Source organism: Schistocerca nitens, chromosome 10, assembly GCF_023898315.1.
Source record: "Schistocerca nitens isolate TAMUIC-IGC-003100 chromosome 10, iqSchNite1.1, whole genome shotgun sequence".
Taxonomy (NCBI): Eukaryota; Metazoa; Arthropoda; class Insecta; order Orthoptera; family Acrididae; genus Schistocerca; species Schistocerca nitens.
The window spans coordinates 31,659,883-32,162,881 of NC_064623.1; the positions used below are offsets into that span (position 1 = coordinate 31,659,883).

At 40.9% G+C, this 502,999-nt stretch overlaps 4 protein-coding genes and 1 long non-coding RNA gene across 10 annotated transcripts; 2 read left to right on the plus strand and 3 right to left on the minus strand.

Annotated features, from left to right (window-relative positions):
• The first annotated feature begins 18,240 nt into the window (after nt 1–18,240).
• Nucleotides 18,241–24,490, plus strand: LOC126210456 (uncharacterized). The gene is made up of 5 exons (XM_049939687.1): nt 18,241–18,426; nt 21,125–21,218; nt 23,397–23,548; nt 23,652–23,798; nt 23,919–24,490. Exons 1-5 carry the CDS (start codon nt 18,328–18,330, stop codon nt 24,021–24,023), a joined length of 597 nt encoding a protein of 198 aa, XP_049795644.1. The 5' UTR covers nt 18,241–18,327; the 3' UTR covers nt 24,024–24,490.
• Nucleotides 24,491–24,531: 41 nt separating this feature from the next.
• LOC126210455 (uncharacterized) lies at nt 24,532–29,715 on the plus strand. Of its 3 annotated transcripts, none has more exons than XM_049939685.1 (4): nt 24,532–25,553; nt 25,590–26,678; nt 26,784–26,909; nt 27,003–29,715. In XM_049939685.1, the coding sequence occupies exons 1-2, from the start codon at nt 24,756–24,758 to the stop codon at nt 25,830–25,832; spliced, it is 1,041 nt and encodes a 346-aa protein (XP_049795642.1). In that variant the 5' UTR covers nt 24,532–24,755; the 3' UTR covers nt 25,833–26,678; nt 26,784–26,909; nt 27,003–29,715. The 3 variants fall into 3 exon arrangements, with proteins under 3 accessions (XP_049795642.1, XP_049795643.1, XP_049795641.1); XM_049939686.1 differs by having other exon boundaries at nt 25,608–26,678; XM_049939684.1 differs by having other exon boundaries at nt 24,532–26,678.
• A 14,275-nt stretch (nt 29,716–43,990) lies between these two features.
• On the minus strand, nt 43,991–312,543 carry LOC126210577 (zinc finger matrin-type protein CG9776-like). Of its 4 annotated transcripts, none has more exons than XM_049939842.1 (21): nt 312,352–312,543; nt 306,333–306,408; nt 303,454–303,610; nt 277,171–277,435; nt 263,809–264,003; nt 250,874–251,234; nt 246,234–246,377; nt 220,286–220,406; nt 208,835–208,888; nt 207,491–207,672; nt 196,129–196,254; nt 189,502–189,756; nt 182,223–182,322; nt 168,069–168,187; nt 140,752–140,946; nt 127,587–127,943; nt 110,094–110,392; nt 96,111–96,380; nt 84,817–85,202; nt 63,847–64,295; nt 43,991–47,285 (listed from the first exon to the last, which is right to left on the minus strand). In XM_049939842.1, the coding sequence occupies exons 3-21, from the start codon at nt 303,566–303,568 to the stop codon at nt 46,584–46,586; spliced, it is 4,695 nt and encodes a 1,564-aa protein (XP_049795799.1). In that variant the 5' UTR covers nt 303,569–303,610; nt 306,333–306,408; nt 312,352–312,543; the 3' UTR covers nt 43,991–46,583. The 4 variants fall into 4 exon arrangements, with proteins under 4 accessions (XP_049795799.1, XP_049795797.1, XP_049795798.1 ...); XM_049939840.1 differs by having other exon boundaries at nt 277,171–277,483; XM_049939841.1 differs by lacking the exon at nt 306,333–306,408 and having other exon boundaries at nt 277,171–277,483.
• A 9,069-nt stretch (nt 312,544–321,612) lies between these two features.
• On the minus strand, nt 321,613–415,110 carry LOC126210306 (zinc finger protein 26-like). The gene is made up of 7 exons (XM_049939502.1): nt 415,070–415,110; nt 414,565–414,654; nt 389,284–389,457; nt 376,357–376,413; nt 370,416–370,720; nt 347,264–347,396; nt 321,613–323,366 (listed from the first exon to the last, which is right to left on the minus strand). The coding sequence occupies exons 2-7, from the start codon at nt 414,643–414,645 to the stop codon at nt 323,118–323,120; spliced, it is 999 nt and encodes a 332-aa protein (XP_049795459.1). The 5' UTR covers nt 414,646–414,654; nt 415,070–415,110; the 3' UTR covers nt 321,613–323,117.
• A 75,515-nt stretch (nt 415,111–490,625) lies between these two features.
• On the minus strand, nt 490,626–491,547 carry LOC126210241 (uncharacterized). Its single transcript, XR_007540632.1, has 3 exons — nt 491,099–491,547; nt 490,907–490,977; nt 490,626–490,739 (listed from the first exon to the last, which is right to left on the minus strand). It is a non-coding gene; the product is annotated as an uncharacterized LOC126210241 (long non-coding RNA).
• Nucleotides 491,548–502,999: the final 11,452 nt, after the last annotated feature.

Below are 502,999 nucleotides of genomic sequence, written 5' to 3' on the forward strand. Positions count from 1 at the left end.
TCTATGAGATTTGTAACGCTCTCGCGATGACTAAATGTACCAGTCACGAGTCTTGCCGCTCTTCTTTGGACCTTCTCAATCTCTTGAATCAGACCCAGTTGGTAAGCGTCCCATACAGACGAACAATATTCTAAGACTGGACGAACTAACATATTGTAAGCTATTTCCTTTGTCGAAGGACTGCATCGCTTCAAGATTCTACCAATAAACCGCAATCCAGAGTTCGCCTTACCCATTACTTGTGAAATCTGACCATTCCATTTGAGATCATTTCGTATAGTCACACCCAGATACTTGACTGATGTTACCGCTTCCAAAGACTGATCATTTATTTTGTACTCATACATTAATGGGGATTTTCGCCTTGTTATACGCAGTGGGTTACACTTACTAATATTGAGAGATAACTGCCAGTCATTACACCACGCATTTATTTTCTGCAAATCCTCATTGATTTGTTCACAACTTTTGTGTGATACTACTTTCCTGTAGACTATAGCATCATCGACAAACAGTCTAAGGCTGCCGTCAATACCATCAACCAGATCTGTCGATTATGTGTTAAATATTACAACTTTCCTCTCACAACCAAACAACAGCTTCTAGAATTATATTAATTATTTAATAGGTCCCACAGAGCCTGTGAGGTACACTATAAAACGCTTCGCGTTACTGTAACACTTTTCTTGTGAATTCATGAAAGTATTGTTAGATGTTTTTGTTCAGATGTTGCCTCATGTTACACACAATCATTTTAAAATTATCGCATTGATGCAGTTAGTTACTTCCAGCTCATCAAGAAAAATAATCTTTTCAGATAACTAGATATCTGTATTTTATTCATTGTTGACCACCACTTTCAACTGTGCACAAATTTAATGCAAACATTCTATACTTCATTTTCGTATAAAATATCAAAGTTTCATAATACGCGAGTACAGAATACGTTACACACTTGAAGCTGTAAACATGTCACTACTTTGCTGTTGGGACAGTAGGTTCCTTCGAGCAACGGTCAGGGCCAGTCATGATCACATACCTGCATTCTATCAAGAGATTCTCCCTGTTCCAATCTGTTCTGACTGGCTGAACTGACTGCTGTTGGAGTAATGGCCATTCAACTGTTAGAACTAGTCAGGAGTGTTAGAGGAAATTCTTGACGATGCCAAAGGACAAAAGCCGCAAATCTGAATGTACTTCACAGCGAAGAAGCTCTCCTGTCAAAGAGAATCAAATCAGACGTTTGTGGCCGGGAGCTGTCGAGTAAATTGAAATATATTAACATCGCATAAGACTAAAATAATGTTATTTTTATAATGACTTATTTTAATTCTGCGATTTGATTTCCACATTATTAAGAAAGCAAGGATTAATCTTCTTACACAACACTGAAGTTCTTTTTTAAATTAACTGTGCTTTAAAAAATCTGATATTTCCCTATTCTTGGGTTCATTTAATCACGTAAAATGGCCCATTCGTTTCGCTGAGGCTGTCTGTTTATTTGAATCTGGATGGTCCACTCCATGCTACTCTCTTGTTCGTTTAGTTTCAAGTGCCTGTAGGATTACTTTTGTGTTGATACGCTAACTGTAAATGATGAAACAGTATGCAATAACATACAACCACAATTTATTCAAAAAATGCACCTTGAAAGAGACAATGGTAACATTAAGCTGACGTCAGTAGTAGGAGAGGAGACGTTGACCTGTGCACATGCACGACAGACTGGCAGGAGGTGCAACTAAATAGGAATACAATATGTACAAGTAGTTAACTTAAATACAAAGTATACGGAAATACAAGCAATTACATCTACTGCCTAAGAACTAAGGGACCTACTGATATATGTACATAGAGATTTAATTAAATAATAAGCTGCATTAGCATATTTACGAGCAAAAGGAAGCATTATGAAAAATTATACGAGGCGTGTGAGCTAAGGAGAAATGACAAAATACTGTAAGAAATGCCAAATAATTTTCTTTGCAGAGTAAGTGATCATAGTAACAGAATAGACAAACGTCTATGAATTTAAACAAGGTATGGAAATATCTGCGGATGGATGTAATGACCAAATGTATCAGTGTCCACCGAGCTACGTAATGAAATTAGGTTTAAGTTTTTTTCTTTCAGCGACCAGTGCGGCGTCACGGCGCAGAAGAGAATTGTGTCGAGAGTAGCAGGTACCAAATGAAGAAACGGACCGCACCTCGAGTAAACAATTTAGTTACAAGGCTGTTTATACAAAGGTGATAAGGCAATGAAAAATAAAAATATGCATGGTCGCGGTATATCTCCATGACATTTATCAGTACCTATTCGCTGCAGAGTACACATAAACATTTAAGCATGTGATTTTACAAAAGCCAATTAATTTTTTGTAAAGGATGAGCCAGACAATAAGGGATTTTACTTTATTATATGAGCACCCAAACGTTAACTTCATTTTTCCATTACGGCCAAGCCACGGCCGGCAGTGTTAGCTGCCTGTAAATCCTTTCGTCCCACGGTCTAGTAACAGGAAGTCAGCACCGAGAAAGGGCACCTTGTTCACGCGCCTCTCTCGTGTGCTGACGAGGTAACGCCGCCCCAGGCGTCGCTTAGCAGGCAACGCTCTGGAAAGTTCCATGCCGCCTGCACGGTTTGCTCGGTCCTGACCAATCAGGGTGGAGGAAGCCGCGTAGTGCGTCGAATATACCCGGCCGCCCGTCGCCGGGCCCGCTCTCTTGTATTCTGTCTCACCTGCGTGTCGGATGCGCTCCCTGTAGCACTGAACATCTCCCGCTTCTCCCGGTGCTGCGGCACTGTGGACTTAGTTATGGCAGACGACCAATTTCGGTAGCTTCGCGAACAATGTTCGCCACATTATAAGTTCTGGCTCACCCTCACCTCCCTAGGCCTATGTAGCCCCTTTTCATCATGCTTTAGCCAATAAATGGCCTTTCTCTAAAAATTACCCTATTATTCCACAACGCCCACCGCCTGCCCATACCAGCCATCCTGTACAAATTGGTGTCAGAAGTGGGATTACGTTCCCGTAGTGACTTTGTCGCTACACTAAATTTTTCCCGGCAAGACGCCGTACACTTCGCGCATGGAATGCGCCAACCGGCCGCCACGCTTGCTCCACGTGGGCCGTGGCTGCTCCACTAAACACGCACAGGGCGCGCGCTGCAGCGAGGCAGCCCACGCTAGTCAGCCACGTGAGCCGGACGCCGCCGCGCTGCCCGCTGCCTGAATTCGAGGGGCCTGCGCTGCGCTGCGCGACCGGCCGGGCCGCCGTCATCCGCCGCCGTCATCCGCCACGCCGCCGCCGCCCGCCGCTGTCACCGACGCGCCAGGGGCCTGCCGCCATCGCCGACCGGCCGAACCAGCGCCGTCCGCCGCCAACACATCTGCCGCCGCCCGAGGGTCCGGACGCCGCCGCCACCGCCCCCTGCCGCCCGCCGACCACCGACCACCGCCGCCGCAGCTACTGCACCATGCCGTCGCCGCCACCAATGCGTCGCACCGCCGCCATCACCATGTAAGTCGCCGCGATGCTTACAACTATAGCTTTGACGATCTTCCGCCGCTGGATTGAGAATCTTTGTGGCCGTCCTTTTTTTGTAACGATCATTACTTTTTTCTGGTCACTAGCGTCCCATAAAATTGTAAACATGCCGATGGGAACACGAGCGACGGAACGGGATACCCCCGTAGAGGCACCTGTCTCGCAAGACCCGCTCGAGGCCATAAATGCACAAATGCGCCAGTTATTCGTACAAAATCAGGAGCTACTTGAGCAAAACCGCGTCTTGAAACAGACGCTGGAAGCTAGTGCGCGAACTTCCATACCTGTGGCTAGCTCCACCCCTGTAACAAATGCTCAAACAGAGGCAACTAACACTAATTCTGTTTCTAATACAAACGCCACACTTTCTGCTAACATGGCGACTGTAAGTAATTTTCCTGCGGCTGATTTCATTCCCACGTTTTCTGGGAAGTCCCACGAAAATGTGGCTATGTTTTTACAAAATATTCGTGATGTGGGTCGCACGTGTGCCTGGCCGGATGATCTATTGGTCAATGTAGCCAGACTCAAGTTGACAGGGGAAGCCCGAATGTTCATAGAAACAGTGGACGAATTGCGTGACACGCACGAATTTGAAGTATTGGCCCGCGGATTGACTACGCGTTATTCCGATACCAGAGGTACCGCATATTACAGAGATCAATTATCAACCCTTAGGCAGAAGCCTAATGAGGATTTTGATGCCTTTGCAGATCGCATACGAGCAGTGTCTTGTCGTACCTACAAGCTAGGTGGAAATGCCAGTGAAAACAGAATTTTGCGCTCAGAAGCGGAAGCGCGTGCAATTGATGCATTTGTTCGCGGTATTGACCCCCGCATCGGAGGAGAAGTCAGAGTAGCCTCCCCCACTTCTTTGTTTGAAGCTGTCCGTTTGGCAATGCTTCGCGAAGAGGTGTTGCGTTTTTGCGCTGCCGCTCCGCGCCCATCGGACCCAGTACCGGTCCCAGCAAAAGAAGTATTTTGTCAGCGTTGTGGGAAGCCCAACCATACGGCAATGCGCTGTCGCGCGCCGTATTGCACTATTTGCCAGACAGTAGGTCATGCTAATAACGTTTGCCCCACAAAGTCTCCATTTTCTAATCAGATGCGCGGCCACCGCCGCAACGTGGGGTCGAATCAGGGAAACGCTTGGGGGGCAGGTTCCGCCACCCACCCGCGCCCCCGACAAAAATGATACACCCGGTTAGGACTGGAAAATGTAAAGAGGTGGAACACGTTAGTCTATTTGGCGTACTCGGGAACAAATTAGTTAGAATTTTAGTTGATACTTGTGCTCAAGTTAGTGTATTGTTTGTGGAGAAAAATGATCGAAGGGTGTTACAGCCACCCCGGTACCATATCAGTGGCCTTGGAGAGGAAGTAATTGTCCCTGCAGGTTCGTGTGTAGTGAGTCTGCAAATCGACGAGGGTAAATACAGTCAGAGGATGGAGGTAGTAAGGTTAAAGAAGGGTGAATTTGACATCATACTAGGGAATGACTTCCTGCACCGTTATCAGGGGATAGTGGATTATCGAACGCGAACTGTGCAGTTCGGCGAAGCAATTCACCGATTTGCCAGTGCGCACCCCCGTCAGACGCGAGGGAGCTGCGAAAGGCGCCGTTCACAGTCTCCCATAAAACCGCAGATGTGGGCGATAAAAACCACTGAACCTGTGAGGATAAAAGGCGGAAGTGGAAAGATTCTCTGGATAGATGTCAAAAATCAAGAACAGCCCAAGACAGACATTCTGGTTGACCCGCTCACCCAGAATGATGTTTTAGATCGTAAGTCAGTACATATAAAGAGAAGTATCTGCCGACCGGAGAGGAGACAGAAGGGTTTTGCGATACCAGTAAGTATAGATAATTTTGGTGTAGAAGATGTTGTGATACCGAAGGGTACTATTGTTGCCAGTGGTCAGGAAATTTTTGAGGAAATAAGAGGAACTGAGAAGCAGCGAAATAAAGATAAGAAAGGAAGGAAAGGAAAGAAATGTTCAGTTAGAGAAGTGCAATATGTCGCGTCGACGATAAGGAGTCAGTTTGCAGAGAAGTTAGGTCATTTAAACAGTGAGGAGAAAAGAATGTTGCAGCCAGTATTAGAGGAATTTTCGTGGTTGTTTGAAGAGAGGCAGTTTCTACCGGCTACGGATTTGGTTCAGCACGAAATTCCGACCGGAGAAGCTCGGCCCATTGCACAAAAACCTTACCGTATACCATATCATTTGCAGTCTGTAGTTGAAGATACGATTCAGCAGCAATTAGCTGCAGGAATCATACAACCCTCCTCGAGTGCGTGGGCGTCTCCCGTGGTCGTTGTGCCAAAGAAATCAGTAAATGGGGAGAAAGCCTATCGCCTATGTGTCGATATGCGGGCAGTAAATCGGGTAACGACACCAGACACATATCCGTTACCGCGCATTGATGAAACATTGGACCGATTGGGCAACTGTAAGTATTTTACCACCCTTGATTTGCGTTCTGGGTACCATCAAATCCCTGTTGCACCCCAGGACCGCCATAAAACTGCTTTTGTTGTACCTACAGGATTGTATGAATTTGTAAGGATGCCATTTGGATTGAGAAACGCCCCTGCCACTTTTCAAAGATTTGCAGACTTGCTGCTGCGTGGGTTGAAACCTACAACATGCTTGGTGTATTTAGATGACATTATTATTTTTTCTAAAACGATAAAAGAACATGCAGAAAGACTGAGGGATGTTTTGCAAAGGTTAAAAGGAGCTCATTTGAGTGTAAAATTAGAAAAGTGTGCTTTCGCCCAGTCACAAGTACAATATTTAGGTCATATAATAAGTGGAGAAGGTGTCAAACCGGACCCCCGTTTGACCACCGCAGTAAAGGAATTTCCAACACCGAGAAATGTCAAAGAACTACAGTCATTTTTAGGCCTTGCAAACTACTACAGACGTTTTGTGAATAATTATGCCACCCTTGCTAAGCCCCTGACTAATTTATTGAAAAAAGGAGTTAGTTTTATTTGGACCAAAGAATGTGATAAAGCTATGCAACAAATTCAACATGTTTTAACTAGAGCCCCTGTACTAGCGTACCCGGATTTTGAAAAACCATTCATACTGTCAGTGGATGCCTCAGATTATGCTGTAGGAGCCATACTGTCACAAGAGATAGATGGCGAAGAACGACCAATTGGTTATGCGTCTCGACAGCTTAATAAAGCAGAGTCAAATTATAGCACAACTGAGAAGGAACTACTAGCACTCATGTTTGGTGTAACTTATTTCCGATGTTATTTGTATGGGAGAAAATTCACTGTCATCACTGATCACGCCGCGTTACAGTGGATGTTGAGCTTAAAAGACCCTAGTAGTAGGCTAACTCGTTGGGCTTTGAAATTGAGCGAATTTGAGTATGAGGTGAAACACAAACCGGGCAAGTTACATCAAAACGCCGACGCATTAAGCCGAAAAGTCAGAGTGATCGTAGCTAATGACGTTTCTATTGAAGAATTAAGGGAGGCACAGCAAAGAGACGTCGAATGTCAGAAATATGTGGCTTTGCCTGAGTTTTCAGTTGAAGATGGAATTTTATATCGAAAGACCCACTTGGGTAAACAGGCAGTAATCCCGAAAGAATTACGTTCCAAGATTATCGCACAGTGTCACGATAGCCTGCAGGCATGTCATAACGGCCTTCGCGCCACAAACTGCCGAATAGCCGCCCGTTATTTCTGGGCAGGAAGACGGAAAGACGTGCAAAAGTATATACAAAATTGTCTACCTTGTGTTAAGAGGTCATTACCACCTCGAACGAAAGTGCCTTTACAGCAGGTACCAGAAGCCACTTATCCCTGGGCAGTAGTAGCAGCAGATATTGTCGGTCCTTTCCCTTTGAGCCCCCAAAATAATCGGTATATTCTGTCCCTTATAGATCATTTCTCTAGGTTCTTGATTCTCATTCCTATACCAGATATTCCTATACCAGATATGTCCGCTGAAACAGTAGCGCGTGCTTTTGTCACCCATTTGGTGTTACCATACGGAAGCCCTGAAGCTGTACTCACAGACCGGGCCTATTACGCCAGTAGTTCGACCCAAAAAGGCAAGAAAGAAGGTAATACAACCGCCTAGACAGCAACGTAGATATGCTCTAAGGTCAAACCCCTATGATTTGCGTTCCTGAAAGTAGGTCTGGAATGGTATGTAAACAGTTGGAAAAGTCAGCATGCAGCAAGAGAATCAATTGACGGTAAACACCGTCGTTACTATACCTTTAATTAAGTTGTGCATGTTAGTTCTAAGTAGACATAAGAATTGGCAACCATTGGTAACTGGTAATAGAATTTATGATGTCACATGCTAATGGAAGTAATTGAAGTTATGTAATCATTTTGTCTTGTGTCGTTTAACGTCTCCAGTAATGTTATCGTAGCAGACGAGAATTAAAAACACAACCATTTTTTAATCATGGAATTAAGGGGAAAGTTGTCCTTGTCAAAAGAACACGTAGAGAAAGAATCAGTTAATCTTGCATATTTCAAAGGGATTCACAGTTAACCTGTTAATTTAGTGAATAGTGCACGAACACAGGTATTAAAGCTTTACCATAAAAACATGATAGTAACACGCCTTCGTAACTGCCAGTAGATCAGTGACTACATGCTGCCGTCTACCTGTCCTTTGAAATACGCCCAATTACGTGTATGTTTTGCTAAATGATCACACAACGATAATAACAAGAATAAATACGTCCAAGTTAAACAACCAATATGTTACTCTAAAGTAAAAGGAGTCTTCCTCAAGTGCTGTTTTATTGTTTTCATGATGCGATGTGAACAGACAAGGTAAGTTTTCTTGGTACCACGTATTTCTGTATATTAAATGCCACGGAAGGAGTCGCGTAAATACCGCCGCTGTTGTCTACAGCTGTTCGCATGCGGCGAGTCCCGCCCCTCCCTGTCAGCTGGCGACGCGGCCCCCTTCCCTTCCCTCTCAGCGGCCTGCAGAGAGAGCGGCCATTGCAGTTCCCACTCCCCCACCCACCACCGCTGTCTTTGGCGCATGCAGCATCTGCACCTTTCCCCTCGCCCCTCCTCAACACCATCCCATCGCCCTGCCCGCCACGTGCGTCAGCCACGCTACACCTTCGTACATTCGTACGTTGCAGCTTAAATAGCAAACCTAAATGGATAGTTATAGAAATAAATTCACCAGCTTAATATTGCCCTACAGAATTTACTAGCCTGATCTAAGATGGGGATTTATTTGTGTTGTCGGAGAGAGAACTTTTTCCTGGTACGCATTGTGGAAACTATCAGGATTAGAAAACATTGGAATTTCAGATCAATCTCCGGCTATGTTGGATCACCACCACGGTTAATAAACGGATCTATATGGCGTCAAGAAAGCCGGCACTTGCCGCTATATCTGTCCTGTAAACGACCGCTGTGCGGGAAACGCGTTAGCCAAGGAGTTGGGTTTGGAATGCCATCGCAAAATACAGTTTCTATAGAAGCCTAACACCTGCCAGTTACCTAAATTTTAGAAGAACAGAGTGTTTAAATAAAATAATTGGAACCCGATAGTTTTGTGACCCCTAACGATTGAAGTTATTAGAGTCCCTTAGAGAAGAACATCCCCCATGCATAACTGTCGTGAACAACATAAGATAATTCTGGAAGGAAGTTTAGTGACAGTACCGAGAGACTAAACTCCACGCGTAGCAAGAGGACGGACCGAGCGTGAGCGCCAGTTATGCTGCCGAGCCAGTGAAACCGGACGCAGCCGTACTGTCAGCTGTACTGTCAGCAACTTACAATCTGACGAGGGCGACGCCTGTCGCACCTTAGCACCTCAAGCTGCACTGAATCTCAACACAGAAATACTTAACCATTGTATAACGAACCCTTTGAATAACTTTATGCACATTCTCAATAGTCAGGAACTTACTTTGCTCCCTACACACTTTTTATATGACACATGAACTTTAATTTTATTGAAAACCAAAGCACCGACAGGTAAGTCATATCGACGTCTTCGAGATGCAACCAGCTTCGTCGAGCCGACAATTTTGATTATATGGAAGCAGGTAAGTGAGAGAATTAACAAAAGGAACAACAATCATATCCTTGAACGATTGACTGGGTGACTGATAATCACAAATATTTGCAAAAACAAATCAACACAGCAGACAGCATATCAGATGTTTAATAATTATTGGTCTGTTCATTGAAGGCGACACAAAACCACTTTTCATCAGAGTCTTGTTAAAGGAAGTATTAACGTGACATTACACTATTCCACAGCATTACACACAACATTACCATTACGTAAAGACAGTTTCCTTCTAGGTAAAAGTACCAAAGACTATTAGTTGGTATGGAGATGCAAACGAGAACATAAAGGAATATCAAGGGATACTTACACTCATTTTGCTACGAAATGTAACTGGAGGATAAGGAAGTTTTGTTTGAAGGAAATAATATTTTAAAGTTTTGCTTTTGTTGCGGTTTTGCCATGTCTTGTATCACTATGACGAGTTGCCAATTACTTATGTCAAATTACTTATGTCTAATTACTTGTGTCCAATTACTTAAGTCCATGTATTATCTTATTGTTGTTCATTTTGACTGTTTTATTACTACCTATTTAGAGAATTTTGCTAAAGTTTTGCCAGCACCAGTAATTTAGTATTTGTATCAACCTAGTGTTCCCATGTGTCACTGTGTTACTATATTGAGAGAATAATCATTTTGTAGGATTTCAAGTATGCTAGAGTAAGTTCCCGAGTACTGCCAATTATTTGTTTAATAATAATGATGTCTTAGGTGATAAATTGTTTTGGAAGAGTAGTTTAGGATGTAACCATGCTTTATTTTGATTTGTATTTGAATGTTTATCTGGAGGGACATACCACATGCCTACCCCCGTGATAGATAACGTAAACAGAGTGAATCACACCCACAGAACGAGCAAGCTTTGGCCATATACCTAGTCTGTTGGATGAACAAGAGAACCACACCCGCAAGGGCACGTACCTTACGTGACGCGGCTGGCTCCCGCGCGGACCCTTAGCTGTCTGTGTCGTTTCTTCACTTTCCGTTTCGCGACATAGTCCGTTTTAACCACTTTCATCTTTCAACTATCAACAGAACAACCCTTGAAGAGTTATGCACAACCCGCAAGGGCACGTACCTTACGTGACGCGGCTGGCACCCGCGCGGTCCCTTAGCTGTCTGTGTCGTTCCTTCACTTTTCCGTTTCGCGGCATAGTCCATTCTACCCACTTTGATCTGTCAACTTTCAACAGACACAAAACTATTCAGCCCAGACTTTGATCTTCCATCTCGAAGAAGAGTTCACGTGAACAGTGTTCCGTGCTCTCTGACGACAGCTGATCAGGCAACGTCAGACGCGAACCGCGTCTAGCCCGCAGCTAAACGCCAGTAAGCGGAAATCTCTGTTCAAAACCTTGAGCCTTCTTTGACACTGTTTCCCGTTGTATTTTCCGAAGGAATACCGATTATTGAAGTAGTAGCATTTAACTGTATGACGTGTCCCAGGACACTGCGATACAAGCAAGGATAGACGGAGTTTTAAGCAACCAGCTGGGCCCGAGGAGGCCAGCACTACGGAGTTACAGAGACGGCGAGTTTAGTCGCAAAATGTTGAGAGGATGAAGACGGCGAATTTGGTCGCAAAGTAAGGTTTTGTTGCAAGATGTTGAGAGGATGAAGACGGTGAATTTTGTCGCACAGTAAAGTTTTGTTTTATGTGAGAGAGGTCGAGTTTTAGGAAGAAGTAGGTAGCAGCTATTTTGGAATCGCAGAATTGTCGTATACACAGTTAAGTAGGCGATAACGTCGTGTAAACGATGCGCCTTGCACTGTACCTTCATAAAGGAAATGTCCTTCAGAAATTACGCTCAACTTAGTCTTTTCTAATCCAATTCATTACGCTTTCTGTCTCCACTATGGAAATCTCTAGATTCCCTTCGAGTTTTATTTTTCTCCTCTTGTTAGCAACAGCCTTGACATCCAACGACACAATCTACGCCCCACCTGCACCAAACTGGTGTAATTTTTCTTGGTCAGTCTCCATTTATGGTGTTCAGCAAATATATTGAGTTACGAGAAAATTCTTCTCAAAATGTGAATGTTATTACACTTGGATGGTTAGCCCAAGGAGACATTTAACTTTTTTGTTTGTTATTGATATGGCATTTGCAACAATTTGATATGATACTTGTGTGCCTCATTTCTACATTTATGTATGTTTATGTAATTTTAAACAGAACCTACGGTAACAACGCGTCTAGCGTGATGACACGCGTAATCCCACTTCTATTTTGTTTGTCATCAGTGAATAAACCATATCGATTACGCATATCTATTTCCCTTTGGAGAGAATGTAAAATACAGAGAGGGCAGTGAACAGCGTCGGTAAGCTTCATCGCTCTCTCTCGCTCTTACACCTGACGCAAGTGCGCAACGTAGCCGCCCCGGCTTCGCTTCTCAGCTGCCGCGTGCAGCTCTGACGCGGCGCTGCCCTTGGAAGTTATCTGCCGCGCGCCTTTCTGACGTAGCAAGAGATTGGCCTTGCAGTCAGCTGCCACTCTGACGTAGCCTCCGCGCAGATCTTCAGCAAACGGTTCCTGTTGGAACACCATTAATAACCTTTCATGCCACTATGGCTTACTCATTTAGTATTCGCGCCCCCTTTAATTATGTTTTTATATCTGAAAGCCTATTCATGATTCCTCTGTCAGCTAACTTGCCAGTTTTAACTAATAAATCAAATGATCACCTCCTATCGTCAATTGATGACTTGCTAAAACATTGAAAAAGGACAAATTTCTTGCGTTCGCCTGTTGGCACACTTGTATGAATCACAAACAGCCACAAACTAAACCCAAAAAAAGAGAAAACAAATACCTATCCGGCATGTGCCCTCCCTTAGTTTTAAGAGTGAAACTGAGATATCAATTAATGTGGAAAAACTAGTGTAGTGTAGTGAAGTGTTCCCTTAGTGATAACTCCCTTTTCAACTGTTTCGAAACATGTGGACCTCCCCTCATACCCCCCCTGCGCTGAGTTCCAGTGCACGGACCTGGCCACGGCCACGCCCCCTTCCCGCCGGCAGCCTGCGCGCTGCCCGCTGAGGACAACACACCACGCCGCCTCGTGCCACTCGCCCTCGCCGTGACTCGTCAGTGGTGATATGTTTATATTTTCAACTTATTCCAACGAAAGAAAAAAAAACATATTTTTGATTCAACTTAGCAACAAGAACAATTGACATATTTATCTAATTCACACTGCTATGTTGTGTCCTAATTTTGTTTTGATATTCTATGATATTTTATGATGTTCAGATGTTTTACTATGTTTTGATGTTTTATGATGATTCTTGTATACACACAATATTGTTGACATGTGTAAGTCCCCTTGCGACCCTTAGGAGGTCTTTAGAGTCTCTATACCCTCCCATACATTAAGACCCCTGCCGTCTTCCGTGAGGGCCATTCTTAATCAAGTAATGTTTACTTTGTTTTGCAAGCTAAATTTGTTTACATTCAAATAATAATTACATTGAGCGAATTCACGTACGTTCTCCGCTCCCACGGAAGGGGGAGGAATGTAAAGGATGAGCCAGACAATAAGGGATTTTACTTTATTATATGAGCACCCAAACGTTAACTTCATTTTTCCATTACGGCCAAGCCACGGCCGGCAGTGTTAGCTGCCTGTAAATCCTTTCGTCCCACGGTCTAGTAACAGGAAGTCAGCACCGAGAAAGGGCACCTTGTTCACGCGCCTCTCTCGTGTGCTGACGAGGTAACGCCGCCCCAGGCGTCGCTTAGCAGGCAACGCTCTGGAAAGTTCCATGCCGCCTGCACGGTTTGCTCGGTCCTGACCAATCAGGGTGGAGGAAGCCGCGTAGTGCGTCGAATATACCCGGCCGCCCGTCGCCGGGCCCGCTCTCTTGTATTCTGTCTCACCTGCGTGTCGGATGCGCTCCCTGTAGCACTGAACATCTCCCGCTTCTCCCGGTGCTGCGGCACTGTGGACTTAGTTATGGCAGACGACCAATTTCGGTAGCTTCGCGAACAATGTTCGCCACATTATAAGTTCTGGCTCACCCTCACCTCCCTAGGCCTATGTAGCCCCTTTTCATCATGCTTTAGCCAATAAATGGCCTTTCTCTAAAAATTACCCTATTATTCCACAACGCCCACCGCCTGCCCATACCAGCCATCCTGTACATTTTATTGTGTCACATGAAAACTTGAATAATGACATTTCTAGGTATTTGTGAAAAATAAGTCTACAATGGTAAAAACTTCATATTTCACACTAAGCTACATGTGAATTGAAGTAAATGGCACTTGCACATGAAGCAACAATGTGATACTACATGAATGATTAGTCAGTACACGTTGTTTCCATGAAATAAAAGTTCATTGGCAAATAGTCCATGACAGTACGAGTAGTATTTCTCATAAATCCTTGAACCAGTAGATGAATATTTCCTTTCTTCCCTCCCAAACAAAGGAGGTGGTGCCAAGCGTAGTTAGGCCAGCAATAAGTAATGTTTTACCTATTTCCAATTTTTTCTCTCTCTTCTATGTAAGGAAGAAATGAGCTCCCATAAGTGATAAAAGCATATCTATAAAATGAAGCATAAATGTATCTATCATACGCTTGTAGTGTATCATGATAATGTGTATGTAATCATTTTGCATATGTGATGTGAACAAAGAGAAGTTGAAGGTAACAAACGGTGGTAACAGAACCAGTTAACGAAAAATTTATGACGTTTTAAAACTTAAGTAATTTATGCTAGTAGTACAAGCGATGGATGGAATGTTAGCCATTGGTATAAGCTATCGTGTTATGTATATTGTTGTAACTCAATACTTGTATGAATTTTCATTGGAAACCAAACTCCATATGAAGAAATGAACTTTAAAGACAAGCAATTTATACTATGTTTTGGACGGCTATATGTGTCTTTGAACAAGTGGATGGTCAAGTGGTGTGACATGAAGATGCGTGTGCAACGAAATAATTTCTAAGTATCGTGGCTCACAACGCTGACACAACAGTAGTTATTCGAACCGATACTTACCTCATTGACAGATGCTGTTGGTCGGGGTTCTCTCCGCTGAACATGCGAGTACGGCGAGTAATAATGACGCTCAGGCCTTAAAAATGGAGATCTCTTGCCACATCATCGGATTCTGAACAATAAGCACCCACCCACTGCACCCAGAATGAAGATTAACGCCATGGCAATTCTTCAATATGTGACACTCAGGTGAAAGTGTGACACTCAGTGTGAAATCAACACTAAGAAAATGGGTGCACGCACGTGCGACGGTAGCAGCTGACAAGTTGGCCCTTGGAGGCTGGTTCTTTGCCGCCAAATCTGCCAATGCACAAGTACGAAACCCGGCAGCGAGAATGAAGCAAACTGACCATTATTGTTAGCGTGCTAAATTCAAATATGTAATGGACTATCATATTATGTAATGACCTTTTAATTTCTTGTATAACTCTAACATACATTGGATAAGTTGACATATCCATTCCATTAAATAAAACATAAGCCGACAAATAAAGGGCATCGACCACTACCGGCATGTCACTACCATGTCAACGTACAGTGTGGTGGCAATTGTGTAGGTATGTGATGAAAGACCCCCAGGATATTGTAAAGTAAAAATTTATTAAAACCAAAAAATGAAACACCGATCGACCATAAGTGTTGGTAAACACGTTAATTGTGATTGCCAGTTAAGGCGCGGACAAATGAAAAAAAATCATCATTCATTTTTCTTTATACATGGTTTTGTTTCTCACTCTCATGTATGTAGAAGTTCTGTTAATAAGTGCTGTTCGGAGGACGACGGGCCACGAGTGTTTTGTATCATATATGTTTCGACATAAGAAAAAATTTAATATCAGTAAAAAGTATTTTTTAATCAAGTGGAGTGAAACTAAGTAAGGAGGGTTTTTTTTATTTATGACACACATCGGTGTACTTGAAGTCCGCTGCCTGCAGCTACAATTGAAATGTAAGATAGCCTAAAAATTCGTACAAACACAGAACATTTCTAATAATGCAAAAGTATTATCCTTTTAAATGTTTTTCATATGCATTTGTATTTAATAATTTTTTATTATAACACAGCCAACTGAAATTGGGAATCATCTGACCAGGCCACGGTTTTCCAGTCGTCTAGAGGCCAACCAAAATGAGCCCAGGAGAGCAATGTCATGCTATTAGCAAAACCACTCACGTCAGTTGTCTGCTTCCATAGTCCATTGACGCCAAATTTCGCCACCTTGTCCTAAACGATAACGTCCCGGTTATTTCACGCAGTGTTGCTTGTGTGTTAGCACTGACAAAACCGTGGAAATTATGCTGCTCTCTGTCGTTAAGTGAAGACCATCGGCCACTGCGTTGTCATTGGTAAGAGGTAATGCCTGACATTTGGTATTCTCGGCACACTCTTGACACTGTAGACCTGGGAATCTTGAATTCCCTAACGATTTCTGAAACTCAATGTTCCAAGCGTCTAGCTCCAACTACCATTTCGGTTCAAAGTCTGTTAATTACCGTTGTACGGCCATAATCACGTCAGACACCTCTTCAAGTGAATCACCATTGCACTGCCCTTTTGTTACCACGAGCACGTGATACTACCGCTATCTGTGTACATGCACATCGCTGTCCCATGACTTTTATTCATCCCATTGTAGTGGAGGTTGCAATACGTCCTAAGATTTCATAACTAACAGATTTCAGGGATACTGGACGGTTATCACATCTGTTGCCCACTCTGCAGGCAGGCGTGATCTGTGCTTTGTTTTGAACTACTGGGGTTGGTTTCCTGTTCAAGGGATCTGTGGTTAAATAATGGGCTAACTCAGCCTACAGAATCTGATAGGGTTTCCCTCGTGGCACGAAGCTTTTGCTCAGTTTTAGTGGTTTCAGGTGTTCCTCAACACCACTGGCACTGAATTCTACATCATCCCAACTTTCAGTAGTGCAAGCATTTAATTGGTTCACTACTCCTGACTTTTCCTTTGTAAAAGAACGGTTGAAAATAGGAGCTGTGTGTCAAAAGTAACGAGACCGATTTTTTATCTACCCAAGTTTTTATTTTTCTTAAATAACAATATTGTCCCCTCCAAAGTAGTTCCCTTGGGCAGCTCTATCCCCGTGGAGTCGTTGTTCCCAGTCTTGGTAGCAGCACTGAAAGGCTGCAACTGGCAGGGCGTTTAACATATTAGGCACACTCTTTTGAATGTTCTCCAGAGTCCCAAAATGACATACCTTAAAGCCACTTTTCAATTTCGGGAGAAAAAGTCACAGGACCTACCGGAAGTAAAATTATGAGCATGGGTTGTAAGTCACGCTTTCGTAGCTGTTTGTAGAGCACTTGCATGTGAAAGGCAGAGGTCCTGAAATTCGAGTCTCGGTCAGCCTCGGCCCGGCAGACAGTTTCAATCTGCCAGTACGTTTCAATCAGCGCACAATTTCATTCTGGCAACATTGTTTTAATCTTTGATTTGCTCATTCGAGCTTTTTTCAGTCCCAGCCTTCCAAAAATTATCTGTGGCAGCGAAAAACATGTGCTTTTAATAAGAAATGTTCCCCATATGCCTGTTTCAACTGTTCAAAGTCACACTTGCGGATTCTCCAAGTTTAGCACAAAACTTGATTACATAACGCTACTGTAAATTCCACCGTTCCATTTTCGTAATGCACAACAAAGACGTAACTTCACTTAGGCGCTCTCAAATTACACTCCTGGAAACTGAAATAAGAACACCGTGAATTCATTGTCCCAGGAAGGGGAAACTTTATTGACACATTCCTGGGGTCAGATACATCACATGATCACACTGACAGAACCACAGGCACATAGACACAGGCAACAGAGCATGCACAATTTCGGCACTAGTACAGTGTATATCCATCTTTCGCAGCAATGCAGGCTGCTATTCTCCCATGGAGACGATCGTAGAGATGCTGTATGTAGACCTGTGGAACGGCTTGCCATGCCATTTCCACCTGGCGCCTCAGTTGGACCAGCGTTCGTGCTGGATGTGCAGACCGCGTGAGACGACGCTTCATCCAGTCCCAAACATGCTCAATGGGGGACAGATCCGGAGATCTTGCTGGCCAGGGTAGTTGACTTACACCTTCTAGAGCACGTTGGGTGGCACGGGATACATGCGGACGTGCATTGTCCTGTTGGAACAGCAAGTTCCCTTGCCGGTCTAGGAATGGTAGAACGATGGGTTCGATGACGGTTTGGATGTACCGTGCACTATTCAGTGTCCCCTCGACGATCACCAGTGGTGTACGGCCAGTGTAGGAGATCGCTCCCCACACCATGATGCCGGGTGTTGGCCCTGTGTGCCTCGGTCGTATGCAGTCCTGATTGTGGCGCTCACCTGCACGGCGCCAAACACGCATACGACCATCATTGGCACCAAGGCAGAAGCGACTCTCATCGCTGAAGACGACACGTCTCCATTCGTCCCTCCATTCACGCCTGTCGCGACACCACTGGAGGCGGGCTGCACGGTAGACACATCATTGTGGTCCAAAACCACTCGGAAGTGACGTCAAAATGACGTATACGCAAACGCGCTGCACACTTGTCGACTGATCGAGATCTGTGGTCGAATCGAGTTAGTGGGAAAAGCGTCTGCTTTGTTCTGCACTGTCATACTGACCGTGTATCTTGAGTGGTTGTGTTTTCGCTATCGAGCAAAATGTCTCAGGTGTATGAAAACATCTTTCGTGACGCTCTGAAAGATTTCAGAGTTTCGGAGGATGGCCTGATTTCAGGCTATTTTAATTCGTTGGAGGAGGTAATAATAATTTTATGTTAGAATTGGCTGGCAAAAATATGCGCCTTAGAAAATAACTTTTTTTCTGCTGCCAGTTAAGGTTTCATTTTAATAAATTTTATATGTCGCTTTCCGCGATCTTATTCCAATTTTTAAGTGAGGTTTTTTATGTATTATGCAGTTTTTTCTTTGTTTTCGTTGTGAGGTGCTGCATTGTTACATTACCTTTACTGTAACATATACACGTGGAATATTGTAATTAATGATCGGTGTTTAGGAAGTTAATGGCAACTTTGTTTCAAAATTCGCCGTTTGTGAGTTCGTCATCTATGTATTACAGTAAGAGAAACTGAACATTGCAGCAGCTCAAGCGCAAACGTCGTCTCGAGTAAATGGCATAATTTAGAAGACATACACATGAAAATGGGGCTCAGGGCCTGGGAACAATCATGCAAAAGGAAAATAAAAAGCAGTATATTTGCAGCTAATGTCATTGCCAGAGCGTGGGCTCTGTATTCCACATAAACGTATCCTGCATTTTCCCAGGAATTTTACGTAGTTCTTTCTAATTGCACTATCAGCTCCAGTGCATAATTGCAAAAATCCATTACTGCTGTTTTCTTTGTGTTGGCACTGAGCTGAATTTCATTGAGGTACTGAATTCAGAGATTAACTAGAAAACTGTCTATGCAGGGATATGGAGCTCTGTAATTCAAATTCAAACTGGGCGCTAATGACCATAGCAGTTTTGCGCCCTAAAACCAAAACAAAAAAAAAAAAAAAAAAAAAAAAAAAAAATCTGTAATTCAAATGACTGTAAGATCCTTAGTTTCTCACCAAAGTTTCAGCAAGGTCAGTGACATCAACTATGAAACAACTGTTTTCATCAATAGCACTGTAATGAATGCCACTTTATGCAAATGTTGCAACATGACCACGTTGGGCCTCCCTACTGAATTCTGAGCAAAGGTGTATTGTTGATGGATGCTGAGTGAGAGCTTTTTGTTCAGGATACCATTGCTCAGTAATAACTGTCCACTTAATTAATACATGTTACGATGTTTCAATTATTACCACTGCTTAGGTGGCTGCTTAAGTATGTGTGGATAATGTTGGAACTCTATTGGGATTCCTGGATTATATTGGTAGACAAAGTCTGTCAGGATCTAAAATTTTCTCAGCTCCACACTGAAATTTCGATGATAATGTAAGCTGTTTTAGTCTTTAGAAATACTCATTGGTGAATATGGGTCCTCATAGGGTATAGAACGTTATGACACTTTGAAGCCCTCAAAGTTAAACTTCTCTTACAGGTGTTCTTTCACATCTACACTCTTCTTATTGCCCTGCTAGATTTTATTTTAATTTCTTCTATTGATCTGGCTTTTACTGGAGATAATGATGATGGGAGTGAGTTATTAAGTCATTTATTTATTTTTCTTAGTTTTTCGTCTCACAACATAGGACTTGGGATGAGGCAAAATGTCTTCTGGAGATATTATCTCAGTTCTTCTCCTGGATAGTGTTGACTTCTCGAGGAGGAGAAATGTTGAGGTCTGCATCTATAACCTTGTCAGGAATACCAGTAGTAGAAATAGATGGCAAATTATTTTTAAGTTTGGAGTGTATCAGTCAAATAAGCCTTAAAAGTGCTGTATTATTTCTGTTGGTGATAAGGAGGAATTCTGGCTAACCAGCCCAGATCGTGATTGATTTTGCTCTATTTGTCATTAGATAATTTCCTGTATCATACAATAACTTAAGTAAGACTTCAAGACAAGAAGTCATAGCTTATGGCTTGTATGATGTGGCAGAGTATGCAAAATTATGCTGTTTTTTTTTCATATGATGATTATGCAGAATCATAAGTTGTGGTCCTTGCGGGGAGTGTCTCATGTACGTAATGGAAGTTTCATGAATTCTGTGAGCAATTCGTCGTATCATGCTCTCTTTCCCAGGTCTTTGCCACAGATTTCAATCCCTTTGCAAATTAATGTGCCAAGATGCTTGCAGATTTTGTGATTAAGCTTAATGGACGTTGTATTGAAGTAATGTAGTCAGAGGTCTTTCTTCCACTTTTGTTAAGAGTTTGACAGCTGAAAACTGATATTTTTCAATTGTAGGAGAGAAATCATTTTGTAATTTTTACAAAAAATTTTTCATGGATGTATTAACCAGTTTCAACTTTCATCAGTTGTACTGGATAGTTTTGATTGGTGATTGTCTTATTCTTAGTATATACAACCTGGAATTCATAGTATGCATAATTATTATGCTTAATAAAGCTTTTGTTGACATAAGGCAAGGCGTGCTTGAAATGAGGTTAACTGAAGCACTGATCAGTTAACCCCAAAACTAGGTCATTAAACTTCATGTGCACTTGGAAAATATTTTTCATCATCATAATCACAACTGAAAGAACATTTTATGATCACAATTTTAACTGAAGTCAACAGTAACATAATTTGTGGTCAGTGAATAACAATGGAATAAAAGCAAAAGAGCAAACAAATGAACTCCCAATTTTGTTAACTCATCCATGATTAATAACATAACACTTACTTACTTTAGCTGTCAAAAACATCAGATGTGGTGAAAGGCTGTGTACATTAAATAACTGAATTTTGTAAAGCCTAAAATTTCCCTCTTCATTCATGTTTCCCAGTTAACCTTAAGTGTAGTTACCCTCAGTTTATGCTACTGGTCACTTTATTCTCAGGTGGAAACACTTCTCGATCAGCTGAAAACTGTGGGGTTTTCATACTGCGTTAGAAGTAGTCGTTTTAAAGAGCCTTCTTCAGATGTTATGAAAAGTAAGTGAACTGCTGCATTAATTACTTTCTGTGGTTTACCATTTTAGTTCATATATGTATACTTGAAGGAAGAACTTAGTTTGCTGGAATTAGGGATAGTATATATAGGCTACTTTAAATGGACATTTCTTTCTAAGCTACACTAACAATTGATGGAATTGACTGTTTTTGTTATTGTTAATAGTTGTGATATGCAAGGCAGAATTGTATTAATTATTTTCCTCTGTGTTGACTTGTTTGTCATTTATCCATTTTCACAGCCATACACTCAGTAATTTTTACACACTTGCATTTGATAATAGGCTGGTTAAAATTATTAGTTGGTTGACAATTCCTGTCGGAGCTGGTTTCCTCCAGAGTGCTGAATGCGTCAGGTCCAAACTATCTCTGTTCGCCATTTCCTGACTGCCACAACAGCTGATCAATCCACTTCCATTTTCTTGTCTGACTTCCTTTCTTGATGTGTTTGAACGCCATGCAATCATTTGCTGCCTTCAACAAGATTGGCCTTGAACAACATTTTCAGACAGTAGGCATAACTACGTATCCTTAAAATATCTTTATGGTGCTAGAGCTAGCTTTCACATCGTAACATAATGTGAAAGGCTGATCTGGTTGAAGGTAGCACATGATCGTTGGGACCAAATAATCTTACATTAGTGTAATGTAGAGTGGTGGCATAGTGCAACGGATAAGAAACATTCCTAATCCATATAAAGTTGTGGATTTGAGTCTTGACAGATTCTTTCATATTTTTTATACCAAAATATTATCAAAATTACTTCATTATTTTTATTTAGTTAGTAGGTTTGGATGCAGTTTTATTTCTAACACTCTGCTGTGTCATTTTCAACATTGTATTTACTTTTTAATTCCTTATATTTCTTCTTCATATCATTATTTCATTTGAAATCAGCTTGTCACCTATAACCTGTAACTGAATACAAACCAGGACTGCTCATTAGTTGGTAATTTGGCAGTCCATGCAGCTTGTGTGAGGACAGTTTCAGGTGCCATAATTAATGAAAGGAAGAAATTAGTTTGCTTTTAGCATTGAAATACAATTTTTTTTTCCCCCTTGAGTTTGCTTATAGAGAATAGCTTCAGCTAGTTTCCTGCCACATGCTTAGTGTTGGATGTTTCACCATCAAGCCAGGCCAGGCAACAGCATTAGGTGTGAGGCTCTGCTGCGACTGCCCGTGGTCAGTGTATTAATTGTTGTGAACAAAGTACGATTAACAGTTCCTCTGTAGAATGCTGAATGCCATTTTCTAGGATATATTGCACATCATGTTATGGTTAGATTATCAAATGAGTTTAAATTCTGGGCTATAAAATGTCGTATCTGCCACAGTTATGCCATTGGTCACTCCAAAACCAGTTGTCAGCAGAGCATGTCATATTCATGTTACTTCATAATGGCCACTTCCAAAACTGTCCAGAGTTACATGTATACGTCTCCCATCCTTTTGTAATCCCAACCTGTGCTCTGCCTCTATTGAGTTAAACCTACTTTTTTTAACATGAAAATTAAATTGAACAGCACTTGCTGAGTGACCTGCTCTGTTTGTTGCCTATAATACAGTAGCAGCCGGTGTGCCAACACTTTAGCAACAAGTGACAGATGCCAACTAACACATAATTTTAATGAGTCTATACTGCTGTGTTCATGTTGAAATGGTTTCTATGGTTTTCGATAATTGTGGTGTTGATATGTAAAACAGTAGTCAGCTCATTGAACCTATTGACAGGCATGTTTAGCTTTATTGTCTCCTAGTTAAGTTTATTTTTTGTAATTCCACATTTATAGTAATTACATTTTTCTACATAAGTGTTCTTCACATCTCCTTTGTTTACAAAGAATATTAATTCCACATTTATTGGAACCACAATAAAGCACTTCAGTTGCCCGAAATCAGTATGGTATCCTCATTGCACATGGCAGACAGTTCCATTTCTTTGCTAGATACAATAGGTGTGACATCCTGTAAAAGTTTGCTCCAGTACTATGTAAAGTAGATAGACAATCTGCTTCCATCAGTTCAGAACTTTGACAATACCTGTCAAATGAATGAAATGTTTTCTCACATTGTATTTAGTTAATTAACAATAACATATGTGAATTATTTAACAATAACAATGTTTTTTTGTCTGTGAGAAATATATTAACTGTTCCAGGTAAAACAAAGCATTTCTTCAAGCAAATGCAGGGACATGTCCCTATCCCCTTTTTTGGTTGTGCATTTGCAGTGGAGAGTGTGTGGTCGAGGCACTGTGTTTTGGGGCCAAAATACTATAAAAGTAAAGAGTCTAGTGTACCTGAGCACTTGGTAATATCATGCTGTGTTAAGATATACTTACTTTCCATAAAACAAGTTCGTTACAGGGAAAGTTTATTAAATAAATTTTATAGTAGTTCTTTACCCTCTTTAGGAAGACCATGTGACTCCTCGTAAGAGATTGAGGATCATGGATACTAGAAAATCTAACTGCCCAGCAACTTTAAATATGAAGTGTATAAGGGTGTATCCTGATTACAGTATGCACTCAGAAACTGAACACAGGGATACCAAGGCAAAAGTAAGTATCCAGTTTGGGTTCTGCTTGGAGAAAATTTTACATGATCAGTTGACGGTATACTTTAAAATCTATTGTTTTTAATGCTCTTAATTAAATAATTGATACATTTTTGTCTTACAGGTTCTTGCAAGTCTACAGAAAGATTTGGCATTGCCATGCCCGCCTAAGAGCTATCTGTTATTATTTGACTGCTTCCCCAGCAAGTGCACACACACATGCTACTGAAAGTGTTGAAGCAAGTGGGTACATACATCCTTCACTTGTAAAGGAAATCAAAAACTTAGTACTCAGTGGCATGACATCTCTCAAAGTCATTAAGTTGGATCTAGACAGATTTGTTGAAATCAATTTCACTGGGACACACATGCCAGGTCAAATGAATACTACCTTTTACCCCACAGAGAAAACTATTTACAGTCACATTTATCGGACCCTTTATGGTACAAATAAAGTATTGTTTGACGAGACTAGACTGCAGAATCAGGTTGATGAGTGGCACAAAGACTCGAACAATCGCATGATTTATTATAGACATTGTACAGGAGCCAATGGAGAAGTGAAACCATTACTTTTTTGCTATCAGAGCAGTTGGCAGAGAGATCTTTTGAAGAAGTATGGGGGTAGTTGTTTGCTAGATGCAACATACAAAACAACAACGTATGATATTCCTTTATTTTTTATAGCTGTGAAGAGTAATGTGGGCTATTTGGTTGTCGGTTTTTTTTTTTTTTCATTCAGATTGAAAATGCAAGATTCATTCATGAAGCACTAGACATTTTCAAGGACTGGAACAAGGATTGGAATCCCCTCTATTGTGTTACTGATTTCTCGGAGTCAGAGATAAATGCAATTGAGCAAGCATTCCCTCAGACAAAAGTTTACTTGTACCTTTTCCATCGAAAACAGGCATGGGGAAGATGGTTGAAAAAAAAGGATAATCTACGTGTACCAAATGACATGAAGACATTTCTGGATATGTGGCAAGAAATTTCAGAATCACCAACAGAGAGAGAATTTAGAGATCGCATAGAAGAGTTGCGTACGCATGAGGTTTCTCGGAGAAACGAGCGTGCATGGCCATACTTTCAACAGCAATGGCTAATGGTACGTGAAAGATGGGTGAAAGCGTATGAGGACAAGGGCAGATTTGCAACTATTGACACTACAAATGGAGTTGGAGCCATGAACAAGGTTGTAAAACATTTTTTCCTTAAACACAATTCAGACAGGACTTTAACTGGGGTTACTAAGGTTATAATAAACCAGTTTCTTCCAAGCCTAATTAGAAAGTACTGTCTGCAGAATTCTGCCATCAAAGCTTATAACAATGATGTTCCACTGTTTTTGCATAAAAAAACAAACAAGTTTGTGAAACATGTCATGCAGCGATATGCATCAGCAAAAGTTGAGTTAACTGCAAGATCAGTGAGTAGGAGATCGGATGGTTCATTTTATGTGGAGAGTGCAAAGTCCAAAAACTGTAATTATGTTGTAAACTTTGATATACCAGATTGCATATGTGAAGATTTTCGGAGATATAAATACCCATGCAAGCATTTCTGTGCAATCTTTATTTTTTACCCAGAGTGGGGTTTTGATAAAATGCCAGAAGGTTATAAGACTAATCCATTAATCTGTCTTGATGAAATGTATGGGGTGGGCTTTAGAAGTGGCTCTTCAGTAATTTCATATGAAGGCAGTAGTAGTGACGAAGCTGTTGAGGAGGCAGTTGAAGCAGCTGAGGAGGCTGTCGAGGTTGAGGAGGCTGTCGAGGTTGAGGAGGCTGTCGAGGTTGAGGAGGCTGTCGAGGCAGCAAATACAGATGGTGTTGTTCAAACCCAGAATATTCCTTTGCAGCAGTTTGAAGCAAGGGAGCTGTGTAAACAGATTTATAATCTCACATACAACTGCAGCAACAGCGAAACATTACAAAAAGTACTTGAATCACTGAGCAACTGTGTGCAAGATTTGCAATTAGCAAATCCTGAAGTTGGTGGTCTCCCATTAGCAGTGCCATCAACTTCCAAACAATAGCGAAGAACGATGCCAAAAGCCTTACAAGATCTGTCTTAAACACATTATAACTTCCCAGTTGAAGGGTAAGAAATGACGGTTTATTTGAATTTTAGATAGCTCTTTGTCTATGTAAAATACAAATAAGCTCCGTCATTTCTGATCCTCGAGATGGAATGCTATGAGGTCTTTATGTTGGTCTCTGCTTTTAAACTTTGTTGCACATTTGAATTTCGAAGTAGCAATAGATAAAATATTATAAAAAGGATAGTTGCTACATTTGTGTGTGTGTTTGTGAGTGAGCGAGTGTGCGCGCGCGCTTTTGAAAAGGCCCTTGTTGCCCGAAAGATGAGTCCGACAGTCTTTTTGTTGTGCCTTTCTGTGACTCAGCATCTTCACCATTTGGTGAGCAGCAACAACTATCCTTTTCATAATATTGTTACATTCCATCCTGGATTTTTCGTTGTTCATTGGAGAAAAGATTTTTCTGAGGAATTAAACTAGATGGTAGTGTAGAACTTGCAAACTTTTTAAAATATGAAGTAAATGATTTTAACTTTAAATTAGGTTAATTCAAATATGGGACAATGTTGAGAATTGAAAAGGTGGAAAAAATAAATAAGATATATCTTAGTGGCATTGAGATGTCGTATGACTGATGGAGGAAAGATTTTGCATTTCTTTTTCCAAGTAAGAATGCACTTACTCTCACTTGCTTCAATACATGTCTAGTGATTCACGTGAAACAGAGAAAAAGATAGACTGCCCTGTTAATGAACATGAGATTGCCCAGTATCACTCTGACAGAAGAGTATGGTGTTTCCTTGATATGGTATCTGGTCAGCAATGTCATTGGGACCAAATGAAGTAAGTATTGACTTTTTTTATTTGCTTTGGAAGCTTAATGTGTATCAGTTACCTACATATTGGATATCTACCACCTTGGTTCTAATGTTCTTAATAACTTTGCAGAGTTACTGCAGGTACCACACAGAAGCAATTACTGTTACTGGAATACCAGTAATGTTTATTAAATTCAGTTGTAAAGTAGTTCTGGGCATTGCAGCTGGTGAGCAATGTCATTGGGCACCAAAAGAAGTGAGTACTAAATTTTGGAATTGTGCCTTGAAAACATGTGTATCAGTTGTCTTCATGTTGCATAACTCAATTACTTGTTAATTTATTTGTTAGGTTCAGTTATGATGGATTTCTGGCCTTCAGTCCATGGGAAAATTCACACCAGATTGCATCAAGACTGTTATATTCCAAGGATATCTTGGAAGATTGATAGTATTCCTGAAGGAAAACAATCCATATGGTATTTCACGTGTGTATCAAACTGCCATTTGTTGTGGCACATAAATGTTTGCAACTTGATTGTAATTTTTGAACAGTTTCTCAACAATCCAAGAATTTCTTGTAATGAGAAGTAGACATTGTTGTTTGGGTAAAGGAAATACAAATCACGGTCAATATAACTACCTTATTAACTTTCCACAGAGAAATATTTTTCACTACTGCTACTTAAAAATTCAAATGTGTGACAAAGTTTGCTTACAGAACTTGGCATAAAGATCTCCCTTATTTGTATCTTTTAGGTAGCTCTTATTGTTTGATCCTTCGAATGGGAATGCTATGACCTCCATGTGATCTATTCCTTAGTAGTTAATTATCCATTAAGGCACAAATATATGAACATTACAATGAGAGGGGTATTTATGCCAGGCCCTGTAAAAGTAATGGCATCTTACTTAATATTATTGTTGGGAATTTGATGGCACAGCTGTGGGGAGACCGCAAATTTCAGGGTTTGCTAACTGCAAATCTGGCACACAGTTGCTGAGTGATTCAAGTACTTTTCATAATGTTTCACTGTTGATACAGTTGTATGTGAGATTATAAACCTGTTTGAACAACACCTTCACTTCAAATTGCTGCAAAGAAATGGTTAAGGTATCAGTGTGATGCTCTTGTATGTGTTTCCTCAACTGTGTCCTCATTGCTACTGTTTTCATGTGAAATTACTGCAGACACTTCTGAAACCAAACCTGTACATCTTGTGAAGACAGATTAATGGGCTATTCCTGCAGCTTTCTGGTATTTTATCAAAACCCCACTCTGGATAGAAAATAAAGATTGCACAGAAATGCTTGCATGGGTATTTATATATCTCAAAATCTTCACATGCGCAGTTTGGTAGAGCAAAGCTTACAACATAATTAGTCTTTGAACATTGTACTCTCCATACAAAACATTGTCCAACTTCACATTCACTAATCTTGCAGTTAATTCAACTTTCCCTGGTGCATATCACTGCATGACATGTTTCACAAACTTGCTTTTTTTTTTAAAAAAAATGAAAAAACAGTGGAACATGTCTGTTATGATTTGATGGCAGAATTCTGCAGACAGTACTTTCTAATTAGGCTTGGAAGAAATTGATTTCTTATATCCCTAGTAGCCCCATTGAAGGTCCCATCTGTGTTCCATTTTAGGAAAAAAAAAATGTTTACAATCTTGTTCATGGCGTCAACTCCACTTGTAATGTCAATGGTATCAAAATTGCCCTTGTCCTCATAAGCTTCCACTCACTTTTCATGTACCAATAGCCACTGCTGTTAAACGTACGGTGATGCATATTCGTTTCTCTGAGAAGCCTCACTATCGCTTCTGTATGATCTGTAAATTCTCTGTTGGTGATTCTGAAATTTCTTGCCACATGCCCAGAAATGTCTTCATGTCATTTGGTATTTATTCAGCCATCTTCCTCAAACCTGTTTGACTGAAAAGGCACAAGTAAACTTTTGTCTGAGGAAATGCTTGATCAGTTGCGTTTATCTCAGACTATAAGAAATCAGTAACCCAGTAGGTGGGATCCCAATCCTTGAAAATGTCTAGTGCTTCATGAATGGATCTCGCATTTTCAACTTGAATGAAAAAGAAAACCAAATAACCCACATTACTCTTTACAGCTATAAAAAAAATAAAGGCATATCATGTGTTGTTGTTTTGTATGTTGCATATAACAACTATCCCTGTACTTCTTCAAAAGATCTCTTTGCTAACAGCTCTGATAGAAAAAAGTGATGGTTTCACTCCTCCATTGGCACCTATACCATGTTTGTAACAAATCATGTGATTGCTTTATTCCTTGTGCCACTCGTCAGCATGATTCTGCAATCTAGTCTCGTCAAACAATGCTTTATTTGTACATTACAAGGTCCAATATGTGTGAATATAATTTTTTTCAGTGGGGTAAAATGTAGTATTCATTAGACCTGGTATGTGTGTCCCAGTGAAATTATCAATAAATGTATCTAGAGCCAAATTATTGGCTGTATGATGTCATTCCATCGTGCACCTGAATTTGTATTTCCTTTACAAGCTATTGTTAGCATGTGTGTGTGCTGATTTGCTGGAGAGGCAGAGAGAGAGTGTTTCAGCTATCTTTGAGACAGTTAAAGGAGGTGCTTTAGAAATGAGTGTCCTGATTGATATGAAAAACAGTTTTTCAAATTTTCTGTACAAACTATAAACAGTTCCTCAGTTGGTGATTGTGGAAGAGATTGCCATAGCCACAGTATTGATCCACTGTCAGGTGGTAAACCTAGGATTTCCTTCCAGTATGAGCCAAGTGAAGTAAAACTGTGGTTGGAGAAATGTTTTATATTCTTAAACTGAGTATTTGTAACCCATTATGGTGGATTGCAGTTCATGTGTCAACACTTAAAAATGTTTAGTTCTTCACTGATGACACTTGATACAATTTCAATTTTTAAGGCTATTCTGTGTCAAGTTAAATTTTGAATTATCCATTTAAGCTTATTTTTTGCTGTGTGGCAGATGGATTTATGTTCATGTAATATTTTTAACATTGATTGTAGTAAGCTGTAATAATATGTAAATGCCCAATAAAATAGATTGATATTTATATTTTTTGTTTCTGTATAACAATTCTGTAGCTTGGTGACCTGAGTTGTGTGTGTGTAAGATATTATCATTTCATGGGAAATGTGGCAATAACAGATCAGAAATTGTGTGCAGAATATACCTAATTATCAACACCTGTAAGCGGCTAAAGGTCTGGATTTCATTATAATTTCATTCTTAGAGAGCTGCAAGATCACCAATGGTATCTGTACAGATACCAGCTTCATATAAATTAGTAAGGTTTTTACTGACTATTATTCACCAAAGCCGACAAAACAGGCTGCATTCAGTAGTAGTACTACATAATGGTGATACTTCAGTACAACTTTGAACCCTTTAAGTGGTTTAGATCAGCTCAGCAGGAGCAAAGTATATTCTTCAAGGTATGTTTCACATGCAACTAAGAAACCTTTGCCTTGAATGTCATGTGATTTTGCACTCTGCTGCTAAGTTTTCCTTTTAGATTTATTAAATTTCTTAAAGAGGCTTCTGTTACAAACACTAGCAATCCACATAGGTAACATGTGACTGATATTCCTTATGTATCACAACCTTATTTCAGTTTCACTCTGTCGTTGATGGTAACTGTTATGATGGAAGAGTTGATTTGTGCCACATTAAGGAAGATTAAGAAAAAAGTCATTTACAAACTCGTGAAAAGGAGGCAGGGTTCCCCAAAAGTATAAAGGTTGCCATAAGCAGTCACTTTTGTTGGATTAAGTTATTTCCATATCATTTCTGGATATTTCAGCCAGCTGCATCCTATTGTAGAGATAGACTAACCAAAAACCTTAGTGTTATATGAACAGAGCAGAAAAAACTTTATTAAATGCACAAAGGACTGGTAACTACCTTCATGTATGGACCACTTTCCAAAAAATACACTGTGTCAAGGCATTCAGATTGTACATATTCTTTCTGAATATTTTTATTGTAGCAGGAAGAATGGGGATTGTTTAACTTACCTTTAACCTAAGGTACATTAGATTGTGTATAAAATTCATCAAAAGAGTAAATACAGGCTCTTACTTAAACTGTTTACTATAACGAGAGAAATTAGAGTACAATATTATGAGAGACAGATGAAGACTAGGTGGGAGATAGACTAAGAGAATAATTTCACATGGTGATGAAAGACCTGCACCCAAACAAGGCACCTGGAGTAGACATTCCCTCACATTTGTGGAGATCCTTCAGACAGACAGCCAAGTCGAACTATTTCATGTGGTATGCAAGATAAGAGACAAGTGAAAAACCTTCACGTTTCAGAAGGAAGTAATAATTCCTATTCCACGAAAACCAGGCACTGAAAGTTGGAAATATTACAGAACTATCAGTGTGGCAAGTCATGGTTGTAGTTTGACACAAATTAAGTAAAGAATAGTTGACAAACTGGTAGGTGCCAACTGACCTCAGGAAACATTACTTTGGTATCTGGGAAAAAGTAGCAACACATGAGGCAGTATTGGTCCTATGAAAAATCTTACAAGAGGATATAGAGAAAGCTTTTGACACTGTTGGCTGGACTGTACACTAGGAAATTCTGAAGGTAGCAAGGATAAAATACAAAGACTAAAATTTGCACACTGATGTAACAGTAATGTGTAAAGACATGAAAAGTGTGCAGTCCTTGGGAAGGGAGTGAGACCGGGAGTGAAGTATTGTAGAAGGTGAAACCACGACTTGCAGACGTATGTTTAAAGGGGTGTTGTTCCTGTTGCAGAGGAATTAATTTAGTGTACAATCCTTACTGTGATTTGTATTACCAATGTTTTGAGGGGGATGGAAATATTAAAGTAACGGTATACAAATTCAAAAAAGGTTTTTAACTAATGAGTGTCATCTTCAAGCTCTGATTCAACATGCATTTAAAATGCTTGGCTGTATATCATGGCACTGTCTGTAGCTCTTGCCAGTTCATTACACACAATTCGAAGATTCAACAGTGGAACGAAAGACCTGACATAAAAGTAGCATTCATTGAGTGATTGGATATGACAATTGCTCTATCCTGACAATATTTTACATATAAATTATAGCCATAAGAGTGGCTTATCAATTGAACTGGGTGTACACAGGTATGATTAACATAATAAACCCATAATAAATATCACTGGTATCTTTAAGTACTCATCTTAGCAACTGAAACGACTACACATCTATGCTGATAACTGAAGCCATGTTTAACATCCTCAGATGTATTTTACTACATTAGATTCAGTTCTCATTCTATAGACTCAAAAATGAGATTGGTTTCTTGGATATGGAATATGTCAAAGTACAACATAAAAAACGAAGACCATCTGAATATAACAATTCGCTGATCACATGTCAGGATACTTTAAAGATATGTGAATACATAACAGATAAACTGGGACTGCCAACGTTTACAGAATTAATACACTCAGAATGAAACAGTTATGCACTTTTAACAAATTTATCAAACACACAACACCTAATCTTAACTGTTGTAAAGCCAAATCTAAGACATTTTTACTTAAGCTGGTCTAACAGTCCCTGTTAAGATATTCATTTATAGAGGAGCTGCCTGCCTAAAAATCTTTCAAACTCTGTTTAAACTGTGCTGTTTCTGAAACAAACTTTTTAATGGTAGCTGGCAATTTATTGAAAATGTGTGTTCCCGTAAACTGGACTCCTCTTTGGACCAAGGTAAGCAATTTTAGGTCTTATTGTTCCTAGTATTTTACTATGTGCTGAGCTATTGTCTGGAAATAAACATGTTATTTTCAACCAATTTCTTTAAGGGATCAATATACTGAAGCATTGGTTAGAGTACCCACTTCCTTGCTCAGATTTGTACATGATTATATGGAATTTACAACACAATTGAGTCTTATTACGTGCTTCTGCAGTCTAAAAACTTTTGCTCGGTTTGATGAGGTACCTCAAAATATGAAAGCAAATGAAGTAAGCAAGTTTTTTTTTTTTCTATCTCCTACATCTGACATCATTCCCATTGCAAATACAAACTTGTTTAGGTGCTTCAGCAATTTTGTGGTACACACCCTTCCTAACTGAATTTATTACTGAGTTGTAACCCGAGAAATTTAACACTGTCAACTGCTTCTATCTGCATGTCTTCGTACATTATACACATCCTGGAAACAAATTTCTTACAGGTTCTTATCTGCATATAGTGGGTCTTTCCAAAAGTTTAATGACAGTAAATTACTTCTAAACCATTTATTGTAAGTGAAAATTTGATAGTAGCAATTTCTAAATCTGTACTTGACTTGCTATTTGTTGCAATGTTTGTGTCATGTGCCAACAAAACAAACTTAGCATCTGGCAATTTAACAGATGAGGTCATTACTGTAGACAGGAATAAACAACAGATTAAAGATGGAACCTTGAGGAGCACCACATGTAATTACTTCCCAATCAGATGAAGACTATTTGCTTACTCTGCATGTATTTGCAGTGACACCCTTGTTTCCTTTTAGTTAGGTCAGACTCTAACCATTTTGCAGCACTGCCAGTGACATCACAATATTCTAATTCTCTTGAGAGAAAGCTGTGATCCATAGTCAAGGGCTTTTGACAGGTCACAGAGAATGCCAGTGTTTTCTTATGAATTATTCCAATTGTATGTGCAAATACCCTTCTCTATATCAGTAAGCATAAGGAACCCGAACTGTGACTTTGATGATATATTGTTTGCAGTCGGATGCTTAAGGAGATGCTTAGACACAACCTTTTCAAATATTTTTGAAGACACCAGCAAAAGTGAAAATGATCAATAATTGATAGTATCTCTTTAACGCTGTTATTGTACAGAGGCTTAACTTAGGCATATTTTAGCCAGCCTGGAAATGTTCCACTGATAAGATATTGATTACACGAATAATTTGAGGTACAACTCAACTCACATGAATACACTTTGAAAAACTTCACTTGAATACTTTAACGATTTTATGATGGATGCTGCTACTTAGGAAGAAGTGAGTGTCATTTCCATTTTACTGAAGTTATTTGTAGGGAGTGGTCTCAGATGTTCAATTGCACTGTTAACTGAACCTGATAACTTGAAGCTGTCAGTAACAGATACAAAGTACTGTACCTATTTAAGAAGTTTGCAACACTACATGCATTTGTTACCAATGTCTCATTTACTTTAATTTGAAGTGTTACTGGAATTTTCAAAATTCAGAACCTGTATGTATCACAGCATCAACAACAAGTTTAAATAACACATGGCTTTATCTCAATAGAAAGTCAGACTGCTACTTAATTTACAGATGGCAGCAGAAATGATTTTCTTTCAGTGTTATCTTTAAAGCAAACAGTAGCCTGTCTTCCTAATCACAGTTAATGTAACATAGCTGTTACTGTAGTCTCTTTAAATTTGGTCGTCTTGTCAGACTGTAGTGTATCAGATTATCTTATCATTATTTACAGGATACCAGATGCATTAGTAAAACAAGTGTTTTCTGGAGACAATTTCTTAATCAAAACTGTGTAGCACAATAAATACCTTACATCTCTCAGTATTTGAACATCTGAATCAAATCTAAAGTTACTCTGCATTATGTGGTGCAAAATGTAAATGTACTGTGATACTGGAGGGGTGCAGAACTAATTTTTATATGCACTCACAGTAAGAATGGTTACAAGAATGCTTTATGGAAAGCTTCATAGCGTTCTGTTTGTAAATTTTTAGTAAAATTTTCCAAAACTGAAGTCACAGCATGAGAAGAAAGTCCACATGACCTGGATTCATATACAAAATGAAATATTTCATTCAGCTATGAATTGTGCATAGTTAAATTGCCAGGAAAGTGGAAATAATGTGAAAGGTTTAAGACAACACTCTTTGTAACACAGCCTGTCATTTACTCTTCTTTCTTGCTGAGTGAGCTATGCACCCCATAGCAAACTGCCTTGTTTCTTATGCAGTCAAGTTATTTACCCATTCTTCTTAAATCATATATAGTTTTTGTGTGACACTGCATGGCACAACACACAAGTATTCTTACAAATTTAACTGTGGTAATGAACACAGGAAGTAGTTTTTTAAAGAATTTTATGTTGCCCTTGGAGGTTTCTTTCATGATCCTTTAAGGCCCCTTTTGCATGATCAAAATTCATTTGTATGATCATAGAAACTATTATTAATATAAAAGATTATCTGTCCTATGTATAGCCAAACAACTACCCCTTAAATGTATAACAAAGCCGGCTTCTTCTGAAAAGTTGTTTTCACAATTAACTGAGAAGACGGCAAAAGGCATTATCTTCCTGTGAGGCATAATTTAGAAAACATATCTATTTTTTTTAACACAAGTAACAGCTCTTGGTAAACCAATATTTCATTATAACTGCACTGGAATCTTATGTATCCCAGGAAACGAAAATTTATAGCCTTATTACGACACTATTCTTAACAGTTTGTTTTTTCCCCCAGTATGAGGTGCGTACTCCACAACAAATGCTATTTCTCGTAAGCAATGGCAATGTTTAGCTTCTCTCAAGGGTTATACATGATGGTTTATGTAATGTGTAACGGAAATACTGCATTTATTATTTAGGTGTATAACATTTTATGCTACCTATTTGGTACTCGACAGAATAAGCAGATCAATCACAGCATGGTCAAGAAACAGGTAAAATCCGGTAAGCTAAGAATCCGTACGATTTATTTACTTCTACGTAATTTATAAATACATTTCCATTTCTCCGCTACAGTGTACGTGCGATAACAGCCACATTTCTTTCACATTACGGTCACGTATCAGCGGATCACACTCGTTTCAGGACGATTCAGCACACACGCACGGACGTTTTAACATACACTCCAGTGTGGTACGAAAACTTTCACGTAGCTCGACTCGACCACGGATCTCGATACTCGACAAGTGTGCAGCGTGTTTGCTTATACGTCATTTTGACGACACTTCCGAGTGGTTTTGGACCACAATGATGTGTCTGTTAGGCTTCCCGTGCAACCTTCCGCCGACCACTGGCGACAACATCGATGTACTGTGGAGACCTCACGCCCCACGTGTTGAGCAATTTGGCGGTACGTCCACCCGGCCTCCCGCATGCCCACTATACGCCCTCGCTCAAAGTCCGTCAACTGCACATACGGTTCACGTCCACGCTGTCGCGGCATTCTACCAGTGTTAAAGACTGCGATGGAGCTCCGTATGCCACGGCAAACTGGCTGACACTGACGGCGGCGATGCACAAATGCTGCGCAGCTAGCGCCATTCGACGGCCAACAGTCCAACACTGCGGTTCCTGGTGTGTCCGCTGTGCCGTGCGTGTGATCATTGCTTGTACAGCCCTCTCGCAGTGTCCGGAGCAAGTATGGTGGGTCTGACACACCGGTGTCAATGTGTTCTTTTTTCCATTTCCAGGAGTGTAGATTAAATTTACTTTCATTCCAATTGATCCGTAGTGAGGAGGCCCTCCAGGATGTGGAACATGTCAGAAAAACAACAATACATGACAAATATTTACAACTAAAACAAATAAGCTAATGTACCATTCCACAGGTCCCAAGTGGAATGATCGTCATTTTTTTAATGAACACTATGAGTCATTTTACAAATACTAATGCACTGAATTTAAAATAAAAAAGTTTTTTATTTATTTATAAGGTAATACAACTACTGTAATACTTATTTACAATGAACACATTACTGCACTGAAATGGTGCAGAAGTTTGATTATACTAACACACACACACACACACACAGACACACAAATTTTCAATGAACACATTACTGCACTGAAATTGTGCAGAAGTTATGCTGTACTTATATACAAATCAGTTGGTTTTACTAAGAAATTCATCAATGGAGTAGAAGGAGTTGGCCACCAATAAATCCTTTAGGCTTCTCTGAAACTGAATTTCATTGGTTGTTAAGCTTTCTATGGCTGCTGGCAAGTTATTGAAAATGTGTGTTCCTGAATAATGCACACCTTTTTGTACAAGACTAAGTGACTTTAAATCCTTGTGAAGATTATTCTTATTTCTAGTATTGATTCCATGAATTGAGCTGTTGGTTTGAAAAAGTGATATATTTTTAATGACAAATTTCATTAAGGAATAAATATATTGGGAAGCAGTAGTTAGTATCCCTAGTTCCCTAAAAAGGCTTCTGCAGGATGTTCTTGAGTTCACACCACATATAACTCTCACTGCACGTGTTTGTGCCCGGAAAACTTTAGCTTGGCTTGATGAATTACCCCAAAAAATAATCCCATATGACATTATGGAATTAAAGTAAGCATAGTATGCCAGCTTTTTCATTTTTTTATCCCCTATGTCTGACAAAATTCGCATTGCAAACAGAGATTTGTTAAGATGCTTCAGCAGTTCTGTGGTGTGCTCCTCCCAGTTGAATTTATTATCAAGCTGTAATCCCAAGAATTTAACACTGTCCACTTCTTCTATCTTCTTGTCATCGTATGTTAGACATATACTCTTGGGACACCCCTTACAAGTTCTGAACTGCATGTAGTGTGTTTTTTCAAAGTTTAGTGACAAAGAATTGGCTAGGAACCAGTGATTAATGTCCACAAATATTTTATTGGCTGATCTTTCTAAGACTACACTTGATTTGCTATTTATTGCAATGTTTGTATCATCGGCAAACAAAACAAACTTGGCATCTGGTAATGTTACTGATGAAAGGTCATTGATATACACAAGAAAAAGTAAGGGCCCCAAAATGGAACCCTGTGGGACTCCACATGTAATTAGTTCACAGTTGGATGATGCCTGATAGCTTGATACATGTCTCTTTCCTAATAACACCCTTTGTTTCCTGCCAGAGATATAAGATTTGAACCATTTTGCAGCATTTCCTGTTATACTATAATATTCTAGTTTACTTAAAAGGATATTGTGATTTACACAGTCAAATGCCTTTGACAGATCAGAAAATATACCAGTTGCCTGCAATTTTTTGTCTAATGAATTAAGCACATTTTCACTGTAAGTGTAGATAGCCTTCTCAATATCAGAACCTTTTAGAAATCCAAACTGTGACTTTGACAGTATGTTATTTGAGATAAGATGGTTATAAAGACGACTGTACATTACTTTTTCGAAAATTTTTGAGAATGCTGGCAACAGTGAAATTGGATTGATATTTGATGCTATTTCTTTATCTCCCTTCTTAAACAGTGGCTTAACTTCAGCATATTTCTGCCATTCAGGAAATATTCCACTAATAAATGACTGGTTACACAGATAGCTTAATATGTTACTTAGCTCAGAATCACATTCTTTAATTAACTTTGTTGATATTTCATCATACCCACTAGATGTTTTTGATTTTAAAGATTTTATGATGGACATTATTTCTGTTGGGGTAGTGAGGGTCAAATTCATATTATGGAAGTTACTTGAAATGTCTGGTCTAAGGTAATCCATAGCAGCATCTACCGAACCTGACAACCCCATCTTTTCAGTAACAGTTATAAAATGTTTGTTAAAAAGTTCTGCAACACTATACACATCTGTCACCAATGTATCATTTACTCTTAATGCTATTTGTTCCTCTTCATGTCTGGTTCTACCGGTCTCCTCCTTCACTATATCCCATATTGTCTTTATTTTGTTATCTGATATGACTATCTTTTCCTTGTAATATATTTGCTTTGACATCCGTATTACAGTCTTTAATATTTTGCAGTATTTCTTATAATGTGCTATAGCATCAACATTGGAAATGTTTCAGATTGACAGATACAGTTTTCTTTTTGTTTTGCAAGATACCCCTATTCCTCGAGTAATCCATGGCTTCTTTGTAGACTTTGCTCTAACCTTGGTAAGTTTTGGGGGAAAGCAGTGTTCGAATAAGGTAAGCACTTTATTAGCAAAAATGTTATATTTTTCATTCATTCATTCAAAAATCATATGATTGCTGTATGGGGCTGAATCTCGGACTCAGCATCTGGAAGCGGTGAACACACAGAACACAGCATTGCCGGATCACTCACAGTTTTGTCAGTTTCATTGCTTTCCTTACACACCGCATAGAGTTCATCATTTCTTCTTTTGCTTTGTTTTCCCATATTTCTCTTCCTGTCCTGCCCATGAGTGTCTCGACACCAACTTTGGTTACCTCTAATTACATGTTTCTTCCGAGTTTCTATCGTTTTCTGGGTCGTCATCTTTGCAATGCACGTTCAGTGTCCTAAGGACAAGTTAATGGTCCTTGGGGGATTGCTAGTAACTTCTCTTGCATCAGCATTGGCAGCTTGTGTACAGTTAGCGATACGGTTTCGAAAATATCATTTGTTCGTCCAGATACAGATTTCGTTCATAAAACTATTCAACTAATGTCTTCAATCCCGAAACAATCTTCTGTCGAATTTTGGGTCTGAATAAAGATTATTTTGGAACTCTTTCTAGTGATTGTTCTGGAGCTCCTTTCTGAATTTAGAATGTTGTTGATGTGGTCTTTAGTCCACATACTGGTTTGATGCAGCTTTACGAGCTAGTTTATCTTGTGTGACCTTTTATCACTCCATCCTGCAGCCACTTGAGCATGCTTACTGTGCACCGAGGTGACAAAAGTCGTGCGATAGTAAATGCACATATGCAGATGACGGTAGTATCACATACAGAAGGTATAAAAGGGCAGCGCATTTATCGAGCTGCGTTTATTTTTAGACAAATGCGTTAAAACCATAATGAATACAAAAGACTGAAGCTTCTTCGAAACAAAATATTTTAGAGTAAGTAATATTAACATAAGAACAGAAGTCAGGATACTAACATAGAACCGAATGCCTACTCATGATAATGTATGTTCCTCTATTCGTTAGTCGAACCAGATATAGTGCAATAAATCTGTATAATTTGAGGCTTGTTCTTACTCTGTGTTTCTACTAAAAGACAGAAGTTTTCTTTGAAGGGCTGCATTGAAACTTGCAGCACAAAGAGTGTTTAAAAAGTAACCAGAAATTTATAATTTCGTGTGGTGTATTAGCTCGATTTGCACTACTTTTTTTGTCACTGACTTCGTAAATATGTCTGAAAAGTATCTGTACAATGTTATGCATATTGGGTATTTACTCTGCTGTCAGCTGTCAAAAAGGTTACATGTGTTTTGGTTAGCATCAACTATTATTTGTTTTGTATAAAAATAGATTAGAGAATCTGTACTAAATTTTGTTATAAGAATGGAATAAAGTGTATCAAATTTTCAGAAATGTTAAATATTGCTTTTGGTGAGTCTCTTATGAGTAAAACAAGAGCATACAAGTGGTATAAATATTTCAAAGCAGGCCTTAAAGGACGGTGGTTTTACAAGAATGGATGAGATTAAAAATGCACAGTTAAGAGACCTATGAAGTATCCCGAGGGAACAGTTTCTAAAGTGTTTCGGGAATTGGAAAAAACACTGGCATGAGTATATAGCATGTAATGGGAAATATTTTGAAGAGGATAACATTGCTGTAGATTAACAAGTAAAGTTCTTACCAAAAAATAGAAATTAATATGTGAACGCGACTCGTATGTCAAGCTTTTTACATAGAAGTCCAGAATCGGTATACGTATTTCGAATGGAATTTCAGCAGTGTTTAGAATAGCTATTGCACGCATGTTTTAAGCAATATGTCTTAGAATCATGTGAATAGTAACCTAGACAGAGTTTTAGTGACAGAATATATTTAAATGCTGCTGTTCTATAAGCATCAAAGGTTTTACGTGATTGAATCACATTCTACTAGCGAAAAGTTAATTGATTTTACCATGAAGTTCTCTAAGTTATTCCTCATTTTGTACAACTAGTGATAAAAATGTATGTTGCATTGGACCACATTTGTATTTATCTTCGAAAACTGTTTAACACTTCTTCTGCCATGTAGTACCTTTTTACAAAAAGAAACTTTATAGTGTATGAGCAGAATCAGGCTAGTTTTCCTTCGCGGCGATACCAGTAAACCATGCATGTCTATTCATTTATCTTCATGGCTATGTACAGGAATATGGTAATCTTATTAGGCGTAGACTGAAACTTGACTATAGACTATTGCAGACTAAGTAATCGGAGGTCTGTACACTCGTTATAATACCTCGCGCATTCAGGTATCACTGCGCGAGTGTGATCCACGAGGAGAAAAGGTTCTACGTTAGCAGCAATCTCATTGGCTGCATTACATATTAATACACGGATCAGCGCAAGCAGAATTTGGTCCGTCTTTATGGCAGCGCCATCTCGTAGTGCGGAGACGGACGAGCGCTGTGCCTGCGCTGTTGTGCTTAGCAGGGCGCGCTCTAGTGGGAAAGTTGTGTACGCGCTGACTACGCGGAACTATGTACACAACACATCGAATGTAGACACAAGAGTAAGCCAGTCTTTTCTGAAAGTACACTGGTGTCCAAAATTAAAGCAACAAACCTCTATTTCCCTCCCTTGTGTCTAATTCACAAGATAATCATACAAACTGTCAATGGATGTCCATAAGACTGTTCTACGCGGAAAACACTATTCCAGTGAATGGACAACCATGCCGATGATGACGTCAGGGCACCTATCAAGCAGACTAATGATTGCCGAGTAGTCCCACATTCAAAAACGCTGTATACAGAGTCACAGACGGTGCAGTATGGCACCAAGAAGACGCCTACCATACTTTGTGCGGAGGGGGGCCATAGAAAGAATAAAAGCAGAAAGTCGCAAACAGATGTGGCCTGCTGGTGTAATGTGAATCGTTCTTTTGTTTCCCGGATATGGCTACAATTTCTAGAGACCAAAACTGTATCCCGAAGACATGGGCGGGGCCGACCACATTTGACGTCAGAAAGAGAGGACTGTTATGTGACCGTAAGGGCACAATCGCCTTATTACTGCACGGCATCTGACCTCACAGCATCCACTGGAGGTGTTATATCGAGGCAGACGGTGCACAGAAGGCTTCAGTAGAGTGGCCTTTTTTGTCGGACACCTGCTGTAGGTGTACCTCTGATGTGTCTTCACAGAAGGGAATGTCTAGAGGACGGTCGAACAGGGGGCTAATGTGCTTTTCTCAAATGAGTCCCAATTTGCCAGACTCCACCCCAAAGAAAACAGATACGTATTGGCACTGTAATTGCTTTCTTGGCTGCAATATCAGCTTTCTCTTTTTCTCAATTTCTGAGATATCGTGGCACCGGCAGAACACTCCTCATTTCCCTGGATTTTGACATTCTGGGCACTGAGCAGAATGCTACTTGCTTTCCCAGGCTGTGAAAGTGCTTCCGGGAGTTCCCAATCATCTGCAGCATTTTTTCTGCTGGGTACACATTATAAAATTTACAATGATGTCTCTCACTCTAAGTTCGGGAAGATTAAAAAAACACATCTGCGAAGGCCAAAATGAACACATACAGATTTTTCAAAAACCTATATTATCTCCCCATTTATCCAGCCCCTTGACAGCTAGCTGCAACTACTCTGTGTTCACTGGGATGCTGGATGAAGGGCAGAAATTGCCTGGAAAGTGCTGACTGAATCTGCTGAGTATATGAGAAAATCATTCCCTCTCATTCCTAATCTTCTCCAGTGCCTTCAGGATTGCATATATTTCCAGGGACAACCACCAAGTAGTCGATAGAAACCCTCTGCTTACACTAATCAGTGTACATGGAATTAAATCATGTTGTTTGTTTAAAATATCGCTAAAAAGGATTTTAAAATGATACTGCATTCTTTTTTAAAAAATTAGTACATTCTAAAAGAACTCTGAGCCTTTTAAGAAGCGAAGGCAGTGATTTGCTCCAACACTAATGGAAACAATATAGTCAGTTCTACACATTTCGGGATACTACACCAATGATATGTACAGCACATGGTGAGGAAATAATAAAAAGAGTGGAAACTTAAAAATTGTTAGGTGTCCACACAGATCAGAATTTAAACTGGAAAAAGCACATTTTGGAATTTCTAAGACAACTTAGTTCTGCCACATTTCTACTTAGAATCACTGTAAATCTTGTGGGGAGACAAATAAGTAAGCTGACGCATTTTTGCACGGTTTCATTCAATAATGTCATATAGACTAACTCAACTTTAAGAAAGAAAGTCTTCATTATGCAAAAGTGTGCTGTAAAAATAATATGTGGTGCTCACCCACAATCATCTTTTAGACATCTGTAGAATGAGTTGGGCAATTTGACCATTCTTTTACACTATGTTTATTCCCTCATGAAGATGGTTGTACATAATCCATGACAGTTCAAAAGGAACAATGATGTACATAATTACAATACCAGAAGGAAAAATGACATTCATTACTTCAATTAAGGTTGTCTCTAGCACCAAAAGGAGTGTACAATGCTGCAAGAAAAAATTTTGACCGCTTACCCAGTGATGTGTCTTGACAGACAGCAAAGCAAAATTTGAAAACGAACTAAGAAAGTTTCTCCTTGACAACTTCTTCTATTCCACAGAAGAATTTCTATTTCTGTAATGTGTTCTTCCCGCCCCCCTATCCCTTGGAAATGGAGAAATATTCACTCAGGCAGTAAGCACAAATTACTTTGCGTTGTGGATGTAAAATGACTCGTTTCACATCATTACGATCTATAGTGCAGAACAATATATGGAACATGCAACTAACTGACTAAACATTAATATTTGTCACACCAATCCTTAAAAGGTTGCTCTTTGCGTGAGTCCCAAGGAACCTTGTTGCTTGAATATAATCACTAAAACGTTGCTCCCCAGATGGTCAAGAGATGAATAGTGTACAGAGGGCTGTGGTAGGGCAGGGATTTTATATGCTTGCTGTGCCATGAGGAGTTGACACCCAGCCTCAGCACAAATGTTGAAGGCCACATTTAGACAACTTCGAGCCAGCCATGTGATAAATTTTGTGTGGGCAGCCTCAGCACAAGTACTGGTGAGAGGGCCAATCATAAACACCCCTCCATCCAGCCCAATGCCTCACAATGAGACACGCTGAGGATCTTCAAGTTGACGGACTGGTAGAACCGTATTTTGTTCAACTACAACTGAGGCAGGATCATACAAAGGCTGTATAAAACTGGAGTGGACATTATCTCTCCATTCCTTGTCAGGTGACTTATACATTTCAAAATACAGAGTGCATTGAGACATCATGTTTTCAGACCCCTCTCAGGTGTGGCAACCAATTTAGTTTCTTTTATAATACACGAGACCCACAAACCTCATCGAATCTTTAAAATTTACATTGGTGTCACTCACTTCACGTTCTGGTAAATTAAAAACACATTTGGGAGGCCAAAATCAACACACAGATTTTTATAAAAACCTTTCTTTATTGTCCTCCTGCCTTCTCATTTATCCAACTTCTTAACAGCTAGTCCCATCTTGTGTGTGTTCACTGAGATGTTAGAAGAAGAGCAGAAAGCTGACAAATCCTTTGCAAATAAGGATCACTTTACAGGGCTACTTATCATTAACAAGTTTTTTTAATTTCACACTTAAATCACTGTCTTGAGGAACATCAACATCTTTAACTGAAACAATGACTCCAATTTAAAAAATTTATTTATGAAGCTACAGATGAACAAAAAGACAGTCAAGTTACATCACAACTAATTACAATAAAATGGAAATTGTGTTAACTCTGAATGATTCAAATACTGAAAGTTCAAACTCAGAACATATAAAACAGATAATAGAGATTTACTGTTCCAGATGACAATTTCTACACAAGGCAGATAATAAACAAAAACAACATAAAAATAAGAAATTATGTAATACTTGAGAATTATTCTTTCACTAACTGATCAGGCCAACCAGGATGTCTAAGAATGTTCTGGTCCTGGAACTGCACTGTTCCAACCACACACAAGTACACAAATATACGCTTTTACAGATTTTTATCACTTGTCTCCTTCCCCTCCTGGCTTAGATGTACAGGAGCAGAAAATAAGTCTCTATCAACAGTTTGACATTTCTCACACTAAATAATGTTCTCACACATCCAAAAACAAATGATACAGTCAGAACCATACAGGAAATATTAAAGGAGATTTGGGCTATTTAACATAATCAGTGACATTATACAAGGGACTCAAGGCATTACATAAAAAGACAATCTCTGGGTCCCATGTACCACTTTCCATAAAGTGTGATTTTCAACTTTATAGGTAGAATAGAAATCCTTCTAGGAGTTAAATTAAATACACCTACAGTACAGATCTAATAAACCATTTAGTCTGATATAACAAGCTCTAGACACATGCAATGTATGTACAAAGGGCCAGCTGTCCAATAACACATTTTATTATTTATTCTAAAGTACCTAAAAATATATTTATACCACATAACACTGTGGTGCAATAAACAGTCAGAAACTGCTTGCCAATACCAAATATTATCATATTTATTAACTGACCTATGGGCCAATCATAGATTGGAGAAACAACTCTTAGCAGACTTTTCATCACTTATACCTTATGTAATAACTTTTCTGATTTCTCAAAGTAGTCCGACCTTATAACTTCAACACAATGCTAGCAGGATATTACATCTTGCTGGAATTTGTTATCTTTGAAGCAGTACACCTCTTAGTATGAGGTGAGAACTGCAGCTTGTCATATTGCATCCATTTCATGTCACTGTGAAACATTATGATTCACATTTTTACCTTAGACTAAGAGAAATAATTTTTTTTATTACTTGCAGCGTACGTATAACACGACATCCTCTCAAGAAGAATGAGAAATAAACATGTGACATTGCCCTTTTTATCAGACCTTTGCACAGTACAAAATATTGGAAGCAAAGTGGCTGGATTTAAATCAATAATGCCATCAAAATATCCACACGAGAAAACTGTAAAATTACGATGACAGAATGACTTACTATTACCTATCTTCAAGAGATGAAACCTCAAATACTGCCAAGAGACATATAGAAGCAGAAAACAAACTTATCTAGCTTGCGGAACTGTTACTTCGTCTGTCAGAGAGGGAAAAAGGTTAGTCTTTGAAGTATTAGGAAGCTGTGGTAGGCCACTAAAACAGCAGTCCAAGTGACCTGCTCAAACTTTCTAACTTTTTTAACCTAGGCTCCTTTCTTTCCTGACAAAGGAACCAACAGTTCCAAACATAACAGTTTTTCCTACTTCTGCACATGTGTATCAACAGAACATGGAATTTCGCCTGCTGAATGTTAAGCACTCACCTGCTGTTCACACTTCTTTTTTCATTAGGAAAAGAGGAAGGTTTAATGTTTATCTTTCACGAAAGAAAAGAAAAAAAAGGTTGGAGTGGAATTGGGGGAGCAGGTTTCTACAAGTGAATCTCTTGTTTACTATTGTTGCCCACAGGAACTACAAACCCAGTACATTCAAATCAAAGCATAAACAAGTAGCACAACATTAACTTCAAAGAATACACAAATGTTGATTGTAGGTTACTTCTTCAGGCTTGATGGCAGTGGAAGTGCACAAATTCCATGTCAAATTCATGATTTCAGAAATACTTTACAACTTTTACACATCTTTAAGCACAGATTTAGAGAAATAATTGGCTACAACAATTAAATTTGCCACCCATTTTCATTGAATGATTGTGTCACGTCCGAGAATCTAGTCTCTTAGGCCTACCAACTCTTCTCAGTTTCAAGTTAACTGCCAAGTAGTACAGCATACACTATGCATTCTGACTGCTCTCTTTCCTTTCAGAGAATTGTTAAGACGTACAACCCTCGGCAGACGACAGATATGGGAACAGAGATAGTTGCTGTTTTATAGTGATAAACCTACAAAACAACACTTCATTATACACTACATCAGTTCGAGCCTTCAGGACAACTTCCTCAGCACATACGGCAAAAGTTTGGCAGCAACCATTCTTCGCCGGGGAAGGTCCCAGTTGCATCAGAATGTCTGTGCTGCCATGTCCTCGGCATCTATGCCGAGCATAGCGAGGTCCTCCTTGCTCATCTGACCCAGGTACGGTGGCGGCACACTCGTCGGGGGAGCTCCGGGGGGCCTCACACCCATGTGCTGCAGAGGCGGCACTGCTGTCGGAGGGGGCTGCGATGTGGGGGGCTGCGAGGTTGGCGGCAGCCCGGGCGGAGGACCCACTGCAGGGGGTGGTGCATACTGGGGGCTGCCCGAGGTGGGGGGCGGCCCATACTGGGGGCTGGTTGTAGTGGGGGGTGGCCCGTGCACACCGGGGGGCGGGGGCCCGCCGACACCGGGGGGTGGGGGGCCGCCTACACCGGGGGGTGGAGGACCTCCCATCCCCGGTGGCGGGGGTCCGTACATCCCAGGTGGAGGCATCACGTTTGGAGGATGTCCCGGAGGAGGGCCCATCATGCCCGGAGGGGGTCCCATCATGGCGGGCGGCGGTCCCATCATCCCGGGAGGCGGACCCATCATCTGGCCCGGAGGCGGCCCGTAGCCCATCTGCGGCGGCATCACGTGGGGTCCCCATGGCGGCGGTGGCTGGTGAGGGTGCATGCCGAGTGGCATCTGCTGCTGCTGTTGCTGCTGCTGCTGCTGCTGTTGTTGACTGTCTTTGCCTTCCCCTTCTTTTCCTTCGTCTTGTCCAGGGAATAAGATATTTAGGGCCTCCTGTGAAATATTTTGAAATAAGTAATCTGATTCAGCTGAAAATGTACAAATAATCTCTCAACATCTTACCCCACAAAGCAAACTGAGGACTCAGTTGTTACATTTACGCTAGGGCGACCATTTCATTTTCATTGAAAAAGGGGACATTTAAAATAAATTAGAGAAAAACCTGGGACAATGAAGAAAAAAACGAGACATAAATATTGTATTGACTAAATTTAATACACATACAAATTTACCTTTACAACGTGCACTCAGATGATCCCAAATCACTTTTTACAATTATTCTGCCACACTATCACCGTACTTTTCACTTTTATGTACTTTATCAAAAAGTGCATTTTCGTAAACACACGTTCCACAGCAGCATTTGACCCAGGGATTGCCAGGCAAAACTCCACCAAATGAATCATGTTTTTCATGTTAGTGTTTTTACTTTTGAAATAAGCAAATATTCTGCACCGCATTGCACTAACACTTTCTTTGTCTCCTCCTTCACTTTTTATGAAGTTCTGTGCACATGAAAATTCATCGAACAGTTCGTCTTCATCAACAGGAAAATTTCGTACAATACTTTTAACAAAAACACAACAGTCCTGAATAGCCTTCCACTGTAGCTGCTCCTTTTCAGCATTAACCCAGTCAAATGCTTTGAAAGGTGTGAGAAATTCCTTAATATACTCAATGCAAGAGTCATAGAAGACATCAGCATTAATATGAAATTGTTCTACAGTAATTTCACCCTCTTCTTCCAGCTTTCTTAGAGTCTCATGTACAAAGGATGTGAGAAATCTTTCAGATTTTTTACATTGAAATTTGCCCAATAATTTGTTTATTTCTTGATAAACTTCCACTATTGTGATTTCTTGTTTCTCAATACATTTAATTGTTGTGGAGAAAGGTTTTAGCTGGCTAACAAGAAAATGTAGAAGAACAATAGACACAGGATTATCAAAGAATTGTTTAAGGATAACAGGACACTTATCAAGGGAAATGAAATATGATTTCAAAGCAGGAAATATCTCTACAATTCTTTCCAATGCTGGTAGCAGAGAAAGCCACCTTGTCTTGCTGTGCCCAGGTACAGTTTTGTATTCAGTTTTAGTAAACTTGCAGAATGACTTCAGAGATTCAACCCTAACTGTATATATGTGTAAATGCTGGTAGATTTTGTTTACCATTAATTGGCAGTCAATGGGTACGCAATCTGAGCCAGTTTGTAAGGAATTGTGCACCACATGTGCTGGACAGCCAACACCTACTATATTATTTACTGTGTTCTGTTGCAGTTTATAGAACAAATTGTTTTTTCCTTTCCTCTGCTTACCACCAAAATTGGTGTTAGTGTTGGCTGCAGAAACTGCAATCACTTTTCCCTCAAGATCATATTTATTTAAAACCTCCAGCACATAATTCTGAAGTAAATCTGAAGTTTCTCCAGCTAAATTAACCAATTCGAGCACTTTCACCGTGATGCCATTTTCAGGGTAAAATACCTGATAAGGAGAGGAACCAACTTCAAATCCAGATGATTCGATGTATCACTCATTACAGAAATGAATCGAGCACTTTTCAGTTAATTTAAAACCTGCTGAGCTGCATACGCTGCAATAACATTTCAAATGACTGCATTACATCTTGTGTGTCCACATGTGAATTTAGGATTGAAAAGTTTTTTAACAACTGATGTAGTACAGTCCATTGACTTAAAGCTATGGTTATGCATTGCACTGTGGTATGCAAACGTAGCTTCTTGTGCTGCCAACTGCCTATCCATTTCTGTTACTGATTTTAAATTTACATAGTAGTCACTTATGCATTTATTTGCTCTTTTCATTTGATCACTCATGCGATGTTTCTTCGTCTTAATGTGCTTCACAATGTCAGACCTCCCACCATGACCAATAGCAAATTTTGATCTGCACAACGTACATTCTACTGTTTCTCCACTACCAGTGATAAAAGGAAATTCGCTTTTTATATTACTCTTAAAATTACACTTTCATTTTGGCATAATGAAACAGTGATTGCACAGTGCAAAACATTAATAGTGTGGTGACGAAAGCCAGAGAGCAAGTATCAGTTGTGTAAAGTATCTCTGAACCGAAAGGACGGATTCAGTGGATCGATTTAGAAGAGAAGAATCTTCGTTGTTATTCGTAACCTATAGTGCGTTTAAAATTACTTGCGACTTTTGACAGTTCGGTACATGATTGGGGTATGCTGAAAGTCATCACATGCTTTCTAGCGTAAATAATTGTGCAGTTAATAGCAAGTCAAACAACCAGTAGCGTAAAATACTCTAGCCAAGCGGAATCATAAAAAAACAGGATATTTGAGCATCCCCAAAAAAACTTTTGGGACAGCGGGACATTTTGGTAAAAAAAAGAGACTGTCCCAGGAAAAACGGGACAAATGGACACCCTAATTTACACCCAAGTGACATGGACTGTAAGTAGTAAGTGTGTGAACTCCAGTATTCTTACAAGTGGAGCACTGTCACATGCAACACGGCTATATGCCAATGCTGTGTGTAATACAGCAACTAAACAGTGATCATTAGTTTTGTTTAAGCATTATCACATCTTATCACAGTGACACTGTATACATTCACATTTTGTCCGAATAAACCACTGGCTGCTTCACTACCAATACATCATTACTTTCATAAAAAATTTAATGCAGTACACCTTTTACAAACTACGTCCTCTCATTCACACACAATAACTTGTTTATTCTGGCAACTTGTAAATCACATTGCAACTTCTCCTCAGTTTCAGTGCTAGCTTTTAACACCAGTCCTATGTGACAAAAAAAGTGAAGCTTTCATGAAATTCATAATACTGCCAAAATTGCTAATAACACACTTATCCATTTTAATCTTTCTGTGTGGAATTATACATTATACTGACCCGTACTTTCATATGGATATGACAGGTTACTTGCATAGCTACACAAATCTGAAGATGATCAGTACTGATTGAAAACAGGCATAGCATAAAAATTAAAAGAGCAACTGAGATGATAAAAACAAAGGATAAATTTCAAATTACAAAATAGTTGCAAAAAGTCTCATGACAACTATCTCGGCAATACTGACATTTACCTAATATACGAGGGCGGTTCAGAAAGTAACCTCCGATTGGTCACAGTGCGGGTTGTGGGGGGAGTAGCGACGCCATCTGTGCGTTCACGCACTCAACAGGTCAGTCGGCATCAAGCCGTGGTCGAGTGAACGTCGTACCTGCGCTAGTTTAGTTTTTGTGGCAGTTTGAAATGTGTGCTGCAATAGAAAACCCCGCCAAATGTGAAGTGCGTGCTGTCATAAGGTTTTTTACAGCCAAAGGATATTCTGCAGCAGCTATTCATCGTGAGCTTTGTGCCGTGTACGGACCAAGAGTTATGAGTGAAGGAGTTGTCCGTGAATGGGTACGTTTATTTAAAAGTGGACGAGAAAATGTTCATGATGAAGAGAGGAGTGGTAGACCATCATTGGTGACTGACGAACTCGTTCAGACAGTTGATGCAAAAGTTCGTGAAAATCGACGTTTCTCAATGTCGGAGTTGTCTACTGGTTTTCCACAGATTTCTAAGACTCTCTTGTACGAGATAGTGACAGCAAGATTGGGTTACCGTAAGTTCTGTGCACGATGGGTGCCCAAAATTCTTACCGACCACCACAAAACTCAAAGAATGGCTTCTGCATTAGACTTTCTGTCACGTTATGAGGACGAAGGAGAACCATTGTTAAACAGAATCGTGACCGGTGACGAAACCTGGATTAAGTACGTGAACCCTGAGACAAAAGAACAATCAAAGATGTGGGCACATTCAAATTCGCCTACCAAACCAAGAAAAGCCTCGCAAGATTTTTCTGCCAGAAAACTGATGGCAACGGTGTTTTGGGATGCCAAAGGGGTGTTGTTGGTTGAATTCATGGAACGTGGTACGACCATTAATAAAGACGTGTACTGTGAAACAATAAAAAAGTTACGACGGGCTATACAGAACAAACGCCGTGGTATGCTGACTTCCGGTATCGTTTTTTTGCACGATAACGCCCGTCCTCACTCTGCTCGCAGAACAACGGCCCTTCTTGAGTCCTTCAAGTGGGACGTTATCAACCATCCACCTTACAGCCCAGACCTGGCGCCAAGTGATTATCACCTCTTCATGCATTTGAAGAAATGGCTCGGGTCACAGCGGTTTGATGACGACGAAGAGCTCAAAGATGCGGTCACAGGCTGGCTCCAGGCACAAGCGGGTGATTTTTATGCAGAAGGAATTTCAAAGCTTGTGAAGAGATACGATAAGTGCCTCAATCGCTATGGAGACTATGTAGAAAAATAGTGCAAAGATGTAGTTGTAAGATGTATATATTAAAATATTTTTATTTAACTCGGTGTATTTTTTTAAATCAACCGGAGGTTACTTTCTGAACGGCCCTCGTATATCGGCAATCAAATATGTGCACTTTGCTTTATTCTTCATCTTCGCAGATCACCACCATTGTTAGTTGGTTTACTCATTGCTGAGTCTCATGACCTCATTTCTTCATTCACATCTTCAATAATGGAATATTTGATGAGACGTCTCTATCCACAATGACCTTCACCTCTTTTTAATATAATATGAAGAAGTAGGCCAGTATCTTTTTTGCTTGATCCAACCGAACACTTACTGCTCCTCTGGTCTTCTGCCTCTGATTTTGCCTTGCAAATTTCCAAAGTAAACCCTTCTCTTCTCAAAATAAGCCCAAGGATGTGGAAGTATCTTTGGTTGACACGGGAACAGTATGCATATCTTCTGCCAACACCACATCTTGAAGGCACCAGTTTGGCTCTTGTCACTAGCTTTCATGGTCTAGGTCTTGCAATGGTAGAACAACAACTATTCCGCCAACTGCATCTTCGTCGTATTGGATATCGTACAGTTCTGCCTGATCTTAGTTAGCTGAACCACTGCAGCTCAGCCAAGGATGATTCACTATTTTACATCATTGATTAAGAGATTCTAAATTCACATAATCATTCCCTACTTCCATATCTTTTAAGTAAAAGTTAAAGCTGGATTTGATCTCAACCTTGGCAACAATAACCATTAGTTTGATCGATTTTATGTTTGACTGTACATAAACTTTAACCAACAGTCTTCACTCTGGAGAATCCACTTCCATCCAGCTTTTTGACTTACCATCCATTTATTCAATTTATTTTGCTTGCACATTCCATCATATTTTCAGGTCATCACTATCACTCCTTTCTCCTTCTCATCATCAATACACTTACATTAACAGCAAACAGCCACGGTTTTCTGCATATGCATTCCCTGCTATCAATTTCTGTGCTTGCAATACAGGGTATCAAAATGAACTATTCTGAACTGACACATGGCTGTATACAGTCATGCGACCAAGTCAGCTACCGCTACAGCTGAGCCTACCTTCGATTTGTTGAATGTTAATACGGGGTGAGCCAGAAACAACTGACGATTTTTAAGCTATCTTTTGGAAGGCACTCGCCGTGCCTCACCGTGGGAACACTACACACCGTTTTGTGCACTGTTCCCTGGAGTTTAGTTGAGACAGGGGACTCGTCTGTGGAACACCACACTGCATTGGTAGAGGAGTAGACAGGACCCATCACAGCTGCACAGTACAACTTTCGATTCCCCTAGATGCAATACTCTGTCGGTGAAGGTATTGAAATGGTATTGAGATGGAACTGTAGAGGACACTAAACCAGAAGGACATCCTCGTTCAGTATATACACTGAAAAATGCGAATCTCGTATGGGATACGAACTCATGCAGTCTCAATCGTGGCAAGCTATTGAGCTCGGGTTGGCGGATACCAGCGTTCACCGAGTCTTGCACAAAGATCTTCACTACCGTATGTACAAGCTTACTAAAGGAACAAGATGAGACTTCAATTTTTCATCAAGTTCTTGTAACTTCTGCAAGCTGTAGAACACATTGTGAACAAGTTGCTACTGTCAATGAGGCCCATTCCCACTTGTCTGTGTATGTAACCCTCCTTTTTGGGCTGCACACTTACATCTACATACATACTTTACAAGCCACCATGTGAATTTCAGGATCATTCTACGGATAGTGCAAAAGTGACAATATAGTGTGCCATTTCCTGCGGTTGCATTATTGGTCTGTATTGAAGCAGTCAATTATGAGCTATACACAGCCAAGGAACTGTTTCTAGGAGGAGTCATTTCTCACTTTGGGGGACAGCAACTGGCCTGGTTGTTCACCCAACCTGACAGCATCTGATTATTTTCAAACAAAGTTCATGAGAAAAGCCAAACCAGGACTGACAAGTCACAAGATCGAACTCACGAGCGCTTTTGGGAGATTCCAAACAACATGTTGCGACAAGATACATTATCTCTTCCAGATAGATTACATGAACGCGTTACTCGGAGTGATGGGCACTTACAAAATATTACTTTTAGCAGATAGCAATACACACAAATTTTCCATAAAAAGAGATAATGTATCTTTACCCGAAAATAAATATTGACACTTTCTCCTGAAGTAGTGTTTCTGGAACACTCTGTAAGTCTCATAATCATCTTATCCCCACCCACAACAAACACAATTTGAAGATATGAGAGAGAGAGAGAGAGAGAGGGGGGGGGGAGGGGGGGGGGGGAGCCTCCCACAACCCAGGATGAGCCAGGACCCTTCCGACACATCAAAACACAATTCTTAATCATTTACACAGCAAGTCACACACCTCAGAAAATGTTAAAATTTGTACCTTATTCTGCCCATTGTCGGCTAAAACAGAGGGCAGATTGGTCAATAAACTAACCTCTTTCCTCTTGTCTAAATATAAAATAAATTCATTTAAAATGAGGTGTACTGTAATGTGTACACCATAAGCACCACACACTAGAGGGTCCTCCTGGTAGCCACGTGAGAATCAGACTAAGACCTATTCAAAAGGGAGTGAAAACTTCCTGTCACCGGAGATACGGCACTGCCCAGTTACTTATACCTTACTGCTGTCCCTTTCAGTCACTCTTCTACCCACTGATTTATGCTCCTTAAGTAGTAAGCATACAGGGTGCCCAAGAGGAATGGTCAACATTCACGTATATGACAGAAACAATCATTTGGAAAAGAAAGAAGTTTCGTAAATGTGGGCGCTAAAATGTATAGCTTTAGAGCTATGAGCAATTCTTCATTTTCAATACTGTTACTACTGATCTCTTCTACTGCAAGCTTTCTCCTCCATATTTTGAGAGATGGTAGGAAAAAAAAGTCCTGCTAACCTGGGGTCCAAAGTGCATTCCTTAAGACCTATTAGTACTTTTTCATCTTCACTACTCTGAAACACACTACTTCTACCGAACAAGAGCTCACAGTTCTCAACCCGTTGTGCCGCTGAATACTGATCGTTCCTCCTGGAACACTCTGTATAACACAGCATGTAGGCTGAATTGTATACAGAGCCACCTGATTCCTGGTACTTAGCGGAATGACACTTCCCTTTCCTTGCAGGCAGAGAAGAGGATCTCGGATGTTCTGGATGTATTTGTCTGCTAAGTACACCCGTGGAACAGATTTAAGGAGTCAGGTTAGAAAAGGTGTTTCTCAGTACAGGTGTGTATGTCTGCTTCAGGCTATCACAATTGCATGCAATGTGCTCTGTAAAAGTAAATTTGTTTGGTAAACAAATCTTGAAGTTATCCTCAGACAAAACCACAGAACAGATGAGAGTTGCCCTGATTAGACCCATCTGTAAATATATAGTTATGGTGCACATTTCATATGTCATTAAAAAAAATATGGAGAAGGATGATAATATTGCAAGAAATGTTAGCTATTTATCACTGTCTTTCCACTAATTCTGAGAGAAAGAAAGTAATATTGAGAATCAGTTGTGTGAAAGCTCTCAGAGGCTACCAAGTTCACCAATGGTCACAGAAATATAGAGGCGACCTCTGGAATGAAGACTTAACTAAAACATATTGAGATTGAGATACAGAGGATCAAACATCTTAAATAGCTTTTTACTCATTTTAAACTCTCGTAAATGGGCTAAATTTCAGTCAAATATAAATAAAATATTGTGGGTTCTGCATATATGATGTGTTAGTGTAATGTGTAAGAATTAGTGAGCAATTTGGATCTCAGTAAATCACTGTTCCGAAGAATGCCTCAATTACTCCTCACATTCTATTCATGTAAACGTTAAAAAAATATTTGAGTCTCAGGACTGAAGACCACAACAACAACAACAACAAGCGATCTTGACAAATAAATTGGTTTTCGATAGAAAACTACAACACAAAATTATAGGTTGCCTCCTATACTGAATGATCATGGCAGGTAACCATACCTAAGAAATGCTATGTCATAGGGAATTGTATCCAAATGGAGTGTTTTAATAGAAATAGTTTGAAATAACATTATTTTCGGTATATAAATTATGATACTGTAATATATTTTACCTTACTTGTATTGTACATCATGTTGCAAAGCCCGATTTGGAAAGATAGTGAGGGTAAAAACAAGTTTGCAAAATGAAAATTACACTAACATAACGATGTGTGCCAGTGTCCTGGATGCTCTACTGCCACACCAGTTGTGGGCAATGGTCTGTGTAAGATTGTGCTGTCTAATGCGATGTAGACTCAGCCGTGGGACCTAGTATCTTGGAACAAAGGACCACCATTGTTTGTCTGCTAGCCAAAGTTCAAAAGTGGCAGTTTTGGGTCCCAGCTGTTTTGAGCTGTTGTTGCATCAAAAACCAGTAGAGGTCAGGCCTGCCAACACGCTTCACTGGTGACACTACCGACCTCGGCAAGCCATTGTGCTGTAGCCATTATCCCTAAAGCCATGTGTCAGTTCTGCTTACTAAATACCTAGCCAGTTCTGTCAGTAGTGTTGTCAACTGTGGGTTACAAGGCTGTAATGCTCATGAAAGGTAAAAATCAGTATTCTGCACATTCTGTAATCATCAAACTTTGTGGGGGAATGGGGAGTCAAGAAATACCGTAAATCGGAGAAGTACCCTATTCATCGGTAGGAAAATGCCACTGCTTCTGTACAGAAACAGTTCCAGTCAAAAATCTCCCCAACCACCACTTTTCTAAACAATCAGTTTCAAAACACCTCATTTCAAACAGGTAGTGTGACATTCTTTTAAATTTGTATCTAATCAATTTTTTTTAAATTTAATTTCACCAAAAATTATATATCAATATCTGATTTCAAAGTCAGTTGTAAAACACATTCCAGAAGATAGTCAAATTGGCCTACAGACATTCCCAGTAAGTTTTTGAAATCATCCAGACACTATTACTAAGTTTCGTCTCAACAAAATTTATATGGTCCTGAAATACTATTTAGAATCCACTTTCTAACACATCACTGTATTTTATACCATTCTCCTTGTGATCCCACCACCCAGTTTATTCTTTGCACCGAAAGAGCAGCAAAACTGTACTCTCCACAATTTTTTATTTTCCCTGAGGATCACATTCACGGTCAAACTTCCACGGGCAGCTGAGTCACATCTTCGTAGATACTTCACTCTGCGTGAAATACTCACTATCCACACCCGTCACAGTCACACCAGGAAAACCACAAATATGTGACATGTTTTCCAACATATACCCCGGGGGAACTAGTGATAGTCCTCTCATTGTTTACATTCTTTCAACTTTCTAACAAAAATGTATTGCTTTAATAACTGCCGCTATCTTTATGAAAAATAGAGATATACCACAATGTGAGAGTAGACTTTCCTGGTGTGGGATACAAATAATAAGCTCTCGAGTCTCCAGCTTGGTGGCAGAGCTGAGGTACTGCATCATTTCGACGAGTGCTGTACTTTTCATTTCCTGGCAGAGTAACGAGTATGCCACGTATCGAAACATCACAGTGCTTCTGCACTGCCACCTAAATGGAGGCCAGAGAGGTTATCATCAAAGTAAAATAGTGTTCCTGATCTTTCACTTTCTTTGTCTTCTCTTAGAGGGAAAGTATGTGCAGAATACTGATTTTTACCTTTCATGAGCGTTACAGCCTTGTAACCCACAGTTGACAACACTACTGACAGAACTGGCTAGGTATTTAGTAAGCAGAACAGACACATGGCTTTAGGGATAATGGCTACAGCACAATGGCTTGCTGAGGTCGGTAGTGTCACCAGTGAAGCGTGTTGGCAGGCCTGACCTCTACTGGTTTTTGATGCAACAACAGCTCAAAACAGCTGGGACCCAAAACTGCCACATTAAAGTATCGTCTTTTGAACTTTGGCTAGCAGACAAACAATGGTGGTCCTTTGTTCTAAGATACTAGGTCCCGCGGCTGAGTCTACATCGCATTAGACAGCACAATCTTACACAGACCATTGCCCACAACTGGTGTGGCAGTAGAGCATCCAGGACACTGGCACACATCGTTATGTTAGTGTACTTTTCATTTTGCAAACTTGTTTTTACCCTCACTATCTTTCCAAATCGGGCTTTGCAACATGATGTACAATACAAGTAAGGTAAAATATATTACAGTATCATAATTTATATACCGAAAATAATGTTATTTCAAACTATTTCTATTAAAATACTCCATTTGGATACAATTCGCTATGACATAGCATTTCTTAGGTATGGTTACCTGCCATGATCATTCAGTACAGGAGGCAACCTATAATTTTGTGTTGTAGTTTTCTATCGAAAACCAATTTATTTGTCAAGATCGCTTGTTGTTGTTGTTGTGGTCTTCAGTCCTGAGACTGGTTTGATGCAGCTCTCCATGCTAATCTATCCTGTGCAAGCTCCTTCATTTCCCAGTACCTACTGCAACCTACATCCTTCTGAATCTGCTTAGTGTATTCATCTCTTGCTCTCCCTCTATGATTTTTACCCTCCACGCTGCCCTCTAATGCTAAATTTGTGATCCCCTGATGCCTCAGGACATGTCCTACCAACCGATCCCTTCTTCTAGTCAAGTTGTGCCACAAACTACTCTTCTCCCCAATTATATTCAATACCTCCTCATTAGTTATGTGATCTACCCATCTAATCTTCAGCATTCTTCTGTAGCACCACATTTCGAAAGCTTCTATTCTCTTCTTGTCCAAACTATTTATTGTCCATGTTTCACTTCCATACATGGCTACACTCCATACATATACTTTCAGAAACTACTTCCTGACACTTAAATCTTTACTCGATGTTAACAAGTTTCTCTTCTTCAGAAACGCTTTCCTTGCCATTGCCAGTCTACATTTTAAATCCTCCCTATTTCAACCACCGTCAGTTATTTTGCTCCCCAAATAGCAAAACTCGTTTACTACTTTAAGTGTCTCATTTCCTAATCCAATTCCCTCAGCATTCGACTACATTCCATTATCCTCGTTTTGCTTTTGTTGATGTTCATCTTATATCCTCCTTTCAAGACACTGTCCATTCCGTTCAACTGCTCTTCCAGGTCCTTCGCTGTCTCTGACAGAATTACAATGTCATCGGCGAACCTCAAAGGTTTTATTTCTTCTCCATCGATTTCAATACGTACTCAAATTTTTCTTTTGTTTCCTTTACTGCTTGTTCGATATACACGTTGAATAACATTGGAGAGAGGCTACAACCCTGTCTCATTCCCTTCCCAACCACTGCTTCCCTTTCATACCCCTCGACTCTTATAACTGCCATCTGGTTTCTGTACAAATTGTAAATAGCCTTTCGCTCCCTGTATTTTACCCCCTGCCACCTTTAGCATTTGAAAGAGACTATTCCAGTCAACATTATCAAAAGCTTTCTCTAAGTCTACAAATGCTAGAAACGTAGGTTTGCCTTTCCTTAATCTTTCTTCTAAGATAAGTCGTAAGGTTAGTATTGCCTCACATGTTCCAACATTTCTACGGAATCCAAACTGATCTTCCCCAAGGTCGGCTTCTACCAGTTTTTCCATTCGTCTGTAAATAATTCGCGTTAGTATTTTGCAGCTGTGACTTATTAAACTGATAGTTCGGTAATTTTCACATCTGTCAACACCTGTTTTCTTTGGGATTGGAATTATTATATTCTTCTTGAAGTCTGAGGGTATTTCGCCTGTCTCGTACATCTTGCTCACCAGATGGTAGAGTTTTGTCAGGACTGGCTCTCCCAAGGCTGTCAGTAGTTCTAATGGAATGTTGTCTACTTCCGGGGCCTTGTTTCGACTCAGGTCTTTCAGTGCTCTGTCAAACTCTTCATGCAGTATCGTATCTCCCATTTCATCTTCATCTACATCCTCTTCCATTTCCATAATATTGTCCTCAAGTACATCGCCCTTGTATAGACCCTCTATATACTCCTTCCAACTTTCTGCTTTCCCCTCTTTGCTTAGAAGTGGGTTTCCATCTGAGCTATTGATATTCATACAAGTGGCTCTCTCTTCTCGAAAGGTGTCTCTAATTTTCCTGTAGGCTGTATCTATGTTACCCCTAGTGAGATAAGCCTCTACATCCTTACATTTGTCCTCTAGCCATCCCTGCTTAGCCATTTTGCACTTCCTGTCGATCTCATTTTTGAGACGTTTGTATTCCTTTTTGCCTGCTTCATTTACTGCATTTTTATATTTTCTCCTTTCATCAGTTAAATTCAATATTTCTTCTGTTACCCAAGGATTTCTACTAGCCCTCGTCTTTTTACCTACTTGATCCTCTGCTGCCTACACTACTTCATCCCTCAGAGCTACCCATTCACCTTCTACTGTATTTCTTTCCCCCATTCCTGTCAATTGTTCCCTTATACTGTCCCTGAAACTCTGTACAACCTCTGGTTTAGTCAGTTTATCCAGGTCCCATCTCCATAAATTACCACCTTTTTGCAATTTCTTCAGTTTTAATCTACAGTTCATAACCAATAGATTGAGGTCAGAGTCTACATCTGCCCCTGGAAATGTCCTACAATTTAAAACCTGGTTCCTAAATCTCTGTCTTACCATTATATAATCTATCTGAAACCTGTCAGTATCTCCAGGCTTCTTCCATGTGTACAATCTTCTTTTATGATTCTTGAACCAAGTGTTAGCTATGATTAAGTTGTGCTCTGTGCAAAATTCCACCAGGCAGCTTCCTCTTTCACTTCTTACCTCCAATCCACATTCACCTACTAAATTTCCTTCTCTTCCTTTACCTACTATCGAATTCCAATCACACATGACTATTAAATTTTCGTCTCCCTTCACTACCTGAATAATTTCTTTTATCTCATCATACATTTCTTCAATTTCTTTGTCATCTGCAGAGCTAGTTGGCATGTAGACTTGTACTACTGTCGTAGGTGTGGGCTTCGTTTCTATCTTGGCCACAACAATGCATTCGCTGTGCTGTTTGCAGTAGCTTACCCGCATTCCTATTGTTTTATTCATTATTAAACCTACTCCTGCATTACCCCTATTTGATTTTGTATTTATAACCCTGTATTCACCTGACCAAAGTCTTGTTCCTCCTGCCATCGAACTTCACCCAATCCCACTATATCCAACTTTAACCTATCCATTTCCCTTTTTAAATTTCCTAACATACCTGCCCGATTAAGGGATCTGACACTCCACGCTCCAATCCGTAGAACGCCAGTTTTCTTTCTCCTGATAACGACGCCCTCCTGAGTAGTCCCCGCCCGGAGATCCGAATGGGGGACTATTTTACCTCCGGAATATTTTACCCAAGAGGACGCCATCATCATTTAACCATACAGTAAAGCTTCATGCCCCCGGGAAAAATTACGGCTGTAGTTTCCCCTTGCTTTCAGCTGTTCGCAGTATCACAACAGCAAGGCCGCTTTGGTTAGTGTTACAAGGCCAGATCAGTCAATCATCCAGACTGTTGCCCCTGCAACTACTGAAAAGGCTGCTGCCCCTCTTCAGGAACCACACGTTTGTCTGGCCTCTCAACAGATACCCCTCCGTTGTGGTTGCACCTATGGTACAGCTATCTGTATCGTTGAGGCACGCAAGCCTCCCCACCAACGGCAAGGTCCATGGTTCATGGGGGGAGGTCAAGATCGCTATGTTAACACAATTACTGGATTACTAGTTTAGACAATTGCCACCCTCAGATCGATAAAACTAGGCAGTGGTCATTATAAAATGCTTACGCCACATGAAAACTATACATATATAGTACAGTCCTCATGTGACAGAGTTGTGTAAGCACCGTATAATGTAACTACAACTGCTCGGTTTTATGGACCTGATGATGGCAATACATACCACCGAAACAAGTAATCCAGTACTAGTGTTAGCATAGCAATCTTGTACAAATAAATTGCTTTTCAAAAGAAGACTACAACAAATTTATTAGATAATTTTACATTTCGCATTTTAAGGCAGAATTTACATCTATATCCATATTTATCAGGAATGTGTATTTTTCAGATTCCTATTAATACAAGAGAGATGGTAAGTGTAAAAATGAAACTTCAGGTGACTGTGCACTATTAGCCTCATGACACTCTTTGGAGGGACTGAAATAAAATAAAATAAAAAGAAATGAATACAATCATTACCAATACGTAAGAAGCTATCCACAAGCCAAACAAGACTGCTCATCTGTGATGTGGCACCCTGTGTACCCAGGGTGAGGATAGTTTCAGGTAACCAATGAGAGTGAGAAATTACAATGATTAAAATTCTTCTGGGTATTATGCCGCATCATTACTAAAAACCAACAACAATAATAAACTAAAACCGACATTTCGGCCGAATTGCAATGGCCTTCCTCAGGGCACAACTGGTTTTGCATGGGGATAGGTGCTTCTATTTATTACAGACTATCGATGTCTGACGTCACTGTTGTAAAACTTTTAATTGGCCCTCTAATATGATTGGCTAGTCATAACGAAAGGGAAGATGGAAGGAAAGAGGCTATTCATGGATGTCCATGTCGTGAACGATTGGTAGCTGTCCGCCAATCAGCGTTCGTCTTCTGGTCGGCAAGTTTTCCTCCTGGTGTGCCCGGAAGTGGACTGACAGTTGCTCTACAGCTGTTTGTGCAGATACGTCCGTGTCCCGTGTAGCTTCTGCCCCGCGACCGCTCGCGGCCCGTTGGACTGGGATGGCCGGCAGCCAGGACGCCGGGAGTTTGTAGCCATCTTCTCTGTTGATGTTGTCAGGTTGCTTCATAATTTCGATTGCCTCCCGTGCTTTGCGTTCTCGCATCCACGATTCTTTCGCCAGTACTCGGGCCTCCTGGAACCTGATAGGTTGTTCACAGTCACGGTGGTGTTCCGCTATCGCCGATTTATTATGTCGTTGTAATCGTACATAGAGTTCGTGTTCTGCTACTCGTAAGCTTACAGGTTTCCCTGTTTCTCCTATGTAGGCAGCTCTGCTCGCACACCGTAGTTCGCAAACACCTGCAGTGTTAAGATTGTTGACTACATCCTTGGTGGAACTTATCATTTCGTGGATCCTGTGACTGCTTCGAAAAATCTGGTTGAAACCTCGTCGGCGGAGGATGTTGCCTAGTCATTCACCGATGCCTTTTACATATGGTAAGTGTACCAGTGGAAGCTTCCCTTCTTTGTCTTCTTCTCGTGTTCTGCTCCCTCAACAGAGAAGATGGCTACAAACTGTTGGTGTCCTGGCTGCCGGCCATCCCAGTCCAACAGGCCGCGAGCGGTCGCGGGGCAGAAGCTACACAGGACAAGGACGTATCTGCACAAACAGCTGTAGAGCAACTGTCAGTCCACTTCCGGGCACACCAGGAGGAAAACTTGCCAACCAGAAGACGAACGCTGATTGGTGGACAGCTACCAATCGTTGACGACATGGGACATTTACGAATAGCCTCTTTCCTTTCATCTTCTCTTACGTCGTGACTAGCAAATCATATTAGAGGGCCAATTAAAAGTTCTACAACAGTGACGTCAGACATCGATAGTCTGTAATAAATAGAAGCACCTATCCCCATGCAAAACCAATCGTGCCCTGAGGAAGGCCGTTGCAATTTGGCCGAAACGTCAGTTTTAGTTTATTATTATTGTTAGTTTTTAGCAATGACACGGCATAATACCCAGAAGAATTTTAATCAGTAGACACCGGCCGCGGAAGCATACATTCTTATATGAGAAATTACAGTTAGCTTTTACCACTAAAACGGAAATTTTACCATGGAAATGGCTATGCACAAAAACATATTACGAAATTTTTCTGTCTTGAGCTGAAGTCATAGAGGTCAGTCTTACACTCGTGAACAATTTGGGGCTATGAAACTTGTCGTGGGCCACAGTTAGTGAGCATGTGTGAAGTGACCCGCCATGTTCGTGCATCATCTATAACCGAGCAGTAGCAGACAGTGGATGTGGCAAGACTGTAGTGGCAAGTGACAGATGTCAACTATCAAGTAACTTTAATTAATCTATAGTAGTGGTATGTGGGACCCACTGCTTTGTACTGTATGGTGGCCTGTAAAGTATGTATGTAGATGTAGATGAAAGACCTAGGGGAGGGTCAACGAGAGAAGAGAAGGGGGGAGGGTCAGAGAGAGAGAGAGAGAGAGAGAGAGAGAGAGAGAGAGAGAGAGAGAGAGAGAGAAGCAGCTAACCTGGAAATCTCTAGGTAGAGGTCCCTCAGCACCAGCACCAGTCTTTGAAACAGCCGCATCTGTCACTGCCATCTCGCCATGAGCAATGTTCGGTCGAATATTCGGTGGCACTGCGGCGGCCTCAGACTGCTGCGGTACAGGGTCGTGCCCGGGTGGTGTAGTCTCATCGACAGCTACAACGGACACTGCCGGTGGCGGAGGTTGTTCCATTGTAGCAGGTGGAGGTGGCTGCTCCATCCTCACGGGCCTCGACGGTGAACTGCTCGGTGGGGCTACAGTTCTGCCTGCCTTTGCACTCGTCTGCTGAGAAGCAGTCGGTTTCGGAACTGGCACGTTCTCTGCAATTGGTGCCGACGGTTCGCCCGAGTTTTCGTCATCTATCTCCATGTCCTGAGGCTCAGGCAGAGGGCCGAAGGGTACAGAGTCTCCAGTCTCATCATTTTTGTCATCTGGAAAGACCAACGCAATAAAATTTGAAGTGTACACAATTATTTCCATTAAACATATCAACTTTCTCACATTCATACACAGTACCACTCCCAGGCACACAATAACTAAAACTGATAAAATATATTAGAGTATATAAGCTGTTTTAAAAATAAACAAGCTACTAACACAGCAGGTAAGGAATTAGTGTAAGGCTGAGCTCTCGCATAATATATACATAAGAAATAAACCAGCTATTGCGAATAAGTATTAAAATTATATAACCAATACTTTACATTAACGATCAGATAAAAATTTTTATAATTTGTATCACATCTGTCATGAGCCAATTTAAAAGACAGACCGACAGAGAGAGGGAGGGGGAGGGAGGGAGAGGGGGGGGGGAGAGAGAGAGAGAGAGAGAGAGAGAGAGAGAGAGAGAGAGAGAGAGAGAGAGAGAGAGAGAGCGAGCGAGTGCAAATCATCCAATTACCAGGCTGCATGCCTCCTGCCATGATGGAATTGTGGCACAGTCATCATTATATGTCACCACAAACTAATGGCTCCTCACATGCCACATATGTGTATCTTATACAGAGATCATGGAGCCCTGGGATTTGCAGTTGGCTTTGTCACTTCCACATTTCTCACATCCAGACAACATTCATTTCTTTCTCAACAAGAAAATTCACAAAATTCCGACGGATCACATGAAAAGTGTGTTCAAAATGTAAATGGAGTTATTACACTGAATCACATATTTTATTCACTGTTGTGTTGGTAAACATGTCTGACAAGTATCTGCATATTGTTAGCCATATTGTATTGTATATTTTGTTGTCACCTGTCAAAAATGTTACATGTGTTTGGCAGTATTGGTGACTATTTATTTTCTATAAAAATAAATCACTGAAGTGTATTAAATATTGCTACAAGAATGATCGAAATTTACTATATAGTGAGTGCATTAGTGTATTTGAGGAGTCCACTGTCATCTAGCAGGATTTATGCCGAGCGAATGGGGACAAAAGTCTGCCGCCATATGCTACAACCTGGTGGCACTGATGCACACTTCTAGTTGAGTGGCAAGGGCTAACTGTGAATATAACAAATTATGCACTCGGTTTAACAATTCCGTACATATTTGGCCCATAAGGCAATAATGTCACAGGAGTTAGGCACATGCAAAAGCTTCTTAAAACGTGCACAAGTGAGTATGTGCTCATGACCTTGATGCCAAGTTTCAGGGAGTCTAGAGCAGCAGTAGAATGGTAGATTTAAGCACCATATGCTTCAGATTGCAGCATCTATGTTAGGTTTAACAGCATTCAAAGAAAAATAACCAATAAATCCACAAGACATCAAAAGATAGGGTGTTCACGTGCCCTTACACGGCAGCCGCACCTGCCCACTAACACTCTAAGTGCCAAACCCATAACATTTACGGGCCTAGGATCACCCGAAAATCACCAGACCCACACAATTTACAGGCCACTATATTTAATTTAATGCAAAGCACTGCAACATTATTTCTATGGGTTTGGTCAGCGTTATACGTTTGGGTCAATCCATACCAAGTGGTCCAGCACTGGTTGCTTGACTGTCTCAGAAAAATTTTATATTTTCTGAGAGAATCCCCCAATGTTTAGTAGTCACAAAAATATTTTTTTTAAAAAAATTATTGTTTATTATTTTGAAGTGGCGGCTATATTTGTTCCAGGCCACATGTGTTTTTTCGTATTTGCAAGCATCTACATTTTTTACAATTATTCAGTAGTGGATTGTCCTAAGCCTTTTAGATAAAATGCATTTTGTTCCACACACACTGGGCTACAAATTAACATCATTATCACTTAGCTGAATGTATTCTTTAATATATTTTTAATAGTTCAAAGTTATCATCCACAAATTAAAGACACTCAATTTTTGAACAGTAGTTTTCCAAAGAAAGATTAATTTCTCAGCTTTAATATTTTTTCTGCTATTACACTGTATAGCATAGTTACTTTTTATAGAGTATCAATGATGAATCATTTTTCCATAACTTCCAATTGAATCTCAAAGTTGAAATTTCTACTGAAGCTTGATATCGTAAAAGTCTATAAACTGTGAAATTTTCAGATTTTTATCTGGTCCCCCAACAAAGATATTGCATGCCACAAAATGGAAAAATTAAAAAAAAATCCATTTTTTAAAATAGTGTTATTTTTTATTAAGCTGCTCACCACTGATACTCTACAAAAAGTAACTACACTAGACAGTGTAATAGCGGAAAAAATATTAAAGCTGAGAAATCAATCTTTCTTTGGAAAACTACTGTTCAAAAATTGAATTTTTTTTAATTTGTGGCTGATAACTTTGAACTATTAAAAGTATATTAAAGAATACATTCAGCTAAGTGATGATGATGTTAATTTGTAGCCCAGAGTGTGTTGAACAAAAAGCATTTTATCTGAAAGACTTAGGACAATCCACTACAGAATAATTGTAAAAAATGTAGATGCATGCAAATACGAAAAAACGTATGCGGCCTGGAACAAATATGGTCGTCATTTCAAAATAATAAAGAATAATTTTTTTAAAAAAATATTTTTGTGACTACTGAACATTGGGGAATTCACCCAGCAAATATAAATTTTTTCTGAGATTGTCAAGCAACCAATTATTTTTTTTCTTGGAGAACTTGGTATGGATTGACCCATTTTACAGATGTTTAGTAACAAAATGCATCCATAGATGGCACATCAATGTTGTTTACAGTGCCATAATTCATGTTAATACTTATCTTTGTGTTCTCAGTCTTCCTTATGTTATTGGGCTGTTTCATGTTTGTAATTATGTCTCGGTGGGGTTTATCAGACGCAGAAATGGCAGATTTGATTAATGACAGAAGTACTCTGGATAGTGTAGAGTGTGATTCTGATGATTTTGAATACAATGGTGTGTTTGAAGGTGCGTATTCCCAAATTTTCAATGGCATAAAACTGCTCGTAATTGTGCAGTACAGGCATTTCTGCTGAACATGTCTTCTGTAAGAGATATATGTAGTTACATATAACGTGAATTCCTTTTAGAGAGCAAGATCGTCGACAGCTTGTCTTCAGATGCAGACAAGAATGATGTTGAAGGTGTTACTTCAAATCCAGCAGCTGTGCATATTCAAAAGATGTTAACTGGACTGAATTTGACACAACTAAACCCTGCCTGTCAACACTACACCCAGGCAGATTCTAGTCAATATTGATGACTCAAGTTCTGTACCGGATTGCAGTAATATGTTCCTTACTGACAGTGACATAAAAGAAACGATACAGACAAAGAAGAGGAAATAACATGAAGCCTAATTCAGTTTTGAGTTCCTGGAAGCCAGTGACTACAAGTGAGATGAGGCGTTTCTTGGGTATGCTTTTCCACATGTGTATTTAAAGAAAGCCAAAAACTGTGGACCACTGGAGCACTAATCCTGTTCCTAGTTGTAACTTCTGTCCCCAAGTTATGAGTCGTTTGCGTTTTACTCAGATGCCGTTGTGTTTGCATCTTGTTGACAATTCTAAACAGAAAAAACCAGGTGAAGATGGTTTTCACCCACTTTACTAAGTTTTACCTTATTATACGAATCTGAAGGAGCGATGTATCCAGGCATATCATCCCTCAGAAAAACTGACCATTGATGAAGGAATATGTCCATTTCGAGGTCGTGTGAGCTTCCGTGTTTACATGCAAAATAAGCCTCATAAGTATGGGCTGAAGGTTTATGCTGTTGCTGAAGCCAGTAGTGGCTATGTTGTAAACTATGAAGTTTATGCTGGTAAGCATATTGTTGACAATTCTTCTTCCGCTGTTACATTGCGATTGTTGTCTGACAGCAGCTTGCTGAATAAAGGTCATACTGTGTATGTAGACCGAATTTATTCCAGTCCAGAGCTTTTTCAACGACTAGCTGACAAAGGTACTGGAGCTATTGGTACTGTGAACAAATGCAGGAGAGGATTACCTAAAGATTTAGTATGTAATAAGCTGAGAAAGGGCGAAATGTCCTTTAGGCATAAAGATAATGTATTAGCAATGAAGTGGAAGGATAAGAGGGATGTGTATACATTGTCTACAAGGCACCAGGCCACATTTGGTACGCATACTAAGAAAAATGGGTCTGTAGTGATGAAACTACTTCAGGTACTGGATTACAATCTGAATAAAATTAGAGTGGATATTGGAGACCAGCGCCTGCAGTACAATCCATTCCAGCACAGAACTGTGAAATGGTGGCGAAAATTATACTTCCATCTGCTGCTGATGGGAGTATCGAATGCTTTTTGGGTATAAAATGCAGTGCACAACAAGAAACTCACAATAACAGACTTCATAACAGTGCTTGCAGCTCAGCTTGTTGAAGATGATACACTTGAAGTCATACAAAGGAAGGGAGAAACAGTAGGTCGGCTAATAAAGAGACATTTTTTGCAGCACATACCTCCAACTGCAAGGAAATATGCTACTTGTGTGTGTCACGTGTGCAGTTACAGGAGCAAGAAAGAGAATGGCAAAGCTTCTCGCAAAGAGACACGGTGTGAATGTGAACAGTGTGATGTTTCACTCTGCGAGGAACGTTGCTTCAAAATTTTCCACACTAAAAAACAATATGATTCTGTGTGAAATATGTATGCAATTATTGTAGACTGGCAGAAAGATGTTATGTAGTGCCATAATATTAGTTAAAAATAAATAACAATTGCATTCTTTTATCCGTATGACTTTTCTAAATTCTTAAAAACACCTATGTGATTTCTATAACTGTACCTCAAAGCTGTGCATTCAATAGTAGTGTCTTTTGCACAGAATTAATGTAGAGAAGTGCAGCTTTAAAATGGTACCAAATCTGCCACAATCCAAAGAGTAGATTTGATGCAGTGATTTTTTGAATATTGGCAAAATTGCCAGGTTTCTAGGGGCGGGTACATACAGGAAATGACCTGGGGGGGTCTCTGCAGACATCATGAGACTCTGGCATAAAATGGGGGTGATACGCGATTACAAGAACTCAACAAGAGAGTTCTCACAGCCTCTGTCACCTCAATTCTCCAACTTCCTACCTACACGTGGTGCCCCTGTTAAGCCGAGCAACTCAGCGGAAGGTTGGGTAACCAACCCCAGCGGGAAACTGAGTCGGTGAGCAGATAGGAGTTGGAGGACAGTGGAAGGCAACGGGAAACCACCACTGAACTATCCCAAGAAAACCCCCATGGCTTCGCTCAGCTCAAAATGTTCCGGAGTTTCAAGTTCCCCGATCGGATCTCCGGGGGAAACCAGGTTGAGAGGAGCTTCACGAAGAGTAAGATGGTGCAAAGAGAAGCACTGCATAGGAACATGGAATGTAAGATCCATGTATCAAGGAAAACTAGACATAGTGAAAAGAGAAATGGTGAAAATTAACATTGACATATTGGGAATAAGTGAAATGAGGTGGACTGGCATGGGAGAATTTGCTTCGGATGGCCATATGGTGTATTATTCTGGGCACGATAACAACAGAAGTAATGGAGTAGCCTTCATAGTTAGTGATAAAGTGAGAAAAGCTGTGATGGGATGCAAATATAAAAATGATAGAATGATGTCCATCAGACTTCAAGGTCAGCCCCTCAACATCACAGTAATTCAAGTTTATGCACCAACAACCGATGCTGAAAAGGAAATTATTGACCAGTTCTATGGAGATTTACAAGAATTACTACTGTCAACACCAAAAAAGGATATCGTCTTCATAGTTGGAGATTGGAATGCAAAAGTGGGAAATGAAGCTGTAGAAGGTATAACAGGGAAATATGGTCTTGGTACAACAAATGAAGCTGGACAGAGACTCCTAGAATTCTGCCAAGAAAATTCATTGATAATTACTAATACACTGTTTCAACTACCAAAACGACGCCTATATACCTGGACTTCGCCAGATGGCCAACACCGGAACCAAATTGATTACATACTTTGTAATCAGAGGTGGAAGAGCGCGGTTCAGTCAGCTACAACAAGACCTGGGGCTGACTGCGGATCAGATCATGAGCTCCTGATTGCAAAATTTCGGCTGAAACTTCAGAATGTAGCAAAAAGTATCCCAACTTGCAGATACGACCTTAACTCTATACCCTCCGACTATGCTGCAGAGGTACAAAACAGATTTAATGTATTACAGCTGGAGGACAAAAGCTCGCAAGAGATGTGGACAGAAGTAGCTAATACTGTCAAGGAGGCCACAGAAAAACACATTCCCAAGAAAAGGAATAGTAAGAAGGCTAGATGGCTATCAGTTGAGGCACTGCAAGTTGCAGAAGAACAAAGGAAAGCAAAAATCAAGGGAGATAGATCAGCTATGTTTGAATTAAATAAAGATTTTCAGAAATTAGCTAGAAGAGATAAAAATATATTCTTTAATGAACAGTGCAAGGAAGTTGAAGATAGTAACATAATGGGGAAGACAAGAGACCTTTATAAGAAAATTAGAGAAATTAAAGGAAAATTCCAGAAAAAATTGGAATGATAAAAGATAGAAACGGGAAAGATCTGAGTGAAGCAGAGGATGTTAAGGAAAGATGGGCAGAATATGTAGAAGACCTATACAAGAAAGAACTGCATCATGACAGGGCTCCTACTGCTGATGTTAATGTTAATTTAGAACTAGAGCCAGATACTTTGGAGAGCGAAATCCAGTGGGCCCTTGAAAATATGGCTGATAACAAAACTAGTGGACATGATGAAATACCAGCAGAATTGTTTAAAGTCACTGGAAAGGATGCAGTGAAAGTGCTGGACTCAATATGTCAAAAAATATGGATCACGCAGCAGTGGCCAGAAGACTGGAAAAGATCAGTATTCATCCCCATTCCAAAGAAGAAAAGTTCTAAAGAATGCTCAGATTACCGAACAATCGCTCTTATTTTACATGCTAGCAAAGTTATGTTGAAAATCTTACAAAATAGACTTCGCCAATATCTAGATCGAGAGCTGCCAGAAGAACAAGCTGGATTTAGGAAAGGAAGAGGAACTAGAGATCAAATTGCTAACATTTGGTGGATTATGGAAAAAGCGAGAGAATTCCAGAAAGACGTGTACCTCTGCTTTATTGACTACGCCAAAGCCTTTGACTGCGTCGATCGCAACAAATTATGGAATGTACTGAAAAACATGGGTGTACCAGATCACCTCATTCATCTGATACGGAGTTTATACCTTGACCAAGAAGCCACGGTGAGAACTATGTATGGAACAACGAATTGGATAAAGATTCAGAAAGGGGTCCGGCAAGGCTGCATACTGTCACCGTACTTATTCAATCTGTATGCAGAACATGTCATGAGGAATGAGAGGCTAGATGAAGGAGAAACAGGAATTAAAATAGCTGGAATAAATGTAAACAACCTCAGGTACGCGGATGATACGATCCTGTTGGCAGAAAGTGAAGAAGAATTGAGAACACTCTTACTGAAGGTGAAAGACGAAAGTGAAAAGGCTGGTCTTATGCTGAATGTGAAGAAAACGAAAATTATGGCAACTACACCTACCAATTCGTGGGATATAGCAGGAGAAACCATGGAGGTAGTGACCACATTCAGTTATCTCGGTTCCCAGATCTCTGCTGAAGGTGACTGCAGCCATGAAATCCGGAGACGCCTGTTGCTCGGTAGACAGGCGATGTCAAACCTTGACAAGGTTATAAGGTCCAGAGATATAACACTAGCAACAAAGATCCGTATTGTGAGGGCTATGGTCTTTCCAGTTGTGATGTATGGATGTGAGACCTGGACCATTAGAAAGGCTGAACGGCGAAGAATTGACTCCTTCGAATTGTGGTGTTGGAGGAAACTTCTTAGAGTTCCATGGACTGCAAAGAGAACCAACAGATCAATATTGGAGCAAATTAAATCAGATTTCTCCCTGGAAGGTCTAGTCTTAAAACAAAAGCTGACCTACTTTGGACACACAATGCGAAGGCATGCCTCGCTGGAAAAAACATTAATGCTGGGGAAGATTGAAGGAACTAGAAGAAGAGGACGTCAGAGGATGAGATGGATCGATGGCATCACAGACGCAATGTGTTCCAACCTGGAAGGTCTACGGGAGAAAGTGCAAGACATGAAAAAGTGGCGTGATTTGGTTCATGGGGTCACGAAGAGTCGGAACCGACTAAACGAATAGAGAGAGAGAGAGAGAGAGAGAGAGAGACATACAATAGGCCTGGTACAGAGGGTGTTAAGCTGTTACTGCTACAGAGTGAGGTAGCGCAGTGATAGCACACTGTACTCTCATTCGGGAGGATCGATGTTCAAACCCATGTCCGGCCATTCTGATTTAGGTTTCCCATGATTTCCCTAAATCGTTTCAAGGCAAATGACGGGCTGGTTCTTTTGAAAGTGCACGGGCGATTTCCTTCCCATCCTTCTCTAATCCGAACTTGTGCACTGTCTCTAATGACACAGTTGTCGACAGGGCGTTAAAAACTAATCTCCTCCTCCACTAACACAATACTCCCTGTCCCCCCTTTTATACTGGTGTCTCCATCTCACATGACATCTAGTGGTGAATTCTGCATTTCAGAGATGTGCCCAGATACTTTTTTTCTGATAGTGTTTATTAATATCTGTCAAACTTATACTTACGGAATGCTCCTTTGCTAGTATTGGAAATTGATTTATTGGTTATGGATCATTTTTATACAATCAGTGCAGTGTTGCACAAGATTGCAGGTAAGGTCACACATTGGTAACAGTGAAGTTTGTATGCTTCTCTTAAAAGCAAGAAGCCTTCACCATATATACAATAGTGGTTCCATTAGCTCTGTAAAGGAGTGTTAATGGGGACTTGGCACGTGATCATCATACTCTTGTGGTGTACAGAGTCCAGAATTCTTAAACACAGTGATCTCACAGATCCAGGAATCGTGGAATTATAATTTGAAAATCTTCAATGTCAGTGTGTCTGGGCGTTATGTGATGGAACCCAGTTTGATTCCCATAATGTCACGGTTTTTTCCTCAGTGGGAGGACTGGAACAAGGTGCAATCATCTTCACGACACCACATGAGGAACTACACAAGTGACATATACTGGCTACGGGGTTTAGAGAGCAGTGTGGTGACCACATCCGAATGATGCCATCGGCAGAGGACGATGTGGCAGGCAAGCCGTACTGGACAGCTCGACAGGGCCAGGAGATGGAGCTTTACTTTTTATAATTTAAAAACTTTCACAAGCCACTTTTCGGCTATTACACCACCACCAGGTACAAAGAAAATATGTCGTGCAGTGAAATTTTGTTGAATCACTATTGCATCTACAGAGTAGTTCCATTTCCAGATATGAAAAATGTTTATGTTACATTCAGCAATAAAATGAGAGGAATTATTTCAGAGTAAATGTGATGTAAGATTATTTAACTAAGGAACAGTATGTGACATGGTAACTAATGAACTATATACAAATTACAACAACTGTTCACAGAAAAAAATAAACTGAACAATAAACTTTGGTGACATGTTCCAAGGATGTGGTGAACAAAATATTATCTCCAATAGGTCTTAATTAGAGAAGATACACTAGAGAGATTAAGCAGGTGTGTGAAGCAGCTGTGATTACACAAAGTAAATTTTTTTTAACACAACAAGATAAATTAGCTAAGTAAGAGGGGGCATGGATGGGACTATGAGTAAGTTGGAAGTGGCAAGTAAGGGAGTTGTGTCTGGTCATTCAGTAATAAGCTTGGATGGATGGAAATACACTCCTGGAAATTGAAATAAGAACACCGTGAATTCATTGTCCCAGGAAGGGGAAACTTTATTGACACATTCCTGGGGTCAGATACATCACATGATCACACTGACAGAACCACAGGCACATAGACACAGGCAACAGAGCATGCACAATGTCGGCACTAGTACAGTGTATATCCACCTTTCGCAGCAATGCAGGCTGCTAGTCTCCCATGGAGACGATCGTAGAGATGCTGGATGTAGTCCTGTGGAACGGCTTGCCATGCCATTTCCACCTGGCGCCTCAGTTGGACCACCGTTCGTGCTGGACGTGCAGACCGCGTGAGACGACGCTTCATCCAGTCCCAAACATGCTCAATGGGGGACAGATCCGGAGATCTTGCTGGCCAGGGTAGTTGACTTACACCTTCTAGAGCACGTTGGGTGGCACGGGATACATGCGGACGTGCATTGTCCTGTTGGAACAGCAAGTTCCCTTGCCGGTCTAGGGATGGTAGAACGATGGATTCGAAGACGGTTTGGATGTACCGTGCACTATTCAGTGTCCCCTCGACGATCACCAGTGGTGTACGGCCAGTGTAGGAGATCGCTCCCCACACCATGATGCCGGGTGTTGGCCCTGTGTGCCTCGGTCGTATGCAGTCCTGATTGTGGCGCTCACCTGCACGGCGCCAAACACGCATACGACCATCATTGGCACCAAGGCAGAAGCGACTCTCATCGCTGAAGACGACACGTCTCCATTCATCCCTCCATTCACGCCTGTCGCGACACCACTGGAGGCGGGCTGCACGATGTTGGGGCGTGAGCGAAAGACGGCCTAACGGTGTGCGGGACCGTAGCCCAGCTCCATGGAGACGGTTGCGAATGGTCCTCGCCGATACCCCAGGAGCAACAGTGTCCCTAATTTGCTGGGAAGTGGCGGTGTGGTCCCCTACGGCACTGCGTAGGATCCTACGGTCTTGGCGTGCATCCGTGCGTCGCTGCGGTCCGGTCCCAGGTCGACGGGCACGTGCACCTTCCGCCGACCACTGGCGACAACATCGATGTACTGTGGAGACCTCACGCCCCACGTGTTGAGCAATTCGGCGGTACGTCCACCCGGCCTCCCGCATGCCCACTATACGCCCTCGCTCAAAGTCCGTCAACTGCACATACGGTTCACATCCACGCTGTCGCGGCATGCTACCAGTGTTAAAGAGTGCGATGGAGCTCCGTATGCCACGGCAAACTGACTGACACTGACGGCGGCGGTGCACAAATGCTGCGCAGCTAGCGCCATTCGACGGCCAACACCGCGGTTCCTGGTGTGTCCGCTGTGCCGTGTGTGTGATCATTGCTTGTACAGCCCTCTCGCAGTGTCCGGAGCAAGTATGGTGGGTCTGACACACCGGTGTCAATGTGTTCTTTTTTCCATTTCCAGGAGTGTATGTTTCTTAATTTCCATTACTTCAAGATAGCTCATTTTCATTCCTTTACAGATGTGACGTAATCCTTCATGTTGCACCTTGTAACTATGACATCCTTTAAGAAGGTTATCTGCAAGCAGAGTCTCCTTTTCTAAGTTTCTAAATTCTGTGATATTCCTTCAAGTGGTGTATATTATCCTGCCACACTGATCTACATAGAATCTGCCACAATTACAAGTAATTACATATATTCCACTTTCCAAAGCTGGAGAGCTGTCTTTACCATCAGGCAAAAAGGGTCCAACAGTGTTTTGCACATAAAATCATGTTTTCGGCTCATCCAGTGAGGTGACGGGTAGAGAACACAGTAAAGAAAGAATATACCTGTTGTTTCTGCTTTATGTGCATTATGGAATCTACCAAGGTAGGAGGGCAGCCACTGTTTGATGCTATTTGAACGCCTTCAATTCCATTTGGAATTTGCTTGTTCTCATGGAGGTGTACATTAGGCAATGTAGGATTGAATAAAAGGCGGCCCATTTATGGGTTGCTGTGTATTAGGAATTGAAAGGTTTCCTACAAATCTTGAAACAATGAAAATGATCACTGATGGCTATCGTTAGAGCTAAATGAGTTATGAAGTTATGCTCAAACTCCATTACGAATTTTATACTTTTGGGTCAATCCATATGAAGTAGTCCAGTGATTGTTGCTCGACCATTTTTAAATATTTTAATTTTTTATATTTGATTGCCCTATATTTGAGAAGTTCAAAACAGTTTTTTTAAAATAATTTATCTTGCACCTTTACTGGATGGTGGTCATTTTTATTAGTAGGCGTGTGACGATTTTTCAGTCTGGAGACATTAGCGAAAATTTGAATATCCCTGTACTGGATTAAGTTACAACATTGGAATTGACATGACTGTTTTTAGAAAAGTGTCCTCTAAAGCATTGTCTATTACACAAAATACCCTAAATTCAAAAATAACCAGTCAAAATTACCTCCAAAGTTTGGTATCCAAATTTTCAAAAATCCGCTTTTTAGGACAAAAAATAACAAACAAGGAGAGATTTATGAGTGTCTATTTCTCCCTACAGCTAGATATCATATACTACTAGCCTCATAAAGAGCAAAAACACTTACAAATGTTTCCTTAATTTTTTATGAGTTTTTGAAATTTGAAAATTTTCATTTTTTGTTAAGTTTGGGGATAGTTATCTCAGGTGGGACAAGGAAATAATTCACATTACTCTACAACTGGTCTTATGGCTGTTGCCTATTTAAATGGTTTATTGTTTCACTGTAATAAAATTTAATTGTGACATATATTTAGTTAACACTATCACCCAATATTCATTTAGTTTATTTATTTATAATAATGCGATATTAAACAATAGGAGCTTACGCTTTCGTTCTATGGTAATAAAAATGCCCATTTACGTTTAGATTTATTGTCAATAAAGAAGTACACTATTGCCAGGTGTGACATTGTAGAAGGACATTATTGCTGGGTTGGCATTGTTGTAGTCAGTCTGTTCTGAAACCTCTGTTAGAGTGGATGTACATACTTCATCGAGAGTGTAGAAAGTGTTATGTGCTTTGTTCTGTGTGTAATTTGTAATTAATTTTGAGAGATTAACTGGAATGCAATAACATGAATGAACAGTGCTCTGTTGGTTCAGTTTCAAAAAACTTGAAAAATGTCAATGACTTTGATGAAGTTAGACAAACTTTATTTAAACTTCGAGTAAGTTGTTCTGTGTAACATCAATGTGTGAGTATCATGAGAGGAAATATATTCTGAAGTACAACCACAGTTTTGGAAGAAAGTGCTGTGATCCACTTAAAGTTCTTAAGAAGCCTGTTACTAAGGGTTTGAGGGAAATAAAACTTGAACATTTGTCCTTGTTATGTGAGAGTGAAACAGCTTCCCAAGTGAAACGTAATGTGCTTCCTGGAAATTCTTTGTGCCCAAATTGTTACTCTAAAATATTTATTGTGAATCCAGAACCAGAATCATGTAACCTTGTTAATGACACTTGCATTCCTAAAGAGGAAGCTGTTAACATATTGGATTTTGCTTGTTCTGAGTTAGACGTATCTCCTGCTTCGAAAATAATAAAATTAAGTGCAGAGAAAGAAAAGCAGCTATTGAAAGTAAGGTACAACAAAATTCAGACAAAATTGGAAGAGACTTGGAATCATGCTTCAATAATACGGATACCAACATTATTTCTAAAGAAGAAGAAAACCTACCGCCAGCATCATCTGACACGGAATATTTGAGCTTAATAGAGAATTTAAAAACTAAATGTTCAGTGACATCTAAAAAGGAAAAAGTTAAAATATTAAGTTTGCTCCCTGACTCATGGTCAAGAGAAAAAATAAATCATGAATTCAACGTTTCTCTTCGTTGGTTAAACTAACCCGAAAATTAGTGAAAGAGCAAGACATTCTTCCTGTTTTAGGAAAGAAGAAAGGAGTAGGTATAAGTGAAGAAACAATTAAAAAGCTCCAGCAGTTATTTGAAGAAGATGAAAACAGAATGTGCCCAGGTTGCAAAGGTAGCAAAAGAGTTGTTATTAATGGAGTTAAAGTAACAAAGCAGAAATGACTAGTGTCAAATTTAAATGACCTTTATGTAGCTTTCAAAAATTCTCATCCTGAATGCAAAACTGGAAGGTCAAAATTTTGTGCCCTCCACCCTAAGTGGTGTATTTTGGCTGGATCCGCAGACGCACACTCTGTATGTGTGTTCATACCATCAAAATGTCAAACTGATGATTGCGAGTGCAAATCTCAGTGATCTTAACTACAAAGAGTTACTAGATTTAATGGTCTGTGACACTTACAGTTATGACTGCATGATGAGTTTGTGTAATAAATGCCCTGGTAAGAAAACCTTTATTGAATTGTTTCACGAATATGATGAGGACATGCCAGACAGTTGTTGTTGTTGTTGTTGTGGTCTTCAGTCCTGACACTGGTTTGATGCAGCTCTCCATGCTACTCTATCCTGTGCAAGCTTCTTCATCTCCCAGTACCTACTGCAGCCTACTTCCTTCTGAATCTGCTTAGTGTATTCATCTCTTGGTCTCCCTCTACGATTTTTACCCTCCACACTGCCCTCCAGTACTAAATTGGTGATCCCTCGATGCCTCAGAACATGTCCTACCAACCGATCCCTTCTTCTAGTCAAGTTATGCCACAAACTACTCTTCTCCCCAATTATATTCAATACCTCCTCATTAGTTATGTGATCTACCCATCTAATCTTCAGCATTCTTCTGTAGCACCACATTTCAAAAGCTTCTATTCTGTTCTTGTCTAAACTATTTATCGTCCACGTTTCACTTCCATACATGGCTACACTCCATACAAATACTTTCAGAAACGACTTCCTGACACTTAAATCTATACTCGATGTTAACAAATTTCTCTTCTTCAGAAACGATTTCCTTGCCATTGTCAGTCTACATTTTATATTTCTCTACTTCGACCATCATCAGTTATTTTGCTCCCCAAACAGCAAAACTCCTTTACTACTTTAAATGTCTCATTTTCTAATCCAATTCCCTCAGCATCACCTGACTTAATTCGACTACATTCCATTAGCCTCGTTTTGCTTTTGTTGATGTTCATCTTATATCCTCCTTTCAAGACACTGTCCATTCCGTTCAACTGCTCTTCCAAGTCCTTTGCTGTCTCTGACAGAATTACAATGTCATCGGCGAACCTCAAAAGTTTTTATTTCTTCTCCATGGATTTTAATACCAAATTCTTCTTTTGTTTCCTTTACTGCTTGTTCAATATACAGATTGAATAACATCGCGGAGAGGCTACAACCCTGTCTCACTCCTTTCCCAACTACTGCTTCCCTTTCATGCCCCTCGACTCTTATAACTGCCATCTGGTTTCTGTACAAATCGTAAATAGCCTTTTGCTCCCTGTATTTTACCCCTGCCACCTTCAGAATTGGAAAGAGAGTATTCCAGTCAACATTTTCAAAAGCTTTCTCTAAGTCTACAAATTCTAGAAACGTAGGTTTGCCTTTCCTTAATCTTTCTTGTAATACAAGTCGTAGGGTCAGAATTGCCTCACGTGTTCCAACATTTCTACGGAATCCAAACTGATCTTCCCCAAGGTCGGCTTCTATCAGTTTTTCCATTCGTCTGTAAAGAATTCGCGTTAGTATTTTGCAGCTGTGACTTATTAAACTGATAGCTCGGTAATTTTCACATCTGTCAACACCTGCTTTCTTTGGGATTGGAATTATTATATTCTTCTTGAAGTCTGAGGGAATTTCGCCTGTCTCATACATCTTGCTCACCAGATGGTAGAATTTTGTCAGGACTGGCTCTCCCAAGGCTGTCAGTGGTTTTAGTGGAATGTTGTCTACTCCCGGGGCCTTCTTTCGACTGAGGTCTTTCAGTGTTCTGTCAAACTCTTCACGCAGTTTCATATCTCCCATTTCATTTTCATCTACATCCTCTTCCATTTCCATAATATTGTCCTCAAGAACATCACCCCTGTATAGACCCTCTACATACTCCTTCCACCTTTCTGCTTTCCCTTCTTTGCTTAGAACTGGGTTTCCATCTGAGCTCTTGACATTCATGCAAGTGGTTCTCTTTTCTCCAAAGGTCTCTTTAATTTTCCTGTAGGCAGTATCCATCTTACCCCTCGTGAGATAAGCCTCTACATCCTTACATTTGTCCTCTAGCCATCCCTGCTTAGCCATTTTGCACTTCCTGCCGATCTCATTTTTGAGACGTTTGTATTCCTTTTTGCCTGCTTCATTTTCTGCATTTTTGTATTTTCTCCTTTCATCAATTAAATTCAGTATTTCTTCTGTTATCCAAGGATTTCTACTATCACTCGTCTTTTTACCTACTTGATCCTCTGCTGCCTTCATACTTCAGCCCTCAAAGCTACCCATTCTTCTTCTACTGTATTTCTTTCCCCCATTCCTGTCAATTGTTCCCTTATGCTCTCCCTGAAACTCTGTACAACCTCTGGTTTAGTCAGTTTATCCAGGTCCCATCTCCTTAAATTGCCACCATTTTGCAGTTTCTTCAGTTTTAATCTACAGTTCATAACCAATACATTGTGGTCAGAGTCCACACCTGCCCCTGTAAATGTCTTACAGTTTAAAACCTGGTTCCTAAATCTCTGTCTTACCATTATATAATCTGAAACCTTCTAGTATCTCCAGGGTTCTTCCATGTATACAACCTTCGTTCATGATTCTTGAACCAAGTGTCAGTTATGATTATGTTATGCTCTGTGCAAAATTCTACCAGGCGGCTTCCTCTTTCATTTCTTAGCCCTAATCCATTTTCTCCTACTACGTTTTCTTCTCTTACTTTTCCTACTGTTGAATTCCAGTCACCCATGACTATTAAATTTTCGTATCCCTTCACTACCTGAATAATTTCTTTTATCTCATCATACATTTCTTCAATTTCTTCATCATCTGCAGAGCTAGTTGGCATATAAACTTGCACTACTGTAGTAGGCATGGGCTTCGTGTCTATCTTGGCCACAATAACGCCTTGACTATGCTGTTTGTAGTAGCTTACCCGCACTCCTATTTTTTTTATTCATTATTAAACCTACTCCTGGATTATCCCTATTTGATTTTGTCTTTATAAACCAGTATTCACCTGACCAAAAGTCTTGTTCCTCCTGACACCAATCTCCACTAATTCACACTATATCGAACTTTAACCTATCCATTTCCCTTTTTAAATTTCCTAACATACCTGCCCAATTAAGGGATCTGACATTCCACACTCTGATCCGTAGAACACCAGTTTTCTTTCTCCTGATAATGACGTCCTCTTGAGGAGTCCCTGCCCGGAGATTAGAATGGGGGACTATTTTACCTCCAGAATATTTTACCCAAGAGGATGCCATCATCATTTAATCATACAGTAAAGCTGCATGCCCTTGGGAAAAATTACGGCTGTAGTTTCCCCTTACTTTCAGCCGTTCACAATACCACAACAGCAAGGCCATTTTGGTTGGTGTTACAAGGCCAGATCAGTCAATCATCCAGACTGTTGCCCCTGCAACTACTGAAAAGGCTGCTGCCCCTCTTCAGGAACCACATGTTTGTCTGGCCAGACAGTATTACCTTCAAACAGTGGGTCACAACTGACAGGGCAGAAATGATAACAGTGGTTAAATCTCAGGAACAGTACTTGGAATCTTTAATTGATAACTTACAAAAACTCAAAAGTCACCACTATGTTTCTAAAATCCAAAGTTTTTGGACAAAAAAGCACAACTTCATGAAACTGAATGCATAGTGATAGCTGATTTTGCAGAAAATTTTACAATTTGTGATCAGGAAGCAATACAAAGGTACCACTGGGTCAGTGACTAGGCAACAGTGCATCCATTTATTCTCTACTTTAAAAATGAGAAAGATAAAGTTTGCAGTTCTTCAATTTGCATTCTCTGTGACTACTTAGAGAACAACACTTTGGCTCTACCTGTGTTTCAAAAGTATGTAATAAATTACATAAAAGAAAATTTTCCCAATGTTGAGAAGAAGAAGTGGTTCTGCATATGAAAACAACACTTCAAACCAGATTTGAAAACTTTATAGCAATAAAAGGAACAAGTCATTTCCACAAATTCCTTGGCATTGCAGAAAACTTAGTTTGATCCTATGTAACATCAGAAACCGAAATTTATGAGGATCATTGTGTCAGTAAAATTACATCTCTGTCTTTAACGTTGAACAACATAGTGGCATGTGTGTATGATGGACAGTGGTGGCTTGCAGGGGTTGAAAGAATAAGTTTGGAAAACAAGATGTTTTTGTGCATTTTTACCATCCTGCTGGCCCAAGAACATCATTCGAGAAATCTACCAGTGACAGTCTGGATGCCAATGAAAAATGTTTTAAGGAAACTTTCAATGCTTGAACTTACCACTGCAACTGGGGTGTCTTATTCTATATCACAGAAGCTGTCTGAAGACATAAATGTTCTTAATATTCACTACCAGGTTTAGGAACAGTTGCATCCCGAAGGATGTTAGTTGAAAATATTTATTTTAAGTCTATCAAAATGATATAAATGTTAATTTCAGTGATGTTTCCACTTTTTGTATATAATTCAGTACACTACTTCAATAATAATTGATTATATCCCACAAATATGACACATGAATAGGCAACAGCCATAAGATCAGTTGTAGAGTAATGTGAATTATTTCATCATCTTCAAAAATTCATATCTTTGTTCAAAATCAGATATCAATGCTGAAATTTTTACAGTACATTGCTATCATATAGGTGTACAAACTGTGCTAAAATCATATTTTTATATTCAGTCCCACCTGAGATAACCATCCCCAAACTTAACAAAAAATTAAAATTTTCATATTTCAAAAATTAATAAAAAAAATAAGGAAACATTTGTAAGTGTTCCTGCTCTATATGAGGCTAGTATGATATCTAACTATAGGAGAAAAAACTCTCTCATAAATCACTCTTTATTGTTATTTTTTGGCCTAAAAATGGGATTTTTGAAAATTTGGATACCAATCATGTGAAATGGAATGTTGTAACTTAACCCAGTGCACAGGTATTCATGTTTTTGCTAATGTCTCTAAACTGAAACATCATCATCACGTGCTTACAAACGAGAATGGCCACCATCCAGTAAAGGTAAAAAAAAAACTGTTTTGAAATTCTCAATTATTTGCAGGTGAAAATACACTATACCGTAGGTGAAAGTACATCTTTTCAGTGTTATGTTAAAATAGGCTTTCACTCATAGCTGTAAAATCTGATGCGTGATAACACATACACTGCATCTTTTCGTATTATGAAAGTATAAATTCAAGTTCCACCAAACACACCATGGTAACTTCTGAGGCCCTTTTTCACTGTGTGTTACCCTTCTATATATATCAAACACAAATGTGCCAGTAAAATTTTAAATAATTGCACAAATGGTTGGTCTTCTGGGCCTGAAATTTTTGCTAAAAGGCTGGTCCTCAAGGTGTTACGTTTTGAACGAGAGTCAAATGTTGCACGATTTCAGAAACTCATTGCAAATTCTCACAAACAATATAATTCATCTCTGGTACGAGGAAATTTACTTTGAAACTAACGCTTCTCAAACCACCATTTGCAGTACTTTCCCGTGACATGTTTGAATTGTTAACAGTTGTAAAGTCACACTACTCGAAAGCAGTTTGTTGTTACAAAGTATTGCATAGTCTTTGCCCTAAAGCCTCTGACACATTTTGCTGTAGGCACTGTGTTTTGTTGTTGCAAATGGTCCATTTTCTTCACAACTAAAATTTTATTTTGGTGTTATTCCCTTGTTTACCTTGAATAATGATAAAAGGTGAGAAAATGAATTAAAATTTGTGCCATGGCCAGGACTTGAAACTGGGTCTCTTGCTCTACTAGGCAGATATGATAACCATTACACCACCACAGCAGTACATCTCATGTAGTTGCACTGACTATTCCAGTCGAATGCCCTCTCTAACACAAATCTCAATTCACGTCTTCAGCCCATTTTCCCCTTCTTAAATCATCACTATTATCAAGGTTCTCAAGTACTGGAATAGACCTCAGCATTGGACGTAATGGGGAAATCCTGCCTGTACATCAGAAGGTGTAGGTGATTTGTTGATCTGATGGAATTACAATTTTCTTAAGCCATACGAGTCACAGCTTTATCTTCAACAATTACAGAAGCTGAAGAAATGAATTAAAATTTGTGCCAATGCTGGGACTCGATACTGGGTCTCTTGCTTTACTAGGCAAGTGTGCTAACCATTCCACCACTGTAGCGGTACGGCTAACACAGCTGCCCAACACTACCGTAGTCCATTGCCCTCCCTAACACAAACCTCAATTCAAACCTTCAACCCATTTCCCCTTCTTAAATCATCACTATTGCTGAGGTTCTCTGCACTATTGAAAATTTAAGAAGGGTAAAATGACGTGAAATTAAGTTTGTTTTGGGGAGGGCACTGGACAAGGGTAGTTGTACAGCTGTTAGCAGTACTGCTACGGTGTCATAAAGGTTAGCACATCAGCCTAGTAAAGCAAGAGACCCAGTATCGAGTCCCAGCATTGGCACAATTTTTAATTCGTTGCTTCAGCTTCTATCATTGTCAAAGATAAAGCTGTGACTCGTATGGCTCAAGAAAATTGTAATTCCATCAGAGTTCTTATTTATGTTTCATTGCTGGAGTATTATTCTTCAGCAAGGGGCTAAAGTAAAATTCTTATCAGTCAAAATTACAAAAATATAACCGAAAACTAAAACAGTGAAAATTCCCGGAATTCTAAAAAAGAATGTTGGGTTTTCCCCAAACGAAGCAAACAAACTTCTTACCTAGTTTTCCGTCATCATCTCCTCTGTCAGTAGAGGAGCCTTTCCTCTTTGCTGCAATGTTCTTGAGTATGGGCATGCGGCCAATGAAGGGGAGCTTGGACTTGGAGCCGGCCGCCGCCTGCGCCTGCGCGCCACTGGCACTCGGCCCCCCTCCACCTCCCGCACTGCCGGCCGCGCTGCCACTGCCCGTGCCGCCGCTGCCGCCTCCGACGACGCTACTCCCGCTCCGCTTGGCCTTGCTGCGCGATTTTGCTGCCGACTCAGCAGTGGCTCGCTCGAACTTCGTCTCGCTGTCGTCCGCAGCCGCGACGTGCGACGGGTCACCGCGCTTGTTCCCGGAAGGCGTCCGCCGGTCCGGCGGGCTGCTCTTCACGGTGGGGCTCGACCTCGAGAGGTAAAAATTATTGTACAGTGCCAGCCAGTCCCGAACGACAAAACTTATATCGAGCAATTTTGTTGTCGATTGTATAATTTTGAGGCATCTGACTGTTAAGAAATTACAATACGATTACACTCTCTTTATACAGTTTGTTCTCATTACTGTTGCAGTGTTACAAATATTACAACAACACTGATGTCTTTCCAGCCCGAGTGATATCTGGTAAACAAAAACAAATTTTTATTTCGAGGCATTTATATTGGCTTTATTTCGAAAATAGTCACACAATTTTTGGTTTTGTGTGGAGTGTAAAAGGTTGCAATAATGCGGCGTTGTACTTCTCTGTGGACAGTGGCGATCACTAAGATGTGTTCTAGCGGAAAAAAAGATGATGGGAACCTGCACTGCCAAGAGCCTCATTGGGTTTCAATACAATAACTGTAGTTGAAAGCTTTGTAATTGAGCCTACAATTAATGAAATGAAAATTCCCTACATCCGTTAAGAGCTCATCGATCACAATGTGGTCTGTTCTCAGCGATAACATTAGCATTGTATACAGCTGGAGATGAATTTATGAATCACCCAAAAAACTATTATGTGATAAGACTTACTAGACAAAAAGTTCAGTGTATTTCATTAAAATAACATTAAACACTTCGCATCTCCGAACCTGTAATTACTGGTACGTCAAGTAATTAAAAATGTCAAGTATATCGAATGAAAATGTTATTCGAAGATAACACACAACTTCAAGTATTTCTCTGACTTTATAATTATGAAGTTTGTTCTACAAGTGAAAATAATTAACCCTGAACTCAATTTAGAATTCTCATCTGCTGGGAAGAGTATTTCAAAGCTGCAAAAGACCTAATATTTTTATGGAAAAAAGGTAAACTTACTGCACAATGGCTCCAGTTGTGTGGCATTTCACCACATTTCCTAAAAGTTTGTTGGCGATGAATTAATAAGCCCTGCAATAAGCACCAACACCAATTTAAAGAGAAAAATCGCAATGGGTTCATAATGTTATTGTGGAGAAATCTGGAATGTTAGTTCATTGTTTGTTCCCTAAAGTATATATCATATTCAAGCTTCAACTTCTTACCAAGTTCTCATCAGATAATCTGTTTACAAAGAAAGAAAAAGGAGAAAATACTAAGGCAATATATTATTAAACCAAAATAACTTTTACACGGACACTCAGGCATGTTACACAGTATAGTAACTTGTCACAGCACAATAGGCTATTTTCCCATATGTTATCACTGTGGTTTGGATTGTTGTTATTCTGATTGACTAAAACATTTAAATAGCATTTACAGTCAATATTCTCACAAAAATCTGTTACTTTTATTTAATTAAAGTTTAAAAATAATTAAATATCAGGATCTGGTCACCTGTTACTGGCTGATGCTCTGGTGATGTCACAGACTAGGAGTAAGATGAAGCTATATGTGTGTTATAGGAGCGTTAGCAGAAGTTACGTGGTTACCAGATTTTTATGTACTTTTTCTACAAACAGTTTAGCTATTCAATGATGGAAAATGCAATTACAACTTTTAAGTAACAATAGAAAGACATTTTGTGAACCTTCACAGAGGAAGCCTTGTGAAAGTTGACGCGTTTATGCTCCACTCATTTAGAGCAGCGATATGTGCAATGACGGACGTTCTTTTCCCTGTTCCCTGCAATATCACCAAACTTGCTCAAAACTATGGAATTGTGGAACTTTTGCAAATGGGTCCACATATTATGACTATATCGTCAACTATCAGCCACGAGCTGTGACCCAAAACAAAATAAAATTATTCTCGGCAAAACTTAGTGCTGATTTCCTTTCTAAATGACACTCAGCAGAGATACTATAGCCAGCAGGCATTCTGTGGCACAGCAGACAGCACATCTGACTGCAGCTGAAGAGGTCACATGTTCTAATGCTCCAAGGGTCATATATTTGGAAAAATTTTACATGAAATACAAAAATGGCATTATCAGTAACTAACTGTAACATTTGTTTCGATTGTGAGTGTATTGTATACAGCACCACATCAGTCTTAGCTTGAGAAATGGCCAACAGAGGATAAATGCATTTACTTTGTGACAAACAACTCACTTTTTAGGAAAACATTGCTAGTAGTGAAAATATCAGCATGCGCCCACAGTACAATGAGGTGTAGGACGATGAGGTTGTACGGAGAGATACAATGTGAGTACGACACACAAGTGACACAAGAGTAAGGGCTGTGATGATGGTGAGTGGAAACTAACACTAGCATCTAAGCAGACTTACTTCATCTATACATTATGTAAGATGATGAAACTGCAAGAAGATAAACAATAAGGATCCTAGATGGACAGTACGAAGATAAAAACGCTGTTTCTAATAATGGAAAAAGTTTGTGGTCACATTAATAAGAAAACATCTTTTTGAAAATGACATATGTGAACAGCAACTGCAAATGTAAGTGCACATAAACAGTATGGAAAATACAGTAATATTCTGTTTCAGTTCAGTGTAATTGTTATTTGGTTCTCATATGGAAGGACTGTCGAGTTGTTTTTTACAAATAAGTTAAAATGTTCTTTTGGGTTAGATTCAAACCTGCAATCTGCAGACATAATCTTATAAAATTTGACAGTCTATTGCTGTAACAACTGAGCTACCAAATAATTGAGGTGTATCTGGGTAAAACGACAATTTTCATTACAAGTTTAATTTCTTCGAATGACGCTATCCTTCATTGTAACAGTGGGAGAGTATACCTTGGAGGTAAGCTGATGTTAACTTCACAATGCAACACACTTTTAATTACGTTAGTAACTCTTATGTCCACGGAGTTGCAATTTGCCGGTACAGTGCAACCTCATTTTACGCATCTTCTCATTCTCACACTAAAAACAACTTTTCAGAGTTTTTGTAAACGTATTTGCAGAGTACGGTACTACACACCATTTGCAACACATTTTCCAAAACGAGACATCACCGTGAATTAGCATCGAGACAGTAGGAGCAGTGAACTAGCGAGTGACATCATGGCATCGAGACTCAAACGGAACGTTTTAGTGGGCTTTAAAATTATATGAAGTTCGTGTCAGTTTCTATGAAACAATACTGAAATTCAAGAGAAAAAAAAAAGCACATTAGGAGTATAAACTGACATAATTAGTCATTTAGACAGATTCCAGAAAACAGTCGAATACCCTGTTGGACTGTCTGGAGGATATGCACATACTAAAAATGTACACTATCCAGTCAAATGTATCAGGACATCACTATGTAATGTGGAACTGACCTCTACCTGCCAGTAAAAAATGCGAGAAGTATTGTGTTATCAGTAGAGAAGTATTGTGTTATCAGTAGAGAAGTATTAACAGCCGACTGGGCTGGTCAAGAGAGCTCTGTGACTTTGAACCTAAACCTGTCATCGGATGTCGCCACCAGAATAACAAATCCACCAGCGACATTCAAACCCTCCTAATGCTGCCCACATTGACTATCGGTGATATGATCGTATAGTGGAAATGCGAAGCGACAACCGTGGCTAAACCGAGATCGACAGACCTAATGTAATGACTGACAGGGAGTGCCCAGCATTGTGTAGGACAGTTGTAAACAATTGTATGAAATCAGTGGAAGGACTCACTCACGAGTTCCAAAGTGCTACCAGCAGTCCACCTAGCAAAATGGCTGTGTGTAGGCACTTAAAAAGAATGGACACCTCAGTATAAACCTCACATTTCTGCAGTCAATGTCTAGTGTCACTTGAGGACGTGTTGAAACTGTTGCCCCCTGACAGTGGATGACTGGAAATGAGTGGAAGTGACGAATTTATCTCTACCCTTTGGCATTCCGATGCAGAGGTATGGGTGTGACGAATGCCTGGAAGAAAGTTACCTGCCACCACGTGTAGTGCTAACAGTGACACGCAGAAGAGGTGGTGTTACGATATGAGGTACGGTACGGTACGGCCCGCTTATTGCGCTTAAGAAAACACTAAATGCAGAAGGATATTATCAAATTTTAAAGCATCTGTACTTCATACAGTAGAGTAACAGTACGGAGATGACGATTGTATCGACGTGGTAATGCACCCCGTCATCGGCAGCGCCTGTGAGGCAATGGTTTGTGGACAGTAACATTCTCGAAATGGACTGACCTGCTCATAGTACTGATCTGAACACAATGGACCCATTTGGGATGATTCAGAATGGGCGGCCATTCCTCCACAGTCATTCAGGCACTTCACTGAAAGTGTCCCAAGCAAAGCTGCAGTAGTCATAAATGTGAAGGGTGGGCACACCCCAATATTAACGTCCACTAATAGATGGCTGGGTACTTTTGATCAGATAGTGTGCACGTTTACGTTACATAAGCAGAAAATAAAATCACGTCATTATTTTGCTAGATAGTGGATGGAAAAAGTTATTATCTCTGTAAAAGGAATATGTAACACAGATTACTTATTAGTTGAAACAAGCTGTCCCTAAAACTGAGTTATACAAGTTTCAGTTTGATACTTGAGAAGGTGTCAAAAGGTCTTTAACTTTTGCAGAAAAAAATAAGCTAATGAGACCTGCATCTACATCAGAGGCAGGAAACTAGGGGTTGGGGAGGGATCTGTTGCACAGCAAAAAGCTAAGCTGTGTAATTTACAATATTATAATAGCCTTTTGCATTTTAGAAGGTCACTGACTGCCTTGCTCTAGAATACTGCCAATAGGTGTACCACTACATTTGCCTCATCGTGGCAGGATATCGTGCGAGGGCTGATCAACGAGGACTGAGACTTATTTTTTTCCCTGTAGCTTCTGTGATAGTTTTCTATCTGTACCACGAATATTCGGAAATAGTGTTTTTTATGTATAATGTCAATAGGCAGCGGCACTCTTGTATCAGTAGACACCCTTCGCATTTTGCATACCAAACAATGGAGATGACGCGAAAGGAGCAGTACGGCATAATAAAATTCTGTGTTTGTTCAAAGCATACAGCCATTGAAACTTACAAAAAGCTGCAGGAAGCATCTGGTAAAGACGTACTATCTTGTGCAATGGTGTTTAGGTAGTTTAAGGACTTCAAAGAAGGCTGACCTGTCTGTGTTGAACAAGGTGGGCCTGGTGTTCTAGCTACTGCTGTGACGGAAGTCAACATCAACACAGCTGCTGCGATTGTCCGTGAGGATTGGCGGATAGCATTTGATAACTTCCGTGGAGTATTCATATGGCAGTGTCATTATGACTATGCATAATCATCTCCGTCTGACCCATACTTGTGCCTGGTGGATGCCATGTCAGCTGACTACCAAACAAAAGTCTATGCGAATGGAGACAAGCCGTGAGGTGCTGTCTCCCTTTGCTGATGGAGGGGATGCATTTCTGGAATTGATTATCACTGGTGATGAGTCACAACTGAATCATTATGATCCTGAAGGAAAACAAGCCAGCACAGTATGGAAATTGCCAGGTTCTCCAACACAAAAAAGGTGAAAGTCGCTCCTTTTGCAGGGAAACTGATGGTGATTACATTTTTTGACTGTCATGGAATGATTTACCAGCTAAAAGTTCCCCCTCACACTACAGTTACAATAGCACAATACTCGTCAGTATTGGCTAAACTGAGTGGCAATTTCATCACGACAATGTGTAGCCTTACTTCGCAAATCAAGCCGTGCAGTTTCTCGATCAGTTCAACATTACCCGTGTACCACACCTGTGTTATAGACCTAATCTTGCACCCCTAATTTAGTTTTTGTTCCTGTCACTAAAGGCAAAGCTTTGGCACATTCAGTTTGGGAATTCTGAAGCAGTGCTCAAGTAAACTCAGCAATTTACAAGGACCTGACAAAGAATGGCCTGCACCACATGTTCGAGGATTGGCAAAAATGCTATAAAAATGCATTCAAACAGGAGGGGAATACATATTTCTCTGAATCAATATTTGTTGTATGTGTGAGACAGCATTAATTTTATAGATTTCACAGTACCCAATGAAATTTTAAGATTGTGATTTCAACTAGGATTTACAGTTTTGTCAACAATTCCTTAGGTTTGTCAGTAATGATGTATCACATTACATATCTGACACTCTTCATACAGTGGTCACTGTTAACTTGAAACATGACATTGCAAGGAAGATGGTGATGTACAATTTTGCATAGGGAATAGTAAAAAAGATTTGAAGCCTGAATATTCAATGCACATTCACATGTTGTTTATTTTTCAGTCTGAAAACTGATTCGACACAGCTCTCTACACTTGTCTATTCTGTGCATACCGCCTCATTTCAGCATAACTACTGCAACCTACAGCCACTTGAATCTGATTGCTGTATTCATCCCTCGGTCTCCCTCACACGTTTTACACCCCACACCTCCCTCCATTATCAAACTCGATGCCTCAGAATGTGTCCTATCAACCAATCCCTTCTTTCTGTCAAGTTGTGCCATAAATTTCTTCTCTCTCCAATTTGATTCAGTACTTCCTCATTAACCATCCAAACTACCAACCCAACATTCTGACAATGAAAGTCCAGGATGGAACAACGACAATGTGGAAGGATGGATTGCTATTCACTACATACAGAAGGAATCCATTTGCAGATAGGCGGAATGCGACTCGAAGGCTGCTCTCTGTGGTAAGTAGAAAGCTACCATTTCCACATTGTTGTTAAACCAACGTTCAGCATTTTTCTACAGCACCACAGTTCAAAAGCTTTTCCATGATTACCTTTATTAGAGTCTACTTGAATATCTGAATGGGGGCGTGCGTGCGTACACGCATGCAGTTGTGGCAACAATGATTACCAAAGTACAAAGGGCAGCTAAAACAACCAGATATATATGTTCAGTAAACTAGATAAAAAAAATCAGTAGTGTCATATCTCAATGAGGAGTTTGAAACATTCAGCACAGGGCACGAGCATGTAGAGGAAACCCAGCTCAAGTTTAAAAGACTAGATCACCATGCACCGATTCCCACCAGAACAGTTCATAATGGGAGGTAAACTCCAAGGTATGCAGTCACTGTATAGAAACTTCTAAATAATCAGAGATTATTGCATAATGGGTACAAAACAAAGTGTAGGGCTACAGATAGAGAGATGCTGAATGCAATGTGTTTAGCTATCAAGAGAGTGATGCGTGATGCTTTCAGTCACTACTGTAGCAGAATATTGTCAAGTGATCTTTCACAGAACCCAAAGAAACTCTGGTCATATGTAAAGGCGGATAGTGGTAAGTTAGTGTCCAGTTCCTAGTGAATGAGACAGGAACTAAAACTGAGGGTAGCAAAGCAAAAGCTGAAATGCTTAACTCAATTTTCAAATGTTTCTTTAGAAAAGAGAACCTGGGAGAATTGCCCCAATCCAATCCTCGTACCACTGCAAAGATGAATGAAATTAGTATTAGTGTCAGTTGTGTTGAGAAACAGCTGAAATCGTTAATATAGAACAAATCTCCAGGGCCTGATGGGACCCCTCTATCACATTCTATACTGAATTTGTGGCTGAGTTAGCCCATCTTCTAACTATAATCTATCGGAATCCCTTGAATAAAAAAACTGTACACAGTTCTTGGAAAAAAGCACAGGTCACACTAAACTACAAGAAGGGTAGTAGAAGTGATTCATGAAACTACTTTCCAATACCCTCGCGAACATAGATTGGTTGTAAAATGTTAAAACATATTCTGAGCTCAAACATGAGATATCTTGAACAGAATGATCTACTCAATGGCAACTAGCATGGATTTTGGAAACATCTCTCACTTTTCTCATGTGACATACAAAGAGCTTTAGATCGAGGCAATCAGATAGATGCTGTATTTCTTGACTTTCAAAAAGCATTTTACTCAGTACCACACCTACTCTTATTATCAAAAATATGATCATATGGGGTATCAAGTGAAATGTGTGACTAGATTGGGGACTTTTGGTAGGAAAGATGCAGCACGTTATCTCGGATGGCGAGTCATTGTCAGATGTAGAAGTAACTTCGGGTGTGACGCAGGAAAGTGTGTTGGGACCCTTGCTGTTCAGTTGTATATCAATGACCTTGCAGACAATATTAATAGTAAAATCAGGCATTTTGCAGATGAGGCAGCTACCTACAGTGAAGTACTATCTGAAAGAAGCTGCATAAGTATTCCGTCAGATCTTGGATAAGATTTGAACGTGGTGCAGAGATTGCCAACTTGTCCTAAATATTCAGAAATGTAAAATTTTGCACTCCGAAAAACGAAAAAACACAGAATCTTATGATTATAATATTAATGAGTCACAGTAGGAATCGGCCAAGTCATACAAGTATCTGGGTGTAACACTTTGTATGGATGTGAAACGGAATGATTACATAGGTTCAGTTATGGGTAAAGCAGATGGTATACGTCGGTTTATTGGTAGAATGCTGGGGAAATGCAATAAGTATACATAGGAAATAGGTTACAAATCACTCTTAATCAATTCTAAAATACTGCTGAAGTGTGTGGGACCCATACCAGAGAGGACTAACACGGGATACTGGACATATACAGATAAGTGCAACACGAATGGTCACAGGTTTGTTCTATCTGTAGGAACTGAACTGGTAGACCCTTCAAAATAGATGTAAACTATCCAGTGGAAGTCTATCATTCTTCCCACACTCCGTATGTGAACGGAACAGGAAGAAACGCTAATAACTGGTATGATGGGATGCACCTCCATGCACCTCACAGTTGTTTGCAGATTATAGATGTAGGTGTAGGTGAAGATGTACATCCCGCATCATAACACTGATACCACTGGTATATTGTGCACTGTGTGAGATGCTGCTCTCCATACAGCTGTTCCATCCTGAGATAAACCCCTTCTGCACGAAGATAACCACCAATCGAGAGGAATCCTTCGAGCAACGGACTGTGGAAACAACTCACCAGAAATGAGGAAATTGCTGCAAGGCTGATAACTCCGCTTGTACAACTGGAAATATCAACACACCATCACTCAGTATAAACATTCACCCACTGGGATTACATATGATGCAGCTACAGTGAAGGTCTCCTTTTCAATTGGGCACAGCTTATAACTGCGATCTATGTGTCTGTCCATGAGACTGAACTCGTGTGACACACGTTAACCTACATTTTATCAATCCATATTATATACTCTGGATTCATTGCTAGCACATCCTGGAAGAAATGACATCTCCACAAGGTCTCCATTTTCTATTAATACTTTTCTGCCTGAGAAAAATTTCAATGTGAAGCCAACTTTTCTTAAAACAATGGAAAAGCTTACCACACTGCCTGTAAACAAATCACTTCATGACAGATAAAGGCTATGTTCCAAAAAATGAACAGCTTGGAGAAAGAAGCGGTGACACTTTTTGCAGGACCCATCCGCAATAATGTAGGACAATGCTCAGATGTAAGTTGTGATCGATTTGTTTGATCGATGGGGGTGGAAAATGCTGTACCAGCCACCACGTTCCCCTGACTTAAGCTCTTGTGACTTCAACTTGACTCCTTAATTGAACAAAGCCCTTTATGGCATTTGTTTCAGAACTGTTACAGAGATTTGTCGGGTGACAGACTGCTCCATTCGAACTACCAACACAGCTGTCCAATGACTTCGACATAGCTGGCATCAGTTTATAGAGGGTACTCTATTGAGAAGTAGTGCCTCCAGTCGCAAAAATAGTCAATGGCCGGGAGAGCGGTGTGTTGACCGCGTGCCTCTCCACATCCCTCTTCCAGTGCCGCCTTTGGGCTGAGGATGACGTGTGATTGATTGGTACCTTCAAGAACTGTTCTGACAGAATTCAGTTTTTTATGAAAATGCAGTTAGGTGGCGTACATGAAGGTTGCAATTATAATAGTAGCAACTATTTACTATCAACTTATACAAAAAAGATACAGATTGCAAAGTTGTTCTTCAAAGTATTTGCTAACATTATGTATAAACTGATGCCAGCTCAATTGGCCTCACAAGGGCCGAGTACATCCTGCTTGCCATCAGAAGTCGGCAGACCCGGACGGTTACCCGTCCCAGCCCGACAGCAGGGAACCAGGCTGTTGGCGCATTTTTTTGTCAGAGCTGTCAATATTTGTCACATGGTATAATTTTTTCCTTGTCTTTTCAGGTGTCACAAGAACAGAGCTTCCATCTGAAACTGCACCCTTCTCCTCCCCCTTTGTCTCTCTCTTCACTGTACCAGTAGAGATGTTCAAAGCTTCTCCCACTCTGTTAAGTTACATTACTGACTGGTATCAAAGGACAGCCATCGTCCCTGTTCTTTTCAAAGCTATCACATAATCTGACTATAATCGCACACTTGTCCTTATACTTGGATTCTTTGAGGTAGGCACACAAAGATGCTGCTCTCAGCCTGGTGTGTCTGTCAGGGATCTTCTTACGCCGCCCCAGCTATATGTGATAAATTCTCAGGTGTAAGCTGCACTCTGATACACTCACTCTCACATAATGGGAAATGGGCTTGGATCCTGACAAACCTGGGATTATAATGAAGATTCCCTATGTCAACAACAAGTTTGCCATAGGTAATCAAAACGCTACAATTTAATGAACCTCTTTACTTTTCGATAAGTAACTCTATAATTGATTATTTCTGAAGCACAACCACGGAGTGATTTGTAATAAAATGTCTCGGAACATCTCTATGTGACAAAGAACACTTTAATTCATCCTAGAATACACTACATTTTTACTGAATATTCCAATAAATTCAATACCCCTGCAATACCCCTGAGAATTCACAATTTTCCAGACAAGTCGTCACTTCGCCTGCAAATGGAATCTGTCACAAATAACGAAATTTCACAATAGTAATAGGCATAACAGCTATAAAACAGACACAGAACTGAATGAAATGATGAAACAGGCTCTAGGAAAGGTGCAACAGAGCTGAGAGCCGCATACCTTTCATCCTCGCGGTCTATCCTCCCAGAGAGGTGTTTCCTGGCAGGCGACAATCGCTTGCCGCTCCTGGACCTCTCCCGTTCCTTCTCCCTCATTCTATCCTTCTCTCGTTCTTTTTCCCTTTCCTCTCTTTCTCTCTCTCTTTCCCTCTCTCTTTCCTTTTCCCTGTCTCTGTCACGGTCCCTCTCACGCTCCCTCTCCCCGCGGCGTGTCGGGGGCGGTGAATCGCTGCGGCTACGTCCCCGTTTGCGCCGCCTTTCCCTTTCATGCCTGAAACAAATGAAAAAGAATGTTAAAATAAAAACTCTTTTGAAAATTTCAGGGTTTTTTTCTTTTTTCTTTTTTTCCAAAATGATTTAAAATTTTCACTGAACTGCTACACTGACAATATTTAACCAGTGTTTCTATCAATTTGGTATGCAGAACAGAGCAGAAAAATCAGCCTTATTGGCACGCGTATGTTTGGTGAGATGTGGCACAATCTAGGATGTTCTGCATAGTGGGGGAAGAAGCTGATTCACACATGTGGTGGCTGTCTCTGCATTCACATTTTTCATCTGACTCTGTTCAGATAATATCGAGAGAATTGCGGGTAAAAGTTCATAAAGAATAAGGCTGATGTGTCCTGTTCATTTGAAAATCATTGCATTATGTGTTACTGACAATTACATATATACACATTGAAAGACAGCGGTGGTGGGCCACAGAGTTGACAAGGTAGCTGCACAGTTTACAAATCCAGAACATTCCGTGAAGCAGCTGCGACGGAAATTGACAATTCTGAGAGATGTGTGACTCAGAGAAGATGTTATTCCCACAATATGAACAGTGAGCACCCGGCAGTGAAAATGATGTTTTTAAAAAATAACTGAATAAGCAACTGGGTTCCACAAAAGGAAGCAATGATTTATGATAAAGATGGAGGAAAAAAGTACATTAATAATGGGAGTTCTGTTATATACTTCAATTGGACTTACATGCATCTGTTACATGCCAATCATCATTTCTGGAGTGGAGATAAAACTTACGGTTTCTCGCAATAATCAGCATGACAGTAAAACAATATTTACAAAAGCAGAATGTTCAGGTTGGATTGTGTACGTTACGTGTAAAGGAATGGTTTTATATTACAATATCAAGTAGGTTTCTTTTTACAGCCACATTCATATACGGGCGGGTTTATAAATTAGTTATACAAAAGTAATCTTTAATTGAGGAAAGGTTTGATACAGCACTATATGCAGTGTATCTTCAAGTTTTATTCTCACGTAATACTGTTAGTTCGTGATGTTCCCACTAGGTGGCATACACAAATGAGGTAATCCAACAGTCATCCTTGAGTTGTACAGTGGCGCAAAGTGTTAACAGTATTGTTTATGGTTTCATGAATGCAAATCCTCTACTACAGTTCAGGAACAATTCAGAAATAAATACAGCATAATGTTCGCATAGGGGGTGAGCAGAAACTGTGTCACATAATCGAACATGCATGGGACTCACCTACAATAAAGCACAAAAAACATGTGCTGTAAACTGTAACAAGTTTTACAGTCTCTTTTTCTTTGCCGAGTCAACTGTAACTGGCTTATCATGCTGGACATGCTTAAGCATTATCTAATGCTTCAATTACAACAGGGTATGGGCACAGAATTGATTTTCTAACAAGACAGTGTGCCACCACATTGTCCTTGTGACACTGTCACGTAACTGTGTAGGAATGTGCTGACTTGGAATGAGTGTGGTGGAACAATATACTGGCCAACACCAACACCGGTTTGACCCCAGTGGGCTTCTGTGCATGGGGTTGCATTAAAGACAGAGTGTTTGTCCTCCGCTTACAGAGTTGCAACAATGGGTAATCCAAGTTGCTAACATCATCAGGATTGCTTCTTAGTATTTGATGGGAAACTGATTACAAAAGGGACATTTGTCATGTTACAAATATACAATGTGGCTACCTTTTGTAAGTAAAACTAAAAGACATATTGCATTCAGTGCTGTATCAACCATTTCTGTACGTTATCTACCTTTTTCATAATTAAAAGTTATAACTGATTTACATGCACCCTGAATTCAAAGGCAATAACTATTGACACAATGACAGACTAATTCGTTTTCACAGTAATTGTTAACGCAACAGTCTTAAGCTGTGTAGGAAGTTTTATTTATTCACTGATGACCAGCTCTGGACAGATTGTTCATGACCAAATCATCCATGTACATTCATTTCGTATTACAAGACAAGCATTACAGGTCACAAAGTACGTCAGCGTGGCGGTATTCAATGTAATGCAAACACATGCATGACTGTACGTAAGTAGGTACATTTTAACATATAGCGATGCATGTGTTGGTGCTAGTAAATAGCTTGTAAACATGATGGTGGAAACAATTCCCTAAAACGTGCGACAGCAATCCCTGGCACATCCTAGCGGCTTGAATTGGAAACTAAAACTGGATGTGAACAGCTGATTTACATTGTGAGCCTCAGAAGACTTATTTGATACTTTGGCTTACTTTGTAAAACTGCTAAATGGTTGGAAGAGGGAGTGCGTGTGCCATATAGGGTTACAGTAACAACAAACAGTAACTCCCTCTCAAGACAGAAAATGTGGAACAGACGCAGCAGCATTCTAGTGAAATTAAATGAATTGTAAAAACTACATTTCATTGGATCTGGGGGTGAAATGTCTGCTGAAGACAATGCATATTTATCTGTGTATGCTGATATCAGTATCAATGAAGGTAGGCCTATTGAAACAAGAGCTAGGAATTATGTTATGGGCTGGGCAAGTCATGGGTTGGAACATGAAAAATGTAAAACTTCCATTTACAGATGATGAGATACGACCAAAAAAAAGTGCTTTTCCCCCAACATTTGTGCGCAAAGTTTGTCATATAAAAGTCAGAAATTTTTAGACATAATTTTGGTAAGAGTGTTATTGAAAGCACTTATGGGACAAGAACCAAGATGGTTTGCTTAGTCATGAATGAATGTGCCAAATTAGAAGGACTGTATAATAGTTAATATTTGTTGTTGGCAAAGAAGTACTGTGAAGTTCTATCAAAAAATCAAAAATAACTACAGAAAGTAACTAATAAATAGGCCAAAATGCTAAGTGCATACATGCATAGGCATAGAAGTTATGTCATGTTGTTATGTTATGACGGTGTTATTTTGTGTTTGTATTCTATCCACATAAACTGTACAGAATCATTTGCTTTCGTTTTCTTTAACCCTACACTTTAAACAAATTATTAGCTAACATAACATACTAACAGCATAGGAAATGCAAACCTTGCTAAGTAATTCTGGTATGCGAGCAAATAAAATAAGGAATCACAGACATCACAAGCGAAGTATCCAACTCAAACACACAGATGACGCTACTAGCAGGAAACACACATGCAAATGCCACGGAGTTTCCTCTGTTATCTTTAAAAGCTATTTGGCGCAACACTGTATAATGCCACATTGAGATGTTTTGTGACCTGTAATACATGCCTAGTTATAATGCAAAACTGGTGTACATAGATGATCTGATAATGGACGAGCTGTCCGAAACTAGTCATCAACTTCCTAAGCAACTTAAGAAGGTTCCTTCATCAATTATTGTAATCCCGTAAAAACTGCTGAAAGCCAATAGCATTATTGTTCAGGAGATCAGTAATGTACGTGGCAGTGACGACAACAGTTACTGGCAACAGTGTGGCATACATATTGAAGGTGTGGTAAATGCTCTAATATTTTGAATGTGGGTATCAGAAGGGAAGTGCACCCTCCCTCCCGCTTGCATCCCCCATACACAGCTGCTTCGTCTCCATGCACAAACACGAACTACACTGCACAAACACGAACTACACTTAATTATAACTATGGAAATACAGGTATGCCTTGAGCAAACACAAATTATTCTTGTTTAATGTCCACTCAACAGCAAGGTTAGCAGCACCCTTAACAAAATTAGTGAGAATGAATGTGGTTAAAACTGCTAAAAAAGTCGTAGAATGAAGAGGTGGATGTCCTGTAGAATTACATGTCATATCTCCTAACCTCTCTCACGGTCACCTGCACAATTGCAGTATCTCACAGCCTTTAGTGTAAAAATGGCCTAGTCAGCAGAGCAGTCAAAATGCATGTCAGTGTGTGCTCTTTGGGAATAGAAATCAGTAAAACTGCTCAATTTATTATGTATTCCTAAGTCCACCACAAGTTATGGGGTGGTAAATATTCATACCAATGAACCAAGAGCACAAAATCAGACATGGTACTCTCACCGGTAAGTCTAAAAAGAATTTGCAGGAAATTATCAATGTCAACTTCTGTTAGCAAACAGATGTCCTCAGGAGGAAGTCATATCCCAGAGGAAAGGGGTTCACAACCGCTATAGACCAAGCGTATATGCTGATGTGAAAAAACACATGGGATAGTGCTACACACAGAGACAGCAGTATTATCATTTACACAAAGTGTAAAAGGGTAGTGCATTGTTGGGGCTGTCATTTTTTCAAGCATGATTCATGTGAAAGTTTTCCAATGTGATTACGACTGCAAGACAAAAATTGACAGATCTGAACATGAAATGGTAGTTGGAGCTGGACAAATGGGACATTCTATTTCGGATATCATTACGGAATTCAATATTTCGAGATCCACAATGTCAACAGTGTGCTGAGAATACCAAGCTTCAGTCATTACCTCTCACCACGGACAATGTAGTGACTGACGGCCTTCACGTAACGACCGAGAGTAGATGCATTCGCATTGAATTATTAGTGCTAACAGACAAGCATCGATGCATGAAATAACCACAGAAATCAATGTGGGATGTACAACAAACGTATCTGTTAGGACAGTGCAGCAAAATTTAGCGTTAATGGGCTACGCGAGGGCCTTTGCTAATGGCACATCACCTGCAGTGCCTCTCCTGGGCTCGTGAACATATTAGACTATTGGATAACCGTGGCTTTGTCAGTTGAGTCTCAATTTCAGTTGGTAAGAGCTGACGGTAGGTTTTGAGAGTGGCGCACATCCCACAAAGCCGTGGACTTAGCTTGTAAACAAGGCACTGAGCAAGCTGTTGGTGGTTCCATTATGGTGTGGGCTGTGTTTATATAGAATGGACTGGGTCCTCTGGTTTAACTGAACTGATAATTGCCTGGAAATGATTATGTTCAACTACTTGGGACCATTTGCAACCATTCATGGGCTTCACATTCCCAAACAACAATACAATTTTATGGATGATACTGTGCCATATCAGCAGACCACATGTGTTTGCCACTGGTTTGAAGAACATTCCAGACAATTCAAGCCAATGATTAGGTCTCTCATCAAACATTTATGGGACATAATCAAGAGGTCTGTTCACGCACAAAATCTTGCGCCGGCAACACTTTCGCAATTATGAACTGTTATAGATGCAGCACAGCTCAGTATTTCTGCAGGAGGCTTCCAACAACTTTCATAAAATGCTGCTTCAAGTACTAGCAAACTGTCTACGCTACCTGCTGAATCTGTTCTGGAAGTTTCATCCACAGGTTCACGTGACACTGTGACTTACTGTACTAGTGTTTGAAATGGTAGAACAGCAGTTACATCATCTGCATCTGAGCCTCCTCCAAATTCTGAATCTTCTACATGGTCTTCCATAAGTTCTTTCCAGTTGTTCATTACATGACTTCATTTACCACAGACCTATGCCATCGCCACAACGTCATTCTTACAGAGCTAAAGAAACATTCGTAAATGCAAATATGATCCCTTAAACTATAAAGATGAACAAAGAATTAGTAACTAGTATGTCTATTATATTCAAGTGCTTACATACAATGTTTTGTCATGTTACATATAATCAGTAACCACCCTTCATTTGCACTGTTAACAGAAATGATTTACATTATCTCAGCAGCTAATATTTGTGAGAGAATTTGTGTAATAATATTATCTGCAATGTTCATTCTTCATCAGAAGCAGCATTTCACAGCATATAATCAATAAAATTGGATGTAACTAGGAACTGAATTCAACACAATATATTTAGTTCTATATATGGTGAGGAAAAAAACTAGATGTATACAGGGTGAAGCACATGTAACTTGCACTGTAGTCATCGTGGAAATGGAAAGTGCTATTGATGTGCAGTTTTCACAGGATGGATTGGTAGATGGTTGCTCATATTTTTAGCCAATAAACAGATTGTATTAATACTTAGAAAGTGTATTTTTGGTGCAAACACACACTTTTTGAAATGGAACAATGCCTATTGATATTAATGAAGTAAATGTATTGTACATTAGAATGTCAGTAGTGTTTGCTGCAGGATTCTGGTGAGAATCTTTCATGAGATATCATATTTTGGAAAATTCCCACACCGACACGTGTACAACAACTGTGGTAGCAGACACTAAAGAACAACATAAGTGCATACATATGTTATAAGGATTCTGACAAGTAACAAGAAAATTAAGGATTACAAGTTGTGTTCAAAATGACCACTGTTAGCAGTAATACACACTTCCAGTCCGGTATGGAACAACTAGCGTTTCAGCTGAAATGTCCAAGCAGCCATAATGCAGACACCACAGATTCCTTCTAGTCTGCAGAGGAATGTCTTCCAGCATCTGTGGAAGACGGTCTGCTAGGAGGCTGCGATACTTGTGCGTGTTCAGTGTACCAGGTATGAAAAATGGGCCTAGGAGCTGATAGCTCACTATTCCACACTACACGTGAACATTCAATGGACGTCAATATTCCACCTGACAAATCCAACAGGAATTTTCAACAGACCATTAATGCATGTTTTAGTGGTTTGCCTGGCCATGATTGGTAAACGCTGCTTCATGACTAAACAAGATACATGATAGATTTGGAGTATCCTGTCTCATATTTGTTTCCGTGCAGCTCTTGATGGAGAGAAATGTGATAGGGATGGAACCTATGTCAATGGAGAATGCATAGGACACTTGCCTGACTTGTGCCACTTCCTAGTGCAATTGTGCAGTACCTAAAGTACGGATCAACTGCAACAGCAGCACAAACAACAATTTCTTCCTCTTGTGACGTCACTTGTTTCCCTCTGTTATTTTATCTAGGTGTTACAGTGGCACTTTCAAGTAACTGGTTGAAGAGGTTGATAAATAATTGTCAAGATGGTCGACTTCTATTGGGATATCTTGTCACATACACCCCTGTACATACATCATGAGCATGTTGGCTTTTTCTGCATTATCCACTCATGACTTACCTGCTTGGACTGCCACACACAGACTGGCTAGCAAGTGACAAGGAACTTAAGGGTGTCACACACAAGTACGTTATAAGCAAACATAAAAACATCATCCCTAGCAACTATGCAGGTTGAATGGCACAAATAAGTGACGGTGTGGAAACTTTTCAAAATATGATATCTCATAAATGACTCACACCAGAATCCTGCAACAAACACCAGTGACATTCTCATATACCATACTTCTAGTTTGTTAATCTCAATAGGCATTGTTCCTTTCAAAAAAGTATATGTTTGCACAAAAATCTGCTTATTGGCTAACAATACGAGCCCCCAATGAGCGAGGTAGCATAGTGGTTAGCACACTGGACTCTTGTTGTTCAAGACAACAGTCCAAATCCGTGTCCGGCCATCCTGATTAAGGTTTTTTGTGATTCCCCAAAACTGCTTAAGGCAAATGCGGGGATGGTTCCTTTGATAGGACATGGTCAATTTCCTTTCCCATCTTTCCCTTATCCAAATTTTGCCTGTTTCTAATGACCCCGTTCTCGAAGGGGGCCATAAACACTAATCTCCACCTCCTCCTCAATACAAGTCCATGGCTATCAATAGACTCTTTGAAAACTGCACATCAACAGCACTTTCCATTTCTCCAATATTTGTGGTGCAAGTTTTAGACGATTCATCCTGAAAATGCGTACATATGACTCTTGTATTGATTTTATACATAAATAATTCAGGAAATGTTCTAGTGAACTTCACGTACCATCGTTTATGTCAAAAGCTGTCAGGAGAGTGAGATGCAGGTAACAAGACATTAACTCAACACAAAACCAGCTCTGAAGATGGGTGACTCAAAAAGGCCCAGTAAATATTTGTACCATTACCATACCTGCCAACCTCCAAAAACTAAAAATCAGAAGGTTCAGTTTCAAAAAATTCACTCATTAGTTGTTTTTACTCAGTATGAATATTCAAGTTTATTGAAATCAGGAAATCCATGTGATCTGTGTCTCAGTTTTTTTTTTCCTCTTTCCAGCGCATTTTGTAGAATGTATGCTCGTATTGCACAGTATGGTGCTCTGTTTTGACTTTGTGTGTGTGTGTGTGTGTGTGTGTGTGTGTGTGTGTGTGTGTGTTTTGTCATTGTGCTTAAGTGAAGTTGCTTATTATTCAGTGTTTTTATAATCGGCAGACTGGATGGTTATCAGTGTTATTTTATAACCTGTATCCCTGAACGGCTTTAATGTTGTGTAAGTGGCTGTTTCAAATGTAACACATTGTCATAGTCATAGTATTTTCATACATTGTTTTGTTTTTCATTACAGCTAGAAAATATGTCTGTTTTCTTGAAGCAATATTCAGAAAATTTCCATGCTCTGTTTAGTCCATGTTGTTCTCTTTGCCATATTAACATTTGTATATTACATAGTGGAAAAAGTGATTTTTCAAGGCATGTGGAAATGAAAAAGCACTGAGAAAAAGTTAAATGGGTGAACTACAACAACAACAACAAAAAACTGGAAATTGATGTTAAAAGTGTCAGGGTGATAAATGATATTTGATGGCACTCATATTTGAAAACTAGAAGGAAAAAAAAAATCTAGTATCGATTATGTGGGCTATGCTGCAAATAAAGGGTATGAAATCAATGTGTTGGGTAGTTCTAGTGTTTCCATTTGTGTTATAGCTGTTGCATAGCTTTGTGATATCGTAGGGCAAGACTCCCATCAGTTGTCTGGAAACACTCCACGCAGGAAAAATATATCTAAAAGCAAAGATGATGTGATTTACCATACGAAAGCGCTGCCAGGTCGATAGACACACAAACAAACACAATCATACACACAAAATTCTAGCTTTCGCAACCAACGGTTGCTTCACCAGGAAAGAGGGAAGGAGAGGCAAAGACGAAAGGATATGGGTTTTAAGGGAGAGGGTAAGGAGTCATTCCAATCCCGAGAGTGGAAAGACTTACCTTAGGGGGAAAAAAGGACAGGTATACACTCGCGCACACACCCATATCCACCCACGCAGACACCGGCTATTCAGAGCATCCTCCTACAGGCCAACTGCAAATTAGAACAGCATGCCACCCTTCACCTCAAAAAACTATCCAATCTCCTGGTTTCCCACCTCCGGAAAGGCAACTCACTCACCCTTCACAACCTTTCCAGCAAACCTCAACCACCTCTCATTGCACACAAACCCAGTCTCTCCCATCTACTCAATCTCCCACTTCCAGCTCCACTCCCTCCAAAACCTCAAAATTCCAATCAACACAATCTGGTACCACAACACCCTAATTCAGTAGTTAACCTTTCCTCCAAACCTCTCTCCCAATCCGAAACCTCTGTCCTGTCCAAAGGCCTCACCTTCAGCCGCACTCCCAGATTCAACCAGACAGCCCTCGTCAAAGATTTACTATCCTACACTCGTACTCTCTGCTGGAAGTATCACTTTGCCACGAATTGAACCCTGCCTGGAACAGTTCCGTCCTCCGTCACAGCGGGACCCACCTCCTCTTCCTCAAAATCACCCTCTCCAAACCTTCCAGGAATTTCTGACTTCCAGCCTTGCCTCTCAATCCTTCTTAAAAGACCTTAATCCTACTCCCAACATCACCACTGCTGAAGCCCAGGCTATCCGTGATCTGAAGGCTGACCGGTCCATTGTCATTCTTCCGGCAGACAAGGGTTCCACGACCGTGGTACTTGATCGTTGGGAGTATGTGGCTGAGGGACTGCGTCAGCTTTCAGACAACACCACATACAAAGTTTGCCAAGGTAATCCCATTCCTGATGTCCAGGCAGAACTTCTAGGAATCCTCAGAACCTTAGGCCCCCTACAAAACCTTTCACCTGACTCCATCAACCTCCTGACCCCACCGACACCCCGCACCCCTACCTTCTACCTTCATCCTAAAACTCACAAACCCAATCATCCCGGCCGCCCCATTGTAGCTGGTTACCAAGCCCCCACAGAACGTATCTCTGCCTACGTAGATCAACACCTTCAACCCATTACATGCAGTCTCCCATCCTTCATCAAAGACATCAACCACTTTCTCGAACGCCTGGAATCCTTACCCAATCCGTTACCCCCAGAAACCATCCTTGTAACCATTGATGCCACTTCCTTATACACAAATATCCCGCACGTCCAGGGCCTCACTGCGATGGGGCACTTCCTTTCACGCCGATCACCTGCCACCCTACCTAAAACCTCTTTCCTCATTACCTTAGCCAGCTTCATCCTGACCCACAACTTCTTCACTTTTGGAGACCAGACATACCAACAATTAAAGGGAACAGCCATGGGTACCAGGATGGCCCCTTCGTACGCCAACATATTCATGGGTCACTTAGAGGAAGCCTTCTTGGTTACCCAGGCCTGCCAACCCAAAGTTTGGTACAGATTTATTGATGGCATCTTCATGATATGGACTCACAGTGAAGAAGAACTCCAGAATTTCCTCTCCAACCTCAACTCCTTTGGTTCCATCACATTCGCCTGGTCCTACTCCAAATCCCATGCCACTTTCCTTGACGTTGACCTCCACCTGTCCAATGGCCAGCTTCACACGTCCGTCCACATCAAACCCACCAACAAGCACCAGTACCTCCATTACGACAGCTGCCACCCATTCCACATCAAACGGTCCCTTCCCTACAGCCTAGGTCATCGGGGCAAACGAATCTGCTCCCGTCCGAAATCCCTGAAACATTACACCAACAACCTGACAACAGCTTTCGCATCCCGCAACTACCCTCCCGACCTGGTACAGAAGTAAATAACCAGAGCCACTTCCTCATGCTCTCAAACCCAGATCCTCCCACAGAAGAACCACAAAAGTGCCCCACTTGTGACAGGATACTTTCCGGGACTGGATCAGACTCTGAATGTGGCTCTCCAGCAGGGATAGACTTCCTCAAATCCTGCCCTGAAATGAGATCCATCCTTCATGAAATCCTCCCCACTCCACCAAGAGTGTCTTTCCGCCGTCCACCTAACCTTCGTAACCTGTTAGTTCATCCCTATGAAATCCCCAAACCACCTTCCCTACCCTCTGGCTCCTACCCTTGTAACCGCCCCCAGTGTAAAACCTGTCCCATGCACCCTCCCACCACCACCTACTCCAGTCCTGTAACCCGGAAGGTGTACACGATCAAAGGCAGAGCCACGTGTGAAAGCACCCACGTGATCTACCAACTGACCTGCCTGCACTGTGACGCATTCTATGTGGGAATGACCAGCAACAAACTGTCCATTCGCATGAATGGACACAGGCAGACAGTGTTTGCTGGTAATGAGGATCACCCTGTGGCTAAACATGCCTTGGTGCACAGCCAGCACATTTTGGCACAGTGTTACACCATCCGTGTTATCTGGATACTTCCCACTAACACCAACCTGTCAGAACTGCGGAGATGGGAACTTGCCCTTCAGTATATCCTCTCTTCTCGTTTTCTGCCAGGCCTCAACCTCCGCTAATTTCAAGTTGCCGCCACTCATACCTCACCTGTCTTTCAACAACATCTTTGCCTCTGTACTTCTGCCTCGACTGACATCTCTGCTGAAACTCTTTGCCTTTACAAATGTCTGCTTGTGTGTGTGTCTGCGCGGGTGGATATGGGTGTGTGCGCGAATGTATACCTGTCCTTTTTCCCCCCTAAGGTAAGTCTTTCCACTCTCGGGATTGGAATGACTCCTTACCCTCTCCCTTAAAACCCACATCCTTTCGTCTTTCTCTCTCCTTCCCTCTTTCCTGATGAAGCAACCGTTGGTTGCGAAAGCTAGAATTTTGTGTGTATGATTGTGTTTGTTTGTGTGTCTATCGACCTGGCAGCGCTTTCGTATGGTAAATCACATCATCTTTGCTTTTAGATATATTTTTCCTGCGTGGAGTGTTTCCAGACAACTGATGGGAGTCTTGCCCTACGATATCACAAAGCTATGCAACAGCTATAACACAAATGGAAACACTAGAACTACCCAACACATTGATTTCATACCCTTTATTTGCAGCATAGCCCACATAATCGATACTAGATTTTTTTTTTTCCTTCTAGTTTTCAAATATGAATGCCATCAAATATCATTTATCACCCTGACACTTTTAACATCAATTTCCAGTTTTTTGTTGTTGTTGTTGTAGTTCACCCATTTAACTTTTTCTCAGTGCTTTTTCATTTCCACATGCCTTGAAAAATCACTTTTTCCACTATGTAATATACAAATGTTAATATGGCAAAGAGAACAACATGAACTAAACAGAGCATGGAAATTTTCTGAATATTGCTTCAAGAAAACAGACATATTTTCTAGCTGTAATGAAAAACAAAACAATGTATGAAAATACTATGACTATGACAATGTGTTACATTTGAAACAGCCACTTACACAACATTAAAGCCGTTCAGGGATACAGGTTATAAAATAACACTGATAACCATCCAGTCTGCCGATTATAAAAACACTGAATAATAAGCAACTTCACTTAAGCACAATGACAACACACACACACACACACACACACACACACACACACACACACACACACACACACACACACACAAAGTCAAAACAGAGCACCATACTGTGCAATATGAGCATACATTCTACAAAATGCGCTGGAAAGAGGAAAAATAAAAACTGAGACACAGATCGCATGGACTTTCTGATTTCAATAAACTTGAATATTCATACTGAGTAAAAACAACTAATGAGTGAAGGACAGTAAAAACAACTAATCAGTGTAGGACAGTAAAAACAACTAATGAGTGAAGGAGTTCCGACTATCAAACAAAGAACCTGAAGTGGCGGGTTTTCAAAACAAGTTCTCAGATTTGATGATAATCAATAAAGAATTGTGAAAAATAATGGAACGATCAGGAGACAGGTGAATAGCGGAACACTTGGATTCTCCGGCCTAAATCAGCAGAGTTGGCAGGTATGCATTACTCCCTTGTTTGCTGATATCTCAATCCTACCAATTTAGAAACATAAAATGATACTTTTCAGAAAAACTATTCTGAACAAATGAATACCATTAACATGGATTGCCACTAGTAAATAAAACAATAAATAGCAATATGACTAGTGATATATGTATTCCCCAGTGACACTTAAACGGTTAAGATACTGTAAAATAATAATATAAAGGAAAATGTCATATTATTATTATTATTATTATTATTATTATTAAACATATCATCATCATGTTCTGCCAAGGACTGATGGAAAATTCCATTAATAAATGTTCTGAAAATGATAGTTAAAAGAGGAAAACTAAAGTAACTACACTGGGAAATGTGACTGGCTGAGCACTTACAAAAACATGGGTGAGGCAGCTGTCTCGATAACACATTAAAAACTTGTCCTAAAATTAAGTGAGCAAGTCGGACATGTCACACAACCATAAAAGTTGTACCACATTCATTTTCCTGTCACATAAAATAGAGTACAAATCTGTCAGTAAATTAGCTGCTTCTGGATTGTCTGAACATAAAATAGTTTACAGAAGTATGTCACACTGTGATCAATATTCTACAGCCAAGTTCTCCACGAAGTCATCCATCCCAGGAAATAACATGCCACCTTTAACGGGTGATTATACAAAGACAGACTAAAAGAGTCATGAGGTTACATGACTAGAGCTTAATTTTTTTTTGCCAATAATAAAAACTTTTATGACTATCTGCATACGAGAAAATTCTCGACACTTCATTTGAGAAAAACTCTAGTAACTTACACATTACGACCACGTTCCTCCCTCCGGCTTGCAACTTCTCTTTCTTTTTCACGTTCTCTGATTTTGTCCTTTTCCCTCTCTCTGCCTCTCTCCTTCTCCTTCTCACGTTGTTCCCTCTCCTCCTTCTCCTTCACCTTTTCAGCGTTCACAGCTGCTGCAATAGCAGCGGCGGCAGCAGCGGCCGCACTGGCGACCATCTTGTCCTCTTCCTCCTGACGCTGCTTGATGCGCTCCTTCAGGTGGCTCAGCAGCTGCTTGTCGCCTTCACTCACTGCAGTGTCTTTCACGCTATTCCATTCCTGCAACAGACAGATACGCGGGCAGAACCCAGTCGAGTTATTGGCACAGGTTGTTGACACACACTGGAATTGGTGCTAAAAGTCATTTTGATAAAGATTAGCACTTGAGGACTGTACCCCAGCCATTACACTACACAACCAGTCTGTGTAATATCCTTTTCTAAAACTTTAGAGCACCACACTACACTGCCCTGCTCCCCCACCCTCTCCACTCCCAAATTATTCACATCAATAGCCCCCCCCCTCCCCCCCCCCCCAAAAAAAAACAACAACAACAACACACGCTTGTTTTGGAACGAGCTTCGAGGTGCAGCAACATCTACAGTACCTATTTTCGTATAATGAGAGTATATATTCGAGTCTACCAATCACAGCACGTTAGTGAAATTGCAATGTGATGCTCTTGTAAGCCAGTCATAGCTGATGTCACGTGATCTCGCCAGCTGATGACAGCAGATCTTCAGAGCATAGGGCACATGATGTAGTCAGCCAATAGCAACATCACTGTTAAGAAGTGTGAATACACAAATAGGAAAAGATAAGGGGCTACAACTAGGAGACAAAGATGTTGTATGCAAAAAATAACACACACTGTAAACAACTAGTGCCATCATCACAAAACCAAATACAACTAACATCAAATGTTATCGGTAATGAAATATTAACAACGGGTGAGCAAGTAACATTTAGTCTGAAACTTCCTAGAAGATTAAAACTATAGGCCTGGCCGAGTCTCAAATTCAGGATCTTTTCCTTTCGCATGCAAGTGCTCTAACAAATGGGCTACCTAAGCACGACTCACAACCCACCCTCACAGCTATAATTCAGCCAGTACTTCTCTTATTTTCCACACTTTACAGAAGATCTCTGGTGTGGAATCTTTTCTTCCAGAAGTGCTAGTTCTGCGAGTTGCACAGGAGAACTACAGTGAAGTTTGGAAGGTAGGAGATGGGGCACTGATGGAAGTAATGCTGCGAGGACAGATTGAGAGTCACGCTCACATAGCTCAGTCAGTAGAGGACTTGGCCGCGAAAGGCAAAGGCCTCGAGTTTGAGTCTCAGTCCTGCACACACTTTGAACCTGCCACGAAGTTTCATATCAGCGCACACTACGTTGCAGAGTGAAAATCTCATTCTGGAAACGTATTTCAGCCTTCTGTAGTTGTGTGAATTATTTTAATTCACTTGATAGCTTCCGGTCATAGAATTCCATTTTGTTTTCATTTAGCAAGAGAGCTGTAAATAAAGAGTAAAGAGCAAAATCACTAAAAGTGGAGACTATTCTCCCTCCCCACAACAACTCAGACTGCTCTGCGCAGGTGCGAATCTGGCAGCTTGGGTGTGCCAGAAAAATTTTTCCGGGATAGTATCTGTCTGCTTGTTGGTACTGCTGTTACAGCTAACACTCCTAACAGACGCACTTCAAGTAGCCAGAAGTAGTAGAAGGTACTGCTCATATGCGACTCAACAACGCAAGTGCATGAACCCACTAGCAATTCTTCAAACGGACCTGATGTGAACAGTTGTGATGTCATGGTCATCAGATGCAGTTTGTTGCTATGAAGAATTGCATAGTCTTCATCCTAAAAGTCTTTGACATGTTTCACTATTGTCAGACGCTTGTGTGTGCACTGTGTTTCCTTGTTGTAAATGGCGCATTTCTACTGCAACTTTCTACATCTTCCAGAGCATGATGGTTAACTTTACACAACTAAGTACCTTATTATTGGCAAAATCCTTGGCCAGCTCTATAAGATTTATGTCTAGAGTGTAAAGCAGCAGTACATAGGGCAACAACTTTCTTGTAAAATTAAATGAATGGAATAAACAGGAAATAGTTGTTACTTCTTAATTACTACCAAAATTTCAACTTTCCTTCTCCCTATGTACTTTTCAAATATTTTCGGTCATTTCTGTATGACAGTTTGAGGATCTGCTGTTACAGACATAGAAGAGAGGTGAAAATAAAACAAAACTCAAATCCATTTCTGTATTCACTACAATGACACATTAACTGGCACTATCATACAGCAATACTTCTAACACACTGTCACTTTTCCAGCGTTTATTCACGGTACAGATTAGCTCCTGACGTCCATTTTGAGGGAGACACACTTTGTCATAACGTCAACACAAAATATCTTGGGATCACTTTAGACAGGACACTAAGGAGCACTTGATGCGAAAATCTGCTAAGCTGAAAATCAGAAAAAATATCCTTTATAAGCTCTGTGCCAACAGTTGGGGATCACCAGCAGACATTGAGAATATTGGCAATTACATTGGTATACTCGACAACATAGTACTGTGCATCTGTCTGGTTTGAGGGTACGTTATCAGGAGAAAGAAACTGTCGTTCTACGGATCGGAGCGTGGAATGTCAGATCCCTTAATCGGGCAGGTAGACTAGAAAATTCAAAAAGGGAAATGGATAGGTTAAAGTTAGATATAGTGGGAATTAGTGAAGTTCGGTGGCAGGTGGAACAAGACTTTTGGTCAGGTGATTACAGGGTTATAAATACAAAATCAAATAGGGGTAATGCAGGAGTAGGTTTAGTAATGAATAAAAAAATAGGAGTGTGGGTTAGCTACTACAAACAGCATAGTGAACGCATTATTGTGGCCAAGATAGACACAAAGCCCATGTCTACTACAGTAGTACAAGGTTATATGCCAACTAGCTCTGCAGATGATGAAGAAATTGATGAAATGTATGACGAGATAAAAGAAATTATTCAGGTAGTGAAGGGAGACGAAAATTTAATAGTCATGGGTGACTGGAATTCGTCAGTAGGACAAGGGAGAGAAGGAAACATAGTAGGTGAATATGGATTGGGGGGAAGAAATGAAAGAGGAAGCCGCCTTGTAGAATTTTGCACAGAGCATAACTTAATCATAGCTAACACTTTGTTCAAGAATCATAAAAGAAGGTTGTATACCTGGAAGAATCCCGGAGATACTAAAAGGTATCAGATAGATTATATAATGGTAAGACAGAGATTTAGGAACCAGGTTTTAAATTGTAAGACATTTCCAGGGGCAGATGTGGATTCTGACCACAATCTATTGGTTATGAACTGCAGATTGAAGAAACTGCAAAAAGGTGGGAATTTAAGGAGATGGGACCTGGATAAACTGAAAGAACCAGAGGTTGTAGAGAGTTTCAGTGAGAGCATAAGGGAACAATTGACAGGAATGGGGGAAAGAAATACAGTAGAAGAAGAATGGGTAGCTCTGAGGGATGAAGTAGTGAAGGCAGCAGACGATCAAGTAGGTAAAAAGGCGAGGGCTAATAGAAATCCTTGGGTAACAGAAGAAATATTGAATTTAATTGATGAAAGTAGAAAATATACCGTATTTACTCGAATCTAAGCCGCACTTTTTTTCCGGTTTTTGTAATCCAAAAAACCGCCTGTGGCTTAGAATTGAGTGCAAAGTAAGTGTAAGTTCTGAAAAATGTTGGTAGGTGCCGCCACAACTAACTTCTGCCGTCGAATATATGTAGCACTACACAGGCATGCTTTGCAAGCACAAAGATAAATACTGGCGCCAAAACCTCTGCGTCAGTGAATAAATTAAAAAAAAGGTGTAAGACGAGCTTTTTTCTCCGCCCCGAGTTTCGACCACTGCAGTTTCATACATTATCCAACGAAGTAAATACAAATTCCGTGTTGTTCATCTTCGAATGTAGCAGCATTTCAATGTACTACGAAAATCCGACTGGCATGACTATTTGGGATGTTTGTCAATATGGCCAACTCTACGTTCTGAATTTTTTCCTACCTGTGAGAAGAGATGGTTGCTAATAGGATCTTTTATGAATTGCGAATCACATGCAGCATTCTCTTCAACGTAAGAATAAAACGAATACAAACATTTTGCCATGTATTCTTTCGTGTTTGCTGCTATCTCACTTAAATCCTGTCTGCGTAATAACCTAAGAAACTAGTGTGAGACAGCAGCAAATGCGGAAGAATATACAATCATGTCATGTTTATATTCGTATTATTCTTATGCCTAATAGTGATACAATCAGAAATGAAGCACGGCAATTGACTACATTTTTAAATCTAAGATGACTCTAATTTCCATGCAGAATGTAATGTACAAAAGAGGCGTCTGCAAAGATTTTCAATCGGAGAAAATTTTTAGCTAAACTCTCGTTCAGAACATCTATCATATGCAGTCTATCATTTGGTTCTTGTTGATCATTATCAAAGAAAGCAGCAGTGTAAGTAACAACAAATAGCAGTCTCTTGTCATTGTTTCACTAATGAGACAATTCCTCTCTTTTTATTTTATTGTAAGCGGCGGTAGCGCGCACATAAGCAAGCCATGCCGTGAGCGGCGACAGGTCGTAAACACTTATCAGAATGCGGCAAACAATGCATGACACAGTACAATAATGCATTTTCAGCCTAGAGTGACGTAAACACCTATAACAAAGAGAACGGCACTTATCAGATCAAAGAAAAATAAGCAACCGATTCAAACCAGACCAAGCACGCCTGACGCATAGCAATGGCTACCTTGTAAAGCTTAGCTGCTAAGCTTACGACCCGAACCAAACTACTGTAGCTGTATCGTCATTTATTCTACCTAAATTGTGTCTCATATTACAATAGACCAACTGTGTTTCAATCTGGAGGTGTGGCCTAAAACTTTTTCAGGTGCAGCTTAGATTCGGGAAAATTTTTTTTTCCTTGATTTCGAGTCTCATTTTTCAGGTGCGGCTTAGATTCAAGTGCAGCTTAGATTCGAGTAAATACGGTAAAAATGCAGTAAATGAAGCAGGCTAAAAGGAATAAAAACGTCTCAAAAATGAATTGACCGGAAGTGCAAAATGGCTAAGCAGGGATGGCTAGAGGACAAATGTAAGGATGTAGAGGCCTGTCTCAGTAGGGGTAAGATAGATACTGCCTACAGGAAAATTGAAGAGACCTTTGGAGAGAAGAGAACCACTTGTATGAATATCAAGAGCTCAGATGGCAACCCAGTTCTAAGCAAAGAAGGGAAAGCAGAAAGGTGGAAGGAGTATATAGAGGGTCTATACAGGGGCGATGTTCTTGAGGACAATATTATGGAAATGGAAGAGGATGTAGATGAAGACGAAAAGGGAGATAAGATACTGCGTGAAGAGTTTGACAGAGCACTGAAAGACCTGAGTCGAAACAAGGCCCCGGGAGTAGACAACATTCCATTAGAACTACTGATGGCCTTGGGAGAGCCAGTCCTGACAAAACTCTACCATCTGGTGAGCAAGATGTATGAGACAGGCAAAATACCCACAGACTTCAAGAAGAATATAATAATTCCAATACCAAAGAAAGCAGGTGTTGACAGATGTGAAAATTACCGAACTACCAGTTTAATAAGTCACAGCTGCAAAATACTAACGCGAATTCTTTACAGACGAATGGAAAAACTGGTAGAAGCAGACCTCGGGGAAGATCAGTTTGGATTCCGTAGAAATGTTGGAACACGTGAGGCAATACTAACCTTACGACTTATCTTAGAAGAAAGATTAAGAAAAGGCAAACCTACGTTTCTAGCATTTGTAGACTTACAGAAAGCTTTTGACAATGTTAATTGGAATACTCTCTTTCCAATTCTGAAGGTGGCAGGGGTAAAATACAGGGAGCGAAAGGCTATTTACAATCTGTACAGACACCAGATGGCAGTTATAAGAGTCGAGGGGCATGAAAGGGAAGCAGTGGTTGGGAAAGGAGTGAGACAGGGTTGTAGCCTCTCCCCGATGTTATTCAATCTGTATATTGAGCAAGCAGTAAAGGAAACAAAAGAAAAATTCGGAATAGGTATTAAAATTCATGGAGAAGAAGTAAAAACTTTGAGGTTCGCCGACGACATTGTAATTCTGTCAGAGACAGCAAAGGACTTGGAAGAGCAGTTGAACGGAATGGACAGTGTCTTGAAAGGAGGATATAAGATGAACATCAACAAAAGCAAAACGAGAATAATGGAATGTAGTCAAATTAAATCGGGTGATGCTGAGGGAATTAGATTAGGAAATGAGACACTTAAAGTAGTAAAGGAGTTTTGCTATTTAGGGAGTAAAATAACTGATGATGGTCGAAGTAGAGAGGATATAAAATGTAGACGCAATGGCAAGGAAATCGTTTCTGAAGAAGAGAAATTTGTTAACATCGAGTATAGATTTAAGTGTCAGGAAGTCGTTTCTGAAAGTATTTGTATGGAGTGTAGCCATGTATGGAAGTGAAACATGGACGATAACTAGTTTAGACAAGAAGAGAATAGAAGCTTTCGAAATGTGGTGCTACAGAAGAATGCTGAAGATAAGGTGGGTAGATCACGTAACTAATGAGGAGGTATTGAATAGGATTGTGGAGAAGAGAAGTTTGTGGCACAACTTGACTAGAAGAAGGAATCTGTTGGTAGGACATATTCTGAGGCATCAAGGGATCACCAACTTGGTACTGGAGGGCAGCGTGGAGGGTAAAAATCGTAGAGGGAGACCAAGAGATGAATACACTAAGCAGATTCAGAAGGATGTAGGCTGCAGTATGTACTGGGAGATGAAGAAGCTTGCACAGGATAGAATAGCATGGAGAGGTGCATCAAACCAGTCTCAGGACTGAAGACCACAACAACAACAAATCACAAAGACAGATGCACAAATTAATAAATCCACACACACTGTCAGTGGGTCCATACAATCTACTCCCATATACTGGTTACCTAACTCGAGTCCCGTTCCACCACTCGATGTCAGATGGAAGAGTGCAATACTATGTGGATAGCAGAAGATTACTGATAATCCCGACCTTCCAATGTTGAAGTGATGTCTTAGCTGTGGAGCAAAACAGACTGAGACCGAGAGATCCCACTCTTAACACAGACAGGATTCTTACTGAAAATGAATTCAATGCCACCGAAGACTGGAAACAATGTTTGCAACAAAATTGTTTTCTACAATGCCCGAGACTGCTGTGCAACCAGAGAAGCCCCAGGATTTGACCAGCCTCAAGCAATTTGGACCACTATGAATTGCCTGTGAGGCAGCAATGGAAGACATGCAGCCACACTCTTCATTGTCATGATCGTCATCATCATCATCATCTTTTGACTGTGACTGCAAACCAATTGGTGCAAAAATTGGCAATTGGCAACTGAACCTAAATAAGGAAAAGTGTGAGATCTTCCACACGAGTGCTAAAAGGAATCCATTAAACTTCAGTTACACAATAAACCTGTCAAATCTAAAGGTTGTAGATTCAACTAAATACCTAGAAATTAAAATTACAAACAACTTAAATTGGAAAGAACACACAGAAAATGTTGTGGGAAAGGCAAACCAAAGAACCCTTAGAAAACGCATCAGACCTACTAAGGAGACTGCCTACACTACATTTGTCCGTCCTCTATTGGAGTACTGCTGCACGGTCTGGGATCCCTATCAGATAGGATGAAGGGAGTACATTGAGAAAGTTCAAAGAAGAGCAGCACATTTTGTATTATTGTGAAATAGAGGAAAGAGTGTCACTGACATGATACACGATTTAGGGTGGACATAATTAACACAATGGCGTTTTTCATTGTGGCAGAATACTATCACGAAATTTCAATCACCAACTTTCTCCTCTGAGTGCAAAAATATTTTGTTGACAAATCAGAGCTTGCATGGAAAAATACAGATGTTCATGTTTTCAGCGCGCTGTTCGTGATTGGAATAATAGAGAATTATTGTGAAGGTAGCTTGATGAATCCTGTGCCAGACACTTAAGTGCGATTTGCGGAGTATCCATGTAGATGAAGTGATGCTGAATGACAGACAGATGGTCATGTGGTATTAACATGTTCCACATGTGCTTCACAGGACCTTTCGAAGATTTGCTGACAGCCTCAAGTGGTGTGATAAAATAATGACAGCTGTGCTGAAGTGCTGATATGTAGTAGTTCAGTAATCTTTGTACATTTATAGCTATTCTGGTGATTCAAAAGCTCTCGATGTATACCATACGATAAGTAAATAAATAAAATAGTCACAACACGATGCACATGAATCCGTGTTTCATGTAAATGAGCCACTGACTGTCTTAATTCTGATGTTTCATTTTTCATAAAAATCTGATGTAGCTGAGATCTTTTTACAAGTACACACACTCATACAGTTATTGGTTAAAATCGCTCGACTATACCCACATCAAGAAACTGTCAAAAGCATATTGAAATATATAAAAGGAAGGTATGAATAAATAAATCTTACATTACACGGTAGGAAAATTAAAAATCTATGAATATAAAGGTCACAACAGAACACCAAGTGAGTGTTGGCATATGTTACTATGGTAAATGGACAAAAACACAGTGGTTTCTGTATGCGATTAACAGGAAAAGGGGGGGGGGGGGGAGAGGGTCGGTTTTTTTTGGTGGTGGTGGTGGCGGGGGGGTGGGGGTGGGGGGGGGGGGGTGCGCAGAGGGAAGGAAGGAGACAACGCAATGTCAAGAATGTAAAGCAGTTACACAATTTACAACAAGTATGCCATATTGTTGTGTGACCAATGTAAGCTGATGGCTACAACTTTAGCATGAAAGATAATGAAACTGTATTTGACTATCAACAATCTAGTCAGTATTATAAGCTGCTTGTGGCGTGCACATGGGGTTTTTTTAGGCTAGGCAGTAGTGTGAGGTGTCCTGATGAACACTCACCAGTCGACATGCAGGCAGGGAAATCAGGACGCGCTCAGTGTAAAGACACTTCAGCTATCAAGATATTAGCAGTATATTTTCAGAGTGTTCGGAATAAAGTTATTGAATTTACTGCCTTTCAGGAAGCGTGTGGCGCACAAATTATTCTCAGGACTGAGACGTGACTGAACCCTGAGATAGGAACTTCTGAAATATTTAGTGAGGGTTGGAATGTGTATTGGAAAGACAGATTAGACACCATAGGAGGTGGTGTCTTCATTGCAGTTGACAAAAATATTGTGTCTACTGAGATCGAAGTAGTGTGTGATTGTGAAGTTATCTGGACACGTTTAACAGGGCTAGGGGAAATAAAGTTAACTGTGGGGTGTTATTACCGGCCACCAGGTTCCACCGTGACAGTTCTAGAATCATTCAAAGGGAGTCTACATTCTGTATCGCAGAAGTACCCGGATCATGCTATATTAGTCAGAGGTGACTTCAACCTACCTAGTATAGACTGGGATGTCTATGGATTCATTACAGGTGGTACAGACAAGCCGTCGTGTGAATTACTTTTGAACACATTATCCGAAAACTGTCTTGAGCAGCTACATCGACAGCCAACGGGTTATGGAAATATTTTAGAACTGGTAGCCACGAACAGACCAGACCTCATCGACGGTGTCAGTGTTGAGAGAGGGATTAGTGATCATGATGTTGTCATTACGACTATGGCTACGAAAGTTAAAAAGTCAGTCAAGAAGGCTAGGAGAGTATTCTTACTAGAAAGAGCAGATAAGCAGTTGTTAGCATCCCACTTATTAAATGAATTGACTTCATTTACTTTTGGTACGATGGACGTGGAAGAATTATGGGCAAATTTTAGACACATTGTAAATCACGCATTGGACAAGTATGTGCCGAAAAAGTGGGTTACGGACAGAAAAGACCCACTGTGGTTTAACAGCGCAATTCGGAGAATGCTCAGGAAGCAAAGGCAGTTGCACTCGTGGTACGAGAAAGATTGGGAGAATGATGACAGGCAAAAGGTAGTAGAGATTCGTGCTGCTGTAAAAAGAGCGATGCACGAAGCATTCAACCACTACCACCGTCATACCTTAGCAAAAGATCTTGATGAAAACCCAAGGAAATTCTGGTCTTATGTAAAATCGGTAAGCGGGTCGAAGGCTTCCGTCCAGTCACTCACTGATCAGTCTGGCCTGGCAATGGAAGACAGCAAAACGAAAGGTGAAATTTTAAAGATTTGAGAAATCTTTCACGCAGGAGGATCGTACAAACATACCGCCGTTTGAGTCTCGTACAGATTTTTCCCATATGGAGGACATAGTGATAGACATCCCTGGGAGCCGGCCGAAGTGGCCGTGCGGTTAAAGGCGTTGCAGTCTGGAACCGCAAGACCGCTACGGTCGCAGGTTCGAATCCTGCCTCGGGCATGGATGTTTGTGATGTCCTTAGGTTAGTTAGGTTTAACTAGTTCTAAGCTCTAGGGGACTAATGACCTCAGCAGTTGAGTCCCATAGTGCTCAGAGCCATTTGAACCATCCCTGGGGTTGTGAAGCAGCTGAATGGGTTGAAAATAAACAAATCGCCAGGTCCTGATGGGATTCCAATTCGGTTTTACAGAGAGTACTCTACTGCATTGGCTCCTTACTTAGCTTGCATTTATCGCGAATCTCTTGCCAAACGTAAAGCCCCGAGCAACTGGGAAAAAAAGCGCAGGTGACGCCTGTGTATAAGAAGGGCAGAAGGATGGATCCTCAAAATTACAGACCAATATCCTTAACATCTGTTTGTTGCAGGATTCTCAAACATATTCTCAGTTCGAATATAATGAATTTCCTTGAGACAGAGAAGTTGCTGTCCATGCATCAGCACAGCTTTAGAAAGCATCGCTCCTGCGAAACTCAACTTGCCCTTTTGCCACATGATATCTTGCGAACCATGGATGAAGGGTATCAGAGGGATGCCATATTCCTTGACTTCCGGTAAGCGTTTGACTCTGTGCCCCACTGCAGACTACTAACTAAGGTACGAGCATATGGGATTGGTTCCCAAGTATGTGAGTGGCTTGAAGACTTCTTAAGTAATAGAACCCAGTACGTTGTCCTCGATGGTGAGTGTTCATCAGAGGTGCCCCAGGGAAGTGTGGTAGGTCTGCTGTTGTTTTCTATCTAAATAAATGATCTTTTGGATAGGGTGGATAGCAATGTGCGGCTGTTTGCTGATGATGCCGTGGTATACGGGAAGGTGTCGTCGTTGAGTGACTGTAGGAGGATACAAGATGACTTGGACAGGATTTGTGATTGGTGTAAAGAATGGCAGCTAACTCTAAATATAGATAAATGTAAATTAATGCAAATGAATAGGAAAAAGAAACCTGTAATGTTTGAATACTCCATTAGTAGTGTAGCGCTTGACACAGTCACGTCGATTAAATACTTGTGTGTAACATTGCAGAGAGATATGAAGTGGGACAAGCATGTAATGGCAGTTGCGGGGAAGGCGGATAGCCGTCTTCAGTTCATTGGTAGAATTTTGGGAAGATGTTGTTCACCTGTAAAGGAGACCGCTTATAAAACACTAATACGACCTATTCTTGAGTACTGCTTGAGCATTTAGGATCCCTATCAGGTCGGATTGAGGGAGGACATAGAAGCAATTCAGAGGAAAGACCACAAAGATAAGATGAGAGAGATTAGGGCTCGTACAGAGGCATATAGGAAGTCATTTTTCCCTCGTTCTGTTTGGGAGTGGAACAGGGAGAGAAGATGCTAGTTGTGGTACGAGGTACCCTCTGCCACGCATCGTATGGTGGATTGGGGAGTATGTATGCAGATGTAGATGCTGTTTACCGATAATCAGAATTTCCAGCAATGTTAGTTTTCTGTCTTTATTTGATTTATGGAGAACATCAAATTGACATCATACAAATGGTATTCATTCAGAGCATGCTCAAAAAGGTGGAATCTTTCTTTTTTAGTCTCCAACTGCTTTCATGTTCAGTCAGTCTACTAGTTACAGCTCTGCCTGATTGACCTACATATTATCTTTTGACCGAGCGAGGTGGCGCAGTGGTTAGCACACTGGACTCGCATTCGGGAGGACGACGGTTCAATCCCGTCTCCGGCCATCCTGATTTAGGTTTTCCGTGATTTCCCTAAATCGCTTCAGGCAAATGCCGGGATGGTTCCTTTGAAAGGGCACGGCCGATTTCCTTCCTCATCCTTCCCTCACCCGAGCTTACGCTCCGTCTCTAATGACCTCGTTGTCGACGGGACGTTAAACACTAATATCCTCCTCCTCCTCCATATTATCTTTTACACAAATTGCAAGAAATACTATAAATTCCACTATGTTCTAAGAAGGGAAGCTGTACTGTTGAACAGAATGTGGGCAACAATATTGATAGTGTAGAAAGCTGGTGTAAACATCCTATATTTTAGTCTGCTAGCACATACCCAAAACTTCCTACCTACATATAACATGTACAATATTACTATAGCCCAATTAAAATTACTTGATAGTTTAAGTCTGTCACTTGTCGCTACAGTGTTGCCACATCCACTGCCGGCTATTGTTCAGTTATAGGGAACACTCAAACATGGCAGGTCACTTTACATATGCTGTTAATGTGTAATGCAGAGCAATGTCGGAAGTTGCCGCTGCGAGGTACGATGGAAATTGGAGATGCTGATTTTAAGTAATCAATAAGTGAACTGTGACAGACAATTTGTTTTGTAGCCCTGAATTTAATCTCATGTCTTGAGCTAACCATGACATTGTGAAGTGGAATGTATCTGAGAAAACAGATGTCAACAATCTGGGGCAGAACTAAAATCAAGATCACATTATTCTTGGTGTTTAAAGCTGACCTCGCAAGCGAATTCAAAACAGAAAAATTTCATAATAGGTTTGTTTTCACTGCCATCTTACATAGCAAATTTCAGTTTTAGTGGTAAAAGCAAACTGTAATTTCTCGTTGGAATTAGTTATCCGAAATTATCCTCACACTGACTACATGACATGCTGTGTTACCAACCGATGAACATAGCAGTCCTGACTGGCACTTGGTTGCAGATCATAGGCCACAAAACCTTTTTTTTAAAAAAAATGTTGAAAAATGATGTGGCAAAGTATCAGAAGTGGAAAAAAATACATTAAAAAATTAACTGAATAAAAAACAATAATCAGAGTTGGTTTGATTAGATTTAGAAAAATAAAATAATTCCACTGAATTTGATGAGATTAGAACATTCGACCTCGTACACAGCAACTTTATACAGAACATTCGACCTCGTACACAGCAAGTTTATACACTATCACTACGCTTTGGTCTTCCAGTTGGAACGATTAATAGACAGCAATCAAAAATTTGGCTTAACACAGAGTCATGCGAAGATTATCTAATATAAGCTGATCTCTGTGATTATAACAACTGTATAGACGACACTGAAGCCCGGCTTATGTGGAAGAATATAGTATTGGGGATGCTGAGACACACACAGTGACTACAAAACCACTGTGAAACAAGCAAGCGTTTGGTCAGAAAGGTCTTCTTTCTGAATCAGACAACACCCACCCACATAATAATGCAAATGTAACCCGCAAACACACACACACACACACACACACACACACACACACACACACACACACACACACACACACACACACACACACTGCCTCTGGCTGGGGACACCACGACAGTGGTCGTGTGTGAGTGAGTGAGTGTGAGTGTGTGTGTGTGTGTTGACAATTTGGAAGGAGGTGTTTTTTGGTGAAAATATCGCTTATTTTACAGTATTTTTGTTGTTCCTATCTGTGACTCAGCATCTCCACTAGCAATCTATCCTTTTCATAATAATGTAATTACTCCATCCAGAATTCTCTATTGTTTGAGAATCTAGTAATGTTTGGTTAGAGAGAGAGAGAGAGAGAGAGAGAGAGAGAGAGAGAGAGAGAGATGAAATAAAAGGACCAGACAGAGAACTCGGGATTTTTTTTTTTTAAGAAAAAGAAAACAATAACAAAAAATAAGGAAATGGAAGTGAAGTAATTGTTGTGTTAGTTTGGCAATGGCAAACAATTTGGGCATGATGTTGAGTGCTCTGACTGGAGAGAACCAGCTACAGCGAGTAAAGTGTCAACTATCAACTAATTTTTATCAGACTTTAGAGCCTGGATTTTTATGTAATTACAGTATAACCTCACTTTTACCTTCCTGGAATTATTGTTTTCCCACTGTTTACTACATTTTTTATTGTTCCCGTCAAATTTCCTACATTCACAATGTTAATCTGCGCCTGATTTTGCATCAACATATTTTTATTTTTCCTGAAATTTAAGCATTACAAAAAAACGTTCATGGAGAAAAACTGACACTGGCCATCCAACAGTGTTTACAAATATTACATGGTTAAGTTTCTTGATACAAGAATGGTCTACTCAGCGGATTTGAACCGGTAAAAGTGTAAAAATTGGAATGCCGTATCTCCCACCGCTGCCAAGCTCTACTTGGCATGGTGGCTGATGGGAGTTACAAGGTTTGTTTTAATGAAGATATCATGACCAATCACAAACTGTCTCTACTGCGCAAATGCAGTTTCGTGATTGTTGTGATCATTGTGGTACCTTCTGCAAACCACGTTTTGCATATTTTGGTGTTTGGCCACTTGTAGCGCTAGTTGACACAGTCATTCACGTTGTGTTGCTCAAATGTTCTTAGTTTAAACACAGCTCCAGTTACGTATTTTTTCCATACTGAGCAAAACGTTTTTCAAGGATTTATTCTCATTGTCAAGTGCAGTATTTACATATGTATTTTTTGTGTTGTTACAAAAACAGAACAATGTGAGTGATAGTTTGTGTGTGTGTGTGTGTGTGTGTGTGTGTGTGTGTGTGTGTGGTTTTACACATAGCTGAGGAGGCACAGTACCTGATAACCTCAAAAAGATAACTGCAGTGCAAGGGATGCACAATAACACACATTCAAATACCACAAAAAATTCTTATGTACATATTTGCACTTAACAACGAGAAAAAAATTCTGGAAACGTGTCATGTTAAGCATGAAAAAATACGTAACTAGAGCAGTATTTCATTATTTAAGTAATGAATGGCAGCTGCAGGCTTTCATAAACAACAATTATGATGCATGAAATTGAGTCAATAGTTCCTACTTCCCGGACAGTTATCAGTTCCAGTTATATTAGCGGTTTTTATTAGATAATAAACCCTTATTAGATAATAAACAAGCCCCTGACATGTCTTTCGATGCCTGTTATCTACGTACATAAGCCTGAAAATGCAAGAGGATATACTATAAGTCACTTTTTCAGTTTAAAGCTTTATTTCCCACATTTCACTTTTCCCAGATTTTACACCATTTTTTTAAGTCCCCCAAAAAGTGTAAAAGTGGGGTTTTGCTGTACATATTTTTATCCTTTGAGCCTATGCAAGTAAAAAGTGCAAATTTTCACGAATTATGTTGAAAGCATTGATATATCTCATTTTATCATTAAATGCTTAACCATAATTAAATATTTTGACTTTGAGCTATATAAAATTATATATATTATTGCTTGCATCCTCAGCAGGCCAAACCCTTAGGAAAAATATCCGAGTCTGAGCTATCATTAAAGTTAAAAATGGATGTCAATTATATCTCAAAAAATGACAGTCTAGTGCAATAAAACAGGATTAACTGTGTTGTGAGTTACAATATTAAGCAGAACATCCTCTATAATCCAAGAGTTGGAATTTGAGTTCTCAAAAGCAAGGCAGATACGATAACACCATTTTAATAGACCTTACTGTGTGTAATAAAGTGCTTTATGCACCGCCAAGTTGGCTGTGGGGCAAACAAAATACTAGGTGCCCAAAGTTTTCCAAATACTACCAAGTTTTGCAGTTTAAGTTACGGAAAATGTGTGTGCCAAGAAAAGTTTTCCACACAGTACTTTTAATCATTCACAACTGTCTCTGTTCCCGATGCCTCCTGTTGAAATAAAGCTATCATTTCGATTAAGATCCCGAGTTACGGTGGATGACGCTTTCACTGCTGACAGCGAGATTGTTCTATGACGAGCACGTAACAAATAGATTGGGTGCTCATATTCTGCAAAATATACATAGTCATGTGCGCACAAAGAACAAAGCAGTATAATCATCTAAGAAGCAAATGTTATTGACACGTGTAGAATGCTTAATGAATTTTTCTGTGGTATACATTCCACTGCCGTTCCTGCACGCAGTCCACGGTACCAATTTCAAGTGCCCAAATACTGGGCATTTCTGCAGAAGTGCTGCAAGCAACACATCCTGTCATCACAGGATCTGAAAAGTGTGCGGCACTCTGTAAGTTACCACCACATATGGATTGCCATTGAGGAAATAATGGACTTCAGTGGACATTTCATTAGCAATCCATCTGTCTACAAACTTGATGGAGGAGAACCCTTGAAACCATTATTGACTTCCTGCCAAGTGTTGGAACAACAAAAACATTCAACAGTAGCTTATTTTGTGAGTGACAGTCTCAAAGTGCTGTGGCCTGAGGGAATTCAAGAAGAAGAAAATACTTGCTGGGTATTCAGCTGCTACAGCATACGTGCCGATGGGGCCTACAAATAATCTAGCTGCATGTAGTCCACTTCATAAGTCTGGCCCACCAACTGCAACACACTACTGATGAAGTGCGCAGCAGCTTCTGAAAAGTAAATACAACAATTTCATGCAGTAAGAAAGTTTTTCTCAAGCCCTTGCTCTATAAAGAACTGTGGAGTTCCCCTAAACAGGTCAGGTGTGCACTACACATCAGGTACTGGCGGAAGTAAAGCTGTGAGGACGGGGCGTGAGTCGTGCTCGGGTAGCTCAGTTGGTAGAGTACTTGCCCGCGAAAGGCAAAGGTCCCGAGTTCGAGTCTCGGTCCGGCACACAGTTTTAATCTGGCAGGAAGTTTCATTCTCATCAATCTTTGAATCCCTAGGACTGATATCCTGCCAGTATCGGTGTCAATAACAGGCAAAAATGGTTGAGATTCTCGATTCCGGGGACGGATGAACTGCCTGTATACATAATTAAGTTTGTACGGAACTCTCAGTGTGCAAGTCCTACTCATACATGGCCAATTTTCATTACATAAACACGTAAGTATTTTCCTTGTTGGTATTACATAAAAATCCTGACTCTAGTCATTATATAACATTTCTTGTTTTATACCCATATCAAACTGAAGCATTGTAATTTGCAATTTTCATGTACATCCACAAGCTTCAAATTGTTACGCATCTGCAGAAAGAACAGACTTTGTATAGCTAGAAGCTCTTGCTGATGTTTTGTGGACTGTTCAGTCTAAGTTGTCTGACACTGTCCTACATAGCTGAAAGCTGCTTCACGATGAAATAGAAAATAAATATTATTGAGGAACACTAATAGTGTGTAGTTTGGTCTTTAATACATCTACATTCCTCCAAGTACTGACACATTTTAAATTTGGGCTGTACCTCTAATATCTTGTCACTTGGACTCTCAGCCTTCACGTGCACTGCACCCGCCTGGCCTGCCACCTTTTGAAATCCACTGCGTCCCAACACCACAGGCGTCGAGGACTGCTTGGCAGTTTCCGGGCTGTCCCACCTGCTCTGGGGCAGCGAAGCCTTCGATGCCGACTGCTGTTGGGAAGTGGCAGTCATCGCGGCCGCAGCTGCCAGGGCTTTGGCCTTGGCTTTGTTCCGCATGGTGACGCGGATGCTGCGCACCTTGTCCTTATCGTTCCCTTCCTCGTCGGAGCTGCTCGAGCTCGAACTGCTGCTGGAGGAACTGCTGGACGAGCTGCTGCCCGAGGAGCCCAGCTTGCTGTCCTGCAAATGAGGAAGTTCGATAATCAGTTATTTGCTCCATACTGCATAGAAAATGTCTGAAATATCCCACCGTATGGAACTTGAGAACTGATTTCCATAAAACAGTATACGGGATAGGACAAAATGGTACATAGGCAGTTCCCAGGACATGTACTTCAAATTTACAAGGGGAAAAAATTTTTTTTTTGGACACAGGTTCTGAAATGCTTCATCTCTGATCAGTGGTGGACCGAGCCCCCCAGTGGCCTCGCACGGCAAAACTAAATGAGGTTCGAGGGTTTGCTTTGAAATTGATGTATTTGTAGTGTACATTTTGTAAAAAATTAATACTGTGGATGTAATGGGTGATAAAAAAATCCAGTTTTATAACATATATACTCTGCACTCTAGTTGTTATTATACACATACATACAGATATAGGAGAGATACTTAAAATATAAATCTGCATTTAGCACAGCAACCATCAGGTAGAGTACAAAGAAATAATAAAAACAATTAAAAAATCACCTTTTATTTGTCTGGAAACAAAGCTTCTACAGTTACACCATTTAGTTTTATGACCTTAGTATGAGATAACAGCTTTCATTGATATTATTATATTATATGTTTTATTTTACTGAAATTTTCAATAATGTCATTGAAATCTATTTTATTTGAAACTTTTTCTACTGGTGAAATGGACAGATTGGTTAGTCACTCGTGATTCATCACAGAGCAAAGATAATTAGGGTTCCAAACCTCGATGAGTGAAAATGGAACCCTTATAGATCACTTTGTAGTTCGTCCATCTGTTTGTCAGTCCCAGTGTTAAGAACTGTTTCCTTTAGAAACAGGTAGACACATAAAGTTGATGATGATGGTGATGATGATTGCATTGTGCGGCGCTCAACTGTGCGGTTATCAGCACCCGTACAAATTCCCAACCTTTGCTCAGTCCAATCTCGCCACTTGCATGAATGATGATGAAATGATGAGGACAACACAAACACCCAGTCATCTCATGACAGGTGAAAATACCCATCCCTGCTGGGAATCAAACCTCGGACCCCGTTCTCTGAAGGAAGAACGCGACTGCGAGACCACGAGCTGCGGACACACATCAAGTTGAGATTTATGTCCCATACTAAGGTCTGAGATCCCTTCGCAGTGTAAAAACACTAAGCTTCTACGTCAATGTGGTGGGTCAATCCATATGAAGTGGTCCAGTGATGGTTGCTTGACCATTTTTAAATATTTTAATTTATTTATATGTGATGTCCCTATATTTGAGAAGTTCAAAAGAGTTTTTTTAAAATAATTTATCTTGCACCTTTACTGGATGGTGGCCATTTTTATTTGGCGGTGCGCAACGATTTTTTAGTCTGGAGACATTAGCGAAAATTTGATTCTCTGTACACTGGGTTACGTTACATCATTGCAATTGACATGATTGTTTTTACAAAAGTGTCCTCTACAACATTGTTTATTACACAAAATACCATAAATTCAAAAGTAACCAGTCAAAATGACCAAAGTTTGGTACCCAACACTTCAAAAATCCACTTTTTTGGCCCAAAAATAACAAACAAGGAGCGATTTTTGAGTGTCTACTTTTTTCCTATAGTTAGATATACACTACCAGCCTCATGTAGAGCAAGAACACTTACGAATGTATCTTTAATTTTTTAGAATTTTTGAAATTTGAAAATATTCAACTTTTGTTAAGTTTGGGGTTAGTTATCTCAGGTGGGACTGAATATAAAAATATGATTTTAGCATAGTTTGTACACCTATATGATAGCAATGTACTGTAAAAATTTCAACATTGATATCTGACTGTGAACGAAGATATGAATTTTTGAAAATGAAGAAATAATCCATATACTCCACAACTGATCTTATGGCTGTTGCCTATTTAAATGGTTCATTGTTTCATTGTAATAAAATTTAATTGCCGCATATATTTAGTTAACACTATCACCCAATATTCATTTGTTGTTGTTGTTGTTGTCTTCAGTCCTGACACTGGTTTGATGCAGCTCTCCATGCTACTCTATCCTGTGCAAGCTTCTTCATCTCCCAGTACCTACTGCAGCCTACATCCTTCTGAATCTGCTTAGTGTATTCATCTCTTGGTCTCCCTCTACGATTTTTACCCTCCACGCTGCCCTCCAATGCTAAATTTGTGATCCCTTGATGCCTCAGAACATGTCCTACCAACCGATCCCTTCTTCTAGTCAAGTTGTGCCACAAACTTCTCTTCTCCCCAATCCTATTCAATAACTCCTCATTAGTTACGTGATCTACCCACCTTATCTTCAGCATTCTTCTGTAGCACCACATTTCAAAAGCTTCTATTCTCTTCTTGTCCAAACTGGTTATCGTCCATGTTTCACTTCCATACATGGCTACACTCCATACAAATACTTTCAGAAACGACTTCCTGACACTTAAATCTATACTCGATGTTAACAAATTTCTCTTCTTCAGAAACGATTTCCTTGCCATTGCCAGTCTACATTTTATATCCTCTCTACTTCGACCATCATCTTTTTACCTACTTGATCCTCTGCTGCCTTCATACTTCAGCCCTCAAAGCTACCCATTCTTCTTATACTGTATTTCTTTCCCCCATTCCTGTCAATTGTTCCCTTATGCTCTCCCTGAAACTCTCTACAACCTCTTGTTCTTTCAGTTTATCCAGGTCCCATCTCCTTAAATTCCCACCTTTTTGCAGTTTCTTCAGTTTCAATCTGCAGTTCATAACCAATACATTGTGGTCAGAATTCACATCTGCCCCTGGAAATGTCTTACAATTTAAAACCTGGTTCCTAAATCTCTGTCTTACCATTATATAATCTATCTGATACCTTTTTGTATCTCCAGGATTCTTCCAGGTATACAACCATCTTTTATGATTCTTGAACCAAGTGTTAGCTATGATTAAGTTATGCTCTGTGCAAAATTCTACAAGGCGGCTTCCTCTTTCATTTCTTTCCCCCAATCCATATTCACCTACTATGTTTCCTTCTCTCCCTTTTCCTACTGACGAATTCCAGTCACCCATGACTATTAAATTTTCGTCTCCCTTCACTACCTGAATAATTTCTTTTATCTTGTCATACATTTCATCAATTTCTTCATCATCTGCAGAGCTAGTTGACATATAAACTTGTGCTACTGTAGTAGGCATGGGCTTTGAGTCTATCTTGGCCACAATAATGCGTTCACTATGCTGTTTGTAGTAGCTAACCCGCACTCCTATTTTTTTATTCGTTACTAAACCTACTCCTGCATTACCCCTATTTGATTTTGTATTTATAACCCTGTAATCACCTGACCAAAAGTCTTGTTCCACCTGCCACCGAACTTCACTAATTCCCACTATATCTAACTTTAACCTATTCATTTCCCTTTTTAAATTTTCTAACCTACCTGCCCGATTAAGGGATCTGACATTCCACGCTCCGATCCGTAGAATGCCAGTTTTCATTCTCCTGATAACGACGTCCTCTTGAGTAGTCCCCGCCCGGAGATCCGAATGGGGGACTATTTTACCTCCGGAATATTTTACCCAAGAGGACGCCATCATCATAGACAGTAAAGCCGCATGTCCTCGGGATAAATTACGGATGTAGTTTCCCCTTGCTTTCAGCCGTTCGCAGTACCAGCACAGCAAGGCCGTTTTGGTTAATGTTACAAGGCCAGATCAGTCAATCATCCAGACTGTTGCCACTGCAACTACTGAAAAGGCTGCTGCCCCTCTTCAGGAACCACATGTTTGTCTGGCCTCTCAACAGATACCCCTCTGTTGTGGTTGCACCTACGGTACGGCCATCTGTATCGCTGAGGCACGCAAGCCTTCCCACCAACGGCAAGGTCCATGGTTCATGGCATTTAGTTTAGTTATTTTTAATAATGCAATATTAAACAAAAGGAGATTTCACCCATTTATGTTTAGGTTTATTGTCAATAAAGAAGAACATTATTGTTGGGTGTGGCATTGTTGTAGTCAGTCTGTTCTGAAACCTCTGTTAGAGTGGATGTACATACTTCATCTAGAGTGTAGAATGTGTTATGTACTTTTTTCTGTGTGTCATTTGTAATTAATTTTGAGAGATTAACTGGAACGCAATAACAGTGCTCTGTTGGACAAATAGCAAGTGAAATGTGTCACAAAACAGTTTTTGTTGTTTCAAAAAACTTGAAAAATGTCAAAGAGTTTGATTAAGTTAGACAAACTTTATTTAAACTTCAAGTAAGTTCTTTTGTAACATCAGTGTGTGAGTATCATGAGAAGAAATATATTCAGAAGTACAACCACATTTTTTGAAGAAAGTGCTGTGATCCACTTGATGTCCATAAAATGTCTCTAAACTGAAACATCGTCGCGCACTTACAAACGAAAATGGCCACCATACAGTAAAGGTGAAAGGTATTTTTTTAAAATTGTTTTGAACTTCTAAATTATAGGGTAATCACATATAAAAAAAATTAAAATATTTAAAAATGGTCAAGCAACCAACTTTAATTTTTATTGGACCACTTCATTTGGATTGACCCAGTTGAAAGATATGACCATTTACATAAGATATTTTGATATTTGCAAACTCACTCAACAAAGCCAGTCTAAAGGATACTTCCCCATTGACACACAATTGTGAAATTTTGCACAAAGCACAGCTCCACAGTACAAGTAAAGGAAAACATCCAAAAATTGTTAATTTGTAATAATCACGTGGAAAAAAGAATCTCTTTTTGGTTGTTTGCTATCCATCTGTTTGTGTGTATGTCTGTCCATCCATTCATATGTTCAGGCACCTTTTTCTCAAGAATGTGTTGATATATGAAGTTGAAACTTATGTCATATACTAAGCTGTATGATCTCTTGCTGGCGTAAACAATTTAAGCTTCTACATCAATGCAATCAAATGATATAGCCATTTATGTCACATATTTTGGTATCTCACCAGTATCAATATTGACGGCAGGCAATAATCATCAAAAGTCTTGATTCCTGGGATGGATGAACTACTTATATACACAATTTGGTTTGTACCGAACCCTTGGTGCGAGATTTCTACTCACACTTATCTGGATTTTTATTATTGTTAATTTGTTATATTCCATTCAGTTTATAAAACTTCTCTTGCATGATAAGACTGAAACACAAGTGATCAAGATGTATTCGATAATAAGTAAGGTACAGGGTAATGATTCAAAGAACTCCCATTTAATTGTAAAATGAAGGATTTCTTGGGCTATCTATATAGCAGCAACATCCAATCTTGTTCTGGCTGCGCATAGACATGTATGATACGCTTTTATTTCTTACAGTAACTGTCCCATATCTACTTAATTGTAAATTTCTACCAGGTTCTCCATTGCTGCAGACAGAGCACCACTGGAAGTTCATGCGTACATTTTGTTTCAACTATTATAAAAATTTAGGTGATTTTCTTCATGCCCTTGTATTGTGAAAATTCTTGTATGAATTGGTCAATGCATTAGGACAAACACTGACCAACGAACTTCTTCTTGAATCGATAATCCATACCATGAGTTAGTGTATACAACATTGTTTGACTTCCTTCCTCACCACTCAGTGTTAATGTCCATGTCATTGCCTTTTTAGTGCCAAAAGTAACAGCACTGTCTGCAATTGTAGTTTGTTCTATTGCTAAAGACTCATTCAAGGTTTTTAATTTGATGAGTTCTTTATCCAAAGTCATTTTTTGAAACTGTAAATGTAACTGGACTAAATTTATTTCCTCCAGTATTGTGTGTCAAAAGTTGATGTCGGTCAAAAAGGTAAAATCAGGTATGGCTGGAAGGAGTAATGACATTGCAGATCTAGTATTAAGGTTTGCCTTCAATGCATCTTCCACATATCCCAACGTGCCAGTAATTGTTTCCATGTTTTCTTTTATGACTTTACGTGAATTGCAACGAGCACTCCAGCGAGTATCAAGACAATCGTTTCAAACATCTTCCCCCCCCCCCTCCCCCTCCCCCCCCACTTTCCTCTGCAAGTAATTCTCATCTACATGTAGCAGATGAGAAGAATAAATATAACTTATCTACAGTCATAAAAGGTGATGGTAGAGGAAGCACATGAGAATGCATGAACTCCACAAAGATTTCAGGAATGATTAGCACAGGGACTGAACAGAGATTCTGCACTGACTTCTCAAATTTCTCATTGTACTCCTCCACGTCCATCTGACACTGACGTGGCATTGTCATAACCTGCACAATACAATATCCAGTCCAGCTTGTTCCTGCTGCTGTTGAATATCTTCTCACACATCATCTGCCTTTCCTGACATAAAAAGACAAAAACCTATGAAACATTCTCGAAATTCTGCAATGTTGTCCTCTACAGGGATGTATCTCATTATTTAACTCACTTGGGCAGTTCTGCTTTCATCAGGAGTGCTTTCAAAAATTATTCTGTAATATTTAGCCTTTTTTTATACCTGCAATAATTTTTTCCTTAACGCGTTCACAAAAAATAAAATCATTATGTATCCCCTCTGACAAATAAAAAGATAATCATCTTGACCCACCTGTGGACTATTCAAGTTTTAAACAATGCTCGGATTATATTTCACCATAAACTACACCAATTCTATGACATTTCCTCTGTTTTCCTATGAAATGTATTCACAATGACCACAGAAAACAAGGTTTTACTGGGTTAAAAATGGTGTAATATCTAAAATATTACGTAAAAGTTTCATCATTTCTTGGTCACTCCATTCACAATCTTCCAATTATCTTTGTCAGTTGTGTTATGTTCCATGCCTACACAATGTTTCCCATTTTCTGACTCTGATATATGTTCAGGTGATGATTCATGCTTTTGATATCCTTGGATTCTATTTTCAAGGTGGACAGAAGCCAGAAATAAACTTCTTGTTGATGGTATCACCCTCAGATGCAACTAATGGACAGCAGAAACATTATAGTTTATTTATTGATGGTGAGTGTAGCATCCATTTCCTTACATATTTAGTGATGTTTAAATGTAAAGCCACAATAGATTCGAAAGGTCCCTCCTTGTTTTGATATACTTCACTACCCTTCTCAATAATAAGCACTCTGATATGCTCTGGAATATATACTGGGCAATGTGCAGTATCACTGAATGACTAGGAATCAAAGTTAGATGTATGGGAAATATGTCGAATCTCAGTAATTTTCTCATCATTGCTGTCTCCCCCTTCCCTCACTGTGTTACAACAAAGTCTTCATTAAAACCAGGCTTTTCACCTGCATCTGTGGTCACAAAATCGATAATTATCTGTATGCTGGAGCCAAATTCAACCATTTGACTACTCTTTGCTTCATCATCTTTATTCTTTGTACAAACGGACAGAAATTTGGGTAATGATCCAGTCAGTGATGTAGGCTCTTCAGTCATCGCTTTTATTACCTTTCTTTTCAGAGAGCCAAATGCGTGAATCCCCCCCCCCCCCCCTCTCTCTCTCTCTCTCTCTCTCACACACACACACACACACACACACACACACACACACACACACACACACAAAACTTCTCTGTGTAGCCTGCTGTAGACTGGTACAAGAGAGTAGTTAAATACCAGCAGATCATAAAGCATGGTCATTTTCAAACAAATGTTTTGAATAGCATTTATAGTGTGGCGGAAAACAAAGCCAATATTTTCAGTGGATAAAAATATTGTTACAACAAAGTGTTATTTGCTGTAAAAGAGTCTAAAGAAAGAATGTAATGTTTGCAAAGGATTATTGAAGTTTAAGTGTTAATACATTCCTGATCCCGACAGTATGTACTGGAAAATCTCAAGATGATGACAACCTAATTAGCAATGTAGATACATACTACATACATGGCAGTATAATCACTGTTTAAAAATCACTTAACATGTACCTCTAATCGAACTTTATGAAGAATGAAAGTTAATGAAGCTAACATAAATCTCGAGGTATTTTACAGCACCTGGGTGAACAGACTGTTTGGATTTTCCCTGTTCTAATGGGTATTCCCCAAGAGTTTGAAATGGAAGTTCTGCAGTGGCTATTATCTCTTGTATTTTTACACCAATAGGATTAAACCTGACTGCCTTCACTTCTTTAATAAGTTTGTTGTTCCTTTTATGAAAGAAATCACCACTTAATTTCTCTGTTGTTCGATTTATTATGTATTTTTTGCACCGAAGACTCCATAGAGGAAATGTGGTGCACCCCTTAACCTCCTAATTGGTTATCCTGATATAACTCAGGTTAAACTGGGTTGCTGAAAAATATTATCCCAAGATAATCCAGGCTTCCAAATACTATGCATCCCTGCGCAAACATCCCGATTATAAATGTTGTAGTTTCCTTCACTGCTGCTTCCTTGCACCAGCATCCAAATCATAATCATTGTAGTTCATTCTACTGTCGCCAGTTAGCATTTTTTGCAGTTTCGTGTTTCACTACATAGTATTACTACTGGCTTAGGATCGTGAAGTTGCAACAGTACCACATTGCTTCATAGCATTTTGGTGCAGTTGTTGCAGTGTTACATTTGCTTGCTGTCTTCTAAAAGGAACTGGTTATTCCAGTGAGGAAGAATGTGAGGAAGACACCAACATTGACTGGTCTCAGATGAGAGTGTGGGATGTTGTCGATCAAAATACTGCTTGTGCTCCACTAAGATTTCTGTTTACTGCTAATGAGGGCTGTACGATTCCTTTTGCCAATGATGAACTTGAAAGATTTGACATTTTTTGATAGGGATTTGAAAGAAATGATGCACGTGGAAACAGCTAAATATATTAGCTATTGCATTGCAAACACCGAATGTAATGTTTTGCCACCATCATGTGAAGAATTGCAAATTTTCCTTGCTCTAACCATATTGCAAAGGATTGTTCAGAAACCTGAATTGCAGAGGTACTGCATATAGTGGGCAAGCATATCAACTCCATTTTTCAATAATGTAATCAAAACATATCTTCATTTTTCTGATAATGAAGTGTATGATGCTGCAAATTGCCGAAATCCTAAGATGAACAAAATTTGTCCAGTTCACCAGTACATTGAAAATAAATTCAAATTTTCTAATGTTCCTGAATGGGCCATTATGGTGTATGAAACTCTTCTTTGGACAGGGGCAAACTGGGCTGGGTACAGTAGATCCTGATGAAAACGGCAAGATTTGGAATAAGATGCTACATGCTGTCTGGATCATCTAGCAGACATGTTTGGTCTCTGATTATTTACATGGGGAACGGGACAAAGTACAAAGCTGGATGCAGACTTTATGGATTTTCCAATGTTCTCACAAGTTGTTCAGGCACTTGTAAAACCAGTCCTGAAGCAAGATCACTGTCTAATGACAGAGCCCAATAATTAGCAGATTTCCTAATTTTGAAGTCCACTGACAGTTATGGAACAGTAAAAATGACCCGAAAAGAGGTGCTACAAACCTCTCCACAAGAAAATAATATTATAGGGGGACATTGCAAGTGAAACAATACCCAGAAAGCGAGGCAAGGAGTATTTCGAGAAAATCTTTGTTCATTTGCTGGAGGTTTCTGTGTCGAATTCTTTTTATTTTGTATGACAAATCTGGAAGGAAAAAGGACTCACTGGAATTTATGTCCACCTCATCGGAAAAAATTGCTGAGAAGTATAAAGGGAGCATCATTTTCTTAAGCCAGGAAGACCAGGACGAATACCCTAACCTCTATGGTTGATAGGGAAGACATTTACCAGAAGCCAACAGAGAAGAAGAGCAACCAGATACATCTGTGCATAGTTTGCTCCAAGAAGCAGGATGCAAGAGGGAAGCATGTCTATAGAGAAACATAATTTACTGCCCCCAGTGCCAGGTCCACTTGTGCATCACACCGTACTTCAGAATCTATCATACAAAAATCTTATCTACCACCTGATTTGCATATTTAAATCAAACATCTTCAGCTCTGTAATAAAATATGTTGTAACGAGTATTTGCAGAGATTTTTGATGAGCCCGAGTTATCTCGGGATAATACCTTTTATTCGCTTCTGCCTACAACATCCCATTAGGTTTTCGAGATAAACTTAGGAATGAGTTGCTAAAGCAATATACTTCCAAAACAGTGTAAAATTACAAAGAAAAAACAATAGGTAAGATTTTGATAGTTTTGTGACAAGAATAGGCACATAGGAGGTTAAGGTGTTGAATGCAACTAGATAAGATTTATGCGACTTTTTTCCTGACCAGGGGGGGGGGGGGGAGCACTTTATAAAACATTTTCTATCCTTAGTTCTGGTGTATATATGTCTACATGAGTATAGTGATGACCTTATGTTTACAGCTGATAAAAACTTTTGCTTAAATCTACGTGAGTATACTGTAGGTCATCTAGTTGGATTTCATATTCACAATAATTTATATAATAATTTTGTATCTTTGAGAAAGTAATTTTTAGAATGTAATACTTTAGTTAAAAAATAATAAATCACTGGCAAGTGCTTCACTCACTTGTGCGCATATTTTTTAACTGTACTTATAGTACACTTGTGGGATACTCTACTAACCATTTAGACGGACAGTATATACACTTGGTCCATTGTTCCTCCAGCTTTATCATACCATTGGAAAAACAGGTTCTGTCAAACTCTGCAAAATACTACTTGACTGCAACAATCACTTCCTCATTTGATGAAAATTTCTTCCCAGCAAACGGATGTTTCATTCAGGGAATCCACTTGAGGCTAAGTCTACTGACTGTTGTGGATGAGAGACCAATACAAAGCCCAATTCATGCACTTTCACCACTGTTATTGCTGATGTGTGGGACACCGCATTACGCTGGTGAAAGAGCACTTTTTTTTCATGCCAAACTTGGGTCTTTTTTCAGCGAAGAAAGTTTCAAATGATTCGCAATGAAGCATAATAGGTAATCTCTGCTTACCAGCTGACAAAATGGTCTTAGCCTCCTTCGGTGCACTTTCACAAGCCTTTGTCCATTGTTTTGACTGCCTTTTGACTCCTGTGTGTAATGATGAAGCTAGGTTTCATCAACAGTCACAAATTGGCACAAAAACTCTTGCAGATTGGAACTAAACATTGCCAGACAGTGTCAAAATGTTGTGTTGTATGCTCTTTTGGTCGACTGAGAGCAATTGCGGCAACCACCAGGAACACTCCTCCTCCACAGCCAATTCTCTGCGCAGTTGAGATGCCTACAGTCACAGCAATCTCATGAATTTTTATTCGGTGGTCTTGCATTACCATATCATGGATTTTGTCAATGGTTTACTTTGTAGTGACCTCAATGGGATGGCTGGATGGCACTTTGTCTTCGGCAGTTGTCTGACCATGTTTAAATTCCTTCCTCCAAAAATGAATGGTCTGTATTGATGGTGCAGAGTCTGCATGAACTCCATCCAATTCTGTTTTGGTTTGTGTAACAGTCCAAGCCTTCAAATGAAAATGTTTAACAAGAGCACGAAACCGTTTTCTCCATTTTCAATCATAGTCAGCACACTGACAAATTCAGAGAACTCTCAACAATTAACTGTGTGCTGTACATTGTTGAAATTCTTTATACAATCCTTGGAATGATCAAGCTCACCAAACATGAACATGCAACAAAAATGTTCTGTTCTTTCGTGTAAATTTACCAGACTTGTCAAACCACCCTCGTCAAAAATTCATGAGTGATTTACCTTAAATTTTTACACGATACTCTAATAAACATTCATACAGACATAGGCTATATAGTTTTTTAAACAACAATGTAGAGGTTTTCTGTTAAGACTGATTGCGAGAAGGAAAATGCTTTTCTGTGCTGTGAAAACGTATGGTTTAATTTTCTTTTTCGCAGTCAATCTTAGCTAAGTAGCAGGTCGTTGAAACCATTGACTGGCTGTTATATTAAATAATTAGAATATACTTTTTAAACAAAAATTGTATACACAACTATGGTTGCCATTTTGTTGTTTTCTTGCAGCTGATTTTAACGGAAGACAGGAAATTTGTATTTATGGCTTATGAATACTACAAAATATGAATCGTCCAAAATGTTTTAATGCAACCAGATTTGCACATTAAATCTATGCAAAATACTGTCAGTGAAGCTACTTTCTCACAGATCAAGCCCCTGGGGAGGTCTGTCAACCCCTGTATATCAATGACCTCAACCAGTTTACCCATTTATTTTGTTTGGAATAAGAATAATAATACACGTGGCTCAAGGTCAACAAGAGGTTGAAAGAGGAGGTGGACAGAGAAGGTAGAGGGGGAGGTGGAAGAAATGTACATCGATATAGGTAAGGAAGAGATGGACAGAGAGAGGTGAACAAAATGAACAAAGAGGGGAGGGGAGGGGGCAGGGGGCAGGGGGGAGGGGAGGGGAGAGGAGGAGGAAGTGGACAGAAAGAGAAAAGGATATTAGGACTTCCAATTACCATATATATTTAGCAATTGCAAAGCATTGGCAGGTTCACTAGTACATTTATGTTTTGTCTCAAACTCCAAACTGCATCTTATTTAATGAAGATATTTTGGTCTTGTTTGGGATTTGATGAAAAAAAGGCTTGGTTCTGAGGGACCACCAAAACATCGAGGGATGAAAAAAGGTCTGGTTCTGAGGGGCCTCCAAACATCAAGGCCCTCGAGATTTGTACGCCCCAAGAACTAAATAATGCCAGGGGCATGACCCCTCCCCCCCCCCCCCCCCCACACACACACACACTCATTAGTCTGCCAATGTTTCTGCTTTAGAATCTCTCTTTCGACCCTCTCTCCTATCTAATTTTTTTTAACTCTGGAAATATTGGTACAACAACAGAATTAAATCTCATTACCTTCCCAGTGGCCATTTGTCGTTTCCTTCTGGAGTTCCTCTCACGCAGCTGCTTCTTGGTGGAATGATCTCTGATGGATGTCTTGCTTTCATTTTGGTCATCTTTTGCAGAACCCTTGCGCTGCTTCTCTTCATACGCCTTCTCTCGGTCAGACAACCAATCCATTTCCCAGTGTGGATTTTGCTCAACAAAAGCCTGAAATAGAATACAACTTTACAAGGATCTCCAACATTACACCCCTCTGGTTAGTAAATGGGCACAGGATTCATATCCAGTGCTTTCTGTCATATTGGCAAATAAAACCCCATTAATTACTATTAAAAACAGTCTTGATCACGATTTATTAACAAGGTGACCGGTTTCGACCACTACTCTGGTCATCTTCAGACCTACAAGTTGTATACAAAGCTCTAATTAGAGGGCAACATACATTAAAGAAAATACATAAAGTTATAAAGCGTTGAATTACCATTGAGTAGGAACCTCTTTCTGTTGGAGAATCACTACTGGAGAAACCAGTGCACGTCTTACTATATATAATGGAGGCTCCACCCACTTCTGACTGCATGATGTCATTACTAACCAATGAGTTATAAGTCAAATTACAATTTAAAATTTCTTAGTTAAAAGAACACTGTCAAGAATTAGAAATAAATACACACTAATCTTAGCTTATTAAACAGCTATTGTCAATTAAGAAGTGTTAAAAATATTTTAATATGTAGGAAAATGAACATCGGTTTGGCAGTACATGGGTTGCCCTCTCAAGGCCTGTCAGTGAACCATTTGGAACCACTGGTTGCTATGGTGAAGTTGGACGCCGTTGCAAAGATGAAGCAGCAGGCTTTTTTCAATGAAGTTGTTGTAAAGTCGATAGTCGAACTAGTGGTTGCCATGGTGAGGACAAACGCCAGTGCAAAGATGTGGCAGCAGGCTTCTTTCCAACGAAGTTGTTGCGAAGTGGAATGGCAGAGACTGTCGCGTCAGACGATGTATTATTGAGCAGCAACATGTCTTTATTGAAAAGATTTTTAAAGAGTAAGCTACAATAATCTGTAGCTGACATGTATACTACATGCTGCACAAATACAATACGAAGTAGTTGTCCGTATATATGAAATACAGGGTGATTCAAAAAGAATACCACAACTTTAGGAATTTAAAACTCTGCAACAACCAAAGGCAGAGCTAAGCACTATCTGTCGGCGAATTAAGGGAGCTATAAAGTTTCATTTAGTTGTACATTTGTTCACTTGAGGCGCTGTTGACTAGGCGTCAGCGTCAGTTGATGCTACGGTGGCGACCGCTCAACAGAAAGCTTTTTGTGTTATTGAGTACGGCAGAAGTGAATTGACGACAGTTGTTCAGCGTGCATTTCGAACGAAGTATGGTGTTAAACTTTCGAACGAAGTATGGTGTTAAACCTCCTGATAGGTGGTGTATTAAACGTTGGTATAAACAGTTTACAGAGAATGGGTGTTTGTGCAAAGGGAAAAGTTCTGGACGGCCGAGAACGAGTGATGAAAATGTAGCACGCATCCAGCAAGCATTTGTTCGCAGCCCAGGAAAATCGACTCGCAGAGCTAGCAGAGAGCTGCAAATTCCACAATCAACTGTATGGAGAGTCCTACAAAAAAGGTTAGTTATGAAACCTTATCGTTTGAAATTGGTTCAAGAACTGTCTGCAACTGATAAGATTAAAAGAATCGATTTCTGTGATTTTATCCTTGCTCAAATGGAAACAGATGAATCTTTTGTTTCAAAGATTGTGTTTAGTGATGAAGCAACTTTCCACACTAACGGGAAAGTCAACCATCACAATGTCTGTATATGGGGCACTGAGAATCCGCGGGAAACAACTCAGTACGAACGTGACTCGCCTAAGGCTCGAACAACATGCACAACAATTCATATTTCAGCAGGATGGAGCGCCACCACATTGGCACTTATCTGTCCGTAACTACCTGAACGTCAACTACCCGAGGCGATGGATCGGCCGCCAGGCAGCCCGTGACAGAGCACTTCATCACTGGCCTCCAAGAAGCCCTGATCTTACCCCCTGCGATTTTTTCTTATGGGGGTATGTTAAGGATATGGTGTTTCGGCCACTTCTCCCAGCCACCATTGATGATTTGAAACGAGAAATAACAGCAGCTATCCAAACTGTTATGCCTGATATGCTACAGAGAGTGTGGAACGAGTTGGAGTATCGGGTTGATATTGCTCGTGTGTCTGGAGGGGGCCATATTGAACATCTCTGAACTTGTTTTTGAGTGAAAAAAACCTTTTTAAATACTCTTTGTAATGATGTATAACAGAAGGTTATATTATGTTTCTTTCATTAAATACACATTTTTAAAGTTGTGGTATTCTTTTTGAATCACCCTGTATAATCTATGAAGTTGATATGTAGATTACATGTGCCAATTTTTTTTTTATTTTATTTTTTTTTTTTTAAAGCATTGCTATTCCTCAAGTTATATGCCAGTCATATAAGCAAATAAAAATGAAAGAATTTAAAATTATAAAATTATGAGCCAGTGTCAAAAATAAAACTATGTGAATTAGCAATATGCAGTCTAAAAGCATATAAGCAAAAATTCTAAAACAGATAGTCAATCATAAAATAATGTTTGGTAAAATACAATTACAATGTAAAGATAAAATATTTGCTAAAAGTCTTAATAATTAAAAAAAAAGAAAGAAAAAAAACTTTTAAAACAAAGGACAGAAGAGTAAACATTCTAAAGCAGATCATCGAAAAGCTCAAAGAAATGTTTGTCTTTGAACTGAAGCTGGCACATGTAATCTACATATCAACTTCATAGATTATATTTCATATATAAGGACAACTACTTCGTATCGTATTTGTACAGCATGTAGTATACATGTCAGCTACAGATTATTGTAGCTTACTCTTTAAAAATCTTTTCAATAAAGACATGTTGCTGCTCAATAATACATCGTCTGACGCGACAGTCTCTGCCATTCCACTTCACAACAACTTCGTTGGAAAGAGCCTGCTGCCACATCTTTGCACTGGCGTTTGTCCTCACCATGGCAACCACTAGTTCGACTATCGACTTTACAGCAACTTCTGTGAAAAAAGCCTGCTGCTTCATCTTTGCAACGGCGTCCAACTTCACCATAGCAACCAGTGGTTCCAAATGGTTCACTGACAGGCCTTGAGAGGGCAACCCATGTACGGCCAAACCGAAGTTCATTTCCCTACATATTTAAATATTTTTAACGCTTCTTAATTGACAATAGCTGTTTAATAAGCTAAGTTTAGTGTGTATTTATTTCTAATTCTTGACAATGCTCTTTTAACTAAGAAATTTTAAATTGTAATTCGACTTATAACTCATTGGTTAGTAATGACATCATGCAGTCAGAAGTGGGTGGATTAGATTAGATTAGGTTAGATTTACTTTCATTTCAATTGATTCGTAGTGAGGAGGTCCTCCAGGATGTGGAACATGTCAGAAAAACAACAATACATGGCAAATATTTACAACTAAAACAAATAAGCTAATGTACCATTCCACAGGTCCCAAGTGGAATGATCGTCATTTTTTAATGAACACTAAGAGTCATTTTACAAATACTAATGCACTGAATTTAAAATAGAAAAGTTTTTTATTTATTTATAAGGTAATACAACTACTGATATCAATATAATAGAGGGAAACATTCCACGTGGGAAAAATATATCTAAAAACAAAGATGATGTGACTTACCGAACGAAAGCGCTGGCAGGTCGATAGACACACAAACACAAACACACACACAAAATTCAAGCTTTCGCAACAAACTGTTGCCTCATCAGGAAAGAGGGGAAGGAGAGGGAAAGACGAAAGGATGTGGGTTTTAAGGGAGAGGGTAAGGAGTCATTCCAATCCCGGGAGCGGAAAGACTTACCTTAGGGGGAAAAAAGGACAGGTATACACTCGCGCACACACACACATATCCATCCACACATATACAGACACAAGCAGACATTAAATATGTGTGCTTGTGGCTGTGTGTGTGTGTGTGTGTGTGTGTGTGTGTGTGTGTGTGTGTGTGTGTGTGGGCGCGCGCGCGCGCGCGAGTGTATACCTGTCCTTTTTTCCCCCCTAAGGTAAGTCTTTCCGCTCCCGGGATTGGAATGACTCCTTATCCTCTCCCTTAAAACCCACATCCTTTCGTCTTTCCCTCTCCCTCCCCTCTTTCCTGATGAGGCAACAGTTTGTTGCGAAAGCTTGAATTTTGTGCGTGTGTTTGTGTTTGTGTGTCTATCCACCTGCCAGCGCTTTCGTTCGGTAAGTCACATCATCTTTGTTTTTAGTAATACAACTACTGTAATACTTATCTACAATGAACACGTTACTGCACTGAAATGGTGCAGAAGTTATGTCGTACTTATATACAAATCAGTTTGTTTTACTAAGAAATTCATCAATGGAGTAGAAGGAGTTGGCCACCAATAAATCCTTTAGGCTTCTCTTAAACTGAATTTCATTGGTTGTTAAGCTTTTTATGGCTGCTGGCAAGTTATTGAAAATGTGTGTTCCTGAATAATGCACACCTTTTTGTACAAGACTAAGTGACTTTAAATCCTTGTGAAGATTATTCTTATTTCTAGTATTGATTCCATGAATTGAGCTGTTGGTTTGAAAAAGTGATATATTTTTAATGACAAATTTCATTAAGGAATAAATATATTGGGAAGCAGTAGTTAGTATCCCTAGTTCCCTAAACAGGCTTCTGCAGGATGTTCTTGAGTTCACACCACATATAACTCTCACTGCACGTTTATAACTCTCACTGCAGCCTGCAGCACTGGAGCCTCCATTATATATAGTAAGATGTGCACTGGTTTCTCCAGTAGTGATTCTCCAACAGAAAGAGGTTCCTACTCAATGGCAATTCAACGCTTTATAACTTTATGTATTTTCTTTAATGTATGTAGCCCTCTAATTAGAGCTTTGTATACAACTTGCAGGTCTGAAGATGACCACAGTAGTGGTCGAAACCGGTCACCTTGTTAAATAAATCATGATCAAGACTGTTTTTAATAGTAATTATTTATAAGACATTGATCACTGCTGTTCCCGTAATGCATTCAAAAGTAAAACCCCATTAACTTTCTGTACTGGATGCGTTATAGTCTTTTTGAGATTTGCATAAGATTGTCACAGTTCATAATACTCTCATTTATTGTTGCCCATTCCAATGCATTTACCCGACAGTGAGATACTGTGCAGACTGTCACCAAAAGTGAGATACTGTGATTTTTTTTTTGTCTCATTTTAAATAAATGAACTTTGGTCAATGTTTTTCCACTGGTTAAACTCCATACAGAAAGTACAGTTTCGGAAGGTCTGTAAAATACCTATACAACCTCTTCATTAGACTTGCAACAGTTTTTTGCTACAAATTTCTGTAGAGAAGATGAATAGCAACAAATGTAAAACAAGGGTAATGGCGTGTAACAGAACAGCATGTGCAGAGGGGATTAGATTACAAAATGAGATACTAATACTAGTAGATGAGTTTTTTTTATTTTGGCAGTAAAATAGTTGATGACGGCTGAAGTAAGGAGGTTACAGAGAATGATGAATTTCAAACTGCTATGATTAGGTTTATTTTGATCACACATAAAATGTATTTGTACCAATGCGACATGTAAGTTATCCAATTCAAGAATTGCAATTATTTTTAAAGATAACATGGAAAGCTTGTATCCTTCTTTGTGCAAACACATTACATGTCTTTCCTTAACAATATTATTCTATACTGGATTTTCCATTGTTTAAAAGTCTTTCTTTGAACTCCGCATAACTTTTGTTAAAGTGTCCTGCGAAACAGCTGCAATTTCTACACATACTGCAACCTTCAGATTGTCGAGTGAACAAGGTTTGCAACGGTAAAATATGCATTTCAAATCGGGCTATAATAAGAAGTTGTAAACAGCAAGATCTGATAAGTGTACATGCCAGTAGAGATTGTCGAAGTCAAAACATGCACTCAAGTGTTGAGGAAGCATTTCTCGAACAACTGTCATGGATGCATTAGCCATGTGGGCTGTTGCTCTATTTAGCACACATTTCAGCCATCTTGTTACCCAAAGGCTCAAGTTGTGACCACAAAAATCTCTGTAGCACTGCAACACGGAAATTCCACACCATACAGTCACTTTAGTCATGTACAATGGTTTACGATCCTGTTGTACCAAGAGAGTTAACCTGACGACATATTGTGCTGCGATCACATATTGAAACACTACACTCAACATTGAACGGTGAACGGAAAAGTCACTGAATGATGATAACATGATGCTGTCCACTGCATCATTGTTACTGAAACTGGATGATCAAACTGCCAGCTCTCCGGGGTGACTGACCACACCTCTCCACTTCTACTATGCAACTCAAATCCGTACATTCATTCTGCACCACCATAAAGCAGTTAGGCACTATCAACAAAAGCGTTCTGGAAAAATATAACAATGGAAACTCCAGGTAGGAATATCAACAATGTAGATTGCTACTTACCATAAAGAAGGCATGTCAAGTTGAAGACAGATACGATTAAAAGACACTCACATATAGCTTTTGGCCACAGCCTTCAATCAGTAAAGAGACTGACTGATTGATTGAGGGGGGGTTACAGGACCAAACGGCGAGGTCATCAGTCCAGTGATCCTGAAGTGAGTTACAGAAGAAAGAGGGTCTGCTAAAAGTCGACGGATCCAGTCAGGGGAGTCAAATTATAAAATAATGAACATTGAACACACGCAGTAAAGGCATAAAAGGTGAAACCAAATCTACAAACTGTAAAAAATGAGGGCAGCCATGGGGTCACAGATCGAGAAGACGGTAAAAGAACTCCCAACCACAACCAATCTGCCCCTGCTCCAAGACTAAAGGAGAACCTTATATCTGGAAATAAAAACCACTTTCACAGAGGAAACCAAGGACCAGTTCAACCATCTGTGGATCATCTGCTAATATTAAATTTAAGGAATCGGGAAGACTATACTTAACATTAAGGGCCGAAAGAAGGTATCACTCCACCAATATGTGAGATTTCATTAGTCTGGCTCCACAACCACATTGTGGGATGGGTCGTTACATAGAAGGGAACAATGGGTGAGCCGCGTATGACCAATGTGTAAACAGCGTAAAACAGTGGACTCCTTCCGAGAGGAGCGAAAGGAAGAGCTCCAAACTGCACTAGACTCCTCAATTGTGCCGAGTTTATTAATATGAGCAGTAGCGCTTCAGATGACAGAGAGATTTGACGTAGATCCACATAGCCACAGCTGGAAACACGAAAGGAAATTGGGGGGGCTGAGGGGGGCGGGGGGGTAAGATTCAATTTCTCTAGCCAAACGGTCAACCAATTCATTCCATTGGATGCCCATATGACTTGGGACCCAGGGAAAGACACCTGAACAGGCAGGGCACAGAGAGGTCATGGATAGCAGAGACTAAAGGGTGATGATGGTAGCATCGGTTGATAACAAGCAGGCTGCTCATGGAGTCTGAACAAATTCAAACACTGTGGAGGGAGGCCTGGGAAACAAAAAGGAGGGCCCTATTAATGGCTAGAAGCTCTACTGGGAATTCACTACAAGATCCCGGCAATAAATAGTGCTCGAAGCCAGTAGGAGATGTGAAAGTGTATCCCACCTTATAGATTATCTTACACCCATCAGTGTAAAAGATGGTGGCACCCTCGAACTCTGTAAGGATGGCACATACACGATGTCGGAAAACTATAGGAGCGACAGAGATCTTACAAACCTGGAATAGATCAGTCCTAATCTGTGGTCTAAGCACCATCCAAGGAGGGGGGGGGGGGGGGGTATGGGAGGAAAGACACAGGGTGCAGTCCAGGGAGTGGAGATGGAGATCCTGACAGAGGGAAGCAAGACGAATACCAATCGGCAATCCCACCCGTGGGCAGTTGTCAGGAGGGAGGCATCCCTCATTGGCGAAGAGCACAGGGTACACAGGATGGTCAGGAAATTGGTGAGTGGTGATTGTGTAAGAAACAAGGAGCTGGCTCTGTTGTATGTGTAGAGGGGGAATCCCTGCTTCTATGAGGAGACTATCAGCAGGACTAGTACGAAAGGCACCAATAGCCAGACCCACCCCACAATGATGACTGTGTCAAGGAGTTTAAAAGTGGAAGGAGCTGCTGAGCTCTAAATTCGACCACCATAATCTGGTCTGGATGAGAGCAGAGCATGGTAAAGATGTAAAAGAGTGGAACGGTCTGCACCCCAAGATGTGTGGGCCAGGAAGGGGAGAGCACTGATCTTCCGCATACATGTAGTCTTTAGGTGGCGAATGTGGGGCAGCCATGTCAGCTTGTTATCATAAACAGAGCCCAATAAATGGGGCTGTGCCACAACATCGAACAGCTGATTGCCTAATTGAAGTTCTGGATCGTGGTGTATGGTGGGTCGATGACAAGAATGAATAACCTGCATTTTGGAGGGAGAAAACTGGAAGCCATGGATGGTGGCCCACACAGAGGCCCGTCAGATGGCACCTTGCAGCTGGCATTCAGCAGACGCTACCGCGTGTGAGCTGCACGAGATGCATAAATCGTCGATGTACAACACCGGGGTAACCAGAGGCCCAACAGAGGTCGCAAGCCCATTGGTGGCAATGAGGAAGAGTGTGACACAGCACAGAACCCTGTGGGATACTGTTCTCCTGCATCTTAGGGACGCTGAGTGAAGTGCCAATTCGAACCCGGAAGATACGGTGAGATAAAAACTCGTGAATAAAAATCTGCATAGGATCATGGATGCCCGTCATGGAGGGCAACTAAAATGTGATGGTGCCAAGCCATGTCATATGCCTTATGCAGGACAAAGAAGAAGCAACGAGATGCTGTTGGTGATTAAAAGCCTGTCGGATGGCTGATTCCAGTCGGGGTAAATAGTCAGTTGGGCCTGGAAGCCACACTGATATGGGGACAAGAGGCCCCTAGGTTCGAGTACCCAACATAAGCTGAAGTTGACCATACTCTCGAGCAGTTTACAAAGAACATTTGTAAGGCTAATTGGGCAGTAGCTGTCGAGAGACGTTGGGTTTTTCCTGGGGTTAAGGACGGGGGTACTATACTGTCTCACCACTGTGGTGGAAAAGCACGCATGAGCCTATGTAGTTGAAGACCCTGAGGAGCTGTTGCCTCTGGGGAACATCCAAGTGTTGGATCATCTGGTTGTGGATGGAGTCCAGCCCAGGGGCTCCCTCTCGTGAAGAGCTATGAGGTTGCACCAATTCCCATTCAGCGAAGGGTGCATTATAGGGCTCAACGTGGTGCTGGATGAAACAGAGGGGGTCTGTTCAACTCTCTGTTTCTGCTGGAGAAAGGTGGTAGGGTAGGAAGAGGACGACAATGCCATCGCAAACTGTATTGCAACATGTTCTGCGAGGACCAATGGATCAGTGCACAGAGCACCTTGGAGGTTCAGACCTTGGACAGTTGACTATTGCTGGGGGCCCAGAAGGCTATAGAGCTTTGACCAAACCTGCAATGAAGAGGCACATATTCCCAGGGAAGAAACATAGTGCTCCCAACATTCCTTTTTACTCTGTTTAATAAGGTAAAAAGTCTTAGCACAGCGACACTTAAGAGTGAGGAGGTTGGTCTATGAAGGGTGTCGCTTAAATCGTTGCAATGTCCATTGGCAGTCCTGGACAGCGACTGCGACATCCTTGGTCGAACACGGTACTCGCCAATGACAAGGGGCCCTGTGGATAGGGGAACAGCAGTGCCAACAGCATGAAGAAAGTGGCAGAGATGCCGTGCACGACTAAATGAAATGAATTTGGGGGGGGGGGGGGGGGTGCCTTAAAGTGGACAGCAGACGTATATAAAGGCCAACTGACCATGTAGAATGCCAAATGTGGGGCCTTGTCTGCCTGGCAGCAGCAGGGGAACGATAGAATCACCGGAAAGTAGTCACTGTTACAAAGGTCATCATGTAATGACCAATGTAGGGAAGCCACGAGGGCAGGGGAGGAGATCATGAGATTGATACCAGAGTAGGTGCCATGAGCGACACTGAAGAGGGTAGGTGAACCATCATTGAGGAGACACAAATAAAGGTCCGTGATAGGGTAGTCAATTAGGATACCCCTACCCTTTGAAGTGACACTTCCCCATAGTGGATGATGGACACTTAAGTCCCCAAGGACAAGAAACAGGGGTGGGAGTTGCTGGATTAAGGTAAACAGTGCAATGTAAGCAAGTGGCCTCCCTGGCGGGAGACAGACATTGCAAATGGCAATTGCCGGAGTTGTTTGCACTCAAACCGCTATCGCTTCAAAGGTGGTACACAAATGGATCCAATCACTGATGACATCGGAGCAAAGCAAAGTGCAGACCCCACCAGATGCAACCCTGGGGTGAGTGCAGTTCCAACAGAACGCCCGATAACCACAAAAAGTTGGAGAGTGGTCACCATGGAAATGTGTTTCTTGAAGAGAGAGACAGAAGGCAGAATAAGAAGAGACAAAATGTTGCATTTGCAGTAGGTGATGATAGTATCCGTTGCAATTCCACTGGATGATCTTGTGGCACGATTCCAAGGTAGGCATGAAGGACCCAAGAAGGAGGTCTGGTGACTCGTTCAGTAGTTTTCACCGACAAGGATGGGGTGACATACATAAATAAGATGTCGAACTCAGGTTGCGAGGGGGGAGATGGCACCTTTGGGGCACCGGGGGTGTCTTGCCTTGGGATTATGTTTCTTCTTCTTCTTCTTCTTCTTCTCTTTCTTAGGTGGAGGAGGGCAGGGCACAGGGGGAGTACAGGCTCCTGCAAGATCCGGAACCGAAAGAGAGCGGGCGACCTTGGGGACCACAGATGGTGCACCTCGTGGCTGAGTGGTGGTAACAGTCTTCTGGCCTGAGAGACGCCAGTGAGAGGGGTCCTGGGAGGGAGCCCAGTCACCGGCAGATGCCGAAGAAGGGGGGCACTTCTTCGGCTGGGAAGGGGCAGTGGCTCCCTGATGGGAGGTCATGGGAACTGCAGGGGAGGAGGAGGGGAGAGTGGGACAGGGATGGGGTAGGGTTGAGGGGGGACGAGGAGGAGGAGGAGGAGGAGGAGGAGGAAGTAACAGAGGCAAAAGTTGAAGATAGTGACACTCGATGGAGTCTCTCACACTTTTGGCGAGCCTCAGCATAAGACAGGCAATCCAGGGACTTGTATTCTCGGATCTTCTTTCCTCTCTTGTAAGCTGGGCAATGCGGTGAGTGAGGGGAGTGGTGGTCAACACAATTGACACACACAGGCGGCAGAACACAGGGGCTTCCATCATGGAGTGCGTGGCCACAGTCACCACACAAAGGGGCCACTGTACAGAGGGAAGACATGTGCCCAAAACACAAGCCTGAAAGCACTGCATAGGTGGAGAGATGTATCGGTGAGGTTGTCTTTGTGACCCTTCTGCACACATTGAACAAAATGTATGCTATGCCACTCCAGATTAGCCCGGAGTTCCTCATCAGTTTATAGGATGAGGTCCCTATGAAAAATTACTCCCTGGATCATATTCAGAGGCTGGTGAGGAGTGATAGACACTGGGACATTGCCAAGACTATCACAGGCACGAAGAGCTGCGGATTGGGTGGCAGAAGCAGCTTTTATCAACAGGGAGCCCAACTGCATCTTACCGTGAGACTCCACATCACCAAACTTGGCCTCAATATTTTCCATGAAAAACAATGGCTTTGTCACGGTGAATACATCCCCATCCATACTAGTACAGATAAGGTAATGGGGAAAGGGTTTCATCCCAAGATGGTGAGCCTGGCCCATCTCCCACAGTGTAGCCAGGGAGGGGAAGGTTGCCGGGTCATACGAAGCAGCATTCAAGGATCCTTCACCATTCGAAGAGACGGCCGTTTGAGAACATCCAGGTTTTGCAGCTTGATACTTCGTGCGCCAAGCAACTAGTCCTAGGCATACATGGGGAGGGAACAGCTCAGGTATCAGTAGTGTGATCCCTGTATTGTCAGGGCAGCTCAGCTATATGGGTACATAACAGCTCCACCACATGTACTGGCTACACGTGCTGGTGACCTAGCAGGGTGGAAGGGGGCTACAGTCGGGAAGGGGAGAGGGGAAGGAAGGGGGGAGAGGAATCCACGCCGTAGATGCTAGGGAGGGAGTACTTCCCCATATGGCTCACACTAAAAACAGGAAATTTTGCAGTGGAGGTCAAACCTCAAGTGGGGACCTAAACGCCGTAAAGGTTGAAAGACCAGGCATAAAGAACAAAACTGCAACCAATACAGGAAACCAGGTGGATAGCCAGGTTGACATAAATCAGAACACCGAGAGAGGGGAAGGAGGTGGCAACGGGGAAGGAGGTGGCAACGGGGAAGGAGGTGGCAACGGGGAAGGAGCGAGGATAGGGAGGGAGGGGGCAGGGAGAAGGAAATGCAGCCAAGGAATGAAGAATGGGCCGCAATAGCTCGGGGCCCCATGTGCGCCATGTGCAAACTCACGAAAGGACTGTGAGCCTCCTGGGGGTCAGTAAAGAGAGATACATACAAACAATGTTGTGTGCTTGTCTCTTTTTACTGATTACGACTATGGTTGAAAGCCATATGCGAGTGTCTCTTAGTCGTGCCAGTCTGCAACTTGACGTATCTTCTTTATGGGGTAAGTAGCAATCTGTCTTTTCCTACATTGTTGATATTCCAGAAAAATATAAATTTGATAACACTGAATGTAAATTGAAATTTTAATAAGTCTTATCTTAAAGTATCTGTATGGAGGGTAACATTACATGGAAATGAAATAAATAAAGAGAAGGTACTGTGCCCATCAAGAAGAAAGGAAATGTATGGAACAACTTGACTATAAGAAGGAATATGCTGGTGTGACACATTCTGAGGCACTAAGAAATTACCAATTTGGTAATGCAAGGAAGGGTGCGGTGTAAAAATTACAAAGTGAGATTAAGTCCAGAATAAAGTAAGCAGGTTCAAATGGATGTAGGTAGCGCCAGTTATGCAGAGATGAAGTGGCTTTCACGAGAAGAGTACAATGGAAAGCTGCATCAAATAATTCTTCTGACAGGAGACGACTCCAACAACAACATGGACTTATGATGACAAATAGGCGACTAGGGTAAATACGTGAAGTGCGTACTTTACATCTCTCAGCTGCCTCATTGCCAAAGCCTCCTTCGCTGCCCTATTTCTTTTGGTTCTGCAGTCCAGGCCTCACTTCACCTTTTTCATTTGGCTATTGATTTACCCTTTGCAAGGCAATCAATAAAAATACTGATATTTGCAACCCAGAAATGTCAGTCAATACTTTTCTGACAATAGAAATAAACTTCACCATTCTGGTCCAGAATCAGAATCTTCCATCTACTGCTTTGATTTCAGTTATTTCTGGTATCAACTATGACCCAACCCCCGCAACAAATTGGTATGCAAGAAAAGAATAATTGTTTACAAAACTCTCAAAACATTGCTATTTTTGTATTTGCTTTATGCCAGCTTTCAACCTAGGGCTCTGATCTTGTACAAAGCTTTATCCTATTATCCATCCTCAGAGTGCGCTGAGAGAGAGAGAGAGAGAGAGAGAGAGAGAGAGAGAGAGAGAGAGAGAGAGAGATGACATGGTACTGAGATATTAAATTAGATTATATTTATTTTTGTCCCACAGATCCATAGTGAGGAGATGCTCAAGGCTGCAGAACATGTCATAAAATAAGAATACACATGAACTTGTCTCAAAAAATGTAAATGTACAGTATGGAGCGTAACATAATTCAAAGGCTATTGTCTCCATGGATCATAAAACGGAACATCAGTTTACAGCAATTATATATATATATATGGGTGTTCAAAAAGAAACGAGCCGGAGTTTGGAATGCGCAAACCTGTTACAGGAAAGTAATATTGTGGCATGTGTCGTGAGGTGTGGTTCTGACCAGAGTGTGGAAGTTTACAACCCGTCACTAGAGGGCACGCATGCACGTCACATGATTATACAGAGCTAGCAGCAGTGTGCATCAATCGTCCCATGCTACCAGTCACATTGCAAACAGTGACATGGAGGAGTCAACAGAAGAGCAAAGAGGTGTTGTTCGCTTTCTGACAGCAAAAGGAGTAGGAGGAATGGACATTCATCAATGAATGTTACAAGTGTACAGCGAACACTGCATGTCCCTTGCAAGGGTCAAGGCGTGGCACAAGCACTGCAGGGAAGGACGGTTGTCGTCAGCCGATGATGCACTGACTGGAGCACCACACTGATATTACTGATGACATCATCCAGTTGGTGGATGCACTCATTACCCAGGACTGCCGAGCGACAGTGAAAGCCGTAGCTGCTGTGGTCGGATTAAGCATCGGAAGTGTTCACACCATCATTAAGGAAAGACTGCACTTGTGCAAAGTGTGTGCCCCAAAGTCTTCAACCACGCCAGAAAACATGTCGAATGGCCCACTGTCTTGCTCATTTGAAGCGCTATTCTCGGGAAGGGAATGCATTCATGGAACGAGTGGTGGCTGGAGATGAGTCATAGTGTCATGACTTCGAACCAGAATCGAAACGACAAAGTCTCCAATGGAAGCATCCAGGGTCACCACCACCAGAAAAAGCCAAGGCCATCCATCCACACAAGTGCAGGAAAGATTATGCTGATGGATCTTCTTTGACCAAGATGGCCCCCTTCTGATTCACTTCCTGCAGCACGGGACTACAGTGAATGCCCAGAGTTACTCGCAAACATTGACCATCTTTCGCCAAGCGATCAAATCAAAACAACCAGGCAATCTCACCTGTGAGGTCATTCTGCTCCACGACAATGCAAAGCCTTGTACGGTCAACACGTTCGCGGAACTCCTGGTGAAATTCAAATGGGAGTTTTCGGCCGCCCTCCATACAGTCCGGACCTCTCTCCCTGTGATTACGCAATTTTTGGTCCCCTTAAAAAGGCTCTGAGGGGCAAACGATTCACCTCAGATGATGACGTCCAGCTGTACATGCGGAACTGGTTAACACTGCAGTCCCGGGAATTTTATGAGACAGCCATTCACTGCCTTGTGTCACAGTGGGACAAGTGTCTCAACAGCCAGGGCCAATACTTTTAACATACAGGTACTGGTTTCTCTAATTATGCCTCTGGCTCGTTTCTTTTTGAATGGCCCTTATAGTAAGGGAAGTTCTGATAGAAAGTAAATAATTTAATATTAAAGGAGAGACCCCCCCCCCCCCCCTGCACACTCACCTGTTCACCAACACTGCGCTGGCTGGACCACCAATACTTCCTCCTATTTCCTGCTTTTTTCTCCCTCTACCCACCCCTTCCAATACTACCTGACTCCAGTTCATCTGCCAAAGTTACAACGACGGAATTATCTGTCCAGCCAGCACAGTATAGGCACACAGAGGTGTGTGTGTGTGTGTGTGTGTGTGTGTGTGTGTGTGTGGTGGGGGGAGGGGGGGGGGGTCCTTGTGCATGCTTGTATTTGTACTCTAGCTCGTCAAAGGATTTTTTCTTAAAGGCAGCAAAGCTTTCACTGACCATTAGGTTTTCCGTGGATGATGCTGTGATATACAGAGAAGTTGTAATGCTCAAAAATTGTGGTGAAATGGGGGAGGAGCTGCAGACGATTGGTGCAGGAAATGGCAATTGACTCTCTCAACATGAACAAATGTAATGTATTATGAATACATACACAGAAAGAAATTTAGCCCATCAAGCTTATAAAACAGTGGTTTAATCAATACTTGAATATTGCTCATCATGCTGGGATCTGTACCAGATAGAATTGATACAGGAAAGAGAGAAGATGATTCAAAGAAGAGCAGCAAGTTTTGTTACGGGTTCTTCTATCTGTGGCACTGACACATACATATGTGTCGCATGGCTATGAAGGCCCGTTAAAGGTAAAAATCAATAGTTTGCACTTTTATGACAATCGAACTAGGTGGAAAAAGAAAAATAATGTTGAGGAACATCTTAAATGAGAGATGCTCTTGTGCACCAATGGGAATATGCTGCTGCTTCTCAACAGAAACAATCACTTGTTGAAAGCTTAAATAGAGCCAAAAGAAGTTGAAGTTTTTGCTAAAGCAAACATTGCAGTCAAAATACTCACCAATCACCACTTTTTTTTAACAGTCAATTTCAAAGCACTAAGGTTTTATCTTCAGGCACATAGCGTGACAAAATTTGAAATTTATGAACAAAAATAGCCAACTTTTGAAAATTTAATATAATTGGATAGATTGCAAAAATCTACACACCAAATGGCAGCAGGGGGAAACACATACAAAAGGTTAAAGAAGTGTGCAAGGTTTTGGAGCCAGTGGCCTCTTCTTGCTTCTGGCAGAAGAGCTGAAGGGGAAGGAAGAGAGATGAAGGAAAAGCACAGGCAATGTTTAGTGAACAGAGAGAGTTTGGAATAGTTGCCCAGAACCCTGGGTCAGGGGAGACTTACCACGCAAGATGAGAAGGCTTCAAGGCTTCTACCAGAAGAAGGAGCCACTGGCTCCAAGAGGTTGCACATTTCTTTAATCTTTATGTGCGTTTTCTCCTGCCAACAATGGCCAATTGTACACGAGTGTTCAAGGCAGTTAGCAGTGAGCCAGGATGTAAATCAGCTACGATTCCCCTGGAAACTGGCCACCGCAGATGGGGGTGAAATGTTGAGTTTTAATGTTGAATCTAGCTAACCATGGCATAACAGCCCAGAATATTTCATTAATTGTGACTTTTTTGCCGTGTGTGCAATATACAGGGTGTCCCATTTATCTTGACCACCTTAAATAACTGTTTGTCCAGATGCAGATTACAAAATGTTTCAAGCAAATGTTCTTTAGCTGTCAGTGGGACATCAATCAACATCATTGCCTTCATTGTAGCTCTCTTTTTCTTTTCTTTCTTTCTTTCTTTTTTTTTTTTTTTTTTTTTTAAAGATATGAACAGCAGTATGACTTTTAAATGGCACCCTGTGTTTTTTGTTCGGCAATGCATTTCCTGCCCTAAAGACCTATTCAAAAATGTATCACAGTGTACCATTCATTGCATAACACAACACTGACTTTGAGTCTGGGATCCACTTGCTGGAGTTGCCAGAAAACAAATGAAGACCAAGCAAACACATAACACAAAACTGACTTTGACTCTCCTGTGCCACTACTCAGGAGTAGAACATTCAAAGGCGCTCAGAGTGGTGACCCTGGACACCTATACACAGGTGCACTCATTGAACGAAATAATTATTTACTGCTTTCAGTGTTGCCCGCTGAATAGAATTACGAGCAAGCACGGTATGTTCCTGCATGTCCTCTGGAGTTGTTGGAATATCGTGTTAGACGTCTTTAATGCATCCCCAAAGAAAAAAGTCCAGAGGATTTAAATCAGGAGACCTAGCAGGGCAAGTAACTGTTCCTCCTCGACCAATCCATCTGGAAGGATACATTCGGTTCAGAACACTACGTGCACGCAAGGTGGCATGTGCTGGACATCCACCGTGTCGATACCACATAATCGTTCTGGTTCTTAGCGGGACTTCATCCAGAAGAGGAGCAAGAATTCGTCTGAGGAAGTTGGCATACACTGTGCCGTTTAGACTACCACTGATGAAATAAGGGCCAATAATTGTAGTACGAAGCATCCCACACCAGACGTTAACTCTCCACTGAAGGTGATGTTCCAACTGTCTAAGCCATCGTGGGTTGTCGCTGGACCAACAGTGCACGTTCCTTGTGTTTACCTGTCATTTGTTTGAGAAGGAACATTCATTGGTAAATAGAACATCGGAGGAGACGTTTGGGTTGCCGAGGATTTGCTACTGTGCCCACCGACAGAACTGTACACGATTCTGGAAATCATTCCCGTGCAATTCTTGTGTGGGTGTACATGGTAAGCATGGAACTGGTGACATGTAAGAATATGATGTACACTAGTTTTAGGAATGCCAATCTCATGTTCAAGCTGTCATGTGCTCACATGTGGATTCATAGCAAACAAAAGCGAGACCAATAACTTTGGCAGCTTCGTCTGTGCGAGTGCTATGACGATTGCGTTGTCGTGGGTTGAAACTTCCTGTTTCCTGAAGCGTCACAACAAGACGAGAAAACATCCATCGGGAAGGTGGGTTCTTGTCAGGATATCAATCTCTGTACAGTTCCACTGCCTGCACAGCATTTCGCCTACCTTCAACAACAACAATAAAAGAAACGTTATGTGGATCTAGTTTGTAGGAAAGACAGCCGTTACTGTATGCCTACTCTATACAACAGTGTTTAAAAGGACTAAACTACTGTACTAAATGTACCCGTACATAAGAAACGGTATTGCAATTACTGTTCTGCTAATTTACACTCCCCACAGATGAGTAGCATTTCTACCTTCTCTTCGTTGGTGTACATTCTACTCACACAACTCTTCAAATGACGATGGTTGACGGGTGTGCATTCTACTTATGTTTAAATTTGTCCTCTGTCAATGTCAGCACGTGGATGTGTTCCATTACCCCGAGTACCTGCACTAAGCGCTGGGAGCGTCAACGTCAGTGTTGAGTTACGTAATTAATAACGTTGTGTTTTAGTGAATGGTAAACTGTGATACATTTCTGACTAGGTCTTTAGGAGAGGAAATGAATTACCGAATAAAAAATACCGGGTGCCATTTAAAAAAGTCATATTGTTGTTCATATCTTTGTAAAAACACAAAGCAACAATGAAGGCAATCATGCTGATTGATGTCCCCCTGACGGCTAAAGAACATTTGCTTGAAACGTTTTGTAATTTGCATCTGGACAAACAGTTATCTAGTGTGATCAAGATAAATGGGACACCCTGTATATTTATTTTAAAATTTTCATGGTGATTTATTCTCTCCATTCGAAAGGACCCTGGAAGGACATTTCATCAGCTTGCCTGAACACTTTTGAAGCTGTTGATTTTCAGAAGACAGATCACTTACTCAGAACCTAAACATAAGCCTTTTTTTGTTTCAGGAAGATCTAAGAATGAACGACATTGGTAGATGATATGAAATGGAATAAACATGGTAAGTCTGCAGTAAGGAAGACTACTACACAACACAGATTTGTTGGGAAAGCTTTGCAAAAGTGCAGTGCATACAAGAAGCTTAAATACCTTATTTTAGAGTATTGCTTCAACTCATAGACTCTATCAATTAAGCGTACGAGAGCTGACATGTAATTTTGGAATTCAGATACAACCTGGCTGAACTGCAGCAGGTCGAAGTATCAGATACAAAAGCCTGACAGAGGTGCTCAGGGAACTTATACGGATATCCTTGAAAGATAGGTTGTGAAAATTTAAAGTGCTCTTATTCGAGGATGATGACAAAATTCTTCTGCTTCCATTATACATCCACTGTTACGGGTTGTGAAGAGACATAGGAATGCGTGAGGTTTCGATGTCCTGAAGTTGAGTTACAGGAGTTTTTATATAACTTTTTTTTTCACTTTTTGGTTATTTGCAACTCTTGTGAGTGGAATGCAATATCTGGCAGAGCTTCGTCTAACAGTTGACAATGTCACTCGTGGCTGTCGAGAAGTAGCAGCATCTCGCAATATGTGAGTACGAGTTTTTTCGTGGAAGTTACAGGGTTCAGTGTGGAATGAAATGACGATAATTATTGATATGCAGATAATGAAGTTTATGAAAGGTGTTCTAATGTGCTACAATCATTACAGTGAATTAATTCAGTATTCACTACTTGCAAAACTGAACCTTACACTCAAAGAAAACAAATCTCACTCATGTCCGGCCCTAAACAAGATGACTCACAATAATGAACTGTAACTGGAGTACCATTTGCTAGCTATGAAAAGGAAGAAATTAATATGGTGCTATTCAGCTTTTAATAGAGTTGGGCAACAGTATAAGTGATTAGTGTGCACAAAAACACCACCTCCAATAGGACTGCATCTAGTAAAGCACTGTGACAGCCAGACCAATCTCAACGAGTTAATAACAGCTTTAATTTTACTGATCAATATTTTCTACAACACGAGTCTAAGTTTTTATTGATTAAACCTCCTCTTTATGCTTTGAGTGCTGTGCAGAAGATGCTCATCGATTGACAGTTAGCTAGATAGCTATCTTTGGTTTGAAATATCAGCCCAGTTAATAATCAGCCAGCTCTCTCTCTCTCTCTCTCTCTGCTTTGTTTGTTCTGCAAGTTTAGCGACTCACTATTACTGAAAAATCTTGATACTAATTTCTGGCTGAAAACTTTTTTAATTTACCTGTGGAAAACACTACAGCAGTACCCCACCTGGCAAGAGCACAGATTATCAGGTCATATCAGAAATACTCAGTTTAAGGGTTTGCACTGAAATACAGTGAAACCCAGCCTTTACACTTTTCAAGGGGCTTCATACATTGTGTAAAATGTGGGCAAATTTAAAATGTGGGAAATAATGTTTTAAGCTGTAAAAGTTACATATAGGATACCCCCTCGCATTTTCGCACTTTATGTATGATATTTACACAACAGGCATCAAAAGACATGTCAGGGACTTGTTTATTTTTTCTTGTTGTCAAGTGCAAATATGTACATAAGAACTTTGTGTGATGTCTGAATATATATTATTCTGCATCTCTTGCATAATAGTCATCTTTTTGAGGTTATCGGGTACTATGCCTCCTCAGTTATGTGGGGAATCATACACACACACAAACTATCACTCACAATGTGTAACATTACAAAAAATACATATGTAAATACTGCACTTGACAATGAGAATAAATTCTCGAAACATGTTTTGTTCAGCATGAAAACAATATGTAACTGGCACTGTGTTTTCACTAAAATGCAAAGTAAAGTGAATGATAGTTTTAACTAAAGCTACAAATGGCCAAATGCCGAACATGCTAAATATGGTTCAACAAAGGTGTCACGATGGTCACAACAATCACGAAATTGCGTTTGCACAGTAGAGAGAGTCTGGAAATAGTTGTGATTGGTCATGATATCATTATTCGAAAGAACCTAGTTACTCCCACCAGCCACCACGCCAAGTAGAGCTTGGCAGTGGCAGGAGATACGGCACGAATTGTTTCAACTTTTACACGTTTGCATGTTCAAATCCGATGAGTAGAGCGCCCTGGTGTCAAGAAACTTAACCATGTAATATTTGTAGATACTACTGGATGGTCAACATCATTTTTTTTGTAATGCGTAAACTGCGGGAAAATTATAAATACGTTGAGACAAAATCAGGTGCAAATTAACATTGTGGACATAGGAAATGTGACGGGAACGATAAGAAATGTCGTAAACGGGGGGAAAACATTGATTTCTGGAACGTAAAAGACAGGTTACACTGTATGTTAGTTAAGTGGTAAGACAGGCACATGTAAAGAGTTGCGGTTCACATAAATGAGCAAATAATCACTTGTCAGGTAATTATTTTTCATTGATGTTTGTTAGTTTCATGTACCATGGCTCATTTTGCAAGATAAATCATATTGATGTGGACTGAGACATTTTTCATTCATATCATAAATTAATGCTGACATTTATACTTTTTTTTGTGATTCCTACCCACCACCAAATATATATTCTATAGAATAGGAGAAGTTATCAAGAAGAAATTTTTTCAGTTGGTTTCAATTTCACTTTGCTGTCTGTCGCACATTTTATATCAAGGGTTAAGTGATCAAAAACTTTAGTTGTAGCACTGTTCACCCCATTTCCTGCTAAAGATAACCTTAATGTGGATTAATGAACATAATTTTTCCTTCTGGTATTGTAATTATGTATATCATTGTTCCTTTTGAACTGTAGTGGATTACTTACAATGAACTTCATGACGGGGTAAATATAATATAAAGTGAAGAAGTAGTCGGAATACCCAACTCCTTAAACAGATTTCTACAAGATGATCGTGGGTAAATACCACAGCATGTTTTTGAGTAACGAAGACTTACTTTCTTAAGGATGGGTTATCTTTAAACATTATTCCATATGACATTATAGAATGAAAATATGCAAAATATATCAACTTACTGATTTGCCACTCCCCGAGATTTTCAATGATTCTAAGTGCAAATGTGCCTGTACTAAGTTGTCTTAGGAGTTCCAAAACGTACTTTTTCTCATTTACATTATCTCAATGTGGACACCTAAGAATTTTGAAGTTCCACCCTATTTTTTATTTCTTCACCCTGTGTTACACTTATCATTGGTGTAGTGTCCTAAGATGTGCAGAACTAAATATGCTGCGTTTTTTTAAAATTAAGGGCGAGACCATTTGAAGAAAACCAATCAGCAATACTTTCAAGAGCACTTTTTAGCATTCCTTCTGTTTCTGTATGTATTCTTGGGTTGATTACAATACTAGTGTAATCTGCAAAAAGAAATAATTCTGCATATTAGACGGAAGGTTGTTTACATATACGAGGAACAACAGTGGACCTAAGACTGAGCCTAGGGGTTCCCCATATGTGATTTCTCCCCAGTTAGAATTACATCCTCGAACTACATTGGTTGAATTACTAAGTACAACTTCCTGCACTTGGTTGAATATGACATTATCTATTGTTTGGCTGCACCATCAATCCCACAAAACTTCCGACTTATCTAGGAAAAATACTGTGATTCACACAGTCAAATGCTTTAGACAGGTGGCAAAAAATACCAACTACTGCTATTTTATTATTCAATACTTGTAAAATCTGGTGAGTAAACATGTAAATTACATTCTCAGTAGAGCAACTCTTTTTGGAATCCAGACTGTGATTTTCTGAGGATATTATTGTTGCTAAGGTGAGATACTATTAAAGAATATGTCACCCCAAAAACTTTGGAAAGCAACATATTCATTTTTTGTAGTTCTGTTTGAGATCATTCCTGGGAAAGGGCTTACTAGTTCAGCTAAAGTGAATTGGCTATAAAAATGCATTCTGATAACAACCATTCAGTGGGAGGATAAGGCATACTTATTACATAAAGAAATTGAGTAAACAAAAACTATAATATATGAGTCATAATTTTGTTGAGAGGTAATTGATTGCTCATACTGGAATTCTGTAATAGCTATCCACTTTATATTTATCTCATAAAAGGATTCCAGTTGACACATCACACTTTGGTGAAATTAACATTATTCAAGATAATTTCAAGTCAATCTGTTTCTGTTAACTGAAGTTCATATTTTCAACAGAGAATGATATAAGCAAAATTATGATCACAGAAAATGTGTTGTAAAAATCTACCTGAAGTCGAGTTCTAAAAGAATATCGACAGAACACCCTCATAAATTTTTAAAGTACAGAGAATGATTTGGAAAACAGCTGGATACACGGTTTGAAGATGACTTAAAATGTTAAACTACTCATCAAGAAGGGAAAATTTGTAATTTAGGTATTTGAAAATGTTAAAGGGCAGATCAGCTTAAGGTAGCAAAAATTTGACAATATTCAACATTTTTTTTCTACCACAGAAAACTTGTTGTTGTTGTTGTTGTGGTCTTCAGTCCTGAGACTGGTTTGATGCAGCTATCCATGCTACTCTATCCTGTGCAAGCTTCTTCATCTCCCAGTACCTACTGCAACCTACATCCTTCTGAATCTGCTTAGTGTATTCATCTCTTGGTCTCCCTCTACGATTTTTACCCTCCACGCTGCCCTCCAATGCTAAATTTGTGAGCCCTTGATATCTCAAAACATGTCTTACCAACCGATCCCTTCTTCTAGTCAAGTTGTGCCACAAACTTCTCTTCTCCCCAATCCTATTCAATACCTCCTCATTAGTTACGTGATCTACCCACCTTATCTTCAGCATTCTTCTGTAGCACCACATTTCGAAAGCTTCTATTCTCTTCTTGTCCACACTAGTTATCGTCCATGTTTCACTTCCATACATGGCTACACTCCATACAAATACTTTCAGAAACGACTTCCTGACACTTAAATCTATACTCGATGTTAACAAATTTCTCTTCTTCAGAAACAATTTCCTTGCCATTGCCAGTCTACATTTTATATCCTCTCTACTTCGACCATCATCAGTTATTTTACTCCCTAAATAGCAAAACTCCTTTACTACTTTAAGTGTCTCATTTCCTAATCTAATCCCCTCAGCATCACCCGATTTAATTTGACTACATTCCATTATCCTCGTTTTGCTTTTGTTGATATTCATCTTATATCCTCCTTTCAAGACACTGTCCATTCCGTTCAACTGCTCTTCCAAGTCCTTTGCTGTCTCTGACAGAATTACAATGTCATCGGCGAACCTCAAAGTTTTTACTTCTTCTCCATGAATTTTAATGCCTACTCCGAATTTTTCTTTTGTTTCCTTTACTGCTTGCTCAATATACAGATTGAATAACATCGGGGAGAGGCTACAACCCTGTCTCACTCCTTTCCCAACCACTGCTTCCCTTTCATGCCCCTCGACTCTTATAACTGCCATCTGGTTTCTGTACAAATTGTAAATAGCCTTTCGCTCCCTGTATTTTACCCCTGCCACCTTCAGAATTTGAAAGAGAGTATTCCAGTTAACATTGTCAAAAGCTTTCTCTAAGTCTACAAATGCTAGAAACTTACAAGAATAAAAGTTGACATGCCCAAACAGCTGGTCTTCTTACACAGGATAAAAAGATAATCTATGATAAAGAAACCATTTTTACTCCCTTTTAAGCTGTTTCGATATTGGAGTGGTCACAAAATAGTACTATAGCATTTTTCTCATGCCCAGAGTAATTTAAACTTTTTAATGTTGAGCTTAGTTTACTTTATTGGCAAAATACATATCTACAAATACAGTGCTCTTTCAGTTAGATATCACAATAAATAATATATTTAATTTTTTCAAATTATGAATTTAATTTATTGAACTTTTTAAACAATGTAATATGTTTTCAACTGAGAGGCTATTCATCAGAATGATCGGATTTTGGTGGATTCTGTTGATAATATATAGTTACATATACCCAATAAATTTCAAAGTTCTATGTTATTTAGTTTTTGAGTTTCGAGGGAAACAGATAACAAAAATGTGAAGTGCAGGAAATGAGTGAAACATTGCTATGCATTTTTCATGCCTTTGTTGTTGTATTAATGTAAATCAAAAGTCACCAGCAGAGTAGGTTGGCTCTTCTAATGATACAAAATTGTTAAGGCTTTCGTGGCCACTTGTTGACAAACTGCCTATTGGCTTCTGTCTCGGGTTCTTCGGCCGACGTTCATGTAATGATTTTTCTGACGTTTCGCCAGCACGAGTGGCTGGCATTGTCAAAGCTTCACCCTCCATTGCCGGTGGTGAACTGGAGGCGAGCTCGCGGCCGCAGGCTATATGTACCTGGCGCGCCAACGTCCGAGGGCTTCTCCGCGGTCATTTCCGGTGCGGTTCTCCTCTTGCTACCTGCGACGGTCGTTCGCTGCAGTACGGGAAGCCAGGATCCGTTTACCTTAAGGCTTTCCTCTTTCTTGTTGAAACTGTTCGCGTGTTTTTGGATTTCTACAGCTTCTCTGAACAAGCGCGTGTGATAGTGCTTCTCTACAGCCAGAACTTCCGTGTCGGCGAACCAGAAAAAGAAATGTCGGGTACGGCCTTTTTGCCATACATTCCCAGAGTGACGGACAGAATCGGCCGTATATTGCGCAAACATGGCGTAAAGACGATTTTCAAACCGACAAGGAAGATCAAAGAGTGTCTTAGATCGGCGAAGGAGAAAAGAGACCCACTTGCAATGTCGGGAATATACCGCATACCTTGCACTTGCGGAAAAGTTTATGTCGGAATGACTGGACGATCCATTAACACCAGGATCAAAGAGCACAAGCGACATTGCAGGTTGGGGCAGGTGGAGAAATCGGCCGTGGCAGAGCACGCACTGAATGAGACCGACCACGTTATAAAATTCGCCGACACGGAAGTTCTGGCTGTAGAGAAGCACTATCACACGCGCTTGTTCAGAGAAGCTGTAGAAATCCAAAAACACGCGAACAGTTTCAACAAGAAAGAGGAAAGCCTTAAGGTAAACGGATCCTGGCTTCCCGTACTGCAGCAAACGACCGTCGCAGGTAGCAAGAGGAGAACCGCACCGGAAATGACCGCGGAGAAGCCCTCGGACGTTGGCGCGCCAGGTACATATAGCCTGCGGCCGCGAGCTCGCCTCCAGTTCACCACCGGCAATGGAGGGTGAAGCTTTGACAATGCCAGCCACTCGTGCTGGCGAAACGTCAGAAAAATCATTACATGAACGTCGGCCGAAGAACCCGAGACAGAAGCCAATAGGCAGTTTGTCTTCTAATGATGCTTGGTGGTCTGCCATCTCCAATCTCAACTCTCTCTTTCTTTTTCTTGTCTCTTTTGTTGTTTCTGGCTTCCTTCTCCCTGCCGACTTTATTCCCATTGTATCCACTTGGTCCAATGCAAATTTACCAAACATTACAAACTCAGTTCGTAACAGTGTAATTACTTCCAGTCTACCTTTCATGCCTTCATTGAATTTAATTATTGCAGTATTAGCTGCAATTTTAATAACCACTTCCCCACAAAATCCAGTTTTGGGACAAACTTTCCATATTTTACTGTTCAGTGACTCGTTCACATTTTGTTTATCAGTTCCAACGCATTTTTTTAAGCGCTCTGTGGCAGCTAAATTCTTAAACACAGGCCTGACAGCTTCAAACCCTGAAGGTGGTAAGGTACTTTTGTGCCTACAGCTATTAACAGTTCTGTCAGATATTATATGTTGATACGGTCACCATGACTCATTTTCCTTTGGACAAAAATAAAGCATCGTGTTGGAATCAGAAGAACAGTTGTGATACCACACAGCACATGTAGCTGCTCTCATGTTAATAACATAATCAGAATTTTTCTAAATGTTTTCCCATATTATGAGGTGGTTGTGTTTGTGATGGGATTTGTCTGTCAGTCTCTTTTTACCACATAGAGGTTTTCTGACAGAGAGCTATATACCTTTGTACAAACTTCACGCAAGTTGACTGCAAAGTATGAGAAATTTAGCTTCAAAACTGCATATAATACGAGAAATTTTGTTAAATGCACAATTAGACACAAGGAAAATTTAAAGTTACTCTTAGGGTGGGGTTTCAACGGGCAGATTGGAAGCATTGCTTTACTATTTACTCCATAACATAAAAACTATTTACAGGTATTGTAATATTTTTTCACTAAAATGTTCCTAAACATCTGAAGCACAAGGAAAAAATAATTTTGAAAAATCAGCTTCTTGAAAATCTTAAGTTGTATCTGCCCCCGTAAGTGAGAAGCACATATATGCATGATAAAAATGTTAGAGGGAACTTACGGCATATTTTTCTGAGTGTGACTTGCCCTTCAAGTGCACTGACGCACAGTGGAGGTCGCCCATCCAGGTGCTGCACAGCTTACAAAACCAAGCAGTGGCTGACACAAAAAATTGCAGACCTGAAGCAAATGAAACAAACAAAAACTTCAGCAACATTGTTGAAGACTAAAGCGCTTATTTCAAATGCTAGATATGTATACGTACCAGTAAAACCTCATACATCCAAGTGTCTGTATAAACTTCAAAGCGCAAAAATGGTCACAAACAACTGTGCACAACAGCTCACGTAAGATTACGAGATCAGTTTTTTGAAGAATTCTACAAATATAAGTGACCAAATTCAGTTATTCATGGTGTTAAAAAAACAAATCTGTTACAAGTACACAGGTCTGCAAGACTTTTAGATGCTGAAGGTTTTTTTTCATAAAATCTAACAGAAGCTGAAAGTAAACAATGTTTTATTTATCATTTAAATAAACAGCGACTAATTATAAGTTGGCTCTTAACAATAAAACAAAAAATACTTGTAGAGTTCTCACACAACAACATACAATACCTGACAACATCTCAAGTAGAAAAATTTATGTTAATGAATGTGGGTATCAAAAAATAAAATCATAATGTTAGAACACAGTATCTGAGGTGTGCTACTTAACACAGTCAAATCAATCAAATATCTAAGCATAATGTTGCAAAGTAATACGAAATGGAACGAGCAAGTACAAATGATGTTAGGGAAGGCGAATGGACAACTTTGATTTATTGGCAGAATTTTAGGAATGTGTAGCTTATCTATAGAGAAGACTGCTTATAGGCCACTGGTTTAAACAGTGTAAGAAGATCCATGATAGCTCACAATGTTGTTGCAAGCTTTCAACTGTGAAGCACTGCTAATGACTGCAGGCGAAAATGGTAGGGCAAGTGCATGTTTGCTGGTTCCAGGGATGAACCTTGTCCAGTCTGTACTATAATTAGTACAGTACTGTAATGTATAAAATGTTACATCCACAGTCTTTACAAAGTAACATGGTCAACTAAGACTTTGTTGTATGAGTTTCATTATGTCTTTTCTGGGCAGCACTTGTAAATGCTAAGAACGAATTTTTTTTATTTAACATTTCATGTGGATTAAAATATTCGATGCTTTGTGTTTCAATATTCAAGACAAATGAAATGTCTTAAGCGATTTTTGTAAGTGTATTATTATGTGATTGCAATGTGCCAATTTGTGTTGTCCTAATGTCGTCCTACAAATTGGAATGTTGTGTTGTTAGGTACCAGATGATGGCTTATGGCCAAAACCAGTAGCACTAATAAAATCCAGTAAATGCAGTTCAGCGTCATGAGTTTTTGAAACATACACTGACAGCTGAAAACCTATGAAAATATACTGTTATTATTAAGAGTATACTGATCAAGAGAAAGCAATGAAGTTTCAATTTATGCTGTAATTTAATTTTAATTTTATTTTTTCAACATGAAAGAAAGAATTTCATGATTTCCACACTAATGTACCTAAAGCTAGGCCTTGAAGTAGTGAATCTTTTGACATCTGATGTACATAGCTAACAGCAGCTGTTTGTGACATATTTCAGTTTTGCCTCAAATCACAACTTACATTTTGCTTAATTATCCTGATTATTTTAAAGAATTTCTTCTTCTCCCAAAACTAGGCCTCATGCTGGTCTAATCCGATACCTGATTTGTCCATTTCAGACATTTTGTTTGGATATCGTAATTCAGATAGCAACCCACAGTGTAATTTATAAGAAGTTTTGTTGTTTTCGCTCCACTCAAACATTTGGCCAAAAAGATTGAATTAAAAATTAAATTTGTAGTATTCAGCCCAGATATCGCAGTGAGCAATGAGAATCTCAGTGACAGATTCATATAAACCAGGAGGCTTACAAAATATACTGCGTTTTGTTCCCCCCCCCCCCCCCCTTTCAAGATTTGGTAAAGCGTATTCTTTCTCCTTGCTTGCCTTGATCTTAAGCTCGCACATGTGTCAACAGATATGCAAAACATTCTTTGAGAATGTTATAACAATTACAAGAATGCAGCCGAGTCATGTCTTCAGCAACCACTGATATTTCAATATGTGTGGCGTACACATGCCATCATTTTCAAAACAAAATTAAATGAGAGACCATGATATGAGGAGTACATTCAGAAAGATAACATACACACACGTACTCACACGCGTGCCTTGATATGAGGAGCGCCTGCAGGGAGATAACATACACACACCCAAGAGCATGCAAGTGCGTGACCTCCTGCAACACACACACACACACACACACACACACACACACACACACACACACAGTGAACAACTAATGCCGCCACAAAACCAAAGATGAGCAACATCAGCAATTATTGATACCAAATGTTAATTACCAACTAGTTGAGCACGTAGTATTAATTCTTAACACTATCCCAATACCTGGAATTGCATGTCAGATTCTCTGTGTTGTTAGGTTCCATGGGATTACCGGTGCCAAGACTGTTCTGCAATAGCAGATATGCTTGTCTAATGCAAGCATGTGTGATGCATATTCTCAATATACCAGTCGTCCTTGGTTCTGATGATCTGACTGATATAGACCTTATCTTAGACAATGAATGAAAAGTACACTTCACACTGTCTTTCCGCAGAGCCCAACCAATTCTGTTGGAAACGCCACCTACGTAAGGCAAACAGGCCACAGAGTTAGGTGTCACCTCATTTTTTTCATTACTCACCCAATTGTTTGACAATGCAGCCTTTCGTAAAGCAGTATGTGTGAAGCGATTGTTTGTGGGCACTGATTGATTGATTGATTTAACTGAGAGGGGTTATGGGATCAAATGGCAAAGTCATCAGTCCTATGAAGTGAGTCAAAAGAACAAGAGTCTGCTAAAAATGGACGGATACAGCCAGGAGAGTCAAATTATACAATAATGGTCATTAAACACACAGTAAAGACATAAAAGGTGAGACCAAACCTAAAAATTGGGAGGAAAAAAAGGGTGGGGGCAATCATAGGGTCACAGACCAAGAAGACTAAAAGATGTCCCAACAAAAACCAACCTGCCCCTGCTTCAAGACTAAAGGAGAACCTTATATCTGGAAATAAAAATCACTTTGACAGAGGAAACCGAGGACCAGTCTAACCATCTGTGGATCACCTGCTAATATTAAATTTAAGGAATCGGAAAGACTATACTTAACACAAAGGGCCAAAAGAAGGGGACAGTTCACCAATATGTGAGGTATCGTCAGTCTGGCTCCACAACAACACTGTGGAGATGGGTCGTTATGTAGGAGGAAACAATGAGTGAACCAGGTATGACCAATGCATAAACGGCGTAAAACAGTGGACTCCTTCTGAGAGGAGCAGAAAGAAGAGCGCCAAACTGCAGTAGACTCCTTGATTGTGCGGAGTTTATTATTATGGGCAGTAATGCTCCAGATGGCATTCCACTTTTGGGCAAAGAGAGATTTGACGTAGATCTGCATATCCACAGCTGGAATCATGAAAGGAAATGGGGTAAGTATCTGCTTCTCTGGCAAAACGGTGAGCCAGTGCATTCCCTGGGATGCCCACAAGACTTGGAACCCAGAAAAGATGACTGAACAGGTGGCACGAGCAAGGGCAGAGAGGAGGTCATGGATAGCAGACATTAGAGGGAGAGGAGAGTAGCATTGATCAATAGCTTGCAGGCTGCTCATGGAGTCTGAAAAAATTAACACACCTGAGAAACAAAAAGAAGGGCCCCTTGAATGGCTAGAAGCTCTGCTGTGAACATACTACATGATCCCGATAATAAATGGCGATCGAAGCCAGTAGGAAATGTGAAAGTGTATCCCACCTTATAGATTATCTTCGACCCATCAGTGTAAAAGATGGTGGCACCTTGGAACTCTGCCAGAAAACCATAGAAGTGACAGAGATCTTAGGACCCTGGAATAGATCGGTTCTAATCTGTGGTCTAGGTCCCACCTGGGGGGGGGGGGGGGTGGTATGGGTATGGGAGGAAAGACACGAGGCGCAGTCCAGTGATTGGAGATGGACATCCCAACAGAGGGAAGTGAGACGCATGCCACCTGGCAATATTACCCATGAGATGGTGTCAGGATGGAAATGTCCGTTATTGGCGAAAAGCACAAGGTACACAAGATGGTCAGGGAAATGGTGAAAGGCGATTGCATACGAAGCAATAAGTTGGCTCCGTCGGACGTGTAGAATGGGAATCCCCATTTCCGTGAGGATACTATCAACAGGACTATGGCGAAAGGCACCAATAGCCAGATACACCCCATAATGATGGACAGGATAAAGGAGTTTAAAAAGTGGAAGGAGCTGGTGAGCCATAAACCTGACTACCATACTCTAGTCTGGGAAAGAACAGAGCATGATACAGATGGAGAAGAGTGGAACGGTCTGCACCCCAAGATGTGGGGGCCAGGAGGTAAGAGCATTAAGCATCCACATACATGTAGTCTTTAGGTGGCGAATGTGAGGCAGCCATGTCAGCTTGTTATCAAAAATAAGGCTCAAGAAACGGGACTGGACTGCAACGCTGAGTTGCTGGTTACCTAAATAAAGTTCTGGATTGGGGTGTATGGTGGGTTGAGGACAAAAATGCATCACTCACATTTTGGAGGGAGAAAACTAGAAGCCATGGGTGGTGGCCCACACACAGGCCTGTCGGATGGTGCCTCGGAACTGGCACTCAACAGATACTACCATGTGGGAGCTGCACCAGATGCAAAAATCGGCAACATACAATGCCGGGGTAACCAGAGGCCCAACAGAGGTCGCAAGCCCATTGATGGCAACAAGGAAGAGTGTGACACTTAAAACAGAACCTTGCGGGATACCATTCTCCTGAATCTGAGGGGCACTGAGTGAAGTGCCAACTCGAACCCGGACGAGACAGTGAGATTAAAACTCACGGATAAAAATCTGAAGAGGACCAAGCAAGCCCTAGCCGTGGAGGGTAACAAAAATGTGATGGCGCCAAGCCATGTCATACGCCTCATGTAGGTCAAAGAAGACTGCGACAAGGTGCTGGTGGTGAGTAAAAGCCTTTCGGATGTCTGATTCCAATCGGAATAAATGGTCAGTTCGAGATCACCCTGACTGGAAACCACAATGACACGGGGACAAAAGGCCCCGAGATTCGAGTACCCAACATAATCTAAAGCTGACCATCCTTTCGAGCAGGTTTATGGGCATTAACACTGCAGAAATTAACTTAGATGTCTTTCACTATAACACTTCTAGCAATATGTGACTCAAGGTGGGCTAACACAGCTGACAAATTTTCAGTGTCTGAGCTGATATGGCCCAGACAGTGACAACTAGCGGTCTGACAGTACAAATCAGTGTGAGCTGGCTCCTGCAAACAGCATGTCTGGATGTACAATCAAGCTTCATCCTCACCACCATGCTGAGGAAGGGAATATGGCAACCCCTTTCCACCTCCACTGTGAAGTGAATATTTGGGTGGATTGAATTCAGATGTACTAAAAAGCCACTCAAATTCTCACTTCCATGAGACGAAACAATGAAAGTATTGCTTATGTATCTGAAAAAGAAGGCAGGTTCAAATGCTGCCAACTCCAGGGTGTGTTTTTCATAAAATATGTTGTCAATAATAGGTGGCAAAGGGCTCCTCATCACAACTCCATCTGTCAGTCCATAGTAACTTGTTGCAGAATAAAAAACAACTGGAAGTCAACACATGTTAAAATAGGTTGGTTATTTCAGCACAAAATCTAACCTCAATTAACCACAATGAATCAGACTGAGGAATATGTGCGAAGAGAGTCCACAGCAAAAACTTACTAAAGTGTCAAATAATGGAAAATCTAGGATGAAATGTAACAATATTATGGAAAGGGATAGCTGTTAATCACCATACAGTGGAGATGCTGTGTAGCAGATAGGTACAACATAAAGACTGTCACAAAATAAGCTTTCAGCCAACAAGGCCTTTGTCAAAAACAGAAGAGACACACACACACACACACACACACACACACACAAAGTAACTTGCAGACACATGACCAGTGTCTCTGACAGCTGAATCCAGACTACGAGCAGCAGCAGCAGCAAGGCATGATGGGAGAGGCAACTGGATGGGGGAAAGGATGAGGCTGAGGCAGAGGGGGGGGGGGATAGCAGGGTGGGGTGGGGTGTGGGATGGTGAATTGCTGGTGGGAAGAATGCAGGGATGAGGTGGAAAGAGGGTAGGGCAGCTAGGTGCAGTTGGGTGGTTAGATGGAGGGCAGGGGAGGGGGGTAGCAAAAAAGGAGAGAAGTAAAGAGACTGGATTGGCTGGTGGATTACAGGGGTTATAGTGCTGGAATGGGAGCAGGGAAGGGGCTAGATGGGTGAGAACAATGACTAATGAAGCTTGAGGCCAGGAGGGTTACAGGAGCATAGGATACATTGCAGGGAGAGTTCCCACCTGTGCAATACAGAGAGGCTGGTGGTGGTGGTGGGAAGGATCAATACGGCACAGGCTGTGAAGCAGTCATTGAAATGAAGGATGTTGCGTTGGGCGGCATGCTCAGCAACAGGGTGGTCCTTTTGTTTCTTGGCCACAGTTTGTCGGTGGCCATTTGTGCAGACAGGCAGCTTGTTGGTTGTCACGCCTACATAGAATGCAGGACGGTGGTGGCAGCTTAGCTTGTTAATCACATGACTGGTTTCACAGGGAGCCCTGCCTTTGATGGGATAGGTGATGTTAGTGACTGGACTGGAGTAGGTGGTGGTAAGAGGATGTATGGGACAGGTCTTGCATCTAGGTCTACTACATGGGTATGAGCCATGAGGTAGGGGATTGGGAGCAGGGTTTGTGTAAGGATGGACGAGTATATTGTGTAGGTTGAGTGGACGGCAGAATACCACTGTGGGAGGGGTGGGAAGGATAGTGGGCAGGACATTTCTCATTTCGGGGGCACGACGAGAGGTAATCGAAACCCTGGCAGAGAATGTAATTCAGTTTCTCCTGTTCTGGATGGTACTGAGTTACGAGGGGAATGCTCCTCTCTGGCTGGACAGTGGGGTGTTGGGAGGATGTGGGAGACTGGAATGATAAGGCAGGGAGAGTTATTTTTGTACAAGGATGGGAGGATAATTAAGGTCACTGAGACCACCGGTATATTTTGAGAGGGACTTTCGTCACTGCTGATGTGATGGCCACAGGTGGCTAGGCTGTACGGAAGGGACTTCTTGATATGGTATGGGTGGTAGCTGTCGAAGTGGAGGTATTGCTGGTGGTTAGTAGCTTTGATATGGGCGGAGGTACTGATGTAGCCATCTTTGAGGTGGAGGTCAACATCTAGGAGGGTGGCTTGTTGAGCTGAGTAGGACCATGTGAAGCTAATGAGGGAGAAGCTGTTTAGGTTCTGGAGGAATGTGGATAGGGTGTCCTCACCCTCGATCCAGATCACAAAGGTGTCATCAAGGAATCTGAACCAGGTGATGGATTTAGGATTGTGGGTGTTTAGGAAGGATTCCTCTAGATGGCCCATGAATAGGTTGGCACAAGATGGTGCCATGTGGGTGCCTATAGGTGTAGCCTGGATTTTTTTGTAGGTAATGCCTTCAAGGGAGAAGTAAATGTGGGTGATGATATAGTTGGCCATGGTGACTAAGAAGGTGGTTGTTGGTTTGAAATCTGTTGGGCGATGGGAAAGGTAGTGTTCAACAGGGGTAAGGCCATGAGCATTAGAGATGTTAATATAAAGGGAGGCGGCAGCAATGGTAATGAGCAGGGCATCGTGTGGTAAGGGAACAGGAACTGTGGTGAGTTGGTGGAGGAAATGGTTGGTATCTTTTATACAGGTGAGTAGGTTCCGGTTGAAGGTGTTGGTCTACGAGAGCACAGTAATCAGCCACAATGTGGCATCCTGGGTAGTTGGGTTTATGGACTTTTGAAAGCATGTAGAAGGTAGGAGTGCATGGAGCCATAGGAGAGAGAGAGACTACTCCAGGGAGAGGTTCTGGAATGAGCCTAAAGATTTGAAGAGAGACTGGAGATCCTGCTCGATTTCTGGAATAAGGTCACTGTGGGAGGATTTGCAGGTGGATGTATCTGACAGCTGATGGAGTCCTTTTGCCAGCTAATCCTTGTGGTTCAAAACAACGGTGGTGGAGCCTTTGTCCACAGGTAGGATTATAAGATCAGTATCAGTTTTTAGGTGGTAGACTGCGGTTCTTTCTGCTGATCTAAGTTTAGTTTGGATATTGAAGGATTTGGGAAATGATGGTGAGACAACGTTCAATGTTAAGAAATTCTGTAAAGTTAACAGGTGGTGATTTGGGGGCAGTGGGGGTGGATCACCCTCTCTCCATCTCATCCCTGCATGCTACCCAGCAGCATTTCACCATCCCCAACCTCCCCATACCAGCCTCCTACTTACCTCCACCCAGTTGCCTCTCCCAACATGCATTGCTGCTGCTCAGAGTCTGGCGTCAACTGCAAGAGACTGTGGTCGTGTATGTGAGTTGTGCTGTGCTGTGTTCTCTCTCTCTCTCTCTCTCTCTCTCTCTCTCTCTCTCTCTCTCTCTCTCTCTCTGTGTGTGTGTGTGTGTGTGTGTGTGTGTGTGTGTGTGTGTGTGTGTGTGGCCCTTTTTGACAAACACATTGTTGGCCGAAAGCTTATTTTGTGACAGTCCTTTTGTTGTGCCTATCTGTGATTCAGCACTAGCACTATATGGTGAGTAACAACTATCCTTTTCATAATATTGTTACTAAAATATCAGAGTCATTCAAATGCAGTCTCCCTACATGATGTAGGAAATTCGTTGGGTTCTGAAGGTGATGTACATCCTGACCTACTAGTGGGCTAACCAGAGTATCGAGGTGTTTTGCTACACAGCATGCCTGAGCACCAATGTTACTGATAACCAGCCTAAGAGAAAGCCCAATGTGGATTATCGGGATGGTTTAAAATCTAGGGGGACAAAACAATAAGAATTATGACTTTTGATGGTCTCAGATGCTTTAGTATTACCCTTGGGCATAGGAGCCCCAGTGAACACATGACAAACTGCTCTCCCAATCTTCTCTAGTGCATCAGAAGGTAGTTTAAAAACAGCCTGTTTGACAGGACTTGTAAAATCAAGAAGCGGGAAATGATTGAGCATAGGTGTAAAGTTTAAACATTTCCATAACAGAGAAGCTGCATCGTCCAAAGCTTTCTTCATGAGATTGATTACAGAATGTTGAAATGTAGTATTACACTCAAGAGTCACTGAAAAGTTCCAACTTAGTCAAATGCCGTGCAGTAGCAAAACGACATTCCCAGACCATGACTGAGGGACACCATCTAACCATGTAAAGAAAATTTTTAAGCAATCATCACATGAAGCCAAAACTATTATTCGAAACAAACACCTACTGTCAGGAACTACAATGGACGCTTTCACGAACAAGCGCTAAAACAGTGCATTGCTTGTTGCGATTAGCACTCTGGGAATTAATATCACACAAAACTTTGGCAAATGTTGGAATGACATTATGTTCTCAGCACGATCACAAAAAGAAAAGCACACAGTGCAATCTCACTCTCCTACAACAAAGTTTATTTAACTTCTGCAAGCAATAATACATTCCCTTCCTGCGAAGGTCAACAATGTGAAACTTGAGTTTCTCCCGCCGTATAAAATGTGTGAAGAACTTACAGGAATGAAGCTGAGTGAAGTTTTCAACAACTGCTGATATTTCAAAGTGTTGACATGTCTTGAACACGATCGAGTAAAAACCTGTGAAATATTGGTACTTGTCAAAGATACCACCTGGTTGCATTCCCGTAAGTGATTTGAACATTTTATACGTGAAGAGAAACTCAAGTTTCATATTTTTTAACAGTTTATGCTCTCTCATGTAGTACACATGGCTCTGATGCAACTAGGGAATCACATCTTGGAACGACATACACATTTGCTAAACCGAAATCAAGGATATGAAATAATAAAGAATGACTTTTTGAAACATATTTTAACTCTATGTTGGAGCTGATGAGAGAAGATGAATCATTTTTAGCAGTGGAACGTTGAACTACTGGTGATGTACAAAACACCTAATCAAGTGTTATTTATACAGAAATATCTGCACATCCTATCAACTTTCTGAATAGACTACCATTTTTCCTACAGGTAGGTCATAAATGTTGTGCACTTACAGTGATTGTGGAATAAATAACATTCTCTCCAGAAAAAGGTGTCAGTATGAATTACCAAAGACTATGAAATGGGATTAATTTTTGTCATTTCTAGACAGACAAAATACCACAAAGGAAAATAAAATAAGGGAGTGTGGGAGGGAAGGAGGCACAAAAGATATAACAACAACAAATCCAAAATCCAACATAGAATATGCTGAAACTGTGTTACAGTTTCAACTTCTTGAATATGAGGAGGGCAAGATCTTTATTGATCAAAATGCAAAGTTATACAGTCATTTACAGTAATATGTCTGATATTACACATAGATACAGCCACATACATATGTAAAACACTTATTTTGTACAAGAAGAAATCTAAATGTACCCATTGAAGATTGTATAAAAACAAAACATTCAATTTATATGCAATATCTTTTGTTATAGAACTTCACTGACACAGTTTTGTCTTCTTCTCTTCAATTTTGGTTTCCTTTCCTTTTTAACTAACTTCACTTATGCTCTCACACAGTACAATGAACAACAGGAAAAACTTCACAAAAAAGTTATATCTTGTCTTCCATTTAGAGGTACAGCAACAAAAACTTAACATTTCTCTCTCGTTCACTCTCTTCCGATCAATAGACACACAGCGATGCAACTGAGTACTGTTCTGCACAATTCTTCTTCCAGTCAAATATGGTAACTCATAATGGTATAGCAACATAATGATGTCATTAGTCCAGCAGGATGGAAAAAAATAAATAAGTACAATGAGGTTTGAACACTCTACAGAGCTTTTTGAACACAATTTACATACATTAAACTTTAAAAAATAACTAGTAATAACAGTAAAACTTAATTCAGTACTCACCGTTCCGTATCAATACAAATTTGAAACCTTCTTACAGTCATACACTTATATTCAGAAAAAGAAATTCTACATAACAACAACCTGACGGCTTATATACGCAACGTCCAATCTAACAACAAAGCACCACACCGGAGCATTAGCTATTTGCCTGATTATAACACAGTTTAATTGCTATTTTCGCTAACACTGAATAATTTGTACCTAATATTGTACCCCAAGCCTCACACAGAAAACAAACAATTTCTTTTTCTCCCTCTAAGGAAATAATTTTACTCAACTGCTCCACCTACACGTCTTAGCTTACCGCCCTTGCAAATTATCGTTAACAAAGACATCAGGCACACTCCAAGACATTTAAAAATTGCAGCCACAAAATGTCAGCATCTTGCCACAACATTTTGGTTGTACTAGGCAGCCAAAATATTTCAAGTTATAGGCTTCAACTGGCTGCAATCATGAAATATCACGGAATATTCAGTATGCAGAAAAACTTTGAAAATCACATGTAAGGCACATCTGACTTTGACAATGGGCAGCACAGAGTATGTGTTAGGTGCACATCATAATCAGAAATTCCACTCCCCCTATTTTGTAAGATTTGCAAAGCATAAATTCTGTACTAAACTTAGAGACCACTGAACATGCAGCAGAAAATTAGTGGTGCAGCTCTGGTGACAAAACGAATGAGACATTGTGAAGAAATTGGGATTTGATTTTTGCGTAATACTGTTGATGACAGTCATGGGAAAGCACTGATCAAGTATGCTTATAATGGGAAAATAATGCTGTATTAGATTCTATGCCATTACTGACAAGCAGCCAGAGATTCCCCAACAGTGTCATAAATTCCTGCCAATAGGGGTACCAGTATGACATATGTCAATCACTTGCTTCATGTTTATTTTCTGACAGGAGATTGTCTGACACTTTACTCAGATTTATCTCAGTGAACTCGAATCTACAAGAATGATTACGACAGGTGATTCACATTGTGTTTGGTTTCATCCATGAAATAAGAAAAAAACTACTTGATTTTCAAAAGTTTTATTGTAGGATGAAGCATATTCTGCTAAATGAAAAAGTTAATTGCAATTTCTTTGAATTATTCTTCCAAGTGAATTGCAAGTTAAGGAAGAGACCCATTTTAAAAAGTGTATTAGTAACAGTTTGAACACTAATTTGTTGAAACTTTGGTGACCATGGATACTGGAGCTGGACATTAGTATTGTGACTTGTGGTACCAAATAAGAATTGGTGAATAAAGAACACACACGATAAACTGGATACTTAAGGGTTTCATAATTCCGAACAAGTGAACTGCAGAGACAGGGAGATCTACGAAAAACCAACCCAGGAGCATACTCAAATGAAGATTCTCGAAGTATATCGATGTGACACAATCTTCTCAGGTTGCTCGTTGTGTCAATATAAATTATGTCCATTTGACAGACTGTGAGACTTCAGCACTCACTAAAAGACGAAACTGGAAAGAGAGAATGTGCCTGCTAAAACACCACGGATACACTGCAGACTGATGTGAGAAACCCGAGAACATTGTATTGCACCATAGGGGCAGCAAAAGGAATCTGCGGAAAGGGTTAAGGAAATCATAGCCTTTTTTGTCATAGTAGGTTTGGAATGGGTTTTTGTATGCACAAGATTGTCAGTAAATGTGTTAGGAAAGCGAGCATTACAACATTACATGGCTGCAAGGAGCTTTTAGGTGATGACAACTATCAAGTTGAAAATACTGCTGTTTTTGGAATTTGGAAGGAACAATGAGCACAGTGTGAAGATGAATGCTGGCAAACTGACTTTCAACAGAGGAGGCAACATGCAGCTACAAGAAATATGTAGTACAGGCTCACCACAAGCCAGTACTGAAATGGTATTACCTAAAAACTCAAAGGAAATGAGTACGGAAGATAAAAGAGTTCTGACATGTTCCACACCCACAAGAATCATCTCATTTTTTGGGTCTATGGTATAAAAACTGAATCAAATCAAATCTAATCTAATGTCCTATTGACAAGGAGATGACCAGGTAAACTGTGAGCTTGAAAAGGACAAGGATAAGCAAAGGAATTGCTTGTGTCCTACACAAACGAATTATCCTCAGATTAACGTTAAGTGATGTGAGGAAGTAAAAGAACTGCCAAATCCGGATGGCTGGAGAGAGGTTATAAACCTCAGCATAATTAGGGACATCGATGCGAGTACAATGCCTTTATCTCAGTATCATCTCACTCACTGTCTAATAACATCAAACACAAGGACAGACTTCTGAACACCCCAAAGGAAGCTCAAACAGGCAAGCTGTGAATTAATATGAGGGAGACATTTCTATTTACTGGGCCATGCTCAAAACATGTGTAGAAGTTTCACAGCTCGAACACGGATTCCCACCTTTTGCACGCAGTGCTTGACTGGTACGAGTGCTGATAAACCCTCCTAATAGTTCTGAGTAGCAGCAGACAAAAGACTCTCAAAATAGCAAATCTAATAACTGAGCCCACGGTAATGTCCTCTTTTCCCTCTATTACAGACGGTCACAAAATTTCAACACTCAAATATACAAAGGGTAGTTAGTTTTCATCATTGCTTCAAATAAATAAATCTACATACATCATGTTTATTTTTCTGCGGTGCTGGTAAACACTGAAATCTCCACAGCACAGTACTGTAAGCATGCTGCTAGAGGAACAAACAAAATGGTGTAGCCTACTGATTAAGAGTAGTATTGTGCAGTAATTTCAGCAGCAGTTGAAATGTCGCAGCTGTGTCAAGTCAATCCAGATGGCTGAAGAAGTCATCAGGATTGGCCACACACAGCTACAACATTTATGCTGCTGCTGAAAACAAAGTACCACACAGTACTACTCATCAATAGGCTACACCATCTTGTTTTGTTCCTCTAGCTGCATGCAAAGTACTGTGCTCTGGGGATTTCAGTGTTTACCGGCACTGCAGAAAAACAAACATGAAGTACATAACTTTATTATTTTAAGGCAATGATTAAAATTTTAAAACTATCCCTCGTAGAAAAACAACAACTACCTAATGCTCAACAGACAGATAGGTAGGTAGTCAATATTGTGACAATAATCTCTCTTACCTTTTATCGGTGTTCGCTTAGATGGCAATCCTTCAATAGTAGGCAAGACTTCTTCTGCCTGTTGTACCTTATGCCATGGTAAATCCACCAGTTTTCGCTCCTACATATAAAAAATATATATATATACATATTGTTATACTGCAATTTGATGGAGTCGAACAGATAGATTAAAAGCAAAATCACACAAAGCACATTAAATTTAAATTTTAACAGACATACTAGCACACAACATATTTACATAAACAAATGCAAATAAATTGCGAACACTGTTACCGCTATCAAGTGAGGGTATCTGCTTTATGACCCTCCAATGCAGTTGAAACAACTAAATATTTTAATCCTGGGAGCAGAAAATGCAAGTTAAGAGTAACTGCAAACAGTGATTGGGAAAACACCTCTTTTAGCTGTGGATGACCATCTCGAATCAAAATTCACTCTCAAGTTTCCTCTTTCTCTGAAAAGAATCAATGTTCCTTTAATAACAAGGCTTCATCATGCAAATAATTCCAAGGATTTTACATAATAAAAAATCTGGCAGATATGATTAAAAATTAACTACTTACAGGAAGTTGATAACAAATGATGTTCGCAACAAATAACAGAAACCAACACTGTTCCCAAACGAGGCAGAGGTGAGAGAAACACGCGTTTCTCTTTCACCACTGGTCAGCTAAAGTTGAAATTGCTAGGACTATAAATCTGGAGGTCACCTTCATTCAGCATGAATATAATCCTCAAACTGAACACATTTCCTGCTTGGAAATCATACAGAAGAATTGCAGATGTTTCAAATCTTTGTTAACTATATCAGCATACTGGTATCTGCGATAATGTATCAGGATATCAGTAATTCAGCAGTTAAAAAATTCATGCTCAGCTTTTGTGCCACTAGTAATGGGCACTGAGTAAGTGTTAGAGGTATTTTTGTCAATACAGCTTTATTTTGCTCCAGATTCCACAAACGCACCACCATTTCTACTACAAACAGTTTTTCAGTATAGTCCTCATCCAGACATTTTATCTTATGCCACCTATTTGATAAGGCTCTGTATGACCTTTCAGTCTTACTAATCTGCTCTGCTTCTCAGCCAATTTCGTACTTCACCTACATTATCATTTTTAACTATTACTACTGATCTTACGCTTAGCAGTTACAACAAACTCGACAGCAAGTCGGGTTGTTTACACATCAACCAATATAACGTAAAGAGCCCAACCCACAGATGACCTAATTTAAAAAAATAAAATTATTGTTATTTGTTTGTGCAATTTTTGTGAGTGACTAATGTAAGCCAACTTCAAATCTAATTTCAGGTAACACACACCACAATTTTCAGCAGAATTTTACATAATAGGCTACCACACGAGCATGAGAAAAAAATTTGCTACAATACTGAGAATAATGCTGTAAAACGAGGCTTTAATGTTCTGAACTGTAATTTTTTTCAGTTTAAATTAATGTTTCCAATTTGTTCCACGGAAGGAGATGTGATGGCACCACTATCTATTGCAGTAATCACTCGTGGTACAAGGTGCAATGGTACTAGATTTCTATGAAATTTACCGTATTTACTCGAATCTAAGCCGCACTCGAATCTAAGCCGCACCTGAAAAATGAGACTCAAAATCAAGGAAAAAAAATTTTCCTGAATCTAAGCCGCACCTGAAATTTGAGACTCTAAATTCAAGAGGAGAGAAAAGTTTTAGGCCGCATCTCCAAATCGAAACAAAGTTGGTCCACTGTAATATGAGACACAATTTAGGTCGAATGAATGACGATACAGCTACAGTAGTTTGGTTCGAGTCGTAACCTTAGCAGTTAAGCTTTACCAGGTAGCCATTGCTATGCGTCAGGCGCTCCGTCCGTATTTGTATGGTTACCCTTCCTTTTTCACTTGCTTCGTCTGGTTTGCATCGATTGCTTACTTTTCTTTGATCTGATAAGTGCCGTTTTCTTTGTTATAGGTGTTTACGTCACTCTAAGCTGAAAATGCATTACTGTACTGTGTCATGCATTGTTTGTCGCATTCTGGTAGTGCGTGTTTACGGCCCGCCGCGGCTCGCGGCATGGCTTGCTTTTGTGCGTACTACTGCCGCTTAAAAAGAGAGAGAGAGAGAGAGAGAGAGAGAGAGAGAGAAAGGAGAGGAATCGTCTCATTAGCGAAACAATGGCAAGAGACTGCAATTTGTTGTTACTTACACTGCTGCTTTCTTTGATAATTATCAACAAGAACCAAATAATACACTGCGTATGATAGAAGATGTTCTGAACGAGAGTTTAGTGAAAATTTTTCTCCGTTTGAAAATCTTTGCAGACACCTCTTTAGTACATTACATTCTGCAGAGAAATTAGAGTCATCTTAGATTCAAAAATCTAGTCAATTGCTGTGCTTCATTTCTGACTGTATCACTATTAGGCATAAGAATAATACAAATATAAACATGACATGATATGTATATTCTTCCGCGTTTGCTGTTGTCTCACTCTAGTTTCGTAGTTTATTAGGCAGACAGGATTTAAATGAGAGAGCAGCAAACATATAACAATACATGGCAAAATGTTTATATTCTTATTATTCTTATGGTGAAGAGAATACTGCATGTGATTCACAATTCATATAAGTTCCTATTAGCAACCATCTCTTCTCACAGGTACGAAAAAATTCAGAACGTAGAGTTGGCCATATTGACAAACATCCCAAACAGTCTCGCCAGTCGGATTTTCGTAGTACATTGAAATGCTGCTACATTCGAAGATGAACAATACGGAATTTGTATTTACTTCATTGGATAATGTACGAAAATGCAGTGGTCGAAACTCGGGGCGGAGAAAAAAAGCTCGTCTTCCACCCTTTTTTTTAAATTTATTTACTGACGCAGAGGATTTAGTGCCAGTATTTATCTTTGTGCCTACAAAGCATGCCTGTGTAGCACTACATATATTCGACGGCATAAGTTAGTTGTGGCGGCACCCACCAACATTTTTCAAAACTTCCGCTTGCTTTGTACTCGATTCTAAGCCGCAGGCAGTTTTTTGGATTACAAGAACTGGAAAAAAGTGTGGCTTAGATTCGAGTAAATACGGTAGTCACTGCAGTCAGCAGACAGACAGGATGGGAACAATAAAAATGGCAAAGATAATATTTGATTGACAGCAATCTGTTGCAATTTCATATTTGAAATCACTATCGTGAGACACGTAGCTATGCACATATAAATGAAATTTGAACTGTACAAACTTCAGAGAAAAGTTGAAATGGACTGTTACAATTTTGTTTGGCTAATTAACTGGAGTACTGGACACAAGGTCACTGATCAAGGAGCAGAGTAAGCAAATCATCCTCAACTGTAATAGAGCAAACAAAGATAATAAATTAAAAACTAAAATACTCCACTTTTAATTTGTCTATGTTACTCCAGGTGCCAAATGAATATTCTGTAAAAAGTACTAAATATTTAATGGAGATGAAATCTAATCTCTATTTAAATGTACAAGTAAGTTTGTGAGAACCTTGCAGTATCAGCATATCTCAACATAGCAGATTCCCCTATCAAAAGACACAATACAGTTCCCCAGTATTTTCAAACAATGACAGTCTTCCCACCTGATGGCGGATCCCTTCCCAATTAGTCTCATATACTATGTCAAATGGGAAAGACTGGTTACATCCCTTACAAAATGTAATTTTCACTGTATGAAACATACTTAACTCATTAATATCATTCAGGGATATTCCCCCCTTTGTGGCCATGAAACTGAAACTACATGAAGTAATGCAAGTAAGATGTATGGTAGTGAGCAACATTTACAAGTTCATTTCTACCAAAATCCATCAAGGTAAAATTTCTCTTGAGTACTTACCAATACATCGTAATAAATTTTACTTCTTTGTATTACTACTATCTTTTGTTGGTTCCATTCAAAATATGCCTGTATGAAAGAGAATGGCTGCCCAGTATGTATATTCACATAGTAAAACTGCATGTACTGCGAACTTTCACAGTTTTCTCAAGAATATATGACAGTCATTTAATAATTAAAAAGGCAAATTGATCTGGGGAAAAAATGATAGTAGGGCAAGTTTGGTACTTTTACGGCTTTAAGCTGGCATCACTGGGATACGCCCTGATCAGCTGATGCATCAACATTGTTTTGTTTGTAGCCTCAAAACTACATTTCAAGATGGTGAGTCTGCTTGAAACGAACACATTAGTTGAACAACATTCTGTTATTCATTTTTTACTTGCTGAAGGTGAGAAACCAGTGAATATATACTGTAGAATGTCTAAAGTTTATGGTGAAGGTTGTATGAATTGTGCAAATTTTTACGAGTGGGTAGAGCAGTTCAAAAATGGTTGTGACCAGTGACTGAGGAACACAGTTCTGGCAGACTAGTTGCAGTTTCAACTCCCTCACTTGAAAATCAAACTGATGACATTATTCGTGCCAACTGCCGTGTGACTGTGAAAATGATAGTTGATAAGGTTCAAGTTAGTACTAGTACAGTTCATAACATTCTCTGTAATAAGCTGGTGTACTGCAAAACATGTGCAAGATGGGTCCCAAAGGAGTTGACGTGGCTACACAAGGAAACAAAGTTGAGAGTGTGCACAGAGCTAAAGGAACATTATGAAAGAGAATATGAGCAATTCCTCAACAAAATTTTAATTTGTGATGAAACTTGGGTTCACTATTATAAGCCAGAATCAAGAAGACAAAGCACGGAGTGGAAGCACACCAACTCACCTTTCCAGAAAAAATTCAAAACCCAAGCATCAGCACGAAAAGCCATGTTGATGGTGTTTTGGGGTACTGAAGGTCCAGTTTTTTGTAATTATTTCTAAGAGCAGCGTACAATGAACAGCCAATACTACTCAGATTTGTTTTTAAACAAGGTGAAGCCAGCCAAGAGAGACACGTCTCGGATCTCAGAGGAGGTCCAGCAAGACAATGCATGTCCTCATATTGCTCAACTAACCCATTAAACCATCGGAAAAAAGTGTGTGTCAATTCCTAAGGGACCAAACTGCTGATGTCATTGGTCCCTAGACTTACACACTACTTAAACCAGCTTTCTCTTTTTCTTTTATTTAAACTGTTTATTTACTGACAAATGGAAATGTTAGTTAACAAATAATGAAACCATGTTTTCTAATATTAATATCTTTTTATGTTTAATTACTGGTAGTATGAGAATAAATTAGTATATTCACTGTCCAGTCACATTAATGTAACCATCTGTCAAAAGCCTGAATAACTGTGTCTGTGTGATCCTGGAAGGGACCGACAGGGATGTGGAGTCTTGCCAATTCCAGTGCCTTGGCCAGCTACACTAGGTTTCTCAGCTGAGATTCCACAGTGTGAACAGCCCGATCGAAGTGGGCGACAGATTCTCGATTTGGTTTAAATCTGGGGAATTTGGTGGGTTAGGGAGTGTGGCAGTTCACTCTGGTGCTCTTCAAACCACACATGTACACTGCAAGCTGTGCGATACATTTCATTGTCCTGCTGGTAGACACCATTGTGCCGAGGTAAAACAAACTGTATGCAGGTGCGGTCACAGTCCCCAAGGATAGATCCATACTTGTGTCGGTCCACTGTTCTTTCCAGAATGATGGCATCACCCTGGGAATGGCACGAAAACATGCCCCAGACCATAATACTCGCTCCTGGTTTCAGGGTATTTGCTTTCAGATGTTTCATGCTGCACATGCCAACTACCATCTATCATCTAAGAAGGCCACCTGTAACCACTCAGCAGTGGACATCCAGACATGGTACTGGCATGCAAATTACAGCCATCATCACAGATGAACAGCAGTCGGCACGGGTGCACGAACTAGGTGCCCGCTGTGGAGGACCGTGCAGCAATGTTCAATGAATTGTCATTAAGGAGACACTGTTGGGAGACCCTCGGTTTGCCAGGGCGGTCAGTTGCTCAACAGCTGCACGTATATTCGCCCGTACATAGCTCCATCTATGGCTCACGATGCACCACGGCTGCCTCAGCATGTTTCGGATAGTGCCATTTTGCCGTGCACAGTATATTTTAAGTGTGGCAGCATGCAAACAATTTAGAAACTTAGCAGTTTCAAAAATGATACCATCCCTGGCACGAAAGCCAATGATCATGCCCTTTTGGACATCACATGAACCGCACGCCCCCGTTTCAGCATTATGACAATGACTCCTCTATTTTCCGCATCCCCCAACACAGATTATATAGATGCCACTGCTAGTGCCACCACCTGCCTGTTTTGAATTGCCTAATTACTCATCTTCAGATGGTATACACTTTTAGTGACTGCATGGAGCATTGTGGGGGTCGTGTAACTGTGGCAATGTAGGGGGGGGGGGAGACATTTTTTTCTATCTTGCCACAGCTACACAAACCTACAATGTTATGTGCAATAATTATAGAGTGTATTATTTGAAGGTGAGTAGATGGGTGTTTCAAAACTGGTCATGGTAAAATAAAAACTGAATCATCACAAAAGGTGACTGGTTGCAGTTATTTCACAAAACTTTTATTAATAATACTGTTCAACCTCCAGAAATTAAAAAAAAATTAATTTTCTATTCAATGTTTCATACTTTTGTGCCAGATTTAAAGACATTATTTTTATTAAAAAAATTTCAATCACTATTATTTTGTTAACATTTCCATTTGTTGATAAACATGTAATTTAAATAAAAGCAAAAAAAAAAAAAATTATAGTAGCGAGATTCAACTCTAATCGTTACACTACACACTACCAGTGACTATTAATACCCTAGAAAGGTTTAGTACTTAATAGCACCCGGAAATCATCTAATCTTAAAAGGAGACTTTTTCAAGTGTTTCCAAGAAACTGCATCAAACTGAGTAAGTGGGCAAATCCTGTAAGTATCACAAAGATCTTTAAAGTTCCCTTACAAAATACCACACTGAAGATACAACTTCTATCATACAACATGACATAAGAGTACATGGTGAGTAGTCTACACTGGCTGGTCCTCTCACAAGAGATGCAGTCTATATGACAGATGATAGTTGGCCACTGGGTGCATTTTTAGAGTTGGAGCAGTATAATAATGATAGAAACACCGGCTTGGGGCTACCATGAAACATATGTATCTAAAACATATCTGCTGGGTTACAGACTGCAGTAAACAACTGTGTTAACTTGAAATTTTTAAATTAGGGAACATCTTTGAATAACAGAAGAAAGCTACTCTGACCCTTTCCTCAGTGACGTATGGTGAAAAATTACACACGTAATTAATCATACATCTTACCAATATTTGCTGCTTGTGGTCAGGACTGTGTAAATGGTTCAGGAATTCCTTAGCAGTCCGAGGAAAGACGTCACACACACGGCACCAGTGCATCTCGGGATCATAGAAGACCAGATTGTGGCGCTGTCCAGAACCGAGACTGGAGATTGAAGCAGCAACAGTTGCAGATGTCGTCTTCTCTTCGGCAATAGGGGGTTCAGCCAAGGCCTCCGATTCGTCAGAGTCTGCTGCAGACTCCTCGGAGTCTTCTTGCTTCTGTTGAGCAGACAGGAAATGTCACGACGTAAGACCTAGAGTGGCTTTAGGTGTTACTTTTTATTCGTAGCAGCTGTTAATTTGGACTCAGTTGCATGATGTTCCTCTTATGCATACTATTGCAAAACTTTTCCCCGTCTGCCCTCTCACTAAAAGCTAATTTATCCATTTAAAAAAAAAAAAAAACACACACACACACACACAACCATGAGTGAAAGGAGGCACAGAACTTGAAGTTCTTTTTATTACTTTTCTGGGGGACACTTTTCATGCCGCTTCTACGTCATTTCATTTCCTTTTTTAGAGATAAGAGGAGAGAAATCAAAAACTAAGAAACAAATTAACTGTTACATGAAAATTATAATGCTTCAACGAACTCCCAGCATTTTCTTGTGGCTGGATTAAATCACTGATGATAGTTATTGAAGGGTCCTGAATGGCACCAATTCCATTGTAGGTGACCTTTTTTCCAGCAGTTATAAATGGTATAACAGGTGTAGGATTCGTTATGAATAGGAAGGTAGGGCAGAGGGTGTGTTACTGTGAACAGTTCAGTGACCGGGTTGTTCTAATCAGAATCGACAGCAGACCAACACCGACAACGATAGTTCAGGTATACATGCCGACGTCGCAAGCTGAAGATGAACAGATAGAGAAAGTGTATGAGGATATTGAAAGGGTAATGCAGTATGTAGGGGAAGGAGTAGAAGAAAAGGTTACAGGAGAATATGGGCTTGGGACAAGGAATGAAAGAGGAGAAAGACTAATTGAGTTCTGTAACAAGTTTCAGCTAGTAATAGCGAATACCCTGTTCAAGAATCACAAGAGGAGGTGGTATACTTGGAAAAGGCCGGGAGATACGGGAAGATTTCAATTAGATTACATCATGGTCAGACAGAGATTCCGAAATCAGATACTGGATTGTAAGGCGTACCCAGGAGCAGATATAGACTCAGATCACAATATAGTAGTGATGAAGACTAGGCTGAAGTTCAAGACATTAGTCAGGAAGAATCAATACGCAAAGAAGTGGGATACGGAAGTACTAAGGAATGACGAGATACATTTGAAGTTCTCTAACGCTATAGATACAGCAATAAGGAATAGCGCAGTAGGCAGTACAGTTGAAGAGGAATGGACATCTCTAAAAAGGGCCATCACAGAAGTTGGGAAGGAAAACATAGGTATAAAGGAGGTAGCTGCGAAGAAACCATGGGTAACAGAAGAAATACAGAAGTACAAACATGTTCCGGGAAAATCAGGAATACGGAAATATAAGTCGCTGAGGAATGAAATAAATAGGAAGTGCAGGGAAGCTAAGACAAAATGGCTGCAGGAAAAATGTGAAGACATCGAAAAAGATATGATTGTCGGAAGGACAGACTCAGCATACAGGAAAGTCAAAACAACCTTTGGTGACATTAAAAGCAACGGTGGTAACATTAAGAGTGCAACGGGAATTCCACTGTTAAATGCAGAGGAGAGAGCAGATAGGTGGAAAGAATACATTGAAAGCCTCTATGAGGGTAAAGATTTGTCTGATGTGATAGAAGAAGAAACAGGAGTCGATTTAGAAGAGATGGATCCAGTATTAGAATCGGAATTTAAAAGAGCTTTGGAGGACTTACAGTCAAATAAGGCAGAAGGGATAGATAACATTCCATCAGAATTTCTAAAATCATTGGGGGAAGTGGCAACAAAACAACTATTCACGTTGGTGTGTAGAATATATGAGTTGGCGACATACCATCTGACTTTCGGAAAAGCATCAGCCACACAATTCCGAAGACGGCAAGAGCTGACAAGTGCGAGAATTATCGCACAATCAGCTTAACAGCTCATGCATCGAAGCTGCTTACACGAATAATATACAGAAGAATGGAAAAGAAAATTGAGAATGCGCTAGGTGACAATCAGTTTGGCTTTAGGAAAAGTAAAGGGACGAGAGAGGCAATTCTGACGTTACGGCTCATAATGGAGGCAAGGCTAAAGAAAAATCAAGACAATTTCACTTTCATAGGATTTGTCAACCTGGAAAAAGCGTTCGACAATATAAAATGGTGCAAGCTGTTCGAGATTCTGAAAAAGTAGGGGTAAGCTATAGGGAGAGATGGGTCATATACAATATGTACAACAACCAAGAGGGAATAATAAGAGTGGACGATCAAGAACGAAGTGCTCGTATTAAGAAGGGTGTAAGACAAGGCTGTAGCCTTTTGCCCCTACTCTTCAATCTGTACATCGAGGAAGCAATGATGGAAATAAAAGAAAGGTTCAGGAGTGGAATAAAAATACAAGGTGAAAGGATATCAATGATACGATTCGCTGATGACATTGATATCCTGAGTGAAAGTGAAGAAGAATTAAATGATCTGCTGAACGGAATGAACAGTCTAATGAGTACACAGTATGGTTTGAGAGTAAATCGGAGAAAGACGAAGGTAATGAGAAAGTAGTAGAAATGAGAACAGCGAGAAACTTAACATCAGGATTGATGGTCATGAAGTCAATGAAGTTAAGGAATTCTGCTACCTAGGCAGTAAAATAACCAATGACAGACGGAGCAAGGAGGACATCAAAAGCAGACTCGCTATGGCAAAAAAGGCATTTATGGTCAAGAGAAGTCTACTAATATCAAATACCGGTCTTAATTTGAGGTTAGAAATTTCTGAGGATGTATGTCTGGAGTACAGCATTGTATGGTAGTGAAACATGGACTGTGGGAAAACCGGAAGAGAAGAGAATCGAAGCATTTGAGATGTGGTGCTATAGACGAATGTTGAAAATTAGGTGGACTGATAAGGTAAGGAATGAGGAGGTTCTACGCAGAATCGGAGAGGAAAGGAATATGTGGAAAACACTGATAAGGAGAAGGGACAGGATGATAGGACATCTGCTAAGACATGAAGGAATGACTTCCATGGTACTACAGGGAGCTGCAGAGGGCAAAAACTGTAGAGGAAGAGAGAGATTGGAATACGTCAAGCAAATAATTGAGGACGTAGGTTGCAAATGCTACTCTGAGATGAAGAGGTTAGCACAGGAAAGGAATTCGTGGCAGGCCGCATCAAACCAGTCAGTAGACTGACGACAAAAAAAAAGGGTGGGTACAACTGGGTTACTATTCCATAGAACATTTTTGTGTTATAGAAATATCTTTGATGTTATGGACTTATTGGGCACTTTGAGATACTCATTCATATCCAACACGTAATAACCAACTTGAAGAATTTTAAAATTGAATATTATGCACATATTCACACATCAAATGAGACAATCACAAGGAGAAATGAAAAAGGACCATAAAATGTTCACGTGGAAACTGGATCTGATGTACACTCAAAAATATACACACATAATACAAAATAGTGACTCAGCTTCATAACAGAAAATTTTGAAGCAATTCAAGGTAAAAAGAAAAAGCAGTGAATCAGGCAGACTTACAGATCTGTATAAGAAGGAAGGGCATACAACAAGATAAATTCTTTAATAGAAAAAATGAGCAGACGGTGGCAGACAGCAAATAGGTAAATCAAATCTACAGATATTTTACATTAAAGCTTCATAATATAAACAAAAAGCGGACCTCGGGGAAGATCAGTTTGGATTCCGTAGAAATGTTGGAACACGTGAGGCAATACTAACCTTACGACTTATCTTAGAAGAAAGATTAAGAAAAGGCAAACCTACGTTTCTAGCATTTGTAGACTTAGAGACAGCTTTTGACAATGTTAACTGGAATACTCTCTTTCAAATTCTGAAGGTGGCAGGGGTAAAATACAGGGAGCGAAAGGCTATTTACAATTTGTACAGAAACCAGGTGGCAGTTATAAGAGTCGAGGGACAGGAAAGGGAAGCGGTGGTTGGGAAGGGAGTAAGACAGGGTTGTAGCCTCTCCCCGATGTTATTCAATCTGTATATTGAGCAAGCAGTAAAGGAAACAAAAGAAAAGTTCGGAATAGGTATTAAAATCCATGGAGAAGAAACAAAAACTTTGAGGTTCGCCGATGACATTGTAATTCTGTCAGAGACAGCAAAGGACTTGGAAGAGCAGTTGAACGGAATGGACAGTGTCTTGAAAGGAGGATATAAGATGAACATCAACAAAAGCAAAACGAGGATAATGGAATGTAGTCAAATTAAATCGGGTGATGCTGAGGGAATTAAATTAGGAAATGAGACACTTAAAGTAGTAAAGGAGTTTTGCTATTTAGGGAGTAAAATAACTGATGATGGTCGAAGCAGAGAGGATATAAAATGTAGACTGGCAATGGCAAGGAAATCGTTTCTGAAGAAGAGAAATTTGTTAACACCGAATATAGATTTGTCAGGAAGTCGTTTCTGAAAGTATTTGTATGGAGTGTAGCCATGTATGGAAGTGAAACATGGACGATAACTAGTTTGGACAAGAAGAGAATAGAAGCTTTCGAAATGTGGTGCTACAGAAGAATGCTGAAGATAAGGTGGGTAGATCACGTAACTAATGAGGAGGTATTGAATAGGATTGGGGAGAAGAGAAGTTTGTGGCACAACTTGACTAGAAGATGGGATCGGTTGGTAGGACATGTTTTGAGGCATCAAGGGATCACAAATTTAGCATTGGAGGGCAGCGTGGAGGGTAAAAATCGTAGAGGGAGACCAAGAGATGAATACACTAAGCAGATTCAGAAGGATGTAGGTTGCAGTAGGTACTGGGAGATGAAGGAGCTTGCACAGGATAGAGTAGCATGGAGAGCTGCATCAAACCAGTCTCAGGACTGAAGACCACAACAACAACAACAATATAAACAACTGCTTTTTCTGTGAACAAGGGTCTTCACCTCTCAGACATGACATACATAGACTGATGACAAAAAATGTGACATGAGCGAGGACTTCATGGAACTGAATGGGGACAGTATGTTAGTAGTATAAATACTTACACTACGCAACTTAATCAGAAATTAAGAAAGAAAAGGAATCCTCCAACTTAAGACCTTTATTGGAAGACTTAACTTCGGCATAGAGTTTGGGTTTGGGGCACAACAGTAGAAATCCAGAGTGCTGAAGATCATGTAGACACGCTGTGTCAGCAGAGATGTATGGCACAACATAAAATATGGCAGTATATACCACCAAAGGAAAACAAGAATAAACATTTATGATAACAATGGAAATTCATGGAAGAAAGAAAACATAGTAAAGGAAATACAACCACTCCCCTACAGCTGATGTGTGTGCACGTGATAGAAACAAGCAACGGAACACTATTTATACTAGGTACAAATAGTTTTCTGTTGCACGTTTATAGTGTCAGACATCAGTTAGCTGTTGGTGAGTGGTTGCCTTTCCTTTCTTTTATGAACAGAAAGGAGATTTATTTGGATGTGAATCCTTAAGCCAATAAAATTAAGAGGTATGAGCACATTTTTGAAATAACTGCTACTATGAGGAACAGAAATATAGATGCCAGGGTTTTTGTCTTGGTAAATAATATCAGTGTTATTTTATCCTTTAACAGAACAATATTTTTTTTCCCAAACTTTCACTGGAGTATTTCCAGATATACAATTTCAGAGCAAATACTACATGGGAAATCAACATGATTTTCTTTAGATTCCAAAAATGAAGGAACAGCGAACATACAAGTGAATATTGAACATCCACGAAGACAAGCACTGCAGTTTGAGAAAAATCTGTAATGGACATTCACAGTAACATTCTTTCAATAGAATACACAACATATTAAATAAGTAGTGACAAGTACCAACTCTCAGTTTCATCATATGAATGATGATACAGTTTGTCCACCCCTAATTTGGACAGCCAAAGATAATACTCGCAACTGTCCCACAATTTCACTAAACAACTAGTCGCAGGAAGCCTATGCAAATATTCACCACTGAATGAGGCACAAGGAAATAAAATCACCTTAAAAATGGGAATGTCAAAGAGGTCTACAAGGAAAGAACAAATATTTTTCCACACAACTGAGCAAAATTTTCAGCTGCTATTAGCTTATTTCAGTATAATAATAAAATGTATATAAAATACCATACCTTATAAGTAGGCTGCACAATGTCTGCATCTCCTTTAGATAGGCAACTGAATATGGCTGCTGGTGGAATGATGCAGTGAATATGAACATTTTATGTCTCTTATTTAAAAAACTGTCCACATTCACAAAACTACTTTTTTGGTATTATATTCAGAATACATAACAATCCACTGTGGAATGATTGTTTAATTAATTTCAAAATTAATCAATAACAATTCATCATTGGAAAAAATCCGCTACAGTAATATTACAAATACAAAATTATGTGCTAAAATACAGGATATGAACAGCATTTCAAAGAAAGAAGCTGCAGATGATGTCCAGAAGACACAAACCTTTGATCTTTTCCTGTGCTTGCTCTTTTTACTCGTACGATCTGCTACTTCGTTTTGATCACCAATAATGCCAGTCAACATATCAATGACGTTGTTAATAGCTGTCAGTCTGTTCTGAATTTCCATCTAAAATAGTAATAAAAGCAAATTTTAATGCAACTGGATGTCAAACAATAAGAGAAACAAAATTGGCAGTACATTAAAGTCAAACATAAAGCAATGTAAAATAATACGTCCCTAACAAACACTATCATACTACTTTTAAATCCCATATGTCATGGGTTTTTTTCCTATTAATAACAGAATGATTTCTACCATCATCTTGAGCAACAGAAGAATACAACAGTTGTGCACTTTTGTCCTCAAAATGAGAAATCGTCTCAGAACCATAAATAACATTGTTTCAAGTTTTCTTGGAATAGCATTAATCAGAGAAAAGAAAACTAATTCACACGTGCCTGCAGGTGCACAAACTATGTACCCCATGTGTGTTCCAGTGTTTGAAGACAGTCTGTCTAACTTTATGTGGATATATGTTTGGCACACCCTTAAGCCCAGGCCTTTGTGAGATCTGGAAAGGGGATTATGCAATGCTAGGTCATACAACAGTTCATATTTTGTTTTTATTCACAGTGGTTTTGCTCTTTTAATTTTGGAACCTATGCCTTTTTATGTAGGTGCTGCTCTGCGAGAGGCTTTCCGGTATCCCTAGGAATTGAAATAATAGTGGTTCAAATAAATGTTCTTAGTTGAATGCAGTATGATAGTACTATTATTGGGGCAAGAGAGGGTCTCCTGTTTTATGCCTTGTACCAGAGATGCACTCTTATACCTAATTAAACCTCTGTTATTCAACTTTTATGGACTCACATTTTATTATGTTTTTGTGTTATGGATTTTTGTGTAAGTCCTGTTTAGCTTTTTTATTGCTAACAATTTGAATAGGCATCATTATTTACGCAGATGCACCAGAACACGGGACATAGACTCCAAAAGTGGGTTTGCTTTCCTTTAAGGAAATTAAAATGGTTACAACTGTAATGGATTTTATCTTTGATGATAACAACTCATGAACTATCTTTGCAATGAAATGGACATATTTTATACACTCAGAAAAAGACTCCACATTAATGCATTAAAATGTGCTGAACTGTTTCATAAAAAGACAATGTCACATTAGAATATGAATAGGGTATTGATGTAACATTTACTTTATGCAAACCACAGTTCACATTCACAATAAGCATGTTTTGTTACAAAAACTTCGTTGACAATACGATGTGTGTAAAAAGAAATTGTTAACTTACACCCACCAAGGACTTTGTTTTTATATTATATTTACTTCCACTTCCAGGTGGATTTAATGCGTAGGTGGTAGGTGAATGTTGAGAGATGTTTCATACTTTATTTATTATCCTTCTCTTGTTTTGAACTTCCTGCAGGCACAGGGAGAATCAAGAGTATTTGCTTAAAATATTCACACTACTTACATTCATGAGAGGTGTGTTTTTGTTGGTTACACACATAAACACCTTAACAGTTGTGATATTTGTGCGTTTTTAATTTACTGTTGATTGGTTGTTAGAGGTAGGCACCAAGCCACAGAGAAGCTATTTTATTTCTAAAAACAACTGTGTTTGGAACACCATATGGTGAGTTTCTCGTAAACTACAAAATGTGGTGAAAATCTGCTGAAAACACTGATATCAGTCAAGTACTGTGTACTGAAACACCATTTAATGCACTCAACAGCACACAGCGCTATGCTACACAATGGAAGTACTGCACAGTTAAAGGGTTAAACAGTAGCAGGAAAGGTACATTGGGTCATTCAATAATCAAGCAGACAAACACATGCCTCAAGCAGGGAAATGAAACATTTAATAAGTGTTAGTTGACAACCTTTGAGTGTTAGTCATTTGCTGAATTAATATTTACATGAATGTAGTGTCTATGATCTTACAATGTCTGTTCAGAAAAGTGAACAGCATTATGGGATCAAGTTTATCCTTTTGGAAAATTGTACAGCCATCAGAAATCTTCTCTCAGATGAACAAAGAGTGCAGCAGTATCTGCATGAACTGTGTGAATTTTTACATGTGGGTGGAAAAGTTTAGAAACTGCCTCAAATGTCTAACCAATGAGCAGCACTCCGTGTATTCGGTAGCAGTACCAATCTCATTGCGGCGAACTGGTATTGATGTACTTATCTGAAAAGACTGATGACTTAGAGGTGAACAAATTGCTCAAAAATGTCCAAATAGTTTTGCCACAACTCATTCCATCATTGATTCAAAACACACTGAATTACCACAAGACTTGTGGAAGATGGGTTCCATGAGAGCTTATCAGTCATCATAAAAAAAGGAGATTTCGCATTTACACTGAGCTCAAAAATCATTTCACGCATTTTAACAGGATTTTAATCTGTGATGAAACCTGGTTACATCATTTTGAGCCAGAGTCCAAATGTCAATGCACGCCTTGGAAATATACTGAATCACCTGTCTAAGAAATTCAGGACAACCATCAGCTGGTAAGGGCATTTTAACTATCTTCTTGAATGCCCACGGTCTGGTTTTCTGGAGGACCAATGTACTGTCAACAGCCTATACTAATCAGGCATGATGAGAACAAAGCAAGCTCATAATGAAGCAGAAATATCAGGGATTGCTGAGCAAAGGTGTGATTCTTGTTTTAAAACAATGCTCAGCCTCATATGGCACAAGTGAAGCTGTAAACTATTGACAAAATGGGTTGGGAGCTTCTGCTTGTATGTCAACCTCCTTGCAGCCCTAATCGTACACCTTTAGATTTTCATCTGTTTCGTGCAATGGAAGGAGCTTTATGTGGCATCAAGTTTGACGGCAATGAAAACATAAAGAAAAAAGAACAAAGTGGTTTCAAGATCAAGGTAAATGATTCTTCACTGTATGGATAAAGACAGTTCGTAAGATGATGGGACAATCACATAGAAGTTGGTGGAAATTATGTGGTAAAACAAACAAAAATTGTAGTAATTTAATAGACCATTTTTGCTGTATAGCAATTTGTCTGTTTAATTACTGAATGGCCCTCAAAGGTAAGACTCAACATGAATCATGACACAACATACATTCCACTGCAATTATACAGGAACAACACAAAGATGTAGCTGTGCAATTTCTCTATAATATCTGTACTTCCAGTACGTTTGTCTAGCAAGGCTTCTGTGAAGTTTAGAATTACGACGTGAATATTGGCAGATTTAATTAAGTGAGTCAAGTTCCAGTAGCTCAATCTTCACTGCCTGCAAAAGGCATAGAGCCAGGTTTGAGTCCTGGTCCAGCACAAACTGCCAGGTTTGAGCCTGGTCCAACACAGAGGTTCAGGGGTTACTACAAAAACTGGTTAGAGCAGACATGCATGTAATAAGGGGAAAGATGTACAGTATCTCCTGATACAGAGGTTAAAACCTTCAGTTAATTAGGGTTTACTACAGAAAGATTACAGTAATCACTTTTGGTTTCATGCTTCCCCTAAAGGAAAATTTCGAAATTACAATGTTAAATGGCAAAGTCGAAGGAAGGAAACTCAGTATTCCATTGACAGCGAGATTTTTCAAGATGACGTACATGCATTGGTGGATAAATAAGGAGAAGGAAATCCTCCACAATCTAATTTGATGAACAATGCAGCAATCTCAAGACATAATTACAGGAAATTTTGTAAACCCCAAATAGGAATGCCCAGGCAGCAATTTGAACCCCTATATTCCCCATTACAGCAGCAAACTGAAGCACGCACTGGGAAATATTATTTGATTAAAATATTTTCAAGTCTGCTTCCACAAAATTTCCATGTATCGAACCAGGCAAACTAAGGCAGAATCGCTACTATTAAGACAATAGTAACAACTGTGTACTGTTCTGTGCCATTTTGTCCCCAGCGAAAAGACAAAGTGGATGATCTCTGAAGTAGGAAGCTAAAGATAGAAATAGCTTTGTTTCAATTATCATTTAGAGCAAATTTTGTTTACATTCACTAACAACATATTTTACATACATACGCCACCATAAATGTAATGAAATAATAGAAGAAGTGGTACTTACATTTTTCTTAGACTTTCATCTTCACAGCCTATAGATGTTTTCTGATGAAGAGACATAATCTGTTACACAAGATGTCGTGCAGCTTCCAGTTACAGTTAAGCGCATTTGTGAAAAACACTGCAAGTGTTTTCTTTTTAACCACCACACCAAGGAATCTACTGCAGCGAAGCAGCAATTCCCAAATTTTCTTGCATACCAAACACAAAAAGCTTTGTTTGCGACAATGTGTACAGAGCAATTTCCAAGATACCATACGTTCATCAGGCCCTTACATTTCAAGAAAACATACACTCATGTTTTACAAGATTCTTCCTTAAGATGGGTTATGTATATATGTTTGAGCACAATGAAGAACATTAACAGATCCAATTGTGATGCTCTAACTGTAAAGAGGGAGTAAGAACATCAACTGAAAACACTACTAGTAAAAAGTGAAAAGCTTCATATTCAAACTGTAACTCGAGATGACTGAAATGCACGCGACTCTTCTCACAATGGGTGTCAATGGTTAATACTGTGCTATTTTTGAGAAAACCCTGCACTTATTCACAAACCTTGAGAACTATATTTGCACAAGATAATACACATTAAAAGTGCCTCCTACAAGTTCAGACAACTGTGTTGAACTACTGTTTGTGACAGATATCCCTTTTGCATTCTGGACCGATTCCGTATAAGATGACATTGGTGATCCACTAACAAAAGCTTTCTACCGACCCAACTACAAATGAAGAAAAAGAATAAATCACCACACGTTGAAACAACTCACCTTTATCATTTGCAAACCTTCACTTTCATTCATCAATAAAATGTTCTGTTTTATCTAGTTCCATGCAAAACATTGCAATTTTGATTACTGGATAGTTGTTGTAGCTTGTACTTCTAGATCCTCAACTGTCTACAAAGGATTTTCTAATTTCTTTGGAAAGTATACAAGCAAGGAAAAGTAAAACTCCTTCTACAAAATTAATTTCTTTAATTTGACTTTGTTCCAAAAGCGATTTTTGGAATTATTACTCTTTCAGCCAGGGAAAATTGAGTTTGCAATTCACATAATATTGCAAATTCCAATAGTTTACAAGAAAGAGCCATTTCGCAAGTAGCACATGATTTTTTAAAATCTTATTTATACACTCAGATGTGTTTTGTCTCTGAAACAAGGCATATGTGAGTCAGCAAAATGACAAATTTCAAACAGATACTTTCAATAAACTTTTTACTTATGGAAACTCTGCACAATTTTCAAATAACAAATTAGGCATTTTACTGTTAGACATTTTACTGACACTCACAGTAGACGCTTGGGTGTACAAACAAAATAAAAAATTTCATGTGCAAGGAGGCATTTACTTGCAAACTATTGCTATTTATATATAGCTGCTATGAAAAATGACCACCACACTTAACTTTTTGACTTAGTTACATTGTGTTTTTAAACTTTCCTCTTGTGAGTACACTGTCTACAGTGTCTAAGCAAGCTGACAATCCATTTTTCTGCACAGAATTTCGAATTTCAGCAACTTACACAGACATCATCTTGTGCAGTAACTAATGCCTTTTTAAAAAAGAGGGCGGGTTGCTAGATAGTGAACATTCCAACCAGTGTAACAGAGTGGGAAAAAGGAAACATCTGCTGAAGAAATATTGTGCAGAAAAAAATGCAATTGTTAAATACGTTTTAAAAATATTACTTCTGAGTAAAATATTCTCTGAACAGACTCGTTTTAGACTGAAACAGTGTTCTGTTATACTTTTGCTTCCACATGCTGTGTGTTGGTTACAAGAAAAAGCCTGAAGACAACATAATAGTAATTAGAAAGAAAATAAATAACTCACTGAAAGCATTTCCTTCAGTGTAGAAAGGACCTACAGTGAAACCTCTTTATAACGTTCCTCCATATAATGTTTTCCTCTATGTTACGTCTGTTTTCTTCGGTCCTGACTAAAAGCCCATTTAAACAATGTTAAATTTTCCTCTTTACTGTGTTTCCTCTATATTACAATTTCCTCCATGTAACGCTCATATTTTTGTAACCCTGTTCAATTATTTACCTCTTTATAATGTTTAAGTGACTGGATGTAGACGCATCGTTTTCTGTTCTGTGGATCACAGTTTGCACTGGCTCGGAAAGCCCGCACTCAGCGTGTTTCATATGTCAGCAGCAGAACCCAGTCACGTGACATGTGACACACAATCTGCTTGTGATCTTTTTGGTGCCATTTCAGTCAATGCTTTGTATTCGTAGTGTACTGTGTGAGCTGAGCAGCAGACAGTTAGTGTGTCTAGTAAGAGTGTGTCTTCGATATAACTTTATTTAAGGTTTCATCAGTGGATATGAGTGAAAAGCGGAAGAACATTTATCTGGAAGAGAAGGTTTCTGTTATTAAAAAAGTGGAGGCATCTCCTGGTGAGTCGTGTGAAGCTAGCGAAGCAATTTGAACTGGCCCCCCTCAACACACAACACTATTACGAGAAACAGATCGTCGATAATGGAAGGGTTTGACAAATGTGGAAATTCGAAACGTATGCGTTTGAAACCATCGATTTGATTTGCAAGACTTTCAGGAATTAATAGGCAGTGATTCTGTCACTTTTGAGGACTTTGTGGCTGTGGATGACAATATGGCAACCATAGGAGTACAAAGTATTGAGGACTGGCTCATATTCTATAATTGGGTCAACTGAAGAACAGGATACCACCTGTCAGCTTTGGACAATGATGTCATATCTTAAGAATCTGTTATAACTTTTTACAGTACAAACTGATCCATTTACTTTCAGCCATCCACCTACCAGGCCCCATGTTTTAATTACAAAAAACTAATCATTTGATACATTGATCATTTGCAATGAGTATCATATTACAGTGTTATGAAAATTTAAAATGTCATCTATGGCACCATTTGTCAAAGCTGATTAGTGGTATCCCGATCTTCAGTAATGCCCTATAATTATTATTTGGAAGCCTTCCTCTTTATAGTGTTTTCCTCTATACAGTGTTCAGAATTTGTGGTCCCTTGAAAAACGTTATATAGAGGTTTCACTGTATAGTAATTTGCTAAAACAACTTTTATTGCAGGAGTACTGCTGATGAAGCTTTCCATCTGGTTGGACAACGTTTTAAAAGTATTATGGCACATTTCTGTCAGTTAAAAAATAAATATTTGTCCATATATTTCTCAACAAGCCTGAACTGTTCACAACAGCCAACGGCTTTGAGTTTTATTGGCCACTACTTATGCGTATAATTAGATTTCTAGCACATCAAAACTGGAAGAAAAAAATGGGAGGCTTCTCTAAAGTCCAACAACCTGAATTATGGAAACCGTTAACACTGCAAAAGCAGTTTCACAACTTTGGGGTTTGTGACTTATCTGTTTTGGATCCAAAGAGAAACAGCAAATTTGTTGTATTAATACGTAGATATTTGACATAAGCTGCTGTTTTTATGGTAGCTCACTTTATTGGACTAGTTTCAGCTTTTGCCCATCATCAGTAGTATCTATATTATGTGAGACAAATATTTCTTAAAATACTATAAACTATGAATAAAGTAATTTATGTCTCTGTGGTTTCCTGTATTATTGTAATATGACTTGCCTTATACATTTGCCAACAGAACAAATAAACGTGTTTTATGCTACAGAATACAAGTGTAATTTTTGACAAAGTTTTTGTTTTTTAGATAACTCCGTTTGTTTAAAATAATGTCAGGTTGTTTCATTATTACATGAAAATTTCTATCTCCTCCAAAATATTTAGCAAGCTAAACAATCCAAAAACAAAAAGTTAATTGTCAATTTCGTCAGCATTCTTTAGCACACAACACATTCCTTTGTCCTCCTAGAAGAGATAATACAAATTAGGAATAACATTATATTATAATCTATGGTATATAACAACAATAATCTTTGCACGTACAGCAATTGCCACTGATAACTACATATACTCACAAAAAATTCTTACACTTAATTCAAATACTTGTGTATATATAAACATACAATCACATTATATATTTCAAAACATCCTCTTTGCCTATGCTAAAAAACAGTACACAAAAGGGAAAATACAATAATCATTTAACAAACATACTAATAAAACACTATTAATAACATACTATAAGGAATATTTCAAACGATGGAAAATCCTGGATGGATAATGACAGTATTATGAAAAGGATAGTTGCTGCTCACCATATAGCAGAGATGCTGTGTCGCATATATGCACAGCAAAAAGACCGCCAAACAAGTAAACTTTCGGCCAAGAAGGTCTTCATCGGAATACGCATACGTGTGTGTGTGTGTGTGTGTGTGTGTGTGTGTGTGTGTGTGTGAGCGCGCGTGCGCGCGCGCGCATATGTTGTCTAATTCTGATGAAGGCCTTTTTTGGCCGAAAGATTATTTGTTTGACAGTCTTTTTGTTATGGCTGTCTGTGACTCAGCATCTCTGCTATATGGTGAGTAGCAACTATCATTTCCATAATATTATAAAAAATATTTATCGTTTGTCGTAGAATTACTGCTGATGAAAGGTGAGCGTACAAAACTAGTGTGATAAAATAATACTACCACCAAAAAGCAGCTTTCTTCAAACACACAATTATTAATATGACAAACCCGCTAGTTCTTCAAGCTGAAGAGTACTACATGTACAAGACAAATGGAAATGTTTACGAGTATGGCTCCACCTAGAGTAAGAAAAGACCACAAAACTATAGATTTCAAGTTCAATCCAGTCAGTCACAGGACAATTTTTTTTTTTTCTGTCTGTAATTGTTTGATTCGTCTCTGGCCATGCATCGTTAATATAAAAAAATGAAAAGTTGTGCTGTAGTTCATGAAACATCTTAAATTGTAGGTCCCCCTAAAATTGGCTGGTTATGTCAGTTCCCAGCCCAGAGGAGAGAAACTACCGTGGTGTCCAAACCAACTTCAAACCTTCACGCTGAGGGAAATTTTAGGATAACAAGAATAGAATGTCAGTGTGGGACTAATGGGTTGGAAAGAGAGATTAATTCAGCACCCAGCCATTTTACTGCTTTATAAATGTGGTCAAGCAGTAATGTCCCAATTACAAATTTTAATAACAGAGTATGAGAGCAGTTAATAAACACGCTGTACCATTTATCTTTACTGCCCCAAATAAATTTCTGCCCAGAAACAAAATGAAAAATGTATCGAACATAGGGTGTTTAGCTACCAGGGACATTAATTGTCAGGAATATGTGAATAGCAGTACGTCTTTCCTACATGGCAACCTGTACATTTTATTCACTTCCTCTCCTTGAGACCTATGTAACATTCATGTAAACATAAAATTATTGGAAAATTAACACAAAACTGACTTTGACTCTTCTATACTAGCACTCAGTGCAGTGGTACCCAGGGTAATTTAATTCGTCCATCAATTAGAGCTGACAGTAAACAAATGGAAAAACCAGGAAAATGTTACTGGTAATTTCGTCAGTCTTCTACCTTCTCTTTGCAGGTGTACATTTGACTACCATAAACCTTCGACTGAAGAAGGCTGACTCAATGAGCAATTCGCATTTTCCTTGCATTTCCATTTCTTTACTGTCAACTCTAGCAAGTGAATGAGTTACTTTAACTACACTTGTGTTTGTACAGGACAGTGAAAGCCAACTTTATGTCAAATTTCTAGTAACATCAAGTGTATGCGAGTTGCACACTGTGATATGGTTTTCAACAGCTCTTGAGGCAAGGAGCTGGAATATGGAATAAATAATATAGCATGTTGTTTAAAAAAGACATACTACTGTACAAATGTTCATAATGAACAAAGTTACAATAAAGGAAATCATGATAGTTAATGTCATATGGGAACTAAACAACAACTCAGTGTGCATGCATGCTCTCTCTGAGTATTTAGGAGAAACCGTAGCCATAGCTGTAGCCCTTTGTGTGTGTGTGTGTGTGTGTGTGTGTGGGGGGGGGGGGGGGGGGGGGGCGCGCGCGCGCTTGAGTGCGTGTGTTTTCTCTGTATCTGACAAATATAGACAAAACACACACACACACACACACACACACACACACACACACACACACACACACACACACACACAAAGTTAATACCTGTATATCAAAGACTAGTGGAGTTGGGAGACTGTACTGGTCTTTGTTTATGAGCTCCTGGTCCCTATTCATCAGGGTGAAAACAGATAAATATTTTTAACCCTTTTGCTGCTACAGACATGTACTCTGCATTCTGTGCTGAGACAGCTTTTGTTATGGCTGTACTGCTTGCCAAATCTGGTGCCTATGCTGAGAGACCCTGTTCCAGCTGAGATGAAACACTTATCACCCGATTTTCGAAAACTATTATTGAAAAACTTTTATTTTCTCGCATTTTACGGTCTGATATCTTCATTTGATAAAGAACTGAATTCCTTTTTGCTATCCATCATACTTACTGTTGTGCATCAAATTAGGTAAAATATTGCAGGAAATTTTAAAGAGTTTGCAGAAGTAACAATGCCTTGTGTTAGCTTTGCATACGGTTGACTTTAGCCCATACACAGCAGTAAATGGCATGTTTGTAGGATACCGAAATTTTATTTAAAATTGAGAGCAGAACGATATCTCATTTCAGCCTTCAATTATTGGGTTTTACATCCAGAGGATCATCCCGCCTGATGCACCCATTCATGTCCTCGTGCTCTGCACGTCATATGGTCTTAAAACTTGTCATATCTCATAAACGACTCAAGATGACAAGGTTTTTTTGAAAATGATAGCATACAAGTAACTCGTCCACAGCAGTGAGAGGTCTGTGGCTCAGGACACATACAGCCGTCCATAACACTGCACGAAAATGCAAGCGGCATGCACAGACATATCCAGAGCACATGGAAAACAGCATATCAGGATCTGTATACACATCCACAGCAGCGAAAGGGTTAATGAAAAAAGCGTTTCGAGACAAAAAAGTTAGTCCTACTCTACATTAAGTGGTCTTTATGACACAACTGGTTCTGCTGATTGCAAAATTAATAATGATACTAAAATAATAATACAATAGCTTAAATTTGTGAAACTTAAGTAAATGCAGGACAGTTAAAAAAATAAATAAAAAATTAAAGAAAATATTTAATTTTCTTTAGTAATAACCAGTTAACCAATGCTATCCACATTTGATACTTCGAAGCCACCGCCATTTTAGCCAAAAGTGTTGGCTGACTATATCAGAACTTGGGAATGCCATAACTGGTGATGGCCAACTCGTCACCCACAACTTTTGGTCAGCAAGTTACCTGCAGCTTGGTGTTCTCACGCAGAAAACGCTTGTTATCGCGTGAATCTTCTCTCACTAACTCTTCTTCCTGCTCTTTGAGGACGTTCAGCTCTCGCACGAGGGCTGCAGCTTTACGTACATATTCGTCTCTCTGGAGGGCGAGTGTCTGCTTCTGCTGAAGTAACTCATTCTGAATGGCAGCTGCAACAACACCTCTATTATTTCTTTTTGAGCTACGAGAAGGTGCTACATGACAACAGAAACAATTATATAAAGTAATGTGACTTTTCTTTTTAGTAAAATTTTCACCATTTGACTGTGTGTTTTAATACCCATTTATTTCACAATATAATGATTTCACATCTACAGCCATTATCAAGAGCAAAAGTGAACTGAAAATCAACAAAGTATACGGATCATACAGTGCAGGACGTAATGTGAAGAACATAAAAGTTACTCAGTATGTAAAGAGCATAACTTAATATCACAAAATATCCGACAAGCCTGAATAACACATCACCGATCAAGTGTTTCAACACATACGGTCATTGAATTACAGACTAGAAGTAAAGATTCAAAAATAGTGCAACTGGTGTTTCGAACAGCAAACAAACTTTAATAACATACTGTATTGGCTGCTGCACACAATGTCAACCACATTTTTCCGTTTTTTGATCTTTGCTTGTATCCTGTAATGCGGCGACTGGTCTGTATGACCAGATATATGTTGTAACACTTCAACAACGACAGGTTATTCAGACATGTTGGACATTTTGTGATATGTAAGCAATGCTCTTTAAGGAAGTAGTAACTTTTATGTTGTCCGTATTGTGCACTACATTTTATGCTCTGTGCATTTTATTGATTTTCATTTCACCTTTGTACTTTAGAACTACTAAAAAGCTAAAATTGCAACAGTGTGAAATAAATGAACGTTGAAACATACAGTCAAATGATGGAAATTTCAATCTACAAGTACTAGATGACTGTGGTCCCCAACAAAGGAAAAATCAGTAACATGACAGTTTGGAGAATGAGGGAAGGGAGGAAACTCTAGCTGTAACCTCAAAAACAGCATTTCCTCGAAAGTGAAATGAAAGACTGAAGCTGAGGCAGAAAACAGTAAAACTGAAAATAAAATAGTACAGATTAAACTTTAGGAGACTTCATCTTCTGTTTTAAAATGGGCAAAAGCACCAAATATGAGTTGTGGTGCTTTTGATGACACCATAAAAGTTCTCCTACTCACTTTACAGCGTTACTATGAGAGACATGAGAGTTATTTCATGTGTTCATTCCTTTTTTAACTTATTTTACAAAAAATTTCACTCTGTACTACTACTGATATGTACTTGCATCTTACCTTCTTTTTTGGCATCATCACTCTTTTGATTCGTGACAGACACGGAGTGTGAACCTGTAAATCAAATGTCAGTTATTAAACAACGGAAACTCCAGGTATGACAGTCAACAATGTAGGAAAAGGTAGATTGGTACTTACCATAAAGCAGACACCTTAAGTTGCAGACAACCACAATTAAAACATGCTTACATAAGCTTTCAGTCACAGCCTTCATCAACAAAACGGAAACACACACTCGAGCAAGCACACCTCATGCACACACGACAGCCGACTCCCCACCCGTACACTACTATCCCTTCGACTTCCCTGCCTCCTCCAGATTGCTGCTTGCATCCCCTGTGATAGCTGCATTCCAGTCCCAGATGCTGCAGTTGGCTGTCATGTGTGCATGAGGTATACTTGCTTGAGAATATGAATGATGTGTTTTTCGCTTTTGCTGATGAAAGCTGTGGCCGAAAGCCTTATGTAAGAGTCTGTTAACTGCGTGTATCTGCAACTTAATGTGTCAGCTTTACAGTAAGTAGCACTCTATCTTTTCCCACAATGTTACATTTCAGTTATTACTTAAACTGCACAAGAGAAAATCGAATGTGAAATATCAGAAGTGAAAACAACTTTACAATCTTTAGAAGTGAAAACAACGTTACAATCTTTCACACAATGGTATATTAAGAGCATACGCATTTGAAACAGCCCGAAAACAGAAGCAAAGAATTTCTAAAATGAAAGAATAATAATAAAGCTGCAGACATATACAACAGTGATGTTCGTCAGCTTCTAAACTCGCATATTTACATCTAGGGAAGTACATTTTTTATCACTTTCTTTTTATAACAAAACAATTTTGGTTTTTGGTTCCCTGTAAAACAAAGAGCAAAAAAGGGAAAGTTATTCAGTGTCCTTTTTAAAAACAGACATTAAAAGAACAATCTTAAAAGTAACTATCTCCATCATTCTCTCCTCCCTCATGCAATAACAATCAATGTCCTTGTCAAATTTCAATACAAACTGCTAGCCGGATTTATCTGAAACACTATCTATGAAGCCACAATGCGCAATCTCCAGTCCCGGGTAGAAACATTCACTATGCCTCACGCAATATATGTACTATAACAGATGAAAGATAAATTATGTGCATTTTACACGCACGCGCCCCCCCCCCCCCCCCCCCCCCCACACACACACACACACACACACACACAGAGAGAGAGAGAGAGAGAGAGAGAGAGAGAGAGAGAGAGAGAGAGAGAGAGAGAGAGAGAGATAAACCATTTTTCTTTACTGCCTGTTTTAATGAGTACTATAGTTGGAACAAGGGAAGATCAGAAAAGGATGACTGTACACAGGGTATGCATATTAGCACACAATACACCAATTATTATGATTATGATTATTATTCTATAGCAAAAAAGGTATGTAGAAACAAGCAACCAGTACCGAAGTGAAAAAAGAAAGAAAGAAAGAAAATACATGCCATAGATTATCAGTTCCTATTAATACAAAAGCGGCAGAGTAAGTCTCATGTCAAAATCATTTCTGATACCTCTAATTACTAAAGCATTTAGTATTTTTATAGCAAGACTGTGCTCCTCCACACTGGTTCACTGAAGTGAGAGACAAGCGAAAGTTATTCTCTGGACATAGGTAGGAATGATCATCAAAATAAAATGAGAGAAATCAGAGCTCGAACAGAAAGGTTTAGGTGTTGGTTTTTCCCACGCGCTGTTCAGGAGTGGAATGGTAGGGAGATAGTATGATTGTGGTTTGATGAACCCTCTGCCAAGCACTTAAATGTGAATTGCAGAGTAATCATGTAGATGTAGTACAGCTGGCCAGTTTCCTGGCCTTGTAAGCACCCTTTGTATTTATTCATTTTAATTTGAGGATAGAGAGGCAAAATTTATCAAACTTTGGTCAAAGACTCTTAGAATCCTATTATTAGAAGGATTGGTAAAATTAACTTCGTTGATTATTCATCTCATACTGAAACTGGAAGAGTTAGAACACAGCTGTGGTACAAGGGATCCAAATACTGAAGTGAGACGAAGATAAAGTATTTCATTTTTGTGTTAGTGCATCAAAGGAACTACAAGTGGAATTCAAAATTACAATTAACACATTTAAAAAAGTGTTGTCAGGTACATATTTAGAGCCCTATATTGAAATTCCTGTGCCACTGCGCAGTAGTATGCCACTAGAGGAAGCAAAACAAAATGGTGCAGCATACTGACATAGTGGGTGATTCGTTTTCTGCATTCGAAGAGGAACAGCACTGCAAAAATCTTCACTGAGTCGGTGAAGGTATATGGCAACAGTGCAATGCCATGCAGTACAAGTGGTGCAGATGCTTCCAGCATGCTCAAACAACTCCAAATGACAACTAACTGAGTGGGAGGCTGTATTCTGTGAGAACTGGGAATCTCAAGGCCAGTGGAGGCCACGATGCTTGAAGATCAGCACATCACAATCGAGGTGATAGTGGAAAAGTGGAAATTAGCCACAGATCAGTTCTGAACATTTCACACAACATTTTCAACATTACAAAGGTCGCTGTCCTTTCGGTTCCACGAGTGCCCGTGGCCGTTCGAAAAGCCGACCGAACTGAGGTGGCAGCGGAAATGCTGCTGCTGGGTCAAGCCAATCCGGATGACTTTTTTTAGTTTCCTAATCACTATGGACAAGTGCTAGACAAACTTCTATGATGCTCATACAAAACAGCATAATGAGCAGTGAAAACGTGGATACACCACAGCGAAAACGGAATCACACAAAATGATGCTGAGAGTATTTGACACTCTAATTGTATGTTGCTAACAAATTAAAGAAGTAGTCACACAGTTTGTGCATTCGAATGTCGACATTGTGTGAGCTGAGTTTCTGGTGTCAAAGCATGTAAAAAAACATGATGGGGAATCTTTCTGAACGTGTAGAGCAATAGGCTACTGAACATGGTACACATTCTGAACATGCATCTGATGAGATGGAAGAATGCCACCCACATCACAAGCAAGTCATCTCTTTTTGGTTCAGTCAGGAGACAACATAGTAGCTTTCGTCTTAAGCCCACATTTGGTGGGTTTTGTATGATAACTTAAGTCCTATGAATATACATTAGCGGAAATCAGTATAAAGGAATTGGTTGCACAAAAATTAACATTGTCAGTTGGAAGAGTTCTGCATAATGTGTATGCAATAGTATGAAATCTAGTATACTGACAAATGCAGTCAAACGGCTTTGTACTTGAGGTCAATAGTACATTATATAACAAGAAATTTATGACTCAGGTGGTAAAGGGTGGAACTCAGTATAAAGGCAGTCTGCCATGTGTAGTGTTAGCATGTACATATGCGTCTTTATTGCAGAAAGGAAAAAGTCACAATTAGTTCAAAAAATGGTTCAAATGGCTCTGAGCACTATGGGGCTTAACATCTGAGGTCACCAGTCCCCTAGAACTTAGAACTACTTAAACCTAACTAACCTAAGGACATCACACACATCCATACCCGAGGCAGGATTCGAACCTGCGACTGTAGCAGTTGCTCAGTTCCAGACTGAAGTGCCTAGAACTGCTCGGCCACCATGGCCAGCAGTCACCATTAGTGAAAGCATATGTTGTGTACATAAACTATGACTGTGACAATGCCATGTGGAAAACAGTTTTCATGTGATGAAAATGCAAAAACCGGCACCAACAAGGAAATAAGACACTAATTGTCAAATTGATAAGAAACTGAGTTGCACAATTATGGTGATTAATAATTTCATTAGACTCGGTGCACAATATGGACAAAATGGAAAATGTGGGCAATGTAGAATATTACTTGAGGCATAGATAGGGTTACTTTTGCACAAAGCAAGGGCCACAAACCATTATTATTCTCAAATTGTTGCTGGTTTACAGTTGCCAGTAACTGCATTACTTGTGTGACAAATTCTGTCACATGACAAACATCTAGCATTCAAGAAATGACTGCAGTAACACACATTAACACACAAACATCAACAGGCTAGATTGGAGTTTGCTAAAAAACGTACATCATGGACTTCAAAATGGGATAAAGTGATCTCCGGTGATAAGAAGTGGTTTAACTTAGATGGCCAGGATGGATTTCAATGTTAATGGCACAATCTGAGAACAGAGAATGAGCAGAAATTTTTAAAGGTGGCAGTGTTATGATTTGGGCAGCCTTCTGTGTCAAAGGTATCGCTTGAATGAACATTAGAATGAACTCTAAAATCTACACTGAAATGCTAGAGACAGAACTGAATAGAATGTGTGAGGATCTAGAGGATAAAAGTCTAATGTTTCAATAAGATATCATAACTGTGTATGTTTCTGCTATAACCAAAAGGTGGTATGAAGATAAACATATGGATGTCTTACCCTGGCCTTCACTTAGCCCAGATTTGAACCTCAAGGAAAACCTTTGAGGAATACTTGCAAGACGTGTTTATACGAATGGAAAGCAATTTGAGGTCATACATAAGCTGAAAAGAGTGATATGAGAAGAGTGGGAATCAACATCACTGCAAGAACTATTAAACCTAAAAAATTAATGCTGAAGAGATTTTTTGAGGTATTTATGAAGAATGTAGGTCAGACAAAGTATTAACAATGCAATAACTCAACAGGACAGTGAGTGTCTTCATACCAACTTCCACACACGAAATGCAAATGCCTTTTTTGGTTACTCGTACTATAAAAGAAATTACATAATTACATCATGATTGTTCATGCTTTATATGTATCTATAACTTGCTACATGCTACATGTTTGCTTCAGACTTTGTACTATTACTTTTGTGGAACCCTGCCTTTATACTAATTTCAACTACAATATGGCATTTCAAAACACCAGCAAATTACTCTGTGGAGAACCCATCATTTATCGGTATGATCTGTTGAAATAAAATGATGGAGAACATCACATTGGTGGTTGTGACTTGCGTGTTATGAAAGTACACCACTTAGAGGCACCGTGAAGATCCGTATAAAACTTTTTTTTTTTTTTTTTTTTTTGTACGATTTGTTGGAATTAAATGTCAGTTAATAAAACTGTCTGTAAATGAAGCCTTCAGAAGACAGTAATGCACAAAGTTGGTCGATACAGAAGTTCTGCTTCGGGTAATGAATAGAGATGCTGAGTTACAAAATGGGGCATGATGTGGTGCACATTCGCATTACACTACATCCAAATTATTTTCACTTGCCTTTGAGTTTTCTAATATGTCTGAGGCTCTCTTACTAATTTAAAACAAGTATATTCTATAAAACTTCAAGTAATGTAAATAAAAGTGTGCTCTTCAGAGGGGCGTTTCTTTGATTGACTTCATCTACAGCAGAGGTTGCACTACTTGCAGTAAAATCTGTAGTATTTTCTTGTTTAGTCTTGTATTTCACATGTTCTACAAATTCTGGTACTGAATAGAAACAGTGATCAAATATGAATGTCTTTAGAGTTTTATGAAAAGTGACAATGATGAAATAATTTTCATCTTATATGGAAGGCTATTGTAAATTTCTATCATGATTTTTGTAATGGAACTTTAATAAGCTGATGTTCTTACTTACTGTATATGGAACTTTCATTTTTTGCCTCATAAGATGATCACGGGTAATGAAGCTAATTTTAAGTATGCTATGGACAGAACAACACAGCTAGCATACGGACAAGTGAGAAAATATCCATTTTAACCCATTGGCATACTACATTGAAGAGCCAAAGAAACTGGTCCACCTGCCTAATATCGTATAGGGGCCCTGTGAGCATGCAGAAGTGCCGCAACAGGGCATGGCATGGACTCCATTAATATCTGAAGTAGTGCTGGAGAGAGCTGACACCATGAATCCTGAAAGGCTGTCCATAAATCTGTTAAGAGTACAAGGGGGTAGAGATCTCTTCTGAATAGCACGTTGCAAGGCATCCCAGATATGCTCAATAATGTTCATGTCTGGGGAGTTTGGTAGCCAGACGAAGTGTTTAAACTCAAAAGAATGTTCCTGGAGCCACTCCGTAGCAGTTCTGGACGTGTGGAGTGTCGCATTGTCCTGCTGGAATTGCTCAAGTCTGTTGGAATGACAATGGACGTGAATGGATGCATGTGATCAGACAGGATTGTTACAAATGTGTCACCTGTCAGAGTTATATCTAGACGTATCAGGGGTCCCAAATCATTCCAACTGCACATGTCCCACACCAGCCTCCACCAGTCTGAACAGTCCCCTGCTGACATGCAAGGTCCACGGATTCATGAGGTTGTCTCCATACTCGTAAACGTCCATCCACTTGATACAATTTGAAACGAGACTCATCCGACCAGGCAACATGTTTCCAGTCATCAATAGTGCAATACTGGTGTTGACAGGCCCAGGCAAGTTGTAAGGCTTTGTGTCATGCAGTCATCAAGGGTACACGAGCGTGCCTTTGGCTCCAAAAGCCCATACCGATGACGTTTTGTTGAATGGTTAACTCGCTGACACGTGTTTATGGCCTAGCATTGAAATATGGAGCAATTTGTTGGAATATGGAGCAATTTGCAGAAGGGTTGCACTTCTATCATGCTGAATGATTCTCTTCAGTAGTCGTTGGTCCTGTTCTTGCAAGATCTTTTTTCAGCTGCAGCGATGTGGGGATTTGATGTTTTACCAGATTCCTGATATTCATGGTATACTCTTGAAATGGTCGTACGGGGAAAATCCCCAATTCAACGCTACCTCAAAGGTGCTGTGTCCCTCTGCTTGTGCACCGACTATAACATCACATTCAAACTCACTTAAATCTTGATAACCCAGCATTGTAGCAGCAGTAACCAATCAAACAACTATGCCAGACGCTTTTTGTCTTATATTGTCGTTGCTGACTGCAGGGCCATATTCTGTCTGTTTACATATCTCTGTGTTTGAATACACATGCCAATAGCAGTTTCTTTGGCACTTCAGTGTGTTTCTTTGTTAAAATTTTCACACAGCCGTACACATCTTTCTGACAACTTTTGTGCTCATACTGAATGCTATTTTACAGTGGTCATTTTATTCTATATGGACATCATATTACACGGTGTTCCATTCGAAAGTGGCCCCACAAACATACATTTGCTTAATTTACATTTACAGGCTTTGCATAAAACACATCATACATTGTTCATGAGGAAATAAAGCTGAATCACAGAAGGTGTTGGAAGTGATCGCCCTCAACTTGTAAACACAATTGAACACGATGCTGCAGATTCTCAACTGTTGCTGCCAGAACCTCTGGCGTCACTGCCTGGATTTCATGGATGATATTCTCTCATAAATCTTCCAAGTTTTGTGTTTTGTTCCTGTACGCCTTGCCTTCTAGTCCACTCTGGATGAAAAAGTCAGGCGGTGTTATATCAGGTGACCTTGGGGGCAGCAGTCCTTCGAAAATCAGTCCACCAGGGGAAAATGATTCAACCTCAGCCACAGTCGCTCGAGACATGTGGCATGTTAGACCATCCTGTTGGTACCAGCCAAGTAAGTTCATCATCATCCAACTGGTTCAGAAATTCGTGCAAATGGTTCACAAATTCCTGAAGCATTTCGATGGAAACTGCACTTGTCACAGTAAGGGGGGGGGGGGGGGGGGGGGAAACGCCTGATGATGTGACGTGATGCTACTGGACAGAACACACCAATCTTTTTTGAATGCGGGGGTTGCTCAACCAGTGCATGTGGATTTTTATTACACCACACATGTGTATTCTGGGAGTTTACACAGCCAGAGGTGGAACCAGCCTCATCAATGAACCATGTGTACTGCTTTATTCCTGGCACCTAAGCAATAAATTGCTGAAACCAATGGCAAAATGTAATGCGTTTGTCTTCATCACTGACATTCAGCTCATGAACAGCTGTAAACCTGTATGAATACATGTTGGCTTTCTTTGCAGCTCTGTGACATGTGCTCCATGACATTCCACATTTCTAAGATAAAAGTCGAACAGACTTTGCAAGAGAGGCCAACAATCATTGTATCAATCATTGTATCACATTAATCACCTTTTTTTTCCGATAATGGTGTCTGACCCCTGCCATGAAGACCCAACACAGTTTCACTGCTCTCCATCTTGTTCACTAACTTTTGTATGCAGCATTTAGACAGTATATGCTGGTCCCCAAAACATTCAACAAACAGTCACCGACATGCCTTAATGGAACCAGAATCTAATATTGTTTCACAAGAAACACACGCTCTTCGATAGAACAGTGATACACTGACACCAAACACTGGGCTCCAGCCAGTGACATGAGGAAAAACACACTGTGGCATCAAACCATGTTGCAGAGTACAGTGTTGCCACAACAATAATCACAAATTACATTGTGCAATTTCAGTGGAATTACTACACTTGTTTGTGAGGCCTCTTTCGAGTGGGACACCCTGTATGAGATAATTCAAACAAAGTGTAACTGAATATGACAGGTGTTAAAACAATCCTCCACACGTAGAAAAACTTTGCCCCGATCATATTGAAAGCAGGATTATCTGCATTGTCCTCTGTTGCAACACACCGTGCATATTCTAGTAGGGAATGCTTATTTGTCTCTTCCGAGTATTTTTGTAGGAAAACGATCCTACTTGCTTCGAGTCATAGTGAGTTTCCTTCTCGATTCTCTTGTCACTGTCATTTATGTTGCGTTCTGGCCTAAGGATCTGCAGAAACCAGCAACCTACATTAACTTCATTGTTGCTGTTGCTAACATGAGAGCTATTCCAAACATTATCCCACTTCCACTCATCAGTAACTGTCAGTGAACTTGCTTCTGGCTTCCATAAGTTGCCGTCATTGTTGTGTGTATAAATCCTCTCCATAGTCACAAATACCATTGTCACTAGAGGCAGATTTTGAATAATCACTGTTTTCAAATCTATTCCTTCACCAACAACTCTTAAATCACTTTCTTCAAGCAACTAGCATACCGTATTTACTCGAATCTAAGCCGCACTTTTTTTCCGGTTTTTGTAATCCAAAAAACTGCCTGCGGCTTAGAATCGAGTGCAAAGTAAGCGGAAGTTCTGAAAAATGTTGGTAGGTGCCGCCACAACTAACTTCTGTAGTCAAATATATGTAGTGCTACGCAGGCATGCTTCGCAGGCACAAAGACAAATACTAGCACCAAAACCTCTGCGTCAGTAAATAAATAAAAAAAAAAAAAGGTGGAAGACGAGCTTTTTTTTCTCCGCCCCGAGTTTCGACCACTGCATTTTCATACATTATCCAACAAAGTAAATACAAATTCCGTATTGTTCCTCTTCGAACGTAGCAGCATTTCAATGTACTAAAGAAAATCCGACTGGCAAGACTGTTTGGGATATTTGTCAATATGACCAACTCTGCTTTCTGAATTTTTTCCTAACTGTGAGAAGAAATGGTTGCTAATAGGAACTTTTATGAATTGTGAATCACATGCAGTATTCCCTTCACCATAAGAATAATACGAATATAAACATTTCGCCATGTATTCCTTCGTGTTTGCTGCTATCTCATTTAAATCCTGTCCGCCTAATAAACTACGAAACTGGAGTGAGACAACAGCAGATGCGGAAGAATATACATACCATGTCATGTTTATATTCGTATTATTCTTATGCCTAATAGTGATACTGTCAGAAATGAAGCACGGCAATTGATTAGATTTTTAAATCTAAGATGACTAATTTCTGTGCATAATGTAATGTACTAAAGAGGCGTCTGCAAAGGTTTTCAAACGGAAAAAAATTTCGCTAAATTCTCGTTCAGAACATCTTCTATCATACGCAGTCTATTATTTGGTTCTTGTTGATCATTATCCAAGAAAGCAGCAGGGTAAGTAGCAATGAATAGCAGTCTCTTGCCATTGTTTCGCTAATGAGACGATTCCTCTCTTTGTTTTTTTTAATTGTAAGCGGCGGTAGCGTGCACAAAAGCAAGCCATGCCGCGAGCGGCGACAGGCCGTAAACCCTCATTTTCAGAATGCGACAAACAATACATGACACAGTACAGAAATACATTTTCAGCTCTGAGTGACGGAAACACCTATAACAAAGAGAACTGCACTTGTCAGATCAAAGAAAAATAAGCAATCAATTCAAACCAGACGAAGCACGTGAAAAAGGAAGGGTACCCGTATAAATACGGACTGAGCGCCTGACGCATAACAACGGCTACCTGGTAAAGCTTAACTGCTAAGCTTACGACTCGAACCAAACTACTACAGCTGTATCGTCATTCATTCAACCTAAATTGTGTCTCATATTACAATGGACCAACTTTGTTTCGATTTGGAAGTGCGGCCTAAAACTTTTCTCTCCCCTTGAATTTCGAGTCTCAGATTTCAGGTGCGGCTTAGATTCAGGAAAATTTTTTTTCCTCGATTTCGAGTCTCATTTTTCAGGTGCGGCTTAGATTCGAGTGCGGCTTAAATTCGAGTAAATACGGTATTCTTTCACCTTCAGATTCATATGGATCAGATATCGTGCATGTTACAGTGTTACACCGTAAAAAAATGCTCTCTCACGAGGCCCACTGGTCTGTTTCAACATATACAGCTTCTGTCAGTTATTGCCAATGTGGGTGAACTAATGTCAGAAGAGCCAGTAAAGCAGAACCCCACTAAAGTGGCATTACGGGTCATCTGTATGGTAATGGAAATATCCGTCACTGTACATTACGACGCAAGAACACAAAAGTGGATATATCCGTCATTGTACACTTATGCATTAACAGAGCTAACAAAAAGATTTTACACCCATCCATTTTGTAAACGAACTATACGATCTGCAAGCTAGATACTGTCACATACACCACACATACCATATGCACAAGCTGCATAGTTCCTGAGCATTCAGCAGCATGGTGAACATGGCATACTCAACACCAATGTTTGAATGCCAGGTCCCTGTAATGAGATCTTAAGCTTGTACAAGGCAATCCGTGATAGAAGCATACTACTGGAATCTTCTGATGAGATTACTGGAGGCTGTCATGATTAAGTGTTTCAGAAAGCTGTCCGAGAGGATGCTTTAGTTCCACAATAATGCCCTGTCTCGTGACACATTACAACACATCCCTCTTTCCTCCTATGAAGATATCACTGCATGGCAGGCGCTTCCAGAGTGTTGATAAGTAATTTTTGTGTTAGAAAATTTTGTGAATAGCCGAAATGCAGATTTCCATGCCAAAGATCCCACTGAGGCCTCTGTAATTGGGAGAAATGTGTCACATCAAAGAGTAAATACGTGGAGAATTCTTCGAAGTGAATTACAAGTCATGTTATTAATTTATGAAAGTGTATAACACACTTAGCAGATATAGTATTTAGTACACAAGGGTCCTCTTAAATCTCAGTCACTGACTATAAAAAGTGACATTTATGAAGCTGTCAATATGCTGTCAGTTGTGAACTAGAGTATGGTGCAACTTCTCTAGTGGCAGTGTCACAAACTCACCTGCTGTCGATGTACCGCCGTCTCCACCAGAACCTGGTGCTGGCGCCGCTTCAGAATACATGGTAGACAAGGAACTGTTTTGCCAAGACTGTCCTGCTGCTTGCCCAGATGTGCTGTACTCCTGCACATGTGGAAAGGGCTTGTAAAAATTTAATAAATCAGTGAAAGGAATATGGTATGGTACACACTGGTTCCCACATATGAAAGAAGGAATAAACCAGAAGAATGGTAAAAATTACAGAATACATTAATCAACTGAGACACAAACAGAATACAATGTTACTATAGTTACTATAGCCTTCTAAGTTTAATAAAAACAACAAAAGAAACATTTTTTTGGAAGTTATTACTTTATTGATTATCAAAATATTTGCCTTTCAAATTTTTACCTTTTTGCATGTGTTCAGAGCAATTGTGAAAACTCTTTTTCCACTCTAATATTGGTACCTTAAAAAAAAAAAAAAAACGAGTTTCACAGGACTTAACAGCATCTCAAGGGGATCCTTTTCTATGTAAGGCACCAAGAAGTAGTAGCCAACAAGTGATAAACAGATGAATATGGACAATGAGAAATTAATTAAATGTTTTTCTCAGTCAAGTAATCAATATGATCAATAACTGGTCTTGATGTGGTTTTTAGGCAGTCTTCGAATGTCTGACAAAGTAACCATGTCCCAGCTCTGATACACATTTCGGAAACATTTTGGAAATGTTCTCACACCAGAACACAAGCTTTATATCAGATGAATACAGACTAGGTACACAGATTTCATATCTGGAGGGGGAGACGGGGTGTGGAGGGTGGCATGGAGAGTGGGATAAGGAAGGAGAGTGGTGGGTAAGGAACATTGCCACAACATGAATAACAGGCCAACCACAAAGAGCATGATGAAATAGGCGAGGAGCAGGATGAAGAAGATTTGTGACAGCTAGTGTTATCACACTGAAGAACAAAGCTATGTTTTCGCTCATTTCTCCTTATTTTATCATCAAATTGTGACGCACAAATTGTTGCACATAATTCAGCATTACATGTTCTTTAATTTTCTAAAGTGGCTATTGTGACGTGTGCATTGTAGTCTAATGAATGAGTGATCGTTTTCTTGGGAGTTATGGTGATACACGTCGCTTCATGAAATAAGATGTCAAATGTATAGGTCCATATTTTTAACTAGGTTGTTATGTTTATTTGCACGGGGTGAGATGGGATGGTGAGCGCAGAAACTTCATGACAGAAAATACCTGGGGGTGAGACATTCTGTGGATAACCGGCCTACCTTGGAAATACAACGTGTTCCAAAGTGTTGGTTTATGAACAATGGATGTTAGTTAATCAAATGTTAAAATGATATTTGTCATTCATTCTAATTCAGTACATGGAACCCAGAAAGTTGATGTAATCTGATTACTGTATGTTTTGTTAAGACAATACACAATTTTCCAGAATGAGTTTTGACTCTGCAGTGAAGTGTGTGCTGACTTGAAACTTCCTAGCAAATTGAAATTGTGTGCCTTACTGGGACTTGAAGATGGGACATTTCCCTTTCACAGGCATATGAAATTGAATGATCACGTAGGTTCAGTCGTGGGTAAAGCAGATGGTACACTTCAGATTATTGGTAGAATACTGGGGAAGTGGAATAAATATACAAAGGAGATTGCTTACAAATTACTCGTGCAACCGGTTCTAAAATACTCCTCAAGTGTGTAGGACCCATACCAGATAGGACTAACAGGAAATACTGAACGTATACAGAGAACAGCAGCACGAATGGTCATAGGTTTGCTTAACCCATGGCATAGTGTCGCAGAGATACTGGAGGAAATGAACTGGAAGACTCTTAATGATAGATGTAAACTGTCCCAAGGAAGCCTATTAACAAAGTTTTAAAAACTGGCTTAAAATGATTACCCTAAGAATATACTACAAGCCACTACGTATCACTTACATAGGGATCATGACGATAAGATTAGAATAATTACTGCACGCAGAGAGGCATTCAAACAATCATTCTTCCCATGCTCCATACATGAATGGAACAGGAAGAACCCATAATAATGGTACAATGGGACATACCCTCTGCCATGCACCTCACAGTGGTTCGCAGGGTGTACATGTAGATGTAGCTGTAGAGTGTGTGCTGAGTCCTATCATTAGTAGTGCCTGGAGAGATCAGTTGGTAGATCACTTGCTAGCCAAATGCAACGGTCTCAGGTTAGAGTCAGTATATGGCTCACAGTATTAATGTGCCAGAAACTTATTAACCCCACTGGAATTTCACTAACTATTTGCCAGAAATGTGATGCAACAATTCTAAATTGAAATGAAATAACAGGTGGAGCATAACTTCTGACACTGAATATAACAGCAACACCAAATGTTGGAAAGGGGTAGAAGGTACCGTATTAAGACTCTTCCCAGTGGTTTATTGTTTTCAACTACAGTGCCGCATTCCCCTCAGTCTGCGTCACCGGGTCCCGCAATGCTGAGGACGCCACTTCACTGTCTGCGAAACAGCTTGACGTGGAATGGGAATGGCTGCCACAGCAACACGTGCACACACTGCCGTGTGTCGATCTCGTACGGCCGCACTGTCACAATGCGCCGACAGTCGACTCGGCTGCCTTCGTCCCTGCCGCCTCAGCACAGCTCGTCAGGAGCCGCAGGCAGCCCGCTGCACGCTTCTTCTCGTCACGGTTCAGATAGCGGGCGACAAGAGCACGTGATCCGAAGTCCGAATCTGCGGCCCTCGCCTCGGATGTCTCCGGTGTGTGTCGGGAGCCACCAAGTCTGTCCGCGGTAGCGAGCTGTGGAGTGGCCCGTCGTTGGCCGGCTGTGGACCCCGCATCGGCCTCCGAGGGTCGAACTAGCGACCTGCCGTGGACTGGAGCGACCTGCCGTGGACTGGAACGCTGGCGTCCCATCTGCTGCCGTGTGTGGCTGGTGGTGTGAAATGCCCCGCCATCGAGGAGAGCTGTCACACTTGAATGCCTCGTTGGAAAACCGGCACCTATTTATACGCGGCTGTGTGCCTCTGTTTTGCTAACGCGCCACTCCGAGTCACGTACTCACAACACCTAGGTTGTGCCAGTGGGCCCCTTCTGCCTGTAACTTGCACCACGCAAACCGCTGCTTTTACTCTTTCCAGTGGTTCGACAGCCCTGGGGCCTCCATTATACTTCGCAACCGCTGGTCAGCGTAACTTACTGTCAACAGGCCCGCGCCTGGCTGTAACTTGTGCGCTCAGAAATGTTGCACCGAATCTAACTTTCCTAGTTCTGAGTGCTTTGCGAACAAACCCCTTCTGTTGGTTTTAGTGCCCCTTGGAACACCCAAACAGCTGGTTTGCTGCTCAGTTTCACACTCGTATGAATATATCAGAGTTTCATCTTCTTTTATAGCATGCATGCTCTCACTTTCTTTGCACATCTCTGTCTTGGACCAGACATTCAGAGAACTCATGTAGTGACAAAATATTTATGAAGGTGAACGCTGGCTGATCTAGATACATGCAGCAACATCTCATTTCAGCAGGTTGTTTATGACGTGTCAGTCAATAAACTCTATCTCAACAGCAGTGCAGGGTGACTTCTGTATCTCAGGGTCTAACCTGTTTGGCTACACCATGCATGACAATCCGCACTGATTCCTGCACCATGTTTCTACTCTCTCCCAAAAACTGATAGTCATTTTCAATACTTATTCTTCATTTGATAGCAATATGGCAGCAAAGAGTGAGTCTGTTTGTAATGAGTGTGCTTTGTTCAGTGGGAGGGAACGGAAGGGCAATTTCTGATTTAATTTCAGTGGTGCAATGTCGTGGCACATAAGCCAAGAAGTGTTGTGCCAGCTACAGGTTGATCAAATAAGGAAATATTTCAGCGAGCCTGCTGACTGGTGGAAACAGTCAGGAGGCAGACTTGAATGTTTAGAGTTAATTTTTGACACACCACATAGTGGAGATGTTGAGTTGCAGGCAGGCACAACAAAATACTGCTAAACAAGTAGTCTTTTGGCTAAAAGCCCATCTTCTGAATTAGACAACATACACACACATGTTCACACAAATGCAACTCACACACACAACCAATCTGGTTGCCAAAATCATCTGGCCAAATGGCTCCAGCAGTCAAAGACAGCAGTCGTGTGTGAGTTGCATTTGTGTGAATGTGTGTGTATATGTTGTCTAAGTCAGAAGGTGGCCTGGCCGCAAGACTACTCGTTTATTAGTTTTTTTATTGTGTATGCCTGTGACTCAACATCTCCACTACGTGGTGAGCAGCCATCTACTCTTTTTATAAAATCATTATTCCATGCTGGATTTTCCAAAGTAAGTTGTCTAAGTACGAGTAAGACTCATGCACTGAGGGATCTGCACAAACTTAATTATGAATATAGATATTTCATCCGTCCTGGGAATTGGGAATTTGGTGATTTTGCCTATTTTTGATATCGACACTTGCAAGATATTGAAATATGTGACATTTTGGTCATATCTTTTGACTGCACTAAGATAGAAGCTTAAATTTTTTTACACCGCCAAGGGACCACGTACTTCAGTGTGTGACACTGACTTACAAGCTTAAATTTTTTACATTGCCAAGGGACCGTAAGTGACATAAATTTCAACTTTATATGTCTATGTGTTCCTGAGAATAACAAATGAAATGAAGAACGAGTGATGAAAAAAAATTTTTTCATGTGTAATATACTGTAATTACAAATCATCACTTTTCGGATTCTTTCATTTACTCGTGCTGTGGAAGCTTGGTTCCAGCCAAAGTTTTTGATTTTAGGTCAACGGGAAGTGGCCTACACGTTTTGATGAATGAGTTTGTATCAAAATATGTGACACAAATGTGTATATCTTTTGATTGCACTGATGTAGAAGCTTAAATTTTTTACACTTCCAAGAAACCATAGACCTTAGTACGTGACATAAATTCCAACTTGACACGTCTATCCAGACCCAGGCCTGAGTAACCAGAGATAGCAGTTGTGAGTAAGACGTGCTAGCTTGCATGACTGTGTGTGTGTGTTTCTCTTTCCAATGAAGGCTTTGGCCAAAAGCTTAATGCGTAACAGTCTTTTTGTTGTGCCAATCTGTAAATGTGTCATCTTTATGGTAAATAGATATGCAAATCATGTATTAGTACAAAAGGACAAGATACAGGAACACTACCAATAAAAACAAGATGTCGGAAGCCAGTCCCGGCAGATAAATGAATCACCCAAAAGCTGAATTTCTATGTATTGAGGCAGGCAGAATGGTGCACAACGGGATGTCGGGCATGTGGTAGCCGTGTTAGACGGCATACGCGTCAGGTTGCAGCACATACATCTTAGCAATTGATGACAAAGTAAGTATCATGATGCGAGCACGGGCATTGTATGAATTGCTTTCAGCGAAAATAGTGATTACACCCTTGCTATGCAACACTGTGAACTAACTCATCACAACAGTACAAAACCTGTCACACTCTAAGAATCTCAGTGAAAACTGCGCAAAGCTGGCTGCAACACCTCGTTCGATAGGTATTGCATTATGCATCTGTCATGGGCTATCCAAATGAGTTAATACATCTCTTGATTGAACACTGACTGCATTTTTGAATGATTACAAATACTACTACAGCTCTGCCTGTGACTATTTCAACTCATTATCTGCTTCAGACTAGTGCTTAGCAAGTCAACACCAACAAACTAAGTTTATTCTGTCAATATTTTTTAACTGATTTAAAATCTGATATACTCCCAGTTTCTATAAAATAGTTCCGTCTAGGGGGGAAAAAACACCTCACTTCATTGCTCTAAAGGTCTCCATAGCAAAAAGAAGTACTTCAACTGCTACAATTCCAAACAACCTGACCGTTGGCATACTTTATAATTGTTCTTTAGCTTAGTAGTTGGATTTTTCTCTGTACAGATGTTTGTGGTTTCAGACTTTACCACGTCTAGAGGCTGTCGTTCGGCATTGCTATTGTCGGTACTGCTAATCATACAATGAATTCAAGCAGTTTGGAGTACTCGGTGACAGTTTAGTACCAAAATTTACAATCTGTAGTTTGTTTTGACAGCTAAACAATTACTTATGTGTAGCAACAATAACACTATCAGATGTGTGTATTAGTTTCATTTAATTTAACGGGTTTTGGTGATACAATCCACCACATCTTCAGGCCCCTCTAAGAGACAGGGTGGTCATGTTACCAATGGGGATAGTCATGCACAAAACTTATTGCTGAGTTGATGTGCTGCAACCAGACACACTACACACAAGTTCTGAGGATGCTGACGGTTCCCAGTTCTTTTACTAGAAGAATGACAAAGATTTCCACTGGAAACATGATCACCTCGAGTTGTAGAAGGGGCCAAAGATGGTGGACTGCATCATCAGAACCGATTGTAATTAAATAAAACTAATACACTCGGGTGATGACACCACTGTTATTACACTTAAATGTAACAGCTGCTATCTCATTATTCATTATAAGTTCGATGTCCAGACAACGATGCTCCTAACGAGCACATGGGATGTGTGTTATGCAGGATACATATTGTGGATGCAAGGCAGTCATCACTCTGTAAGAAGCGACAGTCTGCCAAAAACGCAGGAAGATTGGGTAGGCTTACGAGGAATGACCGAAACACTGACTGCCTTGTGGCAGCTGAAATAGTGAGTGTTAACATCCTAAATGGTGTCATACATAACCACTAATATCAACGAGCTTCTGAACCAAAATCGATTACATGATCAATAGTGATCGTACCGTTTGGCACTCTCCATATGGCCTGTAACTACAAACAAGATCTCAATGGATAGTCAGAATCTCAGCTGAATAATATTAAAAGTAATCGTATTTGAAATTCAATGAGCCATAAAAGAGCAGCTGGGACCAATCGTTACAATGTCATAAATAAAGGAGTGTGCAATCTTTATAAAGGTGCTATCGCATAAAACAAACCCACGATTGCACCCCAGTTACACTGTGTGAATACCTTTGATCATCTGCTATAAATAAATTGTGTAGTGGTAGATCCAGGCATGGTAATCAACCACCTCTCCCTGTCTTGTGATTTTCTCTTCCATGTAGTTAGTGACAACTTAGGCCTAACATTGAGAAACCATGCTCTGCCTGTCACAAATCTTGATAAGGAGTGACTGATAAAGAATTAACACCTAACCCACACCAACCAATGATTTGGAAGGTGGAAGTGGATCCTGTATCCCAACAATAGGTAAATCAAAACAATTCTCTCTGTTCCTCAGTTTAGAGGCAACATTGCCAGTCCTGTATGTTATGGACAAGTGAAATAACAGACAATGCTGGTCCTCAAGCTATATGGTGGCAGCCCCATCTCTGGACTTGCTTCCAACTGGCCAGCAACCAAATGGAAGGACACAACTTCACACTTTCAAGTCTGAACTCATAAATAGTTGGGTTGACCACCACATCGACGGTTCAGGTACAAGTAAGAAGAATGAGTGGAAAAAGCAGAATATTATAAATATTGCCTCATGGAATGTGCAAGGCATAGCCCTTAAAGAAGACCAGCTAGATGAAATATGGGCAAAACAAGGAATTTCAATTGCAGCAATTTCAAAAATCAAAAAGAATTTAGGAGGTTCCAATGAGACTCAAAATTACTTATAGGTTTACAGCAAAGCTAATCAGAAAACAAAGAACCAAATCTGGCTTCAGGTCAGGAATCAACAGCTAGACTTCCTGGACAAAATGATCAGTAAATTGCAAGTGAAAGTATCACAAGGCTACATGACAGTGAGTAGTGTCTATGCTCCAGCTGCAGGAAAAAGAAGAAAGTGACAAGTTCTATTCTTATTTACAGAATATCATTAGCAAAATCAGTAAGTCCTACTTGATCATAGTAATGGGGGACATGAATGCTTATGTATGTGACACTAAAAGTAATGGCTGCAGATTAATTGATTTTGCTGTATATAACCAATTCAGAATTATGAACACAACATTCAAACATAAAGCAAGTCATAAATTCTCTCTGGAAGTCAGGAATCTCTGGCCAGTAATACATTATATTCTTTGTAATAATAAAGTGGCTGATATAGTACTGGATACAAGTGTGTTCTGAGGTCATGAAATTGAATCTGATCACAACTTTCTGGTAAGCTCCATACTAATAAGACCAATATAGGATAAAAAGAGGTACAAAAACTACCAACGAATAGAGAACTTGCCTTCCATTTATGCATTCTGAGAAAGCCCAGTATACTTTGGTTATACCAAAAACAACTTTATGAGCTAGTGAAAATCTTGTCTATAAAAGAGAGGTCCAGGGAAGAATGGGAGACTCTCCAACACAGTCTAAGAGAAGCTGCCACTCTGAGCCTTTGCAAAAATGCAAAATGGCATAGGAAAAAAGGACTAAGAAAATGGAATGATGATGTCAAAAAGGCTGTAAAGGATAAACAACAAGAATTTGTGAAATATCCGTCATGCAAGCCATCTGGATACTTACTTCCAGCACTAGTTTCAATTGTCATTCCTATCTTCAAAAAAAACAGACATGAAAAATTTTGTTTAATTACCGAGGACTAAGCTCATTGAACTCTGCATAAAAATTTTTGTCAACATTGTCAAAAATAAATTGTACAGACACTATGAACAACCCATCATGGGTTAGGAGCAAAATGGATTTTGAAAAGTAATTCGTGCTGTGATGGCTATTTTTCTCTGAAATTGTTAACAGGAAACACAGAGAATTTAATCAAGAAACACATACTGCCTTCTTTGACATTAAAAAAACTTTTCATAAAAGCAACAGAAACAAATCATTACAGATCCTGGTAGATGTTCACATCCCCCAACAACTAATTGACAATATACACAACATTTGAAGAACGCAAATTTAATCTGTATCAACAAAGAGGACAAATTATAAGAGGTGGTCAGAATACAAACAGATTTTCAATAAGGATGTGGCTTTTCACCACTCTAGTTTATTAATTACACAAATAAAGCCATCCACAATTAGAGACAAACCCCACATGGCTTCATCAAATCAACAGACACATGAAGTTAGATGTTTACATTTTTGCAGCTGATTGTGCTCTTGAAGCATCTTTGGAGGTTAACCTGGCACATTCTGTACAAAATTTACACGTTCTATCTGAGAAATACATCATAGATAACAACATCAAAAAACAAAAGCGATGGTCTTATGTGGAAAATACCCAGTACAAAGTGAGTTCTGCTTAAAAAATAATTCTAGAAAGAGTGAACACATTCACACATTTAACCAATAAACTACCATTTCTAGAAGAAACAGACCTAGCTGAAAAAGCCACCAGATATACAAAAACAATGGGAGCCATTAATAATGTAATGAAACCTTCCCTAGTATAAAAGCACAACAGAATATGACCTCGGCAAGACCTCTGCTTTGCTGTGCTGTGGAAGCAAAGCTTGGAAAATTAAGATGAAAGGCGCAAAAAGACTAACAGCCTGTGAAATGAAATTCGTGAGATAAACAGCTGGTTACAACAAATGAGATCACAAGAGGGATGTGGAATGTGTCAGAAGAACTTAAAATGGAATCTATCAACAAAAATAATCAATTTTTGAAAATACACTCCTGGAAATGGAAAAAAGAACACATTGATACCAGTGTGTCAGACCCACCATACTTGCTCCGGACACTGCGAGAGGGCTGTACAAGTAATGATCACACGCACGGCACAGTGGACACACCAGGAACCGCGGTGTTGGCCGTCGAATGGCGCTAGCTGCACAGCATTTGTGCACCGCCGCCGTCAGTGTCAGCCAGTTTGCCGTGGCATACGGAGCTCCATCGCAGTCTTTAACACTGGTAGCATGCCGCGACAGCGTGGACGTGAACCATATGTGCAGTTGACGGACTTTGAGCGAGGGCGTATAGTGGGCATGCGGGAGGCCGGGTGGACGTACCGCCGAATTGCTCAACACGTGGGGCGTGAGGTCTCCACAGTACATCGATATTGTCGCCAGTGGTCGGCGGAAGGTGCACGTGCCCGTCGACCTGGGACCGGACCGCAGCGACGCATGGATGCACGCCAAGACCGTAGGATCCTACGCAGTGCCGTAGGGGACCGCACCGCCACTTCCCAGCAAATTAGGGACACTGTCGCTCCTGGGGTATCGGCGAGGACCATTCGCAACCGTCTCCATGAAGCTGGGCTACGGTCCCGCACACCGTTAGGCCGTCTTCCGCTCACGCCCCAACATCGTGCAGCCTGCCTCCAGTGGTGTCGCGACAGGCGTGAATGGAGGGACGAATGGAGACGTGTCGTCTTCAGCGATGAGAGTCGCTTCTGCCTTGGTGCCAATGATGGTCGTATGCGTGTTTGGCGCCGTGCAGGTGAGCGCCACAATCAGGACTGCATACGACCGAGGCACACAGGGCCAACACCCGGCATCATGGTGTGGGGAGCGATCTCCTACACTGGCCGTACACCACTGGTGATCGTCGAGGGGACACTGAATAGTGCACGGTACATCCAAACCGTCATCGAACCCATCGTTCTACCATTCCTAGACCGGCAAGAGAACTTGCTGTTCCAACAGGACAATGCACGTCCGCATGTATCCCGTGCCACCCAACGTGCTCTAGAAGGTGTAAGGTAACTACCCTGGCCAGCAAGATCTCCGGATCTGTCCCCCATTGAGCATGTTTGGGACTGGATGAAGCGTCGTCTCACGCGGTCTGCACGTCCAGCATGAACGCTGGTCCAACTGAGGCGCCAGGTGGAAATGGCATGGCAAGCCGTTCCACAGGACTACATCCAGCATCTCTACGATCGTCTTCATGGGAGAATAGCAGCCTGCATTGCTGCGAAAGGTGGATATACACTGTACTAGTGCCGACATTGTGCATGCTCTGTTGCCTGTGTCTATGTGCCTGTGGTTCTGTCAGTGTGATCATGTGATGTATCTGACCCCAGGAATGTGTCAATAAAGTTTCCCCTTCCTGGGACAATGAATTCACGGTGTTCTTATTTCAATTTCCAGGAGTGTAATTACATTAAAATGGAATATATTACACATTATATTCAGGACAACCAAAACAGTAGGAGAAAACATCTACAATGAAAGAGCTCAAAAAGAACCCCAAAATCCATGCTACACTACCACCCCAACAGTATAAAATTGCTAGGTCAACAAACAAAAAGATGAAATGAGAATTTCTCAGTGAGACTGTAACAGTTTATGAAGCCTGACTTGGAAGGAGGAAGAAGAAGAAGAGGAGGAGGAGGAGGAGGAGGAGGAGGAGGAGGACGAGGAGGAGGAGGAAGAGGAGGAAGAAGAAGCTGACAATGATGATTATCACTAACTTCTTTTAATTCCAGTCTGTGATCACAAAAATTGTCGTTAGACGATTGATATGGGTCTATGGTGACCAGCTTCACATCTGTTTAAAACATATCCCAATATAATAAAGCAAATGTGGCATTGTTAAGAGACAAACAAAATTACCTGGATATTGTTGAACAAAATTAACATGCCAATTAGGCCATAGTGTCGGCAGAAGCAGAATCACACTCGGAATGAATCCATTCAAATTATGACTATTGTGGCCTACTTCATGCTTATTATTTGTTATGTTCAAAAATGTCTAACTAGTTTCGTTTGTATCTTTGAACGGTGCCATTCTGGATGTATTACATTAAGATATGTCCTGAACCGAGCTAAAGCAGGACCCTATGGACTGAAATCAATAGCACAACAACAATTTTTGTGATTATTGATTGAAATTAAAGAAACAAATTCTATTTTGACCACTGCCACCATACTGCTGGCATGTGATAGTGCACAGAAAGCATACAAGCACTACTAGTGTTATTTTTTCCCTCCTTACGTTGGTACACATGTCAGTATGCCATGTAAAATTGTAAGTCATTCCAGACCATAGCTGACTGTAGGCAGTCGTATGAAGCAGATGCGGTGCCTGTGGCGTTGAAAATGGGAGGGGGGGGGGGGGATAATCAAGTACCATGTAGTGATTAAATTCTTCCTAAAACAAGGTTTACCATCAACCAAAATTCATTTGCGGCTTGTAAATGTATATAGCAGATCTTTATCTTTAATTTTCACCATGAAGAAATGGGTAGCAAAGTTTAAAAATGGCCGCAAAAGCATCCAAGATGATTCACGCAAAGGACTTCCTAAAAGTGCAAGCATACTGGAAATCATAGACAAAGTGCAAGATGTGATTCTGGAAGACTGGCATGTAAAGGTGCGTGAAACTGCTAATGCACTAGGAGTTGAATGTGAGAAAGCTTTGCCCAAGATGGGTTCTGTGAGCACTTTCTAAAAACTGTTTATGCATTTTAAGAAAACAAGCAGTGACTTTCTGCATTGATACAAGACAGTTGATGAAACACAGATTCACCACTACACAGCCGAATCCAGGCAGCATTGTATGCAGTGGATCGCAGCCAGTCTTTCAGCTCCTAAGAAGGCGAGGACAGCGCCGTCGACGGGAAAACTCATAGTGTCGATATGTTTGGTTGCAGATAGAATTTTGTTGATTGACAATCTTGAAAAAGGTAAAACTGGAGAATACTACTCTCAAGTTCTAATGAAACTGGACACAAGAAGCATTCAAAGAAGCCGACCCGCTTTTTAAAACCATTTTCCACCAGGAACCAGGACAATGGAGCTGCTCAACAAAAGTGTCTTAGCAGTTAAGAAATTGGTGGATTTGCACTTCACCCTATTCCTCAGATTTGGCTCCCTTGGACTTCCATCTGTTCTCAAAACTAGAGAAATTCGTCGCTGGTCAGCACTGTTCATCCAATATAGAGCATTGCGGATGCAGGTGAGTACTTTGCAGCAGTTACGCAGGTTATTGTTGTTGTGGTCTTCAGTCCTGAGACTGATTTGATGCAGCTCTCCACGCTACTCTATCCTGTGCAAGCTGCTTCATCTCCCAGTACCTACTGCAGCCTACATCCTTCTGAATCTGCTTAGTGTATTCACCTCCTGGTCTCCCTCTACGATTTTTATACTCCATGCTGCCCTCCAATACTAAACTGGTGATCCCTTGAAGCCTCAGAACATGTCCTACCAACCGATCCCTTCTTTTAGTCAAGTTGTACCACAAACTCCTCTTCTCCCCAATCCTATTCAGTACCTCCCCATCTAATCATCAGCATTCTTCTGTAGCACCACATTTCGAAAGTTTCTATCCTCTTCTTGTCCAAATTATTTATCATGCAAGATTCACTTCCATACATGGCTACATTCCATACAAATACTTTCACAAACGACTTCCTGACACTTAAATCTATACTCGATGTTACAGAAACACTTTCCTTGCCATTGCCAGTCTACATTTTATATCCTCTCTACTTCGACCATCATCAGTTATTTTGCTCCCCAAATAGCAAAACTCCTTTACTACTTTAAGTGTCTCATTTCCTAATCTAATTCCCTCAGCATCATCCGAGTTAATTAGACTACATTCCATTATCCTCGTTTTGCTTTTGTTGATGTTCATCTTATATCCTCCTTTCAGGACACTGTCCATTCCATTCAACTGCTCTTCCAGGTCCTTTGCTGTCTCTGACAGAATTACAATGTCATCGGCGAATCTTAAAGTTTTTATTTCTTCTCCATGGATTTTAATTCCTATTCTGAATTTTTCTTTTGTTTCCTTTACTGCTTGCTCAATATACAGATTGAACAACAACAGGAGAGGCTACATCCTTGTCTCACTCCCTTACCAACCACTGCTTCCCTTTCACGCCCCTCAACTCTTATAACTGCCATCTGGTTTCTGTACAAATTGTAAATAGCCTTTCGCTCCCTGTAATTTACCCCTGCCACTTTCAGAATATGAAAGAGAGTATTCCAGTTAACGTTGTCAAAAGCTTTCTCTAAGTCTACAAATGCTAGAAACGTAGGTAAGCCTTTTCTTAATCTAGGTTCTAAAGTAAGTCATAGGGTTAATATTGCCTCACGTGTTCCCATATTTCTATGGAATCCAAACTGATCTTCCCCGAGGTCAGCTTCTACCAGTTTTTCCATTCGTCTGTAAAGAATTCGTGTTAGTATTTTGCAGCTGTGACTTATTAATCTGATAGTTTGGTAATTTTCACATCTGCCAACACCTGGTTTCTTTGGGATTGGAATTATTATATTCTTCTTGAAGTCTGAGGGAATTTCACCTGTCTCATACATCTTGCTCACCAGATGGTAGAGTTTTGTCAGGACTGGCTCTCCCAAGGCTGTCAGTAGTTCTAATGGAATGTTGTCTACTCCCGGGCCTTGTTTCGACTTAGGTCTTTCAGTGCTCTGTCAAACTCTTCACGCAGTATCATATCTCCCATTTCATTTCATATACATTCTCTTCCGTTTCTATAACACTGCCCTCAAGTACATCACCCTTGTATAGACCCTCTATATACTCCTTCCACCTTTCTGCTTTCCCTTCTTTGCTTAGAACTGGGTTTCCATCTGAGCTCTTGATATTCATACAAATGGTTCTCTTTTCACCAAAGGTCTCTGTTCCTGTAGGCTGTATCTATCTTACCCCTAGTGATATATGCCTCTACATCCTTACATTTGTACTCTAACCAAGCCTGCTTAGCCATTTTGCACTTCCTGGTGATCTCATTTTTGAGACGTTTGTATTCCTTTTTGCCTGCTTCATTTACTGCATTTTTATATTTTCTCCTTTCATCAATTAAATTCAATATTTCTTCTGTCACCCAAGGATTTCTACTAGCCCTTGTCTTTTTACCTACTTGATCCTCTGCTGCCTTCACTACTTCATCCCTCAAAGTTACCCATTCTTCTTCTACTGTATTTCTTTCCCCCATTCTTGTCAACTGTTCCCTTATGCTCTCCCTGAAACTCTCTAAAACCTCTGGTTTAGTCAGTTTATCCAGGTCCCATCTCCTTAAATTCCCACCTTTTTGCAGTTTCTTCAGTTTTAATCTACAGTTCATAACCAACAGATTGTGGTCAGAGTCTTCTGCCCCCTGGAAATGTCTTACAATTTAAAATGTGGTTCCTAAATCTCTGTCCTACAATTATATAATCTATGTGAAACCTGTCAGTATCTCCAGGCTTCTTCCATGTGTACAATCTTCTTTTATGATTTTTGAACCAAGTGTTAGCTATGATTAAGTTGTGCTGTGTGCAAACAAAATTCCACCAGGCGGCTTCCTCTTTTATTTCTTAGCCCCAATCCATATTCACCTACTACGTTTCCTTCTCTTACTTTTCCTACTATCGAATTCCAGTCACCCATGACTATTAAATTTTCGTCTCCCTTCACTACCTGAATAATTTGTTTTATCTCATCATACATTTCTTCCATTTCTTTGTCATCTGCAGAGCTAGTTGGCATATAGACTTGTACTACTGTCGTAGGTGTGGGCTTCGTGTCTATCTTGGCCACAACAATGTGTTCACTGTGCTGTTTGTATTAGCTTACCCGCATTCCTATTGTTTTATCCATTATTAAACCTACTCCTGCATTACCCCTATTTGATTTTGTATTTATAACCCTGTAATCACCTGACCAAAAGTCTTGTTCCTCCTGCCACCGAACTTCACTAATTCCCACTATATCTAACTTTAACCTATCCATTTCCCTTTTTAAATTTCCTAACATACCTGCCCGATTAAGGGATCTGACATTCCACGCTCTGATCCGTAGAACGCCAGTTTTCTTTCTCCTGATAACGTCGCCCTCCTGAGTAGTCCCCGCCCGGAGAACCGAATGGGGGACTATTTTACCTCCGGAATATTTTACCCAAGAGGACGCCATCATCATTTATCCATACAGTAAAGCTTACGTAGGAACACTACAGAATGGGGATAATTGCACTTTAACACTGCTAGATGAAATGTATTGATATTAGATGAGATTATTTGAATAATAAATCTTTTTTGAAAGCATAAATTGTCGTTTTCACTACAGGCTGTGAACATTTTAGACTGCCTTCATAGAAGCAGAGCATAGAGCAATCAGCAGTCAATCTAGTGACAATATGGGGCTACAAATGGAGAAACATACTGACAATTGATTTTGAGAAGGGCAGATTGTTATGGCACCTCATCACACAATGTGGAGGTCAGACGCCTGCTCGCTCTATAAATGAGGCAGATCTGTTGACAGAGTACAATGCCGGTGCACGTACAAGTGGTTTGGAACACACTGTTCGGTGGACACTGTCCAATATGATGCTCTACAGCAGGTGACCCGTACACATTCCCATGTTGAAGCAATAACATCCTCGATTACAATTAAAGTGACCTTGGGATGACTGAGATTGGACTGAGGATCAATGTAAATGTGTCGCCTTATTGGATGTATTACATTTATTGTGACACCAGTTAAAGGTTGTGTCCAGATAAGCCAACATTGAAGCAAATGGTTGCCTTAACCTTTTTGCCGCTACAGAAGCGCTCTCTGCATTCCATGTTGAGAGGGGGCTTTTAGTTATGGTAGTACTGCTCATCAAATGCTGGTGTCTGTGCTCAGAAATGGCATTCTGGACAATATGATATACTTATCAACCAATTTTTCAAAAATTATTAGCTGAAAAAAATTTGACTTTTGTACATCTTCCAGTCTGATATCTTCTCTCAATAGACACTGTGAGCAATGTCAAAGAGTTTACAAAGATAGACAAGCATGGCGGGAACTTTTAATATGATTGAACTTAGCTCATACATTGCAGTGAATGAAACATAACTAAGATATTGAAATTTCATTTAAAATTGAGAACAGAATGATATCTCATTTCATTCTTGAGTTATTGGGTTCTGTATCCGAGAGATGGTTACGTGTGGTCTGCCCAGTTTCATTCATGCATACTTACCAGAACTTGCCCAACAGTTTTCTTAGATTGTTGGGAAAAATTTGTTTCTGCACATCTTATATGCTGACATCTTTGCTTGATAAAGGACTGAATTTCTTTCTGTGATATGCCATAATTACTATGCTGCATGAAAATAAGTAAAACACTGTGCAAAATTTTAAATATTTTTGCAGAGGTAGAAACACGAAACACACTGCGTATTAAGTTTGTGTATCGTTGATTTTAGCTCATATACTGCAGTGAATGAATTGTACACATGATTTCAAAACTATTTAAAATTGAGAGCAGAAAGATAATTCATTTTGTTCTGAAGTTATTGGGTTTTATATCCAATAGAGGATCACATGCAACATAAACATTCATGTCCTTGTGCATTGCAAATTATGTGGTCAAAGCAATCATCACTTCTCAAACAATTCAAGATATCAAAATGAGGTGTTTCATACATGATAGCACATAATGAGGCACGTATGTTGTATGATAAATACTCACACTTTCTTGTTCTTTTTCATGTCCTGGTGAAATATTCACAGTGTGCACAGGTTATGATGCAGTGTTTCAGAGTGGGTTGCCGGGAAGTGGATTGGTAATATCAATATTAGACTATAATAAAATTTGATAGTGTAATAAGGAACTTTGTCGAAGTTAGGCGTCAGTCAAATTTTCTTTTATCAAATCTAGCACCTTGCCTTAGATTTGATCCAAGGAAGTGTTCATCTTATGTTTACTGCAAGGAGATATAAACCACTTGGAGCACTAGATCGCTGAAGTTGTCCAACAAACAATGTTTATCAACATGACTCCCAAATTTACATGGTGCGTTGCATATATAATGAAATCGATAGAAATATTCGAGGCAGATGAAGCACTGTGTAGCTTATGACATTTCGAATACAAAAGCAGAATAAAAAGTGAGGGCTATAAAAAAATTGCGCATGCTATTAGCCATAAAGTACAGCCAGGAAGTACCCCCAACAATACAAAGTTTCATGTTTCATGACTGCAGTATGTAATACATTTAATTGCCTTCACATATTCCTCCTCCAGTGTGTTATAAATAGCTTCAAACGTTTCTGGTATTATTTTCATCAATGTGCACTGCAGCATTAGAGCGCTATACCGGTACTGTAAACTATAGTATCTAGAAACCGCAGTATTACGGTATGTCTGTCTTTTGCAGATGTAGCATTTCTGAGGAGAGTGTTTAGCTTCATAATATGAGGATCTACGTTCTTGAGCACATATTGAAGTGTATTCTCGTCCATTCCCAAAGGGATTTTCATGCAACTTTACGTCCTTGACTTGCAGCTCCCGTAGCAAATTTTGTTGTAATCTTTCGCATCTCGCTGTGAAGTCCACGGCTTCACCAAAGTATGTTTCCTTTTCTTCTGGTTCTCTTGCAAATGCAATGACAATGCAATTGCAGTGCACAGAACTGTAGACAAGGTGTAATTTTACTTACGGCATCGGCGGCATAGTACGTTGATGTTGGCAATGACCATCCATTGCTGGGAATTCATTTCACCATGAAGTAAATAAACATTTTACAGATAAGATTTTTACTTGCCATTTATTTTATGTTGTGCTACCGGAGCCAAAGAACACTTCGAGAAATTATTACGCATTTGTTTCTTCTGATAGGCAATGCACTATATTGCAGCTTCACAGCACAGAGTTTCAGACAATACCATTTGGAACGGTTTCCGAAAAGCCAGATTTGGGAGTGAAGTCCATGATCATGGTGGAAATTATCATACTGACGATATTTCACCTAATGATTTCGAACAGAATTGACTTGAAGAGCAGGCATCATTTGAGGATTACGTGAACGTTGATGAAAACCTCATCATTACAGAACCCATGACTATTGCTGAGATATTTCAATGTGCATTGCGGGACCTGGATGAGGAAGAGACTGATGATGAGGATGATACAGAAGATTCTCGGCATTCCTCCATGGTGTTTAACGATGCAGTAAATGCGTTAAAAATAATTAAACCATTTGTGATGTGCCAGAATGTTTCTGACGAAATAATGACAGTGTTATCCCATTTTGAGGGTACAGTGTATGCTATTGGCGCATAAAAAAAAAAAAAAAAAAAAAAAAATATTGACTTTTTTAAGAAATGACATTTCCTTCTGTGTAGAGGTTATTTTTCTTTACATCTTTGTTAAGAATGGTACCTAGTAAGCCTATATAATGTTTTGTAGAATGTAACTTTTTATTTACTGGTTTTTTTAATTTGTGTTTACCAATTAATTTGATGATATGGTGCTATATTTCATATATACATTTTTCACACTTTTACACTTTTTTTCTGTAGTCCGTTGAAAAACATATAAATGAAGTTTCATTGTACACACATCCACAGCACCTTAGGAATGGCGTAGCAGGATTTATATATTCATCCACAGCAGTTAAAGGATTAAACATGTGCCACACCACTAACACAAGCCAGTAGAGGGAGTATGATGCTATGGGGGACGCATACTTGGCCTTCCATTTGACCTCTAAGGCACCATGATAGTTGTCGACTATGTGATTACTACTGTGGACCACTTGCACCTCTTGGTGCATGATGTCTTTTGATTTCTTACCCACCAAAGACACCTGGGGAGCTACTGGTGCTACATGCCTCCAAAAATCTACTAAGGACTTGTCAAATCCATGCCACACAGAATCGCTGCTACACCAACTGACACACTATTAAGCATGTGGACATAATTTTTTGGCTATCAGTATATATTTAGAGTGATGTAAGAACTCATGGAGTGAATTAAGAAGTTGAAGCGACTGCGAAATCTGTTTTTGAAAACCATATGCATCTCTTTGAGTAAACTGATGCTCCTGTGTTGGCTATTCTTTGCTAACTCACAGTTACTCATCCCTGCCCCCTCACATCAACTGTGGACTTTGCTATGATACAGTGGCTTATGTGCCTCAACCACAGGACTAGCAGTGCCATAAGTTAACCATAATGTAGGGATATCTGTTGAGAGACCAGACACATGTGTGGCTCCTGGAAAGGGGCAGCAATCTTTTCAGTAGCTGCAGGAGTGTCAGTCTGGCTGGTTGACTGATTTAGCCTGGTAACTAAACCAGAAAGGCCTTGTTGCACTGGTACTGCAAAAGGCTGAAAGCAGGGGGAAACTACAGCTGTTATTTTTCTCCAGAGCATGTAGACTACTGTATGGTTAAATGATGATGGCATCCTGTTGGGTAAAATATCACGCAGGTAATATAGCTCCCATTGGGCTCTCTGGGCAGGGACTATTCAGTAAGTGTTGTCGGAAAAACAAAAGTGGCACTCTACAGGTTGGAATGCGGAATGTAAGATCCCATAATCAGGCAGGTAAGTTAGCAAATTTAAAAAGGGAAATGGACAGGTTGAAGTTACTAACATGAATAATTTATGGAAGAATGGAAACACTTGTCAAAACTGACCTCGGAGAAGATCAGTTTGGGAGAAATGTCGGAACGAGGGGGTCATTACTGATCTTACGCAGTCTTAGAGAAAGCTTTTGACAATGTTGACTATAATACTGTAGTAACACTGTTCACGTTTACGTCGCACTTCACTTAGCGTAGACCGGGACTGTGTCCTAGGCATGCCCGATGTTGACTGACTGGGCACGGCCCGTGCTGCTGGAGTTGTTGTTGTTGTTGTTCTTGTTGTTACGCCGGCAGAGGTCGCGTCCGAATTCTCGCGTGCCCTCTGGTGGACGGGACTCTACTCGCGGCAACTACCGCCCGTGACGCGCCGTGCCAATGTGCGCCTCCCGCGATCTTTCTGGTGGCTACTACACTCCTCCTCCTTCGGGGGGTGAAGCCACTGTGATCCACTGCATCGGAAGGTGGAGCGTCAGGCAGGAGCGATGACCTCCACATCCATTGGATGGCCGGAGTCGGGGGATCTGCCAACCCTCGAGCTGGAACCTTCGAATACGGCTGGAAGTGACCCACACGAAGAGGCCCCCATCGTCCCACAACCGGAGCTCGGGACAGAACGGGTGACAAGCTGTCGAACTCCGGATCCCGTTCCACCTCGGGAGGGGCAAGACCCAGTGGTGGGGACGAAGGGGAAGGGACAACCACAGGTGAACTAGCCCCCTGAGAAACCGAACCTGCTAGGGGGGCCGGCTCTCGCTGGGGCATCTCGAATGATGGCGATGCCGGTGCTGGAGCTACTGGAGGCTGCCAAGGCTGAGAACCATCGCAGTGCGGCAGAGTCACAGCGGGGAGAGGAGGTAACGTCCCCTGTGAAACCAATACAGGTGCCGGCAATGGGGAAGCCGGTGTCCGAGAGGTCGGAGGGTGGGTGCCCGAACGTGGACGTAGCTGATTTTGGTGACGACGTACCACCCGATCCCCCGCCTGCAAGGTATAGAGCCGGCGGCCATTTCGGCGCAGGACCACCGCCGGTATCCAACGTGGATTGCGACCAAACCCACGGGCCCAGACCGACATACCCAGTGGAAAGCCAGGTACTTCGTTTTGTGAAGTCTGGCGAGGACCAGGCCGGAGGAGGTGCAGCAGAGTCCTAGGTTGACGCCCATGGAGGAGCTCTGCGGGGCTGCGGTCGCCCATTGGTGTGGTCCGGTATGCCGTCAAGAAAAACGTCAAGGCTTCCTCTGCAGGAAATTCGTGCACATACTTTTTCATCTGCGTCTTAAATGTGCGCACCATGCGCTCGGCTTCCCCATTCGATTGTGGATGGAAGGGGGGAGAGCAAACGTGCCGAATACCGAAGCGCCTACAAAAATCCTGGAAGGTCTGCGAAATAAACTGCGGTCCATTGTCTGAGACCAGGGTGATTGGCAGACCTTCCACAGGAAAGATTTTTGCTAGTGCCTGGATGGCAACTTCTGAAGTGGTTGAGGAGCAGCGAACCACATATGGGAATCGGGAATAAGCATCAATGACAATGAGCCAAAAGCCATTGAGAAACGGGCCCGCAAAATCGATGTGAACACGTTCCCATGCTTGTGTTGCCGGCGGCCATGAAGAGAACGCTGCCCTGGGAGATGCTTGTTGGCTCGCACACTGGGAACAGGCGGCCACCAAGTGCTCAATTTCTCTGTCAATACCGGGCCAGTACACATGTCAGCGAGCCAAGGTTTTAGTACGGGAAACACCCCAGTGCCCCGCATGTAATAACGTGAGGACCTCCCTTCGTAAACCTGCAGGAGCAACCACGCGAGGAGCTGTATCATCGGTAGCCAGAAGGAGAACTCCTTCCAAGACCGAGAGGCGGTCTCGTAGAAGAAAATAATTACGAAGAGGGTCCGAGGCCCGGCCCGGAGGGCGGGAGGACCACCCCTGCTGAATGAGGCGAACTACTTGCTGGAGAACCGGGTCAGCCGCCGTTTCCCTGGCGACTCGAGAACTAGTGATCGGAAAGCCATCAACTGCTTGGCGGGATGCCACATCCAAATGAAAACACATAATCTCCTCTCGCTCGAACGTAGGATCTGGGCCCACCGGAAGACGGGAAAGAGCGTCGGCGTTGGCATGCTGTACTGTAGGGCGAAAATGAATGTCATAATGGTACTTAGAGAGGAACAAGGCCCAGCGCTGTAGTCTGTGGGCCGCCCTATCCGGAATCTGAGAGGCGGGGCCAAATAACGATATTAACGGCTTATGGTCAGTGATTAACTGAAACTTCGTGCCATACAAGAAAGGGTGAAACTTGGTAACAGCGTAGACAATGGCCAAAGCCTCTTTTTCCACCTGGGAGTAATGGGCCTGCGCGGGACTAAGCGTTTTAGACGCAAACGCCAGTGGTTGCTCGGAACCGTCTGCGTTGCGATGGGCCAGGACCGCCCCCACCCCATACTGCGAAGCATCTGTAGCCAGGACCAACGGCTTACGGGGATCAAAAGTAGCCAAACAAGGGGCTGAAGTGAGGAGGCCCTTCAACGAGGTGAACGCTCGCTCGCATGCAGGCGACCAATCAAAAGGAACACCCTTGTGCAGAAGGCAGTACAGGGGGTGGGCTATAGTGGAAGCCCTGGGAATGAACCGGTGGTAATAGGCTATCTTGCCTAAAAAAGCTTGTAACTCTTTCAGCGAAGTGGGCTGAGGAAGGTTGACGATACCTTGGACCAAACTTCCTAGTGGCTGTATGCCATGCCGAGATATGGTGTAGCCCACATACTCAATGGACGGTTGGAAGAAGGTTGACTTATGCAGGTTGCAACGCAAGCCCACAGACCTGAATTTGAGAAAGAGGGTGCGAAGGTTGTGCAAGTGTTCCTTCGTGCTGCGGCCTGTGACAATTATGTCATCCAGGTAATTAATACAATGAGGGATTGTCGACGTGACATGCTCAAGATAACGCTGGAATATCGCCGGGGCACTGGATATTCCAAAAGCCAACCGCTGGTATTGGTAAAGGCCAAACGGGGTGTTGACGACCGCCAGCCGTTTGGAGTCCTCATCAAGAGGTATCTGATAATAAGCCTCCGACAGATCGATTTTCGAAAAATATTGGCCACCCGCCACGGCGGAGAACAATTCATCAGCACGAGGCAAAGGATAGGTGTCCACCACCAATTGGGAATTAATGGTGGCCTTGAAATCGCCACAAAGACGTAAGTTTCCTGAGGGCTTCTTGACAATAACGAGGGGCGAAGCCCACTCACTGGAAGAAACGGGAAGAACGACCCCTAGGGCTGTCAGCCAGTCTAGCTCTAACTTTACCTGAGGGCAGAGAGCCAAGGGGATCTGTCTCGCGCGTAGAAAACGCGGGCGAGCCGACGCCTTCAACGTTAAGTGAGCTTCAAAATCGGAAACACGCCCCAGGCCCTCCTCAAAAATATCTGGAAAGTCGGAGATCAAAGATTCCAATGAGTGATAGGGAACGTCTTCGGAGACCAACTGTATGGTGTCAGCAATAGAAAAACCGATAGCTTGAAAGGCATCCAGGCCAAAAAGGTTAGCGGAACTCGCATCACTGACAACAATAAAAGTAATAGGCCGAGTGACTGATTTGTAAGTCACGTCGGTAGTGAATTGACCCAGTAGGGGAATGAACTGTTTACCATAACCGCGTAGACGCCGGTAAACTGGCGCCAACGGGGGCGATCCAAGGTCGGAATAAGTTTGTGCATTCAACAACGAAACTGCCGCCCCCGTATCTACTTGCAGTTGTAACCGGCGCGACCAAACCGACACCTCGATAAAGAGTTTGTGGGCCGATGCGTCGGGAGCCTGGCCCGATGAAACTTCCTGAATGTCAACGTCCATGTCCTCTGTACTTGCTTCCTTCGATGCCTTTGAGGCGGAGCGGCAAACTTTAGCAATGTGACCTTTTTTATTACATTTGCGACAAACGGTCCAACGCTGGGGGCACTCTGACCGATCGTGATGTATATAGCACGACGCACAGGACAGCAACAGGGGCCGGCGGCCGGAATTCTGTTTACGCGCCGTGCGGGAGCGGCCGTAACGGCCGGATTGTACCGCTCGCACGTCGTCCACCCCGGACACAGTGGACGCGGCCGCGCCACCCTGAACCTCCGCGACGTCGCACCACGCTTCCAGCTGTTGACCTGTCGCGTGAGAGACTTCATACGATTGAGCAATGGACAGAACTTCCTCGAGGGAAGGGTCTTCTAACTGCAGGGTCCGTTGCCGGACCTCCCTATCAGGGGCCGAACGAACAATGACGTCGCGCACCATAACGTGGGCAGAGGTCGCGTCCGAATTCTCGCATGCCCTCTGGTGGACGGGACTCTACTCGCGGCAACTACCGCCCGTGACGCGCCGTGCCAATGTGCGCCTCCCGCGATCTTTCTGGTGGCTACTACAAATACACTCTTTGGAAAACCTGAAGGAAGCAAGAGTAAATTACAGGAAGCAAAAGACTATTGACAACTTGTACAGAAACCAGGCGGCAGTTACAAGGTTCGAGAGGTATCAAGGGGAGAGACAGTGGTTGAGAAGGGACTGAGACAGTGTCCGTAGACTTTCCCAATGTCATTTAATCTGTGCACTGAGTAAGCAGTAAAGGAAATGACAGTGGCACGTAAAGTGCCCTCCGCCACACACCGTTGGGTGGCTTGCGGAGTATAAATGTAGATGTAGATGAAAATCTGGAATCGAATTAAAATTCAGGGAGAACAACTAAAAACTTTGAAGTTTGCCAATGATATTGTAATTCTGTCAGAGGCAGCTAAGGACTTGGTACAGCAGTTGCACATAATGGACAGAGTCTTGTAAGGTGAATATAACACAAACATCAACAAAGCAAGGATAATGGAATGTAGTCGAATTTAATCAGGCAAATCTGAAGGAATAATGAGACAGTAAAAGTAGCAGATGAGTTTGACTTCTTGGGGAGTAAAACAAACAGCCAAAGTTGAGATGGTATACAATGTAGAATGGCAATGGCAAAAAAGGCATTTCCAAAAATGGGAAATTTCTTTATATTGAAATATAGATTTAGGTGTCTTTTCTTTTCCGGAGGTATCTGTCTGGAGCGTAGCCTTGCAGGGAAGAAATGCGATTAATGAACAGTTCAAACCAAAAGAGAATAGAAGTTTCTAAAATGTGGTGCAACAAAAATGCTGAAGATTGTGTCAGATCATGTAACTACTAGTGAGGAGATGTGAACAGAGCTGAGGAAAACAGAAACTTGTGGCACTCAGTTGATAGAACATGCTATGAGACATCAAGGGATTACAAATTTCATATTGGAGGGAAGTGCAGGGAGGAACTCACAGAGGGAGACCAAGAGATGAACAAAGTAAGCAAATTCAGAAGCAGTCACAGCAGTTATTCGGATATGAAGAGGCTTGCACAGCAAGCAACAGCCTGGGCAGCTGCAAAACATCAGGCTTTGGACAGCAGACCACAACAACAACAACAACAACAACAACAACAAAAGTTAACTTATCTCTCAAGAAAGAAATCTTTTCAGCTTGGCGAATCAGTGAAGTAAAACCACTACTATGTTACCAATATTAAAAATAGCCTTTCACAGAGTTATGTAACATCTTCTGACTGTACAAAATTTTGTGGTACATTTTAACAATAAAAAGATAATTTAAAAATACATTTAAAAATTAAACGCTAAATCCATAACACTTACCCCTTGTGCGTGGGATGGGTACGATGTGCCTGTTCCCTGCTGCTGATAGTACTCATAGGTGCCATACTCCTGAGACTGGTAATTGCCGTGATAACCACCAGAATCTGAGTACGATGTAGGAGCTGAGACAGAGTTGTATCCACTCTAGAAAGGAAATTAAATGAACATATTGTTTAAATGGAAACTAAAATGGAAGCAGCAGCTTATCCATTGTGCACAGTTTGTTTGCATTGTTTAGTTTAGTGCTATTCTAAATTACTTCTGAGCTGAAGTGAACAGTTGCTGATCATTTAGCTATTTTTAGTAGTGCTATATATTTCTGTTGCAAGAGTTTGGGTATTATTCGATCTTTTGCCTCAAGTGAATTTACTTTATAGTGTAGTTTTCCGCTGCAGAAGTTGCTAGTGTTGCTTTATTTACTTGATTCGACAACCTTTGCAAATAGTAAATATTCAGTAGACCTCCAGCCTCAGAGTTTAACCTCACATTTTGTAAGTGTATATTCAATCAGTCAATAGTGCAGCAGTTACCCAGCTGTTTGTTTTGAGACTAGCGATCATTCTAATCAGTGTAGTTAGCTGCTCAGTTCGGTGCCGCATCTCCGGGGCATCAAGCAGGGTGTATACGTGGACAAGGAAAAAAAACCCGGATTTCCCGGTTAAAAATACACTTTCTCCCGGGTGAAAATACACTTTTCCGTGTTAAGTGACAGTATACTTTTCCTCGGAACTATAAAACTTATCAATTTATAGAGATTGCAACGCGCTGTTGTAAGCCAGTCGTAGTTCATGTCACGTGATCTCGCCAGCCGATACAGCGGATATTCAAAGCAAAGGACACGTCATGTCGTCAGCCAATAACATTATCACTGTTAAGTAGCGCGTATACACAAATAGAAAAAGTTAATGGTTTAAATTAATATACATAGTGTTGCTACAAGAAAATCAAAGCTTTCACGTACAATATTGGTATCAACGATTAATAAGCTGCAAGAGAAGGTTAACTTTCACATATAACATTGATCATCTTTGCGCATGTTACACTTTAAGATACATCACACAAATGTGCCAGTAAATTTTTTAATAATGACATAAATGTATGATCTGGGCTCGAAACTTTTCTAAATGGTCATCCTCAAAGAGTTGATTTTTAAATGAGAGTCAAACGCTCTGTGATTAAAGAAATTCATCACACATAGTTCATCTTGGGTAAAAGGAAATTTACTTTGAAAGTAACGCTTTTCAGTCAATCATTCGCAATATTTTCCCGCGACCTGTTAGAAAGAGGTTCGTTTCAGCAGTTGCCAGAGAGCGCCAATTACAGGCGTCACACCGCTTGCGCAGCTACGATGACGCAAGAAGCCCGTTATGTTCGTACATGTAAAACATTAAAAGATCTTACGTTATGTCATAAAAGAACAAGACATCAGAGGATATGAACACTGTGTTTTGTTGTTGTACATGCCACATTTCCTTTGCAACTTAAGTTTTATTTTAGTTTTTTCTATCGTTCATGTTTTATTGCTGCAGTATTATTCTGCAGTAGCGGGATACAGCAATATCCTTTGTTTGAATATTATTTCTTACCAGTCAAAATGACAAAAATTTAACTGAAAACTAAAACAAAAAAATCCCGGAATTCTAAAAAATTCCCGGGTTTTTCCCGGTTTTCTCCCGAATCAAAAAATTCCCGGATCTCCTGGGTCGTATACACCCTGTCAAGTTACATATTTAGTTTTCTGGTGTTTTCTTAATATTATATATTTGTTTAATTGCTTGCATGATTTGGTATTTAAGAAGTTCAGGCTTGTGTTTTTTTTTTCTTTTTTAATTTTTATTTTATTTTATTTTATTTTTTTTTACAAAGTGTAAATTCAGTCAGTCTGTAGTTCAATTATCATTTCTTCTGAACAGCCAGCTACATAGTACATTGAGGCCTCAGTATCCCTCGATTACACGTCAGGAGGGTAACAAGTTGCTTATCTAGGTTTCTGCCAACTTTTCCTGTTTACTCCTCATTAATCTTGCTAGGATGGGTAAGATGCCTGCTGTGCGCAGATTTTGGAGGAGGTGGCTACAGTTCACAAATGATTGACTGTGGTTTTGGCTGTAACCAGTCATCTTCAGGCTATCACCTCAGGGTGAAGTGGTGGTGGAGATTCTGGAGCATCACATGGAACACCTCAGGTGTCACTTGTTGCGCACAGGGGCTCTACTGTTGAGGCATCTTCTAGTGTACACGACGCACTGGACCCGCAGGGTGAGTGGCGGGTGGTAACGTGTTCGCGTCACTTGAGATGGAGGGCCAATGTGGAGGTTGGTTGTATGGCCGCACCTACTCATCCTGTAAGTGAACAGGTGGCCGTTTCTGCAGCATGGTCCGAGCAGGAACACGTGGGCAGGGGTTTGCTAATTATTGGGAGCTCCTATGTTAGGTGCATTATGGAGCCCCTTAGGAAGATGACATATAGGGCTAAAAAGAAAGTCAATAGGCACTTTGTATGTCCGCTGGGAGACCTCACCCGAAATGTGGAGGCAGCCTTAGCTGTGGCTATTGAGCATACAGAGTGCAGTCATCTCCAAGTTGTGGCCCACGTCAGCATCAACGATGCTTGTCGCATAGGTTCTGAGGCCATCCTCAGTTCTTACAGGCAGTTGGTCGAGGTGGTGAAGACTGCTGGCCTCACACGTGGAGTGTGAGCAGAGCTCGCAATTTGCAACATCATTCCCAGAGTTGACTTGTGTTTGGAGCTGGCTGCAGACTTCTGGACTTGCGTTATCAGGTGGGGATTTGTAGGACTCCCCTTGGCAGGTTAGAGGTGCACTACACGAAGGAAGCAGCTACTAGGAAACCAGTGTACCTGTGTAGTGCATCTTGGGTTTTTTAGGCTAGGCAGTAGCTTGAGGTACTCTTATGAACATTCACCTGTCAGTACGCATGTAGGGAAATAAGACTATGTTCTGAGTAAAGAATGATCGACTGTAAAAATTTTATCAGTAAATTTCTGAATATTCGTAACAAAGTTCCTGAATTTAATGCACTCCAGGAAAGTTCTCAACCTCAAATTATTCTTGGGACTGAGAGCTGGCTAAAACCTGAAGTAAAAAGCTCTGACATATTTAGTGAGTCTTGGGATGTTTATTGGAAAGACAGATTAGACGCCATAGGAGAGGGAGTGTTCATTCCAGTTGACAAAAATATTGTCTCTACTGAGGTGGAAATTGAGTGTGATAATGAAGTTATCTGGCCATGCACAACAGGTCTAAGTGAATTGTTAATTACCATATAGCGGAGATGCTGAGTCGCAGATAGGCACAACAAAAAGACTGTCACAAATAAAGGCTTTGGCCCGTAAGGCCTTTGTTTAAAAATAGACAACTGACGCGCACGCATGCAAGCACTCACATGCGTGCAAACACAACTCACACAAACGACTGCTGGGGCATGGAGGGGAAGGGATAGTAGGTAGGGGTGGTGGACAAAGAAGTGCTGCACGTTAGATAGAGGGCGGCGGAGAGGAAACACACTGCTCTTTCTTTTTATCCAAACTGTGGATTTTTGTTTATTGAAAACTGTAAGAAGTGAACATATTTCAAGTTGTAACTGATTTAACAAAGTGAGGCCTACAGAAAGTTTTTGTTCATTTTGCTTCTTGCCGCGATTTTACATTATATGGCTTTGCAGGACCAACTGTATGGTCGTGTGTGACTACGGCTCCCAACGGGTAGACCGTTTGCCGTGTGCAAGTCTTTCGATTGGACGCCACTTTCGCATCAATGGGGATGAAATGATGATGATTAGGACAACAGAACACCCAGTCCCTGAGCGGAGAGTCCTGCACTGATAGCCTGTCACCTGCAAACTAAGCGATGTAAGTGTGAATTCCACTGGTGAGTTAATACACCCCTTGATTTTTAAAAATCATAAACAGTGACCCACTGATGATGGTACAGAGGTGCTGAAACATGTTTGGGTAAAAAGAAAGAACAGTGTGTTTCCAAACAGACGGAACCCACATCCAATAATTTAACTGCAGACGCGGAAAGAAAGGACAAAAGCTGCAGGCCCAAAGGTGACTAATCCATTATCACTGTGGCCAAAATCACTGATTTAAAGTTCAACTGCTTCCTCATGCACCGTCTTCGCCAGATTTCACACTCTCTGATCACTTTCCATTTCTAGACCTGAAGAAATGGCTCAGTGGTAAGAGTATTGCCAAAACTGAAGAGGTGGAGTCTGCAGTTGATGACTATTTTGCAGAACTCAGTGGTTCTCACTAGAAGCAGGTTATCAAAAGTACGGAACATTGCCAGTAAAAGTGTAACAAGCTGAACGGAGACTGTGTAAAGAAATAAAGATTTTTTTTTACCAAAATTTTTATGTTTTCATTCTTATTTGGGTACTTCTGGGACAACACCTGTATGTGTAAAGTTTGATACAAGTCACTAATTGCTTTCTTCCTCAAATACAAGATGAATACAGGCACTACTTACCAAGACAACATCCAAACTTCGGCATTAAAAATGTAAGATGCCAAATAATTTTAATCAGATTTTAGATCAAACCAACAATAATTGTCCCACACTCAACACAACTATCAATGTCATTCATCTTAACTCTGATATCCAGATAACACATACCTCTCCGTAAACAGATTGTTGAACAGGAGGCATTACGTTGAAACCGGATGCTGACGAATGCTGCACCTGGTGAGAGCCGTGGGCTCCTTCGTAGACAGACGGGGCGGGTGGTGGCGACCTCCAGTCCCGTACGTGGTGCACATCTCGGTCGCCCGAGTCCCGGGGCGGATAGTGGCTCGGCAGGGGGCGGCGGTGATGAGGAGGAGGTGGAGGCGGTGACGGGCTCCACTCGTGACTTCCACCGCGCCTCCTGGGGGGCAGAGGCGGAGAACGCGACCTGTGCCGGCTCCTGGGCGGCGGCGAGAGAGAGACAGAGCGGCGGGCCATTCTCACTGGTGACGGACTGTGTTCCCATCGGGCCCTGCGTATATTGCAAGTGCCCTATTCTGCTTCAACGGGTAGGATATAATGGAACTGAGAATGCAATTACACATTACTTTTTAACTAATTTCCTGCATCCAAATATAAAATTCTTCTTTTTAACTAGACTTAAGGTACTGAAATTTGAAGCTTCAAGTACCTGGGAAAGTATGATTCGAGGGTAAATCAAATATAAATGGTATTTTTGTTCTTGAGCACCTACGATTGACACTTTCTGAAGATTGACTGTATAGTTAAGGGACCAAACACTTATGCACTTATGCTGGCATAAACAGTTCAAAGAACAATGAGAACACGTGGAAAATCAGGATCACAATCACTGTACTCAGATTAGCATTACAGATAAAAACATTCACACAATTCGAGATATTCTTGAAGATTATGTATGAGTATATCTGAAATTACAGAAAGGGCCAGAATAAGTTATGAGAGCTGTCAAGCTAACATCACAAGCACCCTAAAGTTCAGTGAAGTGTGTGCCAGATGGGTCCCTCACCTTTTGACTACAGATCAACAGTTTAGACATTTGTGGAGGTCGGTTCGACGCTTGCCACAAAGTTTTGAGAACAAAGATGATGCATTTTTGAGTCTGATTGTGACGTGTGACAAAACATGGGTTCACCACTAACTCCTGAGTCAAAACAAGTGAGTATGGAGCGGCAGAGGAAAGGGGAGACAACCCCAGTGAAAGCCATGACTCATCTCTCAGCTAGCATGGTTCTTTCAACTGTTTTCTTCAACTATTGAGGCATTTTGTTCACTATTTTTTTTTTCATGAGCAATGTACAATCAATGATGCTTACTGTTGGGGTTGATGAACAAGGTGAGAGCTGCATAGCCTCAAAAGACGAGACCAGCCAATTCGAGAGGCCATCTTTCTCCACAAAAACGCCAGGTTCTATTAAGACTCAGAACCTGAAGAACTGCACGGACTCAACCTGATCAGCTTCTCTACAGTCCCGGCCTATTGCCCTATTGTTTGCGCAGCTTGAAGAAGCTCTGGGAGGGCAACGATTTGAAGGTGAGGAGAGTGCTGAGCAATTTGTGTGCAGCTAGCTCCTATCACAACCAGCATCATTTTACGATGGTAGAATAAAAAACCTTCCTTCTCGCTGGGAAAAATATATTTCTAAAGAAGTATGAAGGAAGGAAAATAACTTTTGCTTTGTATTTTTCAATAAATTAAAAAAAATGAAATCCCATTTATATTTGATTTACCCTCGTACAGAAAAATGAAAGGAATGTATGCAACAAAGAAACCACTCAGAAAAGTGATGTACCAAATGTATTATATACTAATACCGTTGTACAGTGCAGAAACACGAGTCATGAGGGAAATGGATAAAAGTAACATGACATAAGGATTCTGAGGAGTCAAATAGGCGTAACACAGATGGAAAATGTGAGAAATGAAAAGTTTCAGGAGATGACAGACAAGGAATCGCTACAAGAGAAGATAGAGGAAAAAAGATGAAAATGTACAAGCATGTGACGAGAATGGATGAGACAAGGGCATCTAGGGAGATATTTGAGTTGAAGATGGAGGGCAAGAGACTGAGATGATTGGTGATCGGTTAATAGAAATGGAAGAAAGTATTTAGAAAAGAGGAGAAGACTGGGTTAAAGTAGTAACAGGGAGGTATGGGAAAACTAAATACGATGAAAAGGCTTCTGTTCCACGACAGTCTTGCCAGAGGTGGGAAACTGTGGTGGTGGTGGTGGTATTTAAATTTGCAAGCTTTCAGAGCCAGTGGCTCTTCCTTCTGACAGAGGGGTTGAAAGAGAAGGCTCACGGGTGAAGGAAAAGAACTGGTCAGGTTTAGGAAATGGGGAAAGCATAGAAAAGCCACCCAGAACCCCGGGTCAGGGGAAACTTACAAGTTCTGGGCAACTTTTCCAAATTCTCCCAATTTCCTAAACCTCACCAGTCCTTCACCCCCTTCCTTCTCCTTCAATCCTTCTGCCATACAAAGAAGCCACTGTCCCTGAAAGCTTGCAAATGTAAATAGATCTATGTGTGTGTTCTCCTTCCACTGCTTGGTGAATAGATTTTTCATCTATCCAATTACATTACATTAACTAAACAGATGACTAAATACTTTATCAAAAGAAGTTAAAGACAAACTGGATTCAAGGGATCGGTAAAGATTTACAAGGAAAGCATAGGAGATTAAGTAACAGAAAGTACTAGATATGGACAAATTCCTAAGTAAACGGGGTGGGGGGAGGGCAGTGGGGAAAGGAGAGTGAGAAGAAACATGTTTGAAGTGAACAGAGGAAAGTAGAATAAACACAACAGGTTGAAGAAATATTTAAATAAAGGAAAAGAAGTGAAAACAGCAGAATACGTACAGTAAGAGTGTAAATGTTAGTTGCATTGCTGTTTAGTCAGCCATAGATCATTTACAAAATATCATATGTGTCACCTTGTTTTAAAAAGGATACATCAGATAACAAATTCAACCTTGCTCAGTAAAGTCTCTGCAAAGCACTAGTGAGGGAATGATCAAATAGTCTACAAAGTTATACATCAACTTTAAATTTCAGAACATACATACATGTTCTAAAATTTGCAAAGTACTTGCCTGAAAGAAGGAAAAAAGGAGGAAAGCGGAAAAAAAGAGGGGCAAAAGTAATGTCAGAATAATGATGCAAGAATAACAGATAATGTTAATGCCGTACTCCTGGCAGGGTTGTCCTTTCGATTTTGCACGTAAAATGGATATGACAAATCGGATAAACAACCAGAAGTACACCAATAATCAATCAAGCTGAGAAAATCTATGATACTCCTTCAATAAAAACAGCAGCCTACAGCTAAACGTGGCTCAGAACTTAGCTGTCGGAAGGCTGAAGCGGGCAAAATATTACATTATATGGTGATGGGGCAAGAACCAGGGACATCACAGAAGGCAGTGTGGCTATACAAGGATGGTAGCAGCAAACAGATGACAGTCACCACTTGACAATGGCTAAGGAGTATTTGGCAAGAGCTTGTGGCTTTAAAACCAAATTTTAAAGTGTATTATTGTCTGTAACCAAATTTTGGTTAGATCCTCAATATATACATTAAAAAGGGTGGGTGCTAGGTGACACTCTTGTGTAAGTCCTTGATTTATTTCAACCGTGTTATGTCTGCTGCCCACTATTTTTATCTGCAATTTATTATTCTTATATAAATTCCTTACAGCTCTTATGAGAGAGGATCCTCCTCCTCAAAATTTCCCACAGTTTGTTTCAATTTATTGTATCAAGAGTCTTTTCGCAGTTAGTGAGAGCAAGAAAAGAATAATAATACAGTCCCAAATAGCTGTCATTCAGTTTGCTATTCTGATCCAGGCATAGGGGGTACTCTACTATATTAAATCATTTGTTCAGTTTGGGAACATGCATATCTAAATTGATTTCCTATTGCTTCAAATCTTTCACTTTGTCTCCCAACCACCGCCTCTTTTCGGTGAACAATAAAACTTTGATAAATATTGTCTCTAATTCTTTTGTTTGATGCAGTACCTCTCTCTTGTTACAAGGAAATGTCTCCAACTCAGGCTCATATTTTAAGGAAAATAAAGTACATTTGCAAGACATCAGACCCAGCAACTGATCCTATCCGACAATCTGCGTCATTATTCTGATAGTACCCAGTTATGACCTTCTGAATAAAGAGCTTTCAAATTTTATGTGCTTCAGTTGTTTTTCACTTGCTCCAACCCACTGCAGCCCGTAATGACCATACACGAAGTACTGTAAAGAGGAGTGACAGCCAGAGCCCTCCTACTCACGGGATGTTGAAGGCGAGGGAAGAGGAGGGGAAGTTGGACGTCAAATGTGTTAGCAAATCTTGTATGAGAACATTTTACTAAATGTGAAAAATAGGTATGTAAAGATAGTACGGTAGATTATTTATCTACCTCACAAACATAAACATTCAATATTATTTAACAATAGTCTTGTATCGATATTCTGCAGCTATACACACACTTCAATTGCAAAATGAGAAAAACTTATGCTTTAATCATGCCAATCATGTTGAAGAATAGTGCACCTCCTGCACATGTAAGTCACTTTAACACAGTCAGCTTTAAAATCCAAAAGAAGTAATGCACAACTCCAAAAATAATAATGAAATAATACTCCGCTACTTCTTTAATGATACGTTCATTCATCTACACTGCATTTGTGAATTGCAACTTAAAAATGATCGAAGCAAAGAGACCTCTGGCATATGCTACAGATTACGAACCACACACTTTGACATAATGAACAAAGCACACTACGAAAGTCACAGAAGTATTTCAGAAACCTCTTGCTCACTCCACTGCACAGTATTTCATGCTTGGCATTATGGGGCTGCAGTGGGATGGAGCCAGAGACAAAAAAGCAGTGCACACGAAATTTAAATGCTGTATATCAGGAAGATCATAAGCGAATGTTATCAGAATTATGGTTCAAATTTTAGTGTGGGATCAATTGCTGGAGCTAATGACTAGCAAGTGTGCTTTCTTCTACTTAAAATATGAGGTCAAGATGGTAATGTTTCCTTGTTAGATGCATCCAGTATCTCAGCACTCTAGTTTTACTGACGGCACTGTGTGTCGAGGATGTATGAGGAATGTGGATTTCTAAGATTTAACAGAATATATTTTTTAAATAGCTTTCTGCGTGGAAACATGCAACACAAAGTGCTCTTTTCATGTTCTCCCAAATGTATCCAGCATTCACATAGAAGCCTCACAATCCACGTCCACTGCAGAGGAAGACACAGGAAATCATTTTAACAATGTAGATGAAATAGGCAATTTTTTCATTCAGTACCTTTTTTTCCAGTAGTGATTAAAGTGTTTTTTTCCACATTTGTAGATGCTCGAATCGTTAATATTTTGTGTGGATGTTATAAGTTCACAAAACCTGCCCATTACAGCACCAGCTATGCTACTGCAACACTGATTCTTTTTAACATCTGTTGAAAAAGTTTATTCAGGTGCTTCTGGTTCAAAATCAGCATCAGTGTCAATATGCATGGGGTCAAGACTACATGTAACTGTTACCACTAGTTAAGTCTACAGAGATCACAGGAATATTTTGCAGGTGATACTTTGAAGGGACGCTATAAACTCTTCTTGAAATTGGAGTAATTCTTAATTTCCTGTACATAATAGTAAGGAAATTTGCTTTGCAGGAACAGATAAGAACTGTTTTGAATGTCCTTAAGTGCCACTGACAACGCAGGCTACAAACATTTCAGGTTTCATAAATCGTGTCATTAAATTTTTCAAATTCAGAATGAGGGTAGTGCCTAGAAATTGAGTGAACAGAACTGATCTGGAAGTTTATCACCCCAGACCAGATCGTTGGCAACTATGTGACCTGTTTGGTCATGTTGCATTTATATCTATGTTTTTGTCTCATTCCCTTGATGAATTTCTTGATCTTTCAGTATTCCCCCGAGTGTTTTAGAGCTCTTTGAGAGACTTCCCTGACTTCTCCGTGAAAATTATAGGTCTATGCAAAATTAAAGAATGTTATAAAAATGGAATGTTGTCGAATTAAGTCGGGTGATGCTGAGGGAATTAGATTAGGAAATGAGACACTTAAAGTAGTAAAGGAGTTTTGCTATTTGGGGAGCAAAGTAACTGATGATGGTCGAAGTAGAGAGGATATAAAATGTAGACTGACAATGGCAAGGAAAGCGTTTCTGGAGAAGAGAAATTTGTTAACATCGAGTACAGATTTAAGTGTCAGGATGTCGTTTCTGGAAGTATTTGTATGGAGTGTAGCCATGTATGGAAGTGAAACATGGATGATAAATAGTGTAAACAAGAAAAGAATAGAAGCTTTCGAAATGTGGTGCTACAGAAGAATGCTGAAGATTAGATGGGTAGATCACATAACTAATGAGGAGGTATTGAATAGAATTGGGGAGAAGAGGAGTCTGTGGCACAACTTGACGAGAAGAAGAGACCGGTTGGTAGGACATGTTCTGAGGCATCAAGGGATCACAAATTTAGCATTGGAGGGCAGCGTGGAGGGTAAAAATCGTAGAGGGAGACCAAGAGATGAATACATTAAGCAGATTCAGAAGGATGTAGGCTGCAGTACATACTGGGAGATGAAGAAGCTTGCACAGGATAGAGTAGCATGGATATCTGCATCAAACCAGTCTCAGGACTGAAGACAACACAACAACATAAAAATGTAAGGGGCGTTCAAAAAGAAATGAGCCACAGGCATAATTACAGAAACCAGTACCTGGCTGTTGAGACACTTGTCCCACTGTGACACAAGGCAGTGAATGGCTGTCTCATAAAATTCCCAGGGCTGCGATGTTAACCCGTTTCGCACGTACAGCTGGATGTCATCGTACGAGGTGAATCGTTTGCCCCTCAGAGCCTTTTAGAGAGGACCAAAATTGGTGTAATCACAGGGAGAGAGTCCGGACTGTATGGAGGGTGGCTGAGAACCTGCAGGAGTGCCGCAACTGTGTTGGCTGTACGAGGCTTTGCATTGCCGTGGAGCAGAATGACCCCACGGGTGAGAGTGCCTGGTCATTTTGATTTGATCGCTTGGTGAAGGGTGGTCAAGGTTTGCAAGTAACGCTGGACATTCACTGTTGTCCCGTGCTGCTGGAAGTGAATCGGAAGGGGGCCATCTCGATCAAAGAAGAACATCAGCATAACCTTTCCTGCACTCTTGTGCACGATGACGTCCAGCTATACGTGCGGAACTGGGTAACATCGCAGCCCCGGGAATTTTATGGGACAGCCATTTACCACCTTGTGTCACAGTGGGACAAGTGTCTCAACAGCCAGGGTCAATACTTTTAACATAGAGGTACTGAAACTCCCTGGCAGATTAAAACTGTGTGCCGGACCGAGACTCGAACTCGGGACCTTTGTCTTTCGCGGGCAAGTGCTCTACCGACTGAGCTACCCAAGCACGACTCACGCCCCATCCTCACAGCTTTACTTCTGTCAGTACCTCGTCTCCTACCTTCCAAACTTTACAGAAGCTCTCCTACAAACCTTGCAGAACTAGCACTCCTGAAAGAAAGGATATTGCAGAGACATGGCTTAGCCACAGCATGGGGGATGTTTCTAGAATTAAATTTTCACTCTACAGCGGAGTGTGCGCTGATATGAAACTCCCATATCAGTTTCATATCAGCGCACACTCCGCTGTAGAGTGAAAATTTAACTCAACACCCCCCAGGCTGTGGCTAAGCCATGTCTCCGCAATATCCTTTCTTTCAGGAGTGCTAGTTCTGCAAGGTTCGCAGGAGAGCTTCTGTAAAGTTTGGAAGGTAGGAGTAAAGCTGTGAGGACAGGGCGTGAGTCGTGCTTGGGTAGCTCAGTCGGTAGAGCAGTTGCCCGCGAAAGGCAAAGGTCCCGAGTTCGAGTCTCGGTCCGGCACACAGTTTTAATCTGCCAGGGAGTTTCATATCAGCGCACACTCCGCTGTAGAGTGAAAATTTCATTATAGAGGTACTGGTTTGTGTAATTATGCCTCTGGCTAATTTCTTTTTGAATGCTCCTTATAAAACAATAAGAACTATGCAATATTATTTGGAAGACCCAAACACAAGAGATATTTTAATGTATTGGGTACTTGAATTAATTCTCACTGTTTGTTGTACAAAAACATAAGTTTATTTTAGTGGCACTATATAAGACAATTTATGCACCTGGTGTCCTTCAGTAGCTACAACCTTTTTCCATTTTGTATGTAAGAAATGGATTCAATGGTTTTAAAAATTCAGGTTCTTTTGATGTGATCCACTAATGGAGTCAGTTTTTGACATTGTTAAAAGATGTGAAGTGTTCTTAAGAAAGGCCATGCTGCTTGGACTGAAAGAAGTGATTATCAGAAAGGGTGATGACAAGTGAACATTATGGTCGGGGAAGGAAGACAAGCTATAGAAGTCCCTCCCATTTCTACTTCACCTGTTTTGCAACATGCAGTTTGGCATTGTCTTTATGTGTAATGGCTCAGTCATGTGTCTCAACGTACTGTAAGCCTTTGTCTTTCTGTGCACCCTTCAAACTGTGTAATTGTTTTTTTTTTTTAAGTGTTTAGCATTCACCGTTTGACCCAGTTGTGACTGCTCATGATACACCACAGTGACCAGGATGCATTCTGGCACTCGCCTCAAACATCTTGTCTTTGAAGTGCTGAAACCAAGCACTGCAGTTTGTTTCCAGCACAGCACATCCTCCATATGCTTCCACTAGCAAACAGTGATTTTCTGCAACAGATTTCTTGAAATGAAAGCAAATGCTATTTTGTAGGTATAAATCCAACATGGTCAAGACACTAAATATGCATGTTCTTATCACTCCACTCAAACGCCACACACACATCTGAAAGCCCAATCTTTCTAATTTTGTAGGTCTCGTGTCATTATCTGCTGTGCTGCACTGGTACAACCACTGCTCTCTCTCTGTCAGCAGACTTAATTCAAGCTTCCAACCCAAAATGACGTCTTCATTGTACTTATAGGTCCTATATTATTTGCAATTGATTTTGGTGTTACACTAGATTTTAGCCTCCTCTGTGATACAAGGGTTATAATGTGGATACCAGGTAATCATCATCATCATCATCATCATCATCATCGTCGTCATCATATATCTCATACTGGATATAAAAAAAATTGATGTCCACTATCGTCAGCTTTCTTTCCTGCTTATAGTGCAACTGGCAGCAGCATGTAACCTGGTTACGTAATGTGCTGCTGGCATTCACGCAAGCAGGAAAGATCATCATAGAGAACGTCAATTTTTTGTACCCTTATGAGATCTACAATGATGATTACTCAGTATCAAGACGATCACTAGACATCACAGAATGACCTGAAAATGGTGTAATGTGACACCAAAATCAATCTCAAATAAAACAAGACTTATAAATAAAGCAGAAGACACCATCCTGTTTACTCGTGCTTCACAAACATTCACAACTGCACAAGTGGAACACAAGAAATGGTTATAAGCTTCATTTAACTGAAGTTCTGTACATTATCTGACATTGCGTGGTAAAATTCACTCACATTCTACCACAGTTGTAAAATTGGTGTCTTGTGGTTTAATCCTTTGGCCGATGCAGATGTGCTCGCTTAATGTCGAGGCGAGCGCTCCACCATTAATGGCTAATGCATCTACCTCCACTAAATAGCTGCTGTTTGGGCTTCTACCTAGAACGCGGTTACCCGATTGGCCTGCCTCGTCTGGTGCCAAATATTTCTGGAGAGCTTTCTGCAATATTTCCTCCTGCCACAATACGATATGTCAATGCCAAGACAAATATTACTGTATTAGGTTGGTGCACAAGTTTGTAGTGTTTTCCATAATTTAATAAACACAACAGATACACATAACAGAGACTTTGGTCATCAATAATATATTTTCCTTCAATATTTACAACAGTCTGCCAATGCTGGGGAAACTTTTTGATTCCGCGACTGTAGAAATCACGTGGTTTTGAGGTAAAGAACTCACTGAGCCACAGGTGGAGTGCATTTTCGTGCCAAAAAGAAGTTCCTTGAAGGTTGTTTGTTTGAGAGCAGAAAACGTAAACGTCTGAGGGCGTAAGACCACGTGAATAAGGTCAGTGTGCAAATGCTTCCCGATCCCACTCCTGTACAGTGTTTTTTGTCAGTCTCGCAGAATGCAATACTTACTGTGGAGTAGCATCACTCCACGCAATCTTCCTGGTCACTGTCACTAGACTGCATCAGCAAGACATCTCAGCTATTGACAATAGATGTCGGCAATGATGGTTACGTACCAGGAACCGATTCGTAGTACAGTACACCATCGCTGTTCCATCACATGCATAACATTATCTTTTGTGGATGACTGGAGGTCTTTGTATGGGATGTTGCAGCTTTGGGCTCAACGGCTCCTCTCTTTTCCTCGTGTTAGCATAAAGACACCATTTTTCGTCACCAGTAATGATACAGGACTGGAATTATCGGTGTTGTTCATGAGCCAACTGATGAAGAGGAAGCAGAGATGCATATATGGAGAACTACTGATTTTTTGTGATTTTGGCTTAGAGCATGTGGTATCCAGACAACTAATGTTTTAATCTTCCTCACTGCATGCAAATGTAGCTGGATGGTGGAAAGATCACAGTTTGACACATTTGCCAGTTCTAAAGTACACTAACATGAATCTTAGTGGATTAATGCTTTAAACAATATTCATGAAAACCTGAATGTTTTCCTAAAAATAGAGTCACTAATATCAAAATGATGCTCCTAAAATGCGGAAAACATTTTCTTGGTGTGCTCTGCCCAATGGCATTATCCTCATACATGGTGCAATTGTTTCTACAGGCTTCCACCGCTGTCACTCCTCTATCAAAATAGACCAGAATAATAAGTTGAAAATGTTCCTATTTATCCACTTGGCAATCCATTTTCTAACATTCATAGCTTGACTCATATTTTTCAAATGACAAAATTATAATACTTAAACTCAAATAGCAACAGTGAACTTCAACGAAAAAAAATTTATAATTGGTAAATAAAAACATAGCAACCAGTATGACAACGTGCAAAACAAAAACACGACAAGCTCATGCACCAACCTAATAGATGCAAAATTAGTTGCAGACTTTGAAGCTTCTCTGTGAATTTATGGTTGTTACAAATCTGCAGAGATCTGAAGATGTCTTTCTTCTGTAGCTTCCAATCCAATTTTGGTAACCCATTCCAAGTGTTACTATCACTTTCAGATTCAGAGGAACTATCAAGTGCACTGACGAGCTAAAGAAACTGGTACACCTGCCTAATATCGTGTAGGGACCCCGCTATCACGCAGAAGTGCCGCAACATGATGTGGCATGGACTCGACTAATGACTGAAGTAGTGTTGCAGTGAACTGACACCATGAATCCTGCAGGGCTGTTGATAAATCCGTAAAAGTGTGAGGGGGTGGAGATCTCTTCTGAATAGCACATTGCAAGGCATCCTAGATATGCTCAATAATGTTCATGTCTGAGGAGTTTGGTGGCCAGCGGAATAGTTTAAACTCGGAAGAGTGTCCCTAGAGCCACCCTGTAGCAATTCTGGACATGTAGGGGTGTCACATTGTCTTGCTGGAATTGCCCAAGTCCATCAAAATGCACAGTGGACAGGAAAGTATGCAGGTGATCAGACAGGATGCTTACGTGTCACTTGTCAGAGTTGTATATAAACGTATCAGGGGTCCCATATCACTCCAACTGCACATGCCACTCACCATTACAGAGCCTCCACCAGCTTAAACAGTTCCCAGCTGACATGTAGGGTCCACGGATTCATGAGGTTGTCTCCATACCCGTACACGTCCATCCACTCAACACAAATTGAAACGAGACTCGTCCGACCAGGCAACACGTTCCCAGTCATCAACAGTCCAATGTCGGTGTTGATAGGTCCAGGTGAGGCTAAAGCTTCGTGTTGTGTAGTCATCACGAGTACACGAGTGGGCCCTCGGCTCCAAAAGCTCATATTGATGATGTTTCATTCAATGGTTCGCATGCTGACAATTGTTGATGGCCCAGCATTGAAATTCGCAGGATTGAACTTCTGTCACATTAAAAGATTCTTTTCAGTCATCGTTGGTCCCACTCTTGCAGGATCTCAGCATCTTTTTCCGGTCATGGCAACGTCGGAGATTTGATGTTTTCCCAGATTCCTGATATTCACGGTACGAGCATGAAATAGTCGTACGAGAAAATCCCCATTTCATCACTACCTCGGAGATGCTGTATCCCACTGCTTGTGTACCGACTATAACACCACGTTCAAACTCACTGAAACCTTGATAAGCTGCCACTGTACCAGAAGTGACCGATCTAACTACTGCACAAGACATGTTGTCTTCTATACGCATTGCTGACCAGAGAGCCGTATTCTGCCTTATTCCATACCTCTGTATTTGAATACACATGCCTATACCAGGTTCTTTGGTGCATCAGTGTATGTCTCTTGCTGAAACACAGGACTACAGCGTTAAACCTGCTTATGTAGGTGTCCTACGTCTGCTGCTTTCAGAGTCTGTAGACAAATTATCACTTACTTATACATCAAATAACGTGTCCTCACTGTCACTGTTTGAGACTATCTCCGTAACTTCTTGCTTGGTGCCATTGGAAGGCCTAAACATTTACTTCACAGAATGAAGCTGTGACACTAATCCTTACAAACAGTAAGATGTAAAGAGAAGTCAAATGTAACAAAACGAGATCACAACCGACAAAATATTCCAACAGAATCAAGTGACCAGAGCTGTGAAAAACTACTGATATAATGGGCAGAAATTCTGATATTTGCTTAAACCTTTGAACAGCACGCAGTTACCTGAGTGGCAGTGCGTCAATATTAGTCATCAGCATTCAGGGGTCAGCAAGGAGGCCCGAGTTAACTCACTGATAATGCTAAAGGAAAACTCCAAAGCCGCACATAAACTTGCCACTAGCACATGGAGAGTGGCAGAGCGACACGAGATAACTTGTAAACAGTACTCAAAGGTTTAACAATTACTGCTACAACTCTAGAAGCCACTCACCTCCTGTACCTGTCAGGTGAATTACTACGTTCTCTCTTCCTGACGGGCAGTGGTGACAACCTCGGTTCTCTACTCTTGTGACGTCTTTCACGTGGGGAGTCGTCCCTAACCCTCCTCGGCACGTGTACGTCTTTCCTAAATCTTCCTTCTTCCTCAGCTGGTGGCATTCTCTGCTTTCCTCGTGCGTGTTCGTACCTGTGTAACACGAGTCCTAAGTAACAATTGGAGCACTGCTGAAATGAGGGGGCCTAGGGGCAGTAAAAATCATCATAATTATGTAACAAAGCACAACAATAAAATAGATGTCTAAACCAATTAAACAATGATGAAATACAGGGTGATTCAGCTTTATAAAGGATTTATAAACTGTCCTCAATTTTATAGCAAAATATATCGATTTGATGGCACATTTGCTGATACTTGTCTAGTACATCGACTGACTTCCCTTATAGCACAAGTAGTGTTATTCTGTAAATCCACCAGCATTCTCACAATATTGCAGTACACCTTGTCCATAAGTCAGGTCTGTTGAGTGTGAGGGCCACAGATTTTCAGAAAATAATCGATCGACAATGAACTCTTGGAGCGTCGCCATTGTTTCATTGGAGATGTGACACTTCACCACCACTTGTTGCAAACAGCAATAACATTCATTCATTTCAGGCATGGTTGTAAATTAATTTACAAAGGTCATTCATCGCAGGTATGTTATATCTTGCGATAAAGTGATAACATGAGAATTCTGCACTGTGCAATGAACTGGTACATCTGTGTGTATTTGAATGCCAACGTAAAATAGGTTTCCAGTACAGGAAGCCAAGGTAAAGGTTAAATGAAACATATGCATTGGAACTCTGTGTAAATTTATTGTGCATGAGGGCAAACCGAATGAAAATGAATCAAAATAAACTATCACAGTTCAGAATAGTCCCCTGGTGCATACAAACAGCTTTGCCATCAATGTGTGTCACCTGTCGCCGAAACACCGTGAGGACATTCACTCTGTTTGCAAAGCACCTCCCACACAATGGTTTCATAAGGTCGAAATCGCACGGATTGAGGTCTGGTGAGTAGGCCGGGTGAGGAAGGCTCCATCTTTTACCACGGTCGACCTGACACTGAATGTTCCATGCGCTGGTACTGAGCCATCCTCGTATGTGGTCACAATTTGTAGACTGATTTTGGTAATGTTTGACGCGGGCTTTCAAACGTATTTACTGTGATTACGGTAATGCCACACAATACCACAATACATCATAGTTGCCATGACTATTGGAATGACCCTCACATGATGACTGTATAAACAACTAAAATACCAGTTGTGTTAAAAATATTGGTCCAACAATTTGCTGCCTAAATATGGCACACCACACTCCAATTTTTGTGGGTGGTGTCTCACGCAGTGTCTGAATACTACTGACAGCCAGTCTGCTGGCTGTTAACTTATCCATTTAAGTGGAAAACACTTCTTCACAGAAAATAAAAACTGTAATTCAAGTTATTATTCACTCTGTTAGGACTGAATCTCTTTAACCCTGACAACAGGTGACATTCTTTTCTGAAGGCAAAGGGTGCATGTCCCAAACTACTTGAACTTGGTATGGTCACAACCTCAGACATTTTGTGGCTCTGTGGCACGTTGAATAAAATGCTCCAAGCTGTTGGGACAGCCAATACAGTGATTTACCAGGAGATTGCAACAGTTTGTTGAAAATGTGGTATTATGTATCGATACTGTTATGTATCGATATCGCCCCACAGGCGTCGCGAAGTTGGCAAATGGAATTGCAAGTATCCATTAGACATTGATAGTGTTCATGCAGGATCTGGTGAATCCAATGGTGCACGCCCTCTGAGCCATGCCTCCAGCAAGCTCTAGGCTATGAGCACCCTCTGCTGCTGCAATATAGGACAGCCAGTGGCAGCAACTTAACCAACACACACTTGGAGCCTCTTCCCTACGATACCACTGTTTGTGTTTACTGCAGTGAGCATCACTCTTATTGACAATGTGATAGTCAGACTTACTTCTTGCCGCATTATTTGTAATGAGTCTTCGTTCACTTGAAGAAATAGAAGTCAAGTAAATCTTCTGTTTGCTGTATAAACTTGGTCACTGATCATTTATGTTCCTGTCCAGCTTTCCTACAATAGTTGCTGCACCATTCCGTAGCCCATCTCTCCTTACCATTGCGTATGAACACGCTCAGTAAATTCTGGTGTTAACACACGAGGCTGGTGGATTTGACCTTTCATTAACAGTTCCCATTTCATGAAAACGTTTTACTATGTAATAAACTGTTGTTTTCCCTGGAATAGGAACATTAGGGAACTTCTCTTGGAACAACTCGACAGGCTGCACAGTAAGCTTTCAATTACGCAAACCTCTGCACTCCTGTGAGCATTGTGGAGCTGCCACCTATAGTTGTAACAGTGTAAGAAGATCTGCGGCAGCTCACAGCACAGAACTGAGGACTTTTTTGGTAGGGACGACACAAAATGTTATTTTGGTTGGAGAGTTATCGTCAGACTTAGAAGTAACTTCGGGTGTGCCCCACAGAAATGTGTTGGGACTCTTGTTCACATTGTATATTAGTGACCTTGAAGACAATATTAATAATATCAGTTTTTTTTGCAGGTGAAACAGTTGGCTATAATGAAGTATTATCTCCATGAAGCTGCATAAATATTTAGTCAGATCTAGATAAGATTTTAAAGTGGTGCAGAGATTGGCAACTTGCTCTAAATGTTCAGGAATGTAAAATTTTGTAGCTCACGAAATGAAAACATGTATTATCCTATGACTACAGTACCACTGAGTACGTGCTGGAATCGGCCAACTCGTACAAATACCTGGATGTAACACTTTGTAGCGAAATGATACGGAATGATCGCATAGGTTCAGTCGTGGGTAAGGTGAGTGGTATATTCAGCTTATTGGTACAATACAGGGGAAGTGCAATCAGTCTACAAAGGAGATTGCTTACAAATCACTTGTGCGACCAGTTCTAGAATACTGCTGAAGTCTGTGGGACCCGTACCAGATAGAACTAACAGGGGATACTGAATGTATACATAGAAGGCCAGCACAAATGGTCACAGGTTTGTTCAATCCGTGGGGGAGTATTACAGAGATGCTGAAGGAACGGAATTAGAAGACTCTTGAAGACAGATGTAAACTATCATGAGAAAGTCTATTAACAATGTTTTAAGAACTGGCTTTATAATGATGACTCTCAGAATATACTACAAGCCCCTGCATATCGCTCACATGGGGATCGTGAGGATAGGATTAAAATAATTACTGCATGTACAGAGGCAGTCACAATCATTCTTTCCACACTCCATACAAGAATGAAACAGAAAGTAACCATAATAACTGATATAATGGGAAATACCCTCTGCCATGTAGCTCACAGTGGTTTGCAGAGTATAGATGTAGATGTGAATGTTACCAGTTTTGAACTGTGAAGTGCAAATGGCTGCAGGTGAAAAACAATAGCTGTCTATAGACAATGTTTACAAAATCGCATTATATTATTGGTCGAGATAGGCCTGCGAAGCAGCTGCACCCAGCCCACCGCAACTGTCAGGGATCTGCTTAGCAGACTCAAATGTGGCACTAGCAATGTGTAAAGGGTGACGGAATGCTGCATTACTACACAATGTTTCCATAGTTCAATACTATGAACAACAATCTAACAACTGACAACACACAAAAATCATTTTTATTACTTTTAAAACGAACTGCGTAAATATTTATGGTTCTGACTTGCCCAAATCGCCCTGTAATATGGTAAGCTACAACTTACCTTCCACAAATGTCACGATATACAGCAAATTGTAATATTAAATTATGTTCTGTTTGCCCCCCAAAAGAACACTACTGCTTGATAAAACACACCAGTATACACAATAAATACATTTTATAAGAAAGATCATCATAAGTAAATCATTCTAGTTCTAAGGAACTGTAATGCCCTTGTAAAACTTATAAAATTCCGTAAAAATCACTTGTATTAAAATTTAATTCTCACTAAGTCAAACAAATTCCAGGAAAAGTATATCCAAAAGAAGGAAAGAGAGAAGAAAAAGTTACTTAACTCTAGTATTTCCAGACCTATTGCTCTCGAGAAGACTTCCATATACCATTTAATAAGCTCACTTGGCAAGATACCCATCACTCCTTAAAAGAGGATGGTCACTTTGGAGTGCTGTAGATTGTAACATCTCCTCCTTTTGTTATTGTTACAGACCTAAAAATTTTGCAATTTGTAATAAAAACAAATGCTGTCTCAGGTTTGAGCCCACAAAGAGGCTTACCAGCAATCGTTTTTTCTGGTGAACAGTAAATGACTAACAGGAAAAGGAGGAAGTAACACTGTTATACGTACTAAGCTCCGCAATACAACGAATGGTGGCCTGCAGAGTATAAATGTAAATGTAATGTAGAACATGCAAAAACGTAAAATTACCTAATAATACCTATTCCACAGCAAATTGTGTCCAGACAAATTACAGGGTGATGCACAAAATGTGTCACCATTTGTTTCATACATAATTTATGAGTCACACTAGTTACCCCGTAGAGCTTCTCAACGGCAGTAGCAGTAGAGTTTGGAGAAACAAAAGAGTTACGAAATGACATGTATTTGATGATACTGTCACTAGGAGACTGGTGTTTCCAACATGGCCGACAATGGATGACTAACAATACAGCTGTGACTGGCAGTTGTATCATTTTTTCACAAAATGAAAAGTCCTCTTGCAACCCAGAGGCAGTTTCGACAACAGTTTAGCACGAAGTGGGACTCTTGCAAGAGAATCATTCACAGGCTGTATGATCCATTTTTACAGGAAGCATCAATATTGGATGTGAAGTAACCTGGGCCTAAGCCTGTTTGTTCACTGGGGAATACTGAAGCGGTACGAGTTGCTCCACAGAGAAGGTGCAGAACAGCAGTAGTGCAGCTGGGCATAGACGCTTCATTCAACAGATTCTTAAAAGTCACCTCTGGATATACCCATACAACATCACCTCTGCTCAGAAGCTCACTGCAGAACACATATGGCAGAGACTACTATCTGCCCACTGGGTGGAGGATAGGCAACAAACTCTCAAGAACTTTTGGTTTTAAGACAAGGTGTATTTTCATTTGGACAGTGTGGTTAACAAACAAAATTTTTCTTTTGGGCTACTGAAAAACCACAAGTGATTCATGAACGACGAGATTGTGCTCTGAGGATTACAGTAAGGGTCACAATTGCCAGCCGTGGCCTTATTGGACCTTTTACTTTGAAGAAATTGAGAACAGTCCACAATAACTTCGTTACACAGCTCCTTGCTACTGCATTTACCCTCAACATGCAGTGGTTCAGTCAAGATGGCCACACATTGCAAACACTGTGTCGCACTTCTTAATATGAGTGTTTTAAGAGGCAGGTCATTTCACTCAGAGTTCCAGGTCGTTTCAATGATGGCCAATTTTGCCCCCTCCCCCCCAATAGTCAGACGCCAACCCACCTGACTTCTTCCTTTGGTGATACTAAGGAACAGATTTCCCCCTGAAGTGTTCAAGATTTAATGAACCTCAGATACATTATTGTTCAAGCTTGCAGTGAAGTCACAGAAGATTGTACGGTAGGATTATCGCTAACATCAGTGTTCGTGTGATGTAAGTTAGAAATCAAAATGGTGGACATAATGAGCATGTGTTAAGTTAGAACAATTCTCTACAGGTTTTCCATGGCAGTATAGGTTCCTTTCAGTTTTTCTTGACAGTAAAGTGTTTATTCAAAAACAAAATGGTGGCAGATTCTCTGTGCCTCCCTGTATTTTATCAGAGACAGTGCGAAACAGCTTAATTATCTGCAATAAATACGTAAAATGTACTTTTTTTTTTGTTACTGATAATGCAAATCATCTACTGAGCCCAAATCCTGTAGAAAATGTGCTTTAAGAATAATTTTTTACAAAAAGTGCATGAATGCAACAATGAATTCATGCTATCGATGCTGTGGTGTCAAGCCAATTACAAATAGCCGAATGGTCTGTAAGAGAAACCATGGGGTCTAGCATCCTAGAACAAAGAAATGCTTACATTTGACTGCTAGCTAAAGTTCAAAAGTTGGTACAATGAGAGCACATTTAATGTAGTAGTTTTAGGTTGCTGTTGTATATAACTGTCAAATACAGGTAGACGTCGGGCTTCAAATACGTCACTTCCAACATGTCCAACATCAGCAAGCAACAGTCCCGCACCATTAGGGTACGTGTTATTCGAAAATGCTCCACAATAACTTAGTTCCACGGATTCTTGCTAACGCGTTGCCCTTCAACATGCACTGGTTCATGCAAGATGGAGCAAGGCCTCATAATATACACGCCGTATTGGACTTCTTACATGAACATGTCAACATGCAGGGCATTTCACTCATTGTTTTCTTTTCTCATTTTGAGATGAGACTAATCACAGTCCACCGCAGAGCTTTATTACAGCCTTCAAAATATTGGGTGTGATCAGCAATACATAATAGTGCTCTGTGTCAAGTTCTGCTTTTGCAGAAACACAGAATACAAGTTTAGGCTGGCTGCCATGCAAGAGGGAGGCGGGGCTGCTTTCCCACACAGCTCCTCCGATTTCTTCTCATTGGCAGTCACAATTCTAGTTTGTTTATGCACTCACCAACTGGATGTTTATGATGTCCATTCTCTGCACTATAATGTGATCAGGAAACAAAACCTGTTAACACATTTCGACTGCACTGAAAGCCTTCCCCTAAGATGCAAATAAAGTTATTTTTGGTTATACTTCTATGTTAAGTATGCTGCCAGTTGTATCTGTAGCACTACCAAGTGTGGGTCACATGGCTACGACTACCCATGGAAAGTCGAAAACAATACCGGCATTCTGCAGCGTTTGTAATTATTGGAGAGGGTGGGTTAAGAAAATGTCAAGGAGCACTCTAAATCAAATGTGCGAAAATGGTGCATTAACAGAACCACAGAAAGAATACAAGAAAACACCATTTCGGGGGGAAAAAAACTGCTGAAGTTTCTGCCAAAGCAAACATCCCAGTCAAAAAGCTCCCAAATCCCCCATTTCTTCTTCTTCTTCTTCTTCTTCTTCCCATGAGAGACATTTTGATGGCAACTCATGGTAGCTCAATCCAGCTGAGAACAGTTAAGAGACTATGCAAGTTTGCAGAGTAGAAAACGAGGTTCTGTTGTTTCTAAGTGCACCAAGATGCACAACTGAACCCAGTTTGCCAGTATACTTCTTAGAGGACAGTGCACTCAAACACTGACAATTTTTAACAGACGGAAAAGATCATCCAGCAGTTTTTATAAAGTCATTCCATGGCGTGCTATGAGAACAAAGGATTACATTTGTCAGTCGATACATGCAACATGATGTTCTATTGTGCGCTGCCAAAGCAGAATATCCGTATAACTGGTATAGGTTTCTGAGAAAGCTTTCCTCAGAAAATGTTGGTAGATCAGTCTTCATGAAAGACTGCAAAAGGAGGAAAAAAATCCTGAGTCTTTCATTTTTGCAACCAGAGATCTTTGCCTGTGTGTATAGAGAAAAGGGGATTCCTCAGGCTAATATTTTGCGTATGTTAAAAAGTGAATGACCCATCGCAACGAGAAATTGTTCATGGTGCCACTAGACAACTAACAATTCTTATGTATGTCAAATCATTGGATTTGCTCTCAGATGGCAGGAAAGCCGATGAAGCAAATAGTCCAAGTGACATTTAGGCAACTGTGTGATGTAATGGAGGGGGTGACAAAATGGAAGGGCATCACAGTCACTATGCATGCCACAGGTATTTTAACCAGCACACAATGTCAATGCAGAGTAATACCACTCAAAAATCTTACCAATGCAATCATGATCGAAAATTCACGGATTGCTGGTCACAGCCGAGCAGCCAAAACAATAGATCTGGATCAGGATATCAAGTAGACAATGGAAATATCAAATTCACAATCTACCTAATGAGGAATTAAGACAGTCGAGCACAATATTCCCTGAAGCAAAACTGTAAAATGAGACAAGTATGTAAAGGTTAAGCTGAAATTAGCCACATTTAAAAGACCTGATTGGTTGGCTGCTGTGAATGTTGCAGGCATTCAATGGTAGTTAAATTTATTAAAATACGAGCAATCGAAATTATTACAAAATGTTTTAGGTGCTGAGTTGATGGAATGTTCTGAGAAAAACAGAAAATAATTTGTAACTGTCATGTCATGTAAAATATACAATGAATTCCGTATATGTAAAGAGCCTTTGACGTTACTGATCAGCAATATTTTAATCATAATAATATAATACATAATAATAATCATCACAATTTTCTTGAAGCGGTCAGAACTGCACCAAACCAGTTAAGTTACAGGCTACGACCAGCGAGGAAATAGGTGAAAGGACGTTGGAACATTTTTTTTTTTTTTTTTTTTTTTTTTTTTTTTTTATAGTTGAAAATTAGATAGTGGGTCACATGATAGGTGTGGACTTTTTCCACAGCACTTCCTGCAGGACATATTTTCAAGAAGGGAAGCTGAGATAACAGAAGAAGGCACAGAAGTCGAATTATTACAAGCTTCTATGGAACATGTGAGGTTTTGTAAAGCAGTAAAAGTAAGGATGGAAGGCACTAAGTACAGGCCACCATACAATTACCTAGAAGGTACAGCTAGCATCAAGATCAGTGTGGGGATTATCGGCGACATAAACAAATTCATCTCAATGGGGAAAAAAGAACAAAACACAGTAATGAATGAAAGCAAAAAGTCAAATCCCACCAACCACATAATATGCTACAGTGGAAAGTAGGCACACAAAGCAAAGGCCTACACAATAATCCACTCAACATGGTACATAATTCTCAAGATGCTGTCTGGTAGCTACTCAATGCCCGCACACTACACAAGGCTAATACTTGCGCACATGAGACCAGAAGATTGAGAGGAAGAGTTGCAGAAGTTTTATGGTGTCAAATATTTAACAAGCTACAAGTAATCACAAAAATACACAGCCTTCAGATACGTGGGCATCATACCGGTCAGTTACCAATCACTGGCAGGGCACAGAACAATCAAAATTTTTGAATGTATAAGATTTTTCTTTCAGATTAACAGGATAGTTTGGGAGGTGACAAGATGGTGTAGAACTGGTTCCACACAAGTCGTGTGATCCTCCACTGTATATATGCAAATAATCTGTGCCATAAATAATCTGTTCACACTAATTTTACGGGAGGTAGAAAAAGGGGCTTTAATTTGTGTTTCTGTGTGTATGTCATTCATTGTGTATACACCTGTTCAAGTGCAGCTTTGATAGGCCGATTTATACACATATCTAGTGGTTACATGACTGATGTTGGGCCTCCACAGATAACGACATAGCCAGTTCTCCATTTTTGTAACTTGTTTCACACTTCCTCAGTTGAATGTCTGCAGAAGCTGTCCGGAACCAACACGTTACATAAATTCAGTAACATACTAGGGTGATGTTGCCAAACTTGCGTCATCCAGTCAACCACAAGGTCATTCTCCATCCACCCTTCCGGATTTGCTCTCACCAATATGCCTTTCACTGATATTTTCCAAACAGTTTTCCTTTTAAATATCATGTGAGATAGTTTGCTTTCATCCACTGCCACTTACATAGATCATGTACACCTTTGCTTTTCACTGCAACCAGTCCATATCGTGACGCTAGATTCTCCTTTCGATCCACATTACCAATTTTCAATAATAAATAAAAATGTTCACGGCACAGATTTATCATGTAACACTGAAATTTCACATTTTCCCTTGTAATCGCTCGGAAACTGACAAGCAGTGGTATTTTTCTGGACGAGCTTAACCCATTTCGAAGGTAAAATCACGATAGCCAGCCCTGGCTGGTTTTGAAACTGGTGATGCGTTGTTCTTTAGCTAAAGGCAATGCTTTGAGTTGGCACATTTAACCAGTGACTACGCATCCATAGTGTCGCTTCTCACCTACATGATCACAGAGACTTTTTTCAAGGTCTAGACGCTTCGTTATATGGCTGCGAAATGCCTGACGATTACCGTTCATTTCTTGAAGCTGAATTTTGTTTTTTCCCCACTCACGAATACAACTCACGCTCACATTGTACATTCTTCCCGCTGCACAGTTTCCAGTTTCCAGTGTTCTCTACTTATTCAACAATTTTAAGTTTTTAAAGCTGTGTGTGAATGATAACAAGAACTTGTAGCCATAATCAACAAGTTAACACACGGTTAAAACTTCACCTGTAACATGCTGCTCACGCGTCACAGACTAGCGCCGCAACAATAGGATCTACTGTTGGAGTTGGAGCATTACCAATCTTACTGCAATTATTCTGCACATCCCAGTTTTTCGTCTTTAAATTCGGGAAAAAATATGTGCTGACTATTTGTGTGTATATGGTAAATCATGGCAGTGGAGTAGTTTACATGTGCTAGTCGGTTGTATTGAATCAGTGCACTAAGATGAGTCAACACAGAAATGTGTCATAAAGAAAGAAACCAGCTATCACATTTGGAAGTGCCCATGACAACACTACAAACGAAGTTGCCCAACATCGACTACAACATGTTTAAGAGACGGTGTACTACACCCATCTCTGTAATACGACATAAAAATAGTGGTCTTAGTACGATGTTAAATGACAGGGATTGGAGATTAGCATCACACCTCAACAATAACAATCGGTTTGAGACGCAGCAGGATTTGCTATTAGTGAATTCAGGTCCATCTCAACCAGTTTCTGAACAAACACTGTGAAATGAAAGGCACTCAAAAGACATCTGTATTTGGGTACCTCACAGAAGGCCATTGCTCACAACAGTGCATAAAGTTGCACATCTTCAACTGGTCAACTGGGGGGAGGGGAGAGAGGGTAAATATCAATCACTTACAATCAGTGGAAGAAATAACTGATGAGTTCCAAAATATTACCAGTGGCCCACCTAGAAAAATAACTGTTTTAGTGGAGTTAAGAACAATAGTGTACAATGGTATAGCCGTTCCTCGTGGACCATACATTTCTGTAGTCAATGCTAAGTGGTGCTTCAGGTGGTGTAAAGAGCGACATCATTGAGGAAATGAGTCATTTAAAGTGATGAATCATATTATGCCTGGTAGCAATCTGAGGGAAGAGTTTGAGTTTGGCAAATCCCTGTAGAACAGAGAATGTAGTGTTACAGTACAGGGGTGGTTTTCATTATTATGGTGTGTTCCCTATACTGTACTCAGAAAGAGCTAAATGCAGAAGAATAGGAACACATTTTGCAGCATTGTGCACTATGTACAGCAGAGGAGCAGTACAGAGGTGAGGACTATTTGAATCATCATGAAAATGTGATGATGATGATGATGATGATGAAGTCCCATACTCCGTGACGGAGCGTAGGGGAACGATGCGGGAGACCTGCACCGCCGTACTAGGCAAGGTCCTAGTGGAGGTGGTTTGCCATTGCCTTCCTCCGACTGTAATGGGGATGAATGATGATGATGAAGACGACACTACAACACCCAGTCACCTCGAGGCAGGAAAAATCCCTGACCCCGCTGGGAATCGAACCTGGGACCCTGTGCTCGGGAAGTGAGAACGAGATCACGAGCAGCAGACCATGAAACTGTACCATGTCATAAAGCAGCTTCCGTGAGGCACTGGTTTGTGGACAATAACATCCCTGAAATGGACTGGCTCACCTGGAGTTCCAACCTGAACCCAATGGAACACCTTTGGGATGTGTTAGAACATCACTTTTGCTCCAGACTCCAGTGGTCAACATCCCTAACTTGTCAGGTTTTGGCTCTTGAGGAAGAATGGGCTGTTGCTCCTCCACAGACACTGTGACACCTCATACAAACTGCCCCCAGCAGAGTCCAAGCCATCATAAAGGCAAATGGTGGGGACACCTCACATTGGCATCCACTAATAGGTGTCCAGATACTTTTTAGCGTCTGATGCATTCTTTCATAATCAACTGCTTTTGGCCAGAGAAATCTTCAGTGAAAACCCAGATGTAACATGCAAATAACTTCTCTTGAATGACCTCGTATGGCAATCCCTCGGTTGATAGAGTGAAGTTTAAGTTTTCTGCACGTAGCATTGTCAAACTTGCTACCGAGATTTTTCAATATCTCGTAACACACAACAAGTAAAATATTAACTCTCGTAACAAAGAAATGAAAACCAAACTCACAGCATGCAACCGATGATCACACAGGGCAACAAACTGCCTGAACCTTATGCTTAGTGGAAATTGGAACTGCTACGGAGACAGAGGTGAAGATTTGGCAATAGCACGTGGCTACAGACCTGACAATGTGTTCCGTGTGTCCATATCTCATTTAGGAAAAAAAAGATCAAGTATTTATGATTTAAGATATGGGACATTTGCACGGTTTAATTTGCAAAAAACCTCATTTTGGTATCTTGATCTGTTTATGAAATGTGACAACTGATATTACCATACAATCCCAAAATCTCTGATGCACAGGGACAGAAATGGATGTATTGTGTGCGAACATCTCCCAGATATAAAAACCAATAACTCGATAATTAAATGAAATATTGTTCTGCTCTCAATTTTAAATAAAATTCTGAAATCTTATCTAAATTTCATATACATGGCAACACACTAGCTAAAATCAACCGTATGCATAGTTTACACAGTGCATTTTTCTCTCTGCAAACTCTTAACATTTTGTGCAACACTTTACTTAATCTGACTCTGCACAGTAACTGTGACAAACAATGAAAAGAAATTCATTTCCTTATTGAGCAAAGGTTTCAGACTTTAAGATGCTCAAACTCAATTTTTTTCACCAAATAGTTTTCTTAAAACTGAATGATAAGTATTTCATAGCACCTGGAATATCACATATCAGCACAGGTAGCAGCATTGCGCAAGCAGTACAGCGACAACAAAGTTGTGCTCAGCAAGGTGTGCAGAGAACACGTGTGTAGGAGTCAAAGTGTTAATTTGCCAAGACGTTTAAAATTAGCACAAACTTTGCTGAAGAACAAATTTCATTCTGAAAATAACAACTTACAAGGAGTGTGTCGAATTTACCCAAAAGCAACAAATATTCACACAGTCAAAGGCATCAAATGGAGTGGAGCACACAGCAAACAGTAATGGTTCCCAGGTATGCTGACTATACACAACAAACAGGTGTCAACACTGCCAAAATAACGTGTCAAAAGAGAACAGTTCCTTGACAAAAACTATCCTCTTTACAATAGCACTATTCTGTCAAACTGTAACACTGTAAGGGAGTACCAATTTACTCTCAGAACAAATTCTGTCAGCAAATGAAAACATACTCATAAACCTGTGACTGCCTGTAAGCCTGCGGCGAACGCCCGCCGTCTTCGGCAAAGCTGTCTTCTCCACGTGGGTTACGTGCACTCCGCCCACCGGCACCTTTCTTCTGTCGAGGGGAGGGTGACCTCAGTCCGGGAGCATCTCCGTTGCGAGCAGCGCGGCCCGGCTGGAAGTCCCACTTAGATCTGGCGTCCTCAAAATTTCTCGAAGGCGGGGCATCCTCTTCGACCCACACGGAACGACTCATGTCACCACTGTCACCACCTTTGGACATGCGAACTTTCAGTACATGTTGAAGTTCGGGCTTGTCATCTGTGGAACAAAACCAGTCATTGCATTCAGGTTATTAGACATCAGACCTATTGCAGAAACATTAGGGATTATGAAAATGACTAAAAGATATATAACAGTCTCTCTAGTTATCGCTAAGGTCCACCGGTTGTACGACTCCGAGTATAGCATTACGATATTCCTGTAGGAAAATAACTAGCTCTCAAACGATCGGCACAGTTTCAGAAAAGTCTACCTCTGTGAAACAAAGCTTATTTTGTTCACACAATATCTTGCACATAGTAGATGTAAGTAATAAAAACAGGTACAGTATATGTTCTTCAATTTCTGGAAGATGTTCAGCACTGTATCATATTACAGACCAATACAGTAGTGTGGATACACAACTAGCTCAAAGGATATTTGGCTAATATGCAAGGATAGGAGGAAAATTTCATGAAAACAATAATGCGAAAAACAACCTGAAATTGGGGATTTTTAATTAAATACTCTGCAAAAAAATATCATAAAATATCGAAAAATTTGTCATATTAGCACATAAAAAAATGTTATAAATCAGAGAAAGGATGGTTGCCGATTTTTGTAACTGCTAGTTATTGAATGTTGAAATTCCATTTGCCATCTTATTTCCTCAAGACTGAGATCTGTCTACAATCATAAAATGAATGATCATTTCCTGAGCAAACTACAACGTGATGTCAAAATTAACACCAAAAGTTGCAAAAAAAGAACACTGAAGTGGGGGGGGGGGGGGGGGGGACAACAAATATGATGGAAAAAATTGACCAAGTTTGGAAAAAACCAGACATGACAAAAAAATACATTGAATTTGGCAAAAAAAAAAAAAAAAAAATCTGGCTAAAAACACTGAATTTGATATTAAACAGAAAATTTGGAAAAAAAACTGATATAAGCAAACAAAACCACTGACAATTTGGCAAAAAAGGCAACACCAAACTTGGTAAAAATGTAACACTGAATTTGACAAAATAAGTAACACCACATTTGGCAAAAAGTAAAACTGAATCTGGCAAAAAGATAACAATGAATCTGGCAAAAATAGCAGCAAATCTGAAAAAAATAGCACCAAATTAATCAAAAAATAACAGTGAATTTATAAAAAAAAAACCTGCAAAAATAATCCAAATTTTGCAGGAAATAACTGGCACAGTAGAACACTGAAATGGTGTGGGGAGGAGACCTCCAAATTTTGTAAACAAATATTTCTTAATTCAGTGCAAAAACTAAGCCAAACTTTGCAAAAAATAAAATAAAGGAGAGAAAAAGACAGCGAAATTGGCAAAAAATGGCACCAAATTTCATAAAAAAAACAACGAAATTGGCATAAAAACCGAAAATTGGCAAAAATGAACTTGATCAAAAAATAACACCCAGTTTGGCAAAAAGCAGGGACACTGAATTTACCAACAATAGTTGGCAAACATTGAATTTGGCAAAAAAAGGCAATACCAAATTTGGTAAAAAAGGTAACATCAAACCAGGCATAGAAAAACACTGGACCTGGCAAAAAATAACACCAAATTTGGCAATAAAATAAAACAATTTTTTCGTGTCCCTACTAGCAGGGCTTAGTATGCCATACTACAAAAACAAAAGTGACATAGGATGTGCCCCAAAGAAATGTCATAGCAAGCAGAAGAGAGGAAGTACGCTGCCTTGCTGCATGTTAGCATAACTAGCATAGGACAGGTGGTATGCCAGCGAACTATGAGCAGCATTATCACTCGATATTCACTGTGGAGCAATTCTGTTGAAACTGACTGTGCTTATTTCGTGATTTTGTTTAAGCAAGGTGTTTTATGAGAATGTGAGCAGGTGTTGGTTGCGGGGAGAAAATGTAGGACTTCTAGCTACTTGCTCTTAAAAGAATGGAAGAAGAAAAAAAGGCTCTTGTATTTCTTTCCAGCCTGCACGTGAGATTACAGTTAAATGTTTCCTCTGACCTCCAAAAAACACTGTAAAATTCTTATAATAGACGAAAGAAATTCCACGAAAAGACAGAGATTTGACTCATTAAAGTTTTGTATGTGATTCACATTTCACAGAGGAAATTATTCATAAAAGAGTAGTTGTGGCAGGGAAGATGGTAAACTAGGAGAAACTGCAGTATGTGCCAATATTTCTTCCAATTAAGAAAATGCGCAGAATGAACTGGTGCTGGAACTAGAAGTTGTGCGATACGAAATAAGATGAGTACAGCCAATGCTGAAATCAATCTACTGAGAAAACAGTTCACAGTCAAATGTCATGTAATTCTTCAGGAATGTAAAAGCTGTAGTGTTTTATGGTTGTGAGTCCATGGAATAGTCCACAAGGAATATCATATCAACAACTCAAAGGTTACACTTAACCCTTCTTTTCCTAACGACACTACATATAAAAACTCAGAGACTCACAAAAGTTAACGAAGTTTAGACACATTCTCCCTGCTAAAAGGCTCCCCTTTGCTTCTGAAAGCTCTCTCCTGCTCCTAAGAGTAACTACTGAAAGTATCTTAAGAACATTTCCACACTTGTGGAAAGAGGATTCAGTTATGTACAGACAGCATAATTTAATCATGCTCTGTCTGAATGTCATTGCGACATTGTAAGATCTCATAGTAGCAATTATACATCGTCAGTGTTATAATTCCTCAATTTTCCTATGTACCTGTAAAACTGTCAATATATTCTAGTGGAAACTTAAAAATAAATGTGACACACACACACACACACACACACACACACACACACACACACACACACACGACTGCAGTTTCAGGCAACTCAAACCACACCACAACTCACCACAAACCAGGAGTGCGGTTTCAGCTGCCTGAGACTGCAGTCGTGTGTGTGTGTGTGTGTGTGTGTGTGTGTGTGTGTGTGGGTGGGTGTGGTTTTTCTACTGTTGATGAAGGCCTTACTGGCAGAATGCTTTATTTGTGACAGTCTTTTTGTAATGCCTATCTGCGACTCAGCATCTCCACTATGTGGTGAGTAGCAGCTTTCCTTTTCACATATCCATCACACTGAAAGACATCGTCAATTGCCTTCAAAATGCTGCCACAAAAAACACCCGCACACAATTTGGATTGCATTAAGTGTTCAGATTACCAATGTAGAATGCTGCGAAAGTCAGACATCCGACACTGCACAGACTTCCATGTGGACGACATAGTTATAGGCATCCCTGGCGTACAGAAACAACTAAAAGAGTTGTGGGGAGGGAGAGGGGGGGGGAGGGGGAGGCAAGTCACCAAGTCAGGATGGAATCCCAGTTTTGTTTTAAAAGAGTACTCTACAGCATTGGCCCCTTACTTAGCCCGCATTTACTGTGAATATCTCCCCCAGTGCAAAGTCCCATGTGACTGGAAATAAGCACAGGTGACTCCTGTATATAAGAAGTCTAAAAGAACGGACCTGGTAAAAAATTTACAGACCCATATCCGAAACATTGGTTTGCTGCAGAATTCTTGAACAAATTCTTAGTTCAAATACAATAAATTTTCTTGAAACCAAAAAGCAGCTGTCCACAAATAAGAACGGTTTTAGAATGCATAGCTTGTGCGAAACTCAGCTTGTCCTTTTCTGAAAATATGCTGTGAACTATGGATGATGGTCAACAGGTAGATCCCATGTACTGAAAGGTATCATCACTGGGTGGCTATAGGAGGATGTAAGATGACTTGGACAAAATTTCTAGTTGGTGTGATGAATCACATGACTTGGACAAAATATCTAGTTGGTGTGATGAATCACAGCGAGTTTTAAATGAATAAAAATGTAAATTAATGGCGACGAGTGTGATAAACAAATCCATAATGTTTGGATACAGCATTAGTAGTGTCCTGCCTAACAAAGTCACATTGTTTAAATGTCTGAGTGTAACACTGCAAAGCAGTATGAAATTGAGCATGTGAGAATTGTGGAAACGAAGGCAAATGGTTGACTTTGGTTTATTGGCAGAATTTTAGGAAAGTAGTGTGGGGGTTCAACTATAAAGGAGACCACATATCAGATGCTAGTGCAACCTACTCTCGAGTATTGCTCAAGTGTTTGTGATCTGCACCAGATCAAAGGAAGACATCGAAGCAATTCAAAGGCAGGCTGCTAAATTTGTTACTGGTAGGTCTGAACAACAAGCAAGCGTTACAGAGATGCTTCGGGAACTCGAATGGGAATTCCTGGAGGGAAAGTGACATTCTTTTCAAGGAACACTACTGTGAAAATTTAGAGAACTGGCATTTGAAGCTTACTGCAGAACAATTCTACGGCTGCCAACATACATTTCGCAGAACGATCACAAAGATACAAGAAATTAGGGCTCACACGGAGGCATATAGAAAAGTTTTTCCCTTGCTCTATTTGTGAGTGGAACAGGAAAGGAAATGACTAATCATGCTAAAGGATAATTTGTGCCATGCCACATAAGGTGGCTTGCAGAGCACATTTGTAGATAAATATTTAGATGTAGATCATCTGGTCTTCCACTGCATTAAATGCCCGAGTTTCTTGGACAACAAATTCGGGGGGAGTTCAAGTCTTCAAAAATGTCAAAGTGTGACTGGGAAACTATCGAAACCAACAAGGAATCCCTTGACTGCAAGGTCGCAGTTTAATCTTTAGTAAGGATTATTTGGCAGTGTTGCATTAACAATTATGAAGGAAACACATAAGCTGCTAATGATTCACCATGTGCATAAGCAGGGTGGCAGACAATGAGCGTCTGGGAGGTGCAGAGATTCACTTCACAAAATGGACATGACTGATATTCAAGAAATGTTAAAAAATAAACCATAACTTGCACAGTGGACACCAAATGAAAAATGGTGCGCCACAATGATCACAAATGTTGACACCATCAAGATCAAAGGCAAACTCCTTGGGAGTTACAAACTGGGCAGGATGTTCAGCTAGGTATCTACTCTTAAAAAATGCAGAATCATATTGGTGTAACGAGGTGAGGAGAACTAATGGAATGAAACCAAATGTGAAACAGTCCGTCATGGAGCTTACATTGAAGCTAGCTATCCTTTACAGTGTAGCTGCAGATAGTGCAACTGTATGTTTTATATGTATGGTGAAACAACAATCTGAGGCTGAATTTGTCCAGTGGTTCCAAGCAGTACGAACTGAGATGTCACACACTTTTCAGGAGAGATAGTTTGCACTAAAGGAGTATGACTTTATATGCAGACCAGGAATCAAGCAAAAGAAGTTATTTTTAAGCAGACAATGGTCATAAGCAGTGCTCATACTACAATTCCAGTTCTCTTACACTCATTTTCCCAATCTTGCTTGCTGCTATGGAAATGTTCTCTGCTGTCCATGCAAGATCACACACACGAGAAAGAATCATAGGGGGCAGAGCACCGCCAACTTCTTGCAGCACAATACATCACCTTCCAGATAATTTGCCATCCAGATTAACAGTCAGCATAATCGTATAATAATGTGTTAAGACATTGATCGTAGTCGATTTTGATACAACTCTCCTAGTATCTCTAATTTCTGCAGTGACTTTCGTATGCATTTCCTCTTCAAATCTCGAACGGCTGGAGTTGGAAACAAATTCCTTGCTGAACGATGAGCTAAGTTTGTTTATCTCATTTACAAATTTTCGGGCCAATTCTGAAGTTTGCTGACCATCATGAAGTTGACGCTTTGTTTGAAACTTCATTAACTTATGTCTTCCAATTCTGTAGCACTGTTTGAAGTTATGCAACCACCCACTGCTTCCCTTGAAATAACTGTAATCTATGTTGTGAACAATTTGATGCACATAATGTGGTAGGTCACTATCATGCACATCCAGTAAATTGTATCGAGGATACTCGAAATGCACGAACACCAGTCAAAATCTGTTCATAAATATTTTTTTTTTTCTAGTCTGCAGGTGATCTACCATATATGTAATTATGTTTAGCACCTGCTACTTAGGCAACCATTGTCCTTTACCATGTTTCACTGGAGAAGGGATTTGTGGCTTCCTGCCCGACAAGGATCACGAATTACATGGCTCGACACCTGGTTCAATATCACTTTCACTTGTTAAGCACATATTGTCATCATTGCACTCCTCATGCATACCCACACAATCGAGCGTATACGACACCACACATTCCACTTACACATCTTGCAGAGACGCTACTTATTTCTCACTCTGCAAAATTCCTTGGGTTCCTTTCTGATGAAATGTCAGCTTCGGCAACTGTAGTTGTAGATATAATGCAGGCAGTGTTTGCTGCGTTTATCATTGCCGTTCCTCTGCTTCATATCGACACCACTAGCACTGTTGCGAGTTACTTGTCTACTAAGCAGTTCAACTATGCTCTGTAGCCTCATGCTGTGCTCACCATAGGATACCCGTCACACCTCCTGTCACCATTAGCAGCCAATGTTGTGGCTGCATGGTAGACAATTATGGCATGTTGAATGTCATAAATGTCACTGGCCTTGAGCGAATCACACTGGAGAGGTTCCTTCTAAGTGGCAAATGATCGTCCCTGGGGTAATTTTATGAAACCTACACATTTCTTTAAGTAAACTTATGTCCATGCACGAAAGGATGAGCCGCGCATCGCAACTGCCGTAGTAATATGTGCTCACCTGAATCACAAGCTGAGCAACTATCTCATGTTGGAACCAGTGAGCTAGGGGAGTTAGCAGACTTTCTCCTTCTACTTACTATGGAAATGTATTAGGACCAATAATGTCCTAAAATATACACTAACTATTTATCAGGTAGAACACCAGCACTATTGTTGTTGATCGCAAACCAACTTGAAAAAATTGAACTTCACATAATGTATAGCAGTTCTCTTTAAATGGAAAGAAATGTCCACAGCAGAGATAAAGAACAGAATAGTACCCGACATGATATCCTGAGAGCCATGTCTTGACTTCAGAAAAGCACCTGAGACTCAATGCTACACCAATGCTTATTAATGAAAGTACAACCACATACAGCATGAAGCGAAATTTATGACTGGATTGAGGATTTCTTAGTAGGGAGGACATAACACATTATCTTGAATGGAGAGTCATTACAGGTACAGAAGTAGCTTCAGGTTTGTAGCAGGGACTGTCAATGCTCATGTTGTGCATTACTGTCCTGGCAGACAAAGTGAAATCAGATGCCAGGATTGCAGATTATAGGAACAAAGTGTGTCCCTTCAGACTGGGTCAAACATCTGAATGTCTCACAAAAGTTAAAACAATGCCAACAATAGAACTAGAACTTATTATGTTAAAATTGAAAAACAAAGATTCTTCAGGTTGGAATGGAATACCCACAATAGTTCTTAAATTTGTATGTAAAATAACGGGACACCCACTGCCTACGATGGATGTTACCGAAAGGTGATAAAAGTATGCAGAAATAAAACCACTGTTCAAAAAAAGGGTCACATGAGAGGATATGCTAACTTATTATCCCACCTATCTTCTTCCAGTCCTGTCAAAAATATTCAAGGAGCTGCTGCCATCCAGATTCGAAGTTTTATTGAGAAACGTGAGATTATTTTGAAAAAGGAATTTGGCTTCCAGAGTGGAAAACGCTCTATAGATGTAATTAACAAGTTTGTTGATAAGATTAGCACATCATTAGAGAATAAGAGTAGTCTTACAGTGGTCTTTCATGAGTTCACAAAAGCCTCTGACCAGTGACAGCTCTTGTGTAAGAGCACAGGAGCATGTACAGGTACACACCCTAACTTTTGATACCTTGAGGATTTATTGGTTATTTTTCCTTTGAATGCTGTTAAACATAATGCAGACAGGGTAATCTGAAACACACGGCACTAAAGCTACCGCGCTATGCTACATTGCTCCTCTAGACTCTGTGAAACCTGGCATCAGGGTCGCGAGCACACCTTCAGTTGTGCACGTTTTACGGAGCTTTCGGACATGTGCAACTGGTGTGGTATATTTGCTTTATGGGCCAAATACATATGGGTTTAATAAACAACATGCACTGCTAGCCCTTACTACTCAACTACAAGTTTACATCAATGCCTCCAGGTGGCAGCACACTGCGGCAGACATTTATCCCCATTTGCTTGGTATAAATACCACTAGACGGTAGCACATTTCTCAGATATGCCAGTTCACTCACTATACAGTAAAATTAGATTAGACAACAGTATATGTTGAAAAAAAAATCTATTTTGTGGGATTCTGAATGAGATACAGTATATTACGCTTTGGATTTTATTGTACAGTGATCCATTTGAGGTGCTGAAAACCACTAAGCACATCATCGTCAACTGTGAGACTATAGCATTTATTCATGCTTCTGAGATCTGTTGACCTTATGGTGGATCAGGTTTATCTGTACTATAGGCCAACATTATACACACATATGAAAATTCACAAAAAGCTGTCTAACTGGTTTCTCTGATATTCACTTAAATGTTGGGTCGAAGATGGTGTGCTTTTGGCTCTTGTGGTTCTCGGCACCTCATTTGTATTCTAGTCCAATGACCTCGTTGGTAGATAGTACTACTTGAATTTAATCATTTCCACAAATAGTAGTTTGTGTTTGGAGTTGCTTGTTTAGTGGGCAGGAATCAGCTTTCCTGTGCAGTGTGAACATGAATTCCGTTGAATTTGTTTTAGGTGTTGACAGAAAACTGCCAGGAAGAGTTAGTCGCAAAGGAACTAGGGTCTCCCAGAGCAGATCCGTTGTCTGCAAGTGACGAAATCAAATAAGTATGACTATTTATGGACATTTAACAAAAAATTGTATAATAAGCATAAGCTGTTGTGTGTGTTCAATGTAAGAATGTCAGATTTTCAGCATAGAAGTTAATTTGTTATCTAATATACATAGTATGGATCTTGTACATTTGTCAAAAACAAACAAATAAATAAAATATTTAAAAACTTCCAGTTACACAAAAATGCAAAACAGTGAGGAGTGAGAGCTTAAACGTTATTTTGTTCCTGCCATAAACTGTACTTAATTTTAATGAAATTCTACAAAAACAATTATTTCTTTTTTCAGACAAGTTATGCTTATTATTATTATTATTATTATTATTATTATTATCATTGTTACTGTTATTGACAGCAGCTGAAGTTGTATAAATATATTGATAAGCATAACTGTTTTACAGCAGAAACAGCTGTACAGCAGATGCTATTAATTTCACACTTTCATATTTATCTGAATTTAAAAATTTGTGAACACCCAGAATGTATACACATATGAGTTGCCACTGCCTCGGACTCAATTTTATGCACTTCTTATCTACAAACTTGACAGCTATGGAATTTGGGTAGTGTTTCACAAAGGCTTACGTCATATCTGTGCAACTGAAAACAAAGAGTGACAGTCTCTGCAAATACAGCAAACTATTCTTCCAAATGGAAGACAGAAACACCTGGGGCCAACTGCACCAATGCTGATCAAAAAGCAAGATAACTGACTATCCCGTAAACACAGTTAAAGCTTAATCGTGATTAAGTTGTCTCTTGGACAGTTCCAATGTTAAATACTGGTTAACAAAACGAGTTTAGCTAACTGGGAGTTTGACCGCAGTTACCTCGATGAGTTACAATATTGTAACCTCCTTGCTGTGTTTTACTTATGCAAGCTTTTGATATTGTTTACGAAAAGTGGGTATTGTGATCGTGCCATGGAGACCAAAACGAGAACAACAAATTTTTCAAAAACTGAGCTTGACATCATTCTGGAGTTGGTTGGCCCCCACGCAGCAATATTAGAGTGTAAAAAACCTGACAGTTCCAACTGTAAGAGAAAAACTGGATGTTGGGGTAAATATAACAATACAGTTCAATTCCACTATAGGTACTATTAAATTTTATTTGATTTATGAATTGATAAATTTCTGTTAGTAATGTAAATGAAAACACTATTTCTCATGGTGCTTAGATTAACATCGCAGTAACAAGTCAAGACATACAGAACGCAAAGACACGTTAATGTGTACTTGCAGTGTCAGCACCACTCTCGTATGGGCTCATGTTGGCAACCATCAACATCAATTATTCATTTTATGGGCAACAAAAAACTATTTGCCTAACTTTGGTCGGGTTTTATATATATATAATAGAGGGAAACATTCCACGTAGGAAAAATATATCTAAAAACAAAGATCATGTGACTTACCAAATGAAAGTGCTGGCAGGTCGACAGACACACAAACGAACACAAACATGAGGCAACAGTTTGTTGCGAAAGCTTGAATTTTGTGTGTATGTTTGTGTTCGTTTGTGTGTCTGTCGACCTGCCAGCACTTTCATTTGGTAAGTCACATCATCTTTGTTTTTAGATATATTTTTCCTACGTGGAATGTTTCCCTCTATTTCCACGTGGGAAAAATATATCTAAAAACAAAGATGATGTGACTTACCAAACGAAAGCGCTGGCACGTCGATAGACACACAAACAAACACAAACATACACACAAAATTCAAGCTTTCGCAACAAACTGTTGCCTCATCAGGAAAGAGGGAAGGAGAGGGAAAGTCGAAAGGATGTGGGTTTTAAGGGAGAGGGTAAGGAGTCATTCCAATCCCGGGAGCGGAAAGACTTACCTTAGGGGGAAAAAAGGACGGGTATACACTCGCACACACACACACACACACACACACACACACACACACACACACACACATACAGACACAAGCAGACATATTTAAATATGAAGGTGTTGATCTACGTAGGCAGAGATTCAACCCATTACATGCAGTCTCCCATCCTTCATCAAAGACACCAACCACTTTCTCGAACGCCTGGAATCCTTACCCAATCTGTTACCCCCGGAAACAATCCTTGTAACCATTGATGCCACTTCCTTATACACAAATATTACGCATGTCCAGGGCCTCGCTGCGATGGAGCACTTCCTTTCACGCCGATCACCTGCCACCCTACCTAAAACCTCTTTCCTCATCACCTTAGCCAGCTTCATCTTGACCCACAACTTCTTCACTTTTGAAGGCCAGACATACCAACAATTAAAGGGAACAGCCATGGGTACCAGGATGGCCCCCTCGTAAGCAAACCTATTCATGGGTCGCTTAGAGGAAGCCTTCTTGGTTACCCAGGCCTGCCAACCCAAAGTTTGGTACAGATTTATTGATGACATCTTCATGATCTGGACTCACAGTGAAGAAGAACTTCAGAATTTCCTCTCCAACCTCAATTCCTTTGGTTCCATCAGATTCACCTGGTCCTACTCCAAATCCCATGCCACTTTCCTTGACGTTGACCTCCACCTGTCCAATGGCCAGCTTCACACGTCTGTCCACATCAAACCCACCAACAAGCAACAGTACCTGCATTATGACAGCTGCCACCCATTCCACATCAAACGGTCCCTTCCCTACAGCCTAGGTCTTCGTGGCAAACGAATCTGCTCCAGTCCGGGATCCCTGAACCATTGCACCAACAACCTGACAACAGCTTTCGCATCTCGCAACTACCCTCCCGACCTGGTACAGAAGCAAATAACCAGAGCCACTTCCTCATCCCCTCGAACCCAGAATCCCCCACAGAAGAACCACAAAAGTGCCCCACTTGTGACAGGATACATTCCGGGACTGGACCAGACTCTGAATGTGGCTCTCCAGCAGGGATACGACTTCCTCAAATCCTGCCCTGAAATGAGATCCATCCTTCATGAAATCCTCCCCACTCCACCAAGAATGTCTTTCCGCCGTCCACCTAACCTTCGTAACCTGTTAGTTCATCCCTATGAAATCCCCAAACCACCTTCCCTACCCTCTGGCTCCTATCCTTGTAACTGCCCCCGGTGTAAAACCTGTCCCATGCACCCTCCCACCACCACCTACTCCAGTCCTGTAACCCGGAAGGTGTACACGATCAAAGGCAGAGCCACATGTGAAAGCACCCACGTGATTTACCAACTGACCTGCCTACACTGTGATGCATTCTATGTGGGAATGACCAGCAACAAACTGTCCATTCGCATGAATGGACACAGGCAGACAGTGTTTGTTGGTAATGAGGATCACCCTGTGGCTAAACATGCCTTGGTGCACGGCCAGCACATCTTGGCACAGTGTTACACCGTCCGGGTTATCTGGATACTTCCCACCAACACCAACCTATCCGAACTCCGGAGATGGGAACTTGCTCTTCAATATATCCTCTCTTTCCGTTACCCACCAGGCCTCAATCTCCGCTAATTTCAAGTTGCCGCCACTCATACCTCACCTGTCATTCAACATCATCTTTGCCTCTTCACTCCCGCCTCGACTGACATTTCTGCCCAAACCCTTTGTCTTTAAATATGTCTGCTTGTGTCTGTATATGTGTGGATGGATATGTGCGTGTGCGAGTGTATACCTGTCCTTTTTTCCCCCTAAGGTAAGTCTTTCCGCTCCCGGGATTGGAATGACTCCTTACCCTCTCCCTTAAAACCCACATCCTTTCGTCTTTCCCTCTCCTTCCCCTCTTTCCTGATGAGGCAACAGTTTGTTGCGAAAGCTTGAATTTTGTGTGTGTGTTTGTGTGTCTATCGACCTGCCAGCGCTTTCGTTCGGTAAGTCACATCATCTTTGTTTTTACATATATTTTTCCCACGTGGAATGTTTCCCTATATATATATATATATATATATATATATATATATATAGAGAGAGAGAGAGAGAGAGAGAGAGAGAGAGAGAGAGAGAGAGAGAGAGAGAGAGATTCCATGACTTACCAAACGGGAAAGCGCTGATAGATAGGCACAATAAAAAACACACAAAAACGCACAAAAACACACAAAATTTAGAGCTTTTGCAACCCCCGGTTGCTTCGTCAGGAAAGAGGGAAGGAGAGGGAAAGATGAAAGAATGTGGGTTTTAAGGGAGAGGTTAAGGAGTCATTCCAATCCCGGGAGCGGAAAGACTTACCTTAGGGGGAAAAAGGATGGGTATACACTCGCACACGCACGCATATCCATCCACACATATACAGACACAAGCCAACTTGAAATTAACGAAGGTTGAGGTCTGGCGGATAACGTTATCCGCCAGGCCTCAACCTCCGCTAATTTCAAGTTGCCGCCACTCATACCTCACCTGTCTTTCAACAACATCTTTGCCTCTTTACTTCCGCCTCGATTGACATCTCTGCCCAAACTCTTTGCCTTTACAAATGTCTGCTTGTGCCTGTGTATGTGCGGATGGATACACGTGTGTATACCTGTCCTTTTTTCCCCCTAAGGTAAGTCTTTCCGCTCCCGGGATTGGAATGACTCCTTACCCTCTCCCTTAAAACCCACATCCTTTCGTCTTTCCCTCTCCTTCCCTCTTTCCTGATGAGGCAACAGTTTGTTGCGAAAGCCTGAATTTTGTGTGTATGTTTGTGTTCGTTTGTGTGTCTGTCGACCTGCTAGCACTTTCATTTGGTAAGTCACATCATCTTTGTTTTATATATATATATTTTATATATATATATACACACTCCTGGAAATGGAAAAAAGAACACATTGACACAAGTGTGTCAGACCCACCATACTTGCTCCGGACACTGCGAGAGGGCTGTACAAGCAATGATCACACGCACGGCACAGCGGACACACCAGGACCCGCGGTGTTGGCCGTCGAATGGCGCTAGCTGCGCAGCATTTGTGCACCGCCGCCGTCAGTGTCAGCCAGTTTGCCGTGGCATACGGAGCTCCATCGCAGTCTTTAACACTGGTAGCATGCCGCGACAGCGTGGACGTGAACCGTATGTGCAGTTGACGGACTTTGAGCGAGGGCGTATAGTGGGCATGCGGGAGACCGGGTGGACGTACCGCCGAATTGCTCAACACGTGGGGCGTGAGGTCTCCACAGTACATCGATGTTGTCGCCAGTGGTCGGCGGAAGGTGCACGTGCCCGTCGACCTGGGACCGGACCGCAGCGACGCACGGATGCTCGCCAAGACCGTAGGATCCTACGCAGTGCCGTAGGGGACCGCACCGCCACTTCCCAGCAAATTAGGGACACTGTTGCTCCTGGGGTATCGGCGAGGACCATTCGCAACCGTCTCCAAGAAGCTGGGCTACAGTCCCGCACACCGTTAGGCAGTCTTCCGCTCACGCCCCAACATCGTGCAGCCCGCCTCCAGTGGTGTCGCGAAAGGCGTGAATGGAGGGACGAATGGAGACGTGTCGTCTTCAGCGATGAGAGTCGCTTCTGCCTTGGTGCCAATGATGGTCGTATGCGTGTTTGGCGCCGTGCAGGTGAGCGCCACAATCAGGACTGCATACGACCGAGGCACACAGGGCCAACACCCGGCATCATGGTGTGGGGAGCGATCTCCTACACTGGCCGTACACCACTGGTGATCGTCGAGGGGACACTGAATAGTGCACGGTACATCCAAACCGTCATCGAACCCATCGTTCTACCATTCCTAGACCGGCAAGGGAACTTGCTGTTCCAACAGGACAATGCACGTCCGCATGTATCCCGTGCCACCCAACGTGCTCTAGAAGGTGTAAGTCAACTACCCTGGCCAGCAAGATCTCCGGATCTGTCCCCCATTGAGCATGTTTGGGACTGGATGAAGCGTCGTCTCACGCGGTCTGCACGTCCAGCACGAACGCTGGTCCAACTGAGGCGCCAGGTGGAAATGGCATGGCAAGCCGTTCCACAGGACTACATCCAGCATCTCTACGATCGTCTCCATGGGAGAATAGCAGCCTGCATTGCTGCGAAAGGTGGATATACATTGTACTAGTACCGACATTGTGCATGCTCTGTTGCCTGTGTCTATGTGCCTGTGGTTCTGTCAGTGTGATCATGTGATGTATCTGACCCCGGGAATGTGTCAATAAAGTTTCCCCTTCCTGGGACAATGAATTCACGGTGTTCTTATTTCAATTTCCAGGAGTGTATATATATATATATATATATATATATATATATATATATATATAAGAGGGAAACATTCCACGTAGGAAAAATATATCTAAAAACAAAGATGATGTGACTTACCAAATGAAAGTGCTGGCAGGTCAACAGACACACAAACAAACACAAACATACACACAAAATTCTAGCTTTCGCAACCAACGGTTGCTTCATCAGGAAAGAGGGAAGGAGAGGGAAAGATGTCTGCTCGTGTCTGTGTATGTGCGGATGGATATGTGTGTGTGTGTGCGCGCGAGTGCATACCTGTCCTTTTTTCCCCCAAGGTAAGTCTTTCCGCTCCCGGGATTGGAATGACTCCTTACCCTCTCCCTTAAAACCCTCATCTTTCCCTCTCCTTCCCTCTTTCCTGACGAAGCAACCATTGGTTGCGAAAGCTAGAATTTTGTGTGTTTGTTTGTGTGTCTATCGACGTGCCAGCGCTTTCGTTTGGTAAGTCTCATCATCTTTGTTATATATATATATATATATATATATATATATATATATATATATATATATATATATATATATATCAACACCATCTAGATGGAACTGGTGAAGAAAACCCAAGGCGACTTCTTCATCTTCAGTGAACAGTGTGTTGTGGAAGAGGGTTGAAGTACTCAAGCAACAACTGTGAATGATGAGGGCAGAGCACCTTAAAGAAATGAGGATAATAAATTTAAAAATATTGGCACTCAGACATAAAGTTAAATAATGATAAAGGAAAAACACAAATATTTAATTTTTTTATTTTGTCACTTCCATATCATCTTCATTTTTCAGTTACGTAATAATTTAATTGTATTATAAATCCTACATCATTATAAATAAATTTATTGATTCTGAAAAATTTATGTTTGCATTCAGCAACTAGTTCAACATTTTATTTGTACACAATAATAATATAATATAAAACTAATTAGCATATAACTGCTCGCCCTGGCAAGGTTTCAACACGATAGATTTGTTGACAGGGAAGCACTGACTCCTTATCTTTGATGTTCATCCCTCTCTTACTATGTTAACAGCCTCAGTAATCATGTAATTTTCGAATCTTCTGGTGGCTCTTCCTTGGTCACGCTCCTTACAATATTATCTAAGACAGTCATAGCCACTATACCAGATGTAGAAGTATGACCCTCGAATTTCCCTATAGGTGTTGCTACCAGTCAGTGTAGGTTCCGTGAGGCCGTGTCTGCAGCACCATCTGCTTCTTGTAACGGCTGACGACGAATGTCACAATAAATCATAAAAATAAAAATCTAGAACTACTGAATTCTGTGACAGTTTTAGGATTAAACCTAGACAATAATTTAAATTGGAACACACATGTTGAATCTATAGTTAAAAAAATTACACAGTTTTGCATTTGCTGTGTGAACATTACCTATTGACACTGACATGGACACAAGGAAAATTGCATACAGTAGTTACTTCAAATCAATTATAAGGTACTGCATTGTTTTTTAAGGAAATTTGAGCAACACAATGTGCATACTGAAACTACAGAAAAGAATCATTAGAAGCACAAGTGCTGCGTACCCAAGGAAATCATATAGCCCTTTATTTAAAGACTTTAGTTATTCTCCTCCTTTTACATAGCAATTTCAAATCACGCAAGGGAAACTGTTTTCATCACTTACATAATAGGAGAGATAAAGATAGTTATGTGCTCCCTGCTTATGGTTTATACTTATATGCTCAGACTCCCAGTAAATGGGTATGAAATTTACAACAAACTAAAAGTCAAAAACATTCTGAATATGAAACCAGATTCAGTGGAAAAAATGGAGCTACATGATATTTTACTTCAGCAATGCTACTACTCAGTTGAAGATTACAATGAAGGATGAACTGAATATTTACGCAGGATGTAGTTTATCAATTGTATTATTATGCAACCATAGATGTGTTTTCATAAAAAAGTTACATTAATGTTTAAAAACTGTTCTATCTTATTAACTACAGTCTCATATCAGTGAAGTTGTATTAACCACTTTTGAAACATCTCCTGTACTCTAATCAAATAATCAGCATCTGTATGTTATGGGATGAATAAATCATAATTCACATATTGTTAATAACAATGTCAGACTTTCTGTACATGACACCATTATCTATAATCATGTAATATTAGAGAAAAGCTGCACAAGTATCCGGCAGATTTTGACGATATTACATAGTGCAAACATTGTTAACTTGATTCAAATGTTCAGAAATGTAAAATTAGGGAATTCACAAAATACAAAAACTTAGTAGCCTGTGTCTACACTATCAGTGAGTTACAACTCGAAATGGAATGAACGCCAGAGATTCTGTCATAGGGAAAGTAGGTGGCAGACTTCACTTGACTGGTGAGATACTTGGAGAATGCAGTCAATTTACAAAGAAGATTTTTTACGAGAGACTCATGGGACCCTTCCTAGAGTACTGCTCCAGTGTGTGGGATGCCTACCAAATAGACAAGTGAGGTATATTAAATGTATACAATGAACCACAGCATGAACAGCCACAGGTTTATGTGACTCATGAGAGATAGTCATGAAAATGTTGGAAAACCCGAACTAGCAGACATCTATCCCGTAAAAGCCAACTAGCAGATTCATGAACTAGTGAGGAATCTAGGAATGTGTTACAGCCCCTTGTGTATGGAATTTAAGTAGTTATTTTACCTGGATTCCATGTACAAAGGGAATAAGACAGAATATATGTACATGGTAAAATGGGAAGTACCCTCTCCTGTGGTTTGCAGAGTATTCTGCGTAGCTGTAGATTATAAGATTTAAGGCAAACTTCTAGAGTGTGTGACACCAGTGAAATGTCCAGCAGTAAACACTGAGAAGCAAAATAAGATATCTACATTTACACCTATACTCTAAAAATTTCTGTGAAAAGCACAGGAAAGGGTAAGTCTCATTTCAACACATATTAGAGTTTCTTCTGGTTAAATTCACAAATGGAGGAAATGATAGCTTGAATGCCTCTGACACCCAAACCTCCAGGTGTCAGACAGTCAGATCATTGCCAAATGTTGTATATCAAAAGAGTATCAACTAAAACTCCAACATAGTCTGCGCTATGTGCTATCGCCCATAAGAACATGCATAAATCGTAAGGGATAAGTAACATCTGACCTACAAAGTGCAAGTAAAGCATAACTATGGGCATTTGTAATGCAAAGCTCCCCTGGGGGACCCGGTAGAGTGTTGGTTTGTCGTACCACAGATCCTGGGTTCAAGCCCTGATCATGCCAGTTTTTGCACTGCAGTACGTGTGAAACTGTTATAGGAACAACATGTTCCTGACAATAATAATAATAATAATAATAATAATGTGTGCTGCAATGGTTTCTTTATTCTTACATTCCAACTGTTAATGTTTGTTCTGTGAAACTACAAATGCACTCTACAGACTTTTTGCAGACAATGCAGTTATCTGTAATGAAGTACTACCTGAAAGAAGCTGCATACATATCCAGTCAGACCTTGATAAGATTTCAAAGTGGTGCAAAGATTGGCAACTTGCTTTAAACATTCAGAAATGTAAAATTGTGCATTCACCAAATGAAAAAAACATAGTATCCTATGACTCTAAAAGCAATAAGTCACTGTTGGAATCGGCCAATTCATACAAATACCTGGGTGTAACAATTTCTAGGAATATGAAATGGAATGATCACATAGGTTCAGTTGTGGGTAAATCAGGTGAGACTTCGGTTTATTGGTAGAATACTGGGGAACAGTGATCAAACTACCAAGGAGATTGCTTACAAATCACTTGTGTCATTGGTCCTAACATATTGTTCAAGTGTGTGGGACCCATATCAAATAGATAAACAGGGAGTATTGAACATATACCGAGAAGGGCAGCACTAATAGTCACAGGTTTGTATGATCCGTGAGAGTGTGTCACAGAGATACTGAAGGAAATGAACTGGAAGACTCTTTAAAGATGCACGTAAACTATCCTGTGAAAGTCTATTAACAAAGCTTTCAGAATATACTACAATTCCCTTCATATCACTTACATAAGGATCGAGAGGTAAAGATTACAATAATTACTGCATGCACGGAGGTATTCAAACAATCATTCATTTTTCCTGTCCTCCATATACATGAATGGAATGGGAAAAAAGCCTTGTTAACTGACACTATGGGACATACCCTCTTCCATGCACTTCACAGTGGTTTGCAGAATATGAGTGTAGTTGTAAATGTATGTGTGCTACTTTCAAAGCAAAAGCAGACTGCCAACAGAACATTGCTATACATTCTGAACAGTCCTTCCACATCCCATATAACAGTTCTCAACTAAAGTTAAAAAAAAAAAAAATGCCATGACCAGGACTCAAACCTGGGGCCATTGGTATGACAAACTTATGCTCTATCTGGCATGTAGCAAAATCAGTTGGGTGCCAACACCACACTGCAACACACTGTTGTTGGGACGGTTGCAAGCTCAGTCCTGCAATTGCACGACGCACAACATTCCAGCTCCGCCATGTGCTGTGTGACCTGCATAGGGTCTTTGTGTACAGCAGAAGGCCTTCGTATACATCGGACCAAAGCATACAGGGCTTGTAAATCAGTAAGAGATGTTCTCCTGCCACAGATCTTTCACTGCAACCAATAGTGTCATGTGCAGTAAATCACAAGGACATGTAACTCCGCTGTGCCGGCGTTTAGGGCCGCACCCACGCAGTCCACGGTAGTTATATTGCAACCAGCCAAGAAAAGAAGTCTGCTCTGGAACCAGTGTTGCCTTGACCGCATGCCGCCAGGGGATCTAGCAAAGTGCTCGTGAGCTTGCTGGTATTCTATCAGACTCATTTGGCAAGCCTGTAGAAACTGTGAACTCGTCATACAGATCTTAACAATAGGTTATTTAGTTCCACCGCATTCCACTCAAGGAGAGCGGGGACTTTAACATTTAATAGTCAAACTAGTGGAGAACGAACTCTCACAGAAGGAACTTCAGTGTCTTGTTTCCACAACCAAGACTTGTATTCCAAGTACTTGAGTTCAGTTGTGAATTTATTTTTCTGTTAGGAACTAGTTACAAAGTTTGTTACTTGTTTGTGACAGTCAATGAAGACGATTTGTGTTGACTTCATTGTGTTCTTAAATATAGAGGATGAACTATATGCTCATATGTTTCTTGCAGAAGTGTTCAGAGTCCAGGATACAGTTACATCTATACTCTATAAATCACCAAGAGGTGCATGGGAGCAGGTAAGTCCCATTGTACCAGTTATCGGATTTTTTTCCCCATTCCACTCACGTATGGAGTACAGGAAGAATGACTGACTGAGTACCTCGGTGCATGCAGTATTGTTCTAATCTTATACTCACGATCCCTATGCGAGTGATACATAGGAGCTGTAGTACGCTCCTAGAGTAACCATTTAAATCTGGTTCTGGAAACTTTGTTAACAGACATTTTCAGGATAGTTTGTCTCTCTTTAAGAGTCTTTCAATTCAGTTCCTTCAGTATCTATATGACTCTCTCTCATGGATCATACAAACCTGCCCTTCTCAGTATATGTTCAATATTCCCTATTAGTTTTGTCTGGGTTCCACACATGCGTGCACAATTCTAGAACTGGCCATTTGAGTGATTTGTAAGCAATCTCTTTTGTAGACTGATTGCACTTCCCCAGCATTCTACCAATAAACTTCCGTCTACCACCTGCTTTACCCAAGACTGAACCTATATGATCATTCCGTTTCACATCCGCACAAAGTATTAGACCCAGGTATTTGTACGAGTTGGCTGATCCCAACAGTGACTCATTGATATTATAGTCATACAATACTATGTTTTTTCAGTTTTTGAAGAGCAAAATTTTAAAAATCAGATGCCTTTCCTCTGGCTTTTCCCTGCCATTATGGCAGCTGGTGGCGGCGGCAGATGGAGAGAGATTCATAGACATAAGGATGTTATGTCTACAAATATCACTCCAACTGCCACCACCAGCAGCCATAATGGCAGTGAAAAACCTGAAGACTGTCTGAGGAAAGGGATGCAACCGGTTGCCAACGAATAAACATCTAAGAACGCAATTGCGACTGTTTGTATTTGATTTTTAGCATTTTATATTGATCAATGCTTTGCTCCAATACAGAATGCTTTCTAAAATTTTGCAAAATTTTACATTTCTGAACATTTAGAGCAAGTTGCCAATCTCTGCACTGCGCTGAAATCTTATCAAGATCTGACGGAATATTTATGCAACTTCTCTCAGATTGTACTTCATTATAGGTTACTGTGTCATCTGCAAAAAGCCTGATTTTACTATTAATATTGTCGGCAAAGTCATTAATATATGCCAAGAACAGCAAGGGTCCCAACACATTTCTCTGGGGCAGTCTGATGACTCTCCATCCAAGATAACATGTTGTGTACTCTCTACCAAAAAGTCCTCAATCCGGTCACAAATTTCATTTGATACCCCATATGATTGTACTTTTGACATTAAGTGTAGGTGCAGCACTGAGTCAAATGCTTTTCAGAAATTATGAAATAATACTGCTCTGGTTGCCTTGGCCCAAAGCTTCCAGTATGCCATGTGAGAAAAGAGCGAGTCGGGTTTCACATAATTGATGTTTTCGACATCTATGCTGGTTGGTATTGAGGTTGTCTGCCGTTCAAGATACCTCATTATGTTTAAGCTCAGAATATGTTCTAAGATTCTACAACAAACTGATGTCAAGGATACTGAATGGTATTTTTGTGAATCACTTCTACTACCCTTCTTGTACCCAAGTGTGAGCTATGTCTTCTTCCAAGAACTGGGAAAAGTTTTTTGTCTGAGGGATCTGCGATAAATTATAGTTAAAAGAGGGGGTTAACTCTACTGCAAACTCAGTATAGAACCTGATAAAGATTCCATCGGGGCCTGAAGCTTCGTTCAATTTCAATGATTTCAGATGTTTCTCAACACCACTGACACTAATCTACATCTACATCTACATGATTACTCTGCAATTCACATTTAAGTGCTTGGCAGAGGGTTCATAAAACCACAATCACACTATCTCCCTACTATTCCACTCCCGAACAGCGCACGGGAAAAACGAACACCTAAACCTTTCTGTTTGAGCTCTGATTTCTCTTATTTTATTTTGATGATCATTCCTACCTATGTAGGTTGGGCTCAACAAAATATTTTCGCATTCGGAAAAGAAAGTTGGTGACTGAAATTTCGTAAATAGATCTCGCCGCGACAAAAAACATCTTTGCTTTAATGACTTCCATCCCAACTCTCACATCATATCTGCCACACTCTCTCCCCTATTACGTGATAATACAAAACGAGCTGCCCTTTTTTGCACCCTTTCGATGTCCTCCGTCAATCCCACCTGGTAAGGATCCCACACCGTGCAGCAATATTCTAACAGAGGACGAACGAGTGTAGTGTAAGCTGTCTCTTAGTGGACGTGTTGCATCTTCTAAGTGTCCTGCCAAGGAAATGCAACCTTTGGCTCGCCTTCCCCACAATATTATCTATGTGGTCTTTCCAACTGAAGTGGTTCGTAATTTTTACACCCAGGTACTTAGTTGAATTGACAGCCTTGAGAATTGTACTATTTATCGAGTAATTGAATTCCAACAGATTTCTTTTGGATCTCATGTGGATCACCTCACACTTTTCGTTATTTAGCGTCAACTGCCACCTGCCACACCATACAGCAATATTTTCTAAATCGCTTTGCAACTGATACTGGTCTTCGGATGACCTTACTAGACGGTAAATTACAGCATCATCTGTGAACAACCTAAGAGAACTGCTCAGATTGTCACCCAGGTCATTTATATAGATCAGGAACAGCAGAGGTCCCAAGACACTTCCCTGGGGAACACCTGATATCACTTCAGTTTTACTCGATGATTTGTCGTAGGCAGCTGATGCACGAAATCGTAGGGGCCATGGCAACAACAGCCGAAACAAGGCGAATTCCCCACAGAATTAATTAATTCGAACTATAATGCTAAGAGTCCACTAATGCAAGATATGCAGGCTTTTTTTTCTTTGGTACAAGTCTTCAACTGAATAATCATCATGCTACATTGTCAAAATCCTCATGTGTGTGAAGTTGGAATTTGTGAGAAGGTAACAAGTTCAAAGCACAAAGGCAATAGAAACTGAGGAAGCAAACAAGAGTTGCTGTCGTATAGTTGAATAAATTTTCCACGTATTTCTCATTAAAATCTATATAGGTCAAGGGAAGTGTCCGATCCCAATTTTCATAGGTTTTAGTTATGGGTGTTCGTGTTCTGGTATCGTCACCTACGGTTGACCTATATTGTTCAAGGGAAGTGTCTGATTCCTGCAGATTTTTGTTGGTGTAGCGGAATGCTGTATTTTTTTTTCTTTTTGTTCGTCATTTTGTGTTTTAGGATCATGGTATGTTTTTTTTACTAGCTTGCCCTCACCCTAAAACCACCAACTTCCCGCAGTTGTCCCGTTAGTTTGATTGAATTTTTGGAGGGAGATCTTATTGTCTTATTTATATGTATCTTCTTGTTTGTTGCCGTGTGTATGTAGTGACGTCATAGACACACTTAATATAGTCATTTCTGCCCTTTTGATGACGTCACGGTTCAAAGCAGACACATGGAATCGGACACTTCCGTATCAAAAAGTCTTTCAAACACACTAAGTTTTTAATGGTTGCTGACTTGGTGGCAGTTTATTGAAAATGCATGTTCCTGAATATTGGACCAAGGTAAGTGATTTTCGGTCTTTATGTAGACTGCTGTTCCCATTTCTAGTATTGATATTGTGTATTGAGCTATTGGTTGGAAATACTTGCAACACATTTTATTAAGGAATAAATATACTAGGAAGCAGTGGTTAGAATACAAAGTTCCTCAAACAGGTTCCTAGATGATGTTCTTGAATTTATACCACAAACTACTTTTATTACACGCTTTTACATGCTAAAAACTTTTGCTCCGTTTGATGAGTTACCCCAGAATATGATCGCTTATGAAATAATAGAATGGAAGTATGTAAGCTTTTTTATATTAATGTCTCCTACATCTGACATCGTTCTCACTGCAAATACAGACTTGCTTAAGTGCTTCATCAATTCTGTGGTACTGCCTTCCCAACTGAATTTATTATCGAGTTGTAGTCCCAGAAATTTAACACTGTCAACCTTTTCGATCTGCATGTCTTCATATGTTGTACACATGTTGTAGCTGGAGAAATCTAGCAGTTTTCCAAATCTCACATAAAACTTGGATTAGCGTACTCACACTTACCCCAATAGGACTATCTTGTACATAGCAGGAGTAAATGAATCTGTCACATTATCTAAATTTTTTGTTGTATTACAAGGCTGTACACTTATTCTATTAACTGAGCAGCACAAGAAATTGAGCTTCGAATTTAACCCACAGTATTCAGTTTACATACTACTACATACTTAAAAACGCACGATGTAAACATTTTACTTAAAAAGTGCTGTGGCAAAGTTCCGTTAAAAATAATGGTTATCAAGTAATAACTGGAACTGTGATAACGGGTACTCCACGATAACCGTTTGGCACACCTCTAGTGCCAAGCATCTACTCCTTGGCATACGTGAGGAGTCAACAGCGCAGGCATCAGTAGAGGAGTCCCTGTGTAGTCAGGGGGCTACAACCAACAGGGTACACGGTGGCCCCACCACAACAAACTGGCTACCGTGCTGCATATGAGGTGTAAAGAATTCCATAGTCATTGACGGCACAGAAAACAACACTGTGTAGTGGGTGGAGGAAAATGAACCCAGAAAGGTGTCCTCGCTAAAGAGATGGGGGTGAGCAGGACTGCAATGCCATGACGAGAAAGTGGGCTAAAGATCTCAAGGCACGATGAACACGATGCACCATGTAAGGCACCCTTCCCCAATTGGTTTGCTCTTCGGGAAAATTTTGAAAAATGGACGTCAAACCCTACAGGGGACCATCACATAAAGGCCGAAAGGTGAGACACTCCTTTTAGTTGCCTCTTACGACAGGCAGGAATACGTCGGGCCTATTCTAACCCCTCGACCCGCAGGGGGAAACCTTATGGGTGGTCACTGACCTATAAATATGAAAAAAATTGAAGATGGCCTCCAAGCCTTTGTTAGTTCAGAAAATGAAATCTGTAAGGTTAAGTTAAGAAATTTTTTTGTGAAGTAAGTAATGAGTGACAATAATAAATTCTCCCATATGAATTCTTGATGAGTTTTAATTAATGTGAAAAAGTTTATAGGCATTTCATAAACAACCGACACCAAAATAAAATACGAAAATTTGGACAACTTTCAGTGAACAGTGTCCCAGGAAGAATAGTAAGTATTCAGGGATACTACAGGGATGCTCATTTGAAGCAAGAAAGTCTAGTACGTAAGGGCTCTTGCTCAACAAAAGAAACTTGTTTCACAGTATCAAAGATGAAGTTCTCACAGCTCTTTAAGGTACGCATTTTAGAGCCCATGTTTACTAGACATTTTTGCTTTGAATGTTGACAATTCTTCCTGGGACATCCTGTAAAAAGTTAAACAGCACCCAATAATTATTGAAAATTTCTTGCAAAACTCCTCTCTAGAATTGAATAGGAGTAAATATAAAGTTTGTATTAAATTATAGGCAAGTCAGTTAATTACAGGAGAGCAATAATTTAACTACTGAATGCCCACATATCCTTAAAGTGCAACGACAGCTGCACGCATGTTGTTGAACAGAAATAGTACACAACAAGTCAATCAGCAAAGTAGTGTTTATCAGCAACAAAGAAGTAAAGTCGTGCCTGGAGGCTCAGAAGTTACATGCTGGTTTCAGAATATAAAAGGTCTGGGGTTCAATCCTTATTCTTCTTTTTCCTTTTCCACTTTTCACGGCTTTCTTCTCTGGGAATGCCGAACTGCACCACGGTTGAATCTGTGTCAAATTGTAGGGCCCTGTATCTGGATGGGTATATTCAAATGTCTGAGTACAGTAAGGCTGCGGACACTAAAACAATAGCCAGATCTTCCTGGCAACAATAAAAATGCAATCTTGCTATGCAGCCAGTATGATGACATGCAGAAATTTGGGAACTGCCAATATGTGATATCATGGTTTATTACCTTCTTTCTTTGCTGGGCCAATCACAGGAGTCCAACGAGGTTTGTCAATTCCCATATCTTCCAGAAAACCTACAATTGGGATGTCCTCAGGTTCTGACCCCTCATTGTCATCCATGACTTAAGATCAAAAGGAGCTACCGTATTGCGTGCTGATAATCTGAAACCCGGAGAAGACTGCAATGTAATTCAACACTCCTCTTTCACATTAGTGATTATGAAATGACAAAATCTCACTTTAATGAGGCAGAATTTTGTTGTTTAATGTGTCAAAAAACACCACGAATGACAATAGTGTATGGAATCAGTAAATTGTCATACTGACTTCCTAAAACAGTCAAAAAAGCATGCTTCATATCAGATAAGCATTTCAACACAAACATACTGAATTGATCCAACTGTTTGCTTCCATAAAGATGAAATTCTGGAACACTGCTTTTATCAGGCTGCAATGTGTACTTTCAACATTTCCTTCCTGTATTAGCTCAATATTTAGATGTGCAATATATATTGCACTCCAGTGATGGAGGCTGCTGCTGTCGTCGCCACCATCGTCATTCAGTCTTCGGTTTGAAGACTGGTTCGATGCAGCTCTCCACACTACACTATCCTGTGCAAACTTCTTTAGCTCTGAATAACTGCTGCACCTTATATCCATTTGAACCTGCTTACTGTATTACGATTTCTTGATGTCTTAGGATGTGCCCTTTCAACTAACCCATCTAATCTTCAGCATTCTTCTGTAGCACCACATTTCAAAGGCTTGTGTTCTCTTCTTGTCTGAACTTCTTATCGACCATGTTTCACTTCCGTACATAGCTTCACACCATAAAAATACTTTCAGAAAGGACTTCCTAACACGTAAGTTTATAATCGATGTCAACAAAGTCCTCTTCTTCAGAAATTTTCTTACCATGCCAGTCTATATTTTATATCCTCTATACTGAGGCCGTCATCAGTTATTTGGCTTCCCAAATAGCAAAACTCATTTCCTACGTCTAGCACTTCATTTCCTAATCTAACTCCCTCTGTATCACCTAATTTAATTCGACTACATTCCATTACCCTTGTTTTCCTTTTGTTGATGTTTCCTTATATCCTCCTTTTAAGGCACCATCCATTCTGTCGAACTGGTCTTCCAAGTCCTTTGCTGTCTCTAACAGAATTGCAATCATCGGCAAACCTCAAAGTTTTTATTTCTTGTCCCTGAGCTGTAAGTCCTGTTCCAAGATTTGTTTTAATTCCCTATACCACTTGCCCAACATACAGACTGAATAACCTTTGGGGATAGGCTACAACCCAGCCTCATTTCCTTCCCAGTTATTGCTTCCCTTTCATGCACTTGGGCTCTTATAATTGCTGTCTGGTTCAAGTACAAACTGCATTTAATCTTTCCCTCCCTGTACTTTAACATAGGAGTGTCTTTCAGTCAACAGCTTTCTCCAAGTGTACAAACGTAATAAACAAATGTTTGCTTTTCTCTAACCTATCTTCTCACAAAGTCGTAGGGTCAGTCTTGCCTCGTGTTTCCTACATTTCTCTGGAAACCAAACTCATCTTCCCAGAGATCTGCTTCTATCAGTCTTTCCATTCCTCTGTACATAATCTGTGTCAGTATTTCACAACTAAGACTTATTAAACCAAGCATTTAGTAACACTACATATTAGAAGCATAACTCAATGCAAATATATAACAAGGACCACTACTGCTAGCTTACTACATTACACACCAACCATTGGACTGTCACAACTCTCTCTCTCTCAAAAAAAAAAAAAAAAAAAAACTGTATATGTTCAACATAATTTAAGTTAATATAAGGGGCATACCAGTCTTGTGAGGGAGACAGACACCACGTTTTGAGAGAAACAAACAGCATACTGAGATTCATTGCAAGAATCCTAAGGACATATAATCCATTCTCAAAAACAGCTGATTGAAAATCCCGTGTTGGTCAAATCTTCCAAGACCGTTTCTTATCCTGGCTGCCTTTATTCGGTTAATACATTTATCACACAGAGATAGAACAGTCAACGCCTTCATAAAAAAATGTTTGCGGTTACCAGGCACGCATCTCTAAGTCCGAAGTAAATCGATGGTCACCAATGTCTTTCTTCAATGTTCAAAAAATATGGAAATCACATGTGGAGAGATTGGGACTGTATGGAGGATGTGTAGGGACTTCCCAGAAAAACTTCTGCCACATACTCAAAACAAACTTGGCAACATCCTCCATACACTTCCAATCCCTCCCCATTTGTTTTCCACATTTTTGGAGCCCTGAAGAAAGACATTTGTGGCTGTCAATTAGCTTCAGACTTAGAGGTGTATGCCTGGGTACAATCATGGTTCCATAGGTAACCTAAAACTTTTTCGCCTGCAGGCATTAACCATCTTGTCTCACAGTGGGATAAATGTATTAACAGTAGTGGCAAGTACTTTTTAAATAACAGAAATTTTCTAATTTTTGCCATCTGTCTTGTTTTCATTTGACTGCCCCTAGTATCTGGTCAGTCTTCTGATAAAATCGTTGTCCTGTATGATTTTTTCAAGCTTCCCCTTGCCTCTTTCCCTACACACAAATTAAATAATTTAACAAATTCCAGCTTAAGCGTGTTTACACTGTACTTGGCTCTTCTGCTGTGTTCTCCTGTGGGCAATTTTGTTCCAGTGGTTGTAGTCAGTTGAGAGAGAATATGTGGCAGTCAATGTGACTTGCTGAATCTAATGATTTCTTTTGGTGGAATATAGGAATTGATTTGTTTTCAATATGGAGAGCAGTCAGGAAACTAGATGTATTGACAAAGTGATCTGTATTGTAGCCCAGGACCTATGCTAGACTGGAATGTGAATCTAAGAAAACTAGATGTGTTGACAGACTGACCTGTGACAATTCAGCAGTGAGTTGGTGAAGTCAATGAATGTGAATGGAAGAAAACTAGACGGGCTGACAGACTGACCTGTAGCAAGGCAGAGGCATAGATTAGGCTGGACTGCATCAATTTGGTTGAGAGTTGGCAAAGCCAACAAATCTCACAATGAAAGTGTATGATTGCTGTAATAGATCTGTGTGTAGCATAACCACAGATACAAGTTTGACACTACAAATTTCTTTCAAACACACACTATAACAGTAAAAATAATCAATTTTTAACAATGTAATATAACTGGATACACAAAAAAAAAAAAATCTACTCACCAAGCAGAGACAGGAGAAAACACACACACACACACACACACACACACACACACACACACACACACACACACACACAAAAGCTTTGGGATTTGGGGGGCTCATTCTTCTTGCAGACGGGTTGAAGAGGAGGGACAGGGGTGCGGAAAACGACTGGAGAGGTGTAGGGAGAGGGATAGTTCAGAAAAACATCTAGAAATCTGGGTCAGGGAAGGCTTACCAGAAGGACAGACAGATTGTTGGGGACTGCACTGGACGACATTTGAAAACCTGAGAGCTTTGAGGTGGAAAACAGGATAATATGAAAGACAGAGTTTACTGCTAAAACATTATTCACAAGTTAATAAGAGGGAAAAGCTAAGTGTGGACAGGTCAGAAAAATAAAGATGTAGAAAACTAAAACAGAGTGAAGAAAGTAGTAGTTTCTATGAAAAAAATGCTTAAACGGAAGAAATTAACGTATATTAAGGACATGTGGGTGGCAGGAACCAAGGACATGTTATAGTGCTACAGAGTTTTGAGAAACTGGTGCCTGGGGAAAGAATCCAGATGACACGTCATGAAACAGGCACCAAGGTCATGACTGTCATGGTGGAGAGCATGCTCTGCAACAGGATATTGTGTGCTGTTGGTGTACATCCTTTGCGTACCGGTATGCCCATTCATCCTAACTCTGTGTAATCATGCTGACATACATGGATGAACAGTGTTTACAAAACAGCTGGTGTATGAAGTGTCATTTCATAGGTGGCTGTCCCTTTGATAGTACATATTTTGCCAGTTATACGGCTGGTATAGGTAGTGGTAGGAGGGTGCATAGGGCAAGTCTTGAAATGGGATGGTCACAGGCGTAGGAGCCGTAGGGCAGGGAAATGGGTTCAGAAGGAGCATAGGACCTGACAAGGATATTGTGGAGATCGGGAGGGCGACAAAGAACTATTCGAAGTGTGGTGGGCAAAGTCTCAGAATGGACCTCCTTTTTTTTTTCTCTTTTATTTTGTGGTACCTACACTTTGTACAAAAATGAATCTCCCATGCCTTATCTTTCCAGTCTCCCACCACCTCCCAAAGTCCCACTCTCCAGCCACAGAGGAGCATTTCTCTCATAACTGAATACCACCCATGACTGGAGCAACTGAATTACATTCTCTGCCAGGGTTCTGATTACCTCAAGTTGTGCCCTGAAATGGGAAATGTCCTGCCCACTATCCTTCTCACCCCTCCCACAGTGGTATTCCACCATCCGCCGAACCTACACAATATACTCGTCTATCCTTACACAACCACTGCTCCCCATCCCTTTCCTCATGGCTGATACAAGACCTGTCCCATACATCCTCCCACCACCACCTACTCCAGTCCAGTCTCTAACACCTATCCCATCAAAAGCAGGGCCACCTGCGAAACCAGTCATGTGGTGTATAAGCTAAGCTGCAACCACTGTGCTGCATTTTATGTAGGCACGACAACCTACAAGCTGTTTGTCCACATGAATGGCCACAAACAAACTGTGGCCAAGAAACAAATGGATCACCCTGTTGTGGAACACATTGTCAAATATGATATTCTTCATTTCAATGACTGCTTCACAGACTGTGCCACATGGAGCCTTCCCACCAACACCAGCTTTTCTGAATTGCGCAGGTGGGACCTTTCCCTGCAATACATCCTATGTTCCCATAACCCTCCTGGCCACAATCTTCGTTAGTCACAGTCCTCACCCATCCAGCCCCTTCCCTGTTCCCATTCCAGCACTACATGGCCACCATCCACCATCACATCCAGTCTTTTTATTTCTCTTCTTTTCCACTACTTCCACCCTCATCCCCTCTCTCCACCTCACCCTGCCATCTGTCTAACCTGCAGCACTTCACTGTCCACCACCCCCACCATACTACCCCTCCCCGTCCTTCTCCTTCCCCCCCCCCCCCCCCAACCCAGTCGCTACTCCCATCATGCACTGGTGCTGCTGCTCACAGTGTGGTTTCAGCTGCCTGAGACTGCAGTCATGTATATGAGTTGCATTTGTGTGTGTGTGTGTGTGTGTGTGTGTGTGTGCCCATTCGTTTCTATTGTTGACAAAGGCCAATGGCCAAAACCGTTATGTGTGAAAGTCTTTTTGTTGTGCCTATCTGCGACTCAGCATCTCTGCTATATGGTGAGTAGCAACTTTCATTCTCATAATATTGTTACAGTCCATCCTGGATTTTCCATTGTTTGAATATATTAATCAGTTACTTCAACAAGGCAATGACTTCCTAAAATCACTTTCTGAAATGAGATCCATTCTGTCTGAGATTTTACCCACCACATCTAGAATAGTTCTTTGTCGCCCTCCCGATCTCCACAATATCCTTGTCAGGTTCTATGCTCCTTCTGCAACCATCTCCCTACCCTATGGCTCCTACCCCTGTGACCATCCTCGTTGCAAGACTTGCCCTGTGCACCCTCCTATACCAGCCATATAACTGGCAAAATATGTACTATCAAAGGGACAGCCACCTGTGAAATGACACTTCATACACCCGCTGTTTTGTAAACACTGTTCATCCATGTATGTCAGCATGATTACACAAAGTTAGGATGAATGGGCATACGCAAAGGATGTATACCAACACTATCCTGGTTGCAGAGCATCCTCTCCATCATGACAGTCATGACCTTGGTGCCTGTTTCATGACATGTGTCATCTGGATTCTTTCCCCAGGCACCAGTTTCTCAGAACTCTGTAGACTGTGGGAACTAGCACTATAACATGTCTTTGGTTCCTGCTACCCCCACCTGTCCTTAATATACGTTAATTTCTTCCATATAAGCATTTTTTCATAGGAACTACTCCTTTCTTCACTCTGTTTTCGTTTTCTACATCTTTCATTTTCTGACCTGTCCATTTTTCGCCACCCCCCCTCTCACCTCTAATACATACAACACACTTATCTTTCCCCTCTTATTAACTTGTGAATGATGTTTTAGCAGTAATCTCTGTCTTTCATATTATTCTGTTTTCCATGTATAAACTCTCAGGTTTTCAAATGTCGTCCAGTGCAGTCCCCAACAATCAGTCTTTCATTCTCACCCCATCTGGTAAGCCTCCCCTGATCCGGGGTTCTGGATGACTTTTCCAAACTCTACCCCTTTTGCCTAACCTCTTCAGTTCTTTTCCTTCACCCCTGTCCCTCCCCTTCAACCTTTCTGTCGAAAGAAGAAGCCACTGACTCCGACAGCTTGCATACATAAAACCCTTTTTTATATGTGTCTTCTCCTGCCGCCACTTGGTAAGTAGATTTTTTTTGTCAAACACACACTATGTTTAACAAGCACATCAAACAGCAGAAGGTACAGACAAATAATTGGTAAACATAGTCAAAGTTGACAAATTATTTGATTGTTTATGGAGACCTTTTTGCCCTGGCCCCCAAGCGGATTAATGAGTAACCTATAAACAGAACTGTGAACTGTAGCATGGCCAGAGGTCTACGTTAGGTTTGAAGGCATTTGTTTTCCTGTGAAGCAGCAAAACCAAGAAGTGTGCAACAACAAAAAGCTATTTTTGTTAAAGGAATTTTGTGGGAACAGACTGATCTCTAATGCGGCACAGGGATAGGTTAGGTTGAAGAGCGACAATTTGGTTGTAAGATGGCAAAGCTAGAAAATTTGTTGTGACAATCTTTCTTTCTTCTACTTTTATTTTACTTTTCTTTCACGTATTGTGAATTCCATAATTACATTTACATTCCTGATCATAACCTATATTTTCTAACTGTGAAAGGATATATTTGTTTCTAAAATGCAAAGAAATTATTTGGAAACACTAAACATTTATAACTTAAAACTCTGTTATTAATTTACTCAGTGAACTTTGGCAGGAAAAAGAGTACCTTACAAACATGATCAATTAGTGAAAAGACACTTGTCTTGGTCACTAATATATATTTTTTAAATTTAGCATCTCATTATGCATTTCGGGACAATCCTTTCATCAGATCTGGGGTATTAAACATACAAAATATTAAAAGGCACACATTACAACAACCCAGCTGACTTTAATGTTTTGAATGATTTTCATGTACTGAGCTATTTTGTTGAGTCAGTTTCTACGTTCAAAATCCAGTAGCTTTGGAGTGTGACAGCTAAGGCCTTGTTAATGCAATGTGATGCCTTTATTAACAATTTCTTATATGTGTAAGGCAAATAATGCCTGTACTGACACCATAGGCGTTATTTCCAGTAACACCACATACTGACAAAACTGTTTACCTTATTCCATGCCATACTGCCTGTGTCAGTTTGGACACTGATGGTTTTACAAAAGCGAGTAGAAAAGGACAGAATACTTAGTATTGATTGTGACAGGTATGTATCTCAAATTCATTGGGTTGTTGCAATGTATGCCTTTTAATACCTTGTCTTACATTGCATGCTTCATACCATAGATCTGATATGAGTTTATCCCAAAATGCATCACCATGATAATTAAAATATATTATATTGATAAGCAAGATAAGCAATTTACCATTACCATTTAGTGACAAAGATGGTCACTGATTTCCAGACACACTTTTTGTCTAAAGTGATAAAAAAAGAGACACAATCAACTCTATGTACATTTGCTGCACTCTTACAGTATTTTATTTTGTGCTAGATTCAGGTTTTTGAGTCCATCTCCAGTTACGCACATTTGTTGGTAACTTACGTTACTAAGGATTTTACTGGATGAGCATGAGTCTCGTACACATTCTGTGCATGAGCGATATTGTGTGAACTGCATGGTGTGTGCTACCAACTAAAAATTTCCTTAAGCCGTTAGAGGGAAGAAAAATATTTCGTCCTCCGTTTCATCAGAATATGTCTTTAAAATATTAGTAGTGGTACAGAAAGAGGTTGGACACAAAATGAATGTGGTCATAGCCCAATAATCCAAACAGTTGATACGCAATAAGATGTTTCTTGGTGACTAGAACGATTTCATGAAAGGCTCGCTAAGGACTAGTACATTGTCAAATTCCCTGGATATACAGCTCTGATTAAACTATGAAATTTATAGTGTCTCTTAAATGTTGACTTGTTGCCATTCGAGAATAGTGTCTTAACATTTTGGTACGATTACTTGGTAGAATTTTCTTTATATCGCTAACGGACTCCCTAGCACTGCAGCACAACAGGACGTCTCTTTGACAGATTTATAACGCGCTGTATTTTTCCTGTTTTAAGTGTCACATTCTTCTGTAGTTCACCCCCCCTCCACACACACACACACACAAACTACTAAGTAAAATTTGATCAATATTACCACAGGGGCATCGATAGTAAAATGCTGATGTTCTTTAGCTATAATCTACGACTGGCTAAATGAAGGACGTATTCTGCACTTTGATTTCTGGGAGGCTTACATGGAGTAGAGAACGTATGTAAAATAAATGAGCTTTACCATTGCTTAAGTCACAACTACAAATTTTCGGAAATGAATTGGCGGTATTAACATTAAGATAAATTTGAAACAAAAAATTTTACTTTTTCCGGCATACAGCAAGCCAAGTTGAGATTGCGTTTTCTTTGTTTTGTAGTACCTTCATTAAACGCCCTACGGTCTTATACAACGATTATCGAACACAACAAGGGCAGATGAAACGATGATTATATACAGCAGCTTCGTAAACACGGGTCCTCCATACAACACCGGAATGATTGTAAACAATTCGAAACTTACCTTCTGTAAATATATAACACACGAGACGGATTTGTTATTTTTGCGCATAAATGTTTATGCCCTAGCTAGCTTGTATAATAGTAAACGATATGTCTTCAAATGTCGTCCGCGGTATTCCTTTCTGTCAGTTCTCGATTTTCTGCACTACTTCCAATGAATTGAATTCCCCAATCTCTTTCACAGAACGGCCATTACACACTACCATAGATGTTATACAACAGCTTTTGAGATTCATCCGTAGTAGCATATCTGTACTTCCAGGATCTATGCCTTCAGACTTGCGGATTTTGTCTTCAAACACGAAAGTCTGTGAACCAATTGCTAGAGTATTTGTGTATATGGCGGTTTCTTTAAATCAATCTAACTCGAAAGATAGGTATATTATTTACGACAGTCGTCTTTTGCAAAGAGAAGAATTTCTTAACGTTCCTCACTTCAACTCTGAAACCTGAAGGCTCATATAGAATAAAGTTTAAATATCATAATTGCGACATTCCTGTGACGTCATTATAACATCGCAGAAACGTATTCAGCAATGTTGATTGTTTTCGCCACAGTATCTGTACAGCAACGTGTGAAGTGTGTATGTGATACACTAGTGTGATGTGTAATCTGTATGCCATATGACAAGCCGGTTTCTAGATGTGGCCTCATTGTTTCCTTTTGAACTATATGGCACTCGACGTATTTCAGTTCGTGGAACGTGGTTCTCAATGGATTATTGTACTTTTTAATTTGTCTTCCAATGGCTAGCGAGAGGTGGTATTTTTCCAGAGAGCAGCTAGAAAATACGCCTAGTATTAAATGTGGCTTTGATAAGGACAGAGAACTGTCGTACCGGCAGCAAGCAGCCAATTTCATTCAGGATATGGGCCAGAAATTAAAGGTTAACCAGTTGTGCATAAACACAGCTATCGTTTACATGCATCGGTTTTATATGTTTCATTCATTTACGCAATTTCACCGGCATTCTGTGGCTGCAGCATCCTTATTCCTTGCAGCGAAGGTTGAAGAACAGCCCCGAAGATTGGAACACATCATTCAAGTGGCACACATGTGTTTATGTCGTGATCGTCAGCAACCGCTTGACACCAAATCAGAACGTTACTCGCAAGAAGTGTGTGACTTAGTATTCAATGAAAATGTCCTGTTACAAACTCTTGGATTTGATGTAGCTGTTGATCATCCTCACACACATATAGTGCGTTGTTGTGATATGGTCAGAGCTAATAAAGACCTTGCCCGGACATCGTACTTTATGGCTTCAAATAGTTTACACTTAACAACCATGTGCGTGCAATACAAGCCAACACTTGTAGCGTGTTTCTGTATTCACTTAGCTTGCAAATGGTCGAACTGGCAAATACCTAAGTCTAGTGAAGGTAAAGACTGGTTCTGGTACGTTGATAAAACAGTTACACTAGAACAGCTGGAGCAGTTGACGTCCGAATTTTTAGTAGTAGTAGACAAATGCCCCACAAAACTGAAACGAAGGTTAGCCGCTGCTGCTCCAGCATCATCAGGAAATAATGTACCACTTCCCAGACCAGAACTTCCAACTACAAGTGAAAATGTGAGTTCACCAAAGAACTTAGAGGAAAAACGCAGTGGGCATTTAGTTACAAAAACTCTCAATATTGTATCAAGAGAAGACAGTAGATGTTTTCAGCTGAAACCAAGTGCTCATTCTTCGAAACGTGAAGAGCAAAATACACAATTGAAGCATCCAGAGAAGTGGGACCATGGTAGTGGGAGACAAGGGGAACAAATAGCCTTCATGGGAGGAACCAGGACTATTATTCAGAAAAACAGTATTGATCACATTTCAAGTAGCTTGAATGGACCCAGCAGCAGCAGCAGTAGTAGTAGTAGTACTACTACTACTTTAATTAGACAAACATCTTTGAAACCACACCAACAAAAAAGGAGTTCCTCATGGCTTAGTGACAGTTCTGCAATGTCAGACAGCAGTACTCTTGCGTATCAAAGTGATCAGTACTGTCATGAGCAATATGTAACCGAACCTGTGACCAAAAGGCAAAAACAGTGACATAAGATGTTAAAATGATTGTTGTAATTGGAATGTGCCTTTGAAAACACTTTCTCAGGAAATGCCAGCCATGTCAGAAAAGCTTAAGACTTTTTGTGAATTTTTGTATTTAACGTATCTGTGATAATGATCGAGTCATGAACTTTAGTTCCTTGCAATAAAAAATGCTTTTATTTTGATGTTATGTGCATGTGAGAGAAGATATAGGCTATGTTACTTACAAATGATAATGTTATCTCTGTCCTGAAGCTCATTCTTTTAAAGCCCATGATGCTAAATTACTTTCAGATAGGCTTATACAGTAAGGATTTGCATTTGTAAATCTTTGTTAATAAAGAATGTAGTGAGGGAACCAAAGGTGTGCCATTTACAGTAAGATGATGTACCTGATATAAGAAATATACAGTATTGAATGTGTTGTGCACATTTGCAAGCAGATATGCGGTGTTTAATTTCATTTTTAGGCAATGGTTTTGTTCAGATATCCAGTGCTTGATATTTGTTTTTATGTAGCAAGTTCAAGATTGTATTAATTATTTGAGAATGGTGTGACATGGTTTCTTCAGCTCTTTGGTGTAAAGCATTTATTCATTATCTCTTACTAACGCTTTACTTTAGATATACATGGAAACTTCCACAAATTCACTAGAATAGTCGTCTCCAGCAAATGTAATATCACATAAAATGCAAGTACCCTAAAAACTGTTTTTATTTAGGTACATCTGTGATTTGTCTCTTATCTTTGAAGCATTGTTTAAGAAAATATGTAGGATTTAGTTAGTTGTGCAATATTAAATAATTTAATTTTCAAGGTTAATTATAACCAAAGGGCTGTATTATCCCCTCCTTTATTAGTGTGAACCTTGAATCTATGCTGATCATGTGAGGTTGCAGCTTAAAATAAAGAACTGTTGCATTTATGGTGTATTTACAATGCTTTAGTAACAAAATTTTTGCAGTGATAAGAGTATTGTTACCATTTTCATTAATTCACCACCATTTTCAGTTGCTAGCCTGACGTGGAACAGTTTGTTTATAATCTATAGTTTAACATAAAATACTAAGCATGGAACTGTAATTACCCTCATTTAAGTTTGTCTTGTTATTGTTTTTTATAAATTGATTCATTTCATTAAGAAGCATGCAGCTTCACATGTTACAAAGTATTTTTGTTGAGCAAATACTGTTGATATTTTTGAATGTGATAAGGTGGTTTGTTTTTTCAGATTTTATTTTTGCTCATAACCTATTACTGTTACGTACTTAAGTACCAAAATCACTCTTGAGGCATTTGAAAGGTCTTGCAATTTTCCACAATATTTGTCATATTTCGCAGTGAATAAAATTTAAAAACTGCTTAAGAGGAGAGAGATTTAAGAACCACTGAAATTTACTTCAATCGCTTCTGGAAGATGATGATAAAACTTTCATTTCTGTCATGAAGGAAGGACCTTTATCTGTTAAGAGGATTTCATACAAATCAGGAGGATCTGCATGCTATTTATCCAGACACAGTACTATTTGTGGACAGGTCTATTTAAAACTTTGCAGATTTGTTTTCAACCTTTAATATGTTGCAAAATCCTGATGTGGAAGAGAAATAATAACAGTAATATAAACAACTCAACATATAGTTGAGGTGCTTCGCAATGATGAAATTGCTGAGCTTTACGACAGTGTCCTTTGCGTGGTAGTAATTTTTATGTTGGCTCTGAAATACATTTTCTGAAAACTCAGCAACAATTCCAGTCTTCTAATGCCTCGACTGCTCGATCTCAACTGCACTGTCAGCGGCTAATCACACTCCATCTTATCAGTGTTTCCTACCTTCTATCAGAGCATTAAATGGATGAAAATAAATACAACTCTCTAAGCCTCAGGCCATAACTACTAATTCACTTACCACACATTGTAAGGGGCTGTCACCATTTTGTATGAGGGAAATGGCTTGGAACTGGGAATGGAAGGTAATGATTTAAGATCTTGAAATAACCACATTTGTTTCATCTGTTTAATACTCAAGATAGTTACCGTCCATGGAAATAGTCACTGTATAAATCAATGTAATAGGATTATAAATAAATATTACATCACAGTTATAAATAAATACTTCATATGCTTATATGCAATAAAATATAAATTATGACATTGTATACATACTTTATATTGTCATTATTTAATACAGTGGACTATGACAAATATGTGCTACATCTATAACAATAAATTACATTTGTTTCATACAGTTTCCTCTAATTATTAGAAAGGCAATACTGTCAGTAATCAGCATATAAACATTCTGATTTACATTATACTCTGATCACAAATAAAATGCAATGATATTAACAAAGAAAGGGGTAAATGTAAAGCTTTGTTTTTAAGGATTGTTCTCCAACATGCACTTAGTTTTCACCATGCCGTGACAGCCAATATCACATACCATATTATAAGAGGCATTTAATTCCCATTAGATTGTATGTTCCTGTAATAACAAATAGTTATGTACTCCAGGTGTGCATGGAAGGACAGATCAAACCTGTCACAATTCTGTATTCAAAAGAAATTTATCTTTGTTAGTGTATACAGCAGAGTTTTAATGGAATGTTGAACATCACATCTTACTCCTTGGTATTTCCTCTCAACCTCCCTAATGTAGCAAATATTTTGAGTAAAATAGTGATGGCATTTAAAATTCTGTTTGGGAAAACTGTTGATGAAGTTAAGACTAATCAATGTGTGCCCTTACTGTGAATTTGTCTTTAGTTGACGATTCTTGTGACAACCCCCCCCCCATTCACTTCTAATTTGCAGTACAATGATCTACAATGAAATTGTTGCAATTGCAAAATGTAAAACAACTTTTGCTTTATTTTGTAAAAAAATTTAACAGATTAATGTATATATGACATCTCAAAAATGTTTGTGTACACATATATATTCATAAAATGTTCCTCTGTGAAAACTGCTATTACAAAGCCTTAAATTAAACCATATTGTAGTACACTGCATTGTACAGTGCAAAAGGCAATTAATGTCTGCATTAAGGCAAAAAATGGCTCTGCTTAAAATGGCTATCTTAAACCACATTATTGCTGGTGATGAAAGTTATGATTATATTCATTAAAGCCTTTATGCTCCTAGTTAAAGATGTTGCTGTATTTTCTCTACAAAGCATTTGCTTTAAAAAAGCCAAAAGTTATTGGCACATCCACTTATTACAATTGGGCAGTTCTGAGGCCACACCTCACAGGTTCACACTAATAACAAAGATATTATCCTCCTGTGAAAATATATTTTCCACAAATAAACAATTTTTAATAGTTACACAATTTCCTAACTCCAGTTAACTTGCATAGTACTGACCAATCAACAACACAACCGGAAATACACATTTTCACGAAACTGTACATTATACACCATCACCTCTTTTACACCAATGAACAGCTTAAGTCCTCAAAAAGTATTTTAAAACGTCATGAAATTAAAATGCATATCAGCGCATATACATAACATGGTTATCAAACATTTTTAACCCAAATTGTAGACAGAAACATCTCGCTGATTAGGTGTTCTTATACTAGATACATCTTTGACAGAAAGACTCTGCTTACAAGCATCGGCAATCTAAATTAAGATTTGCATGTGCATGATGACAATCTGCAGTTCTTTCCATGGGCGAGAAGAAAGGAACATCATATTACATTCACACAAACTTATCACTATCAACAGCTGCTTGATCAGTCTTCCTACAAGATGTGTTCTATCACTGAAGTGGCATATAAGAAACAGTTGATTTATCAATGAAAATCTGTAAAGGATAATACTTTTGAGAGAGAGATCGACAATTGTGCTGCATGAAATACACGTGTCTCAGAGTTTCTCAACATTATCAACCTTCACAAAGTGCTGCTTACATACATACTCAGTGGCACTGGTTAGTACACACAATAACTGTCATGCTAATATTCCACTAGAAAAAGAACTGGATGGGGGACATCACACTCAAACTGAATCCAGAAAATAACTGCCCTTGTTATGGAAAACAAGGACAGTAGAAAGTGTGAAATGAATATCCTGTTGTGAATGACAGAGCCTGGAAAAGTTGTCAGCCTGATCAATATAGTGGGTTCTGTACCACATACTGCCTGTGGCAGAAGAGATGATGTAGCACTTTTCCCATATCTATGTTAATATTCTATATTAAACTACTGTACATGTCAATAAGCCACTTTCAACTTCAATAACACAAAAAAATTTTAAGTGTTGCAGTAGCGGGTAGTTCTGCAGTAGAAAGGTGGATCTTGCACTGTTTATTTTCCCCTGCGGCAGTCTACAGACTAGGTAGTTTATAGATAGTAGCAATCTCACTACAACTGTACGAGATAAAATTTTCTCACCTGTTATTTGCCCTGTTTAACTTTTAGTGTGAAAAGTGAATATATTGACTATTGCAGTGAACTGTGAGGTACACTATTGTGTGTACAGTTTAAAATCTCACTGCCACCATTAAATCTGTATTGTGAACAGTATTTTATGATGTGCTGTGTGTGATTACTTAAACCTTGGAGTTAAAATGAAGACTATGCAATAATAGAAATAAATGGAGCTGGGTTTTTAATTACTTATTGAAAAATAAATAAACTTGTGAATTTTGTTCACATTAGTTACACATTCCTGTGTGTGTGTGTGTGTGTGTGTGTGTGTGTGTGTGTGTGTGTGTGTAACACAATCTGAAACTCCACTGACTGTGCTGCAACACAACAAACACTACACTGGTGTGTTTTGAAAACAGTCACCATGGTAAAGTCCACTTACAATAACCATAGAAATGTTTTAACATTTTACAGCACAGTTTGATCACACACATCAGAGGACCTTCACTGAAACTGGCAGTAGTCACAGGAATCACATACACTTGTTTACTTTTGATTCCCCCTCCCCCTTTGCCACAGAGAAACTGCATCACACTGCATATCAGAACAAACATGCACTTCAGAATGTGGCAATGAAAAGTGAGATTGCTACTACTGTAAATATATTACAATAAAATATGGAAGAAGATGAATCAAGATTAGAGGATACCACAGCTAATTCTAAAATTTTATTTTACTTTAAGCTGTCGTCGGAGGAATATATTGTGGCTCACAATAAAATTTAGAATTCAGTCATAGTCACCTGCAACAAATTTTGATATTACAGCTGCTGTATCCAAATGGACAAATTATTTCTACATTACGACACAGTATACAAGGGCAAAGTTTAGTTTCATAATTATAGTTAATATGATTAAAAGCATCATCATACTTTTCACATTATTAGGTAATTTGGTTGCCACTTGTTCTTTATCATTTACATACCCAGCCTCTTTTAGGTTGTCTGAAATGCATCCTTTCTATCTTTGTTATTTTACCATTTCCCTGTCTTTAGTTCACTTTCTTATATTCAAATTTTTGGATCCTTGTTTCTTTTGCTTTGCATTTAATTTGATGTTTAAGTTCTATCAGTTAATTTTTTTCGCCCAATAAGAGTTCTAGCTCCAATATATCACCATGGTATCTTTAGTGTGATGTTGCAAAGTGTGCTCCAAAAACTTTCCTTGATTTTTACTCAGTGACACCTTAAGCTTAAATTACCACTTTCAACACATACTTTGATAATAATAGAAAAAAGATTTTGTTTTTCTCTCTATATGCATACCACCACCTTAGGTCTATTCATCATATTGTACATTGCTGAACTTATATAACTCCATATTTGCAATAATTTAAGCCTCCATGAATCAAACACAAAAAGGACTGTGTTCTGTAATGAAACTTTTTCACGAATTACAACTGTGGTTTTACAAGCTGAGCTGACCAGGAACCCTGCTGACAGTTTTATCTTATGCTCTTAAACACTGTCTGTGAAATGCAAGGGCCTGAATCGCTACCTGACACACTATTCTAGTCTACCACTAAGTTTAAAAAAGTGTTCCAGTTAAAAATAATTGATTTGGTAAAAATATAATTAATCATGTCATATATGAGTTGTAAGCAATGAAAGTGCACACTCAACAAGGTTGAAGGTGGTAGCACCCAAATTACCCGAATCTTATTTGAGGCAAAATGGTACACGGAATACAAAAATGTATTCATTGTTTGACAGGAAAGACCTGTGGCCATCAGTAGTTAGCTTCCTCTCTTTTTCAGGCTTTCTGGCCTTTCTCATAACAATAAAATTTCACTCCACAAATGAGTCTTCAAATTTGCAGTTTACTCCATAACTTTCACCAGCACCATCAACTGAAGCAGAATATTAACAGTCCATTACAAAATAGAAGTAAATCTGTTTTCTGAAAGCTTGTCCATCGAGATATTCCTCCCCCAACATAAAGTTGCAAAGTTACAAAAATTCGACATGTTGTAGATGTAAACAGGATTAGTTTTCCTCTGTTCTGTCTTCATTTTGCCAAAAGAAATAATGACCTTGGTACTTCATACTCTGCAAGTCAAAGTTTAGACGTACTAGGACACCTTATGAGCCAGTCATTTTTAATTTTCTGGATTTCAGGGTCAATGCCTGGATATCAATTTCCTAAATCATGAAAAGGATAGCTTGCTACTCACCATAAAGGGGAGATATGAGTCACCTATAGGCATAACAAAAATATTGTAAGCTTACTTGTAGACAGTCTTTTTGTTGTACCTACCTGCAACTCAACATCTCCACTGTATGGTGAATAGCAATCTACCCTTTTCATAATACTGACATTATTCCAAACTTGATTTTCCGTTGTTTCATTTCCTATATCACTATGTCACACTTTTTCATTTCTAAAGGTTATGAATGAACACAAACATATTAAAAACAGTATTACTGACATGAAATTTTTTCATTTGCCAATACACTTCACATTTTTGTACTAAATTATAATTAATTACAAATACCCCCATTTCCATGTGATTAGGGATTAAAAATAAAAGAAATGCTATTTTTATAATAAATTATGGTTCAATACTTGTTAATTAACATTTCAATTTGATAAAAATATATAGTAGAATTCAAACAAAAGGATAAAAGTTGCCTCCTAACAAAAATAGAACTGGCAACCTCACAATTAAAAGACTAGCAATATACACAGCTCTGTTGAAAAAGCTCCAAATTTTTTGTACTTGACAGTTGGCAATAACCTTCAAGCTCAATTTTTTCTATTTTTTTTTTTTTTTTTTTTTGCCAAATGCACTATACTGATTTAGGAAACTGATACTCAAGACACTTACCTTTAAATCATATTTATATGAAGAAAATCAAAGAGGGTCAATCTGTAAAGACCCCTTGTAAGAATCCAGTATAATACTCAAAAACAAACTAAACTAAAATCCGCTCATATAGGCCTCGGAAGGCCCAACAGTACTGACCGACCGCCGCGTCATCCTCAGCTGTTAGGGATCACTGGGTGCGGATATGCAGGGGCATGTGGTCAGCACACTGCTCTACCGGCCATTGTCTGTTTTCATGACAGGAGCCACTACTTCTCAATCAAGTAGCTCCTCAAGTGATCTCAGAAGGGCTGAGTGTACCCCACTTGCCAACTGAGCTCGGCAGACCCACACGGTCACCAATCCGAGTGCAATTGAATTTTTTTTTTTTTTTTTTTAAGAGTGTGATGTTATTCAACATCCTGCTTATTCCATGTTTTCTACAAATATTTATTCTGGCCCATTAGAAAACAAAACCCTGACAGAAATTTAAGGAGTTGAGAGTTGCAGCCTTGCTTGCAATATCTGGCATGGAGAGTACTGAATCATTTTAGCCAAATCAAGTGTAGGGGTCAGGTATCAGCCAACTACTGCTAACATTTGTCAATCACAGAATTAATTAATTCGAACTATAATGCTAAGAGTCCACTAATGCAAGATATGCAGGCTTTTTTTTCTTTGGTACAAGTCTTCAACTGAATAATCATCATGCTACATTGTCAAAATCCTCATGTGTGTGAAGTTGGAATTTGTGAGAAGGTAACAAGTTCAAAGCACAAAGGCAATAGAAACTGAGGAAGCAAACAAGAGTTGCTGTCGTATAGTTGAATAAATTTTCCACGTATTTCTCATTAAATCTGAGTGGATTCCGAAACAGAGGTAGTACGCTACTTAAAGGTAAGGAAACATTCTACAAATCTTTAGAGTATATTCTTTTAAGCAAGCAATATTTCACTGTTCTGCAGAGTCTCTTGTAATCATGTAATTGCTAAAATTAGCCACAAATAGTGTAGTCTCCACAAGAATCAAAACTAAAATGTGGACACACAAGAAATTCTTTGTGTAGGAAATTAAAAAAGCAGCCACCGTTACCCGAGACGTGTTGCTTATAAATGGCTTATCTAGTCTGTATCTGTATAGGAACACTATTTCTGAACATTACTAGCGAATGCATACATTCTTATACACACATGCACAAAGATATCACAGCTCACCCATGGAAACTAATAGCTCAGTTTGACCAATGGTACACCATCTGACATTATACTAGTTGCAGATACTTAGAGGTATGCACACACCCAGTAAAACTGCGTGCACAGTCACATTCCACACGACAAAATAATATTTTGCATTCTCATGCGTCCGGCAGTCGGCCCACCAAACTAAACGGAACCATTGTCTCCGTACTCTGGAGGCTGGACCCTCCAGTTGTGATACACAAAGACTCTCGCAAGGACACCCGCAGAGATGGCGTGGCTACATCACTGGGGACGCGAAGCGGGCACTGGCAGTATCGGCTGGTGTTGACGTGACACTGGCGGCACCGGCTCGTGCTGACGCAAGTGTATCCCAACACTTTGCTTGCTACTCAGAGCCTTGCCGCACAATGGACAATTAAACGGCTTGATACCACTGTGCGAACGCAGGTGAGCCTGTAGGTGGTGTTTCCGCACAAAACGTTTTTGGCAGAGCTGGCACTCGAACGGTCGCTCGACGTCCTTCGCCCGTACCTGTGCGGGGAATGTAATGACATGTTGAGCTCACAAATTATGAGAATATTGTGACTTCTGGTTTATGAGACTCATAACATAAATAATCTAAATTACCTGATTCAGGTAGAGTACACACATCGAAACTGATCTTAATAACAGCATACTAATAATAAAACAATTCTGTTACAGAAGGTAATTCTTATTAACTTTTGAAAATCTCCGAAGTGATGTATATGATACTGAGACAAATAATTTAACATAAGAGACGTGGTGTCGCAAATGTTGAGAAATACCCGTAAAGCGGATGAGAAATGTTAAACACGTGACATCAACAAATGATGTACCTCACTACACATGCAGCAGCTGAGGCTACAGATCTACCGCACCTGGTCATCCTAACCTAAGTTGTGTATTCATGTCGGTGTGTGTCTGGGCCCATGTGCATGACTTGAGTGCATGGAACTCAGGTTCTGGCAGGCAGCAATTTTTTCACTGTGTTAGGCAACTGTGTGTTTACACCGAGGTAAGATTTATTAGTTTATTTACTGGTCTCCAATAGTTTACTGCAAAATACAATACAACAAAAACCTATTGTACTGTGTAACAAGTAAATGAGTAAAAGCTTCTGAACTGCATCATTACCAGTAAATGACCTACATTTTCTCTATTAAATTGTGTCTGTAAACAAAAAATGAAGAGACAGAAGGAAAGAAACACAAAATAAGACCAGTGTTTACTTGGTCATAGCGAGGACAATTTAATTTTCTAACTTACATATTTACAAGAAATCACACTTACAATAGGTGTTCGGTATGAGCAATGTTTGCTCGAGTGTAAGTATTGTATTGCCCAATTGTTCCTTCGTGTTCAAGTCAACGACTGCACTTTTGGTGAGGTATATCATCTGGTAACACCAGATTTCAACATTTCTCATCCATTTTTGGGTTTTCCCAAGATTTTAATAAGAATCACCCTGAATATACAAACAAGTAAAATATCTAACATGAGATTCTCCATTGCTCAAATTACCATTTCATCTTTTATGAATTATTCTACTGAATAGTATCATTTCTCCCATAGAATCTGCTGTAGTCTTTTATTTTTATAATCTCTGGTTTCATATCAAACATGTTTTTGCCCATTGATTTCTTACATACTGTTGTCCCATGTACTGTGTAATCCGAGCAAATAATTTCAATTGATGTGTACATAGTATAAAATTATTTTCATTTCTTGTGCTCTAGGTGTGGTTAAAATAATTCTCCTCAGATAATTTTTTGACAGCTGCGTAAGAAGATTGTAATTTCATAAACGTATATGGAGGGAACAGTTTCTGAAATAATGGGTGACAAGATTCTTTTTGCTGTGCAGTACCCATGTATCTTCTAAATTTCTTCTGCAGTTTCATAATACACTATTTGAATTTCCTCAGAAAATTACACCATTGTTAATGAAAGATTTAAAATAACTATAATATGTTATTTTTCGTGTAGTCGTATCAGTAGAATTTGCTAGTACTTGCACTGCAAATGCAAAACTGCTTCATTTATTTGCTAGGAAGTCAGTATGTGCATACCATGAGACAACAATTCCATTTCCATCGACCACCACTCACTACGTAAGGAGTAACAACACTAATTAAATCGTACTAGAACTTATAATTAAGACAATTCTTCTCACTTGGTGTTTTATCGTTTCGCGACATTGCTGCTCGCGTTGGTCGAGATCCAATGACTGTTAGCAGAATATGGAACCGGTGGGTTCAGGAGGGTAATATGGAACACTGTGCTGGATCCCAACGGCCTCGTATCACTAGCAGTCGAGATGACAGGCATCTTATCCGCATGACTGTAATGGATCGTGCAGCCACATCTCGATCCCTGAGTCAACAGATGGGGCATTTGCCAGCCAACAACCATCTGCACGAACAGTTCGACAACGTTTGTAGCAGAATGGACTATCAGCTCGGAGACCGTGACTGCGATTACTCTTGACGCTGCATCACAGACAGGAGCGCCTGCAATGGTGTACTATCAACGAACCTGGGTGCACGAATGGCAAAACATTATTTTTTCGGATGAATCCAGGTTCTGTTTACAGTATCATGATAGTCGCATTCGTGTTTGGCGACATCGCGGTGAACACACATTGGAAGCGTGTATTTGTCATCACCATACTGGCATATCACCCGGCATGATGGTATGGGGTGCCATTGGTTACACATCTCGGTCAGCTCTTGTTCGCATTGACCGCACTTTGAACAGTGGACGTTACATTTCAGATGTGTTATGACCCGTGGCTCTACCCTTAATTCGATCCCTGCTAAAACCTACATTTCAGCAGGATAATACACAACCACATGTTGCAGGACCTGTACGGGCCTTTCTGGATACAGAAAATGTTCAACTGCTGCCCTGGCCAGCACATTCTCCAGATCTCTCACCAAGTGAAAACATCTGGTCAATGGTGGCCGAGCAACTGGATCATCACAATACGCCAGTCACTACTCTCGATGAACTGTGGTATCATGTTGAAGTTGCATGGGCAGCTGTACCTGTACATGCCATCCAAGCTCTGTTTGACTCAATGCCCAGGCGTATGAAGGCCATTATTACGGCCAGAGGTGGTTGTTCTGGGTACTGATTTCTAAGGATCTATGCACTCAAATTGCGTGAAAATGTAATTACATGTCAGCTCTAGTATAATATATTTGTCCAATGAATACGCGTTTATCATCTGCATTTCTTCTTGGTGTAGCAAGTCTCTTACAGTTTCATCTCCTGGTACTAAGGTGCAGATACTGAAATGAAATGCACACAGAAGTACAATGACCAATGAAAAGTATCCGAACACTTATTAGCGGACATTATACAGAGTGTGTACAATCTCCATCTTCATGACAGCTTGAACACTGCTCAGAACACTGTAAGTGATGTGTCTGAAGATCTGAAACCAGAGAAGGTAGTGATTTCGGACACTGGTGCCTGAAGCAAAGTCGACATTCTAACTCATCCCAAAGGTCAGCACTCTGTGCAGGCCTGCCCATTTCATGAATGTAATTCTCCACAAATCAATGCCTCACAGATGCCGCTTTATGACAGGGTGCACTGTCCTGCCGATGCAAACAATTGTTGTCTTTGAACTGTTGCTCTACTGTACGCATAACACAGTGCTGTAAAATGTGTTTACATCCTTCCACATCTAGCATTTCCTTAACCACGATATGGAGACCACAACCTAACCGTGAAAATTATCCCCATATTGTAACATCACTTTCTTCGTATTTTACTGCTGGCAGTACACACGATGGCAGGTAACATGCTCCAGGCAGTCGCAAAACCCAAACCCTTTTATCAGACTGCCAAACAGTACAGCATAATTCACCACTCCGAACCACTTGTTTCCATTTATCCACTGTCTAGTTGTGTTGCTCTTCACATAACCTCAAATGTCACTTAGCACTGACCACAGTATGTGTAGGAGCTGCTTGACCACAGTACCCCTTTCTTTTTAACTCCTCTACGCACAGCCATTTTGCTAGTTGAACTGGTGATAAGCACTAGGGAACTCACGAATGATTCCTTCCATTGATTCCACGTGGCTCTTTACAACCACCTTCTAGAATGCTGGACCGACTCGTCTGTTAGTGCACGGGGTCTGCCCAGTCTCAGTTTACCCGTGGCTGTTCCTTCATACACTACCATTTGTGGAAATTGCAACACCAGGAAGGAAACACATGAATTCCATTAATTTAATACCACAGGTTAGGTACATAACAAGTAACAAATGATTACCTTTTCAAATCTATACATGTCCTTTGAGCCCTACTATTCAGTATGTCGTGTGGCCACCACGCGCTGCATTTAGAGCTGTTATATGCTGTGGCATTGAATCACTAAGGTTCTGAATACATTCCTGGGAGATTTCCCTCCAAGCAGTTTGTATCCGAGCCCACAAATCTGCGACACCAGTTATCGGAGGACTGTGACGCACCAGGTGCCGACCGACCGTGCCCCAGACACGTTCCACAGGCGACACGGCTGGCGAACCTGCAGGCCGGGGAAGCAATGGTACCCGTCGCTCTTCGAAGAAAGCCTGTACATTCCTCGCAATATGTGGCTGGGCATTGCCCTGTTGAAATGTGGCCTGTGGAGATGCCTGAAGCAGGGGAGTACGAAGTGGTACTCATCCGAAAAGATTAAATGTTGCTACCCAGCACCCCAGTGGTGGTGTTCACGTGTCCATTGCAGTCGGAGGAGCTTGTCGTTTCTGACAATGGAAGCCAATGTAATGGCATGCGTGCAACCAGTCCAACCTGCAGCAGATGAGAACGATACTTCAATGCAGACAAGTTCACACCTATTGCAGTGCTGTACGGTCTATAATGGCTACATGGACAAGATGACGGTCGTCCAGTGCTGTGGTCACATTCCGTGCTCCAGTTCCCATTCGTCTCTGTGTAGGACCTTTCTCTAACCACCGCTTCCACACACTGTCATAGAAGCATGCCCTGAGCGATCCGAAATGTCCCGGAGACCGATCATTCTGCCCCTTTCGAACTCACTCACGGGCCGATATGGCTCCCTTTGATGTCGACGAGGCATACTGGCACTCAGTGTATTGTTTCCATCTCGTGTGACAGCTCTGCACCGACTACACTAGGCGCAACACCGACCCTGTCGGACCGACACGAGAGGGCTCTGCTCGGCCTACGTGTACCCCATCTAACTGCAAAATGTACGACTTATTGCTTGCACACCTGTCACAACTTCCACCAAGTATGGCGCTATTCGGGAAATTCCTTCCCCGTGCGTCACTTTTCACAAACGGCAGTGTATTTTCACTTCACAATCACATCACCAGCCACTGACTCGGGCAACATTGATTTACAAGGGTTGAAATGTCCCTGATGGATTTGATGCTCAGATTACATCCAGTGAGCAGTCCACATTAAAAGTCACTGTGATCTTCTGTGCAATCCAGCCTGTTGTTACTGCTTGTCTACAGGCAACACAATATTCCTTACCTCCTTTTGTAGTGTCAGTTCTGCCTCTTCTGACATCTAGCGGCCAATTCTGCATTACATGGAGGAGTGCAGATACTTCCTATTAGGTAGTGTATATTGTCTTGCAGTACTGTGCCACAATCTACTCCAGAAATAAATACACTTGCAGAAGACTTCATTTCGATGACTGTTCCTAAGTGCCTGAAGATGGTACCTTAAGAGGCTTTAAAATTAATGGCAAATAAAGGACAAAAATGCGGCTACTGTGTCAAGTGCCATGGAAGCAAAAATTTATATTTTGTCTTTGTCCTTGTTGTTGGGCAGAAAAGTTTCTCAGTGCCTTATTTTGGAGGATATGATACTTGCAATTAACATACTTAAAGAAAATAACTGAAAAATTATATACAACAGTAAACGTTACAAGGCAGCAGTATTTTTTGGCTATGAAATCTTAGTCTTGACCTCAACAAAATCAAACAATACAAAATCCAGAAGACTGACACGATCAGTTCTTCGTTAGGTGTGGGCAACACACACACACACACACACACACACACACACACACACACACACACACACACACACAAAGTTCAAAAGAAACTGAAAAAGTTTCTCCTCAATAACACCACCTATTCTGTGCAAGAATTTCTGTTATTCTAACATGTATGTATGTTCACTACACAACAACTTATAAATGTTCAGCATGTAACTGTGAGGCATAGCACCTTATATTGCACCGATGTAAGTAACAGACAGTAGCAGGCAGGCAGCTTCATACAAGAGTCATGCTTGCATGACCAATGCACTCAAATCCAATAGCTCGTAGCAAGTAGTTTTAGCAGTGGCCAAAAGGCACCAACACCTTATGCACTATGAGATTACAGTATTTTAGGGAAACAAAACTGTATTTATTGTGGCTTTCATGAATTATTGCTATCTGTTTAATTGTTAGTGTGAATGCAAAGTATTAAATAAATAAATATTGTTATGTCTATTAACTGAGTATACCTTGGTGTGAGAACTGCATGCTGAGAGAGAGAATCATATACATGGGAAATTTTAAAAGTGCAACTACCCAGTTTATGGGACTGAGAAAACAAGATACATTTTACGATAATTTTGTTATTTAAAGAGATAGTTATTTTGGAATTTTTGGATTTTATAAATTTGTTCTTCTGATAAACAGTTCATAAAAGCTATGAAGTTGTGACTGGTCAAAAGTAAAAAGACACAGTTTTGTACAGTTTAATACTAATATTCAACTGGTTATGAGATACATCAGTTAATCAGAGGACAGTACTGAGGAATTGCTGGGGTCATACAAGAAAAGGGTAAAGGGAATGCTGAAGGCAATTAATGAAGATTTACGTGCAGCAATGTGAGAAGTGCAGGCAGGTGATGACCACAGCGAGGTCGGTCAGTCGGTGAGAATTTAGGGGAGGATGAAGATGACAGTGAATAAGGAGAGTATGTGAAAAAATTAATTATGGTAAACAGAAAAGAGATGGATAGTGACTGCAATCTTTCAAATGTGTATGTTATCTCCAAGACACACAGAATGTTTTGACAGAGTGGAAGTTGTACGAGATTTACTAGAGGAAGATTAAGTCAATAACACTGGGGAAAAGACAGCACAACCTATAATTAGTTCAAAGTACAAGGCAGGAAGGAAGGAAGATTGGGTTTAACGTCCCACTGACATCGAGGTCATTAGAGACAGGGCACAAGCTCGGACTGTATCATCAAGGATGAGAAAGGAAATCAGCCATGTCCTTTCAAAGGAAACATCCTGGCTTTGCCTGGAGCAATTTAGGGAAATCGCAGAAAACTTTAATCTGGATGGCAGGACACGGGTTTGAACGTCGTTCTCCTTAATGCGAGTCCAGCGTCCTAACCACTGTGGCACCTCACTCAGTATAAGGCACAGAAGTGCAGTGTTTAGGTGACAGTGGTAGTGATCTTTGTGCTGATAGTCAAAAATTGTTTGATGCTTTATGTAATAAGGAGAAACTGGTATTGATCGGCATCCAAATAATTGTAGCCACTGTAAAAATAAAGAAGCCTGTAAAATATGAAATAATATTTTCTATTAACAACAATGATATACAGTTGTATCACAACTTTCTGATAATTTCCAGGCTGAGCACTGACACATTGATTGGGGCCAATTTCTTTAATAAACACAAAGGGAAGTTGGATTTCAATAATGATCTTATGGTTTGGGAGGTAAAGGGGGGTACATTTAGTATACAATTTTACAGAAAAAAGAGATTGACAACTGAGGAAAGGGACAGTATTCCTCTAAAATATTGTAGGAAAGAAGAAGAAGAATATAATGAATATGGCAAAGAAGTGGGGATGAATTCAGAGGAATTAGAATGAGCCATAACAAAATATAGATAAAGGTGGAGGATTTGCTTATATTAGATAGGAGCTGAGGGTCAAATCCTGAGAGGGCATTGCATTCTTTGCAATGTCAGGTGGGTGACTGACGATCATCAGGTACTCGAGTCATCGGCAATATTATTTCATTGCCATTTCATATTGTAAAGCTTCCTCTCCTATAATTTTAAACTTTATCTGTCATCTATCATCTTCTTTGCCATCAAGGGAAAAGCAAAGGTATTATGGGGTGTTGTATTTAAGTTAATTATTGGAAATATAAAGAAATTCAGAGCAAAGGAAAGTATTAAGGAATTTAAGAGTGTAACTGAGGTCTATGGTTTATTAGGAAAGTGATGCTGAAATAAGGCAACTTTATGCAGAGAGGATGAGTAGTTGTATTGAAAAATGGAAAATGTTTACTGAATTAGTGGTGTAAAGATTGCTGAAGGTGACATGCATGCAATGGTTAGTACAAGGAAACTAAGGATGGAATAATGTGACTTTTAGTAGAAGAGGTTTTGGAACAGTAATGTACAACTAACCAGATGTAACTTATAAAACCAAGCAGACAATGTTGGGAAAGTAACAAGGACAAAGATAACTAATCATAAAAGGATGCATTGTGGTGATGAAAAATGGATAAAGGATTTTGTAGTGAGATCGGTAGTATAGCGATGTAGAAGCTTTAGTAGGAATATGAAAAGGATCTAGTAATACTGACATAACGACTACTACTAATACTGACACGGCTAAACAAAAGTGTGAAAGGATAATAAGAGTGGGCAAGAATGATATGAAAAGTTCTGTAAATAATTTCATGATATTTTGATGTGATCTGCTCTGCATGAAGTAAAAATACTTTACAATAAAGATTTTGAGGGGCAGTGTGGTCTATCTATAATGTATGGGAGAGAAACATAAAAATATTGGTAACTATGTTACATTGTATAATTTGTAAAAGAATGATTTATGATAGTTTTAAGTTTCAAAAAATTTTGCAAAATCAGTATAAAGTAGATATGCTGAATTAGTTAAGTAAATTTAGCCAATGCTTTCACTAGCTATCTATTTAGTTAAAGTCACAGATTGATTCTCACTTTGAAAGGTACTATTTTTTTCAATCAATTTCATATTTGTGCCAAGTGAATGCATCAATTGAAAAAAAGTCTCTGTTAATTCACTTCTGATAACAAGACTAATGAAAATATTTAAAGATGCCATGAGTTACATAAGGAAAAAGAAAAATTTTAAAGAAAATACCTGTACGAAAAACTATTTTTCAGGAATATGTGTAAAATTGTAATCTTGGTTGAAACTGTGTTTTCAGATAAATGACCATGTAATGGCAGTCTGAACTGTATTGGAAGTGAAGGTGAAATGTTATGGATGCCACAAAAATAAGGTGCTGTAACGATGTAAGATATACAGTTCACAATGTAGCAGGACACTAGTGAAGTGTCGATTATAAAGTAGGATGAATCTACATACATACGTGGATGCACTATAAAGCAAAGAGTGCACGAAAAATTTAAACAATGAAATTCATTATTTAACTAAAATGCTGCAAACAGTATGAACTGTTTGAGAAACAGGAGTTAATTTGTTGTTTTGAAAAAGAATTTGTATAATTTATAATTTTGTGAAGAATGTCAAAAACAAAAGTTTTTGTAAAATGTAGGCTAGGTTAGTTTTGATCTGCCAGGTCCATAGTAAGAATTATGTATTTAGTTTGCTGTTGAAAAACTATTAAAACTAGAAAAATAATCGTGATGCAGAATAATTCTTAAACTTTTATTGCAAAAATTTCTTGTAATTGGAGGGGGTGTGAGGCCTTCCATCACAAATATGCAAGTAAGAGAGAATAGCAGGTGGTCAGCTTCATACATGAGTCATGTCTCGTATGACCAATGTGCTCAGATCCCATAGCTCGCTGCAAGTACTAGGGTTGCTCAGAAAGTAATGCATCACATTTTTTTCCCCAGCTGAAAACAAGACTACGAATGTGAAATGTTACATATGTATTATTTGAAGTCTCCTGAGTGAGTGCGCCAAGTTTCTGTCACTTCTGACAGATAGTGTAGCAGCAGCACAGTTTCAAAATGGCATCTGTAGGTGATGTACGTTACAAGCAACGAGCCACGATTGAATTTCTCACTGCAGAGAAAGAAACTGTGGGGAGTATTCACAAACGCTTGTGAAAATTCTATGGAGCCCTATTGCAGAGCTTATGTTGTCATCCGCGAGGACAGACACATTACGACTCGGCAGTTGGTGTTGCATCTGTCAATCAGTAAAAGAAGTGTGGGTGGAATTATTTGCATTCTTGGATATTCAAAAGTGTGTGCAAGATGGGACCCACGATGTCTAACAGTGGATCACAAATCGCACAGAAAACAACATTTGTCCTGATTTGATGCAACATTTTGAAGCTGAGGGGAGAGGCCTTGTCCTGGATTGTGACAGGTGATGAAACCTGGGTTCACCATTTTGAGCTCGAAACTCCCAACAGAAGAAAAAATTCAAAGTAACTGCTTCCCACAAGTAAGATCGTGAGCACCATGTTCTGGGATTGTTAAAGTGTGATTCTCATTGATGTGATGCCAAGAGGCAGTACCATTACTTCAGAAGCATATGTCAAAACATGAACAAAACTCAAGACATGCTTCTAGTGACTTCGTTGCCACAGCAACCCAGGAGATATTCTGCTGCAACATGATAACGCTCAACTCCATGCAAGTCTGAGGACTGCTGAACACATCACAAAATAGGATTGGACAGTGTTACCCCAACCACCCTACAGTCCTGACCTAGCCCTCTTAGATTTCCTCTTATTTGGGCCATTACATGATGCCATTTGTGGAAGACATTTTGAGGACGATGAGGTGATTCACAAAGTGAAGCACTGGCTCCGCCACCAGGACAAGGATTGGTACCAACAGAGCATACATGCCCTTTTTTCACGCTGGAGGATGGGCATAGAACAGGATGGAGATTACATAGAAAAAAATGGTGTGTAGACAAAATACCATTCTTTCATGCTTGTAATTCTCATTATGTTCAATAAAGAATTGTTGAAGAAAAAAAAAAAGTGGTGCATTACTTTCTGGGCAACCCTCTTAGTTTCAGCAGTGGCTGAAAGGTGTCAGCACTATGACTGCAGATACTTTTAAAAATACTGGGAAACCAATATATCGATATTTAAAACAATATCATTATCGGCTCTCGATATATAAAAAAAAAACATTGACGTGTTGACAGAAAAATACTGATGTACCTGCTCATAAAAATAATGGCTGCACATTGTAAATATACTGTCAGCTTTAGAGCTGTATATTTAATTATTGATTCATTATTAGATATTCTGTACGTCAACAAGCTAACAGCCTGCCTATCCCTCTTAGAGCAAGAATCGAAAGGAAAACAATGTACATTCACACTTGGTGGTAACCACTTTATAACAGTGGTAACTGCAGTTACATGGCACAATAAAGGTGGCTGATGGGTGTGTTGTTTGGTTTTATCACAGATCAGATTTGCCCCCGTTCTGCCAATGTCACGGACATAGCAGCTGTAGCGTCAAAATTGCATGGTGAAGCCAAATGTTGAGTTTCTGTTGGTAGCGCGCCGAGAGCCTATTACATCAGCATTTCCCCTCACACGTCTCTGCCCACCACAAAGACCAATCTTGTCATTTAGACTTCTGTTCATCATTATCAGCAACTGTTTTTGAAGATGCAAATGTGAAGAAATAGCACAGCAGTTGCTCTAAAAATTCCATTCACACAATGCATTTGGACTCCTTTTCTGCCACATATACTTGCTTCACACAGTCAAAGGAGAGATTGGACATGATGAAAGCTCATAAAGCAGAAAGACTCCTTCACACAGTGAACGTAAAATTGTGTTCTACTACAATTTCAAAAGAACAACTTCAAATATTTACCAAATATTGTAAAAAAAATTCATATAAAATAAGAATATCAGCATTCAATATTTCCATTTTGATGTCATTGATATATATATGTAGATATTTTTTTAGAAAATATTGTTGTCTGTTAACTGACTGTGGATTAGCTTGAGAACTGTGTACTGAGAGAATGAGCCATACTCGCAAGAAATTGTAAAGTGCAACTAGCCAGTTTATGGGACTGAGAAGAAAAGATATATTTTACGATAATTTTCTTATTTAAAGAGAGTGTTATTTTAATATTTTTGGATTTTATAAATTTGTTCTTTTGATAAACTGTTCATAACAGCTATTAAGTTGTGATCAGTCAAAAGTAAAACACGTAGAATTACACGGCTTAATACTAATATTGGGTTGGTTACAAAGTATATCAGCCAATCAGAGGACAGTATGTTTGTGTGTATTTTATGGGCTAAGAGAACTGCTTTGTGAAGCCTAGGTGCAGTTTGGATCCAAACCATGATCATGTTCAGATGTGGATATAAGGAACTCTGAACAGTGTGAAAATTTTATGAAATAATGGTTAAAACTGGACTGTGAACTGTCACCAACTGGACATAAATGTATGAAAAAGACAAACACGAATTCCAATTTTAAGCTGTAAACTGTGATTTTTGGAAAACCGAAATCCGCATGGCGTCTTACACAAGGTGTGGCCACAAACTAAACATTTGACAGGGTCAAATTGTGTAATATTTGAGAGAGTATTCTGTCACAAACAATCCATTTGTTAATCCTTTTGATAACAGGTTTGGTTAATTACCCAAGCTGGCTGTTATGAGTGAGTGTGATTGCATGTGAATGATGAAACTGTAACTTAAGGTTAGCACGGGCTCGGCGATTTTTTCATTAAACAGGTCACCATATACGGAAGTTTCAATCAATCGCTCATCTCACCTGATACTGAAAAACGTTTTGGTGTGACCTGTAGAGATGTGTAGTATGGCTAGTTTCTGCTACAGTTTTTTCCTAGCTGGATAACTTTATGCATTTTCCTGACAGGAAAGGTGTGTGGAGAGGACTGCGGAAGAAGAAATTCACCCCAAGGTAAGTGTATACTTTCTGTAGTGACCGCACCGCTGCAACCACATTTACACATTAATTTGCAATGTTAATGTAAAATGACTCATTCCACATCATTACTATTTATTGCACAAATGATATCTCTCTCTCTCTCTCTCTCTCTCTCTCTCTCTCTCTCTCTCTCTCTCTCTCTCTCTCTCACACACACACACACACACACACACACACACACACACATCTTAAAAGTGAAATCTTGGGCAATATTCCTAACACAGACTATAAAGTAGATACAAGGGGTTGTCATTGAGATTCAATTACTACTTCAAAAAAATAATGTTATGCAGTTAATTTTTTATTTGTTTGCAGGTACAAGTCTAAAGTAATATATATATAAAACAAAGATGATGTGACTTACCAAACGAGAAAGCGCTGGTAGATAAGACACAATAAAACACACACACACAAATTTCACGCTTTCGCAACCCAAGGTTGCTTCATCAGGAAAGAGGGAAGGGGAGGGAAAGACGGAATGATGTGGGTTTTAAGGGAGAGGGTAAGGAGTCATTCCAATCCCGGGAGCGGAAAGACTTACCTTAGGGGGAATAAAGGACAGGTATATAAAAAGCTTGAAATTTGTGTGTGTGTTTATGTGTTTTTTATTGTGTCTATCTACCAGTGCTTTCTCGGTTGGTAAGTCACAGCATCTTTGTTTTTTATATATACATTTCCCACGTGGAATGTTTTTGCACACCACAACACCACAGTACTACAGCAAGCCACTAAAAGTCTCACAACAAAATGGCACAGCCCATTTATAAAATGGAGTATTGTGCATTAAATCGTTTTCTGCCATGTGAAGAGGAACAATGCTGCAACAATTTGTGCCGAGTTGGTCGGAGTACAAGAGTAATGCATCCTCATATGACACAGTGATTTGGTTGTACAGACACTTCCAATACAATCAAATAAATCTATATGACAAAAAAAGAAGTGGCAGCCCTTCTCTGTGTGAGGAACCAGGATTTTCAAGAGAAGAGGTGGCCCCAGTGCTCGGCGACTGTCACACTAAAATGAAGACACTAGTGGGAAAATTTAAAATCACTCACCTAACAGTTTTTGACAGCTCGCACAACAATTTGAATGTGACAAAGATTGCTGTCTGCCAAGTTTTATGACAAGTCACAACTGTTTAAAAAGCCTTCCAAAGTGAGACAATGGAGCATAAGTTGCAGCTATGTTGGGCCAACTGAAACAACTTCTGCACCTTCCTAACCCTGTGGAGAAGTGCTAGGTGTGTCACTACAATTCTGACATGAAAGAGCAAAGTGGGCAGTAGAAATGTGCGGATTCACTGACATCGAAAATGCTGAACACTTGACCATCATTGGGCAAGTCGATGCCGAGTGATTTTTGATACTGCCACAGTTCGACACTTAACAGATTATGCTTGTACGGGGCAAGATAAGTGGAGGTCATAATATTACAATATAGTACCTGATGGGGTTACAGGAAGCTAGCGAGACGGAGAATCGTGGGAACTTTTCTGAGAGGGTATGTTTGCTTCATGGCAACACCCCAGCTCATCCTGGGCAGCACACATCACACACACTGCTTCTGTGGTCCATCACACCTTGACTCAACCCCCTAATCTGCTGATATGTTAACCAGTGACTTATTCATTTTCCTTGGGCGACGGAACCAAGGTGTCGCAGGCATTTGCAGAATGACTACAAGGCGATTTTCAAGGTGACTTGTTTGCTGAAGAGCTAAACTGCAGACTTCTACAACCCACGAAGTTGGTAAAAATGTGTCACACTGAAGAACAAACGTGCAGAGATGCTCTGACATTACCACCAAGTTCAATGGCTCCAGCTTGATATTTTAGAGGTGGTAGTTAAAATGTGGTGTACAACTCACATTATCTTATTATTTTCCAGACATGTCTTGTAAATAGGTTTACAATGTGATAATAGGTTTTGTGGGAGGCATCTGAGATGTTAAGTTACTTTTACGTTAAAACTGAGCATTGTTATGGGACTGACAGTTTTGATACAATACTTGTTTTTTTTATTTCACAATATACACAACTGTTCATTAATTCCAATGAACCTAATAACTGACATCTAATGCCCTGCATATACCATGGCTACGGGTGAGTAAAAGAAGGAATAGTACAATGTTGGTAAACATATCTATATGCAATATTGTCAAAAGGAGTGTTGTGTACATACAAAACAGTTACCTGAACTATTAAGTTTATTTACCTGTGTGACGAACGACTGCCCAGTTCATACTGTCCTGTTGTTCCCTTTAATGTTGTGATGTTTGCAGTGTACTCCAAGCAGTAGTGTATGCTCGACATTCCTCATCAACTACAGTGGCGATCTAGATTAATATGAAATTAGAAGTAAAAACTGCAAACAGCCAAGATCACTATAGTACAGCATTTATTTTGATTACCAGTATCGGCAAGTTATGTTGCCAGATCTTATGCAGTACATTTTGTGTCAAGATCCATCTAAATGTATTGCGTATGATCCGAAGATGGCAACACGACTTGTTGAAACCGATAATCAAAATAAATATAGCAATCTTGGCTGTTTGAAGCTTTTACTTTTAATTTCACGTGCTAAACTGCCCTTAAGTTACTTAGTGACACTCGACAGTGTGCACATCGTTATTATGGATCCAAGAGTGGAATTATTTACAGGCAAATGTGCTGCAATTGTAGCATTCAGAAAGCAGGTTTATCTACACTGAGGTGACAAAAGTCACGAGATACCACCTAATATTGTGTCTGATGACCTTTTGCACAACGTAGTACAGCAACTTGACATGGCAGGGACTAGACAAATCTTTGGAAGTCCCCTGCTGCCCTTATAGCCATGAAAAAGACACCTCAATTATGTCCCATAAATATATCTTCTATAAACTGTCTTGTTCTGATATACAATATAGCACCCCTGCACCCTGGCAAGAAAAGTGACAGACAAGTCACAAAACAGCAATTTTTAGTTTATGCCACTGAAAAATGTGTGTGAAGTGCCCAACATGCACGCAAAACATCACCTCTCCATCTCGCAATTTGTCTACTTCAGGGCAATTGTGACAGTTTTGCTGTAAACTACTTTACGATTTGCCACGCAAGAACAACTTCACTTCAGCGTTGCTTCTGGCAGGTGAGCACTGGTCATTCCAGAAGAGTGGTATATTCTAGGTTGTCTGTGCGTATCAGAGCCTATATCTTACATTACAGTCTCTCTCAGATACACATGCATGCATATCTGGAAGGACAGACATTGTTTTGATGATTACAGCTGTTGTAAATACACTCCTGGAAATGGAAAAAAGAACACATTGACACCGGTGTGTCAGACCCACCATACTTGCTCCGGACACTGCGAGAGGGCTGTACAAGCAAGGATCACACGCACGGCACAGCGGACACACCAGGAACTGCGGTGTTGGCCGTCGAATGGCGCTAGCTGCGCAGCATTCGTGCACCGCCGCCGTCAGTGTCAGCCGGTTTGCCGTGGCATACGGAGCTCCATCGCAGTCTTTAACACTGGTAGCATGCCGCGACAGCGTGGACGTGAACCGTATGTGCAGTTGACGGACTTTGAGCGAGGGCGTATAGTGGGCATGCGGGAGGCCGGGTGGACGTACCGCCGAATTGCTCAACACGTGGGGCGTGAGGTCTCCACAGTACATCGATGTTGTCGCCAGCAGTCGGCGGAAGGTGCACGTGCCCGTCGACCTGGGACCGGACCGCAGCGACGCACGGATGCACACCAAGACCGTAGGATCCTACGCAGTGCCGTAGGGGACCGCACCGCCACTTCCCAGCAAATTAGGGACACTGTTGCTCCTGGGGTATCGGCGAGGACCATTCGCAACTGTCTCCATGAAGCTGGGCTACGGTCCCGCACACCGTTAGGCCGTCTTCCGCTCACGCCCCAACATCGTGCAGCCCGCCTCCAGTGGTGTCGCGACAGGCGTGAATGGTTGGGACGAATGGAGACGTGTCGTCTTCAGCGATGAGAGTCACTTCTGCCTCGGTGCCAATGATGGTCGTATGCGTGTTTGGCGCCGTGCAGGTGAGCGCCACAATCAGGACTGCATACGACCGAGGCACACAGGGCCAACACCCGGCATCATGGTGTGGGGAGCGATCTCCTACACTGGCCGTACACCACTGGTGATCGTCGAGGGGACACTGAATAGTGCACGGTACATCCAAACCGTCATCGAACCCATCGTTCTACCATTCCTAGACCGGCAAGGGAACTTGCTGTTCCAACAGGACAATGCACGTCCGCATGTATCCCGTGCCACCCAACGTGCTCTAGAAGGTGTAAGTCAACTACCCTGGCCAGCAAGATCTCCGGATCTGTCCCCCATTGAGCATGTTTGGGACTGGATGAAGCGTCGTCTCACGCGGTCTGCACGTCCAGCACAAACGCTGGTCCAGCTGAGGCGCCAGGTGGAAATGGCATGGCAAGCCGTTCCACAGGACTACATCCAGCATCTCTACGATCGTCTCCATGGGAGAATAGAAGCCTGCATTGCTGTGAAAGGTGGATATACACTGTACTAGTGCCGACATTGTGCATGCTCTGTTGCCTGTGTCTATGTGCCTGTGGTTCTGTCAGTGTGATCATGTGATGTATCTGACCCCAGGAATGTGTCAATAAAGTTTCCCCTTCCTGGGACAATGACTTCACGGTGTTCTTATTTCAATTTCCAGGAGTGTATTATGTAATTTTGTGCATTGCAGCATCCAAGAAAGAAATGGAAATTTCTGCTACAAAGAAAGTTCATATTCAATCCCTTTTCTTGGTGAAACATTCCTACATTATACAAGCTAATTTTTGTTTCTATGTTTTCATAAACTGTGTTCTTTAAATTGTACATAATTTATTTTCCTTATTAAATTGTAATAATTTCATAAATTACAATTTTGTATTTTTCTAATATAACAATTTCAACTTGTTTTTATTTTTACTGTAACTTGAGTACTAACTTTGACTGATGGAGGTTCAAATGTTTTATTACATTACAGTAAAAAGCATTGGGCATGAAAAAGTGGCAAAATTATCACACGAGGAGTCATAACAAAAAGAAAAATGATTTAAAAAAGAAAAATTATTTAAAAAAGAAAAATCAAGAAAAGTGACAACTCGGAGAACTAATTAATAATTACTTGATAACACCTCACATTCGACAAGAAGAGAATGGCATGTTCATTTTACTTTTGTATGAGGTATAACGGAAGTTACTGTCAAAATTATTTACTTTAAATTTAAAGGAAGCTTCTGCTATTTCAATATAACTTTCATAGAATTCTTTAAGTCGATTTTTCTCAAGTACGTCATTTTTCAGTTGTGCCACTGTTCTTACCAGGTGCAATAAGAGTCTTTGCAGCAGCTAATACGCCCACTCCACAATTGATGCGGTACTCTGAGACAAGGACACCAGTATCTTCAACACTAAGCAAGATAAGTAACAGTAATTTTTTACTGGACAGTTAGTGAAACATATTTCAATTCAAACTAATTCCTGTCTTCCTGAAAGAAATGTTAATTGCAGTTAACTTACATTAGGAACAATCTTATGCACTCAGGTACACGATATTATAGAAACAACTTCACATCAGTTTGTTATGACTTAATGAATGAGATGGGCAGTTATAATCAGAATTGTAGAATATATTCTGAATACAAATATCTTGACTTATTTGATACATCTTCATCTGATACTGAGCAAACTGCACAGTTTCCAACACGGATTCATATGCAGTATGCTAAGAGGCAGGGATGGGACAAGAAAAGGTGAATTTGGTAGTTTAATATTTTTTAAAAAGGTTTTGGTTCAGCAGTGCATGAGTACCCTTTAAAGAAAAAAATATTTATCCGGCACTTGCAGCCAGTTACACAACTAGATTGTGATCATGTGATAGCTTAACAAGCCTTCAGTTGGTTCACAGCAAAGAGTTAGTTTTAATCTCTCAAAGATTTGTAGTAAATTTCTAACAAGCAAAAATTATGTGCACACGGTGAATGTAAACATTACTGATCAGGTAATAAATGAAACACTTATGTGAAATTTCTCAAGGGCCAACTGGATTACTAATTAAAATTGAGTAAAAAAAAAAAGGTTCAAATGGCTCTGAGCACTATGAGACTTAGCTTCTGAGGTCATCAGTCGCCTAGAACTTAGAACTAATTAAACCTAACTAACCTAAGGACATCACACACATCCATGCCTGAGGCAGGATTCGAACCTGCGACCGTAGTGGTCGCACGGTTCCAGACTGTAGCGCCTAGAACTGTACGGCCACTCCGACCAGCTAAAATGGAGTCAATACATGAAGATCGGCACAGTTTTTTCTCTCAGAACTCTCTCCCTTTGGTGGACTGATAGATAAAGAATGTTGACTTATTCTCCATATTTTCACTCTGTATTGTTGTGGAGTTAGCTACTGACAAGGGAACCTCCCCATCGCACCCCCCTCGGATTTAGTTATAAGTTGGCACACTGGATAGGCCTTGAAAAATTGAACACATATCAATCGAGAAAATAGGAAGAAGTTGTGTGGAACAATGAAAAAAATTAGTAAAATATACAAACTGAGTAGTCCATGCACAAGATAGGCAACATCAAGGAGAATGTGAGTTCAGGAGTGCTGTGGTCCCGTGGTTAGCGTGAGTAGCTGCAGAACGAGAGGTCCTTGGTTCAAGTCTATCCTCGACTGAAAATTTTACTTTCTTTATTTTCCCAAAGTTATGATCCATCTGTTCGTTCACTGACGTCTCTGTTCACTGCAATAAGTTTAGTGTCTGTGTTTTGCGACCGCACCGCAAAACCGTGCGATTAGTTGACGAAATGACGTGCCTCTCCAATGGGAACCGAAAACATTTGATCGCAAGGTCATAGGGCAAGCGATTCCTCCACGGGAAAACACGTCTGATATATTCTATACGACACTGGTGACGGCATGTGCATCACATGACAGGAATATGTTGTCGACCCACCTAACTTGTACACTTGGCGAATGGGTAAGAAGATGCTTTTACCTTGCCCGATTTAGGTTTTCTTGTGGATGTGATAATCACTCCCAAAAAAGTGATGAAAACATAAGAGTTTGTCACATAAACTGAAAATAAAAAATTAAACTTTTCGCTCGAGGGAAGACTTGAACCTAGGACCTCTCGTTCTGTAGCTACTCTCTCTAACCACGGGACCACGGCGCTCCGTGTCACGGACTGTCCTTGATGTTGCCTATCTTCGCATGGACTACTCAGTTTGTATATTTTACTAATTTTTTTCATAGTTCCACACAACTTCTTCCTGATTTCTCGATTGATATGTGTTCAGTTTTTCAAGGCCTATCCAGTGTGCCAACTTGTAACTAAATGTGAGGGGGGTGCGATGGGGAGGTTCCCTTGTGAGAGTGATAAGAAGTACCAGCTGCCAAGAAGTTTGTACCAATCGCAAAAGAATGGTGGGGAGTTAACAGAAAATAAAAACAGTAATTGTTTTGTGTACACAATTTTTTTTTTTTTTTTTTTTTTTTTGATCGATGAGAGGTTAGTGAAATGAAATGACTCACTGTATTTAAATGAGTCAAAACAATGTGGTAATGTGTCTTCCATCTGGATGCCTCAAAATTTCACACACCAAGGGGAGTAAATGCACGTTAGTGTCATATGAGAATTTGCTCCCTATTGGGGAAAATCCCTTTTCATCAGCCAGCAGTATCAGAGTGATGCACCTTCACTGTGTTTACATACTCTGTTAGTCTGCTTTCTCTTAAGACAGTAGTGATGCATTTAATTTTGCAATGTTTCTTCTGTCACACATGAGTGCTACACAGGAAACATAATTAACTCTCTGCAAAACAAAAATGTACTCCGTAATGTGACCTCTATGCAGGATACAGCACATCCAAATATCACACTTGCTATTTACAAATTGCAACAATTTAAGTTTGGTGGTAATCGAGTCCTCAGTTCCTCTCACCCACGTGTGACCTTCATGTTGGATAGAGCACCTCCAAATACCACACTTGCTGTCTATGAATTGCAACACTTTAAATTTGGTAGTAATTGCGTTCTCAGCTCCTCTGATCCACACAAATCACTTCCGAGCTCATACTTCGTGTGCTCCATACAGAAATGGAATGGAAAGAAACCCTAATAAGCAGCACAATGGCAAGTACCCTCTGCCGTGCACTTCACTGTGCTCTGCAGTGTACGGATATTGTGTTTACCCAACAGTAAGATGGGGCTTTTCCCCAAATTTGTCATTTAGAAAATTTAGGGTTTTCTTACATTTGCAAATTAAACTAGTGCTGGTGAGGCGAATTTTTTAGTTTTATAACAGGTTAATATACGCATCATCTCACATTTACAGATGAAGGATTGGCCACTGTTATGTGCAGATTTGATTTGAAGAATTTGTAAGGTTTGGAGGGAAAAAGTAAAATCAGTTCGGCCCAACTCTAAGATGAATGTAAAGAGGGGACTGGAAATGGGGCAGGAACTTTAATTGTGCTGTCAACCACAAGAATGTATATAGTATACCTTAGCTTCTTATGAAAATCTACCATGTTTATTAGTTGGAACTGAACTGACTTTAAAACAGGCCAAATAGTTTTATCAATAGTATACACTTCAACAGGAGATAAATTAATGCCAACAAAAGTACACTCATACAGAACACTTCAAACTTGGCACAACAAATGAAACACGACCAATAACAGCGCTATAGCTGCTACTGCTCTACAGCACTATTGATTTTCGTGGCTGGCTGCAGCATTAATGTGAAGTGGTACAATTTTTGTCAACTCAGCTGTCGGTAGTCAAGATGATAATGCACTTTCGTCATTCTGTTTGCTTATACTGTCAGCAATGTAAGAAATTTAAATTGTGACAATCGATAATGGATGCAAATTACAGCTGTGACTCTGTTAATAATCATGAATCCACGAGTTTTCCATTCAAAATGCAGAAAAAACGATGCTAATTTTAAGTTAATGGTGATTCGCAAATCAGAGGCCACAAACAAGTGTTTAGCAGGAAGAAATTTTGATGTCACAGAAGTGAATATTTGTAGGTGATGTCAGAAACTAAATTAAATGAGTACCACAAACAAAATTTTCAGGGGACAGAAACAAGGAAGGTTACGCAACCTGCTACAGCAGTTTGTTGAGCATGTGCGAGTGAAATGCAATGAAGGCTTCCCGATTACTTGTGAAATGATCTGACTGATCTGATTGAAGACACTGGAGATAAAAAGGAATTTTCCAACTTTGTGTGTCAGCATCACTTAATCAGTCTAAAGAAATGGCTCGACTAACTGCTGGGCAATATGGGCAACACTGGTCAGATGCCCGCTTACTTTGATATGCCATAATACCAGTGACTAAGATGATGATGATTAAAGTGATACCACAGATTGTAATGAGGTTATCTATGTGGAAAGGTTTCCAATGTGATTGTGGCCACATAATGGGAATTAAGAGTCTCTGAACATGGAATGGTAGTTGAGTAGTATGCTTGGGACATTCCATTTTGGAAAACATTAGGAAATTATATATGAAGACAGTAACTTGTTCTCGAAAGAACAGTTACTGTTGATGACCGTGCAGCTTTTCCCTGTAATAAATGGTGACTAACTGACAACCTCAGCTGCCGACAGGTGTTGTTATTATACCTCGATGCGGACAGCTGAAAATGTGTGCCCCGACCGGGACTCGAACCCGGGATCTCCTGCTTACACGGCAGATGCTCTATCCATCTGGGTCACCGAGGAAACAGGTGAATAGCGCGACTGCAGGGACTTATCTCTTGCACGGTTCCCTTGAGACTCACATTCCCAACTGTCCACAATTCTACATATGTATTTTTATGGACGACTTGGTCAAAACTGTTTGTTTTGAGTGAATGATTTGGTCACTAATCAAACATTTATGGGACATAATTGAAAAGTCAGTTCACGCACAAAATACTGCACCTGCAATACTTTCACATTTATAGACTGCTGTAGGGGCAGCGCGGCTCAATATTCTGCGGAGGACTTCTGATGACTTGTCGAGTCCGTGCCACATCGAGTTGCTGCACTACGTCAAGCAAAAGGAGGTCCAAATCAATATTAAGAGCTACCACAAAACTTTTGTCACCTCAGTGTATGTGGGTGTAGAGGTACCTAGATCTTATACTTTCCAGCTCTCATCTGGGTTTCTCTGGGAGTCAGAGGTGTACTAATGGTGTCCATTGTCTTTGGCTATAGAGGGAGGAGTTGTATATCCTAAGAATTTGTGGATAGGACACACAACGTGCAGGGGTGTTCCACTGTGAATGGAAGTTTATTATGAAACAAGTATCAAGTTTGCAGCTTTTCTTATTTGAATTATAGATTTTTTCTTTATTATCAGCCAATGTATCAGAAGAGGAGATCTACAACATGCTATTCAGAGTTATTATGGGCAAACGGCTCTAAAGGACAAATTATGAAATTTTGCTGTATCAAGGAGCAAATATTAGTTGTATTAGCTTTTAGCCTGTACAGTGTGATATAGCTACTATGATTTTCACATAAAAAATTGACTTCTTTAAGATATTTGTAGCCTCATTTAGAGGAAACTCATGAAACAAAGAACAACATGTTTTCAACTCCACCAATCACTGATATAGTGGCATTACTCCATTTTTTCTTTTAATGGAAGTATGGCATTTTTCACACCAGAACATCAGATCTGTAGGAGGCACATTCAGTGACAAAATACTTTTGTTAGCCTCATGGGTAGTTATGTATTAAAAATAAATCAAATAAGGGCATTTTATGCTGTCACTGCAGCTGTTTGAGTGCTGTACTACTCTGAAGCTTACTTTTACTTTACTCTCCATCAATAGTGTCATAATTATCCTATAAAATATATTTTGGCTGTACTTGTTCCCACAGCAAAATGCATAAATTTTCTGGCAATGTGCATTTCAAATGGCCACTATGACAAAAACAAGAACACCCATATTAATTGTATTTTTACTCTGTAATTTATTTTCACATCTACAAAAAAGTTATCGCAGAACTCCTATCAAAACAGTCTGCTATTCTGGCGCAAGAAACACCATAGTTCCATTAAAAATATATATCTAAAAATGTCAGTGCCAGTACTTCCGGTGATCAATTACATTGTGAAGATACACAGGTTTTTGTTTCATGAGCCCCAGATCATTAACTGCCTAAGTGAAAAGAGCTAACAAATATATCTAATGGATGAAAGTTATCTGAGGGGGAAAAGGTAGGCACCTCGCATTGTATATTTAAAAACAATGGCAAGTAATACAGCATGTAAGCATTAACAAAACTTAACAATACTACTGAAATGCAGTGAATGACATAAACCCTCAACTGTCTGGTTGTTAATCACTTTCAATGGTGACGGACGGGTCATCTTTCTTTACCTGGTTCAGCATTCTCATTCTGTACTTTGCTTCTGTAATTTCATGTAAGATAAAATTAAGTTCATACCTGTTGCATGAAAGTGCTCGGTGCCACTTTCAGTCCCCACCCTTTGGAAGGTTGGACACCGTGCCCGAGTCGACAATGCATGGCCAGGTGACCCTGCCGTGCAAACACCTTTCCACACAGCACACAAGCAAATCTGTAAATGATATAAAGTGCTTTAAAAACTGTTCTCATACTTCATGTATAAAGCATTAAATCATAATGTCTTATTATGTCAAAACCCTTATATTACTTGATTTAAGATGAACTCTGATTACACACAAGAGTAAAACATTGAAGTCTGTAGTGTACAAGGATTAGTCAAAGTTATAATCTTCCATTTGTTAGCTGGTAAACCTTGAAATCCCCATGCCACATTACTATAACATGCTGCTGGAAGACCCAGGACAAAATGTGCAGAACACTAATAAAGTAAGATATTGTATGGAAATTTTTACTCTAAATTTGAGTGGAAGCAAAACTGCAAACATCCATACTGAGTTGGCGTACTACAACACTGCACCATCATATGACATACATGTTAGTTGGTACAGGTGCATCCAATGCACTCAAATGAATCAGAATGACAAAGAAGGAATTGGCAAACAATTTCTCTTTGAGGGACTGAAAATTGCACCAGAAGAGGAGTCCCCTGCGCTTGAAGCCCAGTGTTTCATAGTTGAAACAATGGTGGAAAACATGCAAATCAGCCATGGATCAGTTTTGAACCACTCTGGTTGCCACGATTTCAGTAACAACAAAAGTTTTATGTATATGTGGCTGGAAACAAGGTTCTCATGAGTCACAAGAAGTAGCTATGAACATGAAACAGTACATAAGAAACGATGCAAATGACCACAAGCATACTCTGTCTTGCTCAGATTCATGCAAGGGGCAGAATCCAAACAGAAACTGTGTAATCAAAGTGGAAAATATTTATTATAAGTTTTAATATCTAGACACAGCTATTTGCCAAATGACTCTGACTTGGTATATCTGAATCTAGAGTGAGACTTTGTGGAATTATCATTTAATGCAAATAGCTGAAAAGAAAACGTCACTCATCCACAAACGAAGTGGCTTATATGGTTCTAGTGTGACCAGTTCTTGAGTACTGTTCATAAACCTGTACCCTTATCAGGTAGGACTGACACCAAGAAAGAAAGAGAGAGAGAGAGAGAGAGAGAGAGAGAGAGAGAGAAAATCCAACACAGAGCAACGCGTTTCTTTCTTCATGGGATTGTTTAGTTGGCACGAAAGCGTTACAATTATGCTCACTAAACTTCAGTGACAGACTTTACAAGAAAGGCGTTGTGCTTCAAGGAGAGGTTTACTACTGAAATTTCGAGCGAGCACTTTCCAGGAAGAGTCGGAAAACATGTTTCATCCTTTCAAATCACCTCGCACAATGAACACAATAAGAAAATTTGGGAAATTAAAGCTAATATAGAGGTCTATTGAAAATGATTCTTCCCACACACCGTTAGCAAGTGGGACAGTAGGAGGGGGAGGGGGGAGGGGAGGGGGGGGGGAATCACTCAGTCATTTAGTTATACCAGAAGCACTCTCCACCACACCCTGTTAGGTAGTCTGTGAAGTATGACATAGCTACAGATCTCTTGCAAAGCATTTTGAACGCGACAAAAGTCAGTGCCCTCTGGGTTCTTCGACTGCTCATATCCATTAAAAAAAAGTCCACCGAACTGATGCAGCAATGGAAATGGACCTGTCAGGCCAGCTCCCACCCACAGACGAGTGCCAAGTGTATCAGTATGAGCCCCAGACAAAGTTCAAAGCAGGCAGCGGAAATACGGAGTCGCACACCGAAAGAGGTGATCACCTAACTGTCATCAGGCAAGTTGATGCTGAGTGTTGTTTTGGGAGTGCTATGACGAGATGCTAATAGATAATGTTCATTGCGGGCAAATCATCACAGTACCACACTCCAAAACCTCCTAATGAGTTTATGGGAAGCTGTAAAAATGAAGTGTTGCAGGCAGCTGTTGTGAAGGATTATTTTTTCTCCACCACACTATCAAAGCTCATTCTACACACGACACAAATTTTACATCATCCTCATATTCTGTTGACAGACAGGGGGGCTGGACAAAATTTGGAAACACTAAAAACAGTTCACATTACCGTGCCTCATAGGGAGTAGGAAAACTGTCTTTTGTGTTAGCAGAGAGCCAACACCGTGTTACGAGTGGAGGCCGAAATGCACGCGTCTTAGCTAACACAGGCTGGCGTGAGGAGGTAAGAACCACACTGATGTGAGGTCTGGAACATGACAAGGAATGAGAATTCAGAAAGCGGACTTAATTAGTTTCATACTTAACTTTAATCCATTAATGATGAACGTCGCTCTTGACGGTACCTGATTCACAATATTATCTGTTCAGAATACATTCTTGAAATAATTGTTGTTGTTGTTGTTGTTGTTGTTGTTGTTGTGGTCTTCAGTCCTGAGACTGGTTTGATGCAGCTCTCCATGCTACTCTATCCTGTGCAAGCTGCTTCATCTCCCAGTACCTACTGCAACCTACATCCTTCTGAATCTGCTTAGTGTATTCATCTCTTGGTCTCCCTCTACGATTTTTACCCTCCACGCTACCCTCCAATGCTAAATTTGTGATCCCTTGATGCCTCAAAACATGTCCTACCAACCGATCCCTTCTTCTAGTCACGTTGTGCCACAAATTTCTCTTCTCCCCAGTTCTAGTCAATACCTCCTCATTAGTTATGTGATCTACCCATCTAATCTTCAGCATTCTTCTGTAGCACCACATTTCGAAAACTTCTATTCTCTTCTTGTCTAAACTATTTATCGTCCACGTTTCACTTCCATACATGGCTACACTCCATACAAATACTTTCAGAAACGACTTCCTGACACTTAAATCTATACTCGATGTTAACAAATTTTTCTTCTTCAGAAACGCTTTCCTTGCCATTCCCAGTCTACATTTTATATCTACTTCGACTGTCATCAGTTATTTTGTTCCCCAAATAGCAAAACTCCTTTACTACTTTAAGAGTCTCATTTCCTAATCTAATTCTCTCAGCATCACCCGACTTAATTCGACTACATTCAATTATCCTCGTTTTGCTTTTGTTGATGTTCATCTTATACCCTCCTTTCAAGACACTATCCATTCCGTTCAACTGCTCTTCCAAAGTCCTCTGCTGTCTCTGACAGAATTACAATGTCATCGGCGAACCTCAAAGTTTTTACTTCTTCTCCATGAATTTTAATACCTACTCCGAATTTTTCTTTTGTTTCCTTTACTGCTTGCTCAATATACAGATTGAATAACATCGGGGAGAGGCTACAACCCTGTCTTACTCCCTTCCCAACCACTGCTTCCCTTTCATGTCCCTCAACTCTTATAACTGCCATCTGGTTTCTGTACAAATTGTAAATAGCCTTTCGCTCCCTGTATTTTACCCCTTCCACCTTCAGAATTTGAAAGAGAGTATTCCAGTTAACGTTGTCAAAAGCTTTCTCTAAGTCTACAAATGCTAGAAATGTAGGTTTGCCTTTTCTTAATCTTTCTTCTAAGATAAGTCGTAAGGTTAGTATTGCCTCACGTGTTCCAACATTTTTACGGAATCCAAACTGATCTTCCCCGAGGTCCACTTCTACCAGTTTTTCCATTTGTCTGTAAAGAATTCGTGTTAGTATTTTGCAGCTGTGACTTATTAAACTGATAGTTCGGTAATTTTCACATCTGTCAACACCTGCTTTCTTTGGTATTGGAATTATTATATTCTTCTTGAAGTCTGTGGGTATTTCGCCTGTCTCATACATCTTGCTCACCAGATGGTAGAGTTTTGTCATGACTGGCTCTCCCAAGGCCATCAGTAGTTCTAATGGAATGTTGTCTACTCCCGGGGCCTTGTTTCGACTCAGGTCTTTCAGTGCTCTGTCAAACTCTTCACGCAGTATCTTATCTCCCATTTCATCTTCATCTACATCCTCTTCCATTTCCATAATATTGTCCTCAAGTACATCACCCTTGTATAAACCCTCTATATACTCCTTCCACCTTTCTGCCTTCCCTTCTTTGCTTAGAACTGGGTTGCCATCTGAGCTCTTGATATTCATACAAGTGGTTTTCTTCTCTCCAAAGGTCTCTTTAATTTTCCTGTAGGCAGTATCTATCTTACCCCTAGTGAGACAAGCCTCTACATCCTTACATTTGTCCTCTAGCCATCCCTGCTTAGCCATTTTGCACTTCCTGTCGATCTCATTTTTGAGACGTTTGTATTCCCTTTTGCCTGCTTCATTTACTGCATTTTTATATTTTCTCCTTTCATCAATTAAATTCAATATTTCTTCTGTTACCCAAGGATTTCTATTAGCCCTTGTCTTTTTACCTACTTGATCCTCTGCTGCCTTCACTACTTCATCCCTCAGAGCTACCCATTCTTCTTCTACTGTATTTCTTTCCCCCATTCCTGTCAATTGTTCCCTTATGCTCTCCCTGAAACTCTCTACAACCTCTGGTTCTTTCAGTTTATCCAGGTCCCATCTCCTTAAATTCCCACCTTTTTGCAGTTTCTTCAGTTTCAATCTGCAGTTCATAACCAATAGATTGTGGTCAGAATCCACATCTGCCCCTGGAAATGTCTTACAATTTAAAACCTGGTTCCTAAATCTCTGTCTTACCATTATATAATCTATCTGATACCTATTAGCATCTCCAGGATTCTTCCAGGTATACAACCTTCTTTTATGATTCCTGAACCAAGTGTTAGCTATGATTAAGTTATGCTCTGTGCAAAATTCTACAAGGCGGCTTCCTCTTTCATTTCTTCCCCCCAATCCATATTCACCTACTATGTTTCCTTCTCTCCCTTTTCCTACTGACGAATTCCAGTCACCCATGACTATTAAATTTTCGTCTCCCTTCACTACCTGAGTAATTTCTTTTATCTCGTCATACATTTCATCAATTTCTTCATCATCTGCAGAGCTAGTTGGCATATAAACTTGTACTACTGTAGTAGGCATGGGCTTTGTGTCTATCTTGGCCACAATAATGCGTTCACTATGCTGTTTGTATTAGCTTACCCGCACTCCTATTTTTTTATTCATTATTAAACCTACTCCTGCATTACCCCTATTTGATTTTGTATTTATAACCCTGTAATCACCTGACCAAAAGTCTTGTTCCTCCTGCCACCGAACTTCACTAATTCCCACTATATCTAACTTTAACCTATCCATTTCCCTTTTTAAATTTTCTAACCTACCTGCCCGATTAAGGGATCTGACATTCCACGCTCCAATCCGTAGAATGCCAGTTTTCTTTCTCCTGATAACGACGTCCTCTTGAGTAGTCCCCGCCCGGAGATCCGAATGGGGGACCATTTTACCTCCGGAATATTTTACCCAAGAGGACGCCATCATCATTTAATCATACAGTAAAGCTGCATGTCCTCGGGAAAAATTGAAATAATTATAGTAACTGAATATGGCGCCTTGCTAGGTCGTAGCAAATGACGTAGCTGAAGGCTATGCTAAACTGTCGTCTCTGCAAACGATAGCGTATGTAGACAGTGAACCATCGCTAGCAAAGTTGGCTGTACAACTGGGGCGAGTGCTAGGGAGTCTCTCTAGACTAGACCTGCCGTGTGGCAGCGCTCGGTCTGCAATCACTGATAGTGGCGACACGCGGGTCCGACGTATACTAGCGGACCACGGCCGATTTAAAGGCTACCACCTAGCAAGTGTGGTGTCTGGCGGTGACACCACACATTAAGCATTCAAATTGCCTTTCAGTCATCTTGTAATGGATAAATACAGCTCTCGCACGGTTTTCAAGAGGAAAGTTTTAGCATTCTTCTCGCAAAATAGAGGCAAGTTCAGGTACCAACGACGGAGACCAATAGCACGTCCCCTTCTCTCCCGAGCAGATCATGAAGGCTCAATAGTAGTGAGATCTGGTGGCAGTGGTGGCCAGGGGCAAGGTGACAATTCATCCTGGTGCTCACAAAACCAGCCCTACAAGGTCCTGTCATTTCAGAACACAACATCACCTTTGGGAGACAAACATACCCTGGATGCATCTGATCAGCCAAAATGGTCAGTAATGCAATATTGCAGTACTGTAATCATGGGGGCCACGGAATACCGCAATATTGCTGCCCAAATAATCACCGAACCACCACCGTGTTTCACTCTAAGGACATATACTTGGCCAGAAGCTGGGAACAGTGTGAAATAAGACTCATCCAAACAAATGACATTACTCCACAGTGCCAAAGCCCAGGTCTTGTGGCTTTGGCATCACATTTTCCTGATAAGGCTTTTGCATCACTGATTAGTGGTTTCAATGTTCCTGTTTGCCTTTCAATTCCAGCTTATGGAGCTCCCTTTGTACTGTTTTGGTGGTGACAGGGTTCAGGAGCATGACATTCAGTACTGCAATGACTTTGGCAGTTGTCATCCTCTTATTTTTCGTCACAATCCCCTTCAATGACTGTAACTATCACTCAACACACACTTTCATCTGCATTGGGGCGTATCGAATGATGTTTTTCCACTTTTCCCTTTTTGCAGTATAAGTCTTTGATATAATGCTCTCGAAGCACTTAACACTTCTGCTACCTCAATTATGGAAGCACCTACTGTAAGAGCACCAACAATTTGCCATTGTTCAAATTCACGTAGCTCTGACCTAATACACTCTCAGCTACACACAACTGTTCTGGCCGTGACTGTCACTTAAAACATACTGAGGACATTGCACAGGTGCCATTGTGTACAAATACAACATTGCAACAATATTATGAGAAGGAAAGTTGCTACTCACCATATAGCAGTGACTCAGCATCTCCGCTATATGGTGAGTAGCAAATTTCCTTCTCATAATATTGATATATTCCATCTCGGATTTTCCATTGGAACGTGTACGCTAGATTAGCATATGTATTTATGCTCAAGCGTGCATACCGATGGTTAACTGATTGATTGTGGGGTTAAGGGGGCAAACAGCAAGGCCACAGCTCTTTTTCCAGGGGCAGTTCATCCAGAATTAGTGATATCTGTGAAGAGTGTGTTTCGATGACGAAAGTACGTACGAGTGGCACGACTGAAACACTGAAGGCAACACTGATGCTAAAGGTGAGAAAGAATTTACAGAGAAGTGCACGGATCAGGCCATTATGTAGGTCAGCTCATCCAATGGGGAGAAAAGCACTACCCTGCATCTGACCCCCACAAGGCTGATGAAGGACGATGACAGTTGCGTAGAAAAGAATATCATGCAGTCAGCAGATTCAGAACAGTACAAGTAAGAAGCTAAAAATGTAATGGACATCAGTTGGACTGTAATAAAAATAAGAGGGGAGAAATAAATAAAGCAGGTGGTCATCCCCAGAGCTCTTAATGCGACCGGAGTCATCCCACCCACAGCTGTCCCACATATACATCAGCTCGATTACTCTGCATTTACCGTTAAGTGCCTGGCAGAGGGTTCATCAAACCAACTTCCAGCTGTTTCTCTACCATTCCACCCTCTTAACAGTGCATGGAATGAACAAATATTTAAATATCTCCATATGAGCTCTGATTTCTCTTTTTATGTTATGACGCTACATAAACTGGAGCCGACAAAATATTTTGACACTCTGAGGAGAAAGTCGGTGATTGAAATTTCGTGAGAAGATCCTGTTACAACAAAAAATTCCTTTAAAAAAAAGATTGCCACCCCAAATTGCATATCCATGGCACTCTCTCTCCTATTCTGTGATATTATAAAATGTGCTGCACCTCTTTGAACTTTTTCAATGTCCTCCATCAATCCTATTTGATGTGGACCCCACAACGCACAGCAGTACTTCACAAGGGAGTGGACAAGTGTATTGTAAGCAATCTTTTTAGCAAACCTGTTGCAGTTTCACAATGTTCTGCTGATAAATTGCAGTCTTTGGTTTGCTTTCCCGACAACATTACCAATGTGATAATTCCAATTTAAGTTATTCGTAATTGTAATCCCTATGTATGTAGTTTAATTAATATCCTTTACATTTGTGAGATTTATTATGCAATCAAAATTTAACGGATTTGTTTTATTACTTAAGTGAATAACTACACATTTTTCATTATTTACATGGAAAGGCGGTGTGCAGCCCTGTCGGGAAGTGACGTTGATGGACGAAACAAGGAAACAAGTGGTTTGTGATCCATAACAAGATGAAATTTGGATCCATAGAGAAAAACACCACACTTATGAACAGCATAAATAATGGTCAAAGCTTCTTTTTCAATTTGAGAATACTTTTGTTGGGCATCCGTGAGTGTTTTGGAGGTATAAGCAATGGGTTGTTCAGAACCGTCAAAAAAACGGTGTGCAAGCTACAACAAGTAAAGCATGTTTTGGAAAGAAAAGTGTGTCGGGCATTAGATTGCAGTATTGAAGATTCTGCCCATAGACAAGAAAATTTTGACGATGAAATTGTTAAGAAAGCCAAAGATTTTGATGACACGATGTTCTTAATGAAAGAACAAGTGGCTAGTGTAAGAGCACTTCAAATTTTAACTTTAGCTCCATGCTCTTGGTCAGAAGAAAACATAATGTTAGATTTCAACGTTAGTGAGTATGTGGTTTGGTTTTGTTTTGCTTTAGGGCGCAAAAAACAACTGGGGTCATACACGCTAAGTCAAAACTATTGAACACAAAGACAGAGAGGAGTTAAAAAACAACTAAATGTCAGTCCCAATTGACATAAGAGATGACAGCTAAAAACAGGCACATGGAGAAAGGGCTAAAAAAGACACCTTACAGAAACGGAGGTCCAAAACTAAAAATTAAATGGCCTTTATTATATTGCTTAGGCAGGTAAAAAGTAATACATGGTCGACAGCATGTGTATCATTTGCTAAAACGGCCAATAACTCAGACAGCAGACCCAAGTGGGAAAGTCAATAGTTAAAAAATGGTCATTCTGTCTGGAAGTGGCGGACAGTTAAAATTTGGGTGCAATGTGGACATAGTGGTGGGGGAGAGCCACTTATCAAATTGCGAGGGCTTAAAAGGCAGTGCCCAATACACAGCGTAGTTAAAATGAGCTCCGGGCGGGAGGACCAAGAGGAGGTCGTCCAAGCCGCTGGGAGAGGCTTAATAAGCTGGAGCTTATTCCCGTGAGAGGAGGACGATTTGCGATGCAAAAGGGACACCACTTACTGACAGACAGCGACACAGAGATCACTGGAGGGAGTATAGGATTTAGCGGCTGGGGACTGCAGCCTTCGCAGCAGTGTCACCAGCCTCGTTTCCTGACAGACTGACATGACCGGGAACCCACAGACACATCACACTAGCTCCACCAAGAGTGAGCAAGTGACATTTCTCCTGGACCCGCTGCACTAAGGGATGGGTGGTGTACAGCACACATACACTTTGAAGGGTGCTGAGTGAGTCTGAGCAGAGGACACAATTGAAAAGCCTATGTCCGCTGATGTACTCCGTGGCCTGATACAGAGCGAAGAGCTCGGCTGTAAATACTGAGCAGTGTGCCGGAAACCGATATCAAAAGACACGGGTGCCAATGATGAAGGCACACCCTACACCACAGTCAGTCCGAGAGCTATCAGTGTATACAAAGGTACAATCGAGAAGTTCCACATGAAGGTCACGAAACTGAAGGCGATAGAGCTGGAGTAGCATCCTTAGGAAATGAAAGAAAGCAAATGTTAACAAAGGCCACTTCACAAAGCCAAGGTGGGGAAGGGTTCACAACCACCAGGAAAGTTGCAGGTAGTGTGAAGTTAAGCCGCCATAGCGAGTGGCGAAAGTGGACTCCAGGAGGTAATAGAGAAGAGGTACGCACCCCATACTGGCAATCAAAGGAATCATCGAAGAAGGAGGCATAGGATGGGTGGCCACGCATGGCAGAAAACGGCATGCATACCTACTGAGGACAAAGTCACGGCAGTAGGACAGTGGTAGCTCAGCAGCTTCAGCTTACAGACTCTCAACCGGGCTAGTGTAAAAGGCGCCAGTGGCCAAACGGATGCCACGATGGTGGAGAGTGTTGAGAGGACAAAAGAGGGATGGACAAATAGACGCGTAAACAAAGCACCCATAGTCGAGTTTCACATGGACAAGGGACCGGTACAAACAGAGGAGGGTGGTTCGATCAGCACCGCAGGAAGTACCATTGAGGGCACACAGGACATTGAGGAACAGCGTACAACGGGCTGTCAGCTAAGACACATGGGAGGACCAAGAGTGTTTCCTATTGAGCACGAGCCCCAGGAATTTCGTAGTTTCCTGGAAAGGAAGAGCAACAGGCCCAAGATGTAAAGATGGTGGTAGAAACCAATTGTGTCAACAGAATTTCATACAGGTGGTTTTGTCGGTGGAAAAACGAAAGCCACTGTCAATGCCCCAGGAGTAAAGACGATCGAGATATCACTGAAGATGCCGCTCAGTGAGACAGGTCTGTGGAGAACTGCAATGGATGGCAAAATCGTCAACAAAAAGGGAGCCGGAGAAGCCAGGCGGGAGACAGGCCATTATAGGGTTAATGGCAATAGCAAAGAGGACGACCCTCAGGACGGAACCCTGAGGCGCACCATTTTCCTGGATACAGGTGTCCGACAAGGCAGAACTCAGATGCACCTTGAAAACTCTGTCTTTTAAAAATTCCTGAAGGAAACAGGGCAGAAGCCCCAAGTATAAAGAGTACGGAGGATACCAGTTCCACAGCAGGCATCGTAGGCCTTCTCCAAATCGGAAAACATGGCCACAGTCTGGGATTTCTGCAGAAAACCATTCATGACAGGGATGGACAAAGTAACGAGATAGTCAGCTGCAGAAACCCGCACTCAAAATCCACACTGTGCATTCTTCAGTAAATTGTGAGTCTCAAGCCTCAATACTAGCCAGGCATGAATCACGCATTCCATCACCTAGCAAATGCTACTGGTAAGAGATATGGGGCTTTATATGCCATCCACTGTTCGTGCTGCCACCTACCATCCGTGAGCAGTAGTTGTATGTTTACGTTGATCATAGCCAACGGTCACATGAATGTAAATGAACCGTGTAATACCACAGCTACATTTGAATTAACAAAGTAATAGTACAACATTCGTAAACATGCCAGGTTTTTGTGTTTGTTTTCATCCATGTACACCATTATCCTGAAGAGCATTGTGTACAGAGAAAATAGTTACCTCAACTGGTATGTCTGTTGAACCATGTGATGAATGAATGCCCATTCCACACTGCCCTGTTATCTGCGGTGCTGTGATGTCCGCAGTGTAGTTCAAGCAGTGGTACAATACGTACTATATAGTTACTGCACTTCAGTGACAGTTGACAATCTGCGTGTTGCGATTGTGGCTCCAGCAGTGGAGATATCCGTAGACAAACTTGCTGCAATTTTAGCATACAGACAAGCAGGTTTATTTATGCCCCACATTGCAACACAATGTGGCACGTCTATAGGGGAAGTGTGATACAACTTCACAGCCAGAGTATGAAAGGTGTAGCAGTAAGGACCAACCATGAGCAGGACAACCATTCAAAACAACTGAAAATGATGACAAATTCAACAGAACTGCTACTAAGAGAAATAGGTTCAAAACAGCAGCACAAATTCAAGCAGAATTGGTAGAAATGAACAATAAAAACATATATGTTACAATGGTAAAAAGGAGACTGATTGATGACAGCTTCAAATGATGCGTGGCAGTGAGGAAAGCTCTTCTGAAGCACATTGTTTTTCACTCCCTTTTCCTTTCTTTGTTTCCCTTCTCCTCCCATTCCTCGGCTTTGGCATTTGAGGTTCCTCTTTTTCTTCTTCCTCCCTCTACACTCCTGAAGGCTGGCTCACGCATCTAATGCGTAACAGGTGACTGGGTAACACGTAATTCCCAGCTCCAGGTCGACAGGTAGAGTTCACACAAACCCACTGGTACAGGCCAGGCCCAGGGAGGGGTGATTGCCTGAGCTGCAACCTTCCCAAATTGCCGGTTGGTCTCTCTGTCAGGTGTTAGGGAGATGTGACCTGAGATGTGAACAGTCACCTAAGGCAGGTGCATCCCTTGTGAAAGGGACCCCCAGTTGGAAGGAGCGCCCCATCGGAGCCGCTGGGAATCATCGGGGATTTTTCTCACAATGAGTGAATCATCTTTCCAATCAACATCTACAAAACGTAAACATAATGAGGCTAATGATTCAAAGACCCCTCCCACTGCACCATGATTCCTCGTGGTCTCACGTACTTAACACAGTCAGTCCTTTGCCCGTTTATTATTCAGAAAGGTTTTGATGCAATTGCCGGCCCTGTGAATTCCTACTCTCGTATGCGGACTGGCACTTTGCTTTTGGAGACTACTTCTGATTATCAAGCACAACAACTGCTTGCCGCCTCACTTCTCCACGACTACTCTGTTCGTGCCCACCCGAGGCCTTTTTCTCACCTTTGATAGAGTGGTGCTTCCATCCAAGGTCAAAGCAGGCTCTGAAATTATCGCAGTCTGGCTGTACATTCCGAACCCGATCCGCTGCTACCAGCATCATCATTTCAACCACACTAGAACATCTTGTCGACACCCAGCCAAATGTTTAACCTGTGGTAGGGATGCACACATGGGCGACTGTTCTTGTTACCTCTCGCTCCGTGAAGGACGTGGCCACGCAGACGTGCGGCCTCCAATTCAGCACCGAGCTTGTGAAATCGCCCGGTGACGAGGAAGCATAGCCATCCCCCCGTCCAGCTGTGCAACGAGCCGTCAAACTCTCATGTCGAGGGGCAAAGCCACCAGCTACACAACTGGTAGGCCAGAAAGGACAGGAGGAGTACTCCCGTGAAGACTTCCTCTGTCCCTCCAGCCAAACAACACGCGAGTCTTCCTCTGACCAGAAAGGCTCAAAGAAGTCCACCAAAGGCAAACGGTCTTCTCCTTCACCGACTCGAATATCCTCTTTGACGGTGTCGCCACACGATACCTTAGCCCGGCCAGCCTCCGTGCTGCCGGCGTGTGCCACCAACCGTTTTTCAGTGTTGGACTCCACAGACCATCTGCACGAGCAAGCCGATTCTTCTGAGGCTCCCACGGAGCAGGATCCTCTTGCTTCTGTGCCTTGTAGTAGCAACTCTTCACAGGCTGTCACTTGGCAGCCGCCGAGCTGACACCCCTACATCTCTTCCTCATCAGGACTCTCCTTCAATGGAACGTTCGCGGCCTTCAGTCCCACAAGGAGGATTTACGGCTGCTTTTAGCATCTCAGCGTCAAATTGTACTCTGCCTCCGGGAAACAAAATTGTGCCTTCACAGCCACTTTGAGCTTTCACATTTCTTACTGGTTCTTTTTGACCTTCCCCCTGAGGTCAGTATTCCATCTCATTGGGACGTCATGCTACTTATATAGGATGACATTCATAGTCAACTGATCTCCCTGTCTACCCATCTTCAAGCTCTTGCAGTTCGCTTTTTTCTTTCCCACCTGACCTTTTCCCTCACCATTTATGTCCCTCCGTCATTCGATGTCATCAGGACAGACTACCTTCAGCTTATTGGACAGCTACTTCCGCAATTTTTGCTACTCGGTGAATTTAATGTGCACCATCCCTTTTGGGGTTCTCCCAGGACCTGTCAGAGAGGTGCCCTCTTGGCTGACCTTCTTAACCAACTTAACCTTTTCCACCTTAACACTGGAGCACCCACTTTCCTTTCCTCCACCTATTTTCATTTGGGCCTATCCTTCTGCACTGCCCAGCTTGCTCACTGTCTTGAGTGGTCCATACTTTCTGACACCTACTCGAGCGACCATTTCCCGTGTGCTATCTGTTTGCTGACTTCTACCCCACCTGTGTACCCACCCAAATGGCAGCTTACTAATGCTGACTGGCAGCTTTACTCCTCATTGGCGACCTTCGAAGAACAAGATTTCCCCAGTTGTGATGACCAGGTGGAATATCTCACAAACATTATCCTTACTGCTGCAGAACGTTCCATTCCTCATACTTCCTCTTTACCACGTTGTGTCCCAGTCCCTTGGTGGACTGAGGCATGCCACAGTGCAATTCACTCATGGAGATGTGCTCTCCACATTTCTAATGGTCATTCTAAAATGGCAAACTACATTCATTATAAATAGACGCACACAAAGTGTCTTCGTGTTCTTTGGGATGCCAAAAGAGCTAGCTGGATTTAATTCACTAGTTCCTTTAACAGTTCCACCCCTTCCTCTGTCATGTCGGCCAATCTCTGACGGCTCTCTGGGACCAAGATCCATTCCCCAAATTTTGGCCTGACAGTAGCAGACGATGTCATCGTGGACCCTATTGCTATCTCCAACACCTTAGGTCACCATTTTGCAGACATTTCGAGCTCTTCCCACTATCACCCTGTCTTCCTTTATTGGAAACAAGTGGAGGAGGCTTGGGCGATACCCTTCTCTTCTCTGAATCGTGAGTGCTACAATGCCACCTTTACCACGAGGGAACTAGATCGTGCTCTCAGTTTCTCTCGATCCTCCACCCCAGCGCTAGAAGCTGTCCACATTCAGATGTTGCAGTGCTTTTCTCTTGCGGGCAAGCACTTTCTGCTTAACACATACAACCGCATCTGGGCAGAGGGCACATTTCCCAGACACTGGCGTCAAGCCACCGTGATACCCATACCTAAGCCCAGTAAAGACAAATCCCTTCCTTCTAGAATGAGATTTTCACTCTGCAGTGGAGTGTGCGCTGATATGAAACTTCCTGGCAGATTAAAACTGTGTGCCCGACCGAGACTCGAACTCGGGACCTTTGCCTTTCGCGGGCAAGTGTTCTACAACCATACAGATACGTATGAGGCTTTTTTTTCTACCTCCAATTGGGTGTGAATTTAAACCACTGGGAAAATCTGACAAAGCTTTGCACAAATGTGCTGCACAGAGTCTCTAATATGCCCACCAATTGTGCTTAGCCGAACACTGCAGGTGCAACAATGGCATACCTGCAACGTTTTCGATGGAAAGTGTTTGGTCACCCACCGTGCAGCCTAGACTCAGCTCCCTCTGATTTTCATCTCTGCTCACACAAACTGCTGGCTAAAAGGACAGCATTTTGGCACAGAGAGCTATCTGCAGACCAGCATACAGGATTGGCGGAAAGCAAATGCCACTGCCTTCTATGACAAGGGTATTGGAAGGTACCAAACTACAATAAATGTCTAAGTTGGAGCGGTGACTAGATAGAGGAGTAGCTGGGAGCTAAATGTTGATATATGCCTATAATATTGATGTATAAAATTAGAATCTGTTAAGTGCTTGTTATTAAACATATGTGTTATTTACCGTGCTTGTGATACAAATTTAACTTAATCCATTCAATGTATGTCGTCTGCAGATCCAATAAATGTTACTGAGCCGTGTCACGGCTCAGCTCATTTGATTTACCCGCGAGATTATTTCACTTGTTTTCGCCGCAGCGATAGCTGGTGTGCGATGCAAGAGTTTTGGAGGACGGCTCGGTCGGGAGATGGCGACGGGCCGGAAGCGGCGGGGAGTCAACTGGTGGCTGCCGATTAAGGACTGCGATGAGTGTGGCTGTTTGCGAGCATGTGGGGAGGACGGAATGCTCGCTTGCTTAGCATGGTTCTTCATGACCAGCTGTTGTTTGTTGGGCCTAGCACTCGAGTGTAACAGGAAACTGCATTGGTGTGGTTCTCATCACCTGGCTAAGGCTGAAATTTTTATATACTTTTATTATATTTAATAATCATTACTTTATTATGTGGTTGGTACTTGTAGCCAACATTTTGTGATTTGAAATACTTCAGAATATCATCATGTGCCAGGTGTCTACTGTGAACAATTCTTAATTTGTTTCATAGTGTATGGCACGGTATCCACTATCATCGATCATTTTATGAAAGTTCTGTCCAAATTATTATTATTATTATTATTATCATTATTATTATTACTTATTTCCTTTCTCAGACATTATGTCTGGTTAAAAATGGAAAGTGACGCGGACCTTGATCAAGCGTGACTTCCTTTTAACTGTACGGTATATGTTATATTGCATTTAGGAACTTTCGGGTAATTGAACATGTATCAATAATTACGGATTTCTGTAGCTGTGTATATAAGTTTGGATGTAGCTGTATTGTGTTGATGTACTGGTGGATATTGTGTGGTATGACTCCTGTAGTTGATAGTATAATCGGTATAATGTCAACTTTATCCTGATGCCACATGTCCTTGACTTCCTCAGCCAGTTGGATGTATTTTTCAATTTTTTCTCCTGTTTTCTTTTGTATATTTGTTGTATTGGGTATGGATATTTCGATTAGTTGTGTTAATTTCTTCTTTTTATTGGTGAGTATGATGTCAGGTTTGTTATGTGGTGTTGTTTTATCTGTTATAATGGTTCTGTTCCAGTATAATTTGTATTCATCATTCTCCAGTACATTTTGTGGTGCATACTTGTATGTGGGAACGTGTTGTTTTATAAGTTTATGTTGTAAGGCAAGCTGTTGATGTATTATTTTTGCTACATTGTCATGTCTTCTGGGGTACTCTGTATTTGCTAGTATTGTACATCCGCTTGTGATGTGATCTACTGTTTCTATTTGTTGTTTGCAAAGTCTGCATTTATCTGTTGTGGTATTAGGATCTTTAATAATATGCTTGCTGTAATATCTGGTGTTTATTGTTTGATCCTGTATTGCAATCATGAATCCTTCCGTCTCACTGTATATATTGCCTTTTCTTAGCCATGTGTTGGATGCATCTTGATCGATGTGTGGCTGTGTTAGATGATACGGGTGCTTGCCATGTAGTGTTTTCTTTTTTCCAATTTACTTTCTTCGTATCTGTTGATGTTGATGTTATGTGTGTGTTGTAGAAGTGGTTATGAAATTGCAGTGGTGTAGCTGATGTATTTATATGAGTGACTGCTTTGTGTATTTTGCTAGTTTCTGCTCGTTCTAGAAAGAATGTTCTTAAATTGTCTACCTGTCCATAATGTAGGTTTTTTATATCGATAAATCCCCTTCCTCCTTACTTTCTGCTTAATGTGAATCTTTCTGTTGCTGAATATATGTGATGTATTCTATATTTGTGGCATTGTGATCGTGTAAGTGTATTGAGTGCTTCTAGGTCTGTGTTACTCCATTTCACTACTCCAAATGAGTAGGTCAATATTGGTATAGCATAAGTATTTATAGCTTTTGTCTTGTTTCTTGCTGTCAATTCTGTTTTCAGTATTTTTGTTAGTCTTTGTCTATATTTTTCTTTTAGTTCTTCTTTAATATTTGTATTATCTATTCCTATTTTTTGTCTGTATCCTAGATATTTATAGGCATCTGTTTTTTCCATCGCTTCTATGCAGTCGCTGTGGTTATCCAATATGTAATCTTCTTGTTTAGTGTGTTTTCTCTTCACTATGCTATTTTTCTTACATTTGTCTGTTCCAAAAGCCATATTTATATCATTGCTGAATACTTCTGTTATCTTTAGTAATTGGTTGAGTTGTTGATTTGTTGCTGCCAGTAGTTTTAGATCATCCATGTATAGCAAATGTGTGATTTTGTGTGGGTATGTTCCAGTAATATTGTATCCATAATTTGTATTATTTAGCATGTTGGATAGTGGGTTCAGAGCAAGTCAGAACCAGAAAGGACTTAACGAGTCTCCTTGGTATATTCCACGCTTAATCTGTATTGGCTGTGATGTGATATTATTTGAATTTGTTTGGATATTAAGTGTGGTTTTCCAATTTTTCATTACTATGTTTAGGAACTGTATCAATTTAGGATCTACTTTGTATATTTCCAATATTTGTAGTAACCATGAGTGGGGTACACTATCAAAAGCTTTTTGGTAATCAATGTATGCGTAGTGTAGCGACCTTTGTTTAGTTTTAGCTTGATATGTCACCTCTGCATCTATTATCAGTTGCTCTTTACATCCTCGTGCTCCTTTGCAACAGGCTTTTTGTTCTTTATTTATAATTTTGTTCTGTGTTGTATGTGTCATTAATTTCTGTGTAATGACTGAAGTTAATATTTTGTATATTGTTGGTAGGCATGTTATGGGGCGATATTTAGCTGGGTTTGCTGTGTCTGCTTGATCTTTAGGTTTCAGATAAGTTATTCCATGTGTAAGTGTATCAGGAAATGTGTATGGGTCTGCAATGTAACTGTTAAATAATTTAGGTTATAATAGAGGGAAACATTCCACGTAGGAAAAATATATCTAAAATCAAAGATGATGTGACTTACCAAATGAAAGTGCTGGCAGGTCGACAGACACACAAACAAACACAAACATACACACAGAATTCAAGCTTTCGCAACAAACTGTTGCCTCATCAGGAAAGAGGGAAGGAGAGGGAAAGACGAAAGGATGTGGGTTTTAAGGGAGAGGGTAAGGAGTCATTCCAATCCCGGGAGCGGAAAGACTTACCTTAGGGGGGAAAAAAGGACGGGTATACACTCGTGCGCGCGCACACACACACACACACACACACACACACACACACACACACACACACACACACATATATCCATCCACACATATCCATCCACACATATACAGACACAAGCAGACATATTTAAATATGTCTTTAGCCAGAAATTTGCTATTTTATCTTTTCCAGGGGCTTTCCAATTGTGAGTAGAATTAATTGCTTGGGTGACTTCATGTTGCAAAATTATCACTTCAGGCATTTGTGGTATCATCTTGTATGTGTCTGTTTCTGCTTGTATCCACCGTGCATGCCTGTTGTGTTGTACCAGGTTTGACCATATGTTGCTCCAGAAGTGTTCCATGTCTGTTATGTTTTGTGGATTGTCTATTTTAATGTGTGTGTTATCTATTGTCTGGTGAAATTTCTTTTGGTTTGTGTTGAATGTTTGGTTTTGTTTCCTTCTATTTTCACTTTTTTTGTACCTTCTAAGTCGTCTGGCCAATGCTTGTAATTTCTGCTTCTTTTCATCTAATTGCTCTATCGCTTCTTGTTGCGAGATTTTACCTAACCTTTTTCGTTTTTTTTTTTTCTGACATTTCATTTCTTATAAATTGTGTTAGCTGTCCGATGTCTTTTCTCAGTTTTTCTATTCTGATCTGTAGCCTGTGTTGCCATGCTGGTTTTGTGGGTTTCTTCTGTGTGTTGGTTGGTTCTGATCTCTGTCTAGTGTGTATATTTAGTGTAGTGAGTGCTCCTACATAAACCAGTAGTTGTAACTCTTCCACAGTTGTATTTTCATTTATTTTGTTGTGTATGATTGTGTTGATAGTTTTTATTGTTGTTTCGACTTGTGGGTTATTATTTTTATTATTATTATTATTATTTTTGATTATTCCCATTTAAGAGAGCGTTTGAACTTGAATTCCTTTATGATGATTGTTTATGTTTTTTCTGAGCCCAAATTTTCTTCATGTGTTCACTGTGTTGTTTCTTTCACTCCACTGTCCATTTGCATCCTGGTCTCTTCTGTGTTGTGGTGTCAAATTTATGTTTTTTGATGATGTTCCTGAATTCAGTTCTATTTTCTGCATCGTTTACTGTTATGTGTGCTTGTCTGAGGTCTTCAACTTCTTTTATCCATTTTGTTTTTCCCCTGCCTGAGTTGATGACTTTAAGAATTCGCTTTGAAATTCTGTTTTCATTCATCCTGTGGATATGTCTGTAGAACTGCATTCTTCTTTTCCTTATTGTATCCATAATCTTGTCTGTGTATTTATATAATTCTGATGTTGGTCTCTTCTTCCAGATTCCTTGCTCTTGTATCGGGCCAAAAATTTTCCTGAGAATTTTCCTTTCTTGTTTCTCTATTTCTTTGATTTTAGTTTGCCCACCTATTTGTGTTGTTTCAGATGCATACAGTGCCTCCGGAAGTACGACAGTGTTGTAGTGCCTCAATTTTGCGTTAATGGATATGGACTTTTTGTTATAATAGTTCCACGTGAGTTTATATGCTTTCTGTAGTTTTTTATTCTTTCCTCATTGGCCTTTAGGTTGATCCCTGATGGCTGGACGATTTCTCCCAGGTACTTAAAATGTGGTACTTGTACGATTTTCCCATGGGTTGTCACAATAGACAATTTGTCTTGTGGCATTCTTTCTACGTACTTGGTTTTCTCGTATGAGATTTGCAGGCCAGTTCTTTGTGTAATTTTGTGTAACTTCTCTATGGCGTTAGTGGCTTCTTTTCTATTATTTGTGAGGATTGCAAGGTCATCCGCAAAAGCTAAACACTTCACATTGAATCTATTATCTTTTCTAATGCCAATTTGGATTCCTTTGACTTATTTTTCCCATGTTCTGATAATTTTTTCAAGAATGATATTAAAGAGTAATGGTGAAAGTCCATCACCCTGTCGCACTCCAGTTTGGATTTCAAATGGCTCCGAGATATCCCTCATAAATTTAACCTTGAAGACTGTGTCCGTTAATGTTTCCTGAATTATTGCTCTTGTCTTTCTGTCAATGCTGAATTCTTCCAGCGTCTTGCAGAGCGCTACTCTGTCTATTGAGTCGTAGGCCTTTTTAAAATCTACAAAAGTAACCACTGTGTTTCGGGTGTTTCTCATCTGGAGAATCAATTTCAGATTCCAGATCTGCTCTATGCATGATCATCCCTTGCGAAAACCAGCCTGGTATTCTCCTATTTGTGGGTCAGCTTCTAATCTATTCATGAGAACTTTTGATAGGATTTTATATGTGACCGGTACGAGTGAGATACCCCTGTAATTATTTGGTTCAGTTTTGTCCCCTTTTTTGTGGAGTGGATGGATGAGTGCGCATTTCCATTCAGAAGGGATCTGTTCTGTTTCCCAAATGTTTAATATGATTTTGTGAATTTTTCCTGTTAATCTTTCATCATTTAGTTTCCATAGTTCTGCAATAATTCCATCTTCTCCTGGGGCTCTATTGTTTTTCAGTGTCTTGATAATTTCTACTATTTCGTTGACGGTTGGCGGTTTAGCGTCAGGATTTGGTGTAGACGTCTCGTAGTGAATATCCTCTGTAGGTCTTTCGCAGTTGAGAAGTTTGTTGAAATAGTCTGTGAGGATTTGGCAGTTATTCTTCGTGTTAGTTTCTAGTGAACCATCCGGTTTCTTGAAACAAAGATTGGGTGGCTGGTATCCTGCAATACGTTCTTTAAACGTCTTATAAAAATTCCTGGTGTTGTTGTTCTTAAAATCTTGTTCTATCTTTTGGCTTTTTCTATTGGGTTGTAATCTGTAGAAGATGGTGGTCTGAGTCAAAAAATCCTCTTCTTGTTTTCACATTCATAATTTCTGCTGTGTTACTCTTGGAGATGGCAACACAGTCTATCTGGAATTCACCCAACATTGTGTTGGGCGACTTCCAAGTATACAGTTTCTTGTTGGGTTTTTTGAATTGTGTTGACATAATTACGAGGCCGAAATTTTTGCAAAAGCTTATCAATCTTTCCCCATTCTTGTTAGTTCTCTTGTGAGCTGTATGGATTCTGGTGATTTTCCTGTATTTTTTCTCTTTACCTAATTGTGCGTTAAAGTCGCCTAACAAGATTATTACACGGTGTTTGGCAATTTTGTTTGTCGTCTCTTCAAGGTCATTCCAGAAGTCATCCACTTTATGGCAGTTCTTCTTGTTACAGGTATTTGTGGGTGCGTGTGCGTTGATCAAGGTATATGCTTTGTTGGCCGATTTGACGGACAGCGTCGATATACGTTCTGAGGCAGAGTGGAAGTCAATGACAAAGTCGCTGATGGATTTGAGGACTGCAAATGCTGTGCCAAACTGTTTCTGAGTCCTTTCTCATTAGTTTTAACTACTGGTTTTCCTTTGTAGATCCTGTAGTTGTCTGTATCAAAATGGTTTTCGTCCGTAAATCGTGTTTCCTGGATTGCAAGGATTTTGATCTGGAATTTTTGCAGCACGTCTGTAAGTTGTTTGATCTTGCCCAGTTTGAAAAGAGTATTAGTATTAAGTGTACCGATGAAGTGTCTTTGTTTTGTGTGTAATAATTTGTACGTCGTCTGGTTCTCAACCTTAGGCGTAACATGATGCTCCTGGTCCCCCGGAATCCGATGACCAGGTAAAGCCAGCCTTGCGACTGGTGCCTGGGGTAGTGGATTCATTCCTTGTGTTATCATCATGTTTGGTTTTCAAGTTGAAAACTAACTCGGCGGTGGTCCTTCCGAGGAAAGATCACGAGGAATACAACTTGATTGTCGAGATCGAGAAGGTTGCTGCAGCCGCACCATCTAGGCGAACAGACGCTGACCCCTAACTGCTGGATACCAGGCAGACGTTAGTGGATTTCGGTCGATAGTTTTGGTCCACCCCGGGGATTTTATTTCCCCGGTACCCTCCATATCTGGAGAGCATCCCCCTATCCGCCACCTGGGGAGGCGCCCGATGGGAGACTATCAACTCCAAATTATTATTACATTAGATTTTGTTAAAATTAGTGCGTTTAAATTGCAAATTTCTTAATTCTACAAATATTGCTTGGGATAAACCTATCTATTTCTTGATATTGCCATATTTGTGTATTAAGTTGTGTTTCTTCTCGACACTGACTGAATTGATTTTGGAACACATGGGGCGAGTATTTAAATGAAAATTTGCTAGATAAAACAACCGTCGTGAAATTGAAAACTTGACAGTGTTCACTCATGTCACCAGTCGTTAATGTTATTTCTGTCTTGTAGCTTACTTAACTGATATAAAATAATTTAGAAATTTTGTGTATTTGTCACGAAAGGTGAACTGATGTCACATGAGAGAAAAATAAGTGACATTTGTGTAGGCAGTAGGGAATTTGTCGCACTCTTGCCAAATTGGACTTTTTAAGGTTTGATTTACATATAGTACAAATCACAAGTTCAATATTATTCTGGTGTAATTGTTAATATTTGTACACATTGCACTATTGTACGCTATAATATACCCTTTACTAACAGTACCTTTATGTAATGTTTAAGAGTGGGGCTGCATGTTCTTCTAGAGAATGTTTTAAAAAAATATTTTTATTGCTAAAATTTCCTTTTAAACTGTTAATTGTATTAACTTTGATATATAACCAATTATTGTTAAATAATAAATTTGTGTCAACAAGGCTCGGACCAAATAAATGTGCCTACACCTTCCCCACCTCAGCTCTGCTACTGTCTGTACATCACAGTTACGTTATATTAGAGGCAGAGTGAGTACTTACCCGAACTCCTGGGGTGGCACGACGGTGGCAGCGGGCCGCGGTATCACCGACCTGGCGACAGGCAGTGCAGACAGCGGGGGCGGCTGCACCGGCTGCGTGACGGCGTAGCGCGGCTGCTCGGAGGTGGTGGCCTGCGAGAGCGGGTGCGACACCGAGACGGCGACCGCCCCCGTCTGGCTGTGCGGCGGCGCATGCTGCGCCATGTGCTCCATCAGCTGGCGCAGGTGTGCAAACTGCTGCCCGCAGCAGCCGCAACCGTAGGACATGCCGCTGCCGGAGGACGACGTAGGGGATTGGTGGGGTGGCTGAAATATGACATGCATCATTCAGAGACATCTTGTCGAGGGCTGCAGGTTCTACATTACAGGTATTTTTAATACTAATTGAATAATTTAAGGACCAAAGCTTAAATAAAAATAAAGACCCTGGTGCAGATGACATTCCCTCAGGACTATCGAGATATGTCATAGAGACAGCTGTGACGAAACTATTTCATCTGGTGTGCAAAATCTACAAAACAGACCAAATACCCTCAGACTCGGAGAAGAATATATAACGAGGATGTGCTGAAAAGTAACGGCTCCAAATTTCTTACGTGAAAACTCTTCTGTTTAAAATAAAATAGAAGTTATTAACATTCTACATCTTTATTCTTCAAGTCTACTTATTTGCAGCCCACTGTTGCAAGAGTAATCTGTATTGTAGCATGTAACACGGCACTGTGTAATGCAACTATGCCAGTATGTAGAGAACAGCATGCTATAATCAAATTTCGAATTCAAAGAGTTCATCCGTGATTGGAGCACCCTCTCCTTAAGCACAATAATGCCAAAATCACACACGAGCACTGTGACATCCGCAACAATCTGACACCTCGGGTTCACTTTCGTCTGTCATCCTCCAAACAGTCCCAACTTGGTCCCATCCAATTTTCATTTGTTTCCAAAACTTAAAAAACACCTTTGAAGACTTCACTTTGATAGTTATGAGGTAATGCAAGCAGTGTTCTGCAGTGTCGGTATCAATAGGTAAAAGTCTGGTAATCTGGAAGTCAGTGGTTCAAATATTGTTATTAGATATTTCTTAACATTTATTCAAATTCCGTATTTATTAACAAATGAAAATGTTAATTAATACACCTCAAATCATAACTTTTGAACAAAAATAACATTTGTTTGTCTTATTAATAACCACATGAAAATTTAGTACAAAAATTTGAAATATCAAATAGAAATTAAAATACCTTCTTATTTATAGAGAACAGTAATATAATCTGTATAGCCATTTCATTTCACAATAAGGTATTTCACATGTCTATCAAATTTTCATTTATTTTCATGCGATTGATAAATGAAAATAACAAGATGTTATTTTTATTTTAAAAAATTATGATTCAATACTTATTAATAAACATTTCTATCTGTTAATAAATATGGACATACAATAATGGTAAAAAGTTCCTCTTTATGACATTTGAACTGATGACATTACGGTTACTGCGTCCCTTCATGCTTGATGTACCAAACTATCTATGGTAACAATTTTGTTTGAAAACTGATCATCTTCTGTCTTGAAGCAACTGTTGGGCAATTCTCTTGTGATTTGGTTTTTGCTCTTCTTTCAGATGATGAGAAACCCATTTTGTAGCAACTTTTATGAGTTTGATAGTACCCAGTTATGACCTTCTGAAAGTATAGCTTTTAAACTTTTGTGTCCACTGGTTGTTTGTCACTCCCTCTGCCTCACTACAGCCACCTAATGCCCAAGTGCAGTGGAGTGACAACCAGAGTCGTCCTATTTGCAGGATGTTGAAGGGGAGGGAAGAGGAGGTAGGAGGTGAATACATCTGTTCCACATGTTTTGAACTCTTTTTTTGAGAATTCATTATTCTACATGAAAAATAGTATGTTATGTTAGGCAAATGGGTGGTGGGGGTAAGTGGGAGGCCAACCTATTCAAGGGCCACCTAGAGGATAAACATCCAGAATTTCATATCCCTCCCTCGGTTCAGATTCATCGAAGACATTTTCATGATCCAGATCGAGGGAAGAACACCCTACCCACATTCCTCCATAACCTCAACACCTTCTCCCCCATTTGCTTCACCTAGTCCTGCTCAACCCAATGTTGACCTCCACCTCAAAGACGGCTACATCAGTACCTCCGTCCATTTCAAACCTATCGACCACCAGCAATACCTTCACTTTCACAGGTGCCACTTCTTCCTAGCCACAGTGGCCATCACATCTGCAGTGACGAGTTGTCCCTCTTGAAATACACCAACAGTCTCACTGAGTCCTCAACGACCATAATTACCCATCCAACCCTGTGCAAAAACATACCTCCCGTGTATTACCTTTCCAGTCACCAACTGAGACTACCCAGAGACCCACTGTCTGGCCACAGAAGAGCATTCCCATCATGACTCAGTACCAACCAGACTGTAGCAACTGAATTACATTCTCAGCCAGAGTTTCGACTACCTCACGTCGTGCCCTGAAATGAGAAATGTCCTACCCACTATCCTTTCCACCCATCCCACAGTGATATTCCACTGCCCACTGAACCTACTCAATATCCTTGTCCATCCCTACACAACTCCTGCTTCCAACGCCTTGCCTCATGTCTCGTATCACTGTATCATACCTACATTCAAGATCTGTCCCACACATCATCCCATCACTACCACCTACTCCAGTCCGGTCACAAACGTCACCTATCCCATCAAAGGCAGGACTACCAGTGAAGCCACTCATGATCTACAAACTAACTACAACCACCATGATGCATTCTGCATGGGCATGACAACCAACAAGCCGTCTGTCTGCACGAATGGCCACCAAAAAACTGTGGCCGAGAAGCAGCTGGACTGCACTGTTGCCGAGCATACTGCCCAACATGACATTCTTCATTTCAATGACTGCTTACCAGGCTGTACAATCTGGATCCTTCCCACCAACACCAGCTTTTCTGAATTGCACAGGTGGGAACTCTCCCTGCAGTACATCCTACATTCTCGTAACCCTCCTGGCATCAATTTTTGTTAGTCATTGTCCTTGCCCATCTAGGCCCTTCCCTATTCCTATTCCATCTGTACACAGCCCTCTTTTCCACCAACACACCATCAGTCTTTTTAAATCTGTCCTTTTCCACTCTCCCACCCCCCCTTTTCCTCCTCCCTCCGGCTAACCTCCCAACCGCACCTAGCTGACCTACCTTCTCTCCGCCTCGTCACTGTACGATCCCACAAGCAGCGCTTTACAACCCCCCATCCCTATCCTGCTATCCCTCCCCTCCCCACCCAAGTCTCCCCCTTATCCTCACTGTTCGGTTGCCTCTCCCACCATCATGCGCTGCTACTCGCAACCTGGCTTAGCTGCCAGCGACTATGGTTGTGTGTGTGTTAGTTGCATTTGCATGAGTGTGTGTGTGTATGTTCTTTATTTTTGATGATGGCCTTATTGACTGAAAGTTTTCTTTCTGACAGTCTTTTTGTTGCGCCTATCAGCAAATCACGATCTCTGCTATATGGTGAGTAGGAACTATCCTTTTCATAATATTACCACATTCCATTCTGGTTTTCTATTGTTTAAATAAAATGAGTATGTATGAGGTTGAATCAAATATAAATGGAATTTTATTTTAAAAAGCTCACTCATTGAAAATATATTTCCTGCTTTAGAAGTACATTTTTCCCAGCAAGAAGGAACATTTTTTATCACAACATTGTATAGAACTTCTCTAAGCTTCCCAAACAAATGGAAATTACAGGGCTGTAAGGAGGATGATCAAGCTGAGTCCAGTGCTTTTCCTGTAGTTTGGAAACCGTTAGATCTGGCATTGTCATAGCGGAGGATGATCTGGCGAATCAGTTGATCTCACCTTTTGCGGCACCTTCTCCAACACCTTGAAGTAGTACGCAGCACTGATTGTGTGTTGCTTGTGCAAAAAAATCAATGAGCAAAATGCTTTGCCAATCGAAGAAAACAGCTGAAAGAACCTTGTACGCTGAGAGTCAAGTCTTGGCTTTCACTTGGGTTGCCTCCCTTTTCCTCTGCCACTCCTTACTGGCTTGTTTGGATTTGGAAGTGTAATGGTGGACCCACATTTCATTGCAGGTGACGAAAAGACTCAAAAATGGTCCATCTTCTTTCACAAGCCCTTCTGTAAACACCTGACAGACCTTCAAATGTTTCAACTTCTCGTTTTTGGTCAAAAAGTCAGGGAACAACCTGGAACACACTTTACGAAACTGTAGGTCATTTGTAGTGATTGTTTGGCAGCTCTCATAACTTATTCTGACCTGTTCTGCAATTGCTGATACTATCGTCCGTTGATCACCTTCAAGAATGTCTCAAACTGCACGAATGTTTTTGTCTGTAATGCTGGTCCGAGGTGGCAATAGTGACACTGATTACCCTCACATTGTCGCCCTTCCTTGAAAATTTTTATGCCAGGTAAACACACCCGTCATTGAGAATGTTTGATCGTCGAACTGTGCAGTCAATCTCTGGGAAATTTCCACTGCTTGAACTCCTTCATGAGAAAGAAATTTTGTAACTGTGCATTGTGCAGGGGAGGTGTGCACCTGTTGCTCTGACATTGTGAGCATTCCTGGTTCTACCAACTGTCAATGCTCAGGAATAAAAATCCCATTTACATTTGATTTGCCCTCTTAATATGACAACCTCAATGATATATATGTTCAATGTTATTTCAACAGTATTCTGTTATTGATATTCTGCAGCTATGTACATTCCTCAAGATCAAAATGAGTAAACCTAAGCAACTGAAGAATTATTGTGAAATGAAATTAACGGTTTTTGACTTACAATTTAATTATGCCAACCACAATGAAGAAGAATGCATGTCCTGCAAATGTACTTTACTTTTAATAGTGCCACCTTCCAAATACAAAGAAAATAATGCAACATAAAAATGTTCAAGGCAAAGCTACAGGTTAGAAATTATGCACATTGACACAATGAACAATGTAGTTCCCAATATCGAAAGAGTAATCCATAAACCACTTAGTCCACTGTATAGTACTTTGTGCTCAGACATTAGATGGCTGCAGTGGGGCAGAATGAGTAACGAACTACTGGTGTGCATTAAACATTAAAAGCTGACCTTTCAAAAGATCATAACTGTGTACTATCAGAATCGTGGCTCAAAATTCTGTGAGGTACCAAATGCTGGGGCACATATCTTACAAGCGGGCTTTTTTCTCTTTAAAATGTGATGTCATGTTGGTGATGTTTCCTTATGAGTAATAATACTTAAAAGCAGCTATTTTCTCTTATTATATTAATCGATTAGTAATTAGTATGTTAATCTATTAGTAATTCCCATTATTATCAATATGAGTATATTACTATAATTGGTTGTTGGTATATTATGTCCTATCCCTATTAATTTATACCTTGAATTTTTCCACATCTGTAAGGCTCTCCTTCATGATGCAAGTTTTAGAACATTGTGCAAGTGAATGAATGAATCAATTATTAAAACAGTCAAAACACTAATTACTGATGTACGCTGTTCAAAACTATGTTTCAGTGATAGTTTGATTAGCCAGCAGATTCCAGAAACCATCTTTCTGTACTAGTGAATATGGGCAGATTAAAATTATGAAGAGGATTGTGATGATGGTGGTATGAGAAACAACAGCTCCAAAGCTCATTATAACAGCAATGAATTGTGCACTATACTGCCACAGATTTACTGTAGCACAAACATCTAAAGCAAACTTTATTGGAAAGTAAATACCAATATCCTCTGGCTAAATATGAGCTTCAGCTATCCCTACAACTCCGTAGTCTCTGAACTTTGGCATACTAAGCTGGCTTATTTATGTTAGTTCTTTCCTTCATCCTAAAAGAAAGAGCTGAAAACTAAATACTACTTTATTTTGCAAACTTAAAGAGCCAAGAATACGTACCGATACATCTTCTTCAGGATCCCAGATGAATTCTTCTCCATCTGCACTCATTATTTCCTGTAACAAAACCAAATCACTTATAGTCACAGTTTTCAAATTGTTGTACCAAATAATGGAAGCAACATAATTTAACAGAAAAAACAGCACATGGAATACTTACTACTGCTACTCAACATATTTTTTCCTCCAACATGCATTTTTTAAAATAAAGTATCCCATTCTCAAAAAACAACTCAGCAGTTGACATGCATGGCACTAGCCATAATAATGACACACACTACCAATCAAAATCTGTATCTGGTGAATGGAGGTGTTAAGTACACTGGTGCAAAAATGTTCAACCTTATCCCCCCAGAGTTTAAAAACTTACAAAATACTGAATTCCTTTTCAAAACAAAGTCATACTAGTTTCTGTGGACTCATTCTTTCGAGGAATTTTTGAAAGAGAGTTTACCTAAGATAAGATACAGCTAAACAGCTCTGTGACTGTCAAATGTTAATGCAAGTATTTCATGTAGATTGGAACATTTTCAGTCATTGTGTAGTGAAGATATGTATTTTTAATATACACACATTGCAGAATTCATTGCCCAATAGTTTGACAAGAACTATAGCTACCAAAACTGTTTTGAACGTATCACTACTGAAGTGTGAAGATGAAAATTTGTCAATGTTAGTGCAAGTATTTAATTTAGATCATATTACTGTCATTTACAGAAACTGTGTAGTGTGTATAAGTATTTTTACTGTATAACTGAACTGAGTGCCCCGTAGTATGACAACAACTATAAGTTTTAAACTGACCTAATTTGTCACTTTTGAAGAGTGAAGACAATAATTTACTGTGTTATTTGCATCATCATAGCATTTATTGAGTAATCTACATGATGATAATCTTGACATGTTCACATCCATGGTGAAATCTTCACTGAATGGATCAAAGGCACATTGGGGGGGGGGGGGGGGGGGAACTATATGATAACAGGTACACAAGACATCAGTGCATTATGCACTGCTATTGTATTTATACTAATCGTATATTACTTCTTTGCTGCATCACTGATGAGCTAATGTCCCCCAAAATTCCCCCATACTACCAACCTGACTTGCTCGTTCCTTTTCATATTGCTCTGGTACATTACACTTAGATATTTGATCACTGTGACTGTGTCAAGCAGCACACAACTGATGGTGTATTTAAACATCATATGATTCTTATCCCTATTCATTCCATTAACTTACTTTATATATGTCTGTATATGTGTGGATGGATATGTGTGTGTGTGTGCGCGAGTGTATACCCGTCCTTTTTTCCCCCTAAGGTAAGTCTTTCCGCTCCCGGGATTGGAATGACTCCTTACCCTCTCCCTTAAAACCCACATCCTTTCGTCTTTCCCTCTCCTTCGCTCTTTCCTGATGAGGCAACAGTTTGTTGCGAAAGCTTGAATTCTGTGTGTATGTGTTTGTTTGTGTGTCTGTCGACCTGCCAGCACTTTGAAAGTGCTGGCAGGTCGACAGACACAAAAAAAAAAAATGGCTCTGAGCACTATGGGACTCAACTGCTGAGGTCATTAGTCCCCTAGAACTTAGAACTAGTTAAACCTAACTAACCAAAGGACATCACAAACAACCATGCCCGAGGCAGGATTCGAACCTGCGACCGTAGCGGTCTTGCGGTTCCAGACTGCAGCGCCTTTAACCGCACGGCCACTTCGGCCGGCTCGACAGACACACAAACACAAACATACACACAAAATTCAAGCTTTCGCAACAAACTGTTGCCTCATCAGGAAAGAGGGTGGGAGAGGGAAAGACGAAAGGATGTGGGTTTTAAGGGAGAGGGTAAGGAGTCATTCCAATCCCGGGAGCGGAAAGACTTACCTTAGGGGGAAAAAAGGACGGGTATACACTCACACACACACACACATATCCATCCAGGCAACAGTTTGTTGCGAAAGCTTGAATTTAGAGTGTATGTTTGTGTGTCTGTCGACCTGCAAGCACTTTCATTTGGTAAGTCACATCATAAAAAGAAAGAAAGTGATGAGACTTACCAAACAAAAGCGCTGGCAGGTCGATAGACACACAAACAAACACAAACATACACACAAAATTCTGCTTTCGCAACAAACGGTTGCTTCGTCAGGAAAGAGGGACGAAGCAACCGTTTGTTGCGAAAGCTAGAATTTTGTGTGTATGTTTGTGTTTGTTTGTGTGTCTATCGACCTGCCAGCGCTTTTATTTGGTAAGTCTCATCACTTTCTTTCTTTTTAGATGTATTTTTTCCACGTGGAATGTTTCCCTCTGTTTTTATATATATATATATATATATATATATATATATATATATATATATATATATCTAAAAAGAAAGATGATGAGACTTACCAAACAAAAGCGCTGGCAGGTCGATAGACACACAAACAAACACAAATATACACATAAAATTCAAGCTTTCGCAACAAACTGTTGCCTCATCAGGAAAGAGGGAAGGAGAGGGAAAGACGAAAGGATGTGGGTTTTAAGGGAGAGGGTAAGGAGTCATTCCAATCCCGGGAGCGGAAAGACTTACCTTAGGGGGAAAAAAGGACAGGTATTACCTGTCCTTTTTTCCCCCTAAGGTAAGTCTTTCCGCTCCCGGGATTGGAATGACTCCTTACCCTCTCCCTTAAAACCCACATCCTTTCGTCTTTCCCTCTCCTTCCCTCTTTCCTGATGAGGCAACAGTTTGTTGCGAAAGCTTGAATTTTATGTGTATATTTGTGTTTGTTTGTGTGTCTATCGACCTGCCAGCACTTTTGTTTGGTAAGTCTCATCATCTTTCTTTTTAGATATATTTTTTCCACGTGGAACGTTTCCCTCTGTTATATATATATATATATATATATATATATATATATATATATATATATACACTCCTGGAAATTGAAATAAGAACACCGTGAAATCATTGTCCCAGGAAGGGGAAACTTTATTGACACATTCCTGGGGTCAGATACATCACATGATCACACTGACAGAACCACAGGCACATAGACACAGGCAACAGAGCATGCACAATGTCGGCACTAGTACAGTGTATATCCACCTTTCGCAGCAATGCAGGCTGCTATTCTCCCATGGAGACGATCGTAGAGATGCTGGATGTAGTCCTGTGGAACGGCTTGCCATGCCATTTCCACCTGGCGCCTCAGTTGGACCAGCGTTCGTGCTGGACGTGCAGACCGCGTGAGACGACGCTTCATCCAGTCCCAAACATGCTCAATGGGGGACAGATCCGGAGATCTTGCTGGCCAGGGTAGTTGACTTACACCTTCTAGAGCACGTTGGGTGGCACGGGATACATGCGGACGTGCATTGTCCTGTTGGAACAGCAAGTTCCCTTGCCGGTCTAGGAATGGTAGAACGATGGGTTCGATGACGGTTTGGATGTACCGTGCACTATTCAGTGTCCCCTCGACGATCACCAGTGGTGTATGGCCAGTGTAGGAGATCGCTCCCCACACCATGATGCCGGGTGTTGGCCCTGTGTGCCTCGGTCGTATGCAGTCCTGATTGTGGCGGTCACCTGCACGGCGCCAAACACGCATACGACCATCATTGGCACCAAGGCAGAAGCGACTCTCATCGCTGAAGACGACACGTCTCCATTCGTCCCTCCATTCACGCCTGTAGCGACACCACTGGAGGCGGGCTGCACGATGTCGGGGCGTGAGCGGAAGACGGCCTAACGGTGTGCGGGACCGTAGCCCAGCTTCATGGAGACGGTTGCGAATGGTCCTCGCCGATACCCCAGGAGCAACAGTGTCCCTAATTTGCTGGGAAGTGGCGGTGCGGTCCCCTACGGCACTGCGTAGGATCCTACGGTCTTGGCGTGCATCCGTGCGTCGCTGCGGTCCGGTCCCAGGTCGACGGGCACGTGCACCTTCCGCCGACCACTGGCGACAACATCGATGTACTGTGGAGACCTCACGCCCCACGTGTTGAGCAATTCGGCGGTACGTCCACCCGGCCTCCCGCATGCCCACTATACGCCCTCGCTCAAAGTCCGTCAACTGCACATACGGTTCACGTCCACGCTGTCGCGGCATGCTACCAGTGTTAAAGACTGCGATGGAGCTCCGTATGCCACGGCAAACTGGCTGACACTGACGGCGGCGGTGCACAAATGCTGCGGAGCTAGCGCCATTCGACGGCCAACACCGCGGTTCCTGGTGTGTCCGCTGTGCCGTGCGTGTGATCATTGCTTGTACAGCCCTCTCGCAGTGTCCGGAGCAAGTATGGTGGGTCTGACACACCGGTGTCAATGTGTTCTTTTTTCCATTTCCAGGAGTGTATATATATATACACACACCAAACAAAAGCGCTGGCAGGTCGATAGACACACAAACAAACACAAACATACGCACAAAATTCTAGCTTCGCAACAAACGGTTGCTTCGTCAGGAAAGAGGGAAGGAGAGGGAAAGATGAAAGGAAGTGGGTTTTAAGGGAGAGGGTAAGGAGTCATTCCAATCCCGGGAGCGGAAAGACTTACCTTAGGGGGAAAAAAGGACGGGTATACCTCGCACACACACACATATCCATCCGCATATACACAGACACAAGCAGACATGTGTCTGTGTATATGCGGATGGATATGTGTGTGTGTGCGCGAGGTATACCCGTCCTTTTTTCCCCCTAAGGTAAGTCTTTCCGCTCCCGGGCTTGGAATGACTCCTTACCCTCTCCCTTAAAACCCACTTCCTTTCATCTTTCCCTCTCCTTCCCTCTTTCCTGACAATGCAACCGTTTGTTGCGAAAACTAGAATTTTGTGTGTATGTTTGTGTTTGTTTGTGTGTCTATCGACCTGCCAGCGCTTTTGTTTGGTAAGTCTCATCACTTTCTTTCTTTTTAGATATATTTTTTCCACGTGGAATGTTTCCCTCTGTTATATATATTCCACGTGGAAAAAATATATCTAAAAAGAAAGATGATGAGACTTACCAAACAAAAGCACTGGCAGGTCGATAGACACACAAACAAACACAAATATACACACAAAATTCAAGCTTTCGCAACAAACTGTTGCCTCATCAGGAAAGAGGGAAGGAGAGGGAAAGACGAAAGGATGTGGGTTTTAAGGGAGAGGGTAAGGAGTCATTCCAATCCCGGGAGCGGAAAGACTTACCTTAGGGGGAAAAAAGGACAGGTATACACTCACGCACACACACACATATCCATCCACACATACAGACACAAGCAGACATATTTAAAGACAAAGAGTTTGGGCAGAGATGTCAGTTGAGGTGGAAGAGTAGAGGCAAAGAAGTTGTTGAGAGACAGGTGAGGTATGAGTGGCGGCAACTTGAAATTAGCGGAGATTGAGGCCTGGCGGATAACGAGAAGAGAGGATATACTGAAGGGCAAGTTCCCATCTCCGGAGTTCGGATAGGTTGGTGTTGGTGGGAAGTATCCAGATAACCCGGACGGTGTAACACTGTGCCAAGATGTGCTGGCTGTGCACCAAGGCATGTTTAGCCACAGGGTGATCCTCATTACCAACAAACACTGTCTGCCTGTGTCCATTCATGCGAATGGACAGTTTGTTGCTGGTCATTCCCACATAGAATGCATCACAGTGTAGGCAGGTCAGTTGGTAGATCACGTGGGTGCTTTCACACGTGGCTCTGCCTTTGATCGTGTACACCTTCCGGGTTACAGGACTGGAGTAGGTGGTGGTGGGAGGGTGCATGGGACAGGTTTTGCACCGGGGGCGGTTACAAGGATAGGAGCCAGAGGGTAGGGAAGGTGGTTTGGGGATTTCATAGGGATGAACTAACAGGTTACGAAGGTTAGGTGGACGGCGGAAAGACACTCTTGGCAGAGTGGGGAGGATTTCATGAAGGATGGATCTCATTTCAGGGCAGGATTTGAGGAAGTCGTATCCCTGCTGGAGAGCCACATTCAGAGTCTGGTCCAGTCCCGGAAAGTATCCTGTCACAAGTGGGGCACTTTTGTGGTTCTTCTGTGGGGGATTCTGGGTTTGAGGGGATGAGGAAGTGGCTCTGGTTATTTGCTTCTGTACCAGGCCGGGAGGGTAGTTGCAGGATGCGAAAGCTGTTGTCAGGTTGTTGGTGTAATGTTTCAGGGATTCCGGACTGGAGCAGATTCGTTTGCCACTAAGACCTAGGCTGTAGGGAAGGGACCGTTTGATGTGGAATGGGTGGCAGCTGTCATAATGGAGGTACTGTTGCTTGTTGGTGGGTTTGATGTGGACGGACGTGTGAAGTTGGCCATTGGACAGGTGGAGGTCAACGTCAAGGAAAGTGGCATGGGATTTGGAGTAGGACCAGGTGAATCTGATGGAACCAAAGGAGTTGAGGCTGGAGAGGAAATTCTGGAGTTCTTCTTCACTGTGAGTCCAGATCATGAAGATGTCATCAATAAATCTGTACCAAACTTTGGGTTGGCAGACCTGGGTAACCAAGAAGGCTTCCTCTAAGCGACCCATGAATAGGTTGGCGTACGAGGGGGCCATCCTGGTACCCATGGCTGTTCCCTTTAATTGTTGGTATGTCTGGCCTTCAAAAGTGAAGAAGTTGTGGGTCAGGATGAAGCTGGCTAAGGTAATGAGGAAAGAGGTTTTAGGTAGGGTGGCAGGTGATCGGCGTGAAAGGAAATGCTCCATCGCAGCGAGGCCCTGGACGTGCGGAATATTTGTGTATAAGGAAGTGGCATCAATGGTTACAAGGATGGTTTCCGGGGGTAACAGATTGGGTAAGGATTCCAGGCGTTCAAGGAAGTGGTTGGTGTCTTTGATGAAGGATGGGAGACTGCATGTAATGGGTTGAAGGTGTTGATCTACGTAGGCAGAGATACGTTCTGTGGGGGCTTGGTAACCAGCTACAATGGGGCGGCCGGGATGATTGGGTTTGTGGATTTTAGGAAGAAGGTAGAAGGTTGGGGTGCGGGGTGTCGGTGGGGTCAGGAGGTTGATGGAGTCAGGTGAAAGGTTTTGCAGGGGGCCTAAGGTTCTGAGGATTCCTTGAAGCTCCGCCTGGACATCGGGAATGGGGTTACCTTGGCAAACTTTGTATGTGGTGTTGTCTGAAAGCTGACGCAGTCCCTCAGCCACATACTCCCGACGATCAAGTACCACGGTCGTGGAACCCTTGTCCGCCGGAAGAATGACGATGGATCGGTCAGCCTTCAGATCACGGATAGCCTGGGCTTCAGCAGTGGTGATGTTGGGTGTAGGATTAAGGTTTTTTAAGAAGGATTGAGATGCAAGGCTGTTTCAGCCTTGCATCTCAATCCTTCTTAAAAAACCTTAATCCTACACCCAACATCACCACTGCTGAAGCCCAGGCTATCCGTGATCTGAAGGCTGACCGATCCATCGTCATTCTTCCGGCGGACAAGGGTTCCACGACCGTGGTACTTGATCGTCGGGAGTATGTGGCTGAGGGACTGCGTCAGCTTTCAGACAACACCACATACAAAGTTTGCCAAGGTAACCCCATTCCCGATGTCCAGGCGGAGCTTCAAGGAATCCTCAGAACCTTAGGCCCCCTGCAAAACCTTTCACCTGACTCCATCAACCTCCTGACCCCACCGACACCCCGCACCCCAACCTTCTACCTTCTTCCTAAAATCCACAAACCCAATCATCCCGGCCGCCCCATTGTAGCTGGTTACCAAGCCCCCACAGAACGTATCTCTGCCTACGTAGATCAACACCTTCAACCCATTACATGCAGTCTCCCATCCTTCATCAAAGACACCAACCACTTCCTTGAACGCCTGGAATCCTTACCCAATCTGTTACCCCCGGAAACCATCCTTGTAACCATTGATGCCACTTCCTTATACACAAATATTCCGCACGTCCAGGGCCTCGCTGCGATGGAGCATTTCCTTTCACGCCGATCACCTGCCACCCTACCTAAAACCTCTTTCCTCATTACCTTAGCCAGCTTCATCCTGACCCACAACTTCTTCACTTTTGAAGGCCAGACATACCAACAATTAAAGGGAACAGCCATGGGTACCAGGATGGCCCCCTCGTAAGCCAACCTATTCATGGGTCGCTTAGAGGAAGCCTTCTTGGTTACCCAGGTCTGCCAACCCAAAGTTTGGTACAGATTTATTGATGACATCTTCATGATCTGGACTCACAGTGAAGAAGAACTCCAGAATTTCCTCTCCAGCCTCAACTCCTTTGGTTCCATCAGATTCACCTGGTCCTACTCCAAATCCCATGCCACTTTCCTTGACGTTGACCTCCACCTGTCCAATGGCCAACTTCACACGTCCGTCCACATCAAACCCACCAACAAGCAACAGTACCTCCATTATGACAGCTGCCACCCATTCCACATCAAACGGTCCCTTCCCTACAGCCTAGGTCTTCGTGGCAAACGAATCTGCTCCAGTCCGGAATCCCTGAAACATTACACCAACAACCTGACAACAGCTTTCGCATCCCGCAACTACCCTCCCGGCCTGGTACAGAAGCAAATAACCAGAGCCACTTCCTCATCCCCTCAAACCCAGAATCCCCCACAGAAGAACCACAAAAGTGCCCCACTTGTGACAGGATACTTTCCGGGACTGGACCAGACTCTGAATGTGGCTCTCCAGCATGGATACGACTTCCTCAAATCCTGCCCTGAAATGAGATCCAACCTTCATGAAATCCTCCCCACTCCGCCAAGAGTGTCTTTCCGCCGTCCACCTAACCTTCGTAACCTATTAGTTCATCCCTATGAAATCCCCAAACCACCTTCCCTACCCTCTGGCTCCTATCCTTGTAACCGCCCCCGGTGCAAAACCTGTCCCATGCACCCTCCCACCACCACCTACTCCAGTCCTGTAACCCGGAAGGTGTACACGATCAAAGGCAGAGACACGTGTGAAAGCACCCACGTGATCTACCAACTGACCTGCCTACACTGTGATGCATTCTATGTGGGAATGACCAGCAACAAACTGTCCATTCGCATGAATGGACACAGGCAGACAGTGTTTGTTGGTAATGAGGATCACCCTGTGGCTAAACATGCCTTGGTGCACAGCCAGCACATCTTGGCACAGTGTTACACCGTCCGGGTTATCTGGATACTTCCCACCAACACCAACCTATCCGAACTCCGGAGATGGGAACTTGCCCTTCAGTATATCCTCTCTTCTCGTTATCCGCCAGGCCTCAATCTCCGCTAATTTCAAGTTGCCGCCACTCATACCTCACCTGTCTCTCAACAACTTCTTTGCCTCTACTCTTCCACCTCAACTGACATCTCTGCCCAAACTCTTTGTCTTTAAATATGTCTGCTTGTGTCTGTATGTGTGGATGGATATGTGTGTGTGTGCGTGAGTGAATACCTGTCCTTTTTTCCCCCTAAGGTAAGTCTTTCCGCTCCCGGGATTGGAATGACTCCTTACCCTCTCCCTTAAAACCCACATCCTTTCGTCTTTCCCTCTCCTTCCCTCTTTCCTGATGAGGCAACAGTTTGTTGCGAAAGCTTGAATTTTGTGTGTATATTTGTGTTTGTTTGTGTGTCTATCGACCTGCCAGCGCTTTTGTTTGGTAAGTCTCATCATCTTTCTTTTTAGATATATATATATAAAGAAAGATAGTGATGAGACTTACCAAACAAAAGCACTGGCAGGTCGATAGACACACAAACATACACACAAAATTCTAGCTTTCGCAACAAACGGTTGCTTCGTCAGGAAAGAGGGAAGGAGAGGGAAAGATGAAAAGAAGTGGGTTTTAAGGGAGAGGGTAAGGAGTCATTCCAATCCCGGGAGCGGAAAGACTTACCTTAGGGGGAAAAAAAGGACGGGTTACACTCGCACACACACACATATCCATCCGCATATACACAGACACAAGCAGACATTTGTAAAGGCAAAGGGTTTGGGCAGAGATGTCAGTCGAGGCTGAAGTACAGAGGCATAGGTGATGTTGAAAGACAGGTGAGGTACGAGCGGCGGCAAATAGAAATTGGAGATTAGCGGAGATTGAGGCCTGGCGGATAGCGAGAAGAGAGGATATGCTGAAGGGCAAGTTTCCACCTCCGGAGTTCCGACAGGTTGGTGTTAGTGGGAAGTATCCAGATAACCCGGACGGTGTAACACTGTGCCAAGATGTGCTGGCCGTGCACCAAGGCATGTTTAGCCACAGGGTGATCCTCATATATATATATATATAGAGAGAGAGAGAGAGAGAGAGAGAGCAAGCTACTGTTCATCATACCAATTAAAAATTCTGTTTAACTCATCCCCTATCCCACCACAGTCACTCAATAATAACACATCCATGTACAACACATCACCATCAGCAAACAGACATAAATTGCAGCTTACCCTGTCTGCCAGATCATTTGTGAATATAGATAATAAGACTGATCCTATCAAACAGCCCTGGGGCAATCCTGATGATACTTTTCTTTCTGATGAACATATGAAGTTGACGACAACATACTGGGTTCTATTACTGAAGAAGTATTCGGGCCACTCACATGTATGGAAATGTAAACCATATGTTTGGAACTTCATCAGCAGCTTGCATTGGGGCACTGTGTGAAATGCTTCTCGCAAATCTATCAACACTGTGTATCATCCATGTTTTACTCCCATTTAAGGCTACAAGCCAGACAAATACTTACAGAGAAGACTTCGTAATACTTAATTTACATAGAAGTTTAACATACCTCACATTTTCAGAAAATGTTTTTCTTGTTATCACTGGTATGCATTTTATATCCTCTTTTTATTGCTATCATTGTTATCCTACATTCAAAATCAGTTAACTCATGACATGCTGCTACGTGCACTACATACCCAACCATAACAGAATTCTCAGACATTGTGTTTATACTCTAGCTGCAACATTAGAGCACCATATGTGTCACATCTCCAAATTGGACATTTTCCTTGATGTTCTGGCCACTCAATTTATTACCTGAAATCATTTATGCTATTTGTTTTAATTCCATTAGTTTCAATTTTGATCAGATTTCTGCGAATTATGTAGTGACTTAAATTTTTTCTGTTGCACCCGAGAAAAACAAACAAATATGCACACTGATTACTATCAGCTGGTAACTCCATCATACTACCCAACAATGAAAACATTCTCAGTTTCCACTGGATGGCATGTAAAAAAAGGCCAACTCCTGAATTTCAAATTTCCCTCTTTGATAAAGTTATAAATAATATATAAGTACCTGTGGTTGGTGTTGCAGAAAATATAGCGTTCTTAAATAGTTTGATAATTGGCACATGTTCATGAAGAAGAAAAAATTTGCATTTGTGATAAATGTGAATACAAATGTGAATTTAGGCTCAAAACGTGAAAATGTGAAGTTAAGTAATAAATGCTATTTCATAGCTAATTGTATGCAGATCAAGTAATGTGTCAGAGATAGTTTTAAGTAGCTTTATTTTGTGCATATTAATATCGATGAATTGCCAATTTCATGTTACGTACTGCACAACATCTGGCACAGCATGCAACATGTCAACAAATAATTCAATTGCACTCTGTGTTTCAGTGATTGTTAATTCCGTGTGTCACTTCTGCTTTTGTAGACATAATCACCCTAAACATAAAATTGTCTGCTAGCTACCTTTCACAGCAATCAGAAAGAAATATACTGTATACTGGTCAATGTCATTTGATTTCTATTGATTTAGCTACTCTTCAACATCAGCCACCATACAGAGAATCTCTCTGAAATGTGTGGATAAAGTTAATTTTAGTTCTATTACTTCTGCTGCAAATACCACACCGGTTCCTCGTGTTGTCAAATATAGGTTACACAGCTATGAAAGCACATAAAAGGCCTCTGCAAAATACTTATCAGGGCTTATATGCTACAGCTTCAAAAGTACTGTTCCGCAGATTTTCTAACTGTTAAACTGGCTGGGTCAATAAAAAAAAAATGTTGAGGAACACCACAAACCAGAGAAGCAATCTTTCAGTGGCAAGAAAATGCTGCCATACCTCAACAGAAACTAATCATTTGCTGGAAATTTGAAGATCACCAAAAGAATAAAACGATGAAAGGGTAATTTTGGGAAAAAAAAACAACTTTTGAAGTCCAAGCAAAAGGAAATATTTCATCTGGAAATCTCTTGTTGTGGGGATTACAAATTATGTATTCTCTTTTATTATTATTATTATTGTAGAAGTTGAAGATACTGCTTCATTTGCAAGGTTTTTTATTTTTATTTTTCAGTACTTAAAGCACGACCATTTTCAGGCTCTCACATGCCCGCCATCAGGTGTGATATTGGAAAGAAACAAGAGACCAAAGTTAATTACAATTTTTACATGCTGTAGTAGATAAGAAAAAGCTTTTAATATTTTAGAAAACAATGAAACAGTTAAATGGAACTTCTTTTTTGCTTTTTCATATAAACTCTGGCATGTAAAAATTATTATTAGCTTCCGTCTCTCTGTTTTCTTTCAGTATCATACCTTATGATCGTCATGTAAGAGCTCAAAACCAGTAGCGTTAAAACTAAAAAGAACTTCACAACTGAAGCGGTATCTTTAACCTCTAATGCTCAGTTGTGAATGTTCCTCCAGCAGGATTATCATCATCATCATCATCATCATCATCTCCAAGCAATTGTATTTTTGATATATACTCACTACTCACAATGAACTTCATCTTCAAGCACATAAACAGTTTCCAAAATTTTATACATCCAGAGATATATTAGGTGATCATAAGGCATGTGGTATGAATACAATATGATTCTGAGAAGTAAAAGGACACATTCTTTCAAGTTTATATGTTTAATAATTTCTAAGAATAGATGCTACATTATCAGGTCCCTACTTATGAAGAAGACAACACATAAACCAAGACTATCTTTATAATAGCATTGTTTGCTGTTCTGTTAAAAATTGCAGTTTCTATACTCACAGGCTCGACCCTAATGGTGACCGGACTCCCACTAACCAGGGGGCAGCTTCCCTCCTCATCCCAGTCAGCATCACCATCAGCGTCGGCATCACCATCAGCATCAGCATCACCATCAGCATCGCTGTACGATCCTTCTCCGTTGGCATCTTTGGTCGATTGTGACCCATCGTCATCCTAACATGTAACAACAAGACACAATGCTATTAACACAATATGACAAATATATGGGATCTTTAGGTAATTACATACGTACTTTGCCATTTCTCTCTTATCGTGTCAACATTAACATATAAATTGAAGAGATAAATACAAACATTCATAGTAACATAAAAAATACATGTGGTAAAGCAATAAATGAAACAGATGTAAAATGATAGAAAAGCAACCACTTACCTATAGAGGACTGGAGTACAGTGCGTAGATACACGTAATAGGAAACAGTTAATGCTAGCTTTCAAGCTCTTGCTCTTTTTCTAGAAAGCATTCACACAGACACAAAATGTATACAACCACTGTAGCTACGAGACTGATTTTTGAACATAAGTTACTGAAAGCAGTTGCTTGGGTAGAAGGATACAGGGAGTGGTTAGGAAAGGATGCACGAGGCAAGGGGGGAACGGCAGGGTAATGTGAGGCGGTCTTTCACCAGATCACTCAGCAGCTGTAAAACAATATGAAAGGAGTTCACAGGGTAGAGCATACATGGGGAAGGGACAGGGAGAGGGGTGGGGGGTGAGGATGGCAGGGATGAAAGGAGAGGAAGTTTGTGATGAAGAGGAAGACAGGAAAATGAGACAAAAGAGTACGGTTGAGAAGTGGGAAAATGGGGGAGGGGATGGAGATGGAATTCTGAGATGGAGAGAGAGAGAGAGAGAGAGAGAGAGAGAGAGAGAGAGAGAGAGAGAGAGAGAGAGAGATGACATGAGTGTGGGGAGAGAAAGAGTGATGGGGGAAGGCAGTATACAATCTGGATGGGGAAGAAGAAGTGTGGACAGAAGAGGTGGGAAAAGGTAAGATGAGACTGTGGAAAACAAGTTAGTGGATTGCACAAGTGCAGGACATTCTGTATAGACAATTCTCACCAATGGGATTTGGAGAAGCTTTTGTTCTTAACACGGTCCAGTCACAGGTATCTCTTACCCAATGACAGGCAGAGCTACATGTGAAACCAGCCACATTGTATATCAGCTCTGCTGTACAGCATTCCATATGGGCATAACAAGTAACCAACTGTCCATTTGCAAAAATAGCCATTGACAAACTTGACCATCCAGGTGCCGATCGTGCTGTGCACCACAACACTAATGACTTTAACAGCTGTTTCACTATACAGGCCATTTGGATACGTACTCCCTTCCAGCACAAGTTTCTCTGAACTACACAGGTGGGAATTCTTTTTCCGCATCCTGCACTCTCACAATGCCCCTGGCCTAAACCTCTGCTAACCCGTTCCCTCTGCCTCACCTTGCCTTTTCCACTACCACCTTCCCCTGCACCCCTCCCCTCCCCCCTCTCTATCCTTCATATACTCTATCCTCTAAACTCCTTTCATCTTGTTGTACAGCTGCTGAGTCATCTGGTGAAAGAACTGTTTCAACACCCTACCCACCTCCATATACCTAGGCAACTGCTTTCAATAACCAATATTTAATGATCAGTATCACAGCGTGCATCCATGGTCTAGGGGACAGCGTCTTTGATAATCAGGACTGGCGGTCGAAGACTTCCAGCGTACGAAGTCACCCTCGTACTGCCAATGGCCTTGTTAAAAAGGGTGGAGGAGCAGACAGAGGTTCAGGGCACTATCTCATCCTAGGTGTGGGAAACTGCCCCTAAAGGCGGAACAATCAGTAGTGATCAATGGCACGAGGATGCAGAAGGCAATGGAAACCACTGCATAAAGACATGAAACGTGTATCTACAGGACATGTGGCCTGTAATTGAAAAGTGCCATGATGATCTCTCTGTTGGCAAAAGATTCCGGAATAGTCACCCATTTGGATCTCTGGGAGGGGGCTGCCAAAGGTAGAGGTGACCATGAGGAGAACGATCGAATAATCAATGAAAGGATAATGTTCTACAAATCAGGGTGTGGAATGTCAGAAGCTTGAATGTAATAGGGAAACTAGTAAATCTGAAAAGGGAAATGCAAAGGCTCAATCTAGATATAGTAGGGGTCAGTGAGTGAAATGGAAAGAAGACAAGGATTTCTGGTCAGATGAGTACAGGGTAATATCAACAGCAGCAGAAAATCGTATAACAGGAGTAGGATTTGTTATGAATATGAAGGTAGGGGAGAGAGAGTGTTACTGGGAACAGTTCAGTGATAGAGTTGTTCAGGTATATATGCAGATGTCGCAAGCTGAAGATGAAGAGAGAGAAAGTATATGAGGATATCGAAAGGGTAATATAGTACATAAAGGGAAGCGAAAAGCTAATAACCATGGGAGACTGGAATGCATTTGTAGGGGAAGGAGTAGAAGAAAATGTTACAGGAGAATATGGGCTTGGAACAAGGAATGAGAGAGGAGAAAGACCAATTGAGTTCTGTAACAAATTTCAGCTAGCAATAGTGAATACTCCATTCAAGACTCACAAGAGGAGGAGGTATACTTGGAAAAGGTCGAGTGATTCAGGAAGATTTCAGTTAGAATACAATCATGGTCAGACAGAGGTTCCGAAATCAGATACTGGATTGTAAGGTATACCCAGGAGCAGACATAGATTCAGATCACAATATAGTGGTGATGAAGAGTAGGCTGAAGTTTAAGACATTAGTCAGAAAGAATCAATACGCAAACAAGTGGGATACAGAAGTACTAAGGAATGACGAGATACGGTTGAAGTTCTCTTACACTATAGATACAGCAATAAGGAATAGCTCAGTAGGGAGTACAGTTGAACAGGCATGGACATCTCTAACAGAGGCCATCACAGAAGTTGGAAAGAAAGACATTCTGTAGGTACAAAGAAGGTAACTGCGAAGAAGCCATGGGTAACAACAGAAATACTTCATTTGATCGATGAAAAGAGGAAGCACAAAAATGTTCCAGGAAACTCAGGAATACAGAAATACAAGTCACTGAGGAATGAAATAAATAGGAAATGCAGGGAACCTAAGATGAAATGGGTGCATGAAAAATGTGAAGAAATCAAAAAAGAAATGATTGTCGGAAGGACAGACTCAGCATACAGGAAAGTCAAAGCAACCTTCAGTGAGTAATATTGTGTAGTAATATTAAGAGTGCAACGGGAATTCCACTGCTAAATGCAGAGGAGAGAGCGGATAGGTGGAAGGAATACACTGAAAGCCTCTATGACGGGGAAGTTTTGTATGACGTGATAGAAGAGGAAACAGGAGTCAATTTAGAAGAGATAGGGGATCCAGTATTAGAATCAGAATTTCAAAAAGCTTTGGAGGACTTAAGATCAAATACAGCAGAAGGGATAGGTAACATGCCATCAGAATTTCTAAAATCAATGGGGAAAGTGGCAACAAAATGACTGTTCACATTGGTGTGTAGAATGTGTGAGTCTGGGGACACACCATCTGACTTTCGGAAAAGCATCACCCACACAGTTCCGAAGACTGCAAGAGTTGACAAGTGCGAGAATTATCACACAATCAGCTTAACAGCTCATGCATCCAAGTTGCTGACAAGAACAATATACATAAGAATGGAAAAGAACATTGAGGATGTGCTAGATGATGATCAGTTTGTGTTTAGAAAAGGTAAAGGCATGAGAGAGGCAATTCTGAATTGCAGTTGATAGTGGAAGCAAGACCACAGTAAAATCAAGACACATTCATACGATTTGTCGACTTGGAAAAAGCCTTCGACAATGTAAAATTATGCAAGATGTTCGGAATTCTGAAGAAAAGAGGGGAAAGCTATAGGGAGAGATGGAAAATACACAAGATGTACAAGAGCCAAGAGGGAATAATAAGAGAGGATGACCAAGAACGAAGTGCTCGTATTAAGAAGGGTGTAAGACAAGGCTGTAGCCTTTTGCCCCTACTCTTCAATCTGTACATCGAAGAAGCAATGATGGAAATAAAAGAAAGGTTCAGGAGTGGAATGAAAATACAAGGTGAAAGGATATCAATGATATGATTCGCTGATAACACTGCTATCCTGAGTGAAAGTGAAGAAGAATTAAATGATCTGCTGAACGGAATGAACAGTCTAATGAGTACACAGTATGGTTTGAGAGTAAATCAGAGAAAGACGAAGGTAATGAGAAGTAGTAGAAGTGAGAACTGCGAGAAACTTAACATCAGGATTGATGGTCACGAAATAGATGAAGTTAAGGAATTCTACCACCTAGGCAGTAAAATAACCAATGGTGGATGGAGCAAGGAGGACATCAAAAGCAGACTAGCAATGGCAAAAAGGGCATTCCTGGTCAAGAGAAGTCAACTAATATCAAACACAGACCTTAATTTGAGGAAGAAATTTCTAAGAATGTACGACTGGAGTACAGCATTGTATGGCAGTGAAACATGGACTGTGGGAAAACTGGAACAGAAGAGAAGCGAAGCATTTGAAATGTAATGATGCAGACCAAAGCTGAAAATTAGGTGGACTGATAAGGTAAGGATTGAGGTTCTGTGCAGAATCAGAGATGAAAGGAATATGTGGAAAACACTGATAAGGAGAAGGGACAGGATGATAGGACATCTGCTAAGACATGAGGGAATGACTTCCATGGTACTAGAGTGAACTGTAGAGGACAAAACTGTAGAGGAAGACAGAGATTGGAATACATCCACACATCCACCAAATAATTGAGGACATGGGCAGAGAGTGCATCAAACCAGTCAGAAGACTAATGAGCCCCAAAATCACAGTGTGGATGTGTGTCTTTGGGTGTCTGATAAGGAGAATATGGCAAGTGTCAGAACTTGATTTCCCAGAAACTTCACTCAGTGGAAGAGAGGTCAAAATAAGCAAACATGTCAGCTTATCTGTAGATACTCAACCATTTCTGAAAAAAAAAAAACAAAGACCAAAATTTTCAAGGTATTTTCCAGGTACTTTGTGTGGCTTTTACCACACAATATAGTCAGACAATATGGTGGTACATTGGTTAGCATCACACCTTCTTAATTTTATGTTCCATGCTCAAAACCTGATTATTACTTTTATTTTTGTTTTTCATTTGTACAACCATGTCTGTAGAAGATTACTACAAGAATGTTTTCCAGTGTATATTGATATAACATTGTCCTTATTCAAATATCAGAATATCTGCATACCAAACATTTCTGTGATCGGTATCATCCAAGGAAACACATCAAATCTTACTGGAGAATAAACATGTGAATAAAATATAAGAATTGATATGAGAATGAACTATCAGAGTATGAGAATTTAAAAAGATCGTAACCCATCAGTATACCAGACACACATACAGGGTGAACATTAATAAAACTCAAAAACTGCAGTGATGGATTCCTGACTGGAAACGAAAGGAAAAATGTTCTTATGAACATGTGACCAGAAATTGACAGTGTGTGCGCACAGCAACAACAAATCATCCCCGAACACAGTAAACAGCTGCATCACATCCACATCACAACAGAGATGTTCAATATGAACTTCATGCAATGCAATGCATGCATTCAGACACCTTATCATGGATTCATGCACTCTTTGGCACATTCCAGCCTCTCTCCAAAATTAATCACAGGCACTGTGAGCATGCTGTTGAAGGGTCTGAATGTCAGAAACTGGTTCAGCATACACAACGCTTTTCAGATGTGTCCAGAGGTAAAAATCCAGGGGGTGTTGTGCGATGCGGTACTCGTTTTGGTATAGCCGTACTACGTCTCGAACATTTCCAACTGCCTGGTTGTACGCAAAAACCGTCTCGGCCTGATTCCGACATGTATACTGGACCATTCTGATGTTTACAGTATACTGTGTCAATCACACAGCCTGCAACATACAACAAATACATGGCACGTGGTCACTAGAACCATCAATTGGCGGAACCATCTACCATGGCCACGATGCATTTCTGAGCACATGTTCATAGGACCATTTTTCCTCCATTTCCAATCAGGAATCAATCCTTGCAGTTTTTCCATTTTGTTAATGTTCATCCCATATACTATATAGTAAATGTGTGATAATTATTGTAAAATCCAATTGTAATTTTACAATTAATATAGCACCCTTGTATCCCCTAATTTGATAAGAAACATTTGTATAGTAATCTTCTATGGACACTGGTAGATAGCTGAAAACAATAAAAATAAAAGAAACAAAAACAGTGATTTGAAACACAGGATGCAAAATTAAGAAGCTGCTACACTAACTACTGAGACACCATTCTGTCTGAAGATATCACACAGTAAAAGGCACATATAGTATCTCAAAAATATCTTGTGAACAACTGAGTATCTGAAGATAAGCCGAGGCACATGTTCGCTTACTTTGCCCCTTTCTTTCACCGAGCGAGGGAAGTATCAAAAAATTGCTTACGTTTCCTATTTTTGCTCACTACTGTCTTATACACTCCTGGAAATTGAAATAAGAACACCGTGAATTCATTGTCCCAGGAAGGGGAAACTTTATTGACACATTCCTGGGGTCAGATACATCTCATGATCACACTGACAGAACCACAGGCACATAGACACAGGCAACAGAGCATGCACAATGTCGGCACTAGTAGTGTATATCCACCTTTCGCAGCAATGCAGGCTGCTATTCTCCCATGGAGACAATCGTAGAGATGCTGGATGTAGTCCTGTGGAACGGCTTGCCATGCCATTTCCACCTGGCGCCTCAGTTGGACCACCGTTCGTGCTGGACGTGCAGACCGCATGAGACGACGCTTCATCCAGTCCCAAACATGCTCAATGGGGGACAGATCCGGAGATCTTGCTGGCCAGGGTAGTTGACTTACACCTTCTAGAGCACGTTGGGTGGCACGGGATACATGCGGACGTGCATTGTCCTGTAGGAACAGCAAGTTCCCTTGCCGGTCTAGGAATGGTAGAACGATGGGTTCGATGACGGTTTGGATGTACCGTGCACTATTCAGTGTCCCCTCGACGATCACCAGTGGTGTACGGCCAGTGTAGGAGATCGCTCCCCACACCATGATGCCGGGTGTTGGCCCTGTGTGCCTCGGTCGTATGCAGTCCTGATTGTGGCGCTCACCTGCACGGCACCAAACACGCATACGACCATCATTGGCACCAAGGCAGAAGCGACTCTCATCGCTGAAGACGACACGTCTCCATTCGTCCCTCCATTCACGCCTGTCGCGACACCACTGGAGGCGGGCTGCACGATGTTGGGGCGTGAGCGGAAGACGGCCTAACGGTGTGCGGGACCGTAGCCCAGCTTCATGGAGACGGTTGCGAATGGTCCTCGCCGATACCCCAGGAGCAACAGTGTCCCTAATTTGCTGGGAAGTGGCGGTGCGGTCCCCTACGGCACTGCGTAGGATCCTACGGTCTTGGCATGCATCCGTGCGTCGCTGCGGTCCGGTCCCAGGTCGACGGGCACGTGCACCTTCCGCCGACCACTGGCGACAACATTGATGTACTGTGGAGACCTCACGCCCCACGTGTTGAGCAATTCGGCGGTACGTCCACCCGGCCTCCTGCATGCCCACTACACGCCCTCGCTCAAAGTCCGTCAACTGCACATACGGTTCACGTCCACGCTGTTGCGTCATGCTACCAGTGTTAAAGACTGCGATGGAGCTCCGTATGCCACGGCAAACTGGCTGACACTGACGGCGGCGGTGCACAAATGCTGCGCAGCTAGCGCTATTCGATGGCCAACACCGCGGTTCCTGGTGTGTCCGCTGTGCCGTGCGTGTGATCATTGCTTGTACAGCCCTCTCGCAGTGTCCGGAGCAAGTATGGTGGGTCTGACACACCGGTGTCAATGTGTTCTTTTTTCCATTTCCAGGAGTGTAGAATCATATTTTGGGATAATTCTTCGCTGAGAAAAATGTGTTTGTTGCACAGAAGCCTGTAATAAGGATAATGTGTTGTTTCCAGTCCAGAATCTCTTGTAGACAGCTCTTTATATGTTTTAAGTATATTGCCTTGTCATCATATAAAATACTTAAATTACTAAAAGTACCAACATTTCGGCTGAGTTGCAACCACCTTCCTCAGTGAAAATACTGATTAACTGGGATGTGGTCACATGAGTATATTACATTGCTGGCACTGTCACTACATCTACATCCATACTCCGCAAGCCACCTGATGGTGTGTGGCGGAGGGTACTTTGAGTATCTCTATTGGTTCTCCCTCCTATTCCAGTCTCGTATTGTACGTGGAAAGAAAGATTGTCGGTATGCCTCTGTGTGGGCTCTAATCTCTCTGATGTTATCCTCACGGTCTCTTAGCGAGATATACGTAGGAGTGAGCAATATACCGCTTGACTCCTTGGTGAAGGTATGTTCTCAAAACTTCAACAAAAGCCCCTACCGAGCTACTGAGCATCTCTCCTGCAGAGTCTTCCACTGGAGTTTATCTATCATCTCTGTAACGCTTTCGTGATTACTAAATGATCCTGTAAGGAAGCGCGCTGCTCTCCGTTGGTTCTTCTCTAACTTTTCTATCAACCCTATCTGGTACGGATCCCACACTGGTGAGCAGTATTCAAGCAGTGGGTGAACAAGCGTACTGTAACCTACTTCCTTTGTTTTCAGATTGTATTTCTTTAGGATTCTTCCAATGAATCTCAGTCTGGCATCTGCTTTACTGACGATCAACTTTATATGATCATTCCATTTTAAATCACTCCTAATGCGAATTCCCAGATAATTTATGGAATTAACTGCTTCCAGTTGATGACCTGCTATATTGTATCTAAATGATAAGGGATCTTTCTTTCTATGTATTCGCAGCACTTTACACTTGTCTACATTGAGAATCAATTGACATTCCCTGCACCATGCGTCATTTCGCTGCAGATTCTCCTGCATTTCAGTACAATTTTCCATTGTTACAGCCTCTCGATATACCACAGCATCATCCGCAAAAAGCCTCAGTGAACTTCCGATGTTATCCACAAGGTCATTTATCTTCAATAAAATTCTTCAGGATATCAGACCGCATCGTCATAATTTAAAATGCGCCAACGTTTCGGCCAGCGTTGCAGCTAGCCTTCATCAGGGCCTTACGTTAACTGCTAAATGAACACACTTGGTTCCTTAAATAGCTGCACGAGAAAACCGTGTCGTTACTTGATTGGCTGTAAAAGGAGGAGGAGGAGGGGTGAAAGGTATGCTTTATTGGTGTTTCCCTTATTATCTGTCATTGGTTGAAATAGCTGTTTTCTATTGGTCTTTATATTAATCCACCCCATTGGAGGAGACGGACGAATAGCGAACAGGTGATGGCTGTGACGTCACACTGTTTCCATGCTGTCCAGAAACCGGCTGCGGCATGCCGGGAGTTACAGAGGAGTTACAGAACTTCCACAAGCACCTTAACCAACAGCATAGGAAAATTCAGTTTACAATGGAAACAGAGAAGAATGGGGTGCTGCCTTTTCTCGACGTGGAAGTTTATCGAAAACCTGATGGTAAACTTGGCCACAAAGTGTACAGGAAACCAACCAATACGGACAGGTACCTTCACGCCTCCTCCCACCATCACCCCACGCAGAAGAAGTCCACCCTGCACATGCTAACGAAGAGAGCGTACAGGATAAGCGACGAAGAACATCTGAAGACAGAACTTGAACGCCTCAGGTCCATCTTCGGAACTAATGGCTATGGGAAGCAGATGATAGACAGCACCATGTCGACAAGGGAGAAGACTAATAGGGAAGAGGAGAAGGAGGCACAGAGCATTGCTGTGTTACCATATGTACAAGGGGTCACCGAACGTATTGGCAAAATTCTACGAAAAGCCAACATCAAACCAATTTTCCGAAGCAGAAACAAAATATCAGACATGCTCGGTTCTACCAAGGATGCAGTTGACAAACTACACACAGCTGGCGTGTATGAAATTGGTTGTGCGTGTGGATTAGTCTACATAGGTGAGACGGGACGTCCGATTAGCACAAGGCTCTCGGAACATGAAAGATATATCCGCCTGAAACAACACACTAAGTCAGCAGTGGCAGAACACCAAGACAAGTGCGGGAAACCAATATTTTTTCAAGAAGCCCGCGTCCTGGCGAAACAGCCTCTCACTTTCAAAAGAAAGATTAGAGAGGCGATAGAAATAGCCAAAAGACCCGCCAATATGAATAGAGAGGACGGGTACAAGCTTCCGAGGTCTTGGCTGCCTGCAATAGCAGGGCTACGGAGCGACAGCCAATTTTTTCAAGAAGCCCGCGTCCTGGCGAAACAGCCTCTCACTTTCAAAAGAAAGATTAGAGAGGCGATAGAAATAGCCAAAAGACCCGCCAATATGAATAGAGAGGACGGGTACAAGCTTCCGAGGTCTTGGCTGCCTGCAATAGCAGGGCTACGGAGCGACGGCAGAGCCGTGGCGGCCCATGCAGACACGCGGAGAGCCGCAGTAGTGGTCGCGAGCACACAAAGCAATGGCATGCCGCAGCCGGTTTCTGGACAGCATGGAAACAGTGTGACGTCACAGCCATCACCTGTTCGCTATTCGTCCGTCTCCTCCAATGGGGTGGATTAATATAAAGACCAATAGAAAACAGCTATTTCAACCAATGACAGATAATAAAGGAAACACCAATAAAGCATACCTTTCACCCCTCCTCCTCCTCCTTTTACAGCCAATCAAGTAACGACACGGTTTTCTCGTGCAGCTATTTAAGGAACCAAGTGTGTTCATTTAGCAGTTAACGTAAGGCCCTGATGAAGGCTAGCTGCAACGCTGGCCGAAACGTTGGCGCATTTTAAATTATGACGATGCGGTCTGATACCCTGAAGAATTTTATTGAAGAAGACAACGGCCGCGGAAGCCTACGCTTACAAGGTCATTTATGTACAGGGCTATTACAAATGATTGAAGCGATTTCATAAATTCACTGTAGCTCCATTCATTGACATATGGTCACGACACACTACAGATAAGTAGAAAAACTCAAAGTTTTGTTCGGCTGAAGCCGCACTTCAGGTTTCTGCCGCCAGAGCGCTCGAGAGCGCAGTGAGACAAAATGGTGACAGGAGCCGAGAAAGCGTATGTCGTGCTTGAAATGCACTCACATCAGTCAGTCATAACGGTGCAACGCCACTTCAGGACGAAGTTCAACAAAGATCCACCAACTGCTAACTCCATTCGGTGATGGTATGCGCAATTTAAAGCTTCTGGATGCCTCTGTAAGGGGAAATCAACGGGTCGGCCTGCAGTGAGCGAAGAAATGGTTGAACGCATTACAGGACACGTGTATCTGGACATTCTGGAAAATTGGCTCATGCCACAACTGGAGACCGACAGCGCCGACTTCATCTTTCAACAGGATGGTGCTCCACCGCACTTCCACCATGATGTTCGGCATTTCTTAAACAGGAGATTGGAAAACCGATGGATTGGTTGTGGTGGAGATCATGATCAGCAATTCATGTCATGGCCTCCACGCTCTCCCGACTTAACCACATGCGATTTCTTTCTGTGGGGTTATGTGAAAGATTCAGTGTTTAAACCTCCTCTACCAAGAAACGTGCCAGAACTGCGAGCTCGCATCAACGATGCTTTCGAACTCATTGATGGGGACATGCTGCGCCGAGTGTGGGAGGAACTTGATTATCGGCCTGATGCCTGCCGAATCACTAAAGGGGCACATATCGAACATTTGTGAATGCCTAAAAAAACTTTGAGTTTTTGCATGTGTGTGCAAAGCATTGTGAAAATATCTCAAATAATAAAGTTATTGTAGAGCTGTGAAATCGCTCCAATCATTTGTAATAACACTGTATATTGTGAATAGCAACGATCCTACGACACTCCCCTGCAGCACACCTGAAATCACTCTTACTTCGGAAGACTTCTGTCCATTGAGAATGACATGCTGCGTTCTGTTATCTAGGAACTCTTCAATCCAATCACACAATTGGTCTGATAGTCCATATGCTCACACGATCGTCTTTTTCTAAACCCATGCTGATTCCTTATACTCGAACATAATATGTGTTCCAAAATTCTACAACTGATCGACGTTAGAGATATAGGTCTATAGTTCTGCACATCTGTTTGACGTCCCTTCTTGAAAACGGTGATGACCTGTGCCCTTTTCCAATCCTTTGGAACACTACGCTCTTCTAGAGACCTACAGTACACTGCTGCAAGAAGGGGGGCAGATTCCTTCGCGTACTCTGTGTAAAATCGAACTGGTATCCCATCAGGTCCAGTGGTAATTCCTCTTTTGAGCGATTTTAATTGTCTCTCTATCCCTCTGTCATCTTTTCGATATCTACCATTTTGTTATCTGTGCGACAATCTAGAGAAGGAACTACAGTGCAGTCTTCCTCTGTGAAGCAGCTTTGAAAAAAGACATTTAGTATTTCAGCCTTTAGTCTGTCACTCTCTGTTTCAGTACCATTTTGGTCACAGAGTATCTGGACATTTTGTTTTGATCCACCTACCGCTTTGACATTAAGACCAAAATTTCTTAGGATTTTCTGCCATGTCAGTACATAGAACTTTACTTTCGAATTCATTGAACTCCTCTCGCATGGCCCTCCTCACATTACATTTCGCTTCGTGTAATTTTTGTTTGTCTGCAAGACTTTGACTATATTTATGTTTGCTGTGAAGTTCCCTTTGCTTCCGCAGCAGTTTTCTAACTCTGTTGTTGTACCACGGTGGCTCTTTTCCATCTCTTACAATCTTACGATCACTAGACCAATGCCATCACATTTATTAGATTTTAGTGGTCTTAAAATAAAACTGGTGGGTATAAGGGGAGAGGGGGCCATAAGGGGGCTGACTACCTGTGGTTTGCACAGCTTGCTGGCAATTGGTAATCTGCTGCAAATCAGTGACAAGCTACTGTGGGCCGTGTTTCCCTGCTGCTAGTAGCAGAGAGACGTCGCCACTCGTGCGTACGGTGTTTGTCGGGCTGGTCGTGACAGTGTCCAATGAAGCTGCTGCCCTGCAATTACACGTGGCCCCTCACACCGGGATTGCTGGCAGCCAGGCAGCTGGGAGCCTGTATCCATCATCCCTGTTGATGATATCAGGCTGTTTCAGGGTTTCAATTGACTCTGTTATTTTTACTGTGTGCATCCACAGCTCTCTCATCAGTGCCTGTGCCTCTCAAAACTCGACAACCTGCCCACAATCGCAACAGTGCTCCGTTAGAGCCAATGTGTTGTATCGCCTCAACTGAACACGGTACTCGTGCACTTCTACACTGATGTTAATAGACTCCGGTTTCCCCCCTGGCGGTGGCACTCCACTCACATTGCATCTTACATATATCGGCAGATTTGAGGAGTTTATTGCATCCTTAGTGGAACCTGCCAAATCCCGGATCCTGCAGACACTTTGGAAGACAGATCTGACATCTACTCAGTGAAGCACATTGCCAACGCAATCACCGACACCCTTGACGTACAGTAAAGGTAAGCACACCACTGGCAGCTGTTCTGTTATTTCACTTTCTGTATCTGACTTCCTGCTGAACTTGTACTTTGTACAAGTATATCTTCTTGTTTTCTTGTCATATCTGTCCAAAATGTCCATACATCTTAGCATTTTAAATATTTTGTAAGATGACCAATTAATACACCTAGAATGCTTTTAGTGAGCTCTTTAAACAGTTGTGCATTCTGACAGTAGCCTCACAGGTACATCTTTAATGTTTCTGGTCCATCAATCCTCAGATGCTATTAATACAGGTGTTTATAAATTAGTTATACAGAAGTAACCTTTAATTGTGAAAATGGTTAGTAACTTACAGAAATGTTTGATACAGTACTAAATGCAGAATACTTCAAGTTTTATTTCCACCTAACACTGTTAGATCCTGATGTTCCCACTACATGGCGTGAGTGAATAAGTTATTAAAACATTCATCACGGAGTCACAGAACAGTGCAGGGCGCACACAGTGTTATTTATGGTTTCAAGAATCCAAATCTGCTACTACAGTTCAGGAAAAATTCAGAACCAATTATCACACGCCAACATCTCAAAGACAAACTGTTTTTAATTAGTGCAGATGTTTCACCAAAACTGGCTTTGTATCACATAAGATGATGGGTCGGGTAGGCTAGCAGTCTCTGACACAGCAGTTGAACAAGTCTGGCAGGCTTACATTTGTAGTCCAGGTAAATCAACGAGACACACCAGCTCAGAATTGAATACGAGAGTGTTACATACAGCGTGGAAGGTATAATGGAAACGCCCGTCATTCAAACCCTACAAACTGGAATGTTGCAAGATTTTAGAGACAGTAACAAAGAAAAATGAGCCGAGTTTTGTGTAGAAATGTTGAACAAAATGCAGACTGAAGATTATTTTCTCAATAAACTTGTGTTCAGTGAAGAAGCCACCTTCCATACTTATGGCAAAGTCAAAGTTCAGATAGGGGTGAGGAGGCACCACGTCACGAAATTGAACACGTACAGGACTCACCGTAGGTAAATGTTTTTTTCCGCTCTATGCTGTAACAAGATTTACAGTCCTTTCTTCCTCGCTGAGTCAACTGTAGCTGGCATATCATGCCTGAATGTGCTCGAACATTATCTAATGCCTCAACTACAACAGTATATGGGCACAGAATCTATTTTCCAGCAAGATGGTGCACCATCATGCTGTCATCGTGCAGTTGTCCCATATCTCTGTAGGAACGTGCCAATTTGAATTGTATGTTGTGAAGCAATATCCTGGCCATCATCATCATCATCATCATCATCATCATCATCTGGTTCAAACCCAATGGACTTCTGTGTGTAGTATTACATAAAGACAGAGTGTTTGTTACTTCGTGTCCAGAAAACGCCGACAAGCTGCGACAATGGTTAACACGAGCATTTTCCACCATACAACAAGTCTTCCTTCATAGGATTTGGCAGGAAACTGATTACACATGGAATATTTGTCATGTCACAAAAGGTAGCTGTACCGAAAATTTGTAAGTAAATCTTTAACATTACTGCATTCAGTGCTGTGCGATACATTTATGTAGGTTATTTACCTTTTTCACAATTAAAGTTTACTTTTGTGCAACTAATTCATAAACATGCTGTATAATAAAACCTCACTAACTCATGAAGTTTGTCATAAAAAATTAATGATATTTTGAAAACAGTAACACTGCATGACGTCAAAGAGTTTTTGTAGCGGCATCCTTGTACAAAACCTTCTTGGTGCACAGACTATGTCAAATCAGAGTTAAAACTCTAGCTTTCAAAGATAATCACAGTCTTCTTAGTCAAGAGATAACTGTCTGCCAGGAGCAAAATTTGCCTCCCTTAAAGTGGTGTTCAAGTCTGTCACTGGTGCAGGTGATGCTAGTGTTGTTCCACTCCCACAGTGCAGCCCAGAGTGGGACACGATGAGAGGGGGTTAGCACCTCGTTGCCAATTTGCCACATATGCACATGTTAATCTCACCCTCCAGGTGATGTCATACCACTAACAGAAGTTAGAACTCCAAGTGACGTCACCAGATCAAAAATGTACTTGAGTGCCACTGCAAAAGAGGCAGACTTCGCTCCTGGCAGTCAGCCACCACCCGATGATCATTTTCAAAAGTTCGAGTTTTAACTACAATTGAGGAGGTCCATACACTGAGAAGATTTTGTACCCCAGCTACATTCATAAATTTCTACATTATTAAGCGACTATCCCGGAACCCAATACCCATTGCAGGTTGGACATCTGGCAGCTCTCGGGGACCTCAAGAATTTGATTTTTAATATCTCATGTAATTATTGACAGAATTTAAAAATTTAAAATGCTGTCATAGTCAAAATATTAAGAGAATAATCTTATGTTCAAAGTTTAACACAATAAGACAAGTATCACAGTCAGAAACCATTAGCAGCATAACTGATAGTATGCAAGTACAGAGACTTGACTCATCCAGGGTTTGGGAATGAAAGCAACTGGCAATTTCCAACGAACTTTACACATCGCTTCAAACCTTTTTCTCACTGACACCCCCCACAAAGTGGTGAAAGGGAAAAAAGTTTATCACTTACTTTTTCATAGTTCAAGCAGTAAAACTTCAGTGTCAGACACGACGTTTCAATTTATTACTTCTATATTACCAAGTCTATTCACAACAAAATGCAGGGGGTGGGGAGGGGGGCGAGGGGGAGGTGGCGTTCACATTGTTAAGGAATTATCTGCCACTACAAAATTATTGCAAAGCTATTTTTCAAACTTAAACTGTGTCCTTAACCTGTGCCAAATTTTATAAACATGTATACTGCAAATGAGGTCTTGCTCGTCACTAGATAGTCGTATATTAATAATCAATCATTTTCTGTGGCTCAATGGCTGGTGCAAGTCTTACACTTTCACATCACATTGGTTACTTCTGTGTCCCTAACCTACCCCACTTATGTCAATGGGAAAAAAAGGGGCTCTACAGTTTAATGTGGGATGCAAACCATGTGTCATTCTCGTTGGCAGGTGAAGGCTAGGTTAAATGTGGACTGAAACAATCCATGATCCGACCAGGATTTGATCCTCTGACTGACAAGGACTTTACCACTACATCATCGGGTACAGCTGAAGGTTGATAAACAGTATTCTAATAATATGCCACAGTAATCTCAAATCAGATAAAGACAGTTTGCATGATTATACCATTCAAAAAAAGAAACAACTCACCACGAAGGAATTTTCAAAGGAGACAGAAATCTGTAGATGCAATGTACATTTACAGGCGGATAAATGATTTCAATTTCAGAAAAAAATGGTGGATGTATTCAGCAGAAAGAGCTTCACAAATTGAGCAAGTCAATAAACCGTTGAACCACCTCTGTCTCTTATGCAAGCAGTTATTCTGCTTGGCATTGACTGATAGACTTGTTGGATGTCCTCCTGAAAGATCATCATCATCATCATCATCATCATCTTGGATAGTTTCCAGCCTCCGGCTGGGACTGTTTGGAACATAACCTCTCCATCGTCTTCTGTCTTCCCACCACCTCCCCGTCTTCATCTTGGTCCAGTCTTCTCCTTTCTTCTGTACGCATTCCTCTGCTCCTTTCAGTCACCTCTCTCTCATTCTTCCTCTTGGTCTCTTTCCTCCCAGTTTCATCTCGTGTATCCTCGTGGGTATTCTCTTCTCCTCCATCCGCTTAACATGACCATTCCATCTCAGCCTTGATTTCTCTATCTCCTCCTGTAATGGTTCCACCTTCATTAACTCTCTGATCCTCTCATTTCTTAACCAGTCTATCTTTGTCACTCCAACACTGTTCCTCGAGAATTTCATCTCACTAGTTTGTACTTTGCTTTTCTCTCTTCCTTTCATAACCCAGGTTTTGGATGCATATGTCAGGATCGGGACATAGCATGACTGGTATATAACCTTTTTACTGATCTGGGGTACATCCTTGCTCCATATCAGGCTTCTGACACTCTTCTGAAATGCTTCTGCTCAGGCTTCTTAGGTACTTGAAACTCATCACTCCCCTCAATCGTTCCCCGCCAATTGTTATTCCAGCTGTTCCTCTCTCCTTCGTTCTCGTTGTGATAATCATCTCACTCTTACTTATACTAAATTTCATCCCATATTCTTGTACTGTTCATTCCCATACATCCAACTGCTCTTGTACTTCCTCCTCCTTATTCCCCCAGATCATCAACAAACACCATAACTTTCATCTTTCCTTCGCCAATTACTTGTGCTACTGTACTCATTATACCATCCCTCACTACAATGAAGAGCAATGGTGAAAGTGTACTTCCCTGCCTCAAGCCATTCTTCTGTTCAGTCCAAGCTGATGATCTCTCTCCTCCCACTTTAACACAGCTCACACTTCCATGGTACATTTCCTTTATCCTCCAAATAATCTGTTTTTCTACTCCTCTGTTCTCCAGAGCTTTCCACACTTTGCTTCTGCGTACACTATCGTACACTTTTTCAATGTCCAGGAAGGTCATTATTATATCTATTCCATATTCATAATGCTGTTCCTGAAGTTGTCCTGAAAGATACTGTGCCAAACTCTGTCCAACTGGCATTTTAGATCATCAAAATCCTGCGATGGTTAAAGGGCCCTGCCTGTAATGCTCCAAATGTTCTCAATTGGGGGAGATCTGGCAACCTTGCTGCCACGAAGATAAGCAGCAGAAATTCTCACCATGTGCAGGTGGACATTATTTTCTACATCTATACTCCGCGAGCCACCTTACGGTGTGTGGCGGAGGGTACTTATTGTAGCACTATCTGATCCCCCCTTCCCTGTTCCATTCACGAATTGTGCGTGGGAAGAACGACTGCTTGTAAGTCTCCGTATTTGCTCTAATTTCTCGGATCTTTTCGTTGTGATCATTATGCGAGATATATGTGGGCGGTAGTAATATGTTGCCCATCTCTTCCCGGAATGTGCTCTCTCGTAATTTCGATAATAAACCTCTCCGTATTGCGTAACGCCTTTCTTGAAGTGTCCGCCACTGGAGCTTGTTCAGCATCTCCGTAACGCTCTCGCGCTGACTAAATGTCCCCATGACGAATCGCACTGCTTTTCGCTGGATCATGTCTATCTCTTCTATTAATCCAACCTGGTAAGGGTCCCATACTGATGAGCAATACTCAAGAATCGGACGAACAAGCGTTTTGTAAGCTACTTCTTTCGTCGATGAGTCACATTTTCTTAGAATTCTTCCTATGAATCTCAACCTGGCGCCCGCTTTTCCCACTATTTGTTTTATGTGATCATTCCACTTCAGATCGCTCCGGATAGTAACTCCTAAGTATTTTACGGTCGTTGCTGGAATGTACGCCCTGGATGACTTGTAATAAACGGCAACAAAATGGGCATAGAATATTGTTCACACACTGCTCTGCTGTAACGGTGCTGTGGATGACCATCAGAGGGGTCTTTCTATGGAAAGAATTAGCATCCCATACCATCACTCCTGATCGCAACCTGGCTATCGGGCCTCATGGCAGGCGATAGTCAGGTTGGCAGCCCACCGTTGTCCGTGACATCTCCAGACACATCGTTGACCAGGAATCTCGTTTACTGGAGTAGAATTGTCTGCAGTTATGCGTCCTGCTTTGAATTGAGTCCTAATAACCAGCAAAGACATGTCTGGAGACCACCTGAACAGCAGTGGGCCATCCGAAGATGCTCCAGACAATGGTGGGATATCAACCTGACTGTCGCCTGCCATATTGCCCAACAACCAGGGCCAATGATGGGATGCCATTTCTTTTCATAGCAGGATCCCTTGGGTTGTCATCTGCAGCACACTTATGGCCAGTGGTACATCAACGATATCCTACGCCCCATTTTGTTGTCCTTCATGGAAAGCCATCCTGGGCTTAAACTTCAGCAAGACAAAGCTCAGCTGCATATGGAGAGTGTTTTTATGCTTGCCGAACCCTAACTTGGCCAGCAAAGTCGTTGGGTGTCTCCCCAACTGAGAATGTCCTTCCATCTTGGGATTCTGACAATCTAAAGCACCAGTTGGACAGAATGTGGCACGATATCCCTCAAGTAGGCATCCAAAAACTTTCTCAGTCAATGTCAAGCAGACTAACTGCTTGCTTAAGAGCCCCGAGTTGGACCAATGTGTCACTTGCTCAATTTGTGAAGTTCTCTCTCTTGAATAAATCATCCTATTTTTCTGGAATTTTTATCATGTGTGTGTGTGTGTGTGTGTGTGTGTGTGTCTTCTTTTTTTCCCTTTTTCTTAAAGTGTACATAAATTCACTGTCTTCACAACTAAACACCTGCATAGAGGTACATATCTTTCAAAGTACTCATTAACACTTATTTATCACAAAAAAAAGGACATTGACACTGATGATATATTTTCGTTTTTATAGCTGATTTCATGACTGTTCCCAATGCTCTAACAACAGACCTGTTCATCATGAGGCATTTCAAACAGTGGTGTTTTGTGTGTTCAGTGTCCGATTCCAACCACATGACTAGCTCACCTGGCAAAATACTGTCCACAAAACAGAATCAGCATGGCTATGGACCTGAAAAGATGCCTTTGGCACATTAAATAAACCTCAAAAATGGTGCTACAAACTGACGACCTTCAATAACAACTAAGGACAATTTTTCAAAGTAGGTACTCACTGAAACTCAGTTATCGTTTACTTGAAACATGATACTGCCAGAGCATTCATGAAATACTATTTTATTGTGAAATTATTATATCACAATCACACAAAGGAAAAGGACAAGCTGACATGAGAACATAGGAGCAATAAAGAAGACCTTCGAAGTCATTGGGCACTAGTGTCCACAAGCATGCAACACTCACTGCAACAACTAAAGTTGGCAAAGTAAATATGCATCTAAGAGAACAGTATGTTAAACAGTGGAAGATCTGAGCTGGACTAACAACAAATACAATGGCTAGATTCTTACTCACCACACTGAGGAGGCATAGAGTGGCAAACAGGCACATTGAAAGAAGACTGCAACTTGCCACTTCCCGTACCAGCAATGGATTTATGTCGTCACTGACAGGAAGACAACTTACTGAGGACAATTCCAGAGCAAATGGTTTTTTTTTTTTTTTGGTCACTATTAATTAAAGAGGCTGTAATAAAGACTGATGCACTAGCTTTTGGGGAAGTTAAGTGCAGAAAGAGAAGCAGGGAACCTCACATAATACTAGAGACAGAAAGCTGGTTGAAACCTGAAATTGATATCAGTGAGAGTTTTTGGGGAAAATATGAGTGTATATTGAAAGGCTAGTGAAATGGTAAATGGAGGTGGTGTATTTGTCACAGTAGACAATAAAATCAAATCCACCGAGGTATAAATTGAAGTTGCATGTGAGACTGTTTGGGCAAGACTCAGTATCAAGGGTGGGCATAAGATGACAATTAGATCCTTCTGTCACCCACCAGACTCATCTCCTGATGTAACAAAAACTTTACAGAAAATCTCAGTTCACTTGTATGTAAGTTCCCAAACCATACTGCAATCATCGGTAAAGACTTTAATCATTCAAAAATTAATTGGGTCAGTTACAGTTTTGGCAGTGTTGGGCATGGTACAACATCCTGTGAAACTTTAGTAAATGCCTTTTCTGAAAAATAGCCACAACAGATAGTTACGAACACCACTCATGATGAAAATATATTACTTGTAATGGCAACAAACAGACCTGACCTCTTTCAGGATGCTCACATCAAATCTGTTATCAGTGAGCAAGAAGTGATTGTGGCAACAATGGTTACCAAAGTACAAAGGACAGCTAAAACAAGCAGAAAGATGTATATGTCCAGTAGACTAGATAAAAAATCAGTGGTGTCATATCTCAACGAGGAATTTGAAACAGTCAGCATAGGCCAAGGGCACATAAGAGGAACTACGGTTCAAGTTTAAAAGAATAGTTGAACATGCACTAGAGTAGAATAGTCCATAATAGGAGGGACCCTCCGTGGTATACAGTCACTGTAAAGAAACTTCTGAAGAAAGAGAGATTATTCCATAATAGGTGTAAAACAAAGGATATGCCTATAGACAGATATGTTGAAGGAAACGTATTTGGTTGTCAAGACAGCAATGCACGATGCCTTCAGTGGCTACCATGCAGAATACTGTCACACGATGTTTTACAAAACCCAAAGAAATTCTGGTTGATGTAAAGCCTGTTAGTGGCATCAAAGTTAATACCCAGTCCCCAGCGGCAGAGACAGGAACTGAAATTGAGAGTAACAAAGCAAAAGCTGAAATGCTTAACTCCATTATCAAATGCTCCTTTACAAAGAAAAACCCAGGAGTATTGTCCCAGTTTAATCCTCGTACCACTGACGAGCTGAATGAAATAAGTATTAGTGTCAGTGATGTTGAGAAACAGCTGAAATTATTAAAACTGAACGAAGCTCCAGACACCAATGGAATCCCTGTCAGGTTCTATACTGAATTTGCAGTTGAGCTGCACCCTCATCCCACTATAATCTATAGTAGATCCCTTGAACAAAAAACCTTGCCCAGTTCTTGCAATAAAGCACACGTCACGGCCTTTTACAAGAAGGGTAGTAGAAGTGACCTCCAAAACTACCATCCAATGTTCTTGACATCTATTTGTTGTAGAATATTAGAATATATTCTGAGCCTAAACATAATGAGGTATCTTGAACAGAATGACCTCAATGCCAACCAGCACAGATTCTGAAACATCGATCATGAGAAACCCAGCTCGCACTGTTCTCACTTGACATACTAAAAGCTTTGGATTAAGGCAGTTGGATAGATGCAGTAATTCTTGATTTTCAAAAAGCGTTTGACTCAATAGCACACCTATGCTTATTGTCAAAAGTATGATCATACGGGTATCAAGTGAAATTTGTGACTGGATTGAGGACTTTTTGGTAGGGTGGATGTAGCATGTTATCTTGGATGGAGAGTCATCATTAGTTGCAGAAGTAAGTCAGGTGTGCCCCAAAGAACCGTGTTGGCACTCCTGCTGTACATGTTGAACATTAATGACCTATCAGACAATATTAATAGCAATGTCAAACTTTTCGAAGATGATGCAGTAACCTACGATGAAGTACTTTCTGGAAGAAGCTGCATGTTAAACCCAATTCATACTTTTCTTGCGTGGGATACTGAAAGCTGGATCAAGACAACCCGGTTTTCTTGATTTCCAAAAAGCATTTGAGTCAGTACCACACCTACGTTTATTGTCAAAAAAAACCATTATATGGGGGTATCACGTAGAAGTAACTTTGGGTGTGCCCCAGGGAAGTGTGGTTTTGGGACCCTTACTGTTGATGTTGTATATTAATGACCTTGCAGATAATATTAATAGTAATAACAGGCTTTTTGCAGATGAAGTATTACCTGAGAGAAGCTGCATAAATATTCAGTTAGATCTTGATAAGATTTCAACATGGTGCAGAGATTGGCAACTTGCCCTGAATCTTCAGAAATGTAAATCCATGCACTTCACAAAACAAAAGAATGTAGTATCCTATAACCATAACATCAATGAGTCACTGTTGGAATCGGTCAACTTGTACAAATACCTGGATGTAACACTTTGTAGGGATACGAAATGGAATTATCACATAGGCTCAGTCATGGGTAAAGTAGGTGGTACAATACTGGGGAAGTGCAATCAGTCTGCAAACGAGATTGCTTGCAAATCACTCGTGCGACACATCCTAGAATACTGTTCAAGTGCGTGGGACCCATACCAGGTAGGACTAACAAGGGACACTGAACACATACAGAGAAGGGCAGCACGAATGGTCACAGGTTTGTTTAATCCTGTGAGACAGTGTCACAGAGATACTGAAGGAACTGAAATAGCAGACTCTTGAAGACAAACGTAAACTATACCGAGAAAGTCTATCGACAAAGTTTCAACCGGCTTTAAATGATCACTCTAGAGATACACTACAACCCTCGCATATCGCTCACACAAGGATCGTGAGGATAAAATTAGAATAATTACTACACACACAGAGGCATTCAATCAATCATTCTTCCTGCACTCCATAATTAAATGGAACAGAAAGAAACCCTCTGCCATGAACCTCATGGTGGTTGTAGAGTATAGCTGTAGATTTCAAATATTTTCATAATTAGGAAATCAACGTTATTGTGTTTTTGATGGCTGCGTGTATGGTATCACAGTTGACATACTGGATTTAGACAAATTATGTCCACCATTTTGATGATATGGATATGGAAATGAGCGTTTGGCATCATTGGCCAAGAGGCCCCTTACAGGGCAGGTCTGACACCACAGTGGGCAACCTATGTGCCGGATGGCGATGAAATGATGATGAAGACAACACAACACCCAGTCCCTGAGTGGAGAAAATCCCCGACCCAGCCAAGAATCGAACCTAGGCCCCTTAGAACGGCAGTCCGTCACGCAGATCATTCAGCTATCGAGGCGAACATTTTGATGATGTCATAGGTCACAGCTAGTACTCTGTGTCATATGGTTCAGTATTTCTGATGAATTACTATAGTTTACAATAATACGAACCTCCCCACTACGCAGCAGTAAAAATAAAGTGTGAAAATAAAGACACTCTGGTCAAATGAACTGTTTTGCGCAAATCATAAAACTTGTGAGCGTAGTACAATAATGTATCCCAAAAAACATACACTTCATGAAATTAAAGCAATTAGTGTGCTGCTTATTCCTCCACTGTCAAACTCATGTTACATCGAAGGCACCTCTGATTAAGCAGTGTACTGAAGGAAAGGATACAATACAATTCATAAACTTTGACCAGTGACACTATTAACCAGTATTACGACCATGACCCCACGTAATCATGCATATTTTAACCATACAAGTACTGGGGCTCCTCAGTGAAGATGGAGTTCTTGGTCACGTATACTCTTGTTACACGAAAATATCAGAACACAGCAGAGGAAATGGGTAATTTTATTAGGAACATAAATATAACTATGCGATGAGCAATTTAAATGATTATCACAACACATTTGTTGGCTCTGTCATCAAACAATCAAACTATGACCTTCAAATCTTGGGCTACATTAGAGATGCTTTCCATCACCAATTCAAACCTTTCAAACTTAAACCTCTGGCTACTCTACAGATCAGTGAATCACCAAAAACTTCATTTTCAAGATATATCTTGTTGTGTGACATTTATTGGCTTTGCAATATGCAAGCAAACTTTCACTAACTGAAGTCAGTGCAGCTCAGCGGGACACAATCACTTCACATACACGGAGGGATTAGTTTGAGAAAGCATTTCATATGCACTTACACAAGTGAGCACTGACAAGCAAATTTCAGTGTCTATTTAAAGAGACTTTTTCCTACAGTATGATCTCTGCAGTGACTCTAGAAAGATTTGTTTGAAATGACAAAAATTATACACAAAAGGGGCAGGGTGCATTTATGTCAATTATTCAATACCCAGTGACACTATTACAGTGAGGTTACTGCAGAAAATTGTCAACAAGTGTCAATATTGAACCACAAGGCAGAACTAAATTATACAAGTTTACAGTAACAGATTTGTGAGTATTAAAGAATGAAACAGATGCCAGTACAATATAGGAAATATAATCAAAGCAAAAATACTTATACATATATACTATGGATATACAGTGCTTAATACTAAATAAATTCGCTATAGGTAATCTAAGTAGGCGTTGGCAAGGGTATCCAGATAGTGTCCCTGACCAAAGCACAATGATGTACCTACAGAATCCCAACTGAAGCCTCTGTCTTCTCCTTGTCCAAGCGGATGTTTTTCTGTCTGACATGTGCCAACCCCGTTCTTCATGCTGTCTTCCTGCAGGCAGGCAGAACGTGAAACGAGAAATTAGCAAAAACTTAGCGTAAATGAATCAAACTGGCACGGACATAAAAAAAAAAAACATTTAACGCTAGTTAGCACTCCGTTTATGAAATTGAATACCATTTGATATCTGTTGATGACGGTCCAAGCGCTCAAATACAAGATATACACACTGAACACATATTTCCAACATATGTTTAATATCCTGTGATTTAACAGGCAATTAACGGCAGTAAAAAAACTATAAGTTTCAAAATAAACAGGGCAAGCGGCCCTTCGTAAATAAACCGTATCGACAACAGGATTTTCTTTATTTCAACTGGTATGTATGATGTAAATGATACGTCAGTTACTTCCCATGATTCCACGATAAAAATTTATTGTCTCTCGGTAATGTAAGGTTACTGACCTTAATCAAGTCAACAAGTTGATATATATCAATCTTCTTTACGAAATTACATCGAAAATTTGTTAATGTAAACAACAGTAAAAATAGAGCTATGGGTGAAAGGCTCCTACCACAGTATCTTGCTGTAACACGCAAGAGACAATATTTACCATTTTCACTTTGCATCACTCCTTTCTAAACATTTTCCTAGAATTGACATTACTACAGACCTTAAAATTCTTTGGCAAAGATATCACTCATAAATTACATGTGCAATGATGACGCGTATGACTTGCTACGCAGTAGTCAGTTTTGAAACATTACTACTAGCTTCGATTAAACAATATGCTGTTCAACGTTGAAATATAGCTATATATATTACTAAAAAGTACTGTCAGTTCATACCCCCTATAATGTGATCTTACGCGAAAACACCTAGAGCGGCAAAGACAGTTACAGAAACTGCTCCATCACTCCGCGGAAAATCACTGACTAGGTGGGACATTTAAAACGGCATCATGATTCACAGTTGTAGACGTGATGTCACATGTGATTATGTACTTGGAAATAAAAGAGAATGCATGCAGCGATCCCTCAAGTGCCCAAGTGAAAACACCCTGCGATGTCGACTATATTTAAAACATTCTGGCCCACCAAAAATTGAATGAAGCACAAAGCTTAGAGAAGCTTAAAATGTTTCTATACCTTTCTAATTCTCAGTTTTCGTGGTGTCGCTCTAAAAATTAAATTGAGAACTGACCGCACTGTAGATGCTAGTCTATTTTCTATTTGTCACTTTGGTAAATGAGATGAGAAGTCTCAGGGAGAGCATGAGACATTATTAGTGTTATGAAAAACAGATCAAAGTATATTATAATGTGACACGATGTTTAAGTGGACACTGAATTGCAAAAACGCCCATAATAGATGATTTTAAACCAATTCTAGCTTGGCGCTGTCTAGCCTGTTTCGCGATAGTACAAAATGAGCTGCCCTTCTTTGAACATTTTCAGTGCCCTCCATCAATACTAGTGGATGCAGATCCCACATCACATGATCATACCCCAGAAGAGGATGTACAAGCATAGAGTAGGAAGTTTCTTTAGTACCGATTTCTGGGGAAACTCTAAAACAGCAAATAGCACTTTTAAACTACAAAAAAGGGCCATTAGAATCTTGTTTGGGTGCAAGCCTAGAGACTCTTGTAAACCCCTGTTCAAGAAATCTGGTATTCCTCCATTACCATGTGTATACATTATGGAAACCCTTTTGTTTTTTTAAATTAAATGTAATAGGCAAGGACTGGAGACTGCAAAAAAACTGTGATATACGTGATCACTTTACCAGACAAAACAGAAACTTACATATGACTCAAATCAGCACAGCAGCACTGTGCCAAAAAGGTACTTATCACATGGGAGTTAAGCTTTATAACAAACTTCCTGAAAACATAAAAGCTATCACTGAGGTCAATACATTTGGAAAATCTCTAAAGTCACATTTACAGCATCACTGCTTCTACTCCATCGAAGAATATTTAAATTTATGAAATGTGTTATATAAATACTTGCGTGTAAAGTGTATTATTGTAACCTTAAATATGTATGCCTTGAAATGACTTTCAGCCTGTATATTTATAACTTGACTTGTTCAATGTCTTATGCATAAGCTGCTATGTAGACAACAGGACCAATAAACAATACAATACCGATACACCTGTTGCATTTTCTCCGTGTTCTGCCAATAAGTCGTAGTCTTTGGTTTGCTTCACCCACAACATTATCTATGCGATTGTTCCACCTTAAGTTATTTGCTATTTTAATCCCAAAGTATTTAGTTGAATTTACAGTCTTTAGAGTTGTGTGATTTATCATGTAACTAAAATTTACCAGATTCCTTTTGGTAATCATGTGGATAACTTTACACTTTTTATTATTTAGAGTAAATTGCCACTTTTTGCACCATGCGCATAAATGTCTATATGATTTTGCAATTTGTTTTCATCATCTGAGGACTTTAAGACAATGACAGTATCATCTGCAAACAATCTAAGATTGCTACTCAACTTGTCTCCTAAATCGCCTGTGTAAATCAGGAACAGCAGAGGGCCTATAGCCCTTCCTTGGGGAACACCAAATACCGTTTCTGTTTTATTCGATGACTTTCTGTCGGTCACTATGAACTGTGATCTTTCAGACAGGAAATTATGAATCCAGTCACACAACTGAGACGATACTCGATAGGCACACTATTTGATTAGAATCTACTTTAGGGATGGTCTCAAAAACCTCCTGGAAACCTAAAAATATGGAATGAATTGGACATCCCCTGTCAATAGTACTCATTACTTTGTGAGAATAAAGAGTTAGTTGTGTTTCACAAGAACGATATTTTCCGAATTCATGTTGGTTGTTTGTCAATAAACTGTTTTCTTCTAGGTAACTCATAATGTTCAAGCACAGTATATGTTCTAAAATCCGACTGCAAATTGATGTTAGTAATATGGGTCTGTAATTCGGTGATTACTCATATTTCCTTTCTTGACTGTTTATGTGACTTGTGCAACTTACCAGTCTTTAGGTACGGATCTTTCAACGAGTGATTGGTTCTATATGATTGCTAAATATGAAGCTATTGTATCAGCATACTCTGAGAGGAACCTGACTAGTATTACAATCAGGACTGGAGGCCTTGCTTTTACTAAATGATTCAAGCTGCTTCTTCACTGAGGATATCTACTTCAGAGCTACTGGTGCAGGCAGTTGTTCTTGGTTCAAATTCTGGAATATTTACTTTGTTTTCTTTAGTGAAGGAATTTCAGAAAACCATATTTAGTAACTCATCTTTAGTGGTACTGCCATCAGTAACTTCATCATTGTTATCGCACAGTGAAGGTACTGATTGTATCTTTCCATTGATGTACTGATTGTATCTTTTCATTGATGTACTTTACATGTGGGCAGAATCTGTTTGGATTTTCTGTCGGTTGCACTGATACTTAAGTTCTGAGTTATTTTATTCAAGTAAAAAATACTGATATAGTCCTTTGTACATTTTATAAATAAGGTCCTTTCTATTTCAAAACTATATTCATGAGCTCCTTAGCATTTTTTCTGACATGGTAGGAGCCATTGAAGCTGAACGGAATTGTGATTTCTTTTGATATTACCTTCCTTACCAGAATTATGAAGCATGAATATATGATAAAACTGAAAGATTCTGCAAATATCAATGAAAAATGTACATGTATTGCAATTATGTACATACATAAGGATAGATCACAATTCGTGAAACACAAGTGGCTAATCAGGTACTCTTTTACTTTAGTTTGAAATTTTTGTGGATTCCCAAGTTCCTTCGTGATATCCTTCAACAACCTGGTGAAATCAAAATATAAAACTCCTTTCTGCATAGTGGACAGGGATGCATAATCTATATGGAAATTATTTTTACTTTTAGTACTGTTTTAATTGTACTACAGTGTTCATAGAACGGACCGTATATCTTGAAAACAACGCATAAAAGGATAATAGGTACATAACAGTGTTTTTATTTGACAATACTTTCTATGCATTCTTAAAATGTTTAGTATTCCCCATATTATGATGTGTAGTACACATTATACTTCATACGAAGATTGATAAACTTTCATACTTTGCAAAAAATTGTAACACAATGTCAAGCTAAAACAGCGGAAAATCTGGGATTGAATAACAATATGAATTATGGTAGATTGCTGCTCACCACAGAGGTGAGGTATTGAACAACAAGCAGATACCCCTTTAAAAGTATTTTTTAGCTGACGGCTGAAGGACAAAGGCCTTCATCAGATGAAGAAAAACACCCACCCACACACACACACACACACACACACACACACACACATAGCCTCTATTGACTCCAAGCACTGTGACTCAGCGGCTGTATCATCAATTAATTAATTATTCTGCTGCAGATGGCTCCAGCACTTGCCCACATGAATACAGTGATTTAATATTGTTTTACACTCATAACCAATCTTAGTTTTATAAAAAGGTCAAATTTCATGCAAAATTTGCAGCTATATATTTAAGCAATACTTGCATATTTTTATCTGTTTTAATTAACTTTACCAATTACACAGTCTGATTATAAAATTAAGGTAAATCCTCTAATTGCAAACAAAAATGTTAACTAACTATCTGTTCCAAACCATAGGGCACACACACACACACACACACGCACACACACACACACACACACACACACACATCTATTGTGTGATACACTTGATCATGCTAAAATCCTAAAAAGATATAAATAAAAAAATACACTTGTATCTACTGCTAATGATATCCTTCGTACTGCAGACTACGCTATAACCTGGCTCTTGTAGTTACATTTCATGGCGCATCTATGCATTCTGGAGAAACTTGTATGCATCAGAAAGGGTGCAGCATCATCTTTTGTAAGAATGGCGCTCCTCATCATTTGGCATTTGCTCATGAGTTCCTGAATGACAGATTTTCCAACTGCTGAATCAGCCACAGCAGACAGATGAATTCTGTCCCCAACATGTTCCTTTATTCATCATATTGCATAGATCCTATCAAAAAAAGAGAAGCCTGAGGAATGCAGAATGATTCAAGGTATATATTAACAAGATCTTGTGAAACTCAGCCCACTCTGTTTGTCATTGAGATACAGAGCACTGCGAATAAAGGCATCCATGTTGATGCTGTATTATGTGACTTCCAGAAGGCATTCAGTACAGTTTCACACTGCCATTTAGAGAACAAGATAAGAGTTTACTGAGTGTTGATCCGTTCTGTTATTGGAGGTAGGACTTCCTTGCAGTTGGAACTCAACACATCATTCTGAACGAAACAAAACTGCAAGATTTAAAGTAAAGTAAGTACCTTGAGGGAGTGTTATAGGGCTGTTACAGATTGGAATTTGTATTAATGATATTGTGGATAATACTGGAGGCTCCATAAGACTGTTCATGGATGAGGCTGTTGTCTATAGAAAGGTTGAAATGCCAGGAAACTATAGCAAAATTGAGGAAGACCAGCATAGGATTGACAGATCATGAAGGAACTGCTAGTAGACCCTGAGCTTGATATAACATATTGCATGCACATAGGGTATGAAGTCAACTACTGTTCTATTACTCTACTGATGACAAATCACTGAAAACAATAAATGCCATAGAATACTGAGGAGTAACCATCCAGACTGACCCAAACTGTAAAAACCACATTCATCAGGAGAATCTTAAGGAAATTACGTCATCCACAAAACACTCACTCGACTGGTTCTTGAGTATCATCGGTCTGGCACCCTTACCAATTAAGATTAATAGAAGGATGGTGGATTTCATCTTGGAACAGTTTGCTCGGTGTGAGAGCGTTACATAGATACTGAACAAGCTCCAGTGGCAGATGCTTTGAGAGAGGCGTGATGGATAACAGAGAGGTTTGCTGTTGAAATTTTGAGAGTGTAGATTCTGAGAAGATTTGGGTAAGGTGTTACTTCCTGCCACATACATCTCATATAATGATACAGCAAAAAAATCAGAAATATGTTAGAGCTTAAACAGAAGTGAAGCTTACTGACAATTGTTCTTTCCATGTAACATTCACGGATGAAACAGAGAACAGAGAAAGGGGATGGGGGGGGGGGGGGGGGTGGCGGCACATGGAGGTAGTGGTACCAGAAGAATTCTCAGCTACACAGTGTAAGGTTGCTTGCGGAGCATAGATTTTGGTGTAGATCTAGACCACACATACACAGACACAAACAGACATTTGTAAAGGCCAAATGTCTGCTTGTCTGCTTGTGTCTGTGTATGTGTGCTTGGATATGGGTGTGTATGCGACTTTTTTCCCCCTAAGGTAAGTCTTTCCGCTCCCGGGATTGGAATGACTCCTTACCCTCTCCCTTAAAACCCACATCCTTTCGTCTTTCCCTCTCCTTCCCTCTTTCCTGATGAGGCAACAGTATATATATATATATATATATATATATATATATATATATATATATAACAGAGGGAAACATTCCACGTGGAAAAAAATATATATATATATATAACAATTCTTTATATATATATATATATATATATATATATATATACACACACTTGCACACACACACATATCCATCCACACATATACAGACGCAAGCAGACATATTTAAACATGTCTGCTTGTGTCTGTATATGTGTGGATGGATATGTGTGTGTGTGCAAGTGTATACCCGTCCTTTTTTCCCCCTAAGGTAAGTCTTTCCACTCCCGGGATTGGAATGACTCCTTACGCTCTCCCTTAAAACCCACATCCTTTTGTCTTTCCCTCTCCTTCCCTCTTTCCTGATGAGGCAACAGTTTGTTGCGAAATCTTGAATTTTGTGTGTATGTTTGTGTTTGTGTTTGTGTGGGTTACCCCCAGAAACCATCCTTGTAACCATTGATGCCACTTCCTTATACACAAATATCCCGCACGTCCAGGGCCTCGCTGCGATGGAGCACTTCCTTTCACGCCGATCACCTGCCACCCTACCTAAAACCTCTTTCCTCATTACCTTAGCCAGCTTCATCCTGACCCACAACTTCTTCACTTTTGAAGACCAGACATACCAACAATTAAAGGGAACAGCCATGGGTACCAGGATGGCCCCTTCGTACGCCAACCTATTCATGGGTCGCTTAGAGGAAGCCTTCTTGGTTACCCAGGCCTGCCAACCCAAAGTTTGGTACAGATTTATTAATGACATCTTCATGATCTGGACTCACAGTGAAGAAGAACTCCAGAATTTCCTCTCCGACCTCAACTCCTTTGGTTCCATCAGATTCACCTGGTCCTACTCCAAATCCCATGCCACTTTCCTTGTTGTTGACCTCCACCTGTCCAATGGCCAGCTTCACACGTCCGTCCACATCAAACCCACCAACAAGCAACAGTACCTCCATTACGACAGCTGCCACCCATTCCACATCAAATGGTCCCTTCCCTACAGCCTAGGTCTTCGTGGCAAACGAATCTGCTCCAGTCCGGAATCCCTGAAGCATTACACCAACAACCTGACAACAGCTTTCGCATCCCACAACTACTCTCCCGACCTGGTACAGAAGCAAATAACCAGAGCCACTTCCTCATCCTCTCAAACCAGAACCTCCCACAGAAGAACCACAAAAGTGCCCCACTTGTGACAGGATACTTTCCGGGACTGGATCAGACTCTGAATGTGGCTCTCCAGCAGGGATACGACTTCCTCAAATCCTGCCCTGAAATGAGATCCATCCTTCATGAAATCCTCCCCACTCCACCAAGAGTGTCTTTCCGCCGTCCACCTAACCTTCGTAACCTGTTAGTTCATCCCTATGAAATCCCCAAACCACCTTCCCTACCCTCTGGCTCCTACCCTTGTAAACGCTCCCGGTGTAAAACCTGTCCCATGCACCCTCCCACCACCACCTACTCCAGTCCTGTAACCCGGAAGGTGTACATGATCAAAGGCTGAGCCACGTGTGAAAGCACCCACGTGATCTACCAACTGACCTGCCTACACTGTGACGCATTCTATGTGGGAATGACCAGCAACAAACTGTCCATTCGCATGAATGGACACAGGCAGACAGTGTTTGTTGGTAATGAGGATCACCCTGTGGCTAAACATGCCTTGGTGCACGGCCAGCACATCTTGGCACAGTGCTACACCGTCCGGGTTATCTGGATACTTCCCACTAACACCAACCTATCCGAACTCCGGAGATGGGAACTTGCTCTTCAGTATATCCTCTCTTCCCGTTATCCACCAGGCCTCAATCTCTGCTAATTGCAAGTTGCCGCCACTCATACCTCACCTGTCATTCAACATCTTTGCCTCTGCACTTCTGCCTCGACTGACACCTCTGCCCAAACTCTTTGTCTTTAAATATGTCTGCTTGTGTCTGTATATGTGTGGATGGATATGTGTGTGTGTGCGAGTGTATACCCATCCTTTTTTCCCCCTAAGGTAAGTCTTTCCACTCCCGGGATTGGAATGACTCCTTACCCTCTCCCTTAAAACCCACATCCTTTCGTCTTTCCCTCTCCTTCCCTCTTTCCTGATGAGGCAACAGTTTGTTGCGAAAGCTTGAATTCTGTGTGTATGTTTGTGTTTGTTTGTGTGTCTGTCGACCTGCCAGCACTTTCATTTGGTAAGTCACATCATCTTTGTTTTTATATATATATATATATATATATATATATATATATATATATATATATATATATATATATATATATATATACACACACACACACACACACACACATACATACATATATATATATATATATATATATATATATATATATATATATATAGAGAGAGAGAGAGAGAGAGAGAGAGAGAGAGAGAGAGAGAAACATTCCACGTTGGAAAAATATATCTAAAAAAACAAAGATTCTGTAACTTACGAAACGAAAGCGTTGGTACGTTGATAGAAACAATAACAAACACACACACAAATTTCAAGCTTTCACAACCCACGGTTGCTTCATCAGGAAAGAGGGAAAGAGAGGGAAAGATATATCTGCTTGTGTCTGTTATGTGCGGATGGATATGTGTGTGTGTGCGAGTGTATACCTGTCCCTTTTCCCCCCCAAGGTAAGTCTTTCCGCTTGCGGGATTGGAATGACTCCTTATCCTCCCCCTTAAAACCCTCATCCTTTCGTCTTTCCCTCTCTTTCCCTATTTCCTGATGAAGCAACGGTGGGTTGCGAAAGCTTGAAATTTGTGTGTGTATTTGTGTTTGTTATTGTTTCTATCAACATACCAACGCTTTTGTTTGATATATTCCTTCTTACTGCACATTTCTTCTTGTAAATGCAGCTTTACAATGACACTGCTACTTTCCATGTAGCTAACCCAACTTTTCTATCCCTTATCGTAGAAATTAAGATAACTTGTAGAAAAGGTGACTAATTATGCATGTTTCTAATTTTCTTTTTAATTGGTTGGGATTTTCAATTTCTTTCATTATGTTAGTTGGGAGCTTCTCTTATATGAAAATTATTTTTGAATCTTGTGTTACAACTGCAGAAATTGCAGATCAGTTGGAATTGAATTTGATTGTTAACAACAAAACAACAGGAGTAAATTTATAGAAAGTGAGTATTAGAATTCTAAGTCCATTAAAAGGCTCCTGCAAGGTGTAATGAACTGAGCTTCTTGATTAATTTGCCTATATGTTTATTTCATTTTTGCTTGTTACCCAACTGGGCCCTAGAGAGTTTTATACAGCGTATTTCATTTAGTGCATGGCCATTAATGTCTGCTCCTGGTGCTAAAAGGTCATTATCGCTTGTGTGAAACCGCTTATGAGGCTCTGAGAGATTAAGACCTAAACTGTTTTATAGATGGGTCAGGAAATATTACCTAATCCCTAAGTCACTGATTGATTACAAATATTGCTTAAGGGTAATCCTATGAAGTGTGTATAAGATTGTAATATTCTGTTCAAAATGCCATGACATACAGCAGAATTATTACTCTTTAGTGACTTGTTTAGTTCTATAATGTCGTTATGGGTTGTATGTTTCAAGCAAATATCTGTTCACAGTGCATCCACTGTCTGCACATGTAAATCTGACATATCTGCATTTGATTGTTTATTACTGGGTATAGCATTTGCGGGAAGTAATCATTGAATTGATGGCCAATAATTTGAGTGTCCTTATTTCTACCAGAGCTACTTTTGGGGCTTAGTTTCATTTGTTGCTACTTTACTTTCTTTCTTATTTAGTAATGAGCCATTTTTTTGCTTTATTTATGGAGTGTTTTATTTTATTATGAGCATATTACAGGAGTGTTACTTTTTTAATAAAAGTCTGGAGGATTTTAAAATAGAATGGTGCTGGAGTTTCAACTAGTGACTATTCTTGCCTTCTGAATTAGGTAGAGCTTTCTCTTTCAAGCACAGGAGCTACCCATCCCTAATCCTAGTGTCTATTTGATTTTACCTATATTTGTTTTAGGGGGAAAAAAGACTCATCATGCAGTAAGAGTATGTTAACAAACAGTTAAATTTTCAATCTACACACCTGGTTTTCAAATTTCTCTGCAGCATTTTTCCATAATTTCTCTCTGAAGACTGGGATCATGTCATTGTTTATTATTCTGACACAACACTTTTCTTCTACAGATTGTACATAATTGTCCAGTAATTATACTGCTAACATTTGGCCCTCTTAGTCAGCTGAGTATTGACTATCGGTTTTACAACTAAATCACTGTACATTGTTGGGTCTCTGTGGACTATCCTTCTTTGTATTTTCTTTTAGAAGTGTTTGATGAACTATGTATAGAGACTTAAATTGGATGACATCATTATGTTAGCATTTTTGAGTCCTAGAATTGGTACTGCAGTAATACAAATAATGGAAAGCACATTATAAGAAATAAAAAAAAATAGAATATAAGTTTTTCAATGTTCACACTCAAACATTTCACATGCAAAGGTGTGTGATGGGAGCAAAATATGTTATTACAAAATAAGGAAGAATCACAAAATTAACAATAACTAAGAAATTTCAGCCAGAGAGTAGAAAACTGAACACAGAGAAAATGACAAAAGAAAATGACTCAAAATTAATAATTATAGTCCCAATGTTGAATGTTTTTAAGGTTTGTAAAGTTAGTTCATCAGTTTGGTACAGCACAAGTAATGGCAATATTGTGATTTTCAGTCCAAAGTTCGGTTTGATGCAGCTCTTGAAACTAGTCTGTCCTGTGATAACCTCTTCATCTTTGCCAATCTACTGCAACCTATACCGATTTGAATCTGCTTGCTGTGGTCAAACCTTGGTCTCACTGTGCAGTGCCCATGCCCACATCATAACACACACTCTCTCTCTCTCTCTGTCTCTCTCTCTCCCTTCCCTCAATTGCCAAATCAACAATCAATTGATGCTTCAGGATGTGTCCTGTCAATCTATTCCTTCTGTCAGGCACACTTAAAACTCTTTCCTTCCCAATTGGATTAAGTGCTTCTTCATTAGTCAACCAGTCTACGAGGTCTGCTCAAAAAATACCAGAACTTTGCCCACAGAATTTTTCTATGCTTATCTTTTACTTACTGTGCATGATCTCCTTTGAAATACTCTTGTCCACAATTGATACACAGCTCCGAATGCTGTTTCCACTTCTGAAAGCAGCCTTGGTGTGTCCCTTGCTGGATTGCAAAAAGTGCTGTCTGCGAATTTTCTTTTATCTGGTCTATCATTGCAAATCTTCATCCTTTCAATGGGGTTTTCAACTCTGGAAATTAAAAACAAAAGTGTGCAGGGGCCGGATGTGGAGAGTACGGAGGATGAAGCAGCACAGTAATTTCTTTTTTTGTGCAGTAGTCACTCACCAACAGGGATGATTGTGTAGGTACATTATTGTGATGCAAGAGCTATGAATTGCCTCGCCACATTTCAGGCCATTTCTTTCTCATATGGTCCAACTGAAATATTACATTCTTCTGCAATCTCTCGGACAGTCAGTCTTCAATTGGGACGCACAGTTTCATTGACATTCCCGACACGAGCGTCGTCAGTAGTCGTCCTGAAATAGGATCATCTTTATTTCTGTTCAGCCATTTTTAAACCACGTGAACCATTCATAACACCAATTACAGCTTAAGCACTTTGGCACTTGTCACTGTAGGACTCCTGCATCATTTGGTATGTCTCTGTAAAAGTTTTCTTGAGTTTCAAGAAAAATTTAATGCAGACACATTGTTCCTCTAGCTCTGCCATGTCGAAATTCAAAACCATGCAACACAATGGTCTGCTCAATACAACATTGAATAATAACTGACAGACATACAACAATGAAACTTCTGGCAGTTACACATTAAACACAGGACTGTGCAGGGATGCCAGCAACATTTCACTCCAATACACCATTGGCCCAAAATTATGAAAAAAAGGTGCACCGAAAAGGGAAGGAGGAAACAAAATGAAACCTCATGGCTTGAGAGGATATGTGATGTTACTTCAGTGAGTACAAAACTGAGTCAAATATACAAAGAACTTGGTAGTAGGAGCCCACTTATTAGTATGATATTGCACCCTCTCTGGCCTGGATGCACTCACTGATTCCATTGGAAATGGTACCACAAAGCCATTGCATCCTCTCCTGAAGCAAGTGGGCTCACAGCTGTTTTAACTGGCCCTTGGCATCCTGGGACAGAGTTGATGTCCGAACTGGACCCTGTATGTTCTATTTGGGACATATCTGGGGATCTTGCTGGCCAGAGATGTACCTCAACATCATGCAGACAATTCATAGACACATATTGTATGTGTGGACAAGCATTGTAGGTGGTAAAATGGCACCTAAATATGTCACATGATAAGTAACACATGAAGACGAACAATGACTATGACATACGATTGTGCTGTCATTCCCTCACCACTACCAGTCATGATCTGAAGTCGTACCTGATGGATCTCTACACTGTAACACCAGCAGCAACACTACTGTGCTTCTTCAAAACATTTGGAGAATGGCACCTCTTCTCAGGTTCCCTCCATACTCAGCAACAGTGGTCATCTGGGGCAGTACAGAAATGTGATTCACAGCTGAACACAATGCAATGCTGTTCATCAGCAGACCATACTTCCCAGTCATGGCACCACTTCAGACGCAGTGGTGTTAATGGCAGCCTAAGCATGGAATGGTTATTCCAAAGTCCAGCTGCTACTAATCTCTGACTAATGGTGTGGGACAGCTCAGTATATTTTCAGATTGCAGACACAGATGTGAAGACATTATCGTGTGCCTGGCGCACAATATAGTGATCATCCCATGAGGTTCTCATACTGGGTTGACTGGAACCTTAACAAGGAGTATGCCTGCCCTGATGTTCCTATGCAGTCCAACATTGGGCCACCGTCATATCTGAACACTGAAGAAACTGAATATTGCATCATTCTACCATTCAACCAAATGGACCCGCCCAATGAGGCCCTTTTCTAATTAAGTCAGGTACTGTTAACACTTCTCACATGAGTGTGTGGCATTTCCACATCCTTCACAGTGATCCCACAATATATGAAGTTTTTCATGTCCCTTACATACCCTACTAGACCTGGTAACACCACTAAATTTGAATAACACTAATGCACTCAGGTGGCCATCTTATCTGTCACATGGAGTTGAAACTCTGATCATTATGTACCCAAAGATGGCATGTACATGTACAAATTTATGTGATCAGGCATTGCACTTCACATTGGAAACAAAGTTAACACATTTCTCTTTTATCAAGAATCATTTATGTGCTATTACTAGTCTACATTTTTATATCCTCTCTTGCTCTACAATTGTTGGATATTTTGCCACCCCAAAATCAAAACTTATCAACTACCTTTTACTTCCAAACTTGCCAGCATCACTGGATTTAGTTTGATTCTATTCCATTTCCCTTGTTATACTTTTATGCAGTCATCAATTTATTCATTCCCAGTACTAATTGGGCATTGAGCTTCAGACATATCGAATTAAAGTTTGGCATTTATCCACTGAGCTACTAATGTTCACTTTTTACTTTTTTGAAAGACATCCTGTTCAACCAATTTACCAACTCATTTGCTATCTGCGACTGAATCACGATGTCATCTGTACATCTTAAGTCTTTTGTTTCTTCACCCTGAACTCTAATTTCTATTTTCCAAATTTTTTCTTTGTGCCCTGTACTAATTGCTGAAATAACAAGCGGCTAAACTACAACTCTACCCCCTACCTTTCTCAACCATAGCCTCCCTGTAATGTCCTTCAATTCTGACAACTGTAGTCTGCTCACACGTTGTAGATAATCTTTTGTTCCCTGTATTTTATCCCTGATACTGTCAGAATCTCAAACAGAGTCTTCAAGTCTACATTGTCAAAAGCTTTCTGTAAATATACAAATGCAGTAAATGTAGGTTTGCCTTCTAAGATAAATCATGGGGTCAATATGAACTTGCTTGTTCCTAAATTTCTCTAGAACCCAAACTGGTCTTTTGTGAGGTTGGCTGATATCAGTTTTTCCGTTCTTCTGTAAATATTTTTTTAACTATGACTTGTTAAACAAATGGTTTATAAGTAATTTGGTAGATGAAAAACTCTACTCACCAAGCAGTGGTAGGAGAACATACATATGAAAGAGGTACTACAATTTGTATGTATCGTCACTTGGTGAGTAGATTTTTTGTTTATCCAACTACTCACATTTCCAAAAATTGATTTCTTTGTTGATATAAACTAATGATTTGTTAATTCTCACATGCGTGAGGAACTGCCTCTTTAGAATTGGAATTATAACATTCTTCTTTAAGGCTGGGGATACCTGTGTTATATACCCAGCATGTGAAGTAGGACAGTTTTGTTGTGGTTGATTCTCCCAATGATCACAGTCGTTCTGAGAGAATGATGACTACTCCAAGGGTGTTTTCTTAAGTTATATTCAATTAAGTTCAATTTTTATTATCACATAACATGCCTTATACAATCAAAGATTGTGACATAGGTGACTTGTCAGTTTTACACTATATATAATAATATTAAAAATAGACAATAAACTAATTATATATATGGTGTAACATCTTCAAATATGTATTTTAATTACAATTATAATGCATTGTTGCCATTCATGAAATCTTCTACACTATAGTAACATTTATCTTTCAGATATTTTTCCAGGTCTCTTTTGGTACCTTTTACATTTGGGTCATCCATATCTTTCCATATATTATTTACAAATTTCATGCCCATATAGTATGGGGTTTTTTCATATGATTTTAAATGGAGGGTAGGTAACATGTAGCTCATTCTATATCTAGTATCATATTGATGCAAGTAGAAGTTGCCCTCAAAAAGTTGTGGGTTTCTTTTCGTGAAAGTGAGAGTTTCAGAGATGTATATGCTTGGAATGCTCATTAGATCTAGTTCTACAAATAAAGGTTTACAATGTTGCTTTGGTTTTGCTCCCACCATTGCTCAGATGATTCTTTTTTGTAGTCTAAAATCTCTAAGTAAATTTGTTTTTTTAAACCCCCAGAAAATTATACTATACCTAATGACTGAAATAAGATATGCATTATATACAGTTTTTCTTACAGCTAAATCAGTAATACTATACAAGATATTCATAATATATACAACGCTATTCAGTCGACCCAGTATGTTGTCCACATGGTGACTCCATAACAGGTTTTAATTGACTAATACGCCAAGGAATTTGACACAGTCTACAGTCTCTAATTTTTTATCCATATACCTTATTTCACTTATAGACGGTGCAGATTATTTTGTGGTGAAATGAACAATTTCTGTTTTTGTAAAATTTAATGTAAAGTTATTGTTTTTGACCCATGCCTCCACTTCCCCAAGTGTTTGTTCAATATGATGAGTTAGGTCTACCTCATTTTTACAACAGTCTACAGCTGTTGAGTCATCTGCATAGAGGATAGTATCAGACTGGACCTGACATGGCATATCATTAATATAATACAGAAAAAGCAGTGGCCCTAATATTGAACCTTGTGGAACACCTAATTGAGTGTGTTTCCAGCCAGAGAGAAATTTCCTGCTGTTGATGTTAATAAGTACTCTTTGTTTTCTGTTTGCCAAGTATGATGACATCCAGCTAAGAGATTTGCCTTGAAAAACATAGCGTGCCAATTTTTGGAGAAGCAGATCATGATTTACTGTGTCAAAGGCTATGATGGGGATGGGTGTGAGTGAGTGGTTCTCTGGTGGAGCTGGAGAAGAGGTACCGAGTGCTTTGGCAGGCAGATGTTGGCAAAACAATTTATTAATTGTCTGGTAAGGAGGTGTAGGAACTGTTTGCACATTTGTGGTGGGAGTCAGATAGTGGGTGATGAAACCCCAGGGCAGGACGGTCTGACATAGGTGTGCCAGTGTCAGTACTTCTCATTGATGTGGTTTTGGTATGACTGTGGTAGCAGCCAGTGGTTGGCAAAGCAATTTATTAATTCTCTAATAAGAAGTGTAGGAACAGCATGCACATGGGTTGTGGGAGTCAGGTGGTGGATGATGAACCCCAGGCCAGGACAGTCTGACATAGATATGCCAGGTCAGTACTTCTTGTTCACACGGTTCTGGTCTGACTGCACTCCCAACGATGAGGCTGGCCGGCGGCACCTCAGCTCCCGTTGTTGTGGGCAAAGGAGCCTAATTCAGCACAGCTGGCAGATGGTTTTGTTGCCTGGGGTCAAACCCAAACTGGTGTCTGAAGAGTAGAGGCTAGTGTTGGTGGACTCCAATGACTCGGGTCTGGGAGGCCCTCGGTTCATAAACTGGACCATGAGATGGCCGCTGGATTTCGTCAGTCAGTCATGTAGAGATGGTAGCGGAATGTTGGTAGCCAGATGGCAAAGGCCGTCTAGCAGTGGTCTCCAGCTTGTACCCTGCTGCATTGATGATAACAGTGTCAGGGGAGCATTGATGACCTCACAGTGGAGACCAACACACTTCACACACCAATCTGTTGCCGAACTATACTGATGACTGCCTCCTCCCCCATCTGAGGCCATATGTATGGCCAAAAGGTGTCTCTTAATGCAAAAGACTTGCACTACTGTATATTTCAGTGCTGCTGAAACTTCCTCAAGTTTGCTCATTGGCCAAAGAACTGTGTCACTATTGAAGAAAGTTCCAGTATGGCAAAATACTGAACTAGCTGGCTGCAGTTCATACCCTGAATACAGCACCACCTTCCTGTCTTAGCCCATACTATTACACAGTATTATGTCACCCAAATCATTTTCATGCACTTCCTCTTCCCTTTCCACGATTTTGTGTCGAAATTTCTTTCTTTATACATTTGTTTTATATTTTCCTTTGATCTTTCAACTTTCTTCCCTTTGGTTATTACAGGCTCATCATCTGAGCTCTTCACATTCATACAGCTACTTCCCCTTATCCCAAAGCTTTCTTTATTTTGCATGTAAATGTGTCAATGGCTCTGAGCACTATAGGACTTAACATCTGAGGTCATCAGTCCCCTAGAACTTAGAACTACTTAAACATAACTAACCTAAGGACATCACACACATCCACGCCCGAGGCAGGATTAGAATCTGTGACCGTAGCAGTCGCACGGTTCCAGACTGAAGCGCTTAGAACTGCTTGGCTACACCGGCTGGCAAATGCATCAATGTTTGCAATAGTCGTATATACTTCTAAAGATCTTCATTTCTCTTCTAGCCATTCCTGTGTTTGCGTTTTTTGTCAGTTTCATTTGTATTTCCATCTTCATTTGTTCTATTTTTATAATTTTTTCTTTCATCAATTATATTTAGTATTTTGAGTGTCAACCATATACTTCATGGGCCTTGACTGAAGATTTGATCCATAACCAGCGCCACCACAAATGCATGTGTTAGTGACTTTTTTTAAAATGGATTGGGTTTCGGACACAGATTTCCCAACTATCAAGAGTGGTCACCTTATCCAACTTTATTTTTATTTTTACAAAAAGCAATGTACAGGACGGAGGGTACATTTGGTACCGCTGAGACCCCCTTCCCTGTTCCAGTCGCAAATGTACCTTTGAGAAGAATGATTGTCGGTAAGCCTCTGTATTATGTAGGGGAGTTGGAAAACAAGTTTCCCTTGTCGACTGCTGTGAGAGTTGCATGTGAAAGGAAAAACAGAGAATGAGACATTAAAGATAAGACATATCTTTATTTTACTACATAATTTCCAAGTACATTGAGACATTTGTCATACCACTTCATAAGCTTCAAAAAGCCTTCCAGGAAAAAAATCGGGGCGTTGCATATGGAAGAACGTTGAATGGCTTGTTTGACGTCAGCGTTACTGCCAAAGTGCCTTCCGCCGAGAGTTTTCTTCAAAGCAGGAAACAGATGGAAGTCACTTCGTGCGAGATGCGGACTGTAAGGCGGATGGTGTAGGCGCTCCCAACCAAGAGTCGCCGTGTGTGGTCTCGCATTCTCATCCAACAGCAGAAAGCCAGAGGTGAGAAGGCCAGGCCGCTTTTTCCGAATCACCTCTTTCAGTTTCGACAGAATGGCACAGTACCGTGCAGCATTGATGGTTGCATCCTCCAGAAAGTCCAGCAGCAAAACTCCTTTGGCGTCCCAGAAAACGGTGAGTAGCACTTTACCTGCAGACGGAGTACTTTCGAACTTCTGATGATGACGGATGTTTCCACTCCATGGATGTGGCCTTTGATTCGGGCGTGTAATGGTGGACCCACGTTTCATCCTCCGTCACAATCCGAAACAGAAGCTCATTGCCAGATTCATGGTAACGCACGAGCTGCTCCAGGCTGAATGTCATGTGTTGTTCCACGTACGTCGGGGTCAGTTGGCGGGGCACCCATCGTGCTGACACCTTCCTGTATTGAAGAACGTCGTGGATGATCTTGTGAACTCGCTCATGTCCAATTCCAAGTTGCCGCTAGTCCATCGATGGTGATACGCCAGTTCGCTTTAATCGTGTCATCCACCTTCCTGACATTTGCATCTGTAGTGGCCGTGCGCGTCCGTCCAGGTCTCGGCGTGTCCTGCACTTGCTGACGACCATCACTGAATTGCGTGGCACTATCTCCCCACCATTTGCCTCGACGTCACACGTGACCCATACACCTCAGCAAGCGGTTATGAATTTCTGTGCCTGATACTCCACGTGCCCATTCATAGCGGATAACAGATCTCACTTCCGCCTTTGACCACGACTCCAAAACGCACCTTCTCTCCATAGCTCCAGGAAAAGACTGAGCGACTGGCCTCCGCTTTGCGCAGGCACTGCGACAGCGCCCTCTGTTTGATCGCTGTCGACATCTACCCAATGGTGTATCGGTGTCTTGCACGTGCGCGTTCACCAGCCGTGTCGTCTTTCGCCTGTATCACACAACTCTGCCCACAGTCGACAAGGGAAACTTATTTTCCAACTCCCCCTCGTACCTCTAACTTCTCGAATTTTCTCATCGTGCTCATTTTGCGAGAGGAAGTAACATGTCGTCGGACTCCTCCCCTGAAAATATTCTCTCTAAATTTCAAGAGTAAACCTCTCCGTGATACTCTCTTGTAGCATCTGCCACTGGAGTTTATTGAGCATCTCTGTAATACTTTCGCGTCGACTAAACTACCCTGTGACGAAACGCGCCGCTCTCCGTTGGATTTTCTCTACTTCTCTCGTAAGTCTCACCTCGTACGGATTTCAGATTGATGGAAACTACTCAAGAATAGGCGCCTTGTAAGCCACTTCATTCATGTATAGCTTGCATAGTCTCATGGAGCTTCCAGCAGTGTGTACTACATATTCTAGAGGCTAATGCCTTGTCTATGCAACTACTCTCTTCTGTCGTCGGCTGACTGTTTCATTTCTGTGTAACTGTCACATCCTATCCTCTTCTCGATGCCTTCCAAATGCTTCGTCCTAGAACGTCCTCTCCTTTCCCAGCACCTGAAGAATGTTAATGATGAAAGTATTGTACATGATGACATGTCCAACAAATTTTCTATTATCTTTTCCATTTCCTTTTATAATCATTAACTTTCTTTAAGATTTCCAGACTGTTTTCCTTGTCTTCAGATTTTGTTCAAATTACCTTTACATCTGTCGATTTTGTTCCCTTAAGAACCACTTCTTGAGTTCAGTCTGCAAGAAAGTCCTGAATTCAACCAAAAACATAATACGATTATCTCGTGGACTAACGGACGACGGCATGGTAGCTCAGCGTGCCCGGTCAAGGGGTTAGCTGCCCCCTGGAATAAAAAAAAATAAATAAAAAAAAAACTGAGTTCACCGATCAGCTGGCACGGTAGCTCAGCGTGTTCGGTCAGAGGGGTTAGCTGCCCTCTGTAGTAAAAAAACTGAGTTAATCGATCAACAACGAAGTTAAACGGATGACTTACGACGTCCGCCCCGAGCAGATGCAACGAACAAAAGCGAACAAAATGAGAATTTAAAAAAAAAGAAAAAAAAAACTGTAGCGTTCTCGCTTCCCAAGCATGGGGTCCTGGGTTTGATACTCGGCAGGGTCAGGAATTTTCCCCTGCTTCGAGATGACTGGGTGTTCTTGTGTCGTCTTCATCATCATCATTCATCCCCATTACGGTCGGAGGAAGGGAACGGCAAACCACCTCCACTAGGACCCTGCCTAGTACAGCGGTGTGGGTCTCCTGCATCGTTCCCCTACGCTCTGTCAAGGAGTATGGGACTTCATCATCATCACTCTATACATATTTTTCTCTAAACTACAGTGTTGAATGCCTTCCTGAAGGCAAGAAACATGGCATCAACCTGTTTGCCTTTCTCTAGGACGCTCTGGATCTTATGGAAGAACAGACTGAGTTTCGCAAAATCTCTGTTTACGACTCGTACGTTCGCTTTTAAACAGGAGATGTTCGCTCTCCAAAACTTCATAATTCATTAGTATAAAACATGTTCCACAATTCTACACAGACTGACGTCAGCGATATGGGTCCATAATGACGAGGCCCAGTCACATTAATGTGTTTGTATTGGTAAACAGAGATCACAACTAGCTGAAGTTAGGTGCGGTGTGCCACAAGGCTCCATATTAGGACCTCTGCTATTTATCCTAATGACAAACGATCTACCATCTTACATAAATACTCACTCCATTCTCTATGCAGATGATACCACTTTTTTCAATATCAGCTCAGACATGGATATGCTCCAAACTGTGGCAAATGACACAATATCACAAGCATCAGTCTGGTTTCGAACTAATGGGTTTCTGCTTAGAGTAAAACTCAAAAGATTGTATTTAGTTTAAGAGATCTGACAGTAGCAGACTTCATGGATAGTGTTAAGTTCTTAGGTATTGTTATAGATAGTAAATTGACTTGGGAGCCACATATTAAATACATTAGTGTAAGGCTGTCTAGAGTGGTGTATTTCTTAAGGAATTTAAAAAACCATGTACCTGCGGCCTATGTAAGATCGGCCTACTTTGCTTTTTTTCAAAGCATTATATCTTATGGGCTTTTAATATGGGGCAATAGGTCACAGCTTCATGACATTTTGGTACTTCAGAAGAAAGTAATTCCAGTTATCAGAAACAGTGATAAACTGGCCCACTGCAAACCACTGTTTATCAACTTCAAAATATTAACTGTTATAAACATGTATATTTACACTGCCCTGCTGCATATAATGAGCAACTTATCAGAATACCAGAGTAGAAGAGATGTACACTCTCATGGAACCAAAAATAGTAGCCATCTTGCTACAGATTATCCAAGTCACTGAACAGCTATGAAGTGGTGGGTATGAAGATGTTTAACAAACTGCCACTAGAATGGGTAGAAGCTCCATTTGATTTATCTAAAGACAAATTGTTCAGTTTGTTAGCTGCAAATCCTTGCTACTCACTTCAGGAATTTTATGACTGTAAAATGTCATAGTGGTACCGGTTTGGAGAGTACAGCATAATTTCTTTAACTGAGTAATTTATGATGCAATGTTGTCATATTATTTGATTTTAAATATTGTATTTTATGGAAAACCAATAGAGACATATTGATCTTCATGTATATGCGCTGTATAACTTGTATATATGTAACTTGACTTTGTCAATTGCTGTAATAGCTAAACGACAATAAAATTTCATTCAATTCATTCAATTCATTGACCACCTGTCAATAACCCGAATAACTTTTGGAGTGTGGACTGCTGCGAGACGTGCAGCAAGAGAGTCAGTGAGGTTCTGGAAGGTACCGAGAGGGATGTCGAGTCGTGACAACTCCAGTGCTGTGTGCATCTGCGCTAGGTTTCTTAGTTGAGAATCCACCCTGCGTACAGTCCGAACGAGGTGGACCCACAGATTCTCGACTGGGCTCAAATCCAGGGAGTTTGGTGGCCAGAGGAGCACCGTGAACTCATCCTTGCACTATTAGAACCACACACGTAACCTGTGAGCTGTGTAACACATTGAATTGTCCTGCTGGTAGGGGCCATCATGGCGAGGAGAAACAAACTGCGTGTAGGGGTGGGCATGGCCCCTAACAACAGATGCTTGCTTGTGTTGATCCATTGTGTATTCCAGAATGACGAGATTTTCCTGGAAGAGAGAAGTTGCTGTCCATGCATCAGCACGGCTTTAGAAAGCATCGCTCCTGCGAAACGCAACTCGCCCTTTTTTCACAGGATATCTTGCGAACCTTGTATGAAGGGAAGCATTTGACTCATTGCCCCACTGCAGACTCATAACTAAGGTACGAGCACATGGGATTGGTTTCCAATTATGTGAGTGGCTCGAAGACTTCTTAAGTAATAGAACCCAGTACGTTGTCCTCGATGGTGAGTGTTCATCGGAGGTGAGGGTATCATCTGGAGTGCCCCAGGGAAGTGTGGTAGGTCCGCTGTTGTTTTCTATCTACATCAATGATCTTTTGGATAGGGTGGATAGCAACGTGTGGCTGTTTGCTGATGATGCTGTGGTGTACTGGAAGGTGTCGTCGTTGAGTGACTGTAGGAGGATACAAGATGACTTGGACAGGATTTGTGATTGGTATAAAGAATGGCAGCTAACTCTAAATATAGATAAATGTAAATTAATGCAGATGAATAGGAAAAAGAATCCTGCAATGTTTGAATACTCCATTAGTAGTGTAGCACTTGACACAGTCACGTCGATTAAATATTTGGGCGTAACACTGCAGAGCGATATGAAGTGGGACAAGAATGTAATGGCAGTTGTGGGGAAGGCGGATAGTCGTCTTCGGTTCATTGGTAGAATTTTGGGAAGATGTGGTTCATCTGTAAAGGAGACCGCTTATAAAACACTAATACGACCTATTCTTGAGTACTGTTCGAGCGTTTGGGATCCCTATCAGGTCGGATTGAGGGAGGACATAGAAGCAATTCAGAGGCGGGCTGCTAGATTTGTTACTGGTAGGTTTGATCACCACGAGAGTGTTACGGAAATGCTTCAGGAACTCGGGTGGGAGTCTCTAGAGGAAAGGAGGCATTCTTTTCGTGAATCGCTACTGAGGAAATTTAGAGAACCAGCATTTGAGGCTGACTGTAGTACAATTTTACTGCCGCCAACTTACATTTCGCGGAAAGACCACAAAGATAAGATAAGAGAGATTAGGGCTCGTACAGAGGCATATAGACAGTCATTTTTCCCTCGTTCTGTTTGGGAGTGGAACAGGGAGAGAAGATGCTAGTTGTGGTACGAGGTACACTTCGCCACGCACCGTATAGTGGATTGGGGAGTATGTATGTAGATTTAGATGGAATGAGGATTGTTACAAAGTGTTCGCTTTCAGGCGTTTCACACCAACAGGCGTCTGTCTGCTGCAGCGTATAACGTGATTCTCCTGAAAAGGCTTAGAGGACGTCCAATTGTGGTTCTGGAGTGCTAATTCCATCCTTCGTCACCGGTGAACAGCAGTCAGGATGGCTGCGAGAACAAGGTGTTTCCTGTGGAGGACCGTACGCGGCAACTTTCACTGAATGTTAGTTGAGGAGACAGTGCTGCTAGTCCCTCGGTTCGTCTGGGTGGTCAGTACCTCAACAGTTGTACGTCTATTCACCTGTGCACTTCTCCGCAGTAGTTGTTCATTCCTGTCATATGTGGCCTGCGGTGCTTCACAGTTGCATCAGTGCCAGTTTTGGATAGCACACTTTTTTCGTGTACGCGGTATTCTGTAACCACGGTACCATGCGAACACTTTACAAACTCCAGTTTCGGATATGCTTCCACCCTCGGTCTGAAACCAATTATCAAGCTCTTTTGGACGCCAGATAAATCCGCACTACAACAATGACTGCACTGTTTTAAGCATGCCCACGATACGCTTAATGTGCTCCCCCCCCCCCCCCCTCCAATCCTCTAGTGCTTCCATCTGCCATTTGTGAGTGGTTATTGCACGTTGACGTCTGACATTGACACTGATCACGTTAATGTGAGTCGACAGTGCACGTACGGCTGCATCTTTCCCTCATCGAAGTTTGTGCTCACTGCTGCCAGTGCTTCACTTAGCACCACGAATGCGAACATGGGTCTGTAGACTATGGCTGTCCCATCGCGTGAATGAGTTGTTTCCGCCTTCGTTCAGGAAGTCACCCTTCCTGTTACTTTTTGCCAGTGGCGAATCTTTTTCTTTGTGTCTTGCCTTATTCAGTTTCCTAGATTTTGTCGCTTCTATCTGTAAACTGACGAAAAAAGTCGGGTTTGTTTTTTAGCAGCAGATACGGTCATCGTCCGGAATGTTTTCCAGGGGCTACCAGGAGGCAAGTCCATCCACGTGGAAAACACCTACAACTACATGGATACTCCACAAGCCACCGTATAGTGCTTGCCGGAGTGTACCCTGTACGACTACTAGCCATTTCCTTTCCTGTTCCACTCACCAATGGAGCGAGGGGAAAGCTACTGTCTATATGCCTCCTTACAAGCCCCAATTTCCTTACGCACAATGTACACACATCAATAAAAGTTCTGCATCACCTCGGTTCCGAGAGTTACGGAACCTGTATAGAAAAATGGAAAAGAGACCAACATAAACGTCATTTCCGCCCTTTTTATTGCTCATTAAAACCACACATTGCATGTTGTACCAACATACGGCGAGACTTTCAAGGGTGGTGATCCAGATTGCTGTACACACCTGCACCTCTAATACCCAGTAGCACGTCCTCTTGCATTGATGCATATATGTATTCGTCGTCGCATACTATCCACAAATTCATCAAGGCATTGCTGGTCCAGATTGTTCCACACCTCAACGGCGATTCGGCGTAGACCCCTCAGAGTGGTTGGTGGGTCACGTCGTCCATAAACAGCCCTTTCCAATCTGTCTCAGGCATCTTTGATAGGGTTCATGTCTGGAGAACATGCTGGCCACTCTAATCGAGCGATGTCGTTATCCTGAAGGAGGTCATTCACAAGATGTGCACGATGGGGACGCGAATTGTAGTCCATGAAGACGAATGCCTCGCCAATATGCTGCCGATATGGTTGCACTATTGGTCGGAGGACGGCATTCACGTATGGTACAGCCATTACAACGCCTTCCATGACCACCAGAGGCGTACGTTGCCCCACATAATGCCACCCCAAAACAGCAGGAACCTCCACCTTGCAGCACTCGCTAGACAGTGTGTCTAAAGCATTCAGCCTGACCAGGTTGCCTCCAAACACGTCTCTGACGATTGTCTGGTTGAAGGCATATGCGACGCTCATCGTTGAAGAGAACGTGATGCCAGTCCTGAGCGGTTCATTCAGCATGTTGTTGGGCCCATTTCTGCTGCGGTACATTGGTCGTGGTTGAAAAGATGGACCTCACATGGACGTCGGAAGTGACGTTGTGCATCATGCAGCCTATTGCGCTCGGTTTGAGTCGTAACACGACATCCTGTAGCTGCACGAAACATCGTGGCGTTGTAGTCAGGGTTCCTCCGAGCCATAATCTGTAGGTAGCGGTCATCCAGTGCAGCAGTATCCCTTGGGCGGCGTGAGCGTGGCATGTCATAGCCAGTTCCTGTCTCTCTGTATCTCTTCCATGTCCGAACAACATTGCTTTGGTGCACTTCGGGATGCCTGGACACTTACCTTGATGAGAGTCCTTACTGGCACAAAGTAACAATACGGACGCGACTCACATATTTGGGAAACTAACCCATATGCTAGGACCTTTGTTAACAGTCTGCAGTGGGGCTCCGTATCATACTAACATTTACTATTAAAAACAGTCTTGATCACAATTTATTTTGTACGGTGAACGGTTTCGACCACTACTGTGGTCATCTTCAGCCCAATGAGTAAGAACCTCCTTCTGCTAGAGATTCACGAGCGATGGAATACAGCATCACCGAGGTAGCGATGAAGTGGGCATTTTCCCGTACGTCCATTCCACGAGTGTACCGTGATCAATACGTTACAAATATTTACTATTAAAACCAGTCTTGATCACAATTTATTTAGTACAGTGACCGGTTTCGACCACTTCTGTGGTCATCTTCAGACCAATGAGTAAGAACCTCCTTCTGCTAGAGAATCACTCTAGCAGATGTCAGACATCTGATGTTTTACTGGATTCCTGATATTCACGGTACACTCGTGGAATGGACGTACGGGATAATCCCCACTTCATCGCTACCTCAGAGATGCTGTGTCCCATCGCTCGTGCGCTGACTATAACACAATTTTCATACTCACCTAAATCTTGATAATCTGCCATTGCAGCAGCAGTAACCGTGCTAACAACAGCGCCAGACACTTGTCTTATACAGGCGTTGCCGACTGCAGGGCCGTATTCTGCCTGTTTACATATATCTGTATTTGAATATGCTAGCGTATACCAGTTTCTTTGGCGTGTTGGTGTATGTCCTATATACGTCAATTAGCTGGCCGACAAAGCGGGCACCAATTTGCGCTTGCTGATGATGCTGTGGTGTACGGGAAGGTGACGAAGTCGAGTTACTGTAGGATCATACAAGATGACTTAGACAAAATTTCCAATTGATGTAATGAATGGCAGCTGGCTCTAAATGTAGAAAAAAATGTAAGTTAATGCGGATGAGTAGGAAATACAAAACGGTAATATTTTGGATACAAAATTAATATTGTCCTCCTTGACAGTCACGTCGATTAGATACACTATGTGATCAAAAGTATCCGGACACCTGGCTGAAAGTGACTTACAAGCTCGTGAGGCCCTCCATCGGTAATGCTGGAATTCAGTATGGTGTTGGCCCACCCTTAGTCTTGATGACAGCTTCCACTATCGTAGAGATACATTCAATCAGGTGCTGGAAGATATCTTGAGGAATGGCAGACCATTCTTCATATAATGCTGTACTGAGGAGAGGTATCGATGTTGGTCGGTGAGGCCTGGCACGAAGTTGGCGTTACAAAAATCCCAAGGGTTTTCTACAGGATTCAGGCGAGGACTGTGCAGGCCAGTCCTTTACAGGGATGATATTATCGTGCAACCACTCCGCCACAGGCCGTGCATTATGAACAGGTGCTCGATCGTGTTGAAAGATGCAATCGCCATCCCCGAATTGCCCTTCAACAGTGGGAATCAAGAAGGTGCTTAATACATCAATGTAGGTCTGTGCTGTGATAGTGCCACACCAAACAACAAGGAATGCAAGCCCCCTCCCTGAAAAACACTACCACGCCATAACACCACCGCCTCCGAATTTTACTGTTGCCAGTACAGGCGCTGGCAGATGACGTTCACCGAGCATTCGCCATACCCACGCCCTGCCATCGGACCGCCACATTGTGTACCGTGATTCGTCAAGCACACAACGTTTTTCATCTGTTCAATCGTCCAATGTTTACGCTCCTTACACTAGGTGAGGCGTCGTTTGGCATTTACGGACGTGATGTGTGGCTTATGAGCAGCTGCTCGACCATGAAATCCAAGTTTTCTTACCTCCCACCTAACTGTCATAGCACTTGCAGTGGATCCTGAAGCAGTTAGGAATTCCTGTGTGATGGTCTGGATAGACGTCTGCCTATTACACATTACGTCCCTCTTCAACTGTCGGCGGTCTCTGTCAGTCAACAGACGAGGTCGGCCTGTACGCTTTTGTGCTGTACGTGTCCCTTCACGTTTCCACTTCACTATCACATCGGAAGCAGTGGACCTAGTGATATTTATGAGCGTGGAAATCTCGCGTGCATACGTATGACCGAAGTACACCCAATCACGTGACCATGTTCGAAGTCCGTGAGTTCCGCGGAGCGTCCCATTCTGCTCTCTCTTGTTGTCTAATGACTACTGAGGTCTTTGATATGGAGTACCTTGCAGTAGGTGGCAGCACAATGCACGTAATATAAAAAACGTATGTCTTTGGGGGTGTCTAGATACACTCCTGGAAATGGAAAAAAGAACACATTGACACCAGTGTGTCAGACCCACCATACTTGCTCCGGACACTGCGAGAGGGCTGTACAAGCAATGATCACACGCACGGCACAGCGGACACACCAGGAACCGCGGTGTTGGCCGTCGAATGGCGCTAGCTGCGCAGCATTTGTGCACCGCCGCCGTCAGTGTCAGCCAGTTTGCCGTGGCATACGGAGCTCCATCGCAGTCTTTAACACTGGTAGCATGCCGCGACAGCGTGGACGTGAACCGTATGTGCAGTTGACGGACTTTGAGCGAGGGCGTATAGTGGGCATGCGGGAGGCCGGGTGGATGTTCCGCCGAATTGCTCAACACGTGGGGCGTGAGGTCTCCACAGTACATCGATGTTGTCGCCAGTGGTCGGCGGAAGGTGCACGTGCCCGTCGACCTGGGACCGGACCGCAGCGACGCACGGATGCACGCCAAGACTGTAGGATCCTACGCAGTGCCGTAGGGGACCGCACCGCCACTTCCCAGCAAATTAGGGACACTGTTGCTCCTGGGGTATCGGCGAGGACCATTCGCAACCGTCTCCATGAAGCTGGGCTACGGTCCCGCACACCGTTAGGCCGTCTTCCGCTCACGCCCCAACATCGTGCAGCCCGCCTCCAGTGGTGTCGCGACAGGCGTGAATGGAGGGACGAATGGAGACGTGTCGTCTTCAGCGATGAGAGTCGCTTCTGCCTTGGTGCCAATGATGGTCGTATGCGTGTTTGGCGCCGTGCAGGTGAGCGCCACAATCAGGACTGCATACGACCGAGGCACACAGGGCCAACACCCGGCATCATGGTGTGGGGAGCGATCTCCTACACTGGCCGTACACCACTGGTGATCGTCGAGGGGACACTGAATAGTGCACGGTACATCCAAACCGTCATCGAACCCATTGTTCTACCATTCCTAGACCGGCAAGGGAACTTGCTGTTCCAACAGGACAATGCACGTCCGCATGTATCCCGTGCCACCCAACGTGCTCTAGAAGGTGTAAGTCAACTACCCTGGCCAGCAAGATCTCCGGATCTGTCCCCCATTGAGCATGTTTGGGACTGGATGAAGCGTCGTCTCACGCGGTCTGCACGTCCAGCACGAACGCTGGTCCAACTGAGGCGCCAGGTGGAAATGGCATGGCAAGCCGTTCCACAGGACTACATCCAGCATCTCTACGATTGTCTCCATGGGAGAATAGCAGCCTGCATTGCTGCGAAAGGTGGATATACACTGTACTAGTGCCGACATTGTGCATGCTCTGTTGCCTGTGTCTATGTGCCTGTGGTTCTGTCAGTGTGATCATGTGATGTATCTGACCCCAGGAATGTGTCAATAAAGTTTCCCCTTCCTGGGACAATGAATTCACGGTGTTCTTATTTCAATTTCCAGGAGTGTACTTTTGTTGGCATAGTATATGTGGGTGTGAAGTTGCAAAACGATATGGAATGGAACGAGCATGTGAGGATTTTGGTATGAATGACGACTGGACGACTTCTTTGTTTATTGGAAGAATTTTAAGAAACTGTAGTTCATATGTAAAGGAGACCGTAAATAGGATGCTAGTGTGAGCTATTCTTGATTACTGGTCGAACGTTTGGGATCCGCGCCAGGTCGTATTAAAGCAAGACATCGAAGCAATGCAGAAATGGGCTGCTAGATTTGCTGTCGGTATGTTCGACCAATACTCAAGTGTTAACGGAAATGCTTCGAGAACTCAAATGGAAATTGCTGAAGGTAAGGTGACGTTCTTTTCATGGATTACTATTGAGGATGAAACTTCCTGGCAGATTAAAACTGTGTGCCCGACCGAGACTCGAACTCGGGACCTTTGCCTTTCGCGGGCAAGTGCTCTACCATCTGAGCTACCGAAGCACGACTCACGCCCGGTACTCAAAGCTTTACTTCTGCCAGTATCTCGTCTCCTACCTTCCAAACTTTACAGAAGCTCTCCTGCGAACCTTGCAGAACTAGCACTCCTGAAAGAAAGGATATTGCGGAGACATGGCTTAGCCACAGCCTGGGGGATGTTTCCAGAATGAGATTTTCACTCTGCAGCGGAGTGTGCGCTGATATGAAACTTCCTGGCAGATTAAAACTGTGCGCCCGACCGAGACTCGAACTCGGGACCTTTGCCTTTCGCGGGCAAGTGCTCTACCATCTGAGCTACCGAAGCACAACTCACGCCCGGTACTCACAGCTTTACTTCTGCCAGTATCTCGTCTCCTACCTTCCAAACTTTACAGAAGCTCTCCTGCGAACCTTGCAGAACTAGCACTCCTGAAAGAAGGGATATTGTGGAGACATGGCTTAGCCACAGCCTGGGGGATGTTTCCAGAATGAGATTTTCACTCTGCAGCGGAGTGTGTGCTGATATGAAACTTCCTGGCAGATTAAAACTGTGCGCCCGACCGAGACTCGAACTCGGGACCTTTGCCTTTCGCGGGCAAGTGCTCTACCATCTGAGCTACAGAAGCACGACTCACGCCCGGTACTCACAGCTTTACTTCTGCCAGTACCTCGTCTCCTACCTTCCAAACTTTACAGAAGCTCTCCTGCGAACCTTGCAGAACTAGCACTCCTGAAAGAAAGGATATTGCGGAGACATGGCTTAGCCACAGCCTGGGGGATGTTTCCAGAATGAGATTTTCACTCTGCAGCGGAGTGTGCGCTGATATGAAACTTCCTGGCAGATTAAAACTGTGTGCCCGACCGAGACTCGAACTCGGGACCTTTGCCTTTCGCGGGCAAGTGCTGAGATGGGTAGAGCACTTGCCCGCGAAAGGCAAACGTCCCGAGTTCAAGTCTCGGTCGGGCACACAGTTTTAATCTGCCAGGAAGTTTCATATCAGCACACACTCCGCTGCAGAGTGAAAATCTCATTCTGGATACTATTGAGGATGTTTAGAGAACGGGAATTTGAAGCTGATTGCGGAGTGATTCTACTGCCGCAAACATACATTTCGCGTTAAGGGAGTATTTAATGGATTTTGGTTCCAAAAAATCGATTTTTCAAAAATATTATTTTCTTGATCTACACAGTTTAATCTATGTTGTGTGTGATTTTTATTGTGATAGCAGCTGTAGGAAGGCTGACATCTATATCTTCGTCTGAAAACTTTCTTGCATGTTGTTTATATTCGTTTTGATAATAACACATATTAGTAGGTGGAAGGTTGAATTAGCAAACCTTTATGTGGAAGTCTGGATTTATGCATAATGGGTGGCGGATAAACTGTGTTTAGGAAACGCAGGTCTCATGGACATTGGTTTACCAACAAAAAAGAGGAGGCAGCTCGAAATGAAGAACATAAGCTCTCCCAGCTTCAGCATCAAAACTTGGGACAGGAGAATTGTACAGGTGTGTCAATGATGTTGATATGGATTCCACTGGATTCAGACTTACTGGTTTATAGTTTGTCTGCCAGTCTATCAAGTTTTAATGCTCATGTGTTAGCTGTAAAAATACGAAATGCATGATTGTTATTGAAGAAAGAAGAGTGGGAACAGCTTGCGATTTTAAACAAATTTGTAATTCCTTGGCTTTGAATTTTTGTTTTTCTCCTCCAAAAAAACTGACACTGGTACCATGAAAGCAATTTTAGGTTAGCATATGCTGTGAGATGTCTTGGAAAGGGCAGGAATGGAGGTAATTTATTGTGTGGTTTTCTGAACACGCCTCCGCCTTATGAAAGGGTTGAAGAAATAAATAAATAAATGTCTGCTGCTGTATGCGATACTGCCAAAGTTTCTATGAAGAAAGCAATGGAGGAATTGGAGGAACTATACCAAAAACAAATAGATCCTGGAGTGGAAATTCGTGACAGTGAATCTCCTACAAATGTTACTGACCTGTGTGTCTGTAGATGGGACTTGGATGAAAAGGGGTGACACATTTCTGTATGGAGTTGCATCTGTTATTTATATTGACTCTGGTGAGGTTTTAGATGTAGAAATTATGTCTAAATATTGCCACCAGTGTGTAACAAGGAAAATGCTCAACAACGAAGACAGTGAGAAACTGTGGCAAGAAAAGCATGCAGTAGCATGCTCTAAAAATTATAGTGGTTCAAGTGAAGGCATGGAGGTTGCTGCAGTTGTGAGGATATTCTTCAGATCTGAAGACCAGTATGGTGTTAGATATGCTAAATACCTTGGTGATGGGGACTCCTCTTCGTTCAAAGTTGTAACAGTTAAAAATCCGTACAATGCAACAATAGAAAAGTTGTAATGTGTTGACCGCATCCAAAAGAGGCTTCGTGCCAGGCTTCGTCACTTGGGGAAAGAGAAGGAAGGTTAAGCACTTGAGGATGGAAAACCACTCGAAGGAAAAGGCAGGCTTTCTCTGAAAGAAACTGATTCTCTTCAGTTATTTTATGGAGAGCTATCAGGAAAAACACACATAATTTAGAGGCAATGGGGCGTGCTGTGTGAGCAATTTTTCCCCACAAACTATCCACTGATCAAACACCAATGCACAATCTGTGTCTGAAAGACCATTGGTGTAAGTTCAACAACAGAAATGAAATGTATTCCCGTAAACATTCATTGTAAAAACCTGTTATGAACGGAATTAAGCCCACATTCAGGTTTCTTGCAAACCCAGATTTATTGAGGAAGTGTCTTCACGGAAAGACACAAAATGTAAATGAAAGCCTCAAAAATTTAATTTGGATTAGATGCTCAAAAAGGACATTCTGTGGACTCGAAGTACGCAAAATAGGTGTCTATGATGCAATTTTATGCTACAGTAACGGAAATAATGGCAGAATTGAAGTGCTGAAGAGAGTTGGTATAGATCCTGGTGTGTTTACAACAAAAACATTTTACACTTTCGACGAGAAGAGGGGCAAGAAAGGTAGCAGATCAGTGTCCTACCTGCAAATACAGGCCAGGCAGCTTCGAAGAAGAGAGAAGAGAAACCTGGAGAATGAGGAGTATCAGTATGGAGGACTTTAAAACTGAGGTAAGCTTATTAGATGTAGAAGTATGAGAAGAAAATCTTTGAACATTTTTTACGTATTAGAAGCCTTTTCTTAAAAAGTATATGCGATAATGTTATGAAATTTTCAGGAGCCGTTCACAACGTGTTGCTGTCTCCCTGGAACTAAAAAATACGAGATCCTGCAATTAAATTCTGATTTTTAGATGATTATATGTAGAAAAAAAGTTGATTTTGGATGTACAAAATTGAAAACTCTGTTAATGATACAATTTGTACCATAAATTAATAACTGTAGTTCAGTGGTCTTATAACCTTCTCAGGGCACTACAATAAAATTTTCTGATGAATTACATGATTATAAATTGAGTATGGCTTTTTATAAGAAAGACAATAAACAATTAAAAATTCAATCTTGTGGCAAAATATTAATCCTGCATATTTTATTATACTTGTTCTTGAAAACACAGCTCTTTCGCTTTACATATTCAAAATTTTAGATTTGTACATTAATAAATATGGCTGTATTGATTTTTTAAATAAATGGTTACATTTTCCGCTACATTTCCCCTTTAAGGGCTGAAACGTCCCCTTAGAAAAATTATACAGGACTGTGCTTAAACACACAATATTTTTAGCGCAACGCAATCTGACTTTCAAAAATCCCTACAAAAGAATGGCCCTGACTAACATTAACCTATACCTTTCACAAATCACTTACCTCACGAAAATCTTCGTTACTCGAACTACTGCAATACAGCGAGCGCCACTACTGCCAGCTAAATAAAAGATTCAAACTACGGAAGGCACTAACTACTGATAGGCATAGTTAGCAAATGAGAGATTTCAATTGAGAGCAAACACTGTATTTACCTTAATAGTCATCAAAAGTCATAATATATATAGCAGTTCATGACATTCAGTCTTACAAATTTCTAAACTCCGCCATTTCTCTCCCCACATCCACCACTGCTGGCGGCTCACCTCCAACTGTGCAACGGTACGCGCTGTTAACATCCAGCTGCCCAACACTACAATGGCAGACAACAATGCAAACCAGCCACAGACTGCACACAGCACAGCCAGTGATTTTCATACAGAGCGCTACGTGGCGTTACCAATAAGAAAACCTAAACAACCTACTTACATAGCCCCCATGCTCTCCACAAAAAAATTTACACATTGTTTTGGGCACTGGCCAATACAGATTTGAAAATAATTTTCATAATTACAGTAAGAAAGATATCAAATGCACACACTTATTAATACAATGTTGGTCAAAAGTTAAAATTTTCTCACAGTCGATAAAGACAGTCCTGATCATTCATCACAGTAAAACTGCAGTTTGTTTTCTCAAAGTCTGAGCAGTAAAAGACAATGCACACGGAAGTAGTGGATTTCCATGCAGTCTTGAAGAAGTAGTGTTGTCCTTCCAATGGAAAGACAGTGCTGAATCTTGCCATGCAGACAGGTAATGGGCCACATCAGAGCAAACCCACAGCAGAGTCAGTAGAAGTTATGAAGAACATGGAGAGGTAGGTCATCACAGAGTAGACCCACTGTAGTCCTGGTAGAGATTATGGTATTGGTGGGCCTTCAAAGATGCAGACCCACTGTAGTCCTTGTAGAGATGGCTAGCAGCCATCCGTTGCGACTGTGCAGGTGCACAATCACCATCAAAGAGTCTTGTGGACAATATAGCAAGTCCATGAAGCACCACTTGTGCACTCACAAAAATATTTTTTGGAATGTCCTTAGAACCAGCAATGCTGTTATCCAGTCCCTTGCTGAATTATTAACACATGTGCAAACACTATCAGTCCCTACTTCTCACATATTGTCCATATACTATGACCAACAGAAACATGTGCAGTGAAATGATACTTAATTTGATGAACTGGTATCAATTACAATTTTATATCATAAGAATACAATAACAAAGGTACAAAATACATCATTAAAGAACATAACAGTACAGATAACATTTGTAGTAACACAGACTTTAAAAAAGAATAGAAATAAACATGCACATCAGTGTTACAAAAATTATTACATAAGTACATACATAAAGATCATAATAACATTTGAAACATCAACTTTACACATGAGCACTAAAACAAAACAGAATAAATAATGTCTAAGCATATTTACAAAGTAAATAACATAGTATTAGAAAAATTCTACAACATAACTCTCATCAGCTAAACACATAAAGACAGGAAAAACACAAATACACAAGCGTACACAAACACATAGCAGTATAACACAAGAGGAAAGAGCAGGATTTGTTTTCAGTGTAATATTTGGTACTGCAGTCCAACCCAAAACTTCATTCCATAGATCTTTTGTCTTATTTCAACATCTGTTTCCACCAAAAAAATCCTATCCAAGCATACTTTCTGTATTTATATGTTCACATATTTCTTACCTCATCATTTATTTCCAAGAAAATCCTACCAAAACCTGTTGTCCCTAAACCCTACTTTTTTTTGTTCATATCCTCTTTCAAAATACTTTTTTGGCCAAACCATTTTCTTATAGCATCTCAATGCATTTCTTCCAATTCATCACAACTTGTTCTGTTATATGGCCTACCCCATCTTAATCTAACTTAAATCTACTGAGCTCAGATGCTAAACTAAGGGACGAGGCAATGCAGCAGCACAAAACAATTAACACAAACAGCAATGACAAAAAATGCTAATTGGCAAAGCAAGCAGCAGTAAATCTAAATTAACAGAGAAAATGCAACATTACAACTATTATGAGCCAATGTGCAGCAACAAGAAAAATAAATCAGTAGTAAAACTGGCTTAACAGAGTAATACAAAGTGAAATTCAGTAGCACTATGCCTGGCAAACAGCAGCAGCAAATGCTATAACTAATACCTAAACATAGCAAAGCTCAAGCAGAAAAAATGTTACACTAAAGACAACAATGCAGATAAGGGAAATGTCTATTCACATCTTGATGTCTATGTAATTAAAGTGGTGCACCACAAGAAGTTATTCTACCAAAAATATTACCAAGTAGTTAAAAAGAAAATTATGTATGCAGTAATGTTATTAATCCCTTCTTATTGTTCTTTCCTTTCCAAGTGCTCCTTTTTCGAAGAACGTGGATCATAAAATAATTATTTAATAGATCTGTTGACAGAAAGTGTTCACATTAGCGAATGCATTTAATTTTATTTTATAAAACCAATGCTGCAACACAGCTGGAAACCAGATATCAAATGAAATAAGCAACTATGTACAAAGTAAAGCATAAAATAATCATTCAGTAGTCATGAGGCATTTCATAAGTTAGTAGAAATTCTCTCAATTCTCGAAGAAAGACACTTGTCATAATCAGGTGTGCAGATGTACAAATATTTCCCATCAATTCATAAGCATTTCAGTAAGTAATCATATGTTTTCAAGTAATGAGCGTGTCATATTTGCGATGCTTTCTACAAAGGAATGTCAATAGCGAGGTTAATGGTCTCTTTCTTTCTCCACCTGTGCCTCTGAAAGGCACACACTAATGGCTTTTTCCCAGGAGACTATCGCGCAGCTGGGTGCCCACCACGCATTATGTGAAGGTCACTTAACTCTCCTACCGAAATATTTACGACAGTAGTTTGCGTTACAGTGACAGTCTCATATAAAAAATTTCACAGATCGAGAATTTGCGTTACAAATGTATAGAAACAAAATCCTATAAATACAACAGTGTCCAAAAAATTTTCAGTGGCATTGTGATACATTCACACATTTACACACATTTCATAACGCTTTAAAGTACGATTCTTGGTTTCCATCATCGTTTTTCACAAGTCAGAGTCCCTAACCACTACTCCTTATTCCTTATCTTATTACACATATACATATTCATCAACACATCTTCAAAATTTCCTCATAATAAATACAGAGCATAATCAAATTCCTCATATAGCATCTCATTGATCATAAACATACCTCAACAGCATAATACACATCGTCGTCATAATAATAAATCATAACAGATCAATCACATCTCAAAATCGTTGTAGCTTTCTGGATATTTTAAAACCTAAAAAAAAATTCTCTGCTCATTTCAAAAGTGTCATCTACCTCAAACGTACTTTAAATATCATGATCCCATACCAACCACATCATTCAAAGCTCTCATAGTATCACAATGGTTCCGAAAAAATATGAACAGTTCACACAGTACAGACAAAATACAGTTTCATAAGTGTGAAGTTATCCAACTGTGTAATTGTGTAAACATGTGTCACTGATGTAGTAAAAAAATGTTTGTCTCTCAGTTAAATGATCAGATAGCTGTGTAATTCTTTGTTAGAGAAATATGGTACCGATGTGTAAAGTTGTATAAGCAAATACCATATTAGCTAGGGCTCCTTGTGTTTGCCAGACACAGAGTACACAATGTAGGCGTGTACCCCCTGAGGATTAATGTAATTATACCCTCAGGTGTTACAGATTACAGCAATGGAATGAAATGTATCACAGAAAACTTTCTTTGTAATTCAAAAAATCTTGAAAAATAAATGGTTTAAGTACAAAATTAATCACTTAAATGCGTGTCCTGTAGCGCTAAATGTGCGTCTTGCTGTAAGATAAATCTGTGGAACTGTCGTAGTTATCGTCCTCCGAAAGCTAAGTTCTGAAGAAGTCAATGTCCTTACCTCATGATAAACAAAAGTGAAATGCTTTGCGTATAGATATCTTAGTTATTACGCTTATTACCATGATGAAGAAAGTACTGTGCTGTAACGTATTGTTGTGCTGCGGAAAAGGCTGTCTCATTGTAGCTATACCACAAAAGTTACTACTAAAACATGTTTTACTTTCCAGAATAATACAGAAAAACTGTACAGATATAAAACAGATACAGCGCAAAAGCAATAATATAAATTGTGTCACTCATTAGTAGCGTCGTGATATAATCGTGTTGCTGTCAAATAAACTAACCACTGTGTCATCTGATATCTCTCAGAAAGTACTTTAAATCCAGAATGTATTTTCAAGTAAACCAAAATGTTGCATTAAAATCTCATTAGCAGTATATGTTCTAAGTATGTGAGCCTTATAGTCGTTACGTGATCGTGCAACTAACAAGCAAGAATGTACAAATAACAACACTGTGTTGTCTGTTCACTATAACAATGCATTCGTAATTTATGTTTAAATTAGTTATCTTGGTTCTTGACTGGATATTTAACTTCAAACATTGTTGCATGTTAACAGTTTCTGAGTCTGACAAAGCATACTAGTAATGTAAAGTGAAAAATTTTATAGCAAAGACTAAGTTAAAAAGCAGATTATCTCTAAATAAACGGTTTTACATGTGAAATGTGGTACAATCTTTACTCTTCCTAGTACGCAGAGTTTCAACTTCAACGCAATTATCATGTGGGATACGTCGGATTCTGCAAGGTCCATCGTAAACTAGAAAGAATTTGTGACTCAAGTGTTTCTTCTTATGTGACAATGAATGAGCTTTAATGAGAACTTTCTGACCAATATACACTCCTGGAAATGGAAAAAAGAACACATTGACGCCGGTGTGTCAGACCCACCATACTTGCTCCGGACACTGCGAGAGGGCTGTACAAGCAATGATCACATGCACGGCACAGCGGACACACCAGGAACCGCGGTGTTGGCCGTCGAATGGCGCTAGCTGCGCAGCATTTGTGCACCGCCGCCGTCAGTGTCAGCCAGTTTGCCGTGACATACGGAGCTCCATCGCAGTCTTTAACACTGGTAGCATGCCGCGACAGCGTGGACGTGAACCGTATGTGCAGTTGACGGACTTTGAGCGAGGGCGTATAGTGGGCATGCGGGAGGCCGGGTGGACGTACCGCCGAATTGCTCAACACGTGGGGCGTGAGGTCTCCACAGTACATCGATGTTGTCGCCAGTGGTCGGCGGAAGGTGCACGTGCCCGTCGACCTGGGACCGGACCGCAGCGACGCACGGATGCACGCCAAGACCGTAGGATCCTACGCAGTGCCGTAGGGGACCGCACCGCCACTTCCCAGCAAATTAGGGACACTGTTGCTCCTGGGGTATCGGCGAGGACCATTCGCAACCGTCTCCATGAAGCTGGGCTACGGTCCCGCACACCGTTAGGCCGTCTTCCGCTCACGCCCCAACATCGTGCAGCCCGCCTCCAGTGGTGTCGCGACAGGCGTGAATGGAGGGACGAATGGAGACGTGTCGTCTTCAGCGATGAGAGTCGCTTCTGCCTTGGTGCCAATGATGGTCGTATGCGTGTTTGGCGCCGTGCAGGTGAGCGCCACAATCAGGACTGCATACGACCGAGGCACACAGGGCCAACACCCGGCATCATGGTGTGGGGAGCGATCTCCTACACTGGCCGTACACCACTGGTGATCGTCGAGGGGACACTGAATAGTGCACGGTACATCCAAACCGTCATCGAACCCATTGTTCTACCATTCCTAGACCGGCAAGGGAACTTGCTGTTCCAACAGGACAATGCACGTCCGCATGTATCCCGTGCCACCCAACGTGCTCTAGAAGGTGTAAGTCAACTACCCTGGCCAGCAAGATCTCCGGATCTGTCCCCCATTGAGCATGTTTGGGACTGGATGAAGCGTCGTCTCACGCGGTCTGCACGTCCAGCACGAACGCTGGTCCAACTGAGGCGCCAGGTGGAAATGGCATGGCAAGCCGTTCCACAGGACTACATCCAGCATCTCTACGATCGTCTCCATGGGAGAATAGCAGCCTGCATTGCTGCGAAAGGTGGATATACACTGTACTAGTGCCGACATTGTGCATGCTCTGTTGCCTGTGTCTATGTGCCTGTGGTTCTGTCAGTGTGATCATGTGATGTATCTGACCCCAGGAATGTGTCAATAAAGTTTCCCCTTCCTGGGACAATGAATTCACGGTGTTCTTATTTCAATTTCCAGGAGTGTATAATTTCTTTGCATTTGCTTTATCGTGTAGTTTTCTCCTTTTGTCTGCTGCAGATTTTTTTTTTTTTTATAGCCAAATCAATTATGTCTTTGTGTCGAAGTTTACGTGTATTCGGGAAAGGTACAAGCTCTCTGATTCTGTTCGGTGGTTCTTCATTCTTCAGGACAAGAGTAGGTGGTAAAGCAGTGGAGTCATGAGGTATTTCATTCAGCATGTTTTGAAATAAGTGTAAATATCTGTCCCAGTGCTGATGCTTTCTGTGACAATAAAGTCTGAAAAGCTTATTGATTTCTTTCATAATCCGTTCGGAGGGATTACAATGTGGTGAGTACAATGAAATAAAAACAGGTTTGATTTTATGGTTCCGAAGCATGCGTGACCAAACAGCAGATCTGAATTACGGTCCGTTATCTGAAATGACTTCAGCAACGTGGCCAACTTCACATAAGAAATTTTTAACAAAGGCGTTGGATACAGACCGTCCAGTGGCTTTACGTAACGGAGTGAAAGAAACAAATTTTGAAGTAAGTTCAACAGCGACTAGAACGTACGAAAATCCATTTGATGTTCTGACAAGGGGTCCCAAGAGATCAACAGCAGCAAATTCTTTTAATTTAGAAGGAATGAACTTTTGAAGATTTTGTTCCATTGTGTCTAACTTTTGAAGCTTTTGTCCCATTTGTTGCATTAATTGTAATAACAACGCACTGGTGTCTGAAACGTGTTCCTCAGTACTATTCGGCAATGCATTTGAACCGCCAATATTCGCATTTTGAAAAGCAGAAAATGTGTCTTGACTTATTTGAGAAAACGACGAGGACGCGAAACCTGAATCTACAGTATTTGCAAGATTGTGTCCTGTCATTTCGGATTCCTGAGGCAAGCTGTTGCCAACCAATCGATCGATAATGCTTCCCTGTTCACTAATTGTTTCACTGCCTACGCCATTATTTGCAGCCCGCTCCATTTCCCTATGTACAATTACCAAATTACTTGTTTGAACATTAGTTAATTCATTACATGGTGGCGCTAACACACTGCTTTCGTCTTCACTGTCATTTCTCAGTTTACTTTGGAGCCTAGTATTACGTTTTTCACACGCCATTATTGTCACATTATTTCACACGACAACACAGAAAAGCACAATTTGAAGAGCAAAATAAGAAAACACATTAACATAGCATTGAAAATAATATCTCGTTAATTGCAAGCACAGCTGCGAAATACTTGGTGCAAATCTACATGCATGCCACACCTGTTTTACTGTACAACAATGAAAGACTGCAACTACAAAGGAAATTCTCTCTATAATTACGCGCTAGCAATAAACAATAGCAACACTAATTACACACTACAAGAACAAAATCAGAAGATTCCAGTGAGGTATCCTCGGCTAAGGGTCGACATATGAAACGTCCTCTTAGAAAAATTGTACATGACTGTGCTTAAACTGACACACAATATTTTTAGCGCAACGCAATCTGACTTTCAAAAATCCCTACAAAAGAATGGCCCTGACTATCATTAACCTATACCTTTCACAAATCACTTACGTCACAAAAATCTTGGTTACTCGAACTACTGCAATACAGCGAGCGCCACTACTGCCAGCTAAATAAAAGATTCAAACTACGGAAGGCACTAACTACTGATAGGCATAGTTAGCAAATGAAAGATTTTAATTGAGAACAAACAATTTATTTACCTTAATAGTCATCAAAAGTCATAATATATATAGCAGTTCATGACATCCAGTCTTACAAATTTCTAAACTCCGCCATTTCTCTCCCCACATCCACCACTGCTGGCGGCTCACCTCCAACTGTGCAACGGTACGCGCTGTTAACATCCAGCTGCCCAACACTACAATGGCAGACAACAATGCAAACCAGCCACAGACTGCACACAGCACAGCCAGTGATTTTCATACAGAGCACTACGTGGCGTTACCAATAAGAAAACCTAAACAGCCTACTTACAGGGCCACAAAGGAAAGAGACGTGAAATTAGGTCTCATAGCACCCTCCGCCACGCACCGTATGGTGGCTTCCGAGTAGGTATGTAGATGCATAATCCTTCGCAGCACTCTGTGATTTTACTCAGGACCAAATTCTTGTGCTAAACATGGGTTGTAATTTTCCTTGTTGTTTTAGAAACTCTTGATTTTCAAATCGTTTTATCCAACGAAAGTTAGTTGAGAAATATGGAAGTATATACTAAAACATTTTTTAGTGGCGAGCGGTTATTCCCTGCATGATACACCTTCCTCTCTCCTGGACTGTGCCAGCATTCAAGGTAATCGTAAGGTGGACCGAAGCGTCAGACGGCCGGCGTTTGAAGACCAGGAGCACGACAGTAAAAGCACAATGCTGGATTTTATTGTCCCGCTTAAAAAATCGAAGTGGCGGAAAGAATGGCGAACAAACGTCCTAGATAAAGAGCAGCGCTGTAGGCACGTACAACCAAGGACCTTCCGACAGCAATGGAGCTCGACAGCAAAAGTTTGTAGAAAAAATTCTACCACTATTTCGGGACTGAAAATCAATAACGGATGATGTAATGTGTTCTACTACATAAAGCCAATACATAGTTTAACGTTGTTACCAAAAATGTCCCAAAGTTACTGAGCGATTTACTTCAGTTTTTTACACGATACTCTAATAAGTGTTTGGATGAACATAAGCTACTTATTGTTTAATATACATAATTTAAAATATAGAGGTCTTCCCTGATTACAAACACACGCAAGGGAGAAAATAAGACACATATACAAATAACTTGTATCTTGAAGGGCAGGTAACGTATTCAAGTTTTTGTGTACGCATACAAAATTTCGACGTATTCTTTTTGTTGCCCGCCGGTGGCCGAGCGGTTCTAGGCGCTACACTCTGGAACCGCGCGGCCGCTACGGTCGCAGTTTCGAATCCTGCCTCGGGCATGGGTGTGTGTGGTGTCCTTAGGTTAGTTAGGTTTAAGTAGTTCTAAATTCTAGGGGACTGATGATCTCAGAAGTTAGCCGGCCGAAGTGGCCTTGCGGTTCTAGGTGCTGCAGTCTGGAACCGCGAGACCGCTACGGTCGCAGGTTCGAATCCTGCCTCGGGCATGGATGTGTGTGATGTCCTTAGGTTAGTTAGATTTAATTATTTCTAAGTTCTAGGCGACTGATAACCTCAGAAGTTGTCGCATAGTGCTCAGAGCCATTTGAACCACATGAACCAAATGATGTGGCGCATCACCTTCTTGGAAAATTAAGTTCGGAATGTACTGAATCTCTGGCACAACAGATGAATGCAAAATATCAAGATAGGTATTGGCTGTGATTGTCGTTTAACTGAAGAAAGAATGTCGCGTGATAAAATTGTGCATAAGACCGCACCACAGGTTCAGCTTAAAGCTGTCTCCGACAGTATCAAACACAGACTGAGGATTCTCGGACTCCCACTGTGTCGGCTGACTACACACCATTCAAATGGTTCGCCCCCGGTAGCTGAGTGGTCAGCGCGATGGAATGCCAATCCTAAGGGGCCGGGTTCGATTCCCAGCTAGGTCGGAGATTTCCTCCGCTCAGATGGAATTAGTTGTCAGAACTGTAGCTGCTTGTGATGTGGTTCAAAATGGTTCAAATGGCTTTGAGCACTATGGGACCTAACAGCTGAGGTCATCAGTCCTCTAGACTTAGAACTATTTAAACCTAACTAACCTAAGGAAATCACACACATCCATGCACGAAACAGGAGTCGAACCTGCGACCGTAGCAGCAGCGCGGTTCCGGACTGAAGCGCCTAGAACCGCTCGGCCACAACGGCTGGCTTGATGTGGCTCTAAACACACCAGCGATATTTGTCAGAATGCGACAGAATATTGTTCGCATATGTCATACTTGCCTTATGGTTGATGGCCGGCAATTTCAGCACATTTTGTAAAATACAGTACAAATGGTAATTTCATTGTGTCACTGATGAAATTTGCAGTGAACTATAACTAATGTAAATAAAAAATACACAGTAATTTAGTTTTATTTCTATTATCTCCTTAAGATGGCTTCTCCAATCCCTATCTCAAACTGCTCTGTGGAGCATTCTCTATGTCCTGTTAAATTTTTTAAAGCTCTTACGGGAACACCTTATATATTATATAAGGCGGAAGAGGAAAGATTTTTTCCGAAAATCTCGGAAAATTTCTCAACCAATTTACCTTAAATTTTTACACGTTAGTCTAACAAGGAGGGGACATAGATTGTAGATTTTTAATACACACGTAAAAGAAAGGTTTGCATCACCTCGGTTCCGAGAGTTACGTAACGTGTATAGAAAATTGGAATAGAGATCAACATAAACATCATTTCCGCCCTTTTTATTGCTCATCAAAACAACGCATTGCATGTTGTACCACCATACAACGAGACCTTCAGAGGTGGTGGTCCAGATTGCTGTACACACCGCTACGTCTAATACCCAGTAGCACGTCCTCTTGCATTGATGCACGCCTGCATTCGACGTGGCATACTATCCACAAGTTCATCAAGGCACTGTTGGTCCAGATTGTCCCACTCCTAAAAGGCGATTCGGTGTAGATCCCTCAAAGCGGTTGCTGGTCACGACGTCCATAAACCGTCCTTTTCCGTCTATCTCAGGCATGTTCGATAGGGTTCATGTCTGGAGAACATGCTGGCCACTCTAGTCGGGCGAAGTTGTTGTCCTAAGGAAGTCATTCACAAGATGCGCACAATGGGGGCGCGAATTATCGCCCATGAAGACGAATGCCTCACCAATATGCTGCCGATATGGTTGCGCTATCGGTCGGAGGATGGCATTCACGTATCGTACAGCCATTACAGTGTCTTCCATGACCACTAGCGTCATACATCGGCCCCACATAATGCCACTTCAAAACAGCAGGGAACCTCCATCTTGCTGCACTCGCTGGACAGTGTGTCTAAGGCTTTCAGCCTGACAGGGTTGCCTCCAAACACGTCTCTGACGATTGTCTGGTTGAAGGCATACGCGACACTCATCAGTGAAGAGAACGTGATGTCAATTCTGAGCGGCCCTTTCGGCATGTCGTTGGGCCCATCCCTACCACGCTGCATGGTGTCGTGGTTGCAGAGATGGACCTCGCCATGGACGTCGGGAGTGAAGTTGCGCATCATGCAGCCTACTGCGCAGAGTTTGAGTCGTAACACGACGTCCTGTGGCTGCGCGAAAAGCATTATTCAACATGGTGGCGTTGCTGTCAGGGTTCCTCCTATCCATAATCTGTAGGTAGTGGTCATCCACTGCAGCAGTATCCCTTGGGCGGCCTGAGCGAGGCATGTCATCGACAGTTCCTGTCTCTCTGTATCTCCTCCATGTCCGAACAACATCGCTTTGGTTCACTCCGAGACGCCTGGACACCTCCCTTGTTGACAGCCCTTCCTGACACAAACAATGCGGACGCGATTGAACCGCGGTATTGACAGTCTGGGCATGGTTGAACTACAGACAACACGAGTCATGTACTTCCTTCCTGGTGGAATGACTGGAACTGATCGGATATCGGACCTCCTTCGTCTAATAGGCGATGCTCATGCATGGTTGTTTACATCTTTGGGTGGTTTGGTTCAAATGGCTCTGAGCACTATGGGACTTAATATCTGAGGTCATGAGCCCCCTATAACTTAGAACTACTTAAAGCTAACTAACCTAAGGACATCACACACATCCATGCCCGAGGCAGGATTCGAACCTGCGACCGTAGCGGTCGCGCGGTTCCAGACTGAAGCGCCTAGAACTGCTCGGCCACTGTGGCCGGCTTGGGCGGTTTAGCGACATCTCTCAACAGTCAAAGGGACTGTGTCTGTGATACAATACCCACAGTGAACGTTTAGCCTCAGGAGTTCTGGGAACCGGGGTGATGCAAAACTTTTTTTCATGTGTGTTTATACAATATCTAAATATATGTACCTATACTAATATATAATGACTTTTCTGGAGACCAGAAATCTACTCTGTAGGAATCAGCATGGGTTACAAAAAAGACGGTCGTGTGAAACCCAGCTCGCGCTATTCGTCCACGAGACTCAGAGGTTCACAGGTAGATGCCGTGTTTCTTGACTTCCGCAAGGCGTTCTATACAGTTCCCCACAGTCGTTTATGAACAAAGTAAGAGCATATGGACTATCAGACCAATTGTGTGATTGGATTGAGGAGTTCCTAGGTAACAGAACGCAGCATGTCATTCTCAATGGAGAGAAGTCTTCCGAAGTAAGAGTGATTTCAGGTGTGCCACAGGGGTGTGTCATAGGACCATTGCTATTCACAATATACATAAATGACCTGGTGGATGACATCGGAAGTTCACTGAGTCTTTTTGCAGATGATGCTGTGGTGTATCGAGAGTTTGTAACAATGGAAAATTGTACTGAAATGCAGGAGGATCTGCAGCGAATTGACGCATGGTGCAGGGAATGGCAATTGAGTCTCAATGTAGACAAGTGTAATGTGCTGCGAATACATAGAAAGAAAGATCCCTTATCATTTAGCTACAAAATAGCAGGTCAGCAACTGGAAGCAGTTAATTCCATAAATTATCTGGGAGTACGCATTAGGAGTGATTTAAAATGGAATGATCATATAAAGTTGATCGTCGGTAAAGCAGATGCCAGACTAAGATTCATTGGAAGAATCCTAAGGAAATGCAATCCGAAAACAAAGGAAGTAGGTTACAGTACTCTTGTTCGCCCACTGCTTGAATACTGCTCAGCAGTGTGGGATCCGTACCAGATAGGGTTGAGAGAAGAGATAGAGAAGATCCAACGGAGAGCAGCGCGCTTCGTTACAGGATCATATAGTAATCGCGAAAGCGTTACGGAGATGATAGATAAACTCCAGTGGAAGACTCTGCAGGAGAGACGCTCAGTAGCTCGGTACGGGCTTTTGTTAAAGTTGAGAGAACATACCTTCACCGAAGAGTCAAGCAGTATATTGCTCCCTCCTACGTATATCTCGCGAAGAGACCATGAGGATAAAATCAGAGAGATTAGAGCCCACACAGAAGCATACCGTCAATCCTTCTTTCCACGAACAATACGAGACTGGAATAGAAGGGAGAACCGATAGAGGTACTCAGGGTACCCTCCGCCACACACCATCAGGTGGCTTGCGGAGTATGGATGTAGATGTAGATGTAGATGTAAATACGAAACATTGTTTCCAAAAATATCGAAAAGTATTTGACCGATTTACTTCATACATTTACGCAATACTATAAGAACGTTCGGACAGACATAAGTTGTATATCATTTTAAACAATAATGTACAGGTTTTCTCTTCTCCTTATAACACAATATAAGCTTAATGTGGTGGGTATGGCGAATGTCCGGTGAACGTCATCTGCCAGCGTGTATAGCGCCAACAGTAAAATTCGGTGGTGTTATGGTGTGGTCGTGTTTTTCATGGAGGGGGCTTGCACCCCTTGTTGTTTTGCATGACACTATCACGGCACGGGCCTACATTGATGTTTTAAGTACCTTATAGCTTCCCACTGTTGAAGAGCAATTCGGGGATGGCGATAGCATCTTTCATCACAATCGAGCACCTGTTCATAATGCACGGCCTGTGGCGGAGTGGTTACACGACAATAACATCCCTGTAATGGACTGGCCTGCACAGTCCTGGCCTGAATCCTGTAGAACACCTTTGGGATGTTTTGGAACGCAGACTTCGTGCCAGGCCTCACCGACCGACGTCGATATCTCTCCTCAGTGCAGCACTCCGTGAAGAATGGGCTGCCATTCCCCAAGAAACCTTCCAGCACCTGACTTAACGTATGCCTGCAAGAGTGGAAGCTGTCATCAAGGCTAAGGGTGGGCCTACACCATATTGAATTCCAGCATTACCGATGGAGGGCGCCACGAACTTGTAAGTCATTCAGCCAGGTGTCCGGATTCTTTCGATCACATAGTGTACCATATCTTTCATTTGATTCTCTTCGTTTTCCTTGGCGTGTTTGGTTCTCCACACTTCAAGTTACTACAATTTTTTTTGTATTGTTTGCAAAGACATATCGTGAGTGATTGGCACAATCTGGATACTCTTCAGCATACAAGCACACCGCCGCTCTTGCAGTTTTCCGACATTCGCTTTACACGAAATTAAGTTTTTCGACTTTGGTATACATTGTAAATGACTCAGTAGCTTATCGAGCAAGTTACCTGACTGCTGCAACAGCATAACACTGACTGATGTCTTTCAAAATGATGGAGCACAGCAACCAGTCGTCCTTCTCTTTCAGGCTTTATTAGAGCAAATCTAGATTTTGGCTAGTGCCTAACCATTATAAATGCATTATCTAGATTTGCTCTGAGAAAGCCCCATAGGAAAGGACAACTGATTTCTGTGCTCCATCATTTTGAAAGTTATATCACAGCCTTTGAGAGCATTCCACATTGCTAATGGAAGGTAACTTGACAGATTGATAGGTTTCAAGCGCAAATGTAGACACAGGAACCATATCTGAGTTACGCGTTTGCATCCATTTGGTCTAACAGGGCAGACATTTGTGGAACCTTTTCTCCTGACGGTGGGACATTGGTTTGCGGCGCTGTTATCTTGATACTATTTGATGAAGACTCATACTTATTATATCTATAATCTTCATTACGATAGGTCATGTTATGGGAAAGACAAACCAAAGACTGCGTTTTATTGGCTCTGAGCACTATGGGACTCAACTGCTGTGGTCATCAGTCCCCTAGAACTTAGAACTACTTAAACCTAACTAACCTAAGGACATCACACACATCCATGCCCGAGGCAGGATTCGAACCTGCGACCGTAGCAGTCGCACGGTTCCGGACTGCGCGCCTAGAACCGCGAGACCACCGCGGCCGGCACTGCGTTTTATTGGCGGAACACTTGGAAAATGTAACAAACTTACTAGACTGTCCAAGCTAAGCCTGTCCAGCTTCTTTTGGTATACTGCTGCGCGGTCTGGGAACCTAACCACATAGGATAACGGAGTGCATCGAGAAAGTTCAAAGAAGAGCAGCAAGTTTTGTATGATCCCGAAATAGGGGAGAGAGTGTCACGGATATGATACAGGATTTGGGGTGGTGATCATTATAACAAAGACGTTTTTCGCTGCTGCAGAATCTTCTCACGAGATTTCAATCACCAACTCTCTCCTCCGAATCCGAAAATATTTTGTTGACGCCGACCTCCATGGCGAGAAACGATCGTTATAATAAAATAAGGGAAATCAGAGCTCGCACGGAAAGGTATAGGTGTTCGTTTTTCACGAAGATTGGAATAACAGAGTATTATTGTGAAGGTCATTCGGTGAACCCTCTGCCAGGCACTTAGTTGTGATTTGCAGACTGCAGATGTCGCTGAAAACCACCGATTTAGCGTCATCGTTAAATTTTCACGTCCCTGGCTATAATACGTAGTACCTGGCAATAGCCTCTAACTATAAAACATGAAGGAATACTAGTTCATTCTACTTCGAAACACGCAGAGGACTTGATGGCTCGTTTTACGCCGCCTGGCCAATTGGAGTTCCCGCACAGCTAGCAAGTTCGGCGGGTTGCCTCAGAACCCCTGCCGCTGACGGGTTGGTCCTGTAAGGCTGCATCGAACTACGTCGACCTCTGCAACTGTACTCGGCAAGCCAGCGTACGGTGTGCGGCGGAGGATGGTTTGGTGAACCAACATCCTTACCCAAGTTCTCACTCTATTCGGGAATGTGGCCTCCGAAAAGTTGGGGAAGAGCACAAGGCGTTCGCTGGCACAAATCATTTGTGGAAGGTCGAGAAAACGTTGAAGATGAACCTCACTCAAGAACAATCGAGGTGGTGCGGTGGTTAGCACAGTGAAGTCGCATTCGGGAGGACGACAGCTGAAACCCACGTCCCTCCATCCTGATTTAGGTCTCTAATGCCGGGATGGTTTCTTTGAAAGGGCACGGCCGGCTCCCTTCCCCATCCTTCCCTAATCCTATGGGATCGATGACCTCGCTCATTGGTCCCCTACCCCAGATCAACCAACCAACCAACCGAACCTCAGTTAGGGAGACCTTCAACTTCAAAAACCGACGAAAACGTTGAACATGTGTGTCCTCTTGTCAGATTATTCCTCCAGGACAAACTGTCAACCAAGCGTTTCACAGTGCTGCCCTTGAAAGGTTCAGAAAAAGGGCGAATCAATTGCGAACAGACAAACGGATGCTGAAACAAGACAACGCCCCATGTCACACGGCAACTTCCATCACGGAATTTTTGATCTCAAAAGGCATTCCTGTTGTTTCACGGTCCCCTTTTCACCTGAATCCTTGAGACATTTCTTCCCAGGAATTGAAAAATGTTTTAAAGGACGTCATTCTGGGAATCCGGAGCACATTCAAAAGAATGTGACCAACACTTTAAAGGCCATACCAGCGGAAGCCTTTCATCGCTGCTACCAAGACTGGGAACAATGACTCCATCGGTGTATAGTTACCGAAGGGAACTGCTATGAAGAGCACAATATTGTTGTTTGAAAAAAAAAAATGTAATCTTTCGTAGATACATTTCTCACACATCTCGTATACGCTGTTAGCCATTAAAACTGCCACACAAAATGCGACATACAACAAATTTCAAACTGATATTTAATTCCAAATGGCACTGTGTGCACCACGACCTTATTATTGTCAACATATTTTGGATAAATGCCAGAATCGGTCGTAAATATTGAAATCCTTTATTTTACTGATCTTCAGTGCTAAAAATAAATAAGAACTATCAGAGATGAGGAAGTTACACAAATGTGGCCCTATTTATAACCACCATCAACGTCCCATTGTAAAGGGTCAACGTTTATACATTTAATCGATGTTTTTGTAAATGCAAAAAGGATGCTTCTGATAACTTTTCTGTACCTATTTTTTTAAGAAATTACTATGTGTTTTTACGTTACGTACACTACTGGCCATTAAAATTGCTACACCAAGAAGAAATGCAGATGATAAACGGGTATTCATTGGACAAATATCTTATACTAGAACTGATATGTGATTACATTTTCACGCAATTTCGATGCATAGATCATGAGAAATCAGTACCCAGAACAACCACCTCTGGCCGCAATAACGGCCTTGATACGCCTGGGCATTGAGCCAAACAGAGCTTGGATGGCGTGTACAGGTACAGCTGCCCATGCCGCTTCAACACGATACCACAGTTCCTCAAGAGTAGTGACTGGCGTATTGTGACAAGCCAGTTGCTCGGCCACCATTGACCAGACGTTTTCAATTGGTGAGAGATCTGGAGAATGTGCTGGCCAGGGCAGCAATCGAACATTTTCTGTATCCAGAAACGCCCGTACAGTACCTGCAACATGCGGTCGTGCATTATCCTGCTGAAATGTAGGGTTTCGCAGGGATCTAATAAAGGGTAGAGCCACGGGTCGTAACACACCTGAAATGTAACGTCCACTGTTCAAAGGGACATCAATGCGAACAAGAAGTGACCGAGACGTGTAACCAATGGCACCCCATACCATCACGCCGGGTGATACGCCAGTATTGCGATGGCGAATACACGCTTCCAATGTGCGTTCACCGCGATGTCGCCAAACACGGATGCTACCATCATGATGCTGTAAACAGAACCTGGATTCAGAATAAGCCGGCCGCGGTGGTCTAGCGGTTCTAGGCGCTCAGTCCGCGCGACTGCTACGGTCGCAGGTTCGAATCCTGCCTTGGGCATGGATGTGTGTGATGTCCTTAGGTTAGTTAGGTTTAAGTAGTTCTAAGTTCTAGGGGACTGATGACCATAGATGTTAAGTCCCATAGTGCTCAGAGCCATTTTTGATTAAGAATAAGATTTTCACTCTGCAGCGGAGTGTCTGCCAGGAAGTTTCAGAACCTGGATTCATCCGAAAAAAATGACGATTTGCCATTCGCGCACCCAGGTTCGTCGTTGAGTACACCATCGCAGACGCTCCTGTCTGTGATGCAGCGTCAAGGGTAACCGCAGCCACGGTCTCCGAGCTGATAGTCCATGCTGCTGCAAACGTCGTCGAACTGTTCGTGCAGATGGTTGTTGTCTTGCAAACGTCCCCATCTGTTGACTGAGGGATCGAGACGTTGCTGCACCATCCGTTACAGCCATGCAGATAAGATGCCTGTCATCTCAACTGCTAGTGATACGAGGCCGTTGGGATCCAGCACGGCGTTTCGTATTACCCTCCTGAACCCACCGATTCCATATTCTGCTAACAGTCATTGGATCTCGGCCAACGTGACCAGCAATGTCACGATACGATAATCCGCAATCGCGATAGGCTACAATCCGACCTTTATCAAAGTCGGATACGTGATGGTACACATTTCTCCTCCTTACAAGAGGCATCACAACAACGTTTCACCAGACAACGCCGGTCAACTGGTGTTTGTGTATGAGAAATCGGTTGGAAACTTTCCTCATGTCAGCACGTTGCAGGTGTCGCCACCGGCGCCAACCTTGTGTGAATGCTCTGATAAGCTAATCTTTGCATATCACAGCATCTTCGTCATGTCGGTTAAATTTCGCGTCTGTGCAGCACGTCATCTTCGTGGTGTAGCAATTTTAATGGTCAGTAGTGTATATTCCTAGAAAAAATTTATATTGTACTTTATGTCAGAGGTTGTAATTTATTGTATTTTTTATTATGCCTGTACTGCGTTTTTTAAAGTTTTATATGATTTCTGACGGTAAAAAGTCGTCATGTATTTTTAAAGGTTGCTTATGTAAGTTTTGGTTTTCTGTTAATGGCATTTATTGTAATTAATATTTGCGTGTTGTTCGCTTGTTAATGGCATTTATTGTATTTGATATGTACGTGTTGTTCTCTTTGGAATGTAGAGGGCACTACGATGTTTGTTTTTGCTATACTGAGCTCAGCTAGTTGGCTGCGTAAGCTACAAGCTCACAGTACGTTGGATCGACTACTGCTGAATTTACAGTACAGGCACGTCTGTAAGTTTAAAAATCATTGTAAGCAGTAAAATTGTAAATATTTGTTGGAAGTAATCATTACAGTACATGTTATACTGCATAGAAAATGTTGTGTTATTATGGTATGGGCCTACAAGGTTCGAATAATTTGGTATGTACGAGAATCTGTATATCTGCATATATATTTTTGTGTTTCTGTATTTTTTGATAGTGGTTATAAACAGGGCCACATTTGCGTTAAGATACTCATGTCTGATGGTTCTTACGTATTTTTAGCACAGGAGATGGTCATACAGTTACCCGAGGTCTATCTGTAAAATAAAATAGAGGATTTCAGTATTTACCACCGATGCTTCCATTTATACGGAATCCGTAAATGTCAGATTTTCGGTGTTTACATACAAATGATTAACATTTCAGCGCAACCGCACAAATTAGGTAGGCACCTAAACTGTCTTACAAAGTGGAGCGTCCAGAAATGGGGAAGGGGGGAAGAAACAAAATTGGAATTTCAGGGGTTGAGAGGGTGAGTGATGTTATTTCAGTGACTACAACATCGAATCAAACCTACAAAGAAATGGCGTTAAGAGCCAGCTTAGCAGTATGACGTTTCACTACCTCTAGCGTGGAAGCACGCACTGATTCGATTTGGGAGGTTGAATTAAATCGTTGTATTCTCTCGTGAGGCAATGTAGTTCACAAATGTTGTAAGGGGTCCTCAATATCGTGGACACTGTAATAGGAATCGATGGCCGAGCAGGCCCCACACTTGATCTATCAGCGACAGATCTAGAGATCTCGCTGACTGCAAGAGTACCTCAGGATCAACAAGTTTTGTAGAGACATGTGCCATGTATAGACGAGCATTGTGCTGTTGAAAAATGGCACCACTATACCGTCGTACGAGAGGTAATGTTTGTTTGCAGATGATACAAACACTGCAGTAAGTAGCAAGTCAAGTACAGATTTAGAAATGGCTGTTAATCAAACTGTCACTGACATTAATAAATGGTTTAAAGCTAATTCACTGTCATTAAACTTTGAAAAGACCCACTATATGCAGTTCAGAAACTGTAAGAGATTTCTTCCAGCGTGTGTATATGAAGACATGGAGAGCGAAGAGGTTGACAGTATGAAATTTCTGGGATTACAACTCGATAATAAATTCAGTCGGAAAGGGCATACCACAGAATTTGCTGAAGCGCCTAAATAAGTCTATATTTGCAGCGAGAATGATGTCGGATGTAGAAGATATAAATATAAAAAACTTGCATACTTTGCTTACTTTCATTCTATTGTGTCATACGGGATCATATTCTGAGGTACATCGTCAAACCGAGCAAAAGTTTTTAGCGTGCAAAAGCATGTAATAAGAATCTTTTGTGGTGTAAATTCAAGAACAGCATGTAGAAACCTATTCAAGCAACTTTGGATTCTAACCACTGCTTGTCAGTACATTTATTCCTTAATGAAATTTGTTGTAAGTAGTACGTCTCTGTTTCCAACCAATAGCTCAATACATGGTAGAAATCCTAGCAATAAGAACAATTTACATAAATATCGAAAATCACTTACCTTGTTTCAAAAAGGGGTCCAATATTCAGGAACACACATTTGCAATAAATTGCCAGCAACCATGAAAAAGTCGGTTTCCGATGAAACACAATTTAAACAGAATTTGTAGGACTTTTTGATAGGCAACTCCTTTTACTCTGTAGATGAATATCTTAACAGGGACTGTTAGACCATCTTAAGTAAAAACGTCTGTTAGATTTCGGTTTTGGTAGCACTTGATCACAACAGTGTCCGCCCACGGTAGCTGAGTGGTCAGCGCGACAGAATGTCAATCCTAAGGGCCCCGGTTCGATTTCCGGCTGGGTCGGAGATTTTCACCGCTCAGGGACTGGGTGTTGTCTTGTCCTAGTCATCATCATTTCGTCCCCAATCGACACGAAAGTCGCCCTAGTGGCGTCAACTCGAAAGACTTGCACCAGGCGAACGGTCTGCCCGACGGGAGGCCGTAGTCACACGACATTATTATATTATCACAACAGTCAAGATTAGGTATATAGTGTATGATAAATTAATCAAAAGTGCATAACTATGCTTCATTCTGACAGTGTATTAATTTTGTAAATATCAGCAGTTCCAGTTTACTGTAATGTATTCAGCTATTTTGACAGTCTCCTGACAAATGACCATCTCAGCCAGAATAAATTCAAATGTTTTATGTTTTTTGTGTTATCCTTTCTGACATGTTCCGCATCCACGAGAATCATCCCATTTTTGGGTCTATGGAACGAAAACTGAATCTAATCTAATCTAAACTAATTTAATGCATGAGGACGCACGATGTCGATGACGCATAGCTGTGCCTTCAGAGTTCCCTACCAGCCATGAACTGAAATAATACACAATGTCTCTCCAGACCGTGAAGTCAGAAATAGCACCGCCGTCCTCTCCAAATACTGCAAGAGTGGAACCTTTCTCCCGATCGCCCCCATACTCCCCGACGATGGTAATCGGGGTAGTGTAGAACCGCGATTCACCACTGAACACAACGCGATGCCCTTTATCAGCAATCCATGCTTCCAGTCCGTGGCACAACTCTGTACGCAGACATTTGTCTTGTGGCAGCCTAGAGGTGGGACGGCAGTTCCCAGCTGTTAGTCTCCGACCAATGGTGCGTAATGACACAGAATGTTGCAGGTAATTCACTACTTGTTCCAGATGGCAGATGTACACTCCTGGAAATGGAAAAAAGAACACATTGACACCGGTGTGTCAGACCCACCATACTTGCTCCGGACACTGCGAGAGGGCTGTACAAGCAATGATCACACGCACGGCACAGCGGACACACCAGGAACCGCGGTGTTGGCCGTCGAATGGCGCTAGCTGCGCAGCATTTGTGCACCGCCGCCGTCAGTGTCAGCCAGTTTGCCGTGGCATACGGAGCTCCATCGCAGTCTTTAACACTGGTAGCATGCCGCGACAGCGTGGACGTGAACCGTATGTGCAGTTGACGGACTTTGAGCGAGGGCGTATAGTGGGCATGCGGGAGGCCGGGTGGACGTACCGCCGAATTGCTCAACACGTGGGGCGTGAGGTCTCCACAGTACATCGATGTTGTCGCCAGTGGTCGGCGGAAGGTGCACGTGCCCGTCGACCTGGGACCGGACCGCAGCGACGCACGGATGCACGCCAAGACCGTAGGATCCTACGCAGTGCCGTAGGGGACCGCACCGCCACTTCCCAGCAAATTAGGGACACTGTTGCTCCTGGGGTATCGGCGAGGACCATCGCGACCGTCTCCATGAAGCTGGGCTACGGTCCCGCACACCGTTAGGCCGTCTTCCGCTCACGCCCCAACATCGTGCAGCCCGCCTCCAGTGGTGTCGCGACAGGCGTGAATGGAGAGACGAATGCAGACGTGTCGTCTTCAGCGATGAGAGTCGCTTCTGCCTTGGTGCCAATGATGGTCGTATGCGTGTTTGGCGCCGTGCAGGTGAGCGCCACAATCAGGACTGCATACGACCGAGGCACACAGGGCCAACACCCGGCATCATAGTGTGGGGAGCGATCTCCTATACTGGCCGTACACCACTGGTGATCGTCGAGGGGACACTGAATAGTGCACGGTACATCCAAACCGTCATCGAACCCATCGTTCTACCATTCCTAGACCGGCAAGGGAACTTGCTGTTCCAACAGGACAATGCACGTCCGCATGTATCCCGTGCCACCCAACGTGCTCTAGAAGGTGTAAGTCAACTACCCTGGCCAGCAAGATCTCCGGATCTGTCCCCCATTGAGCATGTTTGGGACTGGATGAAGCGTCGTCTCACGCGGTCTGCACGTCCAGCACGAACGCTGGTCCAACTGAGGCGCCAGGTGGAAATGGCATGGCAAGCCGTTCCACAGGACTACATCCAGCATCTCTACGATCGTCTCCATGGGAGAATAGCAGCCTGCATTGCTGCGAAAGGTGGATATACACTGTACTAGTGCCGACATTGTGCATGCTCTGTTGCCTGTGTCTATGTGCCTGTGGTTCTGTCAGTGTGATCATGTGATGTATCTGACCCCAGGAATGTGTCAATAAAGTTTCCCCTTCCTGGGACAATGAATTCACGGTGTTCTTATTTCAATTTCCAGGAGTGTATATGTAGTTACAATGTGCTTGGAGTGCAATACAGCAGTCGTCCCTTGTGATTGCCAGACGGGGAACCTTGACGATGAGTACGCTCGCCCTCACATCTACATCTACACAGATACTCCGCAGTCCACCGTAAGGTGCGTAGCGGAGGTACCCTGAACTCCTACTTGTCACTTCCAATCCTGTTCCACAAGTAAACAGAGCGAGGAAAAAACGACTATCTGTATGCCTCCACATGAGGCATGGTCCTTAAACACTAGCACTCCGTCTTCAGGCCACAAATGGCTCTTCGGGACCATCCGACCGCCGTGTCATCCTCAGTTGAGGATGCGGATAGGAGGGGCGCGTGGTCAGCACACCACTCTACCGGCCGTTATGATGGTTTTCTTTGACCAGAGCCGCTACTATTCGGTCGAGTAGCTCCTCAATTGGCATCACGAGGCTGAGTGCACCCCGAAAAATGGCAACAGCACATGGCGGCCTGGATGGTCACCCATCTAAATGCCGGACAGGCGTGGTCCTTACGCGCGATCTAGCACCCCTCCTCTGAATTGCATCAGTGTCTTCCTTCAATACGACCCGGTGCGGGTCCCAAACGCTCGACCAGTACTCAAAAATAGGTCTCACTAGCGTCCTATAGACGATCTCCTTTACATATGAACTACAGTCTCTTAAAATTCTTCCAATAAACGGAAGTCGCCCATTCACCTTCCCTGCCACAGTTTTCACATGTTTGTTCCATCTCACATCGCTTTGCAGCGTTACGCCCAGATATTTAAACCACTTGACTGGAGACTAGTGATATGCATCCGAACTTTACAGCTTTCTTCTTCCTACTTATCCGCATTAACTTACATTTTCCCAAATTTAGAGCTAGCTGCCATTCATCAGACCATCTGGAAATTTTGTGTAAGCCTTCTTGTATCTTCCTACAGTCACTCAACTTCGACACCCTACCGTACACCACGGCATCGTCGGCAGAGAACCGCAGAGTGCTGCCCACCCTGTCTGCCAAATCATTTATGTATACAGAGAACAACAGGAGTCGTTTCACGCTTCTCTGGGGCACTCCTGGAGATATCCTTGCCTCTCATTAACACTCGCCGTCCAGCACAACGTTCTGGGCCCTACTGTTTAAGAAGTATTAGGGAAACTAACCCGTATGCTAGGACTTTCATTAACAGCCTGCAAAGGGGCACCGAGTCAAATGCTTTCTGGAAATCTAGAAACACGGAATCTGCTTGGTGCCCTTCATCCATACTTCTCAGTAAGTCATGTGAGAGAAGGTCAAGCTGAGTTTCGTACTACCGATGCTTTTTAAAACCATGTGTAGTGTCCCTTTTGCAATATTCACCATTATCGAGGTGAAACATAAATAAAAATGACTGTATGTGACTCAAAATGAACTGCAAACATCGATTTATCTGCGATGGGTTGTAAAAATATACAATATAGATCGATAGATGCAGAAAAGACATTGTTTTTATTGTATGAGATTGTAATGTGTAAGTAATTGAAGGAAGTATTATTATCTTTGTAGGAGTATAAAACACAATGCAATGCTCATTGTTCTGTCTAGTCTGTTTTGTTCTGTTCGTTCTGGTGTTAGCTGGAATAAGGTACGCAAGCTATTGTGCTGCGCTAGCATTTGTTTCTGTCGTAACGTAATTGCAAATACACTCCTGGAAATGGAAAAAAGAACACATTGACACCGGTGTGTCAGACCCACCATACTTGCTCCGGACACTGCGAGACGGCTGTACAAGCAATGATCACACGCACGGCACAGCGGACACACCAGGAACCGCGGTGTTGGCCGTCGAATGGCGCTAGCTGCGCAGCATTTGTGCACCGCCGCCGTCAGTATCAGCCAGTTTGCCGTGGCATACGGAGCTCCATCGCAGTCTTTAACACTGGTAGCATGCCGCGACAGCGTGGACGTGAACCGTATGTGCAGTTGACGGACTTTGAGCGAGGGCGTATAGTGGGCATGCGGGAGGCCGGGTGCACGTACCGCCGAATTGCTCAACACGTGGGGCGTGAGGTCTCCACAGTACATCGATGTTGTCGCCAGTGGTCGGCGGAAGGTGCACGTGCCCGTCGACCTGGGACCGGACCGCAGCGACGCACGGATGCACGCCAAGACCGTAGGATCCTACGCAGTGCCGTAGGGGACCGCACCGCCACTTCCCAGCAAATTAGGGACACTGTTGCTCCTGGGGTATCGGCGAGGACCATTCGCAACCGTCTCCATGAAGCTGGGCTACGGTCCCGCACACCGTTAGGCCGTCTACCGCTCACGCCCCAACATCGTGCAGCCCGCCTCCAGTGGTGTCGCGACAGGCGTGAATGGAGGTACGAATGGCGACGTGTCGTCTTCAGCGATGAGAGTCGCTTCTGCCTTGGTGCCAATGATGGTCGTATGCGTGTTTGGCGCCGTGCAGGTGAGCGCCACAATCAGGACTGCATACGACCGAGGCACACAGGGCCAACACCCGGCATCATGGTGTGGGGAGCGATCTCCTACACTGGCCGTACACCACTGGTGATCGTCGAGGGGACACTGAATAGTGCACGGTACATCCAAACCGTCATCGAACCCATCGTTCTACCATTCCTAGACCGGCAAGGGAACTTGCTGTTCCAACAGGACAATGCACGTCCGCATGTATCCCGTGCCACCCAACGTGCTCTAGAAGGTGTAAGTCAACTACCCTGGCCAGCAAGATCTCCGGATCTGTCCCCCATTGAGCATGTTTGGGACTGGATGAAGCGTCGTCTCACGCGGTCTGCACGTCCAGCACGAACACTGGTCCAACTGAGGCGCCAGGTGGAAATGGCATGGCAAGCCGTTCCACAGGACTACATCCAGCATCTCTACGATCGTCTCCATGGGAGAATAGCAGCCTGCATTGCTGCTAAAGGTGGATATACACTGTAGTAGTGCCGACATTGTGCATGCTCTGTTGCCTGTGTCTATGTGCCTGTGGTTCTGTCAGTGTGATCATGTGATGTATCTGACCCCAGGAATGTGTCAATAAAGTTTCCCCTTCCTGGGACAATGAATTCACGGTGTTCTTATTTCAATTTCCAGGAGTGTATTTAATGGTGTAAACTGTGTCCTAGTAAGAATATATTAATATAAAGTGATCTCCGTGTGTTATTTCAAGAACCGACGCCACATTTATCTTATTAAAAGAATATTTAATGAAAATTATTTAGCATGTTTCCAGCTGCTACGGAGCGCGTAACAGTGATCTCTGACTGTTAACAATTAGCCGCCATTACGCGGGACATTTAAAAATATTTTTTCACAGCACAATGTCTGATAGCCGGAGCGGAAGAAATTATGTAAAAATGTTCAGTGAGATAAATTGAAGGAATCCAGTAAAATAATTTTATTAAAACTTGTCTATTTTCTGTGATAGTAATAATTTCAGATCAGTGAACTGGAGCTGAGTAATACTACGCTATTGCATTTACAGTAATTTGTAGGGAGCCTGGCGCTCGATAAAACCAGATATAATACGTAATTGGCTACCTACGAAATTCATTATTTTGCTTATTATATCTCTTTTGTATTTTTTTGAAAGCTAAACGTCAAAACTAACGTCACTAAAAATCAGTAACAGATCACGATAAATCAAAGGACAAACGAATTTACTAGGAGAGTGTTCCTCTAAAATATACAGTATTAGTTACACACTTTTTTTAAAGAGATATAATACATGCTGATTCGTGGACATAAGCTGCTTAGCCTCAAGAATGTTTATTATATTCGAGCTGAGAATGTGTTCAAGGAATCTGTAGCAAACAGAAGTTAGGGATATTGGTCTGTAATTTTGCGGGTCCGTTCTTTTACCTTTCTCATTTACTAGAGCAGCCTGCGCTTTTTTCCAGTCGCTTGGGACTCTGTGCTGGGCGACAGGTTCACGACAAATGCAGGCTAGGTAAGGGGCCGATGCCGTAGAGTACTCTTTGTAAAATGGAACTGGGATTCCATCCGGACCTGGTGATTTATTTGATATCAAATCTTTAAGTTTCTTCTATACGCCAGGTATGCTTATTTCTATGTCGTCCATACTGTACTGTTTCTCCTGGGTGGACTTCGGTTTAAAAAAATGTATTCTAAATATTACGATAAATTTTATAAATAATCGACAAGTACGCCAAAGAAGAAGAGAGACAACTACAATGGACATGTTATTCCGTGGACTCTTGCGCTTATATGCATGAACTATCTTTCCTTTGTCTTTCACTTATCTTATCTGCTTGGATTCGGAACTAAGAGGACGTTCTTGTGTAAAGCTCATCTTGCTGTACCAGCTGATAATGTAAGTTGTACGTAAAACCCGAGAAATATAACGATTATTTTGTCAAAAGAATTTGTGTATGTGGTCAACAATTGGTAGTCTGATACCTGGACTGTCTTAAGTGGATATGGGCCTTAACAAAGAATTTTCATTGTTAGGCGCCACCTTAGAAAAATCTTTAACATTTTTCTTTTAGCTCATCTACGAGACGTGCCACCGGTTAGGACAATTAACTTTAGAATGAGATTTTCACTCTGCAGCGGAGTGTGCGCTGATATGAAACTTCCTGGAAGATTAAAACTGTGTGCCCGACCGCGACTCGAACCCGGGACCTTTGCCTTTAGCGGGCAAGTGCTCTACCATCTGAGCTACCGAAGCACGACTCACGCCAGCTCCCACAGCTTTACTTCTAGCAGTATCTCGTCTCCTACCTTCCACAGTTTTAATCTGCCAGGAAGTTTCATATCAGCACACACTCCGCTGCAGAGTGAAAATCTCATTCTGGAAACATCCCCCAGGCTGTGGCTAAGCCATGTCTCCACAATATCCCTTCTTTCAGGAGTGCTAGTTCTGCAAGGTTCGCAGGAGAGCTTCTGTAAAGTTTGGAAGGTAGGAGACGAGATACTGGCAGAAGTAAAGCTGTGAGTACCGGGTGTGAGTTGTGCTTCGGTAGCTCAGATGGTAGAGCACTTGCCCGCGAAAGGCAAAGGTCCCGAGTTCGAGTCTCGGTCGGGCGCACAGTTTTAATCTGCCAGGAAGTTTCATATCAGCGCACACTCCGCTGCAGAGTGAAAATCTCATTCTGGAAACATCCCCCAGGCTGTGGCTAAGCCATGTCTCCGCAATATCCTTTCTTTCAGGAGTGCTAGTTCTGCAAGGTTCGCAGGAGAGCTTCTGTAAAGTTTGGAAGGTAGGAGACGAGATACTGGCAGAAGTAAAGCTTTGAGTACCGGGCGTGAGTCGTGCTTCGGTAGCTCAGATGGTAGAGCACTTGCCCGCGAAAGGCAAAGGTCCCGAGTTCGAGTCTCGGTCGGGCCCACAGTTTTAATCTGCCAGGAAGTTTCATATCAGCACACACTCCGCTGCAGAGTGAAAATCTCATTCTGGAAACATCCCCCAGGCTGTGGCTAAGCCATGTCTCCACAATATCCCTTCTTTCAGGAGTGCTAGTTCTGCAAGGTTCGCAGGAGAGCTTCTGTAAAGTTTGGAAGGTAGGAGACGAGATACTGGCAGAAGTAAAGCTGTGAGTACCGGGTGTGAGTTGTGCTTCGGTAGCTCAGATGGTAGAGCACTTGCCCGCGAAAGGCAAAGGTCCCGAGTTCGAGTCTCGGTCGGGCGCACAGTTTTAATCTGCCAGGAAGTTTCATATCAGCGCACACTCCGCTGCAGAGTGAAAATCTCATTCTGGAAACATCCCCCAGGCTGTGGCTAAGCCATGTCTCCGCAATATCCTTTCTTTCAGGAGTGCTAGTTCTGCAAGGTTCGCAGGAGAGCTTCTGTAAAGTTTGGAAGGTAGGAGACGAGATACTGGCAGAAGTAAAGCTTTGAGTACCGGGCGTGAGTCGTGCTTCGGTAGCTCAGATGGTAGAGCACTTGCCCGCGAAAGGCAAAGGTCCCGAGTTCGAGTCTCGGTCGGGCACACAGTTTTAATCTGCCAGGAAGTTTCACAATTAACTTTATTTCAGATCCCACGAGACCGGAGGCAGCTACTAATAATTTAACAATTTTACTTACAGATTTTCTTTATATATCGAGATAACAACCCAGGCAGAAAAGGTCTGGTCACATGATTCCAGTTCCATCATAGGATTTCATTTGTAGATGCTACTTCTTGTTATCTTATATTGGGGAATCCAGACGAAACCACGATGTTAAGTTACGTATTGCAGTAGTGTACATCGAACAGACTTGGCAAATATTCTCTGGTGCAATAAGCAAACGACTTCTCACGAGAGTGGAATAATATCTGTAGTGTTCGGTAAATAAGAAAAGGACAATTAATTATCAACGATTACGTAATTATCCTGAGAACTGAGCTAGTTTACTGAGTGCTTATACATGTCGGGCTAAATTAAACAACATATAACACTTAATAATATTCCTACATTAGTTATTTCTCTTTTATGCTGAGCCATTGCATTAATGTGTGTTTCTTTTTTATATAAGTCACGGCTCATATTCATTCTATTACATTACACTGATAGCAAAGAAAAAGAGTCACAAATAATTTTTATTTTATTACATTACAATACGGGAGTTTGCCCAACGATCAAATGGCGGTATGCTGGTACGATTCTCCTGCGTGAACGATTTCTTGAATGTGAAATTTAAAACTTCGGCTTTCGTTTTACTATCTTCAACTTCAACTGCGACACCACTGTACTCACGTTCTTAAGCAGTCGAACATTGGGCTACTGGCACATCCGAATATCCCACAAATCTGGATGCTGCACGATCTGACCAGCCGGCCAGGTAGAGAGCCGCGATAATGCTGCTTTCAAACTCTGTCAGACGCTGATAACGCTGTCTCACACGAGTACTCGGCATCTCCGTGTCCATCATAGTGATCACTCAACGCCTCACGCTGTTCACGCCTGTTATACACGCTACCAGGCCTGGTAACAACATTAAAGGCGAACAACACTAATGCAGTGTAGTGGACATTCTACCTGTCATGGAGAATTGCAGCACTCATCAATTACTTACCCGTTGATTGTGTATTCGTATATAAAGTTACATTCACATCTGAGCATGTCTTCTAGGGGGTTCACTTTTTTTAGTCAGGAACTGTACAGTCCTTGGTACTTAGAATAATTTGTCTTCTACATATCTGAAGAACGCCGTGCTCAGCCTAAATCAGTCTTTTTTCTTTAGTGCGAATTGCTCATCTGAAGACCACGCTCCAATCTCAGTTCTTCATTCTTTGTTCTTTTCTTTTCTTCCAGTATACTTTCATCTGTTCACTACGTTTCTTCTTTCTGTCTTCAGACCCCTGGCTTGGAATTCTTCCACTTTCAATACTTTTCCCGAAAGGCTTCTGTTATTTACATCTTCTGTTATTATATTGTTTCTTTCTAAATCCTTTCTTATTTGGTTGACCCAGCTTGTTGCGGACTTCTTACCCCACAAATATTTGAAAACCTTGCTAGTTAATCTACTGTCTTGCATTCGAAATAAATGTCCAAGGAACATGACTCTTCTTTTTCTCATTACGTTCGAAATATTTTTTTTATATTTTTGTATATTTCAGTATGATTTTGTAGTTTCCAACTTTCTGCTTTGTTTTGTCGTCCTAATATTTTCCTTACAATTCGCCTTCCTAGTACTTCTAATTCATCTAAGTTATAGTTTAATGTCAGGCATTCACTTGCATATTCGTATTCTGGTTTCACTACTGTGTTGCAATGCCTTATTTTTGCATTTTTGGACAGGCACTTTTTATTATAGAGACCTTTGGTGGTACTATTTGCTCTGCCTATTTTATGCAACCTTTCGTCTATTGCAGATTTTCCAAAGCATTTTCTTGGATTATCTCCCCCAGATATTTGAATTGTTTCAAAAAATGAGTTCGTGAATTGCTAAGGGGCCAAACTGCTGGGGTCATCGGTCCCTAGACTTACACACTACTTAAACTAACTTATGCTAAGAACAATACACACACTCATGCACAAGGGAGCAATCGAATCTCCAGCAGGAGGGGCCGTGCAATCCGTGACAAGGCGCCTAAGACCGCGCGGCCACTCCGTGCGGCTGATTTTTTTTTTTTTTTTTACCCCCTCTATTTGGCCAATATGTCTTCTCAGGAATTTTGGAGCAATCTTAGCGTTTGTTACAAATTTTGTATCTTTCTGCTGAAATTCTTAAGCCAGTTCTGCTGGCTATTTCATCCAGGAGATTTATTTGTGTTGTGGCAGATGCCACATTTTTTCGGAAAGTGCAGCAAAATCGTCTGCAAATGCAAGACAGTTGATTTCGATCTCTTTGTTTCCTCTTTCTACCCTTATAGGTGAGATGTTGAGTTCAATTAGTTTTTCTTCCCTAATTCTCACTGTTTCCTCCAGCACACTATTAAAAAAATTAAGGATACGTCGTTATCTTGTCGTACATCTATTTTTATTTTGAAAGGCTGTGCCATTTCTCCCATAAGTTTTACTATGCAGACTGTAAGTCTTTGACGGATTAGGTTTTCCAGTTTAGACTTTACACCTAATTCTCGAATTATTTTGTCTATGCTTTCTCTGTCAACACAATCAAAAGCCTTTTCGGAATCCACAAACATAACTAAAATGTCCTTTGAATTAAGTAATCTGTGGAGAATTACTGACTTGAGACTAAATATTTGTTCTAAGCATGACCTTCCCTTCCTAAAACCACATTGATATTCACCTAAATTACTGTCTAGTGGTGTATCTATGCTGCTCAATAAAATCTTGGAAAATACTTTATACGCTACTGGCAGTAAAGAGATACCCCTATAGTTTTATTTTGATATCGTTGCCATGAATAAAATTGTAGTCAGGGAGTTCCTTTGGACCTTACGCTCTCTCAGAGGTGTCAGGTTAACTACTTCTCTACGTTAGGAAGTACTTCACTCTTTGCACTAAGGGCGTCATATCGCCTGCTATCGACAGTCACGTAGGCAGATTACAAACGTCGAACAAGTGATCCACTTTATTCTGTGGGCATACAAAGAGCTTACTTTGCAAATGGCTGCTTTTCTCGCCTCGAAAGCACGTGCCGTGCATGGTTTTTCTCCTGTTTTGTGTCCACGAGGATCTGCAGCTGCACTAATTCACTTGGAGCTGTGCCTAATGGGGGGGGGGGGGGCGGGAGGGGGGGCGTGCAGTAATGACTGATGCAAAGATTACACAAATAATATAGAGCCGTAATAGTGGCCGTACAAGAGTGCATCATCAACAGTTGAGTGGCAGGCCTCGTGTCCAGACTCATCAAATTGTGCACCAGGTGGAACAAAAACTGTGACCTGATCAGCGATTGGCGATTGGTATTCTGGCTGATGAATTTTTCTTCATGTTGGACACATCGCTATTTACTCGACTGTCACGGAAAAGATTGGATATTATGTCAAGTGTGCACTGACAACATGTACCGAACGATATCCACTGACAACACTTACCAAACAATACAGACAGCAAGGAATGCTAAGCGGATGGATATGTCTGAGCCACCATTGAAAAGCTGATTTGCTTTTCCCATACTGCTAAGGCCGAGGCTGAAGGGCATATTCCTATACTTCCGGAAGGATTTTGGCTCGATGTCCCTTTGCAGGCTGTTCACGAAGGTACGAGCGTAAGAAATAAGTTCACAGATGTGGAGTGGCTCAAATACTTCTTAAGTAATAGAACCCAATATGCTGTCCCCTCATGGAAGTGTAATAGAACCGCTGTTGTTCTCTGTATACATAAATGGTTTGGTGGACAGGGCGGGCAACAATCTACGGTTGTTTGCTGACAATGCTGTGGTGCATGGTAAGGTGTCGGCGTTGAGTGATTGTAAGAAGATGCCAGACGATTTAGACCAAATTTCTAGTTGCTGCGATGAATGGCAGCTGGCTCTAAACGTGGAAAAATGTAAGTTAATACGGATCAGTAGGAAGAACAAACCTGTAATGTTCGTATACAGTATTACTAGTGTCCTGCTTGACACAGTCAAGTCGGTTAAATATCTGGGCGTAACGTTGCAAAGAGGTATGAAATAGAGCGTGAGCGAACTGTGGTAGAGAAGGGGAGTGGTCGACATCGGTTTACCAGGAGAATCTTTGGAAAGAGTGGCTCAACTGTAAAGGAGACTGCATGTAGGACGCTGGTGCTTCCTGTTCTTGAGTACTGCTCGAGTGTTTGGATCTGTACCAGGTCGGGCTGAACGAAGGCATTGAAGCAATTCACAGGCGGGCTTCTTGATTTGTTACCAGTAGCTCGGACGGATGTAGAGGCTTATCTCACGAGGGGTAAGACGGATACTGCCTACAGGAAAATTAAAGAGACCTTTGGAGAAAAGAGAACCACTTGTATGAATATCAGGTGCTCAGACGGAAACCCAGTTCTAAGCAAAGAAGGGAGAGCAGAAAGGTGGAAGGAGTATATAAAGGGTCTATACAAGTGCGATGTACTTGAGGACAATATTATGGAAATGGAAGAGGATCTAGATGAAGATGAAATGGGAGCTATGATACTGCGTGAAGAGTTTGACAGCACTGAAAGACCTAAATCGAAACAAGGCCCCGGGAGTAGACAACATTCCATTCGAACTACTGACAGCCTTGGGAGAGCCAGCCCTGATAAAACTCTACCATCTGGCGAGCAAGATGTATGAGACAGGCGAAATTCCCTCAGACTTTATAAAGGCACATTTGCATGCCGAGCGTGGGTTTCCGCGGAAACGCGAGATATTAATTAAATATATAATCAGTGACTGATAAATAAAGCCTATGGCACACAACTGCAGCGCTGTGTCGCTGATAAGACAAAAGAATAATTACGACACTCATATGTCTGATTAAGAGGGAGAGCTGAGGTAGAAGTGGTGCGAGAAGCACGTATTTTTTTTATTGTCTGGCACACCGCCATATTTTCATCTTCTAGAAGATTACTCCGAGTTGCAACCATACTAGGCACTCGATTCTGAAAAGAATTTATATTTGTAAATGTAAGTAGGATTATGAACTGTAGGCTATTTCATTCAATATAACTGAATTAACTAACTGTGTAACTTTTTATGTTTAGTAGACAATCACCTCTGTACGACGTATTGGCATGGCTGGCAAATCATTGTAATATTGAATTTAGATTATGAGTCCGCACCTACCGCAGCAGTCTTTGGAAACGAATTAATTACGAAGTCCGATTATTTCAGTTTTATTTCACGGTCAACTACGAGTAACATTGCTTTTACCAAATAGCCATTGTCAAGCGTCTGATTTCGAATAATTAAACGTCCACGCACCAGATAAGATCATTTACAACCAATCAACATCATACATTAATATTTTAAAATAATATTATATATTTTTTATTTTATTTCATTTTAATTATTTTATATTGGCGACTGCGTGTCGGACTTGTTATTTTGTCAATTGTTACATTGTTCTTTTTGTTTCATGTCAAAAATCAACTTTCTGGACCTGGACGTGAATGTATGAGAGATAACAAAAATCTGAAGATATTTGCCAATTATAAAGTTTTGCCGGAAGACGCAATGAAGCTTCCAGCAAAATAAGGTAAGACGCAGCATCTTTGCATTAGCAGGCTTGACCAGACGTATAAATTCAGTGTATTAGCTTTTCAGTAAATTCTTTAGTGTTTCTTTCGCGCATAACAGTTTTCAGTCATAAATTTCATTCTCAGTACTTTTCCCTAAACAATAACGTATGCAACAATACCAATACACGAGTGTACAATATGGCCGACTTCTGTACGATATGATGTAACATGGCCAGCAGCCATTACCAATAATTTCAAATTCATTTTATATCTTTAAATTAACAGACAGCCATTGTTGCTACGAGCGATTCATGCTCAACTGCATTTTATTTTAAAATCTGTGTCAAATATTTTTCTTCAAACATATATCACGTGTGGCATGGTAATAACTAGAAATCAATACGCAAAAATGGAACAGCAAAGACGAACTATTCAGACGCAATCCGACTCGGACGAGAGACAAATGTTAGAAAATGACTTTACGACAGCAACCGGTAGTGACCATTCATTAAATATTGACGCAAGTGTTGACGGAAATTTCGACAATAGGCCGTCCACCACAAAAATTTCAAAGTCTCAGTCAGAGCCCATGTTAATGCATGACGTCACGTCTAATGACGCGGCGGGGGCACAGACCTTGCAAACGGTAAACATTGCCGAAATGTTACAAATGCTGATGAAACAGAATGCCGAAAACATGGCAATCTTACAGACACAAAATGAACAGTTAAAGACACAAAATGACGAAATTAAATCTGATCTCATAGCAATTAAGACAAGTAATGACGCTTTATGTAAACGTGTGGAACTTATAGACGCCACACTGACCAAACAGATGAATGAACTCAGTACTAAATTTTCCCAGCTTAATACGAGACAAGAAAAGACTACAACTGACGTAGCACTTTTACAGACACAAGTAAAAAACCTCAATGTCACGTGTGAAGTTCTTACTGAACAAATTCAAACATATCCTTCAGTACACGACAACCTTGAAAAACGAATTACTGACGTACAGAATAAATTTGACAATGTTGAACAACACCTGACTGACATCTTACAATCTGATGCCACAGCTCATTTACAAAACATTAATAAAGAATTTCATGATTGGGTAGTGAACAAAGACAAACATTTTGATAGATGCTTACGTGAAAATTTACCAACAATTGTGCACGACTCCGTAGCGGAATACATCACTAATAACAAACAGCTGATTACTGACGCAGTACAGTCTGTCACTGCACCAGTGACGCAATTCACCGATCGACCACAGTCTGAATGTAACGAAAATATCAGTCAAAATGCACAGTTCAGAAACCAATATACATTCGAGTATGATACACACATACCGCACACGACAGACACACGAGAGCAAAACACACCACGACTACAACACATACCACGATGTGCAAACACAAACACAAGCTATTATCATGGTAAACCACAGCAACATTATCGTAATTACTCGCCAGCAGAACATAGCAGTAATTACGGTGGAATAAATCCATATCACAATGCGAAGGAAGAAGAAAGCTTAATGAAACACAGGCAATTTCAGATTTTTATCCCAGAAAAACGAACCATTCATCCGGTGATTTTTCTTAAATCTTTTAGTAACGCATTTCCACGCACTTGGAGTGACCGGAAAAAGATTTCATATATTGTCGGTTACATCCAAGGCGATGCAGCTGTCTGGGCATACAGTCAAGCTGACGTATGTACCACGTACAGTGAGTTTGAGCGTGCTTTTCTAAACAAATTCTGGTCGCAATCCGTCCAGGAGCGACTCAGAAGACAAATTCTAGAACCTGAAACATTTAACAGTAAAAATGGCAACTTACGCAGATACTTTGAAAAATACTTGAACATGGGACACTTTTTAGATGAACCAGTCGCAACACGCGATATACTCCGTGCGTTGAAGGCCAAATTGCCTTTCAACATTAAAGAAAAACTCCTACATATCCCGGATGACGATCCAGACTATTTCTTAACAGCTTTAGATTCGCTTGACATGTTACTTGAAGATCAGCGCTTCGCGCGGCAGAACAGCAGCCACAATGTTTACACTAGTGGCATGCAAAACATGCAGGCTTGCCAACTCAATTCTGGCGCGCCCACAGTTGGAAACGCGGTACCGCAAAAACAGCAAACTCACATGCCGACTCAATACGGAAACCAAAATCAACACGCGTATTCCAATACAAACAACAGTTACAACAGTAATAACACTTCATGCGGCAATCCATACAAAAGGCACCGCGGTAATAACTACAACGGTAACAAAGCATACATTGGCAACAACAAAAACACAAACAGAAATAGAAATAATAATAACTACGAGCCAAGACAGCGTCAAGGCTGGACTCGTAACGATCAGTACTTTCATTCAAACACTGCTTTACCACAGCAGTCACCAGAACAAAATTGGAGCATACCTTACGACCAACAGGTAAGTTATAATGCGCAACAGCAACAACAACCGCAAAAGTTTGGAGATCACAATAGGCAATATCCGAATGTGAATATAATAGAAATGACACCTGATACACAACCTCAATCTGTGTCAGTACCTAGTACAAATGCTAATCCGACAAACTAGAAACAGTCACTTCTATGCCCCAGGTCGTGGCTGAAGAATTCTTGGGGGGCGACTTCAATGTTAATCAGTTATTTGACACCACAGTTGAACATCAGAATAATGATATGTTGAATAATTCTAAACAAAAATTACCTGTTTTATTTATAAGATACAACCACAATGACACTATATCAGATGAACTTTTGCAAGACAGTACACAATGTCGTTCAAACACAAATGAAATTGTTTTAGCATCCACCACTGGTGTAGTAGGAGGGATTCCAACTACTATTATCTTAGATACAGGTGCAGCTGTGAGCGTTTTGTCTTTTAATTTCTATAAAAAGATGTGTGAATTGGAACCTGTGCCTGAGTTTCCTGCCCAAAACTGTAAAATAACTACTGCACTAGGTAATAAGTCATGTAGGGTTACGAAGCAAGTTTTTGTAAACATTAAAATAGGTAATGGAACCGTACAATGGCCATGCCTGGTTGTACAAAACCTTGTGACAAATTGCATATTAGGAATAGATATTATGAGCGAGAAGGACTGCATTATAGACTTCTCCAAACGTAAATGTATTTTAAATGATAGAGGCAGTGTAATTATTATTGATTTGGACAGGAGAACTCTAAAGCATGACAAACACTGTACAGGGTACAAGGTTCAGTTAGTACTTGACAATGACATTCAAGACACGCACACACACTCATCTGACACAGAGCTAATGGACTTAAAAACATTGCTTGATCATAAGATAAATGAAGCTACAGCTCTCAGTGTACATGAACGTATAAAACTACAGGAAGTGTTATCCAGATATTTACAAGTTTTTACCAAACGAATAGGTGTTATCAACACGTATGTGTACAAGATTGAAGTTAAGCCTCACAAGATCTTCTACCACAAGACATATAACGTACCGTTATCTCAACGACCTGCTGTGTGGCAAGAATTAAAACAAATGTTAGACTGGAAGGTCATTGAACCATCCACCTCACCTTACTGTAGTCCTCTACTTGTTGTCAAAAAATCAAATGGAAGCATTAGGTTAGTGTTAGACGCACGAGCAATTAATGAAATAATTTTACCAGTTCACACAAAACCCGAAAATTTAGAAGAGCAATTACAGAAATTTCTAGATGCAAAGTATTTTTCCACAATAGATCTCGCTAATTCATTTTGGCAGGTGGGTATTACTCCTGATTCTCGGAAATATACTGCATTTATGTTCGGGGGGCGAACCTATCAGTTTTGTGTTCTACCTTTCGGACTGAATGTCAGTTCTGGGGTATTCATTACAGCCCTGGATACCGTGCTTGGCGATGATTTAGTTGAGACAGTCACACACTATGTAGATGATATACGGATAGCTACACAGTCTTGGAATGAACACGTTGACACACTTCAAAGAATTTTAGAGAAATTTGCACAAGCTGGAGTCACAGCCAATCTTAGAAAATCAAAGTTTGGTTGCAGTGAGATAAAATATTTAGGACATATCATTAATTCACAGGGCATACGTCCTGATCCCAGTAAATTAGATGCTATCAGAAACTTTCCTAGCCCTCGAACTAAAAAGCAGTTAAAATCATTCCTTGGGCTATGTTCATTTTTCAGACGTTTTTTACCACAACCACTTTTGAACAGTAAACATCTGCTAAATCTACTCAGAAAGAATCAAGTTTGGATCTGGTCGGAACAGTGCCAGAATGACTTTAATACAATTAAACATGCCTTAGTGAATGCAAACTTATTGAGCCATCCAGATTTCAATTTAGATTTTTGTATGACTTGTGACGCTTCACGCACTGGCTTGGGATGTTGCTTATTTCAAGTTGTAAAGAATAAAGAAAAGGAACAGATAAGAATTATTGGGTTTGCGAGTCGTACTCTATCTGAATGTGAGCGTACATACTCCACTACTGAGTTAGAAACACTTTCCATAGTATGGGCATTCAAGAAATTCAATTACTATTTATTTGGAAAACACACAGTAATTTACACCGACCACCAGGCCCTGACATTTTTGTTAACTTGTAAACTTGTACATCCTAGACTATCACGATGGGCAGTTACACTTCAGAACTACTCTTTTGAAATTAAATACATAAGAGGTAAGGATAACACCATTGCAGACACTTTGTCTAGACTTCCACAAGGTATGAATGAAACCAACAGTGACTTAGAAAATATAAATGACTACAGGATTCTCTTAATGCAAGACAAGCAGTATCACCAATATTATATTGATATGTGCAGAAACATGGCTGAATTACAAAATTCTGATCCTCACTGGTATAAGATAATAACATTGCTGGTAGAAAAACACAATCATCCTTTGACTAAGCATTACAAGTTACACAATGATGTGTTATTTTATCGCCGACATCCAAATGCTACTAACTGGTGTGTATGCATTCCCAAGGAGTCTGAACGTAATCTTATTTGGCACACGCACATAGTTTGGGGTCATTATGGGACAAAAAAAGTGTTTGGCGAAGCTCAGCACATACTGTTATTTTAGCAATATGAGAAGAAAAATTTACAGGGAACTGAAAACATGTGTCATATGTCAAAAATCAAAACCTCAGAATTTATCCACAAAAACAGATTTACATTCCATTTTACCCAGTAAACCCCTGGAAATTCTGTGTACTGACATCAGTGGACCGCATCCAGCAAGCTCTGGAGGCGTCAAATATATTTTGGCTTTTTACGATATATTTTCTAAACATGTAAAACTTTATGCTTTAAAATCCGCCACTGCAAATGCTATAATACGAAGATTCTCAAGTGATTACCTGACGCACGTGGGAAAACCTAAAGCAATTCTGTCAGATAATGCAGCATACTACTCTGGGTACAAATGGAGAAATTTCTTGAAGGACAATAACATTAAAGGTATATTTATTTCGAGGTTTAGTCCACAATGTAACGCGACTGAGAGACTTTTCCGTGAATTAAACCGATTCATGAGGACCTATATTTCATCAAAACATACTAGTTGGGTGTCCTACCTAAGTCTTTTCGAAGACGTACACAATAACTTAAATATTTACGATACAAATTACACACCTAACGAGATCATGTTCAATTGCAAACAGAACGATCAGTGGATAGAACCATTACCTAGGTTGTCAGACAAGGAAATCACACCTGAACAGAAAATAAAAGAAGTTTTGACTACGTTGACACATCACGCACAGATACGAAACAAACATCACAGAAACATAATAAAAAGAAAACAAAAATTCGAGGTAGGAATGCTTGTACTACTTCGTACTCATTACAAATCTGTAGCACTCAAACGACGCAACGCTAAGTGGCGTCTGCTATATGAAGGACCTTATATAATTGTTAACATACCGCATCCTGGCGCGTATTTGTTACAACACCGTAGAACTAACAAGATTATTGGGCTATACGCACACCGAGATCTTAGAGCATTTCATGCTGAATAATGTCAAAGTCATATCCATCAAAACATTGCTAAGCAACTCGGAAAAACTCTGTTGCTACAACACAGATAGTAAGTAGTATAGAAATTTTCATTTCAGCGGTTCCAGTGACGCAGTAGAAGGCAGAAGAACTCTTCTTTCAGCGCGCGCCACCACCTGGAAGACGGAATATTAATTCTTCACGGAACATTATGTTTACGTAGCAATGAATGATATATTAATTTTCACGGAACATTTGTTACTGTAGATACCACTGACTTGGTATGACACTTGACGAACCGACTGACGTCATCTGTGAAGCGATCATTTACTTTGAAAAATAGATTAGACGCACATCTCTCAACACGAAAAGCATCTATCAGTAGTCAAGGCCACACAGACACTATACACACACGCACAAAACGCGAGGAATCAAACATTTTCTCTCTCTTACTATTTTGAATATTTATTGAGTAGTGAAAATGCCTGGTCTTGCCTACTGATGTAATGAATGTTGTGTCTAACCTATCTTAATTTCAGATGACAACACAAAATAAACATCGATAAAATCCCAGCAAAACTCATAAAGAGGATGTAAATATCTGCAATTCATGTAATCAAAGGTGACACAATGTAATAACTCATAGCTATGTAATGATGATGTAAACATGTTTATGTGCAACTGTATTATGTTTATGCTAGGAAAATATGTGACGTGTGTATGTATAATTACTTATGTTATTTTTCTCTTTCAATGATGTATATTGTAACTGTTACTATGTAAAAAAATTTTTGAACAAAACGAGTGCCAAAAGGACATTGCATAGTGAAACACTGTTCACGGACATTAATGAACATTACTAACTCTGCAACTACGCAAAAACCTATGTGAAGGAAACTGTTAATGACATTCATTATGCAGCGTACCTATGTAAACGCGATGAACGATTTCTTTGATTAATAACTACGAACATTTAGGTGAGTGCATCGTCTAGTGACATTACTACAGTACCTAACTTCAAGATGTTAACGGGATTAAATGGACACAAAGTGCCTGTCCAGAAAACAACACGACGGGTGGAAGAATTTTGGTTGGAACTTCAGGGAATGAAATGTTCTCGAAATGTGACGGACACTCTTACCTGGACTATCCAAGGATCGACGTCAGCTACGTGCCGTCTGAGGTTCTGCAACCAAGCTTCCACGGAATGTAAAAAACGAACTGCATGGGGACCAATTACTCGACGGGTCACGTCAGATCTGTAATAAACAATGCTTCTTGTCACAACGAACTGCATCACAACGACTATTATGGAAATGGGAAATGGACACGCTTATGTATTAATCACGTTGTTATACAACGATGTTACTGTGATCAAAAAAAAAAAAAAAAAAAAAAAAAAAAACTTTACCACGACAACACCAACCTGTAAAAAATGATTGTGCAGCTGATGACTGTGAACTGAAATAACGACACGATGTGTATAGGTCAACGCACCTGAAACATACGGACAATTTTCTTTGTAGTATTTCAAAACAATACTATGTAACTAAGAAACATTCAACAATCTAAGTTGTATTGTGTTATAACAAATATTGTAAATTTAAAACTAAGTTACCTGTCATAGAATGTAGTCTTCATATGTAATCTTGGTTGAATATTTTCCTTGTGCAACGACTAAGATACGCGCACACACGAACAATATGGACTGCAATACTGTGCCGCGTGATCTAACTGTACGATATAACGGCAATGCCGGAGTCACACAGACGCTTCAGCGCATGCGCGCACTCTATTTGCCAACATAAGAACTTTTACGGCGCACGCGCGTCATTCAAATTTTGTACATAATGTGTATAATGTAAGTCATGTAAATAGTTGTAGATATAGATTTTCTTGTGCCTTTAGGTGAATTGCTCGCCTGCAGGTGTGTCCTTTCGCCTCGCAATTCAGGGGGCAATATAAAGGCACATTTGCATGCCGAGCGTGGGTTTCCGCGGAAACGCGAGATATTAATTAAATATATAATCAGTGACTGATAAATAAAGCCTATGGCACACAACTGCAGCGCTGTGTCGCTGATAAGACAAAAGAATAATTACGACACTCATATGTCTGATTAAGATAGAGAGCTGAGGTAGAAGTGGTGCGAGAAGCACGTATTTTTTTTATTGTCTGGCACACCGCCATATTTTCATCTTCTAGAAGATTACTCCGAGTTGCAACCATACTAGGCACTCGATTCTGAAAAGAATTTATATTTGTAAATGTAAGTAGGATTATGAACTGTAGGCTATTTCATTCAATATAACTGAATTAACTAACTGTGTAACTTTTTTATGTTTAGTAGACAATCACCTCTGTACGACGTATTGGCATGGCTGGCAAATCATTGTAATATTGAATTTAGATTATGAGTCCGCACCTACCGCAGCAGTCTTTGGAAACGAATTAATTACGAAGTCCGATTATTTCAGTTTTATTTCACGGTCAACTACGAGTAACATTGCCCTTACCAAATAGCCATTGTCAAGCGTCTGATTTCGAATAATTAAACGTCCACGCACCAGATAAGATCATTTACAACCAATCAACATCATACATTAATATTTTAAATAATATTATATATATATTTTATTTTATTTCATTTCAATTATTTTATAAGGTATTAAAATCCATGGAGAAGAAATAAAATCTTTGAGGTTCGCCGATAACATTGTAATTCTGTCAGAGACAGCAAAGACTTGGAAGACCAGTTGAACGGAATGGACAGGGTCTTGAAAGGAGGATATAACATGAACATCAACAAAAGTAAAACGAGGATAATGGAATGTAGTTGAATTAAGTCGGCTGATAGTCAGGGAATTAGATTAGGAAATGAGACATTTAAAGTAAAAGGAGTTTTGCTATTTGGGGAGCAAAATAACTGATGATGGTCGAAGTAGAGAGGATATAAAATGTAGACTGGCAATGGCAAGGAAAGCGTTTCTGAAGATGAGAAATTTGTTAACATCGAGTATTGATTTAAGTTTCAGGAAGTCGTTTCTGAAAGTATTTGTATGGAGTGTAGCCATGTATGGAAGTGAAACATGGACGATAAATAGTTTGGACAAGAAGAGAATAGAAGCTTTCGAAATGTGATGCTATAGAAGAATGCTGAAGATTAGTTGGGTAGATCACATAACTAATGAGGAGGTATTGAATAGAATTGGGGAGAAGAGTTTGTGGCACAACTTGACTAGAAGAAGGGATCGGTTGGTAGGACATGTTCTGAGGCATCAAGGGATCACCAATTTAGTACTGGAGGGCAGCTTGGAGGGTATAAATCGTAGAAGGAGACCAAGAGATGAATACACTAAGCAGATTCAGAAGGATGTAGACTGCAGTAGGTACTGGGATATGAAGAAGCTTGCACAGGATAGAGTAGCATGGAGAACTGCATCAAACCAGCCTCAGGACTGAAGACCACAACAACAACAGTTCGTACAACACGTAAATGTTACGGAGATGCTTTGAAAACTCATATGGGAATCCCTGCAGGAAAGGCGACGTTCTTCTCAAGAAACACTATTGAGAAAATTTTGAGAACAGGCGTTTGAAGCTGACTGTCGAACGATTCTACTGACGCCCATATACACTCATGCTCATAAATTAAGGATAATGCTGATACACGGTGAAACAACGCCCTGGTGGGCGGTTTGAGGGTTTAAATCACCTCGGGCTATGACCATACGGTGCATCTGGCCTGCGGTCGTCGCACGGTGGCGCTGGCAGCAGTCTACATACGCAGAGGTGTGTTGGTGCATGTCAGAGTACGGTGCAGCGAGTAGGCGAGTAGGAGTGCAGACGTTTTCAGACGTGCTAATGGTGACTGTGTGTTGAAAATGGCCCAAAGAACACATATTGATGACGTTATGAGGGGTAGAATACTAGGGTGACCGGAGGCTGGTCAAACACAGCAGGTCGTAGCACGGGCCCTCTGTGTGTAACGAAGTGTGATCTCAAGATTATGGCAACGATTCCAGCAGACAGGAAACGTGTCCAGGCACTACAGTACGTACACAGTGTACAGCACCACAAGAAGACCGATATCTCACAATCAGTGCCCGCAGAAGGCCACGGAGTACTGCAGGTAGCCTCGCTCGGGACCTTACCGCAGCCACTGGAACAGTTGTCTCCAGACACACAGTCTACAGACGACTGAACAGACATGGTTTATTCGCCCAGAGACCTGCAAAGTGCAATTCACTGACCCCTAGTCACAGGAGAGTCCGTAAAGCCTGGTGTCAAAAACACAGTATATGGTCATTGGAACAGTGGTCCCAGGTTATGTTCACTGACGAGACCAGGCATAGTCTGAACAGTGATTCTCGCCGGGTTTTCATCTGGCGTGAACCAGGAACCAGATACCAACCCCTTAATGTCCTTGAAAGGGACCTGTATGGAGGTCGTGGTTTGATGGTGTGGGGTGGGATTATGATTGGTGCACGTACACCCCTGCACGTCTTTGACACAGCAACTGTAACAGGTCAGGTGTATCAGGACGTCATTTTGCACCAGTATGTCCGCCTTTTGAGGGGTGCAGTGAGTTCCACCTTCCTCCTGATGGATGATAACGCACGGCCCCACTGAGTCGTCATCGTGGAGGAGTACCTTGAAACAGAAGACACCAGGCGAATGGAGTGGGCTGCCTGTTCTCTAGACCTAAACCCCATCGCGCACGTCTGGGATGCGACGGTCGATGTATCGCTGAACGTCTTCAAATCCCTAGGAACTCCGAGAGGCACTGGTGCACAGAGTACCAACCCGTTGTGCGGCCTTTGTACGTGTGCATGGTGATCATATCCCACATTGATGTCGGGGTACATGGGCAGGAAACAGTGGCATTTTATAGGACATGTGTTTCGGGACGGTTTTCTCAACTTATCACCAATACCGTGGACTCTCAGATCTGTGTGGTGTGTGTACCCTATGTGCCTATGCTATTAGCGCCAGTTTCGTGTAGTGCCACGTTGTGTGGCACCACGTTCTGCAAATGCCCTTAATTTATGAGCAATATATTGTGCGTAAGGACCACAAAGATAAGATACGAGAAATTAGGGCTCATACAGAGGCATATAGACAGTAATTTTTCCCTTGCTCTATTTGCGAGTGGAACAGGAAAGGAAATGCACTGGTAGAGGGTACCCTCCACCACACACCTTATGGTGTGAGGAGTAACTACGTAGATGTAGATGTGAATATCCTATTCCAAAGCAGAATCAAGAAACAGTCAATGCAGTAGCTGCACACAATTTCACCACAATCGATAAACGCCAGGCTACCTCATTATAAGCCAATGGCCTTGCCACAGTAGTTACACTGATTCCTGTCAAATTTTCAGAGTTAAGCAATGTTGGGCTCGGTTGTCACTTGAATGGGTGACTCTCTGGGTCTGCCGAGTGCTGTCGACAAGCAGGGTGCACTCAGCTATTGTTATACCAATTGAGCAGCTACTTGATTGAGAAGTAATGACTCTGATCACAAGAACTGACAACGGCCGATAGAGCGGTGTGCTGATCACATTCCCCTCCGCACCCACATCCAGACATGCTTGGGTTGAGGAAGGTGCGGCGGTCGGTCGATCGTGTCGGGCCTTCAAGGCCTGTTCGGACACATTATCTCCTTGTAAAGTGACTATATACACAGACACTCCAGGTGTCACCTCACGTTTTTATTAAAATTTTGAATAATAAATTACAGCTGGCTGTGTGCCGATATAAAACTTCTTGCAGATTAAAACTGTGTGGCGGACCAGGACTCGATTGCCATCCACATGCGTGTTCTATCAACTATGCTACCAAAGTACGACTCACGACCTGTCCTCAGAGCTTTACTTCTACCAGCAGCTCATCTCCTACCCTTCAGGCTTAGTTGATAGAGTACTTGCTCCCAAAAGGCAATGGTCCCACGATCAAGTTCCGGACCAGCACTCAGTTTTAATCTGCCAGAATGTTTGATGTAAATTACTACCTGTACGAGTGGACGCCCTCCCCCCCCCCCCCCCTCCGCAAAAAAAAAAAAATACCGGAGCTGTGGGCGGAGCTTATGTAGTACGCATATTTGCCACTTGGCGTGTATAGCGCAGCTCATTGACAGATCAGTGCCGCCTATGTTGTCTACCTGGCTTGTTCTGTTCATCTTCTGTGATTGTTTTTGCTAGCGCTGTTTTCTTCTTGTTTCGTGTTTTATGGCACCAAGTTTAAGTAAACAATGTGCAACTTTGAAATTTTGTTTTATACTCGGTAAAAATGCTTCTGAAGCTATTTTACTATTGAAAGCAGTTTACTGAGATGATGCTATGGGAAAAACTCAAGTGTACGAGTGGTTTCCTCGATTTAAAAATGGCGGCTTATCTATTGATGACAAATCTCATTGGACGTCCAATGGCTAGCCGAATAGATGAAAATATTGAAAAAATTTGAGAGCTCGTGCTCACAGACCATCGACAGAGAACTGATCAACTGTCAGAGATTAGTGGATAGGATAAACTGGAGGTCGGTTCAGTGAATTTTAACGGAAAATTTGGGAATGAAAAGGGTTGCTGCTACCGTTTTTCCTCAGGGTCTGACTGACAACCAAAAGAAACGTCGAGTTGAAACATGTCGTGCTTTGAAACATCAGCTTGATAATGATCCATATTTTCTGTCAAAGGTCATTACTGGTGATGAGTCCTGGTGCTATGGCTACGACTCAGAAACAAAGCAACAGTCAAGCCAATGGAAGACGTCATCGTCACCCCATCTCATCGTTACCACGTCCAAACAAGTGTCGTAAGTCAAATCGAAACAATGCTGATCTGCTTCTTTGGTACGAAGGGTGTAGTTTATTCAGAGTTTGTTCCCCTAAGTGAGACCATCAATCAAGCCTTTTATTTGGAAGTTTTAAGAAGGTTGCACAACAGCGTTCGTCAAAAAAGACTCGATTTGTGGCAGACAGGAGACTGGTTCTTCCACCACGACAACGCACAGCCACCTCTGTTAGACAGTTTTTGGCTAAAAATGGCAGGGTTCCGCTGCCTCACGTACCTTACTCGCCTGATATGGCTCCGTGCAACGTTTTCTTATTTCCACGCATGAAAAGGGGCATGAAAGGACACCAATTTGACAACATTGAAGAACTTAAGAAAAAAACAAGAAAGGAGCTGTCAGACATTTATAAAGATGACCACAAAAAACATTTCGAACAGTGGCAGCACGGGTGGGACAAATGTATTAGTTGTAATGAAGAGTATTTTGAGGGGAATAAGGTTGTTTAGTAAACAATTTGAAAACATACAGCTTTTGAAAAATACGAAGGTTGACTAAAAAGTAATGCCTTCACCTTCGTAACTCTTCAACAGGTGGCAGCATTGGCATGTGGCAAGTACTGGCTTGTTCCGTAGCCTCTTATCTACAACTCCATTTGGCGGAAAGCCTTAGCGTTGGACGGTTGTGTTGTTAGAGCGTAAAGTATGGAACCCTGCGCAGACGGTCTATCAATGCAATTTAAGCAACGTGCAGTCATTGAATTCTTGACAGGAGAAGGTGTCACTCCAAAAGAGATTCATCAGGGAATGAAAGCAGTTTATGGTGACTGTGTTGATGTGAGTACCGTGCGTCGTTGGGTGAGTAAGTTTAAAGATGTTGAGGCGGGAACATCTGACCTGCATGACAAAGAAAGAGTTGGACGTCCTGTGACAGCAACCACCGAGTTTCACAAGCAAACTGTTGACAGCTTGATTCAGGACGATCGTCGTATCACTTAGAGAGAAACTGAAAACACAATCGGCATTTCACAAGAACGTGTGGGTAACATTATTGCTTTACTTGGCTATCCGAAGATCTGTGCACGATGGGTACCCCGGATGCTGACTCCTGAAATGAAAGCACACAGACTTTAAATTTTTCAGGAACTCCTCTCGCGTTACGAGAATGAAGGTGACGCCTTTCTCCTTTCAATTGTGACAGGAGATGAAACGTGGGTACACCCTTACGACCCAGAGACGAAACATCAGTCTATGGAATGTTGACACAAAGACTCGCCCCAGAAAAAGAAATTCAAGACGCAGCCCTCAGCTGGAAAAATCATGGCCACAGTGTTCTGGGACGCAGACGGTGGTATCCATGTTGATTTCCTTTATCGTGGAACAACAGTAAATCCAGAGCATTACATCACAACACTGCGAACCCTGAAACGACGGCTGACACTGGCCCGAAAGGAAAAGGGAGATGTTTTCCTGCAGCATGACAATGCCAAACCACACACTTCGCGTGCCACCACAATAGAACTTCAGCAGAGACTCAATCTCACCACCTTACGGCATCCTCCCTACAGTCCAGATTTAGCACCGTCTGACTTCCACCTGTTCCTGATAATGAAAGACGATCTGCGGGTACATCGTTACGCTTCTGATGAAGACGTTGAAAGAACTGTAAGACGGGTTGCGGAAATAGAGTGTCGGCTTATTCCGTGACAGCTTCAGAAAACTTGTTCATCCTTAACAGAAATGTATCCAATTGGCTGGTGGTTATGTAGAAAAGTGGCTATTGGTAATTAAAGATCACATTCGAAGGATTATTTCTGCGTTTGATTTATTAAAATATTCCCATCCAAACCCAATTAACGAAGGTGGAGGCATTACTTTTCATTCAACCCTTGTAATTCCAGTTTTTTGGGTACCCCCTTGTATTTACGCCCGAACTAAGTGGTCCATTTATGTAATTCTTCGGTCATAAAAGTGCCGTGAAAAACGGAATCGTTGAGAAGAGTGTTGTTCTCGTCAGATTTCCACGTGAGAAATGCATGTTTTGCTGCTGTGAACCATGATGTGCTGTTCACGTGATCAGGGCGTGACTCGCAGGCTGGGACACCGCACAAAGGTACGTGAGTGCGGCAGTCCGTAGGTCACAGTCGGGAGGAGTCGGGAGGCGACGGTGGACGTGGAAGAGGCAGCAAGAACAGCGTGTGATCACAGGTGTGTGTGTGTGTGTGTGTGTCTGAAGAACTGACAAAATTAGCTATTCTAAAAGTACTGTCGAGGGTGCAGAAAGGACGTGAATGGCACGAGAGAACAACAGGTGGAGTGCTGTGTTTATTCCTGTGTTCACTGAAGTATCTGATGCCGTTGACAAAGATGATGTAATTGGTAGGGGAGAGTGTTGTACCTAGTGGATATTGTACCTAGGAATTCACTATGTTTTTCGGTCGGTACTTCAGTCTAGTGACTTCATTTTAGAATCACATGATGGAATGTGCGCTAGAGACCACCACATTTGTTCCTGCCATTTTCTACAATCTCTGTCGCTGTTAGACATGAGGTTTTGTTTTGCGGTGCATTTCTAAATATTTCTCATTTTACACATTTAAATGCTGTATAATATATTTAAGTCATTTGGATATGTTGTTATTTCTTCATGTTCAGAATATTTTGATGAGTAAAATGCTATACATCTTCAGGAGCACTTGTGGGACAAGTAAACGCCATAAAAATTTATGCTAGAGGGGCATGAACAATAATTTACATACTTAGAATTTGATCCATTTGTAACACTTGCCGGCCGGTGTGGCCGTGCGGATCTAGGCGCTTCAGTCTGGAACCGCGTGACCGCTATGGTCGCAGGTTCGAATCCTGCCTCAAGCATGGATGTGTGTGATGTCCTTAGGTTAGTTAGGTTTAAGTAGTTCAAAGTTCTAGGGGACTGATGACCAGAGATGGTAAGTCCCATAGTGCTCAGAGCCATTTGAACCAGTTTTGTAACACTTCAGTTTTATTTTTATGATATATTTTCTACAGTAGGTTTGTAAAAATTCACCTTAACAGTTACAAAATATTAGCATTAAATGTGGTCACCACAGCTAATCATCACCCCATTGCAGTAAACAAGTTCGACAGTTGTTGGTTCAATTTAACTTTTTTTAATTTTCGTGGTATCTCTTGAAACAGTTCTTGCCTGCTCTCAGGCAGAATGGAACTTTTGCACTCTGAACACATCCACACAGTACAGTCGAGTGTTTCTTTGAAGTGTAAACTGCACCTTTCGTGGCAAATGCCTTCAACTACGTGTGACATCTGAGATGGTAAATTATTTTTGTATACAGAGGATGAAGCAGCAGCCACTGAAACTATTTTTTTTGGCAACAAACGCTTTTACATCTCTCGACAAAAGTGAATGTTGGGTCATAGTCATCACTTTAATCACTGTCAACATTGTTACCACCAGAAGGAATTTCATTAAATAATATTCAGTAACATTCTTCCTGCGTAACTGTTTTTTGGCGAGACATACTCGGTGGAGAAGAAAAGCGATGGTCACAATTAGGCCTGCCCTTCAAAGCGTTAAGCCATACTTTGACAGTTGTGTTGAAACATAGGAAGATCTCTTAACATGGAACATGTGATACTTGCAAATGAATTGAGTTTCTTTAATGTCTGAGTAATTCTACCTCTCTTAGTTTTAGTTTCCACTACTTTCTACTTAAAAATGTATTTAACGTGTAAACCTGTAAATCTTTGATAATACTTTGGCTTAATTTGATTTCACATACCGATAATTGGTGTGTAGTAGTTTAATAATGTAACAGATAGGTTGCTTAAATACGAAACTGACAAGAGTTTCTCGATTGCAATGTTTTTTAAATTTGGATAGAATATTTGTTCCTAGGTACTTTATCTTGTAACATGTTTTCATGTTTGAAAGATACTTTAGTTTTCGTGAGTAATTTTTGTAATTCAGAAAAAGACTGCATCACACAACAATTGAATGACATGATTTACAAATAGAATAACAAGATATATTAAACTTGTATTTTAGGGCTGGCTAGAGGCAGACGTCTGTATCAAGGTACAAGATTCTCCTCTACTATCCTGTATATTAATAGGAAGGAGGTGCAAGAAACATTCTCTTCTTCTTCTTTTGCCTTTTCCTATTTTGACAGATTAACATTGTTATAAGGTTTGGCAGTTTTGGTGGTATCTAGTGGCCGTATTGCTTCCTGATGCCATCAGTCTCCCAGGGACAGAATGCGTGTACTCCATCTGTCTACATCTAGAGAAAACTTGTGCTCAAGTGAGAGAACGTTTGCTAAATGTCCGACTAGCGTTTATCTGAGGTTTGCTGTGGCTACCAACCCTTTCGCTGCCACAGACAAGCTCTCTGCATTCCGTGCTGAAGCCGCTTTTGTTATGGCTGCACTGCTCCCAAATGCTGGTGCAAGTTCTGAGGGACGGCGTTCCAGCCGATATGAAATAGTTATCATTCGAGTTTTCGAACTACTAGATGAAAAAATTTGATTTTTGCCCATCTTACAGTCTGATATCTTCACTTGATGAAGGATTGAATTTCTCTTTGTTATATGCATATTTACTGTGCTGCATCAAATTGAGTGTAACATTTCGCGAAATTTTAAAGATTTTTGCGGAGGCAAAACCACATTGTATTAAAGGAAAGGTAGGTAAGAGATCTAAATTTCATTTAAAATTGAGAGCAATTGAATATCTCATTTATTTCTTGAGTTGCTGGGTTTTGTATCTGAAGGATTGTAGAGCTCAATGAGCCCATTTGATTTCATAACTTCTCTTATAAAATGTGAAATCTAACCCGTTTCTTTTATATATATTAGAAATATCTTCTATGTTTTTAATTGTATTATACGTAATTTCCTTATATATCTTAGTAGTAGTTGTTATAGGCTTATGTTCCTTGCTGCTGGCACAGCAGCTTGACATATATGTAAATGTGATTCAGTCATTGTAAATTATCAATCTGTCAATCTGTGTTTAGAACAGTGACATAATATGTACATTTTTATGTCTCATGGAATAATGATTCTATAAAGAAGATATTGAAATCTGCTAAACAAGTACTAAATAACTTTCTGTAATTCACTTTTTATAACTTACATAAATGCATAGACAAGTTCTAAATATTTTTAATATTCATAATTTTGTAGGCTTCTGAAGAGGATAAATAAACCAGTCGAAACCTGTAAAGCGAAATAAAAATGTGTTTGCAACTAATGACTGAATTTTATTATACCATTCACTTGAAAATAGCTATTATGGTACTACATATCACTCCAGAAGAGTGCTGCATAACACTATGTATACCTTTCTGACAAATGATGCTCATCAACAAATGAAACGATAGGCCTATAATTATTGCATATGTAGGAGAGTGTAACTATTATGCGATTTTGTTGTGTATTCTGTATGTGGCGAGTCATCTCGAGGAACGTAATTAGTTTTTGAGATGAGGCAGTAATCAAAGTAACTTCACAACAAAAAGTACCTGTGGGGGCATTTGTGCATGCTCCGTGTATCATCAGCCGAGGCTGGAGTGGAGCATCAGCCCTAGAGCAAGAGCCACAGTTGACAATGTTGAAATCGAATGGACGAAACAAGCAAAGATTTTGAAATGTATGTTGTCATATTTGGATCTGTCAAGTTAATGTTTACTGTTCATACATCAGATCTGTTAAGAGAAGTAATGGTAATGTTCTTGTAGAAGGAATGGCTTATTATGAAAAATTAACTGATTTTTACTCAAAGATTTTTTGTGGCTACATCTGCAAAAAATCGTCGTATTTATTCCAGATGTATCTGATAACGTGCTACACAATGTAAGTTTCAGCAATATTACAGGCTGCAAAATCTGGTGAAGAAAAGGTCTATAAAGGTATACAACCATGGCTGTGGATAAATAAGAAGGTGAGGTAAATACTATCCAATAATTCCAACTCACAAGAAAGTTAGTCATCTATATTGCAACGTTACACTACACAGCCAAAACTGAGCTGTAGTGAAAAATAAAAATAAAAGGATATTATAAACCACGTAACGACAATCAGTACAGCAGTAAGTGGCACCACACATCCATACCGTGATAAGTGGCGCCCCCCGTCGGGCGCTACTTATCATGGTATAACTATGTATAGATGCACTTATCATGGGATAATTATATATTTTTATTTTTATAATTATCTATTTTATGATTTTGTTTGGGGTGACTTTAAATATTGTGGGATAGCATGAGACTTTTAATTAACTCATACCGCGATAACACTCGTACGGACATCAGCTGCCCCGAAGTACATACGATATAATAATTTTCAAACACCACGCACGACTCACCGCCTTCTAATAAACAGTTTGCGTGAGCGCTGCTATTTAGAAAAGAAAATATGCGTATTCTTACGCAAACTATAATTATTAATATGGGTCTCAGGGGCTACACGTTATTTATGTACCAAGCTACACAACGATTAACTGAGATATTGCTGAGTTTATTGAATTGAATGATTTTCAATATTTCTTGTTCATTATTCGCAAGGCAAAACTGGAGAGAATGTGATCTGCCGTTAGGCGGCCAAAATGAAGCATACTGAACTCATTCAGTACTGTGGATTTTTGTAAATGAAATCTACCACTACTCTTTTTAAATTTGAAATTAATGAAAGATCAAAATTGAGAAGTCTCTCGCATTTACATTTAATAACATGA

Excerpts from the sequence above, each read along its gene's own strand:
- LOC126210456 (XM_049939687.1), top strand. The coding sequence starts at position 18,328 with ATGTCTCAGGTGTATGAAAACATCTTTCGTGACGCTCTGAAAGATTTC. Across the intron at positions 18,427-21,124 it reads ATTTTAATTCGTTGGAGGAG|GTGGAAACACTTCTCGATCA; the intron begins GTAATAATAATT and ends CTTTATTCTCAG. Across the intron at positions 21,219-23,396 it reads TTCTTCAGATGTTATGAAAA|GTAAAACAAAGCATTTCTTC; the intron begins GTAAGTGAACTG and ends TAACTGTTCCAG.
- LOC126210455 (XM_049939684.1), top strand. The coding sequence starts at position 24,756 with ATGAAGACATTTCTGGATATGTGGCAAGAAATTTCAGAATCACCAACA.
- LOC126210577 (XM_049939841.1), bottom strand. The coding sequence starts at position 303,568 with ATGGATGACAATGAGGGGTCAGAACCTGAGGACATCCCAATTGTAGGT. Across the intron at positions 220,407-246,233 it reads ACCCATCCCACGCACAAGGG|GAGTACAGCACATCTGGGCA; the intron begins GTAAGTGTTATG and ends CCACATGTGCAG. Across the intron at positions 64,296-84,816 it reads AGATGATGACGGAAAACTAG|ATGACAAAAATGATGAGACT; the intron begins GTAAGAAGTTTG and ends TGGTCTTTCCAG.
- LOC126210306 (XM_049939502.1), bottom strand. The coding sequence starts at position 414,645 with ATGAAGAACGGGGTTGGCACATGTCAGACAGAAAAACATCCGCTTGGA. Across the intron at positions 389,458-414,564 it reads GAGGCTTCAGTTGGGATTCT|GATGACGATGGGTCACAATC; the intron begins GTAGGTACATCA and ends GTTACATGTTAG. Across the intron at positions 347,397-370,415 it reads GTGCCACCCCAGGAGTTCGG|ATTTGCTTGTGTGCTGTGTG; the intron begins GTAAGTACTCAC and ends TATCATTTACAG.